This window comes from Melitaea cinxia, chromosome 26, assembly GCF_905220565.1.
Source record: "Melitaea cinxia chromosome 26, ilMelCinx1.1, whole genome shotgun sequence".
Taxonomy (NCBI): domain Eukaryota; kingdom Metazoa; phylum Arthropoda; class Insecta; order Lepidoptera; family Nymphalidae; genus Melitaea; species Melitaea cinxia.
The window spans coordinates 4,423,904-4,992,500 of NC_059419.1; the positions used below are offsets into that span (position 1 = coordinate 4,423,904).

Here is a 568,597-nt window from a genome sequence, read left to right on the forward strand (position 1 = left end):
CAGGGCGGATTTTGTACGTGTCCTCCAAGGCAGATTGGGGTGTGGTGTGGGTTTCTTACACGGCAAAACCCCAGATTTAAAACATTTATATATTACAAATATTACAATGTTGATCGTAATTAAGGATCAAACCTGTCATCCTCTATTTTAATAATGATAATAATAATAAATACTCTTTATTGTACATTACAAAGTAACATTACAACAAAAGTGATACATGAAAAGAAAGATGTACAAAGGCGGTCTTATCGCTAAGAGCGATTTCTTCCAGACAACCTTTGGGCATAGGACATAGCGAAGAAAAAGAGAAGCGGTAGGGAAGAAACAGTTGATAAAAAATTGGCATATAGTTAACAAGCAGTATGATATTAACAGAAGTAAATATACATATACACACAATATACATACACATACATATATGCAAATAAATATATACATATATACTACATAAACAAAATACTACATAATATATATATTTATGGAGCTGATGCTATCTATATACATCACAAACACACCAGAACAAATTTTCAGAAAGTAAATAAAATATCATGCGGGGTAGTAAATACAATTTTAAAAATAGTTTTTTTTGTAAAATAAATCAATGTGTCGTCAAAATACATCCCACTAAATCACTAATCATTATTATTATTATTATTAACAGCTGACTGATGATGATCAATTTAAAATTTTCCTTTCAAACAATACATGCAATAACAAAAGAACTCGCTTGCAAATCGAATAATGGCATTTATAACATGAATTCGAAACCAAATAAAACGCCCACTTCATTCTGTATACGGAATTTTTCAATACAATAAGCTCGAACTGTTTATTTACATCAAATGTTATTTATAGAAACAAAAGATTCACAAATAAATTTTGTACTACTATGGTACAGACTTCAGTTGAATAGAATTTTATTTATGCTTTATATAGATAAAATGTGTTGTGATATTATATTACAAAATAGCTTATTTATACCAATTATAATAGATCTTTATATTTAAAATTAAATCAGAACAGGACCAAGTTTTGTACGTTGAAGATGTGTTCGACAATACTCTCTCAAGGACATTGTATAACCAATCAGAAGCTAAATTCTACTATTCTCAAATAGTGTTGTGTTCTTATGGTGATTAATGTAAACAGTTTTCCTGATGCACTGTGTTGATAGTGGGGTCAGCAACGAGCCTGTAATAATTCTGGCGTCCATATGGTATACGCTTACTATTTACTATAATAGTATATAATAATAAAAAATGCGCGTTACATTTATGAGCGGCGCTTATGTCTGTCTTGACTAGCTAAGTTTAGACATACAAGAAAGAAATCTTAAATTTAAATAAACTTATTCGTAATTTACCCCTAAAAACAAGAAATGTCGGCCATATTGTTATATCAGTGACGTCACATAGCTACAATAAACAAGACTGTACTAGAAACTTAATATTATTTGTCATCGATATAGGTTTTTATTATTTGTTAAAGTTCTGCAACAAGACTAGAATTACTTAAAATTATGTCAGTATTCAAACAAGTAAGTATGTAATAGATCGGAGAGACAGACAGACATTTTCAACGAGTTTGTTATAAGTGTAGGTAAAAGCAATTTGCACTCAATATAATCGACGCAACCACGTCAATCGTGCGGACGGACGGACTGACAGAGTGCTAATAGGCTTTTAGTAATTGATTGGACAAGTTCACTTTTACTTATATTTGTTGAATTATTCTGAATAAGCGATATATATTAACGGAGTATTGTAAATACCTACATTAAAATGCATATTTACATGTATTTAAATTTAAAAAAAAAACAAGTGTGCTTTAGACCACACGACTGAATTAATACTTACGAAACTCTCTTTCTTTCTATCTTCACTAACTTAAACTTAACTTAACTTACTAACTCTCCCCCTCTCAACTTCTGTTTGCCTTGCCCGATCACACTTTTCGTAACGATCTCATCACGCATTTACCAGCTTACTCTCCAAGTTAAGCGTGTGTAAAGAAGTTTTACTTCGATACATAAAAATAAAATTTATTTATTTTTAGATCAATTAGTCCATATTAACATCACTAAATATAATAAAATCCTGTACAGAAAGTGCATACTTCTATTAATAGTTGAATTGACTTGTAAATTAATCAATCTTTCAGTAGCAGCTAGGTACTACTCAGATAAATTAAAAGCATACGACCAATCAAAGAAAACGGATCGTAAAATACACCCGAAAGGAAAACACAATGAGGAAATTGGCAACTTTAGGAAGAAAATTTTAGAGATGTATTCATAAGCCCACGGAGGAGCAGAGATTGTGCTCAAACCTGCTCTATCATAGCAGAGAATACATAGAAAGGAAGAATGGGACATTGAGAACATTTTTCATTTACAGATCTGTATATACTTAAAGCCAGAAGACGAATCAACGCGCAAACCCTTGATGGATTCATGATGTGTTGTTTGATCAAGTGGTCACTAACGCCATAGTACACCTCTAGCAGAACATGTAGCAAAAGATGACTTGCAAAGCATTCCAGAATTGGCGTGAGTACAATTTTTTTGTAATTTATTAAGAACCAAACAGTTGTATGTAATCTAGAAAATACATTTTTTAAACAGCAAATTTAACCTGTAGTTCTCCGTATTAATATATAAAAAATGACAACGAGGAAAGAAAATATAATGGCAGTAAAGGTAAACATTAGAGTTTTTTTTTTCACATACACACACGGTCGTCTCTTCCTAAGTTAAGCAAATCAATGCTTATGTTATAGGTAACAGTTGTTTAATATCTAAATTTATTTTTTCTTCGATACACGTATAAATAAAAGACTCGAAGCGGGAATCGAACCCAAAACGGCCGGAGCAGAATGCAAGGTCACTACAAACTGCGCCAAGGGCTAATAATTATTCATTTAGAACTCTTATTAAATCTCTAAATTAGATGTCATGTCATATAGGATTCAACATGTAGCATCTCACTGTTGTTGTGCTGGGCATATACCTCTTTTCCCATGTATGAGAAGAAGCTTAATCCACCATGCTGCTCCACTGTGAGTTGGCAGGTCCCTACTATGAGTAACCATCGTTATCAGGTGTATATAATGTGATAACAACCGAGACCGGCAGCTTAATGTGCTCTACAAGGACAGACAACCAGATCGCAAATAAATATTTGTATAAACACAAATATCCACTCCGAGCGGGAATCAAACACGCGTACGCGGGTATTTAATCGGCGCCGACACGGCACACACTATTATACCAGAGCGCTCGTAATTTGGCTGAAATGGATGATGTGGTGGAAATTAATTACACTAGCTATGTTAAGAGTTCAATGTCGGAAATAGGACGCCAATATCTTGTTAAAGAATTCATCAAAGTTCCTAACTTCTTCTGGCTTTGATTTAGCACAATAGTTATAATGTTATAATACTGTTATATATATTTATTTAATACAGTTTAGCTGACTCTACATTTCCCTTGTCATTGTCTTATAAGTTCTCAGTACTTCCACATAACACAGTAACTTGTACAATTATAACTTTCTTGATGAAGTATTGTCGGAATTACCTACGTTTCGCTTACTTGGATAAAACTGGAATATTAATGATAACTATAACATAGTTCTAAGGCTCTCTGAGAGTTTTAAATCTATACCAATTATGTAAATAGTTTTGTGGGTTTCTAAACGTCACAGCCTGTAATACCCCACTACTGGGAATAGGCCGCTTTCCCCATGTAGGAGAAGGATCAGAGCTTAATCCACCACGCTGCTCCAATGCGGGTTGGCGTATATATTTCTAACTATGAGTAACGATCGCTATCAGGTGTACATGATAACAACCGGGATCGACGGCTTAACATGTTCTCTGAGGCATGGTGGGGAGACCCACAAGGACTGCACAAACACCCAGACTACGGCAAACACTTGTATGGCCAATACAAATGTTTGTCATGTGCGGGGATTGGACCCGCAACCGCCAGCGCAACAGGTACAATCCATGGCTGTGACCGTTGCGCCAACGCGGCGTCTTCAAAACGTTAAGCCCGGGTTAACCTATCCGATTTGAAAAGTTATTTTTCTTTAGATAGCCTGTTAATTATATTTTCCAGTTTATTTAGTGACTTATAAAAGTAAATTAAAATTAGCCTGTAATCGTCCTCTTACCGGGAATAGGCCTCATTTCTATTTATGCGTTATAGTTCTTCTAACAGTTTTTAGTTTAATATGGGCTTTAAAATACCACAATATGACTTATGGTGGCAAAGCAGTTACAATAACGTGAACAAATTCAACAAGCTTTTAAACTCACTGAACGAACATCATCTATACAATTATTATATTGACCACCGTTCCGATGTTGATGTTGCAAGTAGTCGCCTAACGCCAGCCGCCGCGGGTCCAATTTCAGGTCGGGGTAGACTAGGAGTAGATGTTATCTAATCTGTGCTGTAGTCTAACACTTATATGTGTAACAGAGACTTGTATGTTTTGTATGTTTGACTGAGGTAGGGCACAGCAGGAAATTTCCTGCTCAAAATATTGAGCAGCTCGACTGGGGAAGTACCTCGTACCTTACAGATCATAACTAAAGACTGCTTTCAAGCAGTGTTGTGTTCTTGTTGGTGAGTAAGGTGACCAGAGCTGTTAGTATAGAGTTATTTAAATTTTCCAATTTAATCAATAATTACATTAAAATTGTGTAGATTAAAAGTAGTATGATGTTAACGTATTCAAAAATATTGATTACGTTTTATTATATTTGATACTGTAAAAGTGTATCACAAGAACAATTATCAAATCATTAATTTTAAGGAAAAGTTAGAGATGATAAAAGAAAATACCACATCATTATATATTTTCATTTAATTCCTAAAACTCATGAGGTAAACAACACTAAGCTATTCGTCATACCAATTGATATTATCAAACTGCTACAATAATCAACCGTATGCATGTACACGCACACATACTCATTACATACACATGTGCGTAAATTTTGTACGAAAACCTTCTTAAATTACAAAATTGTGAACAATCCATTTTAATACGGAACGGACAAAATACTGTATTCGATAGGGAAAATTAATTTAATCAATAATAATTTACACTACGTAATACTAAGATACATAAATACTTGAGTAATTAAAGTTTTGTGAAGGCGAAAACGTAAAAAGAAAAGAAAAAAATTTAAAAAAAAAACATGAACGTAAAATTAGATAACATAACAAGATAACAACCAATAGCGTGTGAAAAAAATCCGTTATTGCTAAGAGATAGTTGGCGACGAAAGATTTAAATTAAAGTAATAAAAATTCAATTCAGCCGACGAAGGAATAGACGAAGATGCAATAATAAATATATATGTTCTACAATGAGTGAACACACTAGTGCAATAAGTATACAAAATAACATGAAACGTTGACTAAATATTTATGGCACGGCCTTTTATCATATTAAATGACAGAAACTACTAACAAAGAAAAATGATAGTTTAATTAAAACCGACGAAAGTAATTAATCTAAAATAGCAAATTGTAATCATATAACTGTGTACAAGATAGTTTAGGAACGACAGGACAGGACTTAAACTAAAAAAATACTGATACAAGCTAGGAATAGGTGAACTGTTGAATGAGAGTTCGTCGAAAATAGTATAAATTACGACGAATATATTACACAGTTCGTCGAGATTCGTCTAAAACTAACACGGGAATGGACTATGAGTCGCCGGGAATAAAACAGGAATGCAAAGGTTGTGAAATTATTGTAACTAATACTGATCCGATAGTACAGAGTTTATTATAATTTATCATTAAAATGGAATATGGCATTTTATGGCTACCTCATGGATCACATAGTTTTAGCACTCGTTTCCTGTACAATGTCCAATTCGTATTTTTTTTATACATTACTTTTATCAATATTCGTATAACAATAAGAATTTATTAACATATATTTTTTTCATATATTTCTAATCTTATTTACATTTTATAAAAATTGACGGTTTTACTTTTTTTTATATTCTTAAATACGTTTTTTTTTTATATAAATTTGCGTGTAAAAACTAATGTTTGTTTGAAATAGTTTACAATGAATTTATGTTTCCTTTATTTATTTAAAAATCTAAGATACTTTGTTTTTCTTTTGAATAATTGTTAGCCCTTTTCTTGTGTATCTAATATTAATTTCTAAATATATAAGTATTTTGGATTTTAAACTTTGTGTGGTCCAAAATAAAATATATAATTATATGAATGTTAGGTGATTAATAAAATTTTTATTAAATAATAATGAGTGTTTTTGAATATCATTGTAAACTATTTCAAACTTGTGTATTGTCATGGTTTTACCTCTGAGGCACAATATGGCGTTCTTAACCCAATTTTTTATTGCCTTCATTTATTTTACGAAACCTAAATTAATAATACTATTCGTAAAAATGTCTTTTCTCATGGGGAAGTAATAAATATAAATATTTTTTTCATATAAACTATATTCTACATTGGTCAGGAGTTAGGATACACACTTTTAACATGCACTAAGTATAAGACTCTCTTACATCACGTCGTATCGTTAACATATCAGTTTTCAAAATGCAAAGAATTTGCAAAAAAAAAAACATTTCAGAATTGAATAACGTATATACAACTCCGTTCATTATCGAGTATAATTCGTAATTTCAATAATGTAAATCGTTTGTCATTATAATATTTTGGCACTTATACGTGCCATATTAAATAATCTCCGAAACTATTTTGCATCTAAGGCACAATAATTGAGGACTATACTTCGTTTCACTACTTTAACAATTTTATTGTTTGGAGTACCACAAGGGATCGTTTTAGTTCCTATTTTATTTAATATATATATTGTTCTTTTATAGGAATATAAATTATGTGGACTGATGAAATATCAAGAAAAATGTATAAATTTACATATAATTGATTAATAACTAATTGAAACTTCGTTAAAAAGTCAATACATAACATTTTTAAGTAGACAAATAAGAAATTTCTTCGTTTTTGTTCTTCGAACATCCTTCTTAATATAATTAAGGTAAAGTTCAATCTTCACACGTATTTTACACTTGTTGACGAAAGGTCAATTGGTCGCACTAGTGGAGGGTCCTAGGTTAGCTTCTTGGTGTTTGTACTTGTGGGAGGTCATCTGTGAGAGTCCGAGGACAGCGAAACCGCATTGTAAACAATGGTAGTGGGTTTGTTTCTTGCTGTGAATACATTGAGGCTCGTAACCACATCCTGTTTGGGACAATGATATCCAATGTTAACATCATATACCTTCAAAAATACAAAAAGTTACTAATATTATGAAGTCATAATTTAGGACACCACGAGTATTAACACAAAAAATCATCTCAATGTACTAGTATTCAAGAAAATTGAATAATATTAAGCCTGTGAAACTGATTTTTTTAATTAATTAATTACTTATTTCTAACAAGACATTTAAAATTAACCTAAATTTATTTGTGTAGACGTTCATTCCCTATCAAACAGGGTTATAAAAAATTACCTTCGCCGGGAGAAAACTTTTTAAAACCAGCAGCATGAATTGAATCTAGTTTTTGATGCTGTCTGCGATGAGCCACTACTTTGTTGGTGTCAGTGCAGACAAAGTTGCACTTGAGGCAGTGGAAGTGAGACGCCTTATTTTGACCGGTACCTAAAAACAAAAATAAAAACATTCAAATTGCCTGATGATCTTAAATATTATCTTAAATGAAAGGTTAATTTTCACAGTTATATGTAATGACATAGAAGAATATGTCTAACTAACTAAACTAGATGTCTCCTGTGGTTCCACTCATTTAGAAAAAATCTTACGTAATTGTTAGATTCTTTGTCAGCATTATAAATCTGTAAAACAAATCATCAAAAAGAGGAGCAGAGACTTTGTTCAAAGAAACAAACATTTTTTTAGCTTTAATTTATTAGTATAGATAAAGGTGTCTCACTAACAATGCTTACCGAAAGTAGAGGCGTGTGGACACTCGGGTCGCTGACAGTACACATTGGCTCTGTATTGCTGGAAGTCGCCGCCCATGAGCGTGTCCAATCTGAAATTATAAGAAATTATTTTTTAACATTTAGGTCTAAGAGCTAAGATAGATCTCAAATTCTTGTTTTATTATAAACCTACTACATGTCTTAATCTAATATAGTATGTAATATGTCACGATCTAACAAATGGATGTTTGGATCGAGGAATCGATCTGGGTGGGGTTTTGGAGAAAATTGTTTTACATAGATATGGTGGATGTTTTTTAATTTGTTATTTTGTTGACTATAACTTCTGCTAGTGAATAATAGGTGGCGTTTAAGACCACTACAATAATTGAAAACGTGAAATAATCTAATAAATCACCCGTATATTTTACTCTGTTTTAAGAAAATTAAAATGAAACTAAAACATACATTTAATGCCACTAATTAATTACCTTTCATGTCTGGCCGTGTGCTGGACAAATCTAGTTTTGTCACAGAATGAGTAACCGCAGTCTTTTCTTGTGCAGTGGAAGTGAGTTTGATGCTCTCTGAAAAACAAACAATGTTATTAAAATAGGATCTTGATTTTAAAGTTAAGGTATTATATTTATATAACGCTATCATATGCTATCCAATTTTCCTACAAGTTTCATAGCCTAAACTGAACAGTGAAATTAATTAATCTTAAAAAGTTTCGAGTCAGAAATTTTTAAGAGTTAAATTTGGTATTATAGATCTATTTATTATGAAACCTGTGATTTGCAGATATATTTTATTATACTTGCCAAGTGAGAAATCTACTTAATAAAGTTTCGAATACCTTTTAGAATAGCAATAAAATAGATATTGGTCTATACTCTATAATTTCAAATATCCTTTTTGTCCTTAATTTTAAATATAGAAACTACTTGTGCTTTTATTTGGAAATAAAAAATAAATATAATAATATTGTAAGTTACTTGTAAGCAAAATTGAATTATAATTAACCAGTTTAATTTTATATCTTGTTCCTTGTATTAAGAGTAGAAATAATACGAAATTTTAGTATATTAAAGTCCAAAAAAATATTTTTATTGCATTAATATGGGATTATATGGCTATTAGAAAATTGTACGTATACGTTTATAATTACAGTCATATCCTTAAACGGCAAAAGTTGATTACAACTACTTATAAGTAAAATCTCAAAAAAAAGTATTGCTAACAATTTTTTGGTAATTTAAAGTAATAGCACTACGTGTACGAGACTCACCGGTAGCCACACTGCTGGTAGGCGCAGTCCTCGTTGAAGCGGAACCGCAGATAGCCGTCCGGGATGGGCTAGCACTACGTGTACGAGACTCACCGGTAGCCACACTGCTGGTAGGCGCAGTCCTCGTTGAAGCGGAACCGCAGATAGCCGTCTGGGATGGGCTAGCACTACGTGTACGAGACTCACCGGTAGCCACACTGCTGGTAGGCGCAGTCCTCGTTGAAGCGGAACCGCAGATAGCCGTCCGGGATGGGCTAGCACTACGTGTACGAGACTCACCGGTAGCCACACTGCTGGTAGGCGCAGTCCTCGTTGAAGCGGAACCGCAGATAGCCGTCCGGGATGGGCTAGCACTACGTGTACGAGACTCACCGGTAGCCACACTGCTGGTAGGCGCAGTCCTCGTTGAAGCGGAACCGCAGATAGCCGTCCGGGATGGGCTAGCACTACGTGTACGAGACTCACCGGTAGCCACACTGCTGGTAGGCGCAGTCCTCGTTGAAGCGGAACCGCAGATAGCCGTCCGGGATGGGCTAGCACTACGTGTACGAGACTCACCGGTAGCCACACTGCTGGTAGGCGCAGTCCTCGTTGAAGCGGAACCGCAGATAGCCGTCCGGGATGGGCTAGCACTACGTGTACGAGACTCACCGGTAGCCACACTGTTGGTAGGCGCAGTCCTCGTTGAAGCGGAACCGCAGATAGCCGTCCGGGATGGGCTAGCACTACGTGTACGAGACTCACCGGTAGCCACACTGCTGGTAGGCGCAGTCCTCGTTGAAGCGGAACCGCAGATAGCCGTCCGGGATGGGCTAGCACTACGTGTACGAGACTCACCGGTAGCCACACTGCTGGTAGGCGCAGTCCTCGTTGAAGCGGAACCGCAGATAGCCGTCCGGGATGGGCTAGCACTACGTGTACGAGACTCACCGGTAGCCACACTGCTGGTAGGCGCAGTCCTCGTTGAAGCGGAACCGCAGGTAGCCGTCCGGGATGGGCTAGCACTACGTGTACGAGACTCACCGGTAGCCACACTGCTGGTAGGCGCAGTCCTCGTTGAAGCGGAACCGCAGATAGCCGTCCGGGATGGGCTAGCACTACGTGTACGAGACTCACCGGTAGCCACACTGCTGGTAGGCGCAGTCCTCGTTGAAGCGGAACCGCAGATAGCCGTCCGGGATGGGCTAGCACTACGTGTACGAGACTCACCGGTAGCCACACTGCTGGTAGGCGCAGTCCTCGTTGAAGCGGAACCGCAGGTAGCCGTCCGGGATGGGCTAGCACTACGTGTACGAGACTCACCGGTAGCCACACTGCTGGTAGGCGCAGTCCTCGTTGAAGCGGAACCGCAGGTAGCCGTCCGGGATGGGCTAGCACTACGTGTACGAGACTCACCGGTAGCCACACTGCTGGTAGGCGCAGTCCTCGTTGAAGCGGAACCGCAGGTAGCCGTCCGGGATGGGCTAGCACTACGTGTACGAGACTCACCGGTAGCCACACTGCTGGTAGGCGCAGTCCTCGTTGAAGCGGAACCGCAGATAGCCGTCCGGGATGGGCTAGCACTACGTGTACGAGACTCACCGGTAGCCACACTGCTGGTAGGCGCAGTCCTCGTTGAAGCGGAACCGCAGGTAGCCGTCCGGGATGGGCTAGCACTACGTGTACGAGACTCACCGGTAGCCACACTGCTGGTAGGCGCAGTCCTCGTTGAAGCGGAACCGCAGATAGCCGTCCGGGATGGGCTAGCACTACGTGTACGAGACTCACCGGTAGCCACACTGCTGGTAGGCGCAGTCCTCGTTGAAGCGGAACCGCAGATAGCCGTCCGGGATGGGCTAGCACTACGTGTACGAGACTCACCGGTAGCCACACTGCTGGTAGGCGCAGTCCTCGTTGAAGCGGAACCGCAGGTAGCCGTCCGGGATGGGCTAGCACTACGTGTACGAGACTCACCGGTAGCCACACTGCTGGTAGGCGCAGTCCTCGTTGAAGCGGAACCGCAGGTAGCCGTCCGGGATGGGCTAGCACTACGTGTACGAGACTCACCGGTAGCCACACTGCTGGTAGGCGCAGTCCTCGTTGAAGCGGAACCGCAGGTAGCCGTCCGGGATGGGCTAGCACTACGTGTACGAGACTCACCGGTAGCCACACTGCTGGTAGGCGCAGTCCTCGTTGAAGCGGAACCGCAGGTAGCCGTCCGGGATGGGCTAGCACTACGTGTACGAGACTCACCGGTAGCCACACTGCTGGTAGGCGCAGTCCTCGTTGAAGCGGAACCGCAGATAGCCGTCCGGGATGGGCTAGCACTACGTGTACGAGACTCACCGGTAGCCACACTGCTGGTAGGCGCAGTCCTCGTTGAAGCGGAACCGCAGGTAGCCGTCCGGGATGGGCTAGCACTACGTGTACGAGACTCACCGGTAGCCACACTGCTGGTAGGCGCAGTCCTCGTTGAAGCGGAACCGCAGATAGCCGTCCGGGATGGGCTAGCACTACGTGTACGAGACTCACCGGTAGCCACACTGCTGGTAGGCGCAGTCCTCGTTGAAGCGGAACCGCAGATAGCCGTCCGGGATGGGCTAGCACTACGTGTACGAGACTCACCGGTAGCCACACTGCTGGTAGGCGCAGTCCTCGTTGAAGCGGAACCGCAGGTAGCCGTCCGGGATGGGCTAGCACTACGTGTACGAGACTCACCGGTAGCCACACTGCTGGTAGGCGCAGTCCTCGTTGAAGCGGAACCGCAGGTAGCCGTCCGGGATGGGCTCGTCCTTCAGCACCCGCATGTGCGGCCCGCGCGCCGCGTGGCTGCGTCTGCTAACGCGGGCCGGTGGGGATTAGGATTATAATTGTATTATTATGTTATGATCTACTATGCTATAGCATTATTATAATAAACCTTACTGATTTAGTTTACTGGCGATAGATTTTATACACAATTTGTATGAAGCTTACATCAAAATTCTGTATCTAGTAAGGAAATTCAGAGACAGTTAGAATATTGAAACTGGTCGTTAAACTTGTAGCGCCACCGTGTGGTTTACTATATTATTACATAATGAACCTAACTATGTCTAAAATATCGTTTTACAATTTTTTAACTTTTGAATAATTGGAATCGTAAACCTGTGGCGCTATCCATTGCAGAGTCGTTGCAATTCATTAGGGTATACACCTTCTTACCACAGTATTTTTTCTATAATTACTCGATAATAGATGGCGCGACTGTATATAAAGTCGGATATAATTTTATGAGAAGATAAAGAGTTCAAGTGAAATACGGTCTCCGAAATAAGTTAAAAAAGACAACAAGTTTGTGTACTTATGTACGCACGTAAGAAGTTATAATTCATTGGCTAGCTAACTTCACGATGCTAAGTCTTCTTCGTTGACTAGCTAATTTCAGGGTGTCGGTTTTTTTGTGACAGTGTGCATGTGCTCGTAAAAATTTACTCTCATCATTTCGAGCTTGAAAGTTTTGTGGTATAATAGAATGAAGAAATGATAAGTATATAATATACGCGTTGGCAAAACGGTCATAGCACTGGCCGATGGGTGTTGCTCTGATGGTCGCGAGTTCGATTCCCGTATATGGCAAGCCGCGTTGGCGCAACGGTTACAGCCATGGATTGTACCCGTTGCGCTGGCGGTTGCGGGTTCGATCTCCGCACATGACAAACATTTGTATCGGCCATACAGGTGTTTGCCGTGGTCTGGGTGTTTGTGCAGTCCTCGTGGTTCTCCCCACCGTGCCTCGGAGAGCACGTTAAGCCGTCGGTCTCAGTTGTTATCAAGTACACCTGATAGCGATCGTTACTCCTACATGGGGAAAGAGGCCTATGCCCAGTAGTGAGATATTATTACAGGCTGAAGCGATATGGCAAGCATTTGTATTGGCCATACAGATATTTTTCGTGATCTGAGCGTTTGTGCTTATGTATTGTACGTGTATCCGGATACAGAAGTAAATCCTACTGGGTTCGTTAAGTGTGAGTTGTTTATTCATTATTTACAATCTGTATAGATCCGCCTAGACAGACTAGAAAGAAATAAACCTGATATAAAATAGAGCAACTCACGTTTTAGCAATAAGCTCGGCTTCTTTATCCAGACCAGGCGGCAGACCGTGGGTCTGCAAGAGGCTCTGCTCCAGGAGAAGTTCTGGTGGGTACAGCATTGTGGGGTACAAGGGGAAAGCGGAGCCACTGGAAAAAAGATAAGTAGACTCATATGTATATGTTTCTCGAGTCCCAAAATCATCAGTCAGTCATCTCCTCTACCATTAGCAATGTCATTTTTATGAAGTTTGGGGAAAATACAGTGATGCAAATTCAATAAATTAGTTAAACAATGTCTATGAAAAAAAATCGGTACAAGGAATTAGCTACATGTGACAATGCATTTATTCATTACCAAAAACCAATACAACATTAAAGATGATAAAAAAATCATTTTCTTGGAATAGAAAGATCAATAGTTACCCCTGAGAGAACAGTGCAACTTGAGCAAGACCTGGCAGACCAGCTAAAGAAGCAGTGTACTGTTGCTGCATCTTTAACTGTTCCTGGAGACTGCCCTTGCGACCGCCCGCTAAATACTGTTGTAGAAGAAGGCTTTGTACTGCTTGGACCTGTCACAATTCATATGTGTACATATTAGAATATTTGTGAAGATGGGAACATATTTGATTCTGTCAAAATTCTAATGAATCAATTCATATAAATTATACGTACATGAAAGAATATTTATGAAGACGGCTCTATCGAAATATTAATCATCTAAATGCATAATAGGATATTTAGAATTTAATGTATTTTTAACTAAAATCAAAAAGCGCAGCGAGTTGTTATTAAGCTGCTTTATAGGGACTATTAAACGAAATTGCAAATTTTTTTGGCAAGCTGTAATAATTATTTTTGAATAATGGGCATCGGTTCGGAATTAATTATTACCTGTTCTGCTGGATTTGGTTGTCTCTGACTTGGTGATGGCACTTGAGCGTTTGATGAAGACGCAGTTGATGGTAAAATGGATATTTCTGGATATTCTCTCTCCAATGTTTCCTGTGACAAAAATATAATATATTAAATTAATATCTTTTAGAATAACATTGATTTGTTTTAGTCCATATACTATAATTTATTTACTGAATCTCATGTATTTCTGCTTGTAGGAAAAAATCAGTAAAAATTCGTCTTACATTAGTATGAGCTATTTTATCTAATACGTGCGATAAGGAAATCAAAATAAGCTAGAGAACAATTGAAGAATTAGTTGTAGTTAAATAATATAAAATAATAAATAAATATGGTAGTAACTTACATAACTTACCTTTGTAGCCGCCAAGCCTATTGGTCCAGGCTCCATAGTGTTGCTATGTTTCTTCACCATATGACTGAACAATAGTTTCAAATCGACATACGCCTGACTGCATTGTGGACAGTGATAGTGTAAATTCATACCACCGGCATTTTTGTTCAAAGGACATGTCTGATCATGACAAGATGGAGGTATTGTCGGTCCAGACATTTTGGGCGGTTCGTATTTTTTCTGATCGTAATCTCTGTTTTTCATTTCCTTGGACGGTGATGCGTCGTAGATGCTTCTCGGTGATGGAGACGAAGTATTACTTCGGAGATGAGATGATGGATAGAATGTTCCCGTCGCTTTTACTACTGGAATCAAGAGTCGGATTAAAAATTAAACTAAAATTCCTGTCTTAAGCTTATGTCGTATAAAAAATATTATGGAAAAATGAAAAAAAAATACAATTAAAGTCAGCGTGTAAGGTACAAGTAAAAATACAAGGAAGAATTCTTACCCGAAACATTATCCTGTTCTCTTTCGAACTCACTTTTTATTGAGAAATTGGTAGGAGTATAAGATTCAGTCTGCTCTTTCATGGATGCGACGCTATCAGCCGAAGCCCTTTCTTTTATAGAGTAATCTTTGGCCTCTTCAAAGGATTTTTCTGTATCATTTTCACTCTTAATTACCGGAGTTCCTCTACCGTGTTTGTGGGTAGCTACTGCCGAATATTGTGTCAAAATTGCTGGACAACTATTGCCTTGGATGCAATGGAAATGGGATCTCAATTGGTTTTTGAAGCAACTTTTTCCACCACATTGGTCGAATGAGGGGAAGTAATCGAAGCCTTCTAAAAGTGGGGAAACGGAGTGGGATTCCCTCATGTGGGTTTCCATTGTAGCGTGAGTTTCACCAGTAAAGCTACAATTGAAGCAATGTAGATGAAGCCTTGTTAACCTCAAATGGCAGTTGGGGTAATATTGAGTGCATGACTCCGGCGTGGTAAAAACTTCGAAGTGTTGGAACCGGATACGCTGTAAAATGATTTAATTTTTTTGTAACGTTGAAACTCGTATATTATTGTAACAAAAAACTAATTATGAAACTCACGGGAAATTCTTCAACCGTTGCTATGACAGGAGATTGGATTACTGGAGGTAGTTGATTACTCTTTGGCAGTTTGAACGATGTGAATATGGCTTGTGGGGTCACCTGAAAAAAAAACAAGTGTTCTCTATTTTGTTTCATTGACATTTATTACAATTGATAATAAAAATACAACTGTTCCTCTTTACTTACGTTATCCGTCCAAACTTCAACAACACGGTTCTTTGGAGGCCTTCCTCTTTTTCTGCTGAACATTTCATCCAAAGAGCTGGACGGGTTGACTTGTTGTGGAACTATTCCAGGATTTGGCCCAAGACTCAATTGAGCTTGTAAATTCGGTGTCAGTTGGGTAGGAAGGTTCGGTGCCATTTGAGCTAATTGGGCCAAATTCGGAGGAAGGTTTGGCAAGCTTGATACTTGACCAAGTTGCGCTGCCATATTTGGATGTATAGCAGACAATTGAGGAGTAAAATTTGGTGCGAATCTGGCCGCCAAGTTCGGTGACATTGGGCTGAGTATTGCGTGCTGGCGATGATGTTCCAACCGTCTAAAGGGTTGATCTTCTGACGATAATATAACAACTCCACAGTTTTCCTGCAAAGTAATTTATAAATTATATTTATATTCAGGGCAAAAGTTGTTTCAAAAGTATATTTAAAATTACATACCCAAGTGCAATGATAATGAGTAATGTCTTTGATGTGTTGACAAGCAGAGTTACTGCATGGATTGTGTCGCGTGTACGTCACGAAATATGCGTCAGTCACTTGATTTTGTTGTTCATGCTCCATGGCATGTTTCACTATTGTGTTATGGTCACTGTAAAACAATTAAGTGTATTTAGACCATAACACCATAAATTACTAAACATTTAAATCGAATTTTTCGATTTAAATTAGCAATAGTAATTGCACTTACTCGTACCTATGAGCCAATTTGCAGCCCTCAACCAAGCAATGATAGTGTTTATTCAAAGCACTACATTTGCTGCATTTGTCCTCCGCATCTTTAGCTCCATTGAATGTTTCTATAAACTTTCTAGAAACTTCATCTACTACGGCCTGGTTCTAAAAAATGAAAATATTAAAGAATTGAATAAAGATTTTTTAACAATAAACCAGATACAATATACAAGACCGTTACAAATAAAATTTGTAGGTCAGCAGAAAGAAACAAAGAAATACAATAATCCTATTAAAATATTGTTAAATGTAAGAAGAACTGCAAAAAAGGTTCTCAAAAATGAGTGTAATTAAACCAAGCTTGACCCAAGTTTTGTCAGGAATTACAAAGTAAACTTACAAAATGTTGAGGATAATCGTCCATCATAGAACTAGACATATCGTCATCGCCGTGAATGTTTCCTCCAGGGGAGTACATGCTGAGGTCTGCGCCTTGCTGCATGAGAGCGTTTTGTATCATCGATGTTGGTAAGCTGTGGGTGATTTCAACAAATATTAATGACTAACTAGAGATTCTTAATTGTTGAAATATATTTATTCATGTTAGTTAAAGGTACAATTAAATCCAAATATTTAGTTCCGTGGCAATTCTGTCTTAACCATTTATTTAAGGAAGGTGACTTTGAATTTCTTAGCTTTAAATATTAATTTTATTTGCTTGTATGGTAACGATTTGTCAATTATTTATGATTAAATTGACGTCAGTGGAGAGTGATTATAGTACAATGAAATCATCAACAAATTCTTATTTAAGAAAAGATAGTAACAATTACATCAATACTCTCCTAGGTTTTAAAAATTAAAAAAATATTGGATATATTATACCCGAAACTCATCTCCTGTTCCTTTCTCTCGTGTTTCCTCTTATGAGTGAAGATCTGGCTGCTGGAGTGCAACACATAGTTGCAGTGTGGTCTGATGCAGTGGATGTGGTTGCAAGTTCTACTGAACCTACAGTCACGGTAAGGACATGCTTCGTTCTTCATGTATTTCTTGAAACCGTCTTTGGAAAGAGCTTCGTCTTTAATGTGGTAGGTCTTGTGTTTCTCTGTAAATAATTGTAAAATGTGATTTTATGTACCCCAAGTATCAAAAATGAATGAACCAATCAAGGTTTTTGTTCAAATGTTTTTTTTTAAGCAAACGGAAGTTTGGGAATAAAGAATAAATGCAAATAAATAGATAAAGGGACTTGGCTAATGCGTTAAGTTTTCTTTTTTAAATATGAGTAAAGTATCAGCAGGGCAAGTTAAAACATTTCACAGATTAGAATAAATCCTCGCTTATGAAGCTGAAATTTTATATGAATATAGAGAATCTTCAATAAGATTAAATATCACTTAAATTTTAGCTTTCTGTCTCATACTGTCATTTCAATCTGTCCGAGCGAAATGTAAAATATAGCCAATGTGAATATTTTATTATATATATAATCCCTGATCTAGACATGCAATATAATAGCAATAGATTTCTGTCACAATTAGTTCTGAGTTTTCGTCAGAACGAGATTTCTAAAAAGTTAAGTCAGATACAAATTGGCAAAACCCAGTCGTCAAAGAATTATAAACTTACCCATATCAGCTTTATTTTTAAAAGTATATGTACATCCAGGTCGTCTGCAATGAAAATGAGTGGTTCTCTGTCCAGCGAAGATACAATGTGGGGCCGCACAACTTTCAGTTGCTCTGAACCTTTGGAAACCTTCCTGCAGTATCGCCGAATCCTTCCTATGGTAGTTGGCATGCATTTGTACGTCTGATGTTGATATATAAACCTGTAACATCAGTTGTGTAAATTGAGTAAAGAATGGTTTTAGGAGAATAAATATCTATTTTCTATAGAAAGATTTTATATGAAGATTTTGTTTCATTAAGTAAACATACTGTACAGTGTTCTGAAAATACAACACTAATGAATTTGAAACGAGTTCTGATTTATAGGAGGTGGGGGGAGACTTGAAATCTTTTATTTCTAGAACAGAATTGTATTCATCTCAACAATATGTTCATTTATTACGATTATTTTTCCAGTTTTTTCACTTTCTCCGCTTCTCAGCTTCTTTCTCAATATCATATGTAACGAAATAATTTATTTTATCATATCTTATCACTGCATTTATCTAACAAATGTAAATAATTGTTGTACCTTATCACAGCCATCCTGTATGCAGTGGTAGTGGGTTTGACTCCGGTTGTGGGGACAATCACTGAAGCGCTCCGAACAGTCGTCGAGTGGGGAGTAACGCATGAAACCGTGTGCTAGAGATTCATCGCGTTTTTTATGCCACTGTAAAAAAGATAAATGCTAAAATTAGTAAAATATGGTAAAAACAAAAGAAAGCACTAAATTTAATAAATAGGTGATTCATGAATTCAAATTTCAGATAGTGGTAACAGTTCAGTTTTTCTCCTAGAACCCTTTGTTCCACCGGGGAATTTACGCTTTTCGAGTTACAATTATTTAAGTATCAACATCAAAATTAATAAGTGTCAGTTTTAGACAATCGTAACTAATGAAATCAATTAGTACCTTAAAATGTCGAATCATTTCTTCTTTCTTGCAAAATACTCTTGCAGTGCAGTCCATACAATGAAAGTGCTCCCGGTACCCCAAGTCCTTGCAATACGACGATCCACATTCTAACGTTGAACTATATCTATAGAAGGAAACAAGAAAATATTAAAACAATTCCTCGAAAAGGTATTCTTATAGAATATATTTGAAATTGTATCCGATATTAGGTCCTTACCTTTTTACATATCTCGAGTAATCCACGGTCGTTTGTATCGAATTCTTCCGAGCTTGATCCAAATGATTCAAGGCCGTCAGCAGTCCTAAACAATATGAAAGATAATTCGTTAGAAAAAAATGAATGAAATAAAATAATACTTATATTATGCTAATACCCAAAACAACAATAAGAAACGATACGTTCAACCATTCCCTTTCCTCCAAACTTATTCTTTTGTTTGGAACAGCCAAATCACCTCCTTGCATCATACTCAAACGAACAATGTAGTGTTTTCATCGTGTAGGAAATATTTAATAACATCCAAGTCACTATCATTCAAATTGCCGCGTTTTCGTCAGTCTTGAGCGGCTTACGTTTTTAGTTCAAAAGGAACTTAAACTAGCTCGTGTAAGCGGCCCCTCCCCGCATCGAGTTTTGGAGTATCAAATAAATTATTATGGTAATTAATCAATGTTTTCTCCTAGTCACTCTGGGCTATGCCATTGTGAGTGATCGTTGACTCGTCTACATATATTATTACATCACAGAAATGTTATTGTAAATCAACTCTTTTAAAATGGCGGTAGATATTTATCAGTTAATAAAAAATCTGTATCTATCGTTATTAATATATTTATTACGTTATCTGGATTGAAATATAACTCGGACACGTTTCCTAATCATCTAGACAACTATGTAATAAGCTCAAGAGGTTTCTTAGAATTAGTTATTGTTTCGAATTCTTATAATTAGTCAGGACTCGTTAGATCGGTGTTGCGTTTTTGTTGATTTTGTGGATAAAAAATTGAAATCACCATCATCATCGTCGAGGTCGACAATCGCGGTAACGGATTGTATTAAAACGTCGAACTATTCGTTTTAGAAAACGTATAGACGTGGAATGTCGAAACGCAACCTCAACGTATTTTTAAAAAACAGTTTTGAAAGAGGAATTAATACCTATACTTATGTAGATTAGCGTTCACAACACAATGGATGTTAACATACAGGCTGATAATTTGGTATGTTACATAAGACGTGCATGAATACTCGTGATTGTAATAATAGACGAGAGTCTAGAGAGAGCAGGTTATTATAAATGAGGGAGAGATCACTTGTTCTAAGTTTCTTGTTTCGAGCGTTAATAGCTCACGATTTTGTAAGTGATTGTGCGAAAACTATATAGAAATGTGTATTGTTATGTCGATACGTGTGTGAAGCGGATTTATTGCCTTTAATTCGTCGCTTTGATTAGACTGATAGCTGGTGAAATATGAATTCCGAACAATGGAGCTTTGTTTCGAACCCTCAAATATGGATTGGGTATTAATTATATTTTTCTTACATTACATAAGCAAATTTATTATTCTATATGTTACGAATATTTTTATAATTTATACATATAAAAATAAACAGTCACATAATAAAACGGCAATAAAGATCAGCAAACAATGAAATATTAAACAGAAACACGGCAACTCTATTATCGTCTAAAATGCACAAAACTTAAAATCCCAGACAGTCGTAAACGAAATTCATCAAGCGTTAAAAAAATTCCAACATCTCTTAAACCGATTCCGACGCTACGAACATCTAATTTTCTCAAATGTAAATTCACATCATCTCATTTGACGGCTGCCACGATATAAAAATGAGCTGATGGTGAAAACAAAAAAGACAATGGTGGTTGCGAGACCGCATCAGATAATGTAGAACATAATAAACATTTATACTTAGGTGGTTTTTTAGGGAATTTCGTAAGATATTGTGCCGGTTCATTCAACCGAAACAATGGGGTCCTCATAATGTTCTACATAATGGGTTTCTGAATTCATCCAGTGGAACCATACGTTGCGATCGAAAGTCCTTAGCCATACGATTCAGAGAATCGGGTGTGTCCCCGAACTTCCTATACTTTTTCAAACCGTTGACCGCCAGTTTCAAATTCTTTATCTTTATTATAATACAATGCTTCAATCAATATTCGATTTATAGTAACAGATGATTTTATTTGACCCTGATGAACTTTATAGCTATGATTTATATTTTAAACTTTTAATAATAACAAAATATTATTATATATTTAACAGCTTACATTTAGCATTGTAAGTGGTTCTGATTGGTATATACTTTTTTTATATTTCAATTTGAATTTATCTTAGCGTGATTGCCTAATCGCTTATTTAGAGACTGCGATCGACTTCAAGATAGCTACTTGATGGATTTAGTGTTCCTATTTTAATCATTTCAAGATAATTTGTCAGTTTTTTTTTTAAGTTACGTTGCTTCTGTTTCTAATTTGAATAAAAGTAATTACTATAATTTCTGTTTTCTAATTTACAACATACAATTATAATTTGTTAATTTTCAAATACGATTCAATTTCATCTCGTTCCTTTCGTCGTAATTATCGAAAAGCAATTTGAATTTATTTTTTCTCACGTTGTTTCGTGAGATCAGTATGACACTAAACTAGTACCGTAATCCGTTTGTGACATTTGGTGGTTTTAATTGATAAATGTCAAAATTACTGTTCCATATTTAACTTAATCTTCAATTGTAACTGTTCCATTGATCATTAAAATCATGTATTTATCATATATATATTAATACACTAAGTTTAAGATGTTTGCTCCCCTTTTCAGAAAAGACTTCACAATTAAACCACATAAGTTATATATCATTTTATAGATAATTGCTTGCTCTACCGACATCCACAACAAAAAAAAAATAGATATAGCTTTTATTTTTGAAAATAATTAATTATTAAAATTATATATATGACGGTATTAATTTTGAAACGTTTTCAAGATTTTTGCTGGTATAGTTTTATTTCTATTGATATTATAAATTTCTGCTAGTAAGATTAGGCTTGTCGGATTTTTATTCAGTTTGAAACTAATTACCATTGAATGAAGTAGCGAGATCCACAATTTGATAAAAAAATATTGTATAATAATTGCAATTCGGATGTTTCTTTAAGATAATCCGAAGTCATTATGCGTTCATACAATGAAGTAATACAGTTCTAATAAGAACGCATTTATTTCCCCCTGCCCATCTAGAATCTGATTATTATCAACGAGTTCAATAACTGCATCATCAATTCTTCGCATCCGCGCTCGGTCTTCCATCTCAATTGACATTTATTCCCAGCAAGTATCTCTAAAATGTAAATGCGGTTATACGCACCAGCCCACAACTTCGTAATTCTACCGTCTCGAAATTCATCACTCGATTTTATTTTATCGCGATAGAGGCTATATTCAAAATGACCGAGTATAAGACGTTAAAGTCTTTCGCCACGTACGTCTGCTGTTGCTTGATACATTGCATTGATTGGGATATTAAGATCTTGTATAGATCCGAGAGGTCTCGGTCCGCTGGTGGGATGTTATAGTAAATTTCATAGCGCTATGGAAGAGGCAATGAGGCGGGGCTATAGGTGTATGTGTGGACAAAGATCTAGCTAGTGACACTCACAACCACCTACTTTGGGCTTATTAATGAACGTGTACAAGTTTATATGTAAATTTGTCAATGTAAAGAGACGTTGAAATACTATAATAGAACTCTCAGTAAATCAACTGATTTAAAAAATTGAATAATATAACTTTTCGTAAACGAGAACATAACAAAGAATACGATCAATAGGGTTCGCTTATAATAAATTAAAAACAATTACAACCCAGACTTAATTCAATTGACATTAATAAAACAAAAATGGTAACCACTCGAGACGGAGAGGCATATCAAGAATCTCGGCATAAAACAAAACGAAACGAAATAAAAAAAAAATGCCCACAGATATTATTGATGATAAAGATCACAAAGGAAAATGAGTAAACCTAAAGAAATACGACGACTTTAGAAATATTTCTGAGTACGAAAACGTTTATGGAAGTTCCTTGTTTAATTGAATTAAAATAGAATCGCTATTTCGCAACAATATGAATCATAATGTTCATTGTTAGTTACGTCTATGTGTTTTTTATTTTCCGATGATAATTTTTCGGTAACATCATTGTACCGCCTATGTAAGCCCTATTGCGTTTAATTAAGACTGATTATGATTTTATTGTGTCCGCGGAGAGTAAACGGTCGGATGTATTTTGAGTTATATTAAAATATTCGTATCTGATTCAACTTTATCATAATGAATTTTTATTTCTATTTCAAATATTCGATCCGAATTGGATGTAACTTTTCGTTTTCCTGTACAGATAAATACATATATTCATATTTCATTGTTATTTCGCACCGTGAGATCTTTTTGTGTTTGAATAGCGAGTTCAGTTATAATTTAAAATGTATGCCGATGTTTTTGTGTTAGTTTGTTTTGTTGTTTTTTGTTGAATACGTATAGCGAGTTAAATCTTGTATTTTGTTTAATATCTTCGATGAAGATAATCTCATTTATTAAATAAATCGTTTTATAATTAAATTTATGTTATTGTAGAATTAAATTGTCTGAATGATTAATAATACAATGAATTATGATTTATATTTTTTAACGATATGATATCATTATCTAATTTGCACTAAAACTTTGAAACCCTAAAACAAAGGTAATTAAATCTTAGAAAAAAAAAAAACAATAATATCGCTTCCTTTCTCGATGTGATTGTTTAAAACAAGATTAAAAGTCAATCTTCATGTACAAGTTTTTTTTTTTTTAACAATGGCAACATTCTCAACGATGTTAACTATTGTTATTTAAATAAATCGATGTACAAAAACCATTTGCAGATACTTTAACTTAATAATGTCTATAAATCACCAATGATTCGCATTGTATCATCGGATACTTAATTATTCGTATTAAGTACGTAAAGACCATTAATTACTTAGCAATATGAAGGGAGACGTTTACACAGCGCAGGCGGTCATAAACTCTGTCGGCGGATGAAAGAACGCAGATAATTATGAACGTACGCATGCGTAGATCAAATCGGGATCCATCGATAAAGGATCCGAGATACATTCGATCGATTCCCGGTTCTAATAGCCATTGAAACTGTAGCCGTTTCCTTCCTCTCGAGTTTATTAGCTATTTCAACGTTTTGATTTTTCCGTATTTAAATGAACGTTTTCTGCAGCGATAAATAGTAATCACAATACACAATAGAGGAGATAAATCTTTGGCTCGGTTCGGCCATCTCCGCCCCGCCCCGCGCGGTGATTGGAGTAAACGATTCCGCATGATCTTGTTTAGTTTTTGCTCTGTTTAATCTTTCTCGTACTGACTTTACTTTTCGTTTGTTTTTACAATCTCAATCGGAATGGTAGTCAATTAGAAAGATCGAAACTGCCTTTTTTGTCTAATTCGTCTCGATATGTATCGGATTCTTGGATGGACGTAAGTGTTTTAATTGGTGATGGACCGATGTCAGCTTTTAAGATAATTGTTCGAGCGTTTAAACGTTGTTTTTTATCGTCTCTGAGATTCTGGACATGTCAAATACGTGATTTAAAAAAATTATCTGTTTTTTTTGTTTCTTGTTATAGATCATCGTTTACGTCGGTAGCACCGGTACTTTGTTCGAAACGGGTTATATTGCTTTATAATTATTGAGATTTTTAATACGTTCTTTGATTTGATATTGATTATCTGGGTACGTTTGATTTTTTTACGTTAGTTTTTTATTGTAATTTAAATTAGCTCCTGCTTGTATCTGTAACACTGATATACACATACAAATTATTATAGAGAGAATTTCGATTTAAAATTAAAGAGAAATTCAAATTAAATAGTATTAGAATAGCTAAATCAATTTATAAATAAATACGAAAACACAATTAGTGTAATACAAGTTTCACTTTTTTAATCCAAACTAATTAACAATAAGATGGTCGTTTGACTGATTTTTCTTTTTCTAGAACATCGTCTAAGTTCAATGTAATATAACAATTGAAAATAAATCCTTTGACCAATTAGCGTTTGTTCAATGATGAACAGTCAGGTGAAGAATCGAACAATGATCGATAAATTTAAAAACTGAACAGGAAATCGATCCAATCGAATGTTAGATTTACAAAATACTCAATTTTTTATATAAAATAATAGGTTAATAAAGTTTCGACCACTAGTGGTCGCCTAGTGGTTGAAATTAGACCATAATTAATTTAAATTATATGTTTGAACAATAATTATTAAGGCTCTGTTGTCAAAGACTGTACTTTTATAATAATAAACAAAAGATTATATATTCGTCATCATCATCATCATTTCAGCATATCCAGTCCACTGCTGGACATAGGCCTCCACAAGTTCGCCCGAAATATGGTGCGAAGTCATGTGTTTCACCCATTGTCACCACGCTGGGCAGGCGGGTTGGTGACCGCAGGGCTGGCTTTGTTGCACCTAAGACGCTGCGTGGTGTCTTCGGCCTGTGTATTTCAAAGCCAGCAGTTTGATGGTTATCCTGCCATCGGTCGACTTTATAAGTTTCAAGGTGGTATTGCAACTATCCCTTAGTCGCCTCTTACGACACCCACGGGAAGAGAGAGGGTGGCTATATTCTTTGATGCCGTAGCCACACAGCATATATATTCGTGTATGTGGCTAATGCATAATAAGTATGCATAATAGTATGTGTAATTTTTTTTATTGATTTAATGTATTTTTTATACATAATTAAAAAAATTAGCATTCTGCACTCCTTCACTATATAAACTATGTGTCTCGTAGATTACATTGTCTAAAAAATTAACTCGATATCGAAACATATATTTGATTAATAATTTGATATATCTTGACAAACTTTACTTGTGTACAAATTTATCATAAAAATTTATACTTATAATGCTACAGCTATGCCCCGCAGTTTTGCGTTATTTTGAGACAAAAATAGCCTATAATCTTCCTCAGGTATCCGACTCAAAAATAATTTTTCAATTTGAACAAGCGGTTCCTAAGACTAGCACGTAATAAATTTTTCACCTTTATAATATTATTATAGATTACCTACGTAATATTATTAATTACAGTCACGTGCTCTAGCGCTACCGTTAGCATTAACATACCGGGTAGTTAGCGTACAATATAATGCAATATTTCGTATCATACATTTCTCGGAACAACTAAACACTATCTGCGATCTGTAGACTAAACAATGAATGGCAATTTCTTATAAATCTGAGAACGATTTCGCTAAACCCGAATCACGTATGGTATATAAAATTTACATAATAAACCATTAGGATTCTGACGCGTGGTCGATGCTTTTTTACGTGTGAATTTCTTGACATCGTTATTTATTCTTAAAAATATTATAAAATTGTTTTACGTTACCATTGTTTGTGATTTTATGGCTGATGGATTTTTTATTTTGAATGTTAATTAGTAAGAGTTATATATATTATTGGTATATATAGTACCAATTTAATTTCCTAGGATATATTTTTAAAATAATTATCTTTAATTGCCAAATAAAGAATTCTAACTTTATAGCGCTTTAGCCTGTAATATCCCACTACTGGGCATAGGCCTCTTTCCCCAAGTAGGAGAAGGATCAGAGCTTAATCCACCACGCTGCTCCAATGCGGATATATTTTCTACTATGAGTAACGATCGCATCAGGTGTACATGATAACAACCGGGACCGACAGCTTAACGTGCTCTCCGAGGCACGATGGGGAGACCTACAAGGACTGCAAAAACACCCAGACCACGGCAAACACCTGTATGGCTAATACAAATGTTTGTCATGTGCGGGGATCGAACCCACAACCGCCAGCGCAACAGGTACAATCCATGGCTGTGACCGTTGCGCCAACGCGGCGTCATTATATATTAACTATAAAATAAGAATTAATAATAAAATATTATAAATATTTAAAAAAATATATTTAAAATATAAAAAATACTTTTTTGTGCTATTATTAGAAAAGAATCTGTTACCTTGGAATGATGAATCACATTACTGTTAAAATTTATATCACATATTTCCATTAAAACAAAAAACAAAACAAAAAAACGTTTAAAAATATTAAATACCGCGAATTAATTTGCCGAAAAGTTGTATAGTGTTGTTTTATATTTGTGTTCGGTCGTAAATAAGTAAAATTTAACTTGGTACGGAGTCGAGTTATTCGGAGAAACTTAAGTTATTGTCGACGGGACACGTAATCGAAAATCCTCGACGCCGTTTCGATTTTACAGCTTTTTATCTCGACCAAGTTTTCGGGACTGTCGGCTTAGAACACGACACATTATAGAAATGGCGTAACTAAGTCATAAGATAGATAGAAAGTATATCATAGAGACCCACCTTTATGTAAACATGTATGCATGTCTAGGAATTATTTTCAGCATATAACGCCAATCGCTGATAACTTCATATGAATGTGCTTTACTATTCATTAAAATAAAAAAATATATATGTAGTTTAATAAAAGTAATTATTCTGGCGGTACCGAAAATACGAATTCTTACCTTTGTCCACATTATCAATGGCTCATATTATAAGAGTATGTTAATGATCTTTAAACACTAAATGTCAAAAGACGACAGGACATTGCCTAAATTAATGGCAAAATTCCAAGGACTTTTGACACATCACGACAATTAAAAATGCCAAGGGAATGCAATATATTCAAATTTGCAATACATTTTTAAAAGGACTTATGTAATAAGTGCTTCTTTTATATTTAATTTAAAGCAAAACGTGACATTCACTTATGTATATTTACTGGTTTGATTCACGAAAGTTACAAATTTATTTATAGATCATATAAACGTTTGCATTGAGCGTATTTTTCACCCCCACACAGACTTCACCCCACACGGGATACTTGTGGCCGCTAAATTTTATATTTTTTATTTATACGATTTATAAAACATATACTAATACAGAGTTTATAATTATGTGTTGAGTGTTGTTTTACTTACAAGTTGGTTTTACTTACAAGTTGCCATATTTTTATTTTTATTATTGTTATATATCATTTCGACGCTTCCATTATTCTATGTCAGCTATGTCAAGATTTAAAAAGGCGGTATTACAAATTTTTCTTTCAACAATCACAGTAACTCAAGTCTGTTTCAACAATGGATGTTTCATGATAGTGTTTCAGACACGCTTAATATTTCATTGATTACCGCTGATTTAATTCTACATTAAAACACTTAAACTTTGTTCAAGAACTTTATTTCTAGGATAATTATCTTTATGTTACTTTTATCATAATGAAGAGTTCGTTGTATAAAATAATTGATAGTTGTTTTCCTACTTATATTGGCCTAATATATGTACTGTGTGGCTACGGTACTAAAGAATATAGCCACCCCCTCTCTTCCCGTGGGTGTCGTAAGAGGCGACTAAGGGATAACACAGTTTCGCTACCACCTTGGAACTTAAAAAGCTGACCGGTGGCGGGATAACGATATAACCATCTAACTGCTGGCTTTGAAATACACAGGCCGAAGACGGGCAGCAGCGTCTTCGGTGCGACAAAGCCAGCCCTGCACTCACCAACCCGCCTGCCCAGCGTGATGACTATGGGCAAAACAGATGAGTTCAAGTTATTTTTGGCGTAAACTTGTGGAGACTTATGTCCAGCAGTGGACTGTATAGGCTGGAATGAATGAATGAAAATTAATATCAACCTTTAATCTCCCATGTATCAAGGAAGATTATAGGCTATAAAACATCAAGTTACGGCTCATAATGGCCAAGTTAAAGTTAGATTAGTACATTTGTGTATTTATACAAAGCTTTTAACTCGCAAGTTCGTTCAGCTCGACTAGCTTTTTGTTACAAAAAGTTTACACCAGGTCACATAATGCATTATAATTTTATACAAAGATACGGACTGCGAGCCAAATGAATATGCAAGGGCGATGCTTGCAATTGAGTTATTGTCATCGTGCGCGAGTGTGTGTGCAGCTTTATAGTTGCGAGTACTTTTCACATCGGAGAGGATGACTTTTGATTTGAGTCTGTTAAGTTAGGTCTTACTTTTTTTTTGTTATTATTAAGTTGTAGGCATTAAAAACTTTTTTGAATGTATTTTACTTTTTTTTTACAACTAGCATTAAGCGTAATTGATATTTTGTGATTATAAAATTAATTATTTTTTAAATTAAAGAAGTTTTTTTTATATAGTTTTAAGTATATTTTTTGTTAATTATATATTTTTTCCAAGTGTCGATGAAGTGGTAAAGATTGAATCAGTAAAATGTATAAGGAAGTAAACAATGCGAGTTTTCAATTATTCGTAATTCTTGTAAATGTTGTATTTCAGTTCTGCTAAAGGTCATCGCATAATGAACTTCGTATAACAAAAAAAAAACAACGAATTACTCCGGGCTATGTCGAGGGACCTTATATTGTGGATGTATGTATGTGTGGGATGTCAATGTGTGCGAACGAAGAAATGCATACTTTATGACGTCTGCTCACATTCTGCGCGGTGCCACAAAGAAATTATACGCGTATTAAATCCGTGGAGGTGTGAGCGTTTTTTTTTTAATTCTTTTTCCATACAAGTTTACAATGGATAGCGAATCCAGGATTTTGATATTGTCTAAGATGATGATGATTCGTGTGTATAAGGTGTTTTTGAAAATGGATTGTTGGTTGTTTTGATAATTTAATTTCAAACTGAGGAGCTTTAATATTGTGGTAACAAGGAGATTAAAAAAAATGTTAGTAGATTTGATATTTAGTTTTAAAATTGATTCATTTTGGTGCTAACTGTGGCAACCGGAGAAAGAATCATTACGTAAACATATTTTTAAGTTATTTAAAAGCTCTTAACCTTAATAAGTATGACATTATAATTACCCATTGTAATATTAATAGGATCACTTTTACTGATATTAATTTGATTATAACGTAATATAATATTATGTTCAAGTAAAATTTTTATGTAATTTAAAAAGTAGTCAGAAAACATTAAAGAAATAATGCTGGGGTACTTTAACTGAATTATATACAAAAGTTTTTCAGTGACGGGCGATCACGCGTGTACGTTGACAGACCTCATTCGTTTATTTATACTGGTGGTCGCCCAGTGATCGAAATTCGACCATGATTTATTTAAATAATAAATTTGTACATTATTAAAGTTCTGTTTTCAATACTAAACATAACAATATACATGGCATTTAGTAATGCTTTTTTTATTAATTCGATGTATTTTTATGCATAATTATAAAAAATATTAACACCTTCCTTGTGCGAAATTTCATACTCAAAAGAGTTGAAAAGTTTTTACTTCTCAGATAAATTTTTAATTAATACGTGCTTTTTAGCTGTTTCAATAATTGTTTATTAACGGAAACTTTTTTTGGTTTATGTATTTGCTGTATGAATTCTTAATTATGTTCCTATACTTTGTTTCCTAAATAAAATAATAAAAAAACTCTTCTAACTTTTTCATTTTGGAAAAAAAAATCGTGTGTGCTTTAGATCACACGACTGAAGTTAATCTTACGAAACGTAACTCTCACTCTTCCTATCTTCACTAACTTATCTTCACTTACTCTCCCTCTCAACTTCCGTTCACCTCTGGTGATCACACTTTTCGTAACGATCTCGTCACGCATTCACCAGCTTACTCCCCAAGTCAAGTGTGCGTTTTACTTCAAAAATCTTTAGCTACGTAATAAACTCAACTACAGTCCACATACATCCTGTTCCAGTATAAAGGATACGATTCTAATTAACAAAGTAACGTACACATGCTGCATCCTCTATAAGAAGCTTGTAGCGATCTTGATTAGATAGGGAACTTGAACTAATCCGTTCATGTGGTTCCGTATTATTAGTTAGAAATAGTTGATGAGATTTATTGTGACATAGTTGTATAACTGAGATAATAATTATTGTAAGCTTTGTGGATTTGTTTTAATGTGTATTGTATGAAACTACTGATAATCAACATTTTACTAATGTCCTATAACCCTATGGTTGTGTGGAAGAAATCGCTCTTAGCGATAACAACGCCTTTGTACATCTTTCTTTGTATGTATCACTTTTTGTTACGTTTGTTTATGGTGTGCAATAAAGAGTATTTGTTATTATTATTAATAATTAATTATAAGTCGTGTATGATATGTATATTACCCATAATAGTAAAAATGACAACGTTTCTGCCTGTTTGATGGACTAAAGTATTTTTAGTAATTATGTGTTATCTTTTCAGTTTTTATGTAGATTTCTGAATAATTGTGATTCTTAATTAATCTCAAAATGCTGCTGACTTAAATATTTTTCGAGGCAAAGTCAGTTCGGTCTATTAGTATAGTTCAAAATGCGGTTAAAAACAAAAGGAATGTTGTTGTTAGGAAAAAAAGACTAATATTTAACACAATAAAAACAAAAATAAATTATTAATAATCCAACAACTCGTACTGTTTTGAATACATAACTATTTGATTTTCGGCTGATATTATATTATATTAATAATGGCCGATTTCGCGTGATTTACAACAGAATAAAGATCTCCGCTAATAAACGTTTTATTACTAAACGTCGATGCGATTATTATAATCGATAACTAATTAAAAGCTCAATCGATTACGATGCGATTGAGAGAATGAGTTTGAAAGGATGTGGTATCATTAGGAGAAAAAAATATATTTTGAGGTGATTTGTGGTTCTGTAGGGATTCTTTAATTTTAATTTATTATCAATAAATGTTGTCGGTTGTGGGAATAATTTTATAGTTTATTTTAAAACAACTTTCGATAGAGTAAATCTACACTCAACGGCAAATATAACCAGTCACCTATATTTTATAAGTTTCATCAAAGTTCTATACTAATGGGTGTATTTTTAAGTGCATTTAAATTAAATTTTGCAATAAACAGAAAAATTACTTTTTTATTTTTAAGTCTATAATTTTTAAGAAAAGTATTATTAAAAAAGTTATTTTTTATAACTAATATAAAATATGTTACTTAAAAGATTGAAATTATGCTATATACCAATTCTATAAAAGAACATTTAATACCAAAATCAAAATATCAAAAATAATATTATTCAAAAGCACCTTTGAATCGCCATTTTACATATTAAATTATTAATTATGGTTAAAAGTGAATCTACCACCAATTGGTAACTCTATTTAGCAAGCTTTTAATTAATTGTATAAACAGATTTCCGACACACATAATATAGAAAAAAAAATTGTAGTTCTAAAAACAATAAAGAACCCTAACACGAATCTATATTTACTGCGGAAACCAATATTTTATAATAAATATTCAGAAAACTTAATAATCATCGGACATGATAGAAGCAGTGTTTTAATAACCATAATTAACAATTTTAAAATATAAATTATTGCTCTATCGCCTCGGGATTAGTTCTTAACGCGTTAGAAAGAGATAGATGTATTATTTTTTGTTAATTCCAACAAGTCAGAGAGGGATGGAATACGTGAGAAATTAACAGAAATTGATTATTTATTTCTAAATTTTGAAAAATTATACGATAATATTTTTATGAGTAACGTTTAGGAATACATATTCGATTAGGAACCAAATCTATCAATATATTTTTAAAGTATATACATACATTCTCAATATTTGGTAAATACTTATATAACAACAAGCTATGTCCCGCGACTTCATCCACGTTAATTTGAAGAAAAAATAGCCTATAGTCTTCGTCGGTAAATCGAACAAAAAAAGAGTTTTTCAATTCGAACCAGTAGTTCTACAGATTAGCGCATTAAAAAAAAAATAAAAAAAAAAAATTATATAATTAATATATATATATATAATATATTTTACTTTATAATAATATGTAGTCGATACAGTTGCGTTTATACTCAAAACAGATTCATTGTGTTAAGATATTTTTGTAATTTTTAACAGATGGCCACAATGCCTTTATTAACCAACTTCCAAAAAAGGAGCAGGTTCTCAATTCGACTGTATTTTTTTTATGTATGTTACTTCAGAACTTTTGACTGGGTGGACCTATTTCGACAATTTTTTTGTAATCGAAAGGTGGTGTGTTATTTCGTCCCACTTAAATTTATTTGAGATCTAACAACTACTTTCCGAGCTATATCTAATAATGCGTTTTTAGTTGACTATTTTTTCGTCGACCTACGTTGTATTATAATGATAAATATCATCCTTAATACAGATTATACAAATAAACCTCTTTAGGATGTTCAGCTAATTGCCTGTGTAGTGTCACTTCTATAATTTATATTGAAATAAAGCTTATTATTATTAATTAGCTAGCTTCAAAAGCTTAAGCTCCATAAAAAATAATTAATTGTTTTATGTTTCTTAAATTATTATTATGTTTTAATATTATAAAAGATTAATTGTAGATCCATATTTTGCTACTAACACATAATACAATACACACTATAAGCTCCAAGGAATAAAAAGCAACATAACAGCAATCCGAGGCAACATAACATATTGTACGAGAACTAAGCTGGGTCTAAGTCTAGAATTATAAGCTCGATTAATATTAAATTGTGTGTGAGTGACATTGTGCTTGACATTAATTTCTAAGAAAGCCCTGAATTCATTAAGTGTAGAATGAATGAGAATGCTAATGAACTTGACTAAATAGTCACTCGGTGTCTGCGATCATGTTTTGAATTCAGAACCTGTTAGTGGAAATAGGTGTTAGGTGTTATGTGATGTACGGGGAATCTATTAGGACTATTAATAAGTTAAAATAACTTATTAATATATGATTTCATTACTTTAGATAAAGCTATAACTTTTACTGTACTCTATTGGAAAATAATTAACTTTTTATTATTTTACAATTATTATACAGTGTAAAAGTTTCTTACCTGAGGTACACACACACATGAGGGCACAGCCAGAAATTTACTGCTCAAAATATGGAGCAGCCGGATTGGGGTAGTACCTCGACCGTACAGAAGATCATTGCTAAATAGTACTGTTCTCAAGCAGTGTGGTGTTCCTGTTGGTGAGTAAGGTGACCAGAGCTCCTGGGAGGAATCGGGGGTAGGGTCAACAACGCGCTTGCGATGCTTCTGGTGTTGCACACGTGTATAAGCTACGGTAATCGCTTAACCATCAGGTGTCCGTACGCATGTCTGCTGACCTGGTTTATATATAAAAAAAGTTTGGATTGTTGTTTGTTACTCTACAGAATAGTTTGACAGATGTAAATGAAATACCTAGATATATAGATTGTAATCTCAGATAGCACAAGAATGTTTTTGTGTCCCGGAAACAGCAGGCTTCCTGTTTAATAGATTTCCAAGCGAATGAAGTCATGAGTAACGGATTGCAGCTCATAAATACAAATTGATAAAGATAATAAATTTAAAAATTTTAGGCAAACGCGGCAAGGTGAGATCGCAGTCAAGCGCTAGTCTACATGTTTAAAAAAAAGTACTTAATGAATACAAGTTAATGAATCAGTAGTCTTCCTTCCTTTCAAGTTGTTTAAAGATACATACACATACAAAGTTCAATGCTATAATCTACTATAAGATATTTCAGCACGATATTTTTAATACCACTAGGATAAGCTAACATCTGTTTGGTCCTTCCTGAAAATAAAATATTTTATAGCCTATATTGTCACTGGACGAAACATACTCGTATATCTATTGTAAAATGATTAAAAAGTTCTGTTTCAGTACATTTATAAGTAATGGATTACAGGTAAACGGGAGAGTATTGTTCTTCGAATATCACAGTTGATATTTGTATAATATTACACTGATTGTGCAGTGTAAATATAAGTAATTAGTAACAGTAAAATACTATATATTGTAAATATTATCCTGTAAAAATTGTATTAGGTATCAGTCACTTGAAGTAAAGATTTTTGATCTGATTCCATTCGATATGTCGTGTATCCCAGGTGTTGGAACAGCGCACTCTCACGACAATAGAGCAAATCGTCGGGCACCGGACGCGCTGCTCCGACTATTATACGTAAATGGGAAACTATTTGCCTATTGCGTGCCCCACCGGCCTCGGGAACTTTGATAGGGCGAGCAGAGACTGACGACTAAAAACCATTCCCATTCCATATTAATAACATTATTATAATAACTGTTAGCTAATCTTTAACAAAAAATTTTGTATTTTTAACCGACTTCAAAAATTTTACGTGTGTTATTACCTCGTAACTTTTTACTGGGTGGATCGATTTCGATGATTCTTTGTTAATCGAAAGCTGGTGCTTATCACGTGGTCCCGTTTAAAATGAAAATAATAATGCGTATTTATTTGACTATTTTTTCGTCTACCTACGTTAATTATTTGATGTAATGTAGTCGAATTTTTTTTCCGGTGCAAAAACAAATAATTATTATGTTTTATTTATGTTGGCAATCCAATACATACAATATAGTGTATAGACTTCGATGAAGTTTAGTACAAAGATATAGGATACCTTGTGTGTTTACGCTAGAATTAGTAGAATTTGTTAATGTTTAGCAAAACTCATACTTGAATGCTGATTTTTTGTTTAAAAAAAATCTTTAAAATTTTGCGATAAGTTAATTACAAATTAATTATATATATATATTTGTATATATTTTTTTCGCTTTAAACTAATTATATCGTGTCGTTACATCAAGCTATCTCATGAAATCAGTCATTAGTGTTAATAGCTTGTTATCTGATCTTAGTGACTTAAGTAAACTGTGCTACGATTAAGATTTAAAAAAAAATTGAAAGTCTATCAGACTTTCATGACTAAAAAAGTTCTTGACTAAAAATATAGTATAATTTTAGAAAAATTATTTCTCTCAAATTTAGCAGAAGATTTATTCAAACTTTCATTAGTTTAATATGTTAAGTCAAACATTGTTTAGATGTGAACTATTTCTAATTAAGATGCTTCTCATATTTAGTGTTTATATTACAAGGCTTCCTATACACTTACGACACTGCGACGATAAAAAATATTTAATAATTATAATGATACAACTTTTTCAGATTTTATCGCAGTTTATTAGGTTTTTTACATGTCCGACGTTTTGGATACTTTTCAGCAACCATGGTCACGGAGGTCCCCTCAATAAAATCCGACAACGTTGTTTAATTATATCGAGAGAGATTCGCGTAAACATTAGAAAATAAAATATAATAATGTTTATCTACGCAAGTTGAGTGTCTCAATTTTGAAACAAATTTATAGTGAATGATACTGATATATTTTTTAATTAAATTTTTATAGGCTGAGAGATAATTACCAAAAATTTTCCGAATTGTTTTATCATTATAAAAGTATCAACAGCAGTCAACGAGTACGAATAATATCTATTTGTTCTATAAGGATCTATTATTATTTCAAGGCCTATTATCAAAACATGAAACACTATTATCAATTTAAAGCGTGACAAAAATACACATATAAATGACCTAATACTGGGTCATATAGAGCATTACGAAATGGGAGTATATTAGCTCGCTCCCAACGGCGGGTCTCAATTGAGTGAATTCGTTCTATTGAGGAGATTAAAGCTGAGGTTTCCACAATTACAGCGAGGGGCCGCGAGGAAGGGACCTAAAACTAGATGGATTCAATTTAACGTTTTTCCCTGTTAGTTATTTTGATTTATAATGTCGTTTTTTATCATGTACTTGTCATGGTTTGTTGAGCTGTTTTTTTAAACGTTGGTTTAGTTTATCTTGCATTTAGTTAGATAAGTATGAAATGTGTTGAACGATTTTATTAATGTCTACTGTGTGCATAAGTGAAAGTATTTTTTGCACTATGTGTTTTGCAGTATTTTTTGACATTGGTAGAACTGAACTGAGTTAAAAAATAATTTAATAAATATAATTTGCCTAAACGATAAAATTTCAATAATTACAGTAACACTTGAGTTTAACTTACCAAGTTGAACGACCACCAAGACAAATATTTGTTTAGAATCGATAATTAAGACAAAACAGCCGAAATAGCCGATCACAGAATAAATTAGTGGCATGTCACATTTCACGGATACGTGTAAAGAATCCACTGTTTTGTGGTAAAATGTTTTAGACTGTGGCGGTGCTTTCTCACTAATATTTTAATTATGTTTGTGGTGCATATAATTATTGGAACAGTTACGTTTTACTGTTTGTTCATTTAAATTGATGTGGGAAATACATTACTGAAATATATAAACCTCTTTTTGTATTGAATGTGAAAAGACGGTGTTTTTGTAGTTTCGCCCTGGACTATACGCAAGACATACTAAATATGCACTATTGATATTCTCATAACTCAGTTCTATAAGCTTCACTACATAGTATAAAACAAAGTCGCTTTCTCTGTGCCTGCACATGTATGTACGCTTAAATCTTTAAAACTACGCAACGGATTTTGATGCGGTTCTTTTTAATAGATAGATTGATTCAAGAGGAAGGTTTATATGTATAATAACATCCATTAAATAGTGGAGAAATACTGTTATTTTTGAGTTTTCTAATGTTATGTCGTAAATAATTATTTTTTTTTTTCGCTTAAATTGCAAACGCAGGCTGAACCCTACGAGATTTATCAAAATAATGTACTAAGTATTGTACACATTGAAAAGGTCTACAGAAAACTCCGCGATGTCATATACCTATCTCTTATGGATATCCCACAATAATATTTTTTTGTCATTTACTTTTTACGACAAATAATGGCTAATTTTCGAAGCGATTTTAACCAATACAGCATTAATCCTTATCCAATTAAATACCTTAAATATATTTTTTATTTAATATAGATCTATATGGCCCTTTACAGCAAATGATTTAAATGAATATTTTCGAAGATAGAAGAAGTAGCGTTTGCGGCGGTTCCGGCCGGCTTTTACTCTAAGTTAACGCGTGCGGGTCACGGGCAGTAATGAATAAATCAAAACTACTGGATCGATTTTAATCATTTTTTCAGTGAATGACATAGGCTATAATTATATTTTATACCCGTGCGAAGCCGGAGCGGGTCGCTAGTATATTATAAATTGAATTCTCTTACACGTTATAATTAGATTTTCGTTAGTATAAGAACGAATCGATACAAGAGCTTTCATTCTATTAGAATAGAATAAAAAATCGTGCAACATTAACATCAATGTAGATGTTTTATTACAAAACAACATAGCAATTATGTTAATTTTAAATTTATAAATGTAAAAACGCCGCGTCAATTTTTTTTTGTGTTTCTATCTCAAATCGAGAGATTTGAACTCGTGATAACTTGACGTGATGTTAAAATAACACGGTTTTTATTTTAAATAGTAAAAATATGCATTTTAAAATTTAAGTACACTTTTAATCTTAAATATAAAATTCTCGTGTTACAATGTTAGTTACAATACTCCTTCGAAATGGCTGGATCGATTTTTATGAAATTTTTGTGCATATCGGGTAAGTCTGAAAATCGTCCAACATCTATTTTTCATACCCTTTAGTTATGAGAGGGGGGGGGGATAAGGGGATTAATAATATATATGGCAAAACAACGTTTTCTGGGTCAGCTCCGAATTTATTTATTAGAATTAGTAAAATCTATTGAAAATATCATTAGCTCTATAAATGAAGATGAGAATGAGATTGTGTTCAAGCAAGACTTCTTACTCTTAAGGCCATTTATATTCCATCATTTTACCTACGTTTACGGGCAACACTGCATAGTTTTTCAGCATATATTATTCCTCAATTATACTGTAATATTATATAACTACTACAATAGTGATTAGTTAATGATAATGCAAAATGAGCAGCAGCATCTTCGGTGCGACAAAGTCAACCCTGCGGTCACCAACCCGCCTGCCCAGCGTGTTGACTATGGGCAAAACACATGAGTTCACGTTATTTTTGACCAGCAGTGGACTGCGATAGGCTGAAGTGGTGATGATGATGATAATGCAAAAAAATTAGTTAACTTAGAAGCTTTAAAAAACATGACGTTCAAATCTTTCGATTTCCAGCTTTAGTAAATTTGTAAGGATATTTTTTTTAATGAAAATACCAAAGTATAATAATCTATACTCCAGCAGTTTAGGTTACAAAAGATCTGCTAAACTCCGAGACGCGGCTCTAATTATGCTAGTTCAGATAATTAAAACAATTATCGCTTAAAATGTGTCGCAGTACGAAATGCGCTGTTTCTCGTGTTTACACAATCCTGACGTTTTCTTTTATTTAGCGCCCGTGTGATCTGGTTCCGTATATTATGTAGATTAGTAGTTAAGGAATAGCTTAAAATTTTAAGTATTAATTTTATACGTTACCTATATATACACAGGTGTGTTGACGTATGGTAGATTTCAAGAAAAAATGGTAAAAATATTATCAGTAAAACATATCGATTATTAATATATCGATATTTAACTGAGGTAGGGCACAGCAGGAATTTCCTGCTCAAAATATGGAGCAGCCCGACTGGGGTAGTACCTCGACCTTACAGAAGACCACAGCTAAATAATACTGTTTTCAAGCAGTATTATGTTCCTGTTGGTGAGTAAGGTGACCAGAGCTCCTGGGGGGATTGGGGATTGGGTCGGCAACGCGCTTGCGATGCTTCTGGTGTTACAGGCGTTTATAAGCTACGGTAATCACTTACCATCAGGTGAGCCGTACGCTTGTTTGCCGACCTAGTGATATAAAAAAAAATATATATGAACGGCACAATCCATCCTGTGAGACCCAACTGCTGAACATTTTTTAACCGACTGCCAAAAAAGGAGGAGGTTCTCGATTCGACTGTATTTTTTTTATGTATGTTACTTCAGAACTTTTGATTGGGTGGACCGATTTCTGCGATTTTCTTTTTATTCGAATGGTGGTGTGTTTCATTTGGTCTCACTTAAATTTATTTGAGATGTAACAACTACTTTTCAAGTTATATCTAATAATGCGTTTTTAGTTGACTATTTTTTCGTCGACCTACGTTGTATTATACCGCATAACTTTTTACTGGGTGTACCGATTTTGATGATTTTTAATTTAATCGAAAGCTGGTGTTTATTATGTGATCACATTTAAATTTCATCGAGATCTGATAACAAATTCTTGAGTAATCTTTTATAATGCGTATTTCCTTGACTATTTTATCGTCTGCCTACGTTGTATTACTTGTCGATGTAATTGAAGTCGGTTTTTTTCGTTTGCGAGCAAATACAATTATCTATGTAGGAGAAGGATCTGACTTCAGCCTGTAATATCCCACTGCTGGGCATAGGCCTATTTCCATATGTAGGAGAAGGAACAGAGATTAATCTACCACGCTGCTTCACTGAGGGTTGGCGAATATATTCCCTACTATGAGTAACGATCGCTATCAGGTGTTTATGATATTTGATACGAACTTATTTTTTGTAATTTAGTTCGAGGAAAAGGAATGATATTTTTTCTAAGACTCTTATTTAATAAACTTACCGCTCGCCTGCAGTTTTCTCTCTTGAGAATCATCGCCGTCCATCATCGATTGTTTTTGGAAGAAATTCTAGAAACATACGACAAAATGAATATCTTTATTGTAAAAATTAGTATTTAAAATTATTATAATAGAATTATAAGTTTTATTTATTTACAAAAATGTAAAATGTAAATTAGTTCTGTGTTAAATATATAAATATAATAAATTATAATTATATATATTTTATATATTTCGCGACTTCACGATTTATAATTATTTCCTTCATTACTTCTTTCATTCAAGAACTCACACTCTCTAAATAGCAAATAAATACTAGCGAATTAAGAGCGATGTACTAATATCGGGAACGTAAATTTCAAAGTTTGTTAAAAAATTAAATTCCTGGGCTTAGTACTTACTATACAACTTAAAAGTCTACGTTTAAAGTTTTGTTTAGTTATGTAATTGCTTACCATTTGTAAATTAGCTAAGTCTTCAAGGTTCTTCCTCATTAACATGCTCTGCTGTTCGAACTCCGACACACTATTGCCGGCGCTCGATGTTGTCGACTGCTCCTATAGGACCCGATTTATTATCAATATTACAGAGAACAATGTTCTACCTACATTTTTATACTGGCAAACAAGCTTACGGTCAAGCTTTACGGTTACCTGATGATAAGCGATTACCGTAGCCTATGGACAGCTGCAACACCAGAAGCATTGCTAGCGCGTTGCCGATTATACCCTCGACCCTCTCCAGGATCTACTACTTTATTTCAATTTTTATGATTTGATATGCGTATTTTGAATTGACTGTTGTCACAGTTCACAGTGATACTGCGTTTTGCCCCAGAGATTGTGAGTTCGATTCCTGCCCAAATCGTTTGGCCACATATGCATTTAGTTACTTTATATGAATATTTATCAAAAAAAAATGTGTAGTAGCTATATCAGTCGGCTGTTACCTATGACAAAAGCATTAAGTTTCTTTTCTTAGGAACAGACGTGTGTATGTCAAAGATACTATTATCATTAAAATCTAAAAGGAGATGGGGACTTTTGGGCCAAAATGTAATGAGTTGAGATATTGTTTAAAAAATTGGTCATATTTTTTTATTTTAAAATATAAAATATCAGCTCAATTCTGAATCTAGACGCGGAGAAAATTGAGAAAGATAGTTTTCGTCAAATTATTTAGGTATCGATTCAACTATAATCGATTACAGAATTCAAAAAGAAAATTTTTGCACTAGTTAATTAACTTAAGATATTTAGATGCACAATTAAAGCTGTAAACAATAAATAATATTTAAATAAAGTTACATTAATATCAATTAATATGTAATAAACCGAAATGATTATCGATTTCGTATCGATTTAAAATAAATCATATTTTTAAAGACAGCTCTGACAGCTGACTAACAGTAATACTGTATCCGTCACTCGTATCGTGTTTACTGTTTTCCGATGCATTCTGAGTCCATTCCAGATATTTATTTATGGTTTCAAGTGTATATTTGTAATGAGTTTTCAAACAGTCTTCACTAAATATAACAAACATAAATGCTACAAAAACTTAGTGATCGGGTTTTTTTATAGACATTGTAACATAACCTCACTTTTACGAAAAGTCTAATAACTCCACTCTCAGATAGCTAAAATATAGATAATTTTCAGCGAGGGATCAATAACCCTAAATGCATTATTTGATACCATTTTCATTTCATTATATCCATCTCCTTTATTTCACTCCTTTGTGTCATAAACTTACTTTATAGTGAAAGTAAAACATTTTACCGAGAAGTTACTTACCTGCCCATCCGTATCTCTTGAGACGCTAAGGTCCAAAGTTTGGTCTCCATCATCAGAACTAGCTTCCTCCTCCTGACCTTGAGATCTGAGCAGCCTTAAAGACTGCTGATTGATGATTTGAAGTGCCCTTTGCCTAAAGAATAAAAGAAAAATTACCAAATATAATAATTAATAATATACTTTGTAACTTTAAATGTTGTAACTTTAAATGATAAACTGAATATTAACTGAGGTCTCAGCAGGTCTGAGGGCATAGCAGGAAATTTCCTGCTCAAAATATGTAGCAGCCGACTGAGGTAGTACTTCGACCTTACAAGATATACCTTATAGAGAAGATCACAGCTAAACAATACTATTTTCAAGCATTATTGTGTTCCTGTTTGTTAGTAAGGTAACCAGAGCTTCTGGAGCGGATTGGGGATAGGGTCGGCAATGCGCTTGCGATGTTTCTGGTGTTGCAGCCGTCTATAAGCTACGGTTATCGCTTACCATCAGATGAGCCGTACGCTTGTTTGCCGACCTAGTTGAATAAAAAAAAAAGATATTTGTCCGGATTTTAACAAATAATCTGCATGAATAGTTTCATGAAAATCGATATAGTAGTTTTAGCGTGAAAGAATAAGAAATGTCGATCCAATACGCCCATCCTTACGAATACTGACATTAAATTAAATATGAATTTATAAAAATTACGCATACACATGTTAATGACGTATTCCTCATATACAAATAATCATTACTGTATAGCTACAAAAAAAAACTAAAAGTATCAAAAATGTTCATCGCAAAGTGGAACTGCTTGAACAGCGTACTTAAGTTCTGACTCTGAATATCTCTGAATATATTCACCTCTGAGCTTCAATGTCATTGTCTGGTGTCTTCGGTGGAGTTATGTTAGTGGACCCTTCATCTTCCGTCGCTGATGATGACCTTCGGAAGCTCCTGTCAGTCCCATCTCCGGAGTCGTGTCTTCGCTTCAGGCTTAAAGGTATATGGGTGAATGGCTTACCTGGAGGATGTCATGTTCATAATTAAGTTGCTATAGATCATAGAAAAAGGCCTATTCCTTGCGTACGGGGCCTATGATTGAAAAGGAGACCTGAGCATAAACCAATGTTTAGTTTCCGTACATAGTTGTAAATGTTATAATTGTCATTTCAACTTAAATTTACATATATTTTCTTGATATTAGGCTAGCTTTGACACATTGACAATTGGTTTAATTAGTAAAATAACATTAATCTGTTTGTGTTTGATCGCTACTATAAAAAAAAAGTCGAGGAGGCCCCAAATTATTGTTGATATAGAATTACAGGCCAGTGATTCCGTAAATGACTCATAAATATACATTGATATCAAATAACATCTTACCTTGAAGAGCCTCCAACGCCCTTATCTGCCCACTTATGGCATCCGCAACTTCATTCGAAGACAGACCGTATATACCAAGCAACTCTTTCATAGTATTCATTGCGTAATCACTTAAAATCCTATTAGCAGCATTAGATGCATCTCCGTTCTGTTGAGTTTCACTCATGTCCGCGGTATCCTGGTTCTCTAGTCTCTCATTGGCATTAACATCCTGACATTTCTCATCATCAGAATCTGACTCACGTCTCCTCGGAGGCGAGTCCGTCTTTATTAACTGAGATATAGCGAATGGATTTTTGGCACAGAAAGTTTTGTTTTGTAAATTACTAAAATTTAATACTGTACGATCCTCTCTGTTCATTTGCAGGCTGTGTATGTAGGAGCGTTGAAAGGAATCAACTTTCTTCTGATCTGCTAAGCTATTTTGGTAATTCGAATCTATGTTTTCATTTGAGTCGGTGCTCAGTCGTCTACTGAGATCGACCGCACCGCCTTTTAGTAGACTAAAGTTTTTGACTCCTATTTTAGAGTAGTTCCCTACGTCTGCTTCATCCTCCACTTGATCTGGAGTTGTTCTTTCATTGCCGTTGACACTGCCTGTCTCGCAATTGGCTCCGTTGGAGTCGTCGGAGAGAGTTGTCGCGTTCGGAGCACACCTCGGCTTGAAGTTCTTCCTCTTGTTTCTTTTTGGCATATTGTAGTACGGGGACATGTCCGTGCTGTGCTCCTCTTGATGGTCCGAGTTCTCCGTGTTCCAGGACGGTCCATGGTGCAGATACAGCGGTTCCTCTGGTCCAGCCTGCAGTCTTTCGTGTATAGAATCCTGGTGAGCAGCCATCGCAGTAGTCATCTCTCTCGGTCACCTATCACCGCGACTTAAGGCGAGTCCGACCTGTGATGAAGGAACGATAATAAAGAAACGGTCACTTTCGTAAGATTACAAACAATAAAATATGAATTCAACACATTTTAGTATCCAATAATAACAGTGATTCATTTCGTTTCGATTTAAATTGAGACAATGTGTCGAGAAACAATAGTCCTTTGTTGATGCTGAGATTAGCTGAATACTGTAGAATGTTTTGATTTCATTTTAAAATTTTCTCTTCGTTGTTTGAAAATAATAAATTGGTTTCAATGATGTGTTCAGCGATTGAGGTCAGTTACCTTTGAACTTTTGCACCTATCGATTAATTGAAACTTGAATTACTTAAATATTACTATAAGATACTAGGACCTCTTGTCTATAAAGTTTACTTTACTCAAATTACGTATTAAAAATATTTTAATTAAATAACTTTTCCGGTTATCTAAAAGATTGACTTAATTGTGATATAAGCGCGTTGTTGCTGATAACGTATTATCAAAAACAACTTTTAAGTATTTGTGTATGATGCGAAATCAAACAGACAGACAATTTTTTTTTCTATCTAAAAGCTTTAAGAATTTTTAGAAATGAACTATTTAGTGAAACCTTTACTTTTTATGCACGTTATATAATTATATTTTGTTTATGTAATTTTTAATTTATAAGTGTGTAATAATTGTAATAATATTTACCAGGGAATTATGAAGTTGTGCGGTTACATCCTAGTTGGCTTAATAACTATTTATATTCAGTCTTCGAACAGCCAAAGTTTGATAACCTGCAACAAGAGAGAACATTAAACGTTTTATCAAAAAAACAAATTATTATCAATCATATTATCAAAGATATGACGGAAACTTTGTAATTTTGTAATATAAAGTAATATAAAACGTGTAGGTAGATAATTACTCCACTTCGGTAATTGTATAGTATTATAAGAAACGAGATCGAGCGATTAAATATTAACAAACGTTCACGAAATATATAAAAAACATCGAACACGCCATATCTATTAGATTCGCGTAAAACGATTTCTAAATAGAACTTTATAAAAATAAATAATATTTTTTTTTTTTTTTTGGAAAAGCTAAAATTAGTTCCTATTATATGTAATATTTTTCTTTAAATAATTAACTGATTAATGTTTTAAATTATGTTGAATTAGGTGATCAAAACCCCGAAGTGGAGCAGCGTGGTAGATTAAGTTCCGATCGTTCTCCTACATGGAAAAAGAGGCCTTACAAATTATTACAGAGTGATTCAAATCAATATCAATCAAGTAATTCTTATTGAGAATGCTGTATTAAAATCAAGTATCATCGACTACCAGTTAAAAATGTTTTTGAGCTTAAGTGAATCAATAAAAAAAAGTATTGTATTAACTAATAAATACATAAATAGAACGTGTAAACTATTACTAAAAATAAAAAAAAGTAGAAAAAATATAAATCATTCCGTTTTCTAAACGAATGACGCAATAGTGTAATTTAAAAATAATAATACCGTAAAAAAAACCTATACGAGTATATAAAGTATCACGCATTCATCAACTCGCTATGAAATTAATTATATTCAACATATTAGATCTATTTTTGAGAAAACGAGCTGTGAGCGTGTCGATAAAAAAAAGATAAACTTGTATTCATGTTGAAATAAGTAACGTTGGTGTACAATTACTTGTTAAAAACTTACGGCCTTCGAGCGCCGTTACAAGCTTATAGCTAATCAGACGTTATCTCTGCTGCATGATGATTCTTACAATTTTCCAACACTTTATACTTAATTTTTATTTATAAAGGATTATAAAAAATATAATGTAACGGAAATAGATTTGGTTCTTGATTCATAATTCAGTTTTTTTAAACCATTTAAAAGCTTTGTAATGTTTTCTATTACTTTCTAGAAATGATTAGAAATATTTTTGTATGTTACGAAATGTAAAGTTAAGTTGTCGCACGTAAATTGTATAATAAACGAATTTATTTTTACTTATAATTAAAAGAATTTTGTTTACAGTAAAAGATAATTATAATAAGTATTGTGAATGGCATATCTACAAAGATACAAATAAGATTTATTGCTATGTACATATATAAAAATCACGTTTTCGTTACATTCGTAACAATAAATTTAGATTGGTCTTAATACGGATATAATAATTACATTCGAAGTATTTAAATGTTCTTAAAGAGATTAATATCTATTTAGGATTCCGCGGTCGAATAATAATTTTATTATTTTAGTAACAATTTGTAAATGTATATAATTATATATATCGTTAAGCTTTGTACCTGATACGTTAGTTGCTGATAAAACTACCTGATGTATAACAATATCTAACAGATTAAAATTTATAACATATTGCTTCTACTATTTAGGTAACAATTTATAAATCTAGTTAGTTATATATATCGCTAAACTTAGTGCCTGATACGTCAGTTGCTGATAAAACTATCCGATATATAAAAGTATCCAAACATTAAAATTTATAACATATTTATTTAATTATCTACACTTCAACTGTAAGATATTTTTATTCGCAACTTTTAAATACACATACAGTAATTTATTAGAAACAGAATTTGTTACTAAGGAATTAGTTAACCTCCTTATGATAAAGCTTATCAGTAACTTACGTTCTAGATAAACTTTAGCTGTACCATTTTAATTTACTTCGAATGTTACAGCATATTTAGCTTTTTTGTGACATAAAGTTTTTAGCAATATAAATGACTTAATTGACGGTAATTAACAATTAATTAATTAATCCCATTAACTTAAACGCTCGCCAAAAAGTTAAGTAACGAATTTCCGTTTATTTTTTTACGATTATTAAGTAGGCTTAACACGAGATCTCAAGATAGAACAATTATATATCTATAATCAATTAAATCATAATAAAATTATGAAATTAGTTATTTTTATTAACTGTTAAAAATTACAAATTTTTTTAATTTTTAACACGATGTCAAATAGTATAACAGGTTTAACAGTTTTTAGTGTTCGACAAAAAATGTAGGATTTTTTGTCGAGTGTTCTTTAAACATTTGATCATTTTTCCGAGCAAAGAATTATTTTAGTATATAAAAAACATTAAAATGATGTATGATGTTGTTTAAAATTTGTGTTGTTTGTTATTTTTTGTTTTGCGAATTTTGTTTTATTAAGTTATTATAGACGTGTGTGTGTGTGTGTGTGTGTGTGTGTGTGTGTGTGTGTGTGTGTGTGTGTGTGTTCCTCAAGATTGTTGAGATAATACAGTTACTATGAGAGAGTGTGTTTTTTTTAAGTAAACTTTGAATTTAACTACGTACACAACGTACTGACCACATTTTTAGTGTAGTGTTTTGTTGTTTCGTAATAAAATTATTGAGTAATTTTAAATGTCTATCTATAATAATAGTGTAATCTTTTATTTTGAGATGATTGAAAATCAGTTTAACAATTAGGTGATGAAAATATATACAAATATATTGTTGTTGTATTGGTGCTGCATTGTTGTTACTTTCCACTGTCATAATAGTTTACTTTTAAATAAAAGAAACTCTTTAGGCTTATAAAATAAGCTTATTTCATTATTAAGAAAATTATTGAGTAATATTTAACTGTACTAATAATAAGAAAGTATTACATACAAGCAGATCAAGTTGCATCATAGTTTACAGTCAAATAATAACAAAACGGGTTCGTAAAATTATAACGATTGACACATATCGATAAAAGCCCGTCTCCAGTTGTCACATCGCACAACTCGACATCGACAACGTACAAATGTCAACGTGTCACGTCACTAGTTTCTCAGAAACAATAGAGGGATATATTTTTGTATATGATTGGTTAGTTTGATTGAAGGTTGTCTGTTCTCAAGGTAGTCAGTCAACTTAATTTTTGTGTTATAGGTAACAGTCGGCTGATACAGACACACATTTTTTATAAATATACACAAATAAATATATATAACACCCAGATTCCGAGCGAGAATCGAAACCCTGGAGCAAAAAGCAAGGTGCGCTAACGGGCTAGCCAAAAATTATAAATATATTTAGCTACTATCAATGCTTTTACTAATTCCGGACTTTCCGCGACTGTTATACGATGATGTCGACTGCGATCATGGCGTCTGTAACGTCGTTGAAATATCGGGACTCAAAATGTCAATCGCAGTTTGTCCCATAAAACAAATAATGTATAAATAATCGTCAGGTCCAGTATCGATGAGGAAAAATGTAATTTTGGAAAAATCTTCAAGTTTAATATCCATATAATTAAAAAAAATTGATACGTTTATCGATTGAGAAGTCGAGAATAAATCTGTCGCTACCCGATATACGATAGCCAAACTTATCGAATATTTAGTCTTCATTTCAAAGGTAAAATTGGTTACTCATATTTCAACATTCAAATTAATTAAATAGATATTTAAGTAGTAAGTTTTTGTTCAATTGATTTAGTCATGAATTATATACCTATATGAAATATTTCCTTACGATGTGGTCATCACGCAACGGTCACAGCTCTGGTTTGTGGCTGTTGCGGGTTCGATCCTCGCTTATGACAAACATTTGTATTGGTCATATAGATGTTTACCGTGGTCAGGGTTTTTGTGCAGTCCTTGTGGGTCTGCCCACTCCCAGTTGTTATCATGTACATATACTGATAGCGATCGTTACTCATAGCAGGGAATATATCCGCGAACCCGCATTGGAGCAGCGCGGTGGATTAAGCTCTGATCCTTCTCCTACATGGGGAAAAAGGCCTATGCCCAGTAGTGGGATATTACATGCTGCAGCGTGGTCATCGTATCTTTATAGTAAATTCTAATATTTAACAGGAAAATTCGCTGTCTTAAATATGTTCAATTTAAATTACCCTAAATATGGAATTTAAATCCGAAATATATCTTTAACAATAATAAAAGTAAAGCTTTAATTGATGGTGGCAGCAGACTATCAATTAACAGTTTTGTTTCTGATAGCCTCCACAAGAAAATACTAAAAAAAATTATAGGAAAAATATCACAGCTACACTGTGATCGATTAACTGACTCACTTAAGCCGAATCTTAGTTTAAAAAATGTAATTATTTTAACAGAAGGAAGCTACATTATTTAGAAGTAACGTAAGGTATCTTTCAATATCACAGTAACGACACGACAGCCTATTGTAGCTAGTGCTGGACATAGGCCTCCCCAAGATCACGCCAGACATTACGGCGCGAACTCATGTGTTTTGCCCACAGTCACCACGGCTGTTTGTGTGGCTATATTCTTTACTGTCGTAACCACACAGCAAAAATATAACGTAAGTAGTTGAAAAAATTGTCAATTAAAGAAGCATTATTAGGGATAATCGAAACATTACTCGTCAAATCTCGGTCAGATTTAAATAGGACCTCATGATGAGCAGCAACACGTATGAACTAATTATTTACACGCGGTTACCATCTGAGTTAATTTGAGGAAAAAACGTACATTAAAATATTATATAGCCTATATAGCCTTTCTCTGTAAATAAACTAATCAGCACAAAAATATTTTTTTTAATTCGAACCAATAGTTCCTGAGATAAGCGCGCTTAAACAAAAAACAAGCTTTTTAGCTTTATAATCTAGTATATAAAATTCTCGTGTCGCGGTGTTTGTAGTTAAACTCCTCCGAAACGGCTTGACCGATTCTCATGAAATTTTGTGTGCATATTGGGTATGTCTGAGAATCGAACAACATCTATTTTTTATTCCCCTAAGTTATGAGGGGAGGGGAGAAGGTTAATAAAATATATGGCAAAACAACGTTTGCGGGGTCAGCTAGTATTAGTAGGTATAGATATAAGATTTCAATAGTACACATTAATTATACCTTTACATTTAGAACGTAATCTTTTCTCTTTGCAATCAAAAGATATATTTACTTTTATGTCAGAGCCTTGAATTTGTAACAAAGTCATTGTGTACCGAACAAAAAGTGCAAAGGCATTGTCTCAATAAATAATGTTATGTAAAGTGTTAAAAGGTCATTTAGTTGTAATTCAGTGACGAAATCATTGCGTGCAAAATTTAGAAAGGGAATTTTATTTTTCAATTCTCAATATTAAATCAGAAACGGAAAGCGAATTATTGATGAGATAACTTAAGAAAGATGAAAATAATGTGGGTAAATTTCTAACCTACTTCAAAAAGCACTTATTAATAGAACTAGGTCGACAAACAACGGCTTACCTGATGGTATGCGATTACCGTGGCTAATAGATGGCTGCCTACAACACCAGAAGTATCGCAAGCACGTTGCCGACTATCCCTGTCCCTCCCCAGGAGCTCTGGCCACCATACTCACCATAAGAACATAACTCTACATTGACATAACCAGATTAAAAAGTATAAGTAAAAGTAGTATTTTTTTTATTTTATCTCTCTATTTAAATATACAATCAATTTATCGTTATTTTTTATAAAAATACTAGCTGATTTGCCAAATGTTGTCTTGCTGCTAAACGCTACTTAAAAATAGGGGTTGGTGGTAGAAGGGTGAAAATTTAGGGTTGTGTGTATTTTTCAACGCCAAATCACAATAAAATAAAAAATAAATAATTTATCTAAAAATTAAAAAAAAAATAGTGGTGGACTACCCTTAACATTTAGCGGGATGAAAAATAAATGTTGTTCGATTCTTAGACCTACCCGATATGCACACAAAATTTCTTGAGAATCGGTCAAGCCGGTTCGGAGGAGTTTCTACAAACACCGCGACATGAGAATTTTAGATATAAGATTTCATGGGTTATTAAACGTAAAACATTAAAAGAAGTTACAAAATTATTTTATACATTTTCTGAAATATATTTAGATACCCTCACATTCAGTACAATATTTACTGACGACATAAAATTTAAGGGCTTATTCTTCCTTCAAATATATTTGACATTTTTTATCACAAGATTAAACAATAAATAAAAATATCTTTTAAGCCGTATATTTTATGAAAATTAAACAGAAAACTCCGCCTATTAAGCAACTTCCGTCGTTCGGCCATCTTGTACGCCATGTTGGACCCGATCAATATTAATAATGCGCCCGCGCATGTAATTGTGACGGTTTTATTGTTATTATTGGATATTGTTTGGACCAAGGTTGGTGCAAAAAAGGCTTGTTTAACATTTATGGTCGCGGTTAACACTTTTATGGATTTACTTCGGTCGTACGTGCTGAGGATAATGCGGCCCTTCGGATTGGTCTAGTGTTATAAGTCACCAATTAGATTATAAGTCTTAATAAGTGATGTGTCAGTAGTTTTTACGATGTTGAGTAAATAGAGTTTATAGGTCGTAATTTATAAGTTATAAGTATGAGTTGACTTATAATGTAATAATGAGACTATTATATTCTTAAGTTGGTTACGGCTATTGAGGTAAAATGTCGAAAATATATGCATCCAAAATGAACTTACATTTTAATTTATCCAAGAATCAATTCCAATTATTATGATGTTTTGATATTCGTTTGTCTACGTATGTATATGTTTTAAAACAGAATTTGAATCTACACAAACAAACATAAACTGGTACCAACAATATTATTAGATAATATTAGGTTATGTTTTATTGGTTTTTTTAGGTATGTTGTATTGGTTGTGGTAACCATACCACTTATAATAATCATCATCATCATCACTTCACATTTCAAACCCTGCAGTTAGATGGTTATCCCGCCATCAGACGGCTTTTAAAGTTCTAACGTGGCAGTGGGACTGTGTTATCCCTAAGTCGCCTCTTACGACACCCACCAAAGAGAGAGGGGGTGGCTATATTCTTAATTCCGTAACCACACAGAAAATCTGCTGTTTGTTTGCTGTGTGGTTACGGCATTAAGACATATAAATAAGAAACCACATATATAATATATTAAACAGCCTATTTTTAGACTAAGTCTATAGACTTAAGCCTATCTTAATATATATAAATTACGCGTCACGTTGTTTGTCCGCGACGGACTCCTAAATTACTTAACCGATTTTAATCAAATTTGCACACCGTAGGCAGTTTGATCCAACTTGAAAGAGAGGCTATAATTTTATTTCACTATATATAATATATGTATTTATTATATTCAAGAAATAAGGCGGTACGAAGTTCGCCAAGTCGGTCAGTAGGCTATAAAACATCACGCGTTTGTAAAAGTATTCTATGTATATTATAATAAGTGTCAAAATTTGATACGAGTGAAGCTATATGAGTCATCCAATTAATAATAAAACTAATGAAAATAAAGCCAAACATTTATTCCTGTAAACGCATACGTTTCAGTTTCTTAAATTTCCACTTAAAACCGAATCTTAATCGCTACAATTCTTCATTTGCATTTATTTACACTTATTATGAATCTTATTTTTTTCGTATTAAGGGTTAATTTCGTTCGCCAATTAATTAACTGTCGACTTTGATGTTTGATATGAACTTCTTAGAATATACTTAAGGTCCCCTTAATGTAACAATAACATTACTGCGTTTATTTCTCGGGTGTCCGGTTACAATGATTAGTGTCGATTCGCGGATATGCGTACGATATTCTCGTTGATCGTGGTGGGTCTTGAGATGTCCTACTAATCGATTTTTTTTTGGCATAGGTGTCACAGTATTCAACCAAAAATTGAAATGATTTTGAAAATTAAATTACATAGTTTGATGTACAAGTACTTATGATGATTTTGATGAAATCTGTGTATGTTTTAATAAATAATTAATAGTTGAGATAAGGATTATCGTGGGCGATACAAGACGCAAGCTTCGCAATACTTCAGTCTAGAAACTCAACGGATTATCTTACAATAACAAACTCGACAAATTCCACACGAGAGAAATTCCTGCTGTATGAACACACAAATACTTCGAGTGTTCTATTTCATAAACAAATTCACTTTACAGCTGAAATATCATATTATTTTATAAATATTTATTTAAAGACGCGACCAAAGTGTTAAACAAGCAATAAACAAATTTCATTCGACACCGAAAAGGTTTAATCAATTTTAAAAAATCCGAAGGCATTCACATCTAATAAATTAAAAAAAAAAAGTTCTGGTCGAGAAATGATTAAAACGACAAAATAAACGGTGGTAGTCAGCCAAAAAAAAGGTTTTAAAAATACAAATAAAAGAATGGATTCCTTAAGATAATGCTTATTCATTCCACATTTAAAATCAAATTTTCAAATAAAGGCGAGGCGGCCGATCGAGCGTGATCGAGAGAGACGGAGATAGAACTAGCAGTGTGTTAAAGGGAGATAGATAGCGTAATATGATTGACAGCTGAGAACGGTTAGCCTTGAAATATTTGAAACATTATATTATTATAAAGTACACTATCTTCGTTCAACACACGAGTAGAGTGGCCATTTGTGTAGTACGAGTAAAAGCTCGATAACGAGCTTTTTATTACTTACATCTGGCATCTGTTGGTTGTTTAACTTTATTTCAGTTTTGGTGTACATTGTTTTATTGAAATATAATATAATATTATATATATACTATTATTTCAAATATTTTTTAAGTAAATTTTTTAGTAATTTTTTAAAATATTATTTTTTATTGTTTGGTGGACATATTTTCTTTTTCATGAAATTTGCAGAATATATTTTTTTGTTTACAGTGTCTTAAGTGTCCAATTCGCTCGTAAGCGAGCCTCTCATTACCCGTATGTATAATGACGGCGGTCGTCGCCGCTAGATGTTCGTTTCTAAAAACGTCGAGTTTCTCTGGAACACGTTTTAAATCATAATTCGAACGCCATTTTTGAATTTAGAACGTTGACTTTTTAAAGTTTTGTTCTGTGACTGGTAAATATGTTTGAGTAAGTTTTAAATTTAGAATAGAGATTACACGGCACGTTTATATCGTTCGATTTTTAAAATAAATGTTTATCACTCGTAAGCGCTTTTGTAATTATCGTAGCGTAACAACGCGAGTTGAGCGTTTTTTTTTTCAATATTTTTTTTTACCATCGTACGTGCTTTTGGACATAAGTATAATATTACTTCTACGCTTTGACAGCGTTTAATAGATTAGCTTCGGTATTCGGTACGGATAGTTACCCACTTAGAATTCGATAAGGTATGTTATCTCTGTTCTTACGCTTATATGTTTAATTGTTGGCATCTGAATTTTTTAATCGTTTCCAATTACGTAATCGGTTGAGTAATACGATAATTAAATCATGTGGATATCTGGTAACATTTTTTTATAGGACGGTTTTTTATATATTTTTTTTATTAAATGTATAATAATTAGTTTTGTGTCGAATGGCCATTTGCTTATACGTCATATGAACAATTTAAAATTCCCGGAAATATTGTTTTGCAATAGCTCGTAGAAGCTCGCGAACATCCGCTTCCGTGTAGAACGTAGAGCTACGAATCTCGTAGACACTACCTATAACCAATAAAAGTTGACTTTTAAATCAGGTATTCTACGAAAACACCCATAAAATGCTAAATTTACAACCGTTTACTATAAATATAGTATTAAATAAAACTTAAATAAATTTTACATAAATATACAAAATATGGATATAAATTTTAATGGCCTTTAAATCGAATATAAACTATGAAATCGAAAGATGTCAGCCCTAAATCAACACATCAACAAATTTATTCACATGTAAGTGTTTGGATATCGAAACGGGCGCTAATCTGTTTTATCGGTGACTTTTACGGCCTATAACGATCTCGAGGCGCTCTTGAGACGTTCGATTTTTAAAAATAATTACAATACTTATTAAAATATGACATTTCGAACCATGACATTAAAAGTTACCTTTTTAAACTTTTTAAATTGTTTTAATGGACAAATGATTAGTAATTTTCGTGATTAATTTTTTATGATGACATTTAAGAACCCAAACAAAATATTTTTAAGTCCTATCAAACCAATCAAGCAATCAATACGGGTAAAATTTTAAAAAATAAAATCTGTATTTTTATCTAATAATAATAAATAATAATAATAAATTATAAAATAAGTACTAATGAAGATACTTAATAAAAAAATTAAGTCTTTAAAAGGAATTGCAATCTTTTAAGTTCGATATCGTATTTTGAGCAAAACTTGATGAAATAATAGTATTTTTAACAAAAAATTTTTAATGCATTATCTATAATAATATATATAAAAGCGAAAGGTCACTCACTCATCACGAAATCTCCGAAACTATAACACCTACAAACTTGAAATTTGGCAGGTAGGCTCCTTATAAGACGTAGGCATCCGCTAAGAACGGATTTTACGAAACTCGACCCCTAAGGGGGTAAAACGGGGGTTGGAAGTTTGTATGAAAGTCCTATGTTTTTGAAGTAAGAGACTTGACATTTAAAATGTATGCTCTACAGATGGTGATAAGGTGTCCAAATAATTTATCTTTAGAAATCAACTCCCTTTTGGGGTTAAAACGGGGGATGGTAGGTTGACTCACTCATCACAAAATCTCCGAAACTATAACACCTACAAACTTGAAATTTGGCAGATAGGCTTTTTATAGTTCGTAGCCATTCGCTAAGAACGGATTTTACGAAATTCGACCCCTAAGGGGATAAAACGGGGGTTGGAAGTTTGTATGAAAGTCCAATGTTTTTGAAGTAAAAGACTTGAAATTTAAAATGTACGCTCTTTAAATGGTGAGAAGGTGTCCAAATAATGTATCCATAGAAATCAATCTTTTTTGGGGTTAAAACGGGGTATGGTAGCTTGACTCACTCATCACGAAATCTCCGAAACTATAACAGCTACAAACTTGAAATTTGGCAGGTAGGTTTCTTATACGGTGTAGACATCCGCTAGGAACGAATTTTATGAAACTCGACCTCTAAGGAATAATGCATCGTAATGTATATAAAAGAAAAAGGTCACTAACTCACTCATCACGAGAACTCAAAAACCGCTGGATGGTCCATCCATCCAGGATGGACAAAGATGAAATTTGGCAGGGAGGTAGATTATAGGTAGTAGACGTCCGCTAAGAACGGATTTTGCGATATTTTACCGCTAAGGGGGTTTAATTGGGTTGATAGTTTGTATGAAACATATACAGCAGGGTCGGTTTAAAGGAAAATAGCCGCGTTTGCAACCCTATGCGTTCAAGAAACATTTATATTGATCGCCTTTAAATAGTACAAAAAAAAATATTTTTTACAATATCCAACCTTTACGTTACTATAATACTTTTTTATTTACCCCTGTCGTCACGGAGTCACGGAGGAGCGTGCGTTACGCTATTCCGTGGCATATATTTACGTAGAACCATATTAAAAACTAAATTGCAAGTAGAATACTTATTTTAAACATATTTACACTACAGTACTATATTATTACTACATTATTTCATGCCACAATTCTCACAAATTCAACGAACCATTTTGTTCGACGCGATGCGTGCTTCACGCGGACGTAGTCGCGGGCAACAGTTAGTGTATTATAAAACAAAATCCCAAAAATGTATGTGATTGATTCCCTCAAAATCTACTGAACGGATTTTCATGCGGTTTCACCGACGGAGAGAGGGCTTCAAGAGGAAGGTTTACGGAACGGCTAAGCCGATTTTGATGAGAGTTTCACTGGAAGTTTACCGGGAAAACGCTGTGACACACTGATTTCAACGCGGGCGAAGCCGCGGGCACAGCTAGTTAATATATAAAATTGATATTAAAACGTAAGCCCGTCTTAACGCCAGTAATCACTGTCTATGTAATTTAATTAGATCGAGGCGCGTAGGTAGATACGTGTTATCTTTTTCCATACGTTATTAATATAAAAACGACGGGTTTTCGGTTTTATTTATTGGTCGCCATCGGCGGTCGCTTCGGTGATATACTAGACTCTCACCAGATTTTACTTGCTTATTTCAAGTTTTATATGTTAAAGTAAGAATAGTCATTGTAATGAAATGTAATTTTACCATGGTGTTACGAAAACTTTAATTTGTTTTTTATATCAATTTTATTTAATACGTGATTTTAAAATCTGTATCAACGCATTAAATAAATAATAAAATTTAATAATCAAGATAATTTTTATTAGGTGCTTATTTTTTCGTAATATAAACTATAGAAAAAAGTATGTTAATAGTTTTGAAGACCAATAAATAAACTACGGTAAACAATTTTTTTTAATTCAATATTTGACTACAACAAGCTATTGAACATAATTACTTATATAAAAAATATTACGAGAAAGGTAGATACAAACAAACAAACACACCGGCTAACGTCCACTGTATAATAGTCTGATTATGTTAAAGAGCGTAGGAAGTAGAAATTAGTTTTATGAATATTATTACTGTACAGAATTAATGAAGAACATTATTAAATTAACAGCTCATATGTTTGCTGGCACCGTTTTGATAAGACGCATCGGTTTTATAGTTTATAATGACGCTTTTACATATTCATTATTTATTATACCATATATGTGTATTAGTATTTTTTAACATATTTTTTTTAAAGATATGTCGTATTATTTACATATATATGATGAAAAGTCTAAGTAATTATATTAATGTCTTTCTTATTCACGTAAGGCACTGCAGGCATAGGTATATCCTAGTTAAAATCTGGATCCAACAGGTGAAGCACCTCAACATTGCAGAAGATCACAGCTAAATGCTGTGATCTTAGGCTGTATGAGAATTGCGGAAAACTGGGATGTCTGGCGCAAACTTAGGGAGGCCTATGTCCAGCAGTGGACTGCCATAGGCAGAAGTGAGTGAGTGAGTGACAGCTAAATGCATTCAAGCAGTATTATGGTCCTGTGGTTAGTAAGGTGACCAGAGAGAGAGGGTCAGGGGTATTTTCGGCAACGCGCTTGCGATCCTTCTGGTGTTGCAGGCGTCTATAGCCCACGGTAACCACTTACCATCAGGTATACCCTACGCTTGTTTGCCGATCTAAAAATATATCAGCAGTCCTTAATATGATCTTATAGTGTGCTTGTGATACAGACACACTGAGTACAAACACTAACGTGTCAACCTATAAAAAGTGTCAAGATTAATAAATATTCTGTAGATATAGAAGGAGATCGCTTGCCCTAATTTTCTCTTAGTTCATCCACGTATTGCCACAAGGCTCATGTATGAGTTGGCTTTGTACGTTTGAGGAGAACTAAGAGAAAAGTCAAGGGCTTATTACCTATATAAATAAATAAAATTGGAGTGTTTGTTTGTAATATTAAAATAACCGCTTTTTACTATATGCATATTGATGTATACACGGTACATATACCAAAATAACATGTTTTATAATTTTTGTCTGTCTGTCTGTTTGTCTGTTTGTTCCGACTAATCTCAGAAACGGCTGGACTAATTTTGACGGAAAATTCACTGGCAGATAGCTGATGCAATAAGGAGTAACTTAGGCTACTTTTATTTTGGAAATTTATTTTATAACTCTGCAAACAAAACAATTACATTTTATTAAATTCCACGCTGAGGAAGTCGCTGACACAGCTACGTTTTAACGTTTTGACAAAAGTTCGTACCTAATTACCTATATGTTAATTTTCCGTTATATGATAAAAACATATGAGCTTACCTAAAACATAGGAATTAAAATGCCTATGAACGTAGGTACGTAAAACGTATTTATATATTTATTTGAATAAAAATGTCCCGATTTGTATATTAAAATGTTAATTTTCCGTCATATGATCGTCATTTTCCTGCAATCGAAGGCCGTAATCACTCAGAATGCTCCGAACGACACAGACGGAATCCTAATAACGTGACTGATTGCAATAGGGTGTTATATGTTTAATAATAAGCTGTAATTGTGCCATCGCGCATACGAGAAATATTATATTTTATATATTCATTAATTATTATGTTAGATATTATTCTCAGTATGTTTTCTTTACACTTATTAATTATTTATGATAAAATGTTAATTGAAACAATTCGTTTGTATGAAAATGCTTTAAAAAAATTACTTCAAACATATTTATTTGTATTAACATATACGTATATATACTAAAGCTATTTTTTGTATATAACAAGAGTTTTAAAAGGTTATTAAACCTCCTATAAACATGGTATTTATAAATTGACATCTAAATGTAAAAATGTGTAATAAATAATGAAAGTTAATCAAAGCAAATAAAAGTAAATACTTGTGTTATATATGTTATCGACAAGTAATGCAACGTAAGTAGACGAAAAATAGTCAAGTAAATACGCATTATCAAAGATAACTCCAAAAGTTGTAATCATATCTCGATGAAATTTAAATGTGACCACATGATAAACATCGGCTTTCGATTAAATTAAAAATCATCAAAATCGGTACACTCAGTGAAAAGTTATGCGGATTTTCGAGAGTTTCCCTCATTTTCTCTGGTATCCCATAATCAGATCCTGGGTTCCTTATTATAATACACCAGGAATCCTTTCCAACAAAAAAAATAATTTCAAAATCGGTTCATAAACGACGAAGTAATCCCCGAACATACATAAAAAAAATTATAATAATAATATATACGGTCGAATTGAGTAATCTCCTCCTTTTTTGAAGTCGGTTTAAAATGCAAAAAGAAACCACGCCAAAATGAAAAATTTCAATTGTCACTTTACAAAGCACGTACTTGGTAACAGCAGATATCGTATCTAAAATAACAAACAATTTATAATTCTATCTTAACGATGCAAGTATATTTTTGCTGCGATAGAGAGCGGCAGGAAATGTCCTGCTCAAAATCTGAAGCAGCCCAACTGAAAAGGACACCTCGACATCACAGAAGATCACAGCTAAATTATACAGCTTTAAACAGTGTTGTGTTATTGTGATGAGTAAGGTGGCCAGAGCTGTTGGGGAGGATCGGAAGTAGGGTCAGCAATACTAAACTACGGTTATCGCTTACCATCAGGTGAGCTGTACGCTTGTTTATTGACCCAGTAGTTTAAAAATATATATACGATTATCTAATATATATTTAATATATTATAACAAGAATCACAACAGCGTGTAACAATAAATCAATTTTCAAGAGAAACCGCCTGATTTATGAAGTGATAACTAAATAATTATGACATCATTGTTTGAACTTCAAACGCTGACTCACGGAACGATACTTAAATATTTCTTATATAGATGCACTTATATGTATATAAACATATTGTTAAATATATCAACATAAGTTTTTTGATTCTTAATAATTTTGTAAAATTAAGTTTTTTTTTTTTGCAGTATATCTACGTCAGTGACTTTACATTTATCACAACTTGACTTAGAAGCTGGTAATAGATTCACTATCATTTCAGCCTATCGCAGTCCACTGCTGGACATAGGCCTGTACAAGTTCGTGCCAAAAAATGGCGTGAACTCATGTGTGTTGCCCATAGGTCACCACGCTGGGCAAGCGGGTTGGTGACCGCAGGGCTGGCTTTGTCGCACCGAAGACGCTGCTGCCCGTCTTCGGCATGTGTATTTTAAAGCCAGCAGTTGGATGTTTATCCCGCCATCGGTCGGCTTTCTAAGTTCCAAGGTGGTAGTGGAAATGTGTTATCCCTTAGTCGCCTCTTGCGACACCCACCGGAAGAGAGGGGTGGCTATATTCTTACAGCAGATTGTTAATAGATAATCTCATTGTAACTAATAGTCGTATTATTCTGTTTTACTATAATTGGCAATTTAATACAAGTGTTAATTTTTTATGAAAATAATCAGAACATAAGTAGATTGTTTTTCGCCAAAACTTGCCAATGGAGATGAAATAAAATCAAGAACGAATTGATTTCTAAAAAGTATGCAGAAGCCTAAAATGCATTTCAAAAGGAATTAAAAGTAGTGGGACAAGAATGAGAGAAAAAGGAAGGAAAGTTAACTTGTTCATTAGCAATAGCAAATAGCAAACATATTATTTGGATAATTATAAACAATAAAAGCACGTGAAAATTTAGGCATTTTTTTTGTCTTTTTTATAAAAGAAATAAATAAATATATATATATTATACATAACACAAACACACGTGTTTCAGCTTTACGAATTAAGTAATATAAATTCATATCTATATAAAAAAAATTACCTAGTACATACAAATCCGGCATCCATATGTTAATGCGATTATCACGAACTGTCAAACAGACATGTACCGGCAAAGTATCAACCTCCGGTACTAATAATTTAATCGTTAGATTTTCTGTAAGACTGATTTTGTTGCCTAATTTTCTTCATTCGAAATTGTATCTTTTAAAATAAGGTTTTAAGCATATTCACTATTTGAAATAGAATATAAATAGAAATGGGAATATGTAAACTTTTCTGGAAGGACTATTCAGAATAAGTGACTACGGCTTCTGAAAAGTCACAAAAAATGTCAGAAATCCAGGTTTGTAAAAGAATATTATATCTTTTAATAAATTATTAATAGTTACACACATATAGTACACATACACATATAGTATTAAATAGGACACACCATGATATTATTTTAATTAAGTTTAGTTACCAAATGTATAATACATATATTATATGCATATGCAAGTTGACTCGACGATCTCGTACCTGCACATTTCTCAAAAAACCCACTTTTATGAAGTCGTATAAAAGTTATACACGTACATACATTGAGAGATTCATTTTTGTTTACCTACATAGATAGATATACTGATAAATAATCTCAATTAAAAAAAAGCGCTCATGTCACTCGTCAAAAGCGTCAACACAGCTTCAGTACAAGTAAAACGGATGAAGAAATTCCGAACAAGTTTCAAGATTATTTCGAGAGGCTAGATAATTCTCTATTAGCATACAAAGGAGAATTACCGTGCTTGCGTCCGTGTGCCACGGCGTTTGTTGTGAGGCCACGCCTTGTAGCTGTCATATGGAGCCTAATTAGGTATGAGCGTAATAGTTGGCTAACATTAGATATTATGAATTTATTAAAACTTGAATTTGGGGTTTTAATTTATCTATTATTATTTAATTTGCTTTATTTTTATTATCTTATAGTTGATAATGCTTTAATTGAAAGGGGTTTCGGGATAAAAAGTATATTTTATGTCGTTCGTACCTAGTATGACTTCACATAGTGTAGTTTTATTTAAATTTAATCTTAGTTTTAGCAAGACACAGACACAACAAATAATTCTGGTTGTGGAACATTCCGACAATAGATCACTTCCAATTTTTTTAAATGTTTTCAATATACAGGTTTGGAACAATAACTGCATTATTATAAGAAAAGACAAGAAATTATTGTTTATGATACTTAGTTTAAGGTGAAAAGGAAACCAGTTAAAAATCTAAGAAAATTGTCTATGCGAGGCCAATCGACCATAAACAATGAAACTATTCAATATTTATGTAATAGAGCACCAGGAAGACATGGCGCGGTTTACTTCGAACTCTGTCATTAAATTCCTAACACTTTTCACATTTAAATTCATAAATTTCCGGTGTTAGTATATAGATATTGTGAATCGGATCACGTTCGACCGATTGCACACACACATTCCTACAGACATACATTTTATTTGCCTAGCGACGGTTCAATTAACTCGAAGCGAATACGAAACTTATTAATTGACTATTTTGTTTTGTTGTAAATTCTGGCGCGGTATTAGGTAACGCTCATTGTGCGTAAAATGAAATTTTGCTCTATATTAAAAAAAGTTTGCAAATCGATCTGTCATAAAAAAACCTTAACTGTTCCATCGTAAATGAATTTGCCGCGTAAATGGAAAGCCGATGTGAAAAAATGTGCAATTTTTGTCTATAGTTCTATATTTGTTAAAAAAATGTTTGCAAATCGATCTCTATTTAAAAGAAAATAAGAAACTGTTCCTATAACTAAATCTAACTGTTCCATCGCAAAACGTGCCGCATAAATGGAACACCGATATGAAATTGTCAAGGCTTAAGTAACAAACGTAACGTTCATTCGGTACACAATAGAGCACACACGATTCCAAATTCAAAATGTTTAAAAAAGAACAGAGCGTAGGTAAGCGGCCGCGCGAATTTCAAATATGGAACGCATTCTATTCTGATTTCGTATTCTTAATTCGAATTCAATTATTATTTTCAATTACGGTCGTGAGCGAGTCGTGTACCATTGTCCTAGTTTTTTTTTTGTTTTTTTTTTTTCTTGTTTAGCACGAAATAGTTATGGCGTGTTTGTGGAAAATATTACATTATAGTAATTTGATTTTGTGTAAATAATAGAGTTTGGTTTTTTTAAACAGATTGCCAATTAGTTTACTTGTATAGTTGTAGAAGTAATTACGAACTTCTACAATTATACTTCTATAGCATATTAGATTTTCTGAATATTGGAACAATTGTAGGCTGCATAAACTATATCTCTTATCAACTTGGTGTAAATAAAAAAGTAACAATTAAGACAGGTGACGTCACTCGAGCTCCACATCTTTCATACAACAGACAGTTCGAGATTAACGACCTCACTAACCTCAAGTCAAATATCGCTAATACTAATACCGGTTCATTGTAATAAGCATTTTAATAATACTTACCATTATACTTAATTAAATATTTTAAGATTACTTTTTTTAAGTCGGTTTAGTTAATTTTGTATATGTTTACTAAGTATAGTAGGCATATAGTATGTAAATGAATTATTTTTGGTACATGTTAATGTTTTATTAGTCTACCCGCAATTACGTAGTGTGGTGGATTAGCCTCCAAGCCTTCTCCTAGATGCAGACAGAGGATTATGCCCTTCAGTGGGATGTTACAGGTCGAATGGTGATCGTAACATAGAAATGTTTTTTTTTTAAATTTTATTTTAGAAAGTCAACATTTATGACACAAATGTGTGATTTGTGTTTTACATGTTTAGGATTTTTGCATAGTAATCGTTTCATCACTTCTGTTGAACACAACTGAAAAACACTCAGTGCAACACTTATTTCTCACTTCAAATCTATAGTTATTCATTCACCAATACACACTTTAATAAGTTATCACACTAATCACTTATACGCCACTTATCGAGTAGTAACGTTAACCGCACAATACACAATAACAACTGTCTCTTTACCTACAAATTAGATAGATTACAAAATGGCGACTGACCAATTAGATAATAAGTATTATCTATTCGGTAGATGTTATCACCATCTTTATGCTCTTCCGGTACTTCAACAAATAACAATCCCAGTAAGAACAGTACAACTAATGAAACTACAATCAGTATAAACTTATAAAATTATACGAGCTTATAAAATTATTCACATCATCACTTCAGCCTATCGCAGTCCACTGCTGGACATAGGCCTCCCCAAGTTCGCGCCAGACATCCCGGTCTTCCGCAATCCTCATCCAGCCTACACCGGCAATCTTACGTATATCGTCGGTCCAACGGGCCGGAGGACGTCCCACACTGCGTTTGCCAAGACAGTTCCGCTACCATCTTGGAACTTGAAAAGCCGACCGATGGCGGGATAACCATCCAACTGCTGGCTTCTCAAATGCACAGACCGAGGACGGGCAGCAGCGTCTTCGGTGCGACAAAGTCAGCCCTGCGGTCACCAACCCGCCTGCCCAGCGTGGTGACTATGGGCAAAAACCCCCATGAGTTCGAACTTAAATATAAAATTATTAGAAGCATAAATTTAAATGATAACAGTATTTATTGGGTAACTACCCTACAAAAAAATTAATTAAGATGTAGACTGACTAATCTTAAATTAATATTAACCATTCGGAATATGGTGTCGACCGGAATGTCATATTCCAGTATTAAATGAATAAACTATAAGAGTAATATCAATACAAAATGTTAGAATAAAAAATTTCTTTCTTGGCTTCGTCGCACCGAAGACGCTGCTGGCCGTCTTCGGCCTGTGTATTTTAAAGCCAGCAGTTAGATGGCTATCCCGCCATCGGTCAGCTTTTTAAGTTCCAAGGTGGTAGTGGAACTGTGTTATCCCTTAGTCACCTCTTACGACACCCACGGGAAAAAAGGGGGTGGCTATATTCTTAACTGCTATAATCACATAGACAGTAATCGCTATAACAGATAGAATTGCTGGCAACAGGTAGCTTAATATAACATTGATATAACATAGTCAAATATATCCATTAAAAAATCTATAAATAACATTTTTCATATATTAAAAAAATTTACAACGTCATCGGATAACACATATCGAACAATCGATGACGTCAACATAAACATTGTATCCAAAAAAAAGGCTAGAATAACGCGAGAATTGTAAACAGTGGAAAAAAACTATAGTTCGACGACCTCAGCGTTCCCATCCACTCGACTTTTATGAAGAAAACACTTCAAAACGCATATAACTATTTCCATACTTTAATTACATACAGAACCACACGTTTGTGTTCATACACACACGTGGAAGTGATGGTAGGGTTGCCACTTGAGACAAAAAAATATTTTTAGTATTATATTGTATCTGTTGGATGTAATTAGATATATCCGGAATAATGATTTTTACTCAATTAGGGTTGCTTAAAATCTATTAACAAAGGTTTTGAATACTTAGCTGTACAAATCATAAACACTTTTTACTAATGTTAACTAGTGTGTGTTTTGAATATGAAATATAACAGCAGAAATGTTAATTTTAACCGACTTCAAAAAAGGAGAAGGTTCTAAATTTGACTAAGTTTTTTTGTGTGCGTTACGTAATTACTTATCACTGGGTGTATGGATTTTGATGATTTTCTTTTAATCAAAAGCTGGTACTTGTCATGTGTTCCTGGATGAAATGAAAAGAAATAAACCTAATCATCTACAAACGACTTCACAAAACTATATATATCACGAATATCAAGATAAAGAACTAAGTATTTGTTCATGAGAAAAATCAAATAGATAAACTACAAATATCTCAATAAATAATACACATCGGTCGTTTAAATATAAATAGCTATTAAAGTGACTTATGAGAAAAATTAAAGAGATAAACTAAAAATAAGTCCATTTACAATGGTCATCCCAATATAATAAATTATTAACACTCAAGTGCCAGCCCTAAAGCGTGTCTTTTTAAAGGAGCAGTTGTTCAGTTCTTTCGAACTCTTTACACTACCTTCTACAATGCATCTCTGTTTCATATTAATTAATATTATTTACTTTACAGATGTTCTAACAAGTAGCATTAATTTTTAGTATTTATTAAGTTAATTTTGTATCATAATTATAAAAAATAATAATTTTACTTCTCGTTTGTTTTATATAACCTTAATCAAATCACATTTTTTTTATATAGAAAACTGTTATTTTCTTATCCAAATGATGTAAATAAAATAAAACAGATGCGGTGACTTTGTAATAATGAACTTAATTCTACAAATTTGTTGTTAATAAACTTGTTGTTTATTTTATTACTTTATATAGCTAAAGTAATATTATCAAATTTATTAGAATTATAGGACATTAATGTATCGAGAGAGAAAAAAATATTTCATTTATAAATTGTTCTCCCCTACAACGTTATATCGACATGTGTCAAGAGGTCTTAAAGCGAATTTTAACAAACTGAATATTTTAAACTGCACAAAAAAGGTTGCAATTCGCTTATAGCACTTAAAAAACTAATTAAACTCGTCGCTTCATTAACTATATACATTCAAAAATATCATTCATTACACATCTTAATCAACTCGACAAAAAACTTCACTCATTATTCCAAACAATAGACAGTTGGCCGGTAAGAAAAAAAAAAATAAAGTAATTGCTTATTGTAATATCTATGAAAACGTTACTGGCAACACGTGCCAACAGGAAAAAGAACTCGTTCTAAATTCAAATTGGTAAGGAATTTGAATACGCGATTGTCATTGGTTGACAATTAATCATTATAGGTTTTTGAGATTCGAATTCCATCGCGTTTTGATTTGATATAAATGATAACAATGCTTATTTTTTTGTGACTATGTACACGCCTGGCTTTATCTGCGTTAATGATTTCTACTTTGTTTTAATGAAATGTACTTAGTTTTATTTTATGAAACATCTTAAATGTTATTTAATAAAATTTATGTTTTTAAGACTTGTGTGGACATACGTTTGTATACTTGTATAGAAATAATAGAAGAAAAATAGAGTTTTAAAAATACAATCGATAGCTATCGCACTTATTTTTAATAAAAATAAATTCAATGTATATAAACCACAAGGCAAGAAAAACAGTGTTGAATACTTCTAGTGTTTCATTACTAACACAGGTAGAACTTGACAAATTAATATCTATTTTCACGAATTTTTAACAGCTATATCAATTGCCAAAAAATTATATGTATTATTAATTTTTTTTTTCTGATAATATTCGGCATTTATCACTTATCACAGGAGGCAGAATTTTGCTTACATAGACATACTACATACCTAAGATAGTCTAAGTTTTCTTAAAACTCATTCGTTACTATGCGTTTACAAATATTAAAAAAAGAAAGCTTGAAACTGAATTAAAAAAATTTCTTTTCATATTAAAAAAATCGATGTAGGTATCTTAAACTCTCAGAAAAATTAAAAACAATAGTCACTACGTTACTTAGAGGATAAATTATGAAAATTCGAAATTAAAAATGATTTGTCATTATTATCTTTAAAAAAAAATCAAACAAATAGTAACCTATCAAGGGCCATCGTCGATGTTATTATAAAAACTATATTTACCCAGTGTAAGATTAAACACTTGACGGATGAAAAAAATTTAACTTTTTCTAAGTATTGACACAAAGATTTGGGAGCTATGCAAACGCGTTAACGCCGCGTCGACATACTCGATTACGAAATTAAAATGTATAATTAAGAAACTCAATCGATAGAAAAAACTCAAAAGGATAAATACATAAATAAAATAAAGTAAATTATTCGTAACGAAAATGTAAATAAAACTAATAAATAGTAAAAAACACCAATTCATTTCAAAATAACACATCGCGGAGATTGCTCAACATTCGATAGAGAAACAACAAATTACCGACAACAATAAAACCAATGAGTGTCGGTCATTACGTGTCGTTTCACACAAAACGATGCCTGATGGGAATAGATCTATGAGTAACTACACATTTCGATGTGTCGATTGTGTTTTCATTACAAAAAAAAATCAATTTGAAATTCGAATAACAAAATATAAAAATAAATTGCATTTTGATACAATTTTGAAATGAAATTTATTTGATTTCGAATTCCGATTAAGTTAAAAAGTAAACAAGTCGATAAACGACGGGTAATTTCGAGAATTTTTTCGATGTTTCATCATAAAACTAGTATACAGTTTTCCATCAAACCGAAATTTCTAATCGCGTTCTGACATAAGAATTTGGAGCGCCGTGTGTACCGTAAGCGCCTCGGGCGATACTTGTAATTTTATAACGCGTTAGTACCCGTACCTACTTACCGGACTTTTTACTCCGTTCGTACTATCGATGATTGTTATTTAAATAATTGTATCGAAAATACGGTATCAGGTTTCTTTGTATTTGTAACGATTTGGGAATTAGTTCTTGCGTCGTGACTGAATAATCTCATTCTATTTGATTCTTTTAAGGCATTTTTTTGACATATAAATTACTTGGTTGTCAAGTTATTTCTAGATAGAGAGATTGGGTCTATGACTTTACGGTCAGGGTCGAATATATGTTTGACTCATTGACCTTTTATAGATTTACTATCGTATATTTTAATAATTGACTATATTGTAATGCATTAATACATAAAAAATATTAAATTTAATTTTAAGGGGTATTACAATTTTACACAAAATAAGAACATGTCATTAACATATATCTTAGATATTTAATTAGCATCAAGTAACCTTTGTAATAAAATACAGTAACAAAAACTAATTTGTCAGTTTGGCAGAGAAATAATTTATTATCCATACATACTTGTATAATCAGACGCGGATATAATGAATTCAATAATTGATAAATGTAACCACTTTGAGATAAAAAAAAAACTTTTTCAATAAAAATTATGCTTAAAATTTAAATTAACATGCCATTAGAAATAAAGATAAAAGTGTAACCATCGCTTCTTAAAACGGCGTTAATCGTTTCATTTGCATTTATTAGTGGTCGGCTGATTCATATCGACTGTTTACGATATAAGAATTAATGTGAGATAACTGTGTTATTTATTACTAGTTTATTTACTATTCTATTCTATTGGGGTATAAAATGGGGTCGGTATTTAGCTCTTATACCCGTTACCATAGCACTTACAATAGAGAGATATATCGATAACTTGAAATGATTAACAACCAACATGGTGTTTATCCAACTTTACGTCTTAGTAATAGTATTAGTGACAGTAACTATATAAAAACGTTATAATTATACCTTCTATGCACTTTAAAATAAAAATGTTTATATAAGAAGCTTCTATATATTACATATTAGTAGTGTAAAGCTGTAGTATGGAATGTTAGTTGTTCTTAAATAAACTACTATTCTTAGCTCTTCCAAAGTTATTACTACGTCTGGTAAGTCTAAATTCTCTGTGATGGCCTATGAAATTGTATTAATTATATTGAAAGTACAAATCTACCTAAAAACTAAAATTTTATGTAAATGTTTCATATATTTAATCTGTTTATCATTACACTTAGTAATGATAAATATTTAAATTAAAATAATTAATTTAGCATTTTATAAATAAAAGTTATACTTTCAATAAAAAAAAAGTAAATAAAATCAATAACGAATAAAATCATTAGTAGCCTAGGAAAAAGTTTTTGATGTAAAAAGAATCCAGTAGGTGATGCCAAAAATGAAATATTGTTTATTTAGTTTAATTTGTAAAACGCTACGATTGAAACATCAGCACTGACCCATTTTCACATCCAATTAATAAAATAAACATTTTCTGATGTGTTAATTTTCGTCACATCAAAATCGAAAAATTCAATTATAACTAAATTAATTTTTATTCTTTTTCGTTTCATTTTGAACGTTCGAATAAAAGTAGAATTTCGAAGCTATTATTCGAATTTCGATTCTAGTCGAATTATTAAATTATGATATAACTAATGTGTATTTTCATTATTTCTAAAAATGTATTTTCATTATTTTCAAACAAGAAAATAAATTGAAATTTTATTTATGTGTTTAAATAAATTAATTTTTTATATAAAACGTTTCGAAAACGATTTTATAATGAGACGAGAATCTAGTTCCATTTATACGAGTCGCAAGTTTATTGCGGGTAATTGATTTATTACTTAGATCGAAATCGTGTTAACAAAATCTCGGTTTTACCTATTCGAGACATTTACTGCTTGTTGTCGTGTTGTTTGTATGTAAATCGAATCATGTCGAATTATTTGTGTGATAAATCGAATCCGACAATATTTTGCGGAAATATTTGGATAACAAAAATTAACACATTATTGATAGATTTTAGTGTTGTTGTTGCGTGCTGAGTATAGATAGACAATTATATATTTTGTTTTATTTTACTTTCTTATTAATTACACGAAAATAATTAATAATTTAAAATTGAATTTTACAAAGTTACACTCTTTTCGTTTTTCTTTTTTTAAGTTAAGTTATCAAAATTATCATTAAATTTTTATAGAAAATGATGAAACAATTTCAAATATTGTATCAACATTATCATAATTAGTCATATTAATTCCATTCGTTCAATGTCTTACGAAAAATTTATTTTAACATTACGAATTTATAATTACTAAATATTAGAAAAATTTAATTATCGAATTGAAAGTACATACCCTTGAAGATATTTCGTAAACGCCGTGACACAACATTCGACAATCACGACCGAGTTAGAAACAAACAAACATTTTTAATATATGTGATCGATATAGACAATCCGTGAAATTAATTAACCGGCGTTGCGCAAGATTCACGATAGTAAGCCGGTTATGAGATCCGTCAGCTTAACTGACAGATAAGTGACGGATAAGTGATCTATTTGTGAAATGCTAAACAATGGAATGGATAAGAATGGAGATTTGGTCGTTGAGTCCCGTTATATTGATGCTAATGAGAAAGTATTTAAGATCTATATACATATATATAAATACTTTATCAATAATTGTATTAAATCTTTAAGAAGATAAAGCAGAATTGTTTGTTTCTTTAGAAACATAATAAGACCAATAAACAAATTTGGTAGATTCTTGTACTACTATGTAATCTGTTTATTGAAGATGGTTTTAGGTTATAAAATGTCACGTCATGATCTATGACACTAATACTGCAAATAGAAATCAACTGTCAACTTTTTCAGTATCAAAATTAACCACTTTTCTTATACATCTTCATATTGTTTTGTGATATCTTATAGTAAAATTAAAGTAATCAGTTAGTTTTATTTTACTACTTTGCCTTAATTTTTATAATATATATATTTTAATGTCCAGACGTAAACACAGTATTTTACAACGTATGTCGTAAAAATCGATTGAGGTATTTTTTTCCAGACTTTACTTTGAAATGCCACCGACTCATTACAGCGATTAATTAAAAAAAAATGTTAAATAAAATATAAAAAATACTAATTGGTTTCGATTTACGTAAATAACACACATTCTAATTGAACGTAATAAAATTAGACCTTCGAAAAAATCGTATCCTTTTTATAATTTAATTCTTGTCAATTAAAGTTCTACTAATATTATAAACGTTAAGGTTTTTGAATATGGTGGGATCTAACACTGCTGAATCTTGCTCAATAACCTTTAGTTTTTGATACAATTGCGTATATGGATAAGCTACGGATCAAGATTATAATATAGAATAGAAACAAAATTATTACTGGTACACATTACTTATAGAACATTACATTAAAAAAAAAAATAAAAAAAAAATAAACCGACAGCAGGAACACAGATAAAGGTATAATAACATTGAGCACAAAGTCACAAAACAGGTAGATAGATTAGCATAAACATAAATCACTCGACAAATTCACATGGTATTAAATGAGTAAAAATGCGATGCTTAGCTAGTATACGAAACGATGATAGAGCGTTAAGCCTAAGTTATTATGTGGCCGCCGTAGCGTGGTAGCACTCTCTCTGCCGACCGTACCAGTCTGTTATCAGAGTCGTGCATCGGAGTTAGCATTATTTTGAGAAGTAATTATTAATGTTAAATCGGTTACCGAATTTCAGGTCGTTGCAGCATGGTCCCCCTCCCCAGCACAATGAGCTAATGAATAATAGAAAAGTGGCCTGTCCAAGTAGCCGATATCGGGCGCTGATAAATGATGAATGCGTTTTCGGTAGAGATTTTTCTTTTTGAGTAATTGTTGATTGTGTGAGAGTTTTAGTCGAGACAATATCGTCGCTCGGAGGTCGGTCGTCGTACTTGTCGTATTCGTCGGCGATACTCGTCATCGTGACGTGTGTGGCTCTGCCGGACGTCTAATCTTTGGTTAAATTTTGAGAATTTCAAAGCTGTATACCTCTAATGGGTGGACGTAAATGTTTTCATGCGTACATACGAAAGATAATAACCGGCAGAAAAACCCAAGTAGACGATGATTTCGGTAAAGAATTCAGTGCTCAACGTGCGCGGCCACTTTATTGGGAACTCCGACGTAAATTTGACAAAGGAATTTTATGAACGTATAAATTCGAGATGTCGGTCCCGTCATCCGATCGGTACACTTTAATACTTGGCTCAGTTTCGGAGAAACATCGGCTTTTTGCGCGGCCAGGGATCGCAACTCGTTCAATTACAGACAAAATTAATGATTGAACACATTTTATAGTTGTTATGTGTATCTCCTTACGCACACACGGCCGCGTTATAGAGGCAGGATCTCACAATAGGATTACATCGCCATAAATGGATCCGAATAACCAGTTATGATCGCTTATGATTCTCCTATGGGTTGCTTAACATTTTTGTACCTTTTGTTTCGAATAGAACTGTGTTCTTGCATTTTAATTTAGGCTTAGGGCGTACGCGTTCGGCTCGTGCGTTCCGAGCCTTATGCGACTTTACCTTCTGTGTGCCCTCGGTGTTACGAGGAACATTTAATGAAGCTATTATTAAAAGCATTCGGTCGATAACTGAATAAAAACATCGTAAACTCATTAGTGATGATATTAAGAACTATTTGATCTGTCGTCTAAGCGTAGCAAAAACTCTGTATTGAGGCGAAAAAAAATTTAGTAATCACGAAACCGAATAAGAAACGCAAATCGAAAAAACGTCGACTGTTGATATGGATGTACCGATTTATCATATTCCTTTATATAACAAATATATTCAGAGTTATGTCAGTAATATAAAACCAGTCAGGTAAAAAACATCGAATTCTTAAAAAGCGATTGAGCGGCGCGATCTTAGTTGGAAGCGGGCTATTATCAATCTTTGTGAAGATATAAAATTACTTAACGATATTTTACAACCATTTATTCCTCTTTTATGGATTACCAGGCCATTAAGAACATCAAACGGAAGCCCAACGACTGGATATCTAGAAGAAATAAATTTTAATAAAGCATGTGATTCGATAGAATACGGCGTGAACGCGGCTAGCCCGCAGCGGACGGGTCGATATTAAAAAATTAGGAACAATTCAAAAATCGAATCAAATTCGAATTCTAGTTAGAGAAGGACGCTCGTAGGGTTGATGACCCGTTGAAATGTCAGCGTTCACCTCTCGCTCCCACCCTGGGGACCCGCATATCGTTATCTCCTTCTATGAGATGTTGATCTTGATACGTCACATTTTTAATAAACGAACTCCATATGACATGGCGCACGGAAATTTGTTCCAATGATTAATATGGCCGCCGCTTACGTATACAAAACTAATACATTGTTTTTAAACGTTGTTAGAAATATTGATAGTTTCATGTCACTGCGCGTGTTTGTGATCGTCCGATAAACATTTGGGAGATTGGAAAGTCTGTCGGTACAGAATTGAATGCATGAGAGAGTAGACAATATGTAGGCAGCGAACGCAAAAAAAAAAAAATACAATCCCAATATCTGTGTATCTCGTATGTACAAACGTCTACGATATTATTTTATTTAACTTTTTACCGTGTCGAAGCACTTACCTACCATTTTGCACGTACGGTCGACTATTAATTAGGACGTTTCTTGCGGTTGAAAGACTTTAGTAACGTAATAATCTTGTCGCCGTTGGCATTTCGGACTATTGCTCGGATTCTTATTTTAATTTTGACGTTAATAAGTACAGAAGACGGACGGACAAAACGAATGAAAAACGAGCGCAGTGATCCAACAAAAACCTCGGAGATGTGTACTAGGCATCACACTGAGCGACTGAGCCGCGTTTCATTACAACGGAAATAAAAAGTTCATATTTGACGTTTAACAAATTGTTCCTTTTTCAAATCGACCAATGAGACTATTGTATTCGTTCCTAATGGCATGTTCTATTTTCAAATCTCATTCTCTTTTCAAATCTGGCCCGCCTTTCAGATTCATTCGAATTTGGAATGTGTTGCGTCGAATACGTTTTCCCACACGTCTTTTTGAGGTGTTTGTCTTTTAAATGAGTTGATTAATTGGATGTTGCGTTTGTGCCGATTGTTTTGAGACCGAGTTCGTACAACGGTCGAAGGGACGGTGTTGCTGTACAACAGTACTCAGTACAGTCAGTACTGTACAAGTATAGTCGCGGACAAATGCAAGGAACAATCGCGAGCCAGTAGAGCGTACAGTCGGATGGCAAAAGTGAAAAGGATTTATAGTTATCAAATAAATAGTTGACATCGCATTAAGCTCGAGCGGGCAACGAGTGGCATTAAAATTTTAATCTAAAATATGCATCAGTAAAATCCTCGAAATGGCCAAATGTCGCGTATCTAGTCGAGCGGGAGATATTGCCGAAATGCATAAACATCAAAGGGGTTTTTGTTAAAAAAAGATTTAAAATTTTTTGAAGGGCGCGTCCCCCGCGGTAGGGAAAATGGCGTCCGAGATTATAATAACGATTTTAAAGTCCCCTTCGAGTTTTTATTTTTATATTTTTTCGGAAGGGTTGCGTAAGTGGACGCGGGGTCCGAAAATTTGACGCTAACAAAATTTCTAAAATGGGGTGAAGATTCGAATGTGAATTTTTAGCTCAACTAACCGTACAAAAGTGCTTAAAAAATAAAACATGATGCATTTTAATATTACGAACCATGCAAAACAATTTACTACAAATGCCAAACCAAAAACCTAAAATTTGCAACAACTACTGATTGATTTTAGATTAACATGGTTACTTCTATTAAGAAAATTATTCGAAAACGGGATATTTACCATGTTTATTATTTTTGCTTTGCGGAGCTCGATATTTCTCGATATTTCTGAGAGTCTCGTGATCAAGACATTCGAAGTCCGTCCCGTTTTCGAATAATTTTCGTAAAAGAACTACTGAATCGAAAAGTTTTAGTAGATATTTGTTGATCAGTAACGATATATCAACTGAAATTTGAGATAAAGATAGGTTATAGTTTGAGATAGCACAAGGCTTTTTACCCCGGAAAATGTAGGGTTTTTTGGACTTGGGAACAAAAAAATAAAATAAAAAAAAAACTTTTACTGTCAAGCAACATAGGCTCATACTCGTAGTTGGTTAGTACAATATAATTACTTCAGAACTATGTTAGTAAAACAAAATACAAACAAAAAATATAAAAATAAATAAATAGAAATAAATAAATAAATAATAAATAAATAAATAAATATCTACACAATACACACACGGTCGTCTGTTCCTAAAGTAAACAACTTAATGCTTGTTTTATAGGTAACAGCCGACTGGTATATAGCTACATATTTTTTTTTTTTTCGATAAACATACTTATAAATAATACATATATAAATAAATATTTATATTACACCCAGACTCGGGGTGGGAATCGAACCCACAACCCTCGGAGCAGAAAGCAGGGTCACTACAAACTGCGCCCACGGGCTAGTCATAGTATATCAAATAAATAAAAATATACAAAGCTCCAATCAAGAGTTAATGATATATATTTATTAAAATCATAATTGCTTTATTTGAAAGACTGAATTTTTCCTTACATTACACATTACATTACAATACAAGAGATATGTTTAATTAACGTATCTTTTACTATTGACTCGAAAACCTCACTTTCGTGCAAAAACGGTTAAAGAGGTACAGACGAAACCGGAGGTAACGCTAGTATAGTATCCACACAATAGCTACCGAGTTACCGAGTCAATCCGAGACAAAATCTCGACCAATTGACGGCGATTATCAATGAAAATATAAAAATCTAGAGGAAGTCAACAATTTTCTCGTTTACTGTAGTACGTTGTCGAATTACTATTCTATTTTACGTCGCTCGGGTTCTTGTTAACGCGGGAATTGAACATGTGATACACTTTCTTAAGTAATATGTTCTCCAGTTGTTTCACTTGCCTTGTTTATTTGTTTCTTTTAGCGGAGAACTCTGCAATGTTATAAAAATACATTTTTTAAAAGACTAACTGCGCAATTTCTTGCCGATTCTTTTCTGCAGAATCTACATTCCGAATAGGTGGTAGCTTACTATATTCGTCACAAAATAAGAGGCCCGTTTGGACATTTGACAAATACCCTAGAACGTAACTTGGTACGAAACTGTAAGAAACAATAAAAGAATTATTAATAACATAAAGTGTTTTTAAACCATACGTACAGTTTAAGCGCGTTAAACAATATGATAGAATATATTGGAGTATTCTTTTCGCGCTTACTAAAGTACTACGTGACTATAAATAGTAGCATGCAATTTCTAATTATTACGAAACGTCTCAAAAAAGCTACGTTCTAAGTATTTTTTTTTAAAACACCAGTGCTCTAACTAATTAATTACTGAATTTTACCAGCTTCATTCGATTTAAAACTTAATTAAATGTTGTGTCGATGTCGTGATCTCTACTGGAAAAAAGAGCTTGGCGTTCAAAGTCGTAAATAAAATTTTGATTTGGCTAATAAACCGCGATAAAATCCGAAATAATTCTTTCATTGTAATGATTAAAATTCGTGTAAACAATAAAAAACAATATAAAAATATAAAAAAAGATAAATTGACCTTTTGTACCATTGTATTATTTCGAATTACCTACAATATTAAAGCTTAAGTTAAATTCCTGTTAAAAATCTTAATCAAATGCACTTTACATTACATAATGAAATCGATTAAATACTCATACAAACTTGAATCGATTTATCGTGATTATCGAATACCGCGTTGTATGGTTACTTCCCTATTTACGTCCCGCTGACATATGTCCACACGGGCCTATTATTTTGTGACGACTATACCAACTTTTTACTTATTAAAACGAATATAATTTTAGTTTCTTAAATAACGATTTAGAAACACCTTTGGATCCTACTTGATTAGAGTAATTTTTGATCTTTATGTGAAACATAAAATTATTTGATTGCAACAATTACACACATTGGGCAAAACACATGAGTTCACGTTATTTTTGGCGTCAACTTGTGGAGGCCTATGTCCAGCAGTAGACTGTATAGGCTGTAATGAACAATTACATATATGTCGAAAAGAATGTGGGCTTTGAGCTGTATTTATTTACCACCTAAACTTATTGGAAGGAAATTGCGAGAAACAGAAAAATCGATAGTTTGATGAATGTATAATATATATTTAACAAAATTACTCAAATAATGTATTCATACATATAAATACACACATATATACCTGTTGATGTTTTACGTCAAAAAATTAATTTAAAATTTTTATTTACAGTCAAATACAAATTATTTTTGCCATTAGATATTAGATAACTAAAAACTTAATTTCTAATATTTCAAAATTTTCACACATAATATTAATTAAATAAACTGTGCTCGACGCCACGAACATTTGATATTTACTTAAGTAAATCTAACACGATATGACAGGTGACATTTCGATATCACGATTATGAATTTTTAAAATCATATCCGAGATTATTTTATCAAGCTAATATACCGCATAAAATAATTTATTTAAAATTTTTTGAAATCTGTCATTGTTCATTTCGTATACGCGTATAACATTTATTTAAAAATTAATGTTAAATTTAGAATTGAAATTTTATATATTATATGTATAGCTTTCTCAAACAAGCATACGGCCCGCCTGATTGTAAGTGGATACCCTAGCCCTAGTCTATAGACGCCTGCTACACCAGAAGCATCGTAAGCGCGTTGCCGACTCTACTCCCGACCCTTCCCAGGAGCTCTGGTAACCTTACTCACCACAGGAACATAAAACTACTTGAAAGCAGTGTTATTGGGCTGTGATCTTCTATTAGCAAGGTAATTCCCCAGTTGGACTGCTCTAGGTTTTAAGCGAGACCTTTCCTGCTGATTCGTTATAGATATATTATTAACAGTAATTATTAAAAAATTTAATCGGTATCCTTCGCACTAAGTCTTGATAAAAATAAGAATTTAATAAAAATCAGGATTATTTTAATTAGTTAATAGATAAAGACAATATTAGCACAGATATTATTATTTATATCAAGTACGTTTTATCGCAATAAACGATCAGTAGGAAGTGTGAAGCCATGTAAATCGTATAGTTTGAATGGCACTAGATCCACAGTACCATTTTTGGTTGTCACCGTTATATCTCCTACATGTAGGGACAATGTCTTTTTAAAATGATGTTTTTTTTTTTTGTTAAAGCTAAGCTCTATTTAATCTATGACAATATTAATATATTCCAATTAGTTCTTTTTTTATAATTTATTTATCTTATTTATAATAAAACTTTAAATAAATATAGAGATACTTGTAAGTTGCGCACACATACACACACACGTCAGCCCATCCCAGTCCACTACTGGGCGTAGGTCTCGCCAAGATCGCGCCAAAAATTCGGGAACTAACAGCCAAAATTTTTGGCACGTACTTATGAGTTTTGCCTGTAGTTACCACGCTGGGCAGGCGGGTCGGTGACTGCAGTGCTGGCTTTATCGCACCGAAGACGCTGCTGAACATCTTTGGTCTGTGCATTCGAAAGCCAGCAGCTGGATGGTTATCCTGCCATCGGTCGGCTTCACCAGTTTCAAGATGGTAATGAAACTTGGTTATCCCTTAGTCGCCTCTTACGACACCCACGGGAAGAGGGGGTGGTTATATTCTAAACTGCTGTAGCCACACAGCAACTATTATAACAAATATTAGAATAAGTATAGAAAATATTAAAAAATAATAATTGGAACTCCTTTGTACACTTTAAAATTGTTTAAAATAAGAATAAAAGTTTGAATTATACTATCATAGTTTTAGTTATTAAACGGATATTGTCATAGCGTTCCAATTTCAAATTAAAAAAAAAAAGAACAATCGGGAAACGCCAGCACGTCGCAGCGATAACGCAACGGATTCGAAATTTTAAATAGTTCCATATTCAAACGCCGATTTCAAATATGGCTGGTCGATTGTTTCCCGTTTTCGCTGGCAGTTTAGTCCGAGCGATGGTTTTTAATATGCGGGCTACGCAGTTATTGAAGTTTCACAATGGAGCAATATGGCTACTAGTATTACTGGCCGACTGGCAAGCGTCGCGGGCTTCCTTCGAATTTTGAAATTTATTAATTATTTTTTTATGGGCTTTGAGTTTAAATTGATCAAAATTTGAAAATTGATTTTTATGATTTGTATGTTTTTATTTATTAACTTGAAATGAAGAATGGACGTTGATTAGCGTTTTTAAATTTTATTGTTTTGTTTTATTTTTGTAATGTTGCTTGTTTATTTCAATGTCTAATGTAAATTTAACGATTTCACAATAGCTCGTACTGACATTTTACACACATTAAAAATCTAACAGAAATGTCAACAGACATGCCTGAATGAATCGCATTAGCGTCAAGCATTAGCGAAGGTTATCTAATAAAGCGTAGAAATTAACGCGGAAACTCTATATATTCGGAAAACTGTAATCAGTATTCCGGTCCTAGATACGATTCCTGCTCACGTATCGTAGAAATTGTTCCGTACGACGTCAAATATGTTATTACGACTTTCTATACCGTTTTCGGCGTATCAAGTGACCATTATCGACCGAAAAATGTATTTTGTTGCTTTTGCATAATCCTACGTTATGGACGGCACTGTTTCATTACGCGCGCTTATAGAATAACAATCGTCGTAATGTAGGTTACAGGCGACGAGGCGACGACTAAACTTCGACGAGCTAGGGCTATAGTAATTATCTCAACTCTACTCACGATAAAAAGTCAATTGCACGTCTACAACACGGGAATGCTGTCCTTGCGCCGACTTGGAAATATTAATTTATCGCAAAAGTTATTCTTTAAAGTCGTCTTATTCGACAATTATTAAATTCCGAGTATTTTAATTGATGTCCGTTCGGTAACATTTAAAAAAGGTAATAATCGCATTGTTACAAAGTATCTCACGGAGCGATCGTCGAAATCGGTCCCGACCCGTTCTCACTTTTTACTCTCTAAATATGGTATTCATAAAATCCTTCGCCTTTTCGTAGAAAAATACCATCGTATAAAGGAATTCTTAAAATAAAATTACGTACAAAACTCAATATTTCGATGCCCGAAAAAAGGGTTTTCGAGACAATCGAGTTTCCAAAATCATATTTTACTCCGATCGAGAGTTCCATAAATAATGTTAATGCGGGATAAAAGGCGTTTTTCGATGAATTTATAACCGAAAACGCGAGCGGACGGCCCGGGAAGTGAGTTGTTCATACATAATTCAGAACGCGCGGAACCACGTTCGAAATATAAACTTTAAACTTGAAACTTTAACAAAACGGTAAAAATTCTCATCTTATATGGGAATCGTACGCCTTACCGCAATTAGTGATTACGGGAATCATTCATTCGAACACGTCGGACCGACACCCGAAATGGGAATCATTCGCTCGTAATACATTCGAAAAAAAAAAAACAAACCGCTCCATTCCTTACGATTATTAATGACAATTAATCTTTAATTTAAAATATAGATACGATTTTTTGTATGAATAGAAATACAATGAGCGAAACTTGCAAGTCACTTCATACGAATTATCATCGCTTTGTTTCAGCTTTTGAATGGACAAAAACACGATTTTTTTTAATATCAATACGTTGTCTATCGATCGTTGTAATGAAGCTGATTATTTGTTTTACTAATATTTTTAAAGGATTTTAGTTCGTAATATTTGAAACTAAAGCTGATAATACTATGGTGTGGTGGTGGCTTGTAATTACGTGTTTCTTTGTGGGCTGTACTTGTAAAATAATGATTTGAGTTCTAATTAAGGTGTTAATGGTGTACATAATGCTGCGTTTATATAATTATGTCTATGATAGGCACATTCGGATAGTTAAGCGATCCCTTATAAGATTACGAAAGTTTATAATGATTGTCGAAAAATATTTATATATAATAAATACATAATTTTGTATATAAAAAAAATTACGACAAAACGTAAATATATATTTGAAATTAAAAAGTTATGTAGTATCTTATATAAGATATAAATAATATTTTTAGATAAGTTTTATAAATACCATTTGGAATGAAATTGATGTTTAAATCAGAATTATAGCTGGTTCCATTTTTATTTCATCACAGTATTAATTATTAGAAAAATAAATAAATAAATAAAATATAAAAATAATTTCTAAACAAAGTAAAGGACGTTCGAATCTGTAAATAATACATTTTTTTTATATTTTCATGAGTTTTCTAATTTTTCAGACAAATTTTCCAATTTTATTTATTTTCCTTCTCCTTAATACGCCAATTACTTCCTAAAATTACCTAACACATCACTACCAGTTTTACCCACGATGATATTTATGACTTCACTCCAGCCTATCGCAGTCCACTACCAGACATAGGCCTCCACAAGTTCGAGTCAAAAATGGCGTGAACTCATGTGTTTTGCACATAGTCACAACGCTGGGCGGGTGGGTTGGTGACCGCAGGGCTGGCTTTGTCACACAGAAGACGCTACTGCCCGTCTTCGGTCTGTGTATTTCAAAGCTAGCAGTAGGATCCTTAACCCGACCTTGGTCGACTTGATAAGTTCCAAGGTAGTAGTGGAACTGTGTTATCCCTTAGTCGCCTCTTACGATACCAACGGGAAGAGAAGGGGTGGCTATATTCTTTACTGCCGTAGTCACACATCATATAGATATTTATGACTATATTACTCTATTTCTAGTCCTAACATGACATTGTAGGTATAGCTAGATATTTATTACTTACTACTACTACTACAAGGAAATGTAACATTATATTGAGACAAACTAAAAAAAAATCGTTATTCAAATAGGCTTCAAGAGTACCGTCGAATCTTCATTTTGCAAATTAAAATTTTATTTATTTTAAAAATCATTATTAGATAGCTACTATTATTAAGTATTTTTTTATTTATTTATAATACACATTACATAGATGTGTTGAATTAGGCAATAATTGCAATATAATTATAATGAAAATTATTTATACTGTTAATTTTTATTAAAAAAGAAATTATTGCCTTGTTCATTATGTTGGCTTCCATAAAATACAATTACCAAATAAATGGTAAATAATAAAAGTCTTCGTAAAAAATTTAGCTGTTGTTTTTCTGTGATACGAACATAAACAAACTATAATTTTATTTATATCGATAATTACTTTAAATATTTATACCTACACTAGCCTTTTAATCCCAAAACAACACAGAGAAATAAAACTATAACCCTTTGTCAGCACATATATACATATATTTATGAATGTTTTATGTGTGAGTGTTATCCCTCAGTAAAGAGATTAAGAAGGGGTGAGTTGGGCTTCATCATCAATTATTTCTGAATGCGTTCAGCTTTCCGATTTTTTTAAAATAAACTCTCGTAAGGGGACACTTGTGATATCGCATATGGGTACCAGTTTGAGATATTTTGAAATATAGTAAAAAGTGATTTTATAATAATCAAAAAATAAAAATAAAATAGTATTGTCATTTCCTTTGATAATTTAAAAATGCTTATATAATTTTGTACATTATTATTCGGTTTTTATCAAGAACTTTTTTAAATTTATTTTTAATAATAAATAGAAAATTTATGCTACGTAGGACGCTTGAAAGAAGAGTTTTTATAGACTATACTAGCGATAGATTTCTAATAAGATTTTTATGAAGATAGGTCAAAAACACAATTTCTAATAAGGAACATAAGATTTGACCAACTATAGTAATAATAATTGTTACTGCGGATTGACGTATAATTTCGCTACCAATAGTAAATTTTAATTATTTATGATTTACAATGTTTTATGACAATTGTGAGAAACACCTAAATTAGAAACAATTTCTTATAAAAATTGTAATATGTATTATCAATTCCCACTTGAAACAGATATTCCGATAAGCTCGCGACCGTCAACGTTATTGAAATTTTCGTATTCCTAAACAAGAACGTCGTCATTCGTTAAAAACATAAATAAAAAACATTTTTCCAATTAGGATGCAATCACTCACTTCTCCGTAAAGTTCGTGACAATTCGCCTGTTTCCGTTGCTCCTTTTGCGCAAATTTCTAAACACGATTAGGACTGTTACCTGGAAACAAAAACATAATTTTACTTTATAATTATGAATTAAAATTAAAAATAATTATTAAAAAAAAAGCCAAAGGAATTTTATTTCAAAATAAATAATCATTTCTTAATTTTTCCGATTACATTTTTAAATATAAAACCAACAGGAATCGATTCTAAATTTAAAATCTGATACACAGCAGCTAAGACGCCGATACAAAAGAATGGAACGAGCATGACGATTCAAATATTTTCGAAAATGGAATATTAAGTGAAGCTATTATACGATCGGCGATTACAATTGCTTTTCGAAAGATGGCCGACATGTTACCCTATTATTAAATTTAGTTTTTTATTGTTCGAAATTTGACTTATTTGATATATTTTCAAGACGTTTTATGCCGATATTTTTGAAATATTAAATTTATTTTAGTGTTTTTTAAGAAGAGTTTCATGCAAAGTCATTTCTATGATTTTTTTCTTTTCTTTCATTAATCGCGTTTCGTTCAAAACCTTCTAACTATTGTCTGTCACTGTCGTAGTGTAAAAAGTTTAAAAGAAAATGCCTTATATCTATCTACAAGTAAGTGGGTACCGCAAGTTTTATTGAATTTCGCTACGAATGATTTTATTAAACGGTATTTTACCAATTATATCAATTTTATGTATACATGTCAATAATAGGTGTCATCGATATCGGGGGCAACGACTTGAGTATGCGCTGCGTTAAGTGACCCCTTAATGCGACTTATTGGTTACTCATAAGTGCACGACTTGTTAGAAATAATGCATGTATCACACTGGACGTTGGGCTTTATAGCGATATTATATGATGATTTATGATGAGCTAATTCATCTCTATGTATAATTATTAACATAGTTATGAAATAAATGAATGAAGTTTTCCAGTTGAATTATAAGTATACGTAAATGTTTATTGTAAATTCAAAAATGTCTAGTTTTAGTGTAGGTACCCAATTAATAATAGGTATTACTAAAGTAAAGGTAAGCTAAAAGCGTATGAACCTTGTTCTATTAAAAATCAAATTACAGTGATTATTTAACGACGTTCTCTGCCATGTTTAGTCTAGACTCTAGGTAAAGCTAGAGTCATTTTACGGACGTAAACGTCGTCGGTGTCAATAACTTAATCAATTATCTCATATAATTTGAAACGAATTTGTTGTCTAAGTAAATATTAGAAAATGTCAAGGTGTTTCGATCTAAAATAAAATAAAGTATTTTTGTATGTTTGATTATAGTTTGTGTGAATAGATTTTTGTATCTGTTCTATATCTATTTTATTGAAACACTATAGTTGATATAATTAGTGATATTGTTGAAACATAGCGATAGTTAGCGCTGTTACAGTGGACGACTCGCCGTACGCGTCGTGTATTTGGATAGTACGTCTTATTATTCCCAACTGGAACGATCTCCTAAGCTCTACTCACTCTCATTGGCTCCTCATAAGGGCTCATTGTGATACGACGGACGCAATAAACACCAAATTGCCAGTTAATCGAGCCAGTATAAAGTTTTATCATACGGTCTCTTATTAATGTCAATAAATTTTAAATTATAACGCATAATAACCGAGCTCACGACGTGCGACCTATACGTCTTTATCATAGATGTGAAAACGGAACCGTCGAGATCGTTCATAGAGATCCACCCACGCACTGCGTAAAAAACAGATCGCGGAGAGTTCCACAAAACATCATTAAATTCAATATTTCGTTTAAAAAGCACTCCACATATCGCGGCCATTAATCACTAAAACTACCGACCTTCAAGGAGAACATCGGAATAAAATCGGCAATCGAAATAAAGCACTTAAAGCGAAACGTCATTATCGCACAACATAAATAAAAAATAAAAACGCGGGAATCGAACACAAAAATTGAATATCGAAGTCGATTTAAAACAGAATACGAAATTTAAAAATACGAGCACAGTCGAGCGGCATTAATTAAAAATTCTCGGTAGAATATTCAAAAATAGAATTCGCATTCGAACGCTCCTTGTACGGGTTCGAAGTTTGAATTTGGAAGCAACAAAAGGAGAGCGCGGGAGCAACCCTTTTAGCGCTGATAATCTGTTCCCCGGCCGTGTTCTGTTGTGCTTTATTTTTTATCTGTTGTCACTTTTTTGTCTGAACCGAGATTGTACACAACATTCTTTACTTCGAAACGAAGCTTTTTAAACTCGCCCCGAGACTTATTCCTTTTTTGTTCTCTTTAATAACGAGTCCTCGACCGATTTAATTGATGAATGATCGCGACTTATGTGTGAATCGCTTTGGAGGTCAAAATGTTCTTTGACATTTGTGTCCGTATCGCAATTGAATCTACTTTCTTGACTAGTAATTAGTTTGATAAATATTAAAAACTCACAAGTATTAAATTAAAAAAAAAATCAGATAACGAGCAAATAGCAAAAAAAAACTATGATTAATCGAGTAATATTTTTTTACCCGTGTCAGTATCTGTATCGTCGTCTCGAAACGTAAGATAAAATTCGATCGAACACAGTACACGACAAATTGTGAGCAATTTTTTGAAATGTTGAAAAATATTTCGTCCCAGCACAAAGAGGCTGGCTGGTCGTGAATTGTTGAAATATAAAAATTTAAAAATAGAACTCAATCCTTCCGCCCTCGGCCGGCGGTTGCCGGTTGTGCTTTACATGAAATATTATTTTATGGAATCAACATCTGCGGCCGCGCCGCTGTGTGCGTGCGAGTGAGGGGTTTATGTACACAAGTGAAATTACTTAAAAGTAAAACACTTTCAAGTGGATGGGAACATTTCAAACTCTGTTTTCACTCATGTTAATTTTAGATTTGAGTGCTCTTTCATTATAAAAATGTACGTTGTTCGAATGGAAATATTCATTTAATTTATTTGTTACTCCAAAACCACAATAAATTTTAATACTTTTACACTTTAATTCACCTTTTTATAACACACTCAAACGATATAGTTACAAATTCAAAAAAAAAAATCTATGTAACCTTTATTAAAAAAAAAAAGTTATAAATGTTTTTAAAATGCTTGTTCCGTTTCGCATAGCACTATCCGTTTTACAATCCGTTCAAGTCGTCAAATCACTCGTCGCGGGTTCATTTTTGTGGAATTGGAACGTAAAACGAAACCCTACCATTTTTCAAATTGCGTTCGTCATGCTGTTCCCTCGCTCCTTCGTACAAAGAGTTATCAAACTTACTGGACACAAAGAAATTTAAATTTCGAGTTTAAATCAATTTTCTTTTAAATTTTTTTGTTAAGCCTGTCATTCTTTACTTTAAATGTTTATATTTTACTCTCAATTATTTTTTTATTGATTGATGACAACTCAGAAATATTTGTGGGCACATGCACAACGCTTTGCTGAAGATCATGACATGATCAAATGCATAGTTTACGATTCTATAAAAGACATACCGACAAACATTTATTTTTGTGTATATAGATTACTATTTATTTTAATTCATTGAAATGAAATATGATTTCATTAAACTATAAAATTCGTTTACTTTTTATCGAGTTGCGATTATTTTAATTCCAGCATAGAACATCAATCTTTCAACGCTGTAAAGCGCTTCATTGCTCGAATCGAGTATTGTGAGATCCGCTCAGCTGTGTTAGTTTTCGGATTATGTTTTTTTTTCTCTACCCTCGTTTTTAATTTTAACTCTTTTGACTATTTTAATATTTCTGGAACAATTTTGTACTTTAGGGTGAGGGAGTGGTGTTTTCTGTACAAAGGATTCTTTCCACATGCGGGCGTTAATTTTATATTCTTTTTTTTTAAATTTGAAACGTGCGCTTTATTGAAAGAGTTAGATTTAGTTATGGTCTTTTATTTCATGTCCTTTTATAGTATTCAATTGAATTTTATATAGGAATAAATGGGTTGAGATATGATTGTATGGATGCAATTATAGTTGACATGACGGCGTATTAAATTTTTTAACATAAATTATATTTACAGATGGCGCCGTATAAGCAAAATGTCAGCGTACTCGATATATATAGATAATGATGTAAAATACGTTTTGTAGTACCTACGTTTTAAATGATTTATTTATGACTAGCTGTGCCCGCGACTTTCTCCGCATGGAATCTAACAAAAAAGTTATTGTTCTGTTCGCAGAGTTATAAAATAAAATAAAAATAAAAAATCTAAAATAAAAGTAGCCAAAGTTACTTCTTATTACATCAGCTATCTGCCAGTGAAAGTCCTGTCAAAATCGGTCCAGCCGTTACAGACATTAGCCGGAACAGACAGACAGACAGTCAGACAAACAAAAAATGTAAAAATGTTATTTTGGTATACATATGTACCGTGGATACATCAATTATGCATTTAGTAAAAACAGGTTATTTTAATATTACAAACAGACCCTCCAATTTTATTTATTAGTATAGATAAAAAATGCCTAAATAAAGTTTCTTTTAAAGATAATATTGATGATGATTTGTTTATAAATGTTCTTATAACAAACTAGTTGTTGTTTGACCGTACATAGATAAATTTGTTATCATCTTAGTCTATAAACTATTGTGTTCCATACAAACTTTAACTTCCAAGTGTAGAGTTTTCACTGAGAGTTTTCCTAAAATCCTTCCATAACTGACAACTCATTCTAGTGTTCAACTCATTAGGTTTCCAGTTCTGTGACAATATATAATTTTATAAATTTTGTAGTTCCTAAGATTTCTTAACTAAGTAGTATGTTAATAAATAAATTACTATTTACTCTCGTTGCTAAACATATGTTTATTTAGTTCGTATTTTTCGATTCTGTACGATTATTTGATAATTTATATTCAATCATTGTGCGATCAATATCCTATCAAACGAACATTTATCGAACAATTTCATTCAAAACTAATAACTCTATAATGAAGGTACAAAAAATATTAAAAAAATCACATTTCTTTACAACACAAACGCACTGTATCCTAATTTATAACGATTACGAACCAAAACCGAATCATTAACGATTAATCAAAACGACTGTCAACATGACGTTAACGGATAAAAAAAGTTCATACAATTAAAATCGTATAAAAAGTTTTTATATGGATAAAAAGGAAGAACTCATTCGTGGAAAAAAATGTATGGGTTAACGTCCTGTGGGATCGTGTGACGTGTACGATTGTATCGATATGGTTGTTTTATATTGCTTGTTTTGTTCGTAATGTTTGGTTAAAACTTTCTTGTGATACGTCAATGTATGATGTAAATGTAAGGATTTTTGATTTGTTATTACAGGATGTGAACTTGAAGATTCTTTATGATCTCAATAGTACAGGAGAGGGAGGAAAAATGATTATGTATCGGAGTATTATTGTATCTATGGTACTGCATATTATTTAATATTTGATGTAGAATGTTTAAAACAGTCGATTTTACCTTGTAATTTAATTTAAAAAAACCATAAAAATATACATTTTTAAATGTATGACCAACCTCTCACCTTCTTTGTTTCATCTTCTCATACAACATAGCCTTCTTAAGCTTTAGTAAAACATAACAAATACAAATATGTTTCAATATTAAAAAAGTTTTCAATGTAATTAAGGTATTACACAATATGTTAAAAAAACTGTCTCCTAAACTACATCAATATTACATTAAACCTATCTTATAAGTAAAGAGAACCGATCATCATACCAAAATAAGCGGTATGGCAATTAAAATAAAACATAAAGTCGTATTTACATTACGGAGAGTTAAAGAGTTTTTCATAAAATACCAGTAACTTGATTGAAACTGTGTATTTTATGTCTGTTTTTATCTTTCTCAAAAACATTTTTAACGTTTACTTGAAACAGATGTTTGTGTGATTTCCGTTTCAGTTTTAGGTTTTTTTTTATTCATTTATGAGTAAGTTATTCATGAAACATTAATTGTTTTAAATAATTTTGTGATCTTTTTTTTGAAAATATATTTTGAATCAGCAATTAATTTTGGCAAAAGTATGCTCGGTTGGCGTACTTTTAAGTCGATTTTTTTTTGTTAATTTTCTTTTACACAAAGCTTGTCTTGAGAGTAACGAACATAAAAAGAGAATAATCTAATTTGATACAGTTGTTCGGTAGTTATGCGCTTACATACAATTATCGATTCATTTTTATTTATACGATTCAGCCTGTAAAATCCCACTGCTGGGCATAGGCTTCTTTCTCCGTGTAGGAGAAGGGAGGGGCTTAATCCATGACGCTGTTGGCGGATATAGTTCCTACTATGACTAACGATTGCTATCAGGTGTATATGGTAGCAACCGGGACCGACTGATTAACGTTTTCTCTGAGGCACAATGGAGAGACATATAAATACAGACAACCAGACGGTAAAGAAATATTATTACAAATACAGATATCCATCCCGAGCGGGAATTCAACCCGCAATCGCCGGTGTGTGAGCGCGTGTGAGCTACACGGTTCGCACACCACTACACCAGTGCGATGTCGATTTATTTATAATGAAGATATTTTATATGAACTGATTACCTAACTTTAGACAATCACAAATAGTCACCAGGTCAGCGACTATATTAATTTAGATTAGCTAAGAAAGATCATCTGTACATCTATACAAATAAATAAAATTGGAGTATCTGTTTGAAATATTAAAATTACTGCTTTTAACAGCTGAACCGATTTTGATGGAATTTTCACTGGCAGATAGATGATGTATTAAGGAGTAATTAGGCTACTTTTATTTCAGAAATATTTTTATTTTATAACACTGCGATCCCAACAATAACTATTTGTTAAATTCCACGTCGACGAAGTCGCGGGCACAGCTAGTAATAAATCTAGCAATGCTCTTGAAATATCAAGTGATTTGTGCAATATCATATTACAGATGAACACGGGTGTAACCGACTTACTAAATAGTAAATAGTTACATGTAGTATATGTTTATTTGTCTAATCGCCAATTCGTAAGGAGAGGCAATCGTTTTACGACAATATATAAACACTTTACGACGTTGTCGGTAGGGTTGACCTACGCTCTAATCTAAACTAATATTATAAAGCTGAAAAGATATATTCATATATATATGCAGATGTATTTATAGTATCTTATATATATTCTTTTGAAGAAATTTAAGAATATAGAACGAAAACGATAATTTAGTTAATGGCTAAAATCACAAATCCTCCGTTGCATCTTTTTCCATTAAATGATGTTTCAATGCATGACTAGTACCTAAGTATAAGGAGGATAGGCAAAACTACGGCCGTTTTAAATAACCAATCTATCTCTGGTTGTGGCTGGTATGCAGTTTACGTTATAATTCTATCTCTAGTAAGCGAATTCAGAGATAGATAGAATATTGAAACTGCCCGTAAGTATACCTTCAGCCACCATTTCTTAATGGCGGCAAACTGACATAAAAGTAACAGATAAAATAAATAAATACATAACACCTTTATGACAGATAGAAATAAATACCCAAATAATTTTTCTATTTATCTATTTAAAAAAAAATGTTGACAACCCTAGTACCCAATAAACAGAAGCTTAACTTTGATAGATGATATCTTGTTTAAAATATATTTAATATGTCTATACTAATGTTATAAATAAGTATTTGTGTATATATTCGAAAGCTAATCTCATAAAATACCAATTCGATTTACTATCTTTATTGTTTCATAGTAACAACTTTAAAAAACCGATTTATTATATTAATAAAATATTTGTTATGCTATCTTATCGTTTAGTTTTCGATTGTTGAATAGACACCGGGTTTTTAAGAATTTATATTAATAAAAACGAATCGCTGAACATATTGCTAAGCTCAAAAATTCAGCTACACTTCATCATATACTTGTTATTTGTAATCTTATTTTAATCCTTACAAAATTTGACTATTTTTATATAATAATTTATATTTCTTTCAATTTTTCAAACAATATTGAAAACAAAGCAACATAATAATGACATATTTAAAACAAATCTACATATTGTGACGTAATAACAAAACAACTAAAAACGAACAGAACAAAATCGAATACCGTTTGATCTCGCCACGTGCGAGAATCGTCATTTCGAAATTAGAATTAATTTTTAATTATATTAAGTTGACTAAATAATTAATAAAAGATTTACAATAAATAATTTGTTTATTTAATAAATATTTTTACAGTATTATAAAATATATATAAATGTAATCAAATTGTAGTATTTATATTTACTTAGTACTTTGTAATTGTTTCTTGTGTTTATTAAATAAAACTTTCAATGGGCGATTGTTTAAATATTTTATAAATAAAGATTGATCTTTGTTCATCTTTGTTTCGAATTTAATTTTTTATGTCGTCTCTGTTATAATTTAACGTTAATGATGAGGATATTATTTTAATTATTTTTATCATTATTAGTATTTTCTGTGTTGTTTTATTTAATACTTAATGAGATTCATCATCATGATCATCTTTTCAGCCTATTGCAGTCCACAGCTGGACATAGGCCTCCACAAGTTTTTGCCAAAAATGGCGCGAACTTAAGTGTTTTGCCGATGTTTCGATGTTCGAGTGTTCGATGGTTGTCCCGCCATCGGTCGACTTTTTAAGTTCGAAGGTGGTAGTGGAACTGTGTGAACCCTTAGTCGCCTCATACGACACTTACGACGAATGAGATTAATTGCAGAAAAATATTATTTCACTTGATTTATTTAAATTCAGTCAACCAGACTGACTTCATTAAAAAGTATGTAGCAAAAGCGATCTTCGAATTCGGTAGTAGCTAATCAATGAAGTAAAACTTTTATAAGCTCACTTGAAAATGTAATTTTTTGATTTTCATATAATATAATATTTGATGAACAGTTTATTTATTATATTTATTAATTTCAATGTTAAATGAATATTTAATCAAATTTTTAAACAAAGTTAATAAAACGTGTAGTTTAGAAATAGTGCTTTAATACAGCACACATCATGCAATCGAGCGATTTACTCTCACAATACTCGTATGAGAACACATTTATGATCTAGTGTCTGGAGTCAGACATTCCTCGTTTTGTTCTAGATCTGCGCAGACGCATAAATAACAACAATTTCGTCGAGACTTAGAATAGTATAATATTAATTAACCTGAGCGTGTCGCGTGTTTCGTACGAAATGCGGTTTCTGCTACATCGCTTTTCTTGTTTAGGCGCGCACCTGCTCCGCGATCTGTTATGTCTTAATTTTATTGTTTTACTACTTTTGATTTATTTTATGATTTATTTAAAAGTTCTGCTACGACATATTGAGCTTGTTTTTTTTTTATATTTGTTGTTTTAATTGTCTTTTTTGTCGTCAGATGTTTCGGTTTTTTTTTGGTAGTTGGAAAATGATTAGTTGTCACGTTTCATTAACAAAATATAACTGTTTAAGTTACAAGGAAGTCGCAAAGAGCTTAACAAAGACACTCATTAATTTTGAAATTCATTACTGTACTGTGCATTATTACGAACGGATCAATAAATAACAATCATTTGCATATCATCACTGCATGTAACTCGCATGCATGTGCATGTACTTACATGTGCGTGTGCGATAAACCATGCGTACGCGATAATAGACTACGCGGAAAGCGAAACGATAAATCTGCGCGCATTTTTCGCAAACGCATAAAATCCAAACGCAGGATAATTGAAATTAAGAGCACCAACGGAATATACCCGTCTCTTTCAGTCGCGATAAGTTCATCTCTGTCGCTCGGTGCACGCGCCGGTGATATCGTTCGATATAAACAATGTATCTAAGCTGTGTTTGTATTTGAATATCGGCTCTATGTGGTTAATTTACAGTTTATTTTCATTTAAAAGTCGAATCGGAATTAAGTCTTTTGTTTAGCCAATGACGCTATTGTATCCACGCGCGCGCTCGGATATATATCCACCTCGCTCTAACGCGCTAGCTCCGTCCCGCTCGGGCGTATGTCAATGCAGTTTATTGTCGACGTTAATGGTACTGATTACAAATGTAAATTTTCAGTCCGCGTCGGCGTTGGTCGGCTTTTTTCTCTCCTCTCTTTATGGTATTAAATTGTAGCACAAATATTAATAACTCGTGGTGATATTCTTTCATTTTTTTTACAAGAAAATACATTACTAGTGCAATGTGGCTTTTTATCGACGGATACGCGGCTATATAAATTTTGCGTTAATTTTTTTATTCGTTTGGAAATATTTGTTATAATTTTAACTTTCCTTTTGTTGAAGCATCTCGATCATACATGGCAATTTTTTTTCGTAACTTCGAAAACTGAAAACGAATCTTCGCTCGACAATCAAATAATATTAATTACGATTATTAACACAACATGTCACGATTCCACACAATTCTGGGCACACTTGCGACCGCATCAACAACAATTAAACATTATAAATCAATGTAAAAAGAACCAAAAATACCACGTACTTATCTATTCGAAACAGTGTACTTTATTTATAATGTCCAATATAACTTGGCATATCTGCCCGTGGTTTGTCCAAAGATTTGTTAAGACTTGGGGTCGTATCGGGGATCAGGTGGCTCTGGGCGGCGATCGTCTGTTTCCCAACCGAATACCGCGTGCAAGGCGTTCTCTTGCCAATTTTCAGAAAGGCAGAACTAAAATAATTGCATAGGCGCCCTATTTCGAGACGAGACTAGTTTAGTTGCTATTCTAGCTATTATTTAGTGATGTTCGTGTAGAACTATGGGTGAGAAATGTTGCGTCTGTCTCTATTGCATTTTGCTGTCGCTACGGACTGTCTGCACCGTCTGTGAACCATCTGTAACTTAACTAAGCTACTGGTATTTTATGAAATTCTTAATATCTTAATTACCTAACATTGAGTATATAATAAATTATTTAATATTTACAAGTCAAATCTTGAAGTTTTACTCATTAGCTTTATCCTTCCTACTCGCGTAACTTTTAGTAAGTTTTCGCGTAACTTATAGATCCTTTTCGAATTTTGGTGAAGAAAGTATTCTATGTATCCCCCTACTTACCAATTTTTAATACCATCCGGCTTAATAGCTGTCATATGGACAACAAAACGTCCATCTAAACATTGGGAATTATAATTATTTCCTATACTAATATTATTAAAAATTCGATATTTTTTTTATTTGTTTGGATTGGTAAAAGCAATAGCTGTTGGATCGATTTTTAAAATTATTTCATTAGAAGAATGCTACATTGTCACAGAGTGACATAGGCTATATTTTAAATGGAAAAGCAGAACAGCCAAAATATAACAAAATGTAGTAAATAGCGAGCGCCCCGCGATTTCACACGCGTTAATTTGAGGGGGAAAAATAGTCCATAGCCTTTCTCAATAAATAGGCTATCTAACACTAAAATAATTTTTCAAATCGAATCAGTAGTTCATGAAATTAGCGCCCTTAAACATTCAAACAAAGAAACTTTTCTGCTTTATAAAATTTAGTATAGGTAGATAACATATCATTACATCTTAAACTTTTAATTTAAATGACAATAGTATTATAGGGACAGAAATAAATGCCCTATTTTCATACAAATCCCTCTGATATCTATCCTCGGAATAATTACGAGTGATGAATTGTACGATATGTCAACGGATGTATTTGTGACACCGATCGCCATTATGACATTCGGTATTAAAAAATGTTGCACAGTATCTACGAGTATATTATGTCAATAGTTCTGAGGTAAATAGGCTTTATTTAGTTCATTGTAATAGATTAATCATTTTTCATTGTTTATTACAAAATACTTTAACATAATAAAAAGTTTTATTATTATTTTATTGTATCTGTAGTTAGTTGCTAAAACAATTCAATTTCGAATTTAATTTAGTTGTTATTAACTTCAAAACTAATCTAAATTGAAAATTTAAGTTAAATATAATAAATTTAATATTATTTGTAACTTATTTATTTATAAAACTTGTTTTAATATATTTTTATTAAATAAATCCATATAACATGACAGAGAACTAAATTCCAATTCAAAATTCGTATTAGGAACGATTATATATATATATATAAATTGTTAAATTCCAAATTTTATAAACAATGTGTTTATATTTTAATTAGTTTTTAACAATTTGAAAATGGAAAAACGACATTCTAAATATGTGTTTAACATGAATACATGTGTAATGTGTGTGTGTACAGTATGTTTGTGTTAAGCGGATTTACAAACATTTTATGATTGTTCCATTTACATTTTTTAATTGCATTTTTTGTAATTATATTATTTTTTTAAACAGATTGGTATAGGTAATACGAAGGTGGTTAGTTGGCACACGAGGATGATTACTTGGCACAGATGCAATGTATCAGTTGCATGTTTACGTGCATCACGCGATTCAGTTGACAATGCATTTTGAGAAAAATCTATTATTTGTGCCAAATTGAGCTAATATTTATATTGGCAGTATTTATTTTAATGATATTTGTAGCTTCAACTGGGTGTGTTGAGATTTTGTTGCAAGCTTTTTTAAACGTCTAACGCCGAGTTGCACGAAACAAAATTAAAATTTAAGTAGAGATTAAACTAATTTAATCACAAGAATTTCATACAATTCTTGCGATTAAATTAGTTTAATCACTACTTAAATTTTAATTTCTTTTCGTGCAACTCGGAAGTTCTTTATACCACAAGCATAAAAACGTACGGTTCACCCGATGGTAAGCGGCTACCTTAGCCTATGGCACACGCAGGAGCATTTCCAGCGCGTTGCCGACCTTACCCCCGACCTTACCCAGGAGCTAATAAGGTAAACATACCTAATTTAAAGAAGAAAATCAACTCTAAGTGAGAGTTGTATGATTTGCCTGTGATCATCTCTAATGTTTCGATATATCCTCGTTTAGGATGCATCAGAAAAATATTTCCTGCTGTACGCTATTTCGCAGTACACTTAGATTTTTAATTATATACCATCATTTTTTTTATGTGAAAATTTCTATTTTAATTTAATTTTCTTTACTCAAACTTAGTCGTGGCAATAACGAATTAAAAAAAAAACTATCCAATTCATTGCATTAGTTCAGAGGTTCTGCTCGTGTAAAAATTTCGGCGATTAATTTTATTTATTTTGTATATCAACTAGCTGTGCGTGCAACTTTATCGATTTTTGCGACGTTATAAAATAAATAAATGTCTAAAATAAAAGTATCCTAAGTTTCTCCTTATTACATCAACTATCTGCCAGTGAAAGTCGTCCAGAGGGTGGGGCCACTAGATATCTATCCGATAACTGGTTGGAACCGCTACGGGTACGCGACCCCGGACTACTCTAGCTGCTAGTGTCACACACCCCTCCCCGTGATCCGTGGCACTGGTATCCGTAACCCCAGATCCTTCTCTCACATAAATCCTTCTCACCTATCCTTCTTCTTACCTTAAATTTCCCAAGGAGGGTTGATGTCAGGCAGGCGGCCGGTCGTAAAATATACAAGCCAAATCACATTACAACATGAGCTTGGGAATTAGAGTATCATGTTGTGCCGACCCTACATAAGTGGGATAAGGGCAGGAAGATGATGATGATATCTGCCAGTGAAAGTCCCGTAAAAATCGGTCCAGCCGTTTCAAAGATTGGCCGGAACAAACAGACAGACTGACAGACAGACAGACAAAAATTGTAAAAAATTTTATTTTTCTATATGTACCGTGCCATACATCCATATGCATTTAGTAAAAAGCGGTTATTTTAATATTACAAACCGAAACTCCAATTTTATTTATTTGTATAGATTAGTAATATGAAACACGGGCTGTTTCATCAAATTAACATTAACACAATTTCGACTTGTTTACATGTTTAAATGTCAACAACGTATTACACTAAAATGTGTACATTTAATTCATACTTAATCATTTTAGATAATTATACTAGACTTAGACTTCGGACATATTGAAATAAATTAATGTTATATGAATTTAAAATGTTAAGTTACATATTTTTAAATGAGAATGATGTTTCAAATATAAAGTCTTTTTGCTGTAATCAAAAACAATGTTTTTTTATATATATTATTTATTAATTGATACTAATAATTATTGTTTAAAAATTATATATTCTTACTTTGAGCCCTTTTTATACAATGGTTTGAATTTAGTTATTTTTAATTATACAGGCCATTAATAAGGCTACAGCCGGCTAAACGTGTATGAAAATACGCAAGTAAGAGGTTATGTGTCATTGGCTTGCTAACTTCATGTTGCTAGTTTCGCGCGCGTATCGTAAAAATTTACTCTCATCATTTTCCCTAGTGCGCCAAACAACATTAATAAATTAGGTTCAATAATCTTTTTGTTTGAAATTCAAAAATACTAGAGAATAAATTCTTTTTTCGATTCGCAATAAAAATTGACACATATTTTAAATTTCTCCAACCTTAAACAAAAAAAAAACCTATTCTTATTATTAATTACTTGAAAATTCTTTTTTCAAAATTTAAAAATAAAAAAATAGTTCGATTTTTTTCCTATTGACGACAAAAACCGCTGCTTGTTTTTTGCGCCAACATTGTTAACACCCATCACTGCGTCATCGTACATCGGAGATAATCTTTATGGAGGCGGCCTTACGTCGGCGATCTCTCATATTTACGATGGCTTCACTTGATTCCGAGTAAACACGCGAGTTACTCGAATTGCGATATTTGTTGAATTAACAGATTTGATATATAAACTCGCAATTCCTATTATAAATTGAAATTCTATTAAAAGATAAACTAAGCAGTAACTTTTTTACTTGAATGTTATTTATGTATATTTACGAATATATTACAGAACTAAATCTTTTTGAATTAAGAACATTAAGACGAGTACGCATTGTTATTACTATTGTCGTCTAAGATAGTACAATGGTCTAGTACAGGGGAGCGTGTAAACGCGGCACAACAAGCAGACGGCAACAATTACATTTGCACACAATGACGTGCAACGACAGAAAGAAAGCATTATAAGCTTCATGCTTTTCTAAATTCGTATACAAAGCGACGTTCAAAATACGAAAACGTATCGCCGATAGCGCTAGAGCGTATGCCAAAATGCCAGCGAGCGACACAAACAATTAGGAATGCGTTCTGATACAAATTCGAAATACTACATAAAACTATACGTAATACTAATTTAAATTTGGAATAAATTAAACGTTCCAACGTCTCCTGTTACATTATAATACGATTTTATTATAACGTTTGTATAAATAGATAGTTGAAAATTTATTACAGTTAGTTATTTATACATTGGTCTAAATGTCACGGGAACAATGGAATGGTGTCTGTACGAGATCGATGAGTAACGTATAATCCTTGTCGTTGTCGGAAGGCGGGAAGCGTCTTGCGCAAGAGACGTCAGATTACCGAGCACGTATTATTTTCGGTAAACGATACGCATCTACGTCTGTTCCGACACAACGCTGTTGTACCGTTTAATAGTTTAAGCACACGATGTGTCCGTACAAGATATGATTAATCTTGACTGGCAAAGGCGATTTCGATCGAACAGATCGCTTCGACCGCGGAATTCGGACGAAATATCTTAGACCCAAAAACTCTTACGATAATCGATCCCTCTTAATCGCTACTAAGATACGTCTTAAAATTCTAAAGTTGCATTCATCAAAAATAAGAAAATAATTAATACTCGCTTCGGAACGTGAAACGGAGCGTTTAGAACCGAACAACGATAAAACAATACGGCGCTCGCTAAACCGAAACAAAACACAGAAAAATATGAATTCCAATCGAAACGGGCCGGGAAACAAAAGATGGCGGATTTTAATGAAATGAAATAAAATATAAATTCCTTTGAAGCGAGAATTCTTACATTTTTAATTTGCTGCCGCGGAACGGGAATGAAGCTAAAAACGGACAAATACCACATTCATAAACGAGCGCGCGCTGATTGTGGACGGATCGATCTTAACTAAATCAATTTAACATGCAATTCTTATTTCATTTAGAGCGACTTCAAGTCATTGACATCAAAACATTAATTAATTTATTGAACATTAATAAAATAACAATAACAATTTCGAAATCAAAAAAAAAAAAAAAAAACAATTTAAAAATGGAACTAATTATTTTTTTAAATATTCCTGATTCAATCTATGTAAGGTACTAATAACGAAACGTTCAAAAATCGAATTCAATAGAAATTAAACCAAACAATTCCACGAAAGATGATTAAAAGATAGATTAACATTAAAAGATAAAATATAATTTCCCACAATCTATCTATTTATAAATACACGATTTACGATGTAGAAATAATCCAGATGCGTTATTGAGTAGCAGACGTTATGGACGGACTCACTCGCGCGCTTTTTATTTGTTTTCTTAAGCACTTATGAGTAAATTATGTCAGTTCGAAAAGATATATAATAAAAACTTTATCGACATTCTGGATGTTTTACGTTTAAGATGAGTTATTTTAATTAATAACGTCGACGGATTTAGTTTGTCTGATAATACATGCTTTTAGATCATCGTTAAAGTTATGCTTTTTGTTTTTCTTTTAAATGCGTGTGATGAAGCATGACTTTGAAAGAGTTATTTAATTTCAAGCATTGCTAAACCTATCATTTTAATCAAGTTCAATATAATTTTAGTGATGACATTTTTTTTTTTGTTTTAGAAAAACATTTCTGCAAATGAAAACAAAAACAAATATTTTTGTTGTTGTTTAAAACAACAAATGTCGGTCGGGAATAACTCACGAAACCGACACAGTTTCAAAACACGAAACAGGGAAGCAATAATATCAATCATGTATGAATTGATATGTTTTTATATTCTGCTTAGCTTCCGTAAATAGAAACATCTAAATAAAGAAAGAGTAAAAAGCATATCCATCATACTTATAAATAACTTATAAATAGCTTTTACCTTCAGATGTAAATCTAAGTAGGTACTTAATTGGTAACGATTTTGTTACACTGATTTATAGAATAACGGCACTTCTAGACGGTATATGCTATAATCAGGACAGCAAACAAGCTTACGGTCCACCTGATGGTAAGCGGCTACCGTAGCTTGTAGACGCCTGCAACATCAGAAGCGTTGCCAACCCTACCATCAATCTCCAGGAGCTCTGGTCACCTTACTCGCCATAGGGACACAATACTGTATGAAAGAAGTAATATTTAGCTCTCATCTTCTGTAAGGTCGATGTACTTCCACAGTCAGTCAGGCTGTTGCAGATTTTGGGTGGTGTATTCCTACTGTGCCCTTACCTCAATGAAGTTAGAGTCTAGGGTTAGCAGATGGCCGGGAAATCCGGGATTGTCCTGGAATTACGTGTCTTGTCCCGTGTCCAGGAATTATAGTTGATTGTCCCGGATTTCGAATACTACTAGTTTTCTAGCGATTTACAAAAAATATTATCAATTTTCGTATATTTTTCAACCGACCGAATTTGTAATCCTCGAATTGTCCCGGAAATGACATGCTTGTATCTGGCAACCCTAAGTTAGACCTATACGCCTTCCACCTTTGCCTGTATATTCTGTTTTTAAGTGCAATAAAGTATATAATACAAGTTCCTAGGCGAAGCTGTAGCGGAAAGCTATTAGCTAGATTGTATCCTTTTAAAAGATATCTACTCTTGCACAGATTCCTTTAAAAATAGACCTAATAACCGTTTAATGTATATTTTAAGTTCATGCTTGGTGTAATTAAGTTGTCTTTAATCGTTTCAAGATCTGAAGGGCCTTTATTGCTCGAGGGATGTTTCACTTTAGAGATATTTAAGAAAGGAGCGTGGGATTTATCTCGTCAAGTACCTAGATAGACAAATATTGACTAGTAGACGCTTGCCGGTTTTACCCATGTAACTTCGTATTCTCTGAAAATATTTTTATTAACACTACATGTTATTCTGGATAGCCAGCTCTCTGCGTATCAAGTTTTATTGTAATCCTATTAGTATTTTTTGCATCATGGGGTAGAGAACATCAAATCAACCTTTTGTACTTGAAGTGGAATGATAGAGCAATACAGAAAGTATTGTAATAACTGGGATATTTTTTTATCGTAATATTTACTCTTATTAACAATATCTTGTATTATCTGTAGTATACAATATCAAGGGATATACGAGTAACAAGCTATTTTGATTTTCAACACTAGGATATTTAACAGTAGGAAACTAAGTATTATTTTATTAATAAATTGTGTAAATATTTATTTATTTATTATTTATTTATTTATTATTAATAAAAATATAATAATATAATAAACTATTCCCACCTGCTTTGTCGTATTCAAACATTTGTCGTATACGGACATAGAACCCGTGATTAACTCAAGTCAGTTGCTTTGACCACTGAATCTTCACGTAGTCATAAATTGTAATAAAAATATATCTTTCTATTGATTTTTATGTATTTTGTTTCATACTATTATATTATATCTTTCTCGTTTTATATATTTACTACTTTTATATAATAAATATGCCTAATTAGTGAAAGTTTAATTAAATATTTCAATTTCGTCAATATATTTTCACATCAGAAATAAAAAACGAAAAATTAATAAAAAACGTGTATTCCTAATTAAGTAATCATTTAAAAGTAAAAAAAAACCTTCCTCACATTATATTGTTCAATAAAAATAAACATAGGTAGATATTATAATTATACCAACTTCTGAATCAGGTTTTTAGTTATTCCTTTACTAAAATAATAAAACGCATTCTTGATTCTTCTCTGCAGAATCGTATGAACATTCAGAATCAGTGGTAGCTTAACTTCATCACTTCAGCCAAATAAGTTCCACTGCTGGACATAAGCCTCCAAAAGTTCGCGCCAAAATTGGCGTGAACTCGTGTGTCTTGCCCATAGTCACCACGCTGGGCAGGCGGGTTGGTAACCGCAGGGCTGGCTTTGTCACACCGATGACGCTGTTGCACATTTTCGGCCTGTGTCTTTTAAAGCCAGAAGTTGGATAGTAATCCCGCCATCAGTCGGCTTTTTTAGTTCCAAGGTGGTAATGGAACTGTGTTATCCCTTAGTCGCCACTTACGACACCTACGGGAAAAGAGGTGGTGGCTATATTCTTACTGCCGTAACCACACAGTAGCTTCACTTAAAACAATATAATAAATTAATTAAAACATTTTTTTTTATAATATTCACACACGGTCGTCTGTTCCTACGGTAAGCAACATATTAATGCTCGTGTTCTAGATAACAGTCGACGGCTATAGCTAAATATATTTTTTTATAAATATACATGGAAATAATACACATATAAATACATAAATATAAATATTTCACAAAGATACACAACCCGGGGAACAGAAAGCATTGGCGCATTTTACTACAAATTGGGTCAACAGGCTTGTCAAATTATAATATTAATATATAAAATGTCGATACAAAAGTATTTTGAAGCCTACTTTTATGAAGTAATTTATGATTCCGATACAAAGAGAAAACCTTAAATTCCAAATTTAAAAAAAAATAGTAATTAATAAAAAAAAGTAAATACCCCCATATCGTCACCTCGCATATTTGCAACACAATGGAAGGCGTGGCAGACTAGTGGGGGATAATTACCTCTTAACCCCCCCCCTTTCCTCTCCCGCCCTCCCGCGAGGCTTTCATTGAGCATTGTCTTCGAGATGTGACCTCTGACGAAGTTGAGGCGAAACGTAAACTGAGATGATAATAGCAAATTTTATAAAACACTAGTTGTTCTCCGCGGTTCAGCTCGCCAAAGTATTTGATAATTATGATGTTCAGATCTTCAAAAAGAATATATATATATATATATATATATATATTTAGCTTATATATTATATATATATTATATATATATATTAGCTTAGCAATTGCATCCTAATAGTGTGTAGCAAATAAACATAGATGGATGGATGTCACATACTAGTTTCTTTAGAAGTATCACTTAGCGGTCAATTCTTTACTATACAACATGAATATTACTAGCTCTAACAATTAAAACTACAAACAAAATATTAATTGAAGTAAAACTTCTTTACGCACCCTTGATTTCGCGTGACGTAAGCGTTACGAAAAGCGTGATCACGCGAGACGAACGGAAGTTGAGAGATAGATATAACATAGAAGGAGAGTTCACGCCATTTTTGGTGCGAGCTTTTGGAGACTTATATCCAGCAGTGGAATGCGATACTCAAAAAGTACTAGTCAGATCTCGATTAAATTTAAACGGCACCACATGATAAGTACCAGTTAGATTAAAAAACGAACTATCGAAATCGGTTTATCCAGTAAAAAAATACAGTCGAATTGAATACGTTCTCTTTTTTGGAAGTCGGTAAAAAAAGACCTTGACCACCAGTTACTGATTTAATTTAATACTAAAGATAAAGGGTCTTGCTTCCCTTGACAATGATTGCATATAATTTAATTTCTGTCAGAATTTTTTTTAAATTGTATATTATGCAAATTCTATTAAAACCTAGTATTTGATATAAAATACTAATTTAGAACGTGGGTACAAAATAAATTAAGAGTAATTAATACTATCCGAACAAGTTTCCAACGATATTTCTGTGGGAAAATATCAAAAATTTCTAGTTTTATTATAAACGCAAAAAAAATATCTTATAATATATAATTTTTCGATTCCGTTTTTTTAAGTTTAATTTCGGAATTGAGAAATTAAGATAATGTTTTCTACTTTTTTTATTTTATTTTATAGTTTAATTAGTATTATAATTGGTAAGATTATGTAAAACGATGTAGGTATATCTAATATATAAAATTCTCGTGTCGTAGTTAAACTTTTGTGTGCATATTGGGTAGGTCTGAGAATCGAACAACATCTATTTTTCATCCCCCTAAATCTTAAGGATAGTCCACCACTAAATTTTTTTTTTAAGTTTTAGATAAATTATTTATTTTTAATTTTATTATGATTTGGCGTTGAAAAATAAATACAGCCCTAAAATTTCACCCTTCTACCTCCAACTCCTATTTTTAAATAGCGTTTAGTGGCAAGACAAACTTTGCCGAGTCAGCTAGTATTATATAAAAATATCATATAAAATTATGTTCTTTTATAAGTATATTAGAGACGATCTGTGGTTTCACACGCTTATGATTAGCGTTCTAATTCTGCGTCATACCGTGACGTAATAAAGCCTATATAACTTCACAAAAAGGCTTGTGTTTGGAAAAATATTTTTTTATTTATTTATTCTGAAACATCGACGAAAGTAAATAGCACTTACATAGAAATTTATAATAAAAAACGTTCAAAGAGCCTTTCCAATTATATGTCAGTACAACTATATAAGATAATTATAATTCTTAACATAGTAACAGTATGGGATTAGCGAGTTCTAGCACAAAGTAACTCCTTACTTTCATTGTATTATAAACAATATGTACACATGTGTTTATTTGTACAAACATTCTTATATATTGTTATGACATAGATATTACAAAAATATGGAATCGAAATTTTTCTAAGAACGAATCAATCAAACAATTGAAACGCTCACGTCTAGACAATTTTTACTATCGTATAAATTCTATTGTACTGTCATTGGTATGAGAGGTGAGAGAAATCGCGACGGGCGAATTCTGTGCGCGTGTGCTTACGTAACGTGGCCATTGTGTATGCGCGCGTGCCAGTGGGACAAGCGGGGTGGCCGCGCGCCTTGGCGTGCCAGGCGGGACTGTTGACACTGGTCAGCTCATCTATGACTGTATAGCCATTTGTTTACACATAATTCAAATTTAGAATACTTTATGACTACAATAAAATAGTACAATAAAAAGAATAAGAACATTGCATTAAACCGTACCTCGATATAACATATTGCCGGAGCGCACGTGTAACATTCGAACATTTCAAATTTCGAACGTCAGCGAAAGCTAAAAAAGCAAAACGTTCATATCTTAAACTCGTCGTTCTAAATTCAAAATATAAGTGAAGCAATTGAAAAACGAAACGAACTAACTTCGTATTACGAGCTCGTTCCAAATTTAAGAGTATTCAAATATCGAACGTCGAGACGAATTATGACGCGCGGGACCGGCTGGAGAACGAATTATGTTTTCCTGCAGACTTAATTTTTTTAATACGTTAGATAAACATTTAAATTGCAAATGGGTCTAATGTGTAACGAGATTCGATAGGGAATATTTATAATATTCTATCGGAGCTCGTAAAACCATACATCTTAACTAAAACATTCAATCAACTTTGAGATTTGAATAAAATATTACTCGAACGTATAAAATCATAATGTCGGACGCGGCTAGTTTCGTTTCGGCGGAGATATGATCCCATTGATTGATGGGTGACCACGCTGCGGGACCGGGTTGCTAGTTGTGGTTGACCCGCGAAGAGAGCGCGCGCGGGGCGTCTCGGGGGTCAGAGTAGAGCGGTAATCGCTTGATCTAAGAGTGTTGACCCCGAATGTGTGGTTAGAACGGAGCATGTTTTGGACTTAATTAAAAATGTATAAAGTATGTATTGCATGTCACGACCGCCCCCGTGTTTGTCGAAGTTTTAATTTTAAATCAGTGAATTGATTGAAGATAAATATTGATAGAAATTTAATTTTGTGAACATCTCATCGAGATGTACTAAATTCAATTTTCATTGTTACGATACGTTCATTGTGTATTTTCCATTCGTTACAAATAGATTTAAATTAATATCAAATTCCCGGATGCTGGCACGGCCTTTTATTTGTATCCATTAAAGTAAAACGTACTTATTAATCCTGTTATTAGGAATTTATCAATTGCAAAAAAAATGTGTTGAAATGCGATTTCTTCATCTTCAACAAATTTATAAACCGTCAAATATGTTTATACACGTCAGATTTCAAAATACTAAAAATTTTGATGAGAGAAATCTCAAATTACTATTGGTATCCGCCTAATTTCCTGAACGCATCGCATGTATCGTTGACTCAGAGTCAGGACTCACAGTTTTCTAAACCCACATCTAATTCCGAATGTTCCCGTTCTATTTTCAAAACATAAATTTGAATATGAAACGTCTATTCGATGATGGAACGCTCCCCGTTTGTAATTCGAAAATGGAACGTCTTGTTCTTATTATGAATGCGTTAAGGATGCACAAGAGCATGCCTCTGACGGTTTAGTAACTGATGCATTAATGCCTCGAATGATCTCTCGTCTTTTTTTTTTCGTCGACGCCCGGAGATTGGTCATTACACATCTGAATATGTGGACTCAACAAAAAGAGTGATCACGTTCTGATAAAAAGTTCCGAGTTGTGATGTAAGAGTGGCAAACGTGCTCTTTATGTTATTACCATTTGAAGTTTCTGGACGGAATTGAAAGTTTGAACCCGATGTTCGATTTTTAATTGACTCTATATAAATATTGTTTCGTCGTATTTTTGAACGTTTGAAAAAAAAAACATTTTTATTACGCATTCAATTCAAAACTAGAACACCAATTAAGGAATTATTTTTAAAAGTTGGATTCCCAAACGCGATAGATCAATTTGCGTCAAATGAAATATTTCGTACAATCTAAATCATTATATTGCTCGTAACGAACTGAGGAATATAATAAAATCTATTTGAGTTGTATTTATTTGTTAACTTGTTTTATGTTATTGTAACTATAGTTAGAATATAATTTTCAGTAGTTGCTATTGACATTCATTCGACAATTTGATTCTATTTTTATACCCGAACTCTACATTTTAAAATACTAAAATTAATATTATAAACTATAACATTATATAATTATATAATAATAATTTCCGCGTTTAACACCGATTCAAAAACTTAATAATTAAAAACATATCTATTTTGAAATCGTAATTATTATGAAGCTCAAACATAAACTGCCATTACGTTAAAATACTGATAGGGATGATCTAGTCGAGTGAATACATAGGAAACCTCACATTAACGGCACGATAGTAACTATTTTTGTGTTATTTTCTTTATTTCTCAAGCATACGTCAGTTTGTAATTAAACTCTATATTCCTTAAACAGTGGAATTAACCCCAATTGAGGGATCGCTCTATTTAAATTACTCGTAACGTACAGCTTTGTGGAAGTTTCGACACGTCACTCTAATCTATTCCTACTCATGTGAACGTTAATGACATCAGAAATTTAATAATCGAACAATATTACAAAAAATATTTTTAATTAAATTTTTTATCCCTTTAAGTATGGAAAAAAAAAATCTCTATGCTCGTTTTTACGCGCGAGGTCGAAGCATACTCGTACCTAGTTGGAAAATGGAGCTCGTCCACGTTTGAACTGGCGTTTACATTTAATTCGAAACGGCCTTGATCGGTAATTAAAATGTTTGAATACATTTTTAAAGGTCATTAAAATAAAAGTAATTAAATAAAACGTTATCTAAGATTCCGAAACCGTTTCACAAGCTCGCCGATTCAGGAAATCGAGAAAAAAGCCATCAATGAATTTATAATTATCGTGTATACTAGTGAATTGAATTTTGAAGAAAGATTTTAATTTACTGTTTCCGGTTCTCGCGAATTATCATTATATGTAGTATATTTTTTCTACTTTATAATATAAACGCGTATATCCGTTTATTTTGACCTCAAATTATGTTATTATATATACCGTTATAATATCATATTTGTACAAACAATGCAGCCATCTTCAAAAACAATGAGCGTTATTGTCTGTTCTTAATTCCATTTTTGAAAAAATAATCCATTTCGCATTTCATACCGCAGCTTCATTGATTGCTTACACTTATTCAAAACTACATCTTATTTATTTAGATTAGGGTTTATTTTTGAGTGGCATCTTAGTTAGCAGCTGGTTTCTTAATTTTGATATTTGTTTAATCTGAAATGATTCGTATGTGAACGTGTTAAGGGTGAAAATTGCGTACTAATTGGTTAATAACAATTGCATGTGTGGTGCGAGAGAGACAGATATATTACGAGAACGAGACGGTCAAAAATGCACGATTCCGCAATGTGTCCGTTTATTATGATAATTATGAGACGACAAAATCTTATTAATATAAAACGTTGCCGCATTCGTTTTTAATAATGTTTATCCGGCAAAATTCGGTACGTTAAAAGTAAAACACAACTTTTATAATAAAATCCTACTTTACAATTTAGTCGGATTTAATTTTCACTTCGATAAATTAATTAACTAGTTAATTAAGTTTAAGTACATGAGACATTTTAGTCATAAATTAAAATGAAATACGAGTGTAAGTACGTTCAATTTGTTAAAACATTCGAGATAAAATATAAATAATGACTTAATTATCGCTTCAAGTGTATTATTAACTGTAAAATGACGTCTAATTAAATTTTACTCACAATAAAAACCGCGAGGACATTTTATTATACTAAATAAGGCGTGTCGGTGCAAGCGCATCGTACCTAGCTCAAAATAGTCGATATAACGAGACGAAATTACCATTAAATGTCAAAAATAATAGTTTCCATACCGGTAATGGAGACATCAGTTGAATAAATTGCCAATCTGCAATTGTAAGTAACAATTAATAACCTGTATATGGACGGGATCTGGACGGTGGGACAGACAGATGTCCTGGGATGCTAGCTGTGAGCTTCGACGTCGCTAAAAGTGCTTAGAAATATTATGTGCAATAAACGTCGTTCACATGTCCTTATTAATATTATATATTGAAAAATTGTATGTAAGTTCTTTGTTCATAAATTTCATCGTAAAAATAAACTGTACTCTATGTTAAGACACAATGATTAACAAATTTGAATATGGAATGACCGAATTCTAAAAATGAATAAAATTCTGCGCGTCTATACTCTGTGTTCGAAAGAACGGAAACATCCGAAATTGGAATTCCATGGACGATAAACTTTTAGCGACTTTGGAAAACAATTGGCAGTTTTGAAAAATCGAAAAATACCTTCATCGATAACCGTTTGAGCGTATTTGAATGAGTCACGTGACGTGATTCAATACCATTGTTCTGCAATACCGGGTACGAGTGCGCGGGTCCGAGTAAATTAGGAAATGTGTTTTATTTTATTGAAAATCCATTCGGAATTACAATTGAAAGATATATATTATGATACACGTACGTTTCCAGTTAGCACCGTGAGAGTATTTGAATATTATCGATGTCCCGGCCGGGCGGCGAGTACGAAATGTTTATGGACATCACCGCGGCTCCGTAACAAAGAACCAAGAACAATAAAATTAAACACGATTGTTTATGGTCATAACTTTTTTTAATATACCTATACATTTTATAGAAATATTTAAAAGTAACGTGTGTTTCCCGGTTCGTATTGTTTTATTATTGTATGTGTTATTTTTTTATTTATATAGCGATCACGTTCGCCACACATTGATTGTTCGGTTCGTGACGTCACCTCCGTTCGCCTGATAAGGCGGGCTTCCGGTCGAAATCCTGACGAGTGAATGGATGACCGAATGAACGGCTCGCGACCTTATCCGATATAAGAACGGATTTTTTTTATGACTGATAACATTGAGCGTGTACACAAGCACATGCAAGCATAATTTACGGTGCATATTTAGTTAAAAAATTTGTTTTAATTACGGTTACATAATAATAAATTGTAAAAAGGATTAATAACTAACGCGATTTTTTAAAGGATCATATTTTTAAAACAGGGTTTAATCTATTTTATTAGATTCTAGACGTTATGTTTATACCTAAAATAGTATTAAAAAAAAAGTTTTCGAAATTTGACAGACAACTTCTAAGATATCAAACAAACATATCTTGAAAATTATTACGCAATAGGTAAAATATGTGTATCCACAGTATCGGTTATTATGAATACAAAAAACCAGCAAATCATATCGCTAACAAAAAAAAAAATCCAAAAACATCAAGAATTAAGTAAAACACATGCTGTAAAAACTATTTGATTATAAATAAATTAAAGTAATACGATGTTTGGGTTTTCCTTAATAATGTGGAACGTTAAAAAACTTATAATGAAACGGCAATTTATTATAATAATAGAGGTATAATTTGTTAATTTTCTTTAAAAAAAACTTATTAGTTTTTATGTTTTTACGTCAATTCTGTTACTAGGCAAATATAAGAGTTTATTTAGTTTCGAGGAAATCAGAATTTATTGAATCGATTTTAAATATTTTACTTTTTAACCGACTTCCAAAAAAGGAGGGTGTTCTCAATTTGACTGTATTTTTTTTAATGTTTACTTCAGAACTTTTGACTGGGTGGACGGATTTCGACAATTTTTCTTTTGATCGAAAGGTAGTGTGTGCCATTTGGTCCCATTTAAATTTATTTGAGATCTAACAACTACTTTTCGAGTTATATCTAATAATGCATTTTTACTTGACGCTTTTTTCGTCGACCGACGTTGTATTATACCGCATAACTTTCTACTGGATGTACCGATTTTGATAATTCTTTTTTTGTTGGAAAGGGGATGTCCCTAGTTTGGTACCGTGATGAAGAAAACCAGGATCTGATGATGAAATCCCAGAGAAATCGAGGGAAACTCTTGAAAATTTGCAATAACTTATTACTGGGTATACCGATTTTGATAATTTTTAATTTAATCGAAAGCTGATGTTTAATCATGTGGTTATATATAAATTTTATCAAGATTTGATAAGTACTTTTTGAGTAATCTTTAATAACGCGTCGTTACTTGACTATTTTTTCGTCGATCTACGTTGTATTACTCGTCGATGTAATTGAAGTCGGTTTTTTTTTTCGTTTGCGAGCAAACACAATTATGATGTTTATTAGCTGTTTAATTTAATTAGCGATAAGGTTGCCTTTTGTACCTACTTATCTCCTGTTTTTCTTATTTTTTTAAATATATATTTTTTTATAAAATGCTTAACTTAGATGGACTATTTTAATGTTTCTAACAGAGTGAGTTTTTATTATTATTATAAATAGGTTATAAAACATGAGCAAAGCAAACCCGAGTGACCGAGTGATACTGCGCAAGTTAATAAATAAAATTGATAAACAACTATTATTACAAGTTTTTTTCTTCTTACAAATCATTATAACATTATTAATCACGGAGGAAATCGATCTTGGAATCAAAGTATATGTAATAGCTTATGTAATTATATTTTAAGAAATCTTATGGGAACTAGTACTCTTATTAGTATTAGACTATGTGACTATGTGAGGTATAGGTATTTATTTATTGATTTTTTTTAAATATATATATATATAAAACTCGTGTTATTGATAAACTAAAAATTATATTATTACTTGTGTCATTTTAGGTTAGTCTTAAGTTTAGTAAAAAAGATTCTACAGCGTACAAGACATAGGGTATTATGGTACGTCTGTCACAGCACTCCCTATGTAATACAGAGTACTCTAGCCCATCTGTTTCAACACTATATTTCCTGTTTTGCTATACAATCATTATTAAATTAAGAATTATACATATGCACTTATTTTATTATATTTTAATTTGAATGATGATTATGAAATGATGAGTCAAAGTTTGTGCAAAATCTCAGGACTTAAAAATGTCCTCGATATTTCGCGTCGTACCGAATCTGTGATTGTGAGAATGTTTACTTATTAATTTATTATAAAAAAAATGCCCATATCAAATTTAAATGTTTATAACACCATCATGCATGACCATGCATCAATATTTAGTAATAAATTACAAATTATCAACATTAAATTAACTAAAATTCAAGTCGACAAGACCTTTATTTAAAGATAATATATATTTATTTAATTTAGGATATTAAATTAACTTTGAATGAATTTCATTATGTTGCAACTTTTCAAAACACATCCTAGCAATTTGAGGCAAAACAATAGCTAATATGACGTAAAACCTTAGCCGTCATTAGGTAACAGCCCTGTGTAATACATGCTAAAGATCCTATGACTATTATAACCAGTAATCATAATATAAGTAAAATAGATTTGGCTGTTAGTTTAATATTACAGAGCATTGTATGTAGGACTTTCTGACACAGAAGATACAGAGTATAACAGAAGCCTGCAAAGTTTATTATATGTATAGGAGTTAGTTATGACTAAAGGGAATGATTATCGTTTGAGTTTTACGAAATAGAGATGACGGTAACATCAACAGCAACACTAGTAGAACTTCACTGATTAATCTTCTGAGGCACAAGGCATAAAGAGGCTTGTAAGACTTTAAGGGGAAAAAAGTAGTTTAATAAGAACCATATGAATATTATAGGCACCAATTATTAATTATTTTTTTGTAAAATAGATCTAGATGTGATTCTAGCAGTGTCTCTACTAGAACCTTATTGTTGGCCCCCTGATGCAGAAGGCACATATATAAAAGTTGCCTCAGCGAACTCTATAAGGATAAAAGTTAAATACGTAAGAAAGATCGAGTGTTACAAAATAAATTACAAAAGTACATAATTAATCGATGTAAATACATGCGCTTATGTATATTCATGAAACGTACTTAACAAATATTCTGTCCGTTTTAATTAATCATTATCATATTATAAGAGAGCTTTTTATATACTTACCCACTTTTATTAAGTTATTTTTATATTATAATAACGAATCGTTAATTTGTTTTTGTTATAATTTTTTCGCAACTAATCGATTTATATAAAAGCTTATAGTTAACATAACATAATAAAAAAATATATCTTAAAATTATTTAGGATTTTGTTATCGTATGTTATGTAACAGATTTCATTAAATATTTTTAACACGTATTTGACGTTAGTTAATTTATAAAAATATTTTTTTTAAAATAATATCTATAAAATATATTTTCCGTATTATCTAATACGCTGTGTGGCTACGGCACTAAAGAATTTAGCCACCCCCTCTCTTCCCGTGGGTGTCGTAAGAGGCGACTAAGGGATAACAAGGTTCCACAACCACCTTGGAACTTAAGAAGCCGACCGATGGCGGGATAACCATCCAACTGCTGGCTTTGAAATACACAGGTCGAAGACGGGCAGCAGCGTCTTCGGTGCGACAAAGCCAGTACTGCGGTCACCAACCCGCCTGCCCAGCGTGGTGACTATGGGCAAAACACATGAGTTCACGTTATTTTTGGCGTAAACTTGTGGAGGCCTATGTCCAGCAGTGGACTGTATAGGCTGTAATGATGATGATGATATTATCTAATAATCTAATAATAATAATATCTAAAATTAATACGTGAAGCAAAAACTTTGTACCCCTTTTTACTAAAATTGCGCGGACGAAGCTGTATGACATTTCGTACACTTATAGTTTATATAGAGAAGGAATTATATGCAGAACGCTAATTTTTATTATTATGAATAAAAATATATTAAATCAATAAAAAAACATGATATATCTACCATGTATTTGACACACACACACGCATATTATACTTTCTTGTTGATTGTCAAAGTATGTAATCAAATTGAAAAAATTTAAAAAGGCTCTTTATTTTTATTATTTTTTGGTTTTTTAATATTTTTTTTTATTTATGGTCGAATTTCGACCACTGGACGACGACTAGTTATTATTATAAAAATGTAAAGTTAGAACTTAGAGCTTTTGATAGATCCAATTTCGAATTTACGGATCATTGTGAATTGTGTTCATTGAAAAATGTATTATAGCAATTTATTACCTTAATACCTAAATGAAAACGAGCAAAACTCCGTGTCTTGTCTATTTTAATTTTATGAAAAGACAATAAAACTTTCTTGTGATGTTTAAATGAAACTTATTTTTTCAATTATTACACAGTTTTTAGTTACTTAGATTTAACTTGATTTTTTTTTTTTTCGACTATGTAGAATAAAATACCAAAGATATATTTTTTCATAAAAAAAAATCGTACGCTTTTGTTGTGACGTTAAGAAAGTAATTAAGGTGTTAACTTCAAGCTATAAATAATGAAAAAAAAAAAAACTTAAAATGAATATTTAAACAAAATGCTAGACACTCTGCCCCGCGGTGCTAATTACAAACTCTTTTTGTAATTACTCCGCTAACTAAATGGAACTAAATGGGAGCGTGATGATTGACCGCCCATTAGAAAGGTGTCTTTGAATCTGAACCGCACTATCATTGTTTTCTATATGTTTAGAATAAAAACATAAATCTCTTTCCATACTTTGTTTAATTCTGACGACGCTCTAAAGCTTCGATCACTAGAAGATAAATTTTATTCTCATATTTCTTAGTGCCGCAAATTTTCTTACATACATGACTTTGTCTTTAGTGGTCACTGTTTATACAATCTCACGTGGACTTGGAATCGGACGTGGACACTTAGGACGAACGTTAATCCCGCCCCCTTTCTAAAGAGCTTCCAATTTTCATTAACATCTGGGTCTAAGTAAGCCTTACCTCTACCAACAATGATAATTATAGAGGCAACCAAGGCCGATAGAAAACACATTTCGAAAAAAATATACTAAGATTTGTAACACCAATTATCTATGATGATATCTTTAAAACAACTTCTGAACTGTGAAATTTGAAATTTATATTATTAACTAGCCGTGTCCCGTTGCTTCACTTAAAGCAGAATATTGAAATATATTGTACAAAAAAGTTTGTTACAATTCCAAGTTGTATCAAAATGAAACTTACAGGATTATAAATTTAACGGATCGCTTTCAAGTTCATGTAATATATTTTACGTAATATGAAAACAAGTATACAGACAGACAAACGTTGTAAAAGTTATTATTTCAGCTTCTATTGTTCTGAGAAAGGTTCCAATATTTCGTGTAACCATAATATCTCCATGTACAGACATCGGTGACAATTTAATTATGTATGTATTATTATGATTACAGTTTTTGAAATTAAGAATTTAAGCTAATAATAATGCTTGAATTTCGTAATGTTTGTTTGATCGTCATAAAAAGCTAAATACTGCAAGATAAAACTTATAACATCTGTATTTAGATGTTGTATTATATTATGTGTTTGCGAATTAATAAGCGATTATAATGATTTATACTTAATAATGAACAATAAATACTAATAAATGATTTACGACAATATTATAATTAAATTATCTTAATCGTAATAAAATAAATATTCTTTTATATCAAGTTTAATTTATTGTTGTAGATTGTTATTTGAACGGCTAATAATAAAATATAAAATAGTCTATAAGATTTTGAGGTAATGAGAAATGTAAAATTGAATGAAATAGGTAATTAACAGGTTTTATGAGGTAAACTAAATAAGAAATAATGTAAATCTTCATCTTCATACATCGTTTTATACATTTATAGTAAGTTATTAAATTTAAAAGAAAATTAATAATAAAAGATTATGATTTTATTTACACATTAAGCGAAATGTAGAAGTTGCTCAGGGAGAGTATTAATAATAATTCTATACAAAAGTTTATAATATCTTTATACAATTTAATTGTTAAAATAAAATACAATACCCCATTTATTATATATTATTGTATTATATACTAATATTGTATATGCGAAAAACTGTAAAGATGGATGAATGTTTTTACTCTATGAATTAATTGTAATTAAACTTGGTACGTATATAATTGGAGATTCAAAACAACGCATAGGGTACTTTTTTTTCCTAACAGTACCACGAGATTGGAAATTACGCGCATAAAACCTCGAGGCACGACAATGTATGTGTACATTATTGAATAATATAAATTAAAAACAATTAAGTTAATTGTTCTTACCATTATGTGTAACGTTTTTATAGATTTTTTGTTATAGCAAAAATGAAATATAGTTGTGCAAATTTTGAAAGTGAGTTCAAGTAACAAATGTTAGATTCGAATCAAGCACCGCGCGATCAGTCCGCGACCTGTGACCCTAACATTTTTATAGGAGATCAGATTCTTCAGATAAATGTAAATAAGAAACGTAAACGGAAAAAGAGAAAAAAATTATATAGTTTTATGTATTACAATAACTTTTTGAATTCGTTATTGTTATTTACTATTAAAAATAAGTAAATTTTTAAAAATAAGTTGTAAATCTGCGAAAAATATTTTATATATATGAATTATTACTAAATTTAATACAAAACAAGTAAAAAGTTTTAAACAATTTCAATGAGTATTATTATATTCAAATTAAAAGTAAAGTTAATTTTAAAGTAATGTTAAATAATAATATATAAAAATAGTTTTAAAGTAAAGTTAGTTTTAATTTAATTTTGATTTTGTATTTGTATTTTGTTTTAGATATTTTATTTCTAATTATAAACTTTTTTGTTTTAATATTTGCGCTCCTATATGTGTCAGTTGTTAGTGGAAACTTGACTGGTTTATGCACTATCTTGTTGCTGTTCTTTTTTTACTTTGTGTTATATTTGTACTGTTTGTTTGCCAAATAAAAATAAATAAAATAAAAATAAAAATAAAATTTAACTTTACGAAGTATTAAAGAAGTTTTTATATTTCTTCAAATACAATTACAATGAGTCTAATCTGTAATATAGATCTCATTATATTGATAAGTTATTTCGATAGCAATCATAAACACAGTTAATATTCTAAGATACGCGAACAAAATAAAAAACAATTTTCTTACCTTAATCTAAGACATCCAAATTTGAAAGCAATGAGATAACAAAAGTAAGAGTCACAACAACACAATGTCACAGCGTTTGTCACAATCCGAGTCGGTCACACACAGGGAACACACACAGTTTGTACCAGTAACAACTTGACAACTGGCTGGAAAGAAAGAAAAGTTTTAAAACGCGCCCGAGAGCGCGCGAAAAATTCGAAAAATGAACACAAAATAAAATTTAGAACTCGTAAAGGATACAGTCGCGCGCGCCTTACACACGCGACTGAAAAAATTGCCACAACCGCGTAAGACTCGGAAACTAAATCAAAATACTCGATAGGAGAGGGACGAGTCAGCCGAGGCCCCACCCTTCCCCCTCCACGCGCAATACGCAAAAACATTCATAAAAACCACGCACGATTCCACCGCGAAATTGTCGATAATGTTTATAACTATACAAAAATGTAAACGATCGCGTTCCCGTCGATTAAATTAAACAATCGTCGCTATATAATTCGGACAATGTCGACATATTTTAAACAATACTCGATATAAATTATACGAATCATAATATAAACAACGGACTGTGCTAATGAAAATAATCAATTCATCGGAACGCATTCCGTGTCACCTCCGACGTTCATTTTCTTTTTTTTTTTATATAAATAACCTATGGTGATTATTTTGACAGATGTCAAACTTTTTCCGCGCCCCTGGAAATTCCAAATTCGAATGCGTACGTTTATCGTCGGAGCGACCGCGCTGTGCAGCCGCTCGGCTACGAATACCCGATACTAAGCGGGTGCAAGAAGGCGAGAGTTCATTTTTTTTTCTGCCAAATAACGTAAAGGGTCTTTTTGTTTGTAGGCCTGTAGGGTTAACTGAGAGGTCGGACGAGATGTTTTTATGAGCGAAATTGGAGCGTAATGCAACGACGCGACCTTCGACCGTTCGTTTTACGGTCTGATCGATCACTTATAATACATAGGTATTTGATTAGCGATGACTTATAATGACGTGACCGTTATCACAAGACTGTTTACTTTGTGTGCACCTGCACTTAACACATCTGTTATTTATAATGTTTAAAATCCAATATAATGCATAAATTAATTTTCATGCAGATTTTCATGAATGTTTGTTACTTCCGTGATAATGTTCAAGAGATTTGTACTTAGAATTTCAAAATGGATGTTTACTGATAAAAATACATTATTTTGTTTATAGTCTTTTTACACGCACATTAAAAAAAAACATAATCTATACTATTTATTAATCGTAATATATCGATATTACGTACGTATCAGAAAGTATTTAACTATTTATCTAAAAATACCATTTAAATTTGCTTAAATGTATTTACCTAATTAGTCGTAAAGATTAGCCTCGCCTAGATACCACCCATTTAGCTGTACAACCAATTTACAAATTATCTAATGGTTTTTAAAATTTGCAGTTTACGGGTAAGTTGCATAAACTTTAGGCTCTATAGTAGACTAATAACAAAACAGAAGCTTAGAGATACCAACCAGTTATACAACCTACACCCAGTTTTACTCGTATTAAAATACAATACATTTCAACTTTGTTAGCTCTCTTTTTCAGCCAGCTCTATCTGTCTCTACTGCCCAAGTTCTAGGTCTTAAAATTAATGTGCTTAATTAAACTCAATATTTTTATTATTATTACCACGATACAGATAAAGATATACGTTAAATAAAAATGTATTCTAACGTAGGTATGTTCTATGAATGTTAAGAAATTTGCTGTTTGAACTAGTATGCATTATAGTATCGTAATTTACCACAGCGGTAGCATTAGAGCTCTACCCTGGATTACATTTGCTACACTGCTTTTACATTACACAGCCACTTTCTACTTTCATTAGGTTTTGTTGACTATACATTTTTAAATTTTCACTTTACAAAGTTTTTAATTATTTATAAATAATGTGGAGCTATCACCGATTTGGAATGTTGAGTCTGATGAGAACGAATGATTAGAAGCTCATTAGAAACTCTTTAAAAATATTTAAAAATCAAGATCCAAATATCAGGATCTCAGAATGACTAACGAGGTTTTATATCTCAATATTAGTGTTTGTATATTTGAAGTACAACTTCTTTACGTACGCTTGACTTGAGGAGTAAGCTGGTGAATGCGTGGCGAGAGCATTACAAAAAGTGTGATCGGGCGAGGCGAACAAGATTTGAGAGAGAGAGCGAGATATATAAGTTAGATAGAGCAAAAGAAGTTTTACTTCAATCATGTGGCATTAAAGCACACTCGTTTTTTTTATGAAGAACCTAAATGTAATAATAATATTTTTTAAAACTCTGTTCGTAATGGAAATCATAATACATATTTAGGTTTAAGCGTAGGTAATATGATTTAGTTAAATGATATACATAATATTACGAGTAGTATCATTTTTCGAGCTTTACTGAGGTAAGGCACAGCAGGAATTTCCTGCTCAAAATATGGAGCAGCCCGACTGGGGTAGTACCTCGACCTTACAGAAGATCACAGCTAAATAATACTGTTTTCAAGCAGTATCGTGTTCCTGTTGGTGAGTAAGGTGACCAGAGCTCCTGGGGGGATTGGGGATTGGGTCGGCAACGCGCTTGCGATGCTTCTGGTGTTGCAGGTGTCTATAAGCTACGGTAATCGCTTACCATCAGGTGAGCCGTAACGCTTGTTTGCCGACCTAGTGACATAAAAAAAAAACAGCTGGATAATGAATATTGTTGGCATCAATGAAATAAAATAATTATAACAGCCAAGAGCATTTATTTACATGACTTAACTTTGTTTAAGTTTTTTGTTTTTTTTAAGGGTTTTTATAACTGAAATGTTATTATTTAATTTTCAATAATTAACTCATAATTGTTGCAGCGCACAACATCTCTAGTATTTAGATTATTGTTGTTTTAGACAACTAGACGTCTTCGGTGCGACAAAGCCAGCGTTGCGGTCACCAACCCGCCTGCCCAGCGTGGTGACGTTTTTGACGCAAACTTTGGGAGGCCTATGTCCAGCCGTGGACTGCGATAGGCTGAAGTGAGAGACAACCAGAAATTTTATTTAAGTACATAGAAATAAAATAGCCTTTGCACATCTATATTAATTTGCACTTTAGACGCCGCCTTGGCGCAACGGTTACAGCCATGGATTGTAGCTGTTGCGCTGGCGGTTGCGGATTCGATCCCCGCACATGACAAACATTTGTATTGGCCATACAGGTATTTGCCGTGGTCTGGGTGTTTGTGCAGTCCTTGTGGGTCTCCCCACCGTGCCTCGGAGAGCACGTTAAGCCGTCGGTCCCGGTTGTTATCATGTACACCTGATAGCGAACGTTACTCATAGTAGGGAATATATCCGCCAACCCGCATTGGAGCAGCGTGGTGGATTAAGCTCTGATCCTTCTCCTACATGGGGAAAGAGGCCTATGCCCAGTAGTGGGATATTAGAGGCTGAAGCGTATTAATTTGCACTTATAGCCAAAATTGTACATTTTAATATTATTATGAATATTTAACCAATAGGTATAACATAATTAATGTATATTTAAATAATTGTATAGCCATGTATATGTTATATCTAAGAAATAATTCTGTTATAGACTTTGTGAATACAAATGCGATGAGCACATCATTACCAACATATTGTAAATCAGTTTAAGAGATAATTAATGTAAAATACATACACGCAGCAGTCGTAAAACTGACGTAACGCGGACAATAAATATCATAGCTATTGTCACTAGAGGCATTCCAGATTCGCACAATATATTATTAGGTTCGATTTTGTATTACGAATAAATGTCAGTGGTTATTTTTGTTTCGGGATAACGTCTCGGATTGTCAGCGCGCGTCGATGTGGCGATGCGCGTGCGCAGCTACGGCGAGATCGCTAGTATTCGTTTTGATCTGTTTTTTTTATTTGTTGCAGCTATTGCAGTGTAATAGGTATAATAAAAAAAATTGAAACAATCGTTCTGAAGTTTTTTTTAAGTATTGAAAAGGGCTGTAAAATATGACACAGAGATGATGTTTTAGAGAGGGATGAGTGTCCATAAGTCGGGTCAACATATAGGCTACATATTATCTCGCTATCACCTACGGGAAACGAGCAGCGAATCTTTATTTTTTCAACGCATTCTGTAACACCGTGTAATCTAATAACGCATATTTGAATGTTGTTGTTATTATGTTAATAACCATGCTATAAGCTAGCTTCAAACTATAAATAAAGACATTCTGTAGTATATTTAGTATTAGCATTGCACCCGTGCGAAGCCGGGGCGGGTCGCTAGTGTGTATATATATAAAATCTCGTGTCACGATGTTTTTCAGGGGTAGTCCCCGAAAGTACTGGATCGATTTGAATTAAATTTTGAACAGATAGGTATGTAACTTGTATAAGTTACAACAACTTAAATTATATGCTATGTTTTATTTCGATATGTATAATTATTGTATTACGAAAAAAGGCGGTATGAAGTTCGCCAGGTCAGCTAGTAAAGTATAAATTAATATGTATAGTTTATAAGCTCAATATAAGTTAAGTCGTAAACTGAGGTAGGGCACAGCAGGAATTTCCTGCTCAAAATATGGAGCAGCCCAACTGGGGTAGTACCTCGACCTTACAGAAGATCACAGCAAAATAATACTGTTTACAAGCAGTATTGTGTTCCTGTTGGTGAGTAAGGTGACCAGAGCTCCTGGGGGGATTGGGGATTGGGTCGGCAACGCGCTTGCGATGCTGCTGGTGTTGTAGGTGTCTATAAGCTACGATAATCGCTTACCATCAGGTGAGCCGTACGCTTGTTTGCCGACCTAGTGACATATAAAAAAAAAAACCAAATCTGTTCTTAAAAATCTAAACACAGCACAGTTACGTGTTGTCGAATTAAATGTTATGATATTGTTACTTGAAATATCACTTAAGCAGGATTATGGATATTTGATTATTCATTTTCATACATGATAACAATATAATGCAATGCAAAAATGTTTTTAAAATACAAATAACTGTGTTTGCTAATAGGTACAATGTAGGTAGAACTCGTTAGACCTTATTAAAGTGTCACTGAAATCGGTCCACCCAGTAAAAAGTTAATTTTATTTATTTATTTTTATTTATTTATTTTTTTATAAGTTATGAGTTATAATATAATACATTGACTAGCCCGTTGGCGGAGTTTGTAGTGACCCTGTTTACTGTTTCGCGGGTTTCGTGTCCGATTCCCGCCTGAATCTTGGTGTAATATTTCTATTTATATATTTATATATGTATTATAGCTAACCAGTCAAAAATATAGCTATAGGGTAAAACCGGGATAGATGCCTCACTTTTTGAAATAGCCACCTAATTTTAAAAATATGATTTTTATACGAATAATTTTTATTAATGTAGCTAGCTCAATCCTTTATGTTGAATTATGACTATTTTTGTTCAACCTAGCCAATGCAGATTAAACAGAAATTAGCTTTTCGTGAACCTATTTTTTTGAGGATAGATGCCTACCTATATGGATAGTTGCCCCCACCATGAAAATAGTGAGTAGGATAGATGCCCTTTAAACCGTGTAAACGAAAAACCCAAACCAAATGTTAGGTTAGGTTAGGTTAGTTCTACTCCTAAAACATCGATTGTCTCCAAGAAACATGGGCCATAGCAATGAAAAAATTTTTGTGTTTTTTTTATATCTTTTAATTGTTATAATTAGAATATAATTTTTATATCACACAGATTACTATACCTAATTAAATTTTTAGAGCTTTTGTTAAACTTCAACATGATATATATATATAAATTTAATTAAATTTTACAAGTATTTATTCAACAAAAGTATAAATTCTCAATTGTTGGTCTAAAATATTCATATCAAGTGTCAACATGCACATTGCACAATCATACTTTCTCATCGAAAGCTGACTGTAGGTTTTCTATAGTCCAAGAACATACTCGAGCTCGCATTTCTTCCTTTCTTTTATATTTTCGTGGCATAGTTCTGCTAGAATCAGTAAAACATCCAAACATAAATATACGTAAATGCATAAAAAATATAACAGACACAAAAAAAAATTATACATATAAACTTACTCTGTATATGGTGAATGAAGGGATAGATGCCCCTAAGGGCACCTATACGTCAAAAAATCAGGGCAACTATCCTTTGTGATTGGGATAGATGCCTACGTATTTTTTAAATAAATTGTAAACAAAATAGCATCTATTTACAACTATATGCAGACTCAATGACCCAGTATATAGACGTGATAAAAAATATAACGGAATTTATTACTATTTATAAAATTATACAACCTTAAATACTAACCTTTAAAACTTTGACGTGTTTGTAAATTTCGCCACGGAGAAAATTACACACACGATCCAAACGCGTCCTTGCCACACGAATATCTGTGGATATCTGAGGGACAGAATGACTTCGACTCCTACTTATGCGATTAATTTTTATTTGTGAGTTCGGGATGTTTGGTTTTTAGAACATGAGGCATCTATCCCACTGCGGTATCTCTCCCGGTTTTACCATAATAGTCGTTACCTGTAAGGCTGTAGCACAAGCATTGGGTTGCTTACCGTGGATACAGGCGACCGTGTGTGTATGTTATAAAATAAGATATTTATAAAGAAACAACATAGGTTGAATCTTCAGTTTTTTTTGAAGTCAAAAAGAAAATAGAACATTAACAAACAATAATAATTTCAAAATAAAATAATATAATTCAAAATAAAATAATTTCAAACTAAACACCAAAGTCTAAGTTTAAAACTTAAAATGAAATACCATTTATCATTCCAACACCCCGAGTGCGAGATTAAAGACTTTAATTTTTCTTCTTATTTAAGTATATATTTGTATTATTGTAGTATATATTTCGCTTGTCTTATAATTTTAATATATTTTTTCACATTTCTACTTACTCTGGTGTTACTGTTACTTACTTACTGGTCATCTGTGCCGCAGGACCGATGGCCGTTGGAGCAGACGGGTCCTGGAGTGGAGACCGCGTCTTGGCAAACGCAGTGTGGGATGTCCTCCGGCCCGTTGGACCAACGATCTACGTAAGATTGTCGGTGTAGGCTGGATGGGGATTGCGGAATACCGGGATGTCTGGCGCGAACTTGATGAGGCCTATGTCCAGCAGTTGACTGCAATAGGCTGAGCTGAGCTGAGACTTACTCACATCTGACATCTCAAATTTTCCATTTAGCACTTTTTTATGTAACTAGATCGTCAAACAAACGTAGGTACAGCTCACCTGATGTTAAGCGATTACCGTAGCTTATTGACGTCTGCAACACCAGAAGCATCGCAAGCGCGTTGCCGACCCCATCCCCAGTTACCCCCAGGAGCTCTGGTCACCTTACTCACCACAGGAACACAACACTGTTCAAAAACAGTATTATTTAACTGTGATCTATTGTAAGGCCTAGTACTTTCCTACTCGGGCTGCTCCATATTTTGAGCAGGATATTTCCTGCTGTACCCTTTTTTTTTTTACGTGGGGAAAATCCATCATGGATACCCTCCAGCGCGGGTGCGCCAGAGGGTTATGTCAGACTCCTACTGACTAAAAACCACTACGTGTGAGCAGTCGTCTGCCTGGGTGGGGCGAGATGGGGTCGCGTTAGCATTCGCCATCTCACCCCGGCGGTAGGCCCGGATAAAGCCTCCGGGCCCCGGCACAATGGTTGGGTGGCCTGGCTCATAACAAGGCCACCCCTTAGAAGTGTGGGGCCGTGTCGCCCGGCCGGCCGAAGTTTCCTGCTGTACCCTACTTCAGCTACACATACATACAAATTTGCCAGCAATCAATGTTTTTTTTTTTTAAATCAAACTAGATGACCATGCACACGTTCTGTCTTGTGAATAGTTTATTTATTTATTTATTACCATAAATATACTACCATTACAGGCTTACTCGTACCTAATTATTACCTAACGCGATAGTACATACTAAAATATTTTAATCAAAACAACCACTAAACATAACATATAATAAATAAAGCAGCTCTAGTGAATTCATTCAGAGTACAACAGAATATGTCCATCTGATCTGACAACCGATTCAGAAGGCGTGTGGCGCGAGTGAGCGGCGCCTCCCGCAGCAAGCTAGTGTGCGCGCGGCGTTATTTTTTCAAGTTAGCCGCATAAAGTTTCAATGATCGTTACGTTGATTAAATTTTTGCGAGTTTATGCGTCACGATCACGATTCAACCTTTAATATTGCACTGCTGGGCATGGTATGGTATGGTATGGTTAACACGGGCTGGTTTCCGCAACTCGACGACTTTGCGCCTATTTTGCGTGTGTGGGAGTGATTCGATTCACTCTTGCCACCCAAGCTCCTCCAGAAACTTTAGAAGCTTTTTTGGCTTCTTGAAGATCTCCGGAAGTGTCTCCAGGGTGCCAAGATGTTGTGCCCGGTAAGCCGCTACACCTAGACAGTAAGAGCGTGTCCACACGGCGCGTTGCGTTGCGTTGCGTCGTCGCAACGCAAATATTTTGACGCATAGCCGGCCACACGGGCGCTGCAGCGTTACTATGACGCAGTCAACGTTCCGTCGGCGCAGCGGCGACGCACAGTTGCGGCAAGTATTTTGAAAAAAATTCGCAGTCAGTCTATAGCAAATCATGGATCGGAAAAGACGTCTAGCATTGCTCCTATTACTACGTCACCGCCGAAATCGACGCAAGATCACAAGACGGTACTGGATCAGTCCTTTCATTTCATTAAGAAATCGTGATGGACAGTTTTTTGTTTTAGAATATCGGGAGTTGCTATTAGACGAAAAGAAGTTTTATAATTTTTTTAGAATGAGTGTATCCAGCTTCGAATGTTTATTGAAGTCCTTAGAACCACACATACGAAAAAACTATACTAATATGAGGAATCCAGTGGAACCAGTAGAAATGCTGGGAATCACTTTAAGGTAACTATATAAATATATTTAAGTAATAAAAATATAACAGTTTTTTTGGTTTGTTTAATTAGTAATCAACTCACAAATAATTAGCAATTGTCATAATTTTAAATTTAGACATTATTTAAGAGAGTAATCAACTCACAAATAATCAGCAATTGTCATAATTTTAAATTTAGACATTATTTAAGAGAGATATCATCCAGTAATTACAAATTAGAAAAATCGTATTCAGTTTCTTCACTTGCTTGAGATGTTTCTGGAGATGTAATTGAATTATTAAAATCAGAAATGTATGTACTTTGAAAATTTGCTGTTTGATACCCATATGGTGGTTGGTGAGACGTTGATGGGCCACTCACATATGATGATGTTTGTCCATACCGCATTTCATCTATAATTTGTATAACTTTACTTTGGAAACGGAGAGTTTCTCGGTCGGAAAATTCTTGAATAGATGGCAATATAGCTCTGAAAAAGGACATATGGCGATTTTCCGGCTCCTTGAGAAGTTTTAGTCCTTCTCTTTCAAACTCATCCATTTGCATTGCCCTTTTGCGCGCGACTGGAACATAGCGCGGAGTGTTGTCTGTGGTAATGTCATCATTTGTAGACGTAGATTCATTGTTGATTTCTCTAGGCGAGTCTAAGCTAGATTCGGTGGCATTTTGTTCCACTTTTCTCAAAAAAAGGAGTTGATTGTATAAATGATACTTCTTCAGTTTCGTAGCGCCCGAGCCCGATTTTGATGCTTCTTTTAATTTTTTTGAATATCTGAAGTAATTATCTTTTACACTTCTCCATTTTTTTATTAAATCATTACCTGCAAAACCAATAGTAAACATGATTTAATAATTTATACATAGTGAATTTCTCGATAAAATTTAATGACATATTCAGATATCGTTAACAAACACTATGTGACCGACTCTGGAATCGTGAAAATATAACAGCTGTTACATACAAAAAGCAATACCTACTGAATCAAAATGTATGCAACAGCTGCTATTTTTTTCGCGATTCCAGAATTAATTGGTTACATAGAGAAAGTTATTTGCTATCGATGTCTGAATATGTCAGTATTTTTTTTCGGGTATCTATCTATCTCATAAATGCATATTATAATAATTATTTTCTTTTCAGATACCTAGGAAGTGGAAATTCAATAACTGATTTACATTTCAAATTCAAACGGGGAAAATCTACTATTGCATATATAATACAAAGAGTTTGTCGTGCTATATGGACCAATCTTCTTCGGGACAACATCCCTGAACTGACAACTGAAAGTTTCCAAACAATAGCGAGGGGTTTTGATGTAAAGGCAAATTTTCCTCAATGTGTTGGTGCCATCGACGGCAAACATATCCGCGTGTGTAATCCTGCAAATAGTGGCTCACTTTTTTTTAATTATAAAGCCTTTTTTTCGATTGTGTTGCTAGCTATTGTGGATTCAAATTACAAATTCGTATTTGTCGACATCGGTGCATACGGAAAAGAATGCGATTCAACCATATTACAAAATTCTAAACTGTACGAGCTAATGATTAACAACAACTTACCACTACCTCAACCCCAGCCACTCTCTGGTAGCAATATACCAACCCCGTATGTATTTGTGGGTGACGAAGCTTTTGGACTGAGCAAACATATTATGCGTCCATATGGCGGTCAAAATCTCGACTTACAACAAAAGGTTTTCAATTACCGTCTAAGCAGAGCCAGAAGATATGTCGAATGCGCTTTTGGGATTATGGCTAACAAATGGCGCATTTTTCACAGACCGATAGACGTGTCCTATGACTTCGCTACTGACATTATAAAAGCATGTTGTGTATTACACAATTTTGTCGCTGATCGAGATGGTTTTAGACAAAGAGATAAATTTGCTATAAGTGTTGATGAATTTCTCCCAATACAACCCGTACATGAAGAACAGACAGCACCGAATGTCATAAGACAGCAATATGCGACCTATTTTATGACTAGAGGAACTCTGCCTTGGCAGCTAAATAAGGTATAATTGTATTATGAGGGTTTTCAAGATTTTCTTGCACCGCCAATTCCGCGATCAGTAAAAAAATAATATTTTATACCTACTCAGCGTAGTCTAGGTTAGTTTTGAGCTAAGTAATAAAATAGTACTCACGCTAATCTAAATTCCCTAAGTTTTAAAATTTTAGAGTGTCGAGATATTAATTTTGTACTGATCGCGGAATTGGCGGTGCAAGAAAATCTTGAAAGCCCTCTTAAATAAAAAAAACATAAATATCTGTACTGTGAACTCACCAACTTTATTTTTTCGTTCAGCTGTGAAATTCTCGTAATCAGGAAATAAAACTTTTGATATGTCTTCCCAGGCTTTTGTTTTTAAATTTTTATTTTTAAAATCTACGTTTGACTTGTCCCATATAATTTCCCTTTCCTGTATCAATGTAATCAAGTAATCTATGTCAATTTCTTCAATGGTATTCATTTTACCCTGCAAATAAAACTAATTACCCTGCAAATAAAACTAAATACAAAAACGTAAACGTAAAACGAAATGAGCTTCCGTGTATCCTCTCTGTCAACGCACAAGCAACTGAGCGCTGACGCTCCGACGTCGCACGAGTACACCCCCTCCCACTTCGTCTCGGGGGCTGCTGTCCGTCATGTGTGCGTTGCGACGACGCAGCGCGCCGTGTGAACACCTTGGTTATTTGTATGTAAAACAACGCAGTGGTAGCGCTGCGTCGACGCAACGCTGACGCAACGCGCCGTGTGGACTGGCTTTAAAGAAGTACATGCGTAGCCGTTTCTTCTGTTCCCATGCAAGCTCTGCACAGGGGACTGTCGGTCACTGCTGGGCATAGACCTCGTTCTCCATGTAGAAGAAGGATTGGAGCTTAAATGGGTTGGCTAATATGTTACCTACTATGAGTAACGATCGTTTTTAGGTTTTTATGATAACAACGGGGACCGTAAGCTTTACGTGCTCTCCGAGGCACGCTGGAGAGACCCACAAGGACAGACATCCAAACTGTAAAGAAATGGCGTATTTTTTAACTGGTCATACTTAAGAAAGTTCTACCAAGTATAAGAAAACTTTAAAAAAATAAAGGTTATCCTTGTCTGGACCAGACCTGGTCCTGATAGAGCTTGCCGGATCTGGCATGCCTCATTCTATCCTGATCCAGTCCAGATACATGATCTGGTTGAGCCTGACCTCTTTTCTAGTCGGGTGGTTGTGTGTATGCGAAGAAAACAATAAATGATTTTGTTTTCTGTGTCTGGTGTTTGGAGCTGGCACCTGCAGTGGTGGTGAATCTGCATGGACGGAATAGATTTTCGATACAAAAAAAAAAAAAATGATAAGCTCTAATTTTTTGTATATTTTTTTGTGAACTCCCCATCAAAAATGTCACGAGCCGTCTCTGTTCATCATTATATATTGGTTCTTCAAAGGAGAAAATTAGGCTTATGTATATTATATGAGTTAAAAATGAATAAGATCTAATGAATTAAACTATTTTTTGAAGTTATACTTTTTTTGGCGCGTTGGGGAAAAATGATAAAAGTAAATTTTTACGATGCGCGCGCACACCGTCACAAAAAACTAACACCTTGAAGTTAGCTAGTAAACGAAGAAGAAGTCAGCAACGTGAAGTTAGCTAGCCAGTGTAGTATAACTTCTTACGTGCGTACACAGACACTTTTTTTTACATAATTCTTATCCAATTCGTCTACAATTCGCCATAACATACTATGTACTGTACAAACGTACCATGTACATATACCGTGTACGAGACAGACAGGATAATAACGCATCATGAAGTCTAAAGATTTCAATCGTATGCCAAGTGAAGACTAGGCTGATTAAGGTACATATTAAATGACTCTACAAATACATCTAAAATAAATAAAAAATCAACAAATTATGATATTAGATTCTGTGTAGCGTTCCCAAAGGAACTTGTTTATTAACCGACTTCCAAAAAAGGAGGAGGTTCTCAATTCGACTGTATTTTTTTATATATGTGACATCAGAACTTTTGACCGGGTGGACTGATTTCGACAAAAAAATTTTTAATCGAAAGGTGGTGTGTGTCATTTAGTCCCATTTAAATTTATTTGAGATCTAACAACTACTTTTCGAGTTATATCTAATAATGCTTTTTACTTGACGCGTTTTTCGTCGACCTACGTTGTATTATACCACATAACCTTTTACTGGATGTACCGATTTTGATAATTCTTTTTTGTTGGAAAGGAGAGATCCCTAGTTTAGTACCATGATAAGGAAACCAGGATTTGATGATGGGATCTCAAAGAAATCGGGAGAAACTCTCGAAAATCTGCATAACTTTTTACTGGATGTACCGATTTTAATAATTTTTAATTTAATCGAAAGCTGATATTTATCATGTGGTCACATTTAAATTTTGTCAAGATCTGATAACTGCTTTTGGAGTAATCTTTGATAATGCGTATTTACTTGACTGTTTTTTCATATACCTACGTTGTATTACTTGTCGATATAATTGAAGTCGGTTTTTTCGTTTGCCTGCAAACATAATTACCTACTTACAAATTTCGTAGTTATTAGTGTATGACTATCATCCCTAGAACGCGTTGGTGCAGTGGTTTGTTCCTTACGCTTCAGCCTGTAATATCTCATTGCTGTGTGTAGGATTCTTTCCCCATCTAGGAGAAGGATCAGCGGGTTCCAATGCGGGTTGGTCGATATATTCCCTAATATAAGTGACGATCGCTATTAGGTGTGTATGATAACAACTGTGACTGACAGCTTAACGTGCTCTCTGAGGCACGATGGGGAGACCTACAAGGTCTAACATCTGGGCCGGAAATAAATATTTGTATAAACATAAATATTTATTTTTTATTTATTTATTTATACTTTATTGTACACCACAACTACATTTTAAACAATAAACACATTTAAAAAACATTTAAAGACTGTTAAGTACAATGGGCGGACTTATGGCTAAATATCTAGTCCGAACGGGAATCGAACCCGCGACCTTCGGTGTTTAGGCGCCGCCGGCACGGCACACGTACCATTAGGTACATTTGAGCGGTCGTCCTCGGCTTGTTCCTTGCACGTGAGATATATTCTATGGGCAATACAAATGTTTGTTCTGGGAGTTTATAATTGTGTTGTTTGTGACCAAATTCCCAACACAAGATTCCAATACTATCGGGATCCGTTAAAAACCGTTTATTTCTAAACTTAATATTTTAACAGAAACGTAAACAATATTGAGGCAGAAGCCAGAGTGACCACAGATAATCAGAAGACAGATTACAAGCTCCACTTCTAACAAATATCCAACAGGGGCTTAGACACTATATCAATTTACGATAGAAACTACAGATATATAGAAGTCAGAATAATCCGCTGACCTACAGACTACAGTAGAGCATCGTGACGGTAACTACAATCCCTTTTCTAAATACAATAACTTTACAATACTTTTACTCAGTAGGACGATTATAATCATATAGCCAGATTATTGTAATTTTTCTTTTCCGTTAAACATAAGACAAATTAGGAAAAAGTTAACTGCACAAAAATTGAGCTTTGAACACAAAATCGATAATATCTGAGAAGACACCACAGCTGAAGAGACCGAGAGGAAGACCGAGGAAAAGATGGAAGGACTGTTTAGAGGAGGATCTGAGGACGATGGGCAAGTTTACGAACTGGAGGAGGGTCGTCAGAGATCGTGAAAAGTGGAAGAAAATCGTGGAAGAGGCCAAGACCCACAAAGGGTCGTAGCGCCACTTGAAGTAAGTATGTAAGAAGACAAAATCGATCGTTTTTATTATCACAATAATTTAACAAAAGAAATAAAATTCAGACGTCTTATAAATTTGTCAATAGAAATAATTATGACACATAAACAGTAGCCATGTTAAATATAAATTAAAAGCCCTCGAAATGACATTTAAACAATATTTACACCTTTAGCTCATTTATAATTACCGCAATCAACTATCTACTGCACTGCACTTAACTAATATCTATATCTATACATATAAATAAAATTGGAGTGTCTGTTTGTAATATTAAAATAACCGCTTTTTAATAAATATATATGGATGTATACACGTACATAATTATACCAAAATAACATTTTGATGATAGATGAGGTCGCGGACACATCTAGTTAAACTATAAAATATATCCAAACGAAATTGAACTCTATTACAGTTTATAATAAGAGTTAATTATGTATACGTGTATATATCATAGTACTCCAGCAAACGTGATATTTCAAGCAAAAATCAGATGAATATGAACTTTATTTTCAATCAGAAATAAGGGTCAATAATATATATACGTATATATAATACAATACGGCTAGTTTTAAATATGCGATAACATCACAATATGATATGGAATACTTTCGAAAGTAATACGTCGTCTGCACTCGGCCGTGTAATACTGTAGAAGTATGTATGTGTGCTGTCCGTACGAGTTGTGGTGCGTGTTGTCGATAAATCATATGAATGTATTTGTGATCGAACCGCGTTAGGGAAGTTACGGGCTTAAGTCGATTGATTTTGGTTTTATTTTTTATTTTGAAGTGAGACTTCTTTAGGCGCATGAGGGTAAATTTTTTACGGACGTTTCAACGCAATAAGAATAATATTAGCGTCACGAAGATGTGCAACGTTTTTGTTGAACAACAGAGCCACCTAGCGTGTACTATTGAAACTACAAAGGTTGTTACATTAATATCGATAGTATTATATTGCACACTAACTAGATGGCACTGGAACGGAAATCTAAAACTTTAGATTTGTATAAATATTAACGAGACTTAAAGATTAGTATTCCAAAGAAGTTTCTCTTCTGACATGTGTACTTTGTACGCACGCACTTTTTCATTATTGTTATTAACGGTATTTTATTTTTGTGGTATAGATTACAATATAATATATTTTTGTCAATGTATGTTTATATGGTCAATATGGTGGAATATAAAGTCATTCATCAATTTATAATTTGCCTTACTATTTTTAATGTCAATATACTTTAATTACGTTTTTACCAATATATTTTACTTATAATTTATTGATTACCTTTAATTTAAAGCGTATAACATTTTATTTAATTAAAATATATAAGTTTATAAATAAACAAATAGCTACTACAGAATATACGAGTAAATTAATATCGTTAGAAATAAATCATCGATACAAAACAATGTAGCTCATCCGTACGCACTGTGTATGTGTGCTTAAACATGTTATGAACTAGTGTGCGTGTCGTGTTGCATTTCTTTCTCGTATTGTAATTTATTGGTCTGTAACGAAGTTAATTATTGCGATTTTTGTATTAAACGTTGGAAATTATTTTTAGCCTCGGCATATGGAGCCTTTTTACTAAGAAATTGTTTCGATGTTTTTTTGAAAATCGAACGCGATCGTAAATTCGTATTGTTTAAAATTTTTATAAAGAATGATTCGAATTTATGAAATTCGAATATGGAATCTCGGATTCGTGTGAGACGCGTTTTTTGTTTATGACAATCGTTTAATTCTGTGTATTTTATTTTTATAATGTTGTATTTTAAAAATGTGACTGTCATTGTTTTATAACGAATTAAATTAAGCTTTAATGTTAAAATTTTGATCAAAATAAGGAAATTAAAAAATGCAATTTTTTTTTCGGTTATGACATTTCCATTAATTTAGACTACTACAAAAGTTAAGTGTTTATCTGTATATTTTTTATGGCGTTGTATTTTAAGAGTGTCGTCATTGGCAATGCACTAAGTGCAGTCCATAAAAAAAACCCTCAGGTGTCAATATGTCATTATGTTATTACAATAGGTATTGTTACAACTTATATTTGTCCGTCAGTGGTCGTTTAAATTTTTTTGATCTATTATTGCTTATTACGGATAGAATTTAGACACAAATTTCATACTGATTGTGTCTAGTTAGATATATATAGTTAGATTATTATATATATTATTTATTTGTATAGATAAACTTAATCTTTTTGCTACTTCATTTTGTGCAGGAAATTTCTCTACCATATGAGACTTCGATGTAGTATTGATGATGATTAGTGAGTATTAGACGTTGTGGTATTTTATGTAATATCTGAGGTTGGTGCTGTGATCCTCACTGACGTAATTCATACCAGAAACTATAATTTGTACAAATATTAATTTTGGACCAGCGATCGCTAGTGTTAAAGCAACTCTCGCACAATTACGTAAAGCCGGTTGTGCTACAAAAATAAATTATATCTTAATTACTAATTAAACACGACAAAATACAATAAAACGCAAACAATTTACTTTTGAATACCCATACACTTTATCGTAAATACTTGAATTAATTAAAACTTAAGCAAATTAACAACAAAGCATTTGTCACAAAGAACAATGAAATAACTTACTACATATTAAGACGTGTTCTTATTACTTGTTGTTATTTAAATTTATGAAGACACGTTATCGCAGTGGTCAAAGTAACTGGCTGAGTCTTTAGTTCCCGTGAGGTCGATTCCTGCATAATGTTCGTATTGGCCATACAGATGTTTGTTATGATCTGGGAGTTTGTGTTTGTGTTGTGAGTACATCTGGACTTGAACATAGAATTTTCGTCATGCTGGGGGTCGTCAAGTTTGACATATCATCTATTAAGGAGTTCATTAAATTTTTTTTAAATGTAGACCCTTAGACAATAATGCGCAATAAGAATACAAAATATTAGAAAAATAAAAAGTTAGAAAAAAAAAGACGAATGAAATCAACAAAGTCATTCATAAGTTATGGTGTGACCAAGAGCAAATAGGAATTGATTTATAGGGGTTACAAAATAGCAGTTCTGCTATAAAGACCAAAACAAGACAAAACATTTAAATCTAGAGTACCTAATCCAAGCGAATAGCTTCCAAGCAATCGAGTCTTCCAGATATACTATAAAAGGCAATAATAAGAAATGCTCAGATCTCATTCTAGATATCCAACATTGTTGTAATTATTGAGGATTCTCGATAATCGATAATTGAATTCTGAACGTATTTTCTTACGAGAACAAAAAATAATACTTTTTAAACACTAACAGCGCTGCTCTTGTAAGTACTTAATGTAAATAGTTGTTGCAAAATTGATTGTTAAGTATATATAAATAGATGTTGTTTTAAACTGAGTATTTTAAATCAAATCGGATAAATTTGCTTGTTGTACAAAAATAACTATTAATAGACGTGTTTGTGATTGTGAAAACCAATTACAGAGATAAACAATAATACTATTAAGAGCTGTTGGAACACGAGAAAAACCATTTTTAGGCACTATTGCTAATCATTATAATCACTTCAGCCTATCGCAGTCCACTGTTGGACATCCTATGTGTGTTGCCCATAGTCACCACACTCGGCAGGCGGGCCGGTGACCGCAGGGCTGGCTTTGTCGCACCGAAGACGCTGCTGTCCGTCTTCGGCCTGTGTATTTCAAAGCCAGCAGTTGGATGGTTATCCCGCCATCGGTCGGCTTTATAAGTTCCAAGGCGGTAGTGGAACTGTGTTACCCTTAATCGCCTCATACGACACCCTCGGGAAGAGGGGGGGTGGCTACATTCTTTATTACCGTAGCCATTTAAGTAAGTAAGTAAAGATTTTGTTGTAGCCATTATAAAGTAAGTAAGTAAAGATTTTGATGATTTGCTTAAAATTGTAAACACCCAAATCTCACAAGATATTTTTAATTTTTAGTTTGCATTTAGACCACTTTAAAGTGCCTGTTTTCCATGATTATTTTTGGCATAACGTAATGCTTGTGAGTTAGTTTTAAAAGTTTCTAAAACGAAACGTTTAAAATTTATAATTCTACATCAATCAAGGAAAACTAGGAGGCTTCATAATTCCAATAAATCAGATAATCAGATAAAACACGTGCGTGAAAAATGTAAATTGTCAGATATAAGCAAATACAGCGTATAGATATAGAACACTAAATGTGACATTGGCACTGGCCCAAATAATCACTTCTTAAATTGAGAAGACTAGCAGCTGATATTGAGAGGCATCAGCTTCAAAACGAGACGAGACTGAGACTCAAATCCTCACGGAGAAAGAACTAGACTACGCCTGCTAGTGCAAAAAAAGCTTAGACGTGTGGTCAGAAATGCACATATGATGTATCCGATGATATATATATATACATCCATAGATGATCACTTTTTATCAGGGGTGCTTTACGCTTTTCTAAGATGACAACCCTAGAACACTGTTACGTAAAACAATAAAAAAAAAAAACTATAACTAAAATTTAAGCATTATTAATTATAAAATGAAACCATATAATTTCTCACGCGAATTTTTCACTCGATACCTGTTCAAAATGTAAAAAGTAGCAGATCGAATTACAAAATACGCGGGGTTAAGCCTAGTTTACAATGATCGACCTCATCAGGAAATGGGGTCACATAGTTCAGATTTATCAGTTTTTTCGTAAAAAATGCATATAAAAAAAATGTGATAGCATTTTAAACGTATTACTTTTAAAGTTCGTCGAGCGTAAGGAGATAACCCTAAAATTGGGGTGAATCGTGGGAAATGGTATCAATGGGGCCTTTGCGACCGCGACCTGAATGGAGACACCAAGGTTAATGTGTATCATTTTTATATTTTATTTTTTAATATTAATAAAAAGCTTCAGTAATAATACATCGAATATAAAGAAGCAAAATTCTATTTTGAAGTTACATTAAACTTAGTCAAAATATATATATATTTATAATATATATAATACTATTAAACGAGCAATTCTTGTATATATGTATATATAATCTGAATCTCGGAAACGGATCCAACGATTTTCATGAAATTTATTATGCAGGGGATTTCGGGGGCGATAAATCAATATAGCTAGGATTCATTTTTAGAAAATGTCGTTTTGTCCCTGTTTTTAGGCAATGAAAAAATGGCTATATATATCGTTAGAATACGAAGGTTAGGACCACGGTTCAAATCCCCATGCAATCATGATTTTTTATTTAAATAACCAGTTTTTTATTATTATGTCGGTAAAATCGGAAAATATTATTCATACTTTATCAATATGTAATTCGTATTTAAAATAATTTCCAAAAAACACGATTTACTAAAAATACCTTGATAAGCTCGGTCACCCAGGTACTATATATATATAGTACCTGGGTATATATATATCATCATCATCACTTCAGCCTATCGCAGTCCACTGCTGAACGTAGGCCTCCCCAAGTTCGCGCCACACATCCCGGTCTTCCGCAATCCACATCCAGCCTACACCGGCAATCTTACGTAGATCGTCGGTCCAACGGGCCGGAGGACGTCCCACCCTGCGTTTGCCAAGACGCGGTCTTCACTCTAGGACCCGTATATATATGTATATATATATATATATATATATATATATATATATATATATATATATATATATATATATATATATATATATATATATATATATATATATATATATATATAAAGTCATTTATCCATTATCCATTTTTCTTATTCATTATTTCATTATATCGCTACTTAGTTCGTAATAATAAAGTAAAAAAATAGATAAAAGAAAATATCGAACAATAATAAAAATAAGTATAAAATTATAAACTTAAAAAATTGTGTCTAATGCAAAGTTACACTTAAAAATATTTCACACAGCTAAATTAAAAATTATTTACAAATCTCAATTATTCTCAAATCATTGTAATATCAATTTTCTTTCATAGTACGTACGTATCGCCAATAATATAACAATATCGACCTTTAACCCTTTACTACCCACCGGTCGTAGTGACCCGCGATCGCACACATATCGCGTTACCTTAATAAATTCGAATTTCTGGAATTTAACCCGTATTATTGCCAAAATTGAACTCAATTGTCGACCTCTTTTTGACAAATACATAAGAAAGTTATTATCCTCATACAATGGTGTATCGCGTGACTTCTGACCCTAGTGATCTTTTTTTTCTTCTCTGACCAGGATACTAGGGGCACCACAATAGCACGCTGGACAATGGCTCGTGATTGAAGAAAAGCAAAAAATGCAACAATGTCTGAAGGTGTTGTAATGGAAAAAAGTGCGCATTTTTTTTTTTTGAGATATATGACGTAATTCATTACTATTTCCTCAATAATTAGTAATTATGTATGTAAATATTCAAATAGTCTAAATACATATAACTACTACTAAATACCATCAACAGTAAAATAAAACAACTTTGAGCCCCTTTTGTAGTCTCCCGCGCCCATGGTTGCTATAAAGTATCCGAAATGTCGGACATTTAAAATACTTAATAAACCGTTATAAAATTCGAAAATTTTGTTTCATTATAATGAGTGAAATTCCCGTAAACATAAGAAAACAACAGTAAAATATCATATACTACGAAAAACGAGTAGATAAAAAAAAATCACATCAGAAATGTTAAAAATTACCGTTATTTACTATTGCCAAATCATCCACAACGGCAAAATGTCTATAAAAATCTCAAATTACTGCAAACAGTTATAAATCAAGCGTACAAAAGTTGAAAAAAAAAGTATCTCACGGCTCCGATCATCTGTTACTTCCTAAAAGGGGTGAATTGTGAAATCCTTAAAGAATCGCAATCCGCGATTCTCGAACGGTGCCCTCGAAACAGTTACGGAATAAAAAACAAGGAATATATCATCATTCGGGAAAAGGGCGCAACTCTTTCCCATGGGTCTTAACCTTGGCGAACTTTTTTATTAAAAATTGAGACACCTTTGGCATCTTTCCAGTTTTTTGTGAGTTTTTTGCAAACGATAGATATAAGAAGGGTCGAGCCCTTTGTCCTTGCCCCGCGCTTTGTGTCCGCGTTAAGTTTTCACAGGTGGGTCATATGGAACCCCGTCGGTATTTGAGGGTTACATCGTGATTTTAATATTTTAATTTAGGTAACTTAATTACTTTCCTCTTAAATTTATTCAGTTTTCGTACAAAAAAAGTATGTTTACAAACAAGAAAAGCTATGAAATTCACGAACCAAATTTAATGAATCTTATAAAATTTAATTGATAAAGCTTTGAAAAGCAAAATTTTCTATACTTTTCTAACATTTTGCTTTTCAATCATTCCATTATAACTAGAACATAAATTCATAAATAATCTATCTGTATAGGGATCAGTAGCCATGAATTTTAAAGTAAATGAAACTTACGTTACGCTACGTTTTAAACTATTAGTCTGTAACAAAAATATTAAAATCTTAATACATTACAAGAAACTCCAAGTATTTCAACACATCAATAATAAATGAATTCAAACGATTCTACGAAAATAACACAATGTCAAGTCATACATTTACTCATACATTACTCATGCATTTTTATTGAGTATAAATTATCAAACGCTCAAACATTTCCAAATACGTCCTCTTATCTAAGAAACCAAACTTAACGATCTTCAAAAATTTCATTTCGGTCAATTAATAAATAATTTTCATAAGTGTCCAGTGCCTGTGCTGCCATTTTTGTTTAACCGTTTAATTAAATCAATAAAAAGCCCTTAACGTCCGAGTTTCGTCTGTTTAGAGCAATCAAATTGTTGGCAATTGGGTATAAAATTAAATACGATGATGTTAAGGCCGCGTTGATACAAGCGGCTTGAACGCAGCTGTCGAAATATATAAACTCCACAAGCTGTTGGTGAGCATGTGCGGTGCGGTGCGGTGCGGTGGGGTCGTAGTCGTTGTCGTAGTCGTAGTCGTAGGCGTAGTCGTAGTCGTAGTCGTAGTCGTAGCCGTAGTCGTAGCCGTAGTCATAGTCGTAGTCGTAGTCGTAGTCATAGGCGTAGCCGTAGTCGTAGTCGTAGTCGTAGCCGTAGCCGTAGTCATAGTCGTAGTCGTAGTCGTAGTCGTATTCGTAGTCGATTTGAAAAATCATTTTGTCAGGCTCATTTATGTGCGCTCGACGAGTACAGCTGTTCATAAAATTTTTGGAGTTCGCGGATCTGAGGGCGAGCAAACCATTCTACCATCTTAACAAAATTTAATAAATTTTAATGTTATTTAATATATATTATTATTTTATATTTTTCTATTTCTAATTTATTTATACTTCTAATCTAGATGTCCAAAATTATTTAAAATTGTATTGGGTAAATATACCAATTTCTATTTATAAGTGGTAATTATTAACAGAAGATATGATATTATTATTTTCTTCGACGGTTTCGCGGGTTCCATTTCCGCTCGGGATGGATATTTGTATTTTTATCTTTTCGGTTTGATTTTCATATCCCGGTTGTTATCATAAATACATGATAGCGATCGTTACTAATCGTAGACGCCAACCCGCAACCCGCAACCCGCAGTGGAGCATCGTGGTGGATTAAGCTCCAACGACTGGCCCGTTGGCGCAGTTTGTAGTGACCCTGATTTCTGCTCCGAGGGTTGTGGGTTCGATTCCCACCCCGTCTGGGTGTAATATAAATATTTATTTTTATATTTATATATGTATTATTTATAAGTATGTTTATCGAAAAAACAAAATTGTAGCTATATACCAGTTGGCTGTTACCTATAACACAAGCATTAAGTTTGCTTACTTTAGGAACAGACGACCGTGTGTGTATTGTGTAGATATTTAAAAAAAAATCCTTCTCATAAATAGAAAGAGACTTATGCTCAGCAGTGGGATATTACAGGCTGAATGCATGCATGATATTATTATTTGCTCCAAGCTAATTTATTATAAGTACCTATGTTACTAACAATGGTATCGCTCGCTTCAGCCTGTCCCACTGAGTCTATGACATAGTAGATATATATAAAAACACTTTTGAACTAATACTTTTAAAGTAATTTATATCGAAAAAAAAAAAATACTATGGTTTGAGATTTTTTTCTTGAATATTAAAAAAGAAAATCACACGATCACTAGACGAGTTCAATAAGTATTAGGCATTTTTACACAGCAGGAATTTCAGCAGACCTTGCCTTTTGCAGGACAAATGAAAAAATAATGCATAAAAATCGTCGGTCGTTCGTATGTTCACCACTTTATAATTTTATACTTTATATGAGTAAAAAGTGTGCCAACGAAATAGGTATAATTACAGCTTAGCGGGCGGCGCGCGAGGCGTTCACGAAAATGCGCTATGTAAAAACGTCGTATTCGTAAATGTTAGTAAATGTGACGAGAAAAAAGAATACGCGCGAAACTGGGATTTTAAATTTATAAATATGTCAAAGATTAGTACTTATATTTAAGTTTATTGAATATAAAATTAATGGCGAGAACACTGATAGAGTTCAGTGTTTGAATTTGTTGAGTAAGATAACTTCAGGTTAGATCAATTTAGATTGTTAGATTATATACAGATTAGCCGCGTAACTTATTCCGTATAAGACATAAGTCCGTAAGAATTTCGGGATAAAGTAACCCATTTTACTATTGATCACTAGCTATCTACGTACCTACCGATATTTATTGCAATAGAGTTAGTAGTTTTTAACCGACTTCCAAAAAAGGAGGAGGTTCTCAATTCGACTGTATTTTTTTTTAATGTATGTTACATCAGAACTTTTGACCGGGTGGACCGATTTCGACAAATTTTGTTTTAATCGAAACGTGGTGTGTGTCAATTGGTCCCATTTAAATTTATTTGAGATCTAACAACTACTTTTCGAGTTATATCTAATAATGCGTTTTTACTTCACGCTTTTTTCGTCGACCTACGTTGTATTATATCGCATAACTTTCTACTAGATGTACCGATTTTAATAATTCTTTTTTTGTTGGAAAGAGGATATCCCTAGTTTAGTACCATGATAAGGAAACCAGGATCTGATGATGGAATCCCAGAGAAATTGAGGGAAACTCTCGAAAATCCGCAATAACTTTTTACTGGGTATACCGATTTTGATAATTTTTAATTTAATCGAAAGCTGGTGTTTAATCATGTGGTTACATATAAATTTTATCGAGATTTGATAAGTACTTTTTGAGTAATCTTTGATAACGCGTAGTTACTTTTTATATACAATTTTTTCGTCGATCTACGTTGTGTTACTCGTCGATGTAATTGAAGTCGGTTTTTTTTTCGTTTGCGAGCAAACACAATTATTACTTAAAAGCTTGCTAAAGACACAATTGATTTGAGAATGAATTGGTAAACAAAAAAACTATCGCATTAATATTAATATTATCTGCATCTCGCGATTTCACCCCTCGGGATTCACAGATCGGAATAGAACGTTGCTTAAATGTTATTTTGGATCTCCAGATGTCTATTTACCAAGATTCATTACAATCAATTTAGTAGGTTTTGCGTGAAAGAGTAACAAGCATCGATCCATCCATCCGTTCTCACAAACTTTCGCATTTCTAATATTAATAGGATTAGGATTATCATCGACTGCGACATAGATAGCTGTCGATATAAAACTCTTGCAGCACCACGTAACGACGAAAGTAAGGATTAGAAAAGAAAGGGCAGGTATTAACTTTCGAAACTCATTTGCAATATGAAACAATTAAATATTCGTTCACACCAGTTTTTTTCTATCAGATGGTTACGCCACCCCGGGCGAGTAGTTATACCTACGTTTATATTTACGAGTTTCCTACCCTTATATCTAGCCAATTACACTTACTATAATTTAATCTAAATTAATAAAAAAAATCCATTTAATTCGGCGAGATAACGCTCGAAGCCTAAGCTCCAAAAATGTGACGCAAAAATGTCCGCCGCGCCTCTGCCGCCGACGGCATAGTTGTTGTCGAACAGAGAAATGTCAGTTTTGTTCAAAAAGTAAATTTTGAAAATTAATAACGGCCGGCCGCCGCATTGTTGCGCGTCCTGACGTCCTTTAATTAGAAATATTTCGTGATTTTCGCTTTTTCTCTCGAGCGAACGGTTTCATTTTGAAGTATTTTTAATTTGTTGCCGTTGACATTGTCATTAAAAAAATATATACTTTTTTTTCATTTCAATGTTATTATTTGAAAATTTTTAATATAATTCGTTTTATCGTTACAGTTATTATGGTATAAGATTTTACGTAGACATTCCCAGATATTTTTTTTTTAAGTAGTACTTGCAATCAGTCTGTCCGAACTATAAGCAAATTGGTTGTGATATTCGTCTGTGGCTGAGTGTGCCTCCAATGAGACATCTACTCTCAGTTTTTCTCCAGTTCACTGTCTGTTTTGTAGTTCCAGTATGTTATGCCTTCTTAACCTTTTGATACAGTCGTCGATAGTTAATTGACGGGCTAGCTCATTCGGGTGGTTTAATAGCCTTTCCTTATATCTTGAGGTATTGGACCGGATCTCGTGCCTCACAGAATTCATCGATAGGTGTTGCATGATCTCATTGTTGGTGACGTACCAGGGTACATTGGCTATAGATATAAGTATTTTGTTCTGTTGCCTCTGGATTACATTTACATTAGAGTCGCTTGCGCTTCCCCATAGCTGTATCCCGTACGTCCATGTTGGTTTAATTATCGCTTTGTAGAGCAAGAGCTTCTTATCTAGCGATAGTTTTGCATTTCTACCTAGCATCCAGTACAGATTCCGGTGTTGTATGGATATTTCGTCTCTCTTGGCCTTAATGTGGTTTTTCCATGTTAGACGGCGATCGAGGTGTAGACCCAAATATTTTACGCAATCGCTGGTGGGTAGTGTGTTGTCGCTAAGTTTTACCGGAGGGCAATTTGCTTGTCGGAGGGCAAAAGTTACCTGCAGCGATTTAGTAGCGCTTGCTTTTATCCGCCACGTCTGCATCCATTTGTTCACTTTGTCTAGGCCAACTTGTAGCGTATCCGATGCTTGTCTAGGATCGGCACTAGAAGCAAGAATTGCCGTATCGTCTGCGTAGGTGGCAGTTACAACGCCGGGTGTTAAGGGCAGATCAGCCGTATAGAGCGTGTAGAGCACAGGTCCAAGGACTGACCCTTGCGGTACTCCAGCATTTATTGCATAGAAATCTTAAGTTTTCTCAGCCTCTTTAACGTAAAAAATTCTCCCAGACAGATATGATTCCATTATAAGGAAATAGCTATGGGGTAGAGTCTGTTTTATTTTGCAGAGCAGACCTCTGTGCCACACCTTGTCAAAAGCCTGTTGTATGTCCAGGAATGCCGACGAGCAATATTCTTTGTTTTCTAGGCTCCTTCGTATCGATGCACAGACTCTGTGGGCCTGTTCCACGGTTCCATGTTGAGGTCTAAAGCCAAACTGGTGATTCGGTATAATATCTCGCTCCATGAGAATTGGAGCTAATCTCCTGAGTAACAACTTTTCAAAGACTTTTGACAGTACCGGTAGCAAGCTAATTGGTCGATATGAAGTTTTATCATATGGTGTTTTGCCTACTTTGTGGATCATTATGATTTGTGAAACCTTCCATAAGCTAGGGATGTACTGGAGTCTAAGCATAGCATTATAAAGCGCTGTGATGAGGACAATGGCCTTTCTTGGCAATTGCACGAGTATTTCTTTGGTTATCAGGTCGAATCCCGGGGCCTACCTGTTATCAAGGTTTCTGATGATCCTCTGAACTTCCTGTGGAGATGCGGGTTTAATGGGTAGTTCTAGTTGTAGGTCTTGGGCTAGTATCGAGTTCACATCAATTTCCAGGTTTTGACCTGCAGCCTCATTAGGCGAAAAGACCATTGACAGGTGTTCTGCAAACAAGTCTGCTTTTTGTTTATTTGTTCTGGCCCACCCGCCATCACCAGATCTGATAGGGGGCTTGAGTTCCTGAGGTCTATCACCTGCTTTCGCGGATCGCCACAGCGAGTAGTTGGTAGAGCTAGTTGCTGTCATAGTTTCTAGTTTGCTTTGAAGTGTGTCGTCGTCAGCCTCTCTGATCATTTGCCTCAATTCGACGATAGCTCTATTTAAATCCCTCTTGTCCTCACGATGACGACTCAGATGCCATCTGCGGCGAAGCCTGCGTTTCTCTGCGATTTTATTTCTTATTTCAAGGGGGTAATTTGTGTGCAAACGTTTCTTTTTCAACTCTGGGGTGTTCCGCCAGCATGCTTCCTGGACAACTTTGGTAAATCTCTCCAGCGCTGCATCGATCTCCATTGTAGTTTTCAGTTTAATGTTTAGTCGCACAGAGTCTTCAACAAATTCCCGGAAGCCACTTCAGTCCTTGTGCGAGTTACTAAGGTGCATGGGTCTTTCAAACTCGATTATAGTAGTACTGAATGTAAGTATTACAGGAGTGTGATCAGACGAACTGTCAAAACATGGATGGACTTTAAGGTAGCCCCCAGAAATGCCACCGGTAATGAAAAAGTCCAGCAAGTCTGGCAGTTTGTTGTTATCCGTTGGCCAGTATGTCGGCTGAGGAGTGGAAGCGATGCGCAGGCCCATTGTATCGATGCACTGTTTGAGTTGTCTACCCCTCGTAGTAATCAGTCTTGAGCCCCAGTGAGTATGCTTCGCGTTCCAATCACCTCCAGCAACAAATCTAGTACCCAACGTAGCGAAATAAGCTGAGAACATGGTAGTGTCTATGCTATGTTTTGGGGGGCAATAAACCGCTGACATGGTAAGGTGTCCACTGTTGTCCGCTAGAGCTATTGTAGTAGCCTGAATATAATCCGTCTTGTACTCAGCTAGAAGATGGTGCTTTATATTTTCCTTAACCATTATTGCGGTTCCTGCATGAGCTGTACCATCTGGATGGTTGGTAAGGTAAGTAAGGAATCCACGTATCTTTATCTTGCTCTTTTGCGTACAGTGAGCCTCCGATATTAGTACAAGATCCAGTTTGTGTTCCGATATTAGTACTTCAAGGTCTTGTTTATTGGGTGCAAGCCCATTTATGTTCCAGGTTGCAATCCGCAAGCCTATGTTGTGAGTTTCGACAAGAGCGTTGTTAAGCGTCCCATCAGAGTACTCATTTGTTGTAAGAGTAGGTCTAGCTTTTCTGCTTGTTTACATTCCCAGATTGGCACAATTATATTATAAAAAAAAAAACAAGAATAAGGATTATTCTTTTAATCTTTGCAGCAGCCAGTAACATGACACTGTAGTTTTGTCAAAATATTACATTGTAGCGACACTTTTTTTTTTAAATAACCCCTTTACGTAAGTAAGATACGGCAAGGGTTGCTATTATTACAAACATCTTTTTTTTTGCGATCAGATAAAAATCTAATGATATGGTTAAAATAAGATTGTACGTCACATTTTTGACTGTTACCCTAAAAAGGTTTAGTTACGTTTGATTAAACAGCTGCTGCAGTTTAATATTTGAAAATAAAATAGAAATTAAAAATCTTATTTCTATGATAATTTAAAATATTGATAAAATCTGCGGAACTATAAAACTTTATATTAATACATATTATAATAGTTTTTCTTTTTATTTTCAACTAAATTAAAAAAACTATTACATAAAAAAAATCAGATTATGAAAATATTCGTTAATTCATACTTCAAAGTTCTAAATAGGTATGCGTCTTCCATATTTGAACGGTTTCCAAATTCAAAAGAAACTAAATTCTCATTCCAGCCGCGTCGCGCTCTAAATATAAAAACTCTTTTTTGTCAAATATGGAAGGGTTAAGTTAAAAACATTCTATTTTTGAATTGTTAAAAAGACTTCATTGTATGGAATACGTCAAAACTCCGTAGCTAATGTAGTCTATGTAAAATTGTTAGATGAAATCGGCTTATAAATAACATGCTTTCAAATTCAGGGATTGATTTTTTGATAAGATTACTGACGTTGTATAACTTATTTCTATATCAAAATATCCTACAATTTGACATAAATAAATATACTACAAATAATAAAATTATATATTATTATAAATTGAAAATGAAGAAGCATATATCAAGGACACACATTTATATAATTAATAAGCATAGGTACTTATTCGTTGACACCGTATTCATAATTAATCTTCAAAAGACCACTATACTATGTGAACATTACTCCTTTTTCAAATGATACGAAAGACACAGGAAGCGTGAGTTTTTTGTCACTTCCACATCTCACCCGAACTGATTTATTCGTTCTATCTCACTCACAGTGTTAAAAAACTCGTTTGCACGAAAGTGACAAAGCACTCGGTACAATGTTCAGGTGTGTTGACAATAACAGATGTTCATAAGATGGCGGGCGCATATTACACAATTACGATTCTATTTAATTATTTCTCGTCGTGGGCGTCGTTACTCAGCTTCGAAGACAATCGGGGATTTTTTATCGTGTCATGTTTACTGAGTTCCGTTACTTTCCTAATTTTGTAATTAGAATTGACGCTTACTTTTTTAAACGTAGGTGGCGAAGGTATTATTTTATATTCTTATAATTAAGCTCATTATACACTGGTTTATAGAAAATAGAATGATGCTAAACATTGTAGAGTTACATCTAACATATCTTTTGTTTTATTTTCTTCTATGGAGTTCTTTAATGTTATCGTGTTTAAAACTATTAATGAAATTGAACTTATTATTTGAGTTAGGCTAAATAACTAACGTCTATCGAAGTTTTATTAACACGATATTCATGCTTAAAATTACAAACTTGTGTTCAGCTAAAATTTTAATTGCCAAAAAAAGGGGAGGCTGAAAGTCTAAGAAGTAAAAAGTTACTCGTTTTATTTCGTTCGATATCGTTAACTGTGGTTAATAGTTTATGCGTCAGCTCTAACTTAGATTATTGCATTCGGCCTGGAATATCCCACTGTTGGGCATAGGCCGTTTAATATGTTCGATGATGACTTCGTCGTATATGAACCGATTTTGATAATTCTTTTTTTGTTGGAAAGGAGATATTCCAAGTGTAGTAGTAATATGAAAACCAGGATCTGATGTCGTGATCACAGAGAAATCGAGGAAAAACCCTCGAAAATCGTAGTCACGACTGGTGCGTTTGTTAATTTGTTTTGTCTACTTACGTTGTATGTTTACGTTGTCGATGTAATTGAAGTCGGTTTTTTTCGTTTGCTAGCAAACACGCGCTTTAGCCTGTAATATCCCACTACTGGGCATAGGCCTCTTTCCCCATGTAGGAGAAGGATCAGAGCTTAATCCACCACGCTGCTCCAATGCGGTTTGGCTGATATATTCCCTACAATGAGTAACGATCGCTAGCAAACACAATTATACTATAACTGTTGCTAGAGTTGCGCTTTTTAATACGACATCTGGAAGATTTTGCAGACTCCTGTTGGTGTATTCTGTGATTTATAGAAGACATTTTACTGTGTGGAACACAAACACCTAAATAATAAAAAAAAAAATTATTCATGTACATCGGCGATAATAAAAACAATGCTCAATCTCATCGTTTTACCTCTTACTAATAGAAATCAACATGTATCGATAAACCGAACATGGATTTTACGACAACAACATTCTACGATTCAACGACATTCCTGGATCTATGCTAAATGGGCGTTCCACAGGAATCAATTCTAGGTCATTTTATATTTTTAATATATGTCAATGATGCTTCTTTTTGTGTTTAATGTTTTTGTCACCTTATTGTTTCTTGAAAACATATCTGTTAATTTAAAAGCTAAGAAAAATAAGTTAATAATAACATCGGGAAGAATATCATAAGTCATCAAACGCTAAAAAAGCAAATAAGTTGTTTTCGCTCTGCCTACATCTAAGTTACCGCTTACTAATATTTATCTAGTCCTTGTTATTAGTAACATCACATTTCTTTTAGAGATACATTTAGATTCATACTATCTACGTACCAAAAAAATGAATGATTGATAGACATATCTGTTATAGTAATTGCGGTTAGAAAACTTTGTCAAGTAATTGTTCTCATGGTTTGCTTTTTTTTTTATTCTAGATATTTTAATAGTGTCATGTCTAACGGCATATTACGAAAGGGTACTACTACTGATTGGAGCTCGAATCTTTTTTAAAGATAAAAATAGACATTGATATGAATAGAAATAGTATCAAACATAATTTTTTGCTAATCTTTTCCTGTAAAATGTATACTCCAAAACGTTCCTCTTATGTATCCTTGTAGTAGCTACTACAGATTATTGTGAGATTCAAAAACTTTCTTTAAAGTAAATATTCATTTAACATTTGTATTTAATACATATAGCAGTAAAACGCGGGCGTAACAGTTCAACCGAACAAAATTCTAAACTTTAAGCCGTACAAAATAACACAATACAATCTCCTTATTATAAAGAATCAATGAGAAAATACGAGATTTGACCCAAAAAACAACCCCATATTGAAGGGTTAAAAAGCAAGACAGCTACACCTTTACACACAAGTTAGAAAGAGCCAACACGATACCTTAACCCTTTCACCGCACCTGGACGGTTTTTTAACAACTTTTTTTTTATAGTTCAAATTTAAAAAATGGCAAAATTTCGCTTTGTCGAGAATCAATATTTATTTTCGGGTTCAAACGCGATGCGGGCACAATAGAAGTTCGTTATCTGGTACTTTAAATGAGGCCATTACTCTTTACGTCAATGGTAAATGTCAATTTGGACGATATACAAAGCCTAATGACATTACTTATTATTTAATAAATTGAAAAAAAAAATAGCGTTACGTATATTTCAGTTTTTTATAGAAGTATTTTTTTATCTCACGTTATTTACTGTAACAGCGTAACCCTTTCATTGCAGGGCAATGTCTTAGTTAAACAGTTTATTTTTCTGAAAGGCAGAAGAACTCTGACAGCCAAGCTCAGTAGATAAAATGCTGTGATGCGTAAAAGGTAAAGACTAGGTTCCAACCTAAGGCTGTATTTTTAATTTAAAATTAAATTATGCTCTAAGAACCATCATTAAAAAACCCAAAAAATTCTGCACCTGTATTAGAACATGGAGGCGTAATTAGTTCAAATCTTTCTTCTTAATAATAATTATATTGTAATATTATTCTAGGTAACATCCAAAAGTAAGTCATAAAATGATTCCACATTTCAATGCCTTTGTTTACATCTGATGGAACACGTTGTCTGATAAAGAAATATCTTTTTACTATTTATTACGTTATATCTTTATAACGTTGTAAATCGTCATACTAACGGCTTTTTGACGCCAGTTCATTGCAAATATTCCTATATCCTATACGAATATTGTGTCTAGGGGCTTGACTTTATGCTGTGTACATTTTTTTGTATGTAGTAAGTAATATGATGAGAACCATTGACTTCAATATTTTTTTTTTATTTCTTCTTTATGTTTGACAGCTATACCTTTTACGTTGTATAAAATCTGTATTAAGCAGTGGCGTAGCGTAGTGGGGGCGGGGGGGGCGGCCCGCCCCGGGCGGCACTTTTTAGGGGGCGGCAAAATTGAACAACACTTAAATAATAAAAACAATTAGTAAATACTAGCGGCCCGGTACGTGCTTCGCTACGTATAAAGTGAAATAATAAAAAAAAATTACATAAAATTCATTTATTAATACAAAAAAAAAAAATTTGCTAGGCTATTTTAAAACTTAATCCAAAACATTTGGATAACCAGTATTTTTTGTTTTTCCATTTTGAGAAGCAATAGTCGAAGACTTTTTCGTAGTCTACAAATGCCATACACAGCGGCTGATTATATTCTTCTGTCTTTTGTATAATCTATTGAACAGTATGAATGTGGTCTACAGTGCTGTAGTCATTTCGAAACCTCGCTGCTCCGGTAGTTGGAATTCGTCGAGTCTTCTGGCGAGACGATTCGTAACAACAATCGAAAACAGCTTATAGATATGGCTCAGAAGTGAGATCAATGTGTAATTCTTTGACAGAGACTTGTCGCCTCTCTTAAAGAACAGCACCAAACACACTACTGGACCACACCTCCGGCGTGGTACCTCGGTGGGTGACGGCGTGAAAGAGTCTCACCAAGACTTTTAGGGTAGGTCACCCTGCGGCTTTAAGTAGCTCAGTCGTAACTAAGTCATCCCTATTCTGCTCAATCAGAGTAGCAATCTCTCTCGTATTTGAGCAGTGGAGGTCGCGGCGTACAAGTTTTCGTATCTTCTTGGAAAGAGCCCTCTGTTCTGGCGAAGCTGCTTGAGCAGTGAGCAACTCGCGCCTCCACCACACTAGATCCAAGGCTTCGGAAGAGAGTTGGACTGCTTTGTTGACTTCGTCAGCTAAAGTGCCTACGACCTAGTGTACACACCGTCTTCACCACGTTGTCGGTCATCTCTTCCACGTTGCCAGTAGTTTCCAGCGAATCGAATCGGTTTTGGCGTTCCCATTGAAACTGCTCGGAGCCACATAGTAATTGGGGCAGCGTACGTCGGAGAGTAGATTTCACTAAGCGGGCCCGCTCTTTTCGGAGGTATATATTTAAAGTGCTCCGCAATAACCGGTGGTTACTGCCAGTGTTAAACCAATTAACCAAGGAGACATCTCTGAATATATGCCTTTTATCCGCTATGATGAATCTATCTCGTTCCTCGTCATAGTGTTGGGGCTTTGCCATGTACACCGCCTTTGGGGCTTCTTCTTAAAAAAAAGAATTCATCAAGAAGAGCCCCTCTGACTCGTAGTAGTTGACGAGCATCTGCCCCCTGCGATTCCTGCGCCCCTACCCGCGTGGCCCGATCCTTGATTCGTCGCGGTCTTGTATTCCCACTTTAGCGTTGAAGGCTCCCATAACAACGTTGTAGAAGGCCGAAGTAGTCCCATGCATGGCCCTTATCCTATGGCCTCGTAATATCGTCATACAAGGCTTCGACTTCATTGTCAGATTGTGCTGAGGTCGGCGCATAGAGCTGTATCACTTCTAGGGAGTACCTGTCAGTGAGTTTAAGTACAAGGTACGCTACCCGGGTCGACACATTGCTGACTTCCACAACGTTGTTAGTGAGAGTCTTGTGGACCAGAAAATCGACGCCACCTTGGGAAAGCCCATCACCTTCACGGAAGCAGAACAAGTGCCCGGAGTCCAGGATCATCGTGTCTTCGCCCTCTCTTCAAACTTCAGACAACCCCAGTATGCTTCACTTAAGTTTAAGTTTAAGATTCGGTTTTACTTCCAGTTCGGTAAGGTTGTGGTCCAGCCGTAACATGCCTCCATTATACGTAACCGGTACGTAGTACCTGTAGTTTTGAGTGGCAGCCTCCCGTATCCCGGTGATCCTCAGCACCCTCCGCCCCACCGTTACCGCGGCCGCTGCTGTAGCCGGGAATAGTGGGGCTACCGAGAACTGAGGGCCTAAAATTCTACCGCGAACTCATGAGGGTTTTTGCCCATAGTCACTACGCTGGGTAGGCGGGTTGGTGACCGCAGGGCTAGCTTTGTCGCACCGAAGACGCTGCTGCTCGTCTTCGGTTGTGTATTTAAAAAGCTAGCTGTAGGATGGCTATACCGCCATCGGTCGGCTTCACTAGTTCCACAGTGGTATTGGAACTTTGCTATTTCATATTATTAACTAGCTGACCCGGCAAACGTTGTTTTGCCAATAAACTATCTACTATAATATAAGTGTGCGGGGATTTACTTATAAACGAAAGCGTTGTAGACAATGAAAGTATGCTTTATTTAGTGCACAGAAAAATTAAAATAATACGTATAGCAGTTACTGCTACGATCGGTACACAAATAAAACCAAAAAAAAACAATGGCCGAAAACAGTATAGTGAGTAAGACAGGAGACCGGCTTTATTCTCATCCCTACTCCGTGATGTTTGCTGGATGAGAGGTGACAACGTAATGTAGACATCTAGCGGGGATAACTGATCGATTGATAGTTATCGACCGGCGAAGGCAGGAGATCAAATTGAATTGAGAAAAAAAATCACAATTAAAGGAAATTATTAAAAATAATAAAAAATAAAAATTGCGATGGAAAAATAGGGCTTGATGGTAGAAAGGTTGAAAATTAAGAGTAATATATTTTTTTTTAATTCTAAGTCATGACAAAATAAAAATAAAAATCCTGCCAAAAAAATTAAAGTTTATAATTAACAAATAAAATATAGGGGTTGATCGTAGAAGGTTGAAAATTTAGGGTTGTATGAATTTTTTAATGTTGTATCATAAAAAAATAAAAATATAAATAATTTATCTAAAAATAAAAAAAAAAAATAAAAAAAAATAGGGGTGGACTACCCTTAACATTTAGGGGGATGAAAAATAGATGTTGTTCGATTCTCAGACCTACCCAATATGCACACAAAATTTCATGAGAATCGGTCTAGCCGTTTCGGAAGAGTTTAACTACAAACACCGCGACACGAGAATTTTATATATTAGATTAATTTATTTATTTTACATTAAATAGTATGTCTTAATAATTATCACTAATCTAATAAAATCTAATAAGTACTATTAATTATTTTGTATTGTTATTTAATTGATTGAAATTTTGATTTGGGCAAATGGAGATAAGGATTGATGAATTTTGCATGGAATTAAATAAAGCTTTATCATTATTATTATTATTATTATTATTGGAACTTTTCTATCCCTTAGTCGCCTCTTACGACACCCACGGGATGAAACGGGGTGGCTAAATTCTATATGTCGTAGCCACTCAGCTAAGTAAGTTTTAGTATACCTAGTTTAAATTGAAATACCTAAACCTACCTACGGGGGCGGCAAAATTTTCTTCCGCCCCGGGCGGCCGACAACCACGCTACGCCACTGGTATTAAGAGCCATTTCACAATTTTACGCTCTGCAAGTTTAGATAAATTTGGTCGCATCGCGCGAGTCGTACGAGCCGCGCGATCTTTGTGCTATTATGTATAGTGTGACAACCAAAAGACCATCTTGATCATTTTCTGATGTATAATAAAAATTATAACTATGGTATAAAATGTTTTTTACATAATTAATTTGTTAAAAATTTCAAGTATGTTATATAACAACAGTCAATAAATTTAAAATAAAAATAAAAAATCAATTTTATGAAACAATTTTTTTTTAAATTGATTTAGTTTTTTCAGTTTACGAATGAATCTAATATTTACGATATGAATAAAATAGCATTTTATGACATCGACACCGACAAACATATTAATTAACAAATAACAAGACAAACAGATTGAAATGCCTATTTGTATTGATAATGTGAGAAAAGAAAATTAAATTATACATTTGTTTACAGAAATTATCATTATATTATTTTACAGTCATTTTCGTAATATGTTTATTTTATTTATATTTTATTATGAAAGTATCAAATGCGTTTTATCCGCTATAACAACAGGCGCTTGGAGCGTGTGAGCGAAAGAGACGGCTGCGCAGAATTTGGCGTGGACCTTACCTCTAAGAGCGCTAGCGCTCGACTGATTTACCGGGCTTGATGCGTGATAATATATACTATCTTTTTATTATTTAATGTAAAATGTATTAAAAATAATTACATCTTTTAATTATTTTTTTTTTGTGTTCCTTAATGATGTAAGTTTACTTTGATGAAGATAGATCGTTAAAATTTCTTAGTGTTCTAAGAGAAATATTGCTTTTAAAATTGTACTTATTTGGAAAATATTCGTAACTTTAAATTTTTTTTATCGTTTAATAGAGATACAAATGGAATAAAAATCTATGATAGTGTGCAATAAAATTATATTCCACATATTATGATATTTTTTTAAAATGGTTTCAACGTAGAGATTATTGAAAAGTAGGACTTCAAAGTATACATTGCGACCGTTTACCCAGGGAGGAGGCTGATGAAAAGGTTAATAATTTTATACACATAATATAAATCAAAATTCTGATCTGACTATGGACTACAACAAAGGTTACAAGATTAAAAGGGTACAAGATTAACGACGTCAAAATATTACAATTTCGCGGATTGTTACCGATTTTTGTGAAATGGCTCTTAAGCTCTAAGTATACACTGTGATACAAATGCATATACCTCCTAGACTCTATTGTATTCATCCCGTGACTATGACCTTGATGACTTTTTGATTTTGATGGATTTTGATTTTATGCATAGAACTAAATATAAAGTTCTTTTTCTTTCTGAAGTTGGTAACCCTACAACAAACTATTATCAAGTTATGATGGAAACAACGAAGTCATTTAGTTAATTAAATTCATATCTTTTACATAGAATTGAAGATTGGTGGATATAAAATTTATCAGAAACATGTTTCAAGCATAAAAATTGCTTTTTGATAATTATTATTAAAAACAAAACTTTTACAAATTTAAAAACAAATGATTTGCTTCTTCATTGATTAATTATGGGTAAATACAGTTAAAAAGTGTACCGATTTTAATCGTTCTTTCCCTAATCAGTCGATCATCGTGTATAGAACATAGAGAATGGTAGATAACTAGTGATCATAAATGTCAACAAGAGTGAAGCCTCATTGGAAGACTTAAAAGAAGATTTAAAATTAGACATACAAAATATCTTGTCCATATTCAAAATTGAAGTTGCCGTCGCGGATACATTATTTGCCATCTCCACCCACTATGATAACTTTCGTATCAAGGCTTGCAACCTACTTTAGAATTATTAAAGTACATATAGGTATTTTAATAAATAGTTACTTTTTTACATTTTTCAGAGTAGTAGAAAATATTAATCTGTATCTGTTTCGTTATGTTCAATACAAATCCATATATGACAGCCAAAGAGGCAGCTTCGATGCTGCATTAAGCTAGACTAAAAATCACCATACACGCTTCAGCCTGTAATAGGTATCCCACTATTGGGCATAGGCCTCTTTCCCCATGTAGGAGAAGGATCAGAGCTTAATCCACCACGCTGCTCCAATGTGGGTTGGCGGATATAAAAAATCACCATACATTTGTACTATTATTAAGTTACGAATACACTAAATTGGCTGCAAAAGAAAAATATCTCAAATTCCATTAAAAACCCAAAACCAATCAAGCGAACTCCATTAAAAAAAAACGAAAACAATAACACAAAACTAATTTAAACACAAACGAAATCAGTCCACAAAACCATTTAAAAATAATTTTTAATCACATCGAAACCAAAGCTAAATCTTTACCAATATAAAAATAATTGCCACGCTAAAACCTCAACATATAAAAAATTATATCATCCGCGAGCGTACAAAGGAGAAAACGCACCGGCGCAGGCGCAGGGCAGGCGCGTCCCGTAAACGATAAAAATTATAAATTAAAACGTCTCAATGCGAGACGAACGAGCGAATAGCCGCGTAATGCAAAAACGACGAGCCCTTTAAGTAACATCTTGTAAAAAAAGGTAAAAGAGTAAGACAATCAAATGAGGGACGCACAAAAACGGGAATAAAAGGAGAGACAAAAAGCAATATGGCGGATTGTTTTTAATTATCGAGTATCGGCATAAATCGATGCACGTCGCCGCGGGCCCGCCGGAGAGCGGCGCGCGCGCATCCGTGGACCCGCTCCGAACTACAATGTATTGTTTGGATTACATTGAGATCAACAAAAAAATATTAAACTAATTAATCAATTAGGTCTGAGTTATTTTTATTTAGCAATTAAAAGATGTCCTAAGTGCAAAAAGTTTATGAATTTAGTACCTAATTATTCCATAAACATTATTTAAAACAATAATATTACATTTTACATACTGTTGCTTTAATTCATTCATCTATACATACATATACCAAAATAACGTTTTTTTACCAAAATTTTCTGTCTGTCTGTCTGTTTGTTCCGGCTAATCTCTGAAACGGCTGGACCGATTTTAACGAGACTTTCACTGGCAGATAGCTGATTACTTTTATTTTAGACTTTAACTTTGTGAACTGAACATTAACTATTTTGTTAAATTCCACGCCGACTAAGTCGTGGGCACAGCTAGTAATATATCATATTTTTATTAGCACCGCGCTAGATACGTTGGAATACATTATGATAAGCTTACTTAGCGACAAACTGTTATCCTAAATGCAAAAAGTTTATTCATTTATTAAACATTATTTAAATCAATAATTATACTTTTGCTTCAATTCATTTGTTATACATTTATTTTGTTATTTCAATGGCGTAGTTGCTTAGATATAAATGAAGAAAAGGTAATTAAAATGAAGTATTAGTCACATGATAAGTAAAATAGTCGAAAAGCAATGATTATTTAGCATCGAATTCTGTATTCCGTTGATGTTCCAATATCTATCAAAGATCATTGATTAATTTACTGTTGAATCCTAGATGGTCACGCACTTTTTCAATTTCCGTTTCGCACGAACTATTTTGACTTTCTCCTATAACTGTCTGTTTCTACTCATCTAATATCTGATCACGACTTAATTAGCATCTGTCTAAATCGTGGTAAGTCAAATCTCTTGAATTAAATTATTATATGTGTATGTTATGTATGCTTAAAACCATCTAACTGCTGGCTTTCAAATACACAGATCGAAGACGGGCAGCAGCGTCTTCGGTGCGACAAAGCCAGCCCTGCGGTCATCAATCCGCCTGCCCAGCATGGTGACTATGGGCAACACACATGAGTTCACACAATTTTTAGCGTGGACTTGGGGAGGCCTATGTCCAGCAGTGGACTGCGATAGGGTGAAGCGATGTATATGTTATTGCGATGACGAACATGTGAAAATCACAATATTAGTTTCCAAATGTGTAGCAGGGAAAATCACAACACACAAGAACCACGGACTCTGTAATTTATGGAGACTGACTGAAAAAGACAAACAAAAGACAAGAAAAACAAAACGCAAAAAATTGTTCTTAAAATATCAACCTTCCTATTTATTTGAAGACTGTCTTAATTAAATTGAAAAAAAAATCGAAATAAATTTGTTACACCATTAAAACTAAAAAGCGTTGCCAATTACATTCCTTTGATCTTAATATTTAATTTAGAAAAAAAAAGACAACTAGACAAAAAAGTATCTCCATGATATCTTTTTTTAAATAAAATTTTTTTTAGCACCAACACCATCTCCACCTATCCTCTATCCTCGATTCATAAAATTCATATGTATGGGTGAAGGCATCGCGATCGCGCTGTAGTACGATATATTTAACTTATAAATAAGGGAACATTGTTGTACAGTCGGTCCGTGCGTTTGTACCCCTTTGTCAATGCCCCGAGTATTTATAGATCGGGGCATTCTTAGCAAAATCGAAATGTGCTAATTTATCTACCGATGCCCCGGGCCGCTATCTCGTGTTCCTTTCGTATTGAAAAAGTTTTAATTGCCACCACTTTGTTGGTATTTAAATTAGTCTAGTAGTACAATGGGAGATATAGTTTCGTAAGGTATTTTGAATCGTTTATAGATCTACTTCTAATGTAAGCTCAATGTAAAGGATTTCCTGTAATTCAATTAAGTTTCACAAGTAAATGATTGGTGTAAGGTAATAGTTTCACAAGTAAATGATTTGTAGTACGAGTGTAAGTTATAGTTAGTAGTTATCTATCTATATGATCTATATAATCTATATATCTATATAATCTATATGTTTTTGTTTGTACATAAAATATTTGGTTATATGACACAAACAGTAGATTGACGTATAAGTATGAAGGTAATTTGTAACCGAATAGCTCTAATCCGAATAGTTATCCAATCAATGATCAATATCCATCTTCTTTTCCCTTGTCTAATAGAACGATGCGAAGGGCGATGCGATGCTAATATGTTAATCTTGCTCGAACCAAAACCGATCGAATTTTCTAGAAATCCCTGTAAATGTATGTAAAAATAGTTATGTCATGAGCGCTTTCCAGTTAAACTAACCACATTAATTTAATCAGAGGTAAAAAATTACGCTCAATGACAAATAATAACTTAGTTCATTCAATACTCTTACTGTATGTGACTGTTTCTTGTTCGTTTCTTTCGTCCTTATTAATGTTGGATGTATAATAATGAAGTAATAGCCATTCTTTTTAAGGATATCTTTTACTTTTGACTCCTTTGCTTCATCTATGTAGATTATATAATATATTCAGATATGTATATTCTTAATGTATGTAGGTAATATTCCATATTGTTCTTAAGCAATGAATACTTTGATTTGTATACATAGTAATAGGATCAGTCATTTAGTCCTTTGTTTCCTTCCTTTTATCTATTCATATATCCTTCATCAAAACTATGATGTGATCTGTAAAACGAAAATTCATAAAACTGTTTAAAGAATAATGTGTTCTTAAAAATTTATTAGTAAAATACAAATACAACTTTCGTTAGTTATATTATTTTTTTAACGTCTCGCATAAAACGTAATTGGATTTCTTTATGATTGTTTTATAAGCTAAAAAGAATATTATATGAGAAAATTTTATAACACGATTTTAATCGAACGAAATACGACGTTCAGTATATTTGAACGTACTTGTTTGAAATAATAAACGTCACAACCTTTATAATAAACGAAAATATAATTTACTTAAGCAGTCTTTTTCAGATTTACTCTCTTTTAAATCATCAAAATAAGAATACTGTGTTAATAATGCACGACAATATAAATATATTGAATAAATATAAATACATTGAACCGAATTCGATATCATTAAATCTAAATTAATGTAACTTAATTTGACACTTTTTAATGCCAGTGGAAATGCCAAAATAACAAAATATGAAACAATACAAAAGATCATTTTTTAAAATTAGAAGCAGAGCCTTGGGGTTTGCTATTGAGAGGTTTGGTTTTGTTTGTTGTTGGTATTTGGTTGCCAATATAGGCTATGCTTGGGGTTTCTCTCAAAGATAGGATTAGAAATGAGACTATCCGCGAGAGAACGAAAGTAACCGACATAGCCCACAGAATTAGCAGGTTGAAGTGGCAGTGGGCTAGTCATCTGTGTCGCAGGACCGATGGCTGTTGGAGTAGACGGGTCCTAGAGTGGAGATCGCGTCTTGGCAAACGCAGTGTGGGACGTCCTCCGGCCCGTTGGACCGACGATCTACGTAAGATTGTCGGTGTAGGCTGGATGAGGATTGCGGAAGACCGGGATGTCTGGCGCGAACTTGGGGAGGCCTATGTCCAGCAGTGCACTGCGATAGGCTGAAGTGATGATGATGATGATGATAGAGCCTTATTTTAAGATACTCGTTTGAACAATTCTTAGAATTTTATGAACCTACAATTATTGTAAATAGAAATCATTCGACGATTGATGAAAGCCTGCCGATGAAATATTTAATTAGCTATTCTTCTGAAATCTAAATTTTAAAGTATCCAATTTCAATATATAAAATTGAAGCTTCTGTATTAAGACTGCTTAGTTAGAGTTATTAGTAACGACTGATTGCAATTTATATCATACTAGTGGTCGCCTAGTGGTCGAAATTCGACCATAATTAATTTAAATTATAAGTTTGAACATTAAAATAAAAAGTATATATGCGTGTGTGTGTCAAATACAAAATAATGTCAAATAATGGTAGTGTTTGTAATGTTTTTTTATTGTTTTAATGTCATTTTATTCATAATTAAAAAAAGATTAGCATTCTGCATTCCTTCTCTATATAAGTGTGCGAAATTTCATACTCCTCCGTCCGCGCAATTTTCGTAAAAAGGGGTACATAGTTTTTGCTTCACATATTAATACATAATATATAATAATATCTAAGAACTTACTGAAATGTACGTATTTAAAAAAAAAAGCGTATTTAGAACCCGGACAAAACCACACGAAACCATGCATAAAAATATCTTTTCAACACGAATTTGAGGGTCGGTATTTCTTTTTTTTTTTTTGAAAAAATGATCAACGACAGCTCCACAATGGTCGAGCGGGGTTTTTTAACGTTTTCAAAGACCCTTCTGTAAGAGACAATGAGGGTCAGCGTCCTTGAGTGTGATTTGAAGGCTGGCGACGCGCTAATGTGTTATGATTCGTTTAGCGTGAACTTGGATACGAATCCCTTGAATTTTCTTGAGTTTAAAGTTTTTTATCTTAGTTAAAAAAATAAAACAATCTTGTCACTATTTTAACATCTAATTGATATAAGGTACAACACACTCTGTCATCTGTTTTTAAAGTATATACTTTATATGTATATGTATTGTAATAAATAAACTTAGTTATTCTTGCTGTCATTATACTGAGGTTGGTAGAATTGAGTTCAAACAGGATAAGAACCAAAAACTTTGTTATTTTTTTAAAAGTAAAATGTATAATTATGTATTTATAAGCAAGATAAGGTGTTGCCTTTTTATGTAAAAAATAATAAAAAAAAAAATTCTTCTATTTTATAAATATAATTATTGTCAAAAATAATTTAGTATTTCATAAAAACACGTTATTAAGTGAACTCTCGTAAATGACGTAATATACGAGTCCACATCGGGCGGGTCGCAGATTCTATTCCGCGATAATGTTAAAAGTTATATCGATTCATTTCGACCAATTTATCCTCTTGATTGAATACGTACCTTCATATTTTATGTTTTGTACAATTTATTTAAAATTATTCAATTTTTTGTTGTTTTTTTTCTTTTTGTTAAAGGACTGTAGATATATATTTCTTTAATTAGGGATTACGAAGGTTACTCACATGTAATACTTTTTTTTATAAATAGCTCAAACATTACTCTATATATATGAGTAGCCAATAGTAGTCTTCATAAGATGCGTGGTAGAATAACCAATAGGACGTTCATAGGCTGAATTAGAATCAAAATCACAAATTGCTTTATCCAAGTACGTTTCAAGAGTACGATACTTGATGCAATTGAATCATTTTGTCTTATCATTTTGTCTATATTTTAATCTAGCGATGTATGTGCTCGTATTGAAGAAAAACTTTTTTACGCACGCTTGACTTGGGGAGTAAGCTGGTGAATACGTACGTGACGTGGTGCGTTACGAAAAGTGTGATTGGGTGAGGCGAACGGAAGTTGAGAGGGAGATATAAGTTAGTGAAGATAGAAAGAGAGAGTTACGTTTCGTATAATAATGGCATTAGGGGTAGGGCTATTAAGGGCTATTAGGGGCAACTAAAGAAGTTTTACTCTAGTCGTGTAGTCTAAATCACACTCGTTTTTTTTTCTTATTTACGCCAAAGCCAAGCCTTCTTAAAATATACAAAAATGTAACAAGTAGGCATACTATTACTACCAATATTTGTGCAAAATTTGATAAACTTATCGGTTTTTTTTGTTCTTATAAATTCATTCCTTCTATGTATATGGTAAAACCGGGAGAGATGCCGCAGTGGGATAGATGCCTCATGTTCTAAAAACCTAACATCCGAACTCACAAATAAAAATTAATCGCATAAGTAGGAGTCGAAGTCACCCCGTACCTCAGATACCCACAGATATTCGTGTGGCAAGGACGCGTTTGGCTCGTGTGTGTTATTGTCTCCGTGGCGAAATTTACAAACACGTCAAAGTTTTAAAGGTTAGTATTTAAGGTTGTATAATGTTATTAATAGTAATAAATTCCGCTATATTTTTTATCACGTCTATATACTGGGTCATTGAGTCTGTATATAGTTGTAAATAGATGCTATTTTGCTTATAATTTATTTAAAAAATATCTGGGCATCTATCCCAATCACAAAGGATAGCTGCCCTGATTTTTTGAGGTATAGGTGCCCTTAGCTTATCTATCCCTTCATTCACCATCTACAGAGTAAGTTTATATGTTTAATTATTTTTGTGTCTGTTATGTTTTTTATGTATTTACCTATATTTATGTTTGGATGTTTTACTGATTCTAGCAGAACTATGCCACGAAAATATAAAAGAAAGGAAGGAATGCGAGCTCGAGTATGTTCTTGGACCATAGAAAACCTACAGTCAGCTTTCGATAAGAAAGTATGATTGTGCAATGTGCATGTTGACACTTGATATGAATATTTTAGACCAACAATTAAGAATTTATATTTGTTGAATAAATACTTATAAAATTTATTTAAATATATATATCATGTTGAAACTTAAGTATTTATATTTTAGTTAAACAAAAGCTTTAAAAATTTAATTAGGTATAGTAATCTGTGTGATATAAAAATTATATTCTAATTATAACAATTAAAAGATATAAAAAAAACACAAAATGTTTTTCATTACTATGGCCCATGTTTCTTGGAGACAATCGATGTTTTAGGAGTCGAACTGCCTAACATTTGGGTTGGGTTTTTCGTTTACATGGTTTAAAGGTTTTATCCTACTCACTATTTTCATGATGGGGCAACTATCCATGTAGGTAGGCATCTATCCTCAAAAAAAGGGGTTCATGAAAAGACAATTTCTGCTTAATCTGCATTGGGAAGGTTAAAAAAAATTAGTAATAATTCAACATAAAGGATTGAGCTAGCTACATTGAGAAAAATTATTCGTATAAAAATAATATTTTTAAAATTAGGTGGCTATTTCAAAAAGTGAGGCATCTATCCCGGTTTTCCCCTAATAATTATACTCTTAATGTATTCATCTTCCGGATAATAGGTATGTACTCTGTGATTTTGGGTGTCTTAGAATTCTTCTCTGTGACTATTAGCGAATACTTGTGAAACTAAAGTTTACATCTATTTTGCAACTAAACGGCTAATTTCATTGAATAAGGACAACAATTTTAAAACTGACGTCTCTTTTAGAGACAAAAAGTACATCTCTGTCATCAAACTAATATGTAATATTTACGTTTAATCTACGGTTTCTAATCCTATATCTGCGGAAAACCGAGATGTCTGGTGCGAACTTGGGGATGTCTAGCAGTGGACTGCCATAGGCTGAAGTGATGATGATGACGATGGTGACGTTTATATAGGAGTAAATTTTTTAGTTCAAGAAAAATTTATTTATATAATAGTAATATGTGTATCCACTTATACTTTATGTTGATCAAAATTTTTTTTATAAAAAGCTCTCGAAAAACTCGTAGTAGGTACTTCCTGTGATTCGAATCGATCGATCAAACGCTCATTTCATTGGGCCACCCGGGCTCTTGGCGTACTGTCTAACTAAACCATATCCCATATATTTATTTATTTATTTATTTTTATTTATTTATATATACCCATAACAATACTTTAATGGCTATTTACACAATCATTATAAAAGAAAAGACAGGTAGCTATGTTAGTAATAGATACGATTTACAATTTAAAACAAAAATAGCTTATGAATGACTAACTAATTTCAAAGGAACTAATGCAGTGTTTCTCAAACATTGTTCTACCATGGTCCGGTGATTTTCACACTACCGCTTCGTGACCACCTTACCACTTTTAAACCCAAGCTTACAGTACAGTAGAGTTACATTAGGTAAAATAATAAACATTTATTAATAGTAAAAATCGATAGCAGGTATTATTTTTTAAACAAGGCGAAAATGTTGCGACCCTATATTTTATTTTAAACCGGATCGCGACCCGGCGAATGGGAAACGCTGAACTAATGAATGGACTCGACAGATTATTCCCTGTCATGTAAATGGGTTAAGTTTAAATAGTCACCAAATTTTCGGAAATTATGCAGTTTTTTAAATTTTTATTTCGTAAGAAATTTCTACAAGGTTCTACAAGGAAAAGTTAAAAAAAAAACATAAATGAAATATTTGAAGTTCTCGCGTTACGGCGTGTCCAAAGATTCATTTTTGTATAATATTTGGATATTGTTTAAATTTTTGCTCCGTTTATATTATTTGTTTATAGTTTGTGCTCTTTATGATAAATTAGCTTTAAGTTTCCTTATATTTATGGGAATATGGAAAAGTTCTCTTTGATACATCCTAATGTTTACGGTTGAAGAACGACTTCAGCGTTAAACTTGAATTTCGTACGTAATACGCAAAAACCATTAAACTAACGATGAAACACGGTGAGGAAAAAGCTGGTCGAGACTAGTACATATGCTACTTTTAGTCAAGGTATTGTAAGTCATACAAGTAAAACTACGCAGTATTTTCTAGATACCTGTAAAAAAGTAATGGCACTTAGTAGTGTAATAATGATAGTAAATGTATATGATGATAAAGCCGTGTATGGAGTCTGTAACGTACATTAGTAAACAAGTAAACGTTTCATGCGTAACTAATTCCAGTAAGATACGAATCCTGTTTCTAAAGACGAGAAAACACGTACAACACAGCTACAAAAGCTCAGCCCGCGCCTTATATTAGTTAGGAAAAATTGAACCCGCAACCGCTAGTGCTTCAGCCGATTGCTGTGACCACTGCGCCAACACGTCGTCGATGTTCCTCATTTTAGTACGTAAATAAGCGGCTTTATCGACATCGAATTTCAATAATTGCGGGATTGCTGACCATTCAAATTACCTGTACAGCTCTTATGAGTTGTAGCGTGTTGTGATATAGCCTAACTTAAACACAAAAGAAGTCTATGTTTGATTTGCTTAAAATAAATCCCTAAAAGAAAATAAACACACCGGCACAGCTATTCACATTTATATATAGATACTAAAACATTATATTTACAATTGCAAGCGAAACAAATGTTAAAGAAATAAACATATAATAAATCTATTCCCTTGTCAAAACTACTCGGCGTCGACTTTAATAGTGCCACTAAAATTAATTGTTCATAAAACGGTAGCGTGGACGCGGACCCGCCATTAACTCGTGTTCGAAACGCCATTAACGACGAGAAATTAAAAAAACAAAAAACAAAAAGACGTTAGACTTCTTTTTAAATTAAGAATAAAAAATATCACGTCTCCATTCCATATTTCAATATTTATCACATGATCGTTCTTTTTCGAACAAAATTCGAAAAGGGTTTATGTTTTTTTTTCTCCCGTCCGTTCGGTTTCTCTTATTATAAATGAACGCGGCCGGTCGGATACATTTTTTAAAAAATCATTCCATTTTTGAATTTCTTACGTGATTCCGAGATGTGACGTTCGCGGGTTGATGTGGATAAGGCGGGAATTGTTTATGGCCAGGTTTCCATAACAAAGAATTTGAACTTAAATTAGATATTAATTGATGCTACAATATTTATAATATCAATTAAATTCTTTTTTATTTTTTTTTTTTATTTATAAAACTGATTTAAAATATTGCGTGTACTTATGTTTTAAGTAGGTTAATTTCAGGTAGGTACCTATTGCTAAAGTGATACAATATTTGTTATAGGTATTGATAAACTGGTGCTATTTTTCTATAAATATAAAATAACATAAAAAAAATAATAAGGATTATCTCTATTATTTTATCGTGCAACGCTGTACGCAGGCGCATACCCCCATCTCATTCGAAATATGAACGATCTTTCAAGATTAATTAATACTGTTGTTATATCAGGTTTACCGCGGTAAATTCTAGATAAAAACCAATCAAAATAAAATATTTTGATTCAACTATAATACTATAGTCTTAGCGCAAAGACAATATAAAAAAATAAAATAAAAGAACTAGGTTCCTTTGTCACCTTTGACATTAAAAAGTGAGATAACGTATTTAAAAAATTACACATTTGTGGCTGTAAAAGAAATTATTTTATATACATACTTTTATTTTTTCTATAATATAAAGAAAAATAACATTTAATAATCAGATGGTAATAAAAGTAAGGTATATAAAAAAAAATACAATTGATGTGAACATTAAATAAAGTCCGGAACATAATTACATATGAAACAGCCGACTCTATACGCAGTTAAACTATGATTATACCCAATTCTAGGCTCAACCAGTCTTATATGATTAATATGTCTTATTGTACCTCAAACTAACAAGACTAAAGTAGTTACTCTGTTTAGATGGAGTAAGCTGTTTATCTCCTCTCCTTCTCTCCTAGGTGATGTTATTTTAGATGACAATTTGAAATAATGCATTGTCGATTTTTAAATAAAGAAGCCGAGCAAGAATTGCGCAATGATTTGATAATTTATCGCTGTCAATAATTAAGAAATTATTACTTTTTATCTTACTTTATGCTACAGGACCCACGTGTGTATTGGACAGTTCTACCCAAGCCAACGGGGAATTTGGGTATTCAGTATAGTAGGTGCTGGCGTAATTGGGTTAATATGGACCAATGAGATATAATAGACGGTCGCCATATCAAATCTTGACAAGCAGACGCTAACTTTTCAAGTGTTGTTATAAATTTTGTCTTTGAGATTCATTTCGTGCAACGGTGGTTAAGAAAAACATCTTGAAGAATCCTGGGTCTTAATGAATAATCTGTAAACATTTCACTGCCAAACAAGACTCTCCTTTTATGAAGGAAGTTGAAGTTTTCAACTGTTTGTTAGTTGTTATGCATGTTTCAGAATTGCTCCCGAGATATGAATACTTCGCTGAAAATTCTTAGTATTTCTGGTGATTACTCGAAACCGAGTATAAAATTACGTATTACAATCATTAGCTATATAGTTTAAATAGTCAAAACTTAAGGTAACTACGTTTTGTAACATTATCATCACCAAGAAATATTAAAGTAAGCACTAAGCAGGCGAGCGAACCCCATCGCAACAGCTAGTTAAATAATATAATCCAATCCGCCGCGTCATTTCACTCAGCGTCGATTAAAAAATAATAATAAAAGTTCGTAACTCGTTTCTTGAGGATTTCATATTTTAATGTAAGTGTTTGAATGCCGAGTTAGTGCTAAGTCACGGCCGTGTGGAGTGTTTGATATTGTTAATGCTGCCCCGCGGCGATGCTCGTCTCCGATTGAAATTATCTTGTAATTGTACTGCTTTTGTGTAATAATAATAATCCTTTATTATCAATGCATACATTCGATACAAGGTTATGTATATTACATTAATACTATGTAGTTAAATTATGAAAACAATTGACGGAATTTTTTTTTTTTTTACAAGTGATATATATTTTTTATTTCAAGAGACACGGACAATTTAATTAATTGTAAATGTCAACAATGCTATAAACCATGGTCTTATATACATATCGAGCAACTACAGTGGTGGGGATACGTCGGCTTAATGATTTACCGCCGCCAGAGGCATGACGATCGATGGGTGTGCTGTACAACGAAGACAAAATAGCATTCTGTCTCTTTTCTATTACACATAACGCATTTATGTTTAAAATATAACTGATTACAATGAAACGTCACTTAATAGATCCAATTATAATGAAATGTTACCTAACCGGTGTGCGCAGCACCGCACCACGTGACCGCAAACATCGATAGCAGTAACGAAAAGTTATGAAAAAAAAAAAGAAAAGTTATTAATTATCGTACTCATCTTTCACACCATTGTACCTGTGTATAAGACCGTGCTATAAACTAATTATAAAATATATTTTCACTTAAACTTTCTCCATTAATCATCTAAGGCTTAAAAAAGGGGGTTGTAATGAGATATCATGTGTATTTATTTTTCGTTAAACCCACGATTACTACAAACCAAGAAACCAACAAACAAGCTACTACTAATATATAGAGGAAGTGGCGAATGTTGTAGCAGTTTAAAACCACACCATATATCACTCATGTGGTGTAGAGGGTTAAAAGTTGCTTAATAACATCACGTCATTAATGCAAGGCTGGTCTACAACCTTTAAAGTCCAGATGAATAAGTACAATATCATCTTTCCAAAGTAACGAGAACGTGCGTCGTGTTGCCACTAGTTTACTACTTCGTGACTCCAGCATGAACACTGACATAATTGTCGTACCACTGTACGTGTGTACCAGTGTTCAGCGAAATTTTAAGATTGGAAGATTCCTCACATACTAACTTTTAAACCTATATAAGATCATTATTTAAGACCATAGTCTTTAAAGTTTTATGTTGTAATCTCAACGATACCAAGCAGTCAACTTGGTGTCTTCTCCATTGGCGTAGGATATTGAGATTGGTCACAGCGGCATATTTTCGGCTCAAAATCTGGAGCAGCTCGTCTGTGGGTTTGTAGTTTAATAATTAGTTGAATAATGTATTATTTCAAAAAGCCTTCCATAATATCTGCACTAAGTCAGTCTGCGAACATTTCATTACTTAGCAAACGAGCAATCGTTTTGGATATTATCAAAACAGAGACGAAAAATGGAGCAAAAATAATTATCAAGCAAATTTAATCAATAGGCACTACAGCCTATCTCAGTCTGGCCTACTGGATATAAGCCTCGCCAAGCTCGCGCCAGACATCCCGGTTTTCAGCAATCCTCATCAAGTCTCCACCGGGAATCTTATGTAGATCGTCACTCCTTAGGCCGGGTGGCGTCCCACGCTGCTTTTGTCAGCACAAGGTCTCCACTCCAGGACACGTCTGCTCTAGATTGATCAATAGCTAATATTTACCAAATCATAAATTAAGCATGCACAGATATACATGTGCAATATGTAGCAGATATTTCTCATTTGTATAATTAGAGCCGTGGGCTCCAAATTAATCCTCTATATGTGTTTCAAAAAGTCGACAGGAGCTTTTCGTTTGTATGTGGGTAACAGTAGGTTACGGTAAATAGAGTAGCGCGCTTTTTTTGGCTAAGACCCTGACTAGATCTACTTGTTAAGTTCAAAGTTGCTACAAAAATCATAGTTTCCCGTGAATACTTCACCAATCGTCATATGAAGGATGAAGGATTAAAAATAAAACAATATTATATTTTTAATTATACATATTTATTTATAAATTACTCGGTCACGTGATACAAATAAAATTATTTACAATTAAATAGTACAGTTAAATGTATATAAAAATAATATTAATGATTACGGTCGGCTCCGGGCAACCGTCTCGGAGGTACTCTGTGGTGGCGAACAGAATACTCACGGGAAGGTCACCGGTCGATACTCTATCTGACCCCAATCTAAGCAACATTCATTAATTCCAAGCTTTAATCCAGAAGCTGCGATAAATATGTTAGGTTTGGATAAATAAAATAAATAACCAGAACAATTGATTATAATAAATAAAACATTTAAACTTTAAACAGTGACTAGAGAACGAACGAGGATTCGATTTCCCAGGCGACTTCTCATAAGCTTTCGACAGGGTGTAACACTTACAGAATACTTAATAAATTAATAAATAAATAATCATATCATATAAAAAATGAACTTCTTTACACTAAGACTCCGAATCGTATAAAAATCGTTTCAGTTATCATTATTCGCATATAAAAAAAATTAACGGGGTACCACAAGGTGGCGTCTTGGGTCCCGTTATGTATATGTACGTCAGTCCTTGTAATGAGAATTTTCGTGTTTATTTCGCGTGTATTTTAGTTATCAACTACATTAAGATAGAAGGCGGCGAGGGAGTCTCCCTTGGAGCCGACAGCCCGAGCTTGGTACTGTCCGGCGTCATCGGGGTTACACTTTACTATCTCGAGACGGTATCGCGACGTGCCTTCCATTTGGAACTTGTATCTGCTTGAAGTTTCGTCGATTGGTTTACCGTCCTTCAACCATTGAAGCTGGAGTGGTGGCTGTAACAAGAACACATATTATCCAGTAACGTCAACACCAAAGCTCAAATGAAACTGTAGCCGTACATATCAACGCGGGTAAAACGACAACGCTTGTCTATCACAATTTAGTTGGATTGACTAACAAATCAGTCTGGTCAGTTCTAATATACGAATTGGTTTTATTCACATTTTTAGTGTTACCTTTAATTATCTCACCTTTTTTAATACAAATAGGACTATTCATAAGTATGTTATCTATACCATAATATCAACTTAATTTTGTGAACGAAAAAAAAATTCATATACTTCTTATGATGGAGATAATGATACACATTATTCTTGAATTGATATAAAGACATATTGTTCCGTTTTTGACGTTCAAATGTTTATAATTTTTAAATTTCCGTGCGCTCGTTTACTTAACCAATGAAATGTCCTAATTTCATTTTAAACGGTACACGCTTGTTATTTGACCAATGAGAGCGCCCGGATCACCGGCGCGCATGCGCAAGCCAACCTCCCAAAGAAAGCAGCGCCCGCGGCGGCCAAGAACAAGAACAGCTGTCATCTAACCGCACGCGTCGCCATTGCTTCCGTTGAAATCAAAAAAGCTTCACCGAATACTTCATCTTGCAAAAGTTTGTGTGTGGCATGATTTGTGGACGATTAATGCAGAAAACCGTGGCTGGCCAGCATAGATCCTTATAGTCGCAACAAAGCCAACGAGAACCACTCCGTCTTCCGTTTCTGCTGCGCAAGGTGAGCTGTGCTTGTGCATGTCTCTTGGTCTATATTCAAAGCGTGTACCGTTAGTTACCGGCGAGTATATATTCATGCTCGATCCAGATTGTACGCATAGATATTGCATCATTATCAACGAACCGTACTCATTTGCGTACACATATAATAGACCAAACGTAATAATTAACCTTTGTTGACACGTTTAGTGCTCACCTTATCCAACTCAGCGAAGAAGATAGCAGGTTCGCCGCTCGACACGGTAACTGAGTGCGGGAAGTCTGTATATTTCGGAGTGGCGACTTGTTCTCCAGCTACACTAACTACTAGTGTACACGATGAGAAAGATTCGCCGGCATCGTTGAACGCCTCGCATGTGTACACGCCTGGAATGTTTTTGATGGTTAAATTGGTGATTTTGAAATTTGCTTTTGGAAACTTGTAGGCTGATACGGACATAAATTTAAGCTCAAAGGTCACGTCGGTACGGAAAAAGTTAATATGGACCAAAATTTCGATTCTCAGTCTGCAGAATTTCTACCATATTATTGAATGCTGCTTTAATTTTCGCTACCTAACTTTTGACAATTGACAAAATGTTTAAATAAAGTATGGTTGTTTCTTATGAGCTGTTACAAAGCATCATGTTACTCAACTTTACAAGAAGTTCTTTATCTATATTATAACCGAATACGCATATTAAATTAGTATAAAGCAGCGGTCTTACCGGCATCCTCCGGGAATATCTCAGCGATTTGCAACTTGTGAATGTTCGCTTCACTCGAGTACTGGAAGTCTTTCGAAGGTTTGATCTCCTTGTTGTTATGTAGCCAAACAACGTCGAAACGCTCGGCACCCGCGATTCTGTGTAAATATAGCATTTGCTTTACGTATCGTTACGAAATGTGATGGAAGAAATGGCCTTATCTAGATACAGATTAAGAAAAGCTCGAAATATATGTATTATAAAATTTATACTTTCATTATGTATTTATATAACAATAAAAATAATCACTCGATTCGTCAGTATGATTCAAATCTTTTTGCCATTTATTGCATTGAAATAATAAGTTGAACTAAAACTCTTATAAGTATATTTAAGAAACCAATAAGCTACTACTATCCCCGATCCATATTTCTTTTAGATCATTGCAGCCTCAAATATTGATTATGAATCACATTAAGTGCCTTCCATAGATTACGTCACATTCATTTCACGATTTTTTCGACCCCTCCCCGTCCTTGTCACAGATGGTCACATTTATGAGACCCCCTACCTAGTTGTGGCGTCATATGTTTTGCGTTTTTAGATTTATAAATTTTTATTTATGAAATAAAAAGATTAGTATCGACATTTTTTTTTATTTAAATTATTTTTCAATAAAATCAAGATAATTCTAACATAGGTATGAACTATTAAACCATTTTAATACTAAAAATTATATCAATTACATTTTGAATATGATGTCACAAAAATTTGGACCCTTCCCTATCCCTTGTCACACAATGTCACACTTCGTGGAAAAAGGTGTGACGTAATTTATGGATGGTTCTAATGCTAATTTACATATTGATCACATTTGCCTTACAATTGACTTAATTACAAAAAGTCATACTCCTCACTACCCCACTATACAAAACATTGTCTAGATTATAGAGTCAGTGTCTTGACTAGATTTTAATCCAAGTATGGGTTAAATATGGTCTAAACTCAGACCATGTCAGGATTAGAGTAGGCGCTCCTGGGCCACCACGTACCTGCAGGAGAGCGTGACGGGCTCCCCGTCGTGAACATTCTGTGACTTGGCGTGGTCTACGATGCGAGGAGGTCGGTCGGGTTCAGGGGCACTCGCCTGGCCTGCGACTGGGAACAGAATGACCATTCATCAAAAGTTCTTAAATACAATTGTCAGTACAACATATAATATCATCGAATATATTCCAAAGAAAAAAAGTTCTTTCAGACATAATTTACTAATGAAATCTAGAGACTACTTCAATTTTAATATAAAAATCGGCAATGATGTCTTTACAATAGGCATTGTCAACCATACCAATAAAATCTTATTAATATCTAGAAGAAAAGTGATAAATTAAATTATAATTTAATTATTATTAATCAAAGTAACATAATGATCTTTGTTAATTATTACAATACCATTCCGTCTAATATTATATTTTACCGAGTTAAACATAAAAAAGCCACTACTAAAGACGCTAAAACTTATTATGGCCATATAGTTATAAATCTACGATTGTATTCCTTACCTTTAACGGTAACGTTACACTTGGTCTCGATCTCTCCCTGGCTATTGATAGCCTTCAAGGAGTACACGCCTTCATCTTCAGGGAACACTTCGTATATGGCTAGAGACGCTACGCCGTTCTTGTATTTGAGGTTTACGACCTGGATACAAACAATTTGACAGTAAATTACATTTTCAAATATTACTCGATTCTTTCTTTAAATGTGTTCGTTACTCATTTTACAAATTGGAAGTCCTCTCAAAGAGTAAAAACCTATTTGGAAGTACTTATTTTATGTTACAATAATACTAACAACAGTTCGTTTGGTATATAATTTTCATATTGTGACATAATAAACATAGCTTATTAATGCAAGTAACTTAGTAAGTCTAATTTTAGCAACAATTGCCCATTTATTCGGTGAGCAATCGCTTCAGCCCATAATATCCCACTGCTGGGTCTGTTCCTCTGTCCCCATGTAGGAAAAGGATCATAGCTTAATCCACTATGCTACTCCAATGCGGGTTGGCGGATAATCCCTACTATTAGTAACGATCGCTATCGGGGGTACATGATAACAACCGGGAGCGACGGCTTAACGTGCTCTCCGAGGCACGGTGGGGAGACCCACAAAGACTGCACAAATATCCAGACCACGACAAACATCAGCAAGGCCAATACAAATGTTTGTCATGTGCGGGAATCGAACCCACAAATGCCAGCGCAAACCACCCCAGCCACAAACCAGTGCTGTGACCATTACGCCAACGCGTCGGCGTGGTGAGCCACCGGCAAACTAAAACTGTTAGTACTGTTTGTTGACTTGTTGCTACCATATTATTTCGAGTTTTTTTTTTTTTTAGATTTACATGAATGTATATTCCCTTGTTTTATTATATGTGACCCGTTTACATCAGAGGAATGGATTAAATTTCCTATCCTATACTAGAAGTTTTGAACCTCGACCATTGCTCTGATTTTCTGGCTTACTTATTAGGTGAGCCGTACGCTTGTTTGCCGGCCTAGTCGTACAAAAGAAAATACTGAAATACTCCAAAATACTGACCTCCGACGAATGCAAGGGCTTTCCGTCCTTGAACCACTCGACCCTAGGGTCGGGGTCACCCCTCACAGAGCAGGACAGTAGTAGTGGAGCTCCGTCTTTAGCGGTGAGAGCGTCGGGTAATGCTCTGGCGAACGATGGCTTACACATTGATGAGTCTGAGGCCGGTACTGTAATTAGAAAATATGTGTTTACTTTGAAAGTTGAACATTTGATAGGTTTTTGAAGTAAAACTTCATGTACGCTTGACTTGGTGAATGCGTGACGAGAGCGTTACGAAAAGTATGATCAATCGAGGCGAACGGAGCAAGAGAGAGAGGTGCTAGTACACATTTTCTTTCTCTCTTTCTCTCATAGCCAGTTACGTTTCATATATCTAAGACACAGTGCAGGCCTATTGTGCAGAAGTTTTACTTCAGTCGTGTGGTCTAAAGCACACTTGTTTTTTTTTCTCTTAGTTACAAAAATTTTCTATAGGATAAATATAAGTTCAATTGTAACAGTATAGTTGTAGTTGACCGTAATCTTTCTCCCTAAGGTTTTTTGTAAGATATTGGTTGCAAAAGTTAGTCCACTTTTGAATGCTGTCAATGTACGCTTTTAACTATAATATAACTTTTAAATATTGAAATTGATATATATATATATATATATATATATATATATATATGTTTATGTATTATTTATGTATTTATATGCAACAAATAAATATGTTTATAATACTAAACACAAAAGATACAATTTTGTACCATACACTTTACGAATTATCTTGAAATTATTTATGGTCTATCTGATACTCACAGACTAGTTCCTTAGTAGCACTCCTAGACCTTGATGAGGCTTCAGAGTCAAGCTTAGCTCCATATTTCTTCTTGCTGGCGTCTACTGACGTTTGTGGTGAGAACTTTGGTCTAGGACCTGATGATTTGGGCGGTGGGTCGATTGTCACCTATGATAGTGAATCAATTTTGAAAATTAAGAAGCTAATTCTCGCAACGACTTTTTAAGATTATATAAAGGAAAAATACTTGTCATATTTCTAATTAGTCAGAAAACTAATGATTAAAAGTCTAATATTTTACCAATAGATAATAATCTGCGGTGAAAGCGTTACAACCAAAATTCTTTTGGCATTTATATTACTAAAATAATTATTATACTCCTAATTGTAACTTCGCGAATAATTATGTTGTATTTAAGTAATTATTTTCAAATAATCTGGACAATGTTACCTTAGTCTTTGTAATGATGGGTATCGGAGCCGGTTTCAGCGGCTTTTCAATATAACGTCTCTCGCCTGAGTACAGCAGGTTGTGAGCCAGCGCTGCTTGTTCTTCGCTTATTACTTCACCTGGATAAAATTAATTATATTTTTTGTTATACTTTAAAAAAAAATATTTTTAATTTTTTCATACAGTAGTTCTTTGATATAACAAGGTGGGGGGGGGGGGCACTCTTATTATTTATTTAGAAATATGGTTTCCAAAAATTTTTAAAACAATAATAAATTATAATTTATAATACATTACAAACATTTACGTATATGTCAAGTTTCTATAAAGTAACCCAGTCATTAATCTTGCTAAATAATATATACATAACTTTTTTTCTAAATTTTAGAATACTGTTATATTTGCATGTTCAATTTTCATTTACTGTCCCCGTCACAAGTATTATATCCAAGTTGCACACGCACACACAACTTGAAAGAAAATTTGAACAACCTATCATAGCCATCTAATACGAACCGAGTTCTTATTGATACCGTACACCACCAAACCCCAACACCCGCGGTACTCACCTTCAACGATGACGACGCAGGAGGTCTCGTCAGTGCCGTGTACGTTGGTAGCGACACACGAGTACTTTCCACTGTCTTCCGGTCGGCAGTCAATGATCTCCAGCGTCACGACTCCGTCAGACTGCGTCATCGCATAGTCATATTTGGACAGCTCGCGCTTGTCCTTGTACCTGGAAATTAAAAATCAAGTTTAGATGGTGAAACATTTCTTATTTGTTTTTCAAATAAGTTGATAAGTGTCTGACTGAACGAATATTATTCTAATATTCGTTCAGTCACACATACAATTCCAGAAAGTATGGTTTGCTCATGGTATGGTATACTCACACAAAAGAGAAAATGCAGAAATAGTGAAACTCGAACAATTTTTTACCATATATCTTATGAAAGTGTTTAGTAAGCTTTCAGTACCAATATAGAGGAAAAATTATTTCCAGTTCATAATCTTACCATTTAACCGTAGGTGTGGGCTTGCCGCTCAGACAGCAGAGTAGTTTGCAGGTATCCCTGGCTTGCATTACACGAGGTCGCAGTTGGAAGGTAAATGAAGGGGCGGTTTCGCTCCATTCTTGCCAGAATGTATAAGGCAGTGGTTCGCGACGACGAGGCTCTTCGGATACGTGTTGCCTCTGGACCTTGGGCACCGCTGGAAAGATGTGGACAGTCAATAACGACAGAGACATATTGGAGATTCATGTTTATTATATATTTTTATAAATTTGCGCACCTATTTTTACAATTATATACTCAAATACGAGTACTTTGAAGTAATAGTTATTGTAGATAAATTTTATTCAGAGAAAAATCATCCATTCCTCATGTCTTTTATAAAACTATTTTTGGGATTTAATTAAATGTTAATGTATACATTAGTTTTTTTTACATACCTTATTGCACTCGTATATATTAATTCGATATGATATATTTGTTTTTTTTTTTTATTCCTATCATCAAAATATTTTTTTATATATCACTAGGGAGGCAAACAAGTATGGTACTACACGTAGTAGTAATACGGTCGTAAAGGTATGCGGGTAACGTACACATGGATAAGCAGGATAAGTGCATTTCCCATCTTCAATAAATTTGCCTTATTGGATATATATAATTTGTCTATACGCTCAAATCTCACAAACGATTTTCACATTATATTGACCAAGCAATAAGTTTAAGATGAGAAGTAGTACCGAATCAAAATTTGTAAATCAGAAATCTGTTTAAAACATATTTTGTAATATTAACAATATAAAAATAAAACCTACGTTCCTCCATTGCCAATTATTCCCGAATAATCCAATACAAAACTTTTATATCTTCGAATCCAAACAAACTGAATCATCACGCCGAGACTGGTGCAAGATACAATTAAATCCTAGACAATCACGGAGCCAATGAACCTAGGTTCGAAAATAGACGCGTTTGTGACCTAGTTCTGTACGTTACTTTTTGTTCTAATCTAACTGTTACGTAAATAACGACTGTGTTTTAAGTCATCAAACATGATTATATTAGAATGAGTAGTGTATTTATCTGTTGAGTATTATTACTGTTTGCAATTATTTTATTATCTTTTTAGATTTGATTTAATTTGAAATATTTTTTTATGATACGTTTAGATTAAGATAGATAGCAACATTCTTGTTTATATTACTAGAACTAAAGCAGCAAAAGTCATGACGAGAATGAAAAGGAACAATAACCATTAACCTAAATAAGATTCCAGGAAATCAGACAATTCATACCAACCCTTTATCTTTTAGAAACACCTTTAATTTTTAGAAGATTTGCACGCATGACAAATATAATGGTAGTAAAAATAGCCATTGTATGACAGTAATATTTAAGTATATATTCAAAGAAATTACTCTATAATTGCATGAAACAATAATACAAATTAAACATTAAATCCAACATGGTGCCAATAAATCTCTCTCCAAGACACACGCGCTACGGAGGCGTCTTGATGGATGCCCCTATGTTTAACGCGACAAATTGTTAGTCTTTTGAACTGGCATATTTATTAATTGGCATTTAACTAACTGACTTTTGAATTTAGGTTTGATTGTAAGAGATGATCGTGGAACGTGTTTAATGTCAGACAATTATTTATATTAGTCACGAAACAAGCGTCGGAATTCGTTTAAATGTTAATTTTGATTCATTGAAAATTTGTTTTCTATTTATATTTATATTGTTACATTGTTTAAAATAATTTTCTCACTAATTAATGTTGGTTTTTCTTAAACAATACGACGAAATTAAATATAAGTAGCATATGATTATCTATTTCAAGAAATCATACTTCAAGTATAAACAATGTCTTAGTAGTAAGACTTTGGTAGGCATGTGCCAAATTTTGTATACAATAAGAATTGGACTAAATTACGTAGTGATTCATTACACGAACTAGATTTTGACAATAATAGAAAGTATTATCAGTTATTCGGAATATTAACACGGTATATTCAATCAATATTTTAAACCGGAAGATAGGTCACCCATTTTAGAATTTATTGGTAAAATTTTCCAAATTCTTTTCTCATTTCGATTCACGTTTATCACGGAATATAGCGCTTGTATAGGCAGTAAACCAACATGCTATGACACAGAGGTACAACTGGACGAGAGCTACCTGGTAAAATAATGTAAAATGTAGTGAATAACTCACGTTGTACATTCAAGAAGACAACCTCTTCCCTGAAGCCGTAATGATTTTCAGCCCTGATGATGTACTCGCCGCGGTCCTCTAGCTTCGCACGGTTTATTATGAAGTAGTAGTCGTCGCCTGCGTATCTGTTTATATACATACAATTTAAATGGTTCAGTTTCCGCTAAAGTTCCTACATTATCCAAGTCTAAAATTTGTTAAGGATTCGTTAGAAAATATTCGAACAAAAAAAAAATGAAAAACAAAAGTTCTAATAACAATTTAAAACATTTGAATAAAAATAGTATACATTTTTTTGGCCCATTACTTTTATAATGCATTAATTTCACGTACGTTTTTTTTTCTTCTTTGTATTATTGTACTGTTTGTTTCCTAAATAAAAATATAAAAAAAAAAAAAAAAAATAAAAATAAAATAAAAAAAGATAAAAGAGTTAAGTTTGAGACAATGTGTCGTAATAAAATTAATAGTTAGCACATTACCCAATCCACCAAACTATTATTCAAAATCTAATAGAAAAATTTTTTTCCTGTAAAATTTAATGCAAGAGTATTAAATATTTGAAGATTTTCAAGGGTATGGATACTATCAATAGTTCAATATGAGTCAACTTTTTAGGCTATTGTAATGTTCTTTTATTGAAGTAAAACTTTTTTACACACGTTTGACTTAGGGAGTTAGCTGGTGAATGCTTGACGAGAGCATTACGAAAAGTGTGATCGGGCGAACAGAACGAGCCTAGAAAAGGCACTAGCCATCTCACTTGATGTATCGAAGGCATTTGATCGGGTCTAGCATAAGAGCCTATTGAGTAACTTTCAGCTTATGGAATACCCCTAGCCTCTGTAACTGGATATCAGATTTCCCGAGTACGCGATCATTTCGAGTGGTCATAGCGTAGCGTAGTGGTAGCTCATCGTCTCACGGTGATGGCGGTTAATACTGGTGTCCCTCATAGATCAGTCCTCTCTGCAACCCTCTTCTTGCTCCACATTAATGACAGGCCCAGGCCCGGTATCTTTGGGTACGCAGATGACAGCACTGTTACGGAGAGACACAAATCGAATCCCCATGTTAGTAGGGCTGAAATTCTTGAGCGTAGTGAGGCTCTGGTCGAAAGCATAAATTTGGCTTTGAAAGAGGTATCCGATTGGGATGATGCCAATATAGTCCAATTTAATGCTTACAAAACGCAAGCGTGTCCTCTTACCGTTAAACGGAGTTCATTCTCACTAACTCCAACTTCCAGTGGTGTATCTGTACCGATTACCGAAAGTATTGATTTTCTAGGTATAAATGTTTCATCTAATCTGAACTTCGGACAATGCATCGAATCCACGGCAAAAACTGCTGGTAAGAAACTTGTTATCCTCAACAAATTTAGGCAGTAGTTAACACCGGAACCGCTTTTTACTCTGTACCAACCACAAGTTCGATCGTGCATGGAGTACAGCCATTTATGGGATGGCTCTGCCAAGTACCAGCTTGCTACTTTGGATTCTGTGGATCGACGCGCCAGAAGACTCATCGGTTATGAATCGCTAGTTAACTCTAGACTTCAAAGTTTGGAACATCGGCGCAAGGTTGCCTGTCTGTCGGTATTTTTACAGGATATATTTCGGAGTGTGCTCAAAAACTATACAATTTGGTTCCACCATCACCTTTTTACCACCAAACCGCAAGGCATTGCGTGAATCTGAACCGCTACGTAGTTCAAATCCCACGATGTGACACTAAGACGCTTTGCTTCCTCGTTCCGATACGCACCGCAAAAATTTGGAATGCCCTTCCGTTTTTCCAACTAACTATAACTTGGGTATCTATCAAGAGTGAATGGGTATCTTCTAGGCAAGCGCGCACCATCTTGGCTGCATTTTCACTTACCATCAGGTGGGATCGCAGTCGAGCGCTAGTCTATATATATATAAGAACGTCACTCACCGCTTCATGTACTTGACGGACTGCCTCAGCTCCCGGTTGCAGTGCGACCACGTGACGGTGGGCGCGGCGCACGCGATGATGCGGCAGTACAGCTTCACGGACTGGCCCTCGTAGCAGAACGCCGACTGCGGCTTGATCACGAACCGCGGGGCCGCTTGTCGCCGGTCTGCCGCGTCACACCAATGTTAATAAAGCATGCACATGGTCGACTGTTCCTATGGTAAGCGACTTGAGGCTTGTTATAGGTGACTGTCGACTATTATAGCTAAATATTTAAACACTATTTCGATAGACACTACCTGACCCCGCAAACGTTTTGGCACATATATTATAAGCCCCCTTAGTCCCCCCCCCCCTTATAACTTAGGGGTATGAAAAATAGATGTTAGTCGATTCTCAGATTTACGCGATATGCTCACATAATTTCATAAAAATCGGTCCAGCCGTTTCAGAGGCGTTTTGTGGGTGAGATGAACGGGGTCTGAAGTTCCTCATCCACCACTGAAAAGAGAGGATCCTCCGACCAGACGTGTGTTGTGTCTGACGGACTACCTCCCTGACGGTTGTACTTGTATATCGATGGTGGAAAGGCATATTGTATTAACCGCCATTTTTGGCGATATCGAGTTATATATACCGTTGGAATCGGGAGAATGAACTCTTTCGAATGGTCCTGATTTCAGCTCGATCTGACGACTTTTATGGTCGTTAATACACCAGTGATTTTGAAGTTTTTCATATTTTCTTGTGTTTTAACTCTATACTAAATAGTGGATTTTGTCATTAAAACACCTCATAACTAAAATTTTTATCTTATGCTACTTTGCCTTGCTTGACTTTAACCAAATTTAAATGTTAAAACAATTTACCAAATTATAATATTACCATTTTTGTAATTGATACATTATACCCAACTTGACTTTTCTTGATCAGTAGAATTAAAACATTTTACTCCGATTTTAAATGTTAGTCATTGTAAGTTAATACATTTTACTCTACTCTAAAATGCCACTGTTTCCAAGATAATACATTTTACCTATCCAAAATAAGGTAACATTATGCGTTGAGTCGTTTTTCTGTTCTTTCTAGAATCTATTTTAATACAATAAAACAAAATTTACTTGTTTTTTTTTTACAAATAAAATCTGCATTTAAACTGACCGTTTGTCATTCCTCAAAGATATCATAGTGAGTACTTGAATCTTCGTACCTCCACCAATAAGGCAGATGTTCTACCAGACTCAGATTTTGAAGACATTTCTAATGTTGAGATAGATGATAACTGAGTATTACCTAAGAAGTTTCATTAAACCACTCGTTATGGTGGACTGAAAAGTTTTTTAATAGTTAGGTGTTAAGATTTTGAGTTATTTTTTGTAAATCTTTTAAAAATACTGAAAATCCTTAAGTACAAATTAAAACTGTCCAAAGAACACATTGTAGCTTATTTTTTTTTTATCAAGTATTAATTTAAGTTTAATAATATAATTATATGTTATATACTATGTTTGTAAACGTCAGTATGAAAATTTAATTCAGTTTTTTAATTGTAACTTTATGATAAATATAATTTCAGTTAAACATTTATTTTTCATTTTTTTTTGTTTTGTTTTAAAGTTTAGTTTGTGGCTTAAATAGTAGTTAAGTGTATGGTTAAGCTACTTGACCCTCTTTGTTCTAATACACTGATGTCTGTACAACTGTTTTACCAGGTTCGCATAGATATGAAAAGGTTACCTAAAAGTGTTTACCTCTCTCTGGTCATGATTGGATTTGTTTTTAAGTCATTTTACGCGATAGTAATATCACATTTATTTGGATATAAAACAATTTACTTGAAAATATTAAATTATATTCTGGATATAAAACACTTTGCTTGACATTTTTTGGATGTAATATTTAGATATAGACTAATTTTACCTATCTGAGATTTTATGGTATTTGTATTAACTCCATAAAATAATACAAATGTTAGACATACGTTATTTTTTATTAAATGTATACATTTGTAATAAATTTTATTACTATTTCACATAATTTCATAGAGATATCTCCAATACTTTAAAAGTTATGAAGTTTTTAAAACTTTAATCGTCTCTCCTGATCATTTTACTAAACGGTGGATAATACATTATGCCTTTCCATCGTCGATATGTACTCAATCGCTCTGATAACTTTGATATCGCGATACATCAGTTTTCTCTAGTTTGTATGTCGTGAGATAGATGTCGCTACAGAATATTTTAACTAACATTGTGACACGAGAATTTTATATATAAGATAAAAAAATATATAAATATTACAAACAGACTAAGATGAAAATCAAACCCGCAACCCGCAAAAAACAGTGCTTTCGGCACTACAAACTACGCCAACGGGCTACTCAGAAATACATTAGATATATGTAGTTGAGTTATAGAATTGGGTTGATTGAAACCTCTCAAGCGTGATTAGATGTAGTTCTTTATACCAAATAATTCAGAGTTTACGAAAAAGAGAAAAAAAAATAGAACAACATCTTTAAAAACCATCTAGAGTAACATCTAAAAAATAATTAAAGCAATAAAGTTGTCTTATCATCCAGATTTTAAAATCAAAGAATTTTAATAAATGAAGACACAAGAAACATAAGACTTACCGAATTGTCCATCGTAAATCTTCCATTTTTCGATAAGCAACTTGCGCAACGAACTGTATTCGCTGAGCCTTCCGATGGGCAGGACGAATGATGACCAGTTCTGTTTGAAAACATTATTATTGTTGAATACCATATTTAAATAGGCAACAGGTAAAAGGTTTTGTCTATATAGTATACACACTGTCATTACATCGAATTTAAGGCATGATGACCAGTTCTGTTTGAAAACATTATTATTGTTGAATACCATATTTAAATAGGCAACAGGTAAAAGGTTTTGTCTATATAGTATACACACTGTCATTACATCGAATTTAAGGCTATATAATAAGGCTAAATAATAATAGTTATTTTTATTGGATACTAATTATATACAACTTTAATTAAAATAATTATAGTACAGAGTAAAAAATAGAGTGATCCAAAATCACAAATATATTAATGGGATTAAAATCAACAAATCGAAATATGATTGCGATATCTTGAGAAACCGACAACAATAAAATATGCCAAAAGTTCCAAAACTATAGCTTCATCCTGCGATTTGATATTTTTTGGGCTGCTCCACATACCTCGTATCTCTGCCGTAGCCTGTTCCTCATCTGTTCGTATCTCCTCGCCTGTATGGTGGCAGTACGGGCCGCTGTGGCATCTCCGGCCAGCCAGCGATGAGCCAGGCACTCGTGGGCAGTCAAACGCTTCCTGGAATTGGCGAGAGGTTTTAGACGCTAGTTACGGGAAAATATTTAGAATTTTTTTTGTTATTCTTTCCTCCACTTTTAGAATAATGACAAATCGTCGTTTACTGCAATTTTCTAGGGTTAGTTTCTAGTCACGGAAAAATAAACAACTTTTTTCTTTTCTTTTTGTGTGTTTGGGTTTAGGAAGAGGTTTTAAGCATTGTTGACACTAAAATATTGGTTTGAGCTAATCTGTATAAGTATGTCTCAGTTGATGGTTAATAGAAATTATTTGGACAAATTTCGTGATATCATTTTCAGTACTTACAGAAAAGTGATAAATCGTTATTATTTTTGCACTTTTGGAAAGGTTAGTTTCTTTGTTCGTTTCGTTCTGTTCTTTTTTTTGTATAAGTTGGGTTTGAAGAAAGGCTTGGAGCATTGTTTATACTAAAATAGGTTTAAGCAGCCCAAAACTCTAGTTCTCTTTAAGATCGAAAAATTTTTTTTAGATTTTACAGTAACATTTGAAAATATCCTTCTCCTCCTTTCAAGTAAATATGTTAAGTCAAAAACTAAAAAGTTCTACTATCTCCCTCTATCCTTAAATTTAACCAAATTCCAACACTACTTACTCCTTATTCTTGACCAGAAGCCGTCTGATGAAGTCCTTAGCATCATCAGATACGTGTTGGAAGGCCTCCTCGTCGAACTCCCAGTCGCAAGCCTTCACATTCTTCAAGGTTTCAATGTCGTTGTTACCGGCGAACGGTGACAGTCCGGATAATCTAAGAACGAAAAAAAGTTGCATAAGAGTATTTTAAGTACATTTGTCTTTTTGGTACTTACTACCCATAAACGTAAATACTTTAACGTAAAAAAGATTGAAATGCGTGACGTTTGCTTTTCAAAGCTTTCATCACTTGAGCCTATCACAGTCCACTGCTAGGCATAGGCCAAAAAAAATAATCTATACATATAATAAAATGGTAGGAAAGTCAAAACTGTACATTGAATATTTTTTTAAAAGAATACTTGGGATGTGCTCTACAATCGATACCGAAGCCAAAAATATGGTTTTTAGAATTTTTGTCTGTTTGTCTGTATGTATGTCCGGGATAAACTCAAAAAGTACTTCATGGATTTACTTCAAATTTGGCACGAATATTATTAAGAAGTCGGGTCAACATATAGGCTACATATTATCACGCTATCCCCTACGGGGAACGAGCAGTGAACCTTTATTTCTTCAACGCATTCTGTAATAACGTGTAATCTAACGACGCATATTTGAATGTTGTTATTATGTTAATAACCATGCTAACTTCATACTATAAATAAAGATATTCTGTAGTATATTTAGTATCAGCAATGCACCCGTGCGAAGCCGGGGCGGGTCGCTAGTAATAATATAAAAAAAAAAAAAACAAAAAAATTATCTTTTTCATGTAAGATATCAATTAAGTTAGCGTAATTTTGGTCGGTGGCACGTCTGCGTTAGGGATACTAAGTTTAGAATAATTTGTTTTATTGATGTAAGTTGCAGTTGTGTAAGTAACAAGTAACGAATATTAACAAAAATAAAAATTGGAATTACAAAAGCACCGGCATTATAAGCCTGTGGATATATCTTTATATTAAAAAAAGACATAAGCCTTGGCCAAGTTCGTGTCTTCGGCCTATGTATTTCACAAAACCAGTAATCGGATGGTCTTTCTCCTACACGGGGAAAAAGGCCTATGCCCAGTAGTGGGATATTACAGGCTGAAGCGAAAGTAATTGGATGGTTATTACGCCATCGGTCGTCTTTTTAAGTTCCAAGATGGTATTGGAACTGTGTTATCCCTGAGTCGCCACTTAAGATACCCACGGGAAGAGGGGGGTGGCTATATTCTAGACTGCCGTAACCACACAGCTAAATGTTTTTATTTACTTGTAAATATGAAAACTTCCAAGAAAACTTGTAAAATTCAAGAAACCGAGAGGGCCAAAATTCATTTGGTTGATACACGAATCATAACCGATTAGAATCGTAAAACTTAGTAAAACGATGACAATACTCACAACACATAAGCGAGCACTCCAACGGCCCACATATCGGTGTAGAAACCGACTGGCTCGCGCTCTACAATCTCTGGTGCTGCAAATTCCGCTGTACCGGTTGATATCTTGACCACTTCATTCGGATCCAACTTTGTGGCTAGACCGAAGTCGATAATCTAGACAATGAAAATTACGCTATAGCTTGTCAAACACATACACACATATAGATTTCTGAGCTATTTGATATCCTATAACCGTATAAGAATGTTGCATCTTTTAATCTCATTTTAAAGTAAAATGTATTTTATATTTTCCTTATTTGCTTATTTATTTATTTATTTATTCTATTAGGCAATCCAACAGCGTTATGATATAATAGTATGTTACAATATAATGTTAGCATATGGCCAAAACAGGATCACACTGATATGAACAAATTAATCATTATAAAATGCATAACTAGGCACTATATTAAAAAATACAAAAAGTAAAAAAAAGTTAACGATTATGCTTTAGATTGAACATTTCACCACTGTCTCTACATTCGACAAACCAATACATTTTTTAAACATAAGTTCTTTGTGTTACTTTCTGACCGTTTTCAACTATTGCTCTGACTGATGATATTCATCTACCGTCAATTCCTGGGTAAAAAATAACAACCTCATACCTTAACATCAGTACCAGTCCTGGTGGTACACATAACGTTTTCAGGCTTGAGATCCAAGTGGATGATGTTTTGCTCGTGCATGTGTCGCACTCCTTCGCAGACTTGTCTCATGTAGTGCGCTGCTTCGGCCTCACTCATATTGTAGCCAGGTTCCGTGATACGCTCGAATAGTTCTCCGCCAGATAGGCTGTTAAAAGTGTCAGGAAATTGTTTTAGATCGACTGAGAAATTTAGTAACATTTTAGAATAAATTTAGTTGTTGAACACTTGTTATCTATTAACTGTTTCTATTTCATAATACGAAACATATAAGCTATGACTTGATTTCGTAATAATACTGTCCGTTTTCATACTGTCACAGAAATGCTACTAATTTGATGTAGCCGATATGATCTCTCTCAAAATATCCTCTCCAAAACCTGGAGTTACCTGACTGGGGATATACCTCGACCTACCTATACCTTTCAAGAAGTGTTGGGTACCTGTGGTGAGTAAGGTGACCACAGCTCCTGGGGGAGGGGATGGATCGACAATGCGCTTGCGATGCTTCTGGTGTTGCAGGCGTCTACAAGCTACGGTAATTGCTTACCATAAGGTGAACCGTACGCTTCTTTGCCGATATAGGTGTATAAAAAAATCTACTCACAATTCGAATATCAGAACCATTTCGTCATCATCTTCGAAGGCATCGTGCAAATTGATCAGTTTCCTGTGATGCAAATGATTCATAATATCGATTTCCTTCTTGATCAGCTCTTTCTCCATAGCTCCAGCGACTGGTATAAACTTAGCTGCGAAGTAGTTGCCAGTAGCGCGTTCGCGACACCGATGGACTACACCGAACGCGCCTGTGCCTACGACAGTTCCCGTTACGTTGATTATAAGCCTTTGGTAGGATTGGGGTTTTGGTTATTTTTTTATTGAATATTCGATCTTTTATATCGGAATTGAGTCTTTGATTAAATTTGTAAATATTACTCTTACAACAGGCATATATTTACTTGACACAGAGACTTGTAGACATATAGTTACTTAATGAACCAAAAAAATAAGTTTATATGTATATACAATGTGGGATAATCTTTTTACTGTGTATGGTAATGAATATTTAGTCAAAGGGGACCTTTAATACAATTTGCGTAATTCTTCTTATTTCGTATTCTAAAACTTTGAAACCATGTCTCTTCTATGTAATAAATTGTTAATATAACACAATATTATCATTATATATATTTAAAAAAAAAGTTTCCTAATAGTTATATAGTAATTAATCGATAGGTATCTGCTGTATTTCTATACGTTTATATAATATAAGAAATATCATAATTATATTAAAAGCCAAAAACGTGCAGCAAATTTAGATATAATAATATATAACAAAGTAAGCTATTAACGAATAAATATTCAAAAATAATTAAATAATACAGTGACTGTGTATGTTTTTCATTTACAAAAATTAAGTGTATTTTTCTATTATAGTTATTTTTTTATTTTATCATAAAATCTTTTTGGTTATATTTACCATAAAATACTAAAACCTATTTTCTTTTAAGTAAATTTTAGTGTTAAAAAAAGTTATTTCTTATTAATTTCCAAAACGTTTTAAAAAAACGTTTTTAACGTGCCTAAGCGTGTATAATTAAAAAAAAAGTAATAGTAATAAAAAAAATATACGTATAAAATTATAAATATATAGTATGCGTGTGAGAGAGAGATGCAGATAGATAGAGATGCACTACATCGATCTATTCACACACAGACCTCCAAATTGTTTCCGTTTAGAAGAAGCTCTCACGAAGTCACCTGCGAAATTCGACATTGTTTTTATATAGTTACTGACACGGCTATTGAGCGATGACCATCAATGGGTAATAGTGGTCGCCCATTGATCGAAATTCGACCGTAATTATAATAAACAAAAGAGTATATATCGACGGGTGCAAAGTAAAAAAAGTTAACTACAATTTTGAGATTTTTTTTTTATTGCAGTAACTAACTAAAAACTTTATATTTTACAACATGGCTAAATAAAAAATACAAATATCACCTCATTTCTTGTACTTTTGTCAAGTAAAAGAAGACAACTACTGCTGTTTTGTAAAATTACACGACGTACATGCGTTCAACTACCACCTGGCCGCTTTTACGCAGTCCGCACGGGGGGCGCACGTTCATTCCTATTGTGTCATCAGTCAGATGTCATGTTCTTCGCCGGCCGGCAACAATGTTTGTTTGTTTTGGTTTTTTACGTATTAAGGTTTGTGTGAAAGTATTATCATAATAATAAACCATTTGAATAGATCACAATAGACATGGAAATACGTTTTTGGAAATTTTTGGAATTGGAAAAGTCATACTTATAAATATATGAAACATCTTTATTAAACCCAGATTTATTAATTCCTATGTAGAAACGACCAAGTGGTAGTTAACTCAGTTGTCATATTTTTAAGCACAATGTAGAGGCAGACAACTGCAATATCTCGTAAATTAAACATAATTAGAAGAAATGAAATATACAATTGTTTGTCTTTCTAAAAAATATAGCAGTGATGAAAATTTCAACAAATTTGGTTTGAAATTGACAAAATGGGAGCACTTTTTCCTATTTTGCGCTCTCCTGAAAAGTTGCTGTTTTGTATATAACTCTTTTTACTTTGCACCCGTCGATATGCACGTGTGTTTCAAATACATGGTAGTGTGGGTGATGTATTTTTTTTATTTAATGTATTTTATGCATAATTAAATAAAAATATTAGCATTCTGCACTCCTTCTCTATATAAACTACAAGTGTACGAAATTTCATACTCCTCCGTCCGCGCAATTTTCGTAAAAAGGGGTCCAAACTTTTTGCTTCACGTATTTTAATTCGTTGATTTAATTAGTACTACGTACTTGTACATTTTATTTATTTATATTTTCGTACCGAGCAAAATTGTTTGCAACCCCTATACGATGCGCAAAGCGACCCCTATATTCTATAGCTGAGCGCTCAATATCCGTGCCGATACCTATACTAATAATGTTCAAAAGAACAACTACTTTGTTAGTCATGTGTTAAAGTTCTAATTTCCCAAGCAACTTCGTGAGTTAAGTTTAGTTCTACGCTTTACTTTCATGCTTTTCGTTTGATTTATTTTATTTTTTATTTGTTTTAAGTCGGTGTGGGATATCCAAAAATATTTTTACTCATTTTGAACCAATTACAAATACAATTGGCAATTGTTTTTTAATCTATCAGTCTATCGAAAATACTTCAGTACAGCAAGCATAATACTTGATATTGTTTGCCATTTGTAATTCATTTTAAAACAAATATTCTTACATGTGGAATGATAGGATATAAAGAAATGATTATAGTTTTACTTACCTCTTCATATAAACTATATTTTTACCCGTATTAAATGTTGCATGTACAAAATAAATATTTAATTGTAAATAATTTAAAATCAGAAACTTTAAAATATTATACACTATTAACAAATTGAAAATTACACACCGACAATTAAACACAACTTAAAATTAACAGTTTTATAAATTAATTATTACTTATTATTTTAAATTATCGAACACTGTTACATGAAAAACTAAGTTACAACTACTCTAGTAACTAAATTGAGTCATTCTAAAGTCCTTGTTATATTTTACCTAATTTTCTGTTAATTCTATTCTAGTCATTGCCAGTCAATATTTTCTCCACCTCTCCTTTTATTTACAACTGTTGTTACAAATTTGTTTACAAGCTATGTCATATTATAAAAGTGTATCATGTATGTGTCAGAATATATATATGTCCGGTTAATTATGTATAGAAGTGTAGTTGTTTTAATTCTATGATTTGCATAATATTCTGTGTAGTTTATACTAAAACACTAACAAATGAATACGCTAAGTTGTGTCTAGAAATACTTAAGAGTATGATCATTTATTGTACATTATCTCAACTGTTTACTGAGGGTAGTCAAATAAAATTCGGATGTTTTGAACTCCTTAGGGATGAAGCTGTAGCTAATATAGTCTGGGAGATAAAGGATATAGTGATTTTTAAAAGAATCGATCACAACTTTCAGCGTCTTAATTCGTGTCTAAATATCCTCTAGTATTTTTAGTTTTGTGATAAATCTAGTCATTAGATATCTGTCTATGATTGTGTGCTGTGTAGTATTGTTGTTACGAGTGTTTTTCGATGTGTACATAATGTATAAAGTGTGTGCTTGTGTAAGTATATTGAATGAAAAAACTGTCGCATAATCCGGTCATTTTGTGCGCTATGATGTGTGCGCTGTAATTTTTTTTTAAATAGTATTTATAATTTGTGTCAGTGTAGTATTTTGGTATGCATGCAGATGTTATCTGCAAATATTATAAGTGTAAACCGTCAAACCATTTCTATAGTGTTGATCTGTAAACATATTAATTTGTATGTGTTAGTGTAATCTGAACGTGCATAAAACATGCAACATTTTTACATAATATAAAAATAAGTACATTTAATCTGTACAAATCTTCATAGTCAGGAATTAATTACAACATTTGTGACCAAATATTTATGGTGTATTGTATATTTTTAATTAGAAAGATAGGCCTATTTATATCACCATAAAAGTGTTTAATTGCGGTTAAAAACTTACCAATCTCTTCGAGTATGTCATATTTGTCGTACACAGAGCAAGTGCGTATATCGACGGGTTGCGGTACATATTTACTGTAGATGTCGAAGACATAGCTATCGTAGTCCTTGACCGGTCCGTGATCTGCGTTCGTTCGGATACGTTTGCCTGTCTCATCAACTGGAAAAATAAAGGTGAAAATATAATAGTTATCGATATAATACAAATAAGTAACTCAAATCAAGTGAACCTCTCTGATTCTTAATGAGAAATAAAAAAAATTTAAACATAAATCTAAGTAAAAATAATTGCCTGTCTTAATAGCTTATTTTAAAAAGTAATTTGAATACGGCGTTCTAATTTACTACGCTATAATTAGGCAAGAGGCGTGACCAGCTAAGATACAACGACGACACATAATTTCTTTAACAAGTATGGACTAAAGATTTATGCAAATATAAGCTTTATATTACTGCTAAAGTTTATTTTGTGAAAACTATAATAATATACGTAAAACCACTTAATAAACACTGAAAAATTTCGTCTTAGATTTTAAAATTATTAAAATAAATTTTAACTAGGACACCATAACATACCCGGATATTCTTTCTTCTTGAACTCTTTCTTGATGATAGACTTGGTCTGTATCAGAGACGTGGGTTCGCTAGGCTCCGACCGTCCGTAAATGTTTTCAGCGTATACTCGGAACTCGTATTGCTTGCCTGACGCCAATCCTGTGATCGCCATTGTTGTGAATCTGTGGAAATATAATTAAATATATACATTTGTAAAACATTGTTGTATTTAAAAAAATGAATAATTTGTGTTTCCAATACTTGAGTGGGTGGCAATAAATAAAATTTAATTTTGTGTTCACTACCGCTGATGAAAAAAAACATCGGTTTAAGAAAATAATTTACTCGCAATCTAGAAGCAGTCGGAGCAGAAAAGTACTTTTTTTCTTTTTTATATCACTATGTCGGCAAACAAGCGTACGGCTCACCTGATGGTAAGCGATTACCGTAGCTTATAGACGCCTGCAACACCAGAGGCATCGCAAGCGCGTTGCCGACCCAATCTGCCCTCAGGAGCTCTGGTCACCTTACTCACCAACAGGAACACAATACTGTTTGAAAACAGTATTATTTAGCTGTGATCTTCTGTAAGGTCGAGGTACTTCCCCAGTCGGGCTGCTCCATATTTTGAGCAGGAAATTCCTGCTGTGCCCTACCTCAGTTGCTGTGACTTTAACTTTACAAAATACTGCAGCAAAACAATACTGCTCCTACGTAACAGTTGTGTTCCCGTGGTGACCAAGGTGACGTCAGCAACCCACTCGCAATGCTCCTATTATTGCAGGCCAGACTAATATATTCGCTTACCATTAGGCGGACTGTTCACTAGTTTCCCACATTTCTGCTATAAATTTAAAAATAAATAATGCATGCATGCAACATACCTGGTGTTTCCAACTCTTATCCAGCTGGACATTGGGTGTTCCCTCTTTTCGACCAGGTAGTTGGTGATGTCTGAACCGCCGTCCCACACTGGTGCCTTCCATGACAATGCCAATGAATCCACGCCGATGTTGTCCACAGCTGGGAAGCGCGGTGGGTCTGGGCGATCTGGAAAAGATTACCCAAACACTCGTGTAAATATCTGTAGCTACATGCTTTGTTATATAAATTCTTTAGTTCAGTTGTGACTCAATAAGTTTTTAGTTCTTATCATTAAGCTAGAGATCGTGAACTTAAATATTTGATTTTTCTCACTGTGTTCTCAAACAAAAAAACAACTTTAATTTACGGCAACAAGTAATAAAACGAGAACACCCCAAATCTAGGTACTTGAAAAAATTGTAAATTAAGTACATATTATTGGGAATAGTTCAAAAACGATTCGTGAAATCCCGCCTCTATTTAAATGGGACCACAAACGCTCTTAAAAAAATGATTATCAAAATTAACACACCTAGTAAAAAAATATGAGGGTACACAGAAAAAAAACACAATCGAATTAAGAACCTAGTTGTTTTAAAATAATTCCAATGCGCAGTTTTTAATCAATAAATTATAATATTATTATTACACTTACCGCTAATTTCAATGTTGATAATGGCGGAATCCTGTCCTAGTTCGTTTTCAGCGGTAATTCTGTACGGTCCTGAGTCTATCTTGCTGGCGTCACGGATCGTGAGGATGGCGTGTCGTTCTGGAATATTTATATTTTAGGTCAGTCGTGGGCATTTTATAGGTTTGAGTGTCCACAGGGCCACCACCTTCCCTTTCAGGGCATTTCATTGTATTAATAAAAAAATATGACAGTTGGGGAAATACTCAGTCACTTAACTGCACAGCGGGCACAGCGGGCACAGCGGGCACAGCAGGAATTTCCTGCTCAAAATATGGAGCAGCTCGACCGGGGTACCTCGAGCTTACAGAAGATCACGGCAAAATAATACTGTTTTCAAGCAATATTGTGTTCCTGTTGGTGAGTAAGGTGACCAGAGCTCCTGGGGGGATTGGGGATTGGGTCGGCAACGCGCTTGCGATGCTTCTGGTGTTGCGGGCGTCTATAAGCTACAGCAATCGCTGACCATCCGGTGAGCCGTACGCTTGTTTGCCGACCTAGTTGTATACAAAAAAAATAATAAAAGAAACAAAACTTAAGCTCACCCTTTCTCTCCACGTGGTAGTGGTGCCCTGACTCAATCGTCTCCCCCTCCCTCACCCACGTGATCTTAGGCACCGGGTGACCGGTGAATGGAATTTTGATTACCACGTTCTCGCCCTTGTCGAAGTAGGCGGTATCGCGGAATCGCGGCGGTACGTTCAGTTTTGGTGCAGCTGTAAGAAAAAATAAGTTATTGAAGTGAAACTTCGTAAGCTAGCGAATACGTGGCAAGAGCGTTACGTAAAGAGTGATTGGGCGTAAAGGGTGAACGGAGCAAGAGAGAAATTTTGTTTCTCTCTTTCACTCACAGCCAGTTACGTTTCGTATACCGTATCGTTCGTATAAGATACAGTGTAGGCCTATTGTTCAGAAGTTTTACTTCAGTCATGTGGTCTAAGCACACTCGTTTTTTACACATCATACGGCTAGACATAAAGAAGAAGAGACTAGACATAAGCTGAATTTGACTAAAACTTCTGCAAAGCGTATCAATGATAAATTTGGCAAACGTTTTAATTAATTTGATAAGGTAGTTTAGTAAAACAGGATAAGTGTCTAGAACCAAATTGTAATGGAAGAAAGCGTGGCTTTCGCTCGTCTGCACTAGGTTCAGGTCAGAACCTACCACGCACCCAGAAGCCAACAAGACTCACATATCATTAAACTTACCAATTTGATTTTCACTTTAACTAATTTGACAAAGTCTTATGGTTCAGAGCCAAAAACCCAATTTTGGATCAAACGTGAGTTTTTACCATTATTATTGTGTTTGCTTGTACTCGTATGTCGCATTCTCTCAACTGGCAACAATCACGCTTATTTGTTACTATGTTTACTTATATATTACACCCTACCAGGTATCCAGAAGATAACAAGAATCTCTCATGATAGGCACCTCAGGTCTCGTGCTTTTGACCTCCACTTTGTAGACAGCGCAATTTGTCAGCAGTTTTAATTAATACAGTAAGATAATGTAGTTTAGAGGTAGGTACAGATTAAGTATCCCGGCCTAGGACTAGAAAATTGGATTAAGGAGTGTAGTTTTTACTCTAATTTGACAATTGATTGGCTTGTATGTAGCACCCTACTAAACTTCACGTTGGTTTTTTTAAACATTCTATATAAGGAGCAGAAAGCAGGGCCACTACAAGTTCCGCCAACGAGCTAGTCAAACGAGTTCGTCACGATACTTAGGTCAAATCCTACCAAGTAATATACTCACTCATGATAAGCAGCTCAGCTCTAGTGCTCTTGACTCCCGCCTTGTTAACAGCGCGGCACACGTACTCGTCCGCGTCCTCTCCGAATACGTCCATCACGGTTAAGAAATGATTGTCACCTTCGCTCCAGATACGATGACGAGGGCCGTTGGTTATCTCACGAGCACCTGGAGAGGTCATGATAAATAAATAAATAAATAAAATAGCACCCTCACACTCAACGGTCCCCACTAGGATTTCCTCCTCTGTCCTGTGTGTGTGTGTGTGTGTGTGTGTGTGTGTGTGTGTGTGTGTGTGTGTGTGTGTGTGTGTGTGTGTGTGTGCGTGTGTGTGTACTACCTAGCAATGGTGGAATAAAAAGAAATTACTACTGCATAAATATTAGTAGAATAATTTCAGAAAAGAAAGTTTTTCAAGAATCTGATTTTATATAGACGTAATCAATACAAAGTTATTTTAAAATATTTTGATTTATCGAAAACATTAATAATGAGCTGTATTTCTTGTCAGATTTACAAAAAAAAAAAACGCCTCGAAGAATAGACATTATTACACTAAAAATAAAATGAAACCAGGTTATTCCATATTGGTTATGATATTTTAACTTACCTTTGTACCACGTAATCGTGGGTTTGGGCGAGCCAGTGATGGTACACTGGAACTTAGCATTGTGGTACTGGATGCAGTTGGCATTCTTCAGTGGTTTCACGATTTCCGGTGGTGTGGCAGCTAAAATAATTTATTGGATTAGTTTAAAATTGTTCTGTTAATGTTAAAAAATGTTATTGTCCTATTCTTGCACCTGGAGAAAATCGTTCATATAAATAGGTATCGGTATACGTAGTAATAGGTATATATATTTCTTTCACTTTATAATTATATTTTCGTTCTTAAAAATGTAATCAGTATGCTGAAACAGGCAATTTTAGGCCAACAGAAGATACGCTTAATGAATCAAAAAAAAAAACTAAAAGGGTTTATTTCATAAGACAACTTACCCTTCGGGTCAACGACCTTGACTTGCTGGCTGTTAGTGCTAGGTGGTGAGAGACCAGCCTCATTCTGAGCAATCACACGGAATTCGTACTGGCGACCCTCGATCAGGTTAGCGCAGTTGAGTTGGTTCGGTACACACAGGGTTGGGTTTACTCGTTGCCAGCTCATAGAGCCAACTTCGCGTTTGTCTACCCAGTAGCCTGGAAACAGAAAAAAAATATCATTACTGAAACTAGAATCTATAAAATTACATCGTTGGGTACCATAATGGTCACTTGTCAACAATTGACTTTTTAAAGCTATTTTTTTTAATCTATAACTGTGGCAAACGGACCGGATGGTCTACCTTATCGTAAGCGGATACCGTAGTATATGGATCTCAGCAACACCAGGAACATTGCCAGTGCGTAGCCAACCCTATCCATCTCACGGAGTTGCTACCTTAATCACCACAAGAACACAAAACTACTAGAAAGCAGTTCTATTTCGCTGTAATCTTCTGTAAGGTTGTGGTACTTCCTCTGACGGACTGCTCAAAATTTTGAGCATGACATTTCTATGCTGCTGTGCTGTTCCTTACCTCAATGCTTAAAATCAAAATAATAACAAAAAATGTAGAAGGAATTAAACAATATCTTACCCTGTACACGTGCTCCGCCATCATTTTCGGGTTTGTCCCATTCGAGGTGTACGAAATGTCCGCCCACCGCGATGATACTGGGCACGCCTGGAGCAGATGGTGGGTCGAAGGGCGCTTTGGCCTGTTATAGGGAAATGACAAGATATTTATCGAAAAGTATTTTCTAATTTTCTGGATTTTAGAGAAGAAACCTCTGTATTATGGCAATCCTGTTTTTTTTTAATTTTGATTTGGATAATATTTTGAACTATTTTTCTCAACTGAAGAAGAAGAGATTAAAGACTTGTAGGATTTGATATTACATTATCTTAACATTTTAAATTTTACTACGTACTGTGTGGCTACGGTACTAAAGAATTTAGCCACCCCCTCTCTTCCCGTGGGTGTCGTAAGAGGCGACTAAGGGATAACACAGTTCCACTACCACATTGGAACTTAAAAAGCCGACCTGTGGCGGGATAACCATCCAACTGCTAGCTTTGAAATACACAGGCCGAAGACGGGCAGCAGCGTCTTCGGTGCGACAAAGCCAGCACTGCGGTCACCAACCCGCCTGCCCAGCGTGGTGACTATGGGCAAAACACATGAGTTCACGCTATTTTTGGCGTAAACTTATGGAGGCCTATGTCCAGCAGTAGACTGTGATAGGCTGTAATGATGATGATGATGATGAACATTTTAAATATATATATATATATCTTTTTAAATTAAAAGTTATACCACAAAAAAGTGAGATAAATCGAGTTGTTTGACATAAATGTACAGTGGCCCCAAACCAGTATCAAGAAACAGGACGAGAACTGTAATAAGCAAAATTAAATATAAAAAATCCACCCACCTTAATCGGGTTAACACCCTCCAATCCTGGTCCAATTCCGTTATCATTAGCAGCGTGTATCCTGAAGTTGTACTCTTGACCTTCAGTCAGACCATGCACTGTGAACCTTGTATCTCTAACCGAGGATGCTATGGTTATCCAAGATGTACCAGAAATGTCTATCCTCTCAACCACATAGTGGGTGACTGGTAAACCACCGTCGTATGTTGGTGGTTTCCAGGCTAAAGTGCATGTGTATTTGGTTATGTCTGTAGCTTCTAATGGTCCTTGCGGAGGTCCAGGTAGACCAGTTACGGTTACCGAGAACGTGTCTGATGTTTCGCCGGAGTTGTTCTTGATTGTGACTTTGTATGTTCCTGGTGGACAAAATAAAAATATGTCAATCATATTAGTAATCAATGTAAGCTAATTACTATTCTATATTTGTTTGAATAAATATGAATAGTTAAATGTGTTGCTGAGCGCAAACCTCGGTTAATAACGGTTAATACGTTTTTTTTTTTCAATTAAATTTGGGTCCACCCAATTTGGATAAACTTTTTTGTGAAGATTTTATTACTAACACTTTGTGCAAAGTTTATACGGTATGAAATATTTAAAAATCGCGCAACAAATTGGAAAATTTCGGAAAGCGTAACGGTTATTTAAATTGCACACACTTGGCAGTTCGCTGATAGAACAAAGTCGACGTGACTCAAAAGTAGTCTAATAGTTTAAATTCACGGTTTAATAAATCAAGACATTTGCCAATGTTAGCATAGAATGTAAATTTTATTACTAAGTACGCCACCAGTAACCCCCAGCAAAGAAAAAAATAATGTACCACTTACCCATATCATCCTTAGTGATATCCTTGATAAAGATGAGAATGTAATCATCGAAGACTGTGTACTTCAGATGCGGAGATTCGGTGACCTTGTGGCCATCCTTGCTGAGTGTGACATCTGCGGGCTGGTCTCCAGTGTATAGGATCTTGATCTTGGTGTTATCGTGTTCTGGTAAGTGAAGATCACCTGGCATACGGGTGATGCGTGGAGGACCTAACGAGTGATATATGATATTGTTATATTAGGTGTTTTTATTATTTATTTATAAATTATTGTATGGCAAACAAAATATCCAATAGTTTTCTTAATATCACAAAAAAAAAAATATAGCAAATTAACGATATTGTTGGGTTATTGTTCGCTTAAACTATTTTATTTATTGCACAATGTATGTCTAATTGTGTCCATGTATATAGAACACATGAAACAACCTGTAAAGTGTCAATTATCATGACTTGTTGTACTTACTTCCGATCTTAAGATGCGCAGTGCAGTAAATGTGTCCAAGACTATTGCTAGCTTCACATGTGTAGTCACCCTCGTCAGCTTCGGTTGTTTCCAGAATGTTCAATTTCAGTGTACCCTCACGAGACTCCGCAATAAATCTGTCAAACAAAAACGATTGAATATATTAGAGTGACCGATCATTTAGCATATTATTTTAAGGTATGGGAACAGATATCCGATATTTGTGGATAATTTGACTTAAGTAAATGTTGTAGAACTTAAAACAAAGACCCAAGATTAGCACTCTGAAATTTTAAATAGGTGGTCCTTAAGCTAAATGATTAATACCACAATCCTATTAACTCAAAAACTTGTACGGTCGGCCAAGAAAGTGATGTACCAGTTTTCATTTAGTTTTCTGGTCATCGAAAATTACAACAAAGTTCGTTATTAAAAGATATAACGGAAAGAGACATATAATAATGACGTAAACCTAATTGATAAGTATTCATAGGTCATTATTATACATGGCAATTTAAACTCTATTGGGTATACATATAATCGTTATCAATAATCAGATAAACACGGCAATAGAAGTTGTCAGATCGATCTGCAAGCGAAACTAATCTTTATCACTTAAGAATCTGCAAGCGGCATTCAACCTTAGGGTGGTACCGACGGTACAACACATATATCTACCTTTAATGACTGCTTAAGAAGACCGTATGATCTATGCACGTCTTTAGAGAGCTTCATCTATCTATCTGTAGACTATAAAAATACACGTAACAAAGTTATTCTTCTCTTAGCTCAAATGGATGGACATAAGAAATTGGAGCTTAAAACACATCTCAAAAAGCTAGTGCTCTCTGGCAGATTTCAGGAGACGCAGTTATGATATTCGAGCTAAAATAATGGATCCAGAAGACACCCACCTGGTACCGAGAACAAGCTCCCTGCCGTTCTTGAGCCAGCGCCCGGTCGGCACGGGACTGCCGGACGCGACACACTCGAGCACATGAGGACGTCCCAACGGCGCGCTCATAGTTGGGGCCATTTGCTTCAGCCACTCGGGCTTCGCGCCGCCCACCTCCTCGCCGGTACGGACCGGCGTTGTGCAGGTCGAGGGTTCGGATTTACCTGGATAGGTGTTATTAGGTTTTAGAACCATTGTGTTATGTATTCATGCCTCACATTTTAGACCTAGAATCATTGACTGATCGTATAGCCATTTTTTGGGGCAGTAAAGAGCAAAATACGGATATCACTTTCTCAGTACACCAGTAATAGGCAAATGTATGAAGTTTATTTTTTTATAAGCAGATCGATTTAGAGAGGGCGAAGATTATATTAAAAATAGAATTTATAACTTTCTCAAATACAAATGAAAATGAAAATTAAGATCTTTTTCACTGTTTCAAAAATCATTATCTTTAGAATTATTTTATTACAATTATTTAGGACGAAATACTCTAAATTCTTCGTGGATTATTCGTTAAAGAAAATTGTGTTTACAAAATTAAAAGTTATGTTCAAATTGTTTGTTCCTTAAAGCATCAAATACTAGGTTCATTTTTTTTTAATTTAAAACAAAATGTCCAACTAACCAGCAGAGTTAACAGCGATGATTCTGAACTCGAAGTCAGCCTTTTCACTAAGGTTGAGAGCAGTAAATGTTGTATCAAGTACTGTGTAGTCGTTACACTTGACCCATACTGAGCTGCTGAGTTCACGACGCTCTATTATATAGCCTGTTACACGAGAACCTGTGGAAAAGTAAGTAGATAATATTTTATTAACTGTAAGTTTTTACAGTTAATAAAATATTATCTTCAAATCTTGCTGATAATACTAATGTAAGCGCGATATTTAACTTTAAGACGAAGGTCTGTGCAATTATTTTATGAAAAAATTGCAAACTCATAAAAAAAAAAAAAAAAACTATAATGATCTCCAAATTTTGCGGATAATAATGACGTAAGCACCGTATTTTTAAGTTGTTTATGAGAAAAAAAAAACAAGTGCTTATTCAAAATATTCCTTGCTCAACTTTTTAAAATCAAATCTAAGGATGATTATGATAATACAAAGCAAAATGTTATTACTAAAAAAATATGTATTGTTATTATTTTATACGTTTATTAATTATTTATTAAATTTGACAAATAATTTCTTACCTCCATCAGATGCTGGTGGATCCCAGGATACATCAACGTAGTTCCTGCCGACCCGAAGCACTCTTGGTGATCTCGGAGCTGATGGAGGACCAGCTTTTCCTCTGACCTTGAAAGGCTGTGAACTGGCCGAATACTTGCTGAACCCAGCAGCGTTTTTAGCACGAACGCGGAATTCATACTCGTGGCCAGGTTCCAAATTGTACGCCTAAAATTTTTTGTTGATTGTAGATATATGAAAGTAATGTTAAAACTACTAATTATAGAAATATTTTTTTAAGCAAAGTGAAGCTATTCAAGAACGATAAAGAGATACGTATGGCACCTTGAATTAAAAAAAAATCTACGTTCTTTATAAGTTATTTATAAGTTGAAATTAACCAAGATATCTTCTATTTGTGCGATGCCAATGTGATAAGAATGATAAAAGCTAATAATAAGTCAGTCTATTTGTGACAACACTAAATTATTTTAGCTAGGGCAACAATAATCTTTTCTATCGTCAAACAGGAACATTAGGCTATACTATATATTACATCTTCGTAAAGGTTATTTTTTTTGGATCAGACGTCATGTTTGTTATATTGCATACCTGGTAATTGCAGTCCTTAACCAGGTAATCAGCACTGGTCCACACTTTATCCTGTACATCACGGAACTCCATCTTGTATCCTTGGATGCGAGCACCACCGTCTGATCTCGGCCTATCCCAGACCACATTTGCGGTGGAACCATCCCAGTCTATTACACGTGGCACGCCCGGTGGGTCTGGTACCGTGAATGGGAACTATGGGGGTAAATGAATTGGATTAGTAATCGACAATTCATTATCATCATCATCATCATCATCATCATCATCATCATTTTAGCCTATCACAGTCCACTGCTGGACAAAGGCCTCCACACGTTCACGTTCAAGTTCAATTGACAATTGTATTAAAAAAAAATTGTAATCTATTTTTGTAAAAATATTGCTAAGTGATAGGTTTTTATATTTAATTTGTACTTATAATGTAACGTATTTTGTATCCGAACTAAATGTGTCGTCAATCACAAAGATAAAGAAATAGATAAAGTAGTAATATACTTAAGTATAAGTGGCAGTTACATTAAAAAATTATATTATCATTGAATATAGTCACGATTCTTAACAAGTTGTAAGGCGCAATTATGAAAAAATATTCGCCTAGGTCCTTTTTCTAGGTTTCTTTAATTTTTCTTTAAATTATGAGACGAAAACTAGGCATTTTGTGTGAAACAAATCTGACCGATCAGATAACAACTACGAGTACTTCGACAATAAACATTACTACTAGCTTCGTGAGTCGATACAGGACAAAATAGTTTTTTAGACATTAAAAAGATAATAAAGTAGGAGTTAATACCTTGGCAGTGATATAGTCGTCCATAGTCAGTGGTTCCGAAACACCGTACTGGTTCTCAGCGCGCACGCGGAACATGTACTTGCGGTTCGGTTCCAGACCCATTACATTGTAATGGCAGTTACGGACGAACGATGAGATCTTTGACCATACCTGAAAAATAAAATCAAGTTAGTTGATTGTGTTGAAGGGACTCTGACTGCCTCGCTCTCTAAAGGTAACACTTCTGAGAGCAGTGTTATTTAGCTGTGATCTTCTGTAAGGTTCAGTTACTTCGATAGTCGGGCTGCTGCAGATTTTAAGAAAAATATTTTCGGCTGAATCCTTCCTCAATAAAAAATGATGAAATATTTAAGATGCTTTATTTTTATAAATCACTTACCAAAACTATTATCCTTTTCAATCTACAAAAGCTATAAAACGCTTTAGTGAAATAAAAAGTTTAATGGACTTTTATGTATAAGACTTACCCCGACATTGTCCATCTTTTCAACGATGTAGTTGGTTATGGGTGATCCGCCGTCATCTAGAGGTGGTTTCCATGACAACGTGCAAGTATCTGGTGTGATATCAGATACGTCGAGTGGGCCAACTGGCGGGGATGGTCTGTCCACTACCAGTACCTGAAAATCATAGATTAATAAATAATCAACCAATAAAATACTGACCTTTTTGATAAATAAATCATGTAAAGAATCGTTTTTGATATGTTATGAAGTCCTGATTTAGGACACACGATTATAATATTTGATGAATACCGAAAAAATAAACATTATTTATCGCTTTAAATGTTTTTTTAAATTTATTTATTCTCATGATTTTGTATGTTTATCTTATTCTTCTATATGTGTATGTATATATGTTTTTATGTATTATAATTATATTTATATTTATATACTTTTGCACAATCGCGCACTTTGTTCCTTATAATCTCCTTTTACCCGAGGTTGTCTGGAAGAGATTGCTTAAAGAAATAAGACCGCCTTTGCATGCTATCATTGTAACTACTTTTTGTTTAATTTTATTTCTCTACTGTTGTTTTTTTTTCCTTTTTTTACTACGTAACAGTGTTTGATTATATTTATGAAAAAAGTAATAAATAAATAAATAAAATAAAAAAATTATAATTGAGTTAATACAGATACAATCTAATCCTAAAGGAGAATTAGACGATCGGACAATTGTTATGTCTTAATTTGATGACATTGTTTAAAGCATTGAAAGAAAATAAAAATATTCCAAGCTTACCCTGCATGTGCCGCTGTCAGATCCTTCGCTGTTTATCAGCTGTACAGTATACGAGCCCGTGTCGGAACGCTTGGCGCTCGAGTTGTGGAAGACCGTGTCCACGTCAGAAGTAACGAACCTGATGCGGTGATCAGGGAACACTTCGTCGTTGTTTACTATCCACGATACCTGGGAAAGAAAAACGGCTAATGAAAATAACTAGACGTCTGGACAAAAGTAATATTTAAGGCCTGTTTCAGCAATTGCCGTTAACGCTACGAGTATGTGACAGATAACGGTATCCAAAGGATAAAAGTTAAGGATGTATTATTCTTTTTCACGATCGAATTCCACTTTATTTACCAAAAAATTGTAATTTACAATTTGAGGCGAGTCAGGTCCTGTTCTACCTCCTACAGTTTAAGTTTATTTGTAACTTATGTGCAGGAACCTTATCCACAGCCGGTAAAACATGCCCTTACAAATTCTTATGTTATATCTAACATATTAAAAAAATATATTTGTAAAAGGTAAGGTTAACAGTTAAGGAAAATTATTCGAAAAAATCAACTCGTTTCGAAAGATATTGTGAGATATTTCACTGGAACAAATTGATATAGGTACAAAAACTTAACAAAAGTACTAACTAACCTTTGGTCTCGGGTTTCCAGTGAAGGGCACGGTGATCTTGATTTCCTCGCCAGCGATGACGGTGATGTCCCGCAGGCTGAGGTCACTAGTGATGCGAGGCGCGTTGGGCGGTGCGCATGCGCGGATGGTGTCCGAGCTCTGTGACCACGGGCCCTGACCCGCCGCGTTAACGGCTGACACACGGAACTCATACTCATGATTTTCAATAAGGCCTGACACCTTGTAAGTTGTGTCTGGAATGTGTGCATGGGACGCCTTCGTCCATTTGTCCTCGGTGATCAGCCTCTTTTCGAGAATGTAGCCCGTGATGGGCGATCCTCCGTCATTGCGAGGCTTCGTCCAAGTAACAGTAATCGAGGATTCTGTTGTTTCGACGGAGCGAGGCGCGCCGGGTGCGCCAGGCGGATCGAATGGATGTCTCGCTCTGATCGGTTCTGTGGTCTGTGCGGGTTCAGATTGGCCATATTGATTCTCGGCCATCACCCTGAATTCGTAGCTCTTTCCTACGGTCAAGTTCTTCACCCGGAGGAACGGTGTCGTGACGTAACCGGAAACTTTGGTCCAATTAGGCGTGCGAGCTTCACGCTTTTCAACGACGTAGTTCGTGATCTCGCCACCACCATTATCTTTCGGTGGGTTCCAGTACAATGTGAGTGCTTCACCCTCAAATTCATCAGCACGTAAGTTCTCTGGTTTTCCAGGTCTGTCGAGCACGCGTACATTGATAGTAGCAGTGTCGTATCCAGACGGGTTACGCAACTGCAAACGATATTGTCCGCCGTCTGTCCTCTTTGCATTCTTAACAACAAGAGACGCAGATTCTGGTGTGATTTTCTGGAATATTCTGGAATCTCCTTCAACGTCAAGCAATTTATCATCCGCAAACCAAGATGCCGTAGGTTGTGGGAAACCGGTATACGGAACATGAATAGAAAAGTCCTCGCCAGCGCGTACTGTAATATCGCGAACACCACCGAGGTCCATGCAAGGTTTGTTTGGCTGTTCAGCGATCGTAATATCGCCTGTTGGTTTGCTTGGTTCAGATTGTCCAACATCATTAACAGCAATAACTCTGAATTGGTACACATCGCCTTCTTTAAGTTTTGGTACAGTGTGTACAAGATTTGGTATTGGTACGTCATTAACATCTTTCCAGTCTTTGTCTCCCTTGCCCTTTTGCTGAATAATATAACCCTTGATCTTAGCGCCACCATCACTCTTGGGTGGTCTCCAGGACAACGTGACGGAGTCCTTTGTAATTCTGTCCGCTTTGGGTGCTTCTGGTGGACTTGGTTTGTGTCGTTGAGTTTGCGCAACGATAGGTTCAGTAGGCTTACTGGGTTTACCAGGTCCAGCTTCATTGACTGCAATGACACGGAACTCATAGCGGTTGCCCTCACGTAGGTCTTGGACCGTGTAGCAAGTATTTGGCGTAGGATAGTTGTTAACCTTAACCCAATCGCCTCCGCGTTCTCTCTTCTCAACATAGTATCCAGTAATAGGTTTGCCACCGCAATTTGTTGGTGGCTGCCATTCAAGTGAGCAGCTGTTGGCACTGTAGCCAGTGATTTTAGGTGTGTCTGGCGCATCTGGTGGATCGAACGGCAGTTTAGCAACAATTGGCTTGCTTTCCAAGGGTTCAGAAAGGCCATATAAGTTTTCAGCGCGAACTCTAAATACGTATTTCTTACCTTCAGTCAAGTTCTTGACGGTGAATGAGCATTTTGGACAGAACCCTGCGACTGTTCGCCAGTCATTAACACCAAACTCAGCTACTTCAACAACGTAACCAGTAATCTCACTACCACCGTCATCAGTCGGTGGCTGCCATGTTAGGCTCATGGATTCATGGGTAACAGGCGTGCAAACCAATGGGCCTTTAGGCATTCCAGGCTTATCAACGACAATAACTTCGATGTCGGCCGAATCTTTTCCATGATCATTACTTGCTGTAATTGTATATTTACCTGCATCTTCCCTTGTAGATTTTTCAATGCTAAGTCTGGTTTCATCAGCTTTAGTTTCGGCAGATATCCTATATGAGGGCGCGACAGGAATCGTTCCCTTGGTCCACGTTATAGTTGGTGTTGGAGCACCAGTTATTGGAATGTTTATGTTTATCGGTTCACCAGCCCTGACTTTAATCTTGCGACCGATAAGACCGTCTAACCACAGTTTCGGTTTCTCTTTCATTGGTTTGGCAATAATAACGTTCGATGGATCTGAAGGCTGTCCAGCTCCAGCTGCGTTGATGGCAGATACTCTGTATTCATATTGATGACCTTCTTGAACTCTGTCATCAGTATACTCATTGAATCGAACAGGTTCTCTGTTCACTTTGATCCATCTGCCTGTGGCCTTGTCTCTTCTTTCAACGTCGTAACCAAGAATATTAGATCCACCATTTGAAATAGGCGAAGACCATTTAATTTTAATGTGATCCTTATCCGCAGATACGAGTTCTGGTTTTCCAGGTTTACCAGGTGCAGTGTACTGATTCTTGGCTATGACTGGCTTGTCTGTAACCAAAGGTTCAGAACGACCTTGTAAATTCTCAGCAAATACTCTGAATTCATATTTCGTGCCTTCAGAAAGTCGTGGCACAGTTGCGTGGTTGTTTTTAGGATTAACGTAAGTGACGGCAGGCACCCATCCACCACCATGAGTAAGATCTCGTTTCTCGATAACATAACCAGTAATTTCACTGCCACCATTATCTTTAGGTGGTTTCCACGACAAAGTTACAGATTGAGCAGTGATTTCTTCATATTCGAACGGTGGTTGCGGTGGTCCCGGTACATCTAATACAATTACGTCAAAGCTACCTTCATCTGAACCAGAATCGTTCTTTAGCGACAAGTGGTATTTACCAGCATCTGATCTCTTGCAATTAACAGTGTGAACTATTGTGTGATGACCGACTGAAGTAACAGTCGTTCTTTCATTAGTTACGACTGGTTTACCATCGCAAGTCCATTTGACTTCAGGTATTGGTTCTCCAATAAAATCGATATCACAATGGAAGATAAGACCAGCCTTGATACGAATTTCTTTAAGAGGTGTAATAATCTTTGGTGCAACAAATCTGTCCTTTGCTGTAATAATGTCTGATGGTTCACTTGGTTCAGACTGTCCAGCCTGGTTGACAGCGATAACACGGAACTCATAATCTTGACCTTCAACTAAGTCAGGAATAGTTGCATTAGTTTTACCAGGTGGCACATGGGCAGCATTAACCCAGTATGGACTTCCCTTTTCCTTCTTTTGAACAATATATCCAGAGATAGGAGCGCCACCATCAGATTTAGGTGGAGTCCATTTAAGGTCGACATGGTTCTTACTCCAATCGGTCGCCTCTGGCTTACCAGGAGCCGAAGGTTCATCAAATTCGTTCTTCGCAATAATTGCACGGTCTAATTCTAAGGGTTCTGATTGTCCGATTGCGTTGACTGCACTTACTCTAAACAGGTATTCTTTCATATGAATAAGCCTAGTTACTTGGTGTGATAGGAAAGTGCTCATACCAGCATCAGACCAAGTTCCACGGGAAAGATCCATTTTTTCAATGACGTAATGCAAAATTGGTGATCCACCATCATCCAATGGCACTTTCCATGATAGTGAACAGGAATCTTTTGTGACATCCGACACAACCAAAGGTTTCTCAGGTCTCGAAGGTTTATCTAATACAGTGACTGTAGCACTGGCTGAGCATACTCCAAGATCGTTCTTTAGGGTCAATTTATAAACGCCACCGTCAGCACGAACGGAGAATGGAATGTCTAGAATGACCCTATTGTGCAATACTTGAATATCAATTCTGTCTGATGGGTGTACAGGCTTGCCATTAATTTGCCATTCAACTGTTGGTTTAGGAGATGCCTCAACTGGGATCTCATACTGAATTCTTTGTCCTGCTTTAACAGTCTTATCAGCGAGAAGCATTTTGTCAAATGTAGGTGCACAGAATCTAGCTTTAGCCACTTGTGGTGTGGATGCATCAGATGGTTCACCATTTCCTGCCTTGTTGACAGCGATTACCCTAAATTCGTACTCCTCACCTTCTTGAAGTCCAGGAACTGTTGCAGTAGTTTTGTTACCAGGTACGGTAGCAGCAAGTTCCCAAGGCCCATATTTCTTCTTCATCTCGATGATGTATCCAGTAATTGGTGAGCCACCATCCTTCTTTGGTGGTACCCATTCCAGGTCCATATGGTCCTTGTCCCAGTCTTTGACAACTGGTGTTCCAGGTTTGTCGGGGGTGCCGTAAGGGTCCTTTGCGGTGATAGGCTCTTGACCGACGAGCGGTTGCGACTCACCGTGCTTGTTGACAGCACGAACCCTGAAGTTATAATCGTGACCTTCAATGAGGTGATCAATCCGAATATTACAGCCTTGGACTTCACCAGCTGGAATCCACCGAAGGTTTTCTTGATCCATTTTTTCAACAACATAATGGCTGATCTCACTACCACCGTCATCTTTAGGTGGCCTCCATCTAAGCGTGCAACCGGATTTCGTAATATCGTCCACACGCAATGGACCTTCTGGCGGAAGTGGGACATCCATAACCAATATTTTGACTGTAGCAGTATCTGTACCATTGATATTCTTGGCCTTGAGAGTGTATGTACCAGTATCAGAACGTTTGGCGTCGATGACTCTGATTTTAGTATTGTTCGCATCATTGATGACCTTGATTCTGTCAGTGTTAAGTACAAGGTTGTCTCCATGAAGCCATTCCTTGGTTGGCGTTGGTTCACCGGCGACTGGGACGTCAAGCTCGAAGTTTTGTCCAACCTTAACTTTAATGTCGAACATGAAGTTCCTATCGATCTTCGGTGCCAAGTTCTTTGGCCTGGCCAGATGCGGGGCAGTTCCGTCACTTGGGATACCTTTACCCGCCTTATTGACGGCACGTACACGGAATTCGTATGTGTTACCTTCGATTAAGTCTGGCACTTTACCAGATGTGACGTCACCTTCAATCTGTAATAGTAAATTAAAGGCAAATTAGTAAATTACGATCAAGTTTCATAGATACCCAGTGTTTTCTTAAATGTAGTTAATCTTACCTGTGCACATTCTTCCCAGTCAGGTGCAAACCTGTCTTTCTTTTCAATGACGTATCCAGTGATCGGTGCTCCACCGTCTGTGTCTGGCCTGGTCCATTCCAATTCAACAAAGTCCCTGTCAAAGTCCTTGATCTTAGGCGTTCCCGGCTTTCCGGCAACGTCGAACGGATTCTTAGCCTCAGTAGCGTGTGGTGTTGTAAGAGGTTCAGATTTACCTTGCCTGGTATGAAGAAAACATAATGTTTTAATAATATATTTCTGTATAGTAAAATGTTTTGTAAAAAAAAGTACCCAAGATAAAATAACAGCTTAGTTTATCTGTACAGTGACTAACCTTATATGACTATATATCATTTATGATGATCTGAAAATATGATAATTCTACTAACAAAGATGTTTTAGTTCTTTACACTTGATTTTTTTTTTAATTTTTTAAAATTTGACTTCTCGTGAATTCATTTTTATCAGAGTTGTATTTTTGCTAATATAATATTAACAATTATAAATCACATATATCATATAAGAATATACATTAAAAAAAAAACTGACCTATTAACAGCACGGACCCTGAACTTGTACTTGTGTCCAGGCTGTAATCCATCTACAGCTAAGTTGGTCTGAGGTCCGTCCGTCTCTCCAGCGGTCACCCATCTGCCCGTGGCTTCATCCATACGCTCCACGATGTATTTCTCTATGGGTTGACCACCATCATCAGCAGGTGGGTTCCATGACAATTTGGCGCCGTTGGCGTGAACGTCGGATACCTGAAAATTTAAAAACACCGTAAGCAAAAATAATGTAGCATAATATTAATGGCAAATTATTGCCAATATTTCTTTCCTTAAAATTTTCGTACTACATTTTGATCATTTGATACTCCAAAATTCTTTTATAATTTTTTGCTATGGTATAAGATTTGACTAACTTATAACATGTAAGTAATAAATATCAATTTATACCTCACACTATAATTTTCAGTTCTTGGTGGTATTCGAGTATAAAAAGTCAGCATAAAATTCGACACCGTTTCATATTATTAATGTTGTACACAAAACAAGTAATATGTTAATTAATTACCTTAAGAGGTCCACCAGGCGGACTGGGTACGCTAAGCACGATGACTTCAACTTCAGCCACATCTTTGCCATTACAATTCTCAGCTGTTATGGTGTATCTTCCACTATCAGCTCGAGTGGCAGCCTTGCATTGAATCTTAGTGTTATAATCTGAGTGTTGGACTTTCATCTCGCCGCCTGACTTAACTTCCCTCTTGCCGAGGTACCATTTAGTTTCTGGCATCGGTTCACCAGTGACCTGTTATAGAACATGTAATTTACAATCAGTATTATCGGATTTTAGTTTCGAGGTTTGATGAGTTAAATTTTTCTTTTTGTTAAAATAATAGAATTAATCCATACGAAGAAAACAAAAGATAACACATCTAATAATCTAATATATAAAAATCTTGTGTCACAATTGTTTGTAGTCGCACTCCTCCCAAATTATCTCGACAGTTTTTAATGAATGTTTTTGAGTATGTTTAGAAGGTATGTCCGTAGGTTAGGTAATTAGGGCTTCCCTTATCCAGAATTATTTTTTAAACTTCACGTGTTATACGATTCGCTATACAGTAAGAACAACGCCTATCAAATCAACTAGTACTATTATAAAAAAAACTCATAACTCAAGAACATTTACAAATAGTAAGCTCCTCTCACCTTAACATCGAAGCCGAACTTCTGTCCGACCTTGATCTTGATGTCAATTAAGTTGGTCCTGTCAATCTTCGGCGCCAGATTTCTGGGTTTAGCGACTATTGGGTGTGTACTGTCGCTTGGAACTCCTGGTCCTGCCTTGTTTACTGCGCGAACGCTGTAAAAAAATTTTTATGGTAAAAAATATTTATCGAGTAATAAGTGTACGTAAACCACATAAAAAAATTTGAGTCTCGTACTTTGAAAGAAGTACGTTTCGTACTTCGAAGAGAGTTTTTTCAAACAATATAAAATAGTTAATATAATATTGACGAGAGAAACGTTTGAGGGTTATGGAATCACGAAGTTGCTATTATTAAATCTCGCCAATTTTTATTATAATAATTAATCAAATTCTAGTCAAGTTCCAGAGTGAAACATAATTGAAAAACAATTTTCAAATTAGAATCTAAAAGAAATAAAAAGCAGAATCTCACCGGAATTCATAAGTTTGTCCTTCGATCAAGTCAGGAACAGTGCATGTGGTCTTATCTGCAGGTACTTCTAGAGCTTTCTCCCAGTTACCGAACTTATCCTTCTTCTCTACAATATAGCCTTCAATGGGAGCCCCACCGTCTGATTGAGGGGGAGCCCATTTGAGGTCCACATGATCTTTGTCCCAGTCTGTGACTGATGGGGTACCTGGCGCTCCTGAGATTGGTAACGAGTAATTAATTTAGTACTTAAGAAAGTAATAATAATAATAAATCTATACTAATATTGTATTATGAAACTGGATTTCTTTGTTAGTATCTTTGAAAATACTAATCTCAAGAAATAGTGGTTAGAATTAAAAAATATATTTTAAGATAGTGCTATAGTTATAGCAAATCATTAAATTATTCAACCAAATACATACCAGGCTCGTCGAATGGATTCTTAGCAACGATCTTCTCCTCAGACACCAGCGGTTCAGACTCCCCTTCTGAGTTGACAGCGGACACACGGAACATGTACTCCTTTCCAGGCGTCAGTCCCGTTACCTCGCAACCTGATAAAATTTTTTTTGTTAACTATGATAAAATGTTTATATTTGCGGAATATTCTAACATAAGTGCTTATGGGCTCAAAGGGAGCTCCCAATCACAAATCAGTTTTTGTAAACGCACAAAGTATAAAAAAGTTTGAAAATCCTTTTTGACAATTTGACAAATCTACTCTACATATGTTGGTCAGTTTTCACACTTTTTCAATTTAAAAAATTTAAAATGTCACTATAATGTCACTCTATAAATCTAAATTACTAACTCTAATTTTCACCTTTGACTATCTTGAAAAACTGGACGTTAGCCGACCTAAAGCCAATTAAAAAAAAAATTGAGGCTTATCAAGGCCCCTTAGCACCGTGTGTACAATATAACGACAAAACGTACTTAAAATTCCTTATATTGTGGGTAGTTTTACAAATGTAATCGTATTTACAAATAAACGCGGTTACCGTAGCCTATGGATGCCTGCAACATCAGAAGCATCGCAAGCACGTTGCTGACCCTATTCCAAATCCCCCCCCCCTCTCAGGAGCTCTGGTCACCTCACTCACCACAGACCCTCACGCAACACTACATGAGAGCAGTATAATTCAGCTGTGATCTTCTGTAAGGTCAAATTATTTCCCCAGTCGGACTGCTCCAGATTTTGCACAGGATATTTCCTGCTATGCCCTACCTTATTATGTGCAGTTATAAATATACTCACGAGGCTCATCAGATCTGGCGCAAGGCACCCAGACACCGGTTTCAGTGTCCAGTTTGTCCACTTGGTAGTATTCGATTGGTGCTCCACCATCGTCTTTTGGTCGCTTCCACTTCAGTGTGCAACCGTCCTTATGAACATCTGAGATCTAGAAATAGATTATTAGAGCTATAAAACGTTAAAAACAATCGTAGTAAAAACGTGTAACTTGGGGTAAAACGTAGTAAACTTGGGGTATTTCAATTAGTTTTTCAAAATACCCATATTATAATTTGCCGAATATTTTGATTCTATAGGATTTACCTCCTTTTACCTAATATCAGAATTACACGAACAGCGAACGAAAAAAACGCAAAAAGGTGGATAGATCATAACGGCCTATTCGCAAAATAACATTAAACACGAGTTTCAAATGAAAATCGCGGTACGTAGAATCAGAAATATTCAATGTCCGTGAACTTTTTCCCAGATATTATACTAAAAACACAATGTATTTATTACTGAGACAAATTTTGAATTTAGAACACGCTAATCAGATCATGAAAATGTTTTATCTTAGTATACCACAGGTTTGACTATAAAAAGAAACAAACCTGAATTGGTCCTTCAGGCTTGTTGGGCTTATCAGTGACCAAGACATTGATGGTCACGGTGTCTTTTCCACTGGAATTGACTGCAGTGACTGTGTACTCTCCAGTGTCGTCTCTTCGTACTGGACGTACTACCAACTTCGTGAAGTAGTCCGGACTGTCGATTGTGACCGCCTTGGACGGTCGGAGTGGCATGTTTTGATATCTGATAAATTAAATGAAGGTTTTTTTAGCACAGATGTTTCTAGTAGTAAACCGTGAATATGTTGCGTACTTAAAATTATAAATAAAGGAAATATATATGGTGGAGATAGTCAAGAGTCAGTAGGACGAAAAAGAAAGTTTGTGGTTGAGAAGGAGGTTGGCAGCACTGTCAGACAAATTCAAGTAAGATGGCGAAACAACGACATGTCACACGATTGAGGAAAATATTTGTGAAAATCATTTAAATGAAGAATATGACAGGTACTTTTTTATTATTTGATTATAGTTAAAATAACGCAGTTTTCGACATTTTTTTTAAATTTTCAAAATATAGGTAACTCAAATTTTTTTTCTTATCTTCAAATAAAATAACACCTACCTCCATTCTACCGCTGGGGCTGGTTCTCCAGTGATAGCAGCCTCCAGCTTCAAGGTAGATCCAGCAGACAATGTAACATCCCGAAGGTGTCTTCTGTCGATCTTCGGTGCCAGGAATCTAGGCTTGGCGATGAATGTCTTACTGGCATCTGAGGGCTTGCTCTGACCGGCTTTGTTCACAGCGATCACGCGGAACTGATATTCGTTTCCTTCGATTAAACTGTGGGAAGAGAATCAGAGATTAATATATATGTAGATATGGCTTATAATTTTGATTAGCCAGAATGTAAAAACAGTTACTACTTAGACATGTCGAAAATACCCAAAAATGTATCTAAAAATATTTCGGCTCCGTAATATTTTTCTTTTAGATGTCTCATCTAAGTAATCAGTATAATAGAAAAGTTTAATAAGTGTTTTTTTTGTACGAAAGACAGTTTACAACCATAAAAAATAAGGTACCCATTAACAGTAGCAGCAGGCACAGGCGTGTGGGTCTCCACTGCCTTTTCCCATAGGGGACTGTACTTGTCCTTCTTCTCAATGATATAACCAATGACGGGTGACCCGCCATCCGATACAGGCGCTTCCCATTTGAGGTCACAGTGAGTAGCCGACCAGTCGTCTGGTACGGGGGTCGACGGCGCGTCTGGGACGGCTGGGGAAGTATTATGATGATTAGTTGAGATTTTACTTGGTATATGTACCTACTTATGTTCACTTAACATGAAAAAGCAAACAAACAGCAAAAAAAATCCCTTAAGTACCACCAAGAATGTTAAGCCACTTTTGTGACTAAATTATTATAATTATTATTATTATTTACCTAAATAGATATTTAAACTAAGATAATGTACTTACTGAAGGGATCTTTGGCGACAATAGAACCAAATGTTTCAAGTGGTTCCGATTCGCCTTCCTTGTTGACCGCCTTTACACGGAACTTGTATTCGTGACCGGGGATCAAGCCATCGACCTGTTTTTATATTACATTATTTTAAATATACTTCAATTATTAATAATGTGCTTTGTGGAAGAATAGTTAATATACGAAAATGTAACGATCAAATTAAAATGTCGTGTTTAATCGTTTAGACAAAAACTATAGAGTTTGTAACTTTGATTTTACAGCTAAGCTCTTGGTTTATGTGGTGACAGGTAGTTATTTATATTTGATTTTCTTTCTTGGAACCAATCTAAAAAGCAAGCCATCTGACTCGAAAACAAAATAATTAATGAACAAAGTATGGATTTCGAAAATATTTTTTACGAAAACGTAGTTGTTCCGTTCAAAAACAACTAAATTTTTCCCTGTTTACTGAAGATCGTTAAAAGTGACATTTTATTTATATAATATTAGGCCACCAACCTCCATTTCTGGAACGTTGCCGATGGTCTTTCCAACTGGCATCCAAGCACCAGTTTCCGGGTCATATTTCTCAACGACATAAGCCTCAATTGGCTCTCCACCATCATCCTTGGGTCTCTTCCACTTAAGCGTGCAACCGTCTTTGTGGATATCTGATACTTCCAGTGGCCCTTCTGGTTTGTCAGGTTTGGCTGGAGAGTAATGGACGTTTTAGAAAAAAATCTGCACAAAAATTCATGCGGGTGATTCTGATTTTAATATGATATTTTAGATATAACGTTTGTGTAAATTGTCTTGCCAGCAAAACACAGCCTTTTCTGGGTATGAAAGACAAAATCATAAGTAAAACTGAAAGTTTGTGAAGATAGTCTGTCTAGCTTTGCAGTGAAATATTGAAGTTAATTTTGATGGTGAATAAATTTAAGCCCATCTTTTTTGGAATTGAAAGCATTGACAAGCAAGTCTACTGCAATATAGTATCAATAACGTAAATTTTTAGTCATCTTGAAAGTTACACCGTCAGCTAACGGTGTTGTTTCTAGTTAAACAATCGTTGTTACGTTTAATAACAATGAAACTGTAAATTTTATCTTATATACCTTTTTTTGCACCCATGCTACTGTGAATAGAGGATGATGTTTCTTGCAATACAATTTGTTTCAATTTTATCCTTTCCTGCATTACAACCTTCTAAACATGATATAAATAAACGAGTACTCACAAGTAACTGTGATCTCTAACTCAGCGGTGTCCTGTCCATACTTGTTGGTAGCTGTTATCTTGTACGTGCCCGAGTCCTTACGACGTGGGCTCGAGTGTTGGTACTTGCTTAGGTAAGGCACGTTCACCACTGAACAAAAATACATCAATTAAGATATAAAATCATCATCATCATTACAGCCTATACAGTCCACTGCTGGACATAGGCCTCCACAAGTTTACGCCAAAAATAACGTGAACTCATGTGTTTTGCCCATAGTCACCACGCTGGGCAGGCGGGTTGGTGACCGCAGTACTGGCTTTGTCGTACCGAAGACGCTGCTGAAGATATAACAAACTTTGTCTTAACGCCAGAACGTTTGTGGCTTCTGGGCTTAATTCGATAAAATTCGATAAAAAAAAAAACAATAAATTTTGATGTTAAACTTAGTAGAACAACTTTTTCATATAATGACATTATGGTACGTAAAAATACGATAGACTCAACATTACATTTAAAATTGCATTTGAGTGTTTATATCATAAGACATTTAATATGCCTTATAAAATATCTTTTTACTGATTTTGATATTACGATAAATTTAAAACTTGAAAATTGTAAATGAACTACTGACTACTATGATAGACACGTATAAATAAATAAACCTACCAATCAATATACGATACAGATAAAAAAAAATAAGTTCAGTCTTTTAATGCGACTATTCGGAAAAATTACTTTATAATACTTATTTTAGTACAGTAAAGTAAAAAAAAACATACATTTCAGTCCGTTGCCACTGCTAACAGACTTTCCATTAAGTGTCCACGTGACGTCCGGAGCGGGCTCGCCAGAGACTTTGACATCGAGAGCGATTGGTTCGCCTTCACGAACGTGTATAGCGCGGAGATTACGACGATCGATCTTTGGAGCCACTGTATATGAGATTTATTTAATTGAATAATTAAAATTAATATTATGTAGATGTGTCTGGTAGGTCCACAATAGCCTTTCCCCTGTCTGCTATGGACATTAAGTAATTATTTAATATATGTAGACGTGTATGGTAAATCCATAATAATCTTTTTCCTTTCTCTTTTTGAATAATATATAATTTGAAACCGACATAATGTATATAATAATATATACATAATTCCTTTATGGGAACTAACTTTTTGTACATGAATACTTCCGACTAACTTTTTTTAAAGTATTAATTTTTAGGGCCATAATAATGTATATTCAGCGCGCTCAATGAGTCTTATTAAATATTATCAAGAAAAATTGAATGAAAAATATTTGATAATTTACGGTGAGTGCAAACTTTTTGTGACGCCAATAATCTTTGTCACATTATTTGCACGCTATTGTAGCTTCATAAAGTATAACGTTAACGAATGTGACATGTGTGTGGTGTGTTTCGGCGTAATACTCACGTCTCCTAGGCTTGCAAGTGACAGACTTGCTAGCGTCGCTGGGTTCTCCAGGGCCGGCCTCATTAACTGCCTTTACTCGGAACTCGTACTCCGTTCCCTCATCTAGGTTCGGTACTGTCGCCTTCTCATTGTCGTTTGGACCAACCTTTGACAGAAAAACATCATTTAGGTATAATTTAATAGTATTACTATAATACTACATTTAATTTGCCAATTCGTCTAAAATTGTCTGAGATTTTTGTGGTTATTAATTTTAAACAAACTTTGAAAACTTATATTTATAAAAAATCAGATAGAGTATATTAAAGACTATTTTTTAGCTTCATACATTTAGACATAGTCAATGTACCACCAAAACCAACTCTAATTAAAAAAAAATTACTATCTATTAAAAATATAGAATACCACCATAGGTGTTGCCAGAGAACCCAACAAAAAGTTGTATATTAAAATATAAATACATATGGCCACAAACCTCACAAGCCTTCACCCACTTAGGCGATCCGACCTCCCTCTTCTCAATGATGTAGCCAGTAATAGGAGCGCCGCCGTCTTTGATGGGTTTGGTCCATTTGAGGTCCACGTGATCTTTGTCCCAGTCCACGATTTCAGGTGTACCGGGCTTGCCAGGTTCGTCTGTTGATTTAAAACCATACTCGATTTAATAATATTACCATTATAAAGCATGTAAATAAGTCATATTGTTAAGGTGGCAAGAATTAATACTTATGGACTAAATGGACTTTTTTCTTTACGTTGATTATGAACGGATCTAATATAGATTTCATTTGGAAGCTATCTTTTGCCTATTGTCAAATTAATTAAGATACTTTAGTCTTTATCTCTGTGTTAATATAAGGAGGAAAGTTTTGTGTTTCTATTTTTTATTTTTTGTTGTTCGTAATGAATAAAAAATTCTTTCACCAGTAGGATTCTTCATCATTAGTAAGTGATACAAGTTATAATTTAACAGAAACATCATCGTGTCATTTACAAGGTCAAAGCCGCAAGCGGAAAGTTAAACTACAATGGGTATTTTACTTGATTTATTTTACACGAGATTGTTTAGAAATGTGTTTTCACGTTTAAAAACATAAACATACCGAATGGATTCTTGGCGATAATCGACTGTTCGCCTTCCAAAGGTTCAGAAACACCCTCATTATTAACTGCGGACACTCTGAACTTGTATTCGTGTCCTGGCACCAAGTTTTCTATTTCCGCCTTAGGTTCCTTGGTTTTCATGGCTGGTAACCACCTTCCAGTTTCGGTATCAAGTTTCTCTACCAAATAGTGGTCGATTGGAGCACCACCATCGTCTAATGGTGCGTTCCATTTCAATGTACAGCCTTCCTTGTGGACGTCTGATATCTAGAATATTGGTTTTAAAGGATTAGTTGAAATCTGTTTGGACTATATATTTAGCGATCAAACTATGTTGTTTTATAATTTTGACATATTCTGTGTAATTCCCAAGTAAAAGTAATGTTTAAATTTACGGCTTATTGATACTATAATCGAATATCTTAAAAAAATTGATAAATTTAGTTAGTTATACTAAAATTATGTCCAAACGGTTATGCTTTAAAGAAAATATTGCCTTTTTCTTCATTAAAGTAATGGTTTACCATTATGCCGGATGCCATTTTTGTTTCAAAATCAGAAAATAAAAATCAAAAAGTACTTCATTCAAGTGGGCTCCAAACGTACTTTAGCATTGTCATTTTAAAAATTAGAAATTAAATTTATTTTTAAGGAATCAATTATAGGGGAAAAGTGAAGCTACAACCGATTTGGAATATAAATTCGATATATCGATGGTTTTGAAATTATGTCGTATTAATACTGTCAGCGAACTTTGTCCGAAGTTTACTAGGCTGTCACAGTACTGTTGATCTTCTAGTCTTAAGTAATAAATGGCCTAATTCTAAGCGTAATGCATGATGTTTCACAAAGAAATGGACTATTCAGAGCCTTATATCAGATGTTAATTTTAAATTTTAAATAAACATTTACATCATATTTACAATACATTTAATTTACCTTAAGCGGTCCTTCAGGCTTGGCAGGTACATCGAGTACGATCACTTGTATGCTAGCCTCATCTTTACCGCTACTATTCTCAGCCTTTAGCACATATGTACCACTGTGTTTGCGGGTAGCGACCATTACTGAGAGCTTCGTCCTGTAGTCTTCTACGTCTACCGTGAGGTCGTCTCGAGTGGACAGACGCTCTTTGTTTTGGAACCTGACAAAATGGAGATTTATTGTCAACAATCAGTAAAATCTAAGTAAAAGTAATCTGGTTGTTTCTAGGTAACAGACTGACAGACAATAGGTCCAAAATAATTTTAGTATGGCCTATACATTCTTTAGTACCTCTATCTGCTTAACATCTTTTATGAAGGTCAATTTTTTTAATACTAGACGTATACGAACACCATATACATACAACATGTCATATTACATATGGTCTACAACGTAATCTAGCACCATAAGCAAGTGACATTTTATATAGATGCCTTAGTACGTAAGCCTTAATTAAAAAAAATATTATGCTATATTGATTTTATTGTAAGAACACAACTTGCCATGTCTTGCTCGGTGGAGGTTCACCAGTGACCTTGACGTCCAACCTGATGATCTGACCGGCCTTTAGTGTAAGGTCACGCATGTTAGTGCGATCGATCTTCGGCGGGGCTGTAAAATATTCATCATTTATTAATAATTATTACACATACGTAATTATAACTATATAAGAACAGTCGTCCGTCTATACACTTTAGGAAAATAGACAGCGCTGTCGCTTAGCTTAGCTTTGCCCCTTGATCAATTAAATCGTACTTTAAATTAGTATGATGAGTCACTATTTTAACACTCATAGACTATCAAGCCATTAAGTATCCGCCAACCCGCATTGGAGCAGCGTGGTGGATAAAGCTCTGGTCCTTCTCCTATATGGGGAAAGAGGCCTATGCCCAGCAGTTTCACATTACAGGCTGAAGCGAGCGTATTTAAGTTTCAGAAAGTTAGTGGCAAAAATATATAAAAAATCAGAACTTCTGCTCAGTATTTAAAAACTCTTAATTTTACCTTTTTCGTATTATGAACATTACAAGTATTAGTATAACCCAAATTTTCTATCGGATGCAATTGCGTCAATTAGCTAATCGATTAAATTATGCACTTCAGGTAGATTAAAATTAGATTAATTTCTAATATTATTATTTTTTGGGGTTAAAACTTACCAAATCTATCCTTAGCCAGTAAGCTATCAGAGGCAGCGGAGGGTTTGCCCGGACCGGCCTTGTTGACCGCCTTCACACGGAACTGATATGTCTTGCCTTCAATCAAGTCGGGAACGCGAGCTTCTGTCTTGTTTCCAGGTACCTTTAAATATTAAAATAAAATGGTCAGCACAAAATGGGGATTTAAAAGTCAAGTAGGTTAAAATCTTAACACGTAAAATTGGCTCATAGTTGGATTAACGTATTATCTTAATCGAAGAAAAGTCTAGTGATGAACCTTTTGTTAAAGTTACAACAGACGCTAGCTGTCAATCTTAAAGGTAAAGGTAAGACAAGGATTCTTCCCTACGATTAGGTAACAGTAGGTTTACCTACACCTGACTATAATTGATTTAATACAAACAAATATAACTTTAATTTATAAAATGCCTACTCGAATAAAATAATGTTTAATTTTAATTTCGATTGACCAATGGAACTTCTTTAAAAAACACTTCTCTTGCTATATTAAATTTATTCATGAGTTTTAAAGTTTATCGTCTACAAAAGAAACGAAACCTTGTAATACAGCGGGAAGCCGCTGGATTTCAAGGGCACGGGACCGGACGGAGCTGCGAAAATAAAGAAAGGCCTACGTCCAGCAGTGGACTTTTAAAGGCTTATGGATATATGGATGGATGGATAGCGAATTTACTCACCTCAGCCGCTTTAACCCATTTTCCGGTGTCTCTATCTTTCCTCTCAACAATGTACGCAGTGATGGGAGCACCTCCATCGCTGAGCGGTTTCTCCCACTTGAGATCCACGTGGTCCGCACTCCAGTCCTTGAACTCTGGCTTGCCAGGTGGGTCAGGTTCGCCTGTTGATGGATAAAAGTGTAAATTATGTAGCTATGCCTATACAAATAATGCAATTAAATGAGACCCTGGATTCAAGAGACCAAAATTTATTTACTGTCGAGAAAACGTATAAACAATGACGTAACTATGCCAATACAAATAATGCAATTTGAAGTGACTACGATCGATTCTTTGATTCAAATTTTTTTTGACTGTACAGCATTAAGCCAACTAATAGTCAACTAATGTTTTATTATTGTTCATACTTATTCTACTTTGCAAGTGCTTTTTATGACCTTGCAGAAAAATAGAGAAACGGCGATAATTCCTGTGTATTTCTAAGTGATAAAAACTAAATTTTACTTCAAGATAACTTACCATATGGATTCTTAGCAGTAGTGGCAGTTTCGGTGACAAGAGGCTCACTCTCACCCTCAGGGTTGACAGCCTTCACCCTGAACATGTAGTCTTTACCCTCGTTCAGACCAGTTACATCAGCTTCAGGAGTCTTTGTAGTGCAGACTGGTACCCAGCGACCTGAATCTGTGTCCATACGTTCAACGACGTAGCTTTCTACCGGTTCGCCACCATCGTCTTCGGGTGGTTCCCATTTAAGTTTGCAACCATCTGCTACTACGTCAGACACCTATAAGCAAGATTCAGATTAAATGTTTTTAAAGTTCTTCTAAAATTTTAGAAATATAAATCATATGTATCAGTTGAGAGCATAGGCATTAAATTATAATCAAAATGATTTGATTATTTGAAAACGAGAAAATATCATCCACCGACAGTAGAAGAAGTTATAAATACTATTGCGCGTTAGTTATTAGACAAATCTAACATTGTTGAAATAAAAAGCGAGTTCATGAAACTTGTTGTATGACTTTGATCTAAGGATTTAGCTATCATATTCATGTTTATACATATATTGTTTTGTTCATATAGCATAGTTTTTATGTAAAATTCCAAAATCTTCCAAAGTTTTTACCTTCAAAGGTCCCTTCGGCTTAGCTGGTTTACTGACCACCGTGATTTCAATTTCAACGGTATCGGTACCGGAGTCATTCTTAGCTGTCACTACATATTTACCACCATCCTCACGTTTCAACTTCTGTAGTGTGAAGGATGTGTGATAGTCGGCATTCTCAATCTTCAGCCTGTCATTACTCTTAAGAGTCTGATCCTTGAGGGTCCATGTGATTGTCGGTTCGGGCTCACCCTTAACATCAGCCTCCAACTTGAGCACTTGTCCAACTTTGACCTTGCGGCTTTGGAGGTATTTGCGGTCGATTTTAGGTGCCACTAAAATAAAAGCGGAATTTTAATTAAGCATAAAAAATAAAACATTAAAACCATTGATTTCCCAAATGGCCTCTGGTGACAATACTCTGCACATGTTTGTATTCTAGATTAGAATGAAGGATAAATAAATAAAATAAAAGTTCTGTCTTTATCATCAGGCAACACTATTACAAATATCGGTGAATATAACCAGTAACGCCAGTTTTCTAATAATAACCATAATCAAGCAAATTCAATGAGTTAGGTTAGCAACACACACAATTCACAGCAAGAAATATTCTGCTCAAAATCAGGAGCAGCTCGACTGGGGAAGTGCCTCAAGCTTACAGATTACAGCTAAGCTATACTACTCTCAAGTATTGTTGTGTTCCTGTGGTGAGTAAGGTGGCCCGGAACTCCTGGAGTGTCGGGATAGGGTCGGCAATGCACTTGAGATGATTCTGATGTTGCAGGCGCCTATTGGCTACGATTACCATTTACCATCAGTTGGACCAAACGCTTGTTTGTCGACCTACGGCCAGTTTCAAAATTACCAGAGACACACAAAACCAGAGATAGATAAATTACTAAAACCAGCCGTAGCCGTAAAAGTAATTAAAAAAATCAAATCAATACTCACAGAATCTAGGTTTGGCAATGACGGACTTGCTGGGCTCTGAGGGTTCAGATTGGCCAGCCTTGTTAAGGGCTATAACTCTGAACTGGTACTCGTGACCCTCGTCAACGTCAGTCACGCGACCAGTTGGCCTATCGCCTGACGTACGAAGGCAGTCTTGCCATGTCCTGATGGGAGAAAAATCATCTTATTATGTATATGACAAAGTTTTATAGTAAAGTGATTTTATAATGAATAAAGCTACTGCAAATTCTATGTTATGTCTAAATTTTGGACGTAAAATAAGTATTAGGTCTGTAACTTTCAACAATTTGCAACGAATATTATCTACAAAATTGTTTATTTCAATTTATAGCTTGTTTCACTAATCTTTAAAATAAAATTACATATAAATCAAACTACTTAGTTTCACAGTTTTACTGCTTAAATTTTCCCTCTATCAAGATTATATCAAGAGGATTCAGCTTGTAACATCCCACTGCTGGGCATAGGCCTCTTTCTCCACGTAGGAGAAAAATTGGAGCTTAATCCACCACGCAGCCTAACTGCGTGTATTCGGATGTATTCCCTGCGATGAGTATCGATCACTATCAGGTATTTATGATAACAACGGAGTGACTGTGTAACGTGCTCTCCGACGCATGTTGGGGAGACCCACAAGTACAAACATCTAAACCGGAAACAAATATTTATACAAATACAATTATCCATCCCGAGTGGGAATCGAATCCGCAAACCGTCGGTTTTTTAGGCCCCTACACGCACTACATTAATTGGTTGGTAGGTTGTCCAGTACAAAATTCAAAGAAAATATGTATCCATAAATATACCTTCCACCCTTTTCTCTCTTCTGTATAATGTATCCAGTAATGGGGGCGCCACCGTCGTCTTTAGGCGCGCTCCATTCCAATTCCACAAAGTCCTTGTCCCAGTTTCTTGGTTCCGGACGACCGGGTTTTCCGGGCTCGTCTGTAAGAATCATCACAAAAAATTATAATAACATCTAACAAAATAAAATCATAAAATGCTTCAAGAGGAAAAAAAAAAAGAATTTTATGAATTACATGTAATCACCAATCGCAATCAAAATCAAATTACGCAAAAAAAGTAATAAAACATCATCATAATTCTCACCGAATGGATTTTTGGCAATAATGGACTTTTCAGTCTCCAATTCCTCAGACTCGCCTTCTTTGTTGACAGCCTTCACACGGAATTTGTAAGGCTTGCCTTCTTGTAAGCCGGTCACATTTGCTTTCGTGTCCTTGGCTGTACCACACGGTATCCATTGACCTAGAGAATAAAATATTGTGTGAAATTTATGATAAAATGAATTTTATAATATATGTTGTAACTATTTTTAATGTTGTTGAAAATGGAATATAAATTTACATCTATTGCCTTAAATTTTATCTGTGTATATTATGACTAACTTACCAGTAAGCGGATCAAGTTTCTCAATCTCGTAATATTCGATGGGTGAACCACCGTCATCTTCTGGTTTCTGCCATGACAATGTACAGCTGTTCTTTGTGACATCTGCCACTTCCAATGGTCCCTTGGGTTTGGATGGTTTGCCTGGAGAACAAATTCATGCTCTTAAAATTTAATTTTGTTATTAATATTTATTACTGAGGGGACAATTGACAATTGACGCTTTGTTTTGACCAACAGACATGAAAAAAATTGCTTTGGCTTTCAACCAAAGAATCTCCAAAAATTATCGATAAATACTAAACAAACTTTAAAACAATATATGTTGAGCATATTGCTAAAATTGGTAACATAAAAATGAATTGTAAAATTACAATTCAAAGTTTAAAGAAATAATTGACGTTAATACAGTATAATTCAAATACAATATCTAAAATAGTTACATATCTAAAAAAGTTACATATCTAAAATAGTTAACTATTAGTATTAGACAGAATTTTTCTACCTTTTCAAGCAATTATTTTTCTGGACACGAAGTCTTTGACACATTTTACCTGTAGGTATATCTATTCTCTTGTCTTTATTGTTTTCTAAATATATTAAATCAAAAACTTACCGACAATTATAATTTCAACTTCGGCTTCATCCTCTCCAACCTCATTCTTCGCCTTGATGACATATTTTCCACTGTTCGCTCTCTTACTCTTGGTCATGAGGAACTTAGTATTATAGTCCACATTGATAATCTCTAGATTTTCTCTATTGGATAACTCTTGTCCCTGGAAGTGCCAGGTGACTGTTGCTGGTGGTTCACCAAAGACCTTGACGTCGAGGGATACCGGTAGACCAGCTTTCACGGTTATTGGGTTCAGGTTTGTACGATCGATTCTTGGCTTCACTGTTGGTTAAGAGAAAATAAATTGTTATACAAAATTTTTTTTTTGTTATAGCAATCAAATTTTTCTTTTCAGAAGTAAATCTGACTCCAGAGGATTTCAAGTATTACTGACATATTATTTACTGACATGAAAATCGATTCTTAAGGAGTACTCCAAAAAATAACAGTGATAATTCAGAAACCTATACAAAGGTTATTTTTTGGATATACTATACTGGTACTTACAGAATCGTGGCTTAGCAGTGTGCCAGGTGGTGTTCTCCGAAGGTTCGGACTGACCCGCCTTGTTGATCGCACGTACCCGGAACTGATATTGGTTTCCCTCCTCTAGTTTAGACACTGTGCCTTGACAGACATTGCCGTGGACTTCAGCGGCCTGCACAATTATTAACAACAATAACACGCAGGCTCAATCATGTTTGTTTCAAAGTACGGCTAGTAGATTAGTGTTAGGTCGTTTAGGTTTTGTATGTTAAATAATAAATGTGTGTTTGGGAAAAATTTTAAATACTAGATTATTATGCTTCAACCTGTAATACCCCACTGCTGGGCACAGGCCTCTTTCCCCATGTAGGAGAAGGATTAAAGCTTAATCCAACTAGATTATTAGCAAACTACAAAATAATGGCTTTTAATTTTTGATAATTTCAGAGGAAGTTTAACATATCTAGCCTCTCTTCATATCATAATTAAGCCAATTAAATTAGACGAAGTTTACTCACCTTACCTTTTCTAATAAAACCAAATTTATAGCAAAAATTAAGCTTAGGTTTTTCAGAGAGTATATTTTATATAACTTATAAGAAAATTGACCAAACAAATAAACTCACCTTAACAAACTCTCCTCTATCTCTGTCCATAACTTCAATGATGTATCCCGTGATAGGAGCTCCGTTATCCCTAATGGGAGGTTCCCATTTAAGCTTTGCCGATTTTTCGTCCCAATCCACGATATCTGGCAGGCCAGGAGGCGCTGGTACATCGTATGGATTCTTGGCAAGTATACCATGGTCTGTTTCTAGTGGTTCTGATTCGCCTTCCTCGTTCAAAGCTTTTACTCTGAACTGGTATGTACGACCCGCTTCGAGGCCTAAAGATTATATTTTTCATTTTAGTCTTTGCTAATTTTATGGTATTTTGGAATTATTTTGGAATTATTTTGGGTATTTGGCATAAAGAAATATCTATTTCCACAAATTAGATATATCAATTTTATTTAAGTAATTAAACTAATTTGTTCAGTAATTATAATTTCATTTCAAACTGTAATATATTGTACACTGACAAAATCGTTGTGATATGATGTTTTTTTTTAGAATAAAAAATATCATCTATATAAAATATATAAAAAAAAAACGATAATACATAACTTCTTGTAAAGCACTGCACAAATTGAATAATTTTTTTATGTTCTTTATTCTCAGAACCAGATTTGAATAAAAGAAAATTAAAAAAAATGATATTTACACAAAAAAATGTACAAAATTCGCCAGATGGTCATAGATATAAAATTCTCACCAGTAACGGTAGCCTCAGTGACATCGGGGTCGATGGTACCAGCGGGACTCCACTTGCCGGTCATGACGTCCATTTTCTCAACAATATAGGCACTGAGTGGGAGACCACCGGTGTGCTTCGGTTTGTTCCAGGATAACTTGACGTGGTCTGCGTGGACGTCTGATACTTCGAGAGGACCTTCGGGTTTGCCTGGCTTGTCTGGGGGTTGGAGAAAATATAGTTTACACCTTGGAAACGTGTATATAGACAAAGTTAGCTACACGGAATTGGCGAGTAGGGTAACATTATAGCCTCGCTTCATAGAAAGTTTTTTATGGTAAGGTAAGTTTTTTAAGATAGTTCTGTCAGTTTTAGAAGCAGTATGAAGATCAGTCTTAGTTTTTTAATTAATAACAAAAAAAAAACAAAAAAGATATTTTGAAAATTATAAAAATTCCATCCTGACGAAAATCAGGACGAAAATATGTAAGTGCATTAGACCGCGGTTAGAACTATAAAATTCGCTGTGTGGTTACAGTAGTAAATAATATAGCCACCCCCTCTCTTCCCGTGGGTATCGTAAGAGGCGACTAAGCGATAACACAGTTCCACTACCATCTTGAAACTGTTAAAGCCGACCGATGGCAAGATAACCATCCAAGTGCTGGCTTTGAAATACACAGGCTGAAAACGGGCAGCAGCGTCTTCGGTGCGACAAAGCTAGCCATGCGGTCACCGACCCGCCCGCCCAGCGTGGTGACTATGGCCAAAACACATGAGTTCACGCCATTTTTGGCGCGAACATGTGGAGGCCTATGTCCAGCAGTGGACTGAGATAGGCTGATCTGTGTAGAACTACAAAATACTTACCAAGAACGGTAACCTCTACAGTAGCTTCATCTACACCAGAGTCATTCTCTGCTTTCAATGTGTAGATACCGGAGTTCTTCCACGAGGATTCGAAGATTTGTAGTTTTGTATTGTAATCCTCGTTTTCCAGTTTGATTCCTGGGCCGTTTTCGACAACCTGGGCAAAAAACCTATATTTAGTACAAAGATACATAAACTGATTAACAGGTTACATATCAAACTTTTTCCGTTAAATATAGTATAAACAAAAATTTAAATCTTTCATTTTAATTTAGAATTTTTGTTTTAATTTAATATAATATGTTTGCCACAATCATTGAATCTGACACAGTTTAAGATAAAATGTAACTAACGGAAATATGGACTGATGTCTGCACTAAATTATTATTATTATATATATATAAATCTCGTGTCACAATGTTTGTCCTCAATGGACTCCTAAACTACTTAACCGATTTTAGTCAAATTTGCACACCGTGTGCAGTTTGATCCAACTTAAAAGATAGGCTATATTTTATTTTGATATATTATGTTATTATTATATTTCAGAAAAAAATAAGATATAAATTATATAATAATATAAATACGAGTCGTCAAATATACACATGTTTGGCAGTATTTTATCCAGAAGATTATTTTTATAAATCTGCGTTATAGTTGTTTCCTTAACAAGATATAATTAGATCAGTACCTTGTTAGCGAAGGTCCAGGTCTTGGTCGGTGGAGGTTCACCCTTAATGTCCACGTCTAACTTGATAGTGGTACCCGCTCTTACACGCACAGCGATCATCTTGTCGCGATTGATGTGAGGTTTCACTGGAGTAACATTAAAATAAGTTAATTATTTGATTTAACGTTGATCTAACAATTTGCAAAGGTAAATTGAAATTGATCGCTATCCAAAAGTACTAAAAAAAGTACGCGACAGCATATATCTATCTCTTAAGGTTAACCCATTATAATGGAAGAAGATCCGAACCTAAGTCGTTCTTCACCGAACTGATAATAGAATGAAACATAATTTATAATAAATTTAGTATATTAGATAATACATTAAAAAAATTGACCTAAAAAATCTAGTTAATTTTAATGCATTAGTCAGGCATACGAATCCTTACGAATGAAAAATACATCATCAACGAGGCAATTCTATGAAGATAAACGTTGACTTTTATAGCTTATATGATTTAAAATCGAAATTAACGAGGACCGTCGCGCCGTGCATTAATTCACCTGCACAGTAATCGTTTAAAAATATTTTATTACGTTTTTCTCTAAGTTAAGTTCGCGGGTGGAACCGCGGGTCACATCGAGTGTATATAAGGTCACTTACAGAATCTAGCCTTAGCGACGTGAGGCTGCGTCGGTTCCCCAGGCTCACCGGGACCGGCCTTGTTGACTGCTCTCACACGGAACTGATATGTGTTGCCTTCTTTCAGATCTGGCACACGAGCTTTGCATTCTGGCGTCTGTTGAAAACAAAAGTAATTGTTATGATAAATCTTTTCCAGTACGTAAGTTACTGATATGTCGTGAGACTTTTTGTGGAGACCAAATTTAGGCCCTTAAGGTCACCTCAACTAACTTAATAGTTGAGAGTAGAATTATCCGACTGGTAAAGTGTATCTTGATAGTGAAACAGAGAAATATACATAATACACCTATAAATACAAATATAACAATCAGACTTGGGGCGGAAATTGAGACTAAAATCCTGAAGCGAAAATCAAGGCCAACAATATCGTCAAACACATATGGAATATTCTTATGGCATAGAGATATTTATGCTTATATTTACTATAAAGCTATAGAGTTCATATTTTTTAAAGCGCTAATCTCAAGGATTACTTGTTCAAATTGAAAAATTCTGTTTGTGTTGAATAGTCTATTTACCAATGAAGGCTATAGGCTATATAATACTTTAGAACGTTTTTTTTCTCAAAATTAACGCTAGTGAAACCGCGTGCACAACTAGTGAAAAGTCAAACCGCACCGTAGTAACAAGCGCCTCCTGCCAGTGGCCATATTTCTCCTTCTTTTCGATAATGTATCCGGTGATGGGAGCTCCGCCGTTGTTCTTGGGCGCCTCCCACTTGAGGTCCACGCGGTCCACGTCCCAGTCCTCCAAAGTGGGGACGGAGGGTTTTCCGGGGATATCTGGAGGGAAAAGGAAAATAAAATTGTTTATTGGCCATACATAAAAAGTTTACAAATTATAAAAATGAAGTAGTCTAAAATAATAATAGAACGAGTGAAACGAAAAGAATACAATAAAAAGGAATAGAGAACACAAAGATAAATCTATATAAATGAAAATGATTGTTGCTAAGCGCATAACTCGAGAACGGTGCGACCAATTCGGCTATTTTTTTTTTTAATATCCCTTAAGCCCAAGGGAAAGTTTTAAAACAAAAAAAAATTACTATTAACTTTTGACAGAACGAAGTCTGTCTGGGCAGCTAGTATTTAATAAAAATAAATTGGTGTCCTTCTGTTTAGGAACATATAGACATACATAGAGGCATGCCATAGCATACGTGAATAAAATGAAGCAATAGTACGTATTTACATGACTATGTAACTTTAAATTTGGAAATCGGGCTAAAAACTTCTTTATAACAATTTCAATTCCTTAAAACTCACCATAAGGATTCTTAGCAATGATCGAGTGGTCAGTCTTCAAAGGCTCAGACTCTCCCTCATCATTGACTGCCTTCACCCTGAACTCGTACTCCTCGCCTTCCTGAAGACCCTTGATTTCCATCTCAGTGTCATCCGTCTTACCAACCGGTACCCAACGTCCGGTGGCTTTGTTTAGCTTCTCGACCACGTAACCGGTTACTGGTTTACCTGAAGTTAGTTCATTACTTAGAAAATGTTGTGGGTTTTTGGGTGTCATGACTTTAAACTTTCTAAAAGCTTTTGTATATACTATACAGACTCGTGTATAATTTATTAAAAAAAAGTAATTTCGTTTTTCTTTTTAGTCCGAAATTAACCCATAATTACTCATAAGAACTATCGTAAGTAAATAAACGGTTTTGTTTAAGATGGGAGGGTTTTGGTACCTAGAAGTTTCTAAAATGATAAATTTTGGAGGCAAGTGCTCAATGGTAAAGGTGCTGGGAAAACTTGAATGATTAAAATTATTTTTAGACGCAGAAATAGTACCAAGTCCAATCAATTTTCTGTAAGACTATGCTAAGGTAATTTAGGCGAGCTACAGGCCACATTTAAAATATAGGCCATATAAATAAAACTGCATCTAATTTGTAAGTAACAACTGGAGTTTGCAACCACCACTTCTAAAACACTTACCACCATCGTCTTCTGGTTTCTTCCAGGCCAGTTTGCAACCATTCTTTGTAACATCAGCGACCTTCAATGGGCCTCCAGGCTTACTGGGAGCCGAAAGTACTGTGATTTCAACTTCGGCTTCGTCCTTGCCATGTTCATTGGTAGCCAAAATGCGGTAAGTACCGGTCATAGCCCTTACCGCTTCTTTGATATCCAACTTTGTGTTGTAGTCCACGTTTATAACGTTTTCGGTAACCTGTAGAAGATTTGGCATGTATTAAATTGCATTTTTTTTTTTTAATTTTAACATTAAAGTAATGGGTATGGATGGTATAAGAATAGTTTAAAAATATTTCCTGATACGGTTTTAGATTTTTATTCATATTTATTGGAATATTTTTGTTTGCTACTTTTAATTGACCCCGCAAACGTTTCTTTGAAACATATAACCCGCTTACCCCCCCCCCCCCTTATAACTTAGGGGTATGAAAAATAGATGTTGGCTGATTCTCAGACCTACCTGATATGCCCACAAAATTTTATTAAAATCGGTCGAGCTGTTTCGGAGGAGTTCAATGTTTAACACCATGACACGAGAATTTTATATATTAGAAGAAGATATAAGAGGAAAATAAATATATTTTTATTTATTACTAATAATTACCTCTTTCTCATCTTTCTTCCATTTCTGGAACCATTGCACTTTAGGCGCCGGTTCACCGCGAACGTTGACGTCGAAGAATATCGACTTGCCCGCCCTTACGGCGACCGCCTTCAGATTTGTACGGTCGATACGTGGTTTCACTGAGAATAAATGTTTATTTGTATCCGCCGGTTTGGATATGATACAGTACAGTAAGTATATTGGTATAATTTTATTGATCAATTTTACTTTTTTTATAGCATATCTACTATAAAGGGGTTTTATATTAAGTAGTAAACCATGGCACTTGCAACAATCAAATCTTGCAAAATATCCACTTTTCGTATAAATCATAATAAAATTACCATTTTAAGCCATAAAGCTAGACTTTCTAAAAAAAATTGAACAAGTGAGTATTTATTAAATTATTTTTTATGATGAATCGATCGCAGTTGTTTAAAAGTTAATGAATGAAATATTAAATATTGGTCTATCGACTTTGTCTTGAAGAACACAAACTAACTGTATGAGTATAGACAAAATTAGAACTACAAGAGGCACAATATTTGAGACATTGCAACACAATAGTTAAATAATTTATTCAAAGAACAAAAAACCTTTAAGCTTTGAATACAGAAAGTGTATCAAAGAAAACTATTTATTTTACTCATCGTTCAATTTTGAGCACATGCTTTTTGACCTTCAGTGAAATGTAAAAAAAATAAATAATTCACTAACATATATGGTAAATACTTACGAGCCTTGTGTCTGATTGTAGTCATCTTTGTAGGCTCTGAGGCCTCAGATGGACCAGCCTTGTTGACGGCGATCACGCGGAACTCGTATTCGCTACCTTCAGGTAGACCCTCAACTTTGCCGGAGGTCGCTGTTCCAGGCACCTGAAGAAAACATAGTTTAGTTTCAAACATTGCAATTATGCTTGATAATATCATTATTTTCTTTTTGTGATAACCCAGAAAAAGAAGTTATGTTAGTTAGTCTATCGACGACGTTTTCCCGATTTTTGATAGATGGCGTTGGAGCAACATATTATTTATTTAAGTGCTATAAAATTTGTTCTTTAAAGTATGTTATTTGGTTCTGTAATTTAAAATAATAAATACACGTGAGCAACGTATTATTTATTTAAGCGCTATAAAATTTGTTCTTTAAAGTATGTTATTTGGTTAGTATAATAATAATTAACGCCCAACAAAGTGGGCATGGGTCGGCTAGTTACTTAATACTAGTGGTCACCCTGTGATCGAAATTCGATCATAATTAATTTAAATTATAAATTTGAACATAATTAAGGTTCTGTTGTCAAAGACTGTACTTCTATAATAATAAACAAAACAGTATGTGTGTGTGTGTGTGTCAAATACATAGTATTGTGTGTAAAGTTTTTTTTATTGATTTAATGTATTTTTATGCATAATTAAAAAAAATATTAGTATTCTGCACTCCTTCTCTATAAACACCATAAGCGTGCGAAATTTCATAATACTCCATCCGCACAGTTATCGTAAAAAAAGGTACAAAGTTTTTGCTTCAAGTATTAATATTACTTATTAATATAGATAGATAGATAGATAGATACTCTTTATTGTACACAACAACAATCAACACAATAACATAATATGTTATTGTGTTGATTGTTGTTTTTTTTTGTTGATTGTTGTTTTTTTTAATTTGTAATATTATTACAAATTAAAAAAAAACAGTGTACAAAGGCGGCCTTATCGCTAGAGTAGCGATAATATAATACATACCTCCGCAGCATTTTCCCAATCACCGCCTTTAGGTCTCTTCTGAATGATGTATTTCTGAATGGGCGCTCCACCGTCTGACTTAGGCGGGTCCCATTTGATCTCCGCGCTTTGATTATCATGATCTGCCACTTCGACGTTTCCTGGCTTATCAGCGACATCTGTGGATAAAAAGATTAACTTTACTAACGTCTTTACTAAATATTAATCTACAAATGGTTTTATTATACAATATAATTTCTCAAATGCGATGAATTATAATTACTTAGCCTGTAATTATTGTACTGTATGATAATAATATTTTTTTTAAGAAATTGATATACTACACTGTTTTGGATTCCTATAAAATAAATAAATATTATACAACGCTTTATTTGACTCAACTGCTGGGCTGTACTTTTTTTATGAATTATTTTGACGTCAGAAAGTTTGTTCATTGAGGTCAAAAAATATTACATAACGACATGTACTCATAGTAGCGAAGCAGTAACCGTAAAAGTGAGTAAAATTGAGCGCGCTTTGCAATGTAAGCGGATTTCTAAAATTGAACTTGGCTTGAGTTTGAAACCTTTTACATATCTCAGAGATAAGATGGCATATCTACCATGTCTTTGGCTATAAATTAAGAGTTCCCAATAGTCGACCAAAAAGTGTGTCGAGATATCGAGAACTCAAAATAGTAACAAATATGATAAATATACAGTTTTACATATTATAAATAAGAAAACTTGGTTTACACTCTCAATTTTATTCAATTACATTGGCAAAAAAAACAGTGAAATAATTAGACAACCAAATCATTTACAAAAAACAGTACTTACCAAATGGATTCTTAGCTAATATAGCCTTCTCTGTCTCCAAAGGTTCAGAGTCACCCTCATCGTTGACAGCTGTCACCCTAAACTTGTACTGGTGACCGGGTTCTAAGCCTGTCACCTCCATTTCCAATGGTTTCTTGTCGCCAGCAACTCTATTTAATTATAATAATTAGTGTTTTAAGACATATTTCTGTCTGTAGCATCCCACTGTTGGGCATTGTCATCTTTCTCCGTGTAGGAGTAGGATTGGATCTTAATCCTCTTTATATCTTTCTATTATTATTAATAAGAAATGTAATGGATCAAAACCCACATAGGTAAAATAAATTAATGATAAAAATCAATTTTTCAGTTTAAGATGGAAAAAATATTCACAAAAATAAATAGATTTATAAAAATAAGTTTTGTTAAAATTTAAAAAAATATATGATAAATGTTTCATATTGATAGATTTGCTCATATCTTCTACATATATCTTTTTGTATATGTGGTACATTCGATTTAATAATTAATATTATAGATTTTGAACAAACGTATACTTAGTTAGCTCTCTTTGAACGTTCTATTTTCATAATCTACCAGATAGACGGGTAAAATTATTTTTTATTAGAAATTAATAACAAAATAGATTTAATATTTATATTTGTCAGATATACTGACCTGCCCACACGGACCCATTTGCCAGTGGCGAGGTCCATCTTTTCAAGTTCGTATTCCTTAACTGGTGAACCGCCGTCATCTTCGGGTTTCTCCCATTTAACTTTGCAACCTTCGGCGTGGATATCTGTCACCACCAATGGTCCTGAAAAATAAGATTTACAGTCAATTTAAAAGTCGGTTTGAATTGTCCACAACAACTTTAAAAAATGTAAAATAAGCTGAAATCCTTTTCCTTAAGAGGTTATCTTTTATTAATCAGCACAAAGACATTCATAGACTGCACAATTCTCATCAGAATGATCTTTGTTATACTGAGATTAATAAATATTTTTATAAGTTATTAAGTGTTTATTGCAGATTTATTTCCATGGTCCTAATATAAGGACTAAGTTTGAAGTTCTTTTGAATAATTATAACAGTTTAATCCTTTTTTTGCCTTTGACTTTAGGGTGGCATATAAGCGTAGCCAATGGCCGCCTACAAATTCAAGATTATCACAACCGCGCATCCGACCCTACCCCCAACCTCTCTCCAGGAGCTGTGGCTATCTTATTCACTATTGGACCACAAGAATATTTGAGAGCAAATTATAATGCTGTAATTTTCTGAAAGATTGATGTAATTTCCCAGTCGGAAAGATATTTCCTGTTGTGTACTACTTCAGTAATCCAGGTACAACTAATTTTACATTTAGGATGTTAAGCCAATTGTTTTCCAGTATAGCAACAATCAATAACTTACCTTTAGGTGAGCTTGGCTTGCTCAACACAGTTAGTTCAACTGTTTCCTCATCAAAGCCATTGCAGTTTTCAGCTCTGAGCGTGTATTTGCCGGTGTCGCGACGCACCGCATTGACAATTGTGAAATCTGTGTGGTATTCCACATTCTCAATTTTGATACGCTCTGTGTTCACCAGTTTTACATTTTCGCGCCATGACCTAGGAAAGAAAATTTAAGAAGGGATTAAGTTTTTAATGTAAAATAGTCTTAGGGCCTGTTTCAGTAGTTGTAGATAACGCTATTTGACAGATGACGATATCCAAAAGATAAAAGTTTTGATGTATTGTTCTCTTTCGCCATAAAGTTCCACTGTATTTATGAGATATTTCTATTCTCAAAAATGAATCTAAAACTTGTATTTTATTAATTAAGGTGAAATAGGTCCTAATGGCCTTCTGCTGTTAATGTCTAATTGTAAACTATTTGAAGGATAAACTTTATCCATAATTGGTCAAACAGGCCTTTACATGCCATTCTACTTCAGTTGGGCCATTAAATAAAATATTATTTAATGACCCAACTGCAGTAGAATGCATGTCTAATTTAAGGCAAATTTCATGCATCAATAAATTTGCTTACGGATAGAATTTTTGACTTCATAGAGGTATTTAGTATTTGAGTATGGCTCTGAGTCTTCTACATGACGAAAGAGGCCTACATCCAGATAAAAAATGTCAGTCAGCCAAAAAAATTTAATATTTTTATAAAAAAATATTTAAATATAATTAATAAAAGAAAATAACTGATTATTTTATAATAATTGTTAAATTTCAAGATTTCAAGTGCTGCCATGTAAACAATTTTATGATGAAAGAGTCGTGTCATCAGTATATATATATAGAAATATTTGTGCTATCTTTAAGCTTTTTCTAATTTTTTGAAGGGGACGGCGCGTACGCAGTCCCCACTACCAAAAATTACGCGTCCGAGTTATCCGCATTAGGGATAATCGCAGAGGTCAACCCCACCGCAGTGCAATGGTGAGGCCTCGCTCTGGGGGAACCGCCTTCATGATCACGGTATCCCCTACGCCAGGTAAGTATGCTTGTTTCAGATCAGGCTCGTGGTAGTCATTATTTGCGCAAAAATCTGGCCAGCGCGATTCAGAAATTGAACCTATAAGTATAGTGACATCTAGTGGTGCACCGATTAACTAAAAATTTTATTTGATCCTTCACTTTTATTGAAAGAAATTTATTTCTTATAATTTTAGATAATGAATACTATTATACATGTATAATAACTATTACATTAAAACTGAAGACTAATTTACAATTTGATTTATATACTTTGTGTAAATCTCAAGATTTCCACAGAACTGCTATCTAAGCTTGAAGTAATTTATTACATTATAGGTAGAGGGCGCTGTCTTGTATAAAACTAAAATTTTGAACTGTCAAAATTGTTTAAACAAAACATTATACTTAATTTAACTAAATGTTTTGTTAGGTTACTATTAGATTTTCCTTTAAATATTAAAGGATTGAATTGTTGAGTCGCGTCTTAGAGGTTTTAAAAGTGTGCAAAAAAACTATAATTTACTTATACCATTGTAGTAGAAATTGTAAAAACCTGAAATACTGACTGATATAATATTTATAAGTTTTAACAGGCTCACATAATTCTAACTCGGTGTTATTGAGTCCATACTTAGTTTCCAAAAAGTAATAAAAATGTGTGAATTTGTTCAAATTTGCATTTACTTTATTTTGCTTGTCTACAATGAACGGAATTAATAAATAGATTACTATAAGTAATATACAAAAAGAAAACAAAAAAAGATTAAAATTGTTAATTAAACATTGTCACCCTATTTATTATCAAAAGTTGTCGCTTTTAAAAAAGAAAGAAAATCTTATATTAGTTATAAAATTAACAATTATGTACAATGGAACTATAACTAAATATTCCTGTGATGTACACATCTTTAAACAAATGTAAAATAATGTCTGCATTTAAAGTTATAGTTTAATAATTAATTTATTGTTTTCAATAACTAAGTTTCTAAGTCATTTGTTCCATTTACCTAGTTGTATCATGCTATTAATATTTTCTCTCAGACTACAGTAAAAAAAGCCCTTTTTTATTGTAGTCTGTGTATTTTCTTTATTGTATGTGATTGTCTATAGGACATCAATATTAGTGATGACCCCCACTGTACTTTATTGAGTTAGAATATTATTATCTTATATAATATATTTCTAATATAGTCTACTAAATTATTTTAAAAAATATTGAAAAATCATAGTATTCATAATTACCATGTGGTCTCCGGTGGTGGTTCACCGATGACATCCACAGACCACTTGTGTGTACGTCCAGCCTTGATAATCACCGACTTGAAAGTGCTGCGTTCGATGCGTGGTTTCACTGTTAGAAATTAATTTAAGTTAATAATTTTTTAGATCTATTTCTTAACATTTTTGAATATCATATCAAAAATTGACCGCTCTAACGGGATTCGAACCCGCGTCTCCGACTGACCGTGTCGGCGCTCTAGCCAATTAAGCTATGGATCTATTTCTTGTCAAATTTCAGTTGTGTAATTTTATACGTCAATAATTTTAAAAAGATTTTATATGTTAACTTACATATGTAAGTATATACATGTGCAATATATGTGATATTGATGAGCTTAATTAATAAAATAATAACAAACATTAAGTCCACATAGTAAACGGACTAAATCCGTTATTGAATCCATGTTTTGCACCATCAAACTGCTTAGACCATAATTTTCGAATTATCGATTATTACCATTACGTACTTATTTAGAAAATATAGAAACAGTCATGTTTTCTTCTATAATTTCTATATGAAGATTTCCCACATTTATATATTCAAACTGTAAATTGATACAACAAGAAAAATATAATTTTTTAGGAGATTTCATTCCCAAACAAATTCAATAAGTTGTATGTCTTGTATGGGGCTACAAGAGTTACATGCGTTACAAGGGATACATACAAAGGTAAATAGATTCCTTGTTTACTGGTCCTGTATAATAAAAAAACAGAAAAGTCATTTTGGTTTTTTTTTCAGTTTATCTACGATCAGTCTGATGACTATAATCAGAATTGTTGTATGTGTTTAGGAAATCTTCTCAGTGAAACCATTCTCCTATGGTTTGTAAATCTTATTTATTTAGTTAATATCACTTATTTTTTCTAACCAACTTACTACTTAATGATGTGAATTACAATAACTTACTACTCAATGAATTAAAAATACCAAGCATGAGGACAGGTTGTAGTACTAAAGTAGAAATACGTAAAAAAAGAAATAATAACATTTAAGATAGAAAATGGTTGGAAAAATAAAAAAACTTACAGTTCCTGTGCTTGCAAAGATGGTTTTCAGTTGGTTCTGAAGCATCACCAACCCCAGCCTTGTTATAAGCCTTCACACGGAACTGATAGATCATTTTCTCTTTCAAACCTTCTACTTTAGCCTCGGTCTTTATGTCTTCAGTCTTCTTCACCTAAAATAATGTTGAAATATTATTTTTTGCCATAAATATGAGGAAATTTGGGGGATATTGCTAGTTCGTAACATATAAAAAAAAATATATATGATTTTAAGGAAAACATTTTATTTTATTTATAAAAAAAAAAATATGAATTTGTGAATACTAAAATAAAAATAATAAAGAGAAGTTATAACTAAATTACTCACACTTATAAATTTTACTTATAAATAATTAATTATTATACTCTTATTCTTACCTCAACCCAGGTTGCGGTAAATTTATCCTTCATTTCAATAACATAACCAAGGATTGGGCGACCACCGTTATCTGTTGGTGGCTCCCATTGCAGTGTAACTGACATGTTGTCATAGTCAATGATGTTAGGCTTGCCTGGTGCCTTTGGTGGGTCTATAGAAATAAATTTTTGAAGTTAATACCTACTGTTATTTTAACACTAGTGAATTAATATCGCTTCAGCCTGTAATATCCCACAGCTGGGCATAGAACTCTTTCCCCATGTACGAGAAGGATCAGAGCTTAACCCACCACACTGCTCTAATGTGGGTTAGCGGATATATTACCTACTTTAAGTAACGGTCGCTATCAGGTGTATATGATAACAACCGAATTAATAGCATTTCAAACAAAATTATTTTTTAAAGTGAGCAGTTTGAGTTCTTTTGCTAACAATCACAAAATCTCTCTTAGATCTAATATTGATATATACTTCTTTCATAATATTTATCGAAAGAATTTAATTTTCAGTATTCGTATTTGACTTCAGCGGTGGTTATGATATAATGGTAAATCACAGATTCATTCATTCATTCAGTTTTAAATAAAAAATACTTAAGTTTTTGTTTAGAATAGTTACAATTTGAATTTAAAATAACGTTAATTCTAAATTTAATTTAGATAAAATACAAATTGTAGTATTCAAATGTCTATAATAATATAAAAATAAGTAGTTGTATTCTTGTAACTAAGAACTTTTTACCCGCGTCATTTTAATAAGACACCTTTTGAAATTTTGTTTGTAAACAAACTATTACATCAAATCAGATGACATTGACATTGAAATAATAATTTTATAAAACGTTCCATTTCGCAGATTTCATATTAATTTTGTTACAAACTAATAAGCTAGAGTAGTAGTCTTTTCCAATCACCCGAATTTGATATAAAAAAAAAATAATAAAGAATTATCAGTTTTTTCAAAAGTATAATAACTACCTAAAACTAATTTAATTATGACAAAAAATCGTGTCATTCAAACTTACCATAAGGATTCTTAGCAACGATAAATCCATCTGTTTCCAAAGGCTCAGACTCGCCCTCCTTATTTACAGCGCGTACCCTGAACTTGTACTTGTGGTTAGGCGTTAGACCTTTAACCGTGAACTCTGTTGGCTCAGCACCACATTCGCCACAAGGTACCCAGTTGCCAGTATCCAAATCCATTTTTTCAAGAGTGTATCCAGTGATATCAGATCCTTGCCAGTCATCAGGCTTCTGCCATTTGACAGTCGCCTTCTCAGCACGGATATCTGTGACTTCAATGGGACCGTTTGGACGGTTTGGTTTGTCTGAAAATGAATATTATTTTTAAACGAATGCAAAAAGTTATAAAAGTAAGCATGATTAAATAATAATAATAAACAGAAGTATCTGTCGTAACGGGAATAAAATATTACTCTAACTACGGAAAAAGATGTACATTAAATAAGTAAATGTGCAATTCAAATTAGATAGTTTACATATCCGTTACGCATTAACTGGTTTTATTTTGAAGTGTATTTCAGTCTTACCAAGAACAACAACATCGGCAATGCTCTCGCAAGTTCCCGATGAGTTGGTGAGTACCAGCTTGTATTTTCCACTGTCGATTCTGGTAGTTCTTCGCACCGTTAGGACAGTGTTTCTCTCATATTTGTCGATAGTAATTCGGTCACCATCGTCATTAATTTCCTGTTCAAACACTTAATGTTAGAAAAACTATACTAGTTTTGGGATAAACATTGAATTTCAATGGAATTTTTCATATTTTCTTAATAACAACGGTAGGAGTAATATTATGATTAATTCCATTGAATACATCAACAGAATGTCACAACATCAAGTGTTTAGTGATAGTGCATACAACGAATTGTGTTAGTGTAAGTGTATCACGGTCTTATACACAGTTAGGACAACTACAGTGATGGGGGTACGTCGTCTTGATGGTTTACAGCCACCAGAGGCATTACGATCGCTGGGCGTGCTGTGCAACGAAGACAGAATACCATTCTGTCTCTTTTTCTACCACACGTCACGCATTTATGTTTTAAAATATAACCAATTACAATGAAACGTCATTCAATATAATTAATTGCAATGAAGCGTCATCACCGCACCACGTGACCGCGCACAGCGATAGCAGTGATGTACAGCGGCGTTGACGCGAACGAAAAGTTATGACATTATAATATTAATCTCTCACGATTGAAATTAAGCTTGGTTTCCTGACCTGTATATAAGACAGTGATGTGTATACAAGGAAGGACGGTTATCCTTCGATAAGAATGTTAACCACAGTAAAATTTTCACCGTACTGTCCTGTTTTGAGAACGTTTTTATTGTTCCTATACGGTTTTAAAGAAAGTAAAATTAAGAATAAACATGTGACATGATGTGAAATGCACATACTCATATTTCTCGATTTATTAAGATGCACTCCAACGAGAAAACATAAAATATTCATGTAAATGAAATACATACTTTGCTTTAAATATAGAAGTTATGCGTGTTTTGAAAATAATAATGCAATGTAACTTTGAGTAACTCGCCTTAATGCATCTTTTTAAATATTTTAAGACATACATTTTAAATACAACATCGAAAGCTACATCGTTAAAACGATGTAATTCATAGCAATCACTGCTATATTATTAATGCTTTTTTATGTTTTTCAGAATTATTAGCACCGTTTACATAAATTTGATTTATTTTAACATAAATTTTAAGTAAGTCACTAAATATTGACTTCGTAAAATGAGTCCAGATAATTACTATCTTTAAAAAAAAGCTTTTGTAAATGTAAAAAATTTAAGCACAGCATAAGAAGGTGCTAATATTTTTTGCAAAACATGTGTGGTGACAATATGTATCTTGTGTAGTCATGTTAGCACATAATAAAGGTGTAGAATAGAGTGTATGAGTAATTACTATACATTATTACAACATTTATTTTCAACCATCTAACCTTCTCCGTGTACGCCTTTCCACGTTTCTTTTTTGGACAAAATAAAAATGTATTAATAATTGGTTTCTTTCGTAGCGCAAAATAAATTTAGAATATATAAAATCGACATTATAATTTCACCTTTACGATACTTTGTGGTGTGTTGATAGCTAAATAAAAAATTTCAGTAAACAATTATTACAAAATCACAAATTACCTCTTCTCCTTGAAGCCACTTAACTTCGGGCTCAGGTTCACCTCCATACTTAATGTCGAAGCTAATAACCTGGCCCTTTTTGATGATCATACTCTGAAGACCCTCACCGATAATGTAAGGCTTAACTGTAAATTAAAATATTTTAAATAATTTCGATTTCATAATAACCTAAAATGTATAATTGCATCTTGAAGTTTACAACAATATGGACATTCTTACCGAATCTGCATTTAGCAACGACAGGTTTTGTGCTGTCACTAGGTTCACCAGGACCGGCCTTATTCACAGCGCGAACCCTGAACTCATATGTACAGCCTTCTTTAAGTCCATCTTGAGTAGCAGATAAGGCGTCACCGGGTACTTCTACACCTTTTACCCAGTCTTTGCCAAATTTCTCCTATAATACATATAATACTTGAGATGGATTATAAAATCTATGCTAATATTATAAAGCTGAAATGTTTGTTTGAATGTGTTAATCTGTTGGATGGTATATTTATTGAAGAAGACTATATAAAGTTTTAGTCTATGTTTTCCCAAATTAACACGGGTAAAACCGCGGGTCACAGCTAGTAAATAATAATACAGTCTTTTTAGCATAGTGCTTATAAATTCATACCTTGTACTCAATAATATATCCGGTGATTGGCGCACCACCATCGTTGTCTGGCTTTTGCCATTTGATATCTGCATGATCTTTGTCCCAATCGGTGAGTTCCACACCCTTTGGTTTTGATGGTTCGTCTGAAAAAGTATATACGTATATATATGAATAATCAATAGCCTCCAACGATTTCCACTGTTTAATAAATAAAAACAGGCTTACCCCATGGATCTTTGGCCAAAACGGGTTTGGCGAAAAGACCAGGTTCACTGGAACCAATCTTATTAATAGCTCGGATTCTGAACTTGTAAGTTTTCTTAGGAATAAGATCTTCAACTTTATACGTAGTGGGTTCACCATAAGCCACTTCAGCAACGCTATCCCAAGCAGCTTTGAGAGATAGATCCTGATTTCAAATTAAATTATGATTAGTTATCACCGTACCTTAAATTTACTGAATTGTTTAAAAGACATCAATGGTTTGTTTACCTGTCTCTCGATGACGTATTTAATGATTGGAGAGCCGCCATCATCTTGAGGTGTCTTCCATGTAACAACACATGATGTTTGGAAGACCTCTGTGACTTCAACATTCTGAGGTGGTGTAGGTGCAGTCTGCATAACGATGTTAACATCTTTGGAATCTTCTCCCTGGGCGTTGGAAAGTTTAATCTGGTATTTTCCAGAACCTTCTCTTGTCGGTCTCTTGATTTTAAACAGAACTTTTTCTTGTTCAACGACCGCTTCAACTTCTTTATTAGGCAATATTTTTCCGTCTTTGAGTAATTTCGCCTCGATTGGCGTTTGACGAGTGCCAGTAACTGTAAAAAAGAATTTATGGTCCAAAAATAATGTTTCAAAAATTACTTATTATCCCAATAAATGTTCAGTTAACTTACTTTTATAAGGCACTTCGATAACGAATTGGTGTCCGGCTGGTCCGTTAAACTCATCGGAACATTCAATCTGAGGTTTGGACTCGCCTTGTTTGACGCTAAGTTTACAAGATGAACTAAGTTTGCCGGATTCACAGAGGATTTCACCGTCATCCTCCATTTCTATCTTATTAAAGATAAGTTGATGTTTACCACCACCCAGGTTCTTTATTTCGATCCTGTTATAAATAATAACATTGTAAAATAGAAATAATATAGGTTTTACAAATTTATTCTAATTAATAGAATTAATATGTTTTTCTTTCAATAATGAGAATAACTAGGTTCTATAATAGACATTAATAAAAAAATTAAAATAACGAATTTCCAAAATAAAGTATTTATATTGTAGACAAACTTATTTTTACCTGTCATTAGGCACTATTGGCACTCCGTTGAAAGACCAAACAGCTTCAGCTGTTTGATCCTGCAATTCCACCTCGAGAACGACTTTGTCTCTTTCAATTGCTTCTGTGTCCTTCAACTTCTTGTTGAAGCGATTAGAGTCTAAGGAATAATATTATCGATCAGCAGTTGTTTTAGAGAAAATAAAAAATAAAATGAAGATTAGGGTTGTGTTCGCTATTAAGCGTTAACTTAAAATGATAACTCAAATTTCATATTGCTCCTCCCTATCGAAGTCTAGGTCCAGTAACTTCAAACAATAGGCAATAAACCCATCCCAGTGTAACTGTCAGGTTTCTTAGAATTAAATTATTATGGATATCTACACTACTAAAATGGAACGTAAAACACTAAATATTTTTTAAATTTGTTTCACTAAGTAAATAAAAATTAGATTAAAATTTTAGTTATCAGTACTTTGAACTTTAATATTTATAAAGTTATGCCACAAATATTGTGTGTTGCAAAAACAAACTGCATGAATTTAATGACTCTCAGTATCTAAAAAAACCCGTGAGGTTTTCGCGGTACTTAAATTTTAAAAATATATCATAAATGGGTAAGAAAGTTTTATCGGATAAACTTACAATTGACAATCAATTCGCAGGCAGTCTCGTCGGCGTTACTGACACACTTAAAGTGGCCAGCATCAGTTACTTTCGCATCCTTGATGACCACCTTTCGTTTGCGACCCTCCTTTACAATTGTGATACGTTTATCTGCCTTAAGCTGTTGATCATCCTTGTACCTGTTATCAATTTTATTTTCTGTATAGTATATGTGGGCATTTTTATTATTTAAAATACTAAAGATTAATTTTTAACTATTTTTTCTACGCTTTTTTAACTTCCAACTTACCATTTTACATCACCTGCGGCGTCATCCAGTTCGCACAGTAATGTAATCGTGTCTTTTTCAATAGCTTGTTGTGATTTAAGTACCTTAGTGAATTTGTATGGGTATTCTGTACAAAATAATTTTGTATTAATAAGGTATCTGCGCAGATTATAATTCAGACAATTGAGTGTTTTCAAATGGGACTCTTTTTTATTTTAAATTTACTTACCAACAATTTTAACATCACATTCAGTTTTGTCTGGTTGTTTCTCAATTTTACAGGCGTACTTGCCAGCATCTTCTAATTTTGCTTTCTTGATTAACAATTTACATTGACCAGACAAATCTTTAGATATTTGGAATTCTTCACCGTCTTCAAGTTTTGTTTCTTCCTTCCACCAAGAAACAATAGCCAAACTATTTGAAACAGCACATTCAAGTATAACTTCATGTTTCGTGAAACCAGTAAGGGTTTTCTTAAGTTGTTTTGTGAAATTATAAGTTGGATCAGGTTCTTCAACTTGTAAAAAGGCTGTGCTACTAACACCACCAATTTCAATAGTAATTTTACCAGTGTCTTCGACTTTTGGATTAAAAATAATCAGTTTATATGAATCTTGTTCATTTGTCATCTTGTATTTGGAACCAGGGAATAATTCCTATAAATAAATATATTTTAAGAAAAAATTTCATACTGTTATTATTTAATAATAATAATTTTCTATTAATGCGGTAACTTACATCCTTTCGGAAGAACCACTTTGGTTTGGCATTTGGTTTCGTGAAAATTGCTTCGAATGTCACTTTCTTATCCTTACCTTCCTTTGCAAATTGATCTACGAGAGGCTTCAAGAAGGACTCTTGTTTCTGAAATTATTGTGAGTAAAATTAATATACCTTGTCAGCGTAAGATTCGATCGGTGCATCAACAAAAAGTGCTCGTAAGACAAAAGCTGTGTGCTTATCACCCGTAACCTTGACTTCACATTTTAAAACTGTACGATCATACAATATCAGAAGTGTCACAGTAATACAAATGCGTGAAAGTGAATGGAACACTTAAAATTTTATGATGACATAACCCAGGCGATATCCAGGCGTTAAATTCATCAGCCGTTCTTTCATCGCCACCCATAAATTCAAACAACATGCGACTGTACAGAAATTGGAATTTTTTTTCTTGGCATTGAAGAAATGTGCAAAAGTGGGCGAGTTCGAAGTCTTCCTTACCAGTGTACACATATGTAACTCAAAAATAATGAATAGATATTTCATTCTTATTACAAGTAGAGTTGCAGAATAAATAGATATAATAACTTAAAATATTTATTCATTATTTTCAAAAAAAAAAAAACATGAAATTATACGTAAACATCGATGTCACTGTACAAATCCAGTGCCAGGTGCTGCTATTGAAAATATTGTAGAGTGCAGAAGAGCCTGAGAGGGAGAGAAGAAAATAGATGGAACATAGATGTGCTTTTCTATAATCTCTGAAGTGAATTTAGATTTTCGTTAAAATTTCTTAGTTGTTTAGTACTTGCACTGATAACTAACATGGCTCGTCCTGTTGAGCCATGGTATAAGTGCCGTGAAAGCTAAAAACCCTAAAATTAAAACAAATAAACTACGTTAATATTTGGAATGTTGTAAAATAGATATGAATTGCTGAAGATAGAAACTTTACATAATTTTATCAGATTTTACAATTTAAAAACCACATTTAAATTTATTATAATAAAATCGAATCGCTGTTGTATTAACAACAAATAATAATACTTCGTAGATTGTAAATTTAAAATTTCACGGCCGTCGTTATCATATATACATCGTAAATCATTCTTCTAGGTCATCGCTTGATATAAATTAATATTAGATATCAGTGCAAGACGATCATTTCTAATCTTGCTGGACAGATTTATGCTCAAGTGTAGACGTAAAACATATTCTTGTGCGACAAATTGCATTTAGTGATACAACTCAAGATGCATTGTGTCATCTACCGACGGACAAACGCGGTGTCAAACCTCGTTTCTTTTGAACGAGTGCAGCACCGGCCAATCTGGAATCAGTTCCGCTAGAGACTGTCTTCTATTTTGGGATTTCTATAAAATATCCACAAATCCTTAGTGAAGTCTTATTGACTATTTTCTTAAAAGTGATAGCGGACTTTACAAATGAACGAATATTGGGGTAATGTAAGGAGTACCGCTTTTATTTCAGTATGTAATGTATTTATGTGAAGTACGTTATAGAGTACCTATGTCATATACCAGTGTCCATACACATATACGATTAACCTATCAGTAAATCAAGTGCCACTTTTATGAATACTTCTATTTCTATATTTATAACTAAAATTCCAAAATCTGAGTACACCGAATGCATCAACTGAAATTAATAATGATTTCAATGAATATTTAATTTTAATACAAAATGACAAAAGCTCCTCAAATCGACGTCACAGAAACCTGGAATCAAATTTATTTAACAACAATCCAAGATCAAGTGAATGATCATCAATTTCATTCCACTTACATTCCCTGAAAAAATGTTAAGAAGAAAAGAGTGTAGTGGTAATAAAAAAAACCTTGTGCAAGTTATTTAAAATCCATTGTTTATGCAGTGTTTTTAAATCGCTCATAAATTACCATTTGCAACTTAAAAATATAAAGGTTATAAAGTTATAAAGTTGATTGAAGTACTAAATATTGCGTTGAAAATGATAATTTAAGAGGATAAATTTAGTTATTTTGTTTATAGTTTTATTTCATTCCATTATTTAAAATAGACTTCTGATCATATTCGAACTAAATCATTATCAATTAATTTATTCTATCATTTTTCGTATAACACATTCGTTAAATAAATTTTCGTTAATGTTCCAATAAGAAAAGAAGTCTATCGATTTAAATTTTTACTTTTATTCCTCCATTTTATCGAACCTTTATTTTGACAGCCTCCATCAAATCGGGCCAATCGGGTATTAATTCGGGGAGAGACATACGTCTCCTTATCTGATATATACCCTAGAATCGACAGTAGATGTTACAGATATGTTCTAAATTGTATTGTGTAATGATGCCAAGCCATGTTAATATCAAGCTATGTGCAACGATTCCCATGATGCTGCTATTCAGGCTATACCTAACAGTGTTAAATAATTTTCAAATTTAATTTTATATAAAATGTACTAACGTGAAAAAACTCTAATACTTTTCGTAAAAATCCAGCCATTGTTTATTTGTTTTTAATCTCTCATACAATAACGTCGTCACAAAACGAAGTATGATAGATTGTCATTGCAATACATAGCAAAACAATTGTTTCTTTAAAGTGTCATTGACACTAAAGAGTTTTTAATTGTAAATAAATACATCTGGTGTCCCATTAACCATTTGTATGAAATTAAAATAAGCGTAATAGAAACATAAGATGGAATGAACGATGATACTTTATATCTGGAATACTGAGGACCTTAAACCAGGACCAATTCGAGGAGTTTCTGCGTCTGTCAGCTGGGAATCTAAGCATCTCGACACCTTCCGATATTACTACAATTTGATCTTCATCTTCGAAATATCCAGTCTCTAATCCCTAAGAACCAAATTTAGTGATGCACACGATGTTCTACAGATTTGTATTATTTACTCACTTGCAGCAACTTTCAATATTCGTAAATGAAAGTGTTGTCTAAAGTGAACATGTGTTGTCTTATTGCTTTCGATGTACTGTTCTTGTAAGTATTTTGTTGATGCAAGTTCGTATCTCAAATCTTGTATTCTAATCGTAGTGACAGTTGACCTAACTTTTGTTATCATCATGTGAAGTATAAAACATATATAGATATGTATGTTGGGATTTATGATACCTTTAAAAGGGACGTATACTGCCATTGATTTTGATTGCCTTTGTAGCATATTTAATGGCGTTGGATTGGCTTAAGGAATAAGTTTAGTGAATTAAATCAAAAAGTTGTACCAAAGTCGTCGAATAGTGATTTTTTAATCTGATGGAGCTGTCTTTTATATTTAATCAAAATTTAATGGCAAAATTATTAAAACGTCAGAATTAAAGTACACGTTAAGTTACATTGTTAAATAATAATAATTGTACCATTAAAATTCGTAGGTTTTATCCTTTATAATTTATCACTTTTATTTATTGTTTGTTTTAATTTTATTTAGAATTTATACCACCATCATATTAGTACTTCAATAAAGTAGTCATTTATATTATTATTCTACATTGCTATATAAAAAAAAAATTAGTCAGAATTTAAATTATGAAAGATTCTTATTAGTATATTTCTACCGTACCTTTTCGACTTTCTTTAGAGGTGGTATTGGTTTCTCAGTTTCCTTCAAGTCACCCCAGTCAGGGTCTTCTTTCTTTTCACCCCATTTGGCGTATTTCCTCTTCTTGAGAAGAGCTCGGAAGTCCATACCACTGGCATCTAAATAAAATATTATAATTTCGTAACCATATATATACTAGATCAACTTTAAGCCTAATATCCCCATTTATTGTTGATACTGCTATAATTTTTAATAATGCTTTTCAGTTAGTTTATTTTCTACTAAATACATTTTTATACCACTTACCGGACACATAAAGTTGCATTTCAGCTGAGTCCTCGCCGTGAATGTTGCTAACAACCACCTTGTATTTGCCTTCATCGTTGGGTTTTACTTTTCTCATGCACAGAGTAATAGTACCGGTTTCGCCATCTGTGACGTACTTGAACCGACCACCCTCAATGATTTCAGTGACACCTTTGTAGAATTTGAAGGTGGGTGCCGGGTTACCCTCAACTTGAACTGTGAGGTATCCGGTTTGATCTGGTTGGAAAGTAAGATTATATTCATAATTAGTTAACATTATTTATAAGACTTATAGGTATAAATCTACTAAAGTCCTAAACTAGTAGCTGTAAGTGCTCGTATAACAAGATAATGTATAGATCAATAGCTTTCCATACACGTTTTAGTTATACATGACCCAAAAGAAGTAGAGACGCGTAGAAACTTTAATTCTAAGTCTACTCGATCCTCTGCATCTCTAATAGCTATCGGTTTTCGTATCGTATTATATATTAAAAAAACATCACACAAAACACATTTTTATTTATTATTGAAAAACTTTAAACTAATGTAAATTAATCATCTAACAGATTAGGTGATTTTTTTTAATATGAAAACTACAAAAGTTCCACTTCTGGGCATAAGACTATCTTTAAAAATAATTATATGGACATAATTCCCTATTTTACTGAACGTATGTAGAATAATAATGTCTGCAAGCAAACGAAGAAAAACCGACTTCAATTATATCGACAAGTAATACAACGTAGGTAGACGAAAAAATAGTCAATTAAATACGCATTATCAAAGATTACTCCAAAAGTTGTAATCAAACCTCGATGAAATTTAAATGTGACCACATGATAAACATCGACTTTCGATTAAATTAAAAATCATTAAAATCGATACACCCATTAAAAAGTTATGCGAGAGTTTCCATCGATTTCTCTGGGATCCCATCATCAGATCCTGGTTTCCTTATCATAGTACCCAATTAGGGATATCTCATTTCCAACAAAAAAAGGATTATCAAAATCGGTTCATTAACCCGAGTTATCGCCGAACATACATAAAAAATAATAATAATGGGTTGTCTGGAAGAAATGGCTAATTAGCCATAAGTCCGCCCATTGTACTTCACTGTCTGTAACTATCTTTATGCTTTGTTTGTAATTTATTTGTGGTGTACAATAAAGTATAAAATAAATAAATAAAATAAATAAAAATATAAATATATATGTACTATGTGACCTCCTCCTTTTTTTGAAGTCGGTTAAAAATAGAAATTAGTAATAGGAATAAAATAGGAAAAATAATAGGAATTAGTAAATATTAAGAATAGTAATTTCTTTTGGTCTATCACGTTTGGCTTACAATACTTAAATGACAACCGAGCATTTCTCAAAACAGCGTTGCCAGTCTGAATTTAACCTTTTTAGTTTCGAATATTATCTATTGAACCAACTCGATGGACAAATTCATGATCGATAAATAGTTTTATAAATACATTGTATAAAAATACCTTCAACAGCCGAATTGCTTTCTTGTACATCGACGATTTGTGGAGGTCCCTCATTACCAAGTGGTTTGAGTGGAACTGAAGGCTTGTTAATTAAGTCTTCTAAATCTTGGATTGACGGTCTCCTTGTGTCACCAGATTTCCTTCGCTAAATTTATAAATTGATCATAAATATCTGAACATATATTTGGCAATCACAGTTGTTAATCACATGTAAATCGACATAGATGTAACAAATGAAAACCTGATTTTAAAATATTCATTGCATTAAAAAAAAAATGTTAGAAAACAAATATAATAAGTAAACATGATGTGAAAGTCAAAAGTAATAAAATATTAGCAACAAATATTGATCCATGTTTAATAATATTTGGAGTTTATATTTATTTATTTATTGTATGTGTGTGAAAAGTACATCCCATATTTGGATGGGGTATTCTTGTAAATAGGTATTGAGTAAATTAGAATTAGGAAATATTTAAGACCTTAAACTTAGAAGGCAACTAGTTAAAAGTCATCGAGATACGTTTGAAACGATTTGGTACTGGTTAAATATAGATTGAAAAATTATACTGTAACTAAATACAAGACATATTAGTTGTGTTATGACAGATGCTGTGCATCATGTGCGTTAGCCAAATGACTCGACAATGAAGCTCTGGACTTCCTGATAAATGTAGCGCAAGTGTTGAGCCAGCACTTGGAAATAATTACAAGTGTGAATTATAGTTGTACTTTTGAAATTGCGAATGACGCCATTGATTATATTTTTGTATTAAAAGAAATATTGATGAAATTAAAAGTCAACTGCCTTCGCTAGAAGTTGTACACACATAAAATCCTGGTGCTATCGCCAGTCTATTTGATTTTTGCGACGCGGTAATAAAAAAGGCATTAATGGAAGTTTTTATTTTTATTTAAGGTTTGTATTTGCAAATAAGTCTTTTAATAGACAATGTATAAAACTTAAATAATAGATTAATTTTTTTGAATGGTGGAAAAGACAAAACTAATGAAACTCTTAAAAACACCAAAGTAGAATTGTACACGTACTGTAAACTATTGATATGTCAAAATATTCAAATTAAAAAAGTGAAGGAACCTTAGTGAAGGAACCTTAGTGAAGGAATTAGTTTTATTACTTTATGTTGATAGTGATTATCGGCCGGTTTTAATACTCTATCTATCTCTGAATTTGCTTTCTAGTACTTAATACAAATTAGAAATAGATATTATAGATTATTGAAACCGGCCGTATGCCGTAGGCCTTACGTATGTATACATGGACATTAAATTTTCTTCATAATGTTCGTTATTGAAAGTGATATAAATTGTTTTTATTGAAACTATTACTAAAAATAGATATTACGAATTGAAGATAGTATAGTAATTTTACAAAGGACATAAATAAATAATAATAAATAAATAAATATTTACACAATACACACACGGTCGTCTGTTCCTAAAGTAAGCAACTTAATGCTTGTCTTATAGGTAACAGCCGACTGGTATATAGCTACATATTTTTTTTTTCGATAAACATACTTATAAATAATACATATATAAATAAATAAATAAAGGTTGTACACTCAAAAATTTAGTCAAGTGTGTAAAGAGCTGTAAGCCTATCTTAGTCATAAAATAATCTTTATTAAAAAGAAACCGCTCGTGTCCCTACATATTTCTTAAAATATAATTCTGTACTAAAAAAGAAAACACAACTAATATAATTTAATAAAGTACCTTAACGTTTCAAATTTATACCGACGATCAGGTTTGAATTTCAGTCTTAATATTAAGGAGTCATGCGTACTTACCCCGGTATCTTTAGGCACAGCTAAAGAAGATCGTTTTTTAGCTACAGCGGACATTGTGTTAAGAACATTTAAAATTTAAGATGCCACAATACATTTGAAAAAAACAACCGCAATACTTTTTAATACCAAGAGTTCACCTTAATTGTAATTCCATCACATGAGTCTAAAAAATCATCGTAGTCAAATTTTAATTATTTACAAATACACATATATTCACTAAACATATTTCAGATTTATTTGAATTATTTTTTTTTTAATTAATTTAATTACTATATTTCGATTAAAATTTAAATATTTTTAATCGATAATTTTCATCTAGGGGCAGTTCGATAAATGTCGTTCCAAGTAAAATGGGCGCGAATCTGAAGACTGAAGGGGTCGCGCCTACATCGGTTGCCTGGTTATGGAGCGGGGTAGGGATGGGGAGGGAGGATATCTATTTGCGATCAGCACAAATCAACAGACCAATTCAATTAATTATCAGATTAAGGTGAGCATCCGTGTGTACTTGGATGATGCTGTTAACATATGTGTGAAATTGTCGTCAAACGGTAACTATCGTAATTTATCCGATATATTTGGACATAAGGAAGTGTATTTGCGACAGATACAGTTGTATTAGTTTATCATAGTCGCGAACTCTCGCAGTCATTCCAGTGCTTACATCGTGTATAAATAGTTCAATATTATTTTGCCATTCGAATTCATCATTCAATAATATTAATTCACAGTATTTGGGTGTTTATTTGGTGTTCTTATAAGATACCAATATCAAACAAATATTATACGAATTAGGATTATCAATTTTGAACGTCAAATATGAACGTCAAAATAATTTTTCAATTTAATATTACCTAAAATCTATATCAATAATCAAAATCCGCTATAACTGGTAAGTTACATAGTTTTTTTCTCTGGCTTATTTTATTATCTACCAATTAGAACTGGAATGTCTTTTTTGCACTTAAATAATAATAATAATAATTTATTTAATTCAGATTTACACCCATACAAGTTATTAACAATTTTATAACATAAAAACTAATGTTAGTATGTAGCACGTGTGATTTTTATTTTGTGTGAAGATTTTTTTTGTGTTTAAGCTGTGGTCATTCTGATATTCCCTTTTTCTATTATAAACCTTTTCTTGTTAATTGTTGTTTTTTTATTATGTGAAATGTGACTTTTTACACAATTTTTAATGCATACATTTTTCATTGTTCCCACTTAATAGTTTTTATGAAATAATCACTTTCCATTTTTAAGTAGGATATTCGTTAGCAATTCTTAATTTCCATTTTTTAATAGAACGTGTTTATAAATTGTATACGCCAATTAAAATAACATATATTGTCAGTAAGAGCGTTTTCTTACAGCTGATGTCTCGTGTAATGAAAAACTGAATTCAAGCGTAAAAAGAAATTCTAAACATTTTTTTTAATATCATATCTAAAATCGACCGTTCCAGCGGGGATCGAACCTGCATCTTCGACTGACCGTGTCGGTGCTCTAGCCAATTAAGCTATGGAACGATGTACTCGCTAGATCGTTTTTTTTTAATATGATGATTTTATATTCGGTCTAAGCGACCGTTACATTATTTACATAGACCGTTAATTGGCTAGAGCACCGACACAGTCAGTCGGAGATGCAGGTTCGATCCCCGCTGGAACGGTCGATTTTGATACGATATTAAAAAAAATTAGAATTTTCTAATGTGTGGGTGACACAAAAATAAAATCGTACAAAGTAAAAAGAAATGTTTAATAGTTCCTGTACTTCTATATAATTTTTTCTTTCTCAAATAAATAAAATTTCTATCAATTTATCTATTACATCCATAATAGCATTCTTTTTCTAAAATTTCACGTAATATTTATGTAGTTTTAATAAGTTAGCGATTATAAAATCTCAATTAAGAAGCTTTTCTTAGAACATCACGAGACCCATTATAAACTAATTTAACTTCTACTCAGTGAGAGTGAGATAAATCGTTTTATTAATTATCGTTCTAGCGAGAAAATAATAATAAATAATAAAAATAAAGATATTGATACTAGGAGTCCATAGCCAATACTTTTAAGAACTGTATCAATGCCAAGACTCAAGATATCATATCATCCCACATCACAGCTAGGACGGTCAACCCACGCGACGTGGTATGGTATGAACCATCTCTACATCTATCAGTCAATCACATTTACATCTATTCTTGTCTATTTTCAGCTTGTCCTTGTCTTTAATAATAGTATTGTCTAATTCTGTGACGCTATGGAATGCGAAAAGATCTTTTTCGATCTATTTTAATTTTATCTTGTTTGTGTCTTGTTTATTTTTAAGTTGTTTCTTCTTAACATTACCTAAATAATTTCAACTCTTTATTTGATCTTTAGTACTAGGGCTTTATAGAAACATAATTTTCAACAAACGAAACTATCTCCTGCGTGTACTGTTTGTGTGATTACTTCATGTGTATTTTGTTTAAACATAATTGTATTTGCTCACAAACGAAAACAAAGCGACTTCAATTACATCGACAAGTAATACAACGTAGGTCGACGAAAAAATAGTCAAGTAAAAACGCATTATTAGATATAACTCAAAAAGTATAACATAAAAAAATACAGTCGAATTGAGAACCTCCTCCATTTTTGGAAGTAGTTTAATAGCCTTGAAATGATAACATTTAACATCGTTTCAGAAGCACCAATTGCATTTAGTGATATTTTCATTTTACATTATTTTGATAAGCGTTTTCGCTTGATATAAAAGAAAATTTCTGTTCAGTTGTTTTTGTGTATGTATATATTTAGATCATTTGTTTTTAATTTTTGTACGTTTTACACAAAGTATTTGATAATGGTTATTTAAAAAATATTTATAATTGTTTAAATAAGTATTCTATTAATATGAAATTAAATCAATAAGTCATCAGTTTTGGCAACTTGATATCATAAAAGCGACCGATCAAAGTTGGACTTCACCTTGGCCTAGCTCCTAGTCTTTATTATAAGAGTAACTATCAATCATTGGAATTCGCGAAAGAGCTGGCATGACTGGTTGGTCAGTGTCTATCTTCTTGATGAATTTTACTGATCACCGTTCTGATTTTAGTCACCATTCGAAAATAGCCACATCTTTATTATTGACATTCGAAACTTTCAGCTTTCATTTCTTAATTCTACTAATATTATAATTGCTGAAGTTTGTGGGGATGGATGTATGTATGTTTGTTACTATTTCATGCTAAAACGATTGTACCAATTTTAATAAAACGTACTAAACGTAGATAGCTTAAGATCTAGAATGACACATAACTCACACATTTCAGCCTATCGCAGTCCACTGCTTGTTATAGGCCTCCACAAGTTCACACCAAAAATGGCGCGAACTCATGTGTTATGCCCATAGTCACCACGTTTAGCAGGCGACAATGTAATGATATGAATGACACATAGACAACTTTTTATCCGCTTGGCGCACCGCGCAGTTATGATTTCACATGATTTCCACGAATCCGCGTTTGTTTTCGATTATTATAGCATTATCATTTTTTATTTTATTTCTTGTCGTAATATTTTCGAATCATTTATATGTTCATTCGATTGTTACTTACAATTGAAGAATTCAGCAGCTGTAAACTTATTATTAAGTAATATTGTTTATTTTAACACTCATGCGACGTTGATACAATTTTGGCTCTAAACTAAATTCATTAGTCGATAATTATAGATCTTTGTTTAGCTTCCGCTTCTATATTCAAAACATTTGATTTATAAATTACATACGACATAATTAGACACGACATTGTTTTGGAATGCAACTTATATGTTTACGTTCGACATTCTTGTGGCACCTTTTAACGTTAGTGACTCGTTCACCATTAGTTTTAGCTTTTACAAGCATAGTAAAGCATACACAATAATACATTACATTTATAATATATAATTAAACAGCGATTTACAATTACATCAACATTAATTTTATTACATGGCAAAGCAGTAATTGATTAGGGTAGCGTGGGTTGAAATTATATCTATACAGATAAATCCATACGACGAATAATACTAGTTATAATAAAAATAACAATATGTTAACACATCCATTTGTCGAATTATATATTAAGGTAAAACAACATGCAAAATAACCATGCGAATTTTTACATGTTATGGTATTTTTTTTGCGGAAATCAGTTAGGGTTGATATTGATTATATGATTAGAACGATAAAGTGTTAGTTGCACTATTTACTAAACTCAGATACGACGATGATATTACAGAAGTCTGAATTTATTTTACCCTTGCTTATAACATCTTCTTTAGATCGAGAAACAAATTATATTACGGCCGCAGTGCTCGCTTTATAATGAGTTTTCTCAACGATTGTATCATTTTTATGACATATAAAATTAATCACTGTAAAAAAGTCTATGTTAGCCACGAATCTAATAGAATTGTTTTCTATAACATTGAGATCTAAACATATATAATTCCACACAATGTGTACCTCGTCCGAAAGTTCACCCGGCCTGCCGCGTTTCTTTTTTGGAAAAAAAAAATAAATGTTTTAGTATAACATTCCAGTTAATATTCTGCATAAATTAATATATTGTAGTAATGAGTAAGTTTGTGAATGTGTGAAATATGCTATCTGTACTTAGTTGGGTGTTAACAATTTTTTTGTGTAGATTTTCTGTAAAAGTTGTAATTAGTGTCTGTACAGTTCAAAAGTTATTTGAATGATAACGATTGTCTAATACTAATGCAATTTAGTAAAGAAATAAGAAGATTTAACTACTCTACGACGAGAAGAATTTAGTATGATTGAGAAGCCATTCTAGAATTTTTCTAATGCTTTATTTGTTAAAGAATCATAACATGAAATTTTTAATGTTTCTTTCATTATGATTCCTTAAAAGCCAAATAAAAAAACATCTAATTTGCTAATCTGCCAATTGCTATTAAAGAATTAACTCCGCTAGTCAATGTAGCGGCGTCAATGATTTTTGTCAAGTATAGGGTTCAAGTCAAGAAGGGCTAGAAGATGTGTAATCTATAAAGAAGGATTAAATGAGCTACGTAAGTACGTAAGGGGCAAGTCTTCACTTTTGTACTTGTGATAAGGTAATTTTAGGAAAGATAGTAAAAGGAATAGACATTACAAAAACTCAAGAGTGTAACACAAGCGATTTTTTTTTGATTGTGGACTATGGTGATAACTAAAAAGATGTAATTGTGTAAAAGGTAAATTGTGTAATCCTACAAAATATTGTCCGTAAAGTCGTGTATAGTGTAAAAAAAGAACATTTATCAAAATGCTTTGCAAAGCGAGCAGCGTCCACCTAAAATGACCAGACCCAAACAATCTCACCTTTTTCTCGTCTAAAACTTCTCCAGGACGTAATTTCGTGACCTGTGTTAAAAAATAGTGATAATAACCCCATAATCTGTCGTTATGTTTAATTATAACTTGCCTATCTGTGCCACCGAACCTATCAACCCTACAGCCCTAATTTTAAAACCTGCAAAGTAACTTTGACCTTGTGAGTAGTGCAGCGTTATTAAATTAAGTGTTGCACCTCCGTGTTATTTTTGTTAGTTAATTTTTTAATGTGTAAATAATATTTTCTTACATCATGTGCGTTATTACCCGTATTTTAAAGTATCAATCATTGAGACCGTTATTTGTGTGCAGACGTGCGTACAAGCTGTGCATTTTTTTACGTTGGTGCTTTGTGTCACAAAAAAAAATGTGCAGTAGCTCGGTGCGTAGTACGAGAATTTGTCTCCAAGACAAGGGCTGGATAATCATATGTTACATGTATAAAAAAGCCATGAACTAATTTTATTTAAAAATTATTTTCTTGTTACAGATCAGCTGTCCAAATTTTACACAAGTAAGCTAATATAGACCTAATATTTCGCGATAGATCTTTATTTATACATTTATCAAACATTGCAAAAATATATTTTTTTAACTACTGTATATGTTTCTTTCACACATGACTATCCAGATTGCTTCCCTTGGCAGTGCTTAAAATCGCGTCAGCTGCAAATGCATCAACATAATTCCTTTGACAGAAATTCAGTTAATTTTTTTTCACGGCAACATCATAACGGATAGCATTCAACGTAATAATATTCGTAGCAATTTTGCTATTACCTTCTTCTCTTCTATCACCTCTCCTGGTCTTAATTTTCTATTCTCCTGTGGATTACGTTTTTGACCGACTTAATTTCTACTACTAACATTGATTATCATCAAACGTTTTGTTCGTGATACGGCCTATTGTGTGAATACTAAATTCTAAAAAGCCAGGAGTAAGGGAATCTAAGCTTCATATCAATCAAATAAGTCAACTAATCATCATCGTTACTCAAGCACGAGGTTCACTTAAGCATCATCATAATACCGATGATTATTAGCGTGATTTAAAGGAGATATATTTAGGATGTTTTATTGTTACGGGTTCGGCTCGACAGAATAGGGACTACAGGGTTCAAAAAATACAAAATTATTACCACGCACCTATTTGTTTTGCTATGTGAAAATGTATCAGTTGTGTGTAAATATAACCATCGCAGTACTTGTAAAAATAAGTGCGTGCTCTAAATAATAACCATAAGTTTTCCTATAGTATAATTCTATACTACCATCAGACATCACAATACATAGGTCTAAGGGATTTGGCATACCTTCACAGTTGATATTGTATATCAAATTATATTTTCTCTTATCAATTTTGTAAGTTGATTGGATACTATTTACATAAATTGTACATACCTCATCGCTGATGATTAGTGAAGGGCGTCGACCCATTTCCTCTGGAGGAGGAATGAGCGAGCCTCTTCTGGCGGGAGGAGCTGGTGATAGTGACGGTTTCCTTGGAGCTTCCGGCTTAGGAGACTTCTCACGTACAACCTCAATTTTAGGTGCAACTGGCTTCTCTTCTGGGGCTTTAATTTCAGGCACCTTTGGCTTTTCGGCCGGCTGTACAAAATTTTAATTGGCTTTTAATCAATATACTACAAAAAAGAATGTGCTAAAAATATTAGTTAAGAAAAAAGTTTTTAATTTAAGAATATCTATACAAATAAATAAAATTGGTGTGTCTGTTTGTAATATTAAAATAACCGCTTTTTACTAAATGCATATAGATGTATACACGGTACATATACCAAAACATTAACATTACCGGTAACATTTTTTACAATTTTTTTCCGTCTGTCTGTTTGTTTCAGCTAATCTCTGAAATGGATGGACCGATTTTGACAGGATTTTCATTGGCAGATAACTGATGTAATAAGGAGTAACTTAGGCTATTTTTATTTTAAAAATTTATTTATTTTATAACTCTGCGTACTGAACAATAACTTTTTTGTTAAATTCCACGTGGACGAAGTCGCGGGCATAGCTTGTTAAAGAATAAAATTTGCATACCTTGTCTTTTTCTGGTTTTTCTCTTGTGGTCGGTGTCGGTGAAATCTTTTCATATTTTTCGAGTTCAGGTCTTTCATAGTCAGGAATTTCAGGCAAATCTTCTGCCTTCTTCTTGACTGTTGAGACTTTTGCTTTTTTGGCTTCTTCCTGAACGTTTTCCTTTTTAATCTCAACTTTCTGAAAGTAGATATATATGTTAAAATTCATTTAATATTAGCGTTTTTCCTGCAGTTTTCTGAAACGTAACATTTAAAACTCGTTCTATAACTTATTAGTCTGGCACATCTTCTTGTTTTAAACAATAGCTCCTGGACCTATTTGAACAAATAACACAGTAATTATAGGTATGTATTACTTACGTTATTACTTACCTCGCTTTTACAAAACATACATTATACTACTACTTTATACTAAAACATAAAAGTATTGTTAGTAAGCAGAAGCAAAAGCAAGGAAAATGAGTCTACGTAAAAGAGAGAAAAAGTTAAAAACATTCACTGCAACATCACCATAGATAAAAAGTTTATTTACAATATGTACATTTTTTCTCTACAACTATCTTAATTATTTACTTACCATGCAAATATTTATAGGAAAAAGTAACTACTGCTTATATTCCAAATGTTACAACAAAATAAATAACTTTCTATACTAATAACAAATTCGTAAACATTGATCTATATATACTACAGTGACAAATATAAGTAAAAAGTGTGTGTGTGTACTTATGTACGCACGTAAGAAGTTATACTTCATGGACTAGCTAACTTCACGTGGCTAAATTCTTCTTCGTTGACTTGCTAACTTCAGGGTCTCGGATTTTTTGTGACGGTGTACACGCGCATCATAAAATTTTAGTTTCACTATTTGTCCCTAACGTACCAAAAGAAGTATAACTTCAAAAATATTATGCAATTCTTTCGCGGAAGGTAAACGTCGTACGAGTAGATTGTAGTAGTAGAGTAGATTGTAGTAGATTGTAGATTGTAGATACTGAGGGTATGGTTATTGTAAGTGTTCGTTGCGGTCATTAAAGAACTATAAAGAGTTGTGTGTGAGTACTAACTACTTCAACGTTTTATGTGCTCAACTACTGTGTATGTGCAAGTGCATTGTGCAGGCATCGAATACTCTAAAAAATTTTGTGCATAGTGCCAAATTTTATAGGCGTTATTGATCTACTGCCAATTTCTATACCTCGTCGGGTTGAGGTCTGCTGCTTATAGCGGGTTGTGGAATTTCTAAGGAAGCTGGTTTTTTCTCGTTTGTGCTCTCTGATTCCGCCTAAAGATTAAATTTAATTATTGGCGACCATACGAAAATAAAGTGTAAGTGAATGTCTAATCCGAAAATGTAATTTTTGTTTAAAAAAAAATGACAGCAATCTAAAGTTTTTATACTGGTGTCAATTTTACATTTTTAGATTATCCAGGTGTAGAGAAAAGTGAAGTTTGCGAATAAGAAATTCGTTTTATAACAATTTATGTGTAAGAATATTGTGCAAGATGTATGATTGTGCATGTAAGAGTAGTGTTAGAGTGTGTACCTGAGGAGAACGAGACCTTCTCCAGGGTACAGTCGTGTCATGTATTTCTTTTAACGTGGGTTTGTATTTATCCTCTAATTCCGGTGTTTGTTCAGCCTGATTTAAAATATTATTATTAATACATGTGTTTATATCATTATAAATATATTTTATTACAATAATTTATACCTGTGGTATTTCAGGAATAACCTGCCATGAGAATGGCACTTCCTTTTCATTTTCCGGTTCCGGTGTTATGAGTATTGGAACCTGATAAAGGGTCTTAATTATATACAGTGAATTTATTTTAGGTAACAATCAATCAAGGAACTACAAAGTGTATATACCTCTTTTGTTTTAGCCCATGGATGAAGTGTTTGTGATTTTTCTGTGTCTTTTGTCATATCTTTGTCTTTAACACTATCGGTTACCTAAAGATATTTCAATATTATTAAAATGTATATTTAATTTAAGTATTTTTAAAACAAATAACTTATTTATGTTCTTATTTTATTACCTCATCTTTTGCGCTTTGGTCGTTTGGTTTAATGAATGTGTCATTAATTTTTTCAGGTTCCTACAATACGTATACAAAATTAGATGATATTTTAAATACTTATAAAAAATTAAGTGAAATGAAACGAAAACTACCTCCTTAGGCTTACTTGGACGACGCCAAGGGTAAGGCGATTCTTGTTCAGTAACTACCTTATCATCTTTGTCAGTTTTCGGTGTTTCCTCCTTGTCTACTTTATCTGACTGCAAATCCTTTATAAATTTATATTAATTTATATTTTATAAATTAATTTTCGTTAATTTATCTCGATTAATTTTATTTTACTTCGAATAGTTTTCGTACCGATGCTCTCTATGTCTAGCTTTATTATTTTTTTGCAGAATTAAATTGTGACAGTATTACTTTCTATGTAATAATAGCTTATAGAGAAATTATAAGACAAAAATTTAAAACTGTACCTACAGAGTACAGTTATTTTGTACTGTTTCATTAATATCTGCTACAATTTTTGATACTAGTTTTGCTTCAAATTTTTATTTATTAACTTTTTTGGAATGACAGTATTCTTTTCATCTTTTTTTCCTTGAATATTGCAAGTTTAGGAAGTTTCAAGAAATTATTTTATTATAGGATACAAAAGAATTTAAAATTTAAAAAGGATATTTTGTATGGAATTTTTATTACCTCTTTTGATTTCGGAGTAGTAGTATAAGCAGGTTTAGGAGTAAGCTCTGAAGTTTTAGACTTATCAACAGATTCAACATCATCGACTTCCATTGAAGTTTCAGAATCCTAATATTAAAAAAAAATCGTTATGTTTTAAAGCTTATTTATTTTAATGTATAAGTACCGATAAAATTTTGATTTTAATTACCTCATCAAATTTAGGCGGTCGCCAAGGATAAGTAGGTTCTGTAGGACGATCGATAGATACCTTTCGTCTTATTTTTGACTTTTCTATATTTTCAGATTCTGTTTCATCAATATCCTATTATAAAATGACATTATTAATTAGACTGGATAGTAAAACAATAATAATATTAATCCGGTATAATAATACCTCAGTTTTACTATGGCGACGTCTAAGTGGTGGATCGTCTTTTGGTTTTGGTTGATCCAAACTTAAACTACGTTTTGGTTGCGTTTTTTCCTTTACATCCTAATTAAAATAAACAGAATAGTGTTATTTATGTTCAGTGTAAATTGTAATGTTTAAATTTGAGTGAGTGATGTGTGTGTGTACCTGTGTGTCTGTTTTCGTAGGTCGCCAAGGATATACGTTCTCTTTATCCGTTTCGTCGGAATTTTGTCTTACCGTATCTTCTGTGGGTTTAGTGTCGTCCTATTCAAAAGTAATATATATTAACAGAAAATAATACGATTGAATTAACTTATTTTTGATGTTTGCTAGTTTTATAAAATCTTGGACGTATACAAACAAGATATCCACATGAATACAACGACAACGTGTAATACTCTGCTTGAGAATATGGACATATTTACAAAAGCAGATATAAGTAAACGTTTTCCGTTTGTTGTGCTTATATTTACATATGGACATATACAGGTTCATGCAAGGATGCCTAGAAGCGAACTCACCTTAAGCTTAATTTGTTCTAATTCATTGACTACTTCTGGTTCCTTTACAACCTTGGTCTAAAATCAACATTTCAAAAATAAGCGTTGGGTTCTATATACTTTGCGTAATTGAAAATAAAATCAATCCAAAATGCTAATGTCTTATTTCGAAAACTTAAAAGAGCTTCTTCGTTATTTTTTTTAATAAATTAAATTTAAAAAATAATAAAAATAAGACACTAACAAAACGATGCAATCACTCATCTCGTCAACATGGATAAGGTTCTTTGGCTTTAAGCTAAAAAAAATTTTTAGTACAATATGCGAAGCGTAATTTGGAGTTCTGAACCAACAATCTAATTTTAAAAAAATGCAAGGTCTACTCATGAAAATAATAGGATTTGCTTTGTGGGGTTCGCGTTGGCATAATAAAAAGGTATCAATATTTAAAAGTAATTCAAATGTCTTTTAAGTATCAGTCTAAAAGCTTTTGCGATGCAATCGTCCCTTACCTTGAGTGCAGATTTTTTAAATTGTGAAACCTGTTCTTGTTCGGAAATCGATGCCACCGATGATTTTCTGCTGTCCGAAGTCTCTTTAGTGAACTGTAAGAAAGAGATTCGATGACACTTTTATTGCTACGTTAATTCATTACTTTAGTACAGAAAAGAATGCTAAACAATAAATTAAATCTAAAGTTAAATTGGATACATTTAAATCGCCCGAAGTTCTGGCACGTCCACAATTGACTTGCGTTACAGTAACAGCTTTATAACTGTTTATATTATGAGCTAACATTAATTTTCTTTTATTTAAATATATAATTAATCTGTTGAGCTAAAAAGTCATCTATTTCATTAAATGTAATCTGCTAGTATCTAATAAAGAAAAATTGTTATTTTCAAGATACCAATTTGTTTTGCTGAATGTTTCATCATTAACAAAAAATATTTAATTATGTTTTATATTTGAAAAATCTTTAAAAGAAAGTAATAAAATTATTGTTTCATTTATCACGATAATTTTTCCGTTGCGTGGATAACATCGCGAGCGAAGGTATGTTTTTATTATAGCTAACAATATAACCGCTACAATGTGCCATACCACCTCGCGGTGACCCTCGCGAGTGGCAAGCGGCCAGCTACCGTTTTTTAGTAACCACAGGTGTTCGACATAAAACGAAAAGTTTAAACTATTTTCCACTTTCCTCCCATTGCTAATAAATTTCGTATATAAATATTTTTAATTGACGAGTGTTTAATTTTTTTTTTTAATAATATGTCATTACAGTAAAAATAATGGGTATTTTTCTAGAGTCATAAAAACCATTGTTTAAATTATATATTTTATTTAAAAAAAACACTTGTCGTTGTAGAATAACGGTACACGCGCGTAAAACTAAACGGTAATAGGTTGATTTTGTATTTTAGTTTTTGGAAAGTGCGATCCTTATTTTAATGCTTGAGATAAATGGGTAGGTATATAACAATATAACGATAAAATATAAAGGTAAATATTTTTATGCATATTTAAAAAAAAAACTCACCTTAAACGATTTGTTTTCAATGATAGAGCTACGCCGGCTCTCTGTTTTGACTTCTTGTACCTAAGGTAAAAAAGTTATTATATTAAACATACAAATATTCCCAGAGATATAACGCTTGAAAATTCGCAAATCGCTGTATTTTTAAAACATTGTTTATAATGTTTTTCTATATTGAATGTCATCTATTTTAATTTGTTTACGAACAAACAAATTTCTAAAAATAAACTTCGATTCTGATTACAACATCGAGAGCTTGTTGAATGATTTATATAAAAAGTTATTTCCTGTCACAAGCAAGGCGTAGGCGTAAACATTGTAAAACTTTTATTTGGGTAATAATATATCTAGTATGATAAACAAATAAATAAGAAATCGTGACTAAAAAAATATCAATTACTACGGAAAAGATATTTTGCATATAAAACTAGGCAGTGATTTGTTTATTAATCGTACTATTCGCTTCAGCCTGTAATATCCCACAGCTGCGCATAGGCCTCTTTCCCCATGTAGGAGAAGGATCAGAACTTGATCCACCACGCTGTTCCTATTCGGGTTGGCGGATATATTCCCTACTATGAGTAATGATAGCTATCAGGTGTCACATGATAACAACCGGGGCCGACGGCTTAACGTGCTCTCCGAGGCACGATGGAGAGACACACGAGGATTGTGCAAATATACCCAGACCACGACAAACATATGTATGGCCAATATAAATGTTTGTCATGTGCGGGGATCGAACCCGCAATCGCTAGCGCAACAGCCACAAACCAGTGCTGTACTATTAATATTCAATTATTAAAGTTGCAAACTAGTGTATCGATTTGCAATATTCCGCAAAGTGCTTAGTGATTCCGTGCACAAAGCACCCTTCCACACACACGACGCCACAGTTCACTACCACTACACATCACATAGCACTAACCGTTATACTCTTTATATCGAGAGTATTCTCGACGTAGGTTTCACTCTTTCGAACCGACCGAAGCATTATCGAACTTTAGACTTCGCGACGGACAATCGCAAAGTGAGCACTCTTGCCAAAATTTATAACTTTTATAGACTCCGTTCGAGGCAAAATTGCTTCCACCACCCACGTAATACCCTCGAACATTGATGTGAGGTAACAATGAACTTAAATTCAGTCTACCTTCAGTAATGCGATTACATTGTTTTGCATTTTCTGGATTATAAAACAAGTTGAGTGATTGTGAATATATTTAGCATAATCGTGTTACTAAGTTAACGGGACAATAATATGTGACCAATTTTTTTTTAGTTTTTCCTTTTATTGATTTTAGGGACTTTTGTCCTACAAGGACACGCCAGTCCCATTGTAACTTTTACAAAATAATCGCAACACGCACAAAAAACTTAAACAAAAATACCTCAATTACTAAAATCTAGTTATATAAATCAAACAAAGGGTAATTTATAAAAATCAAAAATCATTCTAGCAGATTCTGATAAGGGATCCGCTAGAATACTTTGCACCGCCCCAACATCGAATGTGACCAATTTTGGTATTCATCAAAACCGCATAAATTTTTAGTATTAAGGTTATATTTATTTATTTATGATTTTTGCTTGGTATAAAACACGATTTTAAATATAAAGTGAGTGGCAAAGCGATTTACGATTTTTCAAAAAGTCGGGTCTAATTTAGTACATTTGTTAAATAATGATGACAATTATACGTATTAAAAATACTACTAATACTTTTTCCAATCATCGTTAAGTTTTCTAATAAGGACTTTTTTTCTTTACAAAATTTTATCAGTATGGACACATTGCTGAATAATATTTATACAGACACAAAAAAGTGTATTAGTATTTACAGAATAATACTAACCTCATTTTGAATGGACTCTCTTCGGCTTTCAGTCTGTAAAATGAATATTTTACATATGTTACGTGCGTGAAACAAATAGGTTATCATTTAAAACCATTGCAATAAAAATTAACACAAATGAATACATAAGTAGTAACAGCTGTGTTTTTATTTTGTAGAATGGTATCTTTTATACATTTTTTTCTATGTATAAAGTGAACAAGGCCTAATTTTTCGTTATCTATACAAATAAACAAAATTTGAGTGTCTTTTTGTAATATTAAAATTACCGCTTCATCAAATAACATTTTTCACATTTTTTAACCGACTTCAAAAAAAGGACGAGGTTACTAAATTCGACCATATACTTACGGGAATAACTTCGTGGTTTATGAACTGATTTTGATAATTCTTTTTTTTTAGAAAGCAGATATTCCTGGTGTAGTACCATGATAAGAAAACCAGGATCTGATCATGGAATCCTAAAGAAATCGAGGGAAACTCTAAAATCCGCATAACTTTTTACTGGGTGTACCGATTTTGATAATTTTTCATTTAATCGAAAGCCAATGTTTATCATGTGGTCACATATAAATTTCATCGAGATCTGATTACAACTTTTGGAGTAATCTTTGATAATGCGTTTTTACTCGACTAATTTTTCGTTTACCTACGTCGATATAATTGAAGTTGTTTTTTTTTCTTCGATTGCTTGCAAACACAATTATTGTCTGTTTGTTTGTTTGTTTGTTCCGGCTCGAGTCGTTAAATCGCTCCACTCGTTTCAGAGATTACTCTGAAATGACCGGAGCAATTTTAACGGGGCTTTCACTGTCAGATAGCTGATACAATATGGAGTAACTTGGTTATTTTATTTTAGAAATTTATATATTTTGTAACTCTGCGAACTGAAGAATATTTTTTTTTAATTCCAATAATCATCTATTTTACTGAAAACGTTTTCTATCTTGTTGTTAAATATATTATAGAATGACATTCAAAAAATTTTTAGTTGATAATGCCTCATAATTTTGTAAAATTATATATTATTTACTATATTCTGTATGTTCTATGTCTGTGTATGTGTAAATATCTGTCTATGATTATAATGATAAAACACACGCAATAATAACAACACAAAAAAAAAAAACACAAACAGTCTATTTTTGGCGCCAAGTAATTAAAAGAAAACATTAAAATGTGAGGAAAAAAACACTCATTCCCTGTCCAAAAGGGAAAAAAATTACCTTCATGTTTTCAAATGTCACCAATGACAGCGATAAATTTACGAATTCTTGTCTCTTTGTATATATACAATGTGTAAATTTAGACTGAATTTGTGTTCTGGCCTTAAACTAATGTATTTATATGACCTATATACAGAATGTTAAAAGGGGTCACTAAAATAATACCTGTACAGCAAGAAACTGTTCTTTCTCAACTTGCATCTGTTCGATTAAAATTAACTTCATTAGATTAATATTATTCAATAATTCATTTTAATCATTTTATAATTTACAACTAAAGATAAGATATACGAGTTTGTATATTAATAAAAAGCTCGAAAGTATAATCTAAACACAGCAAACCAGGACTAAAAATTTTAAAATTGTATACAGTTTTTTTTTTCTTCCAAGATAATAATTATTACTTTACCATTACGATACCTACTTTGGCTAATAAAATACATATGTATATATAGATTGATACTAACCTCGCTTTGAACTGATGTTCTTCTGCTGTCAGTCTAGAACGAAAAATAAAATTATTACTTATCTGTTAGATTTCTATTTTTACTTAAATAATTCAATTTTTTTATTCAATTAGAGATACAAATTCAGCTAGATTGAATAGAAGCCAAAAATCTATAGTTTTTTAGTGTTGAATTTTATCGCTATATGACTACAGATAGTTATGATTTTAAGTCGATTATTGAGATGGTAATATAATAAATCTACCCAAAACAATAATTGGAAAAGCAAAAAACAGGGTCTGACTATATTTTAAGTAAATAGTTTATCAACGATTTCAACAAGTGTATTTTTTATTTCTTTCAAACGTTCTTTACGACAATTGGTAGTTTGTTTATAACAATCTAAGATATAAATTATGAAGTTTGAATAATTAATATACATAAATGACACCTATCTATCTAGCCTACATATGTAGCGTTAATAGCCTTTTTTTAAAATATTCAGTTTCATTTATTAACGGAAAGATTATTGTAAAACTTGAGTAACTCGAGTAACGTTCTCTTACCTTGGTCACTTCTTTTTCTTTCTTTTCCTTTACAAGTGGTGTTGGTGAAATTTTTTCATATTTCTCAAGAACTGGTCTCTCGTAATCGTCGATGAAATCCAATTCATACTGTAATAATTTGGAGCCATTTTAGTTTAGTCACGTTCAAAATTATTGTCTTAACTTTAAAAAAAATAATCAAAAGAAGATATTTGAATTCAGAATAAAAAATCGGTATTTGAATACGTACTAACCAAACCTGTAAGAGAATATATAAAACATAGAACACATATACAAGCAGCATGCGACTTTAACAACCTTGTTCCAAACAACGAAGATCCAGCAAAGATAGAAGAAAATAGAACCAATGAAGAATACCGCCAATTTTGGACATTTTCAATATACATTTTTTTAATTTCTTTTTTGAATTTTCATATACAGTTGTGTGTAAAAACATGTATGTGTAAATGTGCGCCGTGAACTAAAATATGTTAAAATTTGCGTAATGTGTGAGTGTAAACAAAAAGTGTACGAGAAAAAGTAGTGTAAAGTGATAGATGTGTTGGAGGTAGAAGATTCAGAAAAGACAAGTAGAGAGGGGACGTCACGAAAACATCTCAGTATTGTAAAATGTTTACCCCAACGTCATTGTTATTATTTGTAGTATCAGAAGTAGCTTTTTTAGGTTTTTCAGTTATTTTCTTGACAACTTCAACTTTCTTTAGAGCTGGCAACTCAAATTTACCTCCTTTGACTGTCAGAGGTTCCTAAACACGCATTACAAACGATTAATTGTAAATATTCACGTCTAATTGGAATTTCTACATTATTAAAGCTTTTTAAACTAGTGCAGGGTGCTCTACCGTTAGTATGTTTTGTGCATTTACATCATTTTCTATCTAAATTGTGCAATTAATAGGAGTTATACTAGACTCTAAACCGAAATACTATTTTGTAACTATCTCAGCGATACTATAAATATAAAATATATTTACAGAAAATAAATTAAAATATATTTTATGTACCTCGTTTTTGGGTTTCTTTACAACGGCGGGTTTTTTGACTTTTAGTTCTGCAGCCTCTGAACCCTCCTAATAAATATAATGACCATTTTCAATAATCATTTTCACTATTAAAAAAATATATCTACAGGCTGAGACAGTTATAAAATATAGAAATTAATAGTACCGTGGGTTTTTTCTGCGCAGGTTTCTTTTGCGTTAGTGATGCCTCTTCAGGGGCAGTTGTGCTAGTCTTAGTTCTCGGTTTGGTGAGACTGACAGATTCCTCGGTATCCTCGACCTGAGTCTGCGAGTTTTCGCGAGGATAGAAAAAGTTGTGTAAGAAAATATGCAAACCAGTGAATAAAAGTAAAAACCAAAGCACTTCTACGTGCATTTGTATACAGTTATTGAAAAATAAGACATGTGTTGAAGTCACATTTCCAGAATGTGTTTTAGGAAAAATAATAACTTTTAATGTTAGATAAACTATGTGTAAAGTAGTAGCTGCTTGTGTTTGTGCTTCCTTACAAAACAGATCCTAGTGCAAATTTTGTTTTCGATTATTTAATTAATGTCTACGTATCTACGCTCTACTAGATTTTTGTACCGCAAAAAGCGTTACCTTTACAAGAATTAATACTCGGTCTAATATTTGCGGTACCGATACAGATATTACATTATCAGATTTTATTTCAGTCTGTGAAAATTTTCGAATATTTTCACCTTTCTTATGTACCTAAAAATTAATATACTTAAAAATATTTATTCATTTACTATTCCAAACTAAATTCATCAATCCTACCTTTTCGTCTTTATCCTTAGGGGTTGGTCGTTTAATAGTTTTATCTTCGACGATTTCAGGTTTCTTAATTTTGAGTTTAGCTTCAGCTTCACCCTCCTAAATAAAATTTTATAGTGCATTACCATTTACTTTGCTATTATTTTAATATAGTCATTAACTACTTTTGTAAAAGTTTTTCAAGAAAAATTTACGAAGAGGAAGATCATACGAACCGTTGGCTTAATTTCAGCCGGTGTTTTGTGAGTGAGTGAAACGTCTTCGGGCATTTGCCCCGGTTTAACTGGAGTTTTAGGCTTTTCAACATTAACTACTTCATCGACTTCCATTGGCTATTAAAGACAATACGTAATATTAGTTTTAAGTATTTGAAAGAATAGGTAAAATATTTTATTGACTGTGTATTATTTGTACCTCAGGTTTATCTTTATCTTTAACTGAACGTCGCCTTTGCGCCGTTACTGAAGAAGTTTGTTCTTCTGGTTTTTTGTCCTCCTAATTAAATACAAAATAATTACTAAGAACCTGTATAGACTTTTTACACTATTTATATTTTAAAGTGCTAGTTTGGGGTAAAAAGTGTGTTGAGTAAGAGGAAAGGTGTATAAAAGCTATATTGAATATGTCAATGTGTACCTTTTTCTTTTTCTCGAGTGGTGTAGGGCTAATTTTTTCATATTTTTCGAGAACTGGTCTCTCGTAATCGTCGATAAACTCCTCTTCAACCTTTAAAATTATTATTGTAAATTTAAACTACTATATTAAAGTTATTGAACTATAAAGAGCGATTACTCACCATACACCATTTAAGTTTAGTATAGCATAAAAGAAATTTAATGTGTTGTTTTCAAACATTGCCGTGCTGTTGTAAAGCATAACTTTTTAAACACACACTGAATAATATTAAACCATATATATTTTTTTAACGTTAAAAATAAAAAGTAGTGCATGTTATAACTAGTGAGATTTATTTTTGTGTAGAAAAAACTAGTTTTATATAATACTAAGTTAAGTTTTTTTCAGTAAGAGTGGAAAAAATACGAGTATAAAACCGCGAAGAAATAGTAGTGCTTCATTAAAACTTGTTAAATATGTGTTACGTTTTGTGAGTGTGTTATCTTTTAGTTAATTATTATTCATTTGTACCTCCTTTTCTTTGATAGAAGGTCGTTTTTTAGGTTTTGTTTCATCTTTTTTAACAGATTTTGGTTTTGGTTTCTCATCCGGTTTTTTCTCCTCTTCCTAAATAACATAAATGTTTTATATAATGTTCGATTATCATATACGACTTTTCATTTAATACTGTTTTATGTATTTGATTACCTTATCTTTAGCCACAGATCGTTTGCGTAGTGTAGGCATTTCTGGTTCATCTTCTTTTGGTTTTGGTTTTATTTTACCTTTCATCATGTCAGTTTCATCCTTTAAAAAGTTAGTTCATATATTAGTACAATAATATAGTTTTATACGTTTATTTTTATTTTTAAAGGTATTTTTGATACCTGTGTGTCACTAGGACGCCGTTTGTCTTTAGGTGTAGGAGAAATTTTTTCATATTTTTCAAGTTCTGGTTTTTCGTAATCATCAACGAATTCAGGCGATTCCTACAAAAGTTTCTTCTTATTTTAATTTTTTTGTCGAAAATATGGATTAAGTTTTATAACAAATTATTTTAAAATTTTTTGCATGTTAAAGTAAAAGCGTAGGAATAACGTGTTTTATTGTAAACCCTAAATTATAAGTTTTAAAGTATACCTCACGAACTCCGTTTTGTTTCTTTGTCCTATCAGATGGTGTAGGAGTAACTTTTTCGTACTTTTCTAGATCTGGCCGTTCATAATCATCAACGAATTCTTTTTGTTCATCAGGCTAAATAAAAAATAAATTATATGATTTTATATTTAGTGTTGTTATATCCATTTAAATATTAATTTATTGAATTTTTAATCCTCCGAAAATGAAATTCTACCTTTTTGACTGGTTTTCTGCTCTGTGCTACTTGTGGTTCTTCAGGTATTTCAGTCTCAGGTTTTAGTGGCGTTTTAGACAATTTAATTTGAGTTAATTCGTCAACGGGTTCTTCAGGTTTAGGTACACCTTTTTTAATACTTGTTCGTTTGGTTTCTTCTGTAACCTATTTCAATGAAAACGTAAAAAGTAAGCTTTAAAATTTTACAAAAATATGTGACCGCTAGTTATCGATTTTTTTTATATAAAATTATATAATAGGGAAAGGGCATCTAAAACGTATTATATTATTATATACCTTTTCTTCAGTTTCAACCTTCGATTTTTTATCAGGTACCGGAGTAGCTACTGAAGGTTCCTCCTCACTTTCCTCAGGTTGACTTTCAACACTCTCAGCTAACGATGCACGCTTAGTCTAAATTATATAATAAATTTTGTGTAAATAGAGTGCAATATATTCCTAGAAAATATCTGTGTTGAATATTTAACGGTATAGTTTAAGTGAAGTACGTTTTGTGAAGTTACCTTTGGTGTGTCACTAACTCTTTGTCTCTTTTCAAGTGGTGTTGGTGTAATTCTTTCATATTTCTCCAGAACTGGACGCTCGTAATCATCGACAAACTCCAATTCCTCCTAAATTAAATAATTTTTAGCACTTCTAATGTTATCACAACACACAATGAGTAACTGGGTTAATACTGAGTATTAAATACTAGAACATCAAATCTGAAACTGATGATTGCTACAACTTTCAGACATACAACAAGTATACGAATTTGATTGTTCATTGTAGAAATAAATTTACATTTGTAGTTATAAAAATAAAGGTACTTACGTCTGCTTCCTTCTTTTTAGAAACAACCTTCTTCTTAACAACTTTCTTCTTTTCTTCAGACTTTTTAGTATCTTTCTTTTCTTCAACTGGTTTAGGTTCTTCTTTGGGTTTCACTGGTTTTAGTTTTGGAATGCCTTCTATTTTTGGTTCAGCTTCAGGCGCCTTCTCCGTTTTCTTTTTCTCAATTTTCTCTAGAAGTGCTTTTTTTTCTTCTTCTGTCTTAGCTGTTTTCTTCTCTAAAATTTTTTTGGCCTCTTCTATTTCAGCCTCGGTTTTCTTTTGCTCCTGAACTTTAGTTTCGACTTTCTTTGCTTCTACTTTGGCTTCAGTTTTCTTAGCTTCTACTTTAACTTCTTCCTTGTTTGCTTCCATTTTTACTTCTTCTTTCTTTGATACCTTTTTAGCTGTTGTTTTCTTTTCCTCAACAATACTCTCCTCTTCTTCTTGTTGTTTCCTTTTCTCTGGCTGCTTTACATAAAAATGTTTTCAATAATCATTATTTAATAATAAATAAAAATTTATAGTTATAATGATATTTAAGTTTGAATTTTATCTTAAGAATAAATTTACTTACCCTTTTCTCTTCGATGTGATTTTCTTCAATGATAGACTTCTCCTCAACAATGGACATTTCTTCTTCAGATTCTTCTATCACTGTAGTCTCTTCTTCTTCTTCTTCTTTTTTCTTTTTCTATAATTTAAAAGCAAACGTTTGAAACTGTACTATATTATCTCATAGAATGTAACAGTATAGTTTTTGAAAAAAAAGGCTTAGGATGTATACCTTTTCTTCAACAATGGTTAAATCAGCACTAGATTCGTCTTCACCGAATTCATTTTTGATAACCACTCTGTAGTTAGCTACATATTTTGATGATACTTTTCTTATTATCAAACGTGCATTTGTGCCATCAAATGATGTATTAATATCTGAAGACTCTCTAATCACGGTCGAGTTTTTATACCATGTACATCTACACGATTGATCTGATGTTTTAAGAACTGCTACAAATTCAGCTTCTTCGTTTTCTTTTTTAGCCTAATAAAAGAAGAAATTATTTAGATAATTACAAGTTGTTAGGATAAAAAACTTAACGAAAATAAAATGAATCAAGAGTTGAATACATACTAAACTCCTGAGGTGTTTGATGATTTGTGGTTTGTCTCCTTTTTCCTCAGGAATATCAGTGACTTCTACTTGTTGTGATACTGCTTCACCCTTCTCATTCTTCGCAACAAGTTTGTATGATCCCTTGTCTTGTTGTGACACATTAGAGATCTCTAATTTGACTGCGAATTCTCCCTATAATACCAAAAACATTTTTAGTGGCCCTAAATGTATAATATAAAAATAAGAAAAATTATAAATAACAAAAATCTTACTTCTCTAACAGGTTCAATTAAAACAGTGTGCCTAGAATCTTCCTTGACAGCACTGGATTCTTTAAACCACGTGCAAGAAGGTGCAAATTTACTTAATACTTTACATTCAACGATCACAGTCTTCTTTTTAACTATCTTAATGATCTTTGGTTTTTCTTTAATAACTGGAATGACTGCAAGAAAAATCATAACCTCATAAATGTTTGTAATACAAACAAACAAAAAACATTTAAAAATATGATGTCAAAAACCTACTTTCTATATTGAGCGTTAGATTAGCATTGAGCTCTCCAAGTTCATTTTTGATATTACATTTATACAATCCGGAGTCTTCAATACCAGGGTCGACTAGTTCCAAAACTATAGTGTAAACATCTTCTTTTACTTCGACTCTGGTTTTTATTTTCGACGAGTCCCGAATTTCCTTACCCTCGTGGTACCATACGATTGTTGGTCTGGGGCTAGCTTTCACTTTACATCCCATTACTACAAGTTTACCGTTCTCTTTAGACTGAATTGTGGGTTTCTCAACAAACGTTGGTCCTTCTCCTTCAGGTTCAGGTTCGGCTTCAATATTTAAGTTAAGATTAGCATTGCTTTCACCGAATTCGTTTTGGACATGGCAGCGGTAAGCGCCACCATCCGCTGCTGTCGGGTTCGATAAAAGCAATATTAACTCGTAAACGTCTTCGCTTATTACAGACGATTTAATTTCAATTTTACTGCTAGCCTTAATAAGGGTCGTGCCTCGGTACCACTTAACTTCAGCCGCCGGCTTGGCTTTGCAGACACAACGCATTGTAATGAGTGTGCCATCTTCATTGGGAATGATTCGTGGTTTTTCCACAAACGAAGGTGCAAAACCATTTTCATCATCCCCACCTAAGCAACGAAAGAAAGAAAATTAACCACTATTTATGAAAATTTGCTACTGAGTTTCATGCAGCTTAAAAGCTTTAAGCTCATCATGCACTGCTACTGTATGCGTACTTTATTTATTTTTTTATTTGTATTTTAAGTCAACCCCTTATCGAAGATTACCTTGGAAGTTTAGAGCAATGTTGGCATTGCTCTCACCAAACACATTAAAAGCGTTACATCTATAATTTCCACCATCTTCCTTTGTGGGACCTAAAATTTCTAAGGTGAGGTTAAACGTATCCTTTCCAACAGCTTTTCTAGACATCTTCATTTTATTTCCGTCCCTAATTTCCTTGTCTCCGTGATACCACGTAATATCTGGTACCGGATACGCTTCAAGAATACATTCCATTATTAATATATCCCCTTCTTGTCTAATAGTGGGTTTTTTTGGGAACCTAGGTGCTTTGCCATCGGGGATTCTGTTCAAGAGAGACAAAAAACAAACTTAATGAAAAATATCCCTGACTTTTGTATTTATTTTACAGCGATTTAATAATTAATGACGCTTACTTTGGTTTATCCCCACCCTGGAAATTTAAATTTATCTTAGCTACGCCTTCACCGTGTTTGTTTTTAGCCACAGCCCTGTATTCTCCTTTGTCAGAATTTTCTACGCCTATAATTTCTAGCCGCGCCATGTGATATAAAGTTTGGTCCTCTTCTAATGTTATTTTGTAACGGTGACTTTCTTTAATTAATTTCTTTCCATGGTACCTGTTTAAGCGTCCATGTAATTTTATCATTTTCAAATATGGGGACGTATATGTAAATTGAGTTTTCTATAAATTTATTCTTACCATGCTATGGTTGGTTTCGGTTTGCCAACACATCGACATTCGAAAGTGATTTTGGTACCATCTTCCGATTGCCTGATGACAGGTCTCTCCGTAAATGTCGGTTTAATAAAATCTTCAGGCACGGGCGCTTCGTCGCCTATATCAGTTTTTACATTAGTAGAACCTAACTTTCATAAAATATTCACGAAGATTTGCAGCTTTTTCGTCTACGTCTGATTGGAATACATATATTTAAGATGTTTTCTTATGACTCGTGTATGTATATTAATTACATCGTCGGTTGATATATAAGAGTTAATCAAGGGATAGAATATAGTTAATAGTATCAAATAGATATATAGATAAATTTGGATTATTCTTTCAACAAATTTCTCAAAAATATTTTTTAAATCAGTACGCATTACAGTCGCTAATGTTACAAATATTTATATAATACCTACTGCGTACGCTGAAGCAAAGAACATTTAACACAATGAAATAGGCTTGGAATAAGAGGTTAGTTAAGCTTTTAGCGAAACATATACTAAATGATATTTTAAATACATAAAGATAATACATATTAGTAAAATGCAACAATAAAATACATGTATACGTGCTTTAGAGTGTGTGTATTTGAAATATTGTGTATAAACGTATTTATATACTTATAATTCTGTTTATTTTTTCGTATAGTTTTTCTTTCAGAGAAAACATCTTAAAATATAAGCTGAAAGATAAAATAGAATGTTTTCGAAATTCGAAAAATTAGTTAATAAATAAATAAGCTGTGCTGCAAATACTACGTTTTACAATAACAATTCATTATTACATTTACTGGATTAGAACCACACAAATACAAAGAAGCATAGCACCGTAAGCAATATTTAAATGGCTCTTAAATTTGGACGGTTAATTTTCGAAATGAAATAATCTTTCTGTTTGTGTGTATGTATTAATAAGAGAGTATATGTTCATATACATTGTTACTTTGCACTACACTCTTTAAAAATAGTTTATTTCTGAAATAGTTTTTTTGTGTGTCTGTGTTGAAGTAGGTGTATTTGCGTGTATTGATGCTGATACGCTACAATAGTGTGCGAAAATAACGACGTTATGTACATGCTTTATTTTGTATTTTTATTTAAACGATGATATGTGATCTTTTAATTTAATTACTGCATTTCTTTTTAAGAAAATATTTAAGGTAATTTAATTTTTCGTGTCTTAAATTTTATAGGTCTTGCTGTATACTATCGATATATTTGGTAAGTAGATGGTTTAATATTCGATTATCAGGTATATACAGCAAGTTTATTTCCCATTTTATCTTCAAATTTACATTTAAAGTTTTTATTAAATTTAATTAGTTAGCGGACTTACTGTCGAAATTTAAGCTGATCGTCGCGTTACTCTCTCCGAGTTCGTTTTTAGCCGTTACCCGGTATTTTCCAGCGTCTTCAACTGTCACATTGTTGATTTCTAAAGACGCATGATAAGACTTGCCGTCTTTGCTTACTGATAACTGTAAAAGGAAAAATAATGTATTAATATATTATGCCACTATCTTTCCACAATGTCAATAAGTTTCTGTTAAGAAAAGTTTTTCATAATGAGAAAAATATATATATATTAATTCTTACATAACGGCAATGATTAATATAATTCGCATTTCTTTGAAGTACTGCTGTAGCATCAAACACTACGTGAAAAAGTAATTAAGGTTACGAGAACATACTACAAATAACTATTACAAAATAATATATGGGTCAAGGTCATTCTCTTATTAAATTATTATGTTGCTTGAATTCATTCGCTTGGTAAATAAATAATAATTAATAAATGAAAAACCTTATTTTATATGAGGTAAAAATGGGGATAAATTTTTAACTAATAAAATGGTTGTCAAAGATTTTCATCGTATTAAAAAACTTTAAATAGTTACGGGTTCTGTAAAATATTATAGACGGGGCCACAGTTGCTCGGAACCGTAAAATCATCATAACAAAAATTTTGACCTAACGGGTACATCATTCCATAGTTTAATTGGCTAGAGCACCGACACGATCAGTCGGAGATGCAGGTTCGATCCCCGCTGGAACGGTCGATTTTTAATATGATATTAAAAAAATGTTTGAAAAAATAAATAAATATCTTTGACATAATCGTACGGTCATGTATTCCTAAGATGGGCGATTTAATGCCAGTGTTATAGCATCTTTTTAAACATAAGAATATATTCTATAATAATAATTATAATATATCACACTCATTCTCGGGGTCGGGAATCGAGCCCTCCAGGCAGAAATCAGCATACAATACTTTGTAAGATTATAAGAAAACTCAAAAGATATAAAAGAAAACTCAAAAGAAGGTAAAGTTCAAAAGTGGTCATTTCTATTTTTCCACTGTTCTATCTACAACAACGTTTGAAAGTAAATTAAGTAAATAAAATAAAATAAAGTAAATAATTCAAAATTCAATTTTAGAGATGACCACCAGAATAGGTCTAAATCTTTTGTTATAGAGTTATATTATAATTTATATGATAGATATTTATAACCTTGTGTCTGGGTCCTGGTGTGACCTCGCCTGTGTTGTGGAACCAGGCTACTGTGGGCACCGGTTCGGCCTCAATACGGCACTCGAATATCAGTCGCTTGCCATCGTCCTCCTGACGGATGGCCGGCTTGCGCGCGAACGTTGGCGCTTTACCGTCTACTTGTCTGTAAAGAAATTTACATTACATATAATTAACTGTAGGTTCTTTATCAATTATCATGATTAAGATACATTTTATAGTTACTTTTTTTAATTTTTCAGTTTTTCATTTTTTTAATACTATTTATGGCTGTTATAATTAAGTTTAGTATCTATTATTTACTGATATCTACAAAATTTAATAGATCATATAATACATAAATCATTACATATAATTAACTGTAGGTTCTTTATCAATTATCATGATTAAGATACATTTTATAGTTACTTTTTTTAATTTTTCAGTTTTTCATTTTTTTAATACTATTTATGGCTGTTATAATTAAGTTTAGTATCTATTATTTACTGATATCTACAAAATTTAATTGATCATATAATACATAAATCATTACATATAATTAACTGTAGGTTCTTTATCAATTATCATGATTAAGATACATTTTATAGTTACTTTTTTTAATTTTTCAGTTTTTCATTTTTTTAATACTATTTATGGCTGTTATAATTAAGTTTAGTATCTATTATTTACTGATATCTACAAAATTTAATAGATCATATAATACATAAATCATTACATATAATTAACTGTAGGTTCTTTATCAATTATCATGATTAAGATACATTTTATAGTTACTTTTTTTAATTTTTCAGTTTTTCATTTTTTTAATACTATTTATGGCTGTTATAATTAAGTTTAGTATCTATTATTTACTGACATCTACTAAATTTAATAGATCATATAATACATAAATCATGATGAAATATATAAATCATGAATTCATTCAGTGTACATATAACTTGTTTTTTATTGAGTTTTATCAGTTATATTTATAGAATCTAAAATGTTTTGTAGAAAAAATGTTGGTAATAAATGTGGGTATTTGTATATACTTACTTTTGTTTTTCTTCGTCAGCGGCTGAAAAATAAAGAAAACGCATTAAAATTTTAACTCAATACTATCGATTTTATTTTTAAAATAATGTGATAAATGAAAATATTGTGTAGTGTTTATACAAATGGAAATTTCTTTTTAACGTAAATTTACTAAATTCACTAAAATATATCAGATTCATGAAATAGTGCTACAACCGTTTGTGGGTTTGATAGCTTACTTTGAATAACACCAACCAGACGTAAACATTTGAAATCGATATACGAATGATCTCAGAATGAATCCAGGTGTTCGATATTTCTAGCATCTTCTGTAATTACTAAAGCTCGTCAGGGTTGATCTAAAATATACTTCGGCAACTAGGAATTGCTATTCGTAAAGGATTTGATATTTTATATATAAGTATTATATATGTTTATTATTATATATTATCTATATGTACTTTTTACCAATTATTTGTTTACTCCCTAACTGCAGTTTCTCTTTCGTGCTCTAAACCCAAAGGTTGTCTGGAAGAGATCGCTCTTTCAGCGACAAGACCGCCTTTGTACATCTTTCATTTTATGTTTTTTTTTTTGTTGTTTCTGTTAATGGTGTACAATAAAGACTATTATTATTATTATTATTATTATTTCTTTTATTCAATAGGTCCTCAATTAGATTTTTTTTAATGTATGTTTGCTACCTCAGAACTTTTGACTTGGTGGCCTGATTTTGATGATTTTTCTTCTAATCGAAAGGTGGTGCATGTCATGCACTCTTAAATTTACCTGATATCTAACAAGTACTTTGTAATTTATATCTAACAATTCGTATTTACTTGACTGTTTTTTCGTCGACCTACTTTGTGTTATACCGCATAACTATTCACTAGGTACACCGATTTTGATGATTCTTATTTTAATCAAAAGTTGATGCTTGTCTTGTAATCACATTCAAATTTGATTGAGATCTCATCACTGCTTTTGGAGTAATATTTTTTAACACGCATGTACGTGACTAGTTTTTCATCTAATTACGTTGTATTTTTCGATGTAATTGAAGTCGGTTTTTATTCTTGTTTGTGAGAGAACACAATTATTAGTTAAATATCCGAAACCAAAACTATGTCAAGTCTCTTGACTAATAAAGTGGTAATAAATTATAACTACTATGATGAGTTACCATATCCTTTACGCAAATACACTACAATTACCTGTTATTTATTTGATGAATAGTATAAATTTGAAACTAACTCTTTCATAAATTTTCATTTGTCGCAATTATAAATTCGGATTATCGGTTTTTGATTATTAAACATTCTTATTGTTTTTTTTTTTCACTATGTGTGCCGTCAGAGATAATAGTTAACAAAAATAAATTTAGATCTAAGAGTTCTAAGAGTCTATTAAGAGTGAGTCATAAAGTTTTGCTAGATAGAACCTTTAATCTTTTCCAATAACCATTCCTACCTTCTAATCTGAGCTACAATTTTTTTCCTTTATGAAACAGAATTGCTCTAATAAAAAATAGCTTCACAATATATAGAACATAGAGAGCTGATTTCTGGAAATAGATGATTAGAAATCAGACCCAAAACAAATTTGCAATCGACAGCAAAGAAATTTTTTGGAGAAATTTTTACACATTTTAGAAAAAAATCCGAGACACGCCTTAAAAGTTTTAAAAGGGTAACTGCGGAGTTCCTTTCCGTTTCTTCTCTGCAGAATCTACATTTCAAATCGTTTAAATCTCCACTTTAAGTACAATTAATTCATTAAAACAAATATAATTTTTTTTTTTTAAATTACGATTCAAACGTGCTTGTAAAGCCTACTACAGCAAAGTAATTTTTTATTTTCATTTTTAACTAACACGTGGATACACTTTTACTGGAAGCTCTTGTCCAGCTGTGGGACATTTAGAGACTGTTAATTACACAAGATTGATAACTCACGGCTAAAGTTAAGGTTGATGGAGGCGGCCACCTCGCCCATCTTATTTTTAGCCTTAACCTTGTAGAGCCCCGCATCTGTCTCGATCACGTCGTCCAGTTCCAGCACCACCAGAAACTTGTTGTTTGCGATGGTTTGGATCCTGAAGAAAAACAGTGGTTAGAATAACGTTTACTAAAACAGTTTAGCGTGAAAAATAACTTTTTTTTTAATAAAAAGGTGGCAAACGAGCAGGTATCACTTGATGTTAAGTAGCTACTGACGCCCATGGACATCTCGGTACAACATAAAATGCGTTTCGGTCTTTATAAATTAAAATAATATTTACCTACAGTCATAATTTCGATACAAATATATCGACACGCTTTTGTCCTTTTTATTCGTCTAGAGACGGTCGGCCGTGCCAAATGTGTCAACTTTCGATTGTCTTGGCGTATGTCACTATCAAAAGGAGCATTGGGAATTGTGAGTCGGTCAGGCGAAAGTGTCGTTGACCCTTTTGATGTTAATTAATTGATCAATGCCAGTTCAAATGTTTAAGAACTATATCTTAAGCAAACACTAATGTGTTAAACTTAAATAAATCGAGCCTTTTATTGGTTGATTGATTGGTTAAATCGATTGTTTAAAATCTTTTTGATTTGTATATTTGTTTAAAGCATTATAGCCTTTAGTGAATGAACAGAATCACGTGTTTAGTTAATGTGTGAATCATTCGTGTAAATATTTTTTTTCTGATGATTTAAAACAATACAAATTTAGAGAAAACTAATCTGGCAACCAAAAGTGATAATCTTTTAGTTTATGATGACCGATTTTATTGATGTTATTAATACTCTAACTAAAAATTAAAACTGAAAACTTACTTGAACTGTGTTCTGTTATCCTCCTTGAGCAGTTCATCACTGCGATACCAGCTGATCTCAGGCTTGGGCGACGCAAGGAGCTGGCACTCGAAGACCAGCTTGTTGCCATCATCCTCCTGACGAAGCTGAGGCTTCTGCGTGAAGCTCGGGGCAAAGTCGTCAGTCACCCCCATATTGCTAGGTGTTTGTCATTACTGGTAGAATTCGTGTTTCGCTTCTTGAAACGGTCGAAAATCCTGTTAAAGGAAAATAAAATTGTAATCTAAAAAAATCTGTATTAATAGTTATATTGAAATTGTTTAACACAAAAAATGTGCTAAACATAAAGAAACAGTATAATTGATATAATTATTTATTATAACTTTCAAGACAATAAGCTATGTATACTTTACAACTTTGTATAACTAGACTAACTTTTTTTATTTTTATGGTTTTTTAGGTGTAGAAGGCTTTCTCAAAACAAAGATGTTACCAATCTTAATGGTTCCAAAAAAATAATAACGAAAGCAATTAAGTATTCTCGTGTTTATCTAAATTTATCACTTCAAGGTTAATTTTACTATGGTTACCGGTATAATTGAAACAGAAGCGTTAATATTGGTTTTACATTTCAGCTCTACATAACAATCCAACGTCCGTTTCTTGCCATTAACGCAAGTAGAATATTTTCTACATTAAGACACAGGAGAACTTCAAGACTACTATAAAATTCGTTAAATTCGATTTTGCAACATGATCTATAACACCTATAAAAACCGTCGAGATTTTGTCCTGTAGAATAAAAATTATAGAAACGTATTTTAAGTGACATATGAAGATGGACATAAAATATATTACCTAAGCCTTTTGAAAAGGTTGCCTTTAGTAGTTTATTTATTAGGAGTACTTTATTTTATACGTTATTTGTGATAGTTCAGTGGAAAGGGTACATCAATCAATTCATCATCATCATCATCATTATAGCCTATACAGTCCACTGCTGGACATAGGCCTCCAAGGACAAGTTTACGCCAAAAATAACGTGAACTCATGTGCTTTGCCCATAGTCACCACGCTGGGCAGGCGGGTTGGTGACCGCAGGGCTGGCTTTGTCGCACCGAAGACGCTGCTGCTCGTCTTCGACCTGTGTATTTCAAAGCCAGCAGTTGGATGGCTATCCCGCCACCGGTCGGCTTTTTAAGTTCCATCAATCAATTACAAGATGATATAAAAGATATCATAGACCTTAATATTTCAGAAGAAATACTGATTCATTCCGCAATATCTAGTAGTTAAGCGTAGTTATAGTATTAGTATCCCTATTAATAAAGCTTCAAATCTATTATTTTAAAGAGGATGACTTTATACAGAAATGTAATATTAATAATATGCATCCAACTAACTAAATATCTTGCTTAAATCTGGAGCAGCCCAACTGTGGAAGTACTTCGATCTTACAGAAGATCACTGCTAAATAATATGCTCTCAAGCAGTATTGTGTTCCTGTGGTGAATACGGTCACCAGAGCTCCTGGGGAGGGCCGGCAACGCGTTTGAAATGCCTCAGGCTATCGCGTAATATCAGCTGAGCCGTACGCTAATTTGTTGAACTAGTTTTATTAAAAAAAGAGTTCGCTTCAGCCTGTAATATCCCATGCCATGCTGAGCATAGAGCTCTTTCCCCGTTTAGGACAAGGATCAGAATTTAATCCACCACGTTGCTCCAATGCGGGTTGGCGGATATATTCAATAACAATCGGGACCGACGATTTAACGTGCTCTCCGAGGCACGGTGGAGAGATAAAGACTTGTAATGGACAATTTAGAAAAAACGTACAATAACAAATAGCGTTTTATTAACGAACTGAAAACTTTTTATAACTTTTGTGGGAAATTGATGATGGCGAATATTTAAAGATATTATTCTAGTCTAGTCTTTACAGCTTGCCAGACTGCCTGACAGGTTTAGGTTCTTAAAATATTGTATGGTTAAAAAAAATGTTGCGAGCATTTAGGGCTTAGCAAAAAATAATTGATTTAATTTTCAGTTGAACATTAAATTACATTTTGTAATTAAATATTGAAGTCGACAAACAAGGAAAGGGTATTATTATTACTATTAAAAAATCTGTTGATATTGTTAGTCTCGATATGTGATAGGGGCTGCCACGGAGACAATTCTCGTAACACATTTGTATAACAAATTAGTTTAATGACATCGCAAAGGTGACTTTGACTGACTTGGTGTTCTGTTATTAATGAATAGGTATATTAATTCTAGCGTTTAATAGTTCTGAGTGGTGCCCGGAAGGCACAGTTGATTTCACCTATGACACATAGGATAGAAAGACCAGTGCCAATAAGCATACTTGGTTAATCTTTGACATTTGTGACCTTCTGTTAAAACGTCACGTTCAGACATTTATCTGACATTTTAACAAAACGTTATGAATAACGAAAATAAAAAATAAAAAAACAATCGTGAAGTTCTATAATTTGCCTATTTCATACATATTTTATGGTATACGTTTCGGTCAGATAAGCCAATAAAACTGAGAAACTCATAATAAGTTCAAGTCATAAGTTATCTACTTTGTACGATTTCTACGAAAATATAAACGTAATATAAATAAATAAATAAATATCTTATAACATATACACACGGTCGTCTGTTGCTAAGCAACTTAATGCTTGTGTTACAAGTAACAGCCGACTGGTATAGCTACATATTTTTTTTAATATACTTAGAAATAATACATATATAATTTACAAATACAAATGTCACACCCAGACTCTGGGCCACTACAAACTGCGCCAACGGGCTAGTCGAAAGAATAAAAATTTGAGATTTACGTAACAGTTATTATTTTTGCTAAAAAATTTGAAATTCATTATCACCAATTTAAAACAATAGGTAAATAATATTTTTAGTGAATCAATATTATATTTGATACCAAGTAATATATACTTTAAAGCTCTTAAATTAAAATCATAAGAAAATTATTGCTAGTCAAAATTCCTTTTACGTCCAGTCCATCATCTTTAAGAATAATTCTTATTAAAGATAAGCTAACATTCAGTATAAAATTTATACAAGAATCAATAAAATTTAAAGAGCTCGTATGTACGATTAGCTTTCAATAGAAGTAAGAAAAGTTACTTCCATCCTTAATGATTCAGCCATAAAGTTTTTTTTAATTTTTGTAAGTGTGTATAAATTGAAAAATCGTTGACCACGTGTAGTAGAATATAACTAAGCAACTACCAAATAAAAATAATAATATATCTTTATTATATGTATATGTATGTGTGTAAATTATAAACACAGAAAGATTTTAGTCTAGTTTGCAAAAAATCAGATACAATACGGTATTTAATCTAAAATGGAATAAACGAATAATTATAACAATCGTATTAATTGCCATTATTTCTCATGACTCATATGACACAGCGAAATAAGTAGTTAGATTGAAAATAACTTAGGTATTTGTCCGGAAAGAAAAAAGTTGGGTACAAATACAAACCCTTTGCCATACATTTCACCCATTAAAGTCATACGTGAGGAGCATTACCATAGACTTCGATGTTAAACGTTGATTTTAATTTTTGGAGCTAAAAAGGACATTTTTTGTTGTTAGAGTAATCAGAGAAGATTGATTGAATTGTGTTATTATTTCTCGCGTTGGCGGATATATTCCCTACTATGAGTAACGATCGCTATCAGGTGTACATGATAGCAATCGGGACCGACGGCTTAACGCTTTCTCACCAAGCGCATTTTTTTACTCTTCATTAATGTACTATAGTTATTGAGCTAGTTGGCGGGAAGAGCACACTAGTAACAAATAATCTACTTCTGCGTTTATCGTCATATCGCAGTGTGACTAGACAGGCTTTGTCCAAAAACTCTCTAGTGAGTCATTTACATAGCGGTCAGCGCCATCTAGTGGCAAGGTGAAGACTGTGTGTGGATGTTCACTTTTAGAATTTTCAGAAGTATAAATTAAACGTCTCATCTATTTCTGTAATCGTTGAAGGCCTCGGAGAACTTTTTAGTTTCGTGAAACTTCCGATGGTTATCTAAGGATTTTATTAGTTTAGTTTCAGTAAACTAAATTATGATATTTTTACCATATTTTTTGTAATCCGTTACAAATTTGTAAATAAAAATAATGAATACTAACATACCAAACATTACCCACATTTTTTTAATATTAGTTATGTAAGACATTAATAATAATAAAAAATGAGTAACATATCAAAGTACTAAATAATATACAATAACTTTTCTTTTCTATAAAAAAAAAATATAAAATACCACACAACGTACCGTTTGATGACTGATCAAATAATCCAAGAAACACAAATAGTCAATGCACAATCAAAAACACAAACACAATTAGTCAAATAATCAAACGACGATGTTCGAGAAAATGACAAAGTTAAAGCGAAGAAAAATTTGAGAAATAGGGTTGTCGCCGGCGGCGGGACGCGTCGGGTCGTTTTCGAAATCGTAACTAAACTATGAAAAGTTGGCGGACAGCCGAGGCGGTTTGAGAATTCGCGTGGGAAGCTGCAGCCGGTTGGATAACGAAAAGTGACGTTCCTATTGCAGAGGTGTTTTCCGTCGAAGATAGAATATGATCTAACGTATCATAAGGGTTGGATCAGTTCAGATGATTGTAATACTTACCGATTCGTCTGATAGAAAAATTTGCATGTCAATGTTTGCAGATTTGAAAACTTTTAAGGAACGAGGTATGAACTACAAATTATATTGAGGTAGGGCACAGCAGGAAATTTCCTGCTATATGGAGCAGCCCATCTGGGGTAGTAACTTCCACCTTATAGAAGACGCCGCGTTGGCGAAATGGTCACAGCTATGGATTGTACTTGTTGCGCTGGCGGTTGCGGGTTCGATCCCCGCTCATGACAAACATTTGTATTGGCCATACAGGTGTTTGCCTTTGTCTGGGTGTTTGTGCAGTCCTTGTGGGTCTCCCCACCGTGCCTCGGAAAGCACGTTAAGCCGTCGATCCCGGTTGTTATCATGTACACCTGATAGTGATCGTTACTCATGGTAGGGAATATATCCGTCGACCCGCATTGGAGCAGCGTGATCGATTGCGCTCTGATCCTTCTACTACATGGGGAAAGAGGCCTATGCCCAGTAGTGGGATATTACAGGCTGAAGCGACAGAAGATCACATCTAAATAATACTGTTTCAAGCAGGTGTTGTGTTTCTGTTTGTGAGAGCTCCTGGGGGGGAATTGAGGATTTGATCGGCAAATGCGCTTGCGATGCTTCTGGTATTGCAGACGTCTATAAGCTGCGGTAAACGTTTATCGTCAGGCGAGCCGTACACTTGTTTGCCAGTCTAGTTATTTTTTAAAAAAATATATATAAATTACAAAAAAAATGACATTAAACAGTTCTGCTCTCTGAAATATTTTTGAAAGAAAGAAAGAAAAATATTTATTGTTCACAATATTAAAAAAACCCAAAACAAATGTATGTTGTGCTGTGTGGCTACGGCACTAAAGAATTTAGCCACCCCCTCTCTTCCCGTGGGTGTCGTAAGAGGCGACTAAGGGATAAATCAATTCCACTGCCACCTTGGAACTTAAGAAGCCGACCGATGGCGGGATAACCATCCAACTGCTGGCTTTGAAATACACAGGCCAAAGACGGGCAGCAGCGTCTTCGGTGCGACAAAGCCAGTACTGCGGTCACCAACCCGCCTGCCCAGCGTGGTGACTATGGGCAAAACACATGAGTTCACGTTATTTTTGGCGTAAACTTGTGGAGGCCTATGTCCAGCAGTGGACTGTATAGGCTGTAATGATGAAATGTAGTTTCACAGATATTGCAAACACTAGAGGTGGCCACTCAGCATTTACCACACCATTGCGACAATGGTGAGACGCTGATTTGCAGTGACTCCTTATTGTCACTCGTTTGAAGCGACATCACTGACAGCACTCAACTAAATATACATTTATACAAATTATAGCTTACTAACTTACTGACTTAACTGAATACTAGCACATATTATTTATTTGAGTTCTACGAGTATATTGCATATATCTGAATACAAAAATATATATCATATACACACAAATACAAAAATAGGTAAGGTTTTAGATTAAGAACCGTCGAATTACCTAAGCTCGAAATTTGACCGTTTACCGGCATAATTTCGTTACAAAAAAAAACCCTAACCTATCTAACTACCAAATTAGACTGTTTATCGACATAATTAGGTTACAAAAAAAACCCTAACCTATCTAACTTCAAAATGCGGTTCTTAATCGAAAGCCTAGCCCAAATATATAGTGTGATATTACATATACATTTATCGAATACTTTGACAAAATATCATATTATTAAATTGAACCTAACGGTAAAATTTGTGTTTACTCTTAAAACTAGTGGCTGTTAGCGCTTCTAGTAATGGGCGAGATAGGTTATTCCAGCACTTACTTGTGCTGTACTTGAAACTCTCCCTGTAAGCAGTGGTGTAAAATCTAGGCAAACAGAGGTTACGAAGGTGTAACCTGGTTCTATGTTGTGTGTTTCCTTCTCCCATCGACGATAGTTTCTTATAGAGATATAGCTGGTACTTATACACGATCACATCGAATAGTAAGCAAGAAAGGTGCAGACGCCTACAATTTTCCATTTTTAATATCCGTTCCTTAATAAGATATGGTGTGATATGGATACGAGGTGGTACGTCCCAGCAATATCTAATACCGGCATTTTGTACTCTTTAAACAGCCAACTTGGAATGCTTTAACAACCTTGGGCCATAAACTACACCTGCGTAATTTAGTTTAGACAGCGATAGGCTTTTGTTTCCGAAATTACCACTATTCTTGAACACATTTACAACTTATTAAATATTTTATTAACCCACATTAACGCAAAGATAAAAACAAAGAAGTAATTGTATTCAGAACTCCAGATATAACAAATGATTTTGCACACAGCCCTCCATCTATTCAACTAAAGCTCCAATATAACATCGTTAAATAAAATATCATATACTTAATTCCCCAATTTTTAAACTTTTATTGAAATCCATATTATTGAACATACTGAAACAACTTTTTCGGATTTTATCGCTGTTTATTCAGTTTTTTAAATGTTCGACGTTTCGGATACTTTGCAACAACCATGGTCACGGGAGGACTGAAGTGTCAGTCGTATGTCGTCCTACCCATGGAGCTTGGGTCCTACCGTTACAAAGTTATTCGGAACTTCCCTGTGTTACATCAATATTTTAATTTGTTCTCTCTACGCAGAAAGTGCTAACTGACTCTTTAATCTGTGGCATATTGTGCTTGGTTTTTGATTCCCCAGAAAAGAGATATCCACCAGAAAGTTTTATGAAAAAAATTAGGTCACCTGTCATTTAGAACCAATGAATTATATAACTAGACCTATTAAACGGGTGATGAACTCATCAACTAAAATAAGATAATTAATCATCGAAAATAAGAATAGATCAACAAGAGTATTTGCTACTTAATTAGTAATAGGTAGCCGATAGCTGATACAAAAGATTCTAACGAATCAGGTAGGTTTTAAGGTAGCCTTTTTATGAATCCTGCTGAGTTATATTGATTACTAGCGACCCACCCCGGCTTCACACGGTTGCAAAAACTTCCAGTATTCCTCTACTATATCATTCACATTATCTAACCGTATCAAAATCCGTTGTGTAGTTTTAAAGATTTAAGCATACATAGGGACAGAGAAAGCGACTTTGTTTTATACTATGTAGTGATTTTTATACGTAATTTACTCTTATTGAAAACTCAACTTGATAAAATTTTTCAACTACTCGTATATGACTGTAATATATTTATCGTAAATTGACAACTTAAATATTAGATGACATACCTTTAATATTAGATGGTTGTGTTCTTAGATAGCTAGAGGGAATGATAACTAATCATTATAACCTCACTCAACATACGAGCAACAGATAACTTTTTCCCCTTTTTTTGAGTATTAGCTTTATTTTTATTAATTTAGACATTATTTTAAAATTTTTATTTCATCCGTTTCTGAAATTACTGTTACATTTCCAACTCTAATATAAATTTCATGAGTACACACTTTATCCCTCAAGAAAACGGATTCAGTATTATTGGCTTCCAATTATTTCATAATATTTTTCAGTTTGTTCATTAAATTGTTTCTTGGCAACAGGAGAGTGGTCAGATGACAAATAAATTGTCAGGTAAGACGCTTGAAATTCGTCATTGTTGAGGCAATGAGACGTACCAAAATACATTTACGTTAATGTGATGAAAACTCGGATGAGACCAAAGTCAAATTCTTGAAAAAGAGTTTGACTCAATCCTTGGGATGGCTGAGTAAACAAAAGACAAAGTACGTGTGCGAGTGAATAACTATAATATAAGGTGAGCATAATACATAATGTTTGAACAATATCAACGGCAATTTAAAACCCGTAGCTCCGATATTACTTTAATAAATAAAAAATTGATTTTTCTTAGTAGATTAAAAATCTACCAACTAAGCAGTTAAAGTACACACATACATGAATGATATATTTAGTACTTTTTTTTAACAGTTAAAAATAATTATTGAGAAACAAATGTTGAGTAACTCTTACTTGCTTCTGTTCTATTTGTAAACACTATCAATGTATATTTGGCACGCTCATATATTGCAAAAAAATCTGCAGTTGTCATTTATTTTTAAAACGATTATAAGATTTTCAGAGAATGTGCGAAGTCTATTAACTTAATGTGTAATTATCGTATTTATAATAGAGGACAAAATAATAATTATAAAAGTCAAAATAATAGTGTAAATAATCTAAACTCTTCTTGTCTTTATTATTGTTAACTTTGTCAAAATCGTTATCACCTAATTTAAAATACCAATGTTTTTTTTTTTGTCTAAATGTCTATTTATGTAATTGCAATATTTTCATTGCATATTTTGTTAGTGATACAATTTAAAAAATTAAAGAAATAAACTGCTAAAATTGAAACCTATAAAAATGCGATTCAGTTCAGAAATCTTTTAAACAACGTCAACAAAATATGCGAACGATTCCTTAGCCAAATCTTCAAATTAAATAATATAAAAGAAATGCTATTCAATATTTATTTCCCCAATTTATAAAGCACTTTACGACTTGTAAGCTACTTTACTGAAAGGAAGAATTATTATTAATTCAGATGTTATGTCCTGAGTATGCAAAACACGAAATGCGTGGGACGTGTGTTTATTTGTTTTGTCTTCTATTGTTAATGTTTGAATTAAATTCCCTGTGATTCTGGTTTCGTTATTTGTTGCTACGTTGTAATTATTTCTGTTGATAGATTTGCAGTCACCATTATTGTTAACATTTTTATGTTCGCTACTACTGTTGCGTTCCTTAATTTTCTTAATATTTACCATGACTTTTACGTCTCTACCCACATTTTAACAGGAAGTTATCTGATGAAAGGTTTTATAGTAATTTAATGCTTCGTATTCAAAAATATAACCATTCACACGTAAAGTTACTTCACGTAACGAAAATATAAATTAGTTACTAACCTAATTATTTATTTGATAAAAAGGACCCGTAAAATTATAACTTAGTAATTTATGAACAACAAAGTTACTCAACCATAACCAAAGGTTTATCAGACAGTTACGAGATTATTGACAAATAAACAGTTATCACAATCACAATCGCCTGTAGTATATATGTTACGCTCAAAGATCGAAAACGCTCATTGAGCGGAAAAATAGCTCACAACGCGATGTGGTCACAGTAAAACATCCACATAGCGAAATTCGTGTTATGGCTCTAATGAAAACGCGCACGACGCGTTGTGGCTATCAAAGAAAGACCAAATAGCGAAATTCGTGTCGTGGCTTACATGCTATTCGATCTCAACGCGTTGTGGCAATGAAGAAAAGCCATGACGCGTTCTGAGCATTCATTGTGTTAACCATATCACGACGGACAGGTTGTAACTTGTCGGTGTCGGCTCGGGTGCAAAGACGCATTGAAACATCAGTTTTATTCATTTCTTTTATGTTTATGAGAGTGAATTTTAATGTCAGCGCTAATTATGACGAATAAAAAAGGAAATTTCCCTGTGTTGAAATTGGTACTAACGTTTTAGTTAGAGTTCCTGAAGTTGATAGAGGACGTGCAGCACCCAGGATTGTTGTGTGTTGTTATGAGCATTAATCCATCAGGTCACTACCAGTTAGGAAACAGGGAAGGTACACTCGATAGACTTTATACACGTAATGAATTTACACTCTCTGAAACCAACTTTATTAACATTTGTGATGTGCCCTCAACTTCATCGTTAACACTTCGCTCAGCATCTATGTTATCGTCTGGAAGTAAGCAAGGGTTTATAATGTGCCACTGCAAAAAAAGTGCAAGTGTCGCTCCAAGAATATAAAATCCAACTCAAAATGGCACAGTAATAGTTCATGTAAAAGTAAATAGCAATCAAATACTTATTTTTCACAATTATAGTTATTTCTAATATAGGTATATTGTTGTTGTTTATTGGTGATCAATAAACATTTGTGTTAAATATTTTTATTTCTTGAAAGAATTTTAATTGTCATGAAAAAATTAAAACCCTTGTTATTTTATGTGAATTATGAGTAATTTACAAATGATATGAATATTTTGTGTTCAGTGATTTATTACTTAATACATTGATTTTTTTAAATATAAAGTAATCTCAATAAATAATAAATATCGTTTCATTTTATTTTATATAATTATATACTTAATATATTTGATACTGAGAAACACGTTATGCCGTGATTTTATAAAATGAAAAATATTTCTTAAGGACATCTACCAAAACGTTTCCAGCCTAGGCCTAGTAGGATCTATATCGGAAAGTAGTGTGCGTTGTAATCAAATAGTATTCCATACGCGTCATGGCTTTTCTTCATTGCCACAACGCGTTGAGATCGAATAGCATGTAAGCCACGACACGAATTTCGCTATTTGGTCTTTCTTTGATTGCCACAACGCGTCGTGCGCGTTTTCATTAGAGCCATAACACGAATTTCGCTATGTGGATGTTTTACTGTGACCACATCGCGTTGTGAGCTATTTTTCCGCTCAATGAGCGTTTTCGATCTTTGAGCGTAACATATATATATATCAGCATAATCAAGCCATATTGTTTGGAAAAAAACAAGGGTAATTAAGAGCCGGTGAATGTGGTTCTTTAAAAAAATAGATTGAAATATAACAACATAGTCAAAAGCAAAATCGAGAGTATTTTTTTTTTTTTTCGAAACCTAAAACATAAACTATATGAGTTGTCGCGTTTACAAATTAATGATCCAAGATCTCGTGATTTGGCCTCGTCTGTAAGCACGTGAACTATGATTAATTCTTGAGAAATTACTAACATTTCAGATATGTTTCATAAGACACGTATGCCTGGGTGACAAGTGTATGTGTGACAAATTAGTGATAAATTTATTTTGAAATGATTAACGTATCAAAAATAAAATAATTTTAAGCCTCCATACTCAATTATCCCAACTAGGCTATTAATTATTATATGTGATCTAAAAATATACAAACCTAAAACAACGCCGAGTCTACGACGAACACCTTATACTGTCTATATACAAACATTTGTCATGATCACTCTAGACAAACATTTGTGTAATTTATACAATTATCTGTACGTTAAACAAATCTTAACAGTTTTACATAATATTAAATAGTCTTTTAATTATGTATGGACTTACTACGAGTAAAAAATAAAAACAATATTTTTTGAAGATATCATTTGTCTATCCGAACGTGTCATGTCAGTAAAAACTGAAAAACTTTGACAAAAAATAAATGATGACTGAAATCAAGTGAAGGCTCAAATATTTGCTCGTACATCGTTCGCTTATCATATATATTAAGAAAGTAGATTGACAGATCTGTTTCTTGTCATCAGTTTATATTTTTATAAAAGTATTTTTTTTAAATCTACAGAAAAATTTAACCTAAATATATTTAAAAGAAGTTGTTCTACTGGAAAAAACTAAGAATGTTTTTTTTTTTTTTAATTCTATACTGCATTGTAAGCACAATGTATTTTTTATGAGAGAAAGGCATACCCTTCGCCTATTTAGCCATTTCTTTCAGACAACCCAATTTACCTTGTGCAAACACAATTGTTTTTAGTGATAAGGTCGCCGACGTGATAAGGTGTACATTACATTTGTTGCACCTAAATCTTGTGAAGATGTTATATATTTTTATAATGTGTACCATAAACTATAGGTAAATAAATAATTAAAAAAATTCTGGTTAAATAAAATATAAGATAAGATAAAATTAAGAGTAAAACTTATTCTTTTTAAAATTTGGCAAAACTTTTTTCTATATTCTTATATGTAACTCATCATAGTTGACTTTGAGTACATCATTGTTTGCGTATTTCAGTGTTCAGAATAAATAATTAGTTAATTTGAAACGACTACCTGCGTAGGTCGTCCGCCTCTCCCTATTGTTTTCAGCATGCGTGAACTCTTTAACTAAATTGTGATTTGTAACTGTAATGGACATTGTAATTTCAATCTTTTGTATTGAAAACATTGTTTTTGAGTTATTTATTAAACATCAAATAAATACAATGTTTGAAAATTGACAACAATATATATAAAAAAAATATTATTCGTTCGTAGCAGTACTTTTTTAACCGACTTCAAAAAAGGAGGAGGTTACTCAATTCGACCGTATTTATATATATTTTTTATATGTATGTTCGGGGATAACTTTGTCATTTATGAACCGATTTTGATAATTATTTTGATAAGGAAACCAGGATCTGATGATGAATCCAGAGGAATCGAGGGAAATCCTCGAAAATCGTTTGTTAATTTTTTTCGTCTACTTACGTTGTATTACTTGTCGTTGTAATTGAAGTCAGTTTTTTTTGTTTGCGAGCAAATACAATTATGTACTAGTATTATAAAGCTAATGAGTTTGTTTGTTTTTTTAACCTCAGGAACCACTGATTCAAATTGAGAAATTCTTTTTGTTTTGAAATAGTTCATTTACCGAGGAATGCTACAGGTTATATAATATTTTAGTACGTTGTTTCCTCAAATTTAAGCAGGTAAAACCGGAGGGTACCGCAACTCTTCTCTATACTTAGTAGAAAATGAAGTCTTTAACGAAAAAGTTTTTTTTTTATTTGACTATTAAACACTCATTAGCACGCTTCAGTAAACGAACTTCTCAAGTTACCCACTAGGTTTTACTCCTACGTCATGGGTCCGGCCACGCAAAACATCTGTACGGCCAATACGAATGATATGTGCGAGGATCGGTCCCGCGCCAGCGCAACAGTCACAAGCACCAGTGCTGTGATAATTGCGCTAACCTATCGTTTTCGTCCAAAATAAATATAATAGATATAGTAAATGTGCAATGAGGAAAAAACTGAAAGATAAGTACTCACTACCCACACACTTCAGCGGCGCCCACGTAATCCGACCTACGCGCATGCATTGTTTGCGTCCAAGTATTTCAGATGCAGTGATTCTAAAATTATATATTTGATTCACTTTTGAAATATATTTTGAATTTACTTTGAGAACTATAATAATTGAACAAATAAGTTGATATAGTGTATTTTAAATTATATGTTATTTCAGTATAATTATCGACTGAATTAAACTATTAGTTATTTGTCGGTTTTAACTTTAAACTTCATTATTACTCACTCAAATAATTCCTTTTGTTTCTAATCATGTAAGCCTATGTCAACAATGGAGCTATGTTGGTATTATTGTGAAATTTGACACAACGTCTTGCGTTGATGTAACACACTAAAACTGGTACAAATAATATCATTCATGATTCAGCCTGTAACATCCCACAGCTGGGCATAGGCCTCTATTTCCATGTTGGAGATTGATTGGGACTTAATCCACCACGATGCGCCACTGCGGATTGGCGGAACAATAACATTTATAAGTTCAATATCAGTTCAAATATTCAAATAAATGTGCTTAGCAAAATTGTCTATTATTTTTATATTTCATGAAATATATATGCAACTCAAATCATAATAAAATACAATATGTTTGCCTGTTAACTCACATGGATAGCGATTACCACATCCTCTTAGGATGCTTACATCAAAGAGCAGATGCTTTTGGTATCGTGACTCATATGATTTTACACATGTGTAACCTATGCGTGTAATGCCAATTTCTAGGTCAAGTTCGATAGGCTTTGAAGTAAGAGCTTTGTAGTTAACATCTGCTAACAAAGAGATATCGAAAATTAGATTTGTTTCGTAAAGTTATGGGTCACATTCCCCATATCAAGATTATAATTACTGAGCGTATATTTTTTTAAAGATTAGTATATTATTGTCTTCTAAGAGATTTTTTTTATTGAAATGATTTAATGTTTTAACATCTTTTTATCATATAATTTATATTTTCCGAGTTAAAGTTTTTTACTTAAACATAAGAAATGTTTTTGATTTAACTTTAAGTTATCAATTACAAGTGCATCAATTCTTATTGAAAAAAATATCGTCTTGTGCGTAGCATCTGAACAGGGATAATATCATTTTCCAACATCTATTACTCATTTGACCTTAGGAAGATATTTGGATATTGTGCCAAAGTCCTCAAAGAAACTGCATTATTGTCTAATTGATATGTCTTGATGACTATGTACTTATTATTTATAGTTGTAGGCGTGCCAAAAATTATTTTAAACGAAAACTCTATCCTTAACCATTACATTAAATTACTATTATTATAACCGGACAAGGCTTTCAAGCACGTTAAATTTTGAAATGTCAATGTGAAACTTTATTTCACAGAGACAATATTTTACAACACACAAATCCGTAAATAATTCCTACAATACTTTTTATAATTATATTTTATTATTCTATTTATTATTCCATCATGAAAATATAATATATGAGAAATTATGATTTTTTATGGTGATAGTAGGCGCTATGATAACATTCTAAGTTTAAAAAAAATAGCCGAATTGGTCCAGTAGTCCTCGAGTTCTGCGTTTTAATTATTTATCAAGAACTCATTATTATTGAATAATACTCTTATGTTATAAAAAGCCGGCCAAGTGCGAGACGAACTCACGCTCCGAGGGTTCCGTGCAAAAAGTATTAAAAATATTTTTATTTTTATTATGATGTACCTACCTGTACTGCGTGGCTACGGTACTAAAGAATATAGCCACCCCCTCTCTTCCCGTGGGTGTCGTAAGAGGCGACTAAGGGATAACACAGTTCCGCTACCACCTTGGAACTTAAAAAGCCGACCGGTGGCGGGATAACCATCCAACTGCTGGCTCTGAAATACACAGGCCGAAGACGGGTAGCAGCGTCTTCGGGGGCGAGAAAGCTAGTCCTGCGGTCACCAACCCGTCTGCCCAATGTGGTGACTGCGAGCAACACACATGAGTTCACGCCATTTTTGGCGCGAACTTGTAGAGGCCTATGTCCAGCAGTGGACTGCGATAGGCTGAACTGATGATGAGTGATGATGAACTAAAAATTTATGCTTTTCGCAATTTTTCCTTTAGGTATCTGTGCTGTAAGACGGTCCTTTGTACCAAATTTCAAGATTCTGAGTTCACGGGAAGTACCATGTAGGTTTTGATTCTTCATAAACGACTGTATCCTTTGGTTGGCTAGATTTGATTGGCTGGGCTTAGAAGTTTGATTTTTTTCACAGCTCCAAGGGACAGTAGACTTGAGTTTATTATGAATTTATATTATGAATTTCAGCTTGATACCTTCAGGTGTTCCTGAAAAAAAGGGTATTCATAGACAGACGGACAACAAATTGATCTTATAAGGGTTCCGTTTTTTCCTTTTGAGGTAAGGAACTCTTTTAATATGAGTGTGCTTTTGACCACACGACTGAATAAAACTCATTTCGTTCCATTTAACTTATATCTCCCTCTTAACTTCCATTCACCTCGCCACCACATTTTCGTAACGCTCTCGTCACGCATTCACCAGCTTACTACCCAAGTCAAGCGTGCGTAAAAAAGTTTTACTCTCATCCAAATCGTCCAAAGTTTTGCCGCTTGCGACAAAATCATCCGGTTATGAAAACGTAAGTGTAAGCTTTATTAAAATCAGTTTTCATAATTAGATTATATATTTCGTAACATGTCGGTTTGGCAGGTGGCCATCTAAAGAGAGACAGCGATGGTTTTTTGCATGAGTTGAAACGGGACAGGTGATAATCTTGTGTGAAAAATATTTATGTTAAGGCCTTCTGTTGCTATGAATTCAACTATGAATAGACGGACTGTACGGTTATTTCTGTGATGTGTATGAAGGTTAACTGATTTTCGTTTGGGAACTTTCTGGTTAACCTTAGATTTAAAATTTTATTATTGACAGCGGTATTTTAATGATTTGAAAATTCGGTTGAAGGAAATAAATTCTTTAACGTGTTTTGATATCATGTTTTTTTTTGTATGAATTTATGATTTATATTTTCGTGTTGGGAATACAAATATTTGATACAGATGTTTTATTGGGATGTTTGTATTATTGATTTTGGGTTAGTTTAATGTTTTAATCATAACATGATGTTTATTTATTTTATAATATTATAAATTAATTAACATGAAAATACTTTTAAATCTCTATCGAGAGTTCAATAATATTTTTATGTATCATATTTAATATAACGTATATAAAGTACAGATTTAACGCTTACATACTTTTGTTCAATAAAATAATTTTAAAATTTGTGGGAATAACTAGATTGTTAGTGTTTAAAAAAATAAGTAAAAAAATCATAGCAGACATATATTATAAATAGTAGGTTTTAATAGAATAATTTGTTTATTTCAGACTTCAGATTTTTAAACGCACTGCCTTACTTTTAATGAAATAAAGTGAGATAAATATGACCGCTTTTAGCCATATATTTTTTTCTATCTTCGGAGTCTAGAATAATACAAAAAATATTTTAATATTAGTTTAGTTTAAATAATAATTGAAAACTAGTTTAATTTTTTTTTCAATCCTTATTTAAGCTCTGTCAACTTCACAATGTTGCTCCGTAATTCTTTTTACATAATATTACTTAAACCACAAGAAAATAAACAATATATCAAGCCAGTTTATTGTATAGAAAAGAAATAACGTTGTTTAATGATATAGAAAAGATCATATCGCTAACGTATGTACCACAAATATATGTATGTATGGCGTCCTATCAGCGCCAAGATAGTTGAGACGATGATGACGTCGAAATTCACGAATAATGATTCATTGTATCATTCACCTATTGGAAATGGTGATACGATCAATGGATAATGTGATGATATTATATAAAGAGACACATGACTATTATATGTATAAAGTTTTATATATAACTAGCTGACGCCGCTAGTGGAATTTAATAGAATAGGAATTTAACAAAATAGTTATTGTTCAGTACGCAGCTATAAAAAAAAATCTAAAACAAAAGTAGCCTAAGTTACGCCTTATTACATCAGCTTTCTGCCAATGAAAGACCCTTCAAAGTCGGTCTAGCCGTTTCAGAGCTTAGGCGGAACAAACAAACAGACAGACATACAGACAGTCAAAAATTATAAAAAATGTTATTTTGGTATATGTACCGTGTATATCCATATGCATTTAGTAAAAGCGGTTATTTTAATATTACAGACACTCCAATTTTATTTATTTGTATAGATGTAAAGAAAAAGTACTTGAAATAAATAAAGAGTTCGAAATTTCGTCGCAGCATCCGTTCGACTGTCTCTTAGAAATATTTTTCTCGACGACCGAGCCAGATCTGATAAACAATTCTAGATCACTTCGCTTTTCGCTTCAGTTGTCGAAAAATAAATACTAATGACGCAATTAGTACAATTAAAACTACCTAAAATAACAACGTGATTCAATTTTACGTATAATATTACGTTCGAAAAGTTGTTTGTGAGTTTGTACGATTAATCATTTGAGCTGGAATATATTATTAATGAATTATTACGAACCGTGTGTTTATACTAAATCTTTGTTATTATATAATGTTTAATTTTAATGGGGTACAATCGATTACATGAAATTTGTGTTTTGCCATCAAGGTAAAAAAAAACATATCTTGATAGATGTCGACAATTTATATTTTACATTTGTTGATTATAATTTATATTTATATTTTGTTATGTTTAAAGTTTATCAGTTTATCCTAAATTAAAAAGTTAGCAAATATTTCAAAGATATTTTATTCCATTTCAACGAAACTATTGCCGAAAAAAAATAAATAAAGAAAAGGTTTACACTCGTAAACATGCAAATGTATAAAGTGAAAAGTGTGGCGTCGTCTTGGAGTTTTTTTTATTTATTCTGAATTGTTTACCTTTTATAAAAAAAGTATTTTGCAGACACTTGACAACAGTCACGATTACATACATGTAATTCCATTTTAAACTTGCGGATGGGCTAATTTCAACATCTTAGACAATTTCTGACTATCTAAAAGCTATAGTAGATTTGCGAATATTTTTCTACCGTTTTTTTTCCGTCTTTCTACCGCTGCGAAACTTTAGAATGTATATTCAAGAGAACACAAAAACTTTTTCCTTTGGATTCAGTCAAACATTTTTGTCAATATCATCTTCAAAGGATCTAAGTGAGTCATGATAATTGTTGGACGGTTTAAATGTTTTTGATTTTAGAAACTAGTTCTAGTCCAAGATCACTTATACCGTTTAAGTAATTTTGGCTACCTTTCAATGTATTGACAGTTTTACTTTCATTGTCATAACATATCTAATATATAAAATTCTCGTGTCGCGGTGTTTGTATTTAAATTTCTCCGAAACGGCTTGACCGATTCTCATGAAATTTTGTGTGGATATTGGGCAGGTCTGAGAATCGAACAACATCTATTTTTCATCTCCTTAAATGTTAAGGGTAGTCCACCCCTAATTTTTTTTTAATTTTTAAATAAATAATTTATTTTTTATTTTTTATGTTTTGGCGTTGAAAAATACAAACAGCCCTTCAGCAATTTTCACCCTTCTACCACCAATCCCTATTTTTAAATAGCGTTTAGCGGCAAGACAACGTTTGCCGAGTCAGCTAGTAATCATATAATGTCATATTACGAAATACATAACCAGAACATGCGACAATGGCGATACTGACAGCCACCCGAAAATTGATGAAGGTTTATTTTTTCCGCTTAAATGACTAGGTTTTTAATATAGTTATGAAAAAGCAGCGTTTGTATTAGGGATGATTTACTAAATAATCTGTTAAATTTCAATATTTTTTTAGGTCACCAATTTTATAATTTCATAAAATAATTGAATTAAGGGATAATATGTTTCGGCTGACGATTTTTGGACTTGCGCACCGTGACCACAACGGCGTATCCATCCTGCGAAGCGAACGGTGGATACGATTTTGCTATTGCCTACCTTATTGTAGACTAGACATTTTCTATACCCTACATTTTGTTTTATTTTTTAAAAATAAATTATTACAGCCACAAATTATGCTATGTCCCAATAGTGCGGGGTGTTTTTTTACCACCCCTACCAATAAAATTTTTTTTTTACCAAATGAACATAATACACTTCAACACTTCAATAAAGGAGGAATTGCTCCATTGTACTGTATTTTGTGTTACATTACGGACATGATTTGAATTTTTTTTTGTCAATTGAATAAAATCATGCTGATCCCCCACACTACGACACTGCTATATCCTTCACTGGTTCTACTCGTATCTACATATTTTGACTCTGGTACTAAAGAAAATATGCTACCTATTCTTTATAGAAAAATATCTTCTCCGTCGTTCTCTGACTATATTCTCAATCTTAGAAATATTTTGTAATAAAGGTGCGTTTAACCAAAATTGTCTCGGTAAATATGCAAGTAAATAGATAATATGAATCAAAGTTGTTGTTTTATTATGAACTACGTAATTAAATTGCAAATGTCTAACTGGCGCACATTACAAAGTTGTCACGTTCAGGGCAATTACTTTGCGTAAAACGAGTGATTTGTCAAATCTGAATAAGAGTAATGAACACGTGATATTGAAATTGAATTCTTGAGAAGTAATATAATTGAAATATTGAAACTAAAAACTGTTCTGTATATCGTAACCACTGAGGATTATTATCTTTTCTTTTACTTTTTGACGTATGCATATGTTCTCCGGATTATATTTTTTCAGTCCTGCTCATCACTGCTACTTGTTGTATTGTCACTCAGGTATATGGATCATTATTGATCACTACTGATGTAACAATTTTTTGCAGGGTATTAATTGGTCATAAGCTGGTAAATGCATGGCAAGAGCGTTACGAAAAGTCTGATGGGGCGAGACGAGCGGGAGTTGAGAAGGAGATATAATTTAGATGAAGCTAATGAAGTTTTATATCAGTCGTAAAGTACACTCGTTTTTTTTTACTAATGCGAAAATTCCATAACTAAATTAATTTTAAATGAAACCAGTATTCCATACTGATTCAGATTGATTTCAGTTTATTCATTGGCTATGTGTTTTTCTAAAAGATAAACAACTGCAAATCTACTACAAACATTTTAGTCGTAAAAATCTGTCAGGTCTAGAAATAAACCAGAAAATAGGAATATAATACGAAAGAACAGATAAAATGAATTGGTAGTAAGCGGAATATTTGTTCTCGGTATTTTAAGCTATTAATCTTTAAAAAAATCGAATGTATTAGACATGAACATATTACAAAATGAAAACACTAAGCCAATATTCTATGTACATTGTCAATTCCGCTAAACAAATTCACTTGTAATAAGTCAAGAGACACAGACACAATTTACAGGTTAAGACTAATCGATCGATATTTACAATCGGATTAATATCGAATGATGATAAATAGATTCCAATCGAAGTGATAAATCTATTTCAATTCAGAACACGGTTGAGTCGAGGAAAGTAGACACACCATTGATCAACGCTTCAGAGAGATAGTTTCTAGAACCACAACTATATCAAGTTCCGTCTACGACCCATTTCACATTAGTCATGTAGAGTTAATTATATCATCACATTTACTGAACTACAACCACTTTTCTTTATCGCTTTGATTTCTGTGGATTCATGTAATCCTGCTATTGCAGATTAGCATACGTCAATTTAAGACAGTTGACTACCAATTCGACTACTACTAATTACTTTTCAGAGTAGTAGACTACTATTTTATTAATAAATTTCAGCTTTTAACCGATTTTATAATAACGGCTATATAGCATAAAGAATATAATCTTCAGAGCTTAACCTTATGTATTAAGCTATTCGGACTTTTATTCTATAAAAAACTGGTCTTGATAATATGTATATTGCTGATTTATGCATTCAGCCTATAATATCCCACTGCTGGGCATAGGCTTTATTCTCCATGTAGGAGAAGGGTAGGAGCTTAATCAACCAAGCTGCTACAATGCGGATTGGCGGATATGTTCCCTACTATGAGTAACGATCGTTATCAGATATTTATGAAAACAATCGGGACCGACGGCTTAGCGTGCTCTAGCGTGGGAAGACATACAATGACTGATGTTCAAACCAAAAACAAAAATTGTAAAAATACCCTGATACGGGAACAGAACCCGTAAACCATCGGTGTTTTAGGCAACTACTCGCACCATTACATCAGAGCGATTGGTGATTGCTGATATAACTAAACAATACCCGCATGTAAAAGAGGGTCTTGATTTCATACGTAAATCAAATATGTCTTTGTAGCAATATTTTTACTAACATAAACTTTTTATTGTACAAGTGGATACAGTCAAAACTATTATATTTATATTGGAAAACATTTAGAACCAAGTCTAAAGTTGAGAATCATATTTATGTGTGTGTTTGGTATTTATGTATTGTGTGTTTTGTGTGTGTTTGTGTTTAGAGTGTGTTTGTGAGGGTGTGTAAGTTAAATTAAGGGATGCCCCCTACAACGACTTTACTTTTTCCTTTCACTTTTTTTTTCAAAAGAGCAATATTTATTGTCACTAAAATTTTAAGGTTTTGATATAATTTGATAAAATTTACTATAGGTACTAGGTATATAGCTAGCGAAGTAGTTATAAAAAAAGAAAAAAAGGCTGTAGACTATGTCAACTTTCTACAAAATCTCTGCTATACATTCTTCTAGCATCATCGCCACTGTAATTAAGCCGGTCGGTCGCTTCATAATACTGGATCGAAATCCTGGTAATCACTTTACAATCTATATCGTGATACGTGGTCATATTATAACTTACTAGCTGTACCTTGCGCGCGTTGCTACGCTTTTTTATTTTATTTTTTTGGTCGTACAAACTCAGAAGGCTTTGTGGGCTCATGCACAATACTTTGCTGATGATCATAACATGATCAAATACATAGTTTACGATTCTATAAAAGGCATACAGACAAAAATTCAGTTTTATATATAGATTACATATTATTCATGAAAAAATATGTATCTCTATTAGTTGCCTACCTGAGGAACAGACGATGTGCACGAATGCTAAGAACATATCCATACTATAATATTATAAAGGAGAAAGATTTGATTGTTTGTTTGCATTGAATAGACTGTGTAGTGCTGTGTGGCTACGGCACTAAAGAATTTAGCCACCCCCTCTCTTCCCGTGGGTGTCGTAAGAGGCGACTAAAGGATAACAAGGTTCCACAACCACCTTGGAACTTAAGAAGCCGACCGATGGCGGGATAACCATCCAACTGCTGGCTTTGAAATACACAGGCCGAAGACGGGTAGCAGCGTCTTCGGTGCGACAAAGCCAGTCCTGCGGTTACCAACCCGCCTGCCCAGCGTGGTGACTATGGGCAAAACACATGAGTTCACGTTATTTTTGGCGTAAACTTGTGGAGGCCTATGTCCAGCAGTGGACTGTATAGGCTGTAATGATGATTGAATAGATTCCGAAACTACTAAACCAATTTGAAAAATTCTTTCACTGTTGGGAAGCTACACTATCCCCGGGTGACATATGCTATATTATATATTATATTGTCAATATATATACATGTGTTAAATAAATATTTCTTCTTTATACCACAAAGGAAGGCAAACAAGCAAACGATTCTCCTGACAGTAAGCAATTACCGTAGCCCATAGATGCCTTCAACACCAGAAGCATCACAAGCGTGATTTGTTCAACGTAAGTATTGAATCTTCATACTCTATTGTTCCAGTGGAATGGAAAAGAGTTTTTTTGCAAAACTCTATCTATTAGACGTGATGGTATGATCATAAGTAGTGAAATACACGCTACGAGTTAAGGTAGGTCTGTCGTAAATTGACAGCGAGAGATCGTGGCAGGCGGTGGTCTCCTTCTGCGAAGAGGTAATGACGCAGAAGGAGACCGCGGAGCGGGCCAGAGAGGAAGACGCCTCTGCTGACCCACTCCGGCGCAGATGTACGGGGGCAAGGAGAAGGCGGTTTGCCCACCTCCTCCCCCCCTCGTAATAGTGAGGTCGGCGGCCGATAGTCGGGGGACTTCGGCCGGCCGGACGACACGACCCCATGCGTCTGAGGGGTGGCCTTGTTGTGAGCGAGGCCACCCCACCATCATGCCGGGGCCCGGAAGCTTTGTGAGGGCCTACCGCTGAGGCGAGGTGGCGAATGCTAGCGCGACCCCTCTCGCCCAACCCAGGTTACCAGTTACCCTTCAATTGGTTATTTATAATATTTTTTTTCCGGAATAAAAATTCAGCCAGTAATATGCCACTGCTGAGCATAGGCCTATTTCTCCATGTAGGAGAAAGATCAGAGCTTAATCCACCGCCATGGCTGGCGGATACTTTTCGGAATACTTTGACTTATCGTGGATCGATTTGAGTGTTCGATTTTGTATCTTTTATAAATATATGTATAACTAAGTTGGCAAACAAGCGTACGGCTCACCTGATATTAAGCGATTACCGTAGCTTATAGATGCTTGCACCACCAGAAGCATCGTAAAGGCGTTGCCGACCCTATCCCCAATCCCCCCAGGAGCTCTGGTCACCTTACTTACCAACAGGAACACAATACTGCTTGAAAACAGTATTATTTAGCTGTTGTCTTCTGTGAGGTCAAGGTACTATCCCAGTCGGGCTGCTCCATATTTTGAGCAGGAAATTTCCTGCTGTGCCCTGCTCCAGTAAATTGTTGTAAGTGTATTTCATTTCTTAAAGATTGGATGAAAGTAATTTAAGAATCAAAACTAGAAATCAAAAATGAAAGATGACATAGAAACTGAATAGTATAATGTGTTATCAATGACCATCCTGTCACAATGAACGACAATGACACTGCACAATGGACATTAGTAGATTATGTACAAATTATTCCATGTTCCAAAAAGTATTTGCCAGAATAGTCCTTGGATTGAACACAAATATAGGCTATTTTTTATTATAAAGGCGTATGATCCGCCTGGTTGTAAGCGGATACCGTAGCAGATATGGACACCTTCAACACAAGGAACATAGCTTCCGCAGTCAGGCTACTCTAAATTGACCTCAATAAATCTCTTCTTTCATAGGGAAAGGCCCTTTAAACGACATATTTCTTAAAGGAATTAGATGACGACGTTTCTGGTTTAGCGGCGTTTGTTTAAAAAGTTTTTCCAGGACTGTTTCCATTTAGAGCCAAAATTTGCTTTTGTATAAACCTTGTGGATCTTTGTTTGATCGTCAGATAATGGTCATTACTATATTCATACTCTTGGTAGGATAGTTAACCTAAAATCCACAATAAAGTAATGTATTAATTGATTAATGTGGATTAATCTCAAACTGTTCTGCTGGAGTATGATCGTTGTTCAGCAGACTACTTGGGAACAGTTTCAATACAAATTATTTCGAGAGTTAGTCAGAATTTAACTCAATACATTAAATTTAGTATAATGTTTCTTCTAAACTATAAAGTTTTTGTTGAGGTCAGTATTTTGATATTATTGTTTTTATTGATTTAGTAACATGTATTTAATATATATTTAAAAAAATTGTTAGTACTATGTCATATTTCATTTCCGTTGGTTTATTCTCAAATTTCGTTAGCGAGGTGGTTTTCTCTACTTTTCTCTACTCTTTCAGGATACAATAATGATCAGATCTGTCAAAACCGCACGTTATTGAGATATTTGAGGATTGCAATCAGGAATCACACATCACCATCGTAATAAAAAAATCAAAATATGCTTTATTCCTCTAGTTTTCTAATTTCTCGACCACGGTTTGTATGATATTAGTCATTTATTTGGAAGCTAACGCTACCTTGAAATATCGATTCTGATTATTTCTGAAACGAAACGAAATAATGGCAAAAACCTAAACTGTTATTCTTAACTGCGTAATTTTTTCATCGCCTACATTGAGATTAATATTAAAAATACATACATTTGGTCCATTCTATTCAACTATGCTCTACTTTTGACAATTGGGGAATCTACGTGCGTCAGGACGTGATTATATAAACATATGGAATTCCTCAAACTACTTTTTACCAACTAAATTGCACACAAGCTTTTAAAGTTCAATTAAAAATCAATAGTTTTCAATTGTTGTTCAAAACTATGAAAAGATAAAAGACTGTAGACGTAATATGATATTTTCCTAAATATTGTGGCATAGCTGACATCCTCTACGTGGCTATAAACCACGTGAAAGATTAATATTCGTCGCTTTAGAGCTATTTTAAGAGGATACACAAGTTTCATCACACCAAATATTTTCCGAAACGATTTCTGCAAATGAATCGATTAAATTATCAATATTAACGTAACATGCAAAGCACATCTGACTGATGTTTCCCATAAAATTGATATGATAGTTGTAAGTTTCATAATCCTGATATTAGCGGAACGCCCGACGTCGTCGGCGGCTCTCGGAGTATGGCCGAAATATCTCGCGGCGTCGCAGTTCAAAAATAGTCTGCGCCGACCGATGCCGGGCTGCATACAAAAGTGGTCTGCGGGACGACCAACATATCGCCTTATCAAATTTCCCTGCCCACGCCCACCGCCCACGCTCCACTCGAAATTCCCATACCGACCCCGACCCCCGCTGTCGACGGTCATGCATTAGTATGTTAGCACAGCAATACTTCCACTTAATCCAGCGCCGACACCGAAGCACTTCGAAGCATTAATCGATTAATAAGCGCACCTCCTAACTTACACTCTGCACTGCACTGCTCACTCGGTAATCGGTAACGTTCGCGATGCCGAGACGGTACGCGCTCGGCGCCAGCCGCTGCTAAACTGCTTAGCATGGACCCGACCCGAGGCGAGTCGCTCCAAAAATACCCATCATTGTGTGTACATTCACAACACTTATAATACCTAGGCTTTGGTATAAATCTCGGAGAACTTTATAAATAGGATTGATCGATTCAGCAAAGGTATAAAGCAGTAGATGCAGTTGGTGCTATTAACCCAAATGATTTAACCTGGATACGGTGGGACGAATGGCACACAGACGCAGGAGATCGCACTGATAGATCGATTGCAATCAGACAGATCCATAATAAAATCTCAATACATGATTTCCGATGCGTGCAATTAGTATGGAATATTTTTTATTTTTCTGACCTTTCTATATTATTGTTATTAGTAGTTTTTATTTTTTTTAGATATCGGCTTTACGATTATCTATACTAAGATCGAAACGTCGAGCATTTAAAAAAACTTACTATTAACCGCAATAAAATCCGAAAAAATTGTTTCATTATAATTAACTTGTCATTCATTATAATTAACTTGTAATCTTGCATTTCAGTATTCTTATGAAAATATCTTACACGCAAAAAAGCTGCTTACAAATGTTACAATTGTTTACAAATTAAAGTGGTTAGAAACTAAAAAAACTTCGTAATTCAGAGACCACTCGGTCACATCATTCGTAATTCATAAACTAAAATAATTTTATTTACATGTAGCTTGTAGTAATTTGTTCCAATGGTGTTCATACATTTAAGAGCGAGAATATTTATGAAATAAGTTTCTGGTCGAATCATTAAATTACTTCGATTTTCAGATCACTTGCTCCAAAATGTGGTAAAAGAACTCTTACCCAAAAATCATTTCATCTATACATACAAATAAATTAAATTTGAGCGTCTGTTTGTAATATTAAAATAACCACTTTTACTGAATGCATTTGGATGTATACACGGTACATATGCCAAAATATTTTTTTTAAATTTTGTATATCTGTCTGGCTGTTTGTTCCGGCTAATCTCTGAAACAGCCGTATCGATTTTGATGGGACTTTCACTGGTGGATAGCTGATGTAATAAGAAGTAACTTAATCTACTTTTATTTTAGAAATTTATTTATTGTATAACTTTGCGAACTGAATAATATTTTTTTTTTGTTAAATTCTATAGCATAGCTTATACACACATCATATTTTCCACATTATATTTTTAGTTTTTGGTCACACTTTTTTGTATCAACTATCCTGTTTTTGAGCTAGATAATTGTCGTAATTTTTTAATATACATATGTTCGTAAATTACTTGTACAGTTTTTTTTATTACACTTATTTCATAGCAACCAAGATTGATGAATTTACATTTAAATGTCGGCTTACAAGTTTAGTATATAAATACTAATTAAGGAAATATCAAAAAGAAATAAACACGATTATTGACACCTTAGGTCAGCTTCAGCCATATGATCCGATATTATATATATTTTTATTATATTATACATTTTTATACAAGTAATACAAAAAGCATATAGAATCATATAGCCCTGCGGTCACCAACCCGCCTGCCTAGCGTGGTGACTATGGGCAAAACATATGAGTTCACGTTATTTTTGGCGTAAACTTGTGGAGGCCTATGTCCAGCAGTGGACTGTATAGACTGTAATGATGATGATGATGATGATGATGATGATGATGATGATGAATCCTATATTATGGTTTTTGTATTACTTGTATAAAAACATGGTCTTCTAGCAAAAGTATTTTATAAGTTAGAACGGTTAAATAAACTTTGACTTTCCTGAATAATGAACCGTTCTAGTAAAAATATTTTTAACTGAAAGCCTTACAATAGGCTTGCATATGTATTTGGAGGACTGATGCTGGAATTTCAGGTGTTTTTTGAAACTGCAAGGTGAGTCGACATGCTGGCTTATTTGACAAAAAAGAAAATGCTGAATCAACTCATCCTTATAAAATCTGATGCCTGGTTAGGTGGAAAAAGAGGAGAAGAGAACGACGGACGTAATAATCGCTTTTATCTATATCAGTAAAAAATGTATTGCCGAAACGTATGTAGTGCATAACTTCTGAACTACTGCCCTATGTTGGATAATACTTCTTTTTATTTGTTACTATCAGAACAGTGTTGGTATAAGAGAAAATTGAAAAATAAATGAGTTTATTAAAAAAGTATCATATCCACAATTAATCATCATCATCATCATCACTATAGCCTACCGTAGTCCACTGCTGGACATAGGCTTCCCTAAGTTCGCGCCAGACATTATAGGGCGAACTCATGTGTTTTGCCTATTGTCATCACGCTAGGCAGGCGGGTTGATGACCGCAGGGCTGGCTTTGTCGTACCGAAGATACTGCTGCCCGTCTTCGACTTGCTTTAGAAAACCAGCAGATGGATGGTTATCCCGCAATCGGTCGGCCTTATAAGTTCCAAGGTGGTAGTGGAACTGTGTTATCCCTTAGTCGCCTCTTGCGACACCCACGGAAAGAGGGGTGGCTATATTTCTAAATGCTGTAACCACACATCATTACAATTACTGTGTTTATGTATTTTATTTATTATGTATATATTACATTAATATAACTAATATTTAATACATTTTAATTGTTTATAGCTAATTGATCTTGTCCATGGTCCAAGTTTCTATGTTTTTGTAGTTATTATTTCTGTACTTAGTTCGATACTATTTCTGTATAACTTTATAGAGGAATCGCATTCACCGCCTGCCAAAATTCACACTTTACCTATTACTGTTTCTCATGAGTCTTAAACATACAGCGAATTTTCTAGTTAGTCGTAACTAAATTACCCTTCGTTGTTTTACTAGCGTTTTCGATTTTATGGACATTTTGATAGATTGTCAGACTTTGTTAAGACTGTGGCTGAACTAGCTGGTTTTACGACAACTACTAACTTATATCCATAAATTCTTCTTCCTAATTTCGAAAAAAATCAAAAAACTTCTGAGATACTTACTATTCTTACGTATTCTTGTGTTTCGTTTCTGAGTAAGCCAGGGCTGCTAGTAATGTGCTGTATAGACAGGTCGTGGCCCATGCAGCCGTTTGCTATGTTTTTTTTTTCAGAGAATAATTACAGACTGAATCTTTGTGATTATGGACGAGATGCCCAACTTTTTCTTCTGTGAAAATTGTCTTTACAGGTAGGTATTGTAGTGTGCAGCTACATTAACCGATACGACACATCCTAGTGGTGTAAAAATGTAACCATTAATACTATCTATCGTACACCATTCCATCTCTCACGTAAATCGATCTCTAGTGTTGACGACATTAGGAGATCAGGTCTTAGTATCTACTTTCAGGTTTCAGGGTAGACCTGGACTTTTTTTACTGCACTTCACATTTTAGGGTTCCTGTTTAATACAGTAATAGACTTTTATTATTATTCTATTAAAAATACATTAAGTAATTTGTTTATTTGGAAACCATGATAATATTCAAATCTTGTCTCCGATTATTTTTACGCGATGACTCAACAATACGTCATAAAACAAAGCTTAAAGATCTTTTATCTATTTCTAGTGTCCGTCAATCATAGACGTTAAGCTATTTTAGACGCATGACATTGTGTTTCGATCACTTTTTAGACAAACATTCCTTCACATTCGTAAAATAATGTACTTATTATTAACCTAGATAATGCAGTTTAATTAAACAAAACTATCCATCAATCCGCATTGGAGCAAGAAAGAGCCCTATGTCCAGCAGTGGGAAGTTTCAGGCTAAATCGTGCTCATAATAACTCTGCGTGCATTTCGATATCCACGTAATACAAAGACTAGGTCAATGATGTTATGTAGAATGCATAACCAGTAGATTTAAAAATCTTGTTTACCTTCTATCCAAATCTTTTCTTTATTTTTTTATAAATTTATTACACATAGAGAATAAAATTTCTTTTATCTCTTTCTTGTCAATAGGTTGTCAATTATAAAAAAAGAGTATAGAAAACAAGTCAGTCTATCTGTTAAGAAGTGTACAATTATGTACCCACATCTTGGGAAATTTAGGTAAAAACTAAAAAAAAAAATCGTGTTGAGTCTCAAAAATAATCAGAATAAAATGCAGTTGCATATTTAAATGGAGACGGAAAATTAAGTACTATTTTATGAAAATTACATTTGTATCTAAAAGTTGACTAGCTCCTTGGCGCAGTTTGTAGTATTCCTGATTTCTGCTCCGCGTGTTTATATATGTATAATTTCCATATTTATTACCTGTCTCACCACATATCTGAGGGGTGGCCTCGCTCGCAACAAGGCCACCCCTCAGACATGTGGGGTCATGTCGTCCGGCCGGCCGAAGTCCCCCGACTATCGGCCACCCCACGTAAGGGACGCTCAACCGGACCAGTCTATCGTCTACAGAATGGGACACATGCCCAGGAGCGTCTCCCCTCCAAGCCAGGCAGGCCTGACCTCCAACGCCCGACTAAACGTCGTTTGGGGTCAGGTCCACCCGACCTCCAACGCTGGATCGCACCGAGCAACCGAGCAAAGCTCCAGGGAGCCCAGCGCGACCCGGCAACCACCCCACGGGTCCGCCGAACTGCACCGACAACTGAGCTAAAAGCTCCAGGGAGCCAGCACAGCCCGGCTCTCACGCAACTGGTCTGCCGGATTGCACCAGCAACCGAGCAAGCTCCAGGGAGCCAACACAACCCGGCCAGCACACCGCGCCTTAGCGCTACAAGGCGGGAGAGCCAAACCCCCCGGAAACACCCACCCTGTCCCTCCCGACTAGGCAAATGCCACACCTCCAACGCCGGATCACACCGAGCAAACGAGCAAGCTCTAGGGAGCCCAGCGCGACCCGGCAACCACCCCACGGGTCCACCGGACTGCACCGACAACCGAACAAAAAGCTCCAGGGAGCCAGCGCAACCCGGCCGGCAACCCCGCTTTCGTGTCACAGGGCGGGCGACCGAACCACCCGCCTCGTCCGTCCGCCAGTTTTTGGTCCACGGGGTTCCATGACCTAACACTCGCTGGAACCAGGCGAGTGGCGTTTCCCCATCCGCCACCCAGAGGGACGCGCCTAGTAGGAGATACGGCAACTCCTCCCCTTGGGGCCTAGGTGCTAGACCTAAGTCTCGGCCTAGGCTCCAAGAACCTGGGTTCCTGCTGTGCTCTACTTCAGCTAAAAATATTTAATTCTTAAGTTGTCAATTGCAATTGTAAAATTTTGAAATAAATGTATCAGTCTCATATATGTAGACGGTAACTATATATATGTTGGTACAGAACTACAGAATAATTAAAATTGAAGAAGTTTGATGGAAACTCATACGCACACGACGATGAGGTCACTCAATGTCGCCCCAAATGTTCACTTGACCTGAATATTTATTTTAGTAAAATAACTGTTTTAAAATCACATAAGATATTTGTAATAAAAGAAAACAGTATTTAACTGCAGGGAAATTGTAGTTATGTACATACATATTTAGTTTTTAAATTATAAATACAAGTATGTTAGTTAAAAAAAAGGAATTGGAGAATTGAAAAACAAGCAGCGAAGATTAAGTTACACGTTGGAAACTATTAAATTATTCGAAAAATTAAAGTGCTCCTATTTACCATTTTCCCCTGTATTTGGCATAAACAAGCTTTTTATCGCTGTTTAATTTTAATCCAATATGTTTTAATTCATCACAACTAAAGCTGTGCTCTAGCAGTATTCAAATTTGTTTAATTTGAATCATTGCAATGATTGTTGTAACTTTGAAATGAAATGTAACGAGATAAACATAAAATCATTTCAATATTTTCGAGTATGAATTGCCTCAAAGAAATTAATTTCAAATAGTACTACAAATACCTCCTGTTATTAAATATTATTATTAACATAATTTTGTAATATAAATGAAAATGGAATCAGTTTGAATCACTACAGAATTAAATATGAATTTAAGACGTAATACTTAACGTAATTCAACGAATTTGGCAAAACAACAACGAGTAGGAATCTATTGCCTCAAGTGCATACATATTCATTTATATTACTAATTGATGAACCAATAAAACCCTTACAGAGTTTAATGTAAACAAATTTGAAGTAATAATCTAATTTTGCCATGTTTACTATATAAATCTGATCAAAAAGATCGTATACATGCAATACAATGTCACGTCAAATAAACTGACATTTTAAAAGAGGATCAAAGAGCTTCGACCTTGTGACGGATGACAGAAAAGAATAAATCAAAGAACAAACTACCAATTAATGTCGGGTCAAAACTCGCGGATGGTCAAACAAAATCCCAAAAAATTAATCATCATGTGAGACAGGACTATCATGATAAGTGTCAGAGGCATCCTTATTGTGATGTTGAGGAGTGCATTCGTCGTCGCTTTTCTCAGCATCCCAAATCCTGTCGTCGCCTTCGCAGGACTGAAGAACTGGTCCAAAAAGGCGCTATACAATAAGATCGACCTCTGTACACAGTCCTGTTACAGCCAGATCATCCCAGGCCTCTATTTGAGCAATGCAAGGGCTGCCTGCGACAGAAATGTGCTCGATCATCTTAACATCACCCATGTGCTCACAGTTGAAACCCGAAGGCTACCGAAGTCAACTTTCATCGATAGCAACATCAGTACACTCTTCATTAGGGCCTACGACACTCCTTCCACCAATCTCCTGCCCTACTTTCCAATGGCCAACGCCTTTATCGAGGAGGGTGTGCAGAAAGGAAATGTGCTTGTCCACTGCCATTTTGGAGTTTCCAGATCCGCCACCCTCGTCATTGCTTACATCATGGCGAGGTATAAATTGACGTTTGAACAAGCATATGCATTTGTAAAACAGAGAAGGAAATTCATTAATCCGAATCCAGGTTTTGTAAACCAGTTAAAACAATATCACAGGATGAACTACGATGTCAAAGGGTATCAAAGGTTTGAAGCATATATGAACGTGAATGCAAGAAAACATAAATATAAGATCGCGTCGCTAGCTGCTATAGTTGTTGGAATTCTCGTACCTCTTGCTGTTTTAATTTGAATGTAAGATGCAACTACTACTAAACATGCTAAATAACTGTTTTTAATGGTAAATAAATCATTTTATTTATGAACAACGGTAGTTTTTTTTAATTAAAAAGTAATTAATTAATTTCCATGCTCATTTTTTCGTACTATTGTTATCAACAAAACAAAGCTTAAAATAACACAAGTCATTAAAATGTATTAATTTTGTAAGACTTTTCTTATCTCGACTTGGTTTCATCTACCGTGTGGAAATCTCACCATTGAAACTTCTATTATAATCATGTAAGTATGCTACAAAGACAAAAACACTTTTTCTATTAAGCATTGAATTTTATACGATTTTTTTCTTATATCTTTATCTAATATATAAAATTCTCGTGTCGCGGTGTTTGTAGTTAACCTCCTCCGAAACGGCTTGACCGATTCTCATGAAATTTTGTGTGCACATTGGGTAAGTCTGAGAATCGAACAACGTCTATTATATTTTTCATCCCCCTAAATGTTAAGGGTAGTCCACCCCTATTTTTTTTAGATTAATTATTTATTTTTTAATTTTATTATGATTTGGCGTTGAACAATACATACAACTCTAAGTTTTCACCCTTCTACCTTCCTTCTACCAACCCCCCATTTTTAATTATCGTTTAGCGGCAAGACAACGTTTGCCGAGTCAGCTAGTATTTTATATTTATATCTTTGGATTAATAAAATAACGAATCATTAAGCGATGGGCTCTTCTTAACTCCAATCATATGATAATGTACTTTTATGAATAGATTGACTGCCTTTTTAATAAAGAATAATAGCATCCAGAGACAGCACTACAACTAATTCCTATAAAAATAACCTACATGTACCAAATCTAAATGATGCATATGTGTTATTTGAGTTGATGTATCAACTGCAATATCTTTGCTACAGTGTAAAATTACTAAAAATAAAAAAATAAAACTAAACTATTTTGTTTTCGATATATTCTGTAAGTACTCCGATTTAAAACTAATATTGGTTCGTATCGCCTCGAACTTAGAGCATGTGATTTTATTAAAGATATTAAATCAGGCGTGAAATCATAACACCCACTAATGCTTCGAATGTAATAAATATCTTCCAAGTCGTCGACTAATCCAGAACATTTAAAGTTGAAAATATTCCTGTATAAAAAAATATTAGAATTTTTTTCAGTGTTTGAAAGTAGTTCGTAAAATTTTGCTTAATTCATATGTATAGTATAATTACGATACATATACCAAAATAACATTTTTTTATAATTTTTGTCTGTCTGTCTGTCTGTTTATCCCGGCAAATCTCTGAAACGGCTGGACAGATTTCGATGGGACTTTCACTGGCAGACAGTTGATGTAATAAGGAGTAACTTTGGCTACTTATATTTTAGATTTTTTAACTATTTTATAACTGTGAACTCAATAATAACAATTTTACCGAATTCTACGCGAACAAAATCGCGGGCACAGCTACTACTTAATAAATACAAGCTAGAGTTTAAGAATAGAGGGATAAAAATAGAGTAGATTTTAACAATTATTCTTTCGTTTAAAAATCTAGTTATTGAAGTTAATTATATTTTATGACTAACTGTGCCCGCAACTTCGCCCGCCTCAAATTTAATAAAAAAGTTATTGTTCAGTTCGCAAAGGTTTAAATTAAATAAATTTCTAAAATAAAAGTAGCCTATATTGCTCCTTACTAAATTAGCTATCTGCCAGTGAAAGTCTCGTCTTAATCTGTTAGAAGTTCGGTTAGAACCAGAATATAACAGAATAGAATAGAACGGAATAGAGTAGGATAAAAAAGAATTAGGATGGAACAAAATGAAATAAAACAAAATCGAATGGAATAGAAAATCAAATAGAATCGCATAGAAATCGAATTTAATCGGCTCGAGTAGAGTCGAGTTGAACAGAGTAAGTAGAGTAGAGTAGAGTCGAGAAGAATCAAGTAGATTCGAATAGGATGGAACAGAATAGAATCGAATAGAATAGAATAGAGTAAAATAGAGAAGAGTAGAATAAAGTAGAGTAGAGTACAGATATTCAGTTTATTATGAAAAGCAGAAATCTTGTCATCACTGTAAAATAATGTTATCCATAAAGCAGCAGTAGCGGGGTTTTTGATTATGTTCTAAAAAAAATCTATATAGGGAGGGAAGACAAAAACTTATTTGGCTTTGTGGTAAAAATTTACAGGTTAATTATGTTAACTTCAGGTATACTTAAACCTATCATTATTTTACAATTTACACCACAATGACCATTCTAAGCGAAAAAAAATTACGAAAACAATGTGAAAACAAGCGGATGTTATCTATTAACATTAAAATTTCAACATTAACGATCCTCTTGTTCCAAGATTCGAGTTATGAAGCCACTAAACTTAATCTAGTCTGACAAACAGGTTGTCGCTCATGAAAACTTTTTTCACACAATAATCTCCCATCTGTGCCAAGTACCCTTTCCCTAATATCCGCTTAAATTAAAAGAACCATGCAAAAATATCTTCTATTGTTGAAAATTTAAATGCCAGAATCCCGTGATAATATATTATACAGTTGTTCACTGTATAGTGCATATATTTGTTTCGTTCGCTATTAATTGGACTGGTATTTTGGTTCAGCTAAATATAAAACAGAGGTTACTACTCACAGGTGCTTTAAGTATGATGAAATATAGATAGAGGATATCGTAAACAATAGGTTATGATATTGAACCTGATGTCAATGTTAGGTAAAGGTCTATTACATATGAAGCTTATAAATTTTCTTATACACTAATGTACTCATAGTTTTCTTTTGTAAATAATTGTCTCTAATTTCCTCATAAGTGAGTATAAAGAACGTAGACCAACCATATCGTCAAACTATCTATATATCTGTCTTTTACAGTCATTCATGAGAAAACGTAAGTACACAATGTTTCTTTTTTTGTTACTAGTCTATATGCCGTGTGGTGTCGGCCGAGTAGAATAGCACCACACCCTCTCTTCCCGTGGGGGTCGTATAAGGTGACCGAGGGATAAGCATGGCTCAAAATCATCAGGGTCCTCGAGAAGGTAAACTTCATTTGAAACCCGGAATGGGGTCTCCGTCAAGCATTCGTGGCATAGCTCTAAAATGCGAGCTCCTGCAGCCGAACTGGCTCCACACGTATCGACTCGTCGTTCCCTTGGGCCAGTGAGGTCGAGAGGGTGGCGCAAAGCTTAGGTAACTCTTCGTTTTCCTGAAGAGTCTCCTAGGCGACACAGTGTCTGTCTGACACTGTCTAAATCGCCTTCAATAGACGGACAAAAGCCAATGATGACTAGTCTATAGACGTCTGCAACACCAGAAGCATCGTAAGCGCGTCGCCGACCCTAACCCTACCACCCACCCAGGGGCGATGGTCACCTTACTTACCACAGGAATACAATATTGCTTCAAAGCAGTATTATTTTGTAATCTTCAATAAGGTTGAAATATAATCCCAGTCAGGCTGCTACAGATTTTGAGCAGGATGCTTCTTACTGTGCTCTGCCTCAGTTAAATTGAAAATCTATGTCGCCATTACCATAATCAGTCGATGGTCGATCGACCTCTGATTGAGAGTTAATTGATTTCCTACAGTCGATACCTTGTGAAATCTCAAATGGGAATATTTACGCTAGTTTAGATTTATTTTCTGCCACTTGCCGGTAACGGTTTATCCTTATCTATAAACAATTGTATCAGCAGAAATATCGCAAGCGTGTTGCCGATAAAACCCACTGTCAACACAGTGTCCCATAGGAAAACAACGCTCCTTGTGAAAGCCTATAATCATCTGTAAAGTTGAGGTACTTTCGCAGTTGGGCTGCTCCCTGACTCCCGGACTGCGACCTGTCAAAACTTTTTTCTTTCTGAACAATGTAGTTTAATTTAATGTAGTGTCTATAGGTTTAGGTGTTTTTAATAACAAAAAACAAATATGTAGTATATATATAATAATCACAGAATAGACAAAGCCTCAGTTGCTTTACATTGAGCTAAAATATATATTTTCAAACCACTACCGTTTTAATACTCTTACGTAATTTATTTGATGAATACTAAAGCTTGTCTGATACAAAGTTTTATTAGACTCATCACCCTTAAACAGAGCATAATTATTTTTAAACAGACCACCTGACTTTTTATACTGTTTTTTTATTGCATCTTAAAGATCTAAAGTACTTTATCTGTGCAAATGGTTTTACTTTCTGATATAACATTGAAAATGTTTAAATATGTTTCTATAAATAAACTAAAACAACCGTTAAACAACACAACCTAGAAAAAATCAACCGCTCTGGTGTGCGAGTAGTCGCTTAAAACACGAATTTGACGGTTTGCGCGTTCGAATCCCTGTCGGGATGGATATTTGTATTTGTATAAATATTCCTTTCCAGTTTGGATGTCTGTCCTTGTGGGTCTCCCCACCGTGCCTCGGAGAGTACGTTAAGCCGTTGGTCCCGGTTGTTATCATGTACACCTGATAGCGATCGTTACTCATAGTAGGGACATATCCGCCAACCCGCAGTGGAGCAGTGTGGTGGATTAAGCTGCAACCTTTCTCTTATATGAAAAAGAATCCTTTGCCCATTTGTGGGATGCATACAGACTAGTGGTAGTAGTTGACTATACATTAGTTTAAAAAAGAAATTTTTGAATTATTGCATTAACAGTACAAACGTAAACTGGTTTACTCATTGAATTCAAACCTTGCATACGGACTCGATGTGGGTAGCCTAGTAGTTAACACTGATTCCAAGATGCAAGTCGTAGGGCTAGGGTATCCATATCGACACAAATGCACCCTATTTGTACTTTGGCTGTGCAATGTACAGTTAATGTTTAAGAGATAGAAAGATATATAAGTTGTCTGCTTAGTATGTATTTCTAGCTGAGTAATAATAACAATTATAATCACTAGTGTTTGGTTGATGGTATTTAGGGAAAAAATGTATTTGTAATGTTTTATGTATATTAGATACCTACCATTTCTTTGATGTGCATTTTTTACTATTATAAAATTGTAATCTGGAGTTGACGGTGTTGATGTCACGATTAATAATGTTTGTATTGTAAGTCTGTTATGTAAAACTTTATTGTGAACACTGTTTGTTAACTGAAATAAAAAAAAAACCTGGTAGCCAAAATATTTTTTTTCTGTATTTATAGAAATTCATAAATCTCCATAAGTAATGAATCAAATTTGACGAAATGTTTTGAAATGTACATAGCATTAGAACATAAGCTACAGGATTTTTTAATACAACAATAATACTGACATTAACTAAAGTGAAATTGCGTGCATTAGTTAGATAGTGCGTAGTATTCTAGATACATTTTACGACCCAGAACACAACTTTGTGGGCTGCAACAGCTAAAATGTTTTACGTCGAATGGTTTTCTTGTTATTGCATTGTATTTCCTCGTAAAGATGACGTAAGCTAGTTTATTTTGGAGATATATAAATAAAACTAATTACCTTCTCGTATTTAATATCACGTTGCTAATGAGAAAATCGGCTACTGGAACGTTGAGGACCTTGGAATGCTAACTCTGAATTGGTGCCGATGCTAGCAGCGATATATTTAATTAATTTTCCGGGCTATTCTTTGCTAGAAAGTCTGATGCTTTTGTTATTTAGTTTATTATGCTTTTGTCTGAATTTACGAAGGAGTTTTGGTATGTTTTTTCTTTAAAAAAAAATTAAATTAAAACATTTTTAATATTTATCAAAGGAAATTGATGTAACAACTTATAGAATATTAGCTCTTTCCATTTGATACGTAGAGCTAATTCTTTGAATCAGATTCATTCCTACATTATTTGATTATTTTGATACTATATTAGTACTGTGAGAATATGATTAACCTCACGCTTTATTTTTTATGTATGAATACGATTTTGATATGATGATATCACCTATTTTGATCACGATATTCATATGATGCAGGAATTCAAAATATATGGTGATTAATTGTGACAAGCGGGTCCTTATCTAATCTGAGCTATTGTGGATAAAAGTTCAGATCACAAATAAATAAGTATTTATTCGAATACAAATATCTGAATGAAGACATATTAACGAACATTTAAATTGTTTTTACTGGTGTTTAAGTGATATTTCACTCTTCATCAAACAATCTAGTTTACTCAGTAATATATGTTTTACACGTTTTTTACTCTGAATTAAATTATTCTCTTAATAGCTTAAATTTTATTATAATTTTATTTTGAAGTAATTAATTATGATTTCTTGTTCGATCTTCTACTGTAATGTAATAAAGGTTTCTTTGGTTTTTTTTAGTTCAATTAGCTATAAAAGCGTGTATTTTAGTTTTTTTTAAACTATAATTTATTTCATCAATATACATTCATTGCATTGATACATTGTAATCTGACTAAGGGAATTAAATTAATGCCTTTCAGTAGAACTTCGCTGTATCTTACACAGAAATCATTATCGACATCCTATAAATTACAATAAATGCTACATTAATGCCTTTAAAAATAACTGTTTGCTCGCAAACGAAAAAAAACCGACTTCAATTACATCGACGAGAAATGCAGCGTACTCCACCTGTCGATTAAAAAAAAAATTGTCGAAATCGGTCCACACGGTCAAAAGTTCTGATGTAACATACATTAAAAAAAATATTCAGTCGAATTGAGAATGTCCTCCTTTTTTGGAAGTCGGTTAAAAAGAAACTACAATGTCTTTCGATTTAACAGAAAGAAGAAATTATTTTTCGATTAAATTAATTTTTAGCACTACTGTTTTCAAAAAATAACATACGTAAATATGTATAAAATGAAAGAAAAAACTACTCATCAGTTTAAAAATAGTTAAACTTTTTAACTTAATTATTTTATTCGAATCAGTATCAGCACGTACCACAGCTTTATATTTAAATTATCGAGACATTAGAATTAATTTTGCATAACACATTTATTCATAAAGCAGTATGTAACAATAATAATTATAGATTTCATGACGCAAACATTACAAAGAAAATCAAAGTTTTCGCTAAAACATGAGAAATTAGTTTTCTCTGCGTTTTATTGATAGCGTCTGCTGGCAACACATTCCAAAATAATCGTCTATTTTTATGTGGCCGACGTAACGGGATGGAATGTATACGACAGGCGTTATTTTTGTAATGTCATCGATTTTGAATATGTAGTGTAGTTCGATTTTTTTTTTTATTTGTTTTAGGCATTAAAAATTTTTGTTTTCAGCCAGCATTCCTTCTGTATTGTATGAAACAATCATGAAAACAAGACTTAGATTGTCTGTTTTCATGATAGTGGCAATGTTGATATTGCGCAATAATTATAGTTAAGATTTGAAATAGTTTTATTTCTATTTTTAAATGATACAGAATGATAATGTTAGGCGGCGATTACGATATATGTATTAGATTATTATACTTATTACCCTCGGAACATAAAACAGCTTGCGAGCAGTACTATTTGGGTATGAAATGAGCATTATCTTTTGTAATATTGAGGTGCCTTTTAAGACGGGCTGCTGTAGTTCTTTTTTATCATAATAATGAATGAAAATTAAAAATATTTTTAATATTGTGTATAAAATGAAAGAAATACGTAATATAAGAAATTTAATCAATAGCTTCATTAAAATTAACATTCTAAAAAGTTTACAAACATTTTTGTACAAACAATAATTTATTACAAAATACATTTTCTCCGTTCAATACACTTGTGCGTTGTTCTTGTTCATTATCGACTTTAAATAATTATAACAATATCTTAACCTAGTAATCTCATATAGTAACACTATTCTAGGAGATTCGTTGTCTTCGAAACAACGCTTGATATATTGCAATAAGAATATTAACTAAAATAATCGTACAGTTTAATACTTAAAAATAAACTTATAATTTTTTCTTTCAACATTTGTAAAAATTCTAAAAAAGTCTACTTTGTACAATTACATTTATTTAATAATCTCAGTGGGAACTTATACTTAATCTATAAGAATATTTTTATTTAATTAATTTTATTATTATCATGAATAAGGCACCATTGAAAATATTTAGTGTTACAAATACAAAGGCACATTTTCAAAATTCAGTGTAAAATTTACAATTATACATAGTCACTTATTTTTAACTTAAATTTGAGTAAATTGTTATTGTACTTACAAAGGTTGGAAGACGTGTACTTAGTAAAAAAATTATACATTATTTACAAATATTTTATAAGGTTTGTGCATCTTTTTCACCAATTTAGTTATGTGTATCTATACCCATTTTAGTATTTGTTATTGTTGTGGTGCTACTTACTAATAAATTTAAATCACAACACTAAAATAGATACAGATGAACACAAAATTGTATTTTGTGTTTTGCAGGTAATTATTTTTGAAGTAGCCTTTTTTTTACATTTCTTCATCATCTTATTCAAGTGCAGCATTTAACTAAACTAAGAAAATAGCTATTTTGAAAATAATAAAATTTATACTTTAAAAGCAGATTGACGTAAATTTATCTTTTATAATCTGAGTCGATTTAAAATATTGTAATACCTAAAGTTTAAAAAGTAAGAGGAACAATGTACTTGTACATTTCTAAAAAAGAAAGGAAATTTAGAATTTAAAATTAATCAGTCTCTTGCACTTTTAACCTGTCTGTCGTCTACAACCCGTCGACTTCCAAATTTGTTTAACGTTTAAATCATCAATCTACTTAAAACTATTGTATCAATTGCAAATATTGATTTTCTTCATAAAACGAAGTTAATGAAGTTTGGAGATCGTTCACAACCATATTGTCGCCGCTATTCAACGGATGTGTGCTGCTCGAAACCATTTCAGAACTCTTCCAATTCTCACAGTTCTCCACATATTCTAACGTTCTCTGATAAGTTTCTTGACGCATCGTATTCTGATTCTTCTTCCTTCCGTTCGAAGCCTCTATTTGGGATTGGGATATGTCCCACACTTGGACATCCGCCTGATTGTTTTGAATGCGCAAACTGTTCATACTGCAATCGGTTTGTTGCTCTCCATTTTTTGCCATTTGATTGCAATTCATAGGTATCCCTGTAGCGTTGATTGGTTTCTGACTTCCAGTCGACATGTTTACTGAGTTCTGCATTGATTTTTGCATGTTATGTTTGTTGAATTGATTGCCCGGATAATCCCATTGATAGTATGATCTTTGATCGTTATAATATTGATTGTTATTCATCATTGCTTGGTTATATTGGTGGTTATTTTTTGGAGGCGGTGGACCCATTACATGGGATGAATTTGTCGCAGAATTGTATGGAGGCGGTTGAGGGTATTGCATATTTTGGTTGTATTGGGCATTTTGTATCGGTTGGCATACGTTTTGTTGTTCACAGTAACTGTTCAATGCTCCACGGTTCATATTACCACTATTATCGACACTCATCATAGATGACCTTGACATTTGCATTGGGTGCATCTGATTACTTTGGTTTGGATAGTTCATCGGTTGAGCATAATTTGTCAGTTGATTAGTATACACAAGATTCTGGTTATTCGGCGTCATAACATTAAATTGTTGTGCATTGTGATTAAATTGTTGCATTGTTTGGTATTGTTGCATGTTTTGATTCCTCATATTAATATTTACTTGGTTTTGGATAGGGTAAGGTTGTGCTTGATTGCAATTTTGGTTTTGGTATTGATTAGGAACATTGTTATATTTTTTATTAGGAATTTTATTACTACAATTCTGGTAATTATTATACTGCTGAGCTGACATCATTTGTGATGAGTTCATGTTATTCATCATATTTTGATTTTGAACCGGCTGACCATTCATTGTCATGTTCGAAATATTCTGTACCATGGGGCTTGTAATAGGACTTTGTAATCCTGAATGCATAGGACTAGGCATGCCATGACTCATTGGACTAGCATTATTTTGAGCCATAGGACTGGCCATGTTCATCTGCATAGGACTTGCAATGTTTTGGGAATTAGGACTTCCGATATTGGTATGTCTAGGACTCATCATCATTTGGTTTGGTATCTGAGGGCTCAAAAGGCTTTGCATACTTTGCGGACTCATAGCATTATGCTGTGGAGACATCACGCTCATAACACTCTGCGGACTCATAACATTATATACACTTGGAGGACTCATGATACCATGAGGCATATGCTGCGGACTTCTGACACTTTGAGGACTCATGATACCATGAGCCATATGCTGCGGACTTCTAACACTTTGAGGGCTCATTGAACTGTGTGGAAGACTCTGAGGGCTGAGCATGCTATTGGCCAAATTTGGGCTCATAACTGTTTGTGGGCTCATAACAATAGTCTTAGGGCTCATTGCTTGTTTTTGAGGTAGTGTATTGCCCATTCCTATTCGATTAGACTGTTCAGTTTGATTCGCTGTCATATTTTGTAAGGATTGTAAGGGATTGTTTGCTGCAACATTTGTTTTTTGAGGTTTTGAATAATCTTGCTCAGATTTTTCGTTTGTCACTTCAGTAATGACTTGTTCTTGGAGAGGTGTGTTCTTGTCGTCTGGAGATTTTGCTACTAATAGAGAGCCACTGTTACCAGACATACTAACGTCTAACGACCTTAAATCAACATTGATATCACTTATATTGAGATCACTTCCTATGGCACCTAGATTTTTAAGAAGAGAATCGTCACTTGTGGCGACATCACTGATTTTATCACTGGAATTGTTCGTATTTTGTATTTCACTGCTTATAACGTCTTTGGTAGTGGTATCGTTTTCATCATTCGTTGCTGCGGGTTCTGGGTTGGTGGAGTCCGTTTTAGCTGGTGCTACCGACTCGGTTCCCAATATTGATTGGTTAAGATATTGCATCATTTCGTCTGGTATCACTAGCTTATTCTCCACCATTTCTCCTTCAGCGACCTTATGCAAAAAAAACATATTTAGCTACAAACAACCTTATGCAAAAAAAAACATAGTTACAAACAAATGATACATGTCGGAAAAAAAATCATTTTCTGAGAAAAATAGTTTTCAGCATTCAAATTATAAGTCGTAAATATTTTATTTATTATTTTGAATAAAACTTATTTGGTTTTAAATTTTTTGTTTAATAAGTTGACGTAAGCTTCGATTTCATGATGTTTGTCTAACTAGCACATTACTGAAATTTTACAAAATTTACCTGTTCCAGGTTAACCTCTTGGTTTGGGTGATGAACTTGTGCTGTAGTGATGACCACAGTATTAGTTGAGTTCGAACGAGATTCTTTGTAATTCACCTCGTGGTCATCTTCTGTTTTGAATGGGAATGGCGCGTCACCCTGTAAAAATGATTAATTTAATTATACATACTATACTTATAAGTTTTTGTTATTTTAAATGTGTCTACATAAATACAAAATAAATTTTTGGAATTACAGTTTTGACATTTGACTTGACTTGTATGAAATACTGAATCAAAGTAATAAGTTTTCGGTCTCATTCTGTGGAAAGATTTACTTACCACATCGTCATTATTACAGGGGTATGGTTGGTAGCCTTGTGCTTGGTCACTGAGGTTCGACTGCTCCGACAGTCTTCTCGCTTCCTCCTTAACCTGCACGTTGGGATCAAGCTCGAGAGCCAATTCCTCTGCTCTTACTTCAGAACATGTCACTCCTCGCAATAATACCGCCTAAAATGATGAAAATATTGTTTTCAATGTTTATGCGAATTTCACTCATCATAATGAAACAACTTTTTCATATTTTATCGCAGTTTATTAAGTTTTTTAGATGCCCGAGGACTCAATCTTCGTAAAGTATCCGAAACATCGGGTATTTAAAAAACTTATAAACCGCGATAAAATCTAAAAAAGTTGTTTCATCATGATGAAAATATTTAAAATGTCGTGTTTATATTTTATTTGGGTTAGTATGTAGCTTATGTAGCGAACTATTGAAACGATTTAAATTGTAAATATATATGTAGGAAAAGAGGTGTCAGACTGGTTAATTGCAATGTAAGGTAACACAAGATAGTTATTAGTTAAGGGGGCGAAGACAAACTTCTTATGATTCGATGGATTCACCGCGCGTTTACCGGGTCCATCGTATGGCAGAGGGAGAAACTCAGAGCAGTTCCTAGGTCTTGCGACCTAGGTGTAGGTTTAAGGAGGCCCCCTTTGAGCTGCACATCAACGCTCACCTTCACTGCTCGAGTTGTTTGCCCTACCCTCGCCGAATTTTGTAGATCGTTATATAATATGTAACAATTAATTCGCTTGCACAAACAAGTTAAGCTACCAGCAGGATATAATAAGTGTATCGTGCTAAGCCAAAGCCAAGATTGCCTTAGCCGCGGTTGCTTCAGACGTTTTATACACGTCAGAATTATTCGAGTAATAGAATGGGTGAGGGTAGGTGAATATCGAACGATATGCTAAGTGGTGTGATCGGTGCATCTGTTGTTTATAAATCTCTTGCTAATTGCCTACAACAGCACAGGTACCGTGCCGGTACGCATATATTGATTTATTATTTACTAGCGACCCGTCCCGGCTTCACACGGATGCAATGCTGATACTAAATATACTAAAGAATGTCTTTATTTATAGAGTGAAGCTTATAGCATGGTTATTAACATAATAACAACAACATTCAAATATGCGTCGTTAGATTACACGTTGTTACAGAATGCGTTGAAGAAATAAAGGTTCACTGCTCGTTCCCGTAGGTGATAGCGTGATATTATGTAGTTTATATGTTGACCCGATTTCTTAATAATATTCGTGCCAAATTCGAAGTAAATCCATGCAGTACTTTAGACTTTATCCCGGACATACATACAGACAAACAGACAAACAGACAGACAAACAGACAAAAATTCCAAAAACTATATTTTTGGCTTCGGTATCGATTGTAGATCAAACCCCAAATATTCTTTTAAAAAAATATTTAATGTACAGTTTTGACTTTCCTACCATTTTATTATATGTATAGATTTACTTCTAAATTATACTAATCAAAACCTTATTTTTATGAAGTAACTTAGGAAAATTCATATTTAATGAGTATCTCCATTTAGAGTACTTACAGAGTGCACTGTATTTTATAACAAATGTCCAGTAATTATACTTATTCGGTTACCTGATTGCCTTGTGAGGTCCTTACAGCTTGAACAGCCGCCAGCGCTGATGATGGTGGTGGTGCGTATCCCACACATGATACTTGACTAGATCTGGAATAAAATATTTATTTAATTACAAAAGTTGATATTATTGAAATATTTTCTTACAAAATAGCTGTTGTTAGACAAATAGAAGAGCAATTTACAATAAGTACCTAATGAGTGTACCTTTTTTCAAGCTAATACTTAAAGGAGATGGGGACTTTTGGGCCAAAATGTAATGAGTAGAGATATTGTTTAAAAAATTGGTCAAATTTTTTTTATTTAAAATATAAAATATCAGCTCAATTCTGAATCTAGAAGCGGAGAAAATTGAGAAAGATAGTTTTCATCAAATTATTTGGGTAATTCAAAAAGAAAATGTTTGCACAAGTTAATTAACTCAAGATATTTAGATGCACAATTAAAGCTGGAAACAATAAAGAACATTTAAATAAAGTTACTTTAATATCGAAAATTTCAATTAATATCTGATAAACCAAAATGATTATCGATTTCGTATCGATTTAAAATAAATCATATTTTTAATGACAGCTTTGACAGCTGACTAACAGTAATAGCATGGAGCATAGAGAAATGCTCTATGCTCCATGAGTAATACTGTGTCCGTCACTCGTTTCGTTTCCGTTTGTTTTCCGATGCATTCTGAGTCCATTCCTGATATTTATTTATGGTTTTAAGTGTATATCAATATTTGTAATGAACTAATTTTGCACGAAATTTATTTATCAATAGAAGTTGTAATAGGTACAATAAGTTGTTTCTGGACTGTGATATATTTAATCTTTCATTGACCATATTTAATTCTCATATTAGGGATATTTTGTCTAAAGGTAATCGTATTTAAAATGATTTAAAATTATAATTATAATTATTACTATCACTTTTTATCATTTTTAATTTAGATTTTAAATTTTAGTTGACATTCTTATTGATCGACACAATTGTTTTATTTATGGTATTTTTGATGTAATCTGTAAATTGGATAGTTTCACACTCTCTTTAATCTCATTGATTCATGTAAGTTTGCTTTGTTTTGTGGCGCATCTACGCAACGTACTTGTTATGTGTTATTAGTCGTTGGAAACTGTTCTGGTGATGATTTTGAAAATATGTGCTAATTTGTAAAAATTATTGTATACTGTTTGTTTCCACTGAAAATAAATAAATAAATTAGTTTTCAAACAGTCTTCACTAAATATAACAAACATTAATGCTACAAGAACTTAGTGATCGGGTTTTTTTATAGACATTGTAACATAACCATTATTCGCGCGGGTAGATGCGAAGTAGTGAACAGCTTATATACGTCGTTGCTAAAAATTTACTGTTAAATTCGGTTTTAATTTAAATTAGAAAGCTTTTCATGAATTTTTTAATTATTTAATTACCATCACTCACCAGCAAGCAATCTCCTTTGCGTAATTTTTTGGCGATCCTTCAGTTTCCTTCGTCCGTATTTACGATGGAGTCTCTGAGAGCAGATCTAACGACGATGACAGAGGTGTTTAAAACCAGAATGAATGACTTTCAACAGGACTTGGATTGAAATCTCTCTCCACTAACGACCACTTCACTGGCAGCAGAGTTCACAGCATTTAAAAAATTTGTGTTATTTGCTTTAACTGCACTTAAGAATCAGATTGAGTTCCTAGGGAGATGGATCGACAAGAAACGAAAACGCGGCGTAAGTTCCTTCTTTTCCACGGAGTATCTGAAGAAAAAGCGGAGGACACTTCTGCTCGAATTACTAATCTCGTCGCTGAGAATCTTAACTTACCTAACTTCTCGAGTGCAAGTATAAAATTATCTTACCGGCTTGGCCGCTCCTTAGGTAAGAAACCACGGCCGCTAGTAGTCAAGTTCACTGACCTGGCAGTCCGAAATCAGGTGTGGTTCGCGAAGGCAAAATTAAAGGGAACTGGTGTCACGCAGTCCGAGTTTCTGACAAGGCCCCGACATGATGCTTTTCTTGCGGCTCGGGAGCGGTTTGGTATTAATAAGTGCTGGACGCGTGATGGCTGCATCTATGTCCTGGCTCCGAATGGAACACGTTATAAGGTTGAGAACTTAACTGACCTTGATGAAATCCCAGATGGCACGCCCGTAGAAGTAGTCAAGTCACCACCTCCAAATATAGCTACCGTAAAATCGTCGGAATACAAAAGTGTTGCATCTCGATCTAAGAGGCCGGTAAAAAAATAATTCATTTGCAATAACTGTCACTTACACTTAAATATATAATATTATGATTTGATTTAACCATTCTTTAAATTCATTTTATACCACTGTACAATTTTTAAATTTAAACTTTTATATTTTATAACTTTTTATCACTGTCTTGTTTTTATTTTCGATTGAATGTTGGTGGTCGTATATGTTTTTTTTATGTGACTACCTACGTGTATATTACAAGTTTGATATTGACAATAATACGAGATTTTCACTGTGGTGGGTAATTTGAATTTTTTAATTATGTTCGAAATTTAAATTTTATTGTTAAAATTTGTAATTTTTTTTTCAATCATGTTTATATCTCTTTATTTTGTTTAGTTTTCTTCTTTTTCATTGTAAATATTAAATGTCATTCCTATCCTTGCAGCTGGCGGGTGAGTTAAATGGTTTTCAGTAACTTTTTTAATATTAATTTTTCTTTTCATTTGTTTTATTTTTGTTTTTCTTTTTTATATTTATATTTCATTTTAATATTTATATTTATATATTTTTTGTCTGTTTTGCTTATTATAAATATTTATTTTCTTTTCTTTTTGCAATTTTTAGTCATACATATTATATACGTACTTTTAATAATTATTTCAAGTCAATGTCATTTTCAAGTGAATGTAGTGAATTTATGTCCTTATCTTCATCTACTGAGGAAAATTGTAGTGACGACAGTTTTCAAAATATTCCTTGTTTAAGCGACAGTCTAAATTCTCATTTCTCTAGTTGCTTAAAGAATTTCAATGCAGTTCACATTAACGCGCAGAGTATTCCTGCACATTATCCTGATTTCTTGTCTACCTTTGGCAGTGTTAGCCATATCCATGCTATATTAGTTTCCGAATTTTGGCTTAGGCCTTGTTTACCTTCCACTTCTTTCTCTTTACCGGGATTCCGCCTGATCCGCAATGATCGCGTTGGCCGGTCGGGTGGAGGTGTTGCTATTTATCTTCGTTCTCAAATTCCGTATAATATTATTGACACTTCGCAACCTCAGACCGGTGGTGGTGCCGAACATCTTCTTATCGAAGTGATTTTTTCACATGCCAAACTACTTCTCGGTGTTTTTTATAGTCCATGTCTCACTGTTGACTATTTTGGTGCTTTTGAAACATTACTTCATAATTTTACTTCTTTATATAATCACACGGTTATCATGGGCGATTTTAACACCTGCTTGCTTAAAAACAACCACCGGTCTACCCGTCTTAATACTATTGTTAACGCTGCTAATTTGCATATGTTACCCTTATCTGCTACTCACATTGTTCCTAACTGCTCTCCTTCACTTCTAGATTTAATTATTGTTTCCTCAATTGACCATGTTACTAAACATGGTCAATGTACTGCTAACGCTTTCTCCTATCATGACCTCTTATTTTTATCTTATAAACTTAGGCCTCCTAAAATAAAATCTAGAATTCTTCTGCAGCGAAATTTTGGTGGAATAAATCTGGAACGAATACAGGAGGACGCAACTAAAATTGACTGGTCTGGGGTTCACAATGCGAGTACAGTTGATGAGCAAGTAATTGTTTTTAACGCATTATTAACTCAGCTATATGATGTTCATGCGCCTATTCGCCCTGTGAAAATAAAACATCTTCCGGCGCCATGGATTACATCTGAGATTAGAAAATTACAGAACAAAAAGAATCATGCTAAGGCGAAGTACAGGATGGATCCCAGTGAGGTTAATAGGGAAAAATATGTAAGGGCTCGAAATCGCTGCAATAGACTGTGTAGAGATGAAAAGCGACGCTATATCTATAAATTTGTCTCACTGGAAGATTCCGGTAAAGTCTGGAATTTTCTTAGATCACTTGGAGTTGGTAAATCCCGTCAAATTAGTTCTCAACATTTAGATCTCAATTCTTTGAACCTCCACTTTTCTTCTTCTGTTGTCATAGATGACACAACTAAGTTACGTACAAAAAATCAGCTTTCTACGACGATAACTCCTGATGTTCCTACTTTCTTGTTTAGCCAGTTTTCCGAATGTGATGTTAAGAGTAGCATTCTCGCAATTAAATCTAACTCGGTTGGATCGGACAGCATTAGTCGTAACATGATTATCCCTCTAATTGATATTCTATGTCCAGTTATCACATTTATTTTTATTTTCTCCATCTCCACTAACTCTTTTCCGTCAGTGTGGAAAGATGCTGACATTATTCCTCTACCTAAAAAAAGTAATCCGTGTTCTTTATCTGAATATCGTCCCATTTCCATCCTTCCATTTCTTTCCAAAGCTCCTGAGCGTCTTGTACATCAGCAGCTTAGCCGTTTCCTTCTAAATCATAATCTCCTTAATCCCTTCCAATCCGGCTTTCGTCCTGGACATAGCACGACTACTGCGTTATTTAAAATCACCGATGATATCAGGTCGAATATGGACGACCAAAGAGTCACGGTCTTGACGCTGTTAGATTTTACTAATGCATTTAATACCGTGGACTTTGACTTACTGTCTGATACTTTGTATACTCTTAACATATCTCCTGAGGTAACTGAGTGGTTTCAAAATTACTTGCGAGGTCGCCGGCAACGAGTCAGGGTTAACGACTCCTTTTCTAATTGGAGTGCGGTCAGAGCTAGCGTACCGTAAGGTGGCGTGCTTTCCCCTCACTTATTTTCTGTATTCATCAATTCCATCAGCAAAGTTATATCTTCTCTCTACCATCTTTATGCTGACGATCTCCAAATCTACACACACTGTACTATTGAAGAATTACCACAAACTGTCTCTATTATCAATGATAATTTATTACGAGTTGCTAATTGGAGTAAATCCTTTGGTTTAACAGTCAATCCAAGGAAAACGCAAGCAATTATAACAGGAAGCTCTAAATTTATTTCTCGTATTAATAAATCACAACTGTCTCCTATAATTTTTGATGGCGTTGAAATCCCATACAGCGATAAAGTGACTAACTTGGGTATTATATTGGATCAAAATCTCTCTTGGTGTCCACAGACGTGTGAATTAAGTCGAAAAGTTTTTTCAGCTGTAGGATCACTCCTCAGGCTGCAGAATTTTCTTCCCACTCCCACAAAAATTGCGCTTGTACATAGCATTCTCTTACCTTTGCTGGATTATGCTGACACTGCTTATCTTGACATTACTGAGGAGCAACTTAATAAGCTTGAGCGCATTCAAAATTTATGTATCCGTTTCATATTTGGCCTACGCAAATATGATCACATCTCTGATTTTATAAAATAGACATTTTTTTTCGTCTCCTGTAAAGTTGTTAAAAATGACTTAAGCGGTGTTGTTAGCTAAGGGACGAAATGGCTATTTATCTAACGCATACTAATGTATTATTAGGAGTGCCTCAAGATTCTCACCTAGACCCGATATTGTTCAACATAATTATTTATAAACGACATAAATGAATGCTTTTTATACTCAAAAAATATTCTTGTTTGCTGATGATCTTAAGTTCTTTCGCATTATTTCTTTTACCGAAGATACTGTTTTACTTCAAAGTAATTTGAATCGTCTCATGGATTGGTGTGATTTTAATGGTATGAGTCTAAACCATAAAAAATGTCATGTCATGTGCTTTACCAGACATAAATTAGTGAGTTAAAGGGAATACAGATTGAATCAGTACACTTTGAAAACTGTAAATACTATTCGCGACTTGGGTGTAATGCTAGATAGTGCATTACGATTTAATAATCATATTGAAGGAATATGTAATAGGGGTTTCAAGAATCTGGGATTTATACTGCGAAGTAGTAGCGAGTTCACCAACCCCCAAACTACTATAGCTTTACATAACGCATTCGTTCGCAGTGAGCTCGAATACTGTAGCGTTGTTTGGAACCCATTCAGAAATGTTTTCTATGGCACCTTACTTTTAAATTTGGCCAAGCTAATGAAATTTCGCATTATCGCGATAGATTGAGTCACTTTTAATATGAACACTCTCAAAAGTCGAAGATACTTGCTTGACAACCTGTTTTTGTATAAACTAATTAATGGTGTACTGGATTGTCCTGTTCGACACCTACTAAATGTCTACGTTTAAATAAACGAATGCTATTTTATTGTACCTCAGCTTGTTCTAACTTGGGTAATCAGGCACATTTATACAGAATGATGAGATCCCACAGCATTATTTCAAAAAATCTGGATATAGACATTTTTAACGACACAAATTTTCAATTTAAAATAATGATTAAATTGAATTTATCAGCAAAGTGATCAGTTTTTAGTTTTTAGTGTTTTTAGTATTTAATATTTTTACAAATTATTTCTCTTTAATTCTTTGATTTCTTTTGTTTTAATCTTTTGTTGTAATTAATTTAATTGTAAAACACTATCTTAAGTTTAAGTAAGTGATGTTAGTCGAGTTTAATGTAGTTATCACCTATAATTAAAGTTACACTCAGACTCTACTGTTTTTGTATATGCACTTGAAATATGGTGTATACTTTGTTGGTGTTCTATAAATAAATAAATAAATAGTTATAAAAAAATGTAGCTTTTCCAGTCGGCTGTTATCTATAATACAAGCATTAAGCTGCTTTCCGTAGGATCAGACGACCGTGTGTGTATGTTATAGATAATTATTTTAAAAAAATATTTGTCGGAAGGTAGATTTCTCTCGCTCATCGTCTCTGAGTACTCGGTCTACTGTGGGCTTCAGTGGTCAATGTTGGCACAAGTAAACACAATTTATGATATTACCAATTTATTATGACACAGGAATTACTTAACAGAAGGGTAATGCGGCACGGGATGCGGGATAGTTATTAGTTAACAGGGGTAAGAAGAACTTCTAACCATTCGATGGTTCCACCATGCGGGTGCCGAGTCCATCATGTGGCAGAGGGAGTAACCCAGAGCAGTGCCTAGGACTTACGACCTAGGTGTAGGTTTAAGAAGGTCCTCTTTGAGATGTACATCAAAGCTCACCTTCACTGCTCGAGGTGTCCGCCCTGCCTAGCCAAATTATAGATCGTTATGTAAAAATTAATTCGTTTGCACAAATTAATTATTGAAAGAGTCTAGGTTAAGCTACTAGCAGGATACAACAAGTACACCGTGCCAAGCCAGAGCCAAGACTGCCTTAGCCGAGGTTGTTCGATTTATACACGTCAAAATAACTTGAGTAATATAATGAGTGAGGGTAGGTGACTATCGAACGATGCTGCTAGATGTGCTAGGTGGCGTGATCGGTCCGTCTGTTGTTTATAAATTTCTTGCTAATTGCGTACAAAAGCTGACATATTTATTTATGTGACATGCTGACGTCAAATTTTAGTTTATGAACAAGGAACCATTTTGCTAGGGGAAGGTCTAAACTATCCATCAACTTGCAACAAAGCAGCGAGGTAGCTTTAGTTAACAAGATAGTCATTATGGACCAATATTTTTTTTCTGAGATAAATTTGTTACCTCCGGCTGCTGTCCGGCGAAAGCTGGTCGTAAACAGTGGAATGGTGTGACATGAGGCGCTGTGCGCCTGCAATGCCTGCAGTTGTAGCTACAGCGCCCGATACTACTGATGCTTGGCTGCTTTTACGGGAAATATCAGAAGACCTAGAGTGTAAGAACAATAATTACTTTAAACCTGTTTAAACTTAAAATCAGAAAATTTCTTCTAATTTTTTTTAGGATATATTGATTGATTTCTTTCTCCAAAAATCGGAGGTTGGGCTCAAGAGTTGAAAAAAAAATTATATATAAGAAAGACGAATGAACGTGAAACGTAGAAAGACGATTTTCTTCGATTATTTTATATACGTTTTAGAAGCTTTTACAAGTAATTTAAAGTCTACACTTTAAATGTTTATCATGTCAGTTCTATCACTTCTGCGTGTAGTTGCAAATATTATTAAATCAAAATATTTAATTACCTAGCACTGTATAAACTGCTACCAGATGAAATACCGGAATCTCGCCTTGTGTTCGGAAGACCGGTCTTCAATTCTACCGCCACATTTGTACCACCAAGCTCCGTCCTACCGGGCATCATCCCTAAAAATCAACATTTATTATTTTTATATGCATTCAATTCTATTTCATTTTTGTTAGGAAATAAAGGTACTCAAAATAAACATAAATTAAGTGCAAAACAAAACAAAAAATGAGTTTGCTTTAGATCACATTACCGAAGAAAAGAAACGTAACTCTCTCTCTTTCTATCTTCAATAACTTATATCTCCCTCTCGACTTTCGTTCGCTTCGCCCGTTCACACTTTTCGTGAAGCTCTTGTCATGCATTCACCAGCTTACTCCCCAAGTCAAGTGTGCGTAAAGAAATTTTACTTCCAAAAACACTTTATATCAATGATTAAATGTCTAGTATGAACGAAAAGCTGATCCCTATATCGGCTAATATTCTTTGCATACATAGGTTACAATTGCAGTGTCATAAGTTGTTACAATGAAGCTATTACTAAATTATAGGTACGCTAGGGATTTCTCGTTTCATCAACCGATTTTTTTTATATAATTTCCTTCATCTTTCATTGATCTTAGTCAGTCTATTGCAGATGATTTAGACAGTGTCAGATAGAGACTGTGTCGCCTAGGACACTCTTCAGGAAAACGCAGAGTAGCCTAAGCTCTGCGCCACCTTCTCGACCTCACTGGCTAGGCCCACAGGAACGACGAGTCGATACGTGTGGAGCCAGTTTGGCTGCAGGAGTCTTTCGCATTTTAGGGCTATGCCACGAATGCTAGACGGAGACCCCATTCCGGGTTTCAAATGAAGTTTTTCTTCTCCAGGACCCTGACGATTTTGAGCCAGGTTTATCCCTCGGTCGCCTATTACGACCCCCACGGGAAGAATGGGGGTGGTGCTATTCTACTCGGCCGACACCACACGGCATATAGTATATATAATTTAAGCGGAAAATAAACATATGATCCGTATAATAGTAAGCTACGAATACCTTAATCATCAGTAGCATCTGTCAGCATTGCGCATTTCTCTAGGACATCTCAGTATCTTGCTCAACACAAGAAAACGAGCGAACTTGAGGCCACTATTATTTAATTGTGACTTTTTGTAGGGTTGAGGTACTTCCTCAGGCGTGCTCAACCTTACAGAAGATCACAGCTAAATAACACTGTTCTCAAGTACTCTTGTGTTCCTGTGGTGAGGTAGGAACAATGGAGTATTATATACATTCAACATGTTGCACAAATCCCGCTTGCGATGCTTCTGGTGTTTCAGGCGTCTATGGGCTACGGTAACCGTTTACCATTAGGTGGGTGCTTGTTTGCCGACCTAATTGTATAACAAAAATTCTAACTTTTCACAGCCTTTATCCAGTGTGCTTTACACATTTTGGCTGTTCTTTTTACTCTAGTACCTATATTTTACGACACTTAGTAATAATGTTGCATTCTCTTAGGGCTACGGTAATCGCTCACCATCACGGGGGCCGTGCGCTTGTTTGCCGACGCAGTGTTTAAGGAATACAGTGCGGTCCTGACCAGAGCCCACGTCGCCGTGGTGGTGCACGAGGCGCGCGACCGCCATCTTGTTCCCGAAGCGCGGCGCGAGGTGGTGCGCGCGCGGCTCGCCGATGGCCACCATCGCGCGCAGCATGAGCGGCAGCTGGCCCACCTCGCCCACCACCTCCTGCTCCACCTGGTGGATATTCGTTTTATTTAAGACGTATTCTCCAAAAAAATTTAAATTAACATATTTATTTTTATTATTGAATATTTAGAATTTTAAATTTTTGAATTTTTATGATTTTACTTTTACTTTATTTAATTTTATTTTTACTTATTGATTATTTAATTTAATTTTGTTTTGTTGTACTAACCCAATATGGACTTAAAATCTAGTCTGAAATAAAGTATTATTATTATTACTATTATTGAAATTTTTTAAAGATTAAAAACGGCATATTTACCATGTCTTTTATTTTCGACATTTTCTTGATATTATTTAAACGTACGTATTGATGAAGAATCGGTGATGCAGTCACGGCACCAGCTGGTTGCGCAGATGGTCGTGGATTTGGGGATCAAATCAGAAGGGCTCAGAGGGGGGGCAGGTGTTATGCGTAGTCTGGGCGTTTGCGCTTATGTATTGCGGGTGATTTCAGACTCCCAACACAGGGGAAATTCTTAGTGGAAGCCGTTGAGTATGGGACCTTTATTTATATTAGATTTATGTTAAAAAAAAAATGTCGACTAGTAATAGCCGTTTAAAAATCCTCGTTAGTAATTTTAAGGCATTACGAGTTTTCATTATTTATTTATTTATTGTTGTATTCAAAACCGTTCAGTTAACTTGTTTTATACACAAAATAAACCAATATTTTCAGCGATCAAGTTTTCAATACTGCATTTCTTTTTATAAAGATACGAAAAAATAATTTTAGTACTCGACTTATATTGAGCGAAATTTCGTATTACCTCGCCATCAAGTCTGAAGTAAGGAGCACCATTTTCATCACTGAAGCCTCCAAGACCTGAACCGCCGAAGTCGAGATCACCTCCACATTGCGCTGATAACTGTAATACATATTATTCTATTAATCCTTCTGCACTGAACAAAAACATTCTGATTAATTTACTTCTTTGATAAAATTAAGTCAACCGTAATCTGAACAAAGAATTGAACTAAGTATTAAATATTAAAATACTTTTTTAGTTGGATGTTGTCTCAGTTTCGTGGTTTCCAGTGCGACATTAAGTACTAACACTACACGGAGCCTACTTGCTAGGAGAAGGTATTTAAATTAAATAGTTACTATGTTTTAAAACAAAATACAGCTAAACATTTGCATATAAGTTTTGCTATTCCTCAAACAAACCTCAACATAATCAAATCTTTTGGAAAAAATAACATAATTTGTTTCAATTTGATCAGGAGATATAATCAAGCAAATATTTTGGCTAGCAATAGAATTGTAAAAACCTGATGAGCCGGTGTGTGTAAACCATGAGGTAGGGGAGACGCGGGACTCTCGCTCTTGACTGAAGCGGAAGACGCGTGTCCTCTAACCCCGAGCGGGACTCCGCCCTCCTCTGAACGGGGGGACGAGCCCGCCCCACCACCTCCAGACTCAGCTGAGTCATCGCCACGACTGCAACCTGGAAATACAATACGTAATTTAATTAAGGTTACTTTAAACATTTACTCTTATACCAATACGGTGGCGAACAAGCGTAAAGAAAGAAAGAAACACGTTTATTACGGGGTGGGTACAAACAACGTGATGGTAAGCACCTTTATAGTTTGGGGGAATGTTCAGATCACGTCGGGATCACCAGTTTGGGGATCTGAGGAATCACGTCGGGGTCACCAGTTTGGGGGTGTGAGGAACAGGGTGTTAAGTTCCTCATCCACAACTGAAAAGGGAGGATCCTCGAACCAGACGGGTGTTATGTCTGGTGGGCTACTGCCTCGACGGTTGGCCACAATAGTATAAAAAGGCAGACAACTCCTTTCGACAACTCTAGGAGCATTGCAAGTTTGGTCGCCGATACTACCCGTGATCCTTCAGAAGGCTCTGAGTTTACTCACCACTAAACCACCACAGGAACTCAATACTACTTCGGAACCTAGTTTCCAAGTCGAGCGTCTATAAATTTTAGCCAGATATTTCCTTCTGTGCTAGAGCAGAGATAGATATCTATAAAATACTAGTCGTACTTGTAAAAGTAGACAAAACAGAAAAAAAAAACAAAAGAAAATGCCACAGTATCAAAGTAAACTAAGTTTATTACCATACATTAAATTTCAAACACCAGTCATCCAATAATATAATTAAATATTAAGGTACCTTTATGTTTCTTACTGGCGTAGAATTCTGCTCCGTGTACTGTCTTAACATGCTTCCGAAGAGATGAAGGATCCGTATAACGTTTCGTACATCCTGGTGCTTTACAAACATATGGTTTCTGCAAACAATCACATTTGGGTTTACCAAAATTACTGGGAAAATCTATTTTTTACCTTAAAAACTAATAATCTATGTAAACGTCAGAATCTAAAACTAAAATCTATGTAAAATACAGACTTTTTATTTTCAATAGTCTAAAATAGATTAAGATAATTTTCTTTATGAATGTGTTACCAACTCTTACAATAATTGAACAAGCGAAACTTATAAATTATTTTAAGTGACTAGACAATTTACATAAAATGTAATCATACCATAATATTTAAAAATATTTTAGTCTGATTTAATAGCGTATTTTAAGATTCGTTCGATTAAGAATCGGTGCCCCGGGCCGTTTTAATTTGCCGCCCTCATAAATTAAGGAAAAAGGCAAAAGCGACAAAAGGGGTACTTATAATTAGGGGTGTGAAATTTCGAAATAGAATCGATTAATAGAATTGACAATTTAGTTTAGAAAGTTTTCGGCTGACCTTTTTAAGCCTTCTTTCGTAATAGGTTCGAATAATTTCGATGATACTAATAATATAATTTTTTTAGATACTAAATAATCGTAATCATCAATTATAGCAAAAAATTATCGATTCGTGCGTTGCATTGCAGGATTGGCCATGGCCCTTTTGGCCCTACGGTAAATACGTCCATGCAATAATAGCCTAGACCTAGTTGTACTTACAATTAGGTTTGTCCAGTATCAAACATGTAAAGAAATAGTTTTTACCTCGTTGCTATGTGTCCTATTCTGATGCTTTGCCCGATCGCTAGCATTAGAAAAGGCTTTCGCGCATCCAGGATATTCGCAAGTGTACGGTTTCTCTCCTGTATGACTTCTTAAGTGAGTCTTCAGGTTTTCTAACCTTGAGTATGCTTTACAGCATCCCTCAAACTAAAACGGACATTTAAAATTAATCCATTACGTAATAAATGAATACCATGAGTACTTTAAGCAAACAAGCTTTAGGTATTTAGTATATTAAAACAAAGATTTCAATGGACTTAAAGGCAAATTCTTAAAAATTCTTTAAAATTCTTATAAAGAATTTAATGACGCAATTATGTCTTAGTACGCTGACGGAAACATGTTCGCCATGACTTACAAACAATACCGTCTGGTTCACTCACTAATACACGTGCTACGCGCAGAAAGTCGCTGAGTGTCCATGTAACTACAGCGTTTGTGTAAAACGGACTATGTTGATTAAGTGAACCAATAATAACTCAGTCAAAATTTTCAGTACTCCTTTGGTTAAAAAAAACAAAACAGATTATAGATATTACGTTATATATTACTCGACCATTCAAGTAGGTGGTTGTAACAGTGAAGTGAAAGTTATACAATACTTACGGTACATTTATGAGGTTTTTCACCAGTATGTCTCCTCATATGAACGACCAACATATACTGGGCCTTAAAGGGTTTCTCGTCCCTGGAACATCCGACCCATCGACACACAAACGCCTTTTTACTTGCGTGGATGTGGTCCGTATTTATATGTTTTACGAGGTCATCTTGCGTTGGGAATTCTAATTTACAGTCGACCTGAGGAATTAATAGATTAATCTTTAAAAAAAATTATATAAAAAAATGAAGACAAAAATTTAGTTTATTGAAATAATTAAAAATATGACCCAATGCCAAATGCATGTTGGCTTAGAAATGATTATCCAAAAATTAAAAAATATACTTAAATTAGAAGTGGAAATTTCATCAAATATTGTAGCACTAAGTTTTTTATATCAACAACTTAAGTAATCTATAATTTTGTCAATATTTTTATTTTTTTTTTTTTTTTTTTTTTGATGTAATAGCAACTGTCATACCAAGCTTACCCTAATTTTCAATTTTTTTTTTAATAATAATAAAAATTAAAAAAAAAACTAATTTTAACTACACCAATCTTACCCAATGACAATTAGTTTCAATGAAGTCACCGGGCTCATCTTTCGAATCTAAGCCGTCGACTGTACTCTCTGCGGCCGCAGACAATGGTTTGTTACAGTGCATGCCATCCCTATGCGATAACAGGCCAGGCGGGGACTTTCGTTGGCCTAACGCTGTTGATGCACTGTAAAACAAATAAAACAAAAAAAAATTAACTTCATATTCGTTTTACGGAAGTAAAACTTCTTTACGCATGCTTGACTTAGCATGAGTAAGCTGATGAACGCATGGCGACGATATTATTAAACGCGTTACGAAAACTATGATCGGGCGAGGCGAAAGGAAGTTGGTAGAGAAATATAAGTTAGATAAAGCGAAAGAATTTTACTTCAATCGTGTGACCAAAAGCACGCTGTATTTTTAAGTTTTTCAATGATCAATTTTGGCGTCGTCGTGTTTAAATATAGAATCAACAGCCGGTACATAAATTGTGGTCAAACTCATATGACAGTCAGCGAAGTTCGAGATAATCACTATCGAAATGAATAATAATACAATGAATGTAATGTAACGGGCTATGCTTGGGGTCTCTCTCAAAGATAGGATTAGAAATGAACCCATCCGCAAGAGAACGAAAGTAACCGACATAGCCCACAGAATTAGCAAGTTGAAGTGGCAGTGGGCTGGTCAGCTGTGTCACAGGACCGGTGGCCGTTGGAGCAGACGGGTCCTGGAGTGGAGACCGCGTCTTGGCAAACGTAGTGTGGGAGGTCCTCCGGCCCGTTGGACCGACGATCTACGTAACATTGCCAGCGTAAGCTGGATGAGGATTGCGGAAAACCGGGGAGTCTGGCGTGAACTTGAGGAGTCCTATGTCCAGCAGTGGACTGCAATAGGCTGAACTAACTGACTGACTGACTAACAATAAATGTATTTTTGCATTAAAAATACAATAATTGAACTAAAAATGCTCTTGATTTATTTATCATTTATCTCAGCAGATGATTCATCTAAGTGGTAACTTGAATATAATATCTATACTAATACTATAAAGCTGAAGAGTTTGTTTATTTGTTTAAACGCGATAATGAACTAATAATTCGAATAGAAAAATTAATTTTCTATTGGATAGTCCATTCACCGAGGAAGGCTATAAAGGCTATAAAAAAAATTTAGTCCTTTGCTTTCTTAAATTAACGCGAGTGAAACCGCGCGGCACAGCTAGTATAACTAATAATGTCTGTCTGTTCCTACGAACATCGTTTCTTTATGCAATTATTTATCACAGCGACAACTATCAAATACAAATAGTGTAAAAGCATAAAGCGCGGCTAGTAAAAAAATATTTTTTTTTTTTATTTGTTTTAAAATTAAAACGAGGTTATTAACTACAATTTTTATTTAAATGAACGTTTCTCCTTACCTATCAGCTTCCATCACACTCGTGATTTCAGATTGCTGTGGCGGTTGTTGCATGTGTTGAGGAGTTCCGTCCAGACTGAGACCTGGTCTTACATCCACCGGCGCACCTATTAGTAACTGCGTCGGCGAGGAAATGTGAGATCTAAAAAAATATATTAGACTATTAAATTACGAGTCAATGTAAATGAAAGTATTTTTTTTTTTAATATAAAATTGCTTCAGCCTGTAATATCTCACTACTGGGCATAGGCCTCTTTCCCATGTAGGAGAAGGATCAGACCTTAATCCACCACGCTGCTCCAATGCGGGTTGGCGGATATATTCTCTACTATAAGTAACGATCGCTATCAGGTGTACATGATAACAACCGGGACCGACTGCTTAACGTGCTCTCCGAGGCACGGTGGGGAGACCCACTAGGACTGCACAAACACCCAGACCACGGCAAACACCTGTATGGCCAATACAAATGTTTGTCATGTGCGGGGATCGAACCCGCAACCGCCAGCGCAACAGGTACAATCCATGACTGTGACCGCTGCGCCAACGCGTCGTTTAAATATGAAATGAGTAATGTAAATAAGATCGAATACAATTGACAGAATACAAATACGAATCTATAGCGGTAGAATTTATTAAGATCTATCTAAAATGCTACATTATCACAAAGTAACGTAAAACACGTTTTAACAAGAGTAAAAAATACAGCCAAAATATTGTAAAGTACGCTGACGAAATCGCGGGTGGATAGTTAGAATTTTTGCTATACAACGAGGTTGGCAAACAAGCATATGGGTCACCTTATGGTAAGCGATTACCGTAGCTTATAGACGCCTGCAACACCAGAAGCACCGCAAGCGCGTTACTGACCTTGCCCCTAATGGGACCTGGAGACCTGGTCACCTTACTCACCAGAGAAATACAACAATACTAAAAGTAGTAATATTTAGTTGTGATCTTCTGTAAGGTCGAGATACTTCCCGAGTTGGGTTGCTCCAGATTTTGAGAAAGATGAGATTCTATGCCTCAGTTAAAATCAATTAATTTAATAAAACTGTATACCTGTGAATTCCAGCAACAAGATGAGCATGAGCAGCATGGTGTGCTGCTGCTGCAGCCGCTTGTTGGTGAGCAGGGTCGAGGAGAACACCCCCCGGGAGCACCCCACTTCCTCCCACAACGCCACCGCGGGCCAAAAGTTGTTGCGCCAATGATGCGTGTGAAAGGGATAGCGCCGGAGATATTGCACCTATGAATAAGGAGATAATTGTTTTAAAATATAAACCAAAATGAAGGCTTTTAAAACACCATGATAGCCCATCATAGCATTACACGTATAAATTGGAGTCACGTTTTTACTTTTCCAAAACACGTATATCCTTTAGGCAGTTGGCATAATGTAGCTTTATCCAAAACAAATAAAAACGAAGAAAGGAATAGTAAAATAATAATACCATTTCTGGAGTGACTTCAGCAACATGTCATTGTATGCCTATTTATCAATTAATTTATTTGTAAAAAACCTGTAAGACAATAGGTATGTATATGTAAAAGCTTAAGGATACGATGGTATTGCAAACGAATAAAATATCTTTGATAAGTTCTAATAGAATTTATTTAAAATAATTGTGGCGTCATGGTATTTAGTCTCGAAAGTAGTCATGTAGTGGTCAGCATTAACAGACCAAATTGAGTATCGTCGTGCTTGAACAGAGAATCAAGAGTCGGTCGCTAAGTTGTGGTCAAACTTATAAGACAATCACCGAAGTTCAAAATGATCACATTCAAAATCAATATTATGGATCAATCAATAGAAAAACTGTTAAGACCTATTTCAAATATTTCTATCCGCAGTATGTAAATACTAAAGTTATAGTTTATTGCTTGAGGTAAAACAAGGCTAGGACTTAAAGTTAAAGGTTTGTTTTCCTTTCTTATTATAAGCTTTAAGTAACCTATGTACAAGATAAATTTTAGCAGCAACCGGAGCAACAGGCCGTTCTTTGTTAAATTCTCTATAAAATTATATATTTACACATTTCTAATGTAACTCACCGGCACTAAGATGTCCATAGCTGCCGGTAGATGCTGCCGAAGGTGCTCTAACTGCTAAACTGGCAGGTGACGCTCTGATCACAGCTGCCAGGTCTAACGACTCAGCTGAGTATGGGCTCCAAGACACAGCTCTTTTTCTATTAGCGGAAGCTCCAATAGCTCCCCCTGATAACCTAAGACGATTTGGCGAAGCAATTCTTGACCCTGCAAACGTAACATAAAATTACAGTAAGCAATTCTGTTTGTGGTTATTGTTTGGATTTGTAAAGTTGTGGTGTGGTCTTAATAAAATACTTAGTATCTTTTAAAAATAAGCTACAATATTAATATGTAAGTATGCCTGGTAGAAGTCTTGAAATTACTACGCCAATAGGAGTAAACTAAGTCCTTAGTTTTTTAATAAAGTATTTAGTTCACGAGTATTTATTTTACCGTCTAAACTAAGTTGGAAATCTTGACTTGCTAGCGTGCTCCCTGCATGCAATTCCGGGTGTAAACTTCGTGCTGCACTCAAATATTCTAAGCCTGCGAAAATAGTTTTTTTTTTTTACATTGAATTTTATAAACTGTACAATGTGCTTTCTGTTACTAAGGTTCATTCATATTAAGTATTTACAAATAGATTAGACACGACACAAAAAAAGAACCACAAAAACTATTACTGGTTAAAATTTTGATTGATAAAATAGATATGTCATAGATAATTCCTGATGAAATCGAACTCGCGGCCTGTTAATAATTTATAAAACGTTTATTACAAATAAAACTGTAATTTAATACACTACATTAATAAACCGTAGAGACCGATTCGCCGAATGCATGACGAAGTCGAGTTCATTTAAATTCAGACACAAATCAAGTTACCTCAGTCATTCTAGACCTTAATTTCAACAGATTGAGATGTCAACAGTGGTCCGTTTTGAATATAAAGTGTCCACTTAACACGGGTGATTAATAATGGACCGCTAGACGTTTACGAGCTATTTCGCAGATATCATTTTATGCTCGCTAAATTAAGACGCTTCCAAATATGCGACGGTTATTGGCGTCCCTGGGTTTCGGTGTCCACCACATTTTCTCGTTTGTAAGAATTTTATGACTCATTTTTGAATTAGCTTAATTAAGTTGAAATTGGAATGCTTGTGAATCTTCGTTTGTGATACATCCTCGTGTGTCAAATATGTATTAAAAGACAACTTAATTATAGGAAATAGGTATACAAGGTATTTTTTGTGGTATTGTTAGCAAATATCTAGCAATTATTAGTTCGTGTGATATTAATTCGTATATTTAACAAGTATCAAATTTTAACAACCTATTTGACGTATTTTTTGCTCACAATGTAAATACATTCACGCCGCAAAAAGGTTTAAGGCAAAAAATTAACGAACAACCTCACATATTTTATGCCGCTTAATTATAGCGCTAAGCAAAAACAATCTATTACTTTACTGTGATTATTTAGTTATTAATCAAACCTTATCAACTTAAAGCTTCGTCACGAACGTTATTGCTCGAGAATCTCCATTATAATTACATGCCATATACCTTCAAAAACAAACACGTTTTTAAAGCGCAAAAAGAGCAAGACATCTTGATTTGTTGATCACGCTCGTTCGAGCCGAGGCGGGCGATTTGGACTGAAATAATAGGTTGATGCAAAAGGCGCGAGGGACCACCAATTTGACGGACACCCACACCAGCAAGAAAACGAGCGCGATTCCGAAAACCTCCCGAAATATTGCCTGTGGTCCATTTGACGCGCCGACGGACTACCAAAATTTTTATGTCTTCATCCTCAGTGAAAACCCGCGGGGACTTCGATATATCGTTCCGATAAAAAGCGATCATCGATTGTCTCGGCCGATCTGGATCCGCTTCGAATTCCATCGCTCGCCGCTCGATGGTCACCCTAACGACATTCGTGTAACCGCCCGCAAAAACATTATACGAATACTGACTCTATATTCTTTTTTCGATCAGTTGAATATTGAGCGATCGGGCGAAACGAGTCGGTCGCTTTTTGCTCGTCGATTGTTCGACTGTGGCCGAGTCGGTTTCCGACTGATGTATTAATTTTTATCGCTCTCGATTGGGCGTAAAATTAGTTGGGATGGACGACATCTAGTGTGGGTTTCGTGGTCACGTTTGGCGTTAAAATATGAATGTCAATAGCTTTGTTCGGCGGTGTCTTTATAGCGTTCGTAGCGACTTTGTAGCGTCGTATACTAATGAGACCGGCAGTAAATTATGAGTTTAGTTATTTCACGAAACGCGGTGAGATGAAGGCGTCGCGATGTAAATTTTAATACTGTAGTTGTATCTTGAATATTCACGATCGACAAAAGATTATCTTACTGTGACCATTAATGGGTCAAACAACACGACACGCTGTAACAGAATCTTAAATCAATTTCCTTCCAAATGTCCTTTTAACCACTTAGTTATAAATCATGATAATCATTATTTTATAAGCCTTCTAATTGTACGAATTCGAATGTTTGTTAGGAATCAGAAAATCAGGAAATAAAAATATTAACCAACTGAGACTAAACTTCTAAGACAAGAGACCTGACTTATTTTTATCTCAAACATTAATAGCGTAACTAGTAGAAATAAAAATGATATAAAAAAGTAAATTTTTATTATTCATTAATGTATTTTATATATAAAGACAATCGTTTCATTTAAACAGAATTGGTTGACTTTATAACTGTATTGAATATCATATTAATTTCGAATAATTACGACAGTATATTCTTAACGAAAAAACAAAAATATCCATAACTTGATATTATTTTTCCTTAGTTTCCTTGTAGTGTTGTCCAACTATCTGTTTGTAATCAAAGCGTATTGTTTACAGCATTATTTTTTCAGACCTTTGAAAGCTTTGAAGCCTTCAATGGGAATGCAATGAAATAATATTTAAAATATTTGCTAGCTTTTTATTAAAGGAACAACCAAAAGATATATTCGTAGAAAAAATATATATTGTCATACACAATTGTAAAATATAAATTGTTGACATCTATAAAAAATATTTCTTATAGAAATATAAAAACAAAATAATATTTTACATTATCCTAATATAAAAAGTTCATATGGGTATATGTACGCTACAAGCCTAAATTTTTTTTTCAAGAAAAAATGAACAAACTCGGATTGAAAAAAGTACTAATAACGAACTGACTAATATCTGAGATCTATAACTTAGAAGTTAAGTCCCCGCAAGCTACCGACTATATGTATGTTATACTGTTTTAAAACCTTTCTCGTTAATAATGTTACGAATCACTCACATAATATACATTATAATTATTATATTTTCTAAAATACTTCTGTATATCTATCTATATTAACTACTCATAAATCCATCTTAAATCTGACTCGCAGAATATTATCAGAAATTCCTCTCCAAAACATAAAGCAATATGGTTCTTATATTTTGTACTTGCTTTGTATAAAAACTGACATAATTATAACACAACACTATAAAGACTATAATAACCAATTATAAACAAAAACAACCAGCCAATATATTACACACAATATAAGAGGATAAGTTATAAATGCAACAAACTAAACAACGTTAAATTACACATCAGAAATGCACAGAATCCTAAAATATTTTCATTAAAACATCACTTGTCATAAAACGATTAGGCCCGAGTGAGATCCGCAAAAAAGTCCTTAACGAGGTTTTTATAATCAAACGCAACAGGTAGTGGCGAGATATAACGCAGGTGCTTCTTAGAATTGAGTGAAAAAAATTTATTAAAATCGGAACGGGGTTGATGCCGCTGAATCAAAATTAAGTTTATTTTTTTTATCTAAGATTTTTATTTTTGTGTTACCCACATTAGGAATTCTAAACATTTTTGAATATCATATCAAATTTTTTTTTATTTATTTATTTTTTTTTATTTGGAGTTCAGGCGCAAACTGTCGGTCGCGTTAACTTAAATAATTTAAATAAATTAAACATTCAGGACTTTTTTAAGCTGTTAATCTACATTACGAATATAAAAGCTATTTTTACACTTCTTTTTATAAGACTAGGTCGGTATTTGATGGCAAGCGGTTACCGTAGCCTTTATATGTACGCCTGTAACACCTGAAGAATTGTTAGCTTCTTCCCAGGAGCACACGTCTTTAATTCCATTTGTGAAATATAATATATAATCGTTTTACCCTTAAAAAATAAATAGTTTTAAATTAATATCATCAATATTTAACTATCAACAATCTTTTAAACATTATGTAAATACGCATCTCTATCTTTTCCAAAGGTATAAAAATAAAATTATAATGTAACTTAGGCGCTGCGGTAACACGTAATTAACCTAAACGACATAATTATAGGTCGACCCATGTTATATATAGCTATCCCATTTATACATAAGGCAATTCAATTTTGCTATCTCATTTTATCATTTGCAAGATAAACGCCGATGATTTATTCATAAATCCGTTTAAAATTCTTGCTTCTTAATTCAGCTTCCAGACTTCTAGTTAGTTATGTATTCGAATTTATAGTGTTATAAATGTAAGTCTTTCGATACAATATTAATCATTTTGAACTAGTGTTTAGTGTGATTGGATTTTTTGTTACAATTTAAAAGGCTTTATTCGCATATTTATTCCTAGAGTTACATTTTTATGGCTTACCATAAATTTTCGGATATTGTTAGAAAAATTCTGAAGCGAACCGGAAGCGATTTCGCACGTTTTGTGTTGAATTAGAACGGCCCATTTCGCATTCACAACAAAAGCCGCCCTTTCTTGTGAATATGAAATGGGCTAATAGCACATTAGAGCAAAACCTTTATTTATGTTTATGTGAAAATAAATAGACACTGCCATTATTTGCCTGTACATTAAAATAGTTATGCATATACATATATTTTGCAAATGATTTGAAGGCTGTTATAAATATACTAACTAAAAAAATGTGTGCTGTGTGGTTAAGGCATTAAAAAATATAGCCACCCCTATTTTCCCGTGGGTGTTGTAAGGGATAACACAGTTCCACTACCACCTTGGAACTTAAAAAGCGAACTGACGACGGGATAACCATCCAATTGCTCGGTTTAAATACCAAGGCCGAAGAGCCGGCCAGCAGCGTCATCGGTGCGACAAAGCCAGCCCTGCGGTCACCAATCCGCCTGCCCATCGTGGTTGACTATGGGAAAGACACATGAGTTCACGCCATTTTTGGAGCAAACATGTAGAGGCCTATGTCCAGCTGTGGACTGCGATAGGCTGAAGTGATGATAATGAAGTGATGACTAAATACATTTAAATTACTTAATACAGTCAGGGTTATACTAGTGTAATGATGCTTTGATAATAACATAAGTCAATATCACACCTCAACGCGAGTAAAACCGAGTGAGACGACTGGTTTTGTTTATGATGTCATAAAATGTTCACCTCGCTTTTTTATCGTATATTAAAAATACTTGTACATAAATACCGACACGATATTGCTCTACGCGCTTTGAGAATGAAGCTCGTAAATATGAAGCTAAGAGTTCGTATTTTATATAAAGTTGTTTGAAAGCTCATATCTGGTCTATCAGCCCGACTTGGAGATTACTTTTTTAATCATATGTCCTGTTGTTGTTAACGCGTAGGCTATGAAACACAAACATTCGACTTATAATAGCCGCTTATTAACGTCATGTTATTTGTTTTTTTTTTTGTGATAGCATTTTTTTGGCGATACGCGGTGAGATTAAAGACTAAGCCTCAAATACTCTCATGAAACATGAGGCCCTTCCACTTGTGATATTGCGTGATTTTACCCATATCCCCTTTCTACCTTGGACGTGATTGTTAATCATTCGACGATTATTTATGCCATAACTATAAATCAATTTCTAATATAATATACTTATGCGTATGTATATTATATACGAGTACAGACATACATTCTAATACAGGTACATTTTTTTTTACTTTTAGGTCAGCAACCAAGCGTACGGCTCACCTGATGGTAAGCGATTACCGTATATAGGTGGCCTATAGAAGCCTGCAGCAACGAAACGTTGCCGACTCTACCTCCAATACCCCTAAGAGCTCTGGTAATCTGACTCACCACAGGAATACAACACTGCTTGTAAGCAATATTATTTAGCTGTATTCTTCTGTAAGATCGAGGTACATCCACTGTCGGGCCGATCCAGATTTTGAGCAAAACATTTCCTGCTATACCAACATACATACAGGCATACATACACCTACACCATTATGTAGGTCATTACCTACAGAGAAAATATGAATACACATTAAAATCAGTCATCTATTTTAATGTTAATCTCAAATAATTAATTTAAAATAACTACAGAAAAAATATACCGGTTTAGTCTAAGCTTTAGATTTAGATAAGAAAAATTTGTATAAAATCAGTGACTCAGTCAGGCATCGAACACTGTCTCACACACGTCTGGAAATACTTTAGACTAGATTTTATCTACATCAACTCACGCTTTAATGGTTGAATGATTTTTTAATGAAATTTGACATAAATATAAGATAGGTCTGAAACCAGGACAGAATGTTCACACTAACCAAATCTAGACTGACACTAACAAGCTTAGTACTAGATTTTATACAGATTATATCCACTACCTAGCACCGGTATGACGGCTGTAACTTTGATATTTGACTTTCACGGTACAAGTATTGTGTAGATTTTGATTATTTTTATGATAGTTTTTAAAAATATGATATACATTCTTCGATAGTGTTATGAGTTGCCTTAACGTCAAGCAGTCGTGAGTTCGTTTCCCGCTCGGGGTAGATATTTGTATTTATACTAACATTTGTTCCTGGTCAGAGTGTATATCCTTTTGGACCTCCCAACTGAGCCTCGGAAAGCACGTAAAGCCGTCCATTAGAGAGTAAAAACTGATGAAAGTCAAAACGTGTAATCACTAACTACTGAAGTCATAGTCAAGGCTTGTCATCATCATAAATACATATAATAAAAATGTAACGGATCGCTGTCCGTACATGGAAGATATATGACAAAAAATATTATTGGGACCTTTATCAACGCAAATAGCACCCAAAACAATGATTGTTAGAATTTTATGTCTGTTTGTTTGTGCGTTTGTACACGCTACACTCAGAAACTGGTTATCCGATTTAGATGTGGTTTTCACTAATATATTATAGTAAGCTTAATATTTGTATAATATAGTATAATCATAATTTAGTATTTGTTTCATATCAATCGGTTCATAAATAAATAAAAAGTTACGCTTTTTCAAATAATCACGTTGAACATGTAAATACCCGAGCGACGGTGTTTATAATCCAAAATAAATTAAAAGGTATATCCAAAAAATGCTGTCTAACGTCATTATTCCACACGGACGAAGTCGTGGGCACAGCTAGTATACAATATGCATATAATGTGCAACCAACCGAACATAATAAATCCTAATCTAGCGCCTGAAATAAAAGTACGTCTTGGTTTAACATAAGAATTTAAATATAGAATAAAGGTGTATGATTACATCAAAGACATAAAAAATATCAACCGTTACTTATTCGTTATATCGCTCTGATTGCTTATGTCTTAATAATATTTAAGAAACTCACGCTTAGTTGGACAAAACCGCAGAATTAAAAACGATATCTAATTATCGTACTAATACTACCATTTAGAAAGATTTATTTGTCTGATTCTTATCTATAAATACTGATGCTGTTGAACCGATGTTAATTATTCTTTCACAATTAGAAAGGTACGTTATCTGGATGAATCGTAGGCTATAAAGTATCACGGCATGGAAGCAAACTTATAAATATAAATGTGATAGTATTTGACTGGTGTTAAAACTTGGTGGGGAACCTTTAGTGTGATTTCACATTTATTTTGTAATTTTACTTTTAGATTTAAATTCTAGTATAACGATTATTTCGCGATAATGCGTAAGAAGGTGGCGTCAATAATACGAAGGGTGAGGTTAAGCACCATCAGCATCCTGAAGTTATTTGCAGAAAGACTGGATGGGCCGACCATGGGGAGGTTTATCAAGTTACATGTACAAAATGTTCTTGGATCAAACTCCCTGTGGCTATTTATTTCTATTTATTCATTTTTATTTTTTGTTTGTATTTTATTTTACTAACATAGTTCTTAAGTAATTATACTGTACTAGCCAACTATGAGCCTATGTAGCTTGACGATTAAAGATTTTTTTTTTTTTTTTTTTTTTTATTTATATTTATAACTCATTTCCAAGCGCGGTAAACGATAATGGTGCTAAAAACGCTGGCAGTATTTCTCAGTTGAATCGCAATAACGTTTCTCGGGGCAAGATAAAGTACCAGCCCTCTGGTCACCAGTAGAGGCAATGACATGTCGAGTCAATTATTATAGATTTTATTCGCACCGCTGCTCCAAGGTTCAAATCTTTCGACTGCAAACAACACAAAGACACAATTTGAAGTAATTGTCTCTCCGACTGAACTCGCTCCAACTTTAAAGGCTTTTCACTGTATATTTTACTAATAAGAATAATATTTAAAAGCTTAAGTTCAAGAAGATGTCGACGCCAATTACTTAAATTTGAAATGATTAGGTTTACATTCGTATAGCTCTGATGTTTCTGGTCCTTTGAAGCTGTATATAATATGTTTAACAAAACTTTTTTAGACGCGTTCAATGATAGTAATGTATGTTTTAGAAGTTAGAGACTATAACCTGGCAGCAGTATTCCAATCCTGATAATACAGTATAGTTGAAGTTTTATTTTGTCTTTGGTTTATCTAAGAACAAAACCCAGCGATTTAAGCGACACATTTACGAGGGAATTTATATATTTGTCAAATTTTAAATGTGTATATAAAAATAACTACTAACTCTCAAATACTTATAATGTTTTGCCCTTACTATTGTAAGAGTTTATAAATGGGTACCTTTACCTTGTAAATTTATTAAATTAGAATACATTTGTTAGGGTTAAGATACATACCATTCCTGCCACACCAATTGACAAGTCTATCCAAATCAGCTTAGAGGTCACTCAGCATGTCAGACTCCTAAGTCAAAACTTTCACTTTTTTAATGTCATCAGCAACCATATAAACGTGGAAATTAACAAAATGAATTACTAAATCATTAATAAACAAAATAAATAAGAGAGGTCCCAAATTTTTAAATTGATCCCTGTGGCACACAAGAAATAGCCTGTTATTATTTCACTGGTTTTGTTACTCTTTCACAGAAAAACTACTGAACTGTTTATAATGCAACTTGGTATGTAGATACATAGAAAATAACACTCAAGTCTACTTCTATAAATATTTAAAAAGGTTCGGAATTAAAGCAAGTGAAACCGCGAGGGGTATCTATTTCATAACGAATTAAATTCAGTCTATTTAAGACTAACATACCGAAGACACTCAGATGCAGCAAAATCAGAAATTAGATATATTTGACCATTAATTGTACATAAATGTGGACTTGCTGACATCCACACGGATTTATAAGTTGTCATCTCGTGATTTATGTTATGACGAGGCGACGTAAGGACTGACAAATGGCAAGAGTATATATTTAGGAGACAATTTGAGATAATGACCCGTCTTAGAAGCATTATATATTACCTACTTTATTCGGTTTTAGTTTGTGATAAATAATATACTCAGTTCCAACAGTTGTGAATTGTAAATATGTATAATATTTTGTATAAATAAAATTATGATTTCAATACAAAAAAAAAGTTCCAATAACAAACTAAATTATCACGTGATATCATCATGATATACACCAGAAGTCTTATCATTTTAACGCTTGGTTTTAATGATTAATTTTTAAATTTAAATCAGAGCTTACTCTAAAATCATTACGGGTTTGAACAAAATAATCAACTAATAATTCATTGTAACTATTTCAGTATCACGTGGGATGGAAAAGACACAAACGAAATTATGACGCGTTCGAGAATCCAATCTAAATGAAAAAAATCCGGACACAAAGTGTGTTTGATTTTTATTTTTAAAATAACAGTATAAAATTAAAATTAACAAGGCGATTATGTTTTGATATTAACCATGAAATTAAATATCATCGTCAGCTATATACTATACTAACTATATACTATACTATGTACTATATAAGTACCTATTTATAAATCAAAATTTAACTCGTGTAGATATCCCAATTTTTAAGTCAATAATAAACGTCTCCGGCATGTGAAACCTATAAAAAACATTTTCAACTATTGGTATTACAAACATAATCAACCTTTTTAACGAACTTTTGTTACGAAGTAAATGTAAAAACATTTACTTCGTAACAATTGTTATTTAATAAATTAAATAGAGATATTAGGACTTCATATAGATACGAGATTTTTACTGTTTTACCCATTTCATCATAACGTTGTTTAATTAACTAATAATAATAATATAAAGAAGATGTTAGACAACATTCTGAGACAGTTCTATTAAAAGTCTCAAGGAAATTACTACAGTAATTATCGAAAGAAATCGAATACCGACAAGCTGCACACACATGCCCTTCCGGCAACTAATCACAAAGGGTCCATTTAATTATGCTTCAGAATAGTATTGGTTTGTTTTCGAACCCTTAGGGTGTTAACTGTGACGGTCGGCGTGAAGATTTACAACCTTCGAGGGCTGGAATTATAAATGATAAATGTATTTTGTTTACGTATTAAAATAATTAACTGTTTGTTTTGTAATAATTTAAAACATTAAAATAGCCGGCTATTAAACAAAGATAGAGAAGAAATTAAGATCAATATCAAACTTAAGTAAAGCAAAGGGTTTACTTTTAAGTTATAGGTTTTGCTTTTCGATACAATACAGAAGAATACTTTATATTCATGGTGATTAAATGGAGATATCCATTTTAGTAGTTATTGTTAGTTTAGTAGATTTTTATTATTGTAGTTTTCAAAGTTTATTTTTGAGTCAATTTCAAGCCTTTTCTATGCTTTTCTTTGAAATGCTGATCATTGACACCAATTCTTAAATTGAGTCCGTATATTTAATTGGCTAATAAAACAAAAAAATATTTATCTGTGAGTAGGTAACTGACTGACTAGTTCACTACACCACCTATATCGTTAGTTCGACCAGGTTAGTATGTCAAAACGACATGAAATGGTTACTTTGACTACATATCATACAGCCTATGTAAAATAATTGGAAGACAATTCCCACGCATTAGTACACTTCTAACACTTTATCCCTAACTACTAAGTCCTTTGTAGCTTCTATAACGCTATAAGTCTGACAGATACAGTCTGTAAGATTGATAAATTGTAAATTAATTAACAAACCAAAATTTTGTTACAAATATTAGCATTATATTAACGGTAACCCGAGTTGGCGACGCACAAAATCATGTTTCTCCAAAAATATTATTAAAGAAAAACACAGCGTCACCACATGTGGGAATTCGCATCTTCAGACAAAAACACGTGTTAACGCGATAATGAGCTTTCTCAGAAAGCGGAACCACAAAGCTTGATTTATACATCCCTCACTCGAACGACAATTAAAAAATTATGAACAAATTATATAATAATTAGCAATTTGTGTTTCTCGTCTGCACTAATGTACTATAGATGAAAGTTTGTTTGTCTTTTTAAACTTTAATCTTAAATAAAATACTAAAATAACATAAATATAAATAATAATAATAAAATAAAATAACTTAAAGAAATTATTTTATGGAAAGTTAACCAGCTATTAGTATAAATGTATTAATTAGCACATGTCAAGACTGGCACTAATTCGACCATACCGGTTAACCGTAGACATTTAGCACATAAATTAAAAAAAATGTATTTATAAAATAGTGCAAACTCTTTTCCACTTTTATTGCAAAATGATAAATATTATTGAAAAAAAAACTTGTTCCCGTTTTGTTTAACATTGTATGAAATTTTTTATAAAATGGTGCGTTTAGGAAGAGAATTACTGTCTTTTTATTAATTCATATATTGGCAAAGAAATTGATATTTCAAGAAGGGATTTAAATCATCAATAGCAAATTCAATACTCTATTTAAATGCCTTATGAACACAGACGAATGTCATAACTGCAATTAATTTTAAAATATATCGAGTAAGAAATGTTATTAAAAGTAGTTAAAAGTCAATGACCCCAATGACTACAAGTTTATTATATCAAAAATGATTCTAAACAACGTCTTAATGGACACCGTTGTAATCGATTTCCACACACGATAACTAATACTGGAGATTATCATTTAATCGTAATAGACTTGCGCTCTACTAATCATTTTAGCGCTATATATAGCGAATACATACTAATATTGTAAATTTTTGTCTATAAAAGATCATTATTAGTGACAATATCACCTTTGTACTTTGATATATATATATATATATATATATATAAAATATTTGATGTAATTTTAATTGTAATGGCGGATATATTCGATCGCTATCAGGTGTACATGATAACAACCGGGACCGATGGCTTAACGTGCTCTCCGAAGCACGGTGGGGAGAACCACAAGGACTGCACAAACACCTGTATGGCCAATACAAATGTTTGTCATGTGCGGGGATGGAATCCGTAACCGCCAGCGCATCAGGTACAATCCATGGCTGTAACCGTTGCGCCAACGCGGCGTCAACCCGCATTAGAGCATCGGCTCTGATCCTTCTCCTACACGGGGAAAGAGGCCTATGCCCAGTAGTGGGATACTACAGGCTGAAGCGTAATTGTAATGAATAACATTTTCGCTTCATCGAATGATAAATTATGTAGTACACTTTGTGCTTCTCCGAAGTAAATAAAAACAACTTAAATATCTGGCAAATCATTACAAACTAACATATAAATTTAAATACAATGTACAAAGTTTAATACCGAATTAATTCAAATTATAAGAATAATTTCAAATTATTACAATAATAATTCTTTTTTTACTAAAACTTAAACATGTTCAATTTTCTTTAGAAATAATTTAATTCTTAGAATCTTTAATAATATATTTATAGCCTTATAGTATTACAAAGTTTCGCTCATCAATGTAGACACTAATGTTAAACATTGGCAAAACGTCGAACGCATTAGGATTAGCCCCTCGTACGTTTTACACATAAAGTAATTACGTTTTCTATCGAAGGAGGCTTGAAAAAACGGAATTAATGTTTTGGGAACAATTATGTGCGTGTGTCGTGGGCGGAACGATGCGGTACAAGTTATTGAAGGATGCGTTTTGTGCTTATTAAATATTATTACAAATATGTATTGAGTGATTTGTCTACAGGACACTCGTTTTAAATAATAAAAGTTTGCAAAGATCTTAGTTGAAAAGTATCCTTGATAGTAAGTGCTTTTTTATTATCAGAACCATTTAAAAAAAATTGTAATTTAACTTAGGTCTAAAAACGCTACGTAATTAGATATACAATTAAAAATCCAACATCAATGATTACATATAAATCAAAAGCCTGTTACATTATATATATGAATGTTCTGTTAATCTTAAGAATACAAAAAAAAACACTGGGATGCGATTAAGTAAAAACCGTTTTAAACAGTAAGAATTTTAATCAAGATAATACAATTTATTGGATCATAGATCTAATTGATGATTTAAAATTGAATTATAAATATTAAATGTTAAAAGATTCTTCATTCGATTTTACAGAATTAAAATATGAAATAGTCATTAAGTGAGTCGTCGCTACCGCTTATAACTGGCACCCATGAATCTTACACCAATAAGATGAAACTTGTTTCAGAGATGTCTCAATCTCGATACGGACCGGATCAATCGTACCGACGGGTTTTTTCATCGGACATGATCGAACAGGTTCCATGAAGGAATTGTTAACTATCGCTCAAAACATTTATAGCTATTTGTCTATCTCCTACTACGATCAAATATTTTTATTATTATTATTTGATATTAACTTATAATGTTTTGACACTAATTAAGAAATATGGTGATGTTGTGTGCATTATATTTTAATGATATTATCTAAAATGATGTATGATAATAAATAAATTCCTCTTAAACTTTGAAAATGAGGTTGTGGATTTTTCAAAATGAATTTTTGTAATTTTAGCCCATTAATGTATTATATAGTGCTGTGTGGCTACGGCACTACAGAATTTAGCCACCCCCTCTCTTCCCGTGGGTGTCGTAAGAGGCGACTAAGGGATAACAAGGTTCCACAACCACCTTGGAACTTAAGAAGCCGACCGATGGCGGAATAACCATCCAACTGCTGGCTTTGAAATACACAGGCCGAAGACGGGCAGCAGCGTCTTCGGTGCGACAAAGCCAGTACTGCGGTCACCAACACGCCTGCCCAGCGTGGTGACTATGGGCAAAACATATGAGTTCACGTTATTTTTGGCGTAAACTTGTGGAGGCCTATGTCCAGCAGTAGACTGTATAGGCTGTAATGATGAATGTATTATAATATTATATTGTGTGCACAAAAACATATGAAATGAAAACAAAGCGAAAATCGTTGAGCTAGCTATTAACGTATCAAATAAATATAACATCAAACACAATGTTAATAAAGAGAAAAAAATAATAATGATGATGATGGAGAAATGAATAATGTTAATGCCGAGACGATAAACCACAAAGAAATTATCGCCATTAAAGCGGAGATAAAACATATTTATTAAATTGTTTCACTTGCTTCAAGCGCAGCAGGTCAGCCATCGGATATGGACATCGTCAATCACTGAGTAAGAACCGAGTTGATAGTGGTTGCTCTCAACAGAACATTAAAAAAGAAAAAGTATTAGTGTGATAGTAATATCGATCTTGGCCTTTCAACGACTTTTATTAAAAATAAATACGATACTTGGGAAAGAAATATATTTCGACACGAACCTGCATTTTTCACTTTGTTTTTCTTTTAAAGACAGAAAAAGAACAAAATGTATTTTTAGATACAAATACTGTAATAATGGAAGTATCTCAATTAAAGTTCTGGGATGTCCGATTAAACAATGCTCTGTAAATATGATACAAAAATTTTATATGGCAATAAGAATATAATACAAATGGTTTCTTGTTCGAGAAATGACATTCCACGGACCATTTCGGTGGGACCGAATAAAAAGTCATTCAATTAAAGGATCCGAAATCAGAATTAAGCCTTCTACGTTTAAAATGCATTAATCCGGTCACTTGTCATGCGCGGGCGCAATCTCTGCGTCTCTCTCTAAAACCCGTTCCGGTTTGCCTCTCGTTTCGTCTTGACAAAGATTAGGGTCCAGATACATGCTTCTTTGACAAAGGCAATTAAGAACATGGAGAGTGTCACTTTTTGGATTTGGGTATTATTATCGCTTAAAAGAGAAATAGCGAAAAACCTTATAAAGTATCTGTTTATTTTACTCAATGACCACAATTAGCCTACTTATCTACGTTTCATTAATTTTTGGGGACAATTCTCAATCTATCAATATCGATATCTTGTCCATCCGTTTGACATATGCTATCATTCTTTCTTTTTTTACAGCCGCAGTGCTTAAGCCTTTTAGTTTTGTTTTAATTTGGAAGTAACATGAACTCTCAATCTTTCGTTCACAGTTTTTACGCTCGGTTAAGTCAGAGTTGGGCCTTAATTTATGATTATCGAAGGTCGAAGACGCATATATCGACTTCGAACATACGAAATAATAACTTTTCGATGCATCGACTTTTACGATACCAACGCTTAACGATTTTATAATCTCACACTCGCAGCATAAACAGTTTATGGCTTTAAAATTAATGCGAATCGGTACCGGCTGATTGCAAATTCGAGAACTTTTCTTTTTATTAGTATCATGTTAATAATACCAGATCGTTTTCTGGATTCCATATAATCATTTTAATTCTCGTGTCTGGTGGTTTATTAAATCATTTCGAAAATTATTCTCAGCGAGCTGACAAGTAGATAAAGTAATTAAGGTTTGCCGAGAAAATTCTTCACACATAATAAAGAGGATCTGTGTAAACGAGTCCATTAAGGTAAATGCGAAGGCTTAATCAAGTGCTTGACAGGATCTCTTTGAAGACCTAAAATAAAATGAAATCACGACACAAATTGCAGTTTTGGTCAATGTTAATACAGGATATATGTCATGTTGTTGCATTTTAATCAAAGTGTTTGACACTTGGGTTTACATTTCTTCGATGTCGTTGACTTACTTGTTGTCTTAACTTTAATATGAGGATTCGTTTGGATGCGACTTCCTTCATGTTTCTCTTTGCGTACCTCTAAAAGTAATGTAAATGAATCAACATCTTTATTACAGTAGCTTTTAAGCCCGAGTTCCTTTGCTTTTTTCTTTTTTGTGATCATTTATACCATACAACATTTTATTATATGCAGAATTTTAGACTCTGTCATTAAATGTTAAGGTAGGATTCCCTTTGAGTTTTTATTTCGTAGGAGTAGTTATTTGTTTTAAAAGGACTTTATCGCGGCACGTAGGCTCGATTTGAATAAAAATACAATTTATATGTGTCGGAGAGTTCGGTAAGGCAGTGTTGGGTTACGAAGCCGGTCGGACGACTTGGCTCCCAATTTGTTGGTGCATTTCTGAGTAAGTTATTAAGTTTCGGCTTGTCACTTCGGTTGCGAAATTTCGCAGTCCACTGATGATGTTTAATACTTAGCATAAGAACGCAGATGTGCAGTTTTTGAGATTTTTTTTACTATCATAAACGTTTAAATTAACGTTACGATTTTAAATGATTTACGTCCAGTCGAATACACTAATATACAAATCGAATTAGTCATTTTTTTCGTCGAATAAATTGACTCAAAGGAATCAACGACACAAAATTAATTGGAAACGATGTTAACTATAAAAAATAATTATCAGTAGCGAAATATATTTTATGACTATGAATAACGAGGTAATAAAAAATAAAGCTAGACAATGAAAGGTCAAGAGTTATTATCCAGGTGGCTATCTAAATAACTCATTCGGTTGTAAAAATCATATCATTATTAGCTATAAATAATAATTGTTTTAAATTGTATTCAAGCGTATATTTAAACTTAATAACTTCCGGCTGTGTAATACACGGGTGATTATTATATTGAAATTGTAACAACATATTGACGATTGCTTAATGAAATTGTATGATTTATCGTTTATTGCATATGTTGCATGCGGTATTCACGTGAGTAATGTATTTATTTACAAGTAGTTTGTTTCAGTTAATGTCTTAATAGCATAATTTTAATTACATTTACCCGGCGAATGGAAATAATAAATAATTGATAATAACAAAGTGCCTGCATGACCGAGCTTAGCAGTAATTTTTTTATTGGTAAATATTTTGTTTTTGGAAATTATGTTTAAATACGAATTACATAATGATGAAATATGAACAATGTTTTTCAATCTTACCGACATAATACTAGAAAAAAAACAAATCTTTTAAAAAAATATGTATTTAGATACGAATTAGATACATTGATAAACTGCTCTCTTCAATAATTTTTCTCACAAAAGAAGGAACTTGAAAAAAAAATCTGATTGGAGACATTGGGATTCGAACCGGGGTCTTCTGGTTTTGGGGGTCGCCCGATTTCACACCTGAGATATAATTACGATATTGTAGTGGTTTTTTATTGCCAAAAAATACGGATAAAACGACATTTTCTAAAAATTAATCCTAGCTAGATCGATTTATCGCCCCGAAACCCCCTGCATACTGAGTTTCATGAAAATGGTTGGAGCCGTTTCCGCAATTCAATTGCTCGTTTGAAGGTATTAGATTCATTTAAACATTTAATGTGGTACAGCTACGTTGCAACGTAACTACATAATCAGACATTACAAATTAATTGTAAAAGTAGCTACCTACTTTATTAAAGGATTAGAAGTGATTATTTTGTCAAAACAGTAATTACAAGACCTTTAGACAACACGACTGAAGTAAAACTTATAAAACGTAACTGTCTCTCTCATTCCATCTTCACTAAGTTATATCTCCATCTCAACTTCCGTACGCCTCAGTCGATCACACTTTTCGTAACGCTCTCGTCACGCATTCGCCAGCTTACTCCTCAAGTCAAGTGTGCGTAAAAAGTTTTACTTCAAAAAATTACAGATTATTTACAGTCTCACTGTCTGTGAATACTTCTAGTGCGAGAAAATATTGTCTTGGAACTTTGCGAATTTCTACACGTGACAACAAAAATTATCAAAGAATAAATTGACAGATAAACTATAGAACAGTGCCAGCTTTAGCTTTTGAAATGAAAAAAATTATAGAATGATGAAACCAATTGTAAAAAGAGAATACAACTTTATCCTACTATAATATTTTTAACTTTTACCATTTTCAAAGGTTTAAAGCACTGGTCTACTAATAACGATATCAAATACCAGACTTAAATAATAAAAATAAATAAAAGAAACAAACGGTATTAGGTATCGAAAAAAATTTTACCCGAATTTCGGACAAAACAAGAAATAAACGTAAAGGTTTAACACGAAAGTAACTTAACCCTTCACGGCCGAATGTATTTTCTGCATCGAATGGAAACTGTTTATGGTTAAAAGAAAAAATTGCAATCCGTATCGGATTACAACGGCTGCCGAGGTCTCCTTACACGTCTTTAGATAACGCTCAATTAGGTGCCATTTTTTTTTCATTTCGGATGGTTTTATGCGAAATATGACGGATATGTTTAATTTCAAACTATCAATGATGCTTATCATAATTGTTTCACAACTGTGATATTTTGTGTGATGTCTTACTATAGCATATATACTTAGAATTGTTTGCAGACAATCAAACAAATAGTTTTTACATAAACCTTAATAAAGTTATTAATCAACAATCAACATATTTATGAAATAAACAAGTAATTCTATTAACAAAATAATTTTAAAGTCAACTTCCCTCACTGTAATGACTTCATTGTAAATTGTTGTCGTGTTTCGTCGACTCACTTAAGTTATGACTGGAATCAAGTGGTCCCACTAACCCTTTAATTGGTCTGTAAACACGTTGGTATTTAAAACAAATCGTTGCAAACTTACGAATGACAATGTTAAAATTGTTATATTTTTTTATTTAACTGTCCACTTGATTGTAATATTTGATTATAACGACATTTATGTAATAATATACACACAGATATTATATTAATTATGCTTTTAAAACAGCTTTGCTTTTTACTTTTAGAAAACTACTTCATATTAGCGGAACGAAAAGTACTGATATATAAATGCTTGTATTAAGTAATTAAAAATAAAGTTTTTTTTTATAATTGAGAAAAATAAAATAAACGAATACATTAAACTATGATTTTAATCATCAATATAAGAGCAAATATTAACGTCAAATCTATTTCCACAACATTATATTTTAAAACATAAACAATATATTTATAAAATACATAATTATGACTAAGCAACAAAAAATATCTTGGCTACATCCTGCATAGCAACTAGTATAATGAACTGTTTACCCAGTACTCACTAGTCGATTATTTTTAATCTGTGCCTCAGGTTTCCACCGGATGGCCTATAAACTACAGACCTACTGAACTACGCAACTGTTACGTGTTTAGACCAGGACCTTCACACAGTATATCATGTGTCTATAGGTCGTCCATGATATTCTTTTAAAAATGATTATAACAGAATAAAATACTAAAAGAGATACTATCACATTTTTATTATTTCGGGTTGTGAATAGCTATTAAAGTAACACTGACATTACAAATATTATTAAATTTTGGATATTGATAAATATGAGATCAATTTCAGAATTTAACAACTTTATTGTTAAGATACCGTGTTTCGATGTTTTGTAGATTAACAAATTTAAATTCAAATAACTCCAGAAGCTACTGCGACTGCATTATTTTGTGATTGATTGATTTGTAAAACTTGGAGGGTAGTTATGCAAAAATGTTGTATTGTTTCTGTTAAGTTGTTATATTCTATTGACTGTAAGATGCCGTATGTCGGTGTGCGGATAAATCAACAATGATTTTTGTCACACCGGTGAATGTTAATGTTTTTAGTTAAGATTCTTTGTATTTTTAAATAAATAAATGTGTTGCGTTGAAACAGAAATGAAATATGTATTCTTTATCCTACGTGACATTGTACTATTTCTCTATAATTAAACCTAACAAAAAAATGTTCGAATGAAAAATTAAAATAGAGGAATTAAAATTGTAAAAAAATAGTCAACTCACAAAACTTATTAAAGATCAGAGTCAATTTAAACTTAAAGTAGTTTTAATAGCTAAACTAAATAAAAAATAATAGCAATAACGTGACGAATAGCTTGAGTTCATTGAGCAGAAACATCAAGAAACAAGCTTAATCCTATATTCAAAGCAGCACAGACATCCTCATCGAATCGCTAATGTTCTCTTGAGGCGTTGGTTCAAGTAATATGAACGCTGTGTTACAAAATATTAGCATAGGTCAGTACTAAACGATATTATAAATTACTGTGAGTAAGCTATACGACTTTCTCGGTGTTCCTCGCTTTATTTCGAGACTATTTTGTTGATCACAAAGGTTATTATAATTAAATTTTATGACTAAACTGTAACTAAAACTGTAACCAATGCCGCTAGCCACAGCTGATCCCTCAAAACTTAGAACCTATTTCTTTTAAGCTTTTGTTATCAAAATCATCAAACCTGTGATTTAATTATTATTTTTAACTATAAGAAATCAAAAAAACGAAGCACGCAATTAGTATTAAAAATCAAACTTAAAAAAAAGTTATCCTCACAATCGTCCTAAGTTAAAAATATATTCAAATATAATTATACCGTAAATGGTAACGAGTTTAATCTGTAAAATGTCTTAATTGCAAGGTCGCAGTCCAAACCCTTCGTTACTAAAATGCATGGCAATTTTAACCCGTGACTTAAGTACCGTCTGTCCTTTAATAGCCCTTTACGTATCTCAAATCGCGAAAATCCTTAACTCATATTGTATTTGAATATAATGGATATAAAGTTTAAAATCGTTTGGAGTGACTTAGGAAATAAATGGTAGCAGTCGTGAGTTCAAATCCTAATTAACACCTCCGTGTATAGATAAATTGCACTGATAGTGTACGGATGTGGCGTTTGCCAGGTTTTTGTAGTATATTTACGGTCCTTATTGAACTTTTGTATATTTTATTATACGTTTTGGTATTTTGACTCTGAAAGAAACAAGATTCTTCCCAATAATATAAAAAACGACACTTTAATTAACACAATTCTTAATTTAAGATCTATAAATGGATTTATCAAGTAATCAGTTCATCAGTTCCTCGATACCTAATCAATTAAAGGCGATAAGATAGCGAGTGAAATAAAATTACAAAAATGACATTATATCAATGTTAAAACAGATAGTGAGATAGCAACAAATTCACAACGTGAGAAATGGACAACAACAGACCGCATTATATTATGCTATCTTCAAGCTGTATAATGTTACAGCGTTATCACCGTAACGTTACCGTCTTGTACGAACTGCATTTCAGTCTCCATTTCGATTGGAGTCACCTTTCATTGTTTCCACGATGTGGGTGGAAAGGGCGAGTGTCTGATAACGCATCGAGACGTATTATTCGTAAGGTTAGTTTTTTTATTGGCTCATTTTATTTTTATTATTTGTTTCTCTCATTTCTTCAAAGCAATAATAATGCTTAGCACTTTGAAAATGAGCGGAGATTCTGAGTAACGATCTTATTATGATTCCTTAACGTCTTTTGTCACAGGGATATTTTTGTCCGATTCAGTTAAAATTTAGGAAAGCAAAACTTTAGACCTAAAATTAGAAATACGAATGTTGGGTGTTTTAATGTTCACGGAACTTACCTCTTAAAGTGTTAGCACCATACAGTGGATGGTCGTAAGGCACGGCGCGGTACGCAGGGTGAAGAGCGGCAAGATAGCTTAATTCACTCGTTGCTCCAGCTGCAGCTGCCGCAGCGGCTGCTAATCTGCAAACAAAGTAGTATAATTATAATAAATGATTTAAACGCCTCTGTTTTTTTGCGCCCTGTCCTATAACCCAAAGATTGTCTGGAAGAAATCTTTCTTTATTTGTATCAGCTTTTACAGCATTTTTTTATGATAAACAATAAAGATTATTATTATTCTTATTAAAAATTTAATTTAAATTTATACTGTTACTAAAAGTGAAGAATTCTGAGATATACCTACATTATTAAATACGTGTACTAGTCACGATGTAAAGTATTGCATGTAGAATCTCAAACAATTTTATTCACAGAAGATGTTCATTATATCAAATTCGTTAGAATTGTAACGCATGTGAAACTTCTTACGTAAAGCCCAAATTTTTGAAAGCATACTCTCAGGGTAAATACATAGTCAAATAAAAAATCTTTATTTTTAATTAACTGAACCTTAGCTTTAGGGATTGAGAATTCTCTCTACCAAACGGTAGAGAGAATTCTCAATCCCTAAAGCTACTACGCAGTTGTTTTAATTTTGACGTGACAACGTCTAATAAATTGACGAATGCTAGCTGCATGCACGAAAAATGATGACTCATTGTAGCATTACGCTCGTTGCAGCGTTGCGCTAATTGTCCAGTTACGTTCATTGTACACTCGATTGGCCTGTGCGTCCGAGGAGATGTTATGAGGTTGTCACGTTAAACTATCGTTCGTAAACCAACTTTACAGACAACCAATTTTTATTAGAGAAATATTGGTATTGACATATATTTCAAACACTTTAATTCAAATCAGATATTTGATTATTAAAAATTACAAAAAGGAAATAAAATTTGATCGAAATCTCTTCGATCGTTTTTTCAAAAATCTTCAATCCTCTACTTTCGGTTTCTTAATTTTAATTTCGACGACAGCTAATCTATTCTATTACCCTCATGTTTAATCATGAGATCAAAATCAAATGATAAGCGTAGGATCTGGAATTCGGTTCTGCTTTTCAAAAGCAATTATACGACTACCAGGCACCAATAGGAACAGTCTGACAAGTCATAAAACTCCAACGACACAAAGGACACCAACTAAAAAATCACCTGCCCTATTCAAAGTATTCGGACCATCGGTGCGGACCTCAAGGCCTAACAGTGGGATATCGAGTGAAAAAACACGTGAAGCACGATTCTACCATCAATTTTGCTGTTCAAATATTTTTATACAATTTCAGGCAATATTTCGAGCACAATGGAAGCTATTACTTGCAAAATTTCTCTTGCACTAGAACTCTGTACAAGATTTTTTACTCAAATTTTATTTTCAATGAGTTTATTTCTAATACATTTCTAGCATTGTTCAGGTGTAAGGCGTTTGAGGAACCCTAAAAGTTCGAACGAAAGTATCCGTGATGTAAAATGTCTGGACATTTGATAGGGCAATAAGCGACGTCTGGACGACATTTTTGGTGCAAATTAAGGGACAGTAGGGGAAAAAAGAAGGGAATTTTGCACATTTATTTGCACATAAGTAAATATTTTTCGTGATTGTTTAGGGGACAAAAACTTCTATGGGACCTCATTATAGCCGAAGCATTTTAGACTTAAACATAATAAAATAACTAGCATATTTTTTATAATTAACATTTTATTTGAAAAACAATATATTATAGTAAGTAACAGTAATAATAGATAATAGAAAAAAATGGTGAAAGTTTTTTAATTTCAAAAAAAGCAGTCGTAACTACCCTCAATGTGATACAGATCGTAAAATAGACAAACAATACCAAAACAGTACTCCTTTCCCACGTTTATATGTAAAAAGAAATCGAGTAAAGCGATTCGCTAGCGAATAAAAGCACAATAGCGCACGCGCAATGCGCCCAGTAATAAAATTATTAAACAAATCAAACTCATAACATAATAATGCGGCAAGAAAATTGTCGGGTGGGCTCGGAATAAAGAAATTATCCAACTTACTGGCCAGACGATTGCGTCCCTCGAACAAAGACGTAGCATTGAGAAACGAAAGAAAAAGAACAAAATATGGCGGCTAACAAAATAAATAAAACAAGTGCAAGAACACGCGCGCCTGCGCCCCGCGTGACGTCTTCATGTACGCTATCCTTGTCTCGCTTGGGATCTTACCTTTCTACCGAGTAGGTGTGACAGGGACAGTAATAAGTAAACACTTCCTCTAAACGGGAAGAAAGTTTGAAAAACAGTGCTGGATGTGAAACAAGTTTTACAGATTTCGCGCAGACGACCTCTTTTCGATTTTGATGTTTTATTTAGGGTCATTTAAAATGTGTATGTTATTCGACATAATTGAACGTTGACAACGTGTTACTAAAACGGAACATTTTTAAGAATTCAGTGTGAACGGTTTGTGAGGTATTATTATGTTATTTACTGCGTATTACTGTCTGACGCGTTTCGCTTTTTTGTCTAAGTAATCATTTAAACATTTGTAAAGAAAAGCTAGTATAGTGTCTAGCTTATTGCACTTAATATACCATACTTCGTTGTTATTGCCGCCAAACGCTAGATGAATGCGCTTATACCAGACGTTCAGCGTGGTTTTAGCCGTAACATTCGCGATTAATACATCATAGGTAGTTGGAGATCCGAACTAGGGACGAACTTCAACAGATAAAAATTATTTTGACAGACTTCGTTCTGTCAATAGTTAATAGTAAATTTTTAATTTTATTTTTTAATTTTATTTTTTTAGTATTAAAAGCTTCCGTGGACCTTAAGGAATATCCAAAAAATTAATTAGCCTAATTGGTCAAGCCATTCTCGAGTTATGCACTTAGCAACATTCATTTTTATTTATATAAGATAGATTTAAAATAATCGCGAAGAGGTCGTCTGAAAAAATCCTGGACAGGCTTTATTTAATTCAAAATTGAAAAATATATATTTTTATTAAAAAATGCAAATATGAGTTTAAAGACCCACAATTTTTTCGCGATTTATTTTTAACAAACTAAAGAAGTAGTTCGGATTTTAGACTATCATTCTTAATTAGTCGTGACGACGCCTAGGACGGATAGAACCTCCCTCTGTTATCTTAGCTGGATTCATTTTTTTATTATTTTAGATTTTTCGGGTATTTAAAAAACTTGATAAACCGCGATAAAATCCGAAAAAGTTGTTTCATTATGAGTGAAATTTGCGTAAACATTAGAAAACAATTTTAGATTGTTATTATCAAGGAATCAAATAAGACTCACATTTTTAAGAATTTAGTGTCAAAAAGAATATAAATAAGTTACAATACTTTTCCTAACTCACACACACACAGTTAGTTAATTCTTATTTCCTTCATCGATTTCTTGGTATGATATAACTTGTTTTTTTTTTTTTGCTTTTGTATTGTTCTCAGTTTCGAAAATACTAGTGGTAGGAAATATAAAAAATGACAAAAATTACATCAAATAGTAGTTTTGTGTACTTATATAATTTGCATAAGTATATTATTTTCTATACACCAAGAAGAACTGATCATTTCTAAAAATAATAAATTCAATTAAGTATTTAAATGTAATTTTAGACGTATTTCGAGTAATTTAATTTTATTGCAAAATACGTCGGACTGTTTAAAAAGGGTTGCTTTAAAGCGAAGATTACAAGTAATAAAGTTCGCTAAACGCAGACAGGGTAATTTATTTTATTGTAATACTGATTACGGTTTTAATACGTTCATAATAATATGTAATTAGCGTTAATGGATTTTGTACTTCTATTATTTTAGACTTGTAACATAAATACCTTTCTATTACTAAAAATTGTTTTATAATTATTTATATTTTAATTTTCGATTATTTTAAATGCTTTACATTGGAAATGTAATTTGATATTTTTTTAAATAAAATTAGACATAAAATAAACGGCTCAATGAGTCAAAAATAATTATTTAGTTCAAATTAAAAAATAAACAATTAAGCTATTAAATGATTAAAATTATAAAAATATTTAAACGTAAAAATAATTATAATAAAAAAGCGATGATCAAATCAATTTCGAACAACAAATATTCCTTGTAAAAGCATCGAAAGCAAATTATAGCGATACTTGAGTATATGGAACTTTCATCCTTATTTTAATGGTCGGACATGTCAGTATGGTATGTGATACCGTATCTGATGGTACGGTGTCATCAATAACTTGATCGTAGATAGTGACAGTCGTCGCTTGCATGTTCCTTTACGGCGTGTTGGTTGTATGACGAGATGACGGAAAGCGTTAGTATAGATATCTATAAAATGAAATACTATATTTTTCTATAACGTGGGAAACGATAGAATATAAGATGCGATTAAATTTTTTAAGATATCGCTATGCAGTTGTTATTTTATTGCAATTCTCCTATCACAATCGTCAAATTGGCTTAATGTTTTAATGTATATATATATATATATATATATATAGAACTTTAAACAGTAAAAATATATAACAAAATTCCTTTCAAAAATCCGCGCATCGTAAAAAATTCCACACATTTTACGAAGATTTTAAAATATATAAATTTTCACGTACTAACCGTAAGAAGGTTTTATGTCTCCATAACATTCACGCCTTATTTAAATACGGACAAGTATACACTCGTTTATAAAGATTCCTTTGACAAATAATGCCGTGGTTTAATTCTCAGATCCTTAACACGGCTAACATTGATTTATGGAGGTAGTTTTTGATAAATAAAATTAAAAAGTTAATCTTCTCAAAATGGCCGGAGCTAAACCACAAATAGGTCTACTTATAAGACTAGTGACAATGCAGACGCATATAGTCAAAATATATATGGAACTAAACTTCTTTGTTATTATAAATCTTTGCGTGATATTCTACCGCCTAAAATCTTCCTTCAGGAAAACGAACGAATAATGTAATCTAAAGACCTAATCTGTTGAGAAGTAAAGTGTTATAAATTATGTTAGCTATATTATAAACACTACATATTTACTGAATATTATATAATTATAACATATATTATAAGTATTCATTCCATAAATATTATTCCATATATAGGAAAAATGTAATTGATATGGTGTTAAGAACTGAGTACAGGTAGAGGTGGCGTGCTTGGTTTAAGTGTCTGCCTAAAGAGTTTTTCATAAAGATTTTCAAAGCCGGTTATCATTACCAACCATGCACATGTTCAATATAAATGTTTTCTCCAAAAGCTCTAGATACTTTACTCACTATAAATACATAACACTTGAGAGCAATATAATTTAGCTGTGATCTTCTGTGAGAATGAGGTACTTCCCAATTCGGGCAGTTCCAAATGTTGAGTAAGATAATTCCTATTGGGCGCTACCTCAATAATCGCCGACAACGGTGAGATTCTGTTATAAAATATCTTATAATATCCAGATAAGCTAATTTTCTTTCATACATATCAATTTAATTTCGGAATAGTTTTTAATAACCAGACCAATTCTTAATTATTCTTAATTGGTCACAATGCCAATGGCGCGAGTATTAACTATCGCTCGCAGAGATAATTAAACTTTCATCATCAAAATATACCGTTTTTATAATAGAAACAAAATATAATATAGTATATTGGTAACAAAATATGTATTTGTTGTGTGGTTACGTCAGTAAAAAATATAGCCACCCTCTCTTCTCGTGGGTGTCGTAAGAGGCGACTAAGGGATGACACAGTTCCGCTGCCACCTTGGAACTTAAAAAGCCGACCGATGGCGGGATAACCATCCAACTGCAGGCTTCCAAATATACAAGCCGAAGACGGGCAGCACCGTCTTCGGTGCGACAAAGCCTGCCCTGCGGACACCAACCCGCCTGCCCAGCGCGGTGACTTTGGGCAAAACACATGAGTTCACGCCTTTTTTGGCGCGAACTTGTGGAGGCCTATGTCGAGCAGTGGACTGCGATAGGTTGAAATGGTAATAAAATATTTATATTAGTTAATACTAGCTGTACCCAGTGGTTTCACCCGCGCTAACTTGAGGAAAAAATAAAGCCTACCTCGGTTAATGGGCTATTCAACACAAAAGTAATTTTTCAATTTGAAATAGTAACTCCTGAGATTAGATAATTACTGATTAATTAACTTTTCAGCTTTATAATATTAGTATAGACAAATATTTTAAAAACAATGAAAGGACCAAATATAGTATAAAGAAGACTAGTTTTAGAGATTCATTACACAAATTATGGATTTAAACAGAAAAATTAACGTGACCTCCTTTTCAAAATACCATATATTTTATTAAAAAATTTATTCTTCAGATAGTTTTAAGAATAATTTAATTTATTATTACATTTTTAATAAAATTAATTTAAAATTAAAAAAATTGAAGATCTTTAGGATAGTCACATGTATGAGACCAATACGTTTTACATCTCGTCATCATCATCATCAGCGTAAGTAAACTACAAGTAACATCCTTCCTTGAGAATCTTTAAAAAAAATTAACAAAAAATTAATGTCATTAAGCAAAATGCCAATATCGGAATGTAAGTTCAATGACATAAACCATGTAGCAGACTATGCTTAATTATATTATCGACTACGTTTAATCCGCGGCATTACTTGTCAAATAAATGATATTCTGATTTTTATTACTACAAGGAGTTTTAGGCTATTTTTATCATGTTATATATGTTTGTACCGTTTTTCCCATTAAAAGTTGACTATAAAATACGCAATATTTCTACGATCTTAAAAATGTTATCAATACGGTTATCTCACTACTTCACATCTTTAAAATCATCTTTGCTGTTATAGTGCCTACAACTATGGGAATTATTTAGTATCAGAGCAGTCTTGTGTTTGTGGTCAAATATATCAAAATAGTGCAGAGTTTATACAGTTTTAAATTATAGGTACACACAAATTACTTACATATTGGATCAGATTTCTTATCCCTTAGAATTATATACAAACATACCTCTTAATTCTATCACATTAAAAATATCGATAAATGATTCAATTGTTATTATAAATCACCAACTAAAAATAAGCGTGACCCCAGCAACGTATCACTAATAACCGTCCAATCTCCCGTTGCGTGAACACGGTCCACAGTTCGACGTTTTATATTTCATTACCAACGGGTGATAGCTCAATTAAAATAAACGAAACGAAATATGAGTATGAAGGTGTTCCGAGAAGGTAGTCAGCGGGTGACTGGCCATTGTGAACATCACTCATACAGTTTTTATGGTCTAACATCTAGGACACGGGCAAATATCACGTTGTGATCCTATAATGGCGAATAGTTTTTACTACGGTTCCGTACCCAAAGAGTAAAAACGGGATCCTATTACAAGACTTTGCTGTCTGTCTGTCCGTCCGTCCGTATGTCTGTCACCAGGCTGTATTTCAAGAATCGCGATAGCTAGGTAGTTGAAATTTTAACAAATTATGTATTTCTATTTCCGCTATAACAACAAGTACTAAAAACAAAATAAAATAAATATTTACGGAGTCTCCCAACAACAACGCGACAACAAACAACAAACGCGATTTTTTTTGCCCTTTTTTTGCTCGACATCAATAATGGCAACAGGTATTAAAAATATTCACAAAATACTCAGTTGTGTTTTTATTTTATTAATCAATTATTAAGTTAAATTAAAATAAATATTTAAGTGGTGCTCCCATACAAATGACGCCAAATTTTGCCTATTTTTGCTCGATATCAATAAATTGTAACAGGTAGGCACTTCAGATATTCACTAAATACTTAATTGTATTAATACTTTTATTACTAAATAATAAAATAATAAAATAAAAAAATAAAAGATATTTAAAAAATTTGTCTTAATATTTTATTTATACCTACGGAACCCTTCGTGCGCAAGTCCGACTCACACTTGGCCGGTTTTTTTTTTTTGGATGACATGTGACATCACTTATCCAGGTATTGGACAAAGACCTTGCCTATTATTCTTCTATCCTTGAAAAGGTTTGCTTATTTATTCTAATATGATTTTACCAGATTCAAGTGTATATATATATATATATATAGATCAATTACCTTTCTCATTGAGGTAATTTATTAGATATATTTTTCATATTTAGTTTTAAAATATTTTATATAGTAATTAAGTGACTTGATGTATTGGAACCTTTTGTACAGCGAGCATTATCCTAGATTTTTAAAATGTTGTACTTTATTCTTGATTTTACTGGTTTCTGGATTATATAGAGAAATTTTCTTACATTTTAAGGTTAGGAATTAAACATTATTAGTAAATTATCTTAGTTAAGACTAAGGTTAGGTATTAAATAAAAAATCTTATAACACAAACAAGGTCGTCTCCTCTTACTGTAAGCAACTTAATGCTTGTGTTATGTAGGCTACAGCCGACTGTTGTAGCTATGTAAATCCCGCCCGCCGTAACCCGCGGAACAGAAAACAGCACTACAAACTGCGCCAACGTGCCAATTAAACGTGAAAGTGTAGGTAATAGGGGTAGGTCTTTAAGTTCAAAGTTGATTTCAAACAGAAAAATCTCTTTTAGAGTAAAGCACTTTTTTGTCATATATTGTCGGAATACACATTTAAAAACACGTTTGTTCCATTTTAATTACTTCAATTGTGAATATTTTCCATTTCCATTAAAATAAATAAAGATTTTCAAGTAAACGTTCATTAAAATAGGACAAAAGCTAACTCCAAATAACTATCGCTTTACAAACAATACTGCAGTGATTCTGAAAGTAGTTCCATAAACTCTAAGCTAACTATTTCGATAAATCATAAACATTAATAGACAAGTGAATTAATAAATCGACTAGCAATACGTTATTCAATAATAAAACATTTTAATTATTCTAGACAAACGAACAGTAAACAAGATTGCGTTGAAACTAATCAGGCAACATAATGCATCAAGAACTAACAAGTTATGTTACAACTCCATAACGTCTAGGCACAAAGGTAGACCGCGACGCTGGATACTTGGACTTAAATAAGTAGGGTGTGTAGACATTTAGAACTTTAAGGACTGTCCCGTTTTATATATTAAACGGTTTTATTTAGCTCACCCCGTTTGTTTTATTTTTTATTATTTATTCTTGGGTCAAATTTAGTAATTCAAATTTCACCCTCTTCCTGTCAACCGATTAATCTGAAATTTTGTATACACTTTGGATTTTGGTGACAATACAATTATGTTTATTCATTATCATTATAAATTCAAGATGGCCGCCGCTACAAAATGGCGGATAATTTATGTTTTATTAATCCCATCAATATGGGTATCAAATGAAAGGGCTCAACAAGCAGAATACAATATACTATAAAAAATTGAAATCCAAGATGGCGGCCGCTACAAAATGGCGGATAACGTAGGTTATATCAATCCCATCAATATGGGTATCAAATGAAAGGGCTCAACAAGCAGAATAAAATATACTATAAAAAATTGAAATACAAGATGGCGGCCGCTACAAAATGGCGGATAACGTAGGTTTTATCGATCCCATCAATATGGGTATCAAATGAAAGTGCTCAACCAGTATAATCAATGTACTATATAAAATTAAAATCCAAGATAGCGGCCTCTACAAAATGGCGGATAACTTAGGTTTTATCAATCCCATCAACATGGGTATCAAATGAAAGGTCTCAACAAGTAGAATACAATTTACTATGCAAAATTGAAATCTAAGCTGGCCGCCGCTACCAAATGTCTGATAACAATTTTTTATCAATCCCACCAATATGGGTATCAAATAAAAGGGCTTGACAAGAAGAATACAGTGCACTATACAACCTCAATATTTAAGATGGGCCTTGCAATAATGAAGCACTAAATGAATTAAACAGAATGCGAAATAAAAACTAAAAACTAGAAAATAAAAATAGGTAAAAAAACTTTTTAAGTTAAACGGTTTTATGTTAAACATACATTGCAATGTTTAAGATAAATGTACTAAAAACCAAAAAATAATAAAATAGATACAGTTGTGGGAATTATAAACATATGCATAGACTAGACTAAAATAAAACCGTGGGGCACGTCAATTGTCTACAAATTATCGACTTAATGTGCGGTAGAAGAATCGTTTAATTCGTCGTTAAAATAGGCAGTTGGCCCGCAGACGGTGAGGAAATTACTTACTATTTTCTTGCTCATGGAAATTCCAATAGTTATACACTCCATGTAAATAAAAGAGATGTTTCAACTAGTTTATCGTTGGACATTCACACTGCTGGCTGGCGAGGAATCGTTTCACTGCTCGTAGTTTGTCTTTAATCGACAAAACATATGATAAAAGTACTACTCGCTCACCACTATGAAACCCTAAAACTCGCTTATAATCGAGCTTGCTAGCTTGTTTCCACATTCTAGCCCTACTTTTTACACGTCCATCTTTGTCGGTTGAACAACTGCCTAATTATAGTGTAACATTACAAAACAAACATTTTAATCAACGATTGTAGACAATTGACGTGCCCCACGGTTTTATTTTAGTCTAGTCTATGCATATGTTTATAATTCCCACGACTGTATCTATTTTATTATTTTTTGGTTTTTAGTACATTTATCTTAAACATTGCAATGTATGTTTACAATAAAACCGTTTAACTTAAAAAGTTTTTTTACCTATTTTTATTTTTATTAGCAACTTTTAATAACATAGTAAATTTATATATCTATAAAAAACTAACTAAGCTATACGCAATATGTTGAACGAAGAAAAAAGGTTAAAAGAAAAAAGGAAAAAAGAGTTAAAACAACAAGCATCAAACAATATGTAATTAGGAAACGTAAACAAGCTCAAATTATTCTTATTATATTGTTTTTCTTTTTTTACAAAACGAGAAAATAAATCAAGTCCATTGAAATACGACCACATGGACACTCTAACTGTCATCTCGAACAAGAGGTCGTTTAGAATCGACAGTAAACAGTCGTTTCACTATTAAGATGCGAAATTGACTTGTCAGCTCAAAACATAAACATCGCATTACTTGTTGGTTTACGCTCTTTTAGGAGAAACGTATATCATATTGACGACGCGTTGGCGCAATGGTCACAGCACTGGTTTGTGGCTGTTGCGCTGGCGGTCGAGTTCGATTCCCACAGCAGTGTTTGTGCAATCCTTGTGTGTCTCCCCACCGTGCCTCTGAGAGCACGTTAAACCGTCGGTTCCGGTTGTTATCATTTACACCTGATAGCGATAGTTACTCATAGTAGGAAATATATCAGCCAACTCCAAGCTCTGATCCTTCTCCTACATGAGGGGAAAAGGCCCATGCCTAGCGGTGGGATTTTACAGGCTGAAGCGATTACAGTAAAATATTCTTCTAAATAAGTCTAAGTCTAATATTTTGGCCTAGATGTGGGACATTTATAGGATTTTTAAGTTTAGTTCTGACTTGTAACGTCCAGAGCTAATTAAAATCTTTCACATCGTTTCTGATATTATTACTGAAACAATTTAACCTTTAAATCATTATATGCTAGTCAAAGGGATCTTCTGACTTTTTTTAGATATACATTCAGAAGTAGAGCTTAATTAATACTTAGATAGCACAACTTAGGACTCTAGAATGGCTAAATCCAATTTAAAAAAAAAAAACATAATACAGACAAAATGTCAATGTCAACAAGTGTCTTTCAAATAAAACCATTACCTATTATAATAACAAAAAATAAAATAAAAAACTCTCAGCAGTATTCAACATAATTATTCGACAACCTAATTATAATTCGTTAAATTTTCTATCATTTGACCTAAATGGTTACACACAATTAAGATAAAAGTCAGGTCAGAGATCGCAGCGCTTGTACGATTAAGTAATCTATGTATTTACTTGACGTTTGGCTGTTAAATAATACTTCCCTGCTAATATTCCATAAAATAATGTGTGATGATGACAGGTTTATAACCAATATATTATTAAAGGCGATAATTATGAATGAGTGTCACACTGTCACAGTGTTTTACTGTAATCACAAGCATGATCCATCACCCATGAAATCATCGTAAATTTTGTTTATATAAAGTAATTTTTGTAAATATTTGATACCATATAAAAATATAAAATATGTTTTTAGTAATTTAGTAAACTTTTTCTGCTCAATGTACCTACTACCTACTGTTATTTTGTGCATGGACAGCATAAAATGGTACAAATAAAATTTCTGTAAATGTTTAAAATTACAACTACATATTAATGAAAGTAACATTTTTTTTTTTTTTTGTAAAAGTTAATGGTAGATAGATATACTGTAACAAAAATAATTAGATTTTATAGCGATACTGATGAAGAAAAATAGACTTTAATATAATATAACCAAAAAAGTAATTACCGTTTAAGTAAGATTAGCAGTACTAGCTCATGTGTACAACATATTTAGGAAGTTTTAATTATTCGAAAAACCACTCACGGATAGCTAGACACTAAAAAAATTATGTCACAAATTGCGATGTAACAGGCGCCATTTTATTTATAAGCACTAATAACACTTAATGTAATATTCGTCAGGATCAATTAATCATTATAACAGAATACGCATGCATCTCTCAAGGCACTTATATTGGTCCTCAACTTTACCTCGCCTACATCAAAGACTCCATTCATTTGACAGATTCATGTTCAACAACACTGATGGCCTGTGGAATTGGTTTAATTGGTCCATAAATTACAGAACAGTGTTTGTATAGTCATAGCCTTTACAATAAATATGATATGATAATAATGCCCTTAATGTAATTGGGTTGATAACGTTTGGAGCTTGTTAACGTTCTTCCTAGTTGATACATCGATACGTTTAGAACAATCGCTTCGTTTTATGCTTTAATTAGAACTCCCTCGTCGAAGATAACAGTAAGGAAGCTTTTGATATATTAATTGTACCAATATTTTTTATATAACTTAAATTTCATTTACTTTGTTGAATGTTACATTTGAAAATACTAAATTTATCTACACAAATATTACAAGGATTTTTTTTTTGTATTGTTGGATAAGCAATTTACTGAGAACGACCAAATTATATGAGAGTATCAATAAAAAATACAGCAAAAACGAGATTAGCCAGTTGCATTACAGACATTTTAACAATCTTCCCCTTTGCTTCAGGTGAAGCTGCGGGTGGAAACTAGTCTACAATATAATCATGATAATAACTAACTCATGCGAGTTACACAATTTGCTTCCTAGCATCAACTTTATTACACAAACTTACAAATGAATATCGCTCATAAAAAATAACGTGGCTTGTAGAGAACTACTAAAAATAATAGATTTACTGCCACGAATAGACAGACACGTGTCGAAATTATATTTTTATGTATATAGTTCACATGTTTACGAGTCTGTCAGTTACGGTTAACGATTTTCATATTTTTGAACAATCTTTATTTTCATTATCTCAATTACAAAACCTTAACATATGCACTTATAAAAGGTATGATAGCCAAAAGAATAAAATAAAAACAAAAAAAGGAAAACAGAATTAATTGAATAATTCACATTATTCACTCAGTATCAGAATCACATTAAAAAAAATACGAACTGTAGTTGCACTTGTTTTTAGGCGTTAATTTAATATTTATCAAGTTTAGTATCTCATTTTTGTAAAAAGTTATTCATAGAAATATCGGTAAAACCAGTTTGAACGATCTAGCATAGAACGAATTTCTATCTACCCATTACTGATAGTCTAAAATACCAGATTTAAAGAAAGTAACTATGCTGTGCTAAATAGTGACTGATTAATTATTATCAATACATTTTCGATTGTTAAACATATTTGAATAAATTTGTATTAATTATTTGAACTATATTCGATCGTATATTTGTATTGATTTCGATCGCTTCCAACATTTCTCATAACTTTGATATGTTTAGTTATGAACTGCAAAATTATTATAGTACATAAGTACTACAATAATTTTGAACATTCTATATCATGAGCTACAAAACGAAACAAATAAACATAAAACGGATATCTGTGTAAATTTATAATTAAAACTCCTTCCTTCCTAAATTCATCCAGTTCATAAAATATAACACGTTGTTTAAAAAGGAACATCTAATGATGCCTTGAATGAACTACGGCAGCTTTTTAATCCATATGAAGCGAAAATAAACATATACGTTTATTGTAAACAATCAGTTTATGTACATGCGTATGAGTGGACGGTGTTAAAAAATGATTTTTATTTAATGCAGACGAAAAAGTTCCTATGTCATAATATTTAAGTACCTACATGCGTACATAATTGCCTTCTATATTATGTCAACAGTTTGTTTTTTTTTAATCTTTTTTAGAATATTTTAAAAACTTAAGTGGCACCTGAAATATGGGGTATTGCTGAAATAACTTTTTTATTTAAAAACAATTGATAAACATATAACCTCCATTTTGAAGTAATTAAAAAAAAAGAAATTAATTAGAATATATCTTGTAATTTAAATGTATCATTATCGGTTTTTCTATAATTAAAAAAATATATATTTAAAATAAGTCCTGCGCGCAAGCAATACGCATACACATATTGCACCCACGCGTTGACGTGACTCTGTTTACAAATAAATCATCTGGGCATTATATGATTGCGCCTGCTCCGCGGTACGCTTCCGGTGGGGTCATCGCACTCGACACGTGAATTATGACGTTAGATGCTGAGAAAACCTTCAGATTTATTCAAAAGCCTATCTGAGAACAAAATTACTATGTACAAATCTTTGTAGCAAAAGTTGCTGTGGGGCATGTCCAGATTAAATAGACCCATATAATTACTGATTTTAGTTATCTGAAAGTTGGAACTTTTACACAATAAAATATGTACCTATTTCTTGGTTTGCTAACACTATGTTACTTAAATTACTTGAATTCCAGTTAATGAAACTCAAAAAGCCTTCGTCTAAGTCTGGTTTAAAAGCGTGTTTTTTGGACATTCATAGGCTATAATACATTATGTTATGACTTTTAAGAGCGAAGCAATAATTAACGATTTAATAAATATACATCATAATTAATGACAGATAAAAATTAACTGTGATTATTTTTATTCATCAAAACAAGACTAAAACCTACAAATGACATTGAGAATATCTTAATAAGAAATAAGACACAAGTCGCTCTGTTCGATAAATTAAATTATTTTATCATTATAGGTAACTGAATTTTTTTTTTATAAAAAGGTTATCGTAACTCGACCTCGCTATCTTATTATATTAGGTACTAAGCGGTCTTCGCCATTTTACCCGCGTTTTTCTGTATTTAACTCGGTTTTTCTATTAGGCTTCGCTTTTACACATTTTTCATTGATGGTCCGTACCTATTCGTCGTTCGTAATTTAGCATAATAATACATAACCCATAGTCTTCCTCGATGAGTGGAAGGATCGATAACTGAGAGAATTTTTCAATTCCAACAACTGGAATTACTGGCGTCCTTGAGATTAACGCATTTAATGAAACAAACTCTTTCCCTTCGTAATAATCATACAAAGATAATACTAAGTTAATCCGCTGGTCGAACTTTTTATCAGGTTGTTTTTTTTTTCGGTCAGTATAGTTTTTTTTAATTTTCTTTTATACAGACCCTGTTTTGATGATGAATAGACACACATAAAATAATAATTACATATCCAACTTGGCGCAAACATTCAAAAGTCACGTACAATCAATTATGTTTATTTAGCTCGTTGGCGCAATTTGTAGTGACCCTGCTTTCGGCTCCGAGGGTTGTGGGTTCAATTTCCACCCCGAGTCTGGGTGTAATATAAATATTTATTTATATATTTATATATATTATTTATAAGTATGTTTATTGAAAAAAAAATATGTAGCTATATACCAGTCGGCTGTTGCCTATAACACAAGCATTAAGTTGCTTACTTTAGGAACAGATCGTGTGTGTATTGTGTAGATATTAATTTATTTATGTACATAATAATACGTGAAGCAAAAACTTTGTACGTCTTTTAACGAAAATTGCGCGAACGGAGGAGTATGAAATTTCAGACACTTATAGTTCATATTGAGGAGTGTAGAATGTTGATATATTTTTTAAATTATGCATAAAAATTACACTAAACAAAAAACATTATATATATATATATTTACTCTATTTAGGTTAAATGTTAAAAATTATAATTTAAATTAATTATGGTCGAATTTCGATCACTGGGCGACCACTTATATAGATTAATGCAGATATGCAGTAAGTTATTTAAAATTATCATGAATATATATACAAGAGACATCTTCATAAGATTTTTTACGAGTAATTTCAATAGGATTATTGCTGTTTGCTTTTAGCTGTGTTATCTATACTGTTATGGAAAGTATGTGTTAACGTTTGTTTGTTGACAAACTAATTGATTTTGATGAAGAATAATTTGATAGATAAAGGGTTTTAGGCGTTAAAATTTCTGATTTTGAGGACATTATAGATAACACTCGTGTTAAGTAATGAACTAGCTTAGTTCAACAACGGCTACAGAGGTTGAAAGAGATATGAAAATATGTAAAGGCAACGATGGTAGAAATCATATGCAACTCTATAAATATATCTAGAAATCTATGTACTAAAACGTTATAAAGAAAAACTCGCAAAAAACACATTAAAGATTGATCCATAGAGTAACAAAGTAAAATCACAAAGCAATGTCACGTGCCACTCCTATTTGAACAAATTCAAAATTTATCAAAAGCAGGTGACACTGAGAGAGATATCGTGTCTTAAAAGTAAATAAATACATAAAAGTATACAATATACCTTATGACAGCTCGTCGTTAATAGATATGACATAAGCGAATGTTGTACATATACACTTAGATTCGATGAAAAGTGCATTCACCGCTTTTATTAGTAAGTAGATATTGATAGCTTCGCCCTTGTCCTGTCGTTTATATTAACCTCTCTTGTTCGACTCAAATGATCGCTGGTTACTTTCTCCGATGCCGTCATCGTACTGATATGTATGAACTAATCTTTTGTTTACTGTGTAATTGAGATTATTAATTATTATTTATGTTTATGTAACATTGTAAAATATGATTTCTAAGTAATTTATATAAACAATATTTTGTTTAGTTTATTAGAATAGTTAGGGTGGATTAAATTTCAGCCCTTGCATTAGATAAAAGTCATTTAACTAGTAGAGATAGCTTTGAAACTTTAAAAATTATAATACATTGCCTATTACGAGAAATAGATTCATGAAAGTATAAACAAATTAAGTACATAATTAGTGTTTACTTAAACGATAGCTACATTTTTATTACATTAATATAATAATACATCAAATAATTATTAAGAGTATCTTGTTATAGACAGGTGTATATTTTAAAATTTATATTTATAGTAATAACACAATTTTACTCTCTGAGTTATCTAAACTTATTGAGTGTCTGTTTATAATATTAAAATAACCGCATTTACTAAATGAATATGAATGTTCACACGTTAAATATACCAAAATAACATTTTTTTACAATTTTTGTCTGTCTGTCTGTCTGTTTCTTCAGGCTAATCTCTGAAACGGTTGAACCGATTTTGACCGAACTTTCACTGGAAGATAGCTGATGTAATAAGGAGTAGCTTAAGCTACTTTTATTTTAGAAAATGTATTTAATCTGTAACTCTGTGAACTGTACAATATTTTTTTTTAATTCCACGCGGACGTAGTCGTGGGCACAGCTAGCAACAAAATGATAACAACGTCGTTTTAAAACGCAGGTACATACATCCGATTATTAGCATTTACATATTTATTACAGCGGAAATGACCAGACACCATAGACGCGTGTCAGTATTTAAGGAACAATAAAATACACCATCTATCTAATTAGATAACGTGTAAACAAACAAGACGAGATGTCCGGGTTTAAATTTCCTCAACTTTTATTTAGGTGTCCAGACACTGTGTTTACTAAAAATATATTTATATGTATAGCCGTTATAAAACTCCAAATGAGTCGTAAAAGGGCCAGTTGCAGCGCTAGGGTTATTTTTTTATTGAGATGCTGGGTGTAACGACCGCAAGTCAGCCCTTGGTAGGGTTTTGACCTGTAATAGTAACAAAGGTTACTAAGATATGTGTATACTTCTGAAGCTTATTAGCTGTTCCTATATATCAATGTAGAACCCTAATATTCAATATATAGAATGCCTCCTTATCTAGTAATTTTTTGATAAGGTAATTTTTAGGAATTTTGCTATAGTTTTTAAAAAAACTTTTAGTCAATAATTTACTACGATAATTTAAATCGTGATTAAAATTAATTATAATTCTTGAGAATTACAGTTTTACAAAATTGGTAGTACATAAGCAATTCGGGTCTGTTTCGGTCGAAAAAATTTTAAAAAAGAATTTCAACTGTTACTTTTTATAATTTAAATTGACATTTTTATGAGATGATAAAATTTTTATCATTTCTGTAAAGTGCAAGAACATAAAATCGTAATAACATTTTAATAAAGGTTCACTTAGCGTATCATCTTAGTTTTTTTATTTTTTTAATTTAATTAACACATGATTTTTTACTTAAGCTTAGTTAAAAAGATAACAGCAAACGATTTTTTTTTTACAATTACAATAAAAAATTATTCTTTCATTTGGTTACCTAGAATATTTAGTTAATACATTTATATAAATTTTAATATACTAAAGATAGGTATTACTAAAATAAGTTTTAATCAATTAATAATTATAGAGTACAATATATAAAGACTACTCCACTATTACTCCTCGACTACATCCACATAAATTCTTTTCAATTAAAATATTTTTTGTTATCAATTAATTTGAAACCAGATTCAGTTGAACTTAAAAATAGCTATCCCTATATTAAATATACATATGTAACTTTAAATAATATTTATATAAATAGCAATAAATTATGTGTACAATATGTTTGGTGTTGAAATGTTGTCTTTATAAACAAGTAAACAGGTGCCATCTTTCTAAACGGTCGCTTTGATACCGTATCGTGTTACCGAGTTTAACTTAACAGTTCTATATGAGTTTTATTTAACTTCCAACAAGCTCAGTTTTCCCTCATTTTAATTAAAACAAGAAGAAAACAAAGATTAGTAATTGAATTAGAAAATTATGTTAGAAAATGCTCCGCAAAGTTCATTATTAATATTAATAGTATTCAATTTGCTCTCTTTATATATTAGCATACATTTAATAAATATAATTTTAAATATGAAGGAATTAAACTAAACACATTTAATATTTGTCAAGCTTAGGAATAAAATTATTTTTGTGTTCTAAATTGCGGCAATTTTTAATATAAGTTACAAAACTTTAAAATATAAGAAATCAATTACAAGTACGCTTAAATATGAACGGTATTTAGCATTACGAAAACATTCGTAAATCATCAAAACTCGCAAAACGTAAACCAAAAGAAATATAAAACCGACTCACGCGCAGAAAAATAAACACGAATTTGCAACAAAATTAATGCTACATTAAGGTTCAATTGAATCGGAGCTCATTTTTGGACCTAATAATCTCGGGAGCCGAATAAAAATCGAAGAACGAAAATCATAGCATGCAACGTTGCGTGCGCACAGTAGCTATACAATCGCAGTTTTCTTCGCTGTTCTCATTATAAAGGTGCGTGTTACGTTTCAGATCGCTTTAATGGCTTCAACGAGGTATTTATTAGAAGATTTATCAATTTCTAATACATTTTACTGTATCACTATGGGTGTATATAATTATATATACTAATTTATAGTAAGACTAGCTGACCCCGCAAACGTTGTTTTGCCATATATGTTATTAACGCCCTTAATCCCCTCCCCCTTATAATTTAGGGGTTTGAAGAATAAATGTTATCTGATTCTCAGAACTACCCAATATGCACACAAAATTTCATAAAAATCGGTCCAGCTGTTTCGGAGGAGTATGGTAACTAGCATTGTGATACGAGAATTTTATATATATAAAAAATAAAATGAATAAAAATAAATATATATTATATATAAAATATGAACATATAACTTGTAGGATGCATTAGTTTATTTTCTTAGTGATAGCCGTGTGAAATTAATAACCATACCACCAAAACGACCGAGACAAAATATGAAAATGATTACCAATCCAAATAAAAAATAATTGTGCTTGCTCGCAAACGAAAAAAAACCGACTTCAATTATTACATCGACAAGTAATACAACGTAAGTAGACGAATAAAATTAACAAACGCACTAGTTGTCACTACAATTTTCGAGGGTTTCCCTCGATTTATCTGGGATTCCATCATCAGATCCTGGTTTCCTTATCATGGTATCACACTAGGGATATCTCCTTTCCAACAAAAAAAGAATTATCAAAATCGGTTCATAAACGACGAAGTTATCCCCGAACATACGTAAAGAAATATATACATGTCGAATTGAGTAACCTCCTCCTTTTTTGAAGTCGTTTAAAAAAATGTTTTTAAAGCTAGTTCCTATGACATATAACAAGAACGTAGCAGTAAACATAAACAAAATAATAAATTATTAAAAAAGGCAATGATATTTCTATTTAAGTTCCAAATCGTTAAAACAATAATAAGTCGGTCGTTGTTAAGTATATTTTTTTGCTTTTTGTATGTATCTATCTCTTTAAGGCTTTCCGTTATGTATGACAAGAGAAACAGTAACTGTTAACGTCAAAAATCTGATTAGTATCGAAATTTAGTGTAGGCGAAACTGCGAAACAGTAATATAAGTCTAGTAACGTAATAAAAAATTAAGCCGATGACGTATGAGCGTTTTTTGAGCGTGCACGTTTATGCGACGTCTTACCGACGTCTTTGCAGGGTGTTTGCGTTTATTTCGTAGCGTGTGAAGAGGTGCGCTGGGCTACGCAACGCAAACGCGCGCGTAGCACTGGCATGTAGCGAGCGTCAAAAAAACGCCCACGCTCAAGAAAGGCAAGTAGTTAAACTGCCTTAATAATAATAAAAATATGACTCTCGTTAAGCCGTTTTAATGCCGTTTAGCTTCTGTAATACGAAGTACAGAAACTATGAACTTTTTTCATTATGCCCGCGAGTTTAATGCGACTCAGTACTGAATGAAAACAATGAATTGTAAACCGATACGCGATTTATAGTTTTTAAACGATTAATGAAATAATGAATTTTTAATGTACGTACAATGTTTTATTTAGATTTTGGTTTGATAATTATTGTTTTTAGACCTTTGAAATTTTAGAAGGTACATATATAAAATTGAACTCTTTCTACACCTGAAGATTGTTAAATTCATACCTTTCATTTATTACATGAAAATAAAACTTCCTAATAGTTTCACCAGTGTTACTCTTCGTACATTTACACAGACAATAGTTTACAGTAACTTTCCATAGAATCATCGCTTTTTATTTAGAACTTTCAACAGGGTAAATACACGTGTCAATAAAAAACATATAAGACAATACAAAGTATTTTTGTAACATATTATAATAAATTGAGCTTTTATCAAGATATTATAATGTTATTATTATTATTAATAAAATTTGTGAACACGTACAAAGACACAGAAATTATTTGTCAGATAATTCGGAAAGTTTAGCTTCAGTTTGTGATATTTTTAGTTAATGTGGAAAGAGGTAAGTGATGAACGATGATAATTTAAAAGTGATTAGCCCAAATAATATGTATTTACATAATTAGGCTATGGGACTGTTTTTACTATTTATTATTTCCAAAAAAAAAATAATAAAAATAACAGAATCCTACGTTTTAAAAATTACTCAGTTTGTAAAACTTAATAAAACTCTCACATTTCATTGAAAAAAAATTCCAATGTAATATGTTAACACAAAGATTTAGAAGTTTAAAATATGAAACAAAGTTCTTGTAAAAAGTTTTAAATATGGTTATTAGTTACAGATGGAGAAAAAAAATTAAAAGCTTATTTTGATATTTAAAAAAAGCTACGCTAAGCAAGTGCTATAATTCATTTCAAATGAAATAAATAATTTTGAACATAACTGATCAGCGCCATCTAGTTAAACAAAATATACATCAAAACCAAAACCCAGTACTAAGCAAGATGTCCATACGCAATAGTAAATACGAATGAAATCCAATAAAATTACAATGTATACATAATCGACGCACAGACTCGGCTCAAGCCATCTATTTATAAACGGTTATGACAATAGTGAACTGTTACAGGATGCTGGGAGTGACCAATTTATGACCGGAACCATTTTATGAGACGGCTGACCGATTGGTACTTTTAAGGGATGAGGGTCAGAGCAGACCTATTTAACAGGAAATAGAACAATTTGAGGAAGATTTAGCTATTAAGGCATCATTATATATAATACACATCTATCGTTTTTTTTTAAATCATAGAATAGAATATACTTTATTGCACACCACAAAAAATACAATAATTAATCATTTGAGTATACAGGGAGTAATGTACAAAGCCATATACACATACAGACTACTGCATATAGTTGGTTATGAAAAAAATAATTATCGAAAAATTAATTTTTAGAAAAAGAAGGTTTTCGATTGCTAATTTTTTACTGTTAATTCAAGAAACATTTCTTGATTTTTTGTGGTATAATTTTTTTGTAGTATAGTATTAGATTAACTGTTTATTTAACTAATTTATTTATTTAAATTATATTCGTAATTGTTTATCAGATCTTTTCTTATATTTCAGCATTTTTAAATAAGCAGTGTGCATATTTTTTGACATTTAATTCTATTCTCGAAACGAAGGGCAGACGTGCCTTTAAGACAAACATATAAATCACTCAGAGCGAACGTGCTAAGTTAAGTTCGAGCAGTTTTTGCATTTCTGAGAATAATAATTGGACAGACGACCAATGGGAATCGCTATAAACTCGGTCTATTCACGTTGCAGGAACATTACTTATGTACTTCCTACAAATGAGACCGACAAGCACCTTTTAGTTATACCTACAGTATTTTTATTTGATTTAAGGTTTCTAGGTAGAATTTTATTATTCTATTGAATAAAAGTATCTTGTGCTGTAACGTGTGCATTCAAAATCGTTGTTTCTTAACTCTCAAGCAATTTTACTCTCGTTAAATATTTAATAATGTTAGTAAGCACTAAGTTATACATTTTTTACTTATTGAAATCTAGAAGGCTACTGAGTCTATTTCAACACGATTTTTATTATTAAAAATACATGTAATATATCACATTATGTCTTTTATCAGAGTAATAGCTACAAATATAAAAAAGGAGAAGCGAGGATTATGTATTCATGTACATAAAAATTTGTTCCCTCTCAAGGTTATGTGTACCAATAAACTGGCATCAAAAGGACTATAAAGCCACTTACACGAACTTTCATCTAACACATGTCCCCACAATGGTTTCCGTGGTACAATGCACCATTCTCTCGCCCGCATCCTGACCTCATTGTACACGCTGTCTTCACAAATCATTGGGGAAAATATAAAATAGAATGCTAAAACAAAAGCATTATCATATTGTTCGACGTGTGTGGCAGTTCGTTATGTAACATGTGTCGGCAATTAGATGCTTCGTATTTATCAGAATTATCCGCCAGGGATCTGTTTACGTTGTTTTAATATGATATTTTGTAGAGATTTATCGTTTGCGTCATATTTTATTAGCCTATTGTCTTAACATTTCCATAAAAATATGAGGGTATAAAATGAACAAGCGTACCTAACATGTTTCTGTACAATTTAAATATAGATGTAACTTTCTACATAATTATCTCTTTAAGCTAAACGTCTTTCAAATGTAAATCACAAATTAAATTCCTATAAGCTGATTTCAAAGTAAACAGTAAATCCTCAATGAATGCTTAGAAGTTGACATGTGAAAAACGCATTAAAATACCAAAGCTCGGAACATTCAATGATGGGAAACTAAAAAGGCTGTGAGTATTATTAGGTGACAAGGAACGAGATGTCGATTCATCAGTTCAAAGGCTTCCAACTAATGAATTAAGCGACAGCCGACTCGCCTCCTTGAGGCAGGACAAAATTGACTTTGACGAAGCAAACGAAGCCAAAATAACTGATCGTGTCCAACCCATTGTGCGTGATAAAATTAGAACGCTTGGAAATAAACACGTGGTGGCAATTATCGCAGCAGCGGGTTAAATGAGGCACCGTGGAGTCGTTAATGGGTACACTCGGTCTCGCTTCCGGCGTCGGAATTCTTCCCGAACCGAACGGACAGTGGACTTCAGAGGCGGAATACCCATTACCATTCATCATTTGTGTGATCAATAAACCTTGATTTAATTACGTTACGTTTCAAATTTAAACATACAAAACGAGCGAGTTTATTAAAGAATGTATTTTAAAATATGAAATAAATTAAATAGTGACGTATCCATCTCGACACAAATGATTTAAGAGACCGTTTCCTTTAGAACTGCAAAATACACTTCACGAACAAAGACTCCATTGATTCTCGTTCCAATAATAATAAAGTTAAAGTTATACATACGATTACATAGCTACGTTAATGTCACATCAATCAGTTTTCTTAAAAGACTTAGTAGATTTTTAAAGTTTATTTCTTAAAACATTTCGCAAGGTAAAGGTATTCGAAACCGAGCAAACATTAATCACCGCAGTCGGGCGAACCAACTACAGTCTTCATACATCACATATCCTTTGAGTGAAGCGAGTAACTCATTTGTTGAAAATCACCGTCCGGCTTTTATTAATGTCCGCCCTAATATTGTAAACGTCTCAATCCCTTTGATGGCTTCCTGTTCGTCATTTCGTAGTGGCTCATTGATTCATCTTTTTTACTCTACTATTATGTCCGGCTATATTAGATTAATGCTGTCAACTTGATCTCGCGTCCGTTATTGCAATATTAAAATTATATACATTAGTGAGAGTTATGTATCTTGTCCGTCATAATTATAATTCAAATGAGTGCCATCGTAATATATTTTAAACTTTTCTCAATTTAATAAATGTAAGAAATAAAAACTGGAATAAGAACAAAACATTTTCAATTGTATCACCTTGTCATCTACAACATTATCGTGTAGGTAAAACATAAATTTGAAATTAACTGTCCGCAATAACAAATAAAGATAAATAAACATATGTGCACAACATATTCAATGGTTGAATGTAATTAGTACATGAAAAGGTAGCTGTAGTTGTGCAATGAAATAGGCTCATGGCATGCACAGGGACAAATGCTTAATGAACCACTCTATTTTATGGACTAGTCCTATAAACGAACTTGGCGTTTCGGAACGGGCCCAGTGCACGAAACGGTCGTAATACTAAAGGACACTTGACTTACCGGCGTATATAATCAAATTACGCATACAGATGGATTCATGCGATATGAAAATACTTCGATAATTTCATAATAATAGCAGAAAATAATGACAGGATCTAGACACTTAAATAGCAATAAAATGTTAATATATTGAAGATAATACGAGGATACTCATGGTATTCCAAAATATAAAGAAATGCTGAGAAACTATAACGTTTTAACGGACTTTATATTATAACATTAAACTGTCAAAACCGAACGACAAGTTGTGGTGATAAAATATTTTTTATTGGCAGGTGTTAAGTTTTAACAGGAGTGCACACCATCAAAGTTTTAAAAATATAATTATAAACTACAGGCAAGGTGAATATAATATATGAATAAACTTACTGTGCGTGGTGATGATAATGCGTCGCGTGGTGCATGGCAGTCGCCGGGGCGCCAGGAGGTGTCGAAGCGTGAAAAGCCGCAAAAGCCGAGGGAAACTGTAGAGGTAGGAAACCACCGCTGCCTGCAGTCCCAGGACCTCCTACCGACTCCCGATCAGGCATTATTTAAAGTCCTAAAAATGTGTCATCACCTAGTCCCACTACACTAATCACTTTTTTAGTTTTATTATAAACATCACTGACAAGTTCAAACACAATGACTTCGGCACGAATTAAATCTTTTGTCAAGTTAACTCGAATCTCAGCAACTCCGGTTTCTTTTTCATCGTCATTATATTGTTGCAATCGATTTTTTCGCACATTATTGATTATAGAATTTTCTTGTTGACTTCACGTTCTTGCCTTTTTATCTGAAACAAAGAAATAATTAAACATTAATTATGTCTTCCTTTGAAATTCGGTGACAGTCTTAAATTATGCTTTATTTGTTATGTGTTCTGGGGTTAAATTATAAAATTTAAAAAGTGTTAAGGTTGCGTGACCCTTTTCTTTTGTACTGACTCTATAATGTCTATTTCTATGTAGGAAACAAGATATAGTAAATCTTCATAACGTTTTTGTTTCATTTTTAACCGACTTCAAAAAAGGAGGAGGTTACGTATGGAGGTTAGGTATGTTCGAGGATAACTTCGACGTTTATGAACCAATTTTTATAATTCTTTTTTTGTTGGAAAGGGGATATCCCTGGTGTGGTATCATGATAAGGAATCCAGGATCTGATGACGGGATCCTAGAGAAATCGAGGGAAACTCTAAAATCCGCATAACTTTTTACTGGGTGTACCGATTTTGATAATTTTTAATTTACTTAATCGAAAGCCGATGTTTATTTTGTGGTTACATTTAAATTTTATCGAGATCTGTTTACAACTTTTGGAGTAATCTTTGATAATTCGTATTTACTTTACTAATTTTTCGTCTACCTACGTTGTATTACTTATAATTGAAGTCGGTTTTTTTTTCGTTTGCCTGCAAACACAATTATGTCGTACTTTTTAACATTTAAAAATAGATATTTTTCTATGTATCATATATTTTTCTATATATAATAGATATGATTCTATAATATCTAATGTTTAAAACAATGACAAGTCATCGTCTATTACACAAGTCTTAGAATCTAAACTTTTAAATACGCAATGAGAAGAAGAGCACATTAACCTCAGTCTACTGCAAAAGTCGTTTAAGCATACAAAAACAATTATTCCATAATGAGTGCTCGCTCACATACGTATCCCAATTTGTTTACTCAAAACAAAATTACTGACAACGGAATGAGTGTTAATTACTGTTAAATCTTAACAAGCCGGTGGCATGGCAAAAAATCGAGTGACTAATTAATCGAAACAGTCCACTGGATCGTCATTATCACATACAGAGAAGTCGATTCAGTTCATGGGCAGATTTTTTTACACATTTTTGGAAATGATTAAATCAATCAAAGGACAAAATTTTTGAGACCTGTTTTCCTAACAAAAATTGAGTGGAAATTTTCAAGGTGTATATCAAAAACGAGACTACCATTCTTAATTGATGTAGGCTCATTTTGAGAGACCAAAATTTTATTCACATATCGTTCCTTAAAACATGAGAAAAAGTGTAATTTGTATTAAAGTTCCTTTGAATGCCTTATTTGGCAGAATTATGAAATCATATCAAGATTACCAAGTAGCCCCGTTCTGTAGATGGCGAACATTTAAATTCGACGGCTTTTTGTCGCGACAAGTTCACTTTTCACTCTTAACTTATACTGCCATTTTAAGAAGAGCTATCACAGAAAATTCCTGAGGTAATTAATGAAGATGTGATTGTTTCAAACGTGACTCGATCATCGTCCTCTTAATAAGGCACTATAAGCTAGTTACGTAATTTTAAAACATATCGATAGTCGATATAATGCGAATCGATGAAAAAGATTTACGATGTTTATAAAAGTTTGAAATTAAATTGAAAGTTAAATTGGCACGTACCGAATATCGAATTTTATTGACCATTCAAAAATCTAACTGAATTGTTTATTTTATATATTTTTTAATCAGATAAGGGTTTCAAGTTATTGAAAATAAACCTTGCTTTTGTATAGTGAACTTTTCGTGTAAAGAAAAAAGATCAGAGCTTTAAATAAACAATTATTTACCAATAAATATGTTCAAGTTACATACTGCATAATATTATTACTTAAAAAAGAAACTATTTTAGAAAATTAACTACATAATTATTAAAAATATTAAAATCATATCGATAAAATATCGTCACGTCACTACCCTCTAAAATGTGTGCCGTAATGCGCAGGCGCATGCCTCTCTCAATACGGCCCTTAATTACGATTTAATTGTTTTTTAGCCGACGAATTGTTTTGTACCTTCTTGGAATCGTGGTCTTATGGTGTTACGGGTCTCAGTTATTCTATATTTCATCATCGATTTTTTATTGACAGTTCGATAAACTGAGTACGATGTAACTGCCCATAAATATTTAGGTTAAACATAAAAATACTCGACATATTTTTTGATACTTGTATAATTGTAATTTGTGGAAATTAAGATGTTAAGTATTTAATTGTAAATTGCTTCAGAAATTCTTAAAACATCTGATTCTATCAGTGCGCATAAAGTGATTGGATATTCATTATGGTGTTCAGTATTTTTCCCAGAATTCCATCTTTAAATAAAAATATAAAAGTTGAAAATGTTGCTATTGTAAATATAATTTGTACTATAATATTATAAAAATTTCAGCCCGATGACGAGAAAACTTAGTTGGCATCATTTGCTAGAAAGTTTTCTTCTTTTTTAATAAAAGCTTTCATTGTATGTTGTTGCTATTTGTGCCAAGCCCTAATTTATGTGACAAGTATTTAAAAAAATATGTGTCATCTATGTCTAGGAAAAAAAACATGAACAATATTGATTGATGTGTTGGCGCAGTTGCAACCCTTTCTATTCCAGAGTTTTGGATTCGATTCCAGAGTTGTGGATATTATATCTGACTGTATGACACCATGAACTATGAACCATCCAACTACTGGCTTTGAAATACACAGGCTAAAGACGGGCAGCAGCGTCTTCGGTGCGACAAAGCCAGCCCTGCGGACACCAACCCGTCTGCCCAGCGTGGTGACTATGGGCAAATCACATGAGTTCACGCCGTTTTTGGCGTGAACTGAGGTAGGGCACAGCAGGAATTTCCTGCTCAAAATATGGAGCAGCCCGACTGGGGTAGTACCTCGACCTTACAGAAGATCACAGCAAAATAATACTTTTTTCAAGCAGGATTTTGTTCCTGTTGGTGAGTAAGGTGACCAGAGCTCCTAGGGGTATTGGGGATTGGGTCGGCAACGCGCTTGCAATGCTTCTGGTGTTGCAGGCGTCTATAAGCTACGGTAATCGCTTACCATCAGGTGAGCCGTATGCTTGTTTGCCGACCTAGTGACATAAAAAAAAGAACTTGTGGAGGCCTATGTCTAGCAGTGGACTGTGGTAGGCTGAAATGATGATGATAATGAGAAAAAAAACCGACTTCAATGACATCGACAAGTAATACAACGTAGGTAGACGAAAAAATAGTCAAGTAAATACGCATTATCAAAGATTACTCCAAAAGAAGTAATCAGATCTCGATCAAATTGACCACATGATAAATATCGGCTTTCGATTTAATTAAAAATCATCAAAATCGGTATATCCAGTAAAAAGTGCGGATTTTTGAGAGTTTTCCTCGACTTCTCTGAGATCCCATCATCAAATCCTGGTTTCCTTGTCATGGTACTACACTTAGGATATTTCCTTTCCAACAAAAAAAGAATTATCTAAACTATTCATCAGTTCCTCAGTCTATCAAAATCTAAAAAAATACTTCGATCCTCAGAAAGATTTAAACCATTTAAAAAAAATCTTCACGATCAGACTTCAAAGTGCACCACAATTCACATTCAATAACAAATCACTGCCAATTATGCGTCAAACGATAACCAAAGATGTTATAATGAAGCATTAGTCGTTTCTATCACGGTTCTATCCTCAACACTACATATAAGTCAGGTAGACAATAGTGACACTTATATTCTCATTAAATATGGCCTCTACTTGACGCGTTGTGTCGAGCACACGAATTGTCTTATTAAATCCGTCTCGATCGTAATTTATTCGCTGGTGACACGTGACAGTCGCGAAATAGACGTCGAAATAATTTCATTTATTTAATACACATAATTTTAATATTACATAGTATAATAATTGATATTTTAGTTTTTTTTTTTTTAGGTGAAGTAATTAATTTTGCTATTGCTTCTCAGTCATGCCAGGGCAATAAGACCATATTGTATAACGAGTAGACAGATAACATATTAAAACGTCTTTAAGCGATATGTAATTAACCAAACATAAGTTTGACTCAAGATTAGGACATTAAAATCTAATTTTACGTAATAAAATTATACTAACTCGAATATTAAATATAATTCTTTTGAAATATAGGCTATAATAAATCTTTTTATTTACATATTTTTAGGAACAAAAATTGTCTTCAAATAAGAGCATAGAACGAACAGTGACAACAATAATTTAATTAGTAAGACTTGGTTAGGATAGTAAAATATTTGATTTGATAGTCTGGTACAGTATTCTGTGAAAAACTACTTATTTTTTCCACTAATTAATTAATTAGCAAACCACTAATTAATTAGTTATCACACATCAACATATAAAATACTTTCCGTTAATAAAAATCAGATATTTAACATTTATAACGTAAAAACGTAATTACTTAATTTAAATAAACATTGATACGCCTAAAAGTGTAATAAAACTATTATTACTAATTAATTCTAAACGTTTTTCTTTAACTTGTAGGAATTATAATTACAGTAATATTAATTAATTAAAAAAATCGTTAATTACAATTAAAAACCAAATAATTATATCCCGACCAAAACAATAAATTAAACAACTGAATCAGAAATAGGTTAAATTGCCATAACTAACCCAGCACCTGACAAACCAATAGGCAATAACCCGGATAGCTTGAATAAATCATGTAAGGCACTCGAGACCGCGGCTAATCCTTTTCAACTTGACTTAACATTCGCGGTAGTTACCGTGTGGACATCCATAAATTACAATGAGCTCAACGCTGCTTGGGTCGAATATGGCCCTTGATCCAAAAGAGGCGCATACGTGCGCGTCCGGCGGGTTAGGGAATGTTGTCTAGTCGATGGAAGATATTTTTCGCAGTTTTTTTGTTGCGAAAAAAAAATATTTTTTCGTAATTAATAAAACTGAATTTAAATTTTTTTTGTAAAAACTGTTGACAATTAGGTTCTATTTAATTATTATTATAATTTTAACAATGTACCCACAATAGCTTGCATTGATCCATCCTTTCTGTCATTGATATTGACTTTACAGATTTTGTACGGATCATACAGATGTTTGTTTCTTGAAAGTTAGTGTTTGCTCCGGATATGAAATTTTCATTCCAGTGGGATTTTCAATTTGATATTTAACTTTTTTTTTCAAAATTACTTTGTAAAGAATCTCACACATGTATAGATCCCATCAAGTTTCGTGTACTTTTAGAAAAATAATAACAAATTAAGCTAACGAATAATAAGTCCACATGGACTGTGTAATTATAGTTGTTACTAGCGACCCCTTCCCGTCCATATTTTTTACACGATAAGTAATCACCAACATATCATATACTTAACCCTTCTTTGAAACATCTTATGGTATAAGTATTATTCCGAACAAAAAAACCTGCTCTCAATTTATTAGTATTGATTATTTATATCTTTAAATGGTGTACATACTTTAAACGTATATTTGTACGATTTGTCAAGCTAGCGAGTCCATTCACCGTTTCGCGTTCCGGAGTGTTTGTATCCTATCAGTTTACGCGTGCGTTTTTAAAGAAAACGTTAATATTTATGAGTTGACTAGACCCGTTACCTGACTTTGCTTAACATTTATGACAAAAGGGTCGCTTGATGTTATTACAACTAATTCTAGGTCGATATTCTTTTCAATTGTAAAATAAATATATGTTACACATTGTATTCATATTTATAGCCATAACTATAGTAGTTGAGGTATACGAAGCTCAATGAACTAGGATCTAGGTAATTCTAGGTATGTGTGTATGTATGATTGTATGTATGTGTGTGTATTTATATGTGTATATTGTTTACGTAAATATATTTACACGTTTTTGTCACAATCTGCCTGGAAGCCACTCTTTTATACCTTATAATACTTTGTTAAAATCTATGTGATGTGTATTATTTCTGTTTTGATGTACAATAAAGTGTATTGTTATGTTATGTTCTATATGTAAGTACTAAAATTTTTTTGACAGACTAATGTCTATATTTTTAATTAGAGTTATTAGCTTCCTGCGTCGCTAGCCACAATAAGGTCGTATGTAAGAAACAATAATAAAAATGTTAAAGCCTGTGGTTTTACTTACGTTCTAACACTATGATAAATTAATTAGCAAAAAGGTGATAATCCAAATTAAAATTTAATAGAAATAAGAATCATTTAGCAACACAATTTATTAAAATAATCTTTAAGGGTACATATAATATCTTGCTTATGTATATTATTATACTTATAACTAAAATATGATATGTCAATGCAATACTATTCGATTGGGAATACAGATTTCGCTCACAAAATTCTGGCAAGAAACTCAATAGCTCTTCATATAAAACTGACAGTCTAATATAATTATAAAAATATACGCTTCAGCCTGTAATATCCCACTACTGGGTATAGGCCTCTTTCCCCGCATGTAGGAGAAGGATCAGAGCTTAATCCACCACGCTGCTCCAATGCGGGTTGGCGGATATATTCCCTATTATATGAGTAACGATCGCTATCAGGTGTACATGATAACAACCGGACCGACGGCTTAACGTGCTCTCCGAGGCACGGTGGGGAGACCCACAAGGACTGCAGAAACACCCAGACCACGGCAAACACCTGTATGGCCAATACAAATGTTTGTCATGTGCGGTGATCGAACCCGCAACCGCCAGCGCAACAAGTACAATCCATGGCTGTAACCGTTGCGCCAACGCGGCGTAAATTATAAAAATATAATAACAATGAAAAACCCTAAAAAATAAAATGTACAAGCTATAACAGGCTACCCATAGGGGTTTGGCATTAACCCGCACAAAAGTTATACCGCGTAGGTCGTTAATGTTTTAATATATTGAAATGTAAGAAAAGATATATTAAATTAATTATTAGTTAATTTTACCCAATTTATAATATAAAACAATAAATAAAACCTTTTTATTTAAATAATTACAGCGTATCTCATTAATTCTCACCCTGATTAAAACACCATAAACAGTCGTACATAACAATAAAACGTCCATCGATATATCAATTCCCATTAAAACAAATAAAATTTATATATTTTCTGTAATAAAACAAACATAAAGCAGTCCCCAATAAATCAATGCGATCACTTCCAATCAAGTATAAAAAACAAGTAACCGTAATAAATAAATTTTAACTCGAAATTTTATTGTTCAAACCTTAAAATTCGGGATTGACATATTTTATGCCTCACTTCCTCTAACCGCGTCGGGAATTATAAGACAAATACGTCAAAATAGACAACAGTATTGGACGTGGAACGCAAAGAAATATAGACTTTGAAGTTTAAGAATTAGGGTTCTTAGAAATTTATTGTAAAGCAAATTTAAATTTGTAACGAAGGCGTCAAGTTATTAAGTAGTCGACGCTGAGGAGTAATAAAAAAAGCATCAAGTCGTATGGAGGTACAGTACGCATCTTTAATATGGGTGAAGTTTGGCGCCGAATTAATTAATTCGAGTGCCGACATTGTCAAAGTTATATTGATGTAGGCGATAATTTTGTCTAGACTTAAATACTAGCCATCCTATCAAAGTTTGGGATGCAAGCCACTTATTGTTAAGCTGTAACAAATTTTTTGTTTATATTTTGGTCGAGCCCAGTAACATAAAAAGTACTACAGTTGCGTCTGAAAGCCGGAAGCGATAACGCCCTTCTTTTTCATCCTTAATTCCTTTAATTCCTGTAGTCAGCAGTACACGTGCTGGTTACAAAATGGATATGAAAAGATTTTCTTTATGCTATAAAAATATTTGCACAACAAATATAGTCTAAGATAGAATTGAAGCCACGTCCTTTGGGATTAAAGTGTGGAATGAACAGTTGGTAAAATAAGCTTCGCCTGTAATATCCCACTGCTGGGCATAGGACCCTTTCCCCATGTAGGAGAAGGATCAAAGCTTAATCCATCACGCTGCGCCAATGCAGGTTGGTGGATTTATTCCCTACTATGAGTAACGATCGCTATCAGGTGTACATAATAAAAACCGGAACCACGGCTTAACGTGCTCTACGAGGCACGGTGTGAAGACCCAAAAGGACTGCACAAACAGCCAGACCACGGCAAACATCTGTATGTCCAATACAAATATTAGTCATGTGCGGGGATCGAACCCGCAACCGCCAGCGCAACAGCCACAAACCAGTGCTGTAACCGTTGCGCCAACACGTCGTCAAAATTAACTTACATAAAATTAGTCACTCAATATCTATTCCTAATTGTTTTAAAATTTTGCACATTTTTAACATTTTCAATTAACAACGCTAACTAAAAAAACAACAACAATCAAAATATTTAAACCGACGCGACGTCCTACATTTAAAATTCACATATTTTAATATCTGGACCATATCTCACTAAAAACATTTACTGAATTTTATTTGAATAGAAGCCAAATTGAAGTGCATTAACTCATTCCGAATCGTTGAAATGCTCTTGATACGGTTTATTACGCATCTCGATTGAAATATTTTTATTTTTGTCGTTATAAATATTTCTTCGCCTTGTACTTTGTATTTGTTTTAGGAATAGATGATGGAACGATGGCTCGTGTTATATTATTATACGTAGTTTTGTTTCTTTCGTCTTGTATGAATTTCAATTTTTACTATATAAAAGTATTTAAATATTCATATTATTTATCTATATATATAAAAATGAATGTCTATCTGTATGTCCCTTATAGAATCGTAAACTATGCATGCGATCATGTCATGATCTTCAGTAAAGTCTTGTGCATGTGCCCACAAAGGTTTTTGAGTTGGTACGACCAAAAAATAAAAAAAAGCATGGCAACGCGCGCAGGGCTATAAGCTCGTTTACGATAATTTTGTCTAAATAAGAAAGTACTATTTATTTTTTAAATGTATTTTTTTTCTAGTCTAAAAGAACCTTAAAAATGTATGAATTAAAAATGTATTAAAAATGTTTCAAATTAAATTCAATCATGTTGTCAATGCCTGCAACTTATTATTATTAGATTTAATATTGTAACACATTTAAAATTTAAGACATATTGTCAGAAGAGTTTCAACAATATTTAAAACGTGGTAGTCAACAGTCTCCAATATGGAAGTCACGTGCGGTCGCAACCAGCGACTACCTAGGAAACCTACTACCTACGTAAGGTATAGGTATAAAACAACATCATCGTACGACATTGACAACAATGTTGTTAGAACATAATTAATATTCGCAGCACCAGCCCCCACCTTTACCCACTTTCTACCAAGAATACCTTTTCGTCGAACCAATCTTTCGTCTACAAATCTACCGACAACACACATTGAATAATATCGTCTGTAATCAAGTGATTGTTATTACGAGTACGTCATTCGGACGGTATTTAAAGAGAGGTGTAAATTACTTAAACCCAAAACGAATACTAATTATTTACTAAAGTTATTAAATTATTTTATGACGTCTGCGTTTTAATGGCGGTTCATGTCTGAGGCGAAATCCTTAAGGCGGATATCCGTCTATCCATAGTGTCGATAGACAACAATTTTATTAAAAAGTAGACACTATGAATTAAATAGTTTTTTAATATTAATTAACAAAATAAATGAAGGAGAACATACACGTATGTACATCATAATTAAAAGTAGAGCAGAACGAGATTGGATTGGGAAAAGAGAAAAGCTCTCAAATTGACCAGCCCGCAATGGAGCAACGCAGTGAGACTTTTTCAAACACTCCATGTCATCGCGATGACTTCGAAGGTGACATAACATTACCAAATAAAACTGATTGATACCCAGTAATAAATATGATGTTCTATTAAAAGACTTAGTAATAAATTAGTTTCACAAAAGTTAATACTAAAATTACCTATTCCCACCAAACGGGGTAATCAATCGGTTCAGAGAATTTAGTAACAAAACCCATACCTAACTAGTAACGTTTTTTAACTTGAACGAGTATGTATACAAAAAATGCATTCACAGCATTCTTGGACAAAACCACATAATACAATTAACTCACTCGTGCGCGTGCGAGCTCTGCGGTTGAACAACTACAAGTTTTTTACACCCTCGAACTAACCAGTAAACTGTTAACCGCATGCGGCATACTAAAATTAAGTTCTACGTACAGACAACGAAAAAAACCCACAATTTATATAAAGAACTATGTTACACGTAAACGCTTATAACGAGTATGTAAGCTCTACTTAACGAATGCATTTTTTATCCTTTATGCGTCTTTACTTCTGAGTGAACAGTGCTTGAAATCATGAAACATATTAAGTACCTTAAAAAATCTTATTTGTATCCTATATTACAAAAATAGTTATTATTTTTGGTACATATTACCTGGATCTAATATTTGTTATTGAATTTCTTAGACTTTTTAGCATTTAAAATGTTAATCGGTGGTGGATCAGTGGTCGAAAAATAACATCATTATATTAAAACATTATTTATAAATCGTCTAATGGTGGAGTCATAATAATTCCATTTAGAAACGAAAACTAATAAAACCAAATGAGAAAAAAAAAGTCTCAATAAGAATCATAAGTAGTGTATGGTTTGCATCAGTGCGTAGTGTTTTTCTTTACATACAATTTACTGTGATAAGCACTAATAATGTACAACAAAAGCATAAATTAATTTATGAATTATTAAATAGATAACCGTATATAATGGTAATAAGTAAACAACGGATATCATCAACGGAACTTCTTATTTTGCAAAAAGCGGAAATAATGATCCTTTTTACATAAAGATTTTAATTCTAATGTCTTTATATTCTTGCTTAGTTATTATTTAACTAATTTATACTAATATTATAAAGAGGTAAAGTTTCTAACTTTGTTTGTGGGGGTACTCTTCGCAAAATACTGATCCGATCATGAAAATTCTTTCACTAACAGAAAGCTACACTATTCAGGAGTGACATATGCTATATTTTATTGTGATTGAACAAACAATTCAGTGAAAAATCTTATTTATTTTTTTATTATTTTTTTTTTATGACAAATAGGCAGGCATTTGACCACAATCTCACCTGATGTTAAGTGACGATGCGGTCGAAGGTGGAGCATGCCTGCCTAATAACAGCCTATTCACTCTGGCCTTGAAGGCACCCAGATTGTATCGTTCGGGAAACACAGACGCGGGCAACGAGTTCCATTCCTTAGCTGTGCGCATCAGGAAAGTAGAGCCAAAGCGTTTTGTGCGCGTAGGTGGCATATCGATGACATAAGGATGGAACGATCGACCGCGCCTAGTGTCCCGATGGCGGAAGGTTGTTGGGGGAATTAGATCGTGTAATTCCTTCGCACACTCACCGAAATATATTTTGTAGAACACCGACAGACGAGCTACCCTACGCCGATGATCGAGACTCTGCAACTTGGTGTCTGTCAGAGTAGGGTCACCTATGAGTCTCTTAGCTCGTTTTTCCACCGAGTCCAAAGTTGCCAGTTGGTATTTGGCGGATCCATCCCAAAGATGGCAGCAATACTCCATACAAGACCGAACTTGTGCTTGGTATAGTTGAAGCAGCTGTTCTGGAGTGAAGTATCGCCTGACCTTAAAGAGAATACCTAGTTTTTTTTGCTGCAGTTTTTGCTTTGGACTCGATGTGTTGCCCAAAGTTCAGATTGGACGATAGCTCTACACCGAGGAGCTGTAGGGAGTCGGTAATTTCTACAGAAACATCCCGGAAAGTCGGAGCCAGGTGTAAAGGGCTCCGTTTAGAGGAGAACGCACACGCCTGTGTTTTTGTAGCGTTGAACGTGACCAGATTGGCATCGCCCCATTTGGAGACTGCCTGGAGGGCGACGTTCAAGCGGCTGACCATATCCTCTCGACAAGACTGGATAACATCCTTACTAGCCATTGCACTCGAAAAGTATCTGTCCGTCACTGTGCAGTCGTCAGCGTACCCAAAGGTACCGGGAACGAGCAGATCGTTAATATGCAGCAGGAAGAGGGTAGCGGACAAGACTGATCCCTGAGGAACACCAGCGTCGATAGCCTTTTGGTCCGACGAGTACCCGTCAAGGACAACTTGTATTGAACGTTCGCTCAGGAAGTCAGAAATCCAAGTGCAAAGGCCAGGTGGAATACCATATGAAGAAAGCTTGCTTATAAGGCTCGCGTGCCAAACCCTGTCAAAGGCCTTCGAGATATCGAGAGACACGGCAAGTGCTTCGCCGTGTTTGTCAATGGCCTCACTCCAAATATGTGTGGCATACACTAGAAGGTCCCCAGTCGAACGGTGCTGGCGGAAACCGTACTGCCGGTCGCTGAGGAGATCGTTATCTTCCAAGTGGGCCAAGAGTTTGTTATTTAGTTCACGTTCCATAGTCTTACAGAGTATGGATGTGACCGAGATGGGACGGTAATTGACAGGGTCTGCACGACTACCTTTTTTGGGCACAGGCTGCACGTTGGCAAGCTTCCAAGACTTCGGCACTTTGCCAGTCTTAAGTGACAGGCGGTACAGGCGTGTAAGAGGTGGAGACAACTCAGGGGCACAGGTACGCAGGACTATCGCTGGTATACCATCCGGTCCGCTGGCCTTGTTCACGTCTAGAGTTTGCAGGATTTTAAGGATCTCTTTTTGGCGTATGCGTACTTCTGCCATAATGCAGTCAGCACGAGTTGAGATTGGTGGAGCTTTTCCTGCAACATCCAGACGCGAGTTCTCAGCAAAAAGAGATGCAAACAAATCCGCTTTCTCTTTTGCGGAATGGGCCAGTGATCCATCAGTCCTCAGCAATGGTGGAAGTGACGGCCGACAAAAGTTAGATTCAACGGCTTTTGCCAGGGACCAAAACGCTTTGCTCCCAGAAGGGTAAGAAGCTAGTTTGGCCCCAATGCGGCTGATATGGTTGAATCTAGTCCTGCGTAACGTCCTTTTACATGCCTTGGCGGCTTGGTTAAAAGCTTTCTTCAAATTCCGAGAATTTGGAGACTTGCGCGCTCGAGCTTCAGCCCATGCAGCGTATGCCGACCGCTTTTTGGCTTCTGCACGATAGCATTCCGCATCAAACCATGGGCGAGCTTTTCCATTCGTCGCTACGTCAGAGTATGGTATAAAATATTCCATACCCTGGCGTATAACCGCGGTAATGGCTTCAGCGCAGCTCGACGGATCATCAGAAGAAAAGCATACCTCTCGCCAAGGATAGGACGAGAAAAAGTGACGCATCTCATCCCAATCCGCTGCCTTATATCGCCACACCCGTCTTGGGCCACATGGGGATTCTTCGGGTGGGGAACAGACGGATATTGATTTTACCAGACAGTGGTCAGAAGTACCCAGTGGTGCAGAAACTGTTATTGAGTACCTGTCTGGATCAGTTGTTAAAAATAGGTCTAAGCAGTTGGCAGTATGAGAGTCTACGTCTGGTACCCTGGTAGCACAATTTACAAGCTGGGTGAGGTCCAGCGTCAAGGCTAGTTTACGCACTTCTCTCCCAGCATGGTCGGTCACCTGGTATGGGTACAGCCACTCCTGGTGGTGGGCGTTGAAGTCCCCCAGGATGACTAACTGTGCCGAAGGGTAACGCTCTCGAGCCTTATCCGCCGTTAGGGTAAGATGGTCACATAACTGAGTTGTCTCCACGTCTCCACTGTGCGAACGGTAGACACAGGCATACAGGATTTTCTCCTGTCCTGTGTCCACCAGAACCCATAGGATGGAGTAACTGGATGTCTCAAGGTGCTTAAGACGCTTGATGCAAATGTCATCACGGACGTACACACAGACTCCGGCACGAGGTATGAACCTGTGCTCCAGAGAATACCCGGGGTAGCTGAGGTACGCCGTGTCAGCCGGACATCTGATCTGCGTCTCAGTGAGGAACAGCAGCTGCGGTTTATATAATTATAAAATATTTATAAAATTCTCGTGTCACAATATTAGTTACAATACTCCTCCAAAACGGCTAGACTGATTTTTATGAATTTTGTGTGCGTATCGGGTAAGTTTGAGAATCTAAGTTATAGGGGGTAAAGCAAAAGGCAAAAAAGATATAAAGCAAAACAACGTTTGCGGGATCAGCTAGTATGTTTATAAATATTACAGTTTCATTGGATTTATCAAAATGCAAGGCATATATCAAAATTATTCTTCTTTTCAAAACAATTCTCATAACACGCTTGTTAAAGCTAATTAATTAAGAGTACAGAATGACCGCGTCCGTTATATTGGTCTATAAATTTTATGACCAGAAGCTTCTGTAGGCGCACAACTGACAAATAACTCTTCTATTGGAACGGACATTCCATAGTAACGATGATATGATATTAGCTAAAGATAAAGATTACTACTGACGCAGGATATGTTAATTAATATTAACGGTTAATATTTAACTTTCAAATTCAGTAATGATTATAACTCCATGCGGGATACTTTCAATGATAAAAACGTAATTTTTATTAAGTCACGACATTCATAATGTTGATAGCCGATAGGAATACAAATCGACATTACCAATTAATGAGCGTTAATTAGTTGAGTAGATTCTATAGACCTAATAAGAAGTTTTCAAAATTCGAATACACAAAATTCTAATTACAAAGATAAGAATGAATTTTAATAACATATACCTTAATTGAAAAACGATTGATATAGAATCTTCTTTCTTTTATGTCTTAGATTAATACTTCTAGGATATCGCCAAATGATTTTGTACACGTATTGATTTAGTATGCTTATATAATTATAGTTTTTTTACTGTATTTTTATTACTTATTTTCTTCTTCTCTTCCTTCCTCTCCCTCTCAAACAATAAAACACAATAGCTACTAGCTCCTAAGCATACATATGTTCACACAATCGTACTATGAATCGTGTCGTACACAACAATAAATGTAAGTATGTATGTTTATATCTCCTTCATCCTCGGATACTTAAAAATAATCCAATAACATACGATTCACGCCAGAGACGCGACACATTCTACATTGTTTTCATTGTTCATTGTGCACTCCACGTGAGCTGTTAAGGAGCAGTTACATCGTAAAAATATAACGAATATTTACTAGCTATTACACGCGGCTTCGCTCGCAATGATTTTTTTTTAAATAAAATGTATCCTATGTTACTTGTAATACCTCCAAAAATATGTGTACAAAGTTTTATGATGATCGGTTTCGCGTGAAAGCGTAACAAAAACTTGCATTGACATTTATAATATTAGCAAGGATTTATTGTATGTTTATTAGAATTTAACTGAAATAGAACAAAGATAAATATGTTAAACCTTATTTACAACATTTCTGTAGCATTCCATTATGAAAATATTTTACACATAAATAATTCTTAAAATATAACTTAAACTCAATCCGAATACGTTTACTTTATAAAATTACAAACTATATCGTCTAAATAAATTCAATAATTATAATTTATTTATCACAAATAACATTAATTTATATTATACTATTATTTACGAAGTAATATTTCTGTTGTATACAGACGTCAATGTATCATTTATGATAGTTGTTTATTTAATAAATAATAATTTACATATTTTATTATATATTTTATCTAATATTTTGTTGGCGTATCAACAAAGGTCAAGAAATCTTTACTTGTATAGAGTGAGGATATTTTATAAGTTAGTATATGTGTTGTAAATAGCAAATAAATAATGCCTCATACTTAACAGAACTAGGATTAAACCCTGTGTTGGAGGTCCGGAAAAACACAAATCACACAAGCACAAACGCCCAGACAACGACAAACATTTGTATCGCCAATACAAATGTATGTCTTATACGGGTATCGAACCCAAAAAAGGAGGAGAGCAACATTTGAAGAAAAAAAGGACTTTTTTCCATAATTATTTTTATATTTTGCGTTTTTAATTTCAGCGACAGGAATTAAAATACAATTAATAACGTGAGAGATCGCTAAAAATATTTTAATTGTTATTATTAAATTTTCGTTTTACATAATTTTACTTACCTTGGTGTACATTGAAAAATTTGTAACGTACATAGCAGGCTCAGCATATCGAAGTAAATTAAGATTTTTCTAAACTTTCAGTTTTTGTTTCTTTTTTACTCTAAAACATAGTAAGCTAAAAGACAAGTATATTGAAATTTACACACGTTACACCTACATAATATACCGCTTACCAGTACTTTCAGTTTTTTTTGCAGTTTGGCGTTACGCCTAAACTACTGCGTCTATTTAACTGATTTTTTTTTACTGACAACGCATTGGCGCAGCGGTCACAGCACTGGCTTTTGCGCTGATGGTCGCAGGTTCGATCCCACGCACGACAAATGTCTGTCGTAAAATATTGTCCATATAGATATTTGTCGTGGTCTGGGCGTTTGTGCTTGTGTATTGTGCGTGTTTCCAGGCACAGAAGGAAATCGTACTGAGGGCCGTTGGGGTGAAGCTTTTATTTATATACTTATTCATTTTGTATTTCGCTTATGTTATGCATGTTTCGCTTGTAACGATCTTGTACACTAAACTGTATTAAAAAAAAAATTAAAAATATGTATTTTATCCAAACTAAAATAGTATTTATTCCTAGCAATAATAATGACTGCAAATTAAGTTTGTCGCATCAACATGGGCGTCGTCTTAATCAGGTAGCGTACAAATCGGTATGCGCAGGCGCAGCGGTTTCTTAGAAACGAGATAAACCACCGGCGACACTGCATTTATTGTGTTTGAGAATAATTTCCACCTTTTTAGATATTCTTACGAATTAATAGACACGCTTTTAACAGTTATAAATAGTTGTTTAGTTGGTAAAATATAGGCGTGTTACTTGACTCTTGTGACTAATAAAACTTCTTTTGTAAATAATTTTATATGACATAAAAATAGCTTTTTAACCGACTTCCAAAAAAGGAGGAGGTTCTTAGTTCGATTGTATTTTTTTAAATGTATGTTTCATCGGAACTTTTGACTGGGTCCGCCGATTTCGATGAATTTTGTTTTATTTGAAAGGTGTTGCATATCATTTGGTCCCATTTAAATTTAATTGAGATCTAACAAGTATTTTTAGCAATCATAATGCATATTTACTTGAATATTTTTTGTCGACCTACGTTATATTAAACCGCATAACTTTTCACTGGGTTCATCGATTTTGGTGATTCTTACTTTAATTGATAGCTAATAATTGTCATGTTGTTTCATTTAAATTTTATCTAGATCTGATGACTACTTTTTGAGTAATATTTGATAGCGCGTATTTCATTGACTATTTTTTGTCTACTTACGTTGTATTACTTGTCGATGAAATTGAAGTCGGTTTTTTTTCCTTTGCGAGCAAACACAAATATTTGTAATAATAATGATAAACTTTGGCCAACACTTCAGACAGAAAAAAATCATAGATGTATTCCAGACCAAAATAACAACCGATCTATCATATTTATATGATGATTTCATTATAAATCATTCACATGCAGGTTAAACATTGGTAATAGAAAAAATATGAGAACATACCGTAAATGTGCTTTACAACATAACAGAATCTGACAGATTATTTTTATACGTTGATGTAAGCACCAGTGAAACGACGTTCATTTAAATGTGATTTTAACAGCCACACTGAGCCAAGATGTTATCAGCCAGTCACGTCGCAACACCACTAATACTGACTATGCATTATACGGGGAAATGTAAAAGTTTACACATACGACTGAATAACTTTAGCTAGACGCACAACGGGGTTTCACCCTGTTTGATAAATAAACTGTCATTTATGATAGCTTTCTCATGTGTGTTAGACTTTTAACCCCATAAGTTTAATTGAAATACTAAGTTTTAAATTTTAATGGAATAAAAACTTCGGATAAATTGATCATATGTACATAAATATACAACGTAAATATACATACGTAAGTCGTATCATCATTACAGCCTAAACAGTCCACTGCTGGACATAGGCCTCCACAAGTTTACGCCAAAAATAACGTGAACTCATGTGTTTTGCCCATAGTCACCACGCTGGGCAGGCGGGTTGGTGACCGCAGTACTGGCTTTGTCGCTCCGAAGACGCTGCTGCCCGTCTTCGGCCTGTGTATTTCAAAGCCAGTAGTTGGATGTAACGTAAGTCGTAACTTGATGTTTAATAGCCTATTTTATTAGATCAACAGAACCTCTCATTGTGTGTTTAACTCCTAATCATAACTCGTTTAAAAGAAAATTACGATTCAATACCACTTAAACACGTTTAAATAGTACACATTTTATAGAAGAACAAAAACTATGTGGTAAATTAAAGGTGCATATGAAACATTTACCTTTAACCTTTGTAGTGATAATTTTTAATACAAAGCATTATTAGCCATGATTCTTTGCGAACAATACGAATGATTCCTCATCCGGACGTTGACCTCGTAACAATCGCCTTACTAAAACAATAAGCTTAATCTCCATAATTTTAACAAACAAAAATTCATTTATGAGCTAGCAGAGATTTTATTTACGAATACGATACTAAAAACTCGCGGTTCGTGACCGACTCGAGTAACATTTAACAAAGTACAAATTTACACTTTACGAAGTCACAATAATTCAAAAATACGCGAGAGAACTGAATAAACAAACTTACAATGTAAACTTTCACAATGGTACAATAAAATATTTACAAGTTTAATAAACGGATATAGCACTGAAGTTTCCTTTCAACTATTTCAGTTACTTTTTTTAAAACAATTATGGAAACATGTTGACTGTTTCCAACGTTTGTAACGTTATGGTTCCTTTGTAAAATTATGTTCTGTCAAAAAAATAAAAAAAAAGATTATATTTATCGAGTACAAACAAACTTCTTAGTTTTACTAAGTAAGTATTGATGATTCAGACTCATCTTGAGAAATTTAATATAAGATTAGAGAAAATATTTATATTTAATTATAAACTATTGATAAAGATATATAAATGCATTACAAAAAATTTTAGTTACAGTAAAATCCACTCAAAGTGATAATTATATAAAATATAACTTAACTTTAAAAACAATTTCATTCAAACATATTTCACAATCATTAGAACAGTGCGAAAACACTACACCGATATATAAAATTTCATATGAAAAAAAAAATACCCTCGCAAATTGCAGTGTGAAAAATATCACCAATTAAGAATAATATATAGTTTTAAATTGCTTGTAAAAATTTTACTCCGTATTATACGTGAACCGAACTTTTAGAGTACCGTTTAGATCGAAAAAAACCACGTAAAAGGCGTCATTACAGACAGTCAGACAGTTGCCATGGCCAGCATCAAATATTTTAAGTTATGCGATAGAGTTTTTGTGACTTCGTGTTTATTACAAGAAGTGAAGTTACATTAGACTATTTATCTAGTTACTTAACAAAAATTAAATAAATTGTACATTAATTTTATTTTCAAGTATATTTAGATTGTGATATATACGGTGAATAAGAAAAAAATCAATTAAATAAAAATAATATAAGAAAGAACCCTTTATATTTTGCCATCAAGTCGCTTTCAGCCTTAAGTTATCTTGATTGGCAGGTGCTACCTTATAACATTTTTTTCATTATTTATTACACTTCATTAAGCGTCGTCTTCGAGAGTAATTTTAAAAAGTAATGATGTAATTGAACTCGGCAGAGGGACTAGCGGTTAATTGCTGATTTATTGTACACGTTAGGGAAATAGCAAGATGAGATATTGGCCTCATTAAATTGTATTTACTTTACCTTTCATTATAATGTTGTTAGTTGTATAAATGTTGGAAATAATTTGCTTAAGTCAACAGTAAATTTATTGATAATAACCGCTGTCACAAAGATGATATTAAAATAATGATAAGTTATCAAATAATAATAGGAGAAGTCCATCTTTTATTTATAACAAGACATTAAGACACAAAGTTTAAGTTAAGACATTAAAACAAACATTTATTATAAAACAAAAACGACGAGATGACAATTTCAAATTCGTTCTTATGCAGTAGTAATTACATATTTTTTTTTGGGATATAGAATGTTGATTATGTATGTGTACGAATGTACGTGTATGTTAACTACTATAAAATAAATTCGTTAATTTATGATGAACATTATTTTTTAATTACATGACAATGACAAATTAACGATATTTTAAATGGAAAACTGACGACTACTCATTGAAAATGATAATGAAATAAAATATAAACTTACTAGTGCCTTTCATCAGTTTTCGTTAATTATACAAACAGCCTTATTTTTTCAACTTAAATGTTGGTTGCCAAAAGTACATCGTAATAATCGATCCTCTTTTTTATATCTTAGCACACAAACAACAAATTAATTTATAATGAGTAAAAAATCTCAATAGCTTTATTACAACTTGAACTTGCACAGATTAAAAATTTAACTTCATTTTCTGTTGTTTAATTGTTCGTTTTGTGTCACAGTTTGACTGTTTTTTCGATTGTTTTCACACATTTTTATGTATTAATATTTTATAATAATGTATTTCTGACGTACTTATGTTCAATGTGTCAATATCATATAACATAAATGTGTAAAAAAAATCATACCTATTCGTTTAACACTTAAAATAATTACCTATCTAGTCTAATCGTAGAGAAAAATATAAGTTTTCATAATTATAACATAGGAACATTTATTAATTTTCTATATAATAATATTTGACATGTGTCAGGTAAGAATTCTTAGCGCGAACTGTAATCATAGTATCCTCACATTAACATGTCATTTTAGTTGATTGAAAGTTGATGAAGTCGACTGCAATGATTGGAAAAGTTGACAAACTTAAAAAACTTACCTTATTTAAAGTTTACAGCTGCATCTGAAAACAAAATAATATGTTTATAATTATTGTTGAATGATAATTTACGTGTATATAAGTGTATACAATAAACAAAATAAATAGCAAAATGTCGTATATAAATGTCAAGAAACCGAAAGTTTGTGTTTGATAAAAAAAAGCTGTTAATTTATCAAAACTAACATTATAAATCCTACTAATATTATAAGCGCAAAAGTTTGTATGTATGGATGTTTGTTCCTCTTTCTAACTACCGAATGGATTTTAATGAAAGATTACAATAATATAGCTTATACATTAGAATAACACATAGGCTATAATTTTTAAAGATAGTGTGTGAATTGTCCAAAATATAACAATAATTGTCAAGTAAGTCCGAAAAAAATCTGCCATCTGCGAGCTATTCTGGCGTGCGCTACAAAAACTGTAGAGTTTACACGTATATAATGTATAAGAGAAATGTTTATCTTAACTAGTCCTACAAAAAAGTCCGCAACAACATATATTTATCTTTTATAACTAAGCCATTATCGCAAAAACAGTGAACCATAAATACAATAATATAATATATAATTCTAATGCACATTTGGTAGTAACAAATTGATTTTTATGTCGCAGAACCAATTTTGATGAATTTTGGAAAGATAGATATTGAGAAGATAATAAGCTACTCGAAGTACTTACTAATCTTGCGCAGACGAAGTCGCGGGTACCAGCTAGTAGTGAATAAATTGAAATAAATACTTGACATGTATGTAGGTAATTGAAAAACGCATACTTAACGCATACTTAAACGCAACCTAATACCTGACTTAGTATTTTTCCGATATTCCCACGACCATACGTAACGGAAAACGAGTCAAAGTTACTATAAAATAAATATGACGTGAAATGAATCCTACAAAAGACCAACGCTCTATAGATGGCATTTTTTATAAAGTCATTTGCATCGATTCTTTAACAGTTTTACTTATTGCGAGCCGCTATGTAATTTATTTTTTATACATAAAGATTACTGTATATTAAATACAGTGGTCGTTATTCAGATCGACTGCAGATTGAAATGAAAATTGACTTGAAAAAATATTAATGATATTCGCTGGTGTGAACAGACGTCAAGTCGTGGTTTATATAATGAAAACAACCAATGGACCAAAACTTCTGATCCTGGTTCAAGAGAGCAACGTCTAGTATGATATTTAATTTACCAGTTAACCGTTACTTATAAAGAGTGTATAATTATTTACAGTAATTTACTATTGACAATAGCAGCGTGAAAAGGTTCCATGTAGAGTGTAAAAATACTATAATAAATAAATAAAAATTACACTACGTATTATGTAGAGAGAGGCGACATATAGAAGAACTATTGATAATTTTAACATTTTATGTTTAGTACCTACTAGCTTTTACTAGCTTCGCTCGCATTGATCGATTTTTTATTTTTCGTAAAAAATATTTTTTTTTTCATAAAAAGTATCCTATGTTACTTGAAAATGTGTACAAAGTTTCATGATGATCGGTTGAGTAGTTTTTGCGTGAAAGCGTAACAAACAAACTTACATTCACATTTATAATATTAATAGGGATTGTCAATTGTTCGTAAAAATGTCAACATTTCATGTTAGTTTTTTATAGTTCATTTTCGTATGTTATGTCAGGCGTGTAAACCAAAACAGGTTGATAGGTGCTTGATACTTGATGACAAACAGCCGATAGTGACTTTCACGACGAGTATATTAAAAGTGCCAAACAAGCAAACGGTCCGTTTAGCGGTTAGATATTAACTAGCTCGTTGGCGCAGTTTATAATGGCCCTGCTTTTCTGTTTTGCGGGTTGCGGGTTCGATTACTGCCAGAATCTGGGTGTAATATTTGTATTTATATATGTATTATTTCTATGTATGTTTATCAAAAAATATAGTTATAACGTTGCTTACTATAGGAACAAATGACCGTGTGTGTATGCTATAAGATATTTATTTATTTATTTATACCGTAGCCTATGTACACCTGCAACACGAGGAGCATCGCAAGCGCGTTGCCAACCCTAACCTTTTACCCTTCACCGGATCTCTGGCTACTTTACTCACTACAGGAATACATTATTTATTATTTATATTATTTATATTTATTATTATAAACCGATTCCAAAACAAATATTGCTGCAATTTTGATTTACTCTGAGACAATGGAAAACAAATAATCCAGTGGCATAATAAGAGCCCAATTAGAACACAGCGCTAACGCCGAGACGAGTGACATTTTTACGAACAATCATTTGTTCCCATTTTTTACTAATACTTTAACCAACAAATTATCTGACAACCTTATTGCCTAAACAGTAAAGCATATAATTGAAACTATCCTCACATATAAGAAAATGACATACGATAAATATGCTAAGAGAAAATGGACACTATCACAATGAAAATATGACTCAAATTAAAATGAAAGTTCTATAATAGGATGTAAAGGTCTGTACGCATTGACCACTGTCACGACAAAAAAGCTCTCACGCTTGCCTTCTCATCAAGTCTGCCTTTTCGATTATTCATGCGCTACGGTGTCGCGAGATGTTAGTGTGATATATAGAGCTGTTTATACCACCTTTGAGACAATCTAAAAACTTGTAAAACTCTATAACAATTAACATTTTTTAATCTGTCTTCACCATTAAACTCAATCGAGATACTTGAGAATCTCTACTGTGAAGTACTGCGGCAGAATCTAATCTTGTGAATATTATTTATTTACTAAATTATTAATATTCAAAATAGTTATCACTAATGAAAAAAGAGTAGTAAATGTGCAGTTAAGTCATTAATATAGTCAGTCCCATAAGTAACTATGTTATTAAGTGTACTTTGGATCATAGCTTATAATTAATGCAAACATGCGCCAGTGTACCTATCCTTAATGTTGTAACATCTCCATATAAATCCACTGCGCGTAATCGAGTGACGGCTGATAGAGTCGGTCGAGATAATGACATCTGCGGTAAAAACTCGGACAGTTCGTTATTTATCATCCCCGGTCTCTTTAATTATCGGCTCATGTGTGCCCGCCTTAACGCTAGTCCTGAGCCGCCTTTACTAGTAGCCTCGCACACTATCGACACTTACTCGAGTCTGTTTTAATTTTTTAAGCTGTAGAACGTGATTCTTTTGTTATCTATTTGATATCTATAAGTAGAAAGTATAAAGGGTTTGGTAAAGCGGTTTACTTTAAAACATAAATGAGAAGGGTTTTCGATTAAAACTTGGATTTGACAGCCAATATCATTACAGCCTATACAGTCCACTGCTGGACACAGGCCTCCACAAGTTGACGCCAAAAATAACGTGAACTCATGTGTTTTGCCCATAGTCACCACGCTGGGCAGGCGGGTTGGTGACCGCAGTACTGGCTTTGTCGCACCGAAGACGCTGCTGCCCGTCTTCGGCCTGTGTATTTCAAAGCCAGCAGTTGGATGGTTATCCCGCCATCGGTCGGCTTCCCAAGTTCCAAGGTGGTTGTGGAACCTTGTTATCCCTTAGTCGCCTCTTACGACACCCACGGGAAGAGAGGGGGTGGCTAAATTCTTTAGTGCCGTAGCCACACAGCACAGTAATTGACAGCCAATATGTATTCGTTTAATTAATTTTCCTAACTCTATATTATTATGATTACCAATATCGTTGATTTCGTAAACAGTCTGTGTTTCCGGATAGCTACAATCTGGGGATCTTTAAGTCGCGAGTAAATAGGCTACTTCTAAGTAAGCGTGCTCCATCCTAGACCACATTCTCACTTAACGTCAGGCGAAATAGAGGTCAAACGCAATTATATCAATTATTAAAAAAAACTGTATTTTGACAATATTCTTTAGCGTCTCACATTCAAAAGAGCGGGAAGAATTTCCGTCAAAATATATAATACATGTCGTAGTTTTGAAAGCACAAAAAACAACACAACACGATTAAACACACAAACGATCACAATATCACACATTTAACTTATATATATAAACGTTTGGTATGAGTATACGCCTCTGCTGCAATATATCGTCTATTACCTTGATATTAACTTTATAAATCTGTTACGAATATTTAAATTAGACAAGAGAATATTATTACAATATTTTTTTTTTCTTTTAACTGTTTTCAGTACCTTCATTTGAACGTTCAATTATTTATAAAAACTGTTGTTTACACAATACGCTTTAAATAAATGGAATTACTACACATCAACACTCAGTTGTATCTTTAGAAAAAAACAAAAATTGCATTAAACGAGCATTTAAAAAATTATATTTGTTTAATTTTGAGTCATGTAAAAAAGCTAATCGCATTAAGGACATAATAATATAGTGGGATGAAAAATAACAAGACTTAGAGAAGAAATACATTTTCTAGATGACAATCAAAATACACAATAATTATGTCATAAAAATAAACGTTTAAGCCTTAACATGCGCAGGCTCTACCGACATACATCGTATAATAATTCGCTTTTACTAAAAACATCATTAAAATTCACTGTTAACGTAATAAACACATAACGTTTAAGGAATTTTTAAAAAGGGCACGATGGTCCTTCAATAGGAATGCTTATTAATATAAGTATGTTTGATTATATATTACATTATTCAAGGCGATTATAACGTATGTACAATTGTAAATCGTAATTTATATTAATTTAAATAATAATTTCAAAGAACACATAGCATGTGTTACTGTATAATTTTTCACTTAGCGATGTTAAAATTACATAAAATTACATATTTAAATTTAAAAAGTTGATGAGTTAAAAAATATGCATTTTGGAACACTAGCGGATTCATATTTGTTTTTCTTATTAAACTTTAAGAAAGAACATTTATAAATGTTTTTCTCGAAATTAAATTTTATTTATTTTTACAAGCTGAGCCGGCAAACGATGTCTCGCTATGAACACAACATTATCACCTAGGGGTATAAAAAACAGCCCTCGACCTATTTTCAGACCTATCAAATGTACACAAAAAATTTCATAAAAATCGGTCAACTGGTTTCTTAGGAATGCGATAACAAACAACGTGCCACGAGGTTTTTATACATTACTGGCTGACCTCGCAAACGTTGTTTTGCCATATATCTTATTTACCCCCTTAACCCCCCCCCCCTTGTAACTTAGGGGTATGAAAAATAGATGTTGGCCGATTCTCAGAACTACCCGATATGCACACAAAATTTCATAAAAATCGATCCAGCCGTTTTGGAAGAGTATTTTAACTAACATTGTGACACGAAAATTTTATATATAAGACAATAATAGAAGTATGTACTATAACAAGAGCTCTGGTTTAGTGGTCCGTATCCTAAAACCCTGACTGTTTGCTGGTTCGATTCCCGGTCAGACTGGATATTTGTATTTGTACAACTATTTCGTTCCAGTTTGGATGTCTGTCCCTGTGTATCTCCCCACCGTACCTCGGAGAGCATGTAAAGCCGGCGGCCACAGTTGCTATCATAAATACCTGATACCTTATCCGCTAACCCGCAGTGGCGCAGTGTGGTGGATTAAGCTCCAATCCTTCTCCTATATGTAAATAAAGGTCTATGCCCAACAACCGGCTGTTACAGACTGAATTGTAAGTATGTAATATAAATTTTATCAAAACGAACTCAAATTAAATACGTGACGAGTTGAAAATATCGATATATATATAATCGATAAAACAACGCGAATATCGACCGTTAATCACCTTTATTTCAATTAACCTCGATATAAAATCGATTTTCGTATATCGAGAATATCAGGGCACTGAGGATGCAATAAATTTTTGAGGGTTAATTAAATGCCAGCACAATGCTTTATTAGTACTTAAGATGGCGTATGGAATTTTCGATGGTGCAAGTGATAAACTATTACAAAAAACTTTTTATTACTTTTTATTTACTTTGTAAAAACAGCGAAAAAAGTAGCTAGCAGCTTATAAATTGTACCACGACTATGTGAAAGATAAAATCTTATACTTGATATTGTTGCAGTATCTTCGATCGAGTAACAAAGTTACTACAATGATACGGTCAACAACTTCAACAAGTAGTTAAGTGTGACTTATTCTGTTATAAATATGAAGTGATCTTCTATTTAATTATACTTAAATGTAGTTTAAAAGTAAGTTATTACGCAGATTTAACATGTATCCGATTATTTATGTATTTGAAAAACGATATAAAAAACACTTTTTAAATACTTCTATTTTTCTCCACACCGCATGGAAATTATTATTAAATATTGACTAACGCTGACCTGAACTATACAGCTGTTACACATATCCTGCTAAACAGATAAGTTTAGGTAAATTCAAAAGATGTACAATTATTTCTCTTCTCTTCATTTTTGTATATATTGGGCAAAGGCCTACACTTTTCATGAAGAAGATTTAGAGACGAGAGAATACTAAGAAGAATAGAAGCATAATCTCCCATTTTAGTCTTGTATGGATTAGCTTAGATTATATCCAAGCCACTTTATAAAAAATAATTACGTCATATAAAATGAAGATATCTTCTTTAAGAAGCAACAGTTGCGTCCATTTTGTCCAACGGAATATGGTTAGTCAAGTAGTAACTAATTCGATTTCAGTTACGAATTATTGATTTCATCTTAAGATCGTTAGGGCTAAGTTTAAAAAAAATTAATATACTCTTTAGTTTCCTTATATTGGTAAAATTCGGAAGTCGAAGAGTTTATTTGTTTGCGTAAACAAAATGCTTTTAAAAGTAACAGACGATATATATTTTAATTGATTGATTGATTTGAAAATTGAAATTGATTGAAGCCTACTTATGTATGAAAGAGGCTTTATACGTGAATGAACGCAATAAAGTGTAAGTGTATAGATAAATACAAAAGAAGTGAGTTAAACCACCAGTGATCTATATTGATGAATTTACAATGGTGTCACTTGCTGTCAATACCAAATAAAAAAATACAAAATATAAATCGCTTGTAACTTACACCGTGATAAAAAGACGCACCATTACATCTTGCGATCAACATCTTAAACCCGATACTTTTACATTATCACCTACCTGGTAACCTCGCGCCTAGGAGACATTATCAGGTTAAAAAAAAACTAAGACCTAGGTACAATATCTCAAAAAAACTTATCTGTGATCATGCGAATAAGAAATTACGGAGTAAAAAGTTATATTAAATATGTTACTTGATTTTACTAAATACATCCATATATTAAGATAAATATTGGAATTCGATTCATCGTACATACATTATATACTTACATGCCGGGAGTGAAGTGCTTTTTAGTTAACTAAATATTTAAATAAAAATACCAAAAAAAATTTTTGACCCGGCGGTTGCGGGTTCGATCCCCGCACATGACAAACATTTGTATTGGCCATACAGGTGTTTTGCCGTGGTCTGGGTGTTTGTGCAGTCCTAGTGGGTCTCCCCACCATGCCTCGGAGAGCACGTTAAGCCGTCGGTCCCGGTTGTTATCATGTACACCTGATAGCGATCGTTACTCATTGTAGGGAATATATGCGCCAACCCGCCTTGGAGTAGCGTGGTGGATTATTACATGGGGAAAGAGGCCTATGCCCAGTAGTGGGATATTACAGGCTAAAGTGACCAAAAAAATTATTACCTTCAAGAAAGCCTAGGTAGCAAAGTAATAAAACAAAAGATATTTTTTTTTTCAGAATGCACTTATTTTGAAGTGTTACCAATCCGAAAATATATTTACAAAATTTTGAAAAGAAAACAGTTGATATACTGTATATACATGTTCAACAGTCTAACTTGTGTCAGTTTAAATGTGAGTGTTGCTGAGAGTATCCACTAAAGACATACTATTATATACTTAAGTATGATACCTACCTACAATTGTACAGTAATAATTCACAGATATATCTTATACAGTAGCAGCAGCTTTGGGCGTCAACCTTCTTACTATTATTAAAGAAATAAATCATGAGCTACATCTCACACGCACAGACCACGGTTAATTCTTTACGTGTCATTAATAAGAGGCCTACTTGTCATAGCCAAGTAATATCACCAACCGTTTTAATTATAATGGACAGATTTTTAACCTAAGAGAGATATTTTTGTCATGGTCAAAATACTGTGATTAAACTGACAGAACATTCAGAAACTTCATTCTCCGTGATGTATCTTTTAAGCGTGTATTAATTTATCAATATTTAATAAAATTAATCAAAGACTTCACTAGTGTCACGTCGAATGGACAAGACACGATGGGGATCGGTAAGTATGTATTTAGAGTTTGTCAGAAAATAGCTGCCAGTGCTATTTATTGTATTTGTAAATTTAATGTCTAACATATATATAATAGATTATAAAACTCTATTTGAAATTAAAAACACTATTTATTTAATTCGTGTATATTTTTTTAATCTGTATTATCATTTATCTTGTCCTAGTTCATTCTCGAATCATGGCATCCCTACGTAAGGTCGTTTTAATAAATTATTTACTTGGTAATTACAGTGTAGTTGCAAAACCACGCCCACTGCCATTTCGGTTATATTTGATATTATCTACACAGATTCATTCATTTTCCCTACACTATCCCACTGGCCGTGACTTCAAGGGTAATTGGAATTTAAATTTTCTTGCAATAGGTACATCTTAAAGAAGGAATTTTACTACAAAAGATTGAAGTTGTTGTCGTGATTTCATTAGTCACGTTTCCAAAAAGAAGCATATTATAAAACATAGGAAATTCTTATTTAAATGTAATGTACGTAAGGTAAGTCATAGCGTGATGTTTTACAGCCTATAACGTTCTTAAACGACTAAGTCAAGTGTTAAGGCTAATAGCGCAGCCAAATAAACAAAATACTACATTATTAAAGGTTAAAAACCACAGTAAATTCACAAAACCACTGTAAAAATTTCAAAAAATATATAATGCATTTACTGAAAAGACTTATAAAGTAAAATTATTAAATATCACACTATACCTGAATGAGATAAAAATTTTGAACAATAATAAAAAGCGATCAAAATGGTACATCTCATCTAGTATAAATATAATAACAAAAATTTTAAACACACATAATTATGATTAAAAATACACACCACACGAACAGACAATAATCACAAAACAATAAATGGTTGGCGTAACAAACAAAAAAAATTCCTAAATAACTGTAACGAACATAACGCGAATTCTTCATACCAATTGTAGAATAATGTGGAATAATAAAAAAAAATACCCCTTCAATTAGCTCCGACTTGCCTTGATGTGTCGAGTGACGCCCCGATAAGGAGCTAGTTAATGAACGGCCGTGTTAAGACTAATTACAGCACCTTTATCTAGATATTGGCTACGTGAAGGTATTTTAGATACTAATGATATATTATTACTGTTTTATCTTTATGTGACTTTCTTTTTGGGATGTTTTGGTGTGATTGGTTGATTTTTGTGATTTATAGTTGCTTAAGAATTATAAAGATTTATAAATAAAGAGAATTTACAATTAAAGCTAGTATTGTAGTTATTGATGAGTTCTAAATGTGGGTGATATAAATACAGAAATGTTTTTTTCGCATTTGAAATTTCGTAAAGACTGTAAAATTCTTGAATGAATACACAATAACTGAAAAAAGGCCAAAAGATTATGAAAATAATCGCTACGATTCTTTTAAATCCTAGTTATGGGTTAACTGTAAAATGGTTATTACAATAATTTTGAATGACGCCTAAAAATATTTGTAAGAGAAGATACATATACATATAATAAAATGGTAGGAAAATCAAAACTGTACATTGATATTTTTTTTTAAAGAATACTTGGGGTGTGATCTACAATCCGATACCGAAGCCAAAAATGTAGTTTTTAGAATTTTTGTCTGTTTGTCTGTATGTATGTCCGGGATAAACTCAAAAAGTACCGCATGGATTTACTTCAAATTTGGCACGAATATTATTAAGAGGTCGGGTCAACATATAGGCTACATATTATCATGCTATCACCTACCGGGAACGAGCAGTGAACCTTTATTTCCTCAACACATTCTGTAACAACGTGTAATCTAACGACGCATATTTGAATGTTGTTGTTATTATGTTAATAACCATGCTATATAAGCTAGCTTCACACTATAAAAATCACGCAATATAAGTAACTAAGCCGATAAACATAATTAAATGAATATAAGTAGGCAAGACAATTTTAAAGCAGCGCCATTTATGAGATATTTCTGTAGATATGAAATATAAAGAAGAAACGAGTAAATGAATGTTATTTAAAAAGGTATAATCGTAGGTATTTTTGGTGCTGTATAGCGTTCACGCAGACGACGTCGCGGCCAGCAGCTAGTCTAGTCATAAGTCAATATTAAACGTCAAAAAATGTACCTAATAGGAAATTAACTCATATACCTTGTTTCGACGCTATAAATAGGGAAAAAATGTAACGTACACAAATATTTTTTTTAAATGATTTACGTAGAATGTATACAAATGTATACAAAGAGTCTTCCACACAGGATTTTCATCTTGCTGGGGGACTTCTGGGGTCGCAATCAAATTTATATTTACGTATCAACCCTAAGTAAAGGTGTAAAAGTTTTATTATCGCTTGATGCAAATGTTTAAATTAAAATATTGGTCTAGGTATTTGTTCTTATTAGTCTTACAATGTGTCTCGAAGAGCATTATTATAAGCTCTTGGTAAAGCTTCTTACTCAGAAGGGAAATTATTCACCAGACCGTAGTCGGCGGGGAGGATTAAACAGCCACCCTTCTTTTATAATATATATTAAGTGAACTTACTAAGTGTTGGTGTGCTTATTATATTATCAAATATATAAGAAGTGCTTTCAACTCATAATTTATTAATAATTTAAAAATAATATTTGTATAACATACACGTAAGTACAACACCCATCGTTAGATTTATTTACACACAAAAAATCAAAATACCCTCATCCAAGTCAATAAATTACATCATCCAATATAATAATCTCAACAATCTGACGGCAACCTTAGCGCGAGATAATCGCACATCTGTATCGATTCATGCAATCTTATAATCTCGACCACACGTGACGAGTATCGCGTAACGAATAAAAATCGATTACCTGATCATTGTTTTTATACTTTTATAAATACAGTACGCAACGCAGATTAACTCATAAAAATGTTTACACGGTGTGAAGAATGGCGATATAATGTATGCGGGTTAACATATAGGCCGTATAATGTAGCTTTTTGTTCACTGTACATACTTGTTTACGTAGACATCAAAAGTTATATTGAACCAGTTTAGTTAAGTACTGTATTGAATGTATATGTATGTAATGTATATAAGTTAAAAATATTTATAAAAATAATATCTCTTGTCTACGTATAAATAGAGAGGCAACTCCTACTAAAATATTTGACAAAGAAAGAGAGATGGGCGGCGCTACGTCGCGATCTGACGACAGTCCTCGGAGGGGACTTGTCACTGCCGAGCGTTATCACCGCGATGCTCGGCGACGACGAGTCCTGGAAGGCGATGGTCTCCTTCTGCGAGACAATAATGTCCCAGAAGGAGAACGACGAGCGGATGAGAGAGGGGGCCGCCGACGAGGCCTCCGTCCGCAGGCGACGAACGGGGGTGCGTAGGAGGCGCTACTTAATGCGTTTCCAGTAACGCCCCTGTGCCCATGTCGGGCCGGGATGGGAACCCGGTCCTGCTAGACATGGCGTCGTCGGGATTGTTCAGAGGTGAGCCGGATAGTCCCATGGAGGAGAAGTCTGGTCTTTTCGCCGAGGCCAGCCTGTCGCTGGAGGGATCCTGTTGCCTGCAGATCCGGGACCCTCCAATTAAAGCGGCTGAAGGCTCCCGCAGGGGTTTTGGTCGGTAGTGCACCCCCAAGTGCTAAGCCGACATACGGTCTAGGAATGCCTACCCGGGCATCCTGGATATCACCCGTAAATGGGTTACCCTGCGATATCGAAAAAAAAAAAAAAAAATTTGACAAAGACAGACAAAACAATTACTTAAAATCTTACAAATAATATTATAAATACAATGTATACAAGAACAAAACATAGAGAACTACTTATTAAAATACGAGGCATTTACAACTACAAACAAGCACAAGAATATGGAACTTCGAAAATAAAAATTTAACAATAAATAAGTATTTACTATTTTATAATTTCTCTGTTCAGTCACTATTCACAACTCTATTGTATTATCCGTTCTCAGAAAATGATAAAGTGATCACCACAGAGAAGTCCAGAGACAGAATAGAATGTATTTGATTGTGTGGTAATGTTGCTGATCTTATCTCACCGCCAGGATTGTCTTCTAACATGATATAAAACCTTTTTCACAATTTTATAAATATTTAAACTTATTTCTGTTTATAACATCTTATTTAAGTTTTTAATAATACGATATTCTAAAATAAATCTGTAAGATTTAAAAATAATAACTGTGATATTTTTATTATGCATCTTTTATCTTGATGTAAAGCCTTTTTGTAGAATTTTAATAATATATTTAAAATTATTTATGTCTATAACAGGATATTTGTGTAACATCTTGTTTAATTTATTAAAAAAATACGGCTTTTTGAAATAAATCACTCATAATTCAAAAATAAATTTAAAAAATAGTATAATATAAGTTATATATATTTAATGTTAATAAGTAAGTTGTATAAAAACTTTTTAACCGAGTTTCAACTATTATTATTTTGAAAAGAACTGAAAGTCAAACTATTAACAAAATTAAGTTATTTACTTAAAACATACATACAACAAATTGACCATTCCTAGAAAAACACAGCTAATATAATTGTACGTTAGCTTTTTGTTTTTTATTTAGTTATGTCGCTTGTGTGCGTGTGTGTATGTGTGTGTGTGTGTGTGTGTGTGTGTATGTGTGTATGTGTGTGTGTGTGTGTGTGTGTGTATTGCAAATGATTTACTTTAAGAGGAAAGGGTACCGGAGAGACTTTTCAAAAATAGGTATTTGAATAAAATGTTTCTGTCGCGCCGCATGCCGCTACCGCGCCCCGCACCATCTCCGCTCCGTTTTTTTTATGTGTGACTGTCGTATTGTTAGTGTGCGTGCGCCGGCTATTCAGCTATTAATTGTTGACGATATTTTAGTATTCGCATCTTTCGTTTGTGATTGACTTCGAGTACATAGAGCGCATAGTGCTATTTTTCTGAATTTGGCTTGTTTTATTGAATTTGTTTTGTATCGTATTGCTGAGACTCGGCTTACTATTATTGAATTTCGTAAACTACTTATTATTATGTTTTATTATTTTGACTTGGATACTCTTTGTGACTTGATACATGTCTATATTTTTGTGGGTAATTATCGAAATACTTAGGTACTTTATTTATGAATTAGGTATGTAATTACATGGTTGAGGTGTGTGTAAGAATGGGTAATGAAATACATACATAATTATAGTGTATACATGTAGTACATAGTATAAGTGTAAGTATAGTATATATATGTAATGTAGTAAATACATAGTATAAAATGTTTGTCTTAGTACCTATATAATTTGTAATGTCTCATGTTTGTTGCAGTTATTAATACATAGGTATAGGTTATATGTATTAATTAACATATAATTGCGGCGATATAACAATGGTTAAAAATAATATTATGATTTAAAAAAAAAAAAAACAAGAAAAGCCGCCTGCGTGAAGAACAACTTTATTTTTGAATTAGAAAGTCAATTGAAAAGGCTGGAACAAGATAAAAATTCAATAATTACACAAAGATAGCTATATAAATCACACCAATTTCACACATTATGTACACTTACAAAAATCATGAAGGCGACTTTTTCAATTATTATTTTATTTATGTTTTTTTAGTTAGGCAAATTACGTAATCGATTGATTTTTTTTAAAGAGTGGTTGATTAACATGACATAACATAATAATACACTTTATTGTACACCAACAGAAAATAATAATACGTATCAGATTGATTTTTAACCGACTTCCAAAAAAAGGAGGAGGTTCTTAATTCGACTGTATTTTTCTTTTTCTTTTTTTTTGTATATATGTTACTTCAGATCTTTTGACTGGGTCGACCGAGTTCGACTTGTACGCAAAGGAAAAAAAGCCGACTTCAATTACATCGACATGTAATACAACAAAGGTAGACGAAAATATAGTCAAGTAAATACGCGTTATTAAAGATTACTCAAAAAGTTGTTATCAGATCTCGATGAAATTTAAATATGACTACACGATAAACATCAGCTTTCGATTAAATTAAAAATCATCAAAAACGGTACACCTAGTAAAAAGTTATGCGGTATAATACAACGTAGGTCGACGAAAATAGTCAAGTAAAAACGTATTATTTATATAACTCGAAAAGTTGTTGTTAGATCTCAAATAAACTTAAGTGAGACCAAATGACACACACCACCTTTCGATTAAAAAAAATGTTGAAATCGGTCCACTCAGTCAAAAGTTCTGAAGTAACATACATAAAAAATACAGTTAAATTGAGAGCTTCCTCCTTTTTTGGAAGTCGGTTAAAAATAGAAACCGATTTTACACGTCTATAGAATTCCTAAGTCGACAAGCTTGAACAGTGAAAGATTTAGTATAAAAGAAAGAGGAGTGAGAGGGAAATTCAAGAAGTAAGCTTTCCTCAGAACGAAGACTGCGTTCATTGGAATCACTAAGAAATTTAAATCGTCGTTTTAGATAAGCAGGTACAACAGGGTTAAAAAGAATAGAGTAAAGTAAGTTGAGAATGTACGTATTCCCGCAGTAGGGAATTGGGTGCCACTCAGGGCGTAACTACTGCCATATCAGCCGTATCAATGATACGGGGCCCCCTATTTACAGGGTGTTTTTAAAGGTGTGTAAGTAAAAGTTTTGACTGAGGTAGGGCACAGCAGGAATTTCCTGCTCAAAATATGGAGCAGCCCGACTGGGGTAGTACCTCGACCTTACAGAAGATCACAGCAAAATAATACTGTTTTCAAGCAGTATTGTGTTCCTGTTGGTGAGTAAGGTGACCAGAGCTCCTGGGGGGGATTGGGGATTGGGTCGGCAACGCGCTTGCGATGCTTCTGGTGTTGCAGGCGTCTATAAGCTACGGTAATCGCTTACCATCAGGTGAGCCATACGATTGTTTGCCGACCTAGTGACATAAAAAAAAAAAAAAAAAAAATTAGTAAAATGTTATCCACAATGTCACTTAATCTTGTGAATCCTGGAAAAAAGAATAAAAAAACTGTCATACATACCTATAGAGTTTTCACTTCAGAAATGACTGAAGTCTGAAAAGCAATCCCCTTTTATCCGAGTCAAGCGTGCGCCCAATTATTGATAACATTCTGCATCGTTTATTTCGGTATTCAGTTAATCATTATGAACAATGAATTAATCTTTTTTATATAAGAATGGGGCACACAAGCAGACGAAGCCATCTGATTTATAACGGCTACCGTCGCCCATGGCCTTTAGAGAAATGATGTAGACACTAGACGCTTGAAAACCCCCAAATTTTAGCAAGGTCATTCCACACTTTGAATGTACGTGGAAAGAATGCGCACGAAGCTCGCACATTGGTTGCAAACCACTGGTGGATACAATCAGCACCACTAGACTTCTTGACATCGAAAGAATGCAGAACACGACAAACGACACGGCTCATAGTGCACATTACGCATCGCGTGCTCGCACCGTGGAATGCTCGATGGTGCTTTTCCCTCATCGTCAAGAGTTGAATTCGACGCAAAAAGAGTGCAAAGAATTTTCGCTTACTTTTTCGCATAATGTGCCAGAGAGCCTTCAGGTTCGCGCAATGATGGAAGTGTAGACTAAAAAACGTTACCTTCGACAGCTTTTGTAAGAAACAAAAGGCACGGGTTCCATTTGGAAAGCCCAATAGTCTCTCGCCAATTCTGCTGTGTTTGAACTTTGCCCTAGCGATTTACTACCTGTAAGACCTGGAGGCAGCGTTGAATCTCTTCTTCAGGTTATGCGCCTGTGAATCTCCCATATAGATGCGGAAGATTCATAGGAATTCACTAATAGTATTGGCCTCACAGGCTGAAGCGAACGATCCCCCGCATCTATTGCTGCAGGTCAAGGCTAATAACTCTCCAGCTTGGAACTACAAGCTCTTTAAATTAGCTTAAAATCCGAAATTCAAAACATTGATTTCATTAAAGAACTCATGGAATTATTACTGATAAATTTCAATAGCCTTGCATCCAGTTTTTCGGGGGTATTAACTTGATGCTTTTCAAAACTAAAAGTGATAAAAAATTACCTAAGGATTTCGATGGAACAGGAACAGCTACGGCAGACTACACTCACTATTGTCTATTTTAGGAGAAAGTAATAACTTATAATCAATAAATATTTCTTTTAATTCAATGCAAGCATTTTTTAATGAGAAATCTTTACCCATTATTTTGCCTGCCCCCCCACTAATTTTGATATAGGGCCCCAAGGTTCCCGGGGTTCCAAGGAATGCTGCGCCAGTGGTGCCACTTGAGTTTTTTACGCAATTCAGAAATATGATTCTATTTGCGAAGACTAAATACGAATCGCATAGGTACATAGATTCGACCAAATTTAATAATCTGCTCCTTCCTTTCATCCTTACCGATGAAAAAAAACAGAGGAGGTTCTAAAGTCGCCACGTCATCATTACAGCCTATACAGTCCACTGCTGGACATAGGCCTCCACAAGTTTACGTCAAAAATAACGTGAACTTATGTGTTTTGCCCATAGTCACCACACTGGGCAGGTGGGTTGGTGAAAGTCGCCACGTACCTATATTTATTTATGTTTGACCATGCATAACTTTTTACAGAGTATTCCGAAATTAATAAAAAAAAAATATATTGGAAAGAGTAAACCCCGAAGTTGTTTTTCGCCTAGGAGGCGAGGAAGAAGCGCGGCTCGCAGCTTGCTTGGCATAGGCATGGGAAAGAGCAGAATCCTAATTTTTTTAAACTTTCTTATTGTATTTTTTATTAGTATTACGGTAATAATAATCATAATATACTTTTTTGAAATCCTTGTATTGAGCCCTTTAATTTGATACCAAAAACAAACAACACAGTTATTTACCATAATTATCATTGTTATTTGTTAGCGAAACCCTTCGTTAGCCCAGGTTTGCACAGTGTTACAATAAAAACCGCATATACAAATACGGTTTTATTGTAGTTATGAAAAGAGAAATTATTTAATTTTGTTAATACGAATTTTAGAAAATATCGACTAAAAATTACATCACTAGTGTATCGATATAATTATCGACTATGATGCATCACTTCGCTGGCGTATATACGTATTGCTTTGACCCTTCCCTCCCCCAGACCTATCCCCCAAAAAGCAAGAAAGGGACAACTGCAGCTCAGACCGTTTTAGGTAGATAATTTTTGACCAAAACAGTGTTTCGTAGTCGACTGTTTTCTCCTCAAAACATGGCAATTTTTTTTTTAATTTATTTTTACAAAATAAAAGAAGACTTCGGCTATGCCCCTATGTTTTCATTTTTTTGAAAATATGCATATATTTTTTTTAATGAGTGTCTGAAAATGTACAAAAAATTATGCAAAATTTCGAGTTTTTGAAGTCTCCTAATTCCTATGATAATAAGAATATGAAAAAAATCAAAACATAGGGGCATGGTCATGGCAGCAAAGAGTTCTATGTCACAAAAATATTTGATCTAGTGTCATTATCCAGGGAGAAAACAGTCGACTACGTTTGTATGGAGAAAGAGCCGGTACCCTTTCCTCTTAAACAAAGTTTCTTATGATTGAAGTTTTGCATGTGCATCAAAACTGTGGCAGCACGCGACTGGAATACGCTTGAGTTTCACTCCGTTGTAGTCTAGAGAATATTTAACATTACTCAGAAAATGCATGTATATGTATGTATGTTTATGTTAGGATATATATTCAAGTCAAAATAATTTAACATAGGAATACAAAATGCTAGAAATTTTAGTCACATAACTACAACTTAGTTCGAGTAAAAACTACGTTCGTATAAACTACGTTTTAATTCGAGGCGTAGTTCAACTATATTGCTTGATAATAACGATTATTTAATACAAAAAACAAATAAATATTATTGCTCAATAAGTAACTTTTCAATTTTAAAGTATTGTTTAAGAATATTATAAATAAAATAACTAAATACTCTCTAACATCCGCCGACCCGCACTGGAGCAGCGCGGTGGACTAAGCTCCAATCCTTCTCCTTTATGGAGAAGAGCCTATTGCCAGTTATAAAATATCACAGGTACAACGTTATACTAGATGTGATTGAACAGAAAAAAGGCTTAAGCGTCATTTCAATGATAAATACTTATTACAAACTAATAAATATAAGGCGTATAATTATAGCTATTATTCTCAAAACTACAATAATTTAAATAAATTGTGGACAATCGCAGCTCAAATTAAAATGATATAACCCGCCTCCGTAGCGTAATCACTAAGCTACTAATACCCGCTTATTAACCAGCGTACGTTTCAATTGCACACCGTTTCACTGTATTTGCAATATATTACACATTCATTGCTTGAATACAGATAAACACATGTAACTTCGATTAATGTTGCTTTTGTGTGCGTACAAAAGATGGCGGTCAACGTTGCTGGGTTGTTTATGAGGCTAACTTGATATCTGCAATAAAATAGCATAGAAAAGAATTTTACTCGACAGGAAAAATGCTTTTTACAATGACTAAGGCTTTCTAAGAATTTCATTATCATTATGCGTTCACTTATTTATTAAGCAATTGGTTGGATGTGCAACTGGTTAAGCAAAGAATTTTCAGTTTATAAAAAAAGTTTTTTAAACTTAAAAAAAACTGAAGTCTGTACTGGACTTTTATTACATACAACATAATATATATTTATTTACAAATGACAAACACAAAAAACTACAAAAATGTATTTAAAAATGTATGCGTTCTAAATCGAATAATTGTGTTTGCTCGCAAACGAAAAAAAAACCGACTTCAATTACATCGACAAGTAATACAACGTAGATCGACGAAAAAATAGTCAAGCAACTACGCGTTATCAAAGATTACTCAAAAAGTAGTTATCAGATATCGATAAAATTTATATGTGACCACATGATAAACATCAGCTTTCGATTAAATTAAAAATTATCAAAGTCGGTACACCCAGTAAAAAGTTATTACGGATTTTCGAGAGTTTCCCTCGATTTCTCTGGGATCCCATCATCAGATCCTGGTTTCCTTATCACGGTACCAAACTAGGGATATCCCCTTTCCAACAAAAAAAGAATTATCAAAATCGGTACATCCAGTAGAAAGTTATGCGGTATAATACAACGCAGGTCGACGAAAAAAGCGTCAAGTAAAAACGCATTATTAGATATAACTCGAAAAGTAGTTGTTAGATCTCAAATAAATTTAAATGGGACCAATTGGCACACACCACCTTTCGATTAAAACAAAATTTGTCGAAATCGGTCCACCCGGTCAAAAGTTCTGATGTAACATACATAAAAAAAAAAAAAAAAAAAAAAAAAAAAAAAAAAAAAATACAGTCGAATTGAGAACCTCCTCCTTTTTTGGAAGTCGGTTAAAAAATTGAGATCACTAATTCCTTGCAAAAAATTATTAAAGATCCTTAAATTAGTATAGAGGAATAATTAGTAATATATAAATCTGTATGTTTTCTGCCATTTTAAACTTAACAAATATGTAATACAGACATTACCAATAAGGTATTTCAAAAAATAATCATTTCAACTTTCTTAAACCAACAACGAGTATTATTTCGATAACGTATTCCACGAAAATACGTATATGCCATGATGGTGCGGTACATAATTACAAGGCAAAGAGTAAGATGGTCGCGCTTCCAACAGATACTGAAATTAGTTTGAAGATAATTCTTCAACGAATTCGCGTGAAAACCTGTCATTATTCGGAACCGTTCGGAGACCTCCGTGACTGAAAATCGGTAGTAAATTAGTGTTGTGACACGCTGTTATCGATTAACGAACTAAAATTTTTATTGTAGAATCATACTCAAAATTTGATAAGGGAATGAAGTTTCGTACAAATTTGTTTTCCTCAAAAATATTTATATTATAATTAAGAAATCACCCGAAGCAACGAAATTGCAGCGCTAAACGAACAAGCTGTCTGAAAAATCACGAAAATAACGGCATAATTACATAATAACTCAAAAATTATTACTATAACAATTTTGATTGTATGTTGTCATATTTTTTGCATCACAAAATTTATAAGTGATATATACACAGTCGGGTATTTTTATCGTTGAAATTTTAATTTATTTCAGTTAATTATAGCAATTACTTCATACATATTTTATTGGTACAATCAAAATAAGTTTATTTAATAATAAATATGTAATATTTATATCATTAATAACACAATTCAATAGTATAAAACAAATATAAAGTAAAATTAATAATTAATAAAAAAAGCGTATTATAGCAAAAAAAAAGCATAAATAATACACCATAAAATCTAAACATAGTTGCAGTATAAGTATCGTTTTATTTAAAGGTGACCAGTTTCGCGGGCGGCCTCAAGCTGTTTTCCGAGATTCCGAGTGGTATAATGAAGCCATTACCCGAAGAACAAGCCTCGAGAGGGCAAGCACATCGGTATGAGAGGAAAAAAATTCCCAAATCGCCCGAAGGGACTCTCGTGCGTCGACATGCTGTCTTGCTAACGTTGAAAAATAAAAAGATACTTCGTTAGGACTCGTTCCGCGGTATGCTTTCGAATTCGAACTGTTCGATCCTTTTGTTTTAAGTTATCCGGCGAGGCTTGTTTAGATTACTATTGGGTTCAAGGCTTGAGAGCCGAAAATGGACTCGTATATTATTTAAGAGAAATTTATTGTCCTATACACAAACAGATCTTGTTATTAAATAGTCATTAGGTTTTTAAAATATGAATAAATAAACCCACGCCAATGTATAAGACAAACACTCCTTTGTGAATTTACAAAGTAAGAATTATTAAAACGTTAAAGACGTGATAATCCTAAGTTATGTTGATTTAATCTAAAATATAAGAGCTCTCAAAATATTAATTAATTACTATCGTACAAAGGAATGAGCAACTCACGTCATTAGTACTCAAAACCCCCGTTGATAGAGAATAAGAAACAGAACATGACAAAGCGTATTTAGTACAAGAAACTTTGATGAAATATTTTGAAATAGATGACTACAGCACAACAGACCAATGATTAAATCTATACAAAAATAATTAAATTAATAAAAAAGTGGGTGTCGTAAGAGGCGACTAAGGGATAACAAGGTTCCACAACCACCTTGGAACTTATGAAGCCGACCGATGGCGGGATAACCATCCAACTGCTGGCTTTAAAATACACAGGCCGAAGACGGGCAGCAGCGTCTTCGGTGCGACAAAGCCAGTACTGCGGTCACCAACCCGCCTGCCCAGCGTGGTGACTATGGACAAAACACATGAGTTCACGTTATTTTTGGCGTAAACTTGTGGAGGCCTATGTCCAGCAGTGGACTGTATAGGCTGTAATGAAAAATAATTAAAAACTGATTAGCAAAAGTGCTAAGAAAATAAAAGAATTTTTTGAAAATTTCTCAAATTGCAATTTAAATTAAGACATTATTAAAATTTAAAAAGATATAGGTACCTAATACCTAGTAGTAATATAATTAAAAGTGAATTAAACTAAGAATATTAACTCACACCCTATAATAAAATGTAACACATTACAACAATTATAATTGTAGGTACCTTTAAAGTAATACAATCATATATAAATATACGTAAGTATATAGAAATTAAATTCGAAACACAATCACGATTTCGGCGTCGTCATCCACCGACACTAGCCATTAGAACATGTTAATCCGAGATCATTAAGAACGATAAAGACATGCGGTGATTACCCTACAATGTGAGATAAAAAACCATAATCAATTCAAGAGCTAAGAAAGCGACAAACTTACGCCCACGATCCGGCTCGAAGGGCCACGAATAATAAGGTAATTTGTAAGAGAAAAAAAAATTAAAAACGTAGACGTTTAATTAAGTTGATTGTCTTTATGTTGTACAAAATCTACGCCCGTTAGATAATGATATTTTAAGTCTTTATCACATTATATATATTATATTCAAATATAATTTCATAAGCGTTGGTTATGTCAAGAGGTCAAATATTTTTTTCTGGTTTATGTGTGATGGCTGTCTAATTCGTGTGGTTTTACGTGTTTGAGTTTATACTAAAGAATTCTGTTGAGCTTAAGTGAGAAGGGTTATGTTATATATTTTAAGTTATAATCAGGTATAAAAACTATAAAAATTATTCTAGTCTTCATCAAAATTAGTAAATTACTACATACTGAACAAAAATTAAATGTTGTCAAAAAATATTAATGATGGAGAATTAGCTGCATTTTGATAATATTACATGTAAAGAAAATAAACTTTTCTCAATTCCAGTAGCTTATTATTATTTTTATACTATTTTTTTATTATTTTAACACACGGCTGTTTTATTAAAAGAAATAAAAAATCGCAATGTTTTTGTGGCATCTAATTTATCACTTCATCTTAAAAATGTATAACGTGTAATGTAACACAATGATACTTTATCATGTTAATTTTATGTGTTCTACAAATACTTTAATATTTTTTCACCATCTTACGAACAGGAAATACAAAGTTATGAAAAAATGCCACTCAACACTCTCCATATCAAAATCACATTAAGACATTCAAAAACCGACCACATTAAACCAGTACCGGCTCTGGTATCTTCCGAGGTACTTCTAATAACTCAATCCTTACTAAATTATATAGAGCCGAGAATGGACCATCACTATCATTAAAGCACATTCAGTGTAATGCGGTGCGTCTTTCAAAACGACTCAGATACAACTCGTGTTATTAATATTTTCAAAAATAGTTTAAAAAGCTTAGATGATAATTAAATGTAGTTAAATAACCTTATTGTTAATAAATACAAAATATATTAATAAAGACTCGTTTTGTCAACTCTCGTGTACTAATTTCATCTCAATAAAATTGTCCTTACAAACCAGATGTATAAAAATAATCCAAAGTAATAATCATTGCTAAACCCGACAATCAAGTGCAGCTTTGCATAATTAAGAATAGCGTTCGAATACGTGCATATATTAAAGACAATAGTGAGGCGAAAATAATTTATCGATATTTTTAAGCGACTTAAAAAAACAGGAGGTTCTCAATTCGCTTGCATTTCTTACGTGTTTTACCTCAAATGTTTTACTCGACTGTACCTATTTTGACGATTCTTTTTATTCGACAGCTTACAAAAGTGCTTGTTGTATAATCCCATGACACCCCCTCCCCATCCATGACGAGTGGGTTTTCAATCATGCATAGTAATGCGTATTGTACTTTACTTGTAGACGTAAGTTTGAGAAACACACACAATTATTTTTTCAACTTCAGTATAGTTAAGTAGTAATCAATACGAAGGTATAACAAATTTCGTTTACAAACACACACCTATTATTATTTGCGCACACGAATCGTGCGTATTCATTACACATATTCGTCACGTTGTAACAACAATATACCAGTTTGTGGCTCGATCTTCGTTTTGTGCTTGTACCACGCCCAGACCATTATTGTGGAAAGCATGGGGCTGTTATCAAATATATTGATACTCGCTCTTGATATTATTGTGCTTTTGTTTCATGTTAGCGATGTAATAAAGTGATTTTCGTTTGTTTTCATACCATTATTTAACGTTTCGATTGTATTTATTGTTTGAACTGAAGATTAATTTAAAATAGTACGAATTGGTCAAGCTACATATTTTTACTAAGTTTATTGTTTGAGAAGTTGGGGTTTCGAGAATTAGAAAGTGTAAAGTTAGAAGTTTTACATGAGATCTAATAACTTTTTGACTTAAACATTTACATGAAAATATTTTAGAAATGATGACAATATAATCACAGTTTTTAATTAAAACAAATTAAATACAAATAATCGATAAACAAACATAAAGATGACAAAATTAAAACTCATCAATATCCTCTAACATCAAAATATTCATAGAGCAAATATTTTATGACAACCACAACGAATAATATTTATACTATACACTATATATTTCAAGCTCGAACGATTCACATATCTATTTAACGCCACGCCTCTTTCTTGTATATTTGTATACGTTTAATATTAACTAGAACTGTGTGTATGAAATAGACCAATGAATATGGAATTAATTTTTCCTCAATAAATTTCACATGTTCATAAATATTTATCATTGAATTAAATACACTAATACTAGTCAGTAACTCTGTCCGTTTGCTATCATGCCTAAACCACTGGGCAGATTTTGATTGAATTTCGTAGAAATATATAGAAGGACACAGGCCATCTTTTATCGCGAAATTAAAATGTAACTATTCTTTGCTTACAAAGTTGTAGGTTAAAGCAAATATTGAAAGATTGAACGTTATTGATATCAAAATTCCGGTAAAGTTTTTTATTTGCAAAATAAGTATTATTTCCGGGCAAAGTGGCTGACAAAAGTTAGTATTAAATGAAGATATAATGTTATTGATATCGATATTATGCGAGCGACACTAGTTAGAAGCGCGTTCTGCAACTTTATCACCTGAGGACTGAAACGTGCGCTCAGCGCTTACTTAAGTATTACTTATATACTTATTTCATTGCCCTTAGCTTTAGATTCTGAGACTAGAAGGTGAGAATAGAATATTCCAGAAATTATACCTTTAAAGTGACGTGTTTTTTAGATAATATATATATTATACTATTAGTTTTTTTTTTTGAACTTCTTACGCCACCAAGAACATCTAAATAGCTAAAAATTATGCATAATATTTTCAGACTTTCGGGCAGCACCTAAACTTTCCCAAAAGATATTTTAAAATCCCACAGACGTTTATCTTGTCTTGTGAACTGTCAATCGCGTTAGATTCAAATTCTGCGCAAATTATTTTATTTTCTTCCTTAAAAACCTAACAGTAAAAACTTCGGTGAAAAAATCGGTCAAGTCGTTCTGAAGGTATAACTTGATCAAGGGAAATATTTCGTTCTTAAAACGTGGCTTGACTAAGGAAAAAGTGGATTTCTTTATAGATTAACGTCAAGTATTAGGCCTTTACTAGACCCTAACGCTAACTTAAAAAATAGAAGTAATCAGTTTCTCTCTCCCATAACGCAACGATAACAGAGAATCATGGCCGCTACTCTACTCGTGGATGACAAACAGTACGGCAAATGTTTGCGGAGGCAGTTTGCCGTGACGCCTCGCTGCAGCTTACTGCGCGCGTCAATATTTACCCGCGCAAGCGCTAAGGGCTGACACTTTTTTAGTGTATACTGATTAAATTGTTTTTAATTTCTTTTTATGTTATCTTGATGATATTAATTTGTTACTGTTTCAATTAAAACACTAGCAGTGATGAGAGACGTTATTAAACCTTTTTGAAGTAAAACTTCTTTACGCACGCTTGATTCGAGGAGTAAGCTGGTGAATGTGTGACGAGAATATTACAAAAAGTGTGATCAGGCTAAGCGAACGGAAGTTGAGAGAGATATATAAGTTAGTGAAGATAGAAAGTTTTACTTCAGTTGTGCGGTCTCAAGCACACTCGTTTTTAATATAACTAGTATGTATTCGATTTCTTGAAAAAAAATCAATTGACGAAATAAAGTTAAATAAATAATGTGTACAGCGGTTTTATAAGTCACAAAGCTTACAGGTACTTATGTGTATAAAGACTATAAAAATTTTAAATGAAGTTCAATAAAAAAATATTAAAAACAAAAACAGGAACTAAAAACAATATACTTTTATTATTTTCTGAAACAAAAACATATAAAAAAAAATAACTTAAAAGTGACAACCCTGAAACATTCCAAAAACGAATAACGAACACGAAGCTTTAATAGAGCAAACTTGAATAGCCTCCGTTCCATTGCTTCACTGAAACTCAAACACGTAACAACGTACCGTACTACCCCAGCATTGGACGTGAGATGATAAGGAAAATAAATATGTCACTTATTAAAACAGAGCTTGTAAACAATTTGGGGTCCATTTATTTGTAAAGATGGCGAGGCGTTTTTTATCTGTATTAATTTTTATAATGTTATCTTTAATTTTAATGTTTACTGAAATAACTTTGGGGTAAAATCGGATATGTAAAGATGGATTAGTTTAAGACTTAAAGGGAACCTCATTTTTGTATTACATAGAAGACTTTTCTTCTGGTAATATTATCGTCTACCTATTTTTGTCAAATGCAGGACATATGCCTTTCTAATTAGGATTTAACCTGAGAAGCGAACATTCATTTTAGAGAAGTTAATACCACATACCTCTTAATATTTTATTCCGAAATATGATCTACAATATGTCAAAAAAGTAAGTAAGACTAAGTCTATGTACATAGATTACATTACTAATATAATAACCATAAATACCAATACAGGAGAAGCCGAAAGCTACATATAGTATCTATAGAGTAATTCCTAACCGCAGCCTCTATTGCGTAGGCTTTGGTCGATATAAGACGAAAATGCACTTGAAATATTCAATGATAACGAAGCTTTGACAACACTTTGGAGCATCAGTCACACGACTAGCTGTTGCGCTTCGATCCCGTTCATGAGAAAAATTTAAATGGCTTATACGGATGATTATTGTTTAAACGTTTGTGCTTGTGTATTTAGTGTACATCTCAGTTAGGACCGTTGAGTGTAAAGCATTCCCTTCAGGGCTTAATTTTCGTTCTTTGTTTCTTAGTTACGAGTACTTTAGACTCATTAAAATAAATTAATTTAAATAGATTCAAGAACTGAGCTATTATAAAACATTGTTGATGAACAAACAGAGTTATTCTTGTAGATGGAAGAAGGGAAGTAACTTCTTAATTTAAGTGATTTATCGCAATGGGAAGGATTGCTAAGTATTTACTGAAGAAGTTTTGTAATATATTAGCTTCCTTGTGGCAACTAATAACTTGACATAACTTTCGACAGTGGAAATAATATTCAAGATCAGCGGAGATATTTCAGACTTTGCCATTACAAACCTATGGATAAACTCATGAACCTTCTTTATAATATTAGTGTAGATTTTACGATACGTGTGAATTTTTTTATTTAACATTTCTATATTCATTATATACAGCTTCGTGAGTTAGTATAACATCAAACTAATGTATCATCATTACAGCCTATACAGTCCACTGCTGGACATAGGCCTCCACAAGTTTACGCCAAAAGTAACGTGAACTCGTGTGTTTTGCCCATAGTCACCACGCTGGGCAGGCGGGTTGGCGACCGCAGTACTGGCTTTGTCGCACCGAAGACGCTGCTGCCCGTCTTCGGCCTGTGTATTTCAAAGCCAGCAGTTAGATGGTTATCCCGGTCGGCCCACCGGTCGGCTTTTTAAGTTCCAAGGTGGTAGCGGAACTATGTTATTCCTTAGTTGCCTCTTACGACACCCACGGGGGGAGAGAGTGTGGCTATATTCTTTAGTACCGTAGCCACACAGTACCAATCTATACAAATAAATAAAATTGGAGTGTCTGTTTGTGTTTGATTATAATATTAAAATTACCGCTTTTAACTAAATTAATATGTATTATATATGACATTTTTTATAATTTTTGTTTGTCTGTCTGTCTGTCTGTCTGTCTGTTTGTTCCGGCTAATCTCTTAAACGGTTGGACCGATTTTGACGAGACTTTCACTGGCAGATGAGAATAAGGAGTAGCTTAGGCTACTTTTTTTATACATATAACTCTAAGAACTAAAAAATAATTATTTTGTTAAATTGCACGCGGACGAAGTCGCGGGCATAGCTAGTTAATAATAAATACGTATTACTAATCTCTTATAAACATTTTAACTGAGTCCTAACTCACACCCCTGCAAAAAAATAAAAAAATGCCGAAAATTTCCTGCTGTGCCCTAAATTTCCGGCTCAAAATATGGAGCAGCCCGGCTGGGGTAGTACCTCGACCTTATAGAAGATCACGGCTAAATAATACTGTTTTCAAGCAGTGTTGGCCTGCTGGTGAGTAAAGTGACCATAGCTCCTGGGGGAAATTGTGTATAGGGTCGGCAACGCGCGTGCGTTGCTTCTGGTGTTGCAGACGTCTATAAGCTACGGTGATCACTTACCATCAGGTGAGCTGTACGATTGTTTTGCCGACCTACTCGTAGTTGTATAAAAAAAGCATTTAAAGGTCTATCAATACTTTACGTTCTAAGAAATTGTGTTTAAAATATTGTTCAAATAGAGGCTCTCATATAATTAAGAAATGAACTACAAATATCCCTCGCTCGAATTGAACACGAACTAAATCCGTAAAATGACAGTGAAATGTTAAAAATCAATATTTACACACGTGATCCAGAATCCATAATATCAATAAGCTACCGTTTGCCTCCCGGTCTCACTCGGTCAATATTGGTAATGCTTAAAGCTTTTCCTGGTATTACATTTAGTGACTTTATATGAACAAAAAAAATTGACACACAAAAATGACTCTTATTTGTAATAACATAGAGGCGATTTAGATATACATATGATTGTAGTATTTGAAATGTAAACGAATTTGTCTTTTATAAACATACAACTAAGGTGTTTTTTCACAAGTTAGTAACAAAACGTTGAGTTACAAGATAGATTTGTAGTACTTCAATTTAATAAAACTAGGAAAATGTCAAAAAAAAATTTAAAAACTAATCATCTAAGAATGTGACACAAATTGTTGAATCATACGCAAATTACAATCAAATAAAAGTAACGCTAAAACTTAAGAATATAACATTTAAACATTAACGTTAAAAAAAAGTAATTTAATAGAATATTGCACCAAGCAAGCGAATACTTTTTTACAAACTCATCAACGTGTTACAAGTATTTACGTCATCACAAATAATATCATCTACATATGAAACTCAAATACTTGACTATACGTTCAACATTGTAAAAATGACAATAAATATTCTGAATAGATCGCATACAAAATTTCGGTTATAATAATCACTAATCTCTGTCCTATTGTTAAGATTTCACGTGTCATACATATATTCGAGACAGGGTAAATGGGACAGACCACTTGTTCAAACAATGAACGTTTTACAGAATTAAATTCCCCTGATTCCTCTTGTAAACTGCAAATGAAATGAAAAAATCTTTTTTCACATCTGATTCCGTTATTTAGTTCAATAAAGGATTTTGTTCTTGAATTTAAAGCATGCGACATTCATATAATTTTATTTTTAGGGTTCTGTACCTCAAAAGGAAAAAACGGAACCCTTATAGGATCACTTCGTTTTCTCAGAAAAACGTAGAGGTATCAAGCTGGAATTCATATCAAATACTCACGTCTACGGGCCCTTGGAGCTGTGAAAAAATAAAACTTCTAAACCAACGCAATTAAAAGATACAGCCGTTTATGTTGCAAATTTTGACACTCGCCAGGAAATCAAAACCTATAGGGTACTTCCCGGAACTCAGAAGCTTGAACTTTGGTACGAAACAACATCTTATAGCATAGATAAAGGGAAAATTGCGAGAAGCATAAATTTTTAGTTCCATCATATCTTAAAAAAATATTTATTAATTTTTAAATTGTATGGAATCCTTGGTGTGCGATTCCGACTCACACTTAGCCGTTTTTTCACTTCTAAACCAAAAACAAAATAACAACTTTTTGTCAAATTTTTCTCACTTTCATGCTTTTCATTAGTAAATTACAATAAAAATTTTACCGCTACTTCCAATAGTCTTGTGAGGATGGTGAAAAGTATTGTGTAACAACAGTAAGCTACAAACTGAAATTAGGGGAAATATGTGATTACCTATATCAAAAATAAGTCATCATTTAGATAAGCTGAACTTTTTGTTAATTTTAATATGTTTTTTTTTTTTTAAACAAATTCGAAAAATACAATTTATTTATTTGGTCTATGATATTTAAAAAAAGTTATTTGGTATCACAGACTATACTGAATTAGCTACAATAATGTATCAATAATAAAAAATTATAAACTCAAACTTTTATTTTAATTGGGTGTTTCAATCGTCTCCACTTCATACCCAAGGGAACCCATAAAACAATGGTTTTAATTAATGCTTCAGGCGTTTAACCGGGTTCAGTTATTATCCCATAGCTCAGATACATAATAAACTTGTACGTACCTTTGTTTCTTTGTTCCTAAAAAGTTTTTTAAATGTTTATGGGTCTGGTTTTGTTTCTTCGGTGAAATTGTAGTTAGTCACTATTTGAGTATAATCACAAATATTTTTATTACAATAATAGATTGCTCAACTTTTTAATTTATTATATCTTGAATTCACATTTGAATATAATTTATCGTTTGTCGATATATATAAAAATGAATGGTTGTCTGTATGTCCTTTATAGAATCGTAAACTATGCATTTGATCATGTCATGATCTTCATCAGTGTTGTGCATGAGCCCACAAAGGTTTCTGAGTTGATACGACCAAAAAAAAAAACAAAAAACGAAAAGCGTAGCAACGCGCGCAGGGTATTGCTAGTCTCTTATATGTATATCTTATATATTTTCAATTTGACCTAAATCAATAAAAGCTGATAGAGATTTACTAATATCTGCTACGCATAAATACTAAAAAAGGCAATATACGTCAGCTAACATGAATATATCTGATGAGTTTAATTATGTTGATAAATTCACATAACATCTTAATTCAAGCATCTGGATATCAGTTATGGCTTCAATGGAACATTTCTCTGTTGCATCACGTTGGGTCGGAACATTTCTTGTACAAACAGTGGGGATCCAATCTCGCCCACTCGCATTCCTACTAAAACTGGTTCTGGTATAGTATTAACTATTAGTGCTTTGAGTTTTATAGCACGACCTAGGGTCGTACCGAGATCAGATAATGGATCAATGCTATCAGCGAAATTTAATTTATGATATATTGTATGTTTTAAATTTTTAAATTTTACTATTTTTTTATAAATTATTTTATAAGTAATCAATTAAACTTAAGAAAATGACCGATAAATAATTTTATATACTTTACTTTTCTAGGTGCAGGCTACTTAACCAATTACAAATCCACAAAACGAGTCATTTAATCATAAAAACAATATGCTTAAAACACCGTTGCACCGTTGGTGTACGGTGTAACCTTTAGGTATGACCAAAAAATAGTGATAAAATTTTAGAAAAGCGTTAGAAAAGTTCCCTTCCACATAAAGCTCTAAGCACATAGGGCCAAACCAAACACATTACCCTAAGCCGAAGGTGATAATAACAGTTTGCCTTGTCACTTAACGTGCTAGTGCGAGCTACCGAGGATATTTGATATTTGGACATTATTATCTCCACGTTGATTTAGGCGTTTTAAGATTTTTTGAAGCATCTTATCTCTTGCTTCATCTGGTTCTCTTGGAGAAATTTTTACGTACGGGACTTCGACACACGATAGAATTTTTATAAAGAAATTTATTATCAACTATAATTAAATCTTCATTTCGTTTACTTCGGTATCTTTGATAGTTATATTTACACTTTTGTATTTCCATCTTTGTCAGTTATTTTATGAAACAATTATGCAATAACATACAAATCTACGTTACTTTTAGATTTATTACTATTAAAATCATTATTGCTAATCAAATGAAATCAAGCGAGTGATTATGTAAATTAAAATAAACTTGTAACGCATGACCTGTAACAGATTTAAAGCATGAAGCAATCATCCCATATAACGAGCGAGTTTGCTTCGGGATCTGTCCGTCACTCAGGAGCTAACACGGGCATCCTGTCTGTCTGTCTGTCTCAGATAAGGTTATACACTTGATTGTTTAATACCAACGCTTATATCATTTCCGGTGATATTTGAGATTGTTTTCATCTTAAATTAAGAAGGATCTTCTTGAAACACAAATTAAATTTAGCTGTTTTTAGGATCAGTCTCATATAACTGAAATATGTTATCGGAACTATTAAAAGTATTCTATAGTCTTTATTTATTTTTTTGTTAGAAATTTATAATACATAAACACAAACTATAAAAAAGAATATAAAAGTGTCATATTGTATATAATAAATCAGATAATTGGCTGTCTGATAGTTGTTAGTCCAAAGATACTAAAGACACCTCGTAAGCATCTGATCTATCAGCAGTCCCAATAAATTACACCCCACTTGACAGCTAAATGCGCCTTCAATATTGTTTCTCAAAACAGGTAAGTCCGAATGCCATAGATTTCGCAGAATAGTCGGCGAAATCGCTAAATTGTGACGAAAAAATCATTAAGGCGTTCCAACAAAGGAAATTGTTGTGTGTTCCCGAAACTAGTTTCACAGATATACACCGACAAAAAAGTGTATTTTGATGTCTAAATAGACTCGTCAAGTCAGGTAGAGGGACCGTAACCGACACTTAGTCGGTGAAAGAGGGGTCATTAATTTAACCGGCTGACTCGGGATCGCGATTTGTACTGCACATTTATTTTATAATTTATAAATATTCGATATCTGATCGAAGTTTTTAACTATAGAGATGTAAAATTTGAAAAGGTTTTTATTGATATCGAGTTTTTATGATATTTAGTTTCGAAGATGATTCTGTGAAATGAGATTGACTATCAAATTGTATGGATTAATGAGTTTTCAAATTGATGATTATATTTCAATATTAATTTCATGCTCTTATGGGGAAAGTAATCAGAAATAGACATGATGAAATCTAAAACTTAACCATCATTATATTAGAAGCGCCATCATATCAGCGTTTTCAGAGCATTTCCACGTCGCGCGCATGCGGCAATCGTGCTGCATATGAAGCGTGTCTGACTGTATGGCGTCGATTTTCCCGCCATAAAAAGGAGCACTTGGTTACGCAACAATTCAACGTACACTCAAAACTGACGGTGGCCAAGTGTCTGAGGAACGAATATATTTAAGAAACTATCTTAACAACAGCTTAAAAAATCTCCAAAACATTACTGTTTTTTATTTCCTAATGCAGATTAAAAAACCTCTTTTTTTAACCAGAACTTATAACAAATCTAAGTCTACCTAGATAATTACAGCCGGAATTAATGTCGGAATGCGCTTAGAAACGAATTTCTTTCAAAGAATTGCGCTCAGAAACCTTGCATTCATTGAATTTATTACGTCGAAATCCTAAAGCATTACATCCTAATGGCAGTCAACAATAGGGAATTTATTTTACCTGCATATCTGTTCTCTGGTCCATTGTTCGGCAACAAATTCGGCCACTCTTAGACTTTTTTTGAACCCTTGTTAGCAAGTCTTCGAATAGATATCCTTTGTGTGAAGAATAGCGTTACATATTTATAAGTGGGTAGGTATGTACAGGTGTCATCTAAACGTATTCACCGTCCTCTACAATCATAGAAATACACTCATTTACTAACATAACTGTACACACATTACCGAAATCTAAGACAGCTAATTTCCTCTTCATTTTCAAACTAATTTCTATATATTTCACCTTGTTGGTAATATTCCGTTGTTATCTAATGTATATTACGATCAAATTGATCACAATGATGTGGCAGATAAAAATCCACGTTCAGTTATAACACAGCGTGAGTATTTATTAGAACGTATACCAAAAGCAAATGCTCAAACGGTCAAGATATTTTTTGCCTGCCGCCTCACGTTCTCGCTTCGGTACTTCTATCAAATAGCGTAGGAGCACAACAAATAACTTTTTTAACTATAACCAACGAACACCAATTAGTTCTACCCTAGAAAGATGACTCTGTCGATGCCTTTGGTTTTTTTTTATTTTTATTTTTTTTATTTGGAGAGCCCCGAATTTGACTCGCTTCTGTGTGTTTATTACTATGCTGACTGTACAAATATTTTGTGGTCGTATTTTCTGGTAATGTCACGCTTTCTGACGCAATTTATATGGATTCACTGTGTAATGTTTGTTTTTAATTGTTGTTGGTGATTTCGCAAATGGTCCTTCTATTTTATGTTCTTCAAATACTTTTATTCCTCTCAGTTTACATTTTTAGCATCGCTTTCGATTTTTTTTTACCTACTATATTATTTAAATATGATTTTATTGAATTTAAAGAATAATTTCCCAGGGTTTATAACCTTAACATTTTTTGTCGTATAAAAGCACCACCGTACTTTTATATTAGTATGCTGAGCTCAATTAATCTACTGTACTTAACCGAATATTTCCTTGCATACAATTGTTGAAAGTACAACAAAATATATTTAATAAATAATAAACCTTACACCATGCTATCGCCGATATACAAAATATAAACTTTTCATACCTAAATCTCCATGTTAAATAAATGGTATTCAATCGAACAATCAATCATAAACACAAGTTCGTTCTACACAATAAATTTCTTGACAAAAACATGAAGCAATCAATTGAATTGAATAAGTCACTAAAATCTCTCTCAACAAACTAACTTATTCATAAAATATAAAAAGAAATGTATATCTAATTGTATAACTTCTCACAATTGTAAAGATTTCTAAAAATATTAACATGTGCTTTGTACTAGTAATACAAACACAAATTATCACAGATCTGTTAATTCGTCCGTTCAAAAGACAAGACACAAGTTGTTATAATGTTATTAAATACAATATTTTTGTTTAGAGGATTTATGACAGAGAAATTTATACGTGTAAATAAAATAGAACTGTTAATAGATTAAAGTAATTTAATCACAAGAATTTCATACAATTTTTGCGATTAAATTAGTTTAATCACTACTTAAATTTTACTTTCTTTTCGTGCAACTCGGCGTTAGTCAGACACTTGTATTGGGAATGACTCGCTACCTCCCTTACACACATTTTTTTTTAAATTAAAGCACACAAAACACTAACACTTTTGTAAATTAAATAAAAGTGTTATTGTTTTGTGTGTGTGTGTGTTACTGTTACTGTTAACTGTTAATATGTTACTTGAACCATTGTCCTTTCTAACTTAATTCATTGAATTGTAATAAAATTCTTTCATCATTAGTACAACAAAATCATCTGATACGAAACATTTTTGAATATCTCATCATATATATATATCAATATATCATCTGATACGAGTCATTCAAATAAAAGAAAAGAAAGGTCTGGACTTTGAGGACTTTTGAAAAGATGTTTTTTTTTTTTTTTTAATACAACTACGTCGGCAAACAAGGGTACGGCTCGCCTGATGGTAAGCGATTATCATTATTAGAAGTCTGCAACATCAGAAGCATCACAAGCACGTTGCCGACGCGCGATCCCCAATTCCCCCCGGAGCTCTGGTCACCTTACTCACCAACAATCGCTTGAAAACAGTATTATTTAGCTCTGATCTTCTGTAAGGTAGAGGTACTACGACCAAATTAAAGCTCAGAACCACCATAAACATTTCTGAATTAAAATAATAATAAAATTTCAATCTATCAAATCATCAAAATAGATGTTGCCAAAAAAAAAAATTTATTACGAAAAAAATTCAACGTTATAACACCATTATCAAGCACTAATGCATCTGTACCGATATCTTCATCTCGGCGTGACCGCGTTTGACCCTCTACGACCAGTTCCTAAGCCAAATAACATAGTTATACGTATTCACTTAGAACTATAGTAGCAGATTAATTAATTGCAACAAATACAACATTAAAGTAGACAAAAGAGATTTAATATAATTAAACTTTTTTTTTTACTAATGTAACAAAACAAAGAAATTGCCATGTTTTAACTAAATAAGGAATTCGAAAAATATAAATTAATTTTATTAAAATAATACACATTACGTAGTTAGTGAATTAATCTCACATTTACCAGGAAGGCATAAACAAAAAGATTTAGATTTGAAGTAACCAAACGTTTTCTATTAAATACGACAATTTTTGCAAATCTATACATCTATACTATACTATAAAGCTGAAAAATTTGTTTGTTTAAACACGCTAATCTCAGGAACTACTGGTTCGATTTGAAAAATTCTTTTTGCGTTAGATTGCCTAATATTTTCAAGGAAAGTTATAGGCATAGTTTTTCCTCAAATTAACGCGGGTAAAACCGCGAGGTATAGTTAGATCGAAATAATATTGTAAAATAGAACAATTAGAGTTCACAATAGCATTACATGAAACTTAATATTACTTTGTTGTATGAAGTTATTTTCCACAAAGAATATTTTATGTCTACAAATATCACTATTATAATAATTTTTGTTGATTTGATATTGTTTCTATAATATAAGCCGACCGATGGCGGGATAACCATCGAACTGCTGGCTTTGAAATACACATTGACTATTTCAAGTATCAAAACCATGAAAGCATTGTCACGTACTACAGAATAATTTGCATTATTCTCGACAGTGTTTTCACGAAAAACATTTACTGTAAATGCCATGCAGGAACAGATATAACATTATCATCGTGTCCTACAAACAATAAAGTTCTTTAAGTCTTTCAATAGTGCGGTAAATATTCGATAAAAAAATACACGATATACAATACAGACGTAAAGAAAAATACGCCTTTAAACACTTTTAAGTAAATGAAAAAATCTAATAATATTTTTAAACTACAACATTTGTGACTGTACAATTTGTTCTAGAAAAATCTGTTAGAAAAATCTGTTGTGTGAAGTTTGCTAAAAAAATTTCGCACACTTTTTTTGCGTAGTGACATAGATCCTATATCTACATAACATTTCTTTAATACATATACATTCATACTCAAAAAAAAAATTAGACAATCCAAAAATAAAGGAAAGTATATTGTAACTTATTATTTATAGCACTGTCGGTACCCTCCTAAGTAAAGATTTCAATGTATGATATATTAATTCTTAATTACTGATTAATTTAATTCACTTTTAATTAAGATGAATGAATATACTTATATTTCAGACTTACAGTCCTAATCATCACTAACATAAAGATATTTACTAAATGTATTCATAACACGTAAAGCATAAATAAAAATAATAACATTAAGATAATATCTTCGTTCATATCCGATGGCACATCACTAGCGACGCCGGTCGGTCGTCGACATGCGCCCGCGCAGCCCGATCGCTCTATTGATGATCAATCGACTTGATTAAGCAATTACCGAAACCATACGTTTCTATATCATTTAACTTTCTCCAAGTTAAGGATAAGTTTCATATTTTTTTTTATTATAATATATGAGAATAACATCTGCGATCCCGTAATATGTAATTTTGTAATTACATATAGATTATATCGATGCATGTTTATTATGTATCACGGCATTAGTTGTGTGATTTATTTTCTTTTGTGTAATAATTATAGTTTTGGGATGTTAGAATTAAAGATTCTTTTATCAAATGTTTTGATAAGGTAAGTAAAGCTGTAATGAGGGGTTTTAATACTTGATTGGTGTTTTTAAAAATTAACATTTTTAATTCTATAGTTAAATTAAATTGGAATATATGTTTGTTTCATATCATATACATATACGAAAAGTATTGATTACGTGTGTTCAATTAATTTATATTTATATGCATTATTTATTTTTCTAAGGTTTATAGTAATATATACTTAAATTAAATATATTTATTTCATGAATTGTATAAGTACATCGAAATAACATATAGCATATCTTTCAAACTGAATCAAACTGCACAAGGTGTACAAATTTGATTAAAATCGGGTAAGTCGTATAGCGAGTCCATCGCGTACAAACAACGTGACGCGTATTTTATATAGTAGAAGATTATATGCAACCTATTTTGGTACCTATATGTATGTTATGACTTTACTGTATAAGCTGCATTGAATTAGTAATCTGTCTAATTACTTATTATACAGATATTTTTTAAAAACTAACACTTAGAAAACCTAGGCTTTATTAAAGCTGTAATGACTCATAGCATCGAAACAGTAGCTATGCAAGGTAAAATCAGTGAGGGTAGTCAAGTACTTTATAAATATGTATGTACTTCAGTCCCTATTTCCGCGATGGCAGAAATCATGTAGTGATCGTGATCGCGGGTCGAATCGTGTCGTGATCATATTTTGAGATGTAACGTTCCGAGTATGACTTACTAACACTGAACGTACTGTTCACTGATAATAATATTAAAACGATATTTGTATCTTACGTATGAACCACAATGCCTTTTGCTTTCCTAATATGTTTTTATTTTTAACTAGCGCTCCACTCGCGGCTTCACCCGCGTGGATTATACGATTTTGATTGTACCATTTTCTCCCATTTAAATAAAGCCTATATATATTATAATGTTAATTTTTCCTGGTGACTTTTTTTTAAATCGGTCCAGTAGTTTTTGAGTTTCTTCATTACAAACATTCAAAAATACAAACCTTTTTCCTTTATATTGTTAACTAGCTGTACCGCGCGAATTTACCCCCGTTAATTTGAGAAATAAACATACTAATGTAGAACACAGCTGAAAACACTCAATTCAACTCTTATTTCTCACTTCAAATCTACAGTTATTCATTCACAATACACACTTTTAACTACATTAATAAATAATTTATCACTCTAATCACTTATACGTAACTTATCGAGTAGCAACATTAGCCGCACAATAATTAAACAACAACTACTTTACTTATAAATTATCATATTTATAGGACAACAATCCCGCCAATACATAACAAAGATGGCGACTGACCAATCATAAAATTAGTTTTAACTATTCGGAACATAGTATCTCCATCATTATGCTCTTCCGGTTCTTCAACGAATAATAATCACAATAAGAACGATACAATCTTATAAAATTATTAGAAGCTCACATTTAAATGATAACAGCGTATTATATACATATTGTGTAACTACCCTGCAAAACAGACAACAAAGACAGCGACTGACTAATCGTAAATGAATATTAACCATTCCGAAGATGGTGTCGCCATCTTTGTACTATTCCAGTATTAAACGAATAAATAATAAGAGTACACGACACAAAATCCAATATTTTAATAATAGTTAGAATTACAAATTTAAATGCTAACACTATACAGCCTTCCTTAATAAATAGGCTATCCAACACAACAAGAATTTTTCAATTCGAACCAGTGGTTCCTGAGATTAAACAAACTTTTCAGCGTTATAATATTAGTATGTGTAGATAAAATTAAAAAATAAGTTTATATATATATATATATATATGTCGCCGCGCACGCTAATCGGACTTCAAATAGACAATCTTCGATTAAAATTATAAAATTGTTTTCAAATTATTAAGTTAAGATTTAATGTTTAAATGTTTTTAATTAATGAACGGCATCTTAGTGAATTGATTATCTGTTTTGTAACTTCTTGAAGTAAGTACCTGTTTAGTTACTATTTATTTTTATGTAATGCTTTCGCTGTTTAAATTGCTGAATGATTAACGTGAAATTATTATTGTAATTTTAGAAGTCATTTCTATGCATTTCTACTTTGATTTATTTGTTTAATAACTTAATTTAATATTGTAACGATCCTAATGCGTGTACTCCCTCGACCAATAGGAATGCAGTATGACAATGTCTTGGTGGTTGATGCAATGTGCATTGGCGGGAAATCGAGTTGACGTAAGCGTATTTGGATCGGTAAAGAGGCAGATTCCTTTTGGCATTAGCTAGCGAACGATAGCCATTATTAAGTAGTGGAAACTCTGTCCATTTTCTGTCGTATATTTTGAGACATTATTTAAAGTTTTAGTTTAAAGTAAAATTTAAGCAATCACCGATTTAGTGTTTTAGATTATTTTTATTGTTTTGTTTTTTTATTTGTGACGGTAGTGTAAAAAGTAAAGTGTAATATACCCACGAAACATATTATCCTTTATAGTTAAATCCGTGTTATAATTAAATCATTATTTTCCATTTTGCTTTCGCCTTTCATTTAACGTTATGGATAGTACTAGCAGAACCGTAGGCCTACCTAAGGCCAACGGTTCTGCCGTTTTTAAAAATGCTAACGAGCCTTATAGACCTAGACTAACGCTTGACTGCGATATCACCTGATGGTAAGTGAAGATGCAGCCTAAGATAGTGGGCGCTTGCCTAAAAGATGTCTATTCACTCTTTCTTTATTTGAAGATACCCAAGTTATAATTACTTGGAAAAACGGAAGCCGGAAGGAAGGAATTCCAAATTTTTGCGGTGTATATTAAGAAAGATATATATATATAACGAATTGGAAATATTATTCTATAAAAGAATACATAGTTATGGCAAATAAAATTGAATAGGTGGTCGCTATTGGAACACTTCAATCAGTAAGGTTTCAACGATTTTACTTTGATTTTAGTTATTTATAATTTTTAGACCAAATCGTGTCAAAATATCATACAAACCAGAGCTGCACAAACTATATACCTTCGCGGGCTAATTAAATTTACTACAAAAGCTGTAGGGCCGAAGAATTTTTTTTTTCAGTTTTAAGATTAAAGATAATTATTTCTCAAAAGATTACAATTTACTTATATGAGAAATTACAAACACTAAAATTAAACAAAAACTTATATGTTGGGTACATCGCGATACAATATGTAAACAATTCATAGTCGAGACAAGAAATTAACAATATGTAGGGTAGTATTAAACTATATAGACACAAGTTAACAGAAATATGCGCAACTGGAAGAGTCATTGTTAAGGAGTTATTTTATGTTTCATTATATAACAAAAATTAATACACCTTCTAGTTTTCTAGTAAAATATACAGGGTAACCATTTCTTTATGCGTTTATTGGTCCTTCGTTAATTGGATCGATATATCTTTTGAAACGCAGTGAATAAAAATTATTAATTGACCGATATCTATTTCAGCCAAACATAATGGATAATATTCACATGTACTGTGTGGCTACGGTACTAAAGAATATAGTCACCCCCTCTCTTCCCGTGGGTGTCGTAAGAGGCGACTAAGGGATAACACAGTTCCACTACCACCTTGGAACTTAAAAAGCCAACCGGTGGCGGGATAACCATCCAACTGCTGGCTTTGAAATACACAGGCCGAAGACGGGCAGCAGCGTCTTCGGTGCGAGCCAGTACCGCGGTCACCAACCCGCCTGCCCAGCGTGGTGACTATGGGCAAAACACATGAGTTCACGTTATTTTTGGCGTAAACTTGTGGAGGCCTATGTCCAGCAGTGGACTGTATAGGCTGTAATGATGTAATGATGATTCACATTTTAGACTGTAATCACATATATTTTTCGAAACATCCGTATATCATATCATCTATTCGTAGCGCAACTGTTTGGTGAGATAACATTAATTAATTTATTAATTAATTGGTTGATTAATTAATTGATTAACATTAGAGATTCAAAATTGTCCCCCCAGTTTCGACTGCAATAAGCGATGAGCCACGGCAACTGCGCATTCTTTTATAAAAACCCCATCGCTGAATGGTTTTTTAACTTTGGCTAATTGTAAACAAACTTCATGACAAGCAGCCAAACTTTGTTCATTGTCTGTATTTACTTTTGAAAAAAAAAAACGTATCTGTTGCGTTAGGTTTTTCTTATACTCACCAACAACAATTTTTCTTGCTTTACCGACATGTCATTTTTATATTTTTCTTCGTGTAAAGTAGTATAACGTTTAACATTATATTATTTACTCACAGACAAAACTTGCATACAAATCATACATTGAATTTTATTATTGTTTTTGTAGCGATGTTCATCGCTTAACTTTCACTTCTTTGTAGACATATTGAAATTAGTTCAGTATTTTTCTCACAACTGTTTGTTAAATAATTATTACAATGTGTAAAATTCAAAGCGGTATAGGTACCAGAAGTGGCGATACGAACACCAACAAATACGCAGTCTCCAAAAACAAAATACTTTCCAGAAATTCCCCCAATAATAGTAAAAGTTGTCATGAGAATGGAAAGTTACAAGAGTAAAGATAAATAAATTATACCAAATATTGATTATACGTTGTGACAAAGAATTATACTATCCAAACTTATTATGTCCAAAACTATTTTCTGATTAATTTACACTTTAGAAATTTTTAGCGTTTGGACAGCCCTGATATAAACCACAGATTAACGATTCTGCTTATATGAAATTTTCTAATAAAACTAAAAGTGGTATAAAGTATAAACATCTTAAATAATATAAGAATATACTAATGTTTTAGCTCATTCAAACCACCATATAAACGAAGATATTTCTATTTAGTGTTGTATTCTACGTCGCATTTTACAAATTTTTGTTATTATATGAAAGTGAGACAGAATGAACTTATCTTTAAAAAGATATACCTACCAGGCAACCTTTATCTATATTTCTTAATATAGTAGTTTGTCAAATATTCACTCACAAGTCACTTAATTTTGAATAGAATTTAACTTGAAAATATAACATTAACCAATCTATAGATATAGACTTAATATTTCTGATTAAAACATAAATTATGATAGTTTAATAATACAAAGATGCATACAAACAAACATTGCCAACTAAAGAGTTTGTAACGTGTGTTCTGTTATACTCGGGCATTACTAAGATTCATTAAATGTGATTTTAAGAGTCTATTTGCGGCAGTTTTACTTGTATTATCATGTGTCGTGTATATATTGTATGGACAATAGGTATATTCCGGGTTTCCGAAATCTATAATCTATAATTTTTGAAATTGGATTTACGAGCATTTTCGAGAATTGCCGCAGATGAATTATTTAAGTGTAGAATGAACCTTACTTTTTATCAATGTAAAGAGGATAATAATCACTATTTGCTTACTGTACATTTACAAATAAAATAACAATGAGCTTAAAATTATACAGCGGTACTAAATATGAGGAACCAGCCAGTTGCTGTGACCACTACACCGGTAGATAAGTTTATATAAGTATATACATATAATGTTTTTTTCTATTTTTGTTAGTGTTTAAATTAATGTAACGAGAACATTGTAAGTGACCATTATTCATAATTGTTATGTAAAAGTAAACTATGAAAGCACCCGTTGAAACCTAAGTATTTTTCGTTGCTATTATTAATTGAGGTATGTATTCTGAATTATATGGGTAGCCTTTACTTTTACAAAAAAAAAGTTTTTTATTTGTAAAAAAGTTATTTTTGATTTTGATTTATAAACGATAATAAATATATGAAATTAAAAAAAAATATCAAACTAGTCTTGAAATCCACTAAAATTTAAATGAAAGAGAATTTCATTTTTTTAATTTTTGACTGATACGTTTAGTGGAATGTAGATTTTACAAGATCTTATGCGATAAGAAAAATTTTGCGCCACAACAAATAGCATGCAAATTTAACGATTCAGGATCCTACCACTTGAAAGCAGATGTTAGCCGTCTTAATATCTCTGTACTATACTCACTTTGTCTTAAATAGCACTCTTTCTATTTATTATAAAGCCTTCCTCAGGAAGTGGACTATGCAATACGAAAAGATTTTATTATTTCGAAGCTGTAGTTTCTTATCGATTTTAAAGAAACAAACTTTTCAGCTCTATAATATTAGTATAAATATTGTAGGTAATAATAAAGTATGAGATAAAATAGATTCGTATCTATCTCTTATCTACACGTAGATACATTAGGTTAGATATGTATCTAATAACGAGTGTAGATATATGTCTGATATTAACTACTTCCTATGATGGTCTAATAGTAATAATTTATGTATGGTTTTAAGTTATATTTTAAAAATATTTTATTTTTATATTTCGAAAAACCATTTTTAGACATTAGAGAAAAATTTAGTTTTTTTGAAATCCTGTCTAGGGTAATGTTATGAGTATCCACCAGACCGTGGCAAAGACGCTTGGCGGATCAAGTTCCTGAATAAATAAAGGTACTGTAATAGTTAAATAAAATATAATTTGTATTTATTTAGTACATTTTAGTATTTTGTTTAAACGCCTATTTTATTACTATATATTTCTCTTTAACAGTAACAAATTAAAATGTTAAAAATTTATTAGTATTAAAATATGCTATATCTTGATTTATTTGATAAGTTTGTTAGCTGTCATATTTTAGAGAATAATCACATAATTTAAATGTGAATAATTCCCGCAGAAATAAACATTCAAGTCAAGTGCAACATCAACAAGTTAGGTGTTAAAAAAAAAATACCCGGCAATTCACGGGATAGACTAAAAACGTGACCGAACTGCAACACGGACCGGGCTCCCCGTCGTCGTTGGATTTCTTTGTTTTTAAACTTACAAAAAGTAAGGCCCTTCTCATTCTGACCGAGGCAGGTACAAATGCTCTGGACCACATGTTCGAAACCCTTGCTAAAACGAAAACTTGTCACTTGAGTTAAAAGGACAAGTTTTAAGGTCCGACGGACGGAATTCCGAAAACGTTACGGTACGAAATTTATTTGTGACTATTTATAAAATACCTACTTAATTTTTGGGTTATTTTATCTACTTTTAAAATTTTTATAAAGAATTACGTTCAAATTCCTATTGAATAAGAAGCTGTAACTCACATGACTGATAAGTTGTCAGGTCATCTGGTGTCAAACTATATTGTGCCAGCAATCCATTTGCATAATAATAAATACAACACAAAACACATACGCACTTGTCAAATTATTTTAATAAACATAATTACACTAAAATTTCTTAACCAACATCCAATTATCCACTGTCACTCGAATCTTTGAATGTCACTTTTATTGATAAATAAAAATATAAAAGCGTTTGTTTATTAAAATATATCGAAAAGAAAAAAGTCTGTGACGACGTCCGTCGCCGGCGCGGCGCACACGAATATAGCAATAGGAGGACTCGGAAAGGGCTCTGCCGACGATTTCATCTTAATCTCGCCCGTCGAAACGAGACAGTAACATGACAATAAACGATTGTAAAACGTCAAGAGCGAAAGAGATAGCCGGTTTCTCATTATACACGCGTCAAACCTGACATTTCAATAGCTCCGTTCCACTCGCACGCGAAGTTATTCCTGTACGAATTATATGCGGGCGTATTTGTGTTTCGTCTCTGTCTGGCGCGGATAGTGGTAACCAGATAATGTCTTAATCGCATTTTCTTAGCGCTATGCTGACTGATGCACTAACATAAACAATGATAATTCATGGATTTGCATGAGCGATAAAATGTTTTTAATGAGTCAACTTTGATGGGTAAGTATACGCTTGATGGGTGGGCGGAGTAATAAATTAGTATTCATAGTTAAGATCGTTTTTATAATAGTGTATTATTAACAAATCATTGGCTGTGGACGTGATTTAATATTGAAGGTGGAATAAAATGATTTATTTCATAATTTCTAAATATCTACGGATCGTATGCGCGAGCAACGATGAGATATATTTATTATGTATGAATATTTGAATAGGAATGTTCAAGTTCGTATAAAAAATATCGATAACTGTAACAATATAAATCACTTAAAATTGTAATAAGAAAACGATGAGCTCTTGTTCTTTTGTTTTATTTATTTCATCTTTAAATAAAGAAATATAATAATGAATTTATTGCAGCTATGAGTGACAAATTGAATATCGCATGCACTTTCGCCAGAACTATATGATCACTCTCCATGTCCGGAATAGTCCCTAGACCTACCTTACTATAATTCATGCGTACAAAAATAGATTATTGAAAAGACCTTGTAGATTTAGATTAATAAGACAGCCAGATCACTTCGAAAATTTTCAATTTTATTTTAACCGTTCTGTATATGAACCGAACATCGATCCACACACCATAAACAAAAATACTGTTATTGAATGACGACTGAAAAATATTGAGAATGTAATCAAAATTCTTTAAACTTTGGTTTAACATGGCTTAGCTTTAAAACGTCGTAACCGACCGTAATTGGCACTACCATACGCTCACAGTTAATTAGCTTGAATAAGCCAATCTAGCAGCGCTTTGATGAATGTAAAATCCAGACGTCGATTTCATTTCCTTGATCCTTTATCCTCATCCAACTAGATTTCTACTAGCCATTCCAAAGACACCTGGAATCGATAGCTTTTTATAGTGCCAAGTCCCAAGGTAATAATTAAGAGGGAGCTTACTGTCGGAATAAAACTTTTTTACGCACGCTTGGCTTGGGGAGTAGGCTGGTGAATGCGTGACGAGAGCCTTGCGGAAATTGTGATCGGATGAGGCGAATGGAAGTTGAGGGAGATATAAGTTCTTACTTCAATCGTGTGGTCTAAAACACGTTCATTTTTTTTCAATTATGATTGAAATATTGATGATGTTATCAATCGATATATAAATATTGTTAGTTCTTCATTCATTTATTACAATTAATATCTTTCGCTAGTGCCAAAATAAATGGTATATAATATTTGCTAATGTCGCGTAGATTGGAGAAAACATGAAGGTTTACGAAAGGAAGGATGATTGATGCTGGCAAGGTTAAATAAGTTTGGTCTCCCTTGTAATAGATTTATTTATAGCGTGTGAACTGCCAAGAGTCACTAATGAAAGTGAATCAAATTGTTAATTAATTCTGAGCCCTTTAATAATTACTCTAATCTTACTTATTTGATTGCCTTTATCAGTTACATAAAATTTTCAATTGTGTAGTTTGAAGTTCTAGTAGATTCCACTTCACAATAATTTTGTTCTGATTTACCAATCACATATAAGTAGGGTATTTTTCTTGAACTTAATAAAAAATGACTGATAATTGAAATGTGAATATAGAAAATCATAAATCAGTTAGGTCAAACTCACTAATTAATATAACGTACTTAAAAATATTAGAACAATTTTTGATGGAACAAGGCTACAATCATTTGAATATTTTGGTTAAAAGGCATTAACTTACTAATAAAAATATAAGTATTAGAAAAGGTTTTAGGCCGAAAAGGATAAAACCACTACCATCTTTAGGTGCATTGTCAGGTAAACGCAGTAGTTCAGTAGATGCACGAAATAATTATCTGTTTGTTAAGTGATCTGTAAATAATCGTCACAGTGTGTTTGCTCGTCGACTACTATACAAATGTTTACTGAACGATGACATTGCTTACGGCTCAACTAATAACTTTCTGGGAAACCATACAAAAATTCCTTAGTTATACATAATGTTGATTTAAACCTTGTTCAATGATTCGTGTATTATCTGTAATTGATTATATTCTGCTACAAATGATTTTAATCCTTATTTAGTAAAAAATAAAATATGATAGGTATGTTTTTGATTGTAATAATTATATCGTACATCATCATTCATCATCATCATCATTTCAGGCTATTGCAGTCCACTGCTGGACATAGGCCTCCACAAGTTCGCGGTAAAAATGGCGCGAACTCATGTGTTTTGCCCATAGTCACCATGCTGGGCAAGCGGCTTGGTGACCGCAGGGCTGGCTTTGTCATACCGAAGACGCTGCTGCCCGTCTTCGGCCTGCGTAATTCAAAACCAGCAGTCGGATGGTTATCCCGCCATCGGTCGGCTTTATAAGTTCCAAGGTGGTAGTGGAAGTGTGTTATCCTTTAGTCGCCTCTTACGACACCCACGGGAAGAGGGGAGGCTACTGTGTGACTACCGTATTAAAGTATATATCGTACAACGTATCTATAATTATCGGTGATTATTACCTTAATATTATACATGAAAAGTTATTAATTTCCACATCCCTCCATAATTATAAGTTTGATACAGCCAATTAATTGCTTGATAATAAAATCAATATATCCTTAAAAACTGAAAATAACCAAACCAAAACCAATTGAATATATTCTACAGAAATAATAACAAACTATTTAAGGAACTATACAAACAGTAACAAAAACCTAGAAATATAAGCCCTACATGCATTTGAATTGAAAATGTCAACGTGTTGCGTGAAATCACGTCACTTCCTAAGGGTTTATGAATCATGCATGATCCTCCGAAGACGAGGTACGGAGCAATGTTAGTATGTCTTAATGCACATTCAATAAAAAAAAATCACATCTCACATCGATAGAACGTGACAATAACATCTTAACGAAAACACATCAAATAACTTAACTATTAAAAAACTCAACTTACATATTCGTCTTCATCATTTAAGGCATAGAGTTGAAATTTACTTGATGTGATTTGTATTTGAGTGGACTTTAAAACTGAACAGGTTTCCTTTACGAATGAAATACTCCAAGAAAAGGGACGGGGCTACAAAAAGCAATCGCGGTAAAGCAACTAAACTCGAAAGCTCAAAGGACTTGTGCTGTATTTTGTTTTGTCTGAGAGAGATAACTTGATCATAGGTTCCAGTAAATTAATACCGTAAGTTACAAATAATTAAAACGATATCCAATTCTATGACATTGTAACAAAGTTGATTATACATTTTAAATTAAGGACGTATGTCGTTTAGCTCCGGGCGTATCGTAAAAAGAACAATTTACAAGTTCGTCTGCAGTAGAAAAGGACGGAAGAAATTTTTGTTTTACGCGAGACAGAGAAAAAAAAACAGCCTCCGACTGGAGTAAAGTTTCTGAATTATTACATCGGATCTTAATTAAGACATTTCGTTCATTAATAATGAAACAATAATATGAGTCAACTTCGCGAATACTGAATGTTTTGAAATATGGAGGTTGTTTTTATTGCAGGTTTAAATTTATTTGTATTTTTTATAATTAATTATTTTTATTGCTGTTTTATTCATATTTGGTAAGGCAGTTTTAATCTACTATTTTTGCATTTTTTTTTTGACCTTAGCTGAAATAAATATTTTAATCGTCCATTGTCATTTGTAACAATAATGCTTGTACATCTATAAAAATGATTCATATCATTTTAAAGCACGGCGCGGTAGAAAATATCAAGCTCTAATTTTGTGAGTATCTCAACTTTACAGAATATTACAGCTAAATAACTCTACTCTCAATCGGTGTTGTGTTCCTGTGGCGAGTAAGGTAGCCAGTGCTGCCTGAAGAAGGTTGGATTAGTGTCGGCAACGCAGTTACAAAGAAATTCAGGCATCTAAAAGCTACAGTATCTGCTTAATCATCAGGAGCGAGTTGGCCATTTTTGTATTGTTTAAAATTATTCTGTCATTATTCTATATAAGAAATGATGCCTTTCCCATTTTCAATTGTTTCATTTCGTTTCTTTTCATGATATCGTAGACGTAGTAAGAAGTTATAAAACCCCAGAAAAAAATTGTACCTTTACCCGTATTTCCTCTTACCAGCAGCATTATATACTCAGCATGCGTAGTAGTGTAGTGGTACAAATAGTCGGCTTAACTTAATTAGTGGTCGTGGGTTCAATTCCAGCTTAGGGTATATATTAGAGGTGTGAGATCAATCACTACTCATTCTAATCTATATATTAATACGTGAATCAAAACCTTTGTACCCCTTTTTACGAAAATTGTGCTGACGGAGGAGTATGAAATATCACACAGTTATAGTTTATATAGAGAAGGAGTGCAGAATGCTCGTTTTTTTTAATTTAGCATAAAAAATACAGTACATAATAACAACCGAGACCGACAGCTTAACGTGCTCTCCGATGCACGGTGGGAAGACCCACACAAAATTGTATTAAAAAATGCACTCCAAGCGAGAATCGAACGCGCGACCGTCGGTGTTTTAGGCACCGCCGACACAGCACGCGCACCATTGCCTTGTGTAGCGGTCATCACAAATAGAAAATATCTTAAATACAATCTGGAGTCCCAACAAGAAACTCAACAGTTTATCATGAATGTAAAGTCGCGTGCTGGAACGAGTCGCATACATAAATATAATAATTTTAAAATTTCACATAAATTGTAATACTTAGGTCGGAAATGATGCAGCTTGAAATATAATAAGTGCACGTGCAATTTTGCTGAGCATAATTAATACGACATTGAGAATCGTGTGAATGTATAATCTATGTTAATATTGCACGAAGAAAGATTTATTTATTTTCTTTAAATTGATAAACTCTAAAAGTAAAGAAAATTTTTGACGGGTGCGTTGGTGTTAGGGGCGTAGCTACCGCCGTATCAACCGTATCAATGACACAGAGCCCCCGGGCTACAGGGAGCCCTAACGTGAATATGCAAAAATTAGTATAATGTTATCCACGATGCCACTTACATAGATTTTTCACTTCAGAAATGACAACAGTGAAAAAAAGCAATCCTCTTGTGTGAGAAATCTTTACCCTTCATTTGCTGACGCTAATTTTGATATAATGCAAGGCACGCTACGCCACTAGTTGGTGCTCTTGGCAGTTTTCTGCGCCAAAATTGTAGGTTGAATTCCTTACGGTAATCTAGACGTTGTAATCTTATTTATACTATATGGAGGATTTTTATGAGGAAATTTATATAAATATGTCTACATTAGGCGGCTGCTATCTAGATATCAGCCATAAGAGATTCACGGGAGAGCAAGTTTATATCAGAAAATCCGCACCATGCCAGCTTCATTCATCAATTCTTCCACCTCTTCTTTTTCTTAATAGGTAAGAGAACTCAACTCTGAGGTGCTTAGAAGCAGGGAAGTAAAATAAATAGTTCATTAGGACCTCACGAGTTTGACTTCAAACGTAAAATCCGGCGTACTTAATAAAGTTAAAAAAAATATTTTTAATGTATTTATAAAATGCTCTAAGATATATATACTCGTATATACTGCGAGTAATACTAAGGTGTTTTTTTTTGTTTATTTGTTGAGGTGTTAATCAAATACAGAATTTACATTCGACGATTCTCATACAAAAATAATAACTTGATTAATTTACGTAATACTCGTAATACAAATACATAATGTAAATATTAACTATACCTATAAATGTAACTAATACATTTACTGTGGCCTAGCATATCAATTAGTAAGCCCTCATCATAGTAATCCCTATGGCATATCACACGGTCACGATACGATTCAGCCTGTAACATCCCACAGCTGGGCATAGATTTCCCCAGCGACGATACAAATATTCATCTATTCCACTGACACCTTTACGAAAAGCTAGATTTTTATCAATTAAAATCAAAATATTTTTTATATGTATTCTTAAACCGGATGTAAAAATTACTGAATTCTAGGAATACAAGCTATATCAAACTAACCAAATAGATGGGACATTAAAACCAAGTTTATTGATAGCACGCAATGACAGTTATGTCAAACGAGACACGCTTTACTTACCTTTATTCATTTTATTAGACAAACGGGTAAGTGCCTTAACCTCTATATTTGATAGTAACCGATCTTCTGACGATACTTTTTTACCTTCAATTAACATAAATTCCATGGTTTTACTTTAACGTGTCTTATCAAAATGTTAATTTTTTTTGTTGTTTCTGGGTCCTAATAAAACTGATCACTTATTTCGGGACCGGTTATTTCGTTTATTAGGTTTTGATGGTTTAAATGAAACTCTATACAATATAAGTTATACAGAATTAATAATAAATAAATAATTATTATTTATACGGTTTTTTTTTCTGTTTATTTAACTTTAACAGTTCAAGCGTTTGACGAAAAGCCTATGTATTTATCATAGAACAAATTAAATCATGAAGTAGAAAACGTTTCTAGGTAGTTTTTGGCGTAGTTTCAGCGTGTTATAGTTATAACAATCACAAACAAAATATTATTTAAGTTGGTCAAAAAACGATAACACACAATAAACAAAGCCCAGAAAAGAAGAAGTTAAGATCTGATGATTCGATTAGAAAATTATGTTTGCTTTAGATAGCTTGTTATTATAAGAAATTTTAAGGCAACTAAAAAGTCTTTTGCGCTAAAAATTTTATAGGTACTCTTATCTACTTGCCTACGTAATATCTGCATAGGTGTATCTTTATAGGTGGAAACAATTGTATCTAAGGATCGAGTTACTGTTATTATAAGCTTTTTACTTGTCGGTCTTGTCAACATTTGCGGTTTTATTTTAAAATAGAAATTTCACAACAGAATCTGTTAGTTATACTAATTACTATTTACTAATCTTATATGATATCCAGAATGTTTCAAAATGTGTTCGTTAAAGGTCAGAAATGCGGCTAAAGAATGACAGGAAGTAAAAGGACAATAAGTAATCTTCTTCTTCTTCTTCTTCTTTTATTTTTGGCATACGATCGCCATTAGCGACATTCTGCCAGTGTCAAGTATAAATTATTATGAAACTAAAAAACGCACTTGAAATTTTAATTTTGAATTATTTTGTTATCCGGAAAATACATAGATAAGGCGGAAAAACAAATAAGTAAGTAATCGAGACATCGAAGTAAAAAGAAGTAACGTCAAATTCAAGCTCTTTCATAATCTGTACAAAACAGTAGATACTTTACGCTGTTCATAGTACGATTGTGAAACTACCCTCCACCACACTATTGTATCAAGAAGCTGTATTTATAATTCTAGCAATACTTGTGAGATGTAGCCAAAATTAAGTTATAATAAAATTGCTTGGATTTAATTTATTAAGGGTTTTTTAATTTTCTACTGGGGTATTTCTCATTGGAGTTCTTAAATAAAGTACCCCCAGGGGTTTTTTTTATTAGATCATCCCCATCAAATTATTTTTGTGTAGTGTCTACATTGAGTTCTGGACATTGTATATAAAATTTTGTTTTATTCTTTTTTGTAATCGTAATAAATCGTATTTATTCTGCTACTTAGTAACTTCGACTACGCTTATGATTTTTACAGTTTAGTACTTGTTTTTGTAAAAAGAAGTTTTTGTTTTTTGTAGATCAAACAGCTATTTTAATAACAATTTCAAAATCGTTTCTATTATCTTTGTGTACCTACACCTCACTTCACAACATCATACGATATTCTATTAATAAAAATCAAGAATTAAATGCTACAAGTGTGGAAATTAACCACATAAGCGCGATTAAAATTTCATCGGAATAAATGCGGTTGATCTGACAATTATTATGATCCCTTCACACACATTTTATTCACATTAAAAACCACATTTACAATGTAACAGACGTTGTCAAGTTTTTCCCTTTTTTATTTCTTATCTGTAAACTATACAATCTTTGCGGTTTCACTCGTATTTTATATCGGTACTTCTGTCATCAGCGGGATTAACGTTTTTAATTACTCACGACTGCATGAGTTTTTATAGCCTATCTGATATTTTATACCCTATAACTTACAACAGTAAAAAGGGTGAAGGCAAGGTAATGTCTTGATTTCTTGATTCCTTGAAGCTTTATTATCTGTATGAATAAAATCGTTAAGCCAGTCAGCACGAAATCTCAAAAATTGCTGAACGCATAAAGACTAAATTTAGCATGGATATTGTAAGATAGGTGGATGTTCAGTTTTTTTTAACTGAGGTAGGGCACAGCAGGAATCTCCTGCTCAAAATATGGAGCAGCCCGACTGGGGTAGTACCTTGTCCTTACAGAAGATCACAGCAAAATAATACTGTTTTCAAGCAGTATTGTGTTCCTATTGGTGAGTAAGGTGACCAGAGCTCCTGGGAGGGTTGGGGATTGGGTCGGCAACGCGCTTGCGATGCTTCTGGTGTTGCAGACGTCTATAAGCTACGGTAATCGCTTACCATCAGGTGAGCCGTACGCTTGTTTGCCGAACTGGTGACATAAAAAAAATACTCTTTCACGTAAAAACTAATGAGCTTTAATAAAACTTTGTATGTATAGCTGAGAGATGCATTCTTAGTCTCTAGCTAGACGCTCATAGTCTAATTTTTATTCCGAAATTGCGCAGGAGACACCGCAAGGTGCGTCTAGTATCACTATAAACTTCGTGGATCGATCGACATATTCCGTCTATTTACTTTCTTCGCTTTTATAGTTGCTATTTTTATTTTGTTATTTACAGCTGGACCCTAGTTGATTCGAAATGTTCAAAGTTTTAGTTGCTTTCGTTTTCACTGCGTTGTTCCTATAAGTACGTTCTCTTATACCTTACTATTATTAAGCATCATCTATAAACTTCAAAATTAGTATCACATTCGAGTTTTAGGTGCCGAATCCCTTTGAATAACACCGTTATATTATAGTCTAAGATCCAAACTATACGTGATCTTCGTTTATTTTATTACTGGATACAAATTTAATAACTATCTTATTTAATATGTTAAAGATAAAACGCGAAAGGATTGGCTGGAAAATTCCTGGCTAGGCTATATTATATATTCACCAACCGCCATTCAAACCAGATTTTTACAATACAACCTGTCATCGTATTCGCAATGAAACAAGGTTCTTGAGTGTGACCAAACCAAGTCGATACGATATGTCAATTGTCTAAGTGTGAAAACTATACGGATAAGCTAATGATACCTAGTTTTTTTAACCTTACAAATTCGTACAAAAATTACTTACCTAGACTTCTATTTACTTTGTACAAGATACGTAACATTATATCGTTGCTTAGTTATAAAAACAACAAAACAAATTAATCATTTAGTAGCAACTCATCATCATCATCGCATCAGCCTATCGCAGTCCACTACTGGACATAGGCCTCCACAAGTTTGAGACAAAAATGGCGTGAACTCGTGTGTTTTGCCCATAGTCACCAAGCTGGGCAGGCGGGTTGGTAACCGCAGGGCTGGCTTTATCGCACCGAAGACGCTGCTGCCCGTCTTCGGCCTGTGTATTTCAAAGCCTGTAGTTAGATGGTTATCCCGCCATCGATCGGCTTTTTAAGTTCCAAGGTGGAACTGTGTTATCCCTTAGTCGCCTCTTACGACACCCACGGGAAGAGAGGGGGTGGCTACATTCTTTAATGCCGTAACCACACAACATTTAGTAGCAATTAATTGTTATTAATATAAAGTTACTGATATAAAGAATACTATCATTAAACAATTAAAAAAAATAGACAAGTAGGAATCGAAATAACAAACAACGGTTTATCGCTGACAGCTATTTGCAATACCTAAAGAGTTAATGTTAACTTGAAACGCGATATTTAATAACCCCGTAAAAGTCCGAACATGCGCATGTTCAAATATTAATTGATTCTCGTAAAGAACATGTTCGTTTGTTGCACTAATGCAATTATTCCCAGTATTTAATTATCGAGTTGGAAACACCTGCGTTGGATCATTTTACGTAATACTTAGTACAACGCGTATTAATATCGCAAAGATTTTAAAATAAAGTTTTTATTTTTATGATAACAGCTTTTATTAGGTTGTAATTTTATTTGTATTCATGACGAAAGGTTTATGTGGTATGTGGTATGACTCTTGTTTGCACCCCCTTCATGTTAATTCTTTAAGGTTTAATAGTTAGAACGTAAATTGTTTAATGTTATTGATAACTCCTGATAATTTCTACTCCAAAACACCGATCGATTCAAATCAATTCAATGACGACGCAAGTAGATATGGATCTAAGAAGAGCCCCGACCACATTCCATGACAAGTCCTGGAATGGATACCACAAGTAAAAAGGAAACGTGTCTGTCCTAAGCACATTTGAAGGTGTTCAGTGGCAGCGGAACTGAAGGCGATCGAGTTGACGCGGTCCGAGGCTAAGCGAATTGTCTAGAACATAGTACGATGGCGAAGCACTGTGGAGGCTCTCTGCCTCCACTACAACACAGGATATTAAGTCGAATAAGTCATTGATAGCTGCTGACCATTAATACTCATCTAACTCCATTAACATTCACTACTGTACCTATTCTACTACCCTTTAATGCCAATGGACGACACGTTAGCGAAGCGAACATAGGACATGTCACTTTGCAGTATAGCGCAGGTGGTCGCGAATTCGATCCCTGCACACGGCAATCATTTGTATAGGTCATAGAGATGTTTGTCATGATCTGGGCGTATGTGCTTGTGGTTTCTGTGTCTTAAAATGTTTTGTATAACCGTAGGCTTAGAAATTATGCCCTTTTTATGGTATAGTCAATCGTGGATAACAAAATGGTTAATATACCTACTTTATGATTTAATGATCTGTTCAAGTTTAGTTGGCCACCATTTCACGAAATTCTCGGGTATTTCATAATGCGGCCAATTTTACGATATGGCCACAACATGTAAACGAATCAGCTATTCCGTATGAAAAAAGTAGCCATATCGTGATGTCACATGCTGGTCACAGCGTGACCTGGTATAGAAGGTTAAGTCTAGCACTTAAATATAAATACCAACAAAAATGATAATTTTATAGATACATACATATCTTTTAAAGAAATAATCTTAGAAAGTACAAATTGAATTACCGCAGATGATGCTCACATAAACTAACCAATAACGAGTCTTCATTATTTAAATTTATATTACTATCACTTATGAAGCTTGACAAATTCAAATCCTATTCCCTTTTCTTGTAACTAAATCATATTAAATTTTTAAAAAAATCTCACGACAATTCTCACAAGTTAAGCCCGATAGATCTTAGTGAAATAGAAATATAAAAATGCTTAGGTGTGAAAGAGACAGCAGGATATAAAGTCATAAATATTGCACAGCTGGATTCTTCTTACCCGATACTTTTTTCTCCAAAAACGAAGACGCGTTTACGAGTAAGGAATGTCAAGCAGTCAAGTGTTAGAGAATGAAACAAATTTTATATCCTATAATTATCAACTTTACGTTGTAAGACATTTGTTTTATTTTTCGAACTTGAAATCATACATTTTAAACCTATTGTCAGTAACCCTTATTACTAGACAAAAAAAAAATCGTGCATCAGCTTCCATACACGACTGTAGTTTACTTCTTAAGAAGGATTAGCGTGATATTAAAAAATAAATTAAATTATTATTAATTAAAAAAATATAACTACAACATAACTATTATGTAAATTGACGCTTGCTTGTCGTATCTGTGCAATAAATGCCGGTATACTGTTATAATTGGATCTTGTTACAGCTAAAAGGTCTATAAAGCGTCATCCTCAAGCGTCACACTCAGCGTCATTGTTGTTCGAAAGAAAGAAATAAAACTTTTTTATAGGCCTACCAGTTTACAAATGTTAAAATGACATATCATATATTATAACAATACGATACAATAAAAAGAAAAAAAGGACGAGGAATACACAGATAGAATTAAAAAAGAATAGGCCAACTAAGTTACTGCCTCAGCAATTGTTTTTGACGGCAAGAATTTACTGCCAAACGCTGATATTTATTTATTTATTTTTATTTATACTTTATTGTACACCATAATAACTACATTTTACACGATTTCACACCCATTATTGTTTTCATACCGAGCATAAATATGTAAACTTCAAAAAATGTATAAATAAATTAGTATAACTAGACGCTTTGTACTCGACTGTACATAAAGAGCAAGCTAATAAATTCAAATAGGCTTTATTGGAAACCCTACGGCGGCATCCGACACCGGGCCGTATCAATATAGTGTGTTTTATTAAAACCTCCTCGATTACTCACTGAGATACAGCATCTTACGGAGCCCTTACTGATGACTCGTCTGAACTTCAGAATTATATATTTTTATTTGTAGTATAGTTTTTAGCCGTCTTAAAAAAATGTAAGCGCTCTAAATATATTTATTATTATGGGGATACTTATATAATTTGATTATGTAGAATAAATTAACGTAAAAGATTCTGTTAAAAATAAGTACTGTACTGACTTCAAAATTTTTTGTTCTACCAACTCATATTCTTTAGGTATAGGAAACGCTTGTAGGTAATTGTCGTATAATTAAAAATTCCCTGACAGTACCTCAACACTTTTATACTTCCATTTTTTTATTGAGTCTTGATTGATAACTAATTTTAAAAACCCGTTACTTTTCTGACAGAATATTTATTTATTTTTATTTATAAGTAAATAACCTTAAGGATATTTATTAAACATACAAGTATATGTACGAAACTATTTATTAATTCACTAGAGTAGACTACAATATCCCTTCTTTTATACTACAACTAAGCTACATAGGTTTACATTTCACATTTTGGTGTGATTTACCAATATAATATAAGAATGTCTGCCCGTGACGCCGCATCAACTCCATATCCACTAATTATCACGTCCGAGTCGATAGATAGAGATATTTTTCTATCTTTTTTTATCTATTTATCCACTTAATAACATTCTTCACGCCGCCATAGAGAATGGAGTCGGTAAACGAGATGTGGAATAGGTATAAATTAAAGTTTATGAAATACTAGAAAGCTCATGCGGATTTACTCGCGTTTAGTTTTTGTTAATTTTAGACACATCGTAATCATATTTAAGCTGATTACTGTTTTCATCTTATTGTTCATAGAATATTGTTCATTATTCTATACTTCAATCAATAAGCTGTCTAACATAATAGCAAAATGTCAAAAGTAGTAAAGTAAGCAGTAAGTGTCCAGTTATTTCTATTGCATAGTGATTCAACCATTTACCAACCGCCAAGCTGTCTTTTATTTATTTATTTATTAAGGATCACCAGTAATTGTTAACACTAATTACACAATAACGTAAACCTCATCTTAATAAATACTTTACAGCTAAGTGTTATAATTTCTTAAGGTGAACACCACATGCAAAAAGAAGCATTACAATCCTATATAAAAAAAAACTATATAAAAAATATAAAAAATATTTAAAATGTATAAAAATCAACAGTCACCAATTATACATAAGAAGAAGCGATCTTAACAACAATTCGTCCATGCCTCGCACAATTCCCGTCTGAGCTAGGTAAATGACGTCAGCAAAGACGTCGATGTTAGTTACGTTAAGGAGTCTGGACAACCTCGGTACCAATGAGTTGGCACCCAAAGTCGTTTTGCGGAAGGGCGGGCACAGCGGAGTAATAGGAGTTCGAGGATAAGTTCTCGGCACACGGAATTGGAACCGCTCAAGCAACTATGGACAATTTATGGCATTTTGTAAAATTTTGAAAAGAAAAGAACAATCAAGCAAAATTCTGTGGTTTTCCAATGAGATCGTTTAAAAAAAATCGTTTTTTTACAGGACAGCGTTTCCCTTGAAACTTTGCTCCAAAATGCCAAGTATGAGACAAATCGCTTTTGTATGCGCTCCAATTTCAGAGTATGAACTGCAATATGAGGCCTCCAAACCGCACTACAGTACTCAGTTAAACTTCGAACTAAACTATTGTAAAGAATAATTTTTATAGTATTATTTTTGAATACTCTTACATTACGAATCAAAAAACCTAACATGCGATTAGCTCTTTTTGGAGATATACTCAATGTGATCCGTGAAGGTTAACTTCCTGTCAAACAAAACACCCAAGTCCGTAATAATATCTGTCTTTTGTATCATATTCCCCTCAATGTCCTCCGATTCGACTGTATTAATTCTCCTTGTGAACCTCATATGATAACACTTTTTAGTGTTTATTTCCATATAATTAAGCTGGCACCACACGACCAAACGATCTATGTCGCTTTGTAACATTTTCATGTCATCGATGGGGTCAATAGTTTTAAGGATCTCCAGATCGTCGGCATACATAAATGGGGTGGAGTGAAGGAAGCAACTTGGAATGTGATTAACAAAGATGTCAAACAGGGGTGGACCAAGATGAGAGCCCTGTGGTACTCCTGAAGTTATCTCGTAGGAAGATGAGTGGTAGCCATTAACAACAACATAGAAGCTACAATGTTGTAAATACGACTTAATCCAAGGAAGAAGCGATCCACCAATTCCATAGGCAGATAATTTGCGTATAAGTATGTCATGCGAAACTCTGTCAAATGCCTTACTGAAATCAGTATATAGGACATCAATTTCCTTATTTCTGTCCATTGCCTTAACAAGGGTGTCAGTGAATATAGCTAGATTTGTGCACGTTGACCTTGATTTTACGAAGCTATGCTGATGGTCGGAAAGATGGTGACTTAAATAATTAAATATGAAAGGGTACACGAGTGCCTCAAAAATTTTGAGAAATACTGATAAAATTGAGATAGGTCTGTAGTTTGAAACTACTTCTACCTTGTCAGACTTGTAAACAGGCACTATTTTCGCAGATTTCCATTTAATAGGAAAAACGCCTGTTTGAGGGGCCTATTAAATATTAGAAAAAGAGGAGAAATTAACTCATTAGCACAGGCTTCAACAAATATTGTTGGAATGCCGTCAGGCCCTGGGCCCTTATTTCGATCTAATCACTTTATTTTCCTTAATATAATAATATACTGTTGGGTAATAAAGGGGAAATTTAACTTTAGGCTATAGTTATTAACATTTTTCCAATAATCAGACTCTGTGTCGAGGCTATTAACACCACTACTATTGCGGTTCACATTGTACGTAGCACCAAAGTGAGACGCAAAAAGATTACAAATCTCTACACCATTGGAAGTCATCACGACACCGTCAGTCATTGTGTTTGGATACTTGCTTCTACAATTTTTTTTTGAGTTCATTTTTGACAGCATTTTTTTAGGAACAAAATCATAGATAACCCCATACACAATAGAATAAAAAATTTCGACCATTTGGTTTACATCCATTGTTTAATCAATAAGCCCATTCCAATTAACTTTAGATAGTTCATCTCTTACCCGACTAGAAAACAGGTCAGGCTCAACCAGATCATGTATCTGGACCGGTTCAGGATAGATCTGGCAAGCTCTATCAGGACCCGGTCCGGTCCAGATCAGGATAGCCTGAAATAAATTACGCGAACTGAGCCTGAATCGCGTGTTTTTAAGCGCACTAAGTATATATACCTACAGTTATCAGGACAGTCTAGCAGGGAGTACATTTCTATACAGTGGAGCCGTCGTAAGTAGTAGGAAATAGTTAATTAGTAGTTAATTATTAGAAGTTAATAAATAAAATTTAATTAATAATAATAATTAATTAATAACATAAAAATAAATAAAAATAACTAATATTTAAAGTAAAAACATGAATAAATAATACATTGAAAAAAAATAAACGGAAATAAATATCATAATAATTATGTTAAGTAACATATTTATAATATCAATTCGCTTCTTTTTTTTTTGTTAAACAATTTTTTCAATAATATACATTCGTGTTTTTTAAAAGGACTGGACCGAACCGGCTGATCAGGATGAGATGAGATTTCCTGATTTGAACCCAATCAGGAAATCTCATCTCATCCTGATCAAGTTTAGACCAATCATCTGCGTTACATGCCTTATCTAGTCCTGATCAGGCATGCCTGGTCCGGTCCTTCTAAGGAAAACAAAAAAAAATCTACTCGGGTATTTGTACGTAGTTAGCTCTGTTAAAATTTAATAGCCTACCATTAGGATTGTATTTGAGACTCGTTTCGTGGATCTCGAAAAGTGAAACCTCAAGCTGTGGGTGAAGCCTGTCTTAATGATATTAGTTTCTTTTTAACTTAAAAAAGGGAGTAGGTTATCCATTCGACTGTATTTTTGAAGTGAAACTTGTTTAGGTGCATGAGGGTACAATTTTTACGGATAAAACGCAGTAATCATAATATCACGTCACGAAGATGTGCAAACGTTTTTGTCGAATAACAGAGCCACCTAGCTTGTACTATAAAAAAACTAGAAAGGTCGTTATATTCATATCGATAGTATTACATTACAAACTAACTAGATGGCACTGGCACTGAAATCAATTTCGCTTTAGATTTGTATAAATATAATAATTGTGATTGCAGGCAAACGAAAACACCGACATAACATAACAATAAACTTAATTGTACACCAAAACAGAAATAATACATATTATGGGCGGCCTTATCGCTAAAAAGCGATCTCTTCCAGGCAACCTAGGCGCAGAGGAGATGGTATTGTGTCAGTTTAGGTGTACAAATTGAGACATAAACGTTTGAATATATTTACTTATTTACATACATACATACACACGTACATACATACATACATACATACACATATACATACATATATACATAAACATATACATACACAAACACATACATACAAACATACATATATATATATATATATATAATTTTATTCAGGTTGAATATCAAGAAAATGCTTCCTGACAGCCTTTTTAAAAATAGAAAGCGATTGTACACGTCTAATATGCAAGGGTAAAGAATTCCAAAGTCGAGAAGCTTAAACAGTGAAAAATTTAGTATAAAATGAAGAGGAGTGAGGGGGAATTTCAAGAAGTAAGGTATTCTCAGAACGAAGACTGCGTTCATGGATATCACTAAGAAATTTAAGTCGTTGCTTTAGATAAGCAGGTGCAACAGGGTTAAATAGAATAGAGTAAAGTAAGTTAAGAATCTGCGCATTTCTGCGAAAGCGAATTGGGAGCCACTTAAGTTTTTTACGGAATTCAGAGATATGATCATATTTACGAAGTCCAAATATGAATCGTATACATAAATTCTGGATTCGCTCAAGTTTATTAATCTGCTCTTCAGTAATGTCAAGATAACATGGGTCTGCGTAGTCCAGAATTGGTAATAGAAGACTATTTGCAAGAGCAATTTTGGTGGGAATTGGAAGTAGATTACGCAGCCTGCGAAGAGATCCAGCCGAAGCAAAAACCTTACGACTGACTTCACAAATCTGCGGGCCCCATGATAGATGTTGATCAAAAATAACGCCTAGATTCTTCACATTTTCACTATATGGAATTTTAATACCATCGAAAATTACAAGAGGTAGTTGAGATCGATTTATACGGCTAATTAATTTAGAACTTCCTATAATTATAGTCTTAGTTTTGGTTGGATTTACTATTAATCCGTAAGCTTTACTCCATGTAGTAATGGCAAGTAGATCACCATTTATACGAGATACACATTGAGGCAAGTCACTTATAGTAGAATGAGAGTATATTTGGAGATCGTCTGCATAGAGGTGGTAGAGAGAAGTTATAATATTAGAAATGGAATTAATAAATATAGAAAAATAATAGAAAGGAGAGCTCACCACCCTGGGGGACACCAGCAGCAACCAATGACCAGTTTGAAAATGTGTCATTCAATTTAATTCGTTGCCGGCGACCCTGCAAGTAACTTTGAAACCAATCAGTAGCCTCTCGAGATACGTTAAGAGAACGCATAATGTCACAAAGTATATCAAAGTCTACAGTATTGAAAGCGTTACCAAAATCAAGCAACGTCAATACTGTAACCTCGCGCCTGTCCATGCTAGATCGTATATCGTCAGTTATTTTGACAAGTGCAGTCGTACTATGACCAGGACGGAAACCGGATTGCGAGGTATTTAGGAGACTGTGTTTCAAAAGGAATAGGTTAAGTTGATTATACACAAGGCGCTAGAAGACTTTGGATAAAAAGGGAAGAATAGAAATGGGACGATATTCGGATAGGGATGATAGATTAAGTTTTTTCGGGATAGGTATAATATCAGCATCTTTCCACGAAGACGGAAAAGAGCCAGTGGAGATTGAAGTATTAAAAATGTTGGTTAATATAGGTGTAAGTAAATTAAGGAGAGGAATGATCATCTTACGACTAATGCTGTCAGATCCGACGGAGTTGGACTTAATAGCTAAAATGTTCTTCTTAACATTACATTCAGCCAGCTGATTAAGAAAGAAAGTGGGAGTATCAGGAGTTGTCAAGGTTGAAAGTCGATTTCTTGTCAAAGATTTAGTCACACTATCAATGGTAACAGATGAGGAAAAATGGAGATTTAACTCTTTAAGGTCTAAATTTTGAGAGCGATAATTCTGATGCGCTTTGCCAACTCCCAGTGATTTTAGAAAGTTCCAGACTTTACTAGGATCTTCTTCTTCGATGACAGATTTATAGATGTGGCGTCGTTGTGAACCTCTTCACACCCTATTACAACGATTCTGAGCCTTAATATATATCTCTCTATTAGCTTCACAGCTATTCAATCTGTATCGTGACTTTGCGCGAACCTTTTTCTCCTGTAATTTTCTTATTTCAGGAGTAATCCATGGAGCAGGGTGATGTCTTATCCTTACAGGTCGAATGGGTGCGTGTACATCATATAGTTGTATTAACAGAGAGTTAAAAGCAGCCACTTAGTCGTCGATTGTATCTGCATTACAAACAACCGACCAATCGATTTTCGCTGCATCATTCTGGAGTCTATCTAAATCCATCCCACCAAAATTCCGTCGCAGAAGAATTCTAGATTTAAGTTTAGGGGGCTTGATTTTATACGATAGATACAACAAAACGTGAAAGGAGAATGCATCGACTTCAATTATATCGACAAGTAGTACGACGTAGGTAGACGAAAAAATATAGTATATATATAGTATAGATACAATAATAATGCAAGCAAAATAATATATAAATATAGTATAGTTATAATAATAATACAAGCAATAATTTTAGATATTATTGTTATTATTGATTTAGTTACATGTATTTATATGCTGTGTGGTTACGGCATTAAAGAATATAGCCACCCCCTCTCTTTCCGTGGGTATCGTAAGAGGCGACTAAGGGATAATACAATTCCACTACCATCTTGGAACTTAAAAGCCGACCGATGGCGGGATAACCATCCAACTGCTGGCTTTGAAATACACAGGCCGAAGACGGGCAACAGCGTCTTCGGTGCGACAAAGCTAGCCCTGCGGTCACCAACCAGCCTGCCCAGCGTGGTGACTATGGGCAAAACACATGAGTTTACGCCATTTTTTGGCACGAACTTGTGGAGGCCTATGTCCAGCTCTGGACTGTAATAGGCTGAAATGATGATGATGATGATGATATATGATCGAATTGAGTAACCTCCTCCTTTTTTGACGTTGGTTAAAAATTAGTTTGCCAAATAAATTTCACTTCTGACATGTGCACTTTAGACGCAGACATTTTTTTGATATCGGAATATATATTTATGTATTTCAGTCAGTCAGTCAGCTCAGCCTATTGCACTCCACTGCTGCACATAGGCCTCCCCAAGTTCGCGCCAAACAACGTATTTATTTAGTCAAAATTAAAAAAAAAAAAGAAATAATATTATACTTATGTATTATTTTCATAATATTAGATCTTTGATAAAAAAATAAATCTCCTCTTTGTCTTTTTCGTGTCACTGATAAGCTACTATAATCATTTTAGAAAGTATGTAGATAACGAAAATTGCACAATAAATTTGTCAGTGTTATCGAAGTGCATTACACGCCTAATCTCGACACCAGCGGTCACTTCTACCGGAAGTTAACAAAACCGTTCATTTCTGGTTTTCAACCATTTTTAGAGTTCCGCGACAAAATTCCTATTTCGGTATTTAATACTTAGAATAGTCAGAATCATAATAAGCTTAAAATAGCATCATATAATGTATATTCTAAAATAAAATAGGCGGACCTATAGAGGATTCCCACTATAAGAACATAGTTAGAAGATTAAATTTAAAAAAAAAAATTAAGTTAACTTTAAATGCTAAATCGACTCACTCTTGACTTTTTGTTATCACCAACTCCCTCCCGAAAACTTTACGGTACAAAAAAGTGCCACAAAAAAGAAAAAGTTCGTTTGTTGAATCGTAGTTTTGATGGGAACGGAACGGACCAAGGCGTTAAATAAACTTTGTTAAGGTTGTATAGATTTATTAGTGTTAGTTATATTCGGTCGGGTCCAGGTTGCTTTTACATAAAAATTATTCTATAAAATAGGTAGGTAGGTACTTGAATAAAATGCATACTTTCAAATTTTATGCCTTTATAAGTAGTCTTTGTAATTTTTATAGATTCCTATGAATACTTATACTAAAACTGATTATAATAATTATTAATGATGAAAACAAAACACCTCACTACTAATAAGAAATAGTCTGTTTTCTCATTTAGAACAAGAAAAAGCCGGGCTAAACATAATTGGCACCTGCGACTCTAAAAGGTCCACATAATTACCAACCTACCCTTAGATTTGTTCAAAAAAATTCAAATTCAAATATTAAAACTAAATTAAGACAACATAAATTAAATATTTGGAGTTAAAATCTTCTTAAATTGTATAAACATTACAGATGATTTTCGTAATTTTGGTAATATTTTAATAATCTTTCTTAAGTTTCTTCCCGATTCTTCTCTGCAGAATCTACATTCCGAATCGGTGGTAGCTTTACTTTTACAAAAATAGTAAGCACCATAAAGTTTTAATTTGTAAAATGACGATTCGAAGGAGCTCTTGGGGCTTATTTGAATAAAGTTATTTTGGATTTTGAGTTTGATTTTAAATATCGAACAAGATGTCGGACATTCAATTGTCTGTGGCCATTAATAAATTATGAATATGTACAAATAGAGTACGCTAGTACAAGTTGAAACCTTAATGGTTTTTTGTTAATATTTTTTGTTATTTAATTTTTATGTATTGTAGGTATATTGTATAAAAGATAATAATAAAATATTTTTAATATTATAATTCATGTCTAAGCGCCATCTAGAATATTATTAATAAACTATTGTGATAAAAGGCAAGAAATTGCGATTGAAATTCCTAACTGATTCACAACCTATTCAATAGATGTCGGTATACGTTATTTTTAAGACAAGACGGGTGTGAAATATTCTACTAGATGGCGTTAATATAATACGACTATATAGAATGCTTACATCAAGTATACTAGTATGAAAGTTCTAATAGCATTTTTATTTGGTAGGATAATATGAAAAGAAATATCAAAGCACTGTAGTCAATACAGAACAAAGCGCGTGTCTATGGTACGATTTGTTCAATTTCTGACAGTCTGTTACTACTTCTAATAGAAGTGGTTTGTGTCGTTAAAGCCAATGTATTGCTCGTGTAAATGCTATTTGTTATTTTGAATGTTGTGACTGGCATTGATACAAAATTGTGAGTTTGTTTATCTTATGTTAAAGTGAAGTGATAAATGTGTTGCTAAGTTAACATTTCTATGTTAAAAACATGCTGTAATAGCCGAAATTCGTCTATGTTAAACCAAGTTTGCCGGCTATCTTGTTATGGTGAGTACAATCGATATTTACCCCTTTTTATTCGAGATCGTATAGCATTTTGGCTTTCAACACGCTACATGACTTTTAGTTATACAATTTCTAATATATTTCGACGTGTTACAAATCATAAATACCATTTATTTCTTGTGTTATTAAGCGCATGATTACGTTAGATCTAAGTCGTTTACTGCTTTAAAACATTCAAGTTATTTCTCTTCATTGCATTATTAGTGGTTCTGGTTAATTAACCAACTAGTCAAGATAGATTCAAGATCTATTGCAATTATACTTAAGAAGTTTTTTTTTTTTGTTTATCTTCACAGTTGTGTTGTCGGTAGTTGCCATAGTGAATAATTAAAAGAACTTTCTCATCATAACAGTATGCCTTAATACGGCAAGATTTTATGATGTAGAAACAAAGAGGTCGTATATATTTTTCTTACTGTGTTTGTTACATTTTGATATATATGGCAAAACAATGAGACAGAAATTGTTTATTTTTGTATAAATTCTAATAGGAAAAAAATCCTAATTAGTTTCTAAACTAATTAATTTACTTTACATTTTACAAAATACAAAACAACACAACCATAATAGTATTTAGAAATAATAAAAAATGTTTGTGTATGGATAAAAAGTGTTTCTACGCCATTCCAATGTTACATTAGAAAGACTATAATATAATTACTAAAATAATTATAAAATAAAGACTCCTTATTTTATGTCTATTTAGATATATTTTAATGTTTAGAAAAACACTTATAAATCTGTATAAAATATATATCTGTAGTAAAAATTATATGAAAAACCTTTTAATGTATTATGTATGCATGTTAGCACCTCCTGTTAGCTTTTTTTAACACTTAGTAAGGGATGGTTATTATTAGAACTTGATGAAATAGATCTAATAGTCTCTTGCCAGTTTTGGTGTGTTAATGTATAAATTAAATTACAATATTGTAAGTTAATTTTTACTGTATTTAGCAAATTGTTTAATTTAACTTTTTTTAATATTATAATTAAAATTATGTTAAATTTAAAAAAAAGTAAATTAAAATGTAATACTTTATGTCTATGCAAAGACATACAAGAAAGATTAACATCTTTTTAAGTACATAATAAGTGTATCTTGTTGGGTATGAGAAATGTTTTTACACCAATTTTTTTTTTTTTAAAACATTTTAAAGTTATCTAAAGAATATCTTCAAACGAACTATTTTACTGGAGCATGTTAAAATAAAACTCTTGTTATGTAAATATGTCATTTGTAAAATTAACATAGATAGATGACTGATGACATAATTTACATATATTGTATGCACTTAAAATGTTACTATATTTTTTTAATATAATAAAATTTATACAAGCTAAGCACTTAGTATTACCACTTTTGTTTCATTATTTAAAAATAAATAATAATTACTAGACCGACACTTCAATATTTCTTGATACAACAACACAAACATATCACAAAAAACTTGATACTGATACAACATAAAAAATTAAGATAATATGAATATTACATAAAGTTCTGAAAACTTGTGAAAAAAAGCCAGGTTAAAAGAAAATTAACAGCAACTATCATCACATCTACAGCTGAACACGGTTTGTCACAATATGCTTTAAAAAAATGCCATGCCTAATTTTAAACAACTTACCAAGAAACACACAGACAATGTGATGAAAATTAAATTAAACCAGTGTAATAAAAAGCCGTTGATTTACAGTTTAGATATAGAACAGATAAAGAACCATTGTAACAGTCTGAGGCATTATAAAGTGTTTGTGCTTCGTTTTACTTAAAACAAAGTGTTATGGACTACATGTAAAGAGAAGCGATGAGTTTTATTTTATAGTCTAGGATCTAGCAATGCAACTTTTAAAAAATATTTTTTTTTAGTTGTGGTTAGTATTTTTTCTGTAATATGAATATTAATCTACTATATACACGGTTTACAATTAATGAAAAATATCAATCAGGATTTTTATGTCTTTCTTCAAATTTTTATTTTTATAAAATAAAAATATTTATTTTGCCATAAGGTGATTACACTTAACGAACGTCAAAGAAATTCTACATTAAAAAAAACAGTCAACTAACAATTTCAAAATTACTACAATATTAACATTAGGTACATTACTAACTTAATAGGTACATTACAAACCCAGTATTATGGAATAAATAGAACATTTTTATTTCGTTCTAATCTCTAAAGTCTCGGTAAACATGGTCTTTATTAAATATTACAACAAATTGCTAAACCTTAGTGTTGAAAAAAGCCGCAGGAAAAACTCTCTGTACTCTTCCTAATTTAAGGTTGTCGTACAAAAAAAAACGAGTGCCTAAGACGACACGACTGAAGTAAAACTTACGAAACGTAATTCTCTCTCTTTCTATCTTCACTAACATATATCGCCATCTCAACTTCCGTTTGCCTCGCCCGATCACACTTTTCGCAACGCTCTCGTCACGCATTCACCAGATTACTCCCCAAGTCATGCGTGTGTAAAGGAGTTTTACTTTTGAGATAAAAAAAACTTCACAGTATGACCATGAAATTATCAAGACAAACACGAGACAGACAATCGTGTGTGCCGAAAGAATCAACGAAAATTCGTCGAATTTCATTCATTCAGATCTTTATCACCATTGCTTAATCTACAAATGAGTACAAGTTGGCACTCTGGTCTTAATATGCATAGAAATGTATGGATATAACACTCATATGTAGCAAAATCGTTCGCGCTTAATGCACTCCCCAGCCTATCGCACAAGTCCAGTTCTGGACAAAGGCCTCATTAAATTCACGCTAAATTACTCAGTAATGCGTAATCTTCAATCAGCCACCGCCGGCGATATCCCAAAAGCTGTAACACACTGTTTATTCTTGTAGCAAAATAAGTAGTCATAAATGTAACGAAAAAAGGTTGCTAGCTCCTAGCAATATACCACATGACGGTACTAACGATTGCTAATGAGGGTTCCGCGAATCAGTTTAAAAAATCCAATGACTGTATGCTTCTGAATAGCTGAAACGTTTTCGTGACAAACGATTCGCAATTTCATTAACGATTTCAAAACAATTACTAATGAATTTGTTAAACGTTTTACGCATGAATACTTTTTGATTTTATTATTCTTTCTTCGGTTTATTATAAGAATTAAAATCCTTTAACTGTACTGTACCATTGTAAAATACAACAAAAATGAATATCCCCTTATTCATAAGTTTGTAATTTAATAACGATTTTTATAAGAATTTTATGGTAGCAATGTACGTTTTATATTATTACTTTTATGGCGCGTAGACGCGATCCAAGATTGAAAATTTTATACTAAAAACTAAATGAGCCCTAAATTATCATGACCTTGATGTAAATTTCAATAATCAAAGCCATTTTTGCCTATCTTTGTGATCATTAACTGTAACTAATTACCGAGAAACAGGCGAATAAGAGAAAACAGCTCTCTAGATAAGTTTATGAGATAATCTAAAATTAGTATTCCTTTAGCGTCCAGAGCAACGCCCTAAGCTTGTACTTTATTTTTTATGTGTCACACATGCTACGCTTGTGTTTACGTGCACACACATTTGTGCGTGGGCTTATGACGTCACGTGTAATTTTTGCCTTTGGAGATACAATGTTAGTTTTGATACGTCTTACATTTTTTTTTTGTTTTATTCTACTTCTATCTACTCTACTTAGGTTCTTATTACTTATCAACGACTCTATCAATGACGATTATATTTATAACGTTGAGGCAGTGAAAGTTTACATTGCAGACGTGATGTGTGGTTAAATCAAAGACTGCAATGGCTAACTTCATAATTTATTCAATAAATAATTACAACTACCGTATATACTTGTGTAGGCTTCTTACTCTGGTAATCGAATCGAGGAGTCTCGTCCACCGGCTTCGAATCTTTTAACGAAAAATACTACCAACATTCCCCGCCGCACTCGATTCTGATTTGTTGTCGCTAGTAAACGGGAAAGCGACCGCGCAGGAAAAAATTTAGTTACTATTATACATTATTAAAAGAAAAAAAAATAATCATACATTTGAACTGGAATAAGACAAACTCTTATCATCAACAAAAATCACAACACGTGTTATAACTAAATAAATTTACACGAACGAAGACGCGTTAGCTGCTTGTTTTCGTGTTCGGATACTAGGTAAATATCCTAATACGTATATGTCTAGCATGTACATGTTTTATATAGTTACTTAGTTATTAATATAAAATTATTGTAAATAAAATATTTTGGCATGTATCTTAACCTACCAGTTTTGTGTTGTGACTTTGACGCGACGGTAAACTTTGTTACAAACGGAATATATTTAAAACATAACATGAAAAAAGTGAAAATACCCTCGTTTTCGTACGACCAGTCATGTTTAATTCAGCTTCAAGATTGCGACAGTTTATTCCGAGACGTTGATCTCGAAGGAGAAAAAGTCCATGATCTCGGTCATTGTCATTTAAGTTTTTCGAAGGCATTTTCGTTGTTTCGAACGACAGGGTCTGGCATGACGGCCTTATTAGCAAACTTCCTTCATACGGCCTACCCGCTTCTCTCTGTGTTTGGATATCTGACTTCCTGAGGGATCGATCGATCCGCGTAGTTATAGACGGTTGCGATTCCGATCGTTTGGCCATCAATGCCGGGGTTCCTCAGGGGTCTGTACTCTCGGCAACGCTATTCTTGCTGCACATCAATGACCTGCTCAAGCCTGGAACCTTTGGGTATGCAGATGACAGCACCGTTGTCGAGCGTTACGTGTCCAACGCACGAGCGAGTGGGTCTGAGATCCAATCGCTGAGGGAAGCTATGATTCAGCGTCTGAACTTGTCCCTTAAAGCTGTCTCCGATTGGGGTGACGCAAACCTGGTCAAGTTCAACGCCTCTAAGACCCAGGCGTGTCTTTTTTCGGCAAAGCGGAGTCCTTTCCATCTGACTCCCTCTTTCCGAGGTGTACCCGTGCCCATAACCGGCCGCCTAGAGCTTCTTGGCGTTACTTTGTCATCCACCCTCAATTTCGGCTCATACATAGAGACAAAGGCCCAAACAGCTGCCAGAAAACTGGGCGTCCTCTCGAAGGTGAGACAGTACTTCACTCCGGAACAGCTTCTAAATTTATATCAAGCGCAAGTTCGATCATGCATGGAGTACTGCTCTCATCGTTGGCTCAGCCAAGTACCAGCTGGAGCTTCTCGAGTCGATTGACAGACGAGCCAGGAGGCTCATCGGTGATGATGCACTGGTCGCTGCAAAGCTGCAAAGCTTGCATCATCGACGGAGGGTGGCCGGCCTGTCGGTATTTTATCGGATACACTTCGGAGAGTGTGCGCAGGAACTCCATAACCTGATTCCCCCTGCCCCCTTCCATCATCGTACAACCAGACGCTCTGCGTTACGCCACCCTTATATGGTTGACATTCCCCTTATACGCACTAAGCGATTCGCTAGTACATTCTTGATCCGTACAGCCAAAGAATGGAACTCTCTACCAGCGTCTGTGTTTCCAGAAAATTATAACCTGGGGATCTTTAAGTCGCGAGTGAATAGGTTACTTCTAGGTAAGCGTGCTCCATCTTAGACCGCATTTTCACTTATCATCAGGTGAAATAGTGGTCAAACGCAAGCCTATCTTAGTATAAAAAAAAAAAAAAATTTAAGTTGGTTGAGTGTAATGTTAAATTTTTACTGCTTAGACTTTTAATTACTTTTTGCGTGAATAAATAAATGAAAAAGACGTTTTGGGTTTTGGTAGAGTTGAGTTTGATACGGAAAATGACTTTTGTTATCGTTTTATAAAATAATAACAATTAAAAGCTGTTTAAAAAAAAAAGAGTTATTATAAGTTTCTTGGCTGTTCTTCGAAGCAAAATCTACACCCGGAATCGGCTAACATCGACTATAAGTATTTGGTAAAATAATGATTTAAAGCCCTTTAAAAAATTGGTTTTTATTTGACTGTACGATGACGCGCTCGTGACTTTATAACATATGTTACAGTTATGGTAGATACTGAAAATACTTTGTTTGAGTATTTATCGATAAAAACGCATTGTTATTAGTGATATAATCAAAATTATGACGTTTTGTAAATCTCTCTTTTTCAATATAATTCCAAAAATATTCGATAATTCAAACCGATAAAAATAATTCTACATTTTTTATTAAAATGATTTAAAAACATACTTATTGTTAACTTAGAATGTACATACTTACATGTACATTAAACATAATATTCATAAAATTAAAAAAAGGAAAAAAAATTATAATAAATAGCTCTTGAACTCAATCCAGTTTTCTTTAAACTCCTTTAAGTATTAAAAGTGTGGCTCATTGAATCGCTTGTCAATAAAATTTCATACTCTTTGTTGGATTTACGCGTTAGCTACTTTACATCAGAGTGTGCGTTATCAGGAATATGACTTTAAATTGACCTCGTGTGGATAATGGGTATGTAAAAGAAGACAGTAAGATATCAGCCAAAAATTTCGTTTTTTTTTATAACTAGGGCGGCAAGCAAGCGTATGGCCCACCAGATGGTAAGCGATAACCGTAGCGTATAGATGCTTCCAGTACCAGAACTACCGCAAGTGCGTTGCCGATGCTACCCCTGACCCTCCCCAGGAGTACTAGACTTACTCAGCAAAGGACCACAACACTACTTGAGTTGTACCACTTACCCAGACAGGCTGCTCCAGATTTTGAGTAGGATATTTCCTACTGTGCCTATCTCAATGAAATAGATTATGACTTTATGGAATTATTAATCTGTTACTGTCAAAGTGGAGATTCTAAATTACCTTATGAACGTACCTATGGAAAATTACAGCGTTAATAGTTTACTCTAATAGTACTAAACACTCGTATTTTTGACATAATTTTTGCACTTAAAATGCAATAAAAAGTTTGAAATTCTGGTTCACAAAGGCGGAAGGAAACCTATCTCTAGATCTCTTCAAGCCAACTTGTTGAAATGACAAAGAAAGTCGCAAAGCGAGTTAGAAGTTGCAGTGGTATTAATATAAATCTGTGTAAATAAAAATGTACCACACTGCACCAAAATTAATGAATTTTTGGTGTTCATGTGTCTCACAAATTCACAAATAAATAAAATTGGAGTGTTTGTTTGTATCATCATCATGATTCCAGCCTATTGCAGTCCACTGCTGAACATAGGCCTCCACAAGTTCGCGCCAAAAATGCGTGAACTCATGAGTCTGTTTGTAATACGTATTAAAATAACTCAGTTTACTCAATTCCATTGTACCTATATATATTTTTTTTAATGTATGTTCGGTGATAACTTTTGGAGTAATCTTTGATAATGCGTATTTACTTGACTATTTTTTTACCTACCTACGTGGTATTACTTGTCGATATAATTGAAGTCGGTTTTTTTCGTTTGCCTGCAAACACAATTATGTAGCTGCGAATTGAACAATATTTTCTTTAAATTCCACGCGGACGAAGTCGCGAGCGCAACTAGTCTAATTATAATTAAAAAGAAACGAAAACTGTTTTTCAAATCTAATTCGTACGTTGAGATAAGCACGTAATTGTATACATTTTGCAAAACACGTGTCTATAATAAATAGCTCGAAATAAAATCTTTATATTTACACTGGCAATATAAACATTCAAATCAATCGAGGATTAGTAAACAGTTTTGTTGTTTCAATTTCATGTTACAATGTACCTGTATACAAAAATGTTGGAGAATATTTTAATATAAAATAAATATTTACAGAGTTTATAGTGCGTTCGGGTTATTGCACTGAAAACGGTGCGAACTAAAGGTCTAACATTTTTATAAATATAAATTTGTTGCTATGCGTAAAACTCTAGAATGGCTGGACAGATTCACATTTTTTTTTTAAGTTTTCAACATATTCTCCCTTTTTGATTTTAGTAAGGTATACAATTTATAATATGAATACAATATTTGTAGCACGCATACGATAGATAGAAACTATAGGTAATCAAAAAGAGAAAGACGATCAACGTGCTCTAAAGGAATTTTTACAAACAACGGTAAAAACCCTGTTAATTTTTTTTTACATATAACATAAAATAGTACAACAATAAATTTCTGCAAACAACGGTTTTAACCCTGTTAATTTTTTACATGTAACTATATACTCATAGTACAATAATAAAAATGATACATGTATAATATATTTAAAATATACCCTTAAAACACGTAGTTTCGAAGAGATGAGATAATATGTGAAAATCGAAAGTATAATCGTATTTACGCAAGCCAAATATAAACACGGAGTATATTTCAGTGGTCCGTGTATAAACAGAACATTTTGAAGTCGCTCCCTCTTATTAAATCCATTTCGGTAAGTTATAAGGTTTATATCGCAGCTTAAAAACATGAGAAGTTGTTAAAATTTCACACAAAGTGCTCTTATAATATATTGTGGCGTTAGCGTTACTATGAATATTGAAAATCTTAAAATGTTAAACTATATATTTATTTTAAATTTTCTGTGAAAATAGGAGTCAAATGATGATGCTTGGTACTGTACCTAATGTATGTTTTAAATTAAAAAAAAAAATGGATTGTTACATAGAAGTATTCGCTCTATACATTTTTTTTAAACAACATCGTATTGTGAGATTTTTGATAAAAAAAATTTTGCAGGATGTCGTGAATGTTGAAATTATTGTACCTTTTCTATAGATTCGTGTCGTTAAAAAAATATTTGTAAAGTATCACTGCAACAATATCTTTCAAGTTTATTATAAAGTGTAAAAAGTTTTAAATTCAATTTACCTACTTGCATTTTAAAAATTATTATATCAGTAGAGCATAACTGTATATCTCATAGCGTTGACTGAATTAAGTATGTCTATAAAATTTAATTTTGTGCACAATGAACCCTTTTCTTTTCCCAGAATTTATTCCCTACTGGTGGCACTAAAGGATGATTCTATAATAGAAATTCTATCTCTCACTATTCCCTATAGATTTGAATTTCGCCATCCATGTCCACCTGAAATATTTATTTTTCTGTCTAAAGTACTTTATTGATTTTAAAAGTCTAAAATTTGATTTACTTACAGTCATTTTTATTTATTCTTTTTGTACTGAAATTTGTCAAATTTCACATAAAATGAATCCCTAATCGAACTCAGTAGATAAGAATTAAATTACATCAGAGTCATGCAATTTCACTTTCAATTGCATCACTTTTTATACCTATTATATTTTGTTTACAGTGGACATCTTACAGAATACCAACCAACTTAACCAGTAAACTGGAACTATCCAAAAAAAGGTGTTAAAATATAAAAATATCTTGCTTTAAAAACTACGGGCTCGAAAAAGTTCAATGTCCATTATCTTGATTAAAGAACATTTCTGTAAAAGCGTCAGTGCCTAAATTGTGAACTGCGTATAAGGTCAGGGTTTTGTTTACTATATCCATAATTCCATATACAATGAGATAGTACTGTTTTAGTGTGTTTAAAATACGGGCCACAAAAGGAAACCTTTTTTTTTCGTTTTCAAACTTGTCCTTTGTAAACATTTACCTTGTGTTAAATAACGGAAACAAAAAGAGATAATAAATTTGTATTACAAGGAAAAATTTAAGTTTGAAAAAATAATAGATCTCTGTGTAAAATTTTCTAAAAAAAGTTACTTAGGAAATATTTTTTTGAAAGTAAAAACACATGACATAAAAGTGCTGAACCATATCTAACGGCTACGCCAAATAAAAAAAAAGATTAGATGAGGTTCTTGTGTGAAAGTTAACAGAATATAACGGCTACAGGCAAAACTTAATCCGGAAACTATAGCCTTAAACAACTTGTTTAAATTTGTTGAATAACTGTGTTTCATCGTAACAAACATAATAATTAACAATATGGGTAAGTTCATTACAATATAATAGAAACAACACGATCTTGATAATAGAACCCTAGTTTACAAAGTTTTTGCGAAAGAGGCCAAGTGCTGCTATGGTGTACCACAACCAATTATACTTGCACTTTGATTTTATCTCAATATGTGACTACGTCAATATAAACGTAAACTATATACGAGCTCAAGGTAATCTGGTTCAGGTGCACAATGCACCCAATGCAGTAAGAACCGTGGAGTTTTATGGAGCTAATTAAATTGGATTCGCTCTGACAGTTCAGCGTGAGTTGGTTTACGAAACAATGATAATCCTGGAACTGTGATAATTGTTGCATCACTGGCTTATTCAATTGTTTAATGTTCTCTTAGTCTAAGTTGTCATTGACATTCAATAAGCGTCGCTGTTTAACTGACTATTACTGCCTACATTGTTTCAAAATGAAGACAATTACGCCTTTATATAAGAAAAATAAGAAAGTATTTTATCCTAAATTCAATTTTTACTTAATCTAATTATACCTATTTAAGTGCTAAAATTTAGAACATTTTGTCTAATATTTTTAATAAAAGTACAGAGTAAAGAAAGTCGTCATGAATTTATTTCAGCGGTTAATATAGCGGTGGCTTCTTCAGAAATAAATAACTGTTATTTGATAGATATCCTTTTTTTTTTGTTGACGCAGGGGAAATCTCAAAAATGTACTCGAATCCTGGGTACAAACTAAAAGACTGTGTTACTTGGCAGATATTCCACAAAAGTGCAAGAGGATTGTAGTATTTTATTTTAGTTACCACTATTGCTAAGAAAAGTTGAATCGTACTGGTAAAGAAAAAGTCATTTAAGTGTTTATCTCACATTTCTTTACTTTGCGAGAAAAATACTGTGTGGTCCATTGAATGGAGTAATTGGAAAAGTTGTTTCTGAACTGATAAATTATTTGTGCACCGAATTCGGAGTTTAGAATATATAAAAAATTACAAAAGTTGTTTGGATGAGAACTCGTGCGGAATCGTCGGTTGTGTATAAAATTACATTATATATCTAGACTTATAAATCGCTAGTTAGAAGTTCAATAGCAACAATGTAGCTTTTATTGTTAGTAAATAAATAATAAATAAATCCTTAATATTGAACGACCTCCACTAGGATCTTGTGTCATAGTCATTAAACACAAAACACACAAGTACAAACGCCCAGAACATGAGAACCATCCACGGCCTATAGAAATATTTTTCATGTGCTTTGAACGAATTGCGGCTGCTAGCGCCAGTCAGTACACACTCGAGTGGAGTGTGAATTGACTGGCGCTAGTCACTCCACTGCGAAAATATTTCCTCAAACAAATGACAATTGCTTACTGTGTTCGGGGTGAGACACAGACAGACAAAGCTCGAGTTTCTTTCTCTCTTGTGAGCGTCGAAGATCCAAGAAGTCCTATATCCAGCAGAGAATGATCATTAACCAATGATGACGAATGTGCTTACGAACGTATTTTATTTATGTGTACTCTTGCCTACACAATTAGATTTAGAATTTAACTTGAGTCACCTAGTGTTTTTTTTTTTAATCTGCAATATATTAAGTATATTTTGTATCAATCTAATTATTTATTTTTTCAATTTATTTGTCCTTAAATTTTTTTCTATCTGAAAATTAATTTGCCTGTCCTTAAAATGTGAATCGGCAAACTGTTATCAGAATATGTTCACCTTTAAAACAATCGATAAGAACAGGATATATCTGTACGTAATTTGTCCTTTTGACTTAATATAAAACCAAGGTAATTAAGAATTGTAACTAAGATATGAAAGTGAGTTTAGTTGGCAAACAACTTAATCAAACTCGTAACTTTAATTTACATTTTCTCTGGAACATCGCAAAGGTATCTCTTTAACTCTTGATGAAACAGTTTTTAAACAGCAGCCGTTGCAAAAGGTCAGTGACAAAACTTATCAAGACAATTTTCCAGTTCAGTAATAATTCATTAGGTGCGACGTGGTATATCGGGGTCAGTGGCTGCGTATCTCTGACGAGAATGGACTTGGTCGTTCGAAATTATTTAAATATTTTGAAGCTCTTATTTGCACATTTTGAATACATACATTAACATACTTGAAAGAGTCAGAATTTAATGGAATTTTCGAAGTGAACCTTTTTTAGAATAGCTGTGATTCGAAACTCGATGAAACGAAAATGCGTCACGATAAAGAACACATAAATGTATAGGAGAGAATGAGATATAATACATTACACATTATTTTTTATTCTCGATGAAAAAACCACTCGCAGGCTACGTGTGTGAATTAGACACACACATAAACACACACACACACAAACACACACACACACACTTTTTGGGTAGCAAAAATGCAACTCCTGTAATAAAAACAGAAAATAATGTTTATTTTATAAAAATATTATTATTATTATTTATATATTAATTATAATATAAAATAACAAACAAAATTTAATAACTCCATCCATAAAACCATAAAAGTTCTAATCGCGTTCTCAAACGCTTTTAACCTTATTTGTTTTCAATCGAAAAATTCGTAAGGAAAATTCTATTTTCTTCGAACGTAGTACTCCTACGAAAAAGGTTTTAAGATATGACGTAATAAACGAGTCAACCAACAGCGGTGAGGCAGTTGCGACCACGACTTGTTTCACACTCGACTGAATAATTATTGCAATCTCTTTTTTTCCAATGCTCCGATATTTTCTAGTTGAAACATTTATGGAATTTTTTTTTAGATCGAAGTTTTCACTCATTATGCCTGACGTGTTTTTTTTTTTTTTAATTTTTATATTTAAATGAAATTGTAGTTTTCAAAATCTGTGTTCCGTATGTAATCGTTAAACATTATGTAAAAATATTAAACGAAATACTCGATTAAGTAAATTTAAATTGCAAAGCGGAATGCTTTAACTTTCGCTAAAATTTTGCTGTGAATTTTGTAGTTTTGTGAGAAATTTATAATTCGACTTAACACTTTAAAACTGTAAGTTTTAATTTGGAACCAGTGAAGGATTGTATAACACTTTTAATACGAATTATTACTGCATATTGATGTAACTTCTGCATACCGTACCTACTAGGTGAAACTACTCACTCTTTTTAATTCGATTTAAATTTTGTGATGGTTCAAAATAGCATATTCTGATCTTTCAAATTTATTCCCAACTAAAGGAATTAATATTTTTTGGAATACTAAAATTACCTAATCAGTTTTTTTGTTGTTAATTTCTCTTTCCCAATTTAATGATTTAAAGTCCACCCTTACTTACGTCATGTGCTTACCAAAAAGCACTTACATTTCTTTAAAAGGCAGTCACCATGTACTTAGGAAACGTTGAAAATATATACTTGACCAAGGAGCACTCAGATATTGTATCGGACAAGGTACGCTGTGAAGTGACCGCGAACACTTCACACTCTGCCGCGTGATTATCTCAATCGATTTACCCCGTTGTTATATTTTTAATAGATACTCGAGAGAGTATTTTAAGAATTGTATTTTCAGTTACCTTGCGATGTTTTTTCGCCAAGAATAACGTTTTAAATGAGGACGGGATGGGTTTTCAAGTGCATATTTTTTTTTTTGCAAACTAAAAATGTTCTAGACAATATATTGTGTTATACATTTACTTTATTGCAACTAGATCCAACATTTAGGCTGTATTGTCTTTTTATATGTCTTAGTAAGATATAGTGAGCGACAGAGCGGGGATCGCTTACGCGTGTTGCTGGAGTCGCAGATAGAAAATAGTTTTGTTCAGTATATAAATAAAATGTAAAAATTCTTTAATGAGATTAAATATCTGTCTATAAAATGTTGAACTCAAGTTGAAGATCAGAGCTCAATATCCGTGAAGATAACTGTTATAATAAATATCGTTTAGAGATTAGACGGTCGTCTGTTTCTAAGGCAGGTAACTGAATGCCTGTGTTTTAGATAACGACTGAAATATGTGTATAAAGTACATATGTATGTATACACTTTGTGCAATTTATTTTATTAATTTAGTGAGATATGATAACTAACATATCTGTTGATAAAATGTGTTTTGTTTTGTTACATACGTCATTGACAGTAAAAGTATTCGCTATAGAATTTATCATCTTTAGAGTGAAAGTAATTATTTCATATTCTGTAAACCTATGTATTTTATAACTTCAAACATAAATTTAACAGACGCTTAGAGAAAGGAAACAATCGCATTATATCTTAATTGTACCGTAATACATAAATACAGTAGCAAAACTTTCGTTTAATTGTTAAACTCCTCGCGTAATTGTTGATAAGCGCTTAGCAATAAAACAAAATGTTGCAACGTTATGCAAAATTAATTTTTATTAAATATTATATTGCATTATTTGTAAGATGTAGAAATATTGAAATATATTTTAAATAAAAGTATTTTTTCCTTGATAAGATATTCATAAAACTATCTAAAAGTTAAATAATACTATTGAGTAAATAAATGTAATCTTACACAGAATATTATCAAGTAATATGTAGTTACTTGATAAGTGTAGTACTAAAAGAATTGAAAGCGTAGCAGAAAGTGTAATGGAACTGCTGTAAACTTCATGCTCTAGTGTTAGTCTTCACTGAGCTCCAGTTCTGAAGTAAATATAGAGAAATGAGGTTATCAACAACTACATTTAAGCTTACACACGGTTCTACGTTTCTACGGAGGATAATATAAAACAATAACTCTTCATAGAGTACACTCAACTTAGTTCCGGACGCTAGGAACTTTTATACAATAATCATTTTGTTTACGCTGTGAAAGATGTCTTAAAATTTTCTACTGAGTTGAGAACTACTGATAAAATATTTTATTTTTATGACTTTCATCAGTTTAACGTCGCTCAACGTGCAATGGAACGGGCTATGCCTGGGATTTCTCTCGAAAGATAGGATTAGAAATGAGACTATCCGCGAGAGGGCAAAAGTAACCGACATAGCTGTCAGAAGTAGCAAGTTGAAGTGGCAGTGGGCTGGTCATCTGTGTCGCAGGACCGATGACCGTTGGAGCAGATGGGTCCTGGAGTGGAGACCGCGTCTTAGCAAACGCAGTGTGGGACGTCCTCCGGCCCGTTGGACCAACGATCGACGTAAGATTGACGGTGTAGGCTGGATGAGGATTGCGAAAACCGGGATGTCTGGCGCGAACTTGGGGAGGCCTATGTCCAGCAGTGGACTACAATAGGCTGAACTGAGCTGAGCTGATGACTTTCATTCTACCAAGTTTGAACTGGATTGGGTCGATTTTTAAATCTATACAAATGTAACTAAACTGAAATTTATTTGTTTCTTTATTTAAAAGCGCCAATCTCAGGATATATTTCGAATTGAAAAACTATTTTAGTGTTGGATAGCTGATTTACCAAGGAATGCTGTAGTCCATTTTTTTTCCTTAAATTAACGCGTATGGAACCGCGGGGCGCAGCTACTCGTTAATGCAATTAAGGAGAAAAGGGTGTGGAGCAACTGCGAAACCGCCATAAAGGGTAAATTTTATCTTAGAAAATAATTATTTTAAATGTTAAGCGACTATGGTTGATGCCTGTGATGATGTCAAACGTCAACAGCGAAGAAACACATTTCTTCCCTTTCGTAATTATATTATTTTATGATTTTTTTTATAGCGAACTCAGCAACATGTATTCAAAGTTTGAACCCTGCGTCAAACAGACCGATAGTTTACTATTGACATTTCGTACCAATGAAATCGTAAAATTTACAAAAGATAATTAATAACAGAATAAAAAATAACTAAAAACCAACTTAATTTATTTATCATAATAATGCTAGTTTATTTTAGGGAATATAAGATACAAGTGTTAGCACACACATACAATCTTACAGATTTTCCTACTAAATTAATTTGATAAACTTGGACAAAAATGACAACATTAAAATAAATAGGATCTAAATAATTGTATTTGCAGGCAAACGAAAAAAAAAAACCGACTTCAATTATATCGACAATAATTAATACAACGTAGGTAGACGAAAAAATAGTCAAGTAAATAGCATTATTAAAGATTACTCCAAAAGTTGTAATCAGATCTCGATGAAATTTAAATGTGACCACATGATAAACATCGGCTTCCGATTAAATTAAAAATCATTAATTCTACTACTACTGATACTTGTATTGTACTAATGTAGTTTGTAGAGGTTCTATAGAGGAATCTAAGCTTATTAACTCACTGAATCTACGAACTAATTCGTTTATTAATAACCATGATTTTAATAAAAGGAATTTTAACTAAAAATAATGGAAAATGTTAATGTCAATTAAAGGTCCAGAGATTTTTAAGTGTGGCGTGTTTTTTATAGTGCTGATGCGTCTCCGCCGTTAAAAAATATGTATAAAATTATTTTTGAAATGATGAGAAGTAAATTAATGGGACGTCTCAGTAAAGCTAAGTAAGGTAAAAATTTATAAATTGAAAAAATTTAATAAAATAAATTTTGCTATCAAAACATTAATCTATTTCCTTATGAAAATTAAAGTACGTCAAAATTCGTAGGCCAATGAACTTCTGATTTTTCCTCCTCATCTCATCATCATCCTCATCCTCCTTATCGGGGACTTAAGGACGCTATCACATTTTTCACTCGCTCAAGTTTAGGTATTTAAATCGCAACACAATAACATTACGCGTACGCACACATTGATACCGCTATCTGCTCGATTTTGTACCGACGTAACTAATTTTGGTACTTGAAAGTATTAATTTTTAATTTTACTTGTATTGATTAGTAAATTTAGTTGTAAGTTTAAAGTCGAACTTGGTAACTGTTACTAAGTACCTACTATTCACGGAACCTCTCTCCTACTCTGTTTATGACGATGGCTTAAGGCGTCAGGGTATCTACTACTCTTTCGTCGTACTATACAATAAAATATAATAGATAATAATACGCTTATTTTTATAATACAAAATCACATACAATTTTAAGTTATATTGTTATAGTTTTAACATTATAATAATATAAACATAACATATTTTACGTAAACAATCTATACAAATTAATAAAATTGGAGTGTCCTTTAGTTATATTAAAATACTGCTTTTTACTAAATGCATACGGATGTATACACGGTCCATATACCAAAATAACATTTTTCCAATTTTTGTCTGTCTGTCTGTCGGTATGTTCCGGCTAATCTCTGAAACGGGTGGACCGATTTTGACGGTACTTTCACTGGGATATATCTTATGCAATAAGGAGTAACATAGGCTGCTTCTATTTTAGAAATTTATTCATTTTATAACTCTGCAAACGGAACAATGATGATGATGATGAATGTAAATTTAAAATAAAATTATTTTTAACAAAAAAAACCGACTTCAAACAAGAAACTTCTTCAATATTATAAAATATTTATTTAATCATTTCTGATTAACTAAATCAAAATAAGAATTACTTTGTACTAAGTTTATTTTTCACTTTTTAGTTTCCTGTTAGAAGTCGGTTTTTTTTTTGTTAAAAATTATTTTATTTTACAATTTTTAGTGATGGGTAGACCTAACAAGGATGCTTTTTCTCTTGTGTCGGGGGTCCAGAAACATACACAATACACAAGCACAAACACCCAGATCATGACAACCATCTTATATGGCCAATACAAATGTCTGTCCTGCGCGGAAATTGAACCCACTAACGCCAGCGCAACAGCCAGTGCTGTGACCGCTGCGCTAACGCGTCGACATACTATGAGTAAAGTTCGCTATCAGGTGTACGTAATAACAACCGGGACTGACAGCCTAGCGTGTTCTCTGAGGCTAGGTTGGGAGAACCACAAGGATTAACAACTAGACTGAAAATAAATATTTGTATAAACATAAATATCCACTCCAAGCGGGAATTGAACCCGCGACCGTCAGTGTTTAGGCGCCGCCGACGCGGCACATGCACCATTATATCAAAGCGGTCGTCAAATAGCAAAAGGTAACTGCTGTAAATTGTTGAGAAATTCCCTTGAGTGTTTATGGGCTCCATCATGACCACACAGCAGGTAATTCCTCGAATATCTTTCGTCTCCATCATCAGACTGTAATGGCACTTGTAACTCATATAGGTGCAAAGTTCTCATCGATCGAAACGAATTAAGTTCAAACAGCAGGTAATTGCTATAAATCGTTAAAGAGTTCCCTCGACTATCTTTTGTCTCCATCATCAGACTGTAATGGCACTTATAACTAATACAGGTGCAAAGTTCTCATCAGTAGAAACGAATTAAGATCAAAAAGCAGGTAATTGCTATAAATTGTTGAAAAGTTCCCTCGACTATCTTTCTTCTCCATCATCAGATCGACTCCAGACCTTTATTAAATAGTAGTGCTTTATAGTACTTAATGAAAACATGATTAAATTTACAAGTCACCCTTACGATTTTTGAAAGTTTCCCTCGATTTCTCTGGGATCCCATCATCAGATCCTGGTTTCCTTATCATGGTACCAAACTATGGATATCTCCTTTCCAACAAAAAAAGAATTATCAAAATCGGTTCATAAACGAAGAAGTTATCTCCGAACATACATAAAAAAAATATATATATATACGGTCGAATTGAGTAACCTCCTCCTTTTTTTGAAGTCGGTTGAAAAGAAGACAAATTGCGAAGATTACTTATTATTATTGATTATTATATATAAACCAGATGCATAGCAAAGACAATCGATTGTGAAGTATCAATTTCGTCCAAGCACAGTACACACAAGGAACTCATTTTTAACGTAATTATTACTTGCGCTGAAGCGATACAGCCGTGCTTCCATGAGCGCGTTTCGGCGCGGAATGACGAACGACGATGGTTCACTTGTAAAAAATGTATGAAGAAATTTGAGAGCGTTTCTTATTTTTCTCATAAATGGAATTATTATTTATTTTTATATAAAATATCTAGCGCTACGCATAGAGGACTAAATAAGCAACAATTTCTTAGTGTAGTTATTTTTCTTAGTGCAGTTTATTTAGGCTATAATGGTTCCAATTCAGACCCGTCTTTTTTTAATTTTTTGCGATTTCTGTGATGGTTAAACTGTATTTGTGTGAAAAGTTTGTATAGGGCTATAGAATTTTTATGGTCTCACTCGGAGATGAATATATTATCTTTCATTTGAAACCAAGATACCCTCTCAGGGTGACTCCTAATTAATTAAAATGGTACGTGAAAAACACTGATATTTGTAGAAAAATGTGATAGCGTCCTTAAGCTTTTTATTTACTTTTTGCGAGCGATAAATGGTAATTAAGTTCAATGTTTTACCGTTTTTAATGCTCCAAGGTAATATATATATTTTTATAAGAAACAACATACTTTTCAATATAATTGATTGTGAGAAAGAGGGAAGCAACGTGTGTCTAATGAGAAGTTCTAGGAATTAGATTCATTATACATGAAGGAACAAAACCTAATGCGTCATCTATATATATCTAAAAATTAATGTTTGTCTGTATATCCTTTATAGAATTGTAAACTATGCATTTGATCATGTCATGATCTTCAGCAAAGTGTTGTGTATCAGCTCACAAAGGTTTCTGAGTTGGTAGTTACAATCAAAAAATAAAAAAAAAATAGCAAAGCGCGCAGGGTACACCTAGCCTAATATAAAATATGATTTAAAAAGGTGATCTAAGTAACACTTTGTATAACTACGACCTTATGTAAGTAGGTACATACATACTCTACATAAACATTTTTTGTTAAAATTAAAATGTCTTTAAATTGATAAAAGTTGACTAAAAATTTTATATCAAATTTTATAAAATATTATACGACTTATTTTTATCAGTCGTCTGTATATGTTATCCATACTTAAGTGCTCAAAATTTTGCAGTAAGTAAATAAAAAAAATATATATATATATATTATTTTAAGCGTAATCGATAAGTGACAACTTGTAGATATGGATATTACTTGTACTTTATGTGCTGTGTGGCTACGGGTGCTGTGTGGCTACGGCACTAAAGAATTTAGCCACCCCCTCTCTTCCCGTGGGAGTCGTAAGAGGCGACTAAGGGATAACACAGTTCCGCTACCACCTTGGAACTTAAAAAGCCGACCGATGGCGGGATAACCATCCAACTGCTGGCTTTAAAATACACAGGCCGAAGACGGGCAGCAGCGTCTTCGGTGCGAGAAAGTCAGCTCTGCGGTCACCAACCCGCCTGCCCAGCGTGGTGACTATGGGCAAAACACATGAGTTCACGTTATTTTTGACGTAAACTTGTGGAAGCCTATGTCGAGCAGTGGACTGTATAGGCTGTAATGATGTACTTTTTGAACTATTGATTTTGTTTAAATAAAGTTATGTATATCTAATGTCATAATCTTTACGTGAATACCTATAATTAGACAAATGTTGTTTAGTACTATTGATTCCATTTTAAATTAACAAATAATAGAGCCCATATCCGTAATAAGTTACATAATTGATAGCTTTTAAATCGTTCTAGTCGGATACTGACGGACGGGTACAGCTTGAAATTGGATTAACTCTAGTCAATTTTATACCTAAAACGAATAATTGTTCTGCTGATTCGTTTAGTAAAATTTACATATGCCAAGGTTTAGTTTCAGGCTTTGTGTAATTACACAGTCGTCCAGTTTATCGTACATTAATTGTATTATGTGACTCATATCTATCTGTTAGAATGTTCAAAATTACCTGAAAAACAGTTAGCGTATACGACTTACAAAGAAATTATTAAATAAGTTATTATTATATTAAAACTTAATAAGTACTCCGGTACTTAATTAACTTATTAAATAGTTGATAATGAATTGTCTGCGAGATTAGATGTAATTTTCATTCGTTTGCGTCAGTTTGTAAATTATAAATTACTCGTAAAAGCGAAACACTCCGAGAAATTATATAGTAGCGTTTATTTGTTCGTATTTTCAATTCAGATATAAAATAATGTTTTAGTTGTAATTCGTGTTCGGAACCAGTTAACGTCAAAAACGAAAGGCAAAACAATGTCTTATTGTCTGTTCTTTATTGCTGCGGACTGATGGCATTGACCTCGATTACATGGTATACTTTGCATGTGTAATTGTGTACTAGAAATAAAAATACTAAGGAATAAACATTGATTCCTTAATGTATATTTTTGGAAGTACTATATCATTCAAAAGAAGAGCTTTCTGCGCCGCGGTTTTTGGGTTCGATTCCCACCAGAGTCCGGGTGTGATATACAAATACATATGTATTTATTTGATTATTTACATGTATATTTATCAAAAAATGTAGCTATATCAGTCAGATTTTAAAATGCATTAGTTGCCCCTCCTCAGTTAAGAATAGCAGAATGTCCCAGCACTCAAATAAATCTCGCATTTAAAAACATAAAGATAAATCCAAAGAAAATATCATGAATCAGAAATGAAAGTAAAATTAGGAACTGACGATTTGGCATCGTCATCTCGCGAAATACTCAAATCTGTACTCCCCGTTGGTAAACCCGTATTTAGAAGGATCACTCCCGCCGCCGAGAAGCTCTCGTGAGCTTCAAGCTCTTCTAATTCGTCAGAAATAATAACTCGAAATATATATTTTGGTGGCAAATTGAATTGATGCTGTTTTTCCGATTTCTAGTGTTTTCGTTTAGTTTGGACTTTACGTTTTGAAGTATTGGTTATCATTAAAAGTTTAATCGATTGGAATGGATTGATATGAAATTAAAAGTAGTAAAATAACGTAATATGTATTTATTAATAAAAATCTCTAGCAATATTCATCGGGTATTTTTCTTCAACTACTAATTAAGTTATCTAATCTCGCACATGAGCTACTAACGGCCAAGAAATGAGAAAAGTCTTTAGACTCTATTTATTGAACTACAATTTTTTTTTTAAATAACAGGTCGTAAAGAGAATTATGTAGCAATAAAAGTGAAGTTTGACGGTGTAACAAATATGCTTGTCGTAAAATCTGTTGGATACCAACGTCTACTACACGTCGGATAATTTTATCAGCAACCGGCGAAACCGCACTGATGAGACCATTATTGTAGTACCAGTTTACCATATTTATCCACAGACAAAGTATTTTTCAAGACTCATTACTTAACCGACTTCCAAAAAAGGAGGAGGGTCTCAATTTGTCTGTACTTTTTAATGTTTGTTAGTTACCTCAGAACATCTGATTGGGTGGACCGATTTTAATGATTTTTTTTTACTCGAAAGAGAGTTTCTTAATTGAGATCTGACGCGTACTTTTTGAGCTATTGCTAATAATGTATAGTGGCAATAAAGAATATAGCCACCCCCTCTCTTCCCGTGGGTGTCGTAAGAGGCGACTAAGGGATAACACAGTTCCACTACCACCTTGGAACTTAAAAAGCCGACCGATGGCGGGATAATCATCCAATTGCTGGCTTTGAAATACACAGGCCGAAGACGGGCAGCAGTGTCTTCGGTGCGACAAAGCCAGCCCTGCGATCACCAACCCGCCTGCCCAGCGTGGTGACTATGGGCAAAACACATGAGTTTGCGTCATTTTTGGCGCGAACTTGTGGAGGCCTAAATCAGATGATGATGATTACTAATAATGTGTATTTACTTGACTGTTTTTTCGTCGATCTACGTTGTATTATACTTTATAACTTTTTTACTGGGTGGGTCGATTTCGTTAATTCTATTTTGTATTGAAATCACCAGCTTTAACCAGCATGTCATGTGGGTCTATTAAAATTTTATCGAGATCTGACAAGTGCTTTTTAAGTAACCTTGAATAATGCGCATTTACTTGACAATTTTTTTCGTCTACCTACGTTGTATTACTGGTTCACGAAATCGAAGTCGGTTTTTTTTTTCATTTGCATAACAATTATTACCCAATGACATCATTCCATCTTACTTATTCACCTTTTAAGATTACGTCATCATTAAAAAAATATAATTTCTTAATGCACTTGTGCATCATATTCATTGAATGTAACTTTTGAGCGTCTGAGTATTACATCCTTACCAGTATTAACTGACAACTAAGGATACTTTCCTCTTCCAAAAATAAATCTCCACCGCCTAACATGTTATCGCGATCTAATTCGATCGGCGCGCGCGCAGTGCACTTGACAGATGACTCACGGTCGCACACACCAGCGCCCTTATAGGTTTGTTGTTACTGATTTATGTTCCGTGATTAAAATATCGTTACGTTCACCATCTATCTATACCCATAAAAAGAGATACAATATATACGAGAAAGAAGACGCGTCAGTAGATGTTTTTTAGTGATTTAGTAGTGGTGGTTGATTGCGGTTGGGTGCAGAAGGGTATATTTAGCTCAAAATTTGGAGTATCCCGCTGAGTAATAGTTTGACCATACAGACGACTACAGCTAAGTAATACAGTTCTCAATTAGTGTTGTATTCTTGTGGTATGGTACCAAAGCTTCTGTGAAGGATATAATACTATTAAAAAACTTCAACTAAATTAGCTGGCTCTGGAAGACTGGTCTTATTCATTAAAAACATATATTTAAAAAACACATGGACTTATTCCATGTAAATACGCGTTCCAAAGATTATATTATTATGTTTTACTTACAACTTTAAAAAAAATTAGACCACAATATTTTCCACTGTAGAAGAAAATTAACTTCTTTGTGAGTCAAATACAAAGTAAAGATTTGTTTTCGTGTACAGCTATATACAGAGAGATAAACAAACCTTGTTCTTATTTAACAGTTAACAATCTGTGATTCAGATTATGATGTTGACTAGCAGGCATCATATTACGAAGGACAGATAGAGAGCTAATCTTCATTTAGGCACTGTATTTCATTGGAACTTCGTAAACTCTGTTAAGGTTAAAACCCTTAAATTTAGACTTAGTTGATAGTATATTGGAAGTGAAAAAAAAAAGACTTTCAATTAGTGTTATGTATACAGGAAGCAATATCCATTTCATCCTATTTTTACAATTTCTCCAAATCGTTACAACAGACTACAGTACAAAGGGCTCAAATAGGATTGATTGGCATCCGTCACGCATGGACCGCAGTCAAAGATAAGCCATAAATCAGTGCCTGTTAAATGATCTTATTGTACAATGATCTAAACAAAATGCTCGAGGTCAAAGGTCTTAAATATATTTAAGAATGTGGATAAAACTGGTAAGCTTTAGCTGGTGTTTCCAAACACATTCACGTATCAATACAAATAAATAAAATGGTAGTGTCTGTTTGTAATATTAAAATAGCCGCTTATTACTAAATACATATGGATCTATATACGGTACATATACCAAAATAACATTTTTTACAATTTTTGTCTGTCTGTCTGTCTGTTTGTTCCGACTAATCTTTGAAACGGCTGGGCAGATTTTGACGGGACTTTCACTGGCAGATAGCTGATATAATAAGGTGTAACTAAGGCTGTTTTATTTTAGAAATGTATTTATTTTATAACTCTGCGAACTAAACAATACATTTTATTACATTCCACGCGGACGAAGTCGCGAGCACAGCTAGTTCTCAATAAAGCTACATTACTTATAAAAATGTACTGTAAATAATATTATATGAAAAGCTATATAACAGAACGCTTCAGCCCGTAATATTCCACTGTTGGACATAGGCCTATTTCTCTATCTATTCCAAGGTAACTTTTAACAAATGTGTTATATTTAAGAGATAAATAATTGTAAATGTAATCGATTAATTATTATGAAAACGGCCACCGATAAATCGAAGCCGTTTTAATCCGTTCAATTACAATAATATAAATGGAAAATGAGAACAAACTAAGTGAACTATCCAATAAAGGAAATTATTGGGAACGTAGTTTATCGTGTTGAGATAGTAAATTTTAGGGTAATCTATTTGAATATCTGTCCTATTTCGGCCAACGTAATTTTCTTAACCCAATTAAACATTTATTGGAAAACAAAATGGATTGATAACACCTCGAACTCGTCTAATTTATCAAATTTAGTAATGAACAAAGATTTTAGAGGTATTTCTTTTAAAATTGTGTAAGTGAAATGGATACATGGATCACTATTAATTTAAGAACAGAATAAATTGATAACAAAGGTATGTCCAAGAACTTTTCCTAGAATCTCATAATTTAGTTAGTAAAACATGTATTGAAACTATATCCTAAATCGTCTAACGTTACAGATCCGCAGTCAAAAGCTAAATAGGACACACCCATGTCTCTGACATAACATGAGTCGGTTAAGATTTCGAACCGGTCCAATTTCCTTGTTTCTTTTTAGGGTATGACTAATCGAGATGAGCAAAATTTTATTTAGTGATATTACGCTTCATATATGAAATGTTTTTTTAAACTTTAAGTATTTACGTGTTTGGCAATATTTTATTTATGAGATATCACTTTTTTTTTTAAATAGCGTCTGAAAAACAAGTGTGCAGTTGTCTGGCTCTAATTGGCGAATAACCCTATCGACCGCAACCTCTTTTCTGATCTAATTGACTGTGAAACTTTTGTTTTCTACTTTTATAGTGGTTTACCTTTATGTATCAATGTTTTGAACAGCAATTTTAAATTTCGTTGTATCTTTTGATGCATAACGGTATTCTTAAATAAGTTACCGTAAGCTGTGGTTATTACGCATCAGCATAAATTCAAATGAATTATATGACGGAAGAGAATTAATTGTGTTGAAAGATTTATTAAGTTTATGATAAAATTATACCTAAATCCGAGATAGAATTATGAAAAAAATCCTCAAGCGATGATAATGATTTACTTAATACAAACTCCTTATTATACATGACAGACTCTTTTTATGTAAAAAAAAAAACAGTTTGTTTTATTAAATATTAAATACGTTACATGATTCTCAATCTATTAATAACTTTTTTCTCTAGTGGCTGCTAGACATGTGTGTTAATAATATACGACAACAGCTTAAGGATTGGGGTTTAATCTGAGACATGCACGTCGCTGGATAGTCCCTTTACCGTTTGCACTAATAGAGCCAGTTCAACAGTATAAGCGTGAAGTCAAATTAAGTTACAAAATAGCATTATAGTGCTGAACCTAAATGATAAAAACGATTAATGTTTACCGCATTCGTAAATATACGATAAATGAATATTTTGTTGCAAAATTTAATTGAAATTTCTCTTCTTCAACCGCCATTTAACCCCTATCTGGTCGTGGAAAACCACTACGTTTTATGCGAGCGTTTACGACATTTCGTGACAGCATATTCATTGAGTCATGGTTTATTACTTAAGACTGACAGATGTTTGTAACATGCGTTCAATGTGCTTGATTTTATTACGCCATTATATGCTTTAACGTCTTCATCAAAAGTCCTAAAATGTCATGCTTTTAATCGAACTTAAGTACTAAGGAGGCTAAATTTCTACTGCGTCACATTGCTCAGCGGTGGCCGTTGCCCTCTTTTTCAGGAAATCAATACCAAGTTCATGGGAAGGTTCATAGCAAATCGAATAATGCTTGAAACATTATTTTATTGCACTCATAAAGTGTTTACTCCCACAACCTTATCGATTCTATTAGGTAATAATGAAAACTGTTTACTGTATGATTGTTAATCTTATCGCTTGTTTACCTATTATCTCGTTTTGTAAATATATTGAACTAGAAATCCCTCGTGCCTTGATCTAAGTTAACAATTGTAACCGATGCTGGTCGTAGCGTAATTTATAACTATGATACTAATGGGTAGAGAAACGTGAAAGAATTACTAAAATTGTGCTATTAACAAGATTAAGTATCTTTTTTGGGTGATTTTTCTGCTAATAATACTGGTTCTACCCAATCTATTTTTAATTAAGTAAAGTAATAAAAAAAATTAAAAATCTTATGGTCATGACAGAAATATTTCGCAGTATATCTAAAAATATACTGCGAAATATTTCTTTGAATATATCACCAAGCATTTCACGGAAATGTTGTAAATGTATAAAGTGAAGACCGTATTACTAAAATTCGAGTCCAAATTCACCGTACCTACTATCGATCCGTACTGCAATTGCACTGCCTCAAGTGATTTACTGAGGAGGGTGATTTTGGCTAAATTACTGTAGCCCTTATACCCATAGACTTAAAGACCGGTTGTAAATGTTTCAATGGGGAAAGTGCATGGGGTCCCAACCCACGTGTTCGTGTGTATTATTGCGTGATCTGTGTGTTTTCTGTTGTAATATAACTAGTTTTAAAGGGGTTCGGACTGAAGTGTTTTTAGGTGGGCCAAATCTGTTTTTTACGACGTTTCATAAAGAATATTGCTACCAAAAAATAATTATACATTATTATAACGTAAAAAATAACCCATTTTTAGTGATAATTAAAACTATCAATTACATTGAAAACCAGTTTTGGAAATATCTGTATAATTCACCTGAAACACATGCATCACCAATGTAATACGAAGCAAATTAGCATTAAGTAATCCATAATATATTGCAATGGATTGATTTTTAGAAGAATTTTAACAGCTATGTTCCCAAAAAAATTGTTATTTTACTTGCCTATTCTACTTTTATTTCATGATTGTGTTCGCTCGCAAACGAAAAACAAATCGACTTCAATTACATCGATCAGTCATACAACGTAGGTAAAAGAAAAAATAGGCGAGTAAACACGCAAAAGTACTCGGTCAACTTTAAATGAGACTACATCAGAAGCACCAGCTTTTGATTAAAAAAAAGAATACTATAAATCGGTAAACCCAGCAAAAAAGTATAAGGTATATATAAAAAATAGTCAAATAAAAACGCATGTTTAAAGATAACTCAAAAATAATTGTTAGATCTCGACTCAATTAAATGGAAACACATAACAAGCACCATCTTCCGATTCGAAAAAGAATCATCGAAATAGGTCTACAAAGTAAGAAGCTATGAGGTAACACATAAAATAAAGATAAAAATTACATTCGAATTTAGAACCTCCTCTTTCTTTGAAGTCATTAAAAATGAAATTAGTAACTTAATTATCATTCTCTGATGTAGGTATAGCTCCAAAGGTTAGGACTAAACAATTACCCGTAAGTTATTTGGGTATTTGTTTGACCCTAATAAATAATAAAAAACAGTGGTTCGATCTTATAAAACGAATTATTGAATATGAAAATAATTGCGCACTTTAAGTAATAAAAACAGTACTTAATAACGTGTAAATATTTTGTAGAAAAGTAGAGAGGGGCCTATATTTTAATGAAATTTTTCTATTTTCTTCTCAACTTTATTTGCATAATTTTGTAAATAATACTAGTTTATGATTATACGTTAGTATATATATAATATAGACAGTAAATTTATTAATATTTTCTTTGGCCAAAAGTTAAACTCAAGTATAGACGGGCGTTGTTTCTGTTAAAAGTAAAGTACATTTTATGTCGATTTCTAGTTTAAATAATACAAAATCTACGCCTAAAACTTTAAGCGTTGTTTTTATTCCACTGGACTCGTCCTCAAACGTACAGTATATTACATATTGCTCGGCCGACGACTATCGCATCACTGATACAAAAATCTAAATGTCGTTTGTACAAAAACATGCACACATACCCACCAACACGGCTGTAAAGCGCGAAAGTGATAATTTTGTAAGTTACTTAAATATTTCAATTTGTAATATGTAATCTCTTATCATTTACATACAACACACTGATCTAGATTAAATTCTTTGCTATTGATTACGGAAAATAGCTTTATTTTCGTTTTATACCTATATTTTTATTATTATTATTATTAAATTCACTGAACTGTGAACTGACCTATTTTATTGGTATTATGAAACCTAATCCTAAAGTGCCTATAAAGCGACTTTTCGCTTTCGACACTTGCTACTTAAAAATGGCGGAAGTGATACGATTATTGTATTTAGACTATCTAAGTAATTTATATTTATTTTGTGATAAAATAAATCAATAACCAAGACATACTCAACAGTAGTAGAATTTACTTCAGTGTGACCCACGTAGGAGTAAAGCAGAATGTACATACAATATAAAGACAAACGTCCAGACCATTATATAACTATAGTGGTTTCTGCATGACCTTTACAAATATTTACCTGAAATTCTGTCTTGACATTATCAAAATCACTTAAGCTATGAAACATCATTTTGTGGCCCTTGGTCGTGGATCAATAATAAAGTGTAAGGGACGTCTTGTGAACAATGTTTGTTCAGGCCTCAATGAGGTTTATTGCGCCCTGGGTGTAAGGGATTGCGTTATCTGTGATTTCCACGCAGCAGGGCTTCCTGTGGAGATTTTAGTATAAGCAGTTAGTTACTGCTTTATTTATTACTAGCTCTGCTTCGCGGTTACCCGCAGAGGTCCAAATCATGTGGAAATTTATAGATAAAAAGTATTTGCTTTACTTTAACCTTTAAATTTGTAAAGAGTTTCGGCTGGATTTGGTGAGAAAAGTTGTCAACATCAATTATCTGCTAAAAGGTTCTCCAGTTAGTCCAGCTCAATATCTGGGGTAGTTTGAGTTCCATTATAGTTCGCTAGCAATATAGTAGCATTAAAAATTAATAATGATAATGTTTGTTATAGTAGTAACAGTATTTCTAAGTATAAAGCTTCATAGAACACAACCTTGACCCCTTTCGCCGTCTTATCTCCCTGCCTAGCTTAATCCTCTACTTACGTAGATATATTTATCTGTTCAAGTAAGTACTAGCTGTGTGTTGCGATTTTATCCATCCCACGGAAATTTTAATACGAGCTTAGAACCCATAAGATAAGTACTTTATGTTTATCTTCAGCTACATAATAAGCTTCATCGCTATTGATTTACTAGTTTTGACGCGAATTAGTAATAAACATCTATATATATATATATGTATATAGATAGATGGATATGGATATAGATATACATGTTATCAATCTTCACAAACCTTCGTATTTATTATAGTAGAATTAGTGGAATGTAAGTTTGTTTTAGTACATATATTTTTGTACTACTGGGATTGCAAACAAGCTTAGCCGCCACCTGATGGTAGGCTGTTACCGAAGTCATACACAGTAACACTAGAGAATCGCAAGTGCGTTACTAACCATAAACCTAATCAGTAGCTCTGGTCACCTTTCTCACCACAGGAACACAACACTGCTTTAAAGTAGTAATAATTCATCTGTAATCTTCTGAAAAGTCGAGTAGGTACTTCCTCAGTTGGACTGCTCCAGATTTTGCTCACGATATTTCCTGCTCAGTTAAACTTATCTATAGTAATAAATGGAAAGCCGGTTTTTTTCTTTTGATCCGTTACTGCGAAAACTACTGAACCGATCGGAATAATACTTATGCAATAAAATGCAGCGTGTTTCGGAAAAGGTTTTAGTATATGATATGTAGGTGATTACTTATCGTGTAAAAAAATAATATATATTGCAAAACAACGTTTGCCGGGTCAGCTAGTGTTTATATATTCTTATATATTCGAATAGCAAATTAAAACAAATTTAGAAGTTTTTTGCCATAACTGTCCAGATTAATTAAAAAAAAAACAAACCAAATCTGATAATAGTCCTATTTTAAAGGGAATTTAGATTTTAAGAGCCATTTCACAATTTTACGCTCTGCAAGTTTAGGTAAATTTGGTCGCATCGCGCGAGTCGTACGAGCCGCGCGATCTTTGTGCTAGTACGTATAGTGTGACAACCAAAAGACCATCGTGATCATTTTCTAATGTATAATAAAAATTATAACTATGGTATAAAATGTTTTTTACATAATTAATTTGTTAAAAATTTCAAGTATGTTATATAACAACAGTCAATAAATTTAAAATAAAATTAAAAAAATCAATTTTATGAAACAATTTTTTTAAATTGATTTAGTTTTTTCAGTTTACGAATGAATCTAATATTTACGATATAAATAAAAAAGCATTTAATGACATCGACACCGACAAACATATTAATTAACAAATAACAAGACAAACAGATTGAAATGCCTATTTGTATTGATAGTGTGAGAAAAGAAAATTAAATTATACATTTGTTTACAGAAATTATCATTATATTATTTTACAGTCATTTTCGTAATATGTTTATTTTATTTATATTTTATTATGAAATTATCAAATGCGTTTTATCCGCTATAACAACAGGCGCTTGGCGCGTGTGAGCGAAAGAGACGGCTGCGCAGAATTTGGCGTGGACCTTACCTCTAAGAGCGCTAGCGCTCGACTGATTTACCGGGCTTGATGCATGGCAATATATACTATCTTTTTATTATTTAATATAAAATGTATTAAAAATAATTACATCTTTTAATTATTTTTTTTGTATTCCTTAATGATGTAAGTTTACTTTGATGAAGATAGTTCGTTAAAATTTCTTAGTTTTCTAAGAGAAATATCGCATTTAAAATTGTACTTATTTGGAAAATATTCGTAACTTTAAATTTTTTTTATCGTTTAATAGAGATACAAATGGAATAAAAATCTATGATAGTGGACAACAAAATTATATTCCACATATTATGATATTTTTTTAAAATGGTTTCAACGTAGAGGTTATTGAAAAGTAGGACTTCAAAGTATACATTGCGACCGTTTACCCAGGGAGGAGGCTGATGAAAAGGTTAATAATTTTATACACATAATATAAATCAAAATTCTGATCTGACTATGGACTACAACAAAGGTTGCTCTATTATATTTCAAGAATATAAATTACATTATTGCATCCAACACTGAGATTAACGACGTCAAAATATTACAATTTCGCGGATTGTTACCGATTTTTGTGAAATGGCTCTTAAATCATTTAGTAAACTCGTCTTTGATAACTCTCAGCAACTTAGGATCCCGAAGAAGACGATTATTGATTAAGATTTAAATTGTTAATGACTGAAATAAATGAAAATTGATACTGTTAAATAGGATGAGCATAGTACTTGAATTAGGAAATACTTTACCAATTATCTCGTTTATCTAAACTTAATTATTCGTTCCTTTTGTAAAGTATAATCTGGTATCCAATTACAGTATCCATTTCACAGTTAATAATCCTTTATCATAATTAAGATAATCTGATATAGGTACCATTACTATAATGAAATTGATTGTGATATAATATATCGCTTTTATTACTCTGTGTTGAACTGCCGTGAAATTAAACATTATACTTTAAAAAAAATGTTACACGTAGGAATTACGTGTCAGCATGTGTGCTGTGTGGCTACGGCACTAACGAATTTAGCCACCCCCTCTCTTCCCGTGGGTGTCGTAAGAGGCAACTAAGGGATAACAAGGTTCCACAACCATCTTGGAACTTAAGAAGCCGACCGATGGCGGGATAACCATCCAACTGCTGGCTTTGAAATACACAGGCCGAAGACGGGCAGCAGCGTCTTTGGTGCGACAAAGCCAGTACTGCGGTCACCAACCCGCCTGCCCAGCGTGGTGACTATGGGCAAAACACATGAGTTTACGTTATTTTTGACGTAAACTTGTGGAGGCCTATGTCCAGCAGTGGACTGTATAGGCTGTAATGATGATGTGGGCTGTCAAAATTTTTACCCTGTTCCTATAAAAAATAGTTATTTTTTTTCGTAACATAAAACCTCTGAATGTGATAAGGTTATTTAAAGGCTTAGTTGTAATATATAATAGTTTCATAGTTGGAGATTGTAGATTTTTTAGGCGCAAACCAGTTTTAAAAATATTTTTAGTTTATACATGATTGCCATTGTGGGTCTCCTTACCGTGCCTCGTAGAGCATGTCAAGCCTTCGGTCCCGGTTGTTGTTGGTTTATGATAATAAAAACCTGACAGTGATCGTTACTCATAGTAGGGAACATATTCGTCAACCCGCACTGGAGCAGCGGGGTCAATTAAGCTCCAATCCTTCTCCTACATGGAGAAAGAGGTCTATGCCCCGCAGTGGGATGTTACATGCTAAATGCTTATGCGTTATACATGATGTCTCTCTGTAAATCTATACATATATAAAAGCGAAAGGTCACTCATCACGAAATCTCCGAAACTATAACACCTACGAACTTGAAATTTGGCAGTTAAGACTCCTTATAGGCCGTCGACATCCGCTAAGAAAGGATTTTACGAAACTCGACCCTTAAGGGGGTAAAACGGGGGTTGGAAGTTTGTATGAAAGTCCTATGTTTTTGAAGTAAGAGACATGAAAATTAAAATGTATGCTCTATATAAGATGAGAAGGTGTCCAAATAATTTATCTTTAGAAATCAACTCCCTTTTGGGGCTAAAACGGGGAATGGTAGGTTGATTCAGTTATCACGAAATCTCCGAAACTATAACAACTACAAATTTAAAATCTACAAGTAGGTTCCTTATAGGGCATAAACATCCCTAAGAATGGATTTTACAAAACTTAATCCCTAAGAGGGTAAAACAGGGCTTGGTAGTTTGTATGAAAGTCCTATGTTTTTGAAGTAACAGACTTGAAATTTGAACAAAACTAAACAGAATAAAGAATAAAATAGAATAGAATAGAACAGAATAGAATAGAACAGAACAGAATAGAATAGAACAGAATAGAATAGAAAAGAATAAGAACAAAACAGAATAGAACAGAAAATAATAGAACAGAATAAGAACAGAACAGAATAGAATAAAATAAGAACAGAATAGAACAGAAGAGAACAGAATAAAACAGAACAGAATAGTAGAGAACAGAATAGAACAAAACAAAACAGAATAGAGAACAAAATAGGATAGAACAGAACAGATAGAACAGAATAGAACAGAATAGAATAGAAGAGAACAGAATAGAACAGAACAGAAAAGAATAGAATAGAACAGAATGAGAACAGAATAGAACAGAACAGAATAGAATAGAACAGAATAGAATAGACCAGAACAGAATAGAATAGAACAGAATAAGAACAGAACAGAATAGAACAGAAAAGAATAGAATATAATAGAATAGAATAGAACAGAATAAGAACAGAACAGAACAGAATAGAATAGAATAAGAACAGAATAGAACAGAAGAGAATAGAACAGAACAGAATAGTAGAGAACAGAAAAGAACAAAATTAAACAGAATAGAGAACAAAATAGGATAAAACAGAACAGAATAGAACAGAACAGAATAGAACAGCATAGAACAGCATAGAACAGCATAGAACAGCATAGAACAGCATAGAACAGAAAAGAACAGAATAAAACAGAATAGAAGAGAACAGAATAGAACAGAACAGAATAGAACAGAACAGAATAGAACAGAATAGAACAGAATAGAACAGAATAGAACAGAACAGAATAGAACAGAACAGAATAAGAACAGAATAGAACAGAATAGAATAGAATAAGAACAGAATAGAACAGAACAGAACAGAATAGTAGAGAACAGAATAGTAGAGATCAGAATAGTAGAGAACAGAAAAGAACAGAACAGAACAGAACAAAAATAAAACAGAATAGGGAACAAAATAGAATAGAACAGAAACATCCGCTAAGAAGGGATTTTACGAAACTCGACCCCTAAGGGGGTAAAACGGGGGTCGGAAGTTTGTATGAAAGACCTATGTTTTTAAAGTAAGAGACGAAATTTAAAATGTATGCTCTATAGATGGTGAAAAGGAGTCCAAATTATTGCATCGTAATCTATATATATACAAGAGAAAGGTCACTGACTCACTCATCAAGAGAACTCAAAAACCGCTGGATGGTCCATCTATCCAGGATGGACAAAGATGAAATTTAGCAGAGAGGTAGATTATAGTTAGTAAACGTCCGCTAAGAACGGATTTTTTGATATTCCACTGCTAAGGGCGTTTGATTAAGGGGGTTGATAGTTTGTATGAAACATATACAGCAGCTATAAGTTCTCCTACTAGGTTATTTATACTGCAGCCTGAAAATAAAACTAAAAATGAGGTGTATAGAGAGGTTTTATAAAAATAACTAATAAATTATACTAAATTGTGCCTTTTAAAGAATTACTCAGCGTGATAAGCATTTCAAGTGACTAAAATAAAAAAATAATTTGCTTAAACATCTTGATAGTAATGCACATCTTCATAACCACGCGAACGTAGTCACGGGCAACAGTTAGTGTATTATAACAATAAGTCCCCAAAAGTGTATGTGATCGATTTCCTCAAAATTTACTGAACGGCTTTTCATGCGGTTTTACCAATGGAGAGAGGGCTTCAAGAGGAAGGTTTACGGAACGACTAAGCCGATTTTGATGAGATTTTGAGTTTCACTGGAAGTTTGCCGGGAAAACTTTGTGACTCACTGATTTAAACGCGGGCGAAGCCGCGGGCACAGCTAGTTTAAATATATATATGACAATGCACACAGAGGAGGGCTATTAAAATCTATTCAAAGTTTCATGAATCGATGCAGTTTGTCGAACACTTCCAACTTTCCCTTTATTCAGATAAAACGTACAAAACTTGAATTTAAAATTTAAACCATAAACTATTTAAAGTAAAGTTTACTTAACTTTGAAATGATTTGAAGCAGCTTGTAATAAGTCCTACAGCTGGGCAAAAACTTCCGTTTTGCTGTATAATTTCCTTACAAACAGAAATGACCGTTTTCAAGTGATAACAACTGGGATACCTAACGTGCTCTTCAAGCAATCGTAGAATGGTACACAAGAGAAAAAACTAAGAACTAAAATATTTATGTGTCAAATATCCGCTTCAAGCGACAAGCGTATCTCGCGTCACCTTCGTTATCCCATAGCAGAACTGTATTTTTTTTTTGAACTTTAAATTTAAAATAATTGTGTTTGCTAGCAAACGAAAAAAAAAGGACTTCAATTACCCCAGTAGAAATTTTTTCGTCTTCTTTAGGAGGACCGGACCAGGCATGCCTGATCAGGACTAGATAAGGCATGTAACACAGATGATTGGTCTGGACCTGATCAGGATGAGATGAGATTTCCTGATCTGGACCCGATCAGGAAATCTCATCTCATCCTGATCAGCCGGTTCGGTCCGGTCCTTTTAAAAACACGAATGTATATTCTTGAAAAAATTGTTTAACAAAAATAAAGCGAATTAATATTATAAATATGTTACTTAACATAATTATTATGATATTTATTTCCGTTTATTTTTCCAATGTATTATTTATTTATGTTTTTACTTTAAATATTAATTATTTTTATTTATTAACTTAACTATTACTTACGACTGCTCCACTGTGTAGTAATGGACTCCCTGCTAGGCTATCCCGATAACTGTATATATACTAAATGCACTTAAAAACACTAATAGCGTGATTCAGGCTCAGTTCGCGTAATTTCTTTCAGGCTACCCTGATCTGGACCGGACCGGGTCCTGATCCAGTATGCCTTACCATACTTGATTATATTTTACATCAGGTTATCCTGATCTGGACCGGACCGGGTCCTGATCCAGTATGCCTTACCATACTTGATTATATTTTATATCAGGTTATCCTGATCTGGACGGGACCGAGTCCTGTATGCCTTACCATACTTGATTATATTTTACATCAGACTATCCTTGTCTGGACCAGACCTGGTCCTGATAGAGCTTGCCGGATCTGACATGCCTCATTCTATCCTGATCCGTTCCAAATACATGATCTGATTGAGCCTGACCTTTTTTCTAGTCGGGTACATCGACAAGTAATACAACGTAAGTGGACGAAAAAAATTAAAAAACGCATTAGTCGTCACTACGATTTTCGAAGATTTTCCTCGATTTCTCTGGGATGCCATCATTAGTTCCTGGTTTCCTTATTATGGTACCATCCATGGGATATGTTCTTTCCAACAAAAAAGAATCATCAAAATCGCTTCATAAGCAACGAAGCTATCCGCGAACATACATAAAAATATATATTATATACGGTCGAATCGAGAAACCTCTTCCTTTTTAACCGACTTCCAAAAAAGGAGGTGGTCCTCAATTCGACTGTATTTTTTTTCTAATGTTTGTTACTTCAGAACTTTTGACTGGGTGGACCGATTTCGACAAAAATTGTTTTAATTGAAAGGTGGTGTGTGTCATTTGGTCCAATTTTAATTTATTTGAGATCTATCAACTATTTTTCGACTTATATCTAATTATGTGTTTTTACTTGACTACTTTTTTCGGCGACCTACGTTGTATTACTTGTGTAATTGAAGTCGGTTTATTTCGTTTGCGAGCAAATACAATTATTTGAATTCGTTTAATAAATTAAATTACACAATTTTCACTTTACAAGACGCCATCACTCTAACTTATAATCTCATATTCCACTGCTGAACATAATCCACTCTTGGTAGAAAGGAAAGTGTATTTAATCAAATTGAATAAAATTTATATTGTGTCGTAGGTTTTTATACTTCAGGTTCTTTATCTTATATAAATAATATCGTATATGATAAACACGTCAACTAACAGAGGATTATGTTAATGGTTTTAATGGTGGCTATTTACTGTAAATGTTAATTTCTCATTGCTACCATAATTCACTTTTCGATTTGTATTTACACCCGAGTGTAACGTTAATGATTTGTTACATCATTACCTATGAGTCGTAGTAATGCCTGAGCCATGATTTGAGGCCTTGGTGGAGGAAATTCGTCAGTAAGTACTTTGACTTGAAAAGTTTTTTTTTCCTTCTCTAATTAGTAAATTATTCTTCTTCTTTAGGGTCAGTGGCTTTCAATAGCGCCAAATTACTAAATTTTAAAAGTAGTTGCGTGGTGTGGTAATTGTAAAAGTCTACATTTGACACTGATGTAAATTATGACAACGAAAGAAAGGACAGTGACGTCAGCTAAGAAAAAAAAAAATGTTTTTTACATTTCTTCTTTATAGAGGTTAAACTGATGGTTAAAGCTTGTTATGAATTTTTTTTACGAATATTTGAAGAATGAAGTACTTTAAGGAGTTATAATGAGGAGGAAATTTTGTATCGAGCCATTGTCATTTTTAAAGTCTAAAATTCAGTCAGTCAGTCAGTTCAGCCTATTGCAGTCTCAGACACAGACAGTCTTAAATATGGTATTTGTTTATTTTAAAAATAGTATTAGATGATTACCTAATTATAAGTAACTAGTTGTGCTCCGCGGTTTCACACGCGTTAACTTGAGAAAAAAATAGCCTATAGCTTTCCTCGTTAACTGAGCTATCTAAGACATTAAGAATTTTTCAATTCGAACCAATAGTTCCTGGGATTAGCACGTTTAAACAAACAAACAAACTTTGCAGCTTTATAATATTAATACAGATATGCACTATCAAACTATCGCTAGTAAACACTCAGATCATGTGTAGTATTAAAGTTAACAGCAAAGAGACAAAAAATTTACATCAATAGGAATGACAAAATAATGCTCTAGCAATTGTCAAATTTTCTTCTAGTTATCAGATCGATTGCACTGAAAGCGTGTCAAGATATTGTATCAGGATTTGTGTTTCAAACATTAGATAAAGTGATAGCAATTGCTATTGATTACTTACATTTGTGGCAGTGAATGTATTTCTTTAAAAAATTGTATATTTTAAGCATACTTTTAGTATTAAAATTTATTATATCTAATTTGAAATCCAATTTTGTTTACTTAATTTTTTACTTTAATAAGACAATAAGAAGCAAGTTTATGTTTTCGGGCGGTGTCCTATCTACATTCATTTTCGTACACCAATATCTTCAAGATTTATTAGTTGATTATCATTACAGCCTATACAGTCCACTGCTGGACATAGGCCTCCACAAGTTTACGCCAAAAATAACGTGAACTCATGTGTTTTGCCCATAGTCACCACGCTGGGCAGGCGGGTTGGTGACCGCAGTACTGGCTTTGTCGCACCGAAGACGCTGCTGCCCGTCTTCGGCCTGTGTATTTCAAAGCCAGCAGTTGGATGGTTATCCCGCCATCGGTCGGCTTCTTAAGTTCCAAGGTGGTTGTGGAACCTTGTTATCCCTTAGTCGCCTCTTACGACACCCACGGGAAGAGAGGGGGTGGCTAAATTCTTTAGTGCCGTAGCCACACAGCACTATATATTAGTTGATTAGCAATTATCGAATTCTAACAGTGATGATTTGATGAACTCAGTTATTAGTAAGCGAAATTTTCAGGAGTTCTTAATTAAAAGATTCAAAGTTTTTGCTTTTCTATTGATTGTATTATTACGCTCATCACATTAAAAGGATAAAATATCAAAAAAAACAGAACATAGCGAATATACATTATCTATATACCTACATGGTACTCGTATTTGCCTCACTTATTGGGTCTACATACCATAGATCATAATTTCGCACTTGAATTTAATTTTACAACTTAGGATGTCTGAAATTTTACGGTAACATAGCTTAAGATTCAGACCTAGTTAGTATAATATTTGCAAGAATATTTTCATACGCGCAGTCTGAGCCTCATTCCCATGTGTTGATGACCTGCTTAGCGACTAAAGTCTTGTTTTATTTCAACATATAGTGTTCCCGGTCCTTTGTAAGGCGTGACTAAAAACCTATTGTTTGTGAACAAGAGCGTCGACGTGATCTCATAAAACATAAACTGCTTACTTTTCAGTTCCCTAGACTCTACACGGTTTTGGTCAATTAGGCCTGGTGAAGCTTCAATTATTTTCGTTACTTTTTATCTGTTTGTTATGTTTTGTGTTTTTTTTTAAATAAATCTTATATTTAAGTAATACAAGTCTTATCGCTGTAACGATAGATATGATTCGTTGCCCTTGTTAGCAAAACTACATGGACACAGCATGTATAGATTATATGTATGTGTCTGACTAAAACTTTTTCCCCTACCTTTGATTCAATATATACGCAATACTGTGCTTTAAAATATAAGCTTTTATGGAAAATGGCTATTCAATTTTGTATTCTAAACCCATCATGATTTTAATACAGTTAGTGTAACATTACTCGCCCCTGTTGCTTCCCCCGTGGATACACGTATAAGTGACCCTATATAAATCATTCGTCCGATTAAACATACAAATTTTCCGCAATGATGAACTGTTGCTTACATTATTATTAAATTACTAGATTTAACACATCAGATTTACTAATATTATTTGTCGTCTTTCTCCAAATGGTAACATGTTATATGTACGCTAAATCTTTCTAGACAGTCCTTCAAATCGTCAAACGTCGACTTTTAACTTTTAATATCATCATTACAGCCTATACAGTCCACTGCTGGACATAGGCCTCCACAAGTTTACGCCAAAAATAACGTGAACTCATGTGTTTTGCCCATAGTCACCACGCTGGGCAGGCGGGTTGGTGACCGCAGGGCTGGCTTTGTCGCACCGAAGACGCTGCTGCCCGTCTTCGGCCTGTGTATTTCAAAGCCAGCAGTTGGATGGTTATCCCGCCATCAGTCGGCTTCTTAAGTTCCAAGATGGTTGTGGAACCTGGTTTTATCCCTTAGTCGCCTCTTACGACACCCACGGGAAGAGAGGGGGTGGCTAAATTCTTTAGTGCCGTAGCCGCACAGCACAAACTTAAATATCACAAACTTTTAATATCACAGTATTGATTTTGAATGAAGTTTCCTATCCAGCAGTTTGTTATCTAAATCTAATAATTTTTATTGTTTCCTTTTAGTAACGTCCGGTAGTAAAGATATGAGGGTTCCCCAATAACATGTAATCCACTATAGCTAGTGGTATGAGTTAGTGATGTATTAAATTGATATTTTGTACTAGAAGTTCTCGGGTGCTTTCACTCGTAAATTACTTATATTGCTCAAAAAATTCATTTGTTATTTTGTTTGTATGTAATTGTATCTTTCCCAATCTACATACTAACTAATCTAAAACAAGATTATTTTTTCAAATCATGATGTACTACAAACAAAATCACTAAAAACTATGAAATTATAGATTTATCGAGCTTAGCCAATAGAATATGAAAGCACCTGTAGCTCGCAGAATATTGACAATTTTACTTCCCATGTCATTTCGATTATTCAAATAGTTTTTATGCATCGAGGGGTCTTAAGGGTAGGTCGGGGTGTTTGACAAATCGTTCGAAGGCCAGACAGGGGGTTCGAATGGGTAGGGTTGTCAGCCGTTAGGGATTAGTTGAACTTTTTTTTCAAGTTTTAAAGACAGGAAAGATGTTTTGAAAGCTTCCGGGTAAAAGTGAAAACTCCGTTTTTTGTTATGAGAAAAGTAAATAAAAATAGTTTAAAGCTTGTTGTATTACTTATTACTAAATCTCTTTCGGTATTAATTCTTAGTTAAAATTGTGTATTACATTGTTTCGATTTTTATTTTGATTATGTTATCACGACAAAAAACAAAGCTCGTACGGCTATGAGTTGTTGTATGGTGGTAACCCTACGTAAACGGCGTGTAGGTAATGTCGAGGGTGTGGCGAGTTAGTAGAATCGATAAAGAGGAATAAAGTTTATTCGATAAATGTACCACTTCAAGAGTTGAATGAAAGCTATTTTAAACGTTTATTTATTTATTCTATTGAGTATCTATGAGCAGTGGTGCAAGCAAATCAAATGTATAAAATGCATTTATTGTATTTTTAAGGATGAATTTTTTCGTATAAGGATAAAAGATAAATAGTAGGATTATGAAATTCTTATTTCGTTGTATTAAACCTAGGAAATATGTACGTGACGAAATAGTAATACTTGTACGATTTTATTTTTGTGTTACCCACACATTAGGAAATTCTAAACATTTTTTAACATCACCATATCCAAAATTTCGATATAGCGATTACATCGTTTCATAATTGGCTAGAGCACCGACACAGTCAGTCGGAGATGCAGGTTCGATCCCCGCTGGAACGGTCGATTTTTGATATGATATTTAAAAAAAATGTATAGTAATACTTGTTGAAAAGCACGTATAGCAGAGTAGGTAATGTCCCGAGTAGAAATTTTTTCGTCTTCCTTAGAAGGACCGGACCGGGCATGCATGATCAGGACTAGATAAGGCATGTAACGCAGATGATTGGTCTGGACCTGATCAGGATGAGATGAGATTTCCTGATTTGGATCCGATCAGGAAATCTCATCTCATCCTGATCAGCCGGTTCGGTCCGGTCCTTTTAAAAAACACGAATGTATATTCTTGAAAAAATTGTTTAGCAAAAAAAAAAGCAAATTGATATTATAAATATGTTACTTAACATAATTATTATGGATATTTATTTCCGTTTATTTTTTCCAATCCATTATTTATTTATGTTTTTACTTTTAATTTTAATTATTTTTATTTATTTTTATGTTATTAATTAATTATTATTATTAATTAAATTTTATTATTAACTTCTAATAATTAACTACTAATTAACTATTTCCTATTACTTACAACTGCTCCACTGTGTAAAAATGGACTCCCTGCTAGACTGTCCCGATAACAGTATGTATATATAGTAAGTGCGCTTAAAAACATTAATAGCGCGATTCAGGCTCAGTTCACGAAATTTCTTTCAGGCTATCCTGATCTGGACCGGACCGGGTCCTGATCCAGTATGCCTTACCATACTTTATTATATTTTACATCAGGCTTTCCTGATCTGGGCCGGAACGGGTCCTGATCCAGTATGCCTTACCATACTTGATTATATTTTACATCAGGCTATCCTGATCTGGATCGGACTGGGTCCTGATCCAGTATGCCTTACCATACTTGATTATATTTTACATCAGGCTATCCTTGTCTGGACCAGACCTGGTCCTGATAGAGCTTGCCGGATCTGGCATGCCTCATTATATCCTGATCCGGTTCCGATACATGATCTGGTTGAGCCTGACCTTTTTTCTAGTCGGGTAATGGTACACTAAAATTCTAATAGTATTGCATAAGTCAATGTTTGTAAAGTACGATCATTGCTAGTTTTATTCTTGCCCAGGCAGCTTTAATTAAGAGTAGCAGGGACTGTTGTAGAAGAAGATAGACTTATTGGCTCAAAACGTACCAAAAAACACGCTCAGTTTTATAATAACTATAATTAGCGGCGATTTTTTCGATGCTTTTGAAATATGCATTTTTCAGGTTGTTTCTTTTACATTTTTACTACCATTAAGATTAAAAAAAAAAACAGCAATCTTGTACAATGTTTTAAATTAACAAATTCAAGTTGTTGTTTTTTTTACCCATTCATTCGTTACGTTTCTCGCTTTTTTTTAAATTGAAATTTATAAACAATTAATAAATAACAAATTCGTTCTATGCGTTGTTCATAGTATTGTTCATTGACGGAATAATGATATTAAAACTCTTAATAAATCATGCGAATGCTTGTTATAGTAATAGCTTTTAAAAAAATTTTATCAATAAATCAGGAAATCATTGGATGTTACACATAATTAATAGGTTCTGTTTCACGTAGCAAATGGATTTATTTAAGAATATTGACTATTTAATTCTTAATTGCACATTTGATTGCATTTCCGTGATAGCATCGAAGCAAAAATATCAGCTTTTATCTGTATTTATCATAAAAGCAATAATTGTTTTATATCAAAATTATAATTTGATAATTAAACATTACTACTTTACTTCATAGAATATATAAATAAAATTGAAACACCAAAATGTGTGTACACGCATGACTTCTAAGAGAATGCACTAAATTGGATAAATCTTCTATGTGTTTGTTATTGTCAGAACAAGGAATATAAAAATGAAAATATAACATCAAAATAGCTTTATTCAAATAGGCTTCAAAAGCACCTTTGAAATTAAATATTAAAAAAAAAAATAGTAAAAAAATTGACAAAAATATGATAGTAGGAGGTCTATGGGTCAGGTAGTTTTAAATAAAATAAAACGTCCGTACCACTAAATGAGTGCGTGTTTTAATTAAACAAACTCATTTTTCGCTTCAGCCTGTAATATCCCACTACTGGGCATAGGCCTCTTTCCCCATGTCCAATGCGTGTTGGCAGATATATTCCCTACTATGAGTAACGATCGCTATCAGGTGTACATGATAACAAACGGGACCGACGACTTAACGTGCTCTCCGAGGCACGGTGGGGAGACCCACAAGGCAAGTCATTTTAAGTTATAGACATTATTAAATAATACCGAAACGGTGAGCGTTTGATTAAACTGGGTAAGTTCATTAAGTTCACTTTGATGTAATCGAAAAGTACTTTATTATGCATGTAAGTGATTATTGATCTTAAATTTTCTTAGCTAGAAAATTCCTCTTAAAATAAACCTGTGACATATTTTTTTTATAGTTTTTAATTACACTACAGCACAGACCATAGAAATATATACTACTCCGTGCACTACAGTATAAAAGTCTATGTGGTATGGCTTATATATATTTTCCGAACCAATTAAAATAAAAGTTGTGAGTATGTTTTGAATATTTTTTTTTCAGTCAAGTTTAATAACTAAACAAGGGTAAACAACAAAAGAATAACATGTTATAGTAATTATTAAAAAAAAAACATAGAATAAACCTACATATTTATTATAAAATGAAACAACTTTTTTTCGGATTTTATTCGTCCCGTGACCATGGTTGCTGAAAACGTCGGTCATCTAAAATACCTATTATAATAAACCACGATAAAAAAAGTTGTTTCATTATAATTAGTGAAATTCGCGTTTACATATTTAGTATTTCATTTCTGCAAATTATTTACGTTAGTAGGTATATATTACGTTCGAGCGTTCAGAGTGACTTTAGAATTTTCTGCATTATCCATCTTGTTAAACTGGAGCTCTTATGGGGCTTAACAGTTCATCGATTTTCTTTAACAATGAAAAGCAACTTTCAAAGTAACGAAAATACTATTACCTAGTATTTAATCTATAAATGGTACAAAATTTAAATAATTAATAATAATAAACGTGGGTTCCTTTTAAATCGGTACACTTGATACTTGGATACCAAACTAATAGTCCATCATAGTAAAAAGTATGTGTAGTAAATTAAATTAAAATTAAACAAATTTATACTGAACTCTGTGTGTTCCACATAGCAAAATTGTTTTGAGACTCAAATTCACTCCCCTCCGTTTAAATCCCGAGCCATTAAACCTTACCAGTCGCGTCATCTCACTAACCATACTTTGTTCCAACGTCTTAAAGCTTACTTTTCAATATCAACTTTATTTAATAAGGCGAACAAATCTGATAAAGGATTTTGAACTTTAATGCATTGATTTTACTGCAATTTTTGTAATATGTCAATCGTGCTAAAAGCGCGTACAGATAACACCTTGGGCGCAAGTTATAAAGTGTCATGGGACAATTAAGGAGATTCACTCTTTGCTAACTCTTTTATCTGTTTAAACTTATTAATGTATCTTGTGTGTCTTGCACTTATTTTGTGTACTTCGTTGACAAAACAACCAGGATCATCAAGAAAATGAGTACATAGAATCACTAAAGAGTCAGCAACAGTTGATATACCTGTATACTCGTTTTACTTTGACTCTTTTATCTGTTACAATATATGGAAAGTAATAGAACAAATGGAATAATGTAGGAAAATAACTAATAACGCGATGATATCATGTACGTAAACACGTGTGAACAAAACCATCAGTAAATGAATGTACCTCATTATATACGTCCGGCTTTTAACAAATGAACACATCGTTTAATTGTATATATTTAGACTAGTTTTACATAACGACGCTTAGGTGTCGTTAGATTGTCCAATATAAAGGTCTAACATTCAACGGAACCATTTCTGCTAGGATTTACTCGACAAAATAGGTACTCTTTAGTCTTCTGTATAATCTACCGAACAGTATGGATGTGGTCTACGGCATTTCGAATAACTTACATAGCTTATATTATTTTTAGGCTTCAAATACCAACTTTAAAAATATCTAAGAGTTGTATCTTAATTAACAGCTAAGTATGACTTATCGCAATGTATAAATTTAAAATTGTGAACTCAAATTTGTGATTCTAATGATTCTATTAACAATTTTATTCATTATACGAAGATTTCTCTAAAAAAGTTTTGCAAATATTAATGAATAACTTATTAAAATTTTGTGTTTACTAAGACTTATATTCAAAAATTATACGTGATTGTACCCTTCCCAGTTTGCAATGTTACACTAATATAGGGACCCCAAAGTGGCCATCGACAAACACGGTAAAAATCTTGTTTTATATACGAAGTTGTTTTCTTCGCAAGTATTATTTTAATATTAATAATTCAACCAAAAATGACCTGTCACAGTCACAAGAGCTGACGTCATTTTTATGTCAGTTGTCAAGCAAAATATTTTGCAAAATAATATTCTAAGAAATTAATGTTAACAGACGTTTCCCCTCGAGATACCAAATTGTTTAAATTCATAAAACATTTCACGGCTTTATAACTTTCGTGGCCACTTAAGACCATGGGTCAAATTGTTTTTTTTTTTTATCTTTTTTGCTAAAATTTCTCTGAAGTAAATCTCGTTTGTTTTAATAATACGGTTCCTTTGAATATAAAAATACATCGTGTTGCGTAATTTTTACGGACAAAGAAAGTGGAACGATGTACAATATGAATGTATTACAACGTTCTAATGTATGCAAAATACTGACAGTTACTCTTTTACGAGTCGTTGGAAAAATAAAAATATTTTGTAAATCTAATGTGACCACCATTCATTGTGTTTTATTTTGTAATAATTATAAGGATTCTAAAATCCGGTTTTGGTAATAGGGACGGAGCTTTTTTCATTTATTGGAGTTTACCCCTTACGAAATAAATATTTGCAATGAAATCGGTTGAAACAACCGACGTTGACTCTCAGAAACGCCGACGCTTAATGACACTGAGAGTGGCGTTTTACAGCGCTTTTAGCTATTTATGTACAATACAGGTATAATAGTGGGTATACCAATATTTATTGTGCCGATACGAATAACATGCGTCAATTTATATTTTGATTTTAGACTTTTATTATGTTATTGAAGTGAAAACTTCTTTTGGCGCACCGCAGACACATTTTTTCGTAGGTCGTAAGTTAGCTGTCCGTCACGTTCTGAGCTGAAATGCTCAATCGGGTGAACTCGGGACCACCGAGTGTACCCGAGCGAGAAAGATACTGACTAGTGCTCTTCGTTGTTGTGTTACTATGCTTAGTATACTAACAATGAAGTTTTCACTTTTGCCGTGCGGTCTTTTTTAATTAATTAAATTTTGATTAATTTAATAGAACTTTATTAACTGAGAACTAGTGTAGTCTCCACTGTCGGAGCTGACATATGCTTTTCTTTTGTTTTTCTCCAACTTCATAGCAATATTTTACAGCCATGACATATTTCAATATGAAAACGATTTACCGCTTACTTGAAGTCGCTCGACTAGCACTGACTCAGCTCGTTCTGAACATTAACTTTCCTTGTTTCGCGTTTTATATTTCAAGAAAGTTTCAGACGATGGGAAAGTGAGTTACAAACGATAAAAGTGGCAATAAAACGTTGACGATATTTTTATATCCACCGCGTGGATAGTTTCAATACTGGTGTGTCTGATGACCTATATATATCGTGAACTGTCAGCTATACATTGATTTTTTTCTATCCACGTGTATTTTTAATTAACGTTTACATTTGATTGCTTGATTTAAATTTGAATTTTTATTTCTCTAATTGTGTGCTTTGTAAAATGAAAATTTTATTTAAATAAAAAGTGAATTGCTGAAACGTATGACGTGCATAACTTCCGAGTGATTGATTGCACAAAAATTGGATAATTGTTTCTGTCGCGGTGTCGGGACAGTGTTCGTGTAAAAGAAAATTTCAACAGGGGTGCAGGGGTATTCATAAAAAAAATTGCTTAGTATATCGCTCGCTATCGCTTCAGCCTGTAATATCGGATATATGTAGGAGCAGGTGCAAAGCTTAATCCACCACGCTGCTCTAATGCGGGTTGGCGAATATATTCCCTACTATGAGTAACGATCGCTATCAGATGTACATGATAATAACCGGGACCCACGGCTTAACGTGCTCTCCGAGGCACGGTGGGGAGACCCGCAGAACTGTACAAACACCAAGACTACAGCAAAAACCTGTATGACTAAAACAAATGTTTGTCATGTGCGGGAATCGAACCCGCAACCGCCAGCGCAACAGCCACAAACAATAAACAACTATAAAAACTGACGAAATAATTGTGTTTGCTCGCAAACGAAAAAAATAACCTAATAAAAAAAATAAATAAATTATCAAAATCGGTACATCCAGTAGAAAGTTATTGCGAATTTTCGAGAGTTTCCCTCGATTTCTCTGGGATCCCATCATCAGATCCTAGTTTTATTGTCATAGTACCAAACTAGGGATATCCCCTTTCCAACAAAAAAAAAAAAAATCATCAAAATCGGTACATCCAGTAGAAAGTTATGCGGTATAATACAACGTAGGTCGACGAAAAAAGCGTCAAGTAAAAACGCATTATTAGATATAACTCGAAAAGTAGTTGTTAGATCTCAAATAAATTTAAATGGGACCAATTGGCACACACCAACTTTTGATTAAAACAAAATTTGTCGAAATCGGTCTACCCGGTCAAAAGTTCTGATGTAACATACATAAAAAAAAAAAAAAAAAAAAAAAAAAAAAAAAAAAAAAAAACAGTCGAATTGAGAACCTCCTCCTTTTTTGGAAGTCGGTTAATAAAAAGTAAGACAATCTCTGTAAACTTATTACTTAAATGTTTTGGGTATTACATTTGGAAAGATTTATTATATTTTCTCTTTTATTGTTTTTGGTAATAGCTTTTCCTTTCGTTATTTTTGTAGCAATGGTCTATACTAAGTATTATGTTAATTGTCTACATACATTTACAAGAAATTATATTTTAACTTGTAATATATTTGTAATAAGTTACTTGCAAGCATGTCTTCCGAGTATGAGAGTGAAGAAAATAATAGGGATAAGAAAAATACAAATGTTACAGCTTTACAACATATACAAATGTTAAGGCTACTGAAATCTTTCCTTTGTAGCATATCTTGTTACGAGAAAAGATTGAAAATAAACATAACAAAAATTATATTTATTTTTATTTTAATTGTATATAATAGTTAACTATTGTTTTTAGATTGCCTTAAAGTGTATTTTATTCAAGACGTTCGTCGTTGAAATATACGTACGCCGATCGCCCGATATCTTTGAACGATTTGCCACTTGATTTAGCGTCGAGTTTGAGAGTTTATGTACTTAGCGTAGTAGGGGTAAGGAAAGATGGATCCATAGTCTACCTGCATTTGAAAAATTAATCTTTATCCAACCTTTTTGTGGACAGATATCATGTTACTATATTGTCTCGTGTTGGTTAATTTTAAATAGAGAATTAAAAAATTAATCCTTCGTCAAAACAAAAATTTAAGACTACCGTTTGTTGAAATTTCTGTGGTACCGGTTATGATTTTTATTAAAAGAAAAACCACTGTGTAAAAACTTCGGTATGGTCTTAAAGACTTAGGTTCGTACTCAAATCATATACAAGTCTAAAAACTAACGCTGACTTTAAAACGACTTTTTAGCCGTCTTTAATACAGACGTCGCTATAATTTGTTAACTTAGCAAAGCAGTTTAGCGCACATTTCAGTTAAACGCCACTTTCAAGCTCGACTTAAACGTCCTTTAAATCTAACAAGGATTAACCTGTTCTTGCAGTAAATTAAACATCAAAACTAACCCTTGAATTGCTTATGCAACTATCGTTATTTCTTTGACTGCATCAAACGTGTTAAGACGTCATTAGTACAGCACACTAATGGCAGTACACGTTCACCCTTCTTCGTGATGCTGATTATTTATCGTGTCATTCATTTTACAATCTTCCACTCACGTCCTGAAAGATGGCTTATGACAAGAGTATAGGAGGCTGCGCTTATATGAATGGATCGTAGTTGAATGTGCAACATACTCAGACTTTCCTTCATGAATTATAAGTGTAGACGTCTTAATAAGACGCCCGGGGACCTATTGTGAACAAACTCGTTCGTCGAGATCGTGTATGTAATGTACAAAAAGAATGGCTGAATAGACATTACTCTTTTTTATTATATTATACAGGTGGCAAACAAGCGTACCGTACGCTTGTTTGCAGCCTGTGTAGCCTTATATTGTAATTATATTGTAGCCAAATATTGCCTTTGGACGACTGAATGCCGTGTGGTCTTTGCCGAGTAGAGTAAAAAGGTTCAAAATCGTCAGGATCCTGGAGAAGGAAAACTTCATTTGAATAGCTCTAAAATGCGAAAGACTCCTGCAGCCGAAGTGGGTTCACACGTATCGACTCGTTGTTCCTGTGGGCCTAGCCAGTGAGGTCGAAAGGGTGGAGCAGAGCTTAGGCAACCCTGCGTTTTCCTAAAGAGTATCCTAGGCGACACAGTGTCTGTCTGACACTGTCTAAATCGTCTGCAATAGACGGATTAAGGCCAATGGACGACTACTATACCAAGATCAATTCAAACATGTTGCTGGGTGTCTCCAGGGTATCTGAATGCCATCCTTACCACAGGAATACAACACTACTTGAGAACAGTATTATTAAGCTGAGATCCTCCCCAGTCGAGCTACTCCAATTAAGTTTTTCAATTATATTTCCTTCTTTGCCTTATTGCAGTAAAATCAAAACTTTACCATAACTAAAAAGTCACTTAATTGAAAAACATTGATGGTAACATATTAATCTGACGTCAACGCTCATCTGCTTTTTTTCAGAACATTTTTGAAATAATTGAGTTTTTTATGGAAAAGCTAGTTACCAATAATTTAAAATGTTAGTTAAATAGATTAAGTTTACAACAGTCATTAATTTAAACCAACAACATTATTACTTTCATGGCAGATGTTAAAAGCATAAACTACCAATTAGAATGACCCCGAGCAATCATTCAATTTAAGAGGCAGCGTGCGCAAGCAACCCAATGACTCAATTCTGTTTGCGATGCTGTGATTGAATACTCTTATTATGATACTTAAATGAATTGCATGGTTTTGACGTTTACTATTGTAAAGCTCTTAAAAACTATTAGATTTCTAATATGAATGTTTAATGATTGTAGTGTTTGACTAAACGTGTTAAGCCTAATTAAAAAAGGGCTGTATTTAATTGGAAATTAAAAAAAAATGTTTGTTTTGTTTTAAGAACAAATCCTAATTATAAACAAATCTACTGATTGTACAGTAAAATATTATTATATTACCAACAATTTAACTTCGTGACTAATTACTATTTATTTAAATGTGCAGCATTTTTATGAACGCACATCTAAAATTAACTAACTCACAGTAAAATTTATAACATGATTTTTTTTTATAAAACAGGAACACAATACTGTTTTCAAACAGTATTTTGTTCCTGTTGGTGAGTAAGGTGACCAGAGCTCCTGGAGGGGGACGGGGTTGGGGATTAGGTCGGCAACGCGCTTGCGATGCTTCTGGTGTTGCAGGCGTCTATAAGCTACGGTAATCGCTTATCATCAGGTGAGCCGTACGCTTGTTTGCCGAACTAGTGATATAAAAAAAAAAACTCGTTTATGGAATCTCGAATTATATGTAATCCGACCTAAGCAAATGCTATTTATGCAAAAATGCTATTAATTACTTGATCCATAATATCTGTAAGAAATAATGCTATAAAAAGCATATAAAGCCGAGAGTAATTAAGCGTTAGTGTAATTTTAAGTATTTTATCTCCAGCTTCTTTTGATATGGTAATAGGAAGCATGCTGCAAGAATAGTTAATTTGCTGTGAAAGCTGTGAAGTATATTTGATATGAAATCATTTTACTTGCATACAAAACAATTTTTTTTTTTTGCTAACTCTTAGAAAAAATACAAACAATTGTTAATGTTGTTTTTCGAAATATTTGTAGTGTTAATTTTTTCTTTGGTAATAATCGATCGGTTTATGTGCTGTGAAATTATATATTGGATGTAAAAGTGATTTAATCAATGAACATATATTGCTGGGTGATAAGATCTTTGACGTGGAATGGAAAATATCCCATTACAAAATATTATGACTTTCTACTGTCTTTTTAAGCAGCAGTTTAAGCAGACAATGTTTAATTGGAACCTTTAGTACATTTTATAGGTTGTCGGATTCTTCTTTTAGCATATAAATCAGTGATGTAATAAGCTATTATAGTTAGGCGGGTAACTAAAGGTATTTAAATCACAATTTATATGCTAATTAAAATCCGAAATAAATAATAGTTTTCGTATTACTTCAGATACAAGTCACTTATTTTTTCATTTCACGCAATAATACGTAACGGCTATAACAATTTACAAGTTTTTTCTTATAATGTATGTAACAGTTCTTCCATAAATCTTTATACTGATGTGTCAACTTGATTGATTGACAGTTCTGACACGTGCCATTATTGTCATACATTGTAAAATGTTGTTTGAATGTCTACATGTCAAATATCGGACAATGTATGTCTGTTTGTCACTAACATTGTTCGAGAGTTATGTGACCTATTCACATATTTATTATCTATAACTAAATTTTTGTTTATTAGTCTTGATACACTACAATATTGTTATTGTAGTTTTCCTGAAATGCCTGTTCTGTATCCTTTAACTGCAAATCGATTTGTCATCCATCGGAGAGGTATACTTTTATCATAACTCAGGGTTATAACGTTTCAGCCTGTAATATCCCACTACTGGGCATAGGCCTCTTTCCCCATGTAGGAGAAGGTTCAGAGCTTAATCAACCACGCTGCTCCAATGCGGGTTGGCGGATATATTCCCTACTATCAGTAACGATCGTTATCAGGTTACATGATAACAACCGGGACCGACGGCTTAACGTGCTCTCCGAGGCACGGTGGGGAGACCCACAAGGACTGCACAAACACCCAGACCACGGCAAACACCTGTATGGCCAATACAAATGTTTGTCATGTGCGGGGATCGAACCCGCAACCGCCAGCGCGTTTAATATAATATATAAAAATATAATACATAACTCAGGGTAGATATAAAAAATATTTTAGAGATGTTACTTACAATTTTGTCCGCACCTCTGGATCGACGATCTACGTAAGATTGCCGGTGGACTGCGATTGGCTAAACTAACTCACTGACTGACTGACTGACTGATTATTACTTGCTCTACAGAGGGGATATTTTGCCTCAAGTTGGGGAGTCTATCCAGCTGTATGTGATTATAGATTTTGTTTCAGCAAGCGAGCGAATTTTAATTAATACTAAAGCTAGAACTGTATTTTTTGTCTGTTTGCTTATTTCTTTGCCGTTCTTTGCGCCGTTTTCTATGAAGTAATTTTAATGAGACTTAGTGTGACACTACATGAGCTGAAACCCTTACTACTACACTTACACTTACTTTACTTTTTATCCGAAAAATCAAAATAGGTTCCAACGGGAGAACGAATGTTAGTCGAAATGTATCACACGTACGTAGTCGCGAGTCTAGTTTGTTATAAAATATAACAGAATAAAAGATAAAAATGTCTTCATATTTGTTGATCAAATAAAGTTAGGGTTACCTTTCTTTATAAAAGGTTGCAAAATATGATAATGTAGCCTCTATAAGATGATAATTTAAATATGGTAAACGAGATTACAACGTCGGTAGATGAAGCGCTTCCTCTGATCTCGAATGCATAAGCACAACACTTCATATCAACGATTAATTGCTTGTAATAGAGTTTCACTCAAGTATAATTTGAGTTGAAAAGCTAAGTGTTGCTTTAATAAAATTATGCTTGGTAAATATATCTTGTCTATTGTGTTTTTGTGAGTTATAATTATATTACGTATAAATTAGTATTGAACATTCTGAATTTTCTTTAGTTAGATGTTAGCAGTTGCCATTTCTAACTTAAGGTTTTTATTTTATCTCTACCAACAGAGGATATAGCTGTAGTAAATATATTTAAACATTATGCCGAATGTAAAAGGTTTTAAATTTTTTTATTAGGTATATTACCGTTTTTTGTTGCTTTGCTGATTTTATTGTTACATTACATACAAGTGAATGAAATATAATTTGATATAGACGTAATTAAAATTACGAAGCAAATTCAAGATAAGCAAAACTCATTAAATCAAAGTAATATCATGGATAGTAAAGAATAACTATAATCAAAATGTATAATTGTCTTGTTTATAAACAGTACAAGCACAAAAAAAAACTGATGTATGTTTCATCACCTGTTATATAGCTGCTAGACACTCCAGCGTCATCGGCGCACGCACATATCGGATGTGACGTCACACGCCGTATTAAGTACGAGTGTTCCGCAACACGTGGACGTGGGATACGTATGTGGAATTATAAAAAATCATACAGGAATACAACAGACCTGATGATTGATAATTATGTTTAATAGTACATACAAGATGATACGCACAGTTTAACTTGCTTTAAATCAAATTTTGATCCAGAGATAAGCGTGTTTGAAAAATACTAATACATAGAGCAACACGGAGACTATGTGTTGCTCTATGTACTAATATAATTTTCGTTTGATTTTGATAATATGTGCGATAATTATTCTCAATTGTCAATATTAACTGTTATTTTTTTATATATATGAATGGATCGGCAAACAAGTGTATGGCTCACCTGATGGTAAACGCATACCGTAGCTTATAGACGTTTGCAACACCAGGAGCATCGCAAGCTCGTTGCCGACCCTATTCCCAATTCCCCCCAGGAACTTAAATCAAATGCTACTGTAAATATAAATAATTAAAACTTCTATGACTATAGCTGAAGTATTTTTTCAATCAGGCTCTCTCTTAAGTACAGCGAATCGGAAGAATCAAATTTTTTTTTTACTTGGGGTTTCAATATTTAACTCATAATCAAAGTCCAATTGGTAAATACCGGCTATAATTTTTTTTTTTTTAATATTGAGATTCCCGATAGGGATTACCAGTGAGTGTGAGAGTGCCCAGGTTTTAGAATCTATCGACCTAACGTTATTTCGTTTATGTAAAGGTTTTCTAGTCTGGGTTCTGAGTGGGCTCTTGTAGGGATTTTCAGATGAAAGTCCTCATATTACCCAAAGAGGGCCAGATGTATACCCTGGGCGATCACCTAGTAATCTCTAGTCGGGAAGGTAATCTAAAGTGTCTGGACAGATATTTCTCGTAAGAATACAGTTTTTGTACTAAAAATTCGACTATATTTTAATATTACCCTATTGACCTATTCAATAATTGTGTGGGCTCGCGGTCACGGTAAGAAAGTAAAAGCGAGTTCTATCTACCCACGTTTTTTTTTTATAATTAGTATACGTTACATTGTACCTGTATATTTAATTTGTTACTAAAATACACTTTAAGAATATCTTGGTTCTGTTAAATATATTATAGTATTTATAAAAATATCAAAGGTTTAAAAAAGTGCAGTCAATATTGTGGCACCTATTTAAAGGCATATTCGCTTTCGAATAACGTACCAAAAGAAGTCAATATATATCTATATAAATAAAAATGAATGCCGAAATGTATATACGCGCATAACTTCCAAACGAATGCACCTAAAGTGATACTCTTTGCTTGTTCTTTTTATTATTCTTATCTTGTCTAGGTTTGTATACAAGATAATAAAACATCGGTATATCCACGGAAAAATTGTTTGGCTGTACGAAGTTCGCCGTTCAGTCAACTAGTTAAAAATACAATTCAAAACTTGTAAAACATGTTAGGTTATCTGATATATGAAAAGTTTGCAAATATATCTTTGTTTTGACGTGGGCGTTTAAAAATTAGTACTAGAAACCGCATAACTGTGACGTCACCGTACATATGTTCACTTGCGTCATACAATGTCTCGTAGTGTTCTTTTTTACGTAATGAATTATTAAACATCTCTATGGACAGTATTTTTCTTCTGAGTTCCATTATATTCCTTGCGTAGTAGGATATGCTCTGTTTGATTTTTATTTGTATCTGTGCACTCGTGACTTTGCTGCTTGCAATATTGCTGAAATATTGGGAACTCAAAATGACCAATAATTAAAATATTAAAAATCTCGTTTTTACATTTAAATCATAATCATATTAGTGATACATACTATGCAAGTTTGAAAGGTTGTCGTATAATAATAAAAAATACACAAATTTAACGTTTTAAACGGTGGTTGCCTACGCATCAGTTACTTTATTAAGATGTTGAAACGCGATGTTTACCATGTTTGTCGTCAATCACTTTATGTTGAAGATTTTTGCGATATTGTTGCAGACGCTATCGGTACGAATGCTACTGACGACAAATTTGATATTCATCCCGTCTTACGTTTATGATATTTACATATACAATATATCTAGTCTGCTTTCTTATAATCGCTTATGAAAAAAGAAAAAAAAAAGAAACAGCATATTATATAAAAATAAAAATAATATATATTTTTGACTGAAACAAAATACTTTTTTTTACTAATAAAAACGTATACTTGTGGCGGAGATATAAGATGAAAAAAATTCCCCTGTAGATCCTGTGGGAGATATTAATATTTATATTTATACAGCCGTTGAAAGTTCAACCTTTTCCGTTAAATATCGAATGAACGGATTAAGTTACAATTTTATCACATCTATACAGGGTGTGTCGTAAATAGTGGATAATCCGTTAACTGGAGGTAGCCCTGATGTCGATCTTCAAGAAAATGTACTTTTTATATCAGGATTGCCAACACTGTGAAAATTATGAATATTTTTGTATTTTTTCAAAAAATTCCTACCGCGACTGGTAATTTGGTCATAATTTTTACAAATTAAGGTATTTTAGTGTACTTTTTATTTTATTTTACTCGGGAATACTTGTACTATCTAATGAAATTACTATTTCTGGCATAATGTTTTCTAAACTTATAAAAATTAACGTTAGAAGTTATTTTTATTTTTCTTCGTTACTTTTTGTCAAAATTTAACCATTGATTGTGAAAAAAAAATGTACTGCACTAGAATTGCCCACTATTTAAAAAAAATACTTAGTTTGTGTAGTTTCTAAAAAGGTATAACAATTAGTACTTGACAAGCAAAATTACTTTGTGTGAGCGAAAGAGCTTATGACGGTCGGTAAGTTCGTTTTGTGTCATTAGCATTTGTGTTAGTTAAATGTGCAAAAAGAAAAAAAAACAAAGGTTTTTATAATAAAAACGCATTTATTACATTACAGTAAATGTTCAAAATGCCCTCCATTAGCAGCAATGCAGGCTCGGCATCGCCTTATAAATGATCTTTTGATACGGCGTGCATAGCCTGATGCTTCAATTTCACCAGCGGCTAATTGCACACGTGTGCGCAATTCTTCGACTGTGGACACTGCTTTATTGTACACTTTTTCCTTAATGCATCCCCAATAAAAAAAGTCCAGGGGGTTCAAGTCAGGCGATCGTGGCGGCCATAAAATTGGACCCAAGCGCCCAATCCACCTATCTGGGTATGCTTCATTTAAATATTCCCGCACCCGAACAGCAAAATGCGCGGGACACCCGTCATTTTGCAGCCACATTCCTTCTCTTGTCTCAAGTGATAAGTTTTGCAGCAGCTCAGGTAAATTATTTTGTAAAAAAATTAAATACCCTTCAGCATTTATTGTCGCTGGCAACTCATATGGGCCTATTATTTTCCCACCAACAATTCCCGTCCACAAATTTATTTTAAATTGTTGCTGTGCTCTGTCTGCACGTATCAGCTTCGGATTTTCAAGTTGCCAACTGTGTAAATTATGTAAATTTAAAAATCCATCTCGCCGGCACGTCGACTCATCTGTCCATAAAATTTTGTCGAAAAAATTTGGATCTTCTCTTATTTTTCGTAACATTATTTGACAAAATGTTACTCTGAATGGACCATCTCTTGGCATCGATTTCTTCGGTATACCGGTACGTCTTGCTATTTGACTTAAGGATGTAGAAGGGTCTTCTTCAACCAATTCTAGCACTTCGACTTCACTGTGTCGTTGAGGCCGTCCTTCGCTAGCTCTGCTTAAGCCAGTCCCGGGAAATCTTCCTTCACAAAGTGAATTGTGCACTCGAATAAAGACACGGTAATCAGGATGCCGAACATTAGGATATCTTTCCCGGTAGAGTGCAGCAGCTCTACTGGCGTTGCCATTGCATAAGCCGTAAATGAAATGCATGTTTGCATATTCAGTCGGTGTGTACCGAGACATGTTTCAGTTAAATTACAGAAAAAAGTTTTCAGCACAATTCACAAGTCCGTAAGAAAAGCCAAGTTGTCAAGATCACCGAATCCAATTCGTCCAAATCACAAAGCAAAACAGAGTCCAATATCAAAAAGTTGTAGGCGTTGAAAATACACAGTAAAGAAGAGCGCATGCGACGTATTAAATCACACTGACAAAGAGCAATATGAGCGTCGTATTAAACAAAGACCGCGGCTGTCTTTTTCAGAATTGGTGAGTGTGATAGGGATGGAGCATTTTATTAGATGAACAATAGTCAAATAGTCCCTTGTCAAATAGTCCTTTTCTTTGTTCTTCTTTCACGTGTGTTTTAACTTTGAAATAACTGGTATGAAGTTAGTCGCAAGTCTTTAATTAAAATTAATTTTATAATTTTGAACAATTCTATGAGCTAGATTACGTTACACAATAGCATTTTTTATTGAATAAATGATATTAATAAGTTAAGGTGCCTAAATTCGGACATAGACGCATTACGTGAAAAATCAACTTTCTGACCGTCATAAGCTCTTTCGCTCATACAAAGTAATTTTGCTTGTCAAGTACTAATTGTTATACCTTTTTAGAAACTACACAAACTAAATATTTTTTTTAAATAGTGGGCAATTCTAGTGCAGTACATTTTTTTTTCACAATCAATGGTTAAATTTTGACAAAAAGTAACGAAGAAAAATAAAAATAACTTCTAACGTTAATTTTTATAAGTTTAGAAAACATTATGCCAGAAATAGTAATTTCATTAGATAGTACAAGTATTACCGAGTAAAATAAAATAAAAAGTACACTAAAATACCTTAATTTGTAAAAATTATGACCAAATTACCAGTCGCGGTAGGAATTTTTTGAAAAAACACAAAAATATTCATAATTTTCACAGTGTTGGCAATCCTGATATAAAAAGTACATTTTCTTGAAGATCGACATCAGGGCTACCTCCAGTTAACGGATTATCCACTATTTACGACACACCCTGTATAAGTAAACTTGACGTCCCTCGCGACCTTACTCGCCTTTTGTTATACTTTAAAAATGTATTTTTAAAAGTATACTGAATAGAATTAATGCCATAAAAATAAAAAGCTCTTTTAATTTCTTACTTTGTGAAAATATCTGGATATTCACACAATTTCATCCGCTATATTCTTCTCACATGCTTAGGGAGTTAATGGACATAGCTTGAATGAAATATGTATTTGTGTTTATACATATTTTATTCAACGTACTTCTCTTAGGAGTTCATGTCATAAAACTAGTTTTCAGCCAATGTCCAATTCACAATCACATGTGACGAATCTTTTCTTAATTACAGATAAGATGTTACTTAATTGGGTACACTACAACAGAAATTATAAATGCAAATATCACAGAATAAATTGCACAAAGATGAATCAGTTGACGAACATCTCTATGTATCTATGTATGTTTATATGTGTATTTATGTATGTATGTACATATTTAACGTCGTATAGCAAGTGAACCTTTTACCCGCAAATTGAAATTGCACCACCTACGCTGCTTGCATGTAGCTTGTAACATTACTTGCCTATTTCTGATGTCTCCCACGGCGAAAAGTTCACTTTAGTTTACAGCATAAATTTGAACCTATGGTGTTTCGTTGCGGTTCCAATTATATACATATTAATTATTAAAAACGCTATTCACACCTACATACAAAGATATGTTTTAGTTTTCTTTCTGTACTTGTATTTTTGCTTAATTTCTATGTATTTGTGTTCAATAGTAGAAATGTAATGAAGGAATTTGTAAATTTTCATTATGCATTACTACTAGTGACATTTTACATAAAAGAGACCTCGTCATCTTTGCATCATCTTAAAAAAAAATATTTAAATATCGGTTACCATATAGAACCTTTTAAATACCACTAAGGTAGCAAACAAGCGCATGAGCGGAGCATCACAAACGTCTTGCTGATTGTACCCGCAATTTTGAGGTACTTTTCCAGGAGAGCAGCTTACGCTTTTGGGCAAAATACTTCCTGATGTACCCTACCTCAAAATTTTATTTTACTTAGCCTTTACATAAGTTTTTTTTTAATTGCGTAAAACAAGCAATAAATGAAAACAATTTGTGAAACTAAAAGCAAACTTCAATCGGATACGTCTATCAATAACTCAATTGCAGTCCGAACCGCAAGTATCTACAGGTACTTATAGACAATGGATTTTCACGTTTCTCGTCTCGTCTCTTCGTATCTCGGTTATAAAAACCAATTCGCGAACGGTAACAATGTTTGAGGCAGAAATTTACTTTGTAGGAAGCGTTGAGGTTTGTCTCGTTTGCTCCCTCCACCTCGACACCCGCCATCCTCGGGAGGGTTGGGTTATCAACGTGTCTCGCACGTTTCCTGAAACTGTGGTGATTGTTTTCAATGATTGTGTACTTTATGTCGTAAAGTTTGATTGAATCAAATATTTTGTTTCATGTTCGGATAACAAGCCCATAGCTTCACCAAGTAGTAAGTAATAAAACATATGTCGTGGCTTAGTAAAAACTATTAAACATATTGTATATTTATGTTTATGCGTCTTTTACTAACAGTTATGTCAGTCAAATCAGTAACTGTCAGACAGACAGACACTATTTTAATTCATATTTATAAATTTTAAACATAAAATTATCATCATAGTAGAATCATTGAAAAAAAACCTTTATTCATTTATACAAAACTTATCGAGACAAAAATCGAAGAAAATCGACCACGACTTAGCTGTCCTTAATTTAGAAAGATGAAACTGTTTCTAATCTGTATTCCATACCAAAACATTAAGTAAACATAGTACTTAATTACGAGAGTGTTTCTATAGTGATTCAGTTAAATACTGTTCACACACTTGTTTCCCAATGTTGATAAAACATTAAGGAATTTATTAGATTGACAGGTGTCACTTGACTCATTAGTTGCTTTAAGGTTTAATTCTTCAGAATGCACAAACATTTGTTATGTACTTTTTCAACTATTATTGACATTATGAAAGCGCTGGAATAGAAATTGGCAGTTTTGTTGACAGTCGTTGGTCAGATCGCAGTCCACCAGTTGACTGAGGAGTCAACCAGTCTATTAGTGTGAAGTATTTATTTGTATCAATATTTATTTATTCTACCACCTTGGAACTTAAGAAGCCGACCGATGGCGGGATAACCATCTAACCACTGGCGTTGAAACACACAGGCCGAAGACGGGCAGCAGCGTCTTAGGTGCGACAAAGCCAGCCCTGCGGTCACCAACCCGCCCGCCCAGCGTGGTGACTATGGGCAACACACATGAGTTCACGCATTTTTGGTGCGAACTTGTGGAGGCCTATGTCCAGCAGTGGACTGCAATAAGCTGGAATGATGATGATGATGATTTATTTTGAAACTCTCCCTATATCATTTAGAATACATATGTTTCTTTTTTTTTTTGGAATTAAGTGCTTAATTTTATAAACAAATTTCCGTATTAAATTTAATAATTAAAGCTAAAAGCGCTTCGGAAACTCGAAGCGTATCAGTTATATTAAGCCCGTCTGTAGCGTATGTAATTTCGATTACGTTAACTGTATCCGATATTGGATGATAGGCTTGGATAATTAAAGTATCAGAAAGATTCTTAATTATGATTGGTTCGATTTTATTAGTGTTGTTAATATTCGGATTAATTTTATATTTATAATTTTGAATTTATTTGCGCTTGCGAATTCACCTGCGTAATTTCACATCCCATTAAAATGTTGGAATAAAAGGTAGTCTATATGTTAGTCTGAGTCTCCAGCTATCTGCTATCTACGTACCAAGTTTCATTGCAATCAGTTTTGCTTGAAAGAGTAACAAAATTCTTTCCTTACATCCGTGTTCATAAACATTTGTAGTTAGGTATAACTAGTATTCATAGAGTGTAGACTAGTGTCTATAGTCACTAATAGTGTACTAACTAAACAGATTTACGTTATAAAATATACATAATTATGTTAAGTAAAAAACGAAATAAGATTAGCGAACGTACTATCCTTTAAGCGAGCAATTAAGACTCAGGTGTTCAGAGACAATTTTGTATCGTACATTAGGATATCTAAGTGGTCGTAAATTGTAACACGCCACGAGCGAAACGCAACGTTAGCATTTTCCTTAACCGCGTGATAAAATTTCTAAATATACGCTTTAATAACTTTGATACTTATCCTTCATAAATATACATTAATCATAATTTTAACAAGTTGTTGAGTGTTAAAAATTTTGCCAGAGTCGAAATTTTTTCCGTTCTAATTTTTATAACCGTAGCGTAAGAAAATCAAGATAAATATTTAAAGGGCACTTCAAACCTAATAAATTTTAATAAATTAGTAACAAGTGCTCCGAAAAGGCTCTCTATATTTACCTCGAAAAGTTTCACGTTCGTCCTGTAATTATTCTGATTGTGTTATTTTATCTTCGACTTTGAGTTTAAATTTTCAAAAAAAGAGACTCTGAACTCTTGCAAGAATCTCTTTGATATAAAATATAGCTGATATTTAAAACTTAACATCTGTTTAGTTTATAATTACACGTTCTATAGTAATCGATGTATGAAACGTGTGTTGAAATAAAAGTTATAAATCATAACAAAGAAATATCGTAACAAAAACTGCATTGATTTATTGCTTTATTGCCGCACAACATTATGCATCTTTTAATTGATTATATTTCTTCGTTTAATTACTAGTTATCATAATTAATGTCTTTATTAAAACAAGCATACGTAGTAACTACTGAATGATTCTGTTTTACGTTCACATTTCAATTGCACGGTGTTTATAATTCTCTTAGTTTTGTACTTAATTAAATTAAAATTAGTTTTTTTTTATATTGAATGTTTATAAAAATTAACGATAAAGATATGATAGAATAGATTTTTTGTCTTTTGACAATAGCTTTATTCTCCAGTACGACTAAATGTAAGCTAAGGAGTTACGAAAGGAAGGCAGAGGGGTAAAGGAGTGCGTGTAATGGATGTCTCTCATCTGTAATGGGTCTGTTATGTCCATCATTGACTAGTATGTCTCCTTTGTCCGCTTTTGTACCCACGATCACTGAAACATACTTCTCGTACAGGAGGCTGTTTTTTTGTTCTAGTATTAACGAGGTGATTTTCTCAACGAGGTTTTTAAATCCATATAGCTAGTTAATACCGCTTCTATTTCTGCTGCCTTATTACTATAATATCTAAATCATGTACCAGTAAAAAATATGTATATGTAGTTCCTGAATACAGACAACACTGCCCAATTTGTGAGAACATTCAAACAGAATGCCTAACGAGCGTATCGGTTTTAGTACATGAATAGAAAAATAAATGCAGTCGAACGCAATATATTTAAGGCAGCGGTGAAATAAAACCCTCACTAGGAAAATATTCGTAGGAGAGAAAATCAAGTCAAACGTAAACTTTTTTTTAGTTAGTCTGAAAGTTGAATGCGCCCGGAGTTCATACCCTGATCCAATTTCACCTGCATTCAAATGAACGATGCATGGAAAATCTCACATCAAAATCAGGCGCGGTTCAACATTTCATAGCAAGCCTTTGTATTCTTAAATTAGGTCACGATCTGCGATGAGACAAAAGCTATTTCATACAGTTGATGCGTATGACAGGTAATTCTGAAGTTGTGGTTCTGTAAAAGTAATGAGATTACAACATAGGTAGCGAAGCAGCCTGACTACTTACAGTGGACTAAGTGGACACGCACACAACTTTGTCTTGTTTACACGAACACGCTAAAAAGTGAAAATAATGTGAACATTAATCCAATAGTTATTATAATAAAAATGTATGATTGAAAAAGCTGCCCACAATGCTGTGCAGTCGATGTGGTTACAGAGATGAAGCATTGCCTATTGCATTTGTTATTGCATTTGTTTCGAGATGCGGTCGCCGGTTACCCTTAAATCGATATTATATTGCTTTTCATATCCATTAGATAAATTGCACTGTCTTCAGCAGGTTATGCATGTGGGATTTGTTATGAACGATACAATGAAAATGCGGTCAGGAGTTTTATAACTAAGAATGACCTCTTTTAAAATATGAATAGCTTCAATGTGGTAGTAACTGACGTTGTATTAAATTGACGTGACTCGTAAACGATTTTTAAATTGGTTTTGTTTAGTTGTACACGTGATTTTTATGTGATCATTTAAATGAAAATATTCTAATTTTATGTCTTTGTTTCAGGTAAGATCGTGTTTATTGAATCGTAAAATGAAATTGAAAATGAAGTTTTACGTAAGGGAGCATGTTATACACTAACGTAAACTAAGTAGTAGCACAGGATTTTCCAATTGTATCCAATTTAAGTTTTTCGACCTCCTAAAATACTAATAGCAAAATGTTAATACATATTAAATTTTGTATTAGGCTTTAATTAATATAGAACATGTCACATACATCTCTCATATGTAGGGACAGTCACACCTCAATTTACCCATTTGCTTATCCGCCTTGCTATAAATAAAAACGTAACTCACCTTTTCCAGTTCCACTAATTAAAGTGACTTTTCCAGCTATATTCAAAGCAAAGGATATTTAAAAAAAAACGCTAACGCTTTAACTGTATTAAAATTTTAAAATAAACCTGTGCGAAAAGGGTTCCGAAACATCAAAGCTCCGAAGTCCGGTGTCGGGGTTTTTTCCCTGTGACGTCATCGGCAGGACGCTAGGACGCTAATTACTGTATCAAATATTCAAGAGGCGTGAAACGTGAACTCTCCAAAGTTTTGTTTTTATAGACAAGTCCTATTTACATTAAAGTGTACAATGCTTTTAGAGTAATTGGAAATTGAAACATTCATCGGGGAAAAGGAAGCTGTTAATAAAATTATTATTTTATTTATATGTTATCAATAGCATGACAGAGATGTGGCATAACTGTATGTTTACAATATTATTGTTTGATGAGAAAATATAATTGGCCTTAAGTCCTAATTACCTATTACCTAATTAGGTGCATAAACATTTGGGACTTAAGTTTCTTTCTATAAATAATTATTTAGGTACCCTCGAAATGCAGTATACTTATATAAATATATTTGTTTCGAATATATAATATTTAAGGGAAATACAAAATTGACGTTGTTTTCTAACCGGAAACTAAAATTAATCTACCAATAAACCTACTACATTTTTAAGTGTAAGTTATTAATAATATAAAATTCTTAATTATTTTTCTTGCTTATTTTCAAGTCTATTACTTTAACGAATAATACACACCACCTAGACACTTTTATACATACAAAAACAGTTTTTTATTACCATTGTTTATTCATACTTAACTATATTTCATGTTCGATGATATGCTCTGTAAATATCTCTCGTAGTAAAGGAAACCTAAAGAGCCACTTGAAGCGCTCCGTCCAGAGCCACTGTGCAAAATTGAAAACCATTGTTAGTGATTGTTAGGCTTGTTGGAGCATTGTCAATAAACTGTTTAACACTGTTTGAACGCGACTTGCTTTGAACAATAAAGTAAAGGCTATTACCAACTCTTCGAACGCTTATTTTAATCAAATTTTAATTTAAAACATAAAATTTTCAGTTCTTTGTTGACAAATAATATAATAATGACTTACTATCTATATCGATATTACTTATCGTGGCTTAATATAAACTTAATGGGCTCTAATTAGGTATAAATTTGCGAAAATATTTTTAAGAAATGTATTAAATGCGTATTATATGCTGGACAAAAATGCTATACTTAAATATAAATTTCATTTCGGCTATTAAATTAAAAGTGCAGTGGTTTGAAACATTTTTGCAGACTTTATGAATCTGGTTTTATCTCTTAACTTAGAGTAATATTTTACTCCCGTCTAATACAGCAATATAACGTAATAGTGCAGTTTTAGTTTTACCGTTAAAAATAAATCTATAAATCTGTGGTGTTGGGGTAAAAGGACTTAAGTGAATACATTTTGACTATTCACAATGGGCAATTAATAAACAAGCAGCTCATGTGATTTGTAGAAAATTGTAATTTATTTAATGTTCAAAATATTAGTGACTTAAATCCTTTATGTCACGAGACATTACTATTTTTAAACCAATAGGTGAAAAATCTCATTTTCAAAATTTTCGACTTATCTCCTTTTCCTTGACATCACAGATTTATTATCGTTTCATAATTTAAAAAGTATTCACAAATTGTGACTAGGTCCTTATGTAATTTTCTGGGTATCTCGCCAACGCAGTGCGAAATGCAGCTAGCTGAATCGACTTGCCCGGGCTCATTCGCTCTCGTAACTTCGGGAGCCCCGAACGTGTGGATACATTTTCGATTATAAATTTTGAGAATTGATTTTTACTGGAAATTTTCTAGATCCTGTAAGATGAGTTGCTATTACTTCTTTACCCCTCTCTTGAGGTATTGGTGAGCTTGTTTCATAGCTTGCTTAGTAATAATTGTCCCTGTTATTAGTTATTTTAGTTTTATTTTAAAGGCTGCTCCGTATTTATTCTATAAGCCTGATATCAGTCGTTTTAATTAGTAATTATATAGTAAAATTAAATGTTTTGAATAATTTTCTTTTTTTCTTTCTTAGGTTGTGAAAACCTATCTTTAAATGTTGTTATTTCATATATTGATTTATTTATTTTTTCGTAAATATTAATTTATTGTAAAAGTATGTATATGTTCTATGTTTTTGTTTTGTTGCCTCTGGATTTTAAAGCCGTTAGTTTGCTATATCCTACATGTATGTAATGCTATATATATATTTAATTATACGTATGATTAAACCTAAAGACGATCTTATGAATTGAATTTCAGTATAAGTAAAGCGATTTGAAACTAATCCCAAATATAAATTTTAAACAGCTTTTTTTATTTTAAGCAGCAGCAATACTTGATCAATGATCAACCGTAACTAGTAAGCAAATCGACTAGTTTTGGAGGTCGGGTATACTTAACAACTCTTTTCTAATTTACTTAGTATCAGTACTAAGTTTCGAAATAAATTTTATATAAATGTCCGTAAAACCTGTAGACAAAAGATACTGTTAAACACGCTCTATCTATGGAAACGTCTTAAATTAGTCACGTGACGTTTCGAAAGTTAAGTGTATCAGTTCTAGTTAACTTATCCACTTAGGTTATTATGATAGATTTGCGAGCACGCGCGGCTTACTTGCTAGATGTAGTCTATTTGATTTAATGAATTACAATTTTACCTAATGATGCGTGTCTTGTAAACGCTGAATATGCAGTTGTCCGTAACATTTCACTGTACATTAAGTTTTGTTTTAGATTTGTATTTAATATTTGTAAGCCAGATTAAAAAAAACTGTATAAATTTTTATAATATTGGCCATGTGTTTACGGCAGTAAGAATATAGCCACCTCCTCTCTTCCCGTGGATGTCGTAAGAGGCGAGTATATCACACAGTTCCACTCCCACCTTGGAACTGAAAAAGCCGACCGATGGCAGGATAACCATCCAACTGCTGGCTTTGAAATACACCGGCTGAAAGCGGGCAGCAGGTCACCAACCCGCCTGCCCAGCGTGGTGACTATGGGTAAAACACATGAGTTCACGCCATTTTGGCGCGAATTTGTGGAAGCCTATGTCCAGTATTGGACTGTATTAGACTGAAGTTATATATATAATTATAATAATTAATAGCATCATAGATCATATTTATTATTAATCATTTTTTTATAAAACTACGTCAATAAACAAGCGTACGGCTTACCTGATGGTAAGCGATAACCGTAGCTTACAGACGCCTTCAACACCAGAAGCATCGCCAGTGCGTTGCATACCAGTATTATTTAGCGGTTTTATGTAAGCTCGAGATACTTCCCGAGTCGGGATGCTCCAGATTTTGAACACGTATTATGTGTTGCGCCCTACCGAAGTTAAACATGGTCAATGTACTTATATTATATACACTATTATCATTTAACATTGTCAATGTACTCAAGGGACGACGCTGAATGTGGTTGATAAAAAATTATTAACGTAATGCTTTTTATTTTGCTTTTCAATTTATTTGCCATGAACTACTTTTAGAATATTTTACTCCAAATTTGTGAATTTATATTCGATATCTAAATGGATGTACAATATGGAAATGGCTTTCCAATAAATATACATTAATGAAACATTATATTCAAATATTGTACTAAATATTTATCGAAAATTAAAACTTATAATAAAGTGTATTGATTATGCAGGATAATATACCCGCAGAGGATCAATCGATTGATTTTGTTTTTGTGAATTTTTAGACTCGCGTCTTAATGGGGAAGACATGGATTCACGTCAAAGTTTGTCTTTAGTTCTAGAAAGTTTAACTATAAAATATTGAAATTTACAAAATTCTTGACATAGGACGGTAAAATCATCAAGAATATCAATCAATATTATCAAATTTTGATTCACGCTTTTCCACAAATCCAAAGTGAAACGACGTCAAAGATCAAAAATATTTTTTAAATACTGCTATTGTAAGCACTAAAGAAATCTACATTATTGTGTTATAAATCAAATTACTTCATTATGTGAAATAAAATTGTAAGTCAAAAATATGCAAAATCAATTTGAAGCGGTTTTATTCTGAAATTTATTTTTAAAATACGTTGGACCGCTTAAGAAAAATGTTGACAAAGGCTGGTCTTATGTGTCTCTTTGGTCTTTGTTCAGTTCTAAATCCAATATTGTTGATATATATTCGGTGCTTGAATGTAATTATTATTTATTTTATATAATATTAATTAGTTATAACATTTTTCAATCGAACGTTCTGTTGTAGTCGGCGCGTTTAATTCTCTCTTGCAACGAATATTTGCGCTTACATAATATTTGTGGTTTAGTCTTGTAGTCTTGTGCTGTGTGGCTACGGCACTAAAGAATTTAGCCACTCCCTCTCTTCCCGTGGGTGTCGTAAGAGGCGACTAAGGGATAACAAGGTTCCACAACCACCTTGGAACTTAAGAAGCCGACCGATGGCGGGATAACCATCCAACTGCTGGCTTTGAAATACACAGGCCGAAGACGGGCAGCAGCGTCTTCGGTGCGACAAAGCCAGTACTGCGGTCACCAACCCGCCTGCCCAGCGTGGTGACTATGGGCAAAACACATGAGTTCACGTTATTTTTGGCGTCAACTTGTGGAGGCCTATGTCCAGCAGTGGACTGTATAGGCTGTAATGATGAGTCTTGTAGTTCCCTGCCATGCCTCACTGAATACTTAAAGCATCCCGGTAAAAGTAACGATTGCTATCAGATTCCATCCAATAAACACCGGATAGAGATCGTTACTTTTGATTGAAAACTTATCTCTCTACTGAAATTGGAGTAGCTTATAAAATTCCCTCCCTTCTCTCATATTGATAAGAAAAATGCTTACTGTATTATTCTTATTTTAAAAAGACATTAATGTTTTATATATACACGTAATATGTTAATGTTGACATTTTTTATTGAGTCAGCAATTTATTTGATATTTATTTTAATTAATAAACCGTCTGATAATCTTCTCTCTCTCTCTCTCTCTCTCTCAAAGCATTTTGTAACGATCGATACAGCACAGTAGTCAAAATAACAAAGAAAAATCATTACCGATGCGTCAAAGGCTTGTTGGTGGCTCGCTGTCAATCATGAACGTTGTACATAATATGTACATAAAGTATAAACGTATTTAGGTTAGTGTCACATATGTGTGTATATTCGGACTTTTAATTATGAAAACCTTCAAGTAAGCCTTTAAATTTTATGGTATTAAAATATAAACAAAAGCTGTTTTAAATTATGATTTAAAATATAACACAGTATCAATCTTAAATGGTATACAAGTCTAAATGTTATATATACGTAGTTATTGTACAAGGATTAAATTTTAAAAAGTAACCATGCAAGTAAGTTCACAAAATATATATTTAAATGTATTTATGTTAAATATTTAGTAGCTTTACTTTATCGAACTGGTTGTATAGAAATGTATATCTTTAAGAAGCACGGTGCCAGGTCGCCAGGTGCGCACGCACATCTGCTAGCCTCTTAAAAGATGCGCATGGGCACGTGGGCGCAGATATTTTATATTCAAGTTTTGGTTTTTTTGGCATGTAAAAGAAATGCCTTCGTTTAAATAAATAATATGTACTAATTAAGTTTTAATTGTAACATTTGGTACTTGATTGAAACGTAAATTGTAATATTTATTTTCTGTCACGTATCAAGAAACAAGTCGACGGGAGATATACTATATTAGACAAATCAGTATTGTGAATGTAATATTGTGGTTTTTAAATTATTAATTACGTATGAGTGCTTAAAAATTATCTCTAATTGTATCATGTAATTCAATTGTTAGACATAAAATTCTCTCATGGCGTTTAAGTCGAAATCAATAGGTGTTATTAGGATCCTACGCCTATTTTCCAGTCTAGTGATTCGATACCATAACAAAAGAACAGGTCGACGCACTACGGATTACGATTTACGGAACTCTCGATAGAACAACGATGGCTAATTAAATTACATGTGGACTGACGAAATACTGCAGTCCGAATTGTTATTTTTATTACGAACGACCGCTTAAAAAAAAGATGTTTGAAATACTGAAGATGATAGTGAACATTGAAAATACTAATAAAATGATAACAAAAACATCATCATCATCATCATCATTTCAGCCTCTTGTTCGTAGTCCACTGCTGGACATAGGCCTCCACAAGTTTGCGCCAAAAATGCGTGAACTCATGTGTGTTGCCCATAGTCACCACGCGCTGGGCAGGCGGGTTGGTGACCGCAGGGCTGGCTTTGTCACAGACGCTGCAGCCCGTCTTCGGCCTGTGTATTTCAAAGCCAGCAGTTGGATGGTTATCCCGCCATCGGTCGGCTTAACAAAAACATATTCAAACTTAATTGTAAAATACATTATTAAAGACTAATATAAGATTAATGAGAGTAATTTACCAGTAGGCATTAATGTCAAAATACATGGCCATATGAAGGGATCTAAATACATACACACAGCTCAGATCAGCGATAAAACAGGAAACGAGATAAGAAAAGCTTTAACGTGGGTTCGTATTAATTGAAAGTTACATCCACTTAAAGATTAAGATATTAGATGCAATTATAACACACTAGCTGACCCGGCGAACTTCGTATCGCCTAACACAAACTTTATCGTATGGTATTAAAGTTCAAATTGACTTTTAAGTATTATCACAAATCTTTTGTATGGGAGTATAGAAAAGTGTTGTTTTTAGACTTTTTCAGGAAATTAAAAAAAAAATTTTTTTTAAATTTTTCTCTCCGTAAGAACCATCCTCATACTTCAAGGAATATTTTAAAAAAAGAATTAGCGAAATCGGTCCAACCGTTCTCGAGTTTTGCGCTTAGCAACACATTCAGCGACTCATTTTTATATTATAGATTAGACCAACACAGGCGTATTAAGATAGCGCTGGTTTTGATATACAAACATCTATATTGTATAAATTTCGTTAGTTGATTTCGATCTAGGTCAAGAGGGACGTTTTACGAGAAAACTATACAATTGAAACAAATAAGCGTTGAAAAGTTTTGAACCAAATATATAAAAAAGAAGTGAGTGTAGTTTCTTCGTTCTCTAACATTTTCAGTTAAGTTTTTTGAGATACCGTTTTTTATGTACTTTATTGACACTAATACCAATGTTTGCCCATCTAATTAAAAGCGGAAAACAGGTGTGTCGCAGGCGTCGCGAGCGACCGCAATTCTGAATCATCGAAAAAGTTTGACTATGTTTGACTAAGAGATTATTATAAGAGATTATATATATACATACATACATTGCTAGCTGTCCGAGCAGACTTTGTTTTATCAAAAGATGATAGTAAAAATATTTTTTTTAATTTTTTTTTTGTCAGTATTAAAACTTTCCGTGAGCCTTAAGAAACATACAAAAAAATTAAAATTTGCCGATTTGGTCGAGCCAATCTCGAGTTATGCAACTTAGCTTAGCAACATTCATTTTTATTTAAGTATATAGATAGAAGATATAGATGATATATTTTCTATATGATTATAATATATCTTATATATTGTAAGAGAATATTATTTAAGTGACAACAAGATTTAGCTCTTGTTATCACTTACATTATTATACATATTGAATAAACAACGGTAGAAAGAGAAAAATAAATAAATTTTAAGCTATTAAATACTGTTTATAGAATTTTGTTTTGATTGGAAACTTACATTAAATTTACTCGGAAATGATAAAATATTTTACTTTCATATATTATAAAGACTAATAAATAATAGATTAACATGCGAAGCCGCCAACCCTTTCCATCCCCACCCCTTTAATCCGTTGCCATTTGTTGTACTTTATAGTTCTCAGGGTTAGTTGAACAGGTGTTGTTCGTGTCGCAGATGATCCCAGTTTGCGGTCGCTTCAGTCTCATTTGAATGCACAAGCGTTTTCAAACCTCAGGGCATGAACTGTGCTGTAATTATTTTCGATATTATTAAAAACTTACGAAGATATTTATTTAACTACATTCATAGATCAAGTAAAAAAAGGTAGATAACGCACCTAGAACAGAAAACTGAAGCCACTTTTTTAAAGATGTGTGAGTGAGTGAAGTATTGACACCTTTTAAAAAAAGTCCCTAAAATTTTTATTAAACAATTAATTTAATATAGGTAAAATGGGTATGTGAAAATAAAAACCTGTTTATAGTTTTAAATAAATTTAATAAAAATAAAACAAAAAATCGGTAGAATAATAAAAAAATATATTCGTAAGATAGTCGTATGAATGGACACTTCCTATCCCCTCTGTTTATCTCTTTTCAGTTTGCAGTCGGTTTTTTTTTAACTATTTTTCTTAAACCTAGAATCCTTTATGTTGTATAAGTTTTTTAAATTTTTGTCGCTTAGAACTCAGAGTCATCGTCATTGTTTGCATTTTACTAATATGATGTAGTCTTATGTTCAAATATTTTTCAATCACTAATCGTATTAAATTGACTTTATGCGCATGGCCAGCATAATCGTGGTCATTTTCTCAGTCTTACAGCTGCTACCCATTCACCTCTTATTAAAATATTCGTTGGAAACCTAAAACCATGAAATTTGATAGTAAAATATGGGTACCTAGTTTACTCAAAAATTGTAAAAAGTTAAAACATAAAACAAATGAGTTAATAATTCATAAATATATTTTGATTTTTTTATTTTCAATTTATGTAACATAAAATAACACGAGAAAAAAAACAATAACTATGTCTACTTTTTACTTAATTATTTTTCTGATTGCGTACAATTTACTTACCCACATTTTGGGGTATTGGAAAAAAGAACTACTGGCAACACTCCCGGGGTACGTCATTTCGTGACATTGAAATTATAAGTTCCGAATAACCTCAATATTATTTTGGAATAACAATAAATTTAAAGTTTTATAAGTACTTACGTGTGAAACGATATTCCTTCAGATTTTTTGTTTACTTTGGTATTGTTTTTGCACCATTTAATCACACAAGACGGCATTTTATAAGCAAAGTTACTGTATGAAGCCTCGTGACATACTAACGAAAATGAGCGTAGTTTGATGCATATGTGTGCGTGAGCGCGTGTATTTACTTGAAGGAGCCGAGTTTTGTGGCTTCACTAACAACAAAGGCCGCGCATTATCTACTTTTTTTTACTATATCTATGACTACATTATATTATGTATAAAAACTAAGAAACATATCTGTTAAGTTTCTTTAAATAGACAAAATAACCATATAGATAAAATTTACCTACGTTTGTATTCTGACATCATCGTATCATATACATACATATATTAATACGCTAAGGTTAATAAGATGTTTGCCTCGCTTTTTAGAAAAGAACTCAGAATTACTCCACATAAATTATATATCATTTTATAGATAATTAACAAGCAATTATAATTGATTGCTCTACCGGTATCAACAACTAAAAAAATATTATAGCTTTTATTTTTAAAAAATTAATTAATTATTAAAATTATATATATGAAGGCTTTAATTTTGAAACAACGTCAACATGTTGACGGCGGTGATAATTATTATACTTATTTAGTGCGAATTATTTGCACGGGTATAGATAGTAAGAATCATTGTATTTATCGACATGAAAACATCATTCACGCAAACATAGCCTTCGTTTTTTCATATGTATCGTTAAACAATCTATATATTAAAATTTAATTAAGTAGTCTTATCAAAATAAGGTAAATTTCATTATTTTTAATGTAGGCACTTTAATTTGCATTTTTATATGGCACAATGTCACCTGATAGTGTGGCGTGGTTCATTATAACTTGAATATTTGGTTGTTTTATATTTTATATGTAAAAATATTACCATAATGTAATGAATTCTAACAGTAAGTCAACTATAGTCAGACGCGTGGAGGTGTATGAAGTAGAATTATTAGGTCTTCTCTACTTGTATTATTGTTTATTATGATCGGGCCAGTAATGAAAAATAATTATTCATCATTCAAATCCAATGATCCAATGATTATATTAAAAGACACGATCTTTAATAAACTAGATACAAGAGCGTTTTATTAATAAAATGGCAATATAAAAACAATACCCTTTAATTGGTTTTTTTAAATATACACGTGAATTTTCAAATTATTTTCGAATCAAGTTGTGACATGTTATCAAAATTTTAAAATATCATTCCTCTTCTTTATTTTAGGGTCAGTGACCTTAACGTTAATCCTCTTATCACTAAATCATAACATTAAGATGTATTTATTAAACATTCCTTCTATTACAGTTCCTGTGTTTGGAAAAGTGATTATATGAGATACAGTAAAAACTTTTTCTTTGTCTACTTATATTACATTGAAAGAAATGGTAGACAAATAACTGAGAAGTTTTAGTAAAAGTTCATTAATAATTAAAAAAAAAAAAAACTAGTAGTCGACTAGTGGTCGAAATTGGACCTTAATTAATTTAAATTATAAATTTGAACATTATTAAGATTTAGTTGTCAAAGACTATACTTCTATAATAATAAACAAAAAAAAAATCGAATCGAAATAGTCGAATTGAGAACCTCCTCCTTTTTTGGAAGTCGGTTGAAAAGAGTATATAATATGGGTGTGCGTCAAATGCATGGTAGACTGGGTAATATTTTTTTTATTGATTTAATGTATTTTTTATGCATAATTTGAAAAAAAAAATATTAGCATTCTACACTCCTTCTCAAAACAAATTATAAGTGTGCGTCATACTCCTCCGTCCGCGCAATTTTCGTAAAAACGGCTACAAAGTTTTTGCTTCACTTATATAATACAATACGTATAGATATTTGACTGACCTACTCGAGCTATACTTATTAAGAAGGATCGTCAAGAAACAGTAGAAAAGAAAGTATGGGGAACTGAATGATCAAATCTGTAATATATATAATATTTATTCAGGCAATCCTTTAGTTGTAACTCACAAAATACTCCAATTGATCTTTAATAAGTATTTGTCTTCCTAACTCTACTTTAATTAGGTACTTTGAAAGATTTCCCGTAACTGAAATCGAAGTATATACTTCGATTTCAGTTACGGGAAATCTTTCAATCAGCTAACTTTTAAATACAAATGAAAGGATTACATAATTCTTTTTTTTTAGATTTTGTTCCACGCCTAACATAATAGGTGGACACTAGACATAATAATAACAGGCACAACCACCTCGAAGAAATATAAGAATATAGACGAAAAATGTTGTTTTTTTTTTTTTACTAGTTTATGGAAAATGACAAAACTGTTACAATAAATTCTTAAGTTACCGGAGGTCAGAGAACTTTTTACGTGAATTTCACATCATATAAATTCTAAAAGTTCTGCTTGAAATTCCCTCACCGAGGTATTTTTAAAGCATGCACCGCTAAACTTATGGGCACTTTTATTTCAGTTATCCTCAGATGTAGCCCAAGATAGGGGTGACATAATGTCGTCGAGAGAACCTTCAAAAATGCAATATAAAATTTTGTACAGAAGAAATTTTGTTTATTTTTGCATCTAAAATTCATAAAAATATATTGTTATACCTTCTTAATAAAATTAAGAGGGATGTCTGTTTATTAGTATTTTTATGAGAAAATAATAATTAACTAAACTCTCGTAAATGTGACAAATTTTCTTATTTGGGTAACCTCAATTGTAACATATGTTAAACTTATCGGATTAAACGTATAAATGTAAAAATCCGATCTTAGTTTAATGGGGTAGACGCGCTTGTTATTCAGAAAATTCATCTCTCCGACGTCCTACACGGAGTTTTTATTTTTCGTATACTACGGATTTTTTGTTAGTATATAAAAGAAACTTAACAACAGTAATGATAAACAGCAGTGACTAAAAAATCTAAAAACTAGTAAAAAACACATAAACATTTTTTTTTCTCCTCTCTTAGCGCCTAATTTTCATTAAAATTCATTCATTAAAGCCTATACAGTCCACTGCTGGACATAGGCCTCCACAAGTTAACGCCAAAAATAACGTGAACTCGTGTGTTTTGCCCATAGTCACCAGTCGCTGGGCAGGCGGGTTGGTGACCGCAGTACTGGCTTTGTCGCACCGAAGACGCTGCTGCCCGTCTTCGGCCTGTGTATTTCAAAGCCAGCAGTTGGATGGTTATCGCGCCACCGGTCGGCTTTTTAAGTTCCAAGTTGGTAGCGGAACTGTGTTATCCCTTAGTCGCCTCTTACGACACCCACGGGAAGAGAGGGGGTGGCTAAATTCTTTAGTACCGTAGCCACACACAGTACAATTAGCGCCTAATTTAAGGCTTCTAAATTTGATTTAGTTCCTTAATGAGTAAGTTAGTTGCAGGAGTAGAATTTAGAGTTGTGTTTATGAAATTTGGAGCTATAGACAAACTGAAAGACTAACGTCATCAGTCAGTCATCAGACTTAAGTCTAAGCTTGTTAAAATTTATGTACTAAAATTGCAAACATTTTAAGCTATTGGTAAGCGGTGGTCGTGGCGATTGCGCATCTGTCAAGCGACTGTGTAGTCTAGTTTTGTTCAATAGGTTAGATTACGCTGAAGAATTGTTTGTTTAGACAAGCTTTTTAACTAATTTTAATTTTTTTTTCTGATTGTGAAAACAAAATCATCACGTTCATGAAAACGAAGCAGTCACCAAAAACCTAAAACAATTTTACAAGTATCGACTTCAATATATCAAAGCGGCGAAACTGTGAGTAACATTTTATGAGTATGAATGTGACAATGAAAAATATATCTTTTATTTCGTTTCATATATAGATATAGTATGATAGCACTATCAATACACAATGGAGCTATGAAGACGTGGATTGTGTTTCGGACACGAAGGGCCTCCACTGCCTATTTAGGCACCGCTGATTAATCACTTATTTTACTTCACAACGCGTGCCTGCCATACATATAAGTTCCTATTATACGGCAAAATTCAAAACCATTTCATTCGTACACCACTCATTATAACAACGTCCAACGTATTTTCGTAGCGTTATAAATTTTAACGAAAAATAAACCCAAAAATATTATAATGTGAATAACGCTAGAAAACTTGCTAAAAGGGAAGTATCGTTCATTCCCGTTTCGGATTCTGTAATCTGTATTTATCGGTCTATCTAAGTGAATATAATCAATAAATAGTGCGAGCGAAACGGGAGATAAGAAACTGTATGGGATAGAACGAGATATATTATGGTCAACATAAATCACAGTCCGTATGCCGCGAGCGTACGGAGTGAAATTGCGCTGGAGTCGTATTAGGAATGCGAGTAAAAGTGTATCCCAATGCACTGATCGGGGTAGCAATATTTCTTTACAATTTTCGGACAAACAAGTTGCTGTTATTAATTTTTTATTTGAAATTGTCCCCAGATTAAAATTGTTCCACATTTAGTAAACGTGTTCTTAACTCGTAATTAGATAAGTATTTAAGGTGATAAATGCTTTTTTAACCTACTATAAAGACACGATTCTGTTATAACAACAGCGCTAATGATAGATCGATAGAAAGATCAATGATCGGTCAATAACTTTTTAATGATTATAAATAAATTAATTGATTAACACGTTGCTTGACAGTACTTTGTTATTATTTTTAGTCTAGTTGACAGTATTTTTTTACATACATTAGTTTCTTACGGCTGTAGCAGCTGTGTCACGGCAAGACTGAAATTTGCTGTAATATCTCATTACGCTTATCTGTAGCGTCGTATAATATATGGTGAATATTTTGTACTAGCCGACCCGTGCCCACTTCGTTGGGCGATAATTATTATTATACTAACCAAATAACATACTTTAAAGAACAAATTTTATAGCGCTTAAATAAATAATACGTTGCTCCCGTGTATTTAGTATTTTAAATTACAGAACCAAATAACGTACTCTTAAGAACAAATTTTATAGCACTTAAATAAATAATATGTTGCTCCAACGCCATCTATCAAAAATCGAGAAAACGTCGTCGATAGACTAAAATATGACTAAATTAATAACGTCGAAAGATTAATAATTTTTTTTCTAAGTGACGATAGATGGCACTAGTTTATTTACTAATTTGATATTATATTTTAATCTTTTTCTTACTGAATTTTTTGTTCAATTACAATAAAATATAGCCTGTGTCACTCCTGAATAGTGTAGCTTTCTGTTAGTAAAAGAATTTTCATGATCGGATCAGTATTTGCAAAGATTATCCCCTACATATAAACAAAGATATAAACTTTACCTCTTTTTAATATTAGTATAGATTAGTGTAGAAGTATATTAGTATAGATAAGACCATAAGTCGTTAACATGCTATAGTAACGATTGTTGAAACAATACAAGCTAAAAGATTTTAAGGCAACTTTTTAATAGAAAATACGAAAAGACTTTTTACCCCTACCTGTTATTTAAATTGATTACTACGTACACATACCTACACATACGGATGTAATGGTTTTAAAGTGTATCCTAAATAACGGTTCGAAATTCAAATTCGTGGCGTGTAGTCGTGTTGGGGTATTGGAGCGGTTGGTGGCGTGTTGCAGTGTTGACATGTTGGCGTGTTGCAGTGTTGACATGTTGGCGTATTGGCGTATTGACGTGTTTGCGTGTTGGCGTGTTTGTGTGTTGGTGTGGTGGATTTTTGGAGTGTTGGTGTGTTGGCCTGCTGTCCTGTTGGCGTGTTGGCGTATTGGCGTGTTGGCGTGTTGGCGTATTGGCGTGTTGGTGTGTTGGCGTGTTGATGTGTTGGCGTGTTGGTGTGTTGGCGTATTGGCGTGTTGGCGTATTGGCTTGTTGGCGTGTTGGTGTGTTGGCGTATTGGCGTGTTGGCGTATTGGCGTGTTGGCGTATTGGCGTGTTGGCGTGTTGGTGTATTGGCGTGTTGGCGTATTGGCGTGTTGGCGTATTGGCGTATTGGCGTATTGGCGTGTTGGCGTGTTGGTGTGTTGGCGTATTGGCGTGTTGGTGTGTTGGCGTATTGGCGTGTTGGCGTATTGGCGTGTTGGCGTATTGGCGTATTGGTGTGTTGGCGTATTGGCGTGTTGGCGTGTTGGCTTGTTGGCGTATTGGCGTATTGGCGTGTTTGGTGTGTTGGCGTATTGGTGTGTTGGCGTGTTGGCGTATTGGCGTGTTGGCGTGTTGGCGTATTGGCGTGTTGGCATATTGGCGTGTTGGCGTGTTGGTGTATTGGCGTGTTGGCGTATTGGCGTATTGGCGTGTTGGCGTATTGGCGTGTTGGCGTATTGGCGTGTTGGTGTGTTGGCGTATTGGCGTGTTGGCGTGTTAGTGTGTTGGTGTATTGACGTGTTGGCGTATTGGCGTGTTGGCGTGTTGGCGTGTTGGCGTGTTTGTGTGTTGGTGTGGTGGATTTTTGGAGTGTTGGTGTGTTGGCCTGCTGTCCTGTTGGCGTTTTGGCGTATTGGCGTGTTGGCGTGTTGGCGTGTTGGTGTATTGGCGTATTGGCGTGTTGGCGTATTGGCGTATTGGCGTATTGGCGTATTGGCGTGTTGGCGTGTTGGCGTGTTGGCGTATTGGCGTGTTGACGTGTTGGCGTATAGGCGTATTGGCGTGTTGGCGTATCGGCGTGTTAGCGTATTGGCGTGTTGGTGTGTTGGCGTATTGGCGTATTGGCGTGTTGGCGTGTTGGCGTATTGGCGTGTTGGCGTATTGGCGTGTTGGCGTGTTGGCGAATTGTCTTGTTGGTGTGTTGGCGTATTGGCGTATTGGCGTATTGGCGTCAAAAAAAAAACGAGTGTGCCTTAGACAACATGACTAAAGTAAAACTTACAAAATGTAACTCTCCTTCTATCTTCACTAACTTATATGGCGCTCTCAACTTCCGTTCGCCTCGTCCGATCACACTTTTTGTAACGCTCTCGTCACGTATTCACCAGTTTACTCCCCAAGTCAAGCGTGCGTAAAGAAGTTTTACGTCAAAAGAAAATTCTTGATGTTTGTTTTATCACACTGTTCTAGTTATTGTAGATAACGTCTTTATTTTACCCATGATACTTAATTTTAATATTAATTTAATCGCTATAATAATAGCCAAAACAGCAATAAAAATAATGATGAATGTGTTTGCATATTTTTCGGAAAACTAAACAAATATTGCTAACGATAAATAATTTACTAGAATGTTTTTGTCATGAATGCCATCTACAATAAACTAGGTTTTACATATATGACTCACATTGTATGATTAATACATTAATCACTCTTTTATATTACTTTATTTAATCTATGAATTGTTGGTGTATTATGGATGAGGATTGCGGAAAACCGGGATGTCTGGTGCGAACATAGGAAGGCCTATGGTCTAGCAGTGGACTGCAATAGGCTGAACTGGCTGACTGACAATAAACTAAAAGATAGAGAACGTAAAGATACAGAAGAAAAGAAACCAAGCTTATATTAAACAACTATGAAGTTTTTTAAAATTAACCTCAAGCTTCGATAGATTTGTATACATCGTGGTAAAAAGCGGACTTAAGTGCCACGCGCCCTCTGACGGCGATTAACGTCTTTACCTATACATGTAGCAAGCAAATATTTATTGTGCCATTCGCATATCTTTATTATATTAACAAAGCAGACGACAATGTAAATAAAAAACATTTCCCTTGTTTTAAACTTTACTGCAATCAATTTGTAATAGAACCTCTATTGTGTTGAGCTTTATGTACAACGATGAGATATTCTATCGACCATGGTGATTTATAACACTTATTAACCGACTTCAAAAAAGGTGGAGGTTCTTAATTCGACTGTATATTTTTCCGTGTGCTGTATTCTTTTTTTTTCTTTTTTTTTGTATCACTAGGTCGGCAAACAAGCGTACAGCTCACGTGATAGTAAGAGATTACCGTAGCTTATAGACGCCTACAATAACAGATGCATCGAAAGCGCGTTGCCGACCCAATCCCCAATCCCCCCCCAGGAGCTCTGGTCACCTTACTCACCAACAGGAACACAATACTGCTTGAAAACAGTATTTTTTAGCTGTGGTCTTCTGTAAGGTCGAGGTACTAACTACCCCAGTCGGGCTGCTCCATATTTTGAGCAGGAAATTCCTGCTGTGCCCTACCTCAGTCGTTCGTTTACCTCATTACTTTTTAGTGGGTGGACCGATTCCGGATTCTTTTTTTAATCGAAACCTGGTGCTTGACATGTAGTCTTATTTAAAATTAATCGAGATCTCACGAGTATCTTGAAGTTATCTCAAATAATTTGTATTTACTTAACTATTTTTTCGTCTACCTTCGTTGTACTGGTCGAAGTATTTGAAATTAGTTACTGTATTGCGAGCCAATAATTATAGAGTTTCAACGTTTTAAATAAAAAAAAAAAATTAATATAACTTTGTGAATTGTGGTCATCCTACAACTAACAGTATTCAAGAAGGATAACATTCGTTATTTTCGCTTTGTTTTCACTTTAGTTTTGCGACATGGTAACTGTATGACGCCATCTTACCTAAACATTAAGCTGAAATTATACATAAATAAATATATAAATAAAAATAATATATCTATCACAATCAGCCTGTTACATCCCACTGCTGGGCATATCTCTTTCTCTATTGAAAATGATATTAGCAGATTAGTTTTCGGTAAAGTAAATGATTTATAAACCCCGGGACTATTTGTTTTTGCATATTATGTTATTTAACAATCGCTCTGGTGTAATGGTGCAAATAGTCGTCTAGAACACAGACGGTTTGCGGATTCGTTTCCCGCTTGGGATGGATATTTGTGTTTTTAAAAATATTTCCTTCCGGTTTCGATGTTTGCCCGTATCGGTATCCCCACCGTGCCTCGGAGAGCACGTTAAGCCGTCGGTCCCAGTTGTTATCATAAATGTCCGATAGCGATCGTTACTCATAGTAGGAAATATGTTTCCTATATATATCCGCAAACCCGCAGTGGAGCAGCGGATTAAGCTCCAATCCTTCTCCATCATGTTAATTAAAAGTTGTGACACGTTCTTTGCACCCACAATAATATTGTAAATCTAAAAGTGAGTTTGTTAGTTTCACTTTCACGGCTAAATTGATTGACCGGGTGCCATAAATTTTGGTAAAGCAGCTTAGTACCTACACGTGATAGGTAAAAGTAGATAGAGATAGCTTACAGTTTTACATCCTACATCCTATGAGTGGTAAGATGTTTGCAGACTGTATTAATTCAGATCACCACTTTTTTTTATTTGGAAATATGATATAAAATATTTTGGTCCAGCTTTTGTAAATATTTTTATTTAGATTTCGGTTTTATCAGTTTTTATCAACCTTTTTATTCGGGTTACAAAGTTGTGCCTTATAGACCTAACACTTTATAAGTCCGAAAATGTTTAAAGGCTGAGTAAATATACAAGGCAAGGGTCGAATAAATAGGAGATTGGGGTATTTACGACTATAAAGTACGATAGTAATACGACCTTTTACATTGATAAACAGTTGCTATTACGTACGCCTCGAATCTGCTATTACATTATTTACATCACAGGCCTCTAATAAAAATGGCATGACAGAGCCTTACTATACTAAAATATAGATGGCTAAGTTTGGATGGATGTTTATTCCTCAATCACTTTAGGACCTTTAACCAAATCTAGATGACGATTACTAACTCGATAGCTTCAGAATAATACCTAGGCTCTTTTCTATATGTATACCTAGACAATTAGACATTGCCACGGGATCCGAAATTACCTGAGAAAAATCGCGAGATGTAGCTCTTTCAGTACTCATATGTATTTTTAAAAACACTAATAGGCTTCGTTGTTACTTCATTGTTCGAAATCCCTACTAATATTATAAATGTGAATGTAAGTTTGTTTGTTACGCTTTCACGCGAAAACTACTGAACCGATTATCATGAAACCTTGTACACATATTTTTGGAGGTATTATAAGTAACATAGGATACTTTTTATTTAAAAAAAATCAATGCGAGCGAAGCCGTGCGTAAAAGCTAGTAAATAATAAATTATATTATTGTGCTAATGTGCTGTGTGGCTACGGCACTAAAGAATTTAGCCACCCCCTCTCTTCCCGTGGGTGTCGTAAGAGGCGACTAAGGGATAACAAAGTTCCACAACCATCTTGGAACTTAAGAAGCCGACCGATGGCGGGATAG

The 568,597-nt window shown here is 33.4% G+C and overlaps 6 protein-coding genes, 2 long non-coding RNA genes and 1 other non-coding gene across 9 annotated transcripts; 3 read left to right on the forward strand and 6 right to left on the reverse strand.

Moving 5' to 3' along the window:
* Positions 1-4,856: 4,856 nt before the first annotated feature.
* LOC123666609 lies at positions 4,857-118,080 on the reverse strand. The gene is made up of 27 exons (XM_045600707.1): positions 117,774-118,080; positions 45,442-45,527; positions 43,882-44,773; positions 43,360-43,519; positions 42,511-42,643; positions 41,170-41,271; positions 40,717-40,783; positions 19,395-19,479; positions 19,175-19,301; positions 18,791-18,931; positions 18,218-18,419; positions 17,471-17,693; positions 16,986-17,118; positions 16,608-16,750; positions 16,352-16,502; positions 15,876-16,277; positions 15,687-15,788; positions 15,091-15,610; positions 14,601-14,944; positions 14,222-14,332; positions 13,751-13,899; positions 13,349-13,474; positions 11,967-12,086; positions 8,470-8,565; positions 8,000-8,088; positions 7,545-7,694; positions 4,857-7,270 (listed from the first exon to the last, which is right to left on the reverse strand). Exons 3-27 carry the CDS (start codon positions 44,729-44,731, stop codon positions 7,113-7,115), a joined length of 4,884 nt encoding a protein of 1,627 aa, XP_045456663.1. The 5' UTR covers positions 44,732-44,773; positions 45,442-45,527; positions 117,774-118,080; the 3' UTR covers positions 4,857-7,112.
* An 8,167-nt stretch (positions 118,081-126,247) lies between these two features.
* Positions 126,248-129,063, forward strand: LOC123666575 (protein ALP1-like). The gene is made up of 2 exons (XM_045600679.1): positions 126,248-126,719; positions 127,854-129,063. The coding sequence occupies exons 1-2, from the start codon at positions 126,421-126,423 to the stop codon at positions 128,731-128,733; spliced, it is 1,179 nt and encodes a 392-aa protein (XP_045456635.1). The 5' UTR covers positions 126,248-126,420; the 3' UTR covers positions 128,734-129,063.
* A 41,372-nt stretch (positions 129,064-170,435) lies between these two features.
* LOC123666551 (twitchin) lies at positions 170,436-289,892 on the reverse strand. The gene is given in 139 exon segments (XM_045600665.1): positions 170,436-170,979; positions 171,916-172,085; positions 172,427-172,563; positions 173,458-173,563; positions 173,968-174,106; positions 175,013-175,179; positions 175,811-175,958; positions 176,242-176,360; positions 176,811-176,980; positions 177,261-177,456; positions 179,479-179,603; positions 181,420-181,585; positions 184,058-184,157; positions 184,630-184,759; positions 185,373-185,525; positions 186,802-186,956; positions 187,451-187,637; positions 188,097-188,304; positions 192,083-192,241; positions 192,658-192,818; positions 193,521-193,686; positions 194,156-194,272; positions 194,737-194,907; positions 195,957-196,121; positions 196,564-196,683; positions 196,953-197,150; positions 197,591-197,711; positions 198,429-198,784; positions 199,259-199,468; positions 199,724-199,860; positions 200,638-200,842; positions 201,310-201,468; positions 201,880-202,084; positions 202,469-202,663; positions 203,262-203,411; positions 203,729-203,881; positions 204,507-204,674; positions 205,137-210,125; positions 210,212-210,431; positions 210,761-210,975; positions 211,289-211,525; positions 211,930-212,083; positions 212,403-212,616; positions 212,825-212,956; positions 213,661-213,805; positions 214,251-214,452; positions 214,831-215,049; positions 215,292-215,487; positions 215,691-215,805; positions 216,199-216,389; positions 216,920-217,048; positions 217,681-217,833; positions 218,335-218,479; positions 218,810-218,970; positions 219,438-219,705; positions 220,378-220,582; positions 220,926-221,034; positions 221,583-221,724; positions 222,281-222,441; positions 222,800-223,067; positions 223,413-223,726; positions 224,346-224,509; positions 225,173-225,311; positions 225,477-225,635; positions 225,780-225,920; positions 226,393-226,674; positions 226,900-227,050; positions 227,505-227,764; positions 228,193-228,390; positions 229,042-229,198; positions 229,733-229,857; positions 230,375-230,510; positions 231,035-231,198; positions 231,685-231,891; positions 232,360-232,594; positions 233,003-233,142; positions 233,739-233,880; positions 234,754-234,911; positions 235,572-235,720; positions 236,229-236,370; positions 236,970-237,166; positions 239,270-239,378; positions 240,339-240,489; positions 240,734-240,885; positions 241,758-242,063; positions 242,286-242,445; positions 243,915-244,039; positions 244,134-244,311; positions 244,534-244,658; positions 244,741-244,924; positions 245,008-245,339; positions 245,418-245,632; positions 245,822-245,960; positions 246,446-246,606; positions 246,717-246,822; positions 246,925-247,354; positions 247,437-247,562; positions 249,641-249,724; positions 250,173-250,283; positions 251,015-251,151; positions 251,300-251,536; positions 252,801-252,945; positions 260,777-260,821; positions 261,398-261,604; positions 262,055-262,231; positions 265,696-265,752; positions 266,187-266,279; positions 267,221-267,280; positions 269,073-269,105; positions 270,464-270,499; positions 270,766-270,798; positions 271,311-271,418; positions 272,315-272,380; positions 272,478-272,597; positions 273,096-273,191; positions 273,308-273,424; positions 273,507-273,818; positions 274,239-274,334; positions 274,416-274,514; positions 274,595-274,696; positions 274,848-274,961; positions 275,062-275,226; positions 275,359-275,475; positions 275,586-275,693; positions 275,896-276,363; positions 276,470-276,586; positions 276,680-276,934; positions 277,025-277,198; positions 277,279-277,451; positions 277,534-278,160; positions 278,320-278,621; positions 278,713-278,916; positions 279,000-279,135; positions 280,359-280,500; positions 281,539-281,701; positions 282,592-282,613; positions 284,526-284,665; positions 285,390-285,625; positions 289,698-289,892. Coding segments are annotated over 138 exon segments (27,999 nt in total). The 5' UTR covers positions 285,563-285,625; positions 289,698-289,892; the 3' UTR covers positions 170,436-170,772.
* Positions 237,890-238,051, reverse strand: LOC123666649. Its single transcript, XR_006745301.1, has one exon. It is a non-coding gene; the product is annotated as a U1 spliceosomal RNA (small nuclear RNA).
* On the forward strand, positions 255,082-348,851 carry LOC123666552. Its single transcript, XR_006745272.1, has 3 exons — positions 255,082-255,165; positions 347,281-347,383; positions 348,324-348,851. It is a non-coding gene; the product is annotated as an uncharacterized LOC123666552 (long non-coding RNA).
* Positions 263,612-265,689, reverse strand: LOC123666550. The gene is made up of 5 exons (XM_045600663.1): positions 264,781-265,689; positions 264,231-264,347; positions 264,097-264,156; positions 263,927-264,010; positions 263,612-263,849 (listed from the first exon to the last, which is right to left on the reverse strand). Exons 1-5 carry the CDS (start codon positions 264,871-264,873, stop codon positions 263,763-263,765), a joined length of 441 nt encoding a protein of 146 aa, XP_045456619.1. The 5' UTR covers positions 264,874-265,689; the 3' UTR covers positions 263,612-263,762.
* On the forward strand, positions 317,976-318,756 carry LOC123666549 (dual specificity protein phosphatase MPK-4-like). Its single transcript, XM_045600662.1, has one exon. It carries the CDS (start codon positions 317,976-317,978, stop codon positions 318,681-318,683), a length of 708 nt encoding a protein of 235 aa, XP_045456618.1. The 3' UTR covers positions 318,684-318,756.
* Positions 327,377-397,074, reverse strand: LOC123666548 (transcriptional activator cubitus interruptus). The gene is made up of 19 exons (XM_045600661.1): positions 396,899-397,074; positions 371,161-371,285; positions 349,736-349,828; positions 349,304-349,507; positions 348,311-348,497; positions 347,250-347,390; positions 345,848-346,010; positions 345,290-345,484; positions 344,666-344,830; positions 343,828-343,945; positions 342,960-343,135; positions 342,455-342,553; positions 341,519-341,675; positions 339,931-340,051; positions 339,470-339,613; positions 331,794-331,884; positions 330,170-330,340; positions 329,850-329,987; positions 327,377-329,587 (listed from the first exon to the last, which is right to left on the reverse strand). The coding sequence occupies exons 1-19, from the start codon at positions 397,057-397,059 to the stop codon at positions 327,407-327,409; spliced, it is 4,830 nt and encodes a 1,609-aa protein (XP_045456617.1). The 5' UTR covers positions 397,060-397,074; the 3' UTR covers positions 327,377-327,406.
* A 142-nt stretch (positions 397,075-397,216) lies between these two features.
* Positions 397,217-462,916, reverse strand: LOC123666615. Its single transcript, XR_006745293.1, has 3 exons — positions 462,635-462,916; positions 418,083-418,106; positions 397,217-397,307 (listed from the first exon to the last, which is right to left on the reverse strand). It is a non-coding gene; the product is annotated as an uncharacterized LOC123666615 (long non-coding RNA).
* Positions 462,917-568,597: the final 105,681 nt, after the last annotated feature.

Coding starts and splice junctions, on each gene's coding strand:
- LOC123666609 (XM_045600707.1), bottom strand. CDS start 44,731: ATGACTACTGCGATGGCTGCTCACCAGGATTCTATACACGAAAGACTG. Junction 40,784..41,169: donor ACTTAGCTAATTTACAAATG/GTAAGCAATTAC, acceptor GTATGTTTCTAG/AATTTCTTCCAAAAACAATC. Junction 13,475..13,750: donor GTTGCACTGTTCTCTCAGGG/GTAACTATTGAT, acceptor TCTTTTTTCCAG/TGGCTCCGCTTTCCCCTTGT.
- LOC123666575 (XM_045600679.1), top strand. CDS start 126,421: ATGGATCGGAAAAGACGTCTAGCATTGCTCCTATTACTACGTCACCGC. Junction 126,720..127,853: donor ATGCTGGGAATCACTTTAAG/GTAACTATATAA, acceptor TTTTCTTTTCAG/ATACCTAGGAAGTGGAAATT.
- LOC123666550 (XM_045600663.1), bottom strand. CDS start 264,873: ATGGAAGTCGATGATGTTGAATCTGTTGATAAGTCTAAAACTTCAGAG. Junction 264,348..264,780: donor CTACTCCGAAATCAAAAGAG/GTAATAAAAATT, acceptor AAATTTATAAAG/GATTTGCAGTCAGATAAAGT. Junction 264,011..264,096: donor ACCAAAGCGCAAAAGATGAG/GTAATAAAATAA, acceptor AAATATCTTTAG/GTAACCGATAGTGTTAAAGA.
- LOC123666549 (XM_045600662.1), top strand. CDS start 317,976: ATGATAAGTGTCAGAGGCATCCTTATTGTGATGTTGAGGAGTGCATTC.
- LOC123666548 (XM_045600661.1), bottom strand. CDS start 397,059: ATGCCTGATCGGGAGTCGGTAGGAGGTCCTGGGACTGCAGGCAGCGGT. Junction 349,508..349,735: donor TTTCCAACTTAGTTTAGACG/GTAAAATAAATA, acceptor TTACGTTTGCAG/GGTCAAGAATTGCTTCGCCA. Junction 340,052..341,518: donor CCACGGCGACGTGGGCTCTG/GTCAGGACCGCA, acceptor GTTGATTTTTAG/GGATGATGCCCGGTAGGACG.